This window comes from Pelecanus crispus, chromosome 4, assembly GCF_030463565.1.
Source record: "Pelecanus crispus isolate bPelCri1 chromosome 4, bPelCri1.pri, whole genome shotgun sequence".
Lineage (NCBI taxonomy): Eukaryota > Metazoa > Chordata > Aves > Pelecaniformes > Pelecanidae > Pelecanus > Pelecanus crispus.
In genome coordinates this window covers 64081061-64657776 of record NC_134646.1, presented here as the reverse complement: position 1 = coordinate 64657776, position 576716 = coordinate 64081061, and the positions used below count along the sequence as shown (strand labels likewise).

At 36.8% G+C, this 576716-nt stretch overlaps 1 protein-coding gene across 1 annotated transcript; it reads left to right on the top strand.

The window, feature by feature from the left end:
• The first annotated feature begins 112817 nt into the window (after positions 1 to 112817).
• Positions 112818 to 413121, top strand: PCDH7 (protocadherin 7). Its single transcript, XM_075709865.1, has 3 exons — positions 112818 to 115997; positions 258609 to 258825; positions 412742 to 413121. Exons 1-3 carry the CDS (start codon positions 112818 to 112820, stop codon positions 413119 to 413121), a joined length of 3777 nt encoding a protein of 1258 aa, XP_075565980.1.
• Positions 413122 to 576716: the final 163595 nt, after the last annotated feature.

Genomic DNA, 576716 nt, shown 5'->3' with positions numbered 1-576716 from the left:
TACTGACAGAACCTCTGTTCTTTATGTGGTTTTATTAACTATGTATGGAGTCAATGCCATTCTGTCTGGTCTCTTTGCTAGTAGGGTACACACATCAATCTTTTTTTTTTTTTTTTTTTAGTTTTTCTTGTCCTGTAGACAGCTAGACATGTTTCTTACACCATTTTCAATGACTTTTTGCTAGCACAGCTTGAAATGGTTCACTGATTTTTGCCAGCTTATTGTTCCACAGACTAGAGAGCAAGAAGTATGAATTTTTTTTACAGTTACATTTCCTCATACTGGAGACCCATAAACTTTCTTTCTCTAGATTAATCCTACATTAGTTTTTCCTACTTCAGCTTTTTAGCACCTTGCCCTGCAGCCCTCCATACAAAGCTTTTTCTTCAGTACATACAGTCTTTAATTCAGCTAAGCTTGTTAATTATCTCCTCCTCTGATATAATAATTGTTTCCCAGGTAGATTCTAACATTTTAGGTTAATTGCTCTGTAAAGAGTAGGAAAAATGGGAGAAACACAGAGGATCTTGTCATGCACCTAGCTGGACAGAAAACCTCATGATTAACAAGCATATGATCAGAGGTGCATGGCCAATGTGCCTTGGCAATAACTTGCTTCTTCAGGCATGGGTTAGTTAAAGAAGATTGTGTCTCACCCCAAAGCCTATATAAGAGTCCATTACCAGCAAATGCTGGTTGATAACAAGTCAGCATGATCACAGGAGCTGCAAAGGGAACCCTGCTGTTGCAGTGGCTTGCTGTGCAAAATCCTGCCAAGGACCAGAAATATTTCTTGTACTGAAGATGGAGGTATCTTTGCTCTTTGAACCAGTGACTACATCTGACCCTTAATATATTAAAACTGTCTAAAATATTACCAAAAGGATGGTGGAAGTTGTTGTCAATACTGACAATCTTCAAGCTGTTATAATGATAATGACTTAACTTTAAGGCATCTTCTCTTCTAGATATATATCATGATCTGATATTCTATTAAAAGCCATACACGATTTGTTTGCTGAGCAGATAATCTGGTACTGTTGTAATTTATTTCACATAGAAACAAAAATGTAAAAAAAGTGAATGAGAGAACTATTATCAGTTGTAAAAGACTTTACTCAGCATGACATTTCTGAGCAAAGCAATGGTATTAATAACACCCAGCTGTCACATTCCAGCCCCTACTATTGAATATCAGCTTGGCTATAGTCACAAACATATTCAGAAGGACTGGAAACTAACATCAAATGTTGGCTAAGTGTTTAGTTTGGGATGTCCCTGAGTCTTATGAGTTCCTGAGAAGAAATCTGAAGTGTTAAATCTCAGTTGCTTCAACAGCACGGTGACATGTAGAACAAGTTCCTGCCAGGACTGAATAGGGTGCTGACTCACATAAGATCCAAGGTATTAATTTAAGAATCTAATAAGAGGAATATATTCCATATAATTCCCTTCCTGTATTTTTCTTCCTTTCACAGGAGAACTGCTTTTATTGAAGCCTCAATAAGATAAGTAGGAGAAACTTCTGGAAAAGAAAAGTCTAAAGAAGCAACAAATTGCTGGATGAAGCTTTCTTAATTTTCAGCAAGCAGGAAGGTTGTTTATTGCCTACATCATAGAAAATCTGGACCCTTTTCTTGCTTAATCATACTTTCCTTGTATGACCTTGCATGAGTAACTCAGCTACTGCATGCCTCATCCTCTCCACCTGTTCAAGATACTGAATATTTGTCCACAGATGAGGAGTCTAGCAAACCTAAAATCATTCCCATGTCTTGAAGATTTCTGAATATCTTTCTATACCATTTTTTTGTAATGTGTTACTTAATACTCCAGGTTGGTAATTTCAATTCCTTTTTTTTTATTATAGAAATCCTGATATCAAATAAAACTTTTATGCAAGACTACAAAGGATATGTTTTTCAATAATTAGTTCTCTGTACACATGTTCCTACAGCCTGGATGGATATTCTTACTTTATTTTAGAAGCTCAGAATGGTTTTATCACACAGCTACAAGCAGGAGTTCATTGTTATTACAAAAGGCCAGCAAAATTTCTGTAAAACTTGATTAATAATCATAAACATATAAGTAGATGTAAAATTATTTTAATGGGTTCTTAGAATCTACTAGAAAAATAAAAATGGAGAAATAGTTTTCTGAAATGCTTATCTACACATCATGAGTTTTCTCCCTTTCCTTCCTTTCCCCTGACTCTAATAACTGTAAGAGACCCACTTCATCATTGCCCAACAGATCAGAGATCCAAAATTTTTAACCCATTTTGCAATGTTCTAAGTGAGTACACAAGACAAAGTAATTAGTAATCTGTCCACAAGTGATACTTGCTTCAGATGTAACAAGACTGTAAGATCATTATAAGAAACACTGACGAAACTAAAACTCATGTAGAAGTCACAGGGACAGAAGCCAATGGGTTACAGACACATACCTAAGAACAGAATGTTGTCTGTAATCTTTAGCAAAAAATCCAAGGAAAAGGCTTGAAACTATTGCCCTATCTAATGTGTTTGCTACTATTAAACTTTTTACTTGTGTCTCTGAGATGAGGGAGGGAGAGAGACTTCTTCATATTGCCAGAGTTGGCCAGCCAATTCACCCACCGTTTGTCCCTCTCCGTCTTTCCATTTCATTACTGCCAATGAGTTGGAATACGATGATGGTGCACTCTGTACAAACTTCCGCCACATAGGCTGGGTGTACTTGACTTCACCTGGATCTTTGGATAACTGCTTGTTGTCCAGGTCACAATAAATCACCTCCAGCATGGCTAATTCCCTCAGATACTGGATACCTCTTTGCATGGTAGTTATCCTGGTTTCAGCTGGGATAGAGTTAATTTTCTTCCTAGTAACAGGCATAGTGCTGTGTTTTGGATTTAGTGTAAGAATGTTGATAACACACTCATGTTTCAGTTGTTGCTAAGTACTGCTTATGCTAGTCAAGGACTTTTCAGCTTCCCATGCTCTGCCAGGTGCACAAGAAACTGGGAGGGGGCATAGTCACAACAGCTGACGCAAACTGCCCAAAGGGCTATTCCATACCATATGATGTCATGCTCAGTATATAAACTGGGGCAAGTTGGCCAGGGGGCAGCGATTGCTGCTCGGGAACTGTCTGGGTATCAGTCAATGGGTGGTGAGCAATTGCATTGCGCATCACTTATTTTGCCTATTATTATTTTCCCTTCCTTTTCTGTCTTATTAAACTGTCTTCATCTCAACCCACAAATTTTACTTTTTTTTTTTTTTTTTTTTTTCTTTTCCCCCAATTCTCTCCCCCATCCCACTGGGGAGGGGGAGAATGAGCAAATGGCTGTGTGGTGTTTAGCTGCCTGCCAGGTTAAACCACAACAGCAGTCCACTTGCCTGGGTGACATATAACATCTTCCTTGAAGGGATACCTTTCCTGCACACCTGACAGTAGTCACCTCCAGAGGCTGAGGGTTTGTGCCCCTTTTCCAATTGCTTTGTCAATGCTCCCTTCCCTAGAAAGAGACCCCAGCTGCTTGGCTTCCTTACCCTCTAATTCCAGGCTACCGGCCTCATTATCCCAGCATCGGAGTAGCCAGGTGACAATATGCTCGCCTGGATGACAGCTACAATCCTTTCGCGTATCTCGCGGATCACTCTGGGATAGAGATCCGGTGGTTACTGTCCCATTTATGAGTTCTTCCTCTCCTTCGAAGGAAGAGGAGTAACGCTCCCGCTGAGTTCTTCCCCAGGAGGAAGCATGGAATTCTTCCTCTTCCACTTCCTGTTCTTGTGATGGCCCTGCTTTACAGTAGTCTGCCTCCTTGCTGGCAGGGCAGTATGCTTCCTCCCCCTGCTCCCTCTTAGGATAACCTTCTTCATTCCTTACTAAATGAGCTGACTTTTGCTTCCAAGATTTCTCATTGTGTGGGGGGCCAACTGATACCAACATGGGTTGGTTCTCTGGTTCAGCTGCAGTGCCTTTCACCAGGATTTGTGTAGCCACAGTGCCTGTCATGGGGGTTGGAGTAACCACAATGCCTGTCAATGGGGTTTGAGTAGCCACAGCGCCTGTTGCAGGAGTTGGAGTAACCAAAATATTCTTAAATAGTTGTTTAACACTAAGCAAGACCTGACACATTCAGGAAACATAGCAAAAGGAACATGCTGGTTTGAACATCCCAAGAATATTCAGAATTCCCAAAAGCTACTGTAATTAGGCTGGAGAAGAAGGAGAAGATGGAGGAATGTGTCTCCCCAATAGGCTGGCTCTCCAAGGAGAAAAAGTAAAAAGTGTAATTATTAATAATTTCTGATGGCTCCCAAAGTACAGAGGTGACAGCAATGCTGAGTACAAATACAAGATTGATCTCATGACCAATACTTTTATCATACCATAAGCCAATGTTACACAGTACAGCAAAGCTATAACCTTAATCCATCTCCCAGAGGTAATAAAGAGCACAAATACTGATAAACAGTATATACGGTAAGTAAGGTGTTACATAACACAACTCTGAGAGCAAATGCAACAATTCTGAGAGCAAGTAAGTCAACATTGTGACCAGCGATTATTAAACTAATAAAATGAATGCTTATAACAAATGTGTTTTAACATGCTCTGGTCAGATCTGTCATTATCTCAACCCTTCATGCCCCATGTTAGGCACCAAAAAGGACTGTCATGGTTTAATGCCAGTCGGCAACTAAGCACAACACAGCCGCTCACTCACCCTCCCCCACCAGTGGGATGGGGGAGAGAACTGGAAAAAGAAAGTAAAACCCATGGGTTGAGATACGGGCAGTTTAATAGGACAGCAGAGGAAGAGAAAATAATAACAACAACAATACAAGAATATACACAGCAAGTGATGCACAATGCAATTGCTGATACCCAGACAGTTCCCGAGCAGCAATCGCTGCTCCCCAGCCAGCTCGCCCCAGTTTCTATACTGAGCATGACATCATATGGTATGGAATAGCCCTTTGGCCAGTTTGGATCAACTCTTCTGCCTGTGCCCCCTCCCAGCTTCTTGTGCACCTGGCAGAGCATGGGAAGCTGACAAGTCCTTAACTAGCACAAGCAGTACTTAGCAACAACTAAAACATCAGTGTGTTATCAACATTCTTCTCCTATTAAATCCAAAACACAGCACTATGCCTGCTACTAGGAAGAAAATGAACTCCATCCCAGATGAAGCCAGGACAACTTTTTAAACTCAGTTGCTCTTTTATTGCTTGACTGCTTTTTGTTGATTTGTTTTGGTTTTTGGGTTTTTTTGGTTTTTTTGTATAGAGCTAATTTCACCTGCTTTTAGTTCACTTGCTTTTCTCAATGCTTGCTCCATATTTTAAATAATTCTTATTAACTAAAACACAAAGATATTCCCAACTACCCTCCAAATACAGACATTGTTTTGGTGTTATCTAAACATCTTTGGTCTTCTAATTTTTTTTTTAATTATTATTTGGAGGAAACAGATTGCAGACTTTGTATTTAAGAAATTTCAAAAGCCATTACTTTTTCAATTCTGAGCCATCTATCACAGGGCAGCCATTTATTTTCTTAGTGTTTTAGAATAGTTTTTTCCTGCATGAAGACTGCTTAAAGGAAAGGGGAAAATGGAACATTTGTTTTCTTGGAAGCAAGATGTTTAAACTAGATTTAAAACATTTGGTGTTTCTAGAATACAACACTTGAGGCTCAAGTCTCATTATACAGAGACCTTTTTACCTACTCTGACAGTCTACAGAATATGAACAGTCCAGAAGAATTCTGCACAGGCAGAAATGGTTAGATAGGGTAGATATTCAGCTTTGCTCCTTCCAACCAGGAGAAAACATTTGTATTTGGTCTTGCCCTAGCATTAAGGTCATAGCTGTGATGTAGAGCACTGTTCCTTTGTTTCCAAGGATATATAAGGCAGTGAATGAACAGGAGAAAATGTTAACGCTGTTTTGTACTTAATCTGGGTCTATATTAAGATATGGGTAGTCCTAGAATTTCTCAGCCTAATTACATCTGACTGTAGTTAAAATTATACCTCCTTGCCTTATCTCTCTTTAAATATATCAATAAAGCAAATGAGAGTGAATTTTTCTAAATGTGATGAGGGGAGGCGTAAAATCTTAGAACAAACTCTTCACTGTATATTGTCCTTGTATAAGGACTACTTATTTGCCAGTGTACTACAAATATTTTGCAAAATATAAATATGAAAAATTAATTCTTCAAGAAGTGAATCATCTTTAAGAATGGGACCACAATCACATTACTTCAAATTAACTCATTCTCTTCTTCTCTAGTTTATCTAGAAAAAAATTGTAAATAAACAGCATTAGCCAGGCTACTGACTACTCAAACCAGGGAGCAGGGCTGCTCCACAAAGAAAGATGAGCCATGAGCCAGAGGTAAGCACAGCGCAAGTACTGCTCTCACAAGTAGGGCATACCTGTACAGGGTCTGACTACAGCAAACAGAGCAGGGTACTGATAACAAGATCCATCAACTGACCCATTTTATCTGAGTGCTTAGTTTTTAGTAAATAGAAAATTATTCATATTCTATAATACTCCATTAAGTAATCCTTTATGGTATTGTTCATCATTAAATGTTAACTAACCCTCCTGCAGTTCACATGTATAATTAGGAACATAACAGCAAGTTTCATCACCAGGAAACACATCACCTCATACACACAAACAAGTACAAAAGTATTAGGGTAAGGCTTTGTTCCAGTAGCCTTCCCACCTGGATTAGGCTGTAGTGCTCAGACTCCAGGTGCCACCTTATTCAATATAAATTGAAATTACAATAGAGTATTGGATTGACCTGTATCTTCCCACAATACACATTTATTTATTTGTATATATGCTTTTCTGGTGCACTTGAGAAATATAGTTCCTACCAGTTGCCATGGTTGCTGCCTGCAATCTTAATAAACTTCTTAAAGGGTTTTGAAGAATGCACAGAAATGCCATCCTAGGCAAGCTGCCAGCTGGAAGGATATTATAAAATATTGCACTTGCTCACCAGGGGTTTCCCACTGTATCTCTCCAGCTGGCAGCCTGCCCTGCTAGACAGGGCCCTCTAGGAGGGCAACACTGTACCTGTTGCTGGCAGATTTGATCTCACAGCAGGGGTGGGAATGTCCCAGGAAGAGCTTTTAACAATTTCTTCAAGCCTAGACATTTATGTTGTTTTACCTCCCCAACATCATCTTTGTGCTTGATAGAAATCTGCCTGTTTTAAAAATAACAACAACATATGAACTCAAATTTTCCCCAGCTTATAGAAATCTTCATAGAATATTAAAATTTCTAAAGATTGTCACACTAGATTTGAGAACTGTAAACCTTATATTGTTAGAAAAAATAAGGTAATACCGTACCTCAACAGTGATCTGTAAAGCAGATGTCAAATAGTTCCCTTTCATTGGCTGACTAAATTAATATTGATTGTACAGTGTTTTAGCATGAGCAAGAATTGCAGCTTCCTAAATAGTCTAGGACCATACCTTTGCCAGGAAAACCAAAACCAAAACTGATTTGTGTTTCACAAATCGCCCAAACTCATTTTCAAAATCTCACTGAAGAATCTGTTCTTTTTTCTCTGCTTTTCAAAACAGTCTTAGGGTTTCTGACTGCCTTTAGGAGGACCATAACAGAGATTTCTTGGGATCATTTTTCATGAATGTAGATCCTGCTCCCTGAATAGTTTAACATTTATTACTTTACTGAATGAAGATGCAGCAACTAATAAGTAAATTAAAAAGCAAAAGTTGACCTGAGAAATAATCTTTTAAAATATAAATCAGAACTGATAGCTGTAATTCAGATCATTCCAAAGCTTTCCCTCTGAGTCTGCTGACAGAGCACAAATCTTGATAAAGGAGAAACACAAAGGAGATGAACAAAGCATAACTGCCAAACCATGCGCTTTCAAAAATAATGATGTTTAGTCATTGGTAACTGGTACCATTTTTTAATTCTGCAGGATGCCATTGAGAAGACAAGTTGAAGATGATAGAGAAAGTTGAAATTTCATATGAAATCAGGAAGGCTTGAATTCTTCTCTTGGCCAGACAAACAAGTTTTAACATTTTCTCCAATTTGGGCAGATGTATACTCACATAAAATGTTCATGATGTCATTTTCTTCAGCCCTTGCAGGTATAGCACAGGTGTTGGCAGTAGAATTTCTGATCTGGCGTGGATGGCCAGATTGAGCTATGAGTCATTCCACTGCATATGAAACAAATATACCCAGTCTGGAAGACAGTATTTTGGTGCCAAGTAGCAGAGAGCAACAGCAGGTGTCCAAAACATTGTAAAAATTAGTTCCTCAGGCAAATCATTGGAATGTAGAAGTAAGCAGGCCTTGATTTTGGCAGTCATACTTACCAGATGATGACACTAAAAGAACTATCAAGAACATGGACCAGGTTTCAGTCAGCACTTTTTCAGGGCAAGACATTAATTTCATAACACCTCAACAAATCAAATGTGAAAGATGTACAGAACTATCCTTCTAAAATATTGCTTTATTGCAGCAGTTGTCAGGGCGTAGAAAGAGTAGGCTGCACCGCAAAGACTCTGAGCCAGAAGGTGGGGGCAAAGCAGAGCAGGCAGAGACAGTACCTTCACCAACAAGAGGCAGAGTCCCACAATATCCAAGCAAGAAGAACAGTAACCAGCTTCAGCCAAAAGTCAGGTTCATCAGACAAGTCCATAGTGATGTCTAAGATCAACCAGGAAGTCAGGTCAGCAGGTTGGGAAGGTATGTGGCCAGGCACACGTATACCTACAGCACAGGTCACACAGGGACCAAGGCCAAGGGTGTGACTTAACAGTAGTTCCCACATGCAGTGCAGAAGGCCTGACAAAGCCTCTCAAAGCTGTTTTTCCACATGGATCTTTCCTCATCAGCCTGATCCAAGGTTACACAGATGCATAATATCAGATCTGGTCTTAAGCACAAGCAACTAACCTCCTAGGTGAGGAAGAAAAACATTGCAGATCCTGCCAGTGCACTCAGGGCCCTGACAGTAGCTGTAAAAAACTACCAGAATGAAATGTAAGATTTTGTTAAGTCATAAGTCCTGGAATCAAGTATGCATGCAAGTATAACCACAGGGAGGTCTACAGGAACAGAAAACATTTCAGGCAAATAATAATTTAAAAAAAACAACCAACCAAACAGTGATAGTTTTGTATCAAATGCCATTATTTTGGTCTTTGAATCAGCAGTTGCATAAGATAGTTCCACAGTGTTAGCAAACCAATAATGGGCTTTACTAGATTTTTACTCTCAGACTTGTGTTATTTATCATACTGTAAGCAGCAGTTGGACAAGTGTCTTGGTGAAAGAGTTCTCAGATTCCTTTCTTTTCAAATGAACTATGCTGATAAGACCTTTATCCCAAGTGCTGTAGCCACAAAGATAACTGGCACATTCTATGAACAGAAGTATCTTCAATTTTTTTGAAAACCTGCAAAAGGAGAAAAATTTCAATACCTTCTAATACTACACAAAACTATATGAGATAATTGATGCCATGGCACAAAGATCAACAGATCTTACCCTTCCTTATCATCCCATGAATACATAAACTAATATGTTCACATAATCAAGAAAAATAAAGTAGGCCGACAGAATTTGAGGGGGGGGAAAAAGTTCCAAGTTTTCACTTTCTAGTGTGTAGGATCATTCAGAAAGGTCTATCTAACAAGATAAAAACATCTAGCAGCTCTCAGTGTTACACAGTTACAAGAATTTCACTTTAGCCTGAAGAAAGCCCATCTCTTCAGTATCAAGAAATTTCAGTTTTCTTCCGGAAAACGGCCAGGAATAGTTTTCCACCTGAAGGGAAAAAAACATTGATGCCACATTACTTGAATCTTCTAAATTTTATGATGCAATCCAAATCAGTAGCAGTAAAGTATCAGATTAAAATGTGAGAAAGTCTGAAAAGATACAACCTTTGAACAAGACACAATTTCATCTCAGCCTTGTCGGCCTTGTGTTTGAATATGACTTGATGAGCAACATCCAAGAATCCCTTTGGACAAAATGGTTCATAAATTCTTTTGCCAGTTGAGGATCATCACAACGTAATAGTAATGTAAATGTGATAAATACATATGATATAAATCTGTTCTGGGACCGAACAGGCTGCATCCAAGGGTGTTGAGAGGACAGGTCGATCTTTTTGCAAGGCTGATCACTTTTGAAAGGTAATAGAAGAAACTGAGTGATACTTTCAGAATGAAGTTGCTTACTCAGATGATGTTGCAAGTTCAGGTACATGTGTCCACTTTCCTTTGGGACAGTGAACAAGCCCTTTGCAGTGATGATACAGGTTATGTTGATCAAACTAGCAGAACTAGCAGTCCCCTGGTACCCAGAATGACAGATGTAGTCCCATAATTTGCTGTAGAAGAATGAGACTATTGCAGTCTCCTTATGAATGGAGAACCACTAGATGAGCTTCAGGAATTTGTATTACTGCAGAGAGTTTGACGAATGGACACAAGAGGTTTTTCACTTTTTATTTTCTTAATTTAGAAAAAAATGCATTTTGTTAAGTATGAAAAGTGCTAGCTTTCATGATTCCATTCTTAGTACTGTCATTGTTGTGCTCCATCCCACAATTTAAATTTGTGTCTTTCATCACATCCGATTTTATTCTAGATTATAAACCATGGAACAAATATTATGTAAAATTTACCACAGAGATACATACATGGATCCTAACTGTGGTTTCTGTGGACTATCATTAATAGCCATTTTTCAATAGCTACTACTCAAAAATAAAAATTGAAATTAATTTAGTTTTCTGCTTCACCTAAAGACTCAGTTTAAGAAATCAGAGAGCTCAATTAAACTAATGCAATGCTTCACTGCTGAAGATCCTAGTATCTAGTATATTAGTCAAGATGGCAGCCTTCAAAACACAAATAGTTCTCTTGTTGCTCATAGCTGACCTATGTGGAACAACTGGAGAAGATAACTAGTGATTTTTCTTTTGGGTGTTTTCGCTACTTTGAGAACTGTGTGATATGGAGTTACATGAGTCAGAGATACATTTGCAAAAGTAGCCAAGGAATAGCATAATTGCATGACTTCTGGGTACACTCCATATATACTAATTTGTTTAAAAGAACACCTCAGTGGAGTTCTTTTAAGTGCTACAGAGCAAGGTAGGAGAAAGTAGCACAGAAGCAGAAAAAGACCAGTTACTTAGTCATTTTATTTTACAGTGTTATACACTGCAACTTGCTACACCTTAGGACAGGCAATAAATTTTATAATCAAAACATTAGAGAAGTCCTACATCTACAGAGGACACTTCCTGAGTTAATCTTCTGGAAGGCTTTGTGGGGTCTGTGATCAGAATCCTAAAACTTCTAGTGCAGACTAACACAGAACTATTTTATTTACAAAAGGCATGAGAAAGAATAAAGCTTTTCCCTCCAAAAATCTGAAAGACTTGTCCCTAAAATGTTGGACAAATCAAAGAATAGTATTCTTAAATTGCACAATTTATTAATAATTATGAGACAGCAATTGACACTGAAGCAGTTACCTTGATCACATCTACCAAAAAAGAAAGGACCAAACACCTGCCTTAGCACAGCCATTTTCTGTGATTATTAAACCAAGCTGCTTGGAACCTCTTTGGAATTTTTCAACATCATTTAACTGCATAGCTGTACTATAATTACAGGAAGATTGATTTAAGATAAGTGAGTTTAAGTTTAATAAACTATTAATGATAATGCAATCCTTCAGTACCTCTGTGCCACCAATTCTATCTATACAAGGACTGAAATGATGCACTTAATTTACTTTAACCTCCTTATTATTAATTTATATGTTCTCACACTTAAAATTTTCTCTAATATGATCTCTATTTTGTTCATGTTAGAGGAATTTTCTGAGTTCAGACAGTTTCAGGAGCTTGATAACATTGCTAGAGTACAACCACTATTGATATAGAGCTAAATAATTAAAACTTTACCATAAGCAAACATAAGATACTTGAAAAGAGGCTTTCATACAAATTCCTTTTCTTTTTTGCTACAACTTTCTGGGAAAGAGGTATTTGAGTATAATATTTTCAAGTTTAAATTCAATCCTACCGAATTTTGGAGAACCAGTTAGGGAGGCATCAACAGGTGTTTGAGATAAATCTGTAAAATTATTCTGGAGGTGGTTTTGCTTTGTAAAAACTGCTAGTACTGAGAAATAGCTAAGTCAACAGTTAACAAACTAATCATAATTATATGGCTTCCTTAAGGAAAAAAAAAATCATAGTCTTTAGTCATTAGTCAAGAATTTTAAAAAGTACACACTAAATAAGTTACAGTCTTATCAGAAAAAAAAAAAAACAAACCAAACCCCAAGGAGATGATCCATTAATTTATATGTGATTATGTAACTAAAAATTGTGTCCGAATGCATACGCACAGCAGGGTCAAATTAAAGGCTGCAGAGGCATTAGGCCTGTCCTTTCCAAGTGCTAAGTAAAGCTTCCTAGCTATCATGTTGAACTATAATGCTTTGAGAGTCTCAAAATCAGCAATATCTTTAATATCATAACGCACAAATTGATTGGCTATTCCTGTAGCTATATTTTTTCCCCAAGATTACACAGTTATTTAAGGGCTAGTAAAAAGAGTGACTCTATTATTTCATGGTAGCCCCAGAATTTTTTGGAGGGCAATGGTGTTTATAAATGCATGACATATAACCAAACAACTTATGAATACAGTGATAAGTACTGTCACAGAATAAACTTGTTTTATGTAAAGTTTAATGTAGCTGCTAGAGAAAGATGTATACCTTTCAAGCAGTAAAATCAACTTCTAATGCAGTACAATAGCTTAATATAAAAATAAAATTGGAGTAGATGGTATTTCAGAACACCATATCCATTCAGCCGTAGTTAAGATGCGATTTAAGCCTGTGGTAAAATAAGGTTTGTTTGTCAGAAATGTAAATTATAAACAGATGTATCAAAATGAACAGATACAATGCATTTAAAAAATATATGGTGTATTTGTTTTAAAGTTTCATAATGTTGAGAGAATATTATTGTATTATCATATTGATATTATTATATTGATCTATTAGTGTTTTATCAATAGCAAGAATTTATAGCAACACTATAAATGATGCACAGAAAATTATATTTAAGTGTTGTAAAAATATATTCCAGAGACCGATTTTAGGACCTTAACAGAAGAATAATTTAGAAGATGCTCAGGTCTGGTAAGTTATTTGTAGCTTCTGCCAGATTAAAGCAACAATTGATACTAAGAAATCTTGGCAAAATCCCAATACATTTACTGATTGCCAATACTAGGTGCGATCTTGCTGATGTTTGTTAAAACAAGCATTGATCTCTGTTTCCTTTCCTACTTTTGCTAAATGTACAAGTGTTCCAAGTCCATAACATGCTTTAGTGATTTCACTTTTCAAATATGTATTGTAAGTGATTAGGGTTACTCAGACATTTTCTTCCAACAGCTTTTCAATCAGAAAAATATTCATTTGTAAAAAAAAAAGAAAAATTATGGGAGAGAAAGCATTTTAGCTACTGCTATTTTGCAGTGTAAATAGTTCTATTCTGTTGTAGGATGGAGTTTTAAGCAAAACCAGGAAAAGATTGCTATACAATACAGCAGCCAGCGGTCAAAGAGTATGCAAGAAGCCCAACTTTAAATCTCCTTATTTAGAAAGCTTATGGTTTAAATGCTCTTGGGAACATAAGAATACTTTAATCACCAGACTTATGACATGTTTCATAAAAGGTGTCTCTGAAGCTCTCTTTTGGGGAAAATATTCTCTTTTTGTAAAAATAAATAGTAACCGTGCCAAAAAAGAAGAAGAAGGAAAAAAAATCAAATAACTCTGTATTTTACTGGTTAAAATATTCAGATGTGTTTTGGATGACACCACTTTTAAGTCTTAAGTCACTAAAAAGTGTTCAATTATACATATAAGAATACATCTGCCCTAGGAAAATGAAAGACTACAAAGTGAGAATAACCAGTAGTTGTTGGACAGGCCATAGGAACAGCAATAACAGCAAGCACCCAGTTTGAAAGTTCTCCCTTAACAATAACAGAGACTTGATGTGATCTGATGAATGTCGAATTCCTTTATTATGCAGTGCAACAATTTCACTAGGACAAGCAGGGAATACTACAAGACAACTTTGCCCTTAGCTGGTGCACCAATCTCCTGCTTTTTAGGCAAGGTGAGGTTCACCAGTCTTCTATGATCCAAGATTTTTGTATTCTCTTGTCTGACACCTTTCCCCCCCACTCCCCCCGATTAGTATCCCTCTTACTCCCTGTTTACAATCATCACATTGTATCACTACAGGGGAGCACAAAGAGCAGAGCCACTCTACAAGGAAGAGCAACTAAGAGTGCCCACAGCACCGTCAGGGCAGTGCCCTTACCAGCTGGGGTGGAATACTCTGTGTGCTGTAATGTCGCTCAGCAACAGCCCCAGAAAAAGCAAGGAGATAAACCAGGCACAGGGTCTACCCAGGGAATCCAGTTCAGAGCAGCAGAAGACAGGACTGAAGGCAAGATATAACATACATATAACAGGCCCATTCAGGAGACAAGCTACTTACAGTGTAGGTCCAAGACTCATCCAGGAGACAGGACCACAAACAGGACAGATACACTTAAGCCACAGCCCAGGCCAAGGGCCTCAGCTTAATTGAGACTCCTGGGACCCAAGGCAGATGGTGTGGGTGGAAACCCCAGGTGAGGCTGGTCAGGGTCATTAAGACCTATGGATATCTTAAGAGCTCTGATAATCACAGCCTTTAAGCTTCTTCAAGCTACCACAATTTAGGAATTCAGCCAAACAAGTGTCTAGTCAAGCTGGACTCAGAAACAAAATTAGCCTAACAGTAGTATCAGGTTTCTTAGCTCAGCATCAACACAGCATTATGTAGACACAAACATGACTTTTGTCAGATCGGTTGTTAAGCTCCAAATGCATAGTTTGTTTACTAGCCAAATTTCTGCTTTTGGTAATATTGAAAACTCTTCAAGTCCAAGGAATGCTAAGCAACAAGGGACTGAGCTTAGGCACAAGGTTTATCAGCTTCCACAAGACAGTCTATGTCCCATTTCTGCTGGAATTCTTATGGGTGAAATTATCAGATTGGCTTCTATTCAAAGCATGGCCAAATAACAGGGAGAGGAATTACTTAGTAATATATACATACATGAGCTTTTTTAAAAAATATTGCAGCTGTCTTCTTGGACAGTAGACGAAAAGAAAGGCTATGGGGAAAGCAGCAAAATCATTTTCAGTCTTTGCTTGAACAGCAAACTGTTAGATGGCCAAAATGTGAGCTCACATCTTGTGAAAGATGTACTGAATGCAATGCAATGTTACTTAGAAATACCATACAAATGCTCTTTTAAAAAGAGGTTGACTTCTTTTCATGCCCAGCTGACTGATACATTTTTGTTTATACACAGCAGAGTTCATTCCAGTTTGAATTATCTGTTATTTTAATCCATCATGGGAAAGAGACAGTCTTCATGAAAAAACTCTGTATGCTGAAAAGAATACAGAAAAAAAGAATAAAAATCTGCCCTCGATTTTCCAGCACAGGGCCTGTCCATTCCTCTGTCTCATACTTCCAAGTCTAATTGTCACCTCTACCACTTAATATTTAGGACATTGGACTAAACACTGTTTTCAGCAATATGTCAAATGTTACCAAGCCACCACAGCTAATAACGTCATACCTAAGGCAGAGACTCAACACACAGAAAAGTCTGAGAGGGGACATTTTTTGTTTTTTAAAATAGACCACTCTATCTCTTGTCATACAGACAAAAAAAATTATGTAAAAGACAGAGGTTTACTTGACAAGAAATCAAGAGAAAGAGCTAGCATCATTTATTATGAAAATAAAAATCTTTAAAAAGCAACATTCTCCTATTAGGCTTTTATTCCTTTTATACTAGAAAGATATTTTATACAAGAAAGACATTGAGGTGCTGCAGCATGTTCAGAGAAGGGCAACAAGGCTGGTGAAGGGTCTGGAGCACAGGCCTTATGAGGAGCGGCTGAGGGAACTGGGGCTGTTTAGCCTGGAGAAGAGGAGGCTGAGGGGAGACCTTATCGCTCTCTACAACTACCTGAAAGGAGGTTGTAGTGAGGTGGGTGTTGGTCTCTTCTCTCACGTAGTTAGCGATTGGACGAGAGGAAATGGGCTCAAGCTGTGCCAGGGGAGGTTTAGATTGGATATTAGGAGAAATTTCTTCACGGAAAGGGTAGTCAAACATTGGAAGAGGCTGCCCAGAGAGGTGGTGGAGTCCCCATCCCTGGAAGTGTTCAAAAACCGGGCAGATGTGGCACTTGGTGGACATGTGACATGGTTTAGTCTAGTCGACTCTTAATTGGTTTAGTGTGGACTTGGTAGTGTAGGTTAATGGTTGGACTGGATGATCTTAAAGGTCTTTTCCAACCTAAACAATTCTATGATTCTATGATTCTATAACATTCTGACCTGACAGAACAAAATGATTGCCAGATAAGAAAGTATTTGTGACAATTTATTACTTCAATTTATGACTTTATGCATATTTTCACTATATATTTCAAGAGTCCCATTATTATATGTAAATTTATTTACATTTACACCAATTCTAAAACTGTAAGATTAGAACACAAAATAACATTATATTATTATAAATATTTTATCAAATTCTCTTAAGATTACAGTAACTTCACTAATCATTTGTAAAAATAGATAAATCTCACATTTTCTCAAAAGTTACCAAAATTGACACATTACAAGTCATTAGTGTTTTCTATTTCATTAATAGAAATTAAATTTCTAAATTTCATCTAATTAATAAAACCAGTGCATTCTTTGTGCTAAAGGCAACTTTTTTCTATTATGCCTACACACAAAGTTTTCAATGAGGCAACTTTGTTATGAACCTACCTCTTTTTAATCACAAAAATTACCCAAAACTTTCACATGGTCAGGATTTGTCCCTTATGCTTCATAAACCACAAACTGAAATTAATTTTAAATATATATATAACTATCTCTGCACCCTCACCTTCCCAGAAAGATCTCAGCCATGTCATTTTGAGCCAAATCAGACATCAATCAGTTCAGCATTTGACACTAGTGAGGACAACAAGCATCTGAAGTGGGACCAAGGAGTTCCTGTAGTGGATCTTTCACTAAAACAGTGAGTTTCAATGCCATTAGACACAAAACTACTTTAAGAGGTTCTACAGTTTTGCTGTTGTCAGTGTTTTGTCCATACCTCTGTGAGTTGGGCTGAAACATTTACCGACTGTGTGTGGGACCATGCTCTGCAGGGACAAAAATTTCTGCCTTGAGCTATCAAAAGAAGTGTTCAGGAATAGAAAGAGAACAGGTTAAAACAATTATAAAAGGAAAACCTGTGATTCCTTTACGGTCATTGGAAAGGTGATCATTACTTAAAAGGCCAAGCTTTGACTTTTTTAGTGAAAAACAGAAGAACAAAAAGATAATTCCAGAAGAGCAGTGAGGTATGCATCAAAAGGGTAAATTCCTCCATCAGTAACTCAAAAGCAGCAGTGTCCTTTTCAAAAAACAGAGGTAAGGAAAAGAGATTAATTTAGTATAGTATTTAGAAGATCAAAGGGTTCATTTCTATTTGGTTTGATTTTTATTTGTCTTGAATTATATACATCAAAAGTACATACCTCAGGCTTAAGAGAAAAAGAGAATAAGAAAGCTGAAGCACTGAAATTAACATCAGGGGAACAGAACAGGAAACAACTTCAGGACCAATAAGTAGCTATGACTTTTTCTGTTATAAAGATAAACACTTTGACCTTTTTAAAATATGACTTCTAGAATTGCAAGGGCAACATAATCAGGGCACTTTCAAAGGACACTGATTCAGTGCAATACATTGAAGAGTTCTCAAAGAGCTGGAAAAAAGTAGAACTAATAAAATGTTAAACCGTGATTTACTTGTTTTTAATAATCTTGGCCATTTTAAATTCAAGCGTTAGAACACTGATAGGTTTCTGTACATTTGATAGCAAGTTTCAAAACTTATTTGAATTATCAATACAATGGAAACTGCTTTTCAAGGTCTGTCTGTACAACGGCATTGCAACTGTAAAAACAATGCTAACATAATCTTATTGCTAAGTATATATATCTTATTGCTATTTACATATATCTTATGTATATGAATGAAAACATCATTATTTTTAAGCAATGCAGTTCCAAGAAGTCCTTACAAGATTACAGAAAACATGTTAACAGAAAATACCATGCTGCTCTGAAAAAAGCACAGAAAACTTTAGCTTGTGTGAGAAAAATAGCATGCAGTGTGTCACCTATCTAAAAAAACCAGAAAGCTGTCTGTGGGGCTGAGTTGGGTAACAGCTGAGAGCATTTTCCTTTTCCCTGAGGCAAAAGACTGATGATTTAGAAGAATCCTTTCTCACCCACTTATAAGCTGTTCTCTGAGTATATTCTTTATTATGGAGAAGCGAGCCGGCAGCTCCCTGGGGGCTGGGAACGGGCAGCCCCGGGGAGTCCCCAGGCTGGGCAGGCAGGGCCTGGCAGCCAGGGCCTGTCCCACCGCCCCAGCCGGGGAGCAGGGTACCTGGGGGCAGCCCAAGCCCCTGGCATCCGCCACCTCCCTGGGGATGGGGAGGGGCTGAGGCTGGGCCAGGACATGGGCCGGCAGGTGGGCTCAGCTCAGCAGGGCTCATGGCTGGTCAGGGCTGTGGGGACTTGGAGAGCAGCTCTGCTGCGGGGTCACTGGGGCAGGGGCTGAGTGTCCCAGGGCGCTGACATGGCGGCCTGGGCCCTGCACGGGGGTGCAGAGAGGCCCCGGGTGAGGCTGGGCCTGAGAGTGTCTTCAGGGCCCTGACACAATTAACCTGTATTTTTCCATCCAAATAATTTATTCACCTAGCTTTTATTCTCTCTCTTCATGTGTTAAAGCTCTTCTCATTACCCTTTATGATTGTCTTCTGCCTCTTCCCTCATGACACCTTAGAGCATATAGATCCATTGTGGCCATTTAATATATGGTGAAATCACACATAAAAGTAGTTCTTGATTTTGCTGGAAGCAAACACTGATGTCAGAACAAGTACAAGCTCTGAGGTCATTACTTAATGTTTCGTAAGTAAGGTCAATGCTTACAGGTTAATATCACATAAAGATTCAGCTATTACTATATGTGTGAAATCTAACTTTAAAATGTCTCTATCATAAACCAGAAATCAATCCTGTGAATTAGTTAAGTAGTGTCATTATCTGGGACAAGTTAAATATCTGAGAATGAAATACACAAAGACCAGAACACAGAGTAAGAAACTACCTCTCTTATGCTGTAGAAAATACTTGAAACTCATATTTGAGCATTCTCCTTATCAAAAGACAATAGAAGAAAAGATGCCCACCAGTGAGGTCCTCTTGTCCTTCCCTATCACCTTCTTTCTCCTGGCCCTGTTTTCCACATCTTATTGTGCAGTAGAAAGGCTGGTGTATCTCATCTTCCTAGGAGTTGCAGCAGTTCAGTTTTCACCCCTGCCTAGGAAGATCAGTGTCAACTCCAAGAAAGGCACGGATGCTACAAAGCTGAAAAAATTCTGCAGTGGGGAGTGAAGACTTTAGGGTCCCACCAGGAAAGACAAAATTCAAATTCACCTATTTGCAGTGTTTCATGGTAAAAGTATAGATTTCTTAGTATAGAAAACAATGTGGGTACAATTCTTCAGCCTAGTTATTGGAGTCCTCACTGAAGCAAGGACAACACTGGACTCTAATTCGTGCTCCAGTTATTTTAATGGTTTTTAAAAAATAGCTTTCACTTGCAAACATTCTAATTCTGAAGTTTCTATTCCCTTGAGGAACAGCTTTATTCATCCCTGCTTACCCTTGCTTTTTCTCTAGCCCCCAAAAGCATTAGCAAGAACACCTTAGATCCTCATCAGCCTATCAAGTCCAGAACAAACTGACAATTCAAGCACTCCTCTGAGAGGTCCTTATTTCAGGTAGAAATACAAATCAATGCCAAGTCTTTCACATTCTTGATAATGCTATAGCTGCTAAGATAGTGCACAAAAGAACTGTCCATTCTTCTGACTCTTTCTACGACAAGAATATTGACACAACTATACTGGTTTTATCTGGATAGAGTTAATTCTCTTCCTAGTAGCTCCTATGGTGCTCTATTTTGGAGCTGTGATCAAAAGTGTATTGATAACACAACAATGTTTTAGCTATTGCTGAACAGTGTTCGCACACCACCAAGGCCTTTTCTGTTTCTCATGCTTCTCCACCAGTGACTTGGCTGGAGATGCACAAGAAGTTAGGAGGGGACACAGTCAGGACAGCTGACCCCAACTGACCAAAGGGATATTCCATACCATATGACATCATGCTCAGCAATAAAAGAGGACATTTAGAGTTACAATGTTTGTATTCCAAAACACAAGACTATGCCTGCTACTAGGAAGAAAATTAACTCTATCCCAGCCGAAACCAGGATATCAGTAAAAATTAAGAAGCATTTATGAAATTGATAGAAATTAGTATTTAAAGTTGGTAAATTAAAGAATTCCATAGGGAAAACATTATGCAGAAGTTTTCTTTTTACTAAGGAAAACAAAGGAACTAACATGAAGAAGTATAGAAGGGAAGAATCACTTCTTTGGACCTGCTGGTACCACTCTTGTAACACAGCCCAGGATAATTTATTTGATTATAAAATAAAAGAATGTTAGTTTCTGACTCATTGTTGTCCTGTAACTCTATGATATTTTTAGTATGACTGGTCAAAGATCAACCGAATTAGTGTCACAACTGTTATTGCATTGTAATTCCAATCCAATCAGAAGATCAACAAATCTGTTCTGCAATGGTTGCCTTGGCATTCAGTTTACAGTTTGTTTTCCTTAATTTCATGCCAATGTTCTAGCTACATCATCTTGTCCTGCACTAAATTATTTCTCTCTGACTTAATATTTAAATCCATTGGCTATTTGTAGCCTGTTAATTCTCCCTGCCCTTTATCACTGCTGAATCAAGTCATACATACTTTCTTCTTTTTATCTTTCCTCAGAAATCAATCACTCCATCTCCTTGATCATTTTTTTTTTTTGTTGTCCTCTGAACTTCATTCAGTTGGTCAGTATCTTTTTTGGAATGTAGTGTCTACCTTAAAAGTGTGCAACTTTCCTGTCCTACATTGTAAGTTATTCATAATCCTAAGACAGGGACAAAAACTGCTACCTCTGTTTTGCAAACATGGAAATTAAATGTACAGATTCTAAGAGATTTTCTGCTGGACACAAACAATAGAATAGAGATTGCCATCTCTGAGGTATAGAACTTGGATTGCCTAAGTTGTCTGTACTAGATTTGCTATGCAAAAAATAAATTAATGAAAAGTACCAAAAATAAATAATTAAACATGCTGTTCTTATTTTCCAACACAGTTTACTTATTAAAAGATTCATGTGGCAAGATGCACAAATATTAATAGAGACATTAATAAGGAAATGAAAACCAGCTCTAAACTACAAAGCAGTTGTATTTTTTTTGTTAAAACTACTATTAGAATTGCACAATGACAATAAGAAGTATTCTTTTAGCTGTCTACTAAATCAGATTAGAAGATTCTGTATACCCATGTAGTCAGAATATATAATGTGAAGTGGCTATCCTTAACCTCAATTTCCTCTGTGTCTTTGAAGTTTATGTAAAGAAGAAGAAAGTCTATAGGTTGGTTATAATTAATCTCTATACCTGGCAGTACCACAAACTTGCTGGCAGGACAAAGAATTTGAGGTTATGTCATAGTTAATAAATTTGCTGTATTCCTGTACTTACACTCACAAAAAAAAAAGTATTTGCAAATTTCTTGCCAAACTCTGAACCGCTAAAATATTTTTTTGTTTTCAGTCTGAATAGAAACTTCAAAATATAAACCATAAGAATGCTTTCTTTTTAAAAAGGTCTGAGATCTTTTTTCTATCTTTTTCAATCAGCTGTACCCCATCAAAAGGCTAAGTTTTATTATGTCAAAAGTGAACCTGCCATTTCTTTCTCTCCAGAAACTTCGGTTTTCTTCATTTATCAGTTAACGATAACACCATAACCCCTGTCATACCTCTAGGGTTGTGATTGCCTTCTGCTTGCTTTCCTTTATTTGTCCTGCATGTGTAGGCTATTTTCAAGTCTTACACAGCCTGTGACATGCTAAGACTGCTCTAGTTTGCACAATCACTAAGATAATTTTGTTCAGTGTTTTGATATCACTCCTTCATCTTTTCTCTGCATTTCCCCAAACACATTCAGCTGCATTAAGCTGGGTTTCTTAAGATATACCTTTGTTTTCTCACACAATTCCACTCCTTTTTACTTATGTTTTCTGTGATGTATTATATAATTCTTTTCTACTAATGTTTTGCTCCACCAAAATTTTGGTTCTTTTAGTTGCTGTTCATTTCTTTCAGAAACTTGATTTCTGAGCTGGTCCATGAAGCTATTCCAAGAAAGGAGATTCAACAAGCTTTTTGGGCTACCTGTTGTAGTGTCATACTACCTTCTTAGTGAAAATATTTTTTCTAATGTCCAGTTTGAACCTCATGCAACAATTTCAAGCTGTTGCCTTTTGTTATCCCATCTTCCACTTTACCTCCATCATATCTTTAACTCCCTGTCAAGAAGCTGTGGGCTGCCACTTAGATTGCAGCTCAGTCTTCCCTTCAATGTACTAAGCAAGCCCAGTTCTCTCAGTCTCTCCCTGCAGGATCCTGTAGATGTGTCTTCAAGTTTGTCAAGATCCTTTTGGATTGAACCTCTAGAGTTTGGTGTGTTAGATGTTCCCATTTTAATATCACCCACAAATTTGCTGAAGATGTATTTTGACATATTTTCAAGGTTGTTGGTGAAGATATAGAATAATATTAACATAGTATCAACACAGAGATAGTCTGCTTGTTACCAGCCACCAAATGGATATCAAAGGCATTGATTATTATCCTTACACCCTTGTGGTCCATCCAAATCTTTACCCACCCACTGGGTCAGCCTATAGTTCTTTTATTTTCAAATAAGCATGCTGCAAGAGAAAAATGTCAAAAATCCTACTGCAAGGTGTATTTTATTCATTGCTGTCCCATTCTACCCATTGCCACTCAATGCACTGTTGAAAGCAATCAGGTTAGTTACTGTGTCTTGCCTTATTAAAACCATGTCAACTGTTCCTGGTTACCTTCTTTTATTTTACATGCTAGGAAGTGTTTTTCAAGAGGAAATTCTGCATGATCTTTCCAGGGACTGAGGTTATACAGACCTGTCTACAGTTTCCAGATCTTTGTTGTTGTCTTAAAGATGTTCATAAAACTTCTTCCAATCACCAGGAGCCCTCTCTTCCCCCATCACCATAATTTTTCATATATAGACAGCAACCTCACAATAACATCAGCCAACTCTTTTCAGTGAGTCCCTAATTCATTTTTCCCCATTGTTAGTTGTACTTTTCCTCCCATTTATATCATCATTGTTAATCTAAAACCAATAACATCACACTAATTGAAGTATATAAAAAAAAGAAGAGCAAAAGAGACCTTTTTCTGTAAAATAATGTATTTTATTTAAGACCACTATAGACATGTTTTATGTGAACATTTGGCTTATTATTATGTGACAGAAATTAAATTTACCAAATATTTTCTGGAAGACTGAATTCCAATGCATACATGCTGGTCAGATTTCCTCTGCAGAAGGTCCTAGTGCTTTATTCCAGTATTATACATTCTGCTAGGTCTAAAGAGAATTTCACAATTTTAGATTTCATAACTCTAGATATCACAAGTTTCACAGCAATTCATAAATAGACCGGCATCTTTCATAAGACCGGCACTATGCAAAAATGAATTCCTGAATTATTGTGATAGTCCAAGTCATCAGAAATTACTCACCATAACTCATTATAACCAACAGAAAACAGTGAAAAGGCAGATAGGATTAAACACATTATATATGACTCTTTTGGTGAGTTCAGTCCTCTGAAAAATTATTTATTAAAGAAAGCCATTTACTTTCCACAGTTCAATTTAACAAATCTAAATAAAGAGCTAGAGAAACTAGTGAAGAACTTCTCGATATATGATTTCCTAACTTTCCCCATGATAGTTTTTGGCATTTCTAATGGGAATGGAAAAAGAAAGTGTGCTAAACTCTGATGAAATACAAAATGGTCTGTCGGTAGCATCAGTTCTGTTACAGCTTTTCAGTATTAGATTTATTCCATTAGTTGCTAAGTAACTGACCTTTTAGGACCACAGAACTTAATTCCAAAACAAAGCCAACTAAGTAAAATATGAAGGGAAATTTCCAAGAGAAGGAAAATACTGCTGTTTTTCTTACAAAGATGTTCCTTTATACTTCAGTTGATTTTTCTCCTTCTCAATAAATACTGATTCTTAAAATATTGCTAATAAATTTCACAGTTGATATGTTTGGACACGTGGAATTTTCACACTTATTAGAGCAGATATATAAAGATAAAGCTTCCAAGTCTTAGCTTTTTTGAAAAAGAGTTATTTTTCACTATGACAGAGGACTATCAACTTTTTTGATTTAAAGAATTTGGAAGTTGAATCTGCTACAATATAGACGCCAAATAGCTACAGTCAAATAGTTCTACCTCATTGGAAAAAATGGAAAAGACAAACTTTACGAATCATTCTCTATGAGGCCTTTAAATGATAGATTTACTGGTAGTACTGCTGTGGCCAAACCCTTCCAGATGTTTATCAGAGTACAAAAGACATAAGGACATGCTTTTCCAGGGTGAGTAGGAGACATCACTTCTGTAAGTAAGGATTTGTTTATAATATTAAAGCTTGGAACGGCAGCTTGCAAATAATTTGAATTGATTAAGGAACACTGTATAAACAAGTGTACAACTGGGAAGAGGGTTCAGGAAGAGGTATTTTTAATAAGCATTAGTAGTGTTTACTTAGCTTTTTTATAACAGGTTTCTTGAATGAAATCACCATGCTAGCTAGTTGTCATCATGACAATGGAGGAGTCTGGTGATTTGATATCAGAGGATTCAACTTTTGTGGCTTCTAAAGAAAGAAATTAGTTCAATTCTTTTCATCAGGCAAGTGATTGTAAACACCAGAGATAGATTCACTACATCTGCTTTCCTCTAGTGTGCTACAGGGTGGCAATCCTGTTTTGCTCATGAGATTTGACAGCATGAGTGCATTGTTATCTGCTACAGCAGATGGTCTTTAGCTGTGACTTCCCTATTGTGGAATTAAAGACATACAACCAAAAATTTCCTGAGCATATCTTTGTAAATGTATAACTGGCCAGAATTTCAGCCACTTACTTACAGGTCATTAAAAAAAAATGTCTTTCCACAGCAGGTTCTCCAGAATTCATGCTCAATACACAAACCTCCCTGGCTAAACCTATAGGACCAATGCTTCAGTGCTAACCAGTTAACAAAGTAAATTATGTCATAACATAGGAATATCAGGTATTTGAATGTAGATATGTTAAGTCTCTAAGTACCCTCTGTGAAATAAAAAGTTTCAAACAGTTCAAATCAGAGATGTATTTATGTAATAAAAAAACCTTCTTTTTTTCTCCTAGTAAACTTAACTTCCAATTGGTTATTAAGAATTAAAAAAGTTATGTCGTCTTTGCTTTTTTAATGGAGTTAGTACTGATAACCTGGGCAAATGCAGTTGTCTGCAGTTCTCATTAAGCTCTCGCTTAAAGGTCCTAGGAGTCCTATGCTGCAAGAATTCAAGCAGGTTCTTGGCACAGGGATGGATATTATGGTGAAAAGTACTAAGAGAATTTACAGAGATTAAAAGAGTAGGGGAAATTAGGCTAGTCTTTTTTTCACTAAATCCTAATTCTCACTTAATGCACTGGCACTCCATCCAGGGGATGCACATGTGAGAAAAATATCAATTTCTTCATCAAGTGTGTTAAAAATGGAACCTCTTTTTGGTCTAATCTATAAAAATCCTAATCAGGTGGCCTGGCAGAACAGTTCCTGACAAGGCATACTGACAGATATAATGAGAGCAACTTTAAATTGAAGCATGCTGAGGTAAGGAGCATAGGTTGGGGAAATAATAATGTAGAGAGAATGATAATCAGCTGGGGATAAAGTTACTTTAATGGACTTTAAGTCTCCTGAAACTGTGCAATGAGATGGGGTCAGAAAATATTGTTATTTTGTTATCAACTGAAGAAAAAACCCCTGCAAATTATATCTTTCTAAGGTTGCCAAGTGAAAGCAAACAAGTAAGAGTCAAATATTAAAAAAGGGGGGAAAAGGAAAATAATTTTCTCCTATCCTTTTTTTTTGCCTTTCCCTTCCTTATGCAAATTGTCTAATTAAACTGAAAGCGCTTCAAAGTAGCAAGTTACATTCTTGCGTGACTGCAGAGTATCTAACACACTTCTGTGGACTCTACACAAATTCCCTACAAAACAGCTTTAGTAACAAACATTATTTAGACTGATTAAGACAACAATATAAAACATGAATATTAACTCCTAGCACCTTTGAAAACAATAGCAAGATTTTGACCTCATGTGAGACAAACTTTCAGTCCAAATATGACAATATCTTTAAATATGGTCATATGTGCCCTCTAATATACATGTCCCTAAATATTTTAGGGTTTTTTTCTGAACATAAATCTCCACAAAAAACTGATTTTATTTTTTTTTTTTTCTGCAGAGTTGTGCATCCTTTGAAGAATAAATTCAAATGGAAGGACTTAAGTCCTTTAAGGCTGAAATTCCAAAGAATTCACTTTTAGGGAATGACTGTGCTGCCAACCTAAAATAGTGTCTCTCAGCAGCCCTAGTAAAGTTACTGAGTCCCTAAGAGAGATGAAAGTTAACAAAGTCCTTGGTTTTAATATTATTTCTATGGACTATAGGAAGCCTTTTTTTCTAGAGAGTGGCCTTTTTTGTTTTGTTTTCTGTGGAATCCGTTGTGAAGTGCTTGTTATTTCCTTTCAGTATACATGAAGCCTAGGTGTTCAACCCAACATTCAGGAATGGTCAGTCCATTTTTTGATTCAGTCTTGAACACCTACTAATACATCAATCATGAAAACAAATACAAACCTTTCAGATATGTCTGGGCTTTTCATTAATTGAACTAGGGAAAATCAGCAAACATTTTTGCCTCAGCATCTTCGTCTTTAAAAGGCATTGATAATATTCACTTCATACAGAGAAATATTGTGAAAATTAGTGTTTGCCCTGCATTTTGAACACATCAAAGGTTATAAAATGCTATTAGTATTTTGTTCCTGCTGCTTAAGAACCATTACTGCTCATTCTGTACTTGTTGGCTATTGAAAATAATTGATCCCTTCACCTTCATTATGTCCCTTTACATTTGCGTAGATAGCTATTACATCTCTCCCTAACGTTCTTTTCTTCAGGCCAAACAAAAATAGCTCTGTTTAACCATTCTTTCCAGGTTCAATTATCCAAACCTTTCATGTTTGTTTCTATTCTCTGAACTATATTAAATTTCTACTGTTAATTTTGAACTGCTGTATTCCGTACTGATTGAAGAGCTGTGACTGAAGTCTACCCATTGCTGAACAGAAACATTTTTTTAAATGCACTGTATTAGATTTCCATGAGATAGTGTTTACATTTGATTGTTACACCAACACAATGACAAAAGATTATTTTTTAGCTACATCAGTTCCCTTATCCATCTCACTGCACAGCCACAAGAACATTAGTGTTGATGGAAGAAGGCAACAGGCAAAACATAGGGAGTGGGGAAGGCATAACTGTCCCTTTCATAACTACTGTTTCCTTGTGACAAATTAAAGTGACCAGCTTTATCCTAATGCCACTTCCTAATGACTTTTCAATCCTAAATCATTCCTGATTGTATTTCATTTTCACTTTCTTTTTAATAGCTGAAACTTTTAATAATTCATTTATCTTTGAGGTTTCCATGTCCAATTTTTTTCAGAAATTCTTCCTAGGATTTTCTGCAATCTTTATGGTAATAGCTCAGAAATCCTAAAAGGGGTGTTCTCTATGTGGAATTAAAGTGTTATTAAATGAGGACAAAGACAGAGGTAAATATGAAAGAAACCATAGCTCCTGGCTGTGTGTTCTTGCTGGGTTTGAAAGTCCATGGAATGTGGGAGTCCTTCCTCTTCTTAGAGGCAAGATATTTCTAATCAGCACTATCATGCTCTAAGTCAGTAGCTTACAACACATATTAGTTGTAAACTCATCAGGAACTGTAACCCCCCACCTCTCAAAGAAACAATATTTTTCCTCTATGTGATGCAGATTATCTAGTAAAAGAAGAGACAAATTAGATGTGAAAATGTGTTACAGTCCCATTCAAGCTGCTGCTGACAATGCATTATACAAAAGTCATGATCCCACAAGCTATTGAGTATTTTTCACTTAAATGAATTTTGGTAGGAACAGGATTTGCAGATTCTCCTCCCGTGTGCCATGAGCTTCAGGGATCAGGAAAAGATTGCCAACTGAATTTTCTACACTCCACTGGGTGTAAAAGAGAACATCCTATCCTACAAATGAACAAAAGCAGTATTGAAAGGGGATAGAGACACATAGATATCACGGTAAAATGATCACTTTTTCTGTGTCTAGGAGCCCAAATTACCTAAATACATTGTTGATCTCCTCAGTAGTCTTTGTTGGTTGCAAGTAAGGGCTAGCAGAAGTTTGAAACTGTTCATTTAGATAGAGTTGCAATAAAAGCAGGCTTTGATCCCCAACCTATCTTCTTGGAATGAATTATCCTTTTGATAGTATTGATAGTATTATAACAGATTCAGATTACAGTTTTTGTATTTCAAGCCCTACATAAAACATACAATTTAATATTTTTATTATTTTCCAAAGAGGTAGACAAGGAACACACATGGAACAGGTCAATTTCCTTTAAAAAAATCAGAGCTTGTCAGGCAACAATATGGACAAGAAATGAGTCACAGAATCCTTTTCTATAGAACAAAATAATTTTCAATGAAGGAACGATAGGAACTTGAATATTTAGAAAGGGGCCACCACAGTCTTTATCTCACAAAATACTCCACAAAAATGAAAGACTGGAGAAAAAGAAGATTTTCTTTTTCTACTTAGGCTTGAGATAACCCCCCTCACCATTTGCCTGAAGAAGCACTTATTTGATGTCACATCATTGCCTTTTGCTGAGACAGCTTAGAATATTTCAAAACTTCATACTTTATTTCCCATCTCTTCATATTCAAATACACCCTTTTTCAGCTTCAGCACATCAAACTCACAAGGTTCATTAAGTTATAACAATCTTCATACAAAAATTTTCCTCCTCACAGCCCTCTGTCAATTTTGTTGCAAGAAAGCAAAAGAGTTGACTGAATTAGACTGCATATATGCTCTGTATTCAAATATTGTCTCCCAGCTAGATAAGAATCAGTGAAAATACTTAGATCTTTGCCAAGCTAGAGAAGATCTGTGGGCTTTGTAATAGGTTGGTTTCTAGCTGGAAATGAAATTGATTACATATGTTCTTGATATTTCCTAATGTAATTTGTTTTTATAGGAAATATACTTCGGTCTTATTTGGGCACTGATGCCCAAACTACAAAGAGACAATCCTTCTGCTAGAAAGCACATAAAAATGCCATACAATCAAGCCCAGTTACTAATATATAAAATAATAGGAACAAAATAGATGTAGAGAGAGTACAACACCACTGTTTTCCTCCCTTCCTTTTAAGGGGAACCTATTTTTTAAATGTTAGAAAAACTCCACAATCAGTTTATTAAAAATATATTTTTACTGAACAAGACTTTTCTATGGGTGAGAAAGCAGGAGGACAAGACTCATCCAAACTGGATACTTAACCAAGTTGTAAAAGTTGCTTAGTTCTTTCTGCTGATGTAAAATGATAACTACTGGAGCTGCAAAGGAGCGATTCTGGCTGCAAAGGAGCTATTTCCAGGACAACCATCCAAAAAGCACACATATTGGAAAAACAACCAATATTTAGAGATGTGAAGAATAAAGTCTGAGGCAGCATTTCCAAACACAATGTGTTTATTATGGGCCTGATAATGATAACCTTCAGAATGTTGGTGATACCTTGCAGAAGGTGCATGAAACTTGCAGGCACACTGACTGTTCATTGGGAGCAGGGGTGGAGTAACTAAGACTTCTGACTGGTCTGTGTGGTCACTGTAGTTTCCTCTCATTGCATACTGCAGTGACACTGTTGCATGAGAAAAGTTTGTCATGTTCACTGAAAGTGGTTCATCTGGAAAGGATGGTCATGGGTTTCCTACTATACAGACTAATTTCCATTTCTGTATTAGGTACATTTGCATGCATTCTAACTGGGGAGTGTATTGCATTGCTATACCTGACATTTAGGACATTTTTGTTCCTCATACTTAGCTTAAAATTTTATTACTTCTAAATTCAAATTATGACTTCTTTAATTATGTGCAACTTTGCATGTTTTACCTTTATCTGGTACCCTCCAGAACAAGCCATTTATTGTATCTTATTTATAGGTTCTAATCTGGGACTGATTTTTCCCTCTATCTGTACCATAAATCTCTTACATAGCTGGACTTTTTTTATGGTGATACCATAATATAAGTATTAATAAGAGTAATATAACAAGAATTCACCCCCAATCAGATCTCAGGCAATGCTTCTCCTCCCCTCTTACGGATAAGAGCATTCACCTCTCCCTTCCTTTAGAAATCCTTTCTAAGATTAATAAAAAGTAGTTCTGTCCTGAATCTTGTCATTGTATGCATCAACTAAGAAAACACAGGGGTCACAGATCCTTCTCCTTCACCTTGTTCTCTTTTAAATTTTATTAAATTACTTACTATCTTTCTTTAGTGTTTTAGCAATCATCATTCTGTATAAAATATTTTCTCAAGTGCAGTGGCATTCCTTAATGTTTCAATAATTTTAAAGGATTTTAGGAACATTATACATCTGTTCAATACCCACATGCACCACATCTTTGGAATGGAAATGTTAATGTAGAAAAATGGATATAAGGACTTTTTTATTAAAAATGAAAAAATTCTAACAAAAAATGGAGGACATATTAAAATGGCAAAGGGTGCTCAGCACAGCATGTTGAACAGAGGCAGTCAAACTACATCATTACATTCCAGTTCTGCAGGATGCTCCTTTCACTACCACTCTCATTGAAAGGCAGAGCACGACTAACTGCCTTCAAGCTACCAGAGGAAGAAGCTGGAAAAATTCAGGTTTTTATTTAGGTTTCTACTGTTGACCATAAAGTTCTGGAAAACCCTTATAGCCCAATCTCCTTGAAAAAAAGTTAAAAATGAAAGTTTACAAGAAAGAGCTGATGCGAAGGGCAATGAGAGGAAAAGTCATTCTTCAGTTCATATTTTTTCCTTTCTCCATTTATGGCAGAGGGTGCAAGATCAAAGGCTCTTTCCTTGTTGTTTCTTAATGTGACTAACCTTCCTTCTGTCCTCTGTATTCTTTGTAAGTGGCAAAATGCTGCTTTGTGTTGAATTCCACTTAGACTCTTTGTCCACACAAACCTCAGGTTTTAATTAAATGTTTCCTCTGAGTGACTTGTAAGTGGTATCCTCAGCAATGTGTAAAAAGAAACATAAATGAACAAATACAATAAACTACATGCAAAGGCTGAAGTAAATTGCTATTTGGAAAAAGTTCAAGATTTTAATATTATGATGATTGTATTATAACTGGTAACTATTATACAGCCTATCTCAAAGTCAAAATTCCTCTGCACATATGATAGGTCTATATTCATCTGAGCAACTGAAAAAAAAGACTTGTTTCTGATGAACAATATTCTGACTTCCTTATTTTAAATAAACTTTACTTATGCTGTTCCTGGTGTTTTAATATTCCTGATTATGAATACATTTGTATTTCCTATTTCTTTAGGCTTTCAGTTTTCTACAATGTTTTCCATTGCTCAATTCAAACTCTGTTCATCTTATTATTTAGAATGAATTAACACATCATACAGATGGTTCTCCACTGCTAGATAGTTACCTTCACATGTTGGTGGGCTGCTGAGCTTCTTCCTCATTCTCTCCTGTCACCTTAGGGCATCTCAGTAAACTGTGATTTTATCATTATAGAACACACCCCAAAGCTGAATAACAATATGGGTCACCCCAGGTTTCCTTATAACTGTGCTTCACTGAACCAAAAGTGTACCCCTAAGCAAATATATGCAAACCTTTATGAGAAACAAACAAACAAAATTTTAAAAAGGGGAGGAAGAAGTAGGCAAATATAGTTCTACTTCACTCAAAGGTCACAGATATCTTTTGACTACAGACATTTTCTTGTAATAGACTATGCGCCCTGCTATCTCAAAAGACTTCACGAAATATTCCCATTCATAGTCTTTTCAATATCCATTTCTCTCATGCTTAGAAACATTCCTGTAACTGACAACGTAAATCTAGTCACAGAGAGTTTATACCTGTTTGTTCTTGTGCAAACACTGTCTTTTAGCTTAAGTCACCCTTTTTTGCTGGTGTTTATTTCTAGAAAGCAAGCATATCCTCTCCCAGGCTTCACTTTACCTAACAGACTATGCTCCTTGAGTTTCCTTCCATAAAATAAAGTTTCCACCCTTCTGGTCATCTTAATAACTTTTCTGTATACCTGATCTTAAAAAAGACATCCAGAACTTTGCAAAAGACTCTATATAGGATTTTACCAATGCCTTGTAAAATGTCATGACTACTTCCTTTTCTGTAACAGAAACACCTTTTCTGATACAACCTCTGAAGTGTCCCAGTCCTCATCTCTCCCCCTTCCCCCTTGGAAACTCTAGTCATTCTGTAATTGCTTAGACTGTTCATTTCCTCCACTTTGGATGTTTTTGAGCAGAAAAATCCCAGTTCATAACAGAAATTATTTTTATTAATACATAAATGGATGATCACACATATTTCATACCATTTTAAGGTCATCTAATTCTTCCTATCAGATATTCTGAACTACTTCTGTATTGATGATAACTTCCAATTTTCTATCATCAGAAAATTTCATGAGTACCTTATGGCTTTTGGTGAACATTAATGAAAATCAAATTGCTTCCTCAAAGTTCCTTTAAGATAAAAGTAACCTAATGGAGAAAGTCTTCTTGGGTTTCCAAAGGTTTTGAAAAGTTTCTTGCTAAATGCTTTTAAAGGAACTGAGCAGCAATGGCATGAAAGTGCTTTACAAAGTTAAATTATTTACAGAAAGATAGGAAATTAAGGTAGAAAAAGTCAGTTTTCTGAGGAAAGAGTGGTCAACTACCAGTAGCCGACACTGAGCTGGTGGTGGTGAGTAACAGTGACATGACCTGTGAAAATATTTATATACAGCTTAGCAAGTAGGCAAGAAGCAAAGTGACAAAGTTTGCTGGTGACAGGAGATTATTCCAGATAGTAAAGATAAAGGTTGATTGTGAGTAATTGCAGAAGGATCTTACAGAAACTAGGTACTAAAATGGCAGGTAAAGTTCAATATGAATAAACATAAGATTAAAGGAAATAATAATTATCTTTACAATTCTAATAAGAAATTTAATAAACCATTCCAACTTCTCATAAAAAATTATCAGCTCTCAGCTGACAATCAACCCCTGAGAAGCATAGTTTGGGGTTGCAATCATAAAAAACATTACCTCAATATTCAGTAGTGGTCATAAAAGCAATTCAGGATATTAGGAGTTAGTAAAAAACGAATAGAAAATGTCATATTTTTTCCACTGTACAGATCCAGTATTCTCCTACATTTTGAGTATGATGTAAAATTCTGCTTCACTCTCCTCAGTAAGAATAAAATAAAAATGGAAAATGTTCAGAGAATGGAAACAAGTATGATAAAAAGTATAGAAAAGCATCCCTAGGATCAAAATCTTAATTTGAGCAAAAGAAAATGCATCATAAATATTTTAAATATATATACATATAGCCAAGAATTTTTGTTCATAAAAACTGAGCAATCTAATCAGAATAAAACAAGCAATAATAATACCAGCAATCATAGTCTAATGAATACAGAAGGCCTCATTAATAATAGTACCTTTAATTGCTGTATGAGAAAACTTAAAAATATCTTTCCTCTGCTGTTACATTTATCCCTATAAAGTCCCTCTAGGTCCTAAGGTTGATGTCACCCGTCTTCCTCAAGCAGAGAAGAGTTGGAATCACAAGGAACTGTCCACACTGAAGGGGAGGTTCCTTCTTCTTCAGTGTCAGGATCTATTTAGGGATTATTCTGTGTTTTTCTATCACAGTCCTCTCCTTCTCACTGGTTCCCAGCTAGTTTCCCCTCAACTGACAAAGGATTGGCAAAACTGAGAGCTCCACCACAGCCCTGCCCTGCCCTCTGAGCCAGGCCCAACCTGCATACTGATGTCCTAGCCTTGCCTCAGGGGTTGGGAACAATGTGCAGAGGTTTCTTTCTACTGCTCCTTGCTTCTTACTGTTCTCCTGCTCTGGAATGGGTTGCCTGTGGGCCACAGTCCCTTCAGAAGTGTCCCTGTCCCCGCATGGGGATTCAGTCCCTCAGGAATGTCCCTCTTCCAGTACAGAGCACCTCCTTCCAGGGGTGTGTCTCTATACATGTCCCCAACAACGTCTCTTTCCATGCATCTCCCTCATTCCTTCTTCCTTTTTGCCAAACATTCCTCTTCACATATCTCCTCAAATGTCCCCTTTTGAGTGTCCTCCTGTGTCTCCTGTCATGTATCTCCTTCTTGCACCTCTTGCCCCCAGCAGCTGCCACCCTTCCTCAAACACACCTGAAGAGAAGTGTTGTGTGGTCCTCTGCCTGCCTGAAGTTCTGGGGTATGATGGACTATTTCCATCCATTTAGAACCATCTGGAACCCACTGTGACCAGCACAGGACAGTTCATAACCTCCTTCCACATAGGACACCCTGCAGCCCCGGTTACCAAACACTGCCTTTTAAGTCCAATGGTTCAGGTCTTCCCTGTCCCCTTCCTGGAGCTGGTGGGACAGGTGCTGGCTGGTGAGGATTGTGCCCTGCCAGCCCTGTGGTGGACCCCTATGTCTTATGGCTTCCCAGCCCCCTAGGGAGCCACTGGCTTTTGCTGTGCCCTGACACAAACAAAATAAATGATTTTTATGCAATGACTATGTAGCTTGTGAGACTGCTACCATACCAGATGTTCAAGGAGCTGAAGTTAAAACAGGTGTGCAAGAGGCCACCAGCCAGTTGCTAAAACAAACCAAAATGAGCAGAGGTCAACCAAACCCTGACACACTGCTCTGTCACTTCATTAAAAATCCTGTGACCTTTTACTAGAAATGACAAAAATTATATTTAATGGATTACAGTATTAGCACCAACTAAGTAATTCATTTTCTGGCAAACATGAAAACTCAAAAAGCTGGAAATGGTGGATAAATCAGAATGGATGGAGCTTATTCACTGTCTTTAAAAAAAAAAAAAAGTTTAGAATGTATCAGTAAGGTACTAACAGTGAGATTAAAAAAAAAGTAATTCTTCATGCAAGAAGTTGAACTTGTTGCCACAGGATGCTGCAAAGATCAAAAAACTTACTACGTCTGAAAGTGTCAAATGCAGACCATATGCAAGAGATTCACTGAAGGCTAAAAAGTAGATTTTATGTCTGGATTAGGAAGTCAAGAGCTAGAGGTTGGGAAAGCATTAGGATGAAGCATCTTATGTTGGCTGTGTTCTTATTCTGCCCTACGTAAATATATGGTCATTGTTGAAGATGGTACTAGAAGAGATGGACTTCTGCCACACCTACTATAAACATTCATATATTCTTGTGTTCTAAGGCTAATAACTACTAAAACTGCTTACTATACTTCTGTCTAACATAGCCATCTGATTGTCAGCATTCACATTCATATCACTGTTCGAAACTGTTGTGGTTTAGCCCCAGCCAGCAACTCAGCACCACGCAGCCGCTCGCTCACTCCCCCTACCCCCATGGGATGGGGGAGAGAATTGGAGGAGTAAGAGTGAGAAACACTCCTGGGGTGAGATAAGAACAGTTTAATAATTGAAATAAAGTAAAATAGTAATGCTAATAGTAACAGTATAATAATGATACTACTACTAATAATAATAAACAAAGCAAGTGATGCACAATGCAATTGCTCACCACCCGCCGACTGATACCCAGACAGTTCCCGAGCAGCAATCGCTGCTCCCTGGCCACCCCCCTCCAGTTTCTATACTGAGCATGACGTCATATGGTATGGAATAGCCCTTTGGCCAGTTTGGATCAACTCTTCTGGCTGTGGCCCCTCCCAGTTTCTTGTGCACCTGGCAGAGCTGAAGGGAAGCTGACAAGTCCTTGACTGGCATAAGCAGTACTCAGCAACAACTAAAACATCAGTGTGTTATCAACATTCTTCTCATTCTAAATCCAAACCACAGCACTATGCCTGCTACTAGGAAGAAAATTAACTCTATCCCAGCTGAAACCAGGACAGAAACCTAAAGTATGGAATTTGCTTTGCTGAGGTTAAAACTAGGTCATTTTTAATTCCACACCAACTCAATCCGACAATATCTGATTTTTCTTTCCTTGTTCTGTATTTATTGACACATCTAAAAAATATAAAAATTCTTTGGCTGAAAACCCCCTTATTGTCTGGTTTTGTACTCCTAGGATGTCTTTTAATTTTTTTTTTTTTTTTTTTCCCTTACATGTAATTCAAGCTGCAAATATATTTGTGATTTTGATCTGGAGAAATTTCATAAATCATCCACATTCACAGACCCAAAACTTTTCCCGCTCTTAAAATGAGAGCCTTAGAACCAGAACTTTATTTATTGTTTTACAGAATTTAAACAGAATCAATTTAATATACTTCAGTAAAGGGATACTATCTTCCTCTGTCCTACATCTTTACTATTTGTCAAAATCAAATTGAAGGTATCATAATCTTTTTGATAACTGTTCCAGGAATAAGTGGATCTTGCAATATTGATAATGTGTGTAGTATTGTCTCTTATTTTATTTATTATTTCCATCCACTGTCTCAGTAATGAAGTTAAATGAGGTCTATTTATCAAGTTTGAATGCTTTAGTGTGCATGAGCTGTTCAGTCATAGTTTTTTTGCTTATATGTAGAATCTTCAAATTCCCAGATATTAATCTCTGGAAACAGAAAACAGGGCTGTCATGGTTTAACCCCAGCCAGCAACTAAGCACCACGCAGCCGCTCGCTCACTCCCCCTACATTGGTGGGATGGGGAAGAGAATTGGAAGAGTAAGAGTGAAAAAAACTCCTGGGTTGAGATAAAAACAGTTTAATAATTGAAATAAAATAAAGTAAAATAGTAGTAGTAGTAGTAGTAATAATAATAACAATATAATAATGGTAATAACAATATCCAAAGCAAGTGATGCACAATGCAATTGCTCACCACCCACTGACCAATACCCAGACAGTTCCCGAGCAACAATCGCTGCTCCCTGGCCAACCCCCGCCCCCCAGTTTATATACCGAGCAAGATGTCATATGGTATGGAATAGCCCTTTGGTCAGTTTGCATCAACTATTCTGGCTGTGCCCCCTCCCAGTTTCTTGTGCACCTGGCAGAGCATGGGAAGCTGACAAGTCCTTGACAGCATAAGCAGTACTTAGCAACAATAAAACATCAGCGTGTTATCAGCATTCTTCTCCTACTAAATCCAAACCACAGCACTATGCCTGCTACTAGGAAGAAAATTAACTCTGTCCCAGCCAAAACCAGGACAAGGGCAAAGACAGCTAAACTTCTGAGAGTAGACAGAACTGAGTACACTGGGCATTGTTCTTAATTTCATTCATATTTAGTCTATATAAATGCTTAAGAGTTTATTTTGAACAATGTTGTGATTGTATTTTCTGGTAGATGTAGCATAAACTGTCAGCATAAACAGCACAAATATCTCAGAAATTAAGAGGATTCCGTACTTTTGTGTGTACTTTGTTTCAAGGCAAAGTAAAAATTACCCCCACTGAAGGCTTTTACTTTGCACTGAAACAGACTGAAAAACTTTCAAATAATTAGTTAACGCATTTCAGCAGATAGTCACTAGCTAATGGGAGCAGCTGTCTGTTACAGGGTGGCACATCGGTATATACCTTGATTTCTACCAACTAAATATTTGGCCTGGACAACATCAGATTTCAGCACAGCAAGAATGCATAACAAATTTACTCAGTGGCCTATACACCTTGTTGTTACACTACATTCCAACAGGCTATTCACCTTTTTCACCAAGCGGTTTTAAGAAGTCTAATGCCAAAAAAGGAGGAAGAATTAAGAAAAAAATAATCATATGTAATAAAATTATTCAAATGGATTTTGAACTGATCTTGTGAAAAGCAAAGTAAATGATGTATGAACTAAATGGTTCACTAACACCTTTTGTGAACATATCTTCCTTTCACTAGCTGCAAATTAGTCTCTGAAATTAATGTGGTATGTGTAGTGCAGCTCCCTTTCAGCCCCCTATTCTTCAAACACGTTTCTTACTCATTCTTATGGAAAAGAGGTAACATCCCTGAAGACAAGTCTGTTTTGTTTTCTAATTGTCTCTTTTGTTTCAACTTTTTTATTAGCATATAGATATTTCCCCAGTGAAGATAAGTTTTATCATTGCTTCGTTTGTCTTTGTATGGTCTTTAACTGGGTGAAAGAGAAACACAGTTGATCAGAGGAGAATAACTCATTTTGCTAATGGGCACAAGGTAGGCCAGACTAATTTTCACTCTAAGTAGAGCCTCTTTCTTCAATCACTTCATATTGAGCAAAGGCCAGCTCAGTAGTAGAGTTTGGCTATTAATAAAGGGTCATTCTTCTAATGAAGAAATTTGTTCTACACACGATGTCTCAGTAATTGCTTTCCAGTAAGGAGTTATTGTGTGGATTTTGCCAAGGGCCTAAAGCTAACAACTTCATCCCAAGCTCAAAATGCAGGACTATCTATCACCTGGAATATTAGATACAGTTCAAATCCTGAATCCAGTCCACAGAATTGTAGACACTCGTTCTTTAGTAGCATACGATCAGTGATCTTCTTTGATCGATCTTTTTTAGAGGAAGGACCCTGCTTCTGTTTGGCATAATAATTTTTCAGAGCCTTATCCCTAGACAAAGTGGTAAAAAGCTGGTGGCTCAGAAAACCACTTCAAACAAGCAAACAGTGTTCCGGAAAACATGTTGATTCAAAACATGTTGATTTAGAAACAAGTCTCCAAATTGCTCACAGAGAGCAGAGTCTTGAATTAAAGTGAAGTCAGCATGTGAAGCCATCCATGTTATGTAGAAAAAGCTAAATGGAGTTGTAGTTGATTCTAAAACTTAGGCATCTGACTCAGAATTTAGTGCAAGAATCTTTTCCTAGTGTGTTTTTTTTTTTTTAACAGAAGTCGTTAAATAAAATTTAGAAACAATCCTAGCAGCAGAGATAATAACTCAGGTTTCTGTCTTACCAAAAAGTTCTAGCCACTAGTTTTCTCACTTTATCTCTCCCTCTCATTCTTTCCCAATAAATCTTATATTCTTAACTATGTAATGACAGATTAAACAGGAGGGTTGGAAACCACCCTCCTTTTCATATTTATCTCTCTTCTTCCCTTTCAGAATTGTCCCAGACTACAGGCTGTTGATTAAAGCATTAAGTTGGGGATGAAAGTGAATCTGGATATCTGAATTTCCTCACTCTGAAAAGGTCCATGGTCTGGCACTAGCACATTCTGAGACAGTTTTCCATCCTTCTGGCCAGTATGTAATAAGGCAGTCTCCTTTCAGGGAACTACATTGTAAAATAACCTATTATAATAAAATAGATTTTTAAAGAAAATAGTCACAAGTACACTTTTCCAGTTAATTATTTCTGATATCAGATTTATGTTAGGATACCTTCTGCACTGAACCATTCAGAGGACTTAAACAAAGGAACGATCTGAATCATTGATTACCTTAGCATGTAAGCATGTATTCAGCTGGCAGAGGACATTCTAGTAATGCCCCAAAGTAGATGAATGGGTATAGGAACTAAACATTGCAATGTTTGACTCTTACATGCACCACTAGATAGAATCCTTTGCTCTGCGTTAGGCAGTCAGTTTTGCTGTACAGTTTATATGGAGAACAGTATTCGTATATGCTGTTTAGAAAACTGCCTAATTTGTTACATACAGAACAAGAAGACAAATGGAAAAAACAAATCCTTGTCCAAGGAGTAGGCTGACACATTTTTCCATTCACAGCTCAAAGTTACAAAATTATTTTTGAGATAAGAGAGCTAAACCAGGTTCCTCGTACTCCATATCCTTGTAGTCATCTAAGATGGGAAAGACTTGGTTTCAAATCATGTTTTGCTTGACCTAGAGATAATTGAATGCTTATAAATACCACCAAAATAGAAGAGATTTTAAAACAAAGTAATCTGATTTCCTTTTGAAATTAACTCAGTATAAATAATTAACTATAAATATGTCTAAAATCACTGCAATACAGACCAGTGCATTCACTTCAGAAATGAGACATAGGTGTACAGTCCTCAAAAAACATACAAAGAAGGAATGGTGTAAATCTAGTTCTCTACTTACAAAATTAAAATGCATACAAGTGCAGCTTCAAAGTACGTAATGTATGTGTTCACTAGGCTGAAAAACCTCTGTTCTCAGATGTCTTCTTCCCCATAAATTCTCACACACACTACGTACAGTCTGATATCAATTTTTGTTAGTTTTCTGTTTTTCTCATCAGAGAGAGGAAGTAGTCTCCATCTAGGCTCTATTTGTATTCCAGGTACTACATATTTACAAGAATAACTCAACTTTGTGATGTAACAGAGAATTACTATAGGACGAATGTTCATTGAACCTGTTGTTATGGCTAGGGAATTTTGGCAGTAAATTCAAATATCAGAAAGTGTCTATTATATAACAATGCCTTCAAATGAAGGAATTTTGAGTGAGAAAAAAGCAGAAGTTATTTGAAACTTTTTCTGGATTTTGTTTTATTTAACTACTGAAGCAAATACGAAATACCTGTAATATTCTGCTTTTGGTTACCTGTGTAATTAATGAACAGAAAAGGTATCTCTTACCTTACAATCACTCATGTTAAAAGCCATGAAGGACTTAAAGGACAGTAATATGTATAGTCAAACCTTTGTATTTGTAGGTGAATATATAAGCCATCAATTTTTGATATTTTAAACTTTCTCAAAATACTCATTTTCTGTTAGTCATGTTCTGGCAAGAATGTATCTTACTTACAAATAGTCAATTTAAAAAAATATCTGTTAGGTGATGACATCAAGTCCAAAACTAGTCTTAGTCTTCTAAAGATGGGCAGTGGTACCTAGTGACAACTCAAGTCCAGAATCATCTTCCATAAAAATTTAATTCAGCAGCTATCTAACTTCTGTAGATGACACCTCCTGTTTGAGATATATGCTTCTTTTTAGAAGGTTATTGTTCTTTTTTTGTTCAGAGAAACTGACTATCAGTCTTCCACCCAAGGCCAGTGGAAATCAGAAACTAGACTAGGCATCAATGTTAAGTAGATGGTGCCAAAGAAAGCCCAGCACAAAAAGAATTATGCATTTAAGAAAATACAGAGGTGGCCACCTTTTTAAAACACAAACAAAATAGGTCTGGAAAAGACCTCAGTGGCATGAGTTCAAAAGTCAAAAAAGAACCATCTGGAACCATCTGTATCCAGCATGGGACAGCCGCAGTCTCTTCTTACAGAGGCCCCCCATGCAGCTCTGCCGCTGCCAACACCTTGTCACATACAGCCAATACAGCAGGATTTAGCTTGCAAAGACTAGTACTTATGTAAGTGTGTTAATGGGTGTTGTCATTGCCCCTCTCCATACTCATTTGGATTTCACTTGTCATGGACCACATGGTCTCCTGGACATTTCTGCTTTCTCCAGCTTAAGTACACAGATAAATGCAATTAAGACAATATCATTGCAGGCTCTTCTTTTATAGTTAATGGCCCCCACTAACAAATATAAATGTATTGCAAATCAGTAAACGTTGATTTGGGGTTCTTAACAAATATCTGGTGCTAGCACACTGAGTTTAATAAAATTCATACAGTTTTATACAAGAGCAAAGGAGTTCTGAATTGGACTAAATTCTGGAAGTGCAAAGCAAATTTGTATAGAAAGACAATAATTTTTATTTACTACATTCAGTGTATACTATGTTATTTATTATGACCCTTCAGTATCAAACTCCTGGACTCAGGACAGAGCTTCAGAAGGACACAGCTCTACAAGTCTCAGGCTGTAGGGAGTGGGGCCTCTGAGTCTGGGGCTTTCTAGCCTGTCAGAGGTGTGCAGTTTTTCAGGAGCTGTGCCACCAAGTGGAAGAGCTGCAGGAAGAGGTCAGCAGGCTAAGCAGTATCAGAGAGGATGAGAAAGAGATTTAGTGGATCTTCTCTCAGACCTGCAGCTTCAAGAGCCTGAATCTTCAAGCTGTAGCAGAGAGGTAAGAAGAGCTCGTACCTATGAAATTGGATAGTGAAGCTCCCATTGTGATGAAGTCAGGAAACTAGTGATTTCTCGCACCAGGAGGAAGAATCTTGCCCCACCTGATGACTTGAAAAGTCAGTTACAGAATAGGTTCACTGTCCTCACAGATGATGAGCTGGGAGTGCCATCAAATGAGGCATCTGTGCCAGAGCAGCCTGAGCCACTTAGGACAATGAAGAGTTGAGTGACAGTGGTAGGAAACTGTCTACTGCAGAGGTCAGAGACCCCCATCTACCAGCCTGACTTGTCACATAGGGAGGTTTGCTGCTTTCCAGGGAATCATATCTAGGATGTGGAGAAGCTGTGGCTCTCTAAGTATTACCCCTTACTGCTGTTTCACTTAGGCACTAATGCCACTGGTGACCTGGGAAGTGCCAAGCATGACTACATGGGTCTGGAAACAGTGGTCAAGGGCATGGGAGCTCAGGTGTTGTTCTTATGCATCCTGCTGGTGAGGGGGAAGGGCCCGAGGAGGACCTTGGATGCTACATGTCAACAACTGGTTGCACAGCCGGTGTTGGCAGCAGAGTCTCTGTTTCAATGACCATGAGACCCTCATTGAAGATCAACAGCTCTTTGGAAAAGATGGAATCCACCTGAATAAGCAGGGAAAAAGTATTTTTGCCAACAGACTGGGCAACCTGTTAAACAGAGCTTTAAACCATGAATGATGGGGAAGGGAGAGATTCCTCAACAAACATGGGAGGAAGTTGTGAATGAGGTAGGCAAGCCCCATGACTGAGTCAGATAAGGCTAACTTTGATCTATGATTTCATTCAGAACAAAGAGGATCAGTTATTGGGCCAGCCACTTATTGCTCAAGGAAAACATCTTGATCAATCTAGAATAGTTGGATAAACAGATACCCTTCTAGCACTATTATCAAATCTAGAATTTATTACATCTGCAATTTAGCCAGATACAACATTACATGAGTGTCTCAATCTATTTCACTTCTATGTCACCCTTTTTTATCACAAACCCTCTTTATAAGCAGTTTAGGATTTAAGCTGAAACTAACGAAAAGTGCTCACATTTCCTTCCATTTTTTTATTTTTTAATTTCTTTGTCATATTCATGAAGTGATACCTTGTTAGAAAATACTTTGTAGTCTTTTAGAAAGACTAGTGAATCATTTCATTTCTCTTGCCCCCCAAATGATCATCCATAACAGTAAAATAATTCAAACTGCTTCAGTTTGGTAGAATATTTTTTAATCCTTTCTAAGGCAAACCACAAGATGTAATTATTCTCTTAGTGTTACAAGTGTCTGATTGCTAGCAGTCTCACATCTCTAGATGCCTGTAATTATCCAGAGCAATTTGTTAGCCCATTTGGTTAATTCAGAGAGACTGTCTGTTTCTTCTCATAGAAAAATATATAATGATATGGACCTCTTACCTCACACAGTGTACTAATTGCTAAATTTTATTTTGTATAACAGTATAACAACATTCGAAGGTTCAGTGAAGAGATTAACTCTCCCATTCCAAAGACAGAATAATCAGTCTTACAAATTAATTAGCCCTCTTTCTCATGAGTGAAGAATCTGTGTAATTGATGGTCAGTTCATATACAAAAAAATAATATCAGCTGTTCAACCATTATTTGAAGATGTTTGCAGTAGCTGATATAATTTATCTGAATTTTAAATGCAAAACAATGTCAGTGAGACTGTAACATGTATTGAGTATATCATTTAATAAATATAATTTATGAAAAGTAGTCGGGAGTATAATTCATTGCAAGAAATAGAAGCACAAAATGTATTACACACAAAAATCATATGCATCACATAACTGCATATTTATTACTGAAATATTAATTGGGTTTTTAAATTTATAAAATGTCCTAATTAGACAATTTAAGAGTGTGCAGTAAAACTTAGCAAAGAAATGCAGGTATATATGCTGTAATCAGTATTGCATTTTTGAAAAATTGGACCTAGATACATCAAAGAAATTAGGGATTTAGTTACATGGACTGTGATTCAGGCAGAATTGAAATAACAAACTACAAATTATGCTTTTCAAAGTTCCATGCTTATATATTCATCTGTTAAATAAAGTTGGTTTCCTCTTACTTGAGGAACCTAGCCAGTGCTCTGGTGACACTGTTGTTATCCCTATTTATTAGATAAATTAATTGTTAGAAAACTGCATTGAGAGGACTTTGGTTTTCCTTGAAGTAAGAAAATTCAAACCCATGTATTTATCACCAGTGCACCATCTACTATTGTACTTGTGGTTAGAAACAAGGTCCTCATTTTCTGAAAACTGTGTCAATATATTGAAAGGAATAGAAGATCTATAGACAGATATGCCAGCAGAACTCTGACTCTGCAGTTTACTTTCAGGTAGTTCAGTTATGAGTGGAGAGCCAGGGTATGAGTCCCTGTTCTTTATGCATTTGGCATCAAGCGATCGGTGGACAAAAGTCAGGAAGAGTCACGTCCCTTCAGAATCGAATATTCCAGCTATTCGTCTTTTTATGTTATTTTTTCACTGGTGAAGTGACTTAAAGTCATCCAGCAAACAGTCTAAAAAGAAGTCTAGAGAATCACACTCGCTTTTCATCTTCTGCTGTGGGCCAATCAGTGTTTAATTATTTCAGGCAAGACAGGAGCAGATGGGTGAGTTACACTTAAAGCTGGTGGTGAGGCATATGCTGCTAAGAGAATTCTACTAGTAACTGATTAAATTCTTCACAGGTAAAGGAAAGAACTTAAATTGTGTCTTTTACATTTAAGGTGCTCTAGCCTGCATAAAAGGGGAAGGTAGTGGTATTTATATAATATTTAGCTGCCATCCAATTGTGTAATGTCCAACTCCAGAACAGTGTTCAAGTTTATGAAATAGAACTGCAAGTTCTACTTGGTCAGATAAGTAGCATCAATCTGTTTTTTATTCCTGACAGCATGACACATTTTAGTTAATCATGAACAGATTTTCCCATCAGAGATTAAAGAGAGAAAACAAAATTTCATTCTTTGTAAATAGCTTTGATTTTTTCAGAAGAGGACAGGAAAGAAATATTCAGTAATTACTAATATTATGATTCATTTTTTTCACTTTATGAAGAAATTTAAGAGAACAAATATCAAAGTCTAACATATAGCTTGATTCATGTTACAAAGATGGTATGTAAGCACACAAGCAGATATAAATATAGAAACTGTTTATTAACAATGAAATTGTAACTACGTATCTAGAAAGCATGTAAAGAAAAATCAAAATTCTGTTGTTCTACTAGAGAGGAATAGTTGAACAAAGTAGTAAGTTTTAAGTGTGTCCCTCAAAACAGGTTAAACTCCTTAAATCATTATTGTGTCAATATCACGGTTATCATTATCTCTGGTCTTTTCTGAGATATATTAAGTTAACTTACTCATGCAACTGTTAGAAGTATGATTAACAGATCTTGTGAATGTGAAGTATGAAGTGTGTGTGTGACAAAATGTCCCGGTGGGGTTTGAACAGTTCCTAGTGAGGAAGAGCACTGTGTCTCCCAATGACTTTGTAACTTGTTAATAGCTCAGCTAAGCATAGAGAGTCATTAACTATCTGCCATAAACCTCGTATTAAAATTGTTCAGTCCATTCATAATGCAATTGGTATTTTCAAATCAAAAGGTAAAAAACAGTGGAAATATAACTAAACACCTTCTTACCTGGGTTAAAGAATAACAAATAAAGAGAAAAGGTAGAGAAAACTTATTAATCCAAGTAACTTCCAGAGTGAGAAATTAATTACAAAGACATCCAGATCTGGAAACTTTTACAAAGGTTGAAGGACTGTGTGGCTGATATAGTCGTCTTCTCCAAGTCCAATGAAATGTATACCAGTTTGTCACACAAACCTTGAGGGGAAAAAAATATTTTGCATCCATATTAATTCAGCTGTCTTATGTGGTTAAGTGTTAACTGATTAAATCTTAAGCATTCTTTTCCTTTGCCTTTGAGTAGACAATCCTAAAATTTAGTTACATGAAACATTTTTGACAGCCAGAAATATAAGGTGTTTACACAGAGGTGATGTTATGTCTATGCTACCAAGATAAACATGGCTGGGACCATTTTCTGACACTGAGGCCAACTAGAGAAACATCTCACATTCATGCTTTCAACTTTGTTACTCTCCAAAACAGGTCACTGCCATTCAGGGATTTTTCTCTGACCTATGTTGGCTTCAGAACTATGCCCAGGAACTGTTTGGGCAAGTGCTACATGTCACAGAGCGAAAGCATGTCACGAATCATTCTAACAATTTTGAAGTATGAACAGCAGAGTTTCAGAGCCTGGAAATGTCCCTTGCCTCTGTCTAATTTACTAGAATTTCTTCGAGTGACCTTGCTTCATTAGCAAGGAAAATCCTGTGACATTGCATCAGAGTCACGGAAAGTTAGCCTGCACCCTGAAAGTGCTGGGAGACACACAAAATTCTTGCATTCTCCTTAATTTAAAAGACACTCTTTTTCACTTGGAGCTGAAATACCAAGTAAGTTTTCAGATGGTTCACTAGCTACTAGATTTCAAGGTGCAAATATAAGCCCTTTCTCAGTGTAGATAGATCCTAGGAAAACTATAAAACCATCCTTAATGGAGAAGAATGAATATTGTTGAATATCATTGGAGAAACTACATAAATATCAGGATGAAATTAGAAATGCTCCATTAGCTTAAGCTTGCTTTGAATCCCAGATGCTTTTTCTTTCTTTGGAATTCCATCATAAGTGAATACAATAAAAGAAGAGTAAAATACGATGTGTATCATCAAAGAAGAGAAACTCTCAAGGAGAGAAAATAACAGAGGAACAGCTAGGCTATATCATACTGGAAGATTATATAGGCTATGTCTTCTGGCAGCGGCTGGCATGGAAAAGTAAATCTCCAATAAAGGGAGAGAAGGAGAAACCTATTCCACAAATTGGAAGTCATCCTAAATTCTGATAATAAAAATTGTCTTGTGATATAAAGATAGATTTAGCATTCATTCCAATTTTGTGGTTTTTATTCATAAGGGCAACTGAATATTTTATATTCATGTTATAGCTCCAGTTGAGTTTTCCCCCCTTGGGGGGGGGGGGAACCAAACCAAACCAAACCAAACCAAAACCCACAAACAAACAAACAAACAAACAAAAAAACCCAAACAAAACAAAAAAAAGCCTTACATTTTTTCAGGAACGGTGCTTCCAGATCTAAGTGTTCTGTGCCTGCAGAACCTCACCCTAACAACATCATTCATGTTCTTTAAATGCAAGGTTTTCCCAGACCTCCAATTTTTTAGGTACTCTTTTTTTACAGTTCTTCGTTCCAGAGGTACATACTGTGAGACAGATAAAGATTCCCCAACTTTACGCAGGTATTGTTTGGCTAAAATGACAAACATAGTTCTACAAACAGAAAAATATTTAAATTTTTTTTCCACTCTTTCCCAGAGGCTTTCTTAAACCCAGGACAGTCTTTCAGAAAATACAGTATTATTCATTGCTTCCTCTTTTCATCTAAGTCACAGAATCATTGTGTCACCACCCTTGCACAAAATTATCACTGTCAGGTAACACCCAGTCAACCTTTCCACATAATTATATGCAAATAAATCAGTTGCCAGGGAGGATTGCTAGTCTTTGAACAGAAGTTACAAGTTATCTTCAAGGGTGCTTCCCTGTCAATGCAGAATAATGAAATCCACTATTAGCTCTGCTTTGTTACCCTGGAAATGTGGGACAGAGATGGAGGCAAAAGGTTGCAAAGAATCAAAAAGAAATTGTAAAGATAGCAGTAGTTCTGCAACCTGTACTATCAAATGAAATTTCTACATTTTACAGAGATGCATTCCTCAGACTGTCTTTGTTTCCTTTTAAATGAATAGAGTTAAATCAGTTCCCGTACACCCAGGAATCCTCTTACATTTCTCCTTAAGAGCAAGCCTTTACTCTTGCTTTAGTTTAAATGCATATAAGCATTCAATAAATTAATCTAAGTCTTCATACCAATATATAGTTTAATGAAAATATATTAGGTTGGATTGTATTGACATAGGCTGGTAAGGCTCACTTTGTTTCTATTTCAGAGTCCTTAGTCCTTACACACTTTTAGAAGTTTAGTTGGTTGCACTCAAGGCCAGCTGATAAGAGCTGTTCTGAAGAAAAAGTTGGAAAAAGCTCCAGTGGGGCCCTATACCATCCTCTTGTAGGAGCTGCTTTCAAACTGAGGTTCTTTGCCCCACTTAACTACTTTACACCTGCGTCGCAGCCATGCCTCTGTGCCTGCCATGTACTCCACCGACTCAAATCCTAACCCTGACCCATAGACTCACTGCCTGGCTTAACCTCAGACCTGCCTCATCAGCACGACATTTTTGATGATCTGGTCTCTGGGCTGCTTCCAGCTGCCTCCCCCCTTAGCCTGCCCTGCTCCTTTGCTGTGGGTGGTAGGGTGAGCCCTTGTTGGTGAGGCTCCTGCCCTGCCAGCCCCCGTGGGTATCACCTGCAGTTCCTGGCCCCCAGGGAATTGCCAGCCCATGCTGCACCTTGACATTCCAGATAAAAAGGTTGGAACTGTTATTAATGACTGAATTACAAAGCACCTCAATAAGCTCATTATGAGCAGGATAAACCAGTATGGCTTCTGCAAAGGGAATTCAAGCGCCCCTAATCTACAAAAATAGGCGATAAAAGACAACAGGTTCAAATAAGTTATTTTGACCTTTAAGAAGTCCTTCACAGAAGCTTTTACTAAAACTTCCTAGTCTTGCCATGAAAGGTAAAATACGATGATGCATTATGAACAGATTTAGATATAGAAAATAAAGTGTAAGAATAAACTATCAATTTTCAGCATGACAAAAAGTTAATAACTGAATTCCCCAAAATTTTGTACGAGGAATGTAGTTGTTAGATATACTCAGTACTGATATAGAAAATAAGATGAAGGTGGTGATATTTGCTAGGAGCACAACATTATTTAGATTAGTCAAGATTGCAGAAATTGTATAAGATTTCCAGAGAAACTGAAATTTACTTCCATAATGACTTCCATAAATTGAAATTTAATTCTGATGAATGGAAGTTACTGAACACATGAAGAAATAATTTCACGTATGCAACTTGCAGTCATATTAATTCTATCCACTTACAAAGTTAAGATGCTGTATCATTACGGACTATTAAATGGAAACTCCTGCTCAGTTAAAATAAAATAAAAAAACTTGGAAAAAATTAACTAGAAAAAATAATTTAAAATATTGTGAGCCAATAAATGCTATTTTCTCACAAAATATCAATTAGAATTCCCTGACAAATATATGTATTGGAAAAAGAGCAAACAATTTTTGAGTAAGGCTGAGGTTTGTCTTTATATCCTGTGTGATCAACATAGACTAAGGAAATAGAAAAAACCTATTCATATTGATAAATTAATGTTTTTTATATTGTGTAGCATAACAGATATATAAATGCATATATAAACATGTACTTTTGTTTCATTATGAAATCTGCATTGCTGCTTTTGTGTAGGGAAAGATAGTTGAACTTTCAAGTCCTACTATTTCTGTGGGTTTAATTTTTACTGTTTTAAACTCAGGAGACATAAGTTAAAAATGAGATTTGCTGACCAAATTTAATAAGTGATTTCTTTTACCCATTTTTTTCATTCCATCTTCCTCAAACCCACAAAAAATACAATTTTAATAAGCTAAAAATATCATAGAGAAATTCTGTCTTGTTCCCAACAGTGATGATATGAAGTTTATGAACTAAATTTACTAAATGAACTGTGAAACGGAAGTTCTTAGAATAGTAGAATCATAGAATTATTTAGGTTGGAAAAGACCTTTAAGATCATCCAGTCCAACCATTAACCTAACATTACCAAGTCCACAACTAAACCAATTAAGGGTAGAGTAGCAATTTCGTGTTTCCTGGCTTGGTGGCTGGATTATTTTTTAATGAAAGTAAAAACTAGGAATCATTAAGATTGGAAAGGACCTCTATGGTCATCATTCCAAATCTTCAACCCAACACCACCATGCCCAATAAACAGTGTCACAAAGTGCCACATCTACATGTTTTTTGAACACTTCCAGGGATGGTGACTCCACCACCTCTCTGGGCAGCCTGTTCCAATGCTTGACTACCCTTTCCGTGAAGAAATTTTTCCTAATATCCAATCTAAACCTCCCCTGGCGCAGCTTGAGCCCATTTCCTCTCGTCCTATTGCTAGCTACTTGGGAGAAGAGACCAACACCCACCTCACTACAACCTCCTTTCAGGTAGTTGTAGAGAGTGATAAGGTCTCCCCTCAGCCTCCCCTTCTCTAAGCTAAACAACCCCAGTTCCCTCAGCCGCTCCTCATAAGACCTGTGCTCCAGACCCTTCACCAGCTTTGTTGCCCTTCTCTGAACACGCTCCAGCACCTCAATGTCTTTCTTGTATTGAGGGGCCCAAAACTGGACACAGTATTCCAGGTGCAGCCTCACCAGTGCCAAGTACAGGGGGACAATCACCTCCCTGCTCCCGCTGGCCACACCATTCCTGATACAAGCCAGGATGCTGTTGGCCTTCTTGGCCACCTGGGCACACTGCTGGCTCATGTTCAGCCAGCTGTCAACCAGCACCCTCAGGTCCTTTTCGGCCAGGCAGCTTTCCAGCCACTCCTCCCCAAGCCTGTAGCATTGCATGGGGTTGTTGTGACCCAAGTGCAGGACCTGGCACTTGGCCTTGTTGAACCTCATACAGTTGGCCTTGGCCCATCAGTCCAGCCTGTCCAGGTCCCTCTGCAGGGCCATCCTACCCTCCACCAGATCGACACTCCCACCCAGTTTGGTGTCATCTGCAAATTCTTAAACTTACTGAGAGGAAAAGATAGACTTTGTAGTATTCACTGACATTTTCTTTGAACATAGTGTGTAAGTGTACAGAAAATACTGTATATGAAGTAATTTAAATGAATAATCCTGCATATATTTATGGCATAGGCCTAAATGTGAGATCTATGTTTCGTTAAATAAATAATTATGTAACTGTGAATTAAATGAACTACTAGTTTTATAGTTGTTTGATTTTTTTTTTTTTTTTAAGAAATTAAAATACGGGTAGATATAACTTCATATTGCAGATTCTGTCACAGCTAGCTGATATTATAGTCTATTAGCCTAATTCATCCACTTAGAGATCTGTATTGGTATCTGAAGGATCATGCAAAATTTTGTCTAAAAAAATACCATTAATGATAAATGGAGCCAGATAATAAAGAATATTGTTAATAACTACAGATAGACAACTACATTGTATTCCTCTGATGTGTAAAACCAATCTGCATATGCTGTGTCTAAAGCAACATTTTGAAATTTCAAAAGATCTGTTTTTTTATCCAGGAACAATTTGACATATTTGGGGTTTTTTAGTTTTTATCAATGACACCCTTCTAGCCAAACAGCCCTAGACTTCTTGTTAAACTTCCCTCCTTATAGAAGGCTAAAGGCTCTTAAATCGCATCTGATTCATAAAACAGGAAATATTCCCTGTTGATGTCTTTTTGTCTCTATCTTTGATTTCCTTAGATTACTATGAGAATTAATGATCTTGATTTCCAAGTTCTATAATGATAAGGAAAAATAAAACTCTTCCACTCCTCTCATGCACCACAAATGAATATAGGTAAGATGACGCCCAGTTTGTAGGGGAGACAGTAGAACAGATTTTTTTCAAGGGTTGCACAAGGCTGTGGAAATGTGTCTTCACTAGTGCTTTGCTTTGTTATTGTGTGTTCTAAATGCAGTACGCATTGTTTTGACATCAGCCAGACAAATAAAGCTCATAAACCATCTCCTCACTACTTTATTACAGGGTCAAAAATTGTAGAGAACCACCAACAAGAATTCAATTCAGATGCTAATTCAGAAGCCCCGTGAGGTTCTGGGGTAAGAATCTATAGAGTATTTTTTCATTAGAACAGCAATCCATTTTCTGTTCCTTTTTTAGTGTTAGAAGTATGATGTGGAGGAAGATTTGTCAATAAAAGTATTGTGAAAAGAAGATACATTATTTGAAAAATAACAATTCAAACATCTACTAACTAATTTCTTGCAGCTGGACCATATCTATATTTATGTGCAAATGCATATTTACGTATGTACATTTATGCATAAACTTCTATCTTTTGTTATACACCAGCAGCCGTATCAAAATCAGTTTTGGTTTTCAAGTGAACTCCTTTTTCCCCAAAGAAGAGTAGATATCCAATGTGTGACAACACCTGGCTTAAAGATGCACAGTTGATAATGATTTCCCTAGAGGCAATATTATCTGGTCAAAAGGGGCTAAAACAAACTACCTATCAGATTCTAATGGGCAAAGGTCAGCGTAACATCTGCCCTGTCTATTTTCTACTTGTTTCTGAATTCATGCACAGCATTCCTGTCCCAAAAGTTGTTCAAGCGTATAACTGCAGTACCAATGAATTGAATCTTCTGGGTTTTTTCAGCTGATATTGTGACAAATTGTTTTTCAGCTGCAAGTGCAACTTATTTAAGGTTTTTCCTAGCTTTGTTAAGAGTGAATAAAGTGGCCAGAGACTGTACATTAGAGTCTCCTTGCTACAAGAAGTCAGTGATAATGAGCAATTTGTGAAGTGTGATACCTATGCTCTAGTATCAAAAGTAATATTATCCAATGGATTTTTCAATTTGTACAGTAGCTTCTTTGCTCCTTTTTCAGTTTTACTTTGTTGGTGGCACTAGCTTTTGAAGCTACCCCCATTTTTAATCCTCTTTTGTTACAGGAATCAACTAGTACTCATCTTGCATGTCTACTGTAATCCATTCCTATAAGAGAACCTTCAGGAGACATAAAGAACTCCAGATTCAGCAAATGTTCTTGTCTGCAGACCTGCAGGCTGCAGCAAACTACGTTCCTACCTTAGTTTCATTTTGGCAGACACTGGAAGAAATTTTGAGTAACTGGAACCAGAACTGAAGCTTGTTGCTATAATGAATTTTATTTGATCACTTGTTACACTAATAGCTTCTTACTTGGTGTGTTTTCTGACATGTTTTACTAACCTCCTAAGAAGGAAAGATAAATATAAGCAAAATAGTAAATCTGGTTAGAAAGAAAAAGTCAAACCCACTGATGAACAGAATGTTTTTTTCAAACGAGACCTTGGGTCACAAAGAAAACATAGAAAAGTGGGATGAAATGGCAGTGAGTTAGCAGAGGGTTCCACAGTACTATAACCTTTTAGTTCATGATTAAAGACAGTATATTTCAATGATTTCTGTGAAAGCTATGGGTTGTTCCAGCCTTAGCATGTGCACATACCATACCACAAGAACAGCATTGCAGTTGACATTAATGGGTTTTGCTCTCGCAGCTTGAACAAAGATGCCAAGGGCTAAGTGAGCTAGGAGACTGAACTAGCTGCTGATCACACCATGTCAGAGTTTGTAATTATGCATGGAGAAGGAAAAAAAGAAAAAATCTCTATAACCATTGGGTTATGTGAGATACATTTGTGTATAAAGCTAACAATATTGTGCTACTTTGTAAGGCATCATTTCTCTGCATGGAGAATTCACCTTCTGCCATATACACATTATTTTGGGAAAGGCAGGAATATACACTGGGGATACACAAGACTAGTCTGGGAACCAGGTTTTACAAAACACAATAGTCTGGGAGTGCTGCAGCATGCCTGAAAAGGTTAACTGATGCTGCCTTGTTCTGCAGCATCAGTACAAGGGTTAAAGGGACAAGAAGAGAGTATTGGGGGTTAGGAAAGTGTTATTTTTGCTCTCCTTAACTTCTGCTGAGTTGAGATAATTGTTCTTCTCCTAAGGGATCTTTCATATGGGAATCTCCTTGCTCTTCTGTTTGTGGTTACTTGGTGCAGAAAGACCTCAAGAAGCAAGGAGGAGGTGTGAGAGAGAATGAGGAGGGACATTGCCACAGAGAAAGACTGAAGATACTGAAGATGGTGGTCTGAAGTGAGCCACGCATCTGCTTGCTCACTGCCCCTCTACTATAACCCTCTGATTTCTGAACATATGCTAAATTCTGATTCTGTTTCTTCAAACCTTATACATTTATTTAATTGCATGCCTCTATCCTTGTGTCTGCTTCCCCTGTTCCTGTATTTATTCACTCATACACACCATCATGCATAATTGTTTGTATACAGAACTGAAGGCAAATGATGTGTCAGTAAAGGTGCAAAATATGCATGATAGATAGGTGAAGGCATTTAGAATGAGACAAGTAAGGAGTCAATGGCCTTGGAAGGTCTGAGAGCAAACCATAATCCATAAAGAACAACTGAGCATGAAACATAAACAATGAATGAATGGAAGGAAAGTAACTGCACAATATGTTGAAAGTAAATACTTTATATATAAAAATATGTAATGTGATATGATCTTATAATATATGACACATACCATATTTGATTATATTTGATACTGTGACCAAGTACTGGCACAGGTTGCCCAGGGAGGTTGTGGAGTCTCCATCCTTGGAGACTTCCAAAAGCCTTCTGGGCATGGTCCTGGGCAACCAGCTCTTGGTGACACAGTTTGAGCAGGGGGGTTGGACCAGATGACCTTCAGAGGTCCCTTCCAACCTCAAACATTCTGTGATTCTGTGATGGGAATGTAAAGTTTGAGAACTGCACTATACACACTGCATACTTGCAGAAAGTCCTTTCTCCCTCTTACGTTCTTTTGTTGTCACACAGCCTATGAGGTGTTAACCTTAGCAGGGACTTCCAGACACTTCTGCAAATATTAGCTAATACAGACTATTATCTGACTAAGATGTTGTGGGTTAACCCCTGTAGGCAGCTCAGCCCCACACTGCAGCTCACTCACTCCCCCCCAGTGGGATGGGGGAGAGAATCAAAAGGGTAAAAGTGAGAAAACTTGTGGACTGAGATAAAGACAGATTAATAAGCAAAACCAAAACAAAACCAACAAAGAAAAACAAAACCACAAAAAACAAGTGATGCAAAAAAAAAAAATTGGTTCACCACCACTTGATCAATGCCCAGCCAGTCTGCAAGCAAAGCAGCCCTGGCAAACTTTCTCCTCAGTTTTTTATTGCTGAGCATGACATCATATGGTGTAGAATATCCCTTTGGTCAGCTGGCGTCAGCTGTCCTTGCTGTGTCCCCTCCCAACTTCTTGCCCCCCCCCCCAACCTACTCAGTGGCAAGGCAGACTTTTCTGGACACCCTCATCAAGCATCATGTTGGGGACATTTGGGATTTACTGTATGGATCTTTGAGGAACTCCTTTATGACCTCTTCAGAACGTTCAGCTTTGAGTGTAGATTGGGGTTCCTAGGAGCTCCCAAGATTTTTTAGAGAGGTTCAAATAGCTGTCAAATTTGTGACTACATTCCAGTTAATATCTAAGTGTGGACTGGTTTTGTCTTTCTGTAAAAATAGTATGGAAATATCCCTGAGTACTACAGGTAGAACCTCCTCTTCCGTGCATTAGAATTTTTTTTTTTTTTTAGTTGAGCTTAGTAAAAGTAGAAATCTATGAAATCCAGTGGACATTCAGTCTGGAATAAGCTCTTAGCAGCCTGATGAGGAAAAGTGAACAAGGGTTCAGAAACCACTTCTTGAAGGTACAATTTAAAAATTATAGCAGCAAATTTTGCTATAGAAAGAACAAGATATGTCTCATAGCCACAGTAACTCTCAGTAACACAAAATTTAAATCCCAGCAAATTAGGTGCAGACATTTAAAGAAGGCATCGCTGAACATATGATGAGGGAGGGTTTTTTTCCCCTTTTTTCTTTCTGAAGAAGAGTAATACTAAAATTTGCAACAAGTACCTCATGTGAAAACAGATCTGTTCTAGCGATATGTACCACTTCTGGAAACTAAATGAAAATTTTTGGAGCCAAGGGATTCTATGTATATTGATTTTATTGGTTTTATTTCTCCTTTGCTGGCAAGTAAAGGTAAATCCTACTGTCAGCAGCATAGTGTAAGGAAAGTTAAACATCAGACCTGAATAGAAAACTGAATTGCATCACTGCTGTATTCACTGTTTTTATGATTGTGTAGAGTTAAATGATAATGAATTCATATTTAAAGGTAAAAAGAGGTGGTTTTATAAATCAAATAAGTTGGGGGGGGGTAAAGCAATAATAATGAAATAAAAATCTTAAGTATTATTCTGTTTAAACTCAGTTTAACTTACCCTTCACATGTTTTTTCTATATTCTTTATTAATCTATCAGGCAAACTTTCCCTCCTTTCCCACAGTTCTAGTGCCATGATTGTTTGGAGGAGTGTCAGGAACACCTAAGTCCTCAAAGGCAAATAGATGGCTTTTTTTCCAAGTGCCAGAAGACATAATGTGCCTTTGTAAAGATACACAAGTAAGGGAAATATGCTGACTGCAGCCTGCACCAGCCTCTACACAAAAACTAATGGTAATCAATACACTTTACCAGAAAAGTAATGTAGGAGTAAATGCAGCTATAGCTGTGAAGTTGTGTTTCTTCTTAATTTTGTAAAAACACACTGTGTTACCAAAATGTAATATATATATATGTATGTATTACACATTTCACAGTCGCCCTATGTTGAGATTTCACAACTTCTGCATACTTCACTTACCTGGTTTTGGCTGGGATAGAGTTAATTTTCTTCCCAGTAGCAGGCATAGTGCTGTGTTTTGGATTTAGTATGAGAACAATGTTGATAACTCACTGATGTTTTAGTTGTTGCTAAGTACTGCTTGTGCTAGTCAAGGACTTGTCAGCTTCCCATGCTCTGCCAGGTGCACAAGAAGCTGGGAGGGAGCACAGCCAGCACAGCTGACCCAAACTGGCCAAAGGGCTATTCCATACCATATGACATCATGCTCAGAATATAAACTAGGGGGAGTTAGCCAGGGAGCAGCAATCGCTGTTCGGGGTCTGGCTAGGCGTTGGCTGGCAGGTGGTGAGCAGCTGCATCACTTGTTTTTTTTCCTGGGATTTGTTTCTCTCTTGTTGTTCTCCTTTTCATTACAATTTTTATTACTATTACTATTATTATTATTATTATATTTCATTTATTAAACTGTTCTTATCTCAACCCATGAGTTTTCTTACTTTTGCCCTTCTGATTGTCTCCCCCATCCCAGCGGGGGCGGGGGAGGGTGAGTGAGCGGCTGTGTGGTGCTTGGTTGCCGACAGGGGCTAAACCACGACATTCACATCATACTCCATAGTATGTCTATCTCTAGAATATACATCTAGTTATGACATCTTACACTGATAATGTGAGAATTAAAGCACTGGTGTTCTCACTCTGAGAAACTGAGTCATACACAAGTACATTTAAATGCAGTATATTATTGTTATTATCAAAGAATGGAGTCTTAGGAGAATTTGTGTTGGAACCATTGCTTCCATGACAACAAGAACATCATAAAGGTTTTAAGCAGGACTGCTGGCACCACCTATTATTAAGGTTGGCCAGTGGTTCATATTTTCAGTTGATTATAACTTTGCTCAGGTTCAACAGTCTGAACTCAAATTTTCCATGCTGAGTGAACAACTCAGGATGGATTTATTAGCACTTTTTTGCCACCATAACTGTTCAGTCAAACAGGCCTGCTATTCCCAAGAAAGTGTCTAAAGAATACGAAGCAAAATAAAATATAGTTTCTTTGTGTCAAAAAATCTTCAATGCTGCCCATTTTAGAAAAGAGATTTTCACAAAGTCTGTCAAGAATGTGTCTGTGGTTATCCCATTAAAATCTTCAAATTTGCTCAAGGCATAAGCCTCTGAAAATTTTTCACATGCTCATCATTCAGAACTGCTAACAATAAAAGCTATGTGGAATTAACTGAATCTTTCCTCAGATAACTACTGTTGCAGGAACTCCTGACAGCCATACTGGTACTAAATTCAGGAATTTCACTTTCTTAGGCCACTCAAATAGAAAAGTAGCCTTTTTCAATGCAGAGACAGAAATAGACCTGAAATAAGTTAGAAAGAAGGACATCAGAACTGGAGCTAGGAACATGATGGACAAGGAATTTTGGGCTCAGAACTCACTTTGTCATGAGAAGGAGCATGAGACTAAAAGACAGAGAGAAGAGGTCAGTGGGTGGACAGAAAGCTAAACCATTGAACTTGTGATGGTAAACAGAAATGACAAGGAAAGATCTGAGAATAAGCAGAACAAAAGAAATGGAGATGACTAGTGAGGAGCCAATGTATTTGGGTGAACCCTAACTGATGGCACAGAGAGCCCAGATGAAAGAATGAAGGGGATAAGCTGGAGGAGAGAACTGGGAGCAGGCACAAAGGCAATTTGGTTAATGACCAAATTATAATGGGACAAACTGGAAATGTCTACTCTTCAAACTATCAGTGCAAGTCAAAGAGATTTTTACTCACGTGATGGTAGTGAAACACTCACTCTAAGACCAGGAAGACTGATTTCTACAGTTGTATGATGAATTAAAACTATGTCATAGTTCGTTGCATGTGTACCCCATTGCATGTTCTGTTTACAATGGATGGCTGGACAACAGGGAGAAAGGCTGCTTGTCCAGGCTGCTGCCTTCCTAGTTAAAAGGAATGCTTATGGGGAAGGGAAGACTGCTCTCTCAGGGTGAGTATCTGGTCAGTTTGAAAAATACTGGGTCAGGCAGGCAGGCACAGAGGGGAAACTTACAGGATAAGGGAGACCTCGTGAGAAGCAAAGGGCCTGTTGTTAGGTAGAAACAAAAGCCAAGCCCAGAGGGGAAAAGGTTTCTTAAAGGCCTGGATGGAATCCATGGAGTTTGTTCACCCAGAACTTGTGGAGTTATTTGATTAAAAAGCAAAGCTGGGAAAAACCATCCAGTGGGAGTAAGGGAGAATTGTTTCAAACCTTCTCAGGTAATTCTGATGTGTGAAGCAGACTGTGTCTGGGGTTTATTGGGGAGGTTTCTTTGGTTTTTTATGAAAAAGATTACTTTGTTTCAGTTTATGTATTTTTATAGTCTAAATAATCCAACTTTAAAGACTAAGAGCTTTTGATGTCTTTTGGTGTGCTCATTTTAAAGAAAGGAACATGGAGACATAATCCCCTCAAGGTTCTCCTCTACTTGAGTTTGTCACAGTCCAGCCATGGAAAAACTTTGCAATACAAGGTAGAACAGTTAAATCACACCATTTACACCAAACTTTTCTCATGCAGCAGTTTGTAAGTTCCTTATTTTCTGGATGTACAGTTAATACCATCAATGGCTAAACTGCTGAACCACAGGATGCCTGCAGCTGCAGTTGAAGATGCTGGGAACAGTGCTCCAAACTGAAGGGCTAAGTACTCTAAAAATAAGTTTCTAGGTACTCAAACCAGTCTTAGATCTATCAGATAATGCATCTCAGTGTCCCAGTCATAAAATGAGGACAATTCTGTCTCTCCACCTCTCTAATCTATTTCAAAAATGAATTCATTAATGTTGTGAGGCAGTCAAATACCATAAAGTTATGGCTGCTGTAAAAGATGATGTTAGAATTAACAAGCTTATTAACAAACCCATTCAGAGCAGGTTTTTACTAGCGCGAATTGAATAAAACATGGGCCATATATTGATGAATGCTCTGCAATGAACAAGACCAGGAGTCCTTTGGAAATTATAGCCAGTGTTCATGTTGTTGAAAACAGTATCAAGACAGTGGATGTTAATAGGGGTGCAGAGACAGGTAAAACAAAAAAAAAAAGAAGCTTGGTTACAATTGAATACTTATGAAAGTAGAATACTTTTAGATTTATAATTACTACAAAGAAGGTAGATAAAAAATGTGTACTATACATTTAAATATCTTCCTTTTTAAAAGATTGTCCTTCCAGAAAAAGATGTGTCAGCATCTTTGATAATTACATTATTAATGTAATTAGCATTCAGCTACTAAAGGTATTTTCAAGATGTTCACAAATGTCAGAACTAATACCTCGTTTTTACTCATTTAATCGCATTTTTGAAGTATCACTTTTCTTTGACACTTTTAACGCTGGATCTATTTTCCAGGTATTATTAAAGTCACTTTTGCTACAGTTAAAGCCAGTTCCTCAATAATATTACCCTCCACTGAAATCTAGTCCTAAAAAACTACCTTCAAAGGTCTAGGCTTCAGTGTCCCAGAATTAAATAATTTGCTTAAGAAATTCAGTGTAACTTGTGAATAGACCTTTTACAGAAGCAATGATTTATTCACCTTAATGGCCAGGGACTTAGGCCCTACCTTAAGGGCTAAGTGCTAGACATAAAATAATTTGTTTAGGAAAGCTGCAACCATCATACTACTTCGATTGCTACATGCCAGCTGGAAAATGTCGTATTATCAACAGTTCTTGCACCCTAAGTTTTTTTCAGTGTTGGTAGCTTTGCACAATTCTACCAATTATTTTTCAAATATAGTTCACAATAATTTGTTAAGAATACTTCAGAATCTGTAGGGGTGAACTATGATATGTTTTAAAATCAAGAAAGAAAATGTTTTAAAATCAAGAAATTATCTAAGCAAAGAATAGAAAATCCTAGCAAAAAGAAAAAAAAAAAACTTTAAGAAAGATAAAATACACTTTTATAATTGTGTTTGGGCAAAAAGAGGAAGCCGGGAGATATTTTAAAGGATGATTGTCATCCAGTATCAAATTTACCATCAATATAAACTGACAGTCAAAACCCACACAGATATGAAAGAACATTTCCAAACTGCTGAATAATATCCTAAAAAACTTTTTAAATGTGAGACAAGAATAATAGAGATGAGGATCATGAAGACAAGGGTGCTAGATTTTTCCAAGAGGAAGCCTGAAACATTCCACTTTCATGTGGAGTTGTATGGAGTGGTATGGTTTATGAAGCAGCAAAAGAAAGTCAGTCCCAGAAATTAAAGTTTATGAAATAACACTTCATGTGTCTGATTTGTTGATAATAAGAGTTTTAGTGTAATTTTTAATTAACTGATTTCTTCAAAGCTTCTGCTGGCCAGTGCAGAAGTATTTTTTTTGCCCTTAGCCATCATTTGACACCATGAAGGATAATAGATGTTCACCTTTCTCTAAAGCATCAAATATAGGTGACAGTTAGAAACAAGAGGCTTCTCTTGTCCACTAGTATTTTTTCACACCTTTTTCTAAGCCAAACAGTAGAAAAAGTATCAGGAATAAGTCTGAACATATAAATAAGATTAGCAGAAACTTCTGAGTTTGAAGAGTTTGGAAGAGCAGAGGGAGAGCAGAGCCTACTACTGATGTGTGTCTGCCTTCTGGGTCAAAATATTCACATCCCTACTATTGCAAATACCCAAGAAAACCAGTTTTTTTAGTCTTTTTAATTTTTATGCTGAAAGTGTGACATTTATTACGAGTTTTTGAGGTGGATTTCATGCCTTGTGGTATGTGACAGTGTGCAATGGTAACAGCATGGATATTCTCTTAATGCCTTGTCATTTAACATGTAGTTGCCTCCTCTCACTTCCTGAGGACAGAACTGAAGGACTCAGAATATCTCAGGTGAAAAAACAAAAATCTAGATTTTTTCCTTTTGCTTTGTCTTCTTTATTTGATACATGTGGGTGTAAGGTAGTAGCCAAACACAGTTTAGATGTTTTAAAATTAAGCAAGCCTGTACTGACTTCACTTAGCTGAATAAAAGATTTATTAACCTGAGGGAATAAATACTGATGAACTTGTCTTCATTCAAACTGGATAAATGATTTTTCCCTGCAGTCTAAATCAGGTAAAGTTGTCCCAAATGTTAGTACTTTCCATCTGTGACCAGGTAGATATTTTTTAAATAAATAGAATAATTTTCATTTACATTTATTATATTCACAATATTGATATAAAAGTAGATTTTGATATGAACAACAGAAAGACAAACATTCAACCAACACCTTTTCTCACCCCTCTTCCAGGCTCAACTTCTTTCCTTCACTCCCAACTCCTCTCTCCACCGCGAGCGGCATAGGGACCGTTGGTGGGGGTTATGGTCAGCATCTCTCCCTGCTGCCCCTTCCTCCCCACCTTTCTCTGCTCCAGTGTGGGTCTACCATGAGCTGCAGTCCTTTGGGAATATCAGTCTGCGGCAGCACAGATCCGCTGTGGGCAGACAAGGAATATCAGCGCTGCCATGGAACACCACCTTCTGCTCTTTTTCTGACCTTGGTGTTTGCACTGCTCTTTCTCACTCTTTTTCTTCCCTCCTCTTCTCCCTGCTCAGCATTTTCTGCCCTTCCTTAAACACATTTTCACAGAGGTGCCACCAGTTTGGCTGACAGGCGCTCAGCTGTGTCCTGTGGTGGGTTTGTTGGAGCCAGCTGGAACCAGCTGTGTCGTCACAGAGGCTGCCCTTGCAGCGCGTCCCCGCTGCCAACACCTCACCAGCAAACCCAATATTTAAGGTTAATGTAGGGAAAGCTTAGCACAGAGAATTGTACACTAACTGTATAATGAAGAAGATGGAAACACAAGAGGGAACAACAAGGACAAGAACCCAAGCCTCTTTCTTTCTAACTGAAAAATTTCATCACAAAATAGCAAAAACACACTCACATTTTCCATTCAGGGTGTAGAGTTAGCCTCAAGTGCCAGCTACCCAAAAATTACATCCATCAATGAGGCAGCCTGCTTCCATTTTAGATCTACCCTCAACATGCATTTCAAAAGATTTCTTCAGATCTTCATCAATGTGCTGAATCAAAGCCATCATAATTTTCCATTGCTGTATTTTTCTCCTAGAAATGAAGCACAATTATGGACCATCTTGTCTTTCATTGAGGAAATATTACCTACAATTATGTAAAGTATAGGACATAATTCAGTTCACTAGTCTATGTGTAAAAAGTAGGTATTTAGGAGCATTCCAAAATTCTAAAAGCTTAAGTGGATTTCTTTCTGTTTTCAAAACAGCCAAAATGAGCATTGCAGTATTTCTGTCATGCAGGGCACTGCTAATACTCAGTCTAAACTCTATGGTTACCAGGAATTTGCTTTAGAGTTGCAGCTCTGATGCTATACTGCTCAGTGTTATTTTCCTTACTGGAAGTATATTATTCCATTAATATATTTCAGAATTCTAAATAAAACATAAATGTGCATTCTGTACTGTTGATCTGACATCATACCCACTTGGTCAAACAGAGAAGCTTTCCAGAATGGGTCCAAATAAGAATGAAATGTCACTGTTGAATGTGATGGAAGGGGTGGAATGATGTCAGCAACAGCTATTTATTTCTACATGTAGTAGTTTGTGACAGCTAGCATATTTTAAGGCAAAGTGAGACAAAACAAAAATACACATGACCTCTGTGATTTCTTTTCCTACCAACTTCTGGCAATATAACTTAGAAAAATAAAATCTTGTATTTTTGTTAAAAAACAAGGTTATGGGTGATATTTGTACCTTCATTTCATGTTTGCATTCTATTTTCAAGGGAGCTTTAGAGGTTTTTTATTTATTCAAGACATTATATACTTTGGACGAATGATATTCTTTTTGCAGTTGTTCCTTACTTTAACTTCTGTTTGATTTCCCCTAGGCAGATCTTTGTTTGTAAATATTTATCTGAATGTTAAGCAATATTCTAACACAGCTTTCAAAAAGTTCTTTGTTACTCTTTTCATACTTTGCTTATGGTTACAATATTCTTTCTCAAACATTTGTAATATATGCAATCCTGAAAGCTGCTTAGATCCCTGAAAGAAGCTTGTTGGAGCTTATCAGCATGGATTTGGAAGATATGTATAACCAACTCTACACATGATTACAATCTGGATCTGTATACTCACTAAACCACCTGACTCCCTTGTCCTCAGGAAAAAGTATAATTTTTAACACTGTGTCAGAATATGCAACATCAGAGCCTTCCTTAGAAAAAATGACCCTAGAAAAATTTAAATCCTCCTACTTTCCGAGTGAACCATAACATCTTTTTCTTCATATTGTCATATATACTCCTTGTACCTGCTGTAATCACCTGCTTTTTGTCAATGCTTTACAATCACTCACAGTTGTAGAGGTATAGACCTTTAAACAGAGATCACTGTACTATAAAAATAATCTGATATTTTGTAGCATATTAAACTGCAGTCTATACTGAATGATAACCAGTGTTTTTAAAGATAATATATACCAAATTCTGTATGATTAACAACTAGAAAATTTAGAAAGTATTTTCATTTTCAACATTTTTTTCCTGTTGTGCAAGTCCCAGAATAAATGTAAGAGGTACAAGATTCTCTCTATATCTTCTTGATGGAAGAATTTTTTTTTTCTATGTTTCTGGCATTCATATTGCTATCAAACTTTCATATTACATTGTTTCTAATAACTTTAAAATGCAACTAGGAATGTAAACAATATTTTTTCACTAGTGCTAACTGCAGGCACAGAAAAAAAATTCTACACAGATGTCTTGGTAACTAATTAGTTTTAGCTACTTGATATCAGAAAGGTTTTCTGCATAAAGAAATTGTACATATAAATTATGTATAATTATTTTATAGTAGGTACACTATGTCTATATGAAGTCCAGATTCAGTTTTTAAATCCCTGGATGTACAGAAAATATTTTTAATGAACACTTTGCAATCCCTAGTAACGTAATTAACTAATTACTGGAAGCAATTACTTAGAGATGTAAATATGTACTACTTTGTGAGTTTATAAGTATGCCCTTATTAAATCACATAAACAAAGTTCTATCCTCAGATTAACTTAAATAAGTTAAAAGAAGATTCAGAACCGATCTGGAGACTACTTGTGTTGCTTCATTGCTTTTAGATATTTTAGGCTGTAGTATAAAATATTTTTTTATAGAGTGAGCAGAGATAGACCTCAGAATATGGTAATATTCATCATTTGTATTATGTAGCTTGTATTTTCCTTTCAATATTTTGTTCCAATAACCTTCACTGAAACATTCTGGGCAACAACTACAACTGAGTTAAAAAACACCATGTATTCAACAAAACCACTAAAAGCTACATGATGCTAAATTTTCTTTTTACATATTTTCACAGTTTGGCCTTATCATTAGAGTGAATTGAATAGATTAGAGTAGAATAACGGAATAACATAAATTTTTAGGATTAAAGCTATGGAACTGAAAAAGGATTGACAACTGAAGAGTTGGATAACAAATGTCTTCTGTTTTGCAAGACTAATATGCAGAGACAGAAAGATTTCAGAGAAAGAGGAAGTTAAAGAAAAGCAGAACTGGATGCCTTCTAACAAAGACAAAATAAACAAAAATAATAAATTATTCAAAAACAAAAAAGCAATTTCTACAAGTAAATAAGGATTTAATTAATGGATAAGAACATCCTAATGCTTGGGCTCAACACTTACTTGAGGAACAGCTGAATTCTTTATTTTCATATGGAGTCAGATCCTTTTGGAGGATGTGGTTAAATGTAGGCATCTGGAACAAAAAAAAAGTTGCATATGATCCTTTACTATTTACTGTAACACAGGGGTTCTGCTGGTAAAATAGCAATAATAATAACTGACAAATGCAGTAAAGCACACATGCCATTCAAACACACATTAATAATGAGTTGATTTGCTGAAGTATGTTCTGAACACCCTGTTCCTTGGCCTGTCAGGATTTTGTCTGTGATCCTGTCCAAGGCATCTAATTTCTTTACATCTCCACTTTACAGATATAAAACATCAAGTCAAAATATATCTAGGTATTTAATATTTCATGTATTCATCAGTACATGGGAGATGCACAGAAATGGAGCTGACAGAAACAGTTTATTTGAGTAATATGAATAAAATTTATGTTTTAAAAGATGTTTTATGTGTAATATGCTTAGAAAATTTTAGAAGGGGCATAACATAATAGAACTATTTAAATAAATATTTTTAGTAGACTTGTTAATGAGTCTGTAGTTATAAAATGCTTCTGTAATGGTAGTTCCCATGTGGAAAAAAACAAAAAAACAGCCAAAAAAACCCACCAAAACCCAAACCCAAAACTCAATGAAACAAACAAAACCATAATGACTCTGTCTTTTATTTATTCTGTTTATTTTTTGGAGGAGCTGGTAGCCACCACAGCATAGTACCAGCAAATGTTAAAACAGGTATTTATAAAGCATTCTAACTCTAATATAACCTCTAATAAACTATTGTTTGGGGTTTTTTTTATACTTCTCTCTTTTCTCTGAAGTTCATACATTCAAATTTTCTGCCTAAGTCAACTGAAGACTGAAATTTGCAGTTCCCTGACTGTCTCTGAAGGAAGGACTAGTACAGATACAAAGACAATGGTACTTGCAAGCTCTACTGTCAAGTATTAATTATTTTTATTTGCACTTGCAAGCTCTACTGTCAAGTATTAATTATTTTTATTTGCACCTCATTCATAGTTTATTAAAAAAACCTAAACTATGACGTTCTGCTTTTGAAGACCTTGCTATTTGCAGCTGATGTTGCTTTGTCATTTATGTTGTCAAATTCGCATGTTATATATACTGAAAACAAAAATTTGCTGCCAGGTCTAAGTAACTACATTCCACAAAATACCACTTAACTGTAATGGCAAGGAAAAGGATACTGAATAGCAGAATTAACTTTGAGAAGTTTGGTTATCATTCAGTAATAAGATGTACTAATAGAATAGAGGGTTTCCAGGGTTTCCAAATTTGCTGTTCCTTTCAGTTCCTTGAAACTGGGTTGGCAGACGCTAGAAGTTTTTTGGGCTATGACATATATCCTAGGCATGAAGATTGCATACCCCTTGAAAACGAAGTTCTGAACTTACTTTTTTTTTAGAGATTCAAAGAGTAGCTGAATTCACACAGCTTTATTGAATGGACAATCCATTTTACATTCCTTCAAGGGACTGAGAGAATGAATGAACAGAATGAAAATAGGAATCTTCTTAAGGCATAGCAAAGAGTTTCTGGGAAACTGAAATGTCAGTATACTGATTTACTAGATTGATTAAAATTTTAAAATATTATAGTAGCTGAAAACTTTTCACCTGTGTGAAATTCACTGCACTGCTGCAGCAATGATTCATGATATGTGCCTTAGCATTTTAAGTATATACCAACTTTAAGTATATACCAACCAATGTGTTATGAAATTATCCCCTAGAAGGACATAATAAGTAACTTATAAGGTGTCTTCACAATACACTCATCAGCGATTGTATCACCTTCTATTCCTTTCCTAGCAAGTGGCTGGGTTTACCAAGGAGCAAAATCTTAGCATATGGAGAGAGACTACGTGACACTTATGTACTAGTCCAGACATAGATATTCAGCCTCATGTCTGCATTGCAACATGTCTGCAGTTACTCTCCAGTATTGCTTCCCTCTGTAGCTACTGAAATATCCTATCTGGATAATGACAGCATACATTTCTTTTCCATTATTATTGCTGCTACTAATATTATTTCCTACCTCTAACATATGTTATATTGTTTTACGTACAAAGGGATGTGAAAGAAACCATTGAATATCCTCCCTCTGAGTCTGACTCAAATGACTAATTTGGTTCTGTATGAATTTATTTTACCCTTTATTAATGTACTGGTTTATTCTTCATTTGAACTTTACATCCAGCATTCTGTCATCATATTCCCTTGGAAGGCTGTTGCTTTTCTTCTCCCACCCCTTGATTTTACATTCCCTAGTTCTAATTTTTGCTTGCTCTTTTAGGGGGAGCATTATGTGTTGCATTACCACCATTCACTTTGAAAATTCTGTTTTCTGCTTTATTGGACATTCAGCTTCTCAAGAAGGGCATAGTACATGGAAAAGTTGAAAGCTTTGTTATGCCTTGCATACTTTGTGATCTTTTTTCTCTACCTTTCCTCATGATTGCTTAAATTAGTACTGAGGAGTGCTCTCAAATCAAGGGATCTCAAAAAGAGTGCTCATCTATTTATTAAGTATAATGCAGGTTCTTAATTTCCTTGCTGAAACAATCATAATAAACCATTGTCTTTCACAGGAAAAAAAAAAAAAAAAAAAGATAGCTTCAAAAGACAGGCTATCAAAGTAGAATTACCTGCATTGAAAACTTGATTATGAAAATCAATGTTATTGCTTCCTTTTAGGTTTGTATTCATTGGAATCATGATATCTGAAAGAAAATGTCTTCTTTTTAAAGTCTGTTCTTTTTAACAAAGAAATGATAGTTAAAAACATTTAGGACATAACTAGAAGCTGAAGTATATTAATAAGAGGAAACAAACATGTATTTATTTGTAATGAAAAGAAATGTAATTGTCTAATGCTAAAACTGTAAGTAATTATATATGGCTAAACAACAAAAAAATAAAATAAAACAGTCAAAATATGGGATCCACAGATCTCATCAGGGTGGTAACAATCCTGAGAATTCTTGCAGCTCAAAATTATATTGACCTGAATTTTTCTGCTGACATAATTTATTCCTTTTTGTTTTGCCTTCTAGAGCTAAACACTCATCGCTATGTGTAGCCCTAGAACCAAAAAAGAATGCACAGCTCGTGTAATTCGGTAAGTGCTATCTCCAGTCAGGAAGTCCCTCCTGTGATATTTAAGTGCCAAAAAAAGATCATCTGCAAAGTGAAGACAAGTACGTAGAATTCCTGAATATCTGAAACTGCCAACAAGACAAATTGTTTTTATAGTAAGTGCTGAAGAAACCCATTAGTACCACTTCCACTTGGAAGCCAAAATGAATGCAACATAAGAGCGCAGTCTGTTTAGAAAGCAAGCTTATGGCAGACAATGACATTGTTGGCACCTGCAGCACAAAGGAGGAAACTGGGAAAAGTTGTCCTTGGAGTGGAGATAACTGATTCAGCACTATTAAAGTGAGCTGCTGCTGAGGCAGGATTGAGTTTTACAAATACACAAACGCAGAGGCACCAAATCCTGCAAGGTGCACAGCAGGAGCCCAGTACTCGAAACCGTATATTCTGAGTTTTCCTTATGAAACATATTTTCAAATGAATGAATGTCAGGATGCAACAAATACATTCAGCTTCACTGGATAAATACCTTTGCCTGATCGATGTCTCTGGTAATGAGGTCAGCCCAGAAATGAATAACACTAAACAATGAGAAATCCTCCTGTTCCTCTTTGGTTTATGTTTCATCTAGCCTTCACAGTGATTTTATCTATGGACTGTTATTCACAATATTCCTGATATTTAACAGTTAATTAGAAGTGAAAAGTGAAGACATTATTTTTTAGATAAATTCAAACTATCTTCAGTTTTAACTGTTTGAAAAAAAGCCCACACTCAAATTATTCTCTATTTATTTATGTATCTCTTTGCAAAGGTCCTAGATCACTTGGATAGATAACTTTTATATAAATTCAATTATCACTGCTGCTGTTTCAGCTGGTTTTGTTGACAGCTAAGAAGGATGTGATATTGTGTGTGTTTACATTGAAAAGTTATCTTCACAACTAAGAGGGTAAGAAAATTCAAGTTTCACCTTACAGGTTTTTTCTCATTAAAAAAAAAAAAAAATCTGTTGAAGGATCAGGCCTTTTAGAAAGTTTAATTTGTTTGTTTGTTTTCTCATTACAAGTTTATCACCCAACACAATTTCTAAAGAACTGGAAATCACATTGTAGACTTAGTCCCCTAAGTCTGTGACATTAAATTATGCATTCCTGGTATGAAAAAAAAAACCAAAAAACCTGGAAGGATCAAATTAATGTCTCTTTTAGATTTTTCCTTTATAAATTGATCAATATCGATAATATGTCCACTAAAATCATGTTTGTGTTAGACTTTTACTCGTATTAAGCAAATTCATTATTTCTCTTAAGCTTAAAATTCTTGCTCTGTTCAGTAGAACCTGATTATATCGTTTCTGTGTATTTTCATGGAATAACAAGTCTTTCTCAACTTTCAACATATGATTCAGAATTTGATAAAGAATAAAAAATGGAGCAATAGGCAGACATTTTCTGTCATCAAGGCATATGGTAATGCCTTGGTAATACCAGATGCCTTGATGCCACAGAGGAAAAATGTTATATACTCATTCAGTTAAAACATGGAAGAAAGCCCAGCTAAAACTTCTTGAGAGAGATATATATATCTATCTCCATATATCCACTTTTTGAGCATATATATTTCATAATTTTTAATTAATTTACTTGTCTACAGATCTGGAAGAAAGGAAGTAATATTCTGTTTCACAGGTTGTAAGGCTGAAGCAGAGAACATTACTGACCTTCTACAAGCCACGGAGCAAATCTGCAGTAAAGCCAAGAATACAATCTACTTCTTTAAGTCATCATATATAGATACTATCTCTCTTTATATAGATAGATAGATATGATATGTATATCTAGATATATATTTATATAACAAGAACTTTTACATGGGCTTTGTTTCTCATATATTATGAAATATATATTCTTTTATGTGTACATACATATATATTCAGGATTACATTGCTAACATAATACCATTTTTTTAATCAACGTATATTTTTTCATGGCTTTCCGGCCAATGGCTTCTCAAAGTGTTATTCATTCTTCAAAAAGCAAGCATGAACTCTGAAAGATATAGTCAGTAATAGTGTGTGGAGGAAACCTGTGCTGCAAGTAGCGTATTTGCAGGACTAACTCCTTGATTTTGTTGCCTATCTGTCAAGAGATATTAAACTAGAAGGATCCACACAACCACATCAGAACACATGGGTAGGGATAGTTTGCTCAAGAATCTTCCAGGTTGCCTTGTCTGCCACCTAGTGTCAAGCAAGCTGATCATTTTGAGATTGTAGGGGTTTTTTAGTATTTATTTACTGGTTATGAATCAGTTAGAGGTTCATATTGAGGGAAACTTCCAAGATTCAAGATAATATTAAATGCGAAACAAAAGATTGATTCAACGTCTTCTGAAGCTGATATTTAATATTCCAAATTGTGGTGGGTTGACCCTGCCTGGATGCCAAGTGCCCACCAAAGCTGCTTTATCACTCACCTTCTCAAGTGGACAGGGGAGAGAAAATATAATAAAAAAGCTCGTGGGTCGACATAAGGACAGGGAGAGATCACTCAGCAATTACCATCACAGGCAAAACAGACTCAGCTTGGGGAAAATTAGTTTCATTTATTGCCAATCAAAACTGAGTAGGGTAATGAGAAATGAAACCAAATCTTAAAACACCTTCCCCCACACCTCCCTTCTTCCCAGGCTCAACTTCACTCCGGACTTTCTCTACCTCCTCCCCGCAAGCACGCAGGGGGATGGGGAATGGGGGTTGTGGTCAGTTCATCATACATTGTCTCTGCCGCTCCTTCCTCCTCAGGGGGAGGACTCCTCATACTCTTCCCCTGCTCCAGCGTGGGGTCCCTCCCACAGGAGACAGTCCTCCGTGAACTTCTCCAGTGTCGGTCCTTCCCACAGGCTACAGTTCTTCACAAACTGCTCCAGCGTGGGTCCCTTCCATGGGGTGCAGTGCCTCAGGAGCAGACTGCTCCAGCGTGGGTCCCCCACGGGGTCACAAGTCCTGCCAGCAAAAGTGCTCCAGCTTGGGCTCCCCTCTGTCCACAGGTCTGCCAGGAGCCTGCTCCAGCACAGGCTTCTCACGGGGTCCCAGCCTCCTCCGGGCACATCCCCCTGCTCCAGCATGGGGTCCTCCCCGGGCTGCAGGTGGAGATCTGCTTCACCCTTAACCTCCATGGGCTGCAGGGGGACAGCCTGCCTCACCATGGTCTTCACCACGGGCTGCAGGGGAATCTCTGCTCCAGTGCCTGGGGCACCTCCTCCCCCTCCTTCTTCAGTGACCCTGGTATCTGCATAGTCATTCCCCTCACATATTCTCACTCCTCACTCCAGCTGCAGTTTGTGTCCCAGTGGATTTTTTTTCCCCCTTCTTAAATATGTTATCACAGAGGCATTACCACTGTCGCTGATGGCTCGGCCTTGGCCAGCAACGGGTCTGTCTTGGAGCCAGCTGGCATTGGCTCTGTTGGACATAGGGGAAGCTTCTAGCAGCTTCTCACAGAAGCCACCCCTGTGGCCCCCACCCCACCCCACCCCCCGCCAAACCTTGCCACACAAACCCAATACACAAATATAAATTTTGGAAGGACAAAAAAAAGGAAGAGGTTAAAAAATATCAGTCAACATGATTTTTAGGCCAATTATGAAATATACAGGTGACAAAAAGGGGTTTATAGGCCTAATTTTAGGGTTATTGAACACTCAAATCTCATTGGCTTCACAAGATTTATGGAGAACATATCTATTTCAGAAAAGGAGAAAATAATGATCTGTGAATGGGAGTTCTTATTTTGTAACTTATTTCATTTCAGGATTAATCAGATCTAATTACTTTTAAGATGTATTTTAAATATTGCACAAGGATTAAAATATCTAATCCATGGCTGCCTGCAAAAGTGGGGAAGTGGCCTTGATGACTCTTGTCCCTATTCCTGTAACAAAACATACATCCCCAGTATTTATTATATACATGATCTGGTCTCACCTGCTGATTAATTACAAAGAGTTTTAGACATTGATCATCTCACAGCCTAGGCACTGAGCTCTGCAATGCCTAACCCTCTCGCAGGTTTAAAGGGTCTTTGTCTCTTTTCTCTTAAAACTTCTATTTTCTGCCTTTCTCTTGTCCCCCTCCAGTCTTTAGAAAACTTTTTCAAAAACTTGTCTTTTGGGAAGCCCTGAAAAGTTAAGGAAAAAGCAGCATCTTTAGTCAGAAAATGGTTCAAGAGTGTTCAGCTGCAGTGTCTAAAGGGCTTTCTCTTCCTCTGCAGCAGGCAGCTGCAGAAATTGATCTTGATCTGATAGAAGGTGCCCAGTACAGAAAGCTAGATATGTTTTCTTTGACCAAAGACAGATGTTCTTTGGTTTACACATGCCAAAATAGCAACCATCTTTTTTTCATCAGGTCATTCTAATAAGTTCATGAAGAGATAAATTGAATCTTTTGTTATGATCTGTGACTAAGCTATCCAAAACACAGATTTTTGTGAAAGCGTCTTTTTCAAAGGACTGGGCCTCCACTTGTTATTTTAGGGTCAGAAGTCCATAGTGCAAATATTCTTTAACTGAGTTTCCAATACATACCTCTTAGGCTTCCAAACACAGAATCAGCCAGCTCAGGATTTGACATCTGTAAAAATTTCCCCTTGTAAGTCTGCAAGCATTATGAATATCCAAAGATTAGAATGCATCTTTCTGAAAACAAAATGTGATTTATTTGCACACAGAAGGGGTATTCACTGATGAAAAAATTGCACATGCGTACTCTCCTGCCTATGCTTGGCATTTCCTTCACATCTAGATGAAGATACAATTAGCACTGCCTCCATTTTGGTCTGCTGTTAGAACCATTTTCCTATGTTTCTCAGCTGTATTTGCCATCCATCTGACTGTAGTCACTGACAAGTCCCCCACGTCCCATCCTGCAGGATAGATCTGTTTTCTGAATGAGCCTTTTGTTTTGGGCTCTATTTTTAACTGCTATAAAGTGGTGAAGTCATGGAGTCAGCTTTCCACAGCTATTATAGTGGGTTTTGTGTTCAGATGATTGTCGATCTGCTCCTCAGTCAATCCTTGTAATGCTTTACATGTTTCCATATTTTCTACATTATGTGTGAAATGCGACAGGACAAACAAGTGATGGCATAATAAAATATTATTTAACATCAACAAATGTGTGTTAATTGCTATTACAATTAACAACTGAGAGTAACCTTCTTGAGCTAAAATATTACATAATTTATTCTATGTTGTTCAAAAATTTTTGTCAAGAAAGAGTAATACAACATTAATTAGAGTAATGAATTTGTCTCAAATTTAATTAAAGAGTGACAATTCAATAGAATGAAAAAACAATTACATATGTTGATAAATATAACACAAATAAAAATAGTTAAACCAGTATGGTGGGAATAAATGTTTGAGGATCTCTAAGCATGGAACATTAGCTTACCAACAAGAAAACATATGGATCCAAACCATGTGTAGCTCTCTTAAAGGAAAGTACTCTTTTAGGAGATTTTATTGCTATCTGATGTGAAAAAATAACTTAAAATATTCAATCATCATCGAAGAATACACATATTTCATGTCTAAAAGTAAAATAACCATAGTATTGAAGTACTTCAAAAGGTCTTATTCTACCACAGTTTTTTTCTTAGTTGACAACAATTGCAATAATTGGCACCCACAGTAAATTCAAAAGCTAGGGTGAGGTAGAGATTAAAACTGTATCTGTTGAGTTCAAATGTAGGCAAAGCAGTTGCCTGTGTGCTGTTAAAATCAATGTGACCAAACCCTGGCCTGAATCATGCAATGTTCGTAGAAAAGGATGTTTGCAAGCATGACTTCAATGATCTTTGCCTGACAACACAGAGTGTTGTGCTAGCTGACATAAATAAGAGTAGCTATGAATACTTCTAAAGGCCCACTCACATGCACCACACCCATGACTCTGCAGCTTTTGGTTTAGATTTAGTTTTCATCTGTACAAATTGAAAGTACGTTTATGGAGACATTTGCAATCTTCTGCTAAAAGATTTCACAGACATGCCTCAAGAATGGTTTTATTTGCCTGTGTAATGAGACTGGATTTTCCTATCCAAATTCCAATAACACTGCATTTTTGCAAATCCTAAAATCAAATTCTTTTGAATGAGAAAATAAGGACACACCCCCAATGAAGACATACAGGATACATTTGTACAAAAGTTCTCCCTCTGAGCCTTTTTTCTTTTCTTTTCCATTTTAACTACCATTAATAAAAGGAAATTAATATAGGAAAAGAAAACTCATTAATGTTGTTTTAATGATTTGCCTTTAACCCAAGAAAGTAAGAAAAATCAAAGATAAGGCTTCCAATTAATCTTTAACTTGTAATATAAAAGCGCTGATTTCAAGCCTTAACAACGTTGTAATTATGAAGGCACAGGGGGACTGTACTGTGGACATAGTCAAAGTTTTAATCCTAAATATGTCTGGCTCTTGTGAATTTATTAGAGCTTTAAAATTTAACATCATTTCTGTGTGTGATATAGACATATGTGTTCTTGACCCACTTCGAAAAACAACCACAAGTGAAATACCATTTGCATTAATCATTCAAGAGCTTTGCAAAAAGATTGCATCTCCAGAGATGACTTTTCCACTGAAGTTTACACTATTCGGCTTGGTTTCATTACTTTTTACATATATTGAATTGCAGCTGCTTGTTGTTCAGAGCATTAGTTTTAGAACTTATTCCCATTATTTCATTCCAAAAGTATACATTGTCATTTAATATCCTGAAGAGAAAAATTAATTTCTATGTAATTATAGTTTTACCCTGACAACTACAAAAATGTCATTGCAAACTAATACTGCACAAATGAAATTCTATTTTCACCTTTTAATCACTATGTTATAAGACTATGAAGGAGATATTTGTACCATGTTGAAATAATAAAGATGCAACAACAATTTTTCACACTTTTCACTAGATTTTTTTACTGATTTTTTTTATGGGAATAAGGATCCACACTAGTGGCTCTCCTTGCAAGACTAAATCCTAAGATATTATGCATTTGTAGAAATTACTTTTTATATCCATGACATAATGTTACATTATGGTGAAACACTCTGTGACTGTTAGTGGCACTAATAAGACAGTAGCATTTAAGGAATCATAGTAAGTTAATCCTTGAAGCCATATATCTGGATATTAACAATTTAACATTGCTACACCACAGTTTCTTCATGGATCTAGCTCTGAAATCCATTACTCATGGGGAGCAGATTTAAATCAATGTTGAAAATTTTTAAATCCATATGTTATGTTTACCTGTCTGTGCAATAAAAAGTATAAGGAAACTGAAAAATATTGGTAGTTGAATGTTTGTGCTCAACTTTAGGAAGCTGCATGATCACAACACATACCTCAACACGTATGTCAGATAAGGAAGATACCCTTGATCCTTGAACTGAATAATAATTTCATTTTTTTACTTAATACAAAATTAGATGCAGAAAAAATTAAATTAAATATGAAAGATGCAAATTGTCAGGCATAAGTCTTCACTATTATGCTTGAATTAGTGAAACTCAATGCCTTCAGAAGGGTCTCTGGAGTGCTAGTTATTGCAATATTAGTTGAGTATGTTTTATAAGAAGCCCTTTTTCAAAACTGACAGGATTAGTAACATTATCCAGTATTAATGTTTTTGGACACTTCCTGGACTAAGATATTTTCAACAGACACTTATTAGCCTGCTAAATTATGAGATTTGCCCATGTTTTTCTTTGGAAATAAAGTGGGACAAGTCCATTTTATTGTTTCTGGAAAATAGTAACTATATGTATTGTGTTGCTAGTGTTAAAATACACTTGACACCTTTTCTTTGAAAAGTTCTAACACCTGCCTATTTTGGAACAGGGTCTTGGACTTTGGCAGGAAGAATGGGGCTTTGTGGCAAAGATGTAAATCTGAAAACAAATTCTGCCAAGTCTGGAAAAGTCATAAGCTTGCAAGAATCACTGTACATGCTGCTGAGTACTTGATACTGTTTACCTAATACATTTCTGATTATTTTTTCCCTCAACAAATATGCTCCTATCACATCTCCAAGTGCAATCAGACTGTGCATACACCAAAATATGTAGGAAATGAACATCCAGCTCAGAGGTAGGAGAGAACGGGGATTTTTCCTGCTGTCAGCTGCTCTGGATTTTGCCCCAATGCTTGGATTAAAAGATGAGATCAGCTTTTCCTGTACCTGAGTTACCATCCACATCACTGACAAAAAGAAATTATGAAAGATTAACCCCTTTGATTCAAATATGTAGGGGATTTGCCCGGGAGAAGACATTGGACTCCTACAAAGTCTTCCAGGACTATTAGTAGAACTGAAGACAGGAGCAATTGACTGAGAATTCATAGTGGGTTGACACTGGCCAACAGTGAAGCCCACACCCAGCTGCTCACTCACTCTCCCACCCCAGCAGGATGGGGGAGAGAATCAGAATGGGAAAAAAATGAAAAAAAAAACAACCCAAACTTATGGGTCATGATAAAGACAATTTAATAAGTGAAGAAAAAACAGACAAAGAAAAACAAACTACTGGTGCAAAGGCAGTCACTTACCACCTCCCACCAGCAGACCAATGACCAATCTCCAAGCAATGGCGACCTTGGAAAAAACTACTCCCCCACCCACTAGTTTTATTGCTGAGCACGATGTCATATGACATGGAATATTTCTTTGGTCAGCTGGGGCCAGCTGTCCTGGTTTTGTCCTCTCCCAACCTCCTGCCCACCTCCAGCCCATTCCTGGGGGAGCAGAGTGAGAAACAGAGAATTCTTTGACTTTGTGCAAGCACTGCTCAGCAATTGCTAAAAACATTGGTGCATTATCAACACAGTTTTGGTCACAAATCTAAAACACAGCACCATATGGGATGTTATGAAGAAAATTGACTCCATCCCAACCAGACCTAGTGCAGAATTGTAGTGGTCTGAATGGAAACGCCATGGAGGAAAACCACAAACAGCAGGGAACAAAGACTGGAACAGGTTGAACAGGGAGGCTTTCCAATATGCAAAATGAATAGAGCTCACATCTGTATCTCAGCTGAATGAACTAAAGATTTATTTACTGCAGACCAATCATTTTTTCTTACTTATTTTTTCTGAAGGGAGAATTATTCATTTACATATCGGCTTTTCTGAATTAATTGAATGTTTCACAAATACATTTTAGTATAATTTCACAACACTCATGTGAGGCAATGGAAGGTCACGGGCAGTTATCAGGTAGGGAAAGGAAACACAAAATTTAAGCATCTATAAATTTAGGATTATCAAGTCTGATATTCATTACATGAATTTCAGAGTGCTTTGTATTATCTAGTACTTCACATGTTCAAAACAGATCTCATTTCAGTTGCAGCTGAGAGTCCTCAGCAGTTCAGATTTCAAGATATCTAGATATGCTGTTACTAAAAAATTTAGTTTAAATTATTTTCCTAGGACAACAAAAAAAAACCCATGTCAGAGACAAAAGGTATAATTCCAGTAGTCTTTTTTTCTTAATTTTTTATATGTTCAATCTTGAAATGAAATCATACAGCTTTGTTTTAAAATGTGAAACATGATCCATCTAAAGGTAAAAACTTATGAACTAAACTAATCTACATTATATTCTTCAGTGGACAATAAATGGAGTGGTGTCTGACATCTCCTGTTTAAATAAAATTGTGAAAAACACTAAAAGCCCCATAGATGAGCATTCAACACCAAAGCATGAGGGATGCTGCAGTAGTTTGTCTTTTCTAGGTAGAAAGACTCAGAGAGCATGACATGGTATAAGATCTTTTGGAGCTGGAAAGAATAAGAGCTGCCCTGCTGAATGACGGTAGTATGAATATAGCACAGTTGGCCTGGTCAAGATATTCCCATGAAGGCTATGAAGTGCTGCCAAACATTTTAGCCACTCATACAGCTGCTTTGCACTGGTGACACAACACTGCTTTTTCTTTTCTGCATTCAAAGAAAATGTGGCTCCCTGAATTAACATCTTTCTTCTTCTCTAGTCAGCGTCATGTTTTCTTATGTTACTAATGGTACCATCAGTGAAATTTTGCAATGGTATTAACAGAAAAACACCAGTTTTATCCTGGAGTTACATTACTATTAAACCAAAAAGTTGGTACATTGTGAACGTCATTTTGATTTGCATCTCTTAAAAAATGTTTGTTCGAGTAACAAGAATCAGTTGTACTAAATCCCAAATTCACTTTACCTGATATTATCAGCTAAGCCTTTGAAAGAACATTAGAAGCACCTGTATTTTAAATTGCAGCTGATAAAACAGCAAGGCTCTTGCTGAAGATAATGACCTAAAAGGGGATAACATCACAGTAGAATCAGACAGTGCCATTCAATTGTCTGTTCTGCCATTTATAAAGAAATGTGCTATTATTTCTTGATTTAAGATTATGAAGAACACTGCTCAGGTAATATTCACGTCTTCTGGAAAGCTTTTCATGCACAGAATCAGATAAACAAGATACTATCTTCTGAGACTGTTGAAAGCCTATTGAACACAACAAATTCCTTTTGTCTTTTTAAAAAGTCAAACAGTAAGCTTTCTCACACTATAAGCATGTTAGCATGTGATTCAAGATCCAAAACTCAAGCCATAAATATAGGTCTCATTGAGTTTTAAGATGACTGAAAGAAGAAAGACATTGCCTAGGGTTGTCAATGCTGAAATAGCAGAAAATAGGACAAATGTACAATTTATTGAAAGGAATTTGTTAATAACAAAGAAAAAAGGTAGCGAGCTACTTTGAAGAAAACAGCCATCTATAACTGGCTCAAGGGACATACTGATTTTGAAAGTCTAGACCTTTAGACAGTAAATGTAATCCTTTTCAATACTTAGAGAGCAGTTATATACTCTATTTATAAAAGATGAACTTATTAATATTTAAGGAAGAAAAACAAAGGAAAAAACTAAAGTAAATTCCCTATGAAATTGTTCAGTGTGCGTATATCATCTGTGTAGGTGGGTGTACCTGAATATAAGAAGTTTCTTTACACTTATGCGTGAAGTAAAATAGCAAAAGTCACTAGAGGATATAAAACAGAGAAGGAAAGCCCAGACTTCAGGTTTAACTAAGACCACGGGGTTTTTTTTATGCTAAGAAGAAAATAATGGCACAAATTAAATCCTTTTTCTTTCCTGTTCTTCAGAGAACTGATAATCAGAAATGTTGGAGCAATTTTCTTTTGCATGCTACAGATTAGTGTTGAGTGAAATACTCACTGCTGAGGGGAAAATGATTCAAATTTCATGGAGCTTTTACCAACATTTGACCTAGTCAATGGTACTTTTGTCTATTAAAATGCACTTAAATAGCATATGTTATTTCTTCAAAAAGCTAAGTGTTTTCTTCTAATCTTTGAGGTATTTTAAGCAGGGATACAGATAAGTTTTATAAAATACTTTTTCTTTCTCCCGGATAAGAACTGGTTTTGATTTTCAAATGAAAGACAGACAGCTGCACTTACTACTCTTTGTTTTAAGAAAAACAGAGATGTCACATATTAACATCAGAAAAGTGTCTGGTATAACCCTTGCAGAATACTGAAATATTTCCTGGCTTTTTAAAGAAAATTAAGAAATGAACTGTTATGCTATCATTAAAGGCCTTATCCTATGGCTATGGAAATTGAAAGGAACATTGTTCTCAAAGTTCAATCTCAAATTACTTTCAAAAGGAATAAAGGAAGAACAAAGAAAATTAAAAAAGAGGCTGGAGGCCAGGATGACTGCTTTAAATGGATAGATCTAAATTCTAGGTGGCTATCTCTGTGGGAGAGGTGAGGAAAAATCCAGTTCTCAGAAAAAAAAGGGGCTTAAATTCCTTACTTCATCAATGAAGGAGAGGTGGCATTTCTGAAAATCCCCATGACACCTATATTAACCTCAAAAAAAAAATCTCAGCGGTGTCACTCACTATATCTGTTACGTGGCTATTTTTTTCCATTCCATTAGGCAATTCTGCTCAGGACCTAATCTGTCTCAGCTTCTTCTGAGATGGATAGCTAAGGGTGACTCTTTTAAAGGAGATATAGCACTGTTTTTTTTACCTTTTGCTTAATATTTTATGTTAGAGCACTTTCCTAGGAATTTGGAGAGGTGGGTTCTGTGCCTGTTTCAGCTACAAGGGAATTAAACTTATATCTTAAGAAAATACTGAAAGGGATGAAAGGGAAAGAAGCCTGCCACCTAAAGCTATCTTTTTTTTCTTTTTTTTTTTCTTTTTTCTTTTTTCTTTTTTTCTTTTTTCTTTTTTATTTTTTTTTCTTTTTTCTTTTTTTTCTTTTTTCCTTTTTTTCTTTTTTCTTTTTTATTTTTCTTTCTTTCTTTTTTCCTTTCTTTTTTCCTTTTTTTTTTTTTTTTTTGCATAGCCAGAAATGCAGAATCCCTGAGGACAGAGTAGAATAAGAGGGACATGGACTCTTGTCTGGGAAGGATTAAAACTGAAGAAACTGAAGCCTGTATACTAGACATTGCAATACATATTTGTATTCTATTAGGCCACCACTGGGGAAAAAAAAAAATGAACTATTTGCTGAGAGTAGACCCTCCTATGAGAGAGTATTTGGAATCAAATAACCTCTGTTTCTTTCAGTACCATGTTTCTTTACAGTTCAGTAAAAATGCAAAGGTGGCTTTCCAGAATTTAGAAGACGAGAACTTTTTCTCTCTCAAGATGATTAAAATCTAAAAAGGAAACTTTCAGATTTCTCTGACAAGTGCTACAACCAGCAAGCAATTATGGAGTAGCTGAACAGCACTACAAGTTAAATGATCAGAATTATGGCTGTTTTTTCAGAACGCCCTTGTAGTTCTGGGTGCCTGTTTAGATGTGCCTTACTCAAGCAGAGACATAAGTATGAAATAGGTAATTAGGTACCCAAAATAAATGCCTCTAAAAATGTGTGAAAGCATTCAAGATGTCAACTAATCCTTTAGATGCCTCTGAGATTAGGGAGGCCTGTAAAAGTATACACACATATGGAACTGCTGTTTAGAAATTAGGTAGGACTTCAGGTGCCCTTGGTAAGATTTCAGCAGAACCAACACCATTCAGAAACTTACTTATTTGCTTCAAAGGTATTTTTAAAACCAAGCAAGTAAGCTGAACCAAGAGATTAGGTTATCTTTCAGATCAAGTATATCTAAATCATACTGTATAGTGAAAAGTTAAGCAAACAAGGACAGAAGGAAAGAAGGAATAATGCAACCCTAAGAAAAAGGAGAATTATTTGATGCATATTTCAATGGATTTTGGGTAGCTACTTTTTAATCTGCCTATGACTCTACTGTGACTGATTTTTTCTAATTCTTTCATCTTTCATTTGATTAAAAAAAAGCACTAATGCATAAGACAATGTAAAATGGGACACAGTCCTCAATCACTTATATTTCACTGAGTTAGCTAACAAAACTAATGACAAACATTTAAAGGTATAAAACATACATTATTAAATCTACCAAATAGCAGTCTTATTCAATATGTACCTTTCTGAGTAATAATATTTAAAATTGCCACAATTTTACGCCATTTCTGAGTGTGTCTGAGGGGTGACTGCACTGATAAATGGACACATCTCCAAAGTCACCAAGCACATTCATATCCTAATATTCCTTAAGCATAAACTTTGTTAAAATCAATGCAGAGTTGAACATGTGTTTTGTTGGACCTCGTCCAACTCTGATTATCAATAGTATTCTCCCTCTGCAAAAATTACTCACCTGTTTAAAAATTCCCAGATGTTAGAATGTCAGAAGATGAAAAATGATGGAATCTAGCCTGTTCCTAGCTAACGTATAAATCTTCATTACTTGTTAGTACATACCTGACAAATGCCCCCCACGCCCACCAAATATGTAGAGATGTCCAAAAGTCAATATAACAGCTTTTTAGGAGATTGTTTTGGATGGAGTCTTTGATAAGGTATAACATTTTCTAATAAATCTAAGATTAACGTACAAGTTTAAAATCCAACCTGTGTGTACACAGCACCATTCCAAAGGAGAAATGGGATCAGGCTGACTCCATCACGATCAGCTTCTTCCCCACTTCTGCTTTACAGTTTATTTTGCTCTGTGCTAATAAGGATATCTTTCTGTGTCTGCCTGCTCTTAGGCAAGTGAGCGAGATAAGTAGTCTGCTTAGAGGAAACTGGTTTCGTGTGTCCCCTTGTTTCCTGCATTGGCACATAATAAAGTGAACTTGTATTAATTGAAGTGTTTGACTTTTCTGTGAGTGGTGACATTAGTATTTACATGTTATATCTCTTCATTAACAACTGTTATTATGAAAAGGTATAAATATGTCTTTCATACTTCAGAAAAAGGATTTATGGAAATAGCTGAGAATACTTGTAATAAACTGAGGTTATATGCTGCTTACCTGTATAAATAAGGAAAAGAAAGTAAGGGAGATAACCTTTCTCCCCTTTCTTTCTCTGGTGTCTGCAGTATCTGGAAGTAGAGGAACAAGAGGGCAAAAGTTATGGAGGAAAGTAATTTTTTTTCATTAGACCAACTGATAAAGTTGGCAAAGAAAACAGACTTTTTTGCGCACAAATGCCTTTCTTCAGAGATAAATAAGCACCAAAGTACCTTAGGGCATAAAAGATGTGAAGGGTTTCTTCCCTGCACCCTATTTCTGCTGCTGCACTCAACACAGCAATGTGTGAAAGTTTCAAAGTCACTTATCCCCATTAAAATTATCCTGTGGTATTGCAAATATTAATTGCTAGATGGTGCCTTGCAGGTAGAATCGTCCTTTCTGGTGTGGTTCCACTAAATATTACAATGACTCCTCTTGAGAATGGTGACAAAAGTACAGCCAGTCACAGCTCATGTCCTCCTTTTCTCTGTTGTCTGCTTGCCCCAATGCCTGAACATCTTGTCAAATTTAATCCAAGTCAAACAAGACAGAAACAGGGTTTAGAGCCTTGTTTCCTAACCCAGCATGTTTATTTTAGTAATGAAAGATGGCAAGCTTGTTTCAGAAATATATTTGATTCTTGGTAACATGTATAAAAACAACACACACTGCCTACAAACTTTACCACAATTCACAAGCATGCAAGTTTTCTTCAGAATATTTTCAAATGTCTATTTAACCATATTTTAGAAGCCAACGTGCATGTGCAAAATATGGCTTTTAAAATCCTGCGCAACACTGAGACATCACAGACCCGTTTTACATATCGTGAGGAAATCACTCCCACAACCTGGGACTCACCATGTTTCAAGATTCTAAAAAGTGTCAGGACAATTGTTCTAATCAAATTCCTGTTACATATGGGAAATTCATCTTTGAATTCTCAGGAACCAGCTTCACCCTAAAATAGGCACAAAAGCTACTTTAGTATTTTTTATCATATCCTCTGTCTGTTTTTACCCCACTTCCTGTGTTATATCTAAATTCAGGGACATATTGGTTCTGTATAATAAAAAGAAATAGAAAAAAATGTGAGATAATAATCAGATGAGTTTCCTTTAGTGTGGAGAACTTTCAAAATACATAGGATAAAATGACATAGCTTTAACACAGGAATCTTAAAGTTCTAGAGTCATTTGGACACTGTAATTATTACCAGAGTTCAGAGGAAGACACACCACACCTTATAGATCATAGAAGATATCTTCAGCTTTTATCTTCTGATATAAAGCAGGAAGGCTCAAACAGGTCCAAATTTCTATAAATAAACAATACTGTATTACAGTGTTCTGTGAATGTGTCAAGTCTTGAAGAGCCAGATTGTGGTCCTGGCTTTGTGCCCACACCAGGAATTATGAGGCTGTTCAACATTCATGCTGCCTACATTTGCTGCCTGTATAACTGCTACCAAGATTAGTAGCAAGGAACTTCTATAGGACCATTGATTCACCCTCTTTACTGGTGGATGGAGAATGGTCAACTAGAAAGTTGGCTACAAGTGGTGTAGAGCTCTCCGGTACATGGGCTGAGTAGTCATATAACGTTATCTGCTCTAAATAAAAGACTGATACATACTGGCATCTTGCCCTACCTGAAAAAGGGAGCAGGAAAGAAGTGTGAGAACACAGAACTCTGTGGGTTTGAGTCATGATGTGACTTTTTTTTAGCTTGTTCATTATCATTATCATTGTCGTTAACCTACAGATTAATCCTAATTTAATCTTTGCACAATAGGGAAAGAACCCACTCCTGGCTCCTGGTGTCTGCAGTTCCATCTGTCCTAATAAATAAAAGAGGTAGGTTGCTCAAGCACTAGACCTCTGTTCACCTGCACCTGCTTAATTGGTAGTTCTTTCCCTAGTTATGCCTTAGACTGCTCCAAATATCTTTCTTGAAGACAAAGTCTGAGCAGGCTTTTGGAGACAGTCTGTTTCATGAACTGATCCCAGAAGTCTATGCAGATAAAACTGTCAGTTTTCCGCCAGTTTTCCCTCCGTATATTCCACTCAGTCCTCCAATACCATCCTCACAGACTAATCACCCAGTCGCACATCACAGATCCTCATGTCACACCTCAAAATTTCCAATACATGATCCTCTGAGTTTCCTAATATAAAATCCTATTCTAGGAAGCTGCCATACAGTTTTCACATTAGTTCAGGCGCTTTGATCTGGGGGGAGTAAGGGAGGAAACCACCTGCCCCAAATCCCCAGACCTGTAAAATAAAGGTGATCTCTCAGGGCCTTAAAGTTTTAGCTGAAATACAGAGTCAAGTACTATGCAGTGTGGATCTGGTAAACCTATACAAGGCTGGCTATCTCTAACCAGTGTGGAAATGAGCCAGTCCTTTTCACTTGAACTCAGAAACCGAGACTCTCAGTTCTCAGAAACTGTCACTCCTTGAACATTTTTTACTTAGTAGTGTGAAGATAGTCTCAAGTTGCTGGCCATTCACTGGCCATTACCATCTATCTTTCCCCTGCTGTCTATTAATTTCTTATGAAAAATATCAATAGTACAGCACTGCCCTGAGAAAAGTAAATATGTGAATGCGGGGATCCATAAATACAAATCACATTTTTAAAAAGCAAACATTTACATCATTTGGGGGTCTTTTACACAGACACTGTTTATCATATTCTTCTTCAAATGCACTAACAGATGACTGTAACAATTTCTAGTGCTACTGTGAAGGCAGACCTCTCTTTTATAAGCTGAACACTCCAGTCGTCTTCCCACTCATTACATCCTACATGTTGTCAATCTTAGTTTCAGAAACTGTCAATCAGAAACGCAGTGGGTGATATGTGTAGCATTTTTTTTAACCACACTAAGGTGGGCATTTCTTTGATTTTCCTTTATTCTCTTGATTGCAAAGTACAGTATGTGTCTTACATGCATGCAAGCAAACACAAAAGTACATGACAAACAGTATTTTGAAAACTGAAAACAGAACTTTGGTACAGTAACCCTTACAGTTAATCAAAGTCTTATTGTTAGTCAGACATCACCCTGATTATTTAATACAGTGGTTCCAGATATTATAATTTCCTCTGTAGACTTAAGGTTATTGATTTAGTAAGAGCAACAATGAAATATTAACAAAAGAGAGAAAATACAAGTCACGATAATTTGCTGAAGCAGATTGTGACTTCTACAGCTATATCAGTATCTGTGATCAAGCTGCCAGGAGAAGAAGGAGAAGGAGAAGGAGAAGGAGAAGGAGAAGGAGAAGGAGAAGGAGAAGGAGAAGGAGAAGGAGAAGGAGAAGGAGAAGGAGAAGGAGAAGGAGAAGGAGAAGGAGAAGGAGAAGGAGAAGGAGAAGGAGAAGGAGAAGGAGAAGGAGGAGAGGGTGGCACAAGAGTGGAAATAAGTACTATATTAGATGGGTGATTAATCTGACTTAGTATGGGAGTTTTTATGTTCTAATACTAATACAATAATTGCTACTATTGTTATAGATGTACAGATGCCTTGTAGAACACTGTCAACTACAAACAAAATGCTGCCTTTATTTTATTCCCCTATGGAATTTCCATGGAAGACTTTTTTTAATGTTCAAGGAACTACATTGTTGACAAATCCTTTAAACAATTTCAAGAGGCTTACCCGCTGCCACTGGTATCAGAAAATGGCAGTTTCACTTATCCTTATAAAGCCTCTGATGACATGTAATTTAAATAACTTGCCAGACTTGCTGAGCTGGTTTGCCTCAAGGGCGTTAAGACTGACCAGTTGGTGATCTATTATGGTGTTATAGAATTAGTATTGAAAATATTTTATCAGTAAGTATATACAGAACAAAAAATTTTCAACAAAGAGAATAAATGAAAACAAAATTGCACTTTCTATTCTGGCATTAAAAATAATATTTTCTTCCTGTCTTCCCTAGTAGCTGACTTTTTCAGTGATGATTCTTAGAACTGCTTGCTGAGGAACTTTCAGCAACAGGGTACATTTCCAGTTCAGACCCAAATGACCTCTTGAATTTTGTGGGATGATCAAGAAGTTAAGCACTGATAGTGGTTATTGCACCTTTAAAAAATACTCTGCTTACACAGTTTGAAATAACTGAAGTCTTCATGTCTGACAAATGTTGTGTGTAATGAAAATATTTACGTACTCCTAACTACAGTGACTGTCAGATGTTGCTAAAATTACCATTGTTGCACAATACTGAAGGCAACATGAATGATTGTCAGCCACTAAAAGAAACAGGTTCTGTGTTCCAAAAAGCCTTATCGACTCTAGCTTCTCATCTTTTAAAAAATTTTTCTGTGCCTGAAAAGGTACTGACTTTCTTTAATGGGACAACGTTATCACTTCTCTTCCAATCCTTGACACACTGGGTACCAAGAGAATAGACTAATTTTCTATTTGTCTGACTGCTGTTTTCTGCAAGGACTCTTTGAACTATAATCTATTTTATGGCTAATCCTTTAGTTTAATTCCCTATTTATTGGCATAACTGACAAGGGAGAGGTAGCTAAATAGCATTCTAAACTCCTCACTTTATTAAGGGGCAAAAGAAGGTAAGTACCCAGAGAATGCAGATACCATACAGATGAGCTTTCACACCGCAGTATTTTTGACACTGTTTTGGACTTTCTCAGCATTGCCATCCATAATTGCACTTTTCAAGATTTCGTTGCTTTATTTCCAATGAGAAGCAGACCTCTGTTCCCTGTCTAGGGAATGGTAGATGCAAAAACCTCTTGATTGTACCTCTGTGTCACAGTTCTCTGCATGTCACATACAGAAATTAGGGTCATTTCTAAAAATGCAGTTTCAGAATAGAAGTAAACTCATGTGACCAGAGTTACAAAGTAGGAAGTACTTAAAATACACTAAAAAAGTGTCAAGAAGATGGATTAGAGCTAATTTCTGAGCAACAGTTCAGAGGTTATTTTTTTCATGCATGTTCTGAAGTGTTTCTGACCTCAGTTTACCTTGCCTTTCTTGCTTTTGCAAAATACTTAGATGTTTTTGGAAAACCCACTATGTAAAGGCTAGATTTTTAGTTCAGTGAGAGGCCTGTGCAGTGGGGTAAGGGAGACTTAGAATATGCAAAATTAAGTGGCTGTTGTACATTCTGTAACTCCTTTCCTTTCCAGAAAACAAAGATGTAAGATGGATTGAATCATCTTCATCTGCCTAGAGTTGGTGAACCGAAGTAAGAGTGGGAAATAAGACTTTAATAATTTGTTGGTACTTGTCAGCAGCAATCATCACAATCCTAGTGCCAAGCCAGCCCAGAGTTGATTAAGACTTCCTAGAAGCACACACCTCCCCTTGGAATGCTCAAATAAAAGCAATTCCCGTTTCCATTTACTGAGTTGTGTCCTGGAGATTAACTTAGCCCTAAATTAACAGCTAAAAATGGCAAATTTTCTATTAAATGTTTGTAGAATAACCAGAAATATATTTACAAGTACTACAGAGTGGTGTTGATCCACAAAAGTGAATCTTAAACTGCATGTTAACTTTTTAATCTATAAAAGAGAAGTGGAAAGAGAAAATATAAGTAGTAGCAGTCTTGGAGAAGGAGAAAGGATAACTCTTGACTATCTGTCCACGTCCAATTGCTATATAGTATGATTCTGCATAACTCAACTGAATTGCTTCCTGTTTGTATTTCTTTTAAAAACATAGTTATATGGACATTCCGTAGATGAACTGAGAGATAGCAAGGAGTTTTTTGCATTGTAAAAATCCACTGGAAAAAATATGTTGGGAAATTTATTAAACATGCAGGTGACAAGATGAATTCAGCAATTCTTTGAAATTTCATATTTACAGAATAATCTATCAGTATAAACAATTTTAAATCCTTTAAAAACTATTCAGCAGGGAGTAGATTGTGAAAAGGACATCTTATTAATACAGCCTGTATGGTTTTCAGCATTAATTTTTCATCTGACAAAAATATCAGGTAGAAGAAGGTTCTCCCAAGTACTAAAACAGGCTGCGGCAAAGAAATTCACAAAATGACGGCTGTGTGTTCACATTCCAATGGAAGGGTGTTGTAATTTCATTCTTAACTGCAGTTCTTTACATAAAAGACACCGACAATAGAATGTATCAGAAAACCATGTTCTACTGTGAGTATCAATTTTAGGAGTCCCAGTGTGTAAAAGGAAATGACTGGCTACATCACAATTATTTAAAATGTTTAACATCTCTGTACAATAAAAAATTAAGCACAGGCTGCACAAAAAGCTATGTAAAGCTATCTAACAAAGAAACGCTAATTGCAACTTTGCATTTGAGCTCCTATTCCTTTTTGTGCTACAGTTCAGCCATGTATGCAGGAGTTCCCTGGGCTGAACAAGAGTATGCAATTTTTGTAGCATAGTAGAAAAAGCAATTTCTGTATGGCCTGAATTTTGCGTTTGTTTGTTTCATACTAGAGATATACTGAACTAAAAAACAAATATGAAGAGAGGACAGTTTGGAAATCTAGGGGTTAGGCTCCTTCCTGCCTGTTCTTCTGGCCAAAATCCTCCCGCTCCCTCTTAGATAGTGTACCAGAGATTAAGGATCACCTCAAATTTAGTAGTCCAAAATGAGAGTTTCTCCTTTATGAACTAATGCTAATACAGACATTCTGAAGTGTTGTTTTGAATGTAGGAGTTTAATTTCTGCTTAAAGTCCACTTTGATTGTCCAATATACATCTCACTACCAATACTTTATTCAAGTCTCTGAAAATTTGTATTCTATTACTAGGCAATATTCTTCCAACAGTATTTTAAAGAGCAGAGTTTGAAATGACAGGCCTCTCCAAAACAAGGGTATACTTCAAATTTTTTACACACATACACTTTCTTATTATTAAAGAAATTAAAAAGGAAAGAGCATTTAGAGTGGCACGTTCTCAAAAGTTCTCTTAATTTTTTTTTTTTTGCCTAATCTCTGCAAAGTGAACCAGCAAAATATTTCTGTTTAAAAGACAATTATGGATTAGACAATAGACGAATACTGGTTTAATCTACTAGTCTTACTGAAGATATTTTTACTGAAATAAAATTTCTTACAGGAATCTGAATGGAAAGGTAAAGACAAATACAATTTTCTAATAACTGGATAAAACTAGACAGAAGTAGTATGTTTTGGCAAAAAGATGTGAGAAATTAACAGGCATGTAAAAAATAGAGAAGATATAATAGAAATTATCAAGAGTAACTTTAAAATGTATTATACTGGAGGACACAGAAAGAGTGTTCTTTGAAAACAAGGAAATATTCTTCTGGAAATAATAATTTATAACAGAAGGAAATTATAATTTAATTTTTCTGAGTTGTATTAGAGATGCATTGGAAATTGAAAAGTTGAGTATTTTGAACATAAAAAGCTGAGTAAATGTATGAGAAGTGAAAGATATTGACACCAAAATGTCTTCAAAACCAAGGAGGTATACATGAAAGAAAAGGAAGTAGTTATGGTGTGTATGTCTTTGTGCAGGAATCTTTGCAGTTAACTCAGGGTATGAGAATGGTGTTTCAGGGTATGTCTCCTCAGGACATCAGTGTCATACAGAAATAGTTGACGATACATGTGGTCTAAGTCACTTATGCATGCTGTCAAACAACTTAGTACTCCATTACACTTCACTCTGCAGTTCATTGACTGTTCACACTGCTTGTGTTTCAGTTTGGTCCTGGGCTCTCTTTTGAACTGTCACAGCTAGTTTTCTCTCAGGGAAACTTCAGGTGGGGATCATTTACTCCAAAGTAAACCTATAGGCAGTACGAACAAGACTGCAACAGGTCTGTCTCCACATCTGCACCAATTAAGTCAAACACACACACACATACACGTGCATGTACACACCAAGTCTTCCACTGCAAAGCCAGACCTCGACTGCCCACAAGTTCTCATGTCATACTTCCAGCCATGCAGCACACACTTTTGGTATAATTTTATAAAAACATCACTTGTGGGCTACACAGGGCCTTAGCCTTCCCCAGGCACCCTAAGTCCATGGGGATGGATGACCACAGCAATATGGATCACCTGCAATGCCAGGAACAATACAGCTGAATTAGTGAAGTGCTTAACACATATTAGTAACCCTCTTAGTAGATGTTCTATTACACCAAATAGATACATATTTTGAACATCCATTCCTATGCCTGAATTACTACAGCAAGGTTCATATAAGAAGACAGGGTTTGCTGGGTTCTACCCTGCTGTAGGCTGTGTACACACACTGATAGTTTCTCAAAAAAAAACTAAATAAAAGTTGTAGGAGTCCAATATTCAACAGCAACGTGCTCCTAGAGTTGCAGATGCACTTGTTGATGGATTGTTGAAAAATGGTTTAGTTCATAACATAAAAGCTTCACACTGTCATACATTTAATATTGTATAACATTTTATTAAAACATACCTCAAAGTTATTTACAAAGGAAGCTACTATCTTCCAAATACTAGCACTACCATGAGAAAACCCTAATGAATGCATGATGAGTTTTTCATTCTCTAACTTCTTTACCTATTCACAGCATAGGGAGCTGGAGGACATGGGCTGAACAGTTTGAACACACAGTTCATTCATGGAATAAATTTCTTCAAAATTTAGGGAGTATGTTCAATATCCAGGGTTCTTTGGAAATAAATGTGTGTAATAATATATTAAAGACAGCATGATAGGACTAAATGAAGATTCTGCAACCATTTCTATGTATATGAGCACTTATCTTTTAAATTTTATCTTTTATTACTGGTTTATATTTACATTTAGCTAACACATAGCAATCTTGTTATCAATCTTCTCACTCAGGTATATATATACATGAACCAAAAACTCATTCTTATAATACTGATTGTATTTTTCATAAGAATAAAATAGTATCAGGGGCAGCACCAATACTTATGTCTACAGCCAAAGAATTGATGTTATTTTCATTTTTTCCAAAATTGTTCATATGAAAATGACACAACCTGAAACTAGTCAGATACTGCCAAAATGTATTTGAAAGGATTTGAATATTTTAATATTTACCATATTAATTCCCTCTTTTCCCTAGTTATAGGGAAACTTTACAATATTTAGACAGCAAAAACAGACCAGGGGAAGAGTACAAATCAAGAAATATTTCTGCTTATGGGATGAAAATGTATTCTACTACGGCAGGTTTGTCTGTTTCCTTAGAGGAGAAAAAGACCCCACACCAAACCAGAAATAAGGGTGAGCAAGCAAAAAGCAAAAACTCTTTAAAAATCAGGCTTCAGTCTTTATGGCTTTGACACTATGCTGGCTTCCCCCCAAGATTTCTGTAGAACAGTGTGCGGAGGCAAAATGTTCTGCACTGCTTCTAGGACATACACTTTCCTTTGCCAAGTACTCCAGGGCTCGGTAACACACTCACACAGCCAACATATCGTCGGTGTTTAAAGTCTAATCTAAAAAAATCCACTCACTAAATTGAAGGGAAATTTGTGTTCACGTCTTGAAGAAGATTTGAGTCAAACATACCTCAATTTAAATCATTGGCTTAGAGAATTCAAACATTTCCATTATGTTTAGAACAGTAAGTCACTCCCTCCAGCAGTGCCTGAAAGAGCAATTTCTTCTCCCTTTCTTCCTTTCCTTTGAAATCAGTTTCTCTCACCATAGGAAACATGCTGGCTAATTGTGAAATGCAAAGAATTATTAAGATAAGTTAGTGAAAGAGGTGGGAATAGAAATCAGGAACTCTAGGCCTAATTCATGTGCCCTGAGGCTAAAAGAGAATTATATAATATGAGGTTCCTTATATCAGACACCCACTATTATACGTTACACAAGAAAGTGCCTCTCAGAAATTTTTATGGTAATGCTTTTTCCTTGGTTGGCAATGTCAAGATATCATCATCTTTTAAAAAATGGAATAAGAAACTACTGTAGATTCCATGCACCTTAATGTTTTGATCTATATAAAGAATCCACTAAATTTATTATACCATCTACTTGATTTGAAGGGGGAGGAATTAATGAAATACCAAAATCTAGTGAGGCATGTCTCAAAAACTTACTAACTTACTTGTTCTGTCACTGTAATGATGACTTTTTAAAAAGTTTTTAGTGAGATCAGAGAACTGATTTTTCATCATAGCAATCTATCTGTGGGAAAAGCAAATAATTTGCTATAGTCTATATTCAATATACTCTTTCACAACTAGAAAAACAGAGCACATCGATAAAAGAATCATTTAAAAACAAAAGGTGACAGGAAAGATAGTAATTCCAAAAGCAGCAGCTGCTTCTGGTCATTCAGACTCAGCATAAAATTAATCTTTGGGAGGCTTTTGCACTGCACTGAAAAGTTTAGAGCACATTATATATATGTAAGACTTAGGAAGCAATGGTTAGGCTGTTTTTCTTTGTTATTACTAGGGTCATTTGTAAGTCCTCTGGTCTGAAGATAAGTAGGTAGGGAGTTTTCTACTGCCATCTCTTGATGACTTAGGAATAGAATAGAAGTCCACAGGAGAACGAGCTTGCTCCCAACATCCTTTGGTGAGCAAGAGGGAATTGAAGCTTGGAAAAAAGTCAGTCTGCATCAGCTTTCCCTGGGAAGCATTTTGGGACTCACCAGAAATGCATGCAAACTCCCAATGACATGGAAAGAAAGAAGAGCTTCTGTTTTGTGGTTAGGGCTCTGCTCAAAGGTCATGCGATTGATCCCATCCTTGCCGTCAAAGGTTTTGCAAAGAAATGATACAGATGTGATTGCAGGAAGGCATCTTTGCAGTAAAAGAGCACTTTGTTAAAGTGGCAGAGGGCAGCAGCAGAAAACCTAATTCTGGTTGTTAATTTCCACTCCAACAAGTCCTGAAGATTTCAGAAGCGAACCCAAAAGTACAATGGATCAAAGCATGGTTTTAAATATGCATGGTGTCTCACAGTTACTGTATTGCAAAAAGACAAAGAAGAAGAGAAACATATATACTCAGACTCAATACTCAAGGAACAGTGATTCTAGTTGAATAAGAACACTGTTGTTTGGTAGATAGTTTTTGCAAACACACAGACTGAATATGCCTAAATCTGTATTCATTACCAATTTTGGACAGAAATATGGTAAGATTAGTACTGCAATTTTTTTTTATTTTTATAGACATACATTCTTAATACATGATCTTTGCAGAGACTTACAGAAATACTTTCTGTATTAAAATCTGATGTATAAGAAAGCACAATTTCTAGAAGAAGCCTAATAGATCTACTTTTTCTACTTGCTTTTAACAGCAAGTCAGCTTCTGTAACACTCTGTCGTCAGTATTCACTGTAACTTGACTTAACATTCATCAGTACTTCTACATTGCTGGGAAGAATGTAGTTAAATGTTCACTATTTTTTTTTTCTAGGAAAAAAAAAAAGTAAAAGTCTTACATAAACCTTTTTAACATTTTAAAATTAACTGAGACTAGTAGAAATTTGCCCCAAGTACCAGTTTAACAGCTGCAAGATAGTAGAAAAAGTTGATATCTAGCTTCAGCTGCTCACAAATAGAATGAAGTATATTGTATCTGTTCTGCTCTCTGCTTCACTGCCGTTGTGACACATACCTTACTGGCTGGGAACTGCTGACTTTCAGAACTCATGGGGTGGTAAGTGTTCTTATAAGCAACTGGCTAATTTGTTCCTGGGACACTTTTTTTGTCCCCAGTTGTCAAAGCTTTGGGAGTCTTATGGAAAACAAGTTTCACTCAGTGAAAATAATATCTCAAACTAAAATTTAAGTTCTCCTGCTGAAACCCAAATGCTCCACATTGAACACAAAGGACTGGCAATCTTGAATCTGAATGTTCACTCATTCTCTACTGCAACCAGAAAACTGATCCCCTTGTAAACTGCTTAGATCATGCGAAGGCTTGATCAATAAGGCAGCATCGAGAGACCTAGCTTCCTGAGAGTATCTCAGATCTCCAGGATAACGCAACCCACTGACACCAAACTGCAACCAACACCAGGCAACTAAAGAAGTGATATGACAAAGGGCTATTTGCTTATCTAATATATTTTCCTGTGATCAGAGAGACAAAACACTGGCACCAAGCTTTTCTGAACTACTGTGTTGTCCTTTTCTCCCCCATTTCCCTTTTTTTCCCACTGTTGTACCTGACCATCTTCTTTCCCTTGGTTTGCCACTGCTGACAGCGCCAGTCTGGGCACAGAGCCTAAGTTAATACATGCATCGGATTATACTCTGTTCTGTGCTTCACCTTTAATGCGGGGACATTTCTCTAGTGAGAGCACTGGGAAATGCTCTCAGCCTCACTCATCAGGAAACACTGAACTAAAGGACTGAAATGCAATTGGTGTTTTAGTAATTGTTCATATAAAACAGTGACCGATATATTCTTCTGGAGGTTTCCCCACATAGATTATGGGGTTCTTTTATGCAACATTGATATATTTTTCTTTGGTTTACATCTAAGTTCTGTACTTGCATTTGAGTGAACACTGCATGTTAACAGACCCAAGAGAGGCATTTTGTTTTTCTAGGCCTTTTAAATGGAGGTTAAAGTTAGACATCCTTGCAAAGGCCAAGTAGAGCTCTAAGAAATTTGCTTCAGATAACTTGACAGAAAGATTACAAGTAAAAGCTTTTGATTTTGAAATACAAATACAAAATTCTATAGTAAAATTTGATTATTCAATTTCCTTCAGCTTTTTTCTCCATGAGGATTTTTCTTTCCAAGATTGCCTGATGTTGAGTCTTTCTAAAGAAGTAGCTACATTTTCCCAGAATGTCTAATTCTTTATCTGTCTAAGAACTACAGCAGTGAACAACCCAAATTGGTCACATATTTGATGCTTCCCTTTATTGTATGTGAGACGCATAGTCTTGTAACGTTTTCCTTATTTTCTCTCCTACTACCTCCACAACACAGTAACCTTCACACTGAATGAGAATAGCTGGATACAGCTTCCTGCATAGCTTCTCAATTGCTGGCAATGTAGTTGGCCAGATGGGGTTTCTGTGGAGAAATGTGAAGGCTAAGTGTGCCCCTGCAGAGCTCTTGGCTCCTGCTGACTCAGCAAATGAAGGACACGATCAAATAGTATAACTTCCACCTCTTTTCTCACCTTCTTTATATCCTCTTCTATTTTCCCTCCTTCCACTCATCCAGGACTGTGTCTGTACTACTATTTCAGGTGACTTTTTTTTTTTCCCTCCAATTAGGATCTGCAGGAGCTTGAAATTAAGGGAATCTTTACCAGTTTTACTCTAAGTTCCTACAGGGAAAATGTGAAGTTGCAGAGACTAAAGTGAGGCACGAAGCTTTAGCAGACACACAAAGCAGAAGCAGTGTGTGTAGATAATATGAAATGGTGGCACAGAGCTATTCAGCCAGAAATGGAGGATAGTGCAGTGTCTGCATATTGTCTCTGTATGAGTAGCAGAGCAAGTCATCACTTGGTTTCTGCTCTTACCAATACTAGGAAAGCATTAAGAGCAGGAGCAGCAGCTGAGAGATAATTTTTTTTCTGGAGAAGCCTTAAAAAAGACTAAGTGAGGGCAGATATTGAAGGAAATTAGATTTAAGCCCCATTATAAGTGGAAATGTCTTCAAATAAAGTAATTTTGAAAATGTGCTGAGGCACCAGTCCATTGAAAAGTCATGGGAACATATTTATTAACCACATTAAAGTGAAGGAAAGTCCCATAAGACACGCTTACATTTACAACTGATTGACTTTGGAATGCCTTTAATTGGCACGTAGATATTTTTATAAAGAATAGACAGCCCTGGGAAACAAAACTGAAGAAAGCCAGCCAGTCAAACAAAACACCTTATCCAAGCCAGTAGGATTCTGGCCACGCTATACTTGTACAACAAATATGAGAGTTTGGCGCTCTGACACCCTTCTTTAAAATGGAAATGTACCCTTTTTTTAGGAAGGTATGCTTTTTTCTTCATAAATATGTCTTAAATCCCATGAAACAACCACAGGATGGGAATATTTTTGTCTCTCTCCAGTTTGCAATCAGGTTTAATAAAGAATCACTAACAGAAATCTTACTGCTGTAAAGATAAGGCAAGAGCTGAATATTTAAAAGCTTTCTTTTCCCTTTATAAAGAACAAAATATTATTTTAAAAATAGTATTTCATGACTGATTAGTCCTCAGTCTGGCACAGAGGTCAGTTTTTTTGAATCAGCAAGTCAGATGTGACAGCAGGCTTGAATGGTGGTTTTGATGGGAGTGCTTGTGTGGTAAGAAAGCACTACTACATGGGCTGTTCTGTCTCAGACCTTAAATTTCCAGTATAGCTGAGGATCAGTAATGATGTTTCCATTCGTCTATAGGCAGTCAGTTAACAACTAATCCTTGTTGCTAATTAAAAACAAAGCTATTGTCTAAAAAGTTACTATTCTGCTTTTAAAGTACACAGAAACAAAAGCAGCCTAAATTATTAGTTCCAAGTCTTTCTACCAATGAATCTAACCTGAGAAAATTGACCATATTCCGTACATCACTGATAAATAATTTTGATGTCTTATTGACAACTATAGAGGTTTATAGAATTTTACATCTGTCAGCAGCTGCTTGCCAAATATTTTCTTGCTATTATCACTTAACCAAATATAAATATATTTACAAATATATAGATACAAGCATATGTATATATGTTGGGTAGGAATCTCTGAAATTGGGCCTAGGTAAATCAGTTTATCTGGTATGACTTTCTTCCATTTCCCTCAACAGGAAAATATTCTTAAGTTTACTGACGTATGTCCTCAAGGTGTTTTCTTCCTACCTGAGATATAGCATAGTGGACAAGAGGCTTGCCATAAGTTGGAGAAAGGGTGGCAGTGTAAATGAGTTTTGCTGGAGGAAAAGGAGAGACAGAAAACTTACCTAATTCTGTAGCCTAATACTTAGGATACTTAACTGAATACAGGGTGGCTGCATGTCAAATGACTTTAAATAAGTTTTCTGAACTGCTTGTACGTTTTACGTTACATACCCCTTTGAGAAAAACAGAGATATCCCTGGATGAAGGGAACTGACTCAGGTCTTCTCTTTCACAGACAGGTTTTCCAACCTAACCTAACCCCAATAAAATTACTGAAGGCAATTTAACTGGTTGTCCAAACTTTTGTTTACAGAAGAATGTTAGTTGTCATTACATCTATATTGCCCCTCTGGACCTGACCCTTTCTAATTCCTTTCATGGAATCCATTTCGTGTCTGAATCTTCTATCTTTCAAGTCTTTCCACTAAATTACATTCCATCTGTGAAGCCTATAAAGCCTTAATCATGCCTGCTAACAAATGTTATCACACTTATATAGCAAAAGATGCCCAGAGAGAAGACTAGAACATTTGGGAACTTCAACCATCTGTGCATCTCCCACTTATGCTTATTCACGAGTCCTTCCCCTCATCCCAGTTCCTTCTTCTCCAAAGTGTTGCATACCTAAATACATTTCCTTTTGTGGAGATAGGGAACTTTGCTGTCTTCTGTCTGCAATAGCAATTGCTATATGCCACACAATTATATTAAAAGGACATTATTAGGGTCAAAATGAAGTTATAGGTGGAATCATAGTTCCACTCACTTGTACTTGTGCAGTCTGACATAATCTTTCTTTAGAGTTATATTTTTTCCTCTCAAGGTGCCTACTTTCTTTATTGTACAGAACTGACCTTCTCTGAAGTGAAATCAAGGAGGAAAACAGTGTTTCATAGTGTTAGAACATCATACTTTAAACCTGGAGACTGACACTTCCATCATAGAATCCCCAAGATATTAAGTCACATAGCAAAATGTTTTGATTGTGATTTCATCTGAGTTCTTACCTGAAATCCTGAGACTGATTTGCAGAACATTGAACAGCCCCAGACATACCTTATGCCAGTGAAAGTTTTGGTCTGCACATGTGAAAGCTATGTAATTCTAAGCACTCCCTAAAATACGGATGTAAAAGGCTCAAATTAGATCTCTTAAACCTGTGGATGTTTTTGACTTACATCTCCATATTACCTCCCCATTTGTAATACTGGAATCATAATAACCCTCACTATAATACAGTTCTTTGCAAATTAAATAATATTTTTTATTTTTTTAGACAATGCGGTGATGTCCATAAAAAATTCCATTTAATAATTCTTTATCTAGGATGTTATTTGAACAATGTGCGGTAAATAAGGTCTTGAGACAAACACTGAACATGGAAAAATAAAAATATTAAATAATTTCTTATTAAGTGCAACCTTACACATTTGTTCTGTGTGATTAAATAAAAATATGTTTTGGTTTATTAAAATGTATTTGTTTAATTATTTATTTAATATGTGTTTGCTCATTTGTGTTTTGTTTATTTATTTATTTATTTACATGTTTACTTATTTAGTTCCCAGTTGAAATCCAGTGGAGAAAGAGTACGTGAACATGTAATTAGGTTGCAGTCAAACATTACAATGAATGGTGTAGTGGCATCTGAATTAAGGGTCTGCTGACAGTATTACTCTGATATTTTCTAAATTCTGCGTGTTTGATCTGGCAATATGAATAATGTTCTTGATAATATTTTTCGGGTTTTTTTTTGTTTTGGTTGGGGTTTTTTTGGGTTGGGGTTTTTTGGGGTTTTTTTTTTTGCTATATCATTTCCCAGCCAAAACCCAACCAACCAAACTGAAAACAGAACAAAAGTTTAATCATATGCTATATTAGTGATGTTTACATGATTGGTCATCAGGATTGTATAATTTTGATTTGCTGAATAAGCCTTTGCTATTTGAACAACAACTAAACATATACATTGTTACCATTGTTTATGCAGAGCATGAATGGGATAATTTTATAGTAAATTTCACAGTTATTTTTGACATATTTGATGCTTAGGACAGTCATTAACCTTTCTTCATCCTTCTCTCTCTATTCAGATCTAACTTTCATCCCTCTGTGTTCAAACATGGCAGCTTCCTGCTCCACATTATAATGTACCAAAAGAGAGGTCACATAATACTGGAGGAAAGTAGTTTCTGGGCAAAGACCTGAAACTGTCAAGAAAGTATTAGTCAAGCACATGTTGGGCTACACCCAATGTGAATGAAATCTTTCTGGAATTTATTTTCTACAAGTGTAAAGTCCTTTACCAATATTATGTAAAATTCATCTTTTAGTGGATTGCAATTTGAACAGACTTATGTGGATGGATTTCAATTTTCAGACTCACAAAAGCTAGCCCCTTAAGTGCTCAAGTTCATAGTGAAGTGTATGAAAGTGCTGAAATTATTTAAATAAGATTGTCTATAGATTTCATCATGGGTAAAATAATCTATCTTAATTATTAGATATCATTGAATCAGCCTGACTTTTTTAAAAGAAATAACTATATCTTCAGACCTGGAAAGAGGAAATTATGTGCTAAAGCTCTGTAAAGTAATAAACAACTAAAAAAAGGGATATATTATTTGAAGTGTCATCAAGTCATAATAGCTGATATGTTATCATTCTTACTTATAACTTTCAGAGTAGTAATAATACCAAGTTAAGTCAATAAATTCTTCCAAGAATGACACATTAGATGAAAACTAGAAAACTTTTCTTCTCATTACTTTGTATTCATGAACTTTTTGGAACTGTAGTAAATTAAATATATCCTCTTTAAACCATACTACGAGTCATATAGTCTCCCTTGAGAGAGAAAAAAAAAAAGTTTAGCACAAAAATGCCAAAATGTTTTTAAAAGAAAAACAAAAGTTAATAAATAAAAGATAAATAACTTAAAAAGTAGACTCACCCAGCTGTGCTGATACATAGTTTTAAAATGAAAATTGGAACTCCCTCAGCTTTCTGAAATCTGCTTTTTCTCATCTCTCCCTCATAAAATTTTAATTATATTTGTTCATAAAACTAACCCACACACACACTTTTTCACACACACACCCCCCCTTATTCTATTTCTAATCATCTCTTTCTAATCTATCTCTCTAAAATTCTCTAATGTACTTGATAGAAGAATCTTCTTGGAAGGATATATTCTAATATCCAGATTTTGCTTGTTCATCAAGGAATTTATATATATATATATACTTTCTGTATATTCAGCCTGGTAACATCCGGTAACTGGTAACTTCTCTCTTCGTTTGGATTGACCTTTGACATTCTGGACAGCCCTGTTCTTGTAAAATGCCAACCTCATGCATGTTTTCAGTTTCTTTTCACCTGGTTCTCCTTCTATCTATGCACTATTCAACTCTCTGAAGGTGCTAAGTTCCTTTTGGTCAGATATTAGCCTCTTTTGTCCTGGAATGATCTACCTACCTTTTCACTTTCACTCTCCTTCTTTTAATATGAAGCATTCAGACGTGCAAAATAATGAACTTGCAGGTGAATGATGTAGACAATATGTAGGCAATACATAGACAAGACACACACAGACATGCAGTGGCAGAATAGCAGAATAGGTAAATAGTATATCACCTCGCAGACTTTAATGAAATGTCAAATGCAAACCTTCAGATCTTATTCAGAAAATGTCTAAGAAAGCAATGGCTTCACTTTTGCAGAACATGTTATAAATAAGCAAAAAAAAAGGTAAATTTATAATTATTTACCTAGAGATACCCAAATAAGTTATACATTGTTTCAGCTTTCAACAAGTGTCATGATGTTGAAATGAAGAAAATGATTAATGAAAGTAAAGGTGTGGAAGAAGAATTATCACATCAGAAGTGAAATTAATTCAAGGACTACAAAATACTCAAATCAAGAGTCTTGATAACCTTCAGTCCAGAATCCTGAAGCATATCCTGTAATGCATACATCTGAAGGGTCTACAGCAAGGATTCTTAGAAAGTATATCAGGATGAGCATTTATGGAAAATATCAGATGGCCTGCCTACATTTGAAAAGGGAAGCTGAAGGGAGGAAATAAATCGAATTCTCAATATGATTTTAGATGGGTTTAGAATGCAAAGCTTCAGAGTAAATTTTGAAGAGAAGAATGAGTAATGGCCCAGAAATACAAAACAAATTTAATAAAATCTACCTAAATGTTTCAAAAAGTAGATGATACCATTTACCTGATATCTTTCTGTAATAATTTATCTTCTAAGCAAAGCAAGTGGAGAAGATCTCACCTATCTGGATTTCAAAACAATTCTTGACACTATCTGATAGGAAAAGTATTAGTTAAGATTGAGAAGATAAAGAATTGACTAATCAGGAGAAGACAACAGATTGTGTTAGGTGTTTGCATCATTAAGATGGTAACAAGGGGTTCTTCATGGGCAGTCTTGCAATAGACCTTTTTGATACATAAAACTATATCACAAAAACTTGGAGCATGCTGCTAAAATTTGCTGGTAAAACAAGTCTGAGAATCATTGAAATCATAAAAACATACAGGAAGAATCAGATGACCTTGATGACTTTTATAACAGAAATGGGATTAAACTTAGTAGTACAAAGAGCAGTGTAACAAGATTGTCTGCCATAAACTGCAAGTTCATCAGCTGGAAATGACTGAGAAAAAGAAATACCCAGCCAATCTACTAGAGAAGGACTATCAGCCACCAAAATGTGATGTAACTATGAAAAATGCTAATATGAAGTATTAGACAAGTTATTTCTGGGAAAGAAAGGGGTGTTTGATGCTATTACATGACATAGAATACAACTTCATGATGGAAATCATGAACAATTCCTGTTCTCCATATTAAAGAAAGATTCACTGAAAGCTTCACTAAAAATAGAGTGGAGGTGAAGGGGAAATCTGTCAGTATGATGTCAGGAATGCAGAACTTAATTCATGAGAGGACATTGAAAAATCTTGTATTATTTTGTAAACAAAGCTAAGACAAGATAAATGCTCCCTGCAAACACGTGAATGAGTAAAAAGAGCCTGCGGCTGTTTATAGCGATGTATTGAGCTTTGAGATCAATATCAACATAAGAATTTTATATATATATATATATATAAAAAATATATACATATATATTTTAAAAATATGGGATTTATGCAACTTGAGTGCTTGCAGTAGTGGAGGATAGGACTCAGCACCCAAGGATCCATTACCAGTTTATTCTGAGTCAGAAACATGACCTCTGTGGTCAGGTAAAATAATATTTACACCACCAAGTGGTTTAATGGCATTTATTTTGATTAAAATGCACATCATTTTCTTCTTCGCTCATCTGCTTAAGATCTACATGAATGCTTTGAACATCATTCACTCACTAGGTGCCTAATGCAAAGCTTATTTAGTCAAAGTACTTCCATTGACTTCTGTATGCTTTGGATTAGGTTCTATATCCTTACCCATCAACCAGCTGCTGCAGGCTACTAGTTTTATCACAATATTAGACTGCTTTTCTCTTTTTACCATGATCTTAAAAGGCAGAGAAAGAGGTATACTTTGGTTTGCCCTGTCTGTTCTTTAATGTGCTTAGACTGCAGTTATTTCCTGCTGAGCCCTGGATGAGGTTTAGTTTGTTGAAGAGCAACTTTTTAATCATCTCACAGAATGAATGAACTGGAAGATATGTCAGGCTTCTATCAGAAGATGAAAAATGTGGAAACTTATCAGTACCTCTCTTCCTCTAGATATATTGTAGGTCATAAAACCCCACTCTGTGCAGTACTTATTACTCTTATAAAGGAAGCTACAAATGTAATTATGTGAAGGATGATCACCAAGAAACTTTGCAAAACAGTTAAAGCAGGCATGGCTGCCTGCGCATGGCAAAAAGTGCAAAGGAGGCAGCATGAGAACAAATGATTTCAAAGACAGGCTATGTACTCTTCACCACAGGAAGGGTGGCTACAACCCCTTCACTCTTATTTTGGAGAATTAAGATAGCAGTGCAAAACATTTCAGAATCACAGTTGTAACAGCATATAGATCAGTGCTTAACAGCCTAAAATATATTTGGCTACTAGATGGTCTTGGCTTTATTTTTCCCTATTGGTGCTTACCGGATCCTGTTTTAGGGTGATATAAGCAGGGCCTTCCCCAGCCTCTAATTCTCATGTTGGCTAAATGCCAAAGCTCTTCACTAGACCTGTGCGGTACAGGCATGGATATAGACATTTATGTTTTACTCTAGTTCAGGGAAAGGTGCAAGGGACTCCACGTCTTCACGCTTGCTTTTTCTCTTGCTCACCATTAATAGTATATGGTAGCAGGTGAATAGCCCTTACTTGTTTTCAGCGAATAGTCATGTGTCTGTTAGGGTCAAACAAAGGATTAAGGAGAAAACGGTACGCTTCTGCACTGTACAGCTAAATAAGGGTTATAACAATATGACCTCTAAGGGTTCTCATGTTGCACTTTTCATATGAAAAGAAATAGCAAGTCTAACATTATAAAATACCTAGTAAAGCAGTTTTAATCATTGCAGAACAAGGCCAAATAGACTGTCCAATAAGCAATCAACAGCTTGGTCCTATTCTAAATTACTTTCCTTGCCACCATATTTATTTCCCAAATTTATAATCATTGTGTATTTATATGACCCTTATTTCAGCTGGAGAGCAATGATTATTTTTGATGAAGTAGACAGAAACATTAAAGCTCCCAAATAAGTAAGTGAGTATATGTGTAGACTTAAAAATCAGAGTTTAGGTATAGCCAATAACATATATTGGCATTAACTTACAGAAGGGAATAGAGTGCCACAGAATTCAATTATCCATAACAGCATTTGAATTTTAATATCAAAGGTTCTTCCTCTGAACTCTGTGAGTTGCCATCTTGCTCGGATATTTTCTCATCTACTCAACAGGCAGCTGACACAGTAGATTCATGAAGATGTGCCAGACCTTTTATGCTATCTTGAATTATATTAACAATAAATTAAAGCTGCCCAGGATACACTGGGAATATCAGACAAAAGATTTTATGATCTGGTGATTCTCATTTAAAAATGAAAGAAAAATTTAATTCACAGCAAAGATATTTGCAGCATCCTAAAAAAAAAAAAAAACACCTCACAAAAAAACACCCCACCACCCGAACAACCAAAATGTAGAGCATGGAACTGAAAAATAATACTAGGTTGAGAAGTCTTCAAGGGTGTGTAGAGGCAAAATGGTTTTACAAAGTCTGTGTACTCAGTATAAGGGATAGCTGACAGAAATAAGTGGGAGCCGGAGTCTGAGAATAACTGTATTTCAATATATCTATAACGGTTTAGTATATTTTACTGCTACCATCAAATTTCATGATACAAGTCTTTCCTCTGCACATGTAGTTCTCTGGAACACAAACTTGTTTTAAACTCTCTTCAGAATGAGCTGCTTTGACTTTTCAGCAGTCCATCAAATAAAGCAGAAATAATTGCCATACATTCAAACACAAATATTGAGGTGAAGCCAGACTATATTAAAAAAACCCTATAGAAGCGCAAAACTGTGATCTTATGAACTTAATTTGGAAAGACCCATTTGTTAGTGGCTTGCTGGGTGACTGAGCAGGTCTTTGCACTTCCTTTTATCTCACAGGGTTAATTTACAAAGCATTTGGAGACCTTCAGTGCGCTCACTATTGATAGCAACCTTAGAAACATTATATCAAAAAAATTCTACATTATTTCCAAAAGTAACTGCCGTGTTTTCTGCTGGTGAATCCATATGCGTATCAATGGTACCCATTTAATATTTTCAGTGACAATGAACACATTTTTCTTTCTTTGTCACTGCTACCTGGTTCTCATACATTTCATTTAAATTAAATCCAGGTTTAATTATCTCCCCTGAATGTCTCCTTGTATCTCTTTATGTAGAATATATACTAATGATTCATAATTTCCCTCTATTTTGATAGGAATTCATCCAAATTCACCTTAAATGCTTTTTTTTCCTCTCTTATAGTTTATTTTGCATTTAGAGAAACCAAACAATAGTTTAATTAAAAAATAAATCTATCAAATAATGGGGTTGAGTGCAGCACTCATTTATATCCTTTCAAATCCAGGAAAGCCAGTAGCTCCATATGAAGCATAAATTTAACCAAAATCTGCCTTCCCTCATGAAAATTCATATGCTTTTTTAAGACCTTTCATTAATTTTTCCTTCTGATTTTAAGCATAATCTGTCTGTCATTTCTGCATGATTTTGAATGGTTAGGTTTTTAGTCAACATCCAGAAGAAAACAAAACAAAACAAAACACTCTGTAAAAGACCTTTCATAACAGATTCTATAGAATGTCATTAAAAAAAAAAAACCCTCAAACTTAATCATTGTGATTTGTAAGGAATACATATACACTGCAAAAATCCTAGTAAACAGAATCATAACTATTTTTGCTAAATGTTACTTTTCATCATTCATCATTCTTTATGTGTGAGAATTCAGAAATGCTGATGCAATCATGCCTATGCAAGAATCTTTTATTTTGAACAGACCTCAAATACTTCTTTAAGAACGAGCAATTATAATTGTGAGGTTTAACCATTGTTATCCAACACAGATTATTTTTGCTGCTCTGTCAGTAACTTTTATGGTGTATTATCTAGCTCAAAATTCTCAGGGAGTGTAAAAGAGAGCATTTAAACGAAGTAACTGGTTCCATGCTTAGCTAGCATTCTGTTAAATAAGCACAGATGCAGTTGTTATCTGCTTAAATCTGTGGTTTCCTTATTCGAAGTCTGAAGTTTTAACATCCATTGGGAAGGCTGTTGCTGCAATGAATAATTTAATCACTTCTGCCTATTACATGCTACTACTACACAGCAAGCGTGTTTGCAGAGCTGTGAAAGACGCGGGGCAAGTGTCAGCACTCCCTGTAATTCAGCCGACCTCGCCGTATATCCGCTGCAAGGAACTCGGGGAGCTCTGAAGCAGCCGGGGGCAGGCTGTAGTAGGGAAGGGAGGTGAAGAGATCACAACAGAATTGCACCAGATCAGCAAGACACTTTAGAAAGATGAAAGGTCAACGCGGGCTTAGCGCTGTTGCGGTGTCATTTCGCCTGTTTGTCCCTTGGTGGAGTTCTTGAGTTAGTTTCTCCCTTTCCCTCAAATGGCTTTAACTGCTTTATGTGGGGTTTTTGTCCTTGTTTTTCCCCTGCTTTCGAATTTGCTGTCATGTTTACTGTATCTAACCTTTTCCTTGTATTATTATGAATATGTTGCTTTCAAGCCCACCTGATTTTTTTTTTTTCCTTCGGGAGCTGCTTCTCCATTTATTGCGCACGTGTGTGTGCGTGCAAATAGTACTACGTAATATATATTTGTTAACGTATAGAGTGGTCTAGATATGTAAATAACCTGTCTCTCTTTAACCCGAGATGGATTCCCACTGCAGATCCCAGAAGTAATTTTCCAGTGAGAGCCACCCGACATTCCTAAACTGCGAAAAACAAATTGTCGTGGGCTGAAAGCGCCAACGCGGACGCGAGTTCGGACGCCGGCGGCGGAAACCGGGCTCCGCCAAGAAATGCAGATAAATTAGGCATTAATTGCATCTGCATATTTTAGCGATGACCCCTGTCTTTCCAATCAACAGCTACAACAACGACAACGAAGCCCCGGTGCAGAGCATGGGAAAGGGAGCTGCGGGGGGGGTGCAGAGGAGCTGGGGAAGCTCCCAGGCTGCTTTAGGATTTCCCCACGTACAGCGGGCTGCGAATGTCAGCAAGACGGATTCCTTCCCACGCGCAAGATGCCACCGCGGTGGCCTTATCAGATGTTCCGTTTAAGGACACAAACTCTTACTTCCCGCCTGTGTATCTCCAGCATCGCGGGCTATTTTATTTATTACAGCCGATTCCATTTGCGATCCCGCTTCCCACTTGATCTCGCCGGATCAGGGGGACAAATGCCGTGTCGTGTCGGAGCGCGTGTGGGCGTCTGCGTGCATCTGGGAGGGGGGGCGGCCGGGGGGGTGACCGAGGGGACCAAACCTCCCCCGCCTGAACCAACTGGGCTGGTTCCTACCGGCACCCGAACAGCTGGGCGCGCACTTGGCCCGGGGTGCCGGCGGGGGGGGGGGGGGGGCGGGGGCGATGCCCCTCTCCCCCCGCAGGAACGAGCGGGATGGGAGGGTGGGGGGGCACACACGGGGTCCTCACAGCCCCGTCCCCCTCGCGGCAGCCAGGGCGCGTGGGCCGGGAGCAGCGCTGCCATCCACCATGCAGAGCACGTCGGGCCCATTTCCCACGCCGGCCGCCTGCCCTAAGGGGAGGAAAGGGGGGGGGGGGGGGGAGGGAAGGGGGAATGATAGGAAAGGGGGCGGGGGGGGGCCGTTACCTCTGCTCCGAAAGAGGAACCAATCCACTGTGAAGGACGCAGCGCTCCCAAGCAGGAAAGACATTGCACATTCAGAGAGAGATTGCATGTGAAGACACTGCAAAAAAGAGAGAAGGGGGGAGGCGGGGGGCGCAGACCGCATGTGAAAGGCGTAGTGTGTGTAAGAGAGGCCAGCGAGGGTAGGAAGGGAAGGGGGGAGCGATTGCACATGGCAAGAGAAAGGAATCACTCATTCGCTTGAAAGAGGCTCTCGCAAAGCAGACCGTAGTAGAAGTAGACATGGGAGACAACGGGGAAGGAGACGCAGACAAGAGGCGAGGTGTCCATGCCGCGCAACAGCCCAGAATCCGATTAAAGTTTATGGCGGGGAGGTTAAAAGCGCCTTCATCCCGCCCCTCCCCTGGCGAATACATTAAGTTTCCTGGCCGTGTTTAAAAGCACAAAGGGAAGGGAGCAGCGGGAGCTCCGGGTTGCAATTGTATCGCTAGTGCAGGGAGCCAGTGTAATGCAGTATGCCGGTATTCCTTCGTACTGGTGTGTCTGGATCTTACACTGTGGGCAAAATCGCCTCCTCTCGGAGCTCTAGAACAGCGAGGGGGAATTTTGATAAATTCAAGTTGCTTGGCAAATATAATAGGGATTTGGTATTAATCCTACTTAACCCGCTGCGAAGATGCTGAGCTCCCGAGCCCCCCTCCTCCGTCCGGGACTGCGGCGGTGAACACTGAGCCTGCGCCGAGCCGGGCTTTCTCGCTGATGCTGCAGATATAAAGCCGAGTGTCTCCAGCATCGGCGGGGGAGGGTTTTCGTGTGCTGGCGGGGCAGGGGGAGCAGCCCTGTAGCCCTCCGGAGCAGCCCGGTAGCCCTCCGGAGCGAGCAGCAGTCACTCGCTCCCCAGCGCCGGTTCCACGCTGCGCGACGCTGCCCCTCTGGACTCCCCAAGGAAAGAGGTGGCAACATTCCCTCCCTCCCTCCCACATTCCCTCACCGCCCCAAATGACAAAGAAACGCTGTGACCGTTGCTTTGAACCACCTCAACATGCCCGGCCGCTTTTCGCTCCCATATGTCATCGCGAAGAAAAAGAGGCATTTCCCTACACTCGCCTGCATGCTTCTTTATTCAAAATAACCAGCTAAACCGAGGAATGCACACACGCACACAGAAGCCGCAACAACTTGTTTTCCCACATGTGTTCGCCGGGGGGGGGGAGAGCAGCTGGATTCCTGCCTCCTCCTCGCTGCGCACACGCACACGCCAGTTCTTTTTCCACCGGCTGCCCCATGCTCGCCCAGGTCCTCCCTCTCCTGCCACCCTCCCGGAGTCTCCCTCTTTTCTCTCCGGGATCCGAACGGAGAGGACAGGTACAGGAGCTAGGCATCACCCAGGGCGCAGGGGCACGCAAACGCCGTAGGCGACTAAACGGCACAAAGTCAAAAGGAGAAGCGAACTAGGGACGCTACAATAAACAAAGTTGAGCGGAGAGCTTTAACGTTAAAGTTTATTTCCCACTTACCCAGGTAGGTGACGCTATATTTTAGCAATCATCGAAGCAGCAAGTCTCTGTTCGGAAATAAATCTGTTACTTCTTACATGTGTTTATTCTACTAACCCTCTCGCCCCCTTCCTGATCATCTTCTCCGAGGGATTTTTTTTTTTTTTTTTTTCTCCTAGGAAACCCACAAACACGCTGAAAAGATACATTCAAATGACGGTAATAGGAAGAACATGAACACAAAGACCAAAAGGCTCAAACAGCACTGGGAAACAGGACGAAAGTATGAGATCTAAGGCAGCCCCCCCGCCCCCCGCCTTCTCCCTGGAGTTTTATGCAGTTCCAGTGACTGCAGCTATTTCACAAAAGCACCGACACGACAGGGGAAGGTGGGAATCTGTGCGAAACGAGTTTTCTTACCAGCGTGATTCCGCAAAATGCAGAGCCCCGAACGTGCACCAGCTCTGCCTAAAAGAAAGGCGAATAAACATTTGCTTTAAAAATCGTTGCTCGGTTCACAGTCTACAGCGGAGGTGGGGAGGAAAAGGGTAGGAGAATCACTACAGATCACGGGTTTGAGAAGGCAACAGCAGCAACACTCGGGCGTGTAATGAGGATCGGTTTTGCGGACTGAACTGGTGTTTTGTGACGAGCAGCTATCCCACTCGCAGCACTAGCAGCAGCAGAGACAGAGGGTAAGGCTGGGCTTTCTGGAGTGCAGCGCTTGACTCGTCCTCCCCCCTCCTCCTCCTCCTCCTCCTCCTCCCTCCCTCTCTCGCACTCGCTCGCTCTCCCTTTGCTCTCCCTCTTTCTCTCTCCCCCTCTCTTTCTGTGTCTATGTAGCGCAGGCGGCTCTGCTGCTGCAGCGTCAGGGAAGAGCTGCCGAGAGAGGCTTCAGCAGCTCCCACCACTTTGGGCAAACTTGCCGGTTTACTGCTCCTTTTCTTTTTTTTTTTTTTTTTTTTTTTTTTTCTCCGAGTGGGAAGCTTCTCAGTTGCCATTCAACATTTTAAAGCACAAGCCGCTCTGCCGTGAAAGCGCCTGAGACACACTTCTCTGAAAGACACAGGAGGGAATACACAACTGCAGATTTCACCCACCGTGGCGGTGCAATCCCAGGAAACAACTGACTGATATAATTTTATTTGCAAATAGAACTCTGTATTTTTTTTTTAATCGCGTCGCGGATCTTTTCCCCTCCCCTTTGCCATTCCGCTTATATGGATGTAATTCAGAATCTGTGTTAATTCACGTGGGGGATCCAGTTACATCTCGCTCCGCTCCGGGTATATTTACGAGAGACCAATAATCGCCTTTGGACACATAGTTTTGTTGCTAACCTTTGAACTGAAAGGATCAAGTTCAGATCTGGTTACCTGCATTGGGACGGGAAGGAAGAGGAGAGAGAGGGGGAGAGAGAGAGAGAGAGAGACTGCAATCTCATTTGTGAATCGCTCTCAGTGCTGCAGATCCAGCTTGCTCTAACACATGCAGTGCAAATGCAGGTAAGGCACACACACGAACTGCGGATGCAAAAGCAAACTTGGGACTGGTGTGTGTGTATGTTCATATCTACAGGCTTACAAATCCTGGGCAAGCGGCTTCTGCAGTTTCTGTATCGTTGCTTTGTGACTAATGACCTTGCGCAGAGTTGTTAAAAAAAAAATCCGCTCCGGAGAAAGAGCTGAACATTTTAAGCGATCTCTGAAGATGGATTTGGGTGCTTTTCTGCCAACCAAAGGGGATATTCTGTGGTCTGCTCTGTAATACACGGGGTTCTTCTCCTATCAGCTGTGCAGCTACCGACATTATTGGGATTTTTATTTTTTTCTTTACCTTTTTAAATTATTTTTTTTAAAAGAACTGCCCACTGCTAAGAGGATTTGGAGTTTTCCCGGACACAAGCCCTTTGAATAAAGCGAATCACATTCTTTTTTTTTTTTTTTCATGTGTGTGCAGAGAGGGGGAAGAATAAAGCTAATGCCTTGGTCGTAAACGGCAGAGAGAGAGAGAGAGAAAGAGAGAGAGAATTGTAGTTAACTCTAGTGTCGAAGAAGACGACCTGGGGGGCTTCGAATCGCATGGTGCTACTCCTGCTTTTATTGCAAACCTTGCAAAGTGATTACAGTAAAATCAGAGAGGAGGAGGAGAAGGGGGAGGAGGAGGAAAATCCCATCCTATCTACCGAGATGAATCTTTAAAAAGCAAAATACACTGTCCCGTGGACTGTAAGTATATCGCAACTGGAAGGCAGGGAGAGCAGCAGAGGAGCCAGCAGCAGGGTTTTGACCGCCAATTGCACCAGCCATGAGACAATAAGTTTCCAGGAAGAGAAGGATTTTATAATTGATCACCCGGACGCTCAGCCGCTCTGTTGGCTTATCAGGGGAGTTTACTGGGGGGCAGGTGGGAGTGGGGGGAGGGGGGGCGGTGCGAGGAAGATGAGGAAGATGCGGACTCTCCTTGGCTTTGTGCATTGCTGCTGCTGCTGCTTTTTGCTCCTCCTGCCTCCGCCGCTCTGGGTCAGCCTGGCAGCGGCCAAGCAGCTCCTGAGGTACCGGCTGGCCGAGGAGGGACCCGCCGACATCCGCATCGGCAACGTGGCTTCCGACCTGGGAATCGTGACGGGCTCCGGAGAGGTGACATTCAGCCTGGAATCGGGCTCCGACTATCTCAAGATCGATAACATGACCGGGGAGCTGAGCACCACGGAGCGGCGCATCGACCGCGAGAAGCTGCCGCAGTGCCAGATGATCTTCGACGAGAACGAGTGCTTCCTGGACTTCGAGGTGTCGGTCATCGGCCCCTCGCAGAGCTGGGTGGACCTCTTCGAGGGCCGGGTCATCATCCTGGACATCAACGACAACACCCCCACCTTCCCTTCCCCTGTCCTCACGCTTACAGTGGAGGAGAACCGGCCCGTGGGGACCCTCTACCTGCTCCCCACCGCCACCGACAGGGACTTCGGCCGCAACGGCATCGAGCGCTACGAGCTGCTGCAGGAGCCCGGCGGGGACGGCGGCCGCCGCGGCGGGGGCGGCGGCGGCGGCGGCGGGGGGGGCTCGGCCTCGGCGGCCTCCGAGAGCGCCCTCTACCCCGGCGGCAGCAAGCGGCGGCAGGAGGCGGACGCGGCGGCCCGCAGCAGCGTCTTCGAGCTGCAAGTGGCCGACACCCTCGACGGGGAGAAGCAGCCGCAGCTGATCGTCAAGGGGGCGCTGGATCGGGAGCAGCGGGACTCCTACGAGCTCAGCCTCCGCGTGCGGGATGGCGGCGACCCGGCGCGGTCCTCGCAGGCTATCCTGAGGGTGCTGATCACCGACGTGAACGACAACAGCCCCCGCTTCGAGAAGAGCGTCTACGAGGCAGACCTGGCGGAGAACAGCAGCCCCGGGACCCCCATCCTGCAGCTGCGAGCCACCGACCTGGACGTGGGGGTGAACGGGCAGATCGAGTACGTCTTCGGGGCAGCCACCGAGTCCGTCAGGCGCCTGCTGCGGCTGGACGAGACCTCCGGCTGGCTCAGTGTCTTGCACCGCATCGACCGGGAGGAAGTGAACCAGCTTCGCTTCACCGTCATGGCCCGAGATCGGGGGCAGCCCCCCAAGACAGACAAGGCCACAGTCGTGCTAAACATCCGCGACGAGAACGACAACGTGCCCACCATCGACATCCGGAAAATCGGGCGCATCCCGCTCCGCGACGGGGTGGCTAGCGTGGCCGAGGACGTGCTGGTGGATACCCCCATTGCCCTGGTGCAGGTGTCAGACCGAGACCAAGGTGAAAACGGCGTGGTGACCTGCACCGTGGTGGGCGATGTGCCCTTCCAGCTCAAGCCAGCCAGCGAGGGTGAAGGGGAGCCGCAGAACAAGCGCAAGTATTTTCTCCACACCTCAGCCCCTCTGGACTACGAGGCTGTCCGTGACTACAACGTGGTGATCGTGGCTGTGGACTCGGGCAGCCCCAGCTTGTCCAGCAACAACTCCTTACTGGTGCGGGTTGGGGACACTAATGACAACCCTCCTGTGTTCAGCCAGGCCGTGCTGGAGGTCTCCTTCCCGGAGAACAACTTGCCTGGTGAGAGGGTGGCCACAGTGGTCGCCACGGACGCGGACAGTGGCAAGAATGCCGAGATCACCTACTCCCTGGAGGCCTCGCCCCTCTCCTCGGAGGCACCAGGTGGCATCTTCACCATCGACCCTGACTCCGGGGATGTGTCAGTGCAGGCGGTGCTGGACCGCGAGCAACGTGACACCTATGAGTTCCAGGTGACCGCCCGGGACAAGGGGGTGCCATCGCTGCAGGGCTCCACCACAGTGGTGGTGCGGGTGGCAGATCGCAATGACAATGAGCCACGCTTCATGCAAGACGTGTTCACTTTCTACGTGAAGGAGAACCTGCAGCCCAACAGCCCTGTGGGCATGGTGACTGTGATGGACTTTGACAAGGGCCGCAATGCTGAGCTCAGCCTCTCTATCCAGCCCGGTGACCACGACCAGGCAGCTGGCATCTTCTCCATTGAGAACGACACCGGAACCATTTTCTCCACCGTCTCGTTCGACCGGGAGCAGCAGACCAGCTACACTTTTAAGGTGAAGGCAGTGGATGGAGGTGAGCCGCCGCGCTCTGCCACCGCCACTGTGTCCCTGTTTGTGATGGATGAGAACGACAACGCGCCCACGGTCACCTTCCCCAGCAACAGCTCCTACACTGTGCTGCCGCCGTCCAGCAACATGCGCACCGTGGTGGCCACGGTGGTTGCCACTGACGCTGACACCGGTCTCAACGCTGACCTCAACTACAGCATCGTTGGGGGCAACCCTTTCAAACTCTTCGAGATCGACCCGGCCAGCGGTGTGGTATCGCTGGTGGGCAAGCTGGCCCCCAAGCACTATGGCCTGCACCGCCTCGTGGTGCAGGTGAACGACAGCGGGCAGCCGCCCCAGTCCACCACTGCCCTGCTTCACGTCTTTGTCAACGAGAGCCTGTCCAACGCCACCGTGGTGGAGAGCCAGGTGGCCCGCAGCCTCCACACGCCCCTGGCCCAGGACATTGCCGGTGACCCCAGCTATGAGCTGAGCAAGCAGCGGCTTAGCATAGTCATTGGTGTGGTGGCTGGTATCATGACCGTCATCCTCCTCATCCTGGTGGTGGTCATGGCCCGCTACTGCCGCTCCAAGGGCAAACACGGCTATGAGGCTGGCAAGAAGGACCACGAGGATTTCTTCACCCCGCAGCAGCACGACAAGGCCAAGAAGCCCAAGAAGGACAAGAAAGGCAAGAAGGGCAAGCAGCCCCTCTACAGCAGCATCGTCACCGTCGAGGCTTCTAAGCCCAACGGGCAGCGCTATGACAGCGTCAACGAGAAGCTCTCGGACAGCCCTGGTATGGGGAGGTACCGTTCAGTCAACGGCGGCCCGGGCAGCCCCGACCTGGCCAGGCACTACAAGTCGAGCTCGCCGCTCCCCACCGTCCAGCTGCACCCGCAGTCCCCCACTGCCGGCAAAAAGCACCAGGCCGTGCAGGACCTGCCCCCGGCCAACACCTTCGTGGGCGCCGGCGACAACATCTCCATCGGCTCGGACCACTGCTCCGAGTACAGCTGCCAGGCCAGCAGCAAGTACAGCAAGCAGGTAAGAGCCGCGCAGCCCCGACACGCACACGCACACGCACACCGGGTGAGGGGGCGGCGATGCCCACCTCCCCCCGCCTCCCGCAGCGGCACACACAGACACGGCCGTCAGGTTCGGTGACCCCTTCAGCCTGCTATGCCCGCCCCGCCCCCCCCCGCAGGCAGGTGCCTGGACCAGCACACAGCACGAAGGAAGGAGAGTCAGGGATCTTTATTACTATATATATATATTTTTTTTTTTTTTTAATCATTCCCTCCCATTTCAGACCCGGCAGCCCACCAGCCCGTGCAGCCGCACCTCCCCGGGACCTCCCCGCCGAGGCGGCGGACGCGCCGCTCCTCCCCCCCCGCCCCCCGCAGACGCAGGCGGGGGCGGGGGGCGGGCCGGGGGCTCAGTCGCCAGCCCAGCCAGCGAGCTGTGAGGCAACCTGAGATGCCTTCATCAGCCGCCCCCCGCAGGCCAATGCCGGCGGTTGGGGGGGGCAGGAGCCCCCGGTCCCCCATCCGCCCCCCCCCCGGCCCCCCTTTCAGCGGCCGGCCCCGCTCGCAGCGGGCGCTTCCCCTGCCCTGCTGCTTTCCCAGCCTTAGAGACGGCGAGCGCCGGCTGAGGGGAAAAGTTTTGCCTCGGCAGGCAGGTGTTTTGGGGAAAGGGAGCTGCTGCCTGCCTGACGCTTCCTAAAGCTGTAGGTGAGCGGGGATCTGCAGCCCCCGCGCTGGGGCGTCGATGGCTGTAATGACCAGGCCGTTCATTAGGACCAAAATGCTTAAACAATCTACAAAGCCCATCTGCGGGCTAATTTACACCACAGAGATTGTACTCATTGCAGCAGCTGCTCTGAAGAAACGTGAATGTTAGTGAGCTTAGAGTCGTGCCCCAGTACGTGTGCCCCCCCGCCCCCCCCGTCTTTTATATCACTTGAAATTCACTGCTTCGAGCTGAGAGGTCCTAATTTGCCAGCCCAGCTGCTAGGCAGCTCTGTCTGGAGAGAGTGTGACTGCCGGGAGACCTCTCAGGGCGCGGGGTGCCTGCGGGGGTGCCACAAGTGACCGGCTCTGATCTCGGCTCTGGCGGCGGAGACCGGTTCAGTGAAGCTCCGACCGCCTAAAACTGCTGATGGTAGGGACTTCTTTACAGTCCTTGAAATAACATAGGGATAGCACAGGGGGCAATCAAGCTCCTAAGTGAAAGTGTCTCTCCTGGTTGTTTTATAAGACACATATGTAGCCTGAACAGAGGTCACTTTTCTTTGGGGCAGTACTTTTGGGGTGATGGGAAAATGAGATAACACCTGGCGATTTCCATTCCGTCTTTCCACATAAGATAATATTCTGAATGTTTCCTCAGCTACAGTGCATGTTATACAAGAATCTAGGGATAAATGAGTGCTGATTCATGCAAATACAGAGCCAAGTCTGGAACAGGGAAATTCTGACTAGTTTGACAAAAATGCTTTATTTTCAACTTATTAACATGCAAATATGGTACACTATAACGTTTTTTTTTATGCTTTGAAACGTCTGCTAGTCAATTGAAGTTTTACAATGTGTTGCCAGTATTTGCATTCTGCTCAGAAATACTTAAAATACTGTAAAAGAAAAATAATTATATGAGCCACGCAGTCTTCCAGATCACCAAAAAAAGTGATTGATGTACTACTATCTACCAGTATTTTTGTGTAGGTTGTTTTAAAAGTGGTACAGATTTATAGAAAGTTTGAAACAGTAGTTTCTGGGTGATACATTTCATTAGCTTTCTTCTGCAAGGAACATTACAATCTCAGTTTGAAAATAGTCTGTATAACATGCAAAGTACTAAGAAAGTTCCTAAGCTTCCATCTACTAAGGCTTATTAAGCACATAGAAGATTATGCCGTTTTAGTGAACACTGGAACAACAAAATAGCAGTGGAACATATGCTAATCAGATACTACTTGCTGCTGCAATTCATTTAAACATAGGAACTATAAACTGTCTAAGTGTAATTTTCAGTGTAAAAGAATGACTTGCATTCTAAGTGTAGGAATGGTAAACGATTACACCATACAAATGACTATTTTGCTTTATAAAAAAACTTATTTAAAATTATATTACAGAAATATGTTTTGAATTAACATTTTTCAAGGATATATTTTGATATACAACACAATAGAAGACTTCTTAGTAGAAGAAAATGGCTTTATTACACTTTTACTTGCAACAATCAAACCTAAAGAAGTTCATGCTGAATTGCTCCATTATTTATCTAGTTAGTTACAAAACCAGTTTCTTAATGTGGATAGTTTTCCTGTGCTAAATACTTAGTTTGTTATGAAGGTTAGTTTACCTGAGTCGTTTATAGCCAATATTGTAATCAATGCCTTGTCTTTTTATTTTTAAATTTGTAGAAAGTATTCTCACACTTGTAAAGCATGCACATAAGCTAAGGGAAGTGTCCAAGAAAACAGTAAAGGTAGTGGTAAATAACAGACTATCAGGCACAAAACTTTTGTTACTGCTTTCCTCTGGGTACTTGCCAGCTTGTTGCTGAGTGACATTTAATAGTTTTGTTCAGCTTTTGCATAATATTGGTGGCATTAAGACTTATTTGCATAAACAATATGTAGACTTTTCACATCTCAAACGTTGACAGTGGAGCGTTTCTCAGTTTATCAGGCAAAACACATGAGGATTTTTAACACCCAAGCCACATGGCGCTCTCGTTCAGCATGTTCTTTACAGAGAAATGTGAAGCAATTGCAGATAACGGGTTCTGATGTGGTGTATATCAGATGGTTTCATAGTTCAGTGGGATAGTGACATGACCATGATAGGGAGACTAGTTGAAATCTCGAAGGCTGCCTTTATTTACTCATTGGCAGTTGCCTTTGTTCTAAGGAGACATTAGAAGGTGTATAAAGTTTTAGAACAAATAAGTGGACACAGCAGAATGTACCTGCTCTAAGTTACTGGAGATGAGAGCAATGCTAATTTCCCATTAGTGTAATTAGAATTGGTAATTGATACTTTTGTGTACCTACAACATAGCAGTCAGGAAATAAAGTCTCTACTTACGTGACCGACTGGTGTACCCCAGTGAACATAAGTGGTTTTCATTCTGATTATTTGATACTTCCTTTTTAAGGTAATGCACTTAATTTCTTATGTGAGTTCCCAAATACATCTTGTTTGATACGGGTAATTGTATAGGAGAACTTCGGTGGAGAAAACTACAACCAATTTGTAACTCTCCTTCTTGACATCATATGTTTTATATAAAGTTTGAAACTAAATTCTGTATTCTGTAGACTTCTGGCATTTCACCGTCACTTTTTTAGAAGATCTTTCACAAGTTTGACTCCTACTCTTGTCTTATTTAACATGGTTTTTCTCTGAAATATTCTTTTAGCCTCCCATTTATCAATTCTCCCCCATTCATTAAAACCCTAACATATCTATTTAATGGCAAACAAATGTTTAAATCGCTTAGTATTCCATAAGTCTTAATCACTTGTCAAAAGTTAAAGCTGTACAGAAGTGTTTTGCTGAATGGGGATGAGTTTAAGCAAGTGTTTTTCTGGATCACAGATTTAAAAATCTGAACCTTCCAGGTACTGCACATTGCCTGTGAGGAGTCTGGATACTACTAAATTTCACCAAAGACAGCCAAAGATAGGGAAAGCTCAGTGCCTAAGAGGAATCACTTAGCAGCTTGGAGGGTCGCATCCTTAATCATAATTCTAATAATAGATTTTAATTGTAAATAATTGTTTATTTTCTCATGTTAGTTACAGATACATCTTTATAATATATGCTGTTTTCTCAGTTTTGTTTCACAGTGCAAAATAGTTGCATATGAGCAGGTTTATTTCACTGAAACTTTTAATCCCAAATATGAGATTAGCACGTTAACAACCACTGTTTGAAGAACAAGCCTTTTAAGCCCTGTTTATATGTTTACATTTTTTGGCCATCATATTCTTTTGGTTTCTTTTTTACTTGCTCTGTTCAACAAACAATGATTGTTGACTACTTAAAACATTGCAGTTGTGGTGGTGTTGGTTTTGGGTGGTTTTTGTTTGTTTGTTTGTTTTTAAGAGATATTGGTCACCATAAGTAGAATTAGCAGAACTAGTACAGGAATTTCTGAGCAGCGTTATTTCTTTGCTTGGGGTATTGGCTTCCTGGCCAATTCTGTAATCCTTTACGAATTATTCCTATACCTTTTCTCATTGGAAATGTATTGTTTAGTGAAAAAAAAAATGCTTATCATACCAGAGTGTGCTGACACACTAATCAAAACTAGATGCATTTCCTGTAAAGTTGTATTTCCATGAAAGTGAAATATATAGAAATTAGTTGTTGAAAAAATTATTTGTATGGTAGCCAGTTAATTTGTTTCATAATATTTCAAGCATTAATCAGTCTGTTGCAGTGTAGAAGCATTTTGACTAGTTGGTTATCATGTATGTGAATTGTATCTATAAACTAAATGGGTTAATTTTCTCATAAACGTGTATGTATAACCAGCAGCCTTAATAGGACCAAAAAATCATCCATTAAGGGGACAATGAGTTTAACCACGCAGGAAAGCATCATCTTTTTTCTTGCTTATGTACATACACACAGAGTCTTATCTCAAAGGCTGCTTTTTATAATCACAATGCAACTCTTAAAGTTTTTTCATAACTTTCAGCTAAGCAAATGTCCTACAGTATAATAACCATAAAAATAACAATGTTATGGTAGCACTAAGTGCAACACAGAGAAAAAAATAGGAGCATTGTCATTAAGTATAGGCATTTCCATTGGCGACTTCTTTCATACATTTAACTTCAATACTGTTTGATGCAAAGTGTACAGAAGTATATTTCAATTTTCTGTTCTCAATTTGCATTATATTAAATACTTTACAATTAGTTTTTAAGTGACCCACATTTGGTCTTCAGTAACAAATTATGATGAAAGAGGGGCTAATTAAACATGAAATAGATGGATTATGATGCTTTAATTATCTTTATTTAACACAAAGTGTTCCACTGATAAGTGCAGCCTTTATTTTTTTCCTCTTCAGTAAAATCATCTTGTACAGTGTGCAAATGACTAAGTTACCACTGAATCATTCTGCACTCCCAGGAGATGTACAGAGCCAAAGGGGACAGGATCTGAGTAAAGGAGGATTCATGCTCTGAATAAGTAAAGAACTGTACTATTATATGCAAGGGGTAGCAAGAAACATCTTTAAAAGGACAGAATCTGATTTAGCAACTCAGACAGCTCTCTGGCATTGAACATACTGATACGAATCTGGGTTATAACCATGGTTAGCAGTTTGACTATTGCTGTGTCAGTCTTTGTATTGTAGCATTGTATTTCTGTGTTTTTTCTTCCCCCTCCCTTTTGTGTTTAGTTCCCTTGTTTTTTTAGTATTTGGGATATTTGCTAGTATGACCAACTGTCAGCTGTGTTTCGGAGAAATACCTTTCCTGCAACTTCAGGCGCATTTTCCTTTAAGGATTTTCTTTCAAAAGTTTTAAAAGGTTTATGTAGTTAGTGATCTGCTGGGCTACTTTGAGACGTAAAACTTATCAAATTGGTTTTGTATCAAAATATAAAAGAAAATCAACAGACTTCAGAAGTTGTTAGCATTGTGCTTATAAGTGAATTAACTATATTCTTCACAAACACTGTGAACTCTTCACTATACTTGCTGAACATTTCAGTATTTAATTACTAACCTTAACAGGACACATTATTTTCATTTTCTTTGACTATATATACAGGAAACATTGATACAGACATGAGTAATTCAGTATAGTATTTAGCAGGCTGGTTTTCTAAGCAAGTCTGCTTCAAACAGATATTTAGAAACTGTTAAAACTGCAAAAAATTTTCCTTTTTTCAGTCTTAGGCTGCATGTAATATGTTCCATGTAATCTATGTTCTACATTTCTCCATTTTTTATTTTATTACATTTTTAGGTGTTTTTATCTTGCTGTGTGCTCAGTCAATGTTACTTCTGTATTTTTCTCCCCTGATTTTTCTTTCCTAGAAGAATACATTTGTTGTCTGTCTATTATCAGGTTTTGGACTTTGTTAACTTATATTATATACTCATTTTAGGCAATAATTAAAACAGTGAAACAATAGACCAACTGTTACTATCCTGAATCAAAAGAAAGTTTTTAATTATTATTATTTTTATATATAAATTTGCATTATTTCAATTTTTGAATCAAGATTGTAAAAGAAAACTCTGACATTGATATGGGTGTATGTCAAGTTTATTGACTGTGTGGTTTAATGAAAAGTGTTTTGCTAATGTGGACTGTGCAATTCAAATTATTCTAACAGTGTATGTTGCATGGCCCAGTAGCACTATAAGGAGAACATTTAAAATACTGTTATTAAAAATATTTTAAATTATTTACTTTCAGTTGATCTCTCAATACCCAGTCCTATCAAGCCTTGCTAGATTCCTATCCTACAAAGTGCATGTTGCTAGGTAAATGGTAAAAATGAAATTCATCTATATCCTGTATCCTTACATGTTTTTTCTTACTTGTACTAAGTTGTACAGTTTGAAATTTTTAAACCTTAATTCAATGTAGGTAAAAATAATTTGTGAATCTAAGGGCTGAGTAAAACACAAATGAGATAAAATTATAGGGTCCCTTTGAGTTTTGACTCCTACAAAAAAAAAAAAAGGTCTAAGGAGACGGGAGAGAATATACGCATATTATGAAAAAGCAGGGCTGACTTACTGTCTTCCATATACTTCAGGCAACAGAGACTTCCCAAAGTCGCTTTTATTTTGCTGTTGTGGATGACAAAATATCACATTAATGCTGGAATAACTAAGGGTAGCTGAGGCATCTAAAATGTGATTTACAACAACAGAAGACGACAAAGAAGGATTTAAAACTTCTTCATTTCTTATTTTAGTGCAATTCCATCTATAAATATTTAACTGAGAGCAGGTCATGAACAGATGTCAAAATCTCAAAATGTGATTATACCAAAGTACCAGCTAGTCCAGTTCCTGAGTGATGTCAGTGACACACGATGGAGTCGTCCAACTGTGCGTAACTGTGCTTAACATGAGTCGCTTGCTCATTCTTATGTGCCCGTTTTCACTGACAAGAGTTATAAAATTACAATTAAGAGCAACTTTTGACTGTATTCAAAAAATATGGAATAAGTTTGATATGTAACATATATGAGCAGTGTAGAGGAACCACTTTTTTTTTTTTTGTGGAAGGAGAAGATGGGAAAACTTAAGAGCAAAAGTTTTAGGTTTTAGAAATTCAAACAGAAATAATATTCTGGGCACATTTAAAACTGAAAGGTATGTAAAAGTGATGTGCTTTCTTTTTTTATTGTTTATATAAATCAAACAATCCTCTCGTTTAGGTAACACAGCTGTTTTGCAATCATTAGTTTGTTAAATGTTGAGGCATAACCCCAAAAGTATAGTTTAATTTTACTCAGAGTGGATCACACAATTATTAGAAGCTGAAGAAAAGCATTAAGTTTGTCTTTCAAAACTTAATTTACCTTATTAAAAAAATATACTCACTCTTGTCAGTAGTTAAAGGCAAACATTGTTCTGTCAAATGAGATTTTGTTACAGATTTTATGTTCTAACTCAAACAGCATAATGGACGAGTTTGTAATCCTTGAATGAAAGAAATGTGTTGTTGCAAGTAGCATTCTTGGAGTATTAGGAAGCAATAAAATTAATATTTATCAAAGTATTTGATATAGGGTCTTTTATTATCTACAGATAATATAAAGTCAAATTATAGATAATATGAAGTACATTTTTTAAGACTAGGTACCGAAGGTAGGTACTAGCTGAGGTACTGGAAACCACTCACAGAATATGTGGTAGAACTAGAAGACAGAAATACAGATTTCATCTGCGAAAAACTCAGAGAGAATTTTATCTTGCAGCCTTGTCTGAAGCAATTCCTTTATGGTACCACATTGTAAGTAACAAAATATTTGTCACCTGACAGGATAAAAATTCCTGCATTACATGGTCACAGGATGATTATGGAGAATCCTCCATAAACTCCCTGAAAAGTAGTTTGTTGACTGGGGTTATGGCCAGGAAATGTGTGTCTTTTGTGGTATGTGCCAAATCTTTTCTCTGTGGTAGCACTTCTTGGAGAGAAGTGGGAGAGGTGGCCATAATTTATTCTGTCTATCCATGTATAGTTGTCAAGGACTTTTCAGCCCTGGAGCAGTGTAAAATATGAGAAGTAGCCCCTACTTCCTTTGGATACCAAACCCATGTGAGGCAGAATTGCTTTAACGTATTCTTAGAGACTTATCCTTGGGGAAAATATCCTTTATCAGGACAGCACTTTTACAGGGATACAACCTGATGTAGAATTGCATTTATGAGTTCAGTGGTATGCTGAAAAATGAACTAAAGGAAATTATGGAGACTGTCAGTGTTCTGGGTGTGATTTAGCTATCTAATCATATGCATCCTAGTGTCACTTTAGATATCCTAAAGTTTCTGAGATATCCACGCAGAGCTGCACAGACAGGGTGTATGATGCAAGACCTGTGTGTCTTCTGGGACACACTTCTGTAGCTGCAGCTCAAGGCCAAACAAAAAAGCAATCACCAAATCCTTTAGTTTACCTAAAGAAATGGTGATTAAAATAAAATTAAGCGCTCTCTGAATGTATTGCATTTTGGCAAGGTTGAAAATGATTTTTCCAGTATGGACTTAAACACAATTTTCAAATGTGTGTGCCATACGCATGCCTATTAATAGAACGTACACGTGCAGATATATGTGAACATATATACTGATGTTAGGTTAACAAGTTATTGTTGAATTGACACAAACTGTTTCTGTTTTCACAGAAACAATACTGACAGCAGTTAGCTTAACTGAATCTCCATTCATCTTCAGATCTCTCACGCTGATGTTTATTTCATGTTAGGTGAAAGTACAGGTAATTCCACAAAAGTCAATCAAATTTAACTCATATCAATTGCTGCAAGTTAAATCGGGTGAGATAATATTCAGAGACTGCTTTATATTAAAACAAAATACAGATACGGAAAACCAGTTTATCAGTTTGGATGTTATGCATCAAATCTCCCACATTTAACTTATCAGCATGTATATATGTATAATTTGCAAAATAACAGAGAAGGTTTTCATCATGTATTACGTCCAAATGTAAAATTATCTTTGTAGCAGGCTCTGGGAATGATTTGGCTTTAATGACATTTGAAAAAGTACAATTTTAATATTAAACATATTCTTACTCAAACGAATGGTACAGCAAGAGTATATGTGGCAAGCTACCTTTGTTTGGTTACCTGATAAGTCACCGTGTTTATTTGTGGAGTTGTGTGTTACCCCTTGTAGGCATACTTATGCGAAAGACTTGGCCAGAAAATTCATATCCACTTTATAATGCAAAACTTTGTCTCTCGGATGAAATCTGGCCATTTGCTTAGGCAAATCTGTTTAATTTATTTGGGAGTCCTTTTTTAAACACTATATTTAACAAGAGAAAATACTTCACTGGTTTGCAACATTTCTGAAGATGAAGGACAAGAGTGGAAATATAGATAATAAACCAACAGCAAATTAAAATATTAGTTACTTCACCTGGCACCAACATTTTTACAGTGATATTTTAAGACCCTGTTTTACCACCTTTACTGTTCATGACATTGATGTCTGGTGGTTTCAACATACGTGACGTCTCATTCTCCATCATGTCACTCCAGTTCTAAGTGAAGTTACATTGTCATAAAATTTGAGTAATGAAATGGTGAATCAGCTTCCTTATCTCCATTGATGTGTTATAAATTGGTTATAATGACATAACGTGTGCCTTGCATGATAGTGAGAGAGGATATCCATCATTCTGTTGAATCAGAAAAATGTTATTTTCAATGAGCATGTAATTACGTTCCAGGTGCAGCAAAGTTTACAGAAGGACAGTAATTGATTTCTTTGAGAGAGAAGTATTTGTTCATTTTCAAGTAATGTTGTGAGTTCTTTTGCAGAAGGAATAAATGCACTGGAAACTAGAAATCTGTACTTAATACAGGTCACTACATGCTCAGCCACTGAACCTCAACCCAGATCTTGGGTAAGATCTGTCAAGTAGATTTAGCAAATTCACTCAGAAGACTCCTCTGACTGTGTATTGATAGTTTTATTCTGCTTCCTGCAACTTAAGGGGCTTAATCTATCACTTTATTTTAATGGATTTTTTCTGAATATGAATAAAATTCAGCTATTTCTAGAGCAGGTGTTAATTCATATGAGTAAGTGTGACAGCAATGGCTGTGAAACAGACCAGTACCCATTTTTGTGGTAGTTTTAAACTGTGAGCGTTTCTCCTAGAAATTGCAACATGTTGTCTGTGTCATGTATTTTACCCAATTTATTACTATATGTGTATAAAATAGAATAAAATAACGTATCTGAAATATCTAAAAACAGTGCAGATGGGAGTAGTACTTCATAGGAATGACAAACAGCCACCACTGAGGTGCAGTAGGTGTTTCACCAGGAGGTAGGTTTATGTCATGGGAGGGTTCATTCAGTAGGTTCAGACTTGACACTGGCAGCTCCCTTGAACAGGTATGAAACCAGTATAGGTTAGTGCAGCACAGTAACTCATCCTGTTTAAATGCTCCAAGTCCATATGTGGAATTGTATACTACTAAAAAACGTGCTGCTTGTGTTATTTTTATGGGCTTTTTTACATTATATTAAAAAAAATATACAAAAGAGATTTAGTTTAGAAGTGAAAGAAACTTGTGTAACTGCAAAATGGCACTGCCTTTGCTGTTCTGTGTTTTGCAGACATCAGTGGACACATATAATTGTCCTATCTTTATTGTGCAACACCAGTTCTTTAAGTATTTATTTATGAAATGTTGCTAGTAATCTGGATCTTTTTGGTTGTTCTTTAGTGCAGAGGAAAAGATAAACAACAGTGTGAAATTCCTCTGTGCTGAATAAATTAAGAAGATCTTGTCTGTTATATTGCAAAATATTTTATCACTTATGTGACATTCAAGGAGACCGGAGGATGTTATATTCAGTCGGCCCTTCAGACACTGCTGAACGAATTGAAAATTCATCTTGGACTTTCTAATACTGAATATTAGTGCACTTTTCTAGGAGCCTTGAATGCTAAATTTATGTATTTTTTCTTTACTAGTTCTTAATTAAATATATAAAGTGACTGAACTCTTCAAATTATATGGTAACCTTCCTGAAGAATTAATGTTACAGAAATATGAAAGGACTGGCTAAAGCATCACTCTATCAAATGTTTCTAAAAGGCTTTATGTATTTATAAGACTTCATGATCTACTATTGATGCAAATTACTAAGGATAAAAGAAAATCCATCTGTTACAAAAGAAAAAAAAATATTAAATAAGTCCAAGGATTTGAAAGACTTAGCATTAAGGACTAAGAATTCATACTTTGTGATGGGTTTATAGTAATTGACAGTAGAAAAGATTTCTTTTTAGCATTCACAATATGGGGGGATTTAATCAAATGAAAATGACTTTGCCATAAAAGATTCTCATGTAACGTGTCCTGTTTCATTTCATAATTTCAGATTCTGCACTGAAATGTCTCAATTAAAATGACCTACACCATTTCATGTTGTGTTGGGCATTACTAGTTTTGTTATTATTACCCTTACATTTAATCAAATTGTCTGTAGTTAAATAAATAGCATTTCATCAAGAGCTGTTGGTTTTCAATCAGCTAGGAAACAGATTACTGGCATGAGAACAGATCTAAGGCTAGTGTCTCCAATCTGCAACTAATTGTGTGCTGATAATAGTATTGCCCACAGGCAAATCTTACTCGCTGTCCTGATCTGTGATAGATTTTCCTGTACGTTAATATTAAATCAGATGGAGACATTTTGTAATACCATTGCAGTTACTATCTTTAACCTTTCCTTTTAAATTTGAAATCTATACTGTTTGGAGATGCTATTTCCATGTTTCATTTCTGAAAAGAAATGAAGAAAAGAAAAATCTCAAGGAAGACATAATAGCCATGCTTGTTTCTTTAGCTTCTCCTCTTCAAATGGTCACTTCTATAGGAGATAAGGTACTGTTGATATTTAAATAAGTGTTTACCTGTAAAATCACATATTTTATTGCTTGGCTCAGAGGGGAGAGGAATGTGTCTGACAAATTGGGGCAGGAACTAGTGCTTCACTCTAGCTTGGTGGTGTGTGGGCTAGCTGTTAGGAGCGTGGGTCCCAGAGCACGCTCCGGATCAGTATCACGCCACATGCTGACTGCATACAACATGTGCAGATTACTGCATTAAGACAGTATAAACATTCCCATTTTTCCAGTGTGAAGATGATGAAGGTGACTACTGGAATATGTAGGAGCCCTTGTATTGTACCAGGGCTCCATCCTTGCAGGCTCTTCTCAAATGCAGAACATACTGTAAGAGGTGCTTTTAAAAAAGGGATACCTAGAGGGTAGAGTATCACTCAGTGTAGTCAGCACATTGTAGTCCGCTGAAAGAAAGCTGTCTTCTGGTCTGTGTACATTGTTCTTGTGAAATGATTCCAACAGTTTGAAATCTGTTTTTTCACCTTGCTAGTTATGCAAACAGCTCTTTACTTTTTCACTAAAGCAAGTGGGAATTGTTCACTGTCACGAATAATAAATAACAAGAGTACCCGATCTGCACAGCATGGAAGTGATAAAAACACATGCTTATGAGTGCTTGAAATTTCACAGCTATTAATTTTGAACTTTTTGATTGCAGTTCTGTTTTACAAGAGCGGATGCTGTTAGGGCAGCAGTACACTGTGACAGTGAAAGATTATGACAACATGCATTTATCATTATGGGCTTGATAAATTCAGTGTAAGAGATGGTCAGAAAACACCCCTAAACCTGAAGTCATAAAATGTATCTTGCCTTTACTGAAAATATAATTATTTTTTATTACTGCTAATAATCTTTAGTACTAATTTAATACTAGCATGAATATGTTAGGGAAGGTTTCATTGTGCATAATGAAATGTAGAGGACTTATCAATGTTAGTGAATTCCTTAACATGTACATTGAGGGACACTAAGAGTTTATATGCAGAATGCTATTGTATATACAACATGTATTCACACACAGAAAGGTCTTTTACAAAAGGTCAATAAATACTATAGCACATTTGGAATTAAAAAAGTTAGAAGGACTCTTCAGGCATTGAAGAATTTTTTTTTTTTTTTAAAGGCACCTTAGCATTTAAAGTCTAAATTACAAGTTTTGCCTAAAAGTATAGTCCTTAACTACTTCTACGTAAATCAAGATGTGGTAGAACATATCTTCCATTTTGAGATTGAAGTATTCACAGTGTGACAGGAATGTTTCAAATCAGAAACTGCATTTTTGGCTTATGGTTAGAAACAGGGACTTCAGTAATAATTAGGCATCATTCTGAAGCTGTGTACTGTAAGATGGCACAACACGAAGAATTTGAATGCTGAATCTATAGTATTTCTGTTCACATTTTACAGCCATAACAGAGAAAATAATTCCTATCATATACAGTAGAAAAAGTCCTGAATAAGGGAAGTAATTGAATAAGAATATGTCTAGAAATGTTAGTACCTCATTTTTTTATCTTTATCGTTCCAGGGAAGCCATCTCCAGCCTTTCTAAAATCCTCACTGAGCTGGTAATTTTTTTTCATGTTTTCAGAATATCATCAAAGCTGTGCTAATCTGGACCAAGAGCATGTCTCAGAGTCCTGGAATCTTTGAAGAAAATGTTTTGCTGTCTTTCCTATTTTTTACATATTAGAGATTCACCTCAAACTTTTAAAACACATATACAGAGGACGGTTTTTTTATTTACAAGGCAGGTGTTATAGGTTGCAATCACTAGTTCATCAGAAGATTATTCAGAAAGAATTGCAGTTCCAAGAGGCATATGCTGTCAGTGAATGTCCAGCTCAAGGATTAGGCAATCTGACTATTGACTGCAATAAGTTTCTGATAGGTTGTAATGTGTATCTAAGGCATTGCAAGCTTGTAATCTGGAGAGGAAAAGGAACAATCTCATGAGAAAAGTCAAACCACCTTGTAGTAAGTACATCTTTCTGCCTACCACTTTTTTTTTTTCTGTGGCAGAAAACTGCAGGTATTTGTTTTGTCTCCCAAAGGAAAGGCCTAGCATTTAAGCAAGACTTTTCTCATAGAAAAGAACAGTTGGAGTTCTGCCGTCTTCTTTTTTTCTTTCTTTGTTTCTTTCTTTATCCCTAGAATTTTCTTTGGAACTTGGAAAAAAGAGCTATTTTTTAATCATTCCAGCACTCTAGTTTCTGGCAAAATCTTTTATTAAAGAATTGAAAAAGTATTTGGGGATAACTTTGTCAAGTAAAACTGATGCTCTCTACCTTCCTCTTCCTCTTCATCAAAAGCACTGCACTTTTAAGACACTGGGGGATATAGATAGGAAAGCTGCATCTTTCTATGCTTTTAGTACTGCCTACTTTTTTCTGTGCTTATATTTGGCATGATTTTGAAGGGACTCTTACATGAAGCATAGGCTAGCTAGCTAATATGAAGAAATAAAGGAACAAAACAAAGAGAATGTGTGATGGAAAAAATTGCTTCCAAAATTTTTTCTCCCTAGCTTTTCTTTTATTTAAACACAAAGATTCTGATAAAATAAATTAATCTAGTGAACCTTAAAATAGTCACAGATATGTTGGCTTTATGAAGAGCTGTTTTGAGAGCCAAAGTCAATCTGTTAAATTGTTTTGTTTTTTGGAGGGAGAATTTTTCTTGAGGAGGCAGTAGAATATATATACTGATATACATGAGAATTATACTCACATATATGGTACCTTGGAGTCCTGTAGTATCTTTATTCTAATCCCTCTTATTGTGCTCTACGTTTTCAGTCTTACCTTCCCAGTGGCAGTGTGAAGATCTCTAGATTTTCATTTCAGTCTCTGTTCTTCCCACCAAATCAGTTTATTTTTCTAATATAGTAGGAGTCAGATACTAAGGGTTCAAATATTAAGAAAATGTGGAGACTGAACATTATTTAAATTTTGTTATTTCTGTTGGATTGCAGAAAGTGTTGGCAATCCAGAAGTATGTTACTATTAGGTTCTTGTTGGTGTTGTTCTGGTTTTTTTTTAATAACAATTAACTCCTGCTGTAAAACTATAAATACTTGAAGGTCTGAGCATATATGGTGAAAGGTAAGACAGTGAAGACAGGAAAGATCTTCATTGACAGAATTTCCCTGTCCCATAGAATAGCAGTACATGTCTGTATGACATTTTGGACACTGTTTTCCAAAAGAAGGGTCTTTTCTCTGTTATAATAATGATAAAACCACACCAACCAAGCAAAAAAAGAAAAAAGTTCCCCAAATCAGGCTGATTTCTGTTTCCATGAATCAACATCGAACTTAAATTCAGAATCAGTCTGGCAAACACCTATGGCTGACCTATTCTGTAAAGAGTAAACAGAAGAAATGTCAGTTTTATGACTATCCTCTGTTTTTCATGAAAACTTTTCTTTCCGAAAAAGGCTTAAGTATTTTGAGCACAAATGAAATAGTGCCCATCTTCTCTACTTTTCCATAATTCAAGAGCTAGGAAGCCTGATTTGTGAGAAGCTTATTCTGTGAGTTTGTGTGTAATTGACAGTGAAGGGGGAAAATGAGGCAATGTTATGCCTTTTGCTAGCTCTTTTTAAAGGAAGGAATATACTTACTCATTAATCATACTAGCTATGAATAGATTCATGGTTTATAGGATAGCCTTAGAGCGGGTTAAGAGAATTTAAGAGTTTATCACACAGCCTTAAAGGGGGCTAAGAGAATTTAAAAGAAAGATATTCAGACTGGAACGTTCCAGGTAAACATTTACCTATCTTCTTGGCAGTTCATTATTAAATTATGTTTTGGCATTTTGCAGGCAGAGAAAGAAAAGAAAGGTACAAAGGAACAGAAACACTGATGACCTATTGTTAAAGTTTAAGTAGAATAAATGATTAGCATCTAAAGTATGGAGCAGAGGTAATAAAAATCATTGCAAACTACTATCCACAGTGCATAGTATCCAGTAATACAATTTAGTTCATTACATTACTGTATGATGCTGTACTGTGTGATGCAGTATTATTGTACTTTCTCTGTGTCCTGGGCTTAAACTTGTTCAAAGTCTTGGACTAGTTCTAAACAGTAGATGTTTCATGACAACCTGCAAATAAATCCATTATTAACAGGGTGCTCTCATGAGTATCCTTTAACATAGGTTCAGATCTGTCTTATTTTAAACATGCCCTCAATATTACGCTTTGGGTTTCTCTAAGAAGTGGATAATAGCATTTTTTTTTCTTCACGAGGATATTATGGGTTTGGACAGAGGTCAGTAATGGAACCAGTGTTCTTCCTGAGTGCAGAATTTTGTCCACACTCTGGATTCTGGACTGCAAGTCAGCGTCCAAGTGCTGTGAGAGTCAGGTTCCCTGAGCTGGTTGTGCTGTCACACATCCTGAGGGAAGTGCGGGCAAGCACAAGGTGTAAGGTTACTATATTCAGCTTTTAGAAATGTTAGGGTACTTTTTGTAGGACAGTTTGAAATTACTCTGATGAGATGATGTATCTTATATATGTTTATAGAGATGGCTTACAATACAATAGTGTTTGAAGTGTAATGGATTTCACTTAACAGAGTTTAAATTTATTTCTCTCGTGAACACGGTGTCTGTTATTAAATTTCGTACATGTTTTCCTCCTGTTTACTACATCAGAATTAAATTTCTATTTACTGATTTATGTTGAGAGTAGCATAATAGACCTCTACATTCTCTACATTCTCAATCTATATTTTATTATTAAAATATAGTAGATGTTTCAGTCTAATATTAGAGCATAGTGGTCTTATTTAGGACTATTAAAATAAGCTTAACTTCATGCACATTGACTGTATAGGGTTAAGGCTTTCAAAAGTTCCCTGTACTGGTCTAACTCTGGGTTCCCTGCAAAGATTTAATTAACTGAGGAAGAATTATGCTTAACTCATTTGTATGAATGTATTTTAATCAACAAAACTGTTGTTAGATGCCTGTATGTACATTAGGTTCTCAAGGTAAGAATGAGGTACAAATGCCAGTTTTAATGAAGAAATATATTTTTTAAAGTTTGTTACTTAAAGGTGTAATTTGGCCAATTTGTGTCACCTCAGCTTGCTTGTCATCTAGCACAAGTTACTTGTCTAGGGCCACTTCAAAAGAAGAGGGATAGATACCTTCAGAAGTCAAGCTATTCCATCTCCTTTAGGTATGTACTGTCTCCTGGATCTCTCTCTCCATTGATCAAAGAAGAAGAGTAGCTTAGGTGGCTTCTAAGTCAGTGAATTGGGATGAGATTCCAACTGTACTGTGATTTTTCAAAAGCAGACAGCAGTTATGATTTTATTGTGTGTGTATTATATTTCATCTATACAAATGACTGTGCAGACCTATAATAAAAAATTTTAAGGTGTTTCTGTATGTTTTGACTGTTGGAGCATGGACAAGTGGAGAAGCGTATTTGGTAGCAGCAGCGGGTGGTGGGAACACAGGGAACAGGCCTGCTGAAGGAGTGCAGCTATGCATCCTTCTTCCCTCTCACCTGTTGGCTGCATATGCTTTCTGGAAATGTAGGAAATGATTGGGGGAGTTGGGACAGTAAGCAAAATGCAGGTGCTTTATAAATATTCTCTCCAGATACCAGGTTATATCATTATTTCTAAAAATGGTAATTATCCCTTTACCATAGTTATTTTAAGTAAAAAGTGACAATGATGGAAGAGATAGCAGTGATGTGATGGTGTCCTGATACAAGAGGCTGTGAGATCATCATCAGGATTTATGCATGGTCTGCTTTCACCTGAGACTTGCAGAGAATTTTGATGTTTTGCTTTGTCCTCTTGCCCTAGGCAATCTTTATAGTAGGTAAACATCAGAGTTAATTTTAAAAAAAGACTTGTAGTATTTATTAAATGTCATAAATAACATTGGTGGATTTTGTTGTTTCTGTATTCAAGCCTAGAAAATGAGGAATATGCAAACTGATATACTAGAAAGTATTTATAGCTTTCCTAATAACTAAGATAACATGCAGCAGCCACAAATTTTTTAACTTTTTCATGTTTTGTCCTCTATTTGTCATTTATCTAATAGATACAGCTTGAACTTTTATAGTCAAATGAAAATACCAGGTAGATTAATTTTATGTCATGATATCACATAGAAGTTGTATATAAATGTGCCAAAGACAGGGGTTTTGTCTTCTTGTGATTGTAAGAACATCTGATTTTGATAATGCAGTGTTTCTTCTTTAATCATAATGTCAGAGCTGAAGATTATGAAAGAGGTTTGGTAAATTTACCTCTAAGTTGAACCTCTTCAGGAAGAAAAAGGGAAGCAAGAATGAGATGGCAGTGTTAGCAATGCTCATACTCCAAAAGTTAATAATAACAAAAAAAGTGAAAATGTAAAGGTAATTGTAGTAAGTTCAAAGAAATCACATTCCTGTTTGTAAGATTAACCCTGCTTGTTTACAAAGTAATTTGTGAGAACTGTCTGTTTGCTAAAAACATACTAACCTGGCTTTGTGAAAGCACAGTGTAGCATTTTGTTATAATTTCTGCAGTGTTCCTTATATTGTGACTTTATAAAAAGTGTTTGTTATTGGTCTTTCTTTACCCTTAAAACAGAAAATTTATTAGTAGAAATACAAAATAAAGTGAAAGCAGGAATACAGTTGCTCCAATACACAAGGTTTTCATTTTGAAAACAGAAAAACTATAGTGTTCTGAATGTCAGATTAATGTATTTCCAAAGTCTGTGTCTGTACATTCAAAGTCATGTCCTGTTCCCTCTTTGAGCAACAACTGACAGTTTTGAGGTAGAAAAAATCATGGGGTAGATCAAGGAGATTCAACTGAGAAAATGAGAAGTGTGCATTTTTCTTTCCCCAGGGGGAAAAAAACCCCAATACCTGGAAATATTTGCACACAGGAATATAGTGGCTGTCTGAACAGGGAGATAGAGGTGCATCAGGAATCTTAACAGAAATGGTTCAGAGGGGTCCATCCAACTAACACGGATTCTATGTCCTTGATAAATGTCTGCCTAGCTGCAGATGAGAACTATACAGGATGTCATTGAATACATCTTTGTGAAGAGTAAGATGCTGTGACAAAGAGGTCCTTACAGACTCTTGCAGCAGCTATGATAAGGAGCAGTAACTCAGTACCATGAGTTTTTATAGCAGATTCCGTAACTGTCTTATTTCACACATGAGTTGTGTAGGAGACGTGGTTATTATAATGTGATTGCTTGTACATGACCTATAGACTGCAGGTTTACTCTCCATGCCCAGACAACATAATATATAGGTTGCCTGGACTTTGAATAATCAATTTTAACTTTATTAACCTTTATTTCTTCAAATATAGGTGCCTCTAGATATTTCTCACGTAAATGGTCATTTTACATAAATAAACCTCCTCTTATTGGTTAGCTTTCACAAAACTTTCAGACATAGTGTATGAATTTCTAGGGGTCTATAAATCTCAGACTGATAAAAAGAATTTTATAAACTGTGCAACTAGTTCCTGTGGCTGGTTTCTCTAACATTAAAGGCTGTTAATGTCAGTCACTGCAAAAAACTTGTAAGGGCACATCTTGGTTCCTGTTCTCGCAGATTTGTCATCTATAGAGCCATAAAACGGGCAAAGAGCCAGACTGAGCACACAGTTAGAAATGTCAACTTTCTTATGTTATTAGTCCCTGGTTTAGTGGATTTGGAGAAGATATGGAAGATTTAGTTGTGCCTGTCTCCAAGCTATTGCTTTAATGCAGGCTTGACTTCTGTTCTAGCAAAAGACCATTTGGGGAGCAGTGCATTGCTGAAATATAGCTGTTTCTGTCATTCAGATTAGGGGGGTAACCTGTAAAGAGAAGGAAATGACGACTGTCAAAATGGTTTAAAAGAGGTATTTTCTGTCCCTTTCTCTGATCTTGAACTGAGCATATTTTGAAATAAAACCCCTCTGTATCAGTGGTTTAGTATTTCTATCTCCCGTTTTTAAAACCAAAGAAACAGAGTTCACATGTGAAACATATAGAAACAAATAAAAGGCACGGTCCTGCATACTCTGAATATTGTGCTTACAGGACTTAAGGTTAATATTTTTTATATACTGTTTATCCTCAGACTTACTATTAAATCAATAAAGTTGTTATTTTCAATACCTGAATATACTGTTTTTTCGGTAATTAATGTTTTGTCCAATACTAATCGAAAAGTGCTTTTTGTTTGCCATCTCTGACATAGTTTGATTTGTTTTGTTTACTTTAAAGAATTAATTATTATTCGGTAATGTTGAATGAATTTTTGCATGACAATTTAATTATTAATAATATTGAATATAATTAGATGTAAAATAATTATGTAATTATATTAATAATTAATTGTTATAATAATTTAATTACTTTAAAGAGAAAAGGAAAAAATATTTTTTAAAGAAGGTACTACTCTGGATTTTTTTCATTAGCTAACATATTAAGGAACTTTTGAGACTTAGCACCTGCACATGCATGTAAGTTAATTTGCATTTATTTTAGTATAACCTTTCAATTCAAGCAGTAGATAATTTAGAAGAAAAAAAAGGTTATGTCTATATACACTAGCAGTGTATTATTTTATCTTTTCATAGACTTAATATACTATTTTTAACCTTTAAAGCTTATTTTTTTAATCAAAGATGGCATTCATGCAATGTGTTATTTTGAAGAGGAGTACTCAAATGATGTGTAAACTCTGAAGTTAAATGGTTATGGATTAAGAAGAGGCATGAGAAATATTTCAGAGTAGAGAGAGCGGGAACCGGAAAGAGTTTGTAGCATGAGTGTTTTTACAATTGAACTTAAGATCATTGATACAATAATATGATATAGGACTGAATATTCAGAGATATACAATAAGTAGTTTTATCTGTTACATTTCCTTTTAATTTTATAAAGGAACTTTTAAAGACGTGCATGTGTAAATTTGTGTGGTAAGGCTGACCCTGTTCAAAAGAAGAGGTTTCTTATTACTTGATAACCAGCCATGGTAGGTTTATACCACTCTTTGTTTTGTTTTGTTTTGTGATTTGTTTTGTTTTAAGACACATAGCCTGCCAGAGTACAGAGCTACCAATTCTGTCGTGAATTTTATGCCCTGGTTGATCACTACCGTGTTTCATTGGCTGCTGGTGGCACAGTCTCAGTGTAATGCATTAAAATAATTCGTTACGTTTCTAGCAGCTACTGAAAAGTGATGTTCTTTGATGTTTCTGTGATGATTTAAAATTTTTTGGACATAAAAATTCTTACTGCCCTACATAAGGAAAGATTCTTGCAAGTTGTATAACTGTTTCATTCACCCGCTGTGAAAGTGATTGGGGAGTTAAGTACCTTATGTAAGCATCTGTCTGCTGGCTTTTGGAAGCGATCGAAATTCACTGTGATATACTCGGGAGTATCCCATTCTTCTCCAGTAATCCCAGCAGGCAAAGTCCAGTAGAAGAGAACAGCTAATACAGTGTCTGTGATAAGGAGTTACAAATGTCAGCATAGTCTCCTTCTAAGTTATCACATTCCCAGAGGATGACAGTGAAGTTAGTATATTACTCATTGCAGTTTCAGCATTTATCTTCTGATGAGACCTACTTGAGGATAATCTGCATTATGCACTCTGTGTAGTATCCTGCAGTGCAGTATCAGTGTAGAATTTTATTTTGATACTATCTTGGTAGAAGAAAATTAGAGGCTTTTGCTTTCTTTTGAAATAGACTCTAAGCCAGTGATATCTGCAGTTTGTTTCCATTTCTTCTTAAAAGTTGACCTTGTATGCTGGGGCTTTGACCTTTTTCTGTCTAAGTATATGAACTGCAATGTTAGCATATAATTTTAAAGGAAAAAGACAGGTTATATTTTTACATAAATAGGCATGTACATTTATAAAATACAAAAATGTCTTTTTCTTGCTCTTATCCCCAGGTATTAGGCAAGTAGCTAATGCAGCTACAGTTGCCGCAGAGTTTTGGCAACTGTGTTCCAGAATGAATTTTTTCATTTTGTGATTTTTACATTTTTATGCAAAAAATGATTTAACTATCGCAATTTAATTCATAGGATCATACCTGTTCTTTGTAAGACCAGCTACCACACTTCTCTTACCCTCCAGAAGAGGATGGCTGGGTTCAAACTACTTATTGGGAAGGGTTCATCGCCTGTGGTGGCTGCAGAACTGTGACTGGTTGGCATCAGCCAAACTATGCTGAAGGTCATACCCATAATTTAGTTCTATGGATATTCACTTGTCATAAAGTGGGCTTGTGCCATGGCCCCGCATAGTTTACTATTATAGATAGTGCTTTACCATCCACTCAGAAAGCTTTTAGCATATTCCAGTAATGGACTTCTTTAAAAAAAAAAAAAAAAAAAAAAAAGAGTTTTTGTGTTACAGCTACTTGCCAAGATATTCATGTATGTACATAATTCCATATGGAAAATAAAGATTTATGTGATGACTGAATATAGATATACTTAAAAGATCAAGTAGACTTTTAAGTGACTTTGCATTCACAAATATATTTTTTGCATGCACTTAGAAAAATGACTCATAAACATCAGGCTTGTGATTCTGTGCAGGCTACTACTTGTAGACTCATTGTTTTTAATTTCAGATCTCAGCTTAAAAAAAAAGTAAAAACAAGAGCAAAAAAGCAAAGCTAAGTAATATGCATAATATTATTTGGTAGGTATGTGTATATTTAACTAGATTTAATTTGTTTTTCTGACTCTCTAAAAACTTAAAAATTTTTTTGTAGGTAAAATCTTTCTAATATAAATATCGCCATTGCTACTCTGATTACAATGCTCTACAGAATCAGGGATCTTTTCCTCTTTCCAATATATGACTATTAAGCAAAATCTCATGGGAAGAATAATGCCCACAGCCCTTCCCACTAACCACTTGGAACTGCTTTTTGTAGGAATATTACCAGTGGAACTGTGAACTCAAATTCTCATTTCAGCTTAGGTATAAAAGTACACTAGAAAAATTATCCTAAATTTACATTTATATAACTGAAAGTAGAATATGTCCCGTGATACTTTTACTATATATTCCTGCAAAGTGGCAATTGAAATATTCCCTCACTTAACATTAAAACTGAAATTCCTACTGTTGGGTAGGAACTTAAATTCCTGTTACTAGCAAATATGTTAGCTCAGAATAGCTATGGGTACCACAAATTGCCAGGAGCTGCCCCCGAATAGAGTGTAACTAACTAGTTATCAGCAGGCATCAATGGTATTGAGTGAACCTCAGGAAATTATGACAATGTAAAGTTCTGACAGGATCTTGTTCACTTCTTGAGGCAAGATTGGAATTTCCCATTGCAGTAAGCTAATAAAAATGCATTAGGGTTACCAGTAGGAGCTCTGGAAAGGTTTTGTTAACCTCTTCATTCTGGGGATCCTCATTAAAATGTGCTAATGCAAATATGAAAGCTCTGAAATGACTAATACCAGTGAAAAAAATACAGTACAACTGCTAATATCACAGTTTGATGCATGCTTAAACCTCTAAGGAAAGAAGTACTGAATTGCTTTTTAAGTGAAGGGGGAAAAAAAAACCAAACATGTAAATATCATTCGTTCTTTCACACGGATAATTCCCAGATGGCTGGAGAGATAGTATTCAAATTAGGAAAAAAAACCCCAAACAATCTGGCCAAGGATGAGAGTTTTCAGCACCCAAAATAAATTGAGAATTATATGAGAAATAGCTGCTGAGAATAAAAGTGCTATTTCAACATCACCATGTATAAAACTCACAAAAGCAATACACTAAATGTGGATTATTCTAGCTACATAAAGCAGTTCAGTGAGACTACTGTGGCATGCCATTCCAGAGCCCACGTTCCTCAAATTCAAATACTTCTGGTTTCAATCAATCTTTGTTATCCAATTAAGTGTTTGGGATTGATCAAAACAGCTGGCTATGCTTGAAAAAATGTATCAGGTGTGTGTGAGCTACTAGCCTTTAACATGGTTCATTAGAATATGTCCTGAAATCCCTTTTGCTTCATACAGGACAGGCTGTTGTACGCTCACAAGTCATCCATCAAATGGCTGGGAAAATGGCTGTCACATGACAACTACAGTAGTGATATAAGTCCAAATGTATCACATCATTCTTTTTTTTTCTTCTATGGGAAAATATGTATTGATTTATTTCAAATTGTTTAGAATCTGAAAGGTTTTCTACTTGCAAGAGTTATGAATTGAAAGCATTAAAATATAAGCTTTTAACAGGAATGAAATTCTCACGCAATGTAAGAACTATTAGTCTGAAAAAAATAAATCTCGGCAAACTCAGGGTATTTTTTGGCTGAAAAAAATGAAGGTCACATGATAGGACTGTCCCAGGAATCATATAAGATTTAAAAAGATTGACTGTAGCAAGTATTACCACTAGTATATTTTCAGTAGTCCTGGTGTTCTTATGAGGTTTTCAGCTTTAACACTACTTTTTCTTTAATTATAGTAAATTACTTTGACCATTGTTGTGGGTTGACCCTAGCCAAAAGCAAAAAACCCACATAGTTGCTTGCTCACTCCCCTCTCCCATGGAAGGCAGAGAAAACAGAAGGAAGGTAAGAAGAGTTGTGGATTGAGAAAAAAACCAGTTTTATAGGTGAAGCAAAAACTGCACACACAAGGAAAGTGAAATAAGGAATTTATTCACTACTCCCCACTGGCAGGCAGATATTTAGCAACTTCCTTGAAAGCAGGGCTTCATCACATGTAGCAGTTACTTGGGAAGACAAATGCCATAACCCCAAACATCACCCCTTTCTCCTTCTATGATTCTATGATTCTTTCCCTGAGCTTTTATTGCTGAGCATGGTGTCATATGGTATGGGATGTGCCTATGGTCAATTTGTCAGCTGTCCTGGCTGTGTCTCCTCCCAGTTTCTCACTCATCCCCAGCCTACTGGCTGGTGAGTGGGAAAAAGAGAAAGCCTTGATGCTGTACGAGCTCTGTTCAGCAGTAGCCAAAAGATTGGTGTGTTATCAACACTATTTTAGTCACAAATCTGAAACACAGCACGATACGGGCTGCTGTGAAGAAAATTAACTCCATCCCAGCCAGATGCCATACAGCCATCTAATTATTTAATTACCTTCTATTTGTAAGGCTGTTTCCTCCGATTAGGTGAGCTACCTTTTCCCCTGTCTTTTTTTCCTCAAATAACTAAGTCTTAATGATAAGTACATGATAATGATAATAAAAGTTCACCTCTTCAAAGCAGTAAAATAAATGGATCAAATTCACTCTTTTGCCTTGTGTCATGAGGCAGCACAGAGCATTAGATAGAAACTGGTAAATCTGTCTCAGAACCTAATGTAGGGTGAATAGCAAACTCATTGGAAGTCTTACCATTGACCTGAGACCCAGCTGGATCAGCACCTATTTAAAAGTTCACATGAACTCAGGAAAAAATGCTCATAGCTGCATATACCTACTCATAGCAGAAAAGAGATGTATCAAAACTTTTTGTTATTATTTGGATTAATTCGTGGTTTGTTTTTTTTTTTTTTCAGATTTATTCAGTGCTAGTAGTTGCTATGGTATGCTGAATAGCATCTGTAAATAATTATTTCTGAAGTTACATCAAATGTCAGATTATATCAAACTTTGTGATATCATTTATAACAGAATTCCTGAAGGCTTCTGTATAACATACAGTCAGACAGAGAAATTTGTTACAATCATACAGAATTATGATAAAGAAAAGTTAAAAATGTGGTATACACTGTTCTGGATAGCCAGCATGATGATATCTTAATATGTCAGGATGCTGCCCACAATTTTCAATGAAGTTAACTGTATAAGGCAGCATGATATTTTGTAATACATGTGAATATTTGATCCAGTAGGGAAGGAACAATTTATTTACCTTCAGATATTCCCTCTTTTACCCCCTGAAAGACAAAGGAGCCTTGGGAACCATTTGGGAAGCATAAGTTGATTATCATTGTTTGTCATTGTAAACAGAAGCTTCTAATCCTGAACTTTAAAGATAAATGGTATTTAGGACACACTCAAACAAGCAATTCCAGTCTAACTGAAACACTTCTTAAACAGATTTTTTTTTTTTTTTTAAGGGAAATCATTTTTGACAGAACTGGGTTAACAAGTAATTGCACATATGGTTCTTCTGGCAGATGTGAGGAACTTCTTACCTCCAACAGGAAAGGGTAGGGAGAAACAGCTGGTAAAAATAGGGGACGATAACCTCTTAGCCTGGAACAACGTGCTTAATTGTCATCCTGTGGTAGGCATTTCAAAGGGTGTTTAGATGTAGACACTGGTCTTCTGAAGAAAAAGGAAAGGCAGTAAGGGATTGGATTTTAACTGGGTACTGTGCTAAATGTTCTTTTTTTTTTTTTTTTTGTAGTTCTGAGAAATTTGAAACTGTTGAGATTTTACTTAATGACTTTATGTATAGATGACTACAATGCCTGCTTTTGGAACCCAATCTATATTTTTTTTTGAGACATCTAATTGTAAGAGTAATAATCCAGTTATGCTTCTTGGAGGAGGGATGTGAAAAGAACTGCTTTTTTGCATGTTCCTAAATGGCACATTATGAATAGTTGATAAATTTGTGGAAGAGAATTCCAAACAAAATAGCTGGCTGAAGATTATATTGGTCATGGCAGAAAATCACAGGACTGATATAGTACATGGAGATCTATATTGAAAGGGTAGTAAAGAAAAAATGCATAGTTGGACTGTTTTCCTTCAGGCTGTAATTATTACCTATGAGAAGTTTGCATATTAAACCAGTAACTTAGAGGAAGTCACAAGTGAAGAGCCATAAAAATCCATTCTGTTTACATTGACACTACCTAAAAACAACAAGGGGAAGAGGCTAATGGAACCAATAATATTAAGCAACTGCTGAATGTTGGCTTTTTACATTAGATTTCCCTCACAAACGTCTCCTCTTCATTAAATGTTTTAACTCTACTTCTTCATTAATTTCACCTAAGGTAATGAATATTGCTTGCAAAACCTTTCCTGCGTTGCCTTGTCCACACAATTACAAACTCAGAATGAGTCTGACAGGCACAGGAAAGTTTGTTGCTGCCCAACACATTACTTGTTAGATATTTTTGTCCAAGTAAAGGTTACAAACCTTGCAGGAGGAATAAAAATACGGTGTTAGAAGTGTAGTGTTAGATATCTTGCATCTAAATTCTTAAAAGCCATCAAAAAGGAGCATTCACGGCCTACCTAGGTAGAATGTACTAGTGGTTTACAACTATTACGTATTTTTTTTTTTTCTAAAAGCTTTGCTGCTGCTGCTGTTGTGATTCTTTGTGCTGTTTAAGAGTCCTTCACCTTTACCCCTAAATGCTCAGCCTTCTCCACATCTGGAGGCCACTTCCACTTGTTTTTAAATGCTTTAAATACTTAAAAATAATAATAAATGTTTCATAGAAACATTTGACTAAGAGAGATTAACTAGAGAAATAGGCAGCATTCAGCAGGCAGGAGACAAAAAGGGAAGTCAGTGAGTACGATTTGAAGAAGGCAATAAATGCCTAAATCTGATCTGATGAAATTGTAATGTGGAAGCAAGGGTTAAGGTAGTTTCATCTTTACCTCTCCCTAGTGTACATGGATAAAAGTTCTTCATTGTCCTTTTATAACATTTTGGGGAAGGTTTTTAGTCCTTTGATATTTTTGAATAAGCTAGCATCAGGAAGGCTAGTTTATGTTTCATGGACTTCTCATTGTTGCTGTCCTCTGGATTCTCTCTGATTTATTGGTGTGTCTGGCACCAGATACTGATATATGCAGGCAAATTCTGGTGCCTGAGCTGTGCTTATTATTATAACTGAAACCCTACCAATTCTGAGTAGAAAACTATTTTCTCAGTGTCTTACATACCAACATTTCTTTTCCCGTGTTCCTGGCAGTTGACTCATTTACTGCGCATCTTGGCTCATTTTTAATTGTCATTCTGCTTTAATTTTTGTTCTGTTGTAATAACTCCTGTCTGTGAGGCAACATATAAAGTAATTTATTTGGTTTGTCTTTATGTACTTGATTTTTTCCTTTTTTTTTTTTCAGGTTTTTTTTTTTTACATTTTGCAGTGTCTACTACTGAGTTTATTCTGTGGATTTCTCAAGGTCATTTGAATTCAAATCTTGTGATTTGAATCAAGTGCTCACAGCCTTTCCCTGTGTTGGGTCATCCACAGTTTCCACAAGTGTATTCCCTTGTTTAAGACTAATGAAATATTGAGCCAAGCCCAAGAAATATTCCTGTGACACCTCCTTTTCAGTTCCCCCTTTTTCTGTCAGCAAACTGCTGATAGCTACCAAATGACAGTTTTTTCAACTAACTGAACATCACTACCATGGAGAACACTAATACCATGGTCATTTGATCTGGGCAAGTAGGATTCAACGTTTAGCCTATACCCTCTTTTAGTCACTTAAGATTCTTTCAATCCTTGCTTTATTTCAGATAGTCTTTGAATGAACAAACCTAGTTACAAGTAATGACCATTAACTAAAACAAATAAAGCTAGTGCAAATCCTAGAAAAACAAAACCAAAACACCTCCTTGAAACAAATGACAGAATTTTGTATTTTTGTATTTTCACTTCTAGTAAAGTAAAAATTTGAATATTCTTTGAAAAATATGTGTATTAAAGTTAAGAGACTGTGGTTTAAAAACACACTGAATACTCACCTGGCGCAGAGACAATTATTAGATACTGAAGGCATTGATTATATTGTAGACATACCCTAAATATGTATATATTAGCACAGCAGGTTGGTTTAGGTAGTTATAGCAGCGTGGAATTCAGAATAAACTGCAAAAAAAAACCCTTAAAAATATCTGAGTTCTTTGTTGTAGTTGCACACAACCACACACTGACAACCAGTCAGTTAACACTGGAACTAAGCTGGTTCCTTTACCTACACAATCCAGTCACACCAGACATGGCAGCATAAACCTACCTGTAAATCACAGACAGAGAACCATTGAACTTGTGCCAGGTTTGGCGTTTGTAGAGACTGGCCTAATCCTACAGACCAAAATACTTGCTACTGCTATACAGTCTATTTTTTTTCTACATTGGTAGTTCAGTCATACCCTTTCCTGCTGCTGCAAACTCTTTTTTTTTGGTATGAGTTAATTTGAGTGCTTCTGACTTGTTGAACTACTAACTCTGTAGATGATAGCCGACAGTGCAGTTTGTGTATCAGCTGTTAATCCAGTTGACTGGACTTGCTAATTAAATCTATCTGTATTGTTGCTCTTCCAAAAGTTAGGAAAGCAGGAGTGGAGTAACTCAGCTGTGCAATTCAAGTTTCTTCTTTCCATGGAGGTAGGCACATCATTGCTATTACCGCAGTTAATGCAAGGCTTTCCTTTTAGTTTGACACGCTGTAATGGAACAGCAATGAAGAATGAACTTTTTTTTTTTTTTTTTCATGGGTTATGCCCATGAGCTTTCTCACTCTGTTGTAGTTTCTGGAAGAGAAAGAATATTTTATTAATTATTTTTCCTCTCCTGCCCTTCAAAACCTTTTGGTTGGTTTCAGGGAGAGATCTTAATAAATTTACAATTTCTTCATTTTTTTTACCGATCGAGAAAAGGGGAACAAGAAAGAGTTGTGCTATTTTGTTTCCATACCATTTTTGCTTTGTCAATTATTCCATTTTCAGCCTTTGTTATTCTTTACAACTCTTTTGAGCAGGAAATGGCAGCAGGAGAAAAATGTGACTGATGAGACTTTAACAAAACTATTCATAGAAAGACAGGGAAAGGAATATCTGTTTCAAGATGTAAGCGAACAATGCTTTGTTGAGACCTCACTCTTGTAGGTATTTATGAATGTGATCAGGATCTTAGTGTACAGCTCATATGTTTCGGATGAACCCTTTGCCAAAAAAAGGTCTTAATTCACGTGTGCATGTGTTTGAAAAGTATGAAAAGTTTCAAAATGAGAAGAAATTTGAAAAAACCCACCAAACCTCTGTGGAAAAACCTGGCTTTGTTTTTTAAGTTCAACAATAGAAAAATGTCTCATTAAATATACTTGATTTTTAAGTTCCATGTATAAAATGTGATTTGCAAAACAGCTGTAGTTTGACATACAAAAACAAAACTACTGTATAAATGTGTTTCTGTATTTTTTTATTATTCCTTTGGGTAAATGCTGCTATGCTTCTATGTTTTGTAGTTCATTATCTACTGGAATAACATATCTAAGATTTGTTCAAAGAAACATGAAAAATGCCCATTTTTTTTCTTAAGGAGAAAACACCCAAAGATTTCCTCATATTTTTCATAATGATAATTTTCAGTTATTTACTTTTTTCACCTTTATTCTCATGTTTATATGAGTGCTTAGATTGATTACTTTTATTTTTATTCCATTTGATTGCACAACCCCTCTGCTTTTATTAAAATGTAATATTTGCAGATCAGTGGGAGCAGTTCAGTTAAAATAGCCAAATACTAGAAAACATTCAAAGACAAGAAGAAAAGCTATTCTGGGGAAAAAAAAAAAGTTATTTGCCTTGTTGGTATCATTTACTGATTTCTGTTTTTTCATTTGAGCATAAAGTAAAACTCAGAGTAGAAGTCAGATAATTGAGGAAATAGAAACGAAATTGAAATCACAAAATTACAAATCACAAAAAAATAGTCTATAAAATAGAGTTGTATTATGCCAAACCATTAAAAGCTTGCTTTTCAGGCAGATGAATAAAGACAATTGTCACTACAATCAGTGAAGAGCAGTGGGTGATTAGTGCCTCTAAAGATAACTCCTGCAGGCTAGACCAGTTCCATGTTAATTGTCAGGATGAGAGAATTGAAAAGGAAGTATATTCAGAATTGGAAGAAGAAATATTTACTCCAGAGGGCTGCACCACTCAGCCTCTGTGCATCCCATCTACAGATGATTTTATTAAAGGAAACCTCACAGCTAATATTTTCTGTATAATATATTGTATTTTACAACATTTTTTTAAAAAGGATTTTGGAACACAGCCTGAAGTAGGGTTTAGATTTTAAGGAATTTGCCTTATGGAACTGGGGTTGGTTTAAATTTTCAAGCTGGGGATGTAAAAATTGCTTCTTTTTGTTAGTTGAAGAAGCAGTTCAGTATGCTGGAGCTGTTCCTTAGGGAGGAAAAAGAGGCAAGTGCAAACTCCTGGCCAGAGCCCAGCTGCCTGTTAGAGTTCCAGAGCTTGTCCTGATTCACTTCTATTTGTTCTTCTCTCACTTGTTCATTCATATCCTTTCCACTGAATCATGAAACAAGAAACTGTGAAATCTTTGGATCAGTGGATATTGGTATACTTTTGGATCTCTAGGCATTCTGTGATTGAATGTAGTTGACAGTGTTTTTAATACCCTCTTGCCTTAGAGTTTTTTTCTAATGTATGCAGTAGTAGCTGGCTGATTTTTTGTGTCTAGAAACACTGAATTGAAACACTATCACTGACATTATCAACTGTTTTTCCAAAATGCTAACATTATAAAAGAATAAATAAATAAATATTTCTACATACATTTCACAAAGTATTTGTAAAGAAGTTTCACAAAATAAATATTTTAAAATCTATTTCATAAACTAAATTCTGGTCCATTACTGAATAAACAGGGTAGATAAATTTTTGTGGTGCAAACTTATTTGATTCTCATTTCTCTATGACTGTAGTCCACAGGATTTGGCCTGTTGTTAGGTGTGAAGTAATGATGGATGGACCTGTGGAACTCTGGATCTGACTGAATCTAAAAAATAATTCCTTGGCATTATGACAAAAATCTTGATTTTAGCACCTGAAACTAAATACATGTTCTGAACAAGCAAGTATATAGGTTTGACCTCATAAAATGCAGAAGAAAGTTTTCTTAATTTTCTTGTTACTATAGAAATAAAATCTATAGAATAGATTAAGGAAATATTACACTACTAAGATAGGATGGAAGATAAGTGAAGGAAGTCTGGATGGCTGGTATTTTGAGCCTTAGCTCTAACAGGTTTCCAAAGTCTGGTCTTGTTTTCTTCTGTTCTGTTGGACTCCGTGTCAAATTTAGAAGTGGCTAAGTACACTTGGGTATAAGGGAGACTAAAATAGTGTAATACTGCCTCTGCTTCCTCCAAATGCAACACATGTACAGTTGCTTTATATGCACTCAACCTTAGAGGTCTGATTCATGGGTGTGAATATTTATCTTTATGACACTTACTACCCATGTCTATCTGCCACTCCTTAGAGTTCTGATTCATGGGTGTGAATATTTATCTTTATGACACTTACTACCCATGTCTATCTGTCCCTTTGCCACTCCTGGGCAGCATAATTGCTCATGCAGCAGTATTGGATCAGTGCAAGCTGAAGCCCAAATATTAAAGAATAAATGCTCTTATGCATTACTACACCAGGCTGTAAACTGCAGCTATTAGCAGCTGCCTCAAAACCAGTCTTGCTTTTTGGAGTGTGGGAGTAGAGATGTGTGAGGGGGCAGTAGGGTGGACAGCTGGGACAGTAGGGTGGACAGCTGAAGGGAAGATCGCTGAGAGCTGTCTCCAGGAAAGCTGCTCATCTTGCATCAGAAGCCCTCAGTTCAAACTCATATCCAGTTAGAAACCCTTGCCTGATACTTCTTAGCTGGGCCAATTGATTTTTAAGTAAACGTACACATCACATACATGATAAAATGCACACAGAGAGTCTGAAAGAACACAGAAGGTAAGAAGTTTGTGGCAGACCTGTTTGCTCCTCTGATACGTACTTAGTGCCTAGTGCAGGGAATCACCTTTCCTCTTCCCCTCTGCATCAGTTTAGCTCCCATGTAATGTCTAACAGTTTTCCACGCTTGAGTTTAGATTTGTATTACTATGTAGTCAAAATCTGTTGTATTTTAGTCTGATCCAAAGACTTCGAACATCTGTCTTTATGTAAACTTAACTCTAAAACATCAAAAGTGTCCAAAATCTTTAGACTTTGGGGTTTGTTGTTTTGGGGGTGGTTTTTTGGTTGTGTGTTTTGTTTTTTTTTTTCCCCCCTGAGTGAGTGGGACAGCTATAAGAAAATCCAAGTGCTCTTGGAAGGCTCTGGAGGTCCTCTGAGGAATTCAAACAATCCCTTGGATGCCGAAAGAAACTATTTCCTTTAGAAACTTCAGGATGTTTAATTAGTACTCTTTTCTTTGTTCATGGTTTGCAACAAAGACTCTTTGTCAGCTTTGGGTTAAACCATTAATGAAAAGGGTGTGTTAATTAAACAACTTGCTTATTTCTAATTGGCAAAAGTACCCTAGCTCTCCTGAGACTTAGAACTAAGCACAGCAATGTCTGCTAAGAGACACTCATGAGTAGGTAAGAGATGTCATAGAAAATATTAAAGCATCCAGGGTAAGCACTAATAATGAAAATCTTGTGTGCTGAATGCTTCACAAGAGGCAAAGCATGTGGATATTCATATTCTCAGGAGTCTTCCTGTTTTTTTCTTTTCTTTTCTTTTGTTTCTTCTTTTTTTTTCTTTTTTCCTCCACAGCATGCCATTTGCATGACTAGTATTACAACTAAAACCCATTATTTGAAAGGAAATTGGCAAGATGGCTTGAAATTTTCAGTTTTTATTACAGCATGTAGAAACAATATTCAGCTTTTTTTTTTTTTTTTTTTTTAATCTTTACTTGTTCTGGATGTCATTGAGAGAAAAAGAGAACAGTACATGTATGGAAACAGCTTCTGAGATGGAATGCATTGGTTTCACACAGCAAAGTGGAAACATTGCCTCTTTTGAGCCATTTTTTTTAATTGATATTCACTAATGTATTAATGGGAAGTCCTGCTGATAATCCCTTCAATTTAGGTTATATTACATAGGAGCATCAGCAGTTGTGTTGACAGACTTCCACAAAATCATTCTATCACAGTATTTAATGTCAGTATAAAGAAAAATATTGTGAGATGCTACATATTTTAGTTTGTATTTTTGGAAAAAAAAATGTGGCATTCGCTGGTATCTGTGAGAAACACTGTGCTGCTACCTTAAAAACATAGGTCACATTAAAGGTTTTACATGTAATTTTTTTCTCTGCAAGTGGTTATTGCAACTTCAATGCCAATAACTTTATTATCTCACATATTTTAATAAGTTGAAGAGTCATATTTGTGAAAAGTATTGAAGAATTACATTTATACAACAGTAGTTTGCTGTATACTGAAACATCTTGTAGTGAATTAACACAAAACTGAAACTCATAAGAATCCAGTTTGAATTTTGTCTTATTTATAGATGCTAAGCAATGTTGTCCATTTGCCATTTAACTGAGAGAGAACAACTCATTTTCATATGGATTTGCAAGCATTTATTTTACGAATTTAAATAGTTACTGTACCTTAATGGAAACATATTGTAAGTATCTTTTTCTTCTTTTGAATACAGTGACTTCTTTATTTTCACTGTTAAAGGTATCACTTTATCATTGAGAATAAATTAACACCTCTTCTGTATAATTTCCTATATATGCTATATATGTAATCCCACATGTAGAAAGCCCCTAAAGGACACAAAAACTAAAATAGCAAGCTAGACCTGTCATTAATGTGCTACGTGGTTAGTTTGCTAACTCATGTGACAGCTTTAACTTACATGTTTCTTACGTGATTTCAGTGAACGCTGTGTCAAGATTTTGAATTGGTGCCAACCTGTATGTGATCTGGTTCACTACTCCTTTGTGGATGTCTAATACAGGCTTGCAAAAGACTTTTGGAAGTCTAGGCCGTAAGCTGCTAAGCCACATTGTCTAGCTTTTGGCAATATGGTAGGAATTACAGCATCAGTATTTCCATTTTTTTCAGTAGGACTATTTGTATGAGCAGAGTAGGAATAATTTAGCAAAATACTTTAAAATTTTTATGATAAGACATAACACATGTACTATGTTGTGTTAGAAAATTCAAATCCAGATGAACATGTGCATTGTTTCTTTCTAAGCAATGCTGAGCTTTGTAGAGGAGGAGTTTAATGATTCTTTAGAAATGGCAGGGTATAGAGGATAGCGACTTGAAAAAAGCATATTTGGAGTCACGCAAGAAATGATTGCATCAAATGGTTTAAATAGAACTCAGAAAAAGAAAAATTATTTGTCCAGAAGAATTGTGTATTACAAATTGAAATCTGAACATGTGTAGAGAAAATATAAAGGTTGATCCATGAAATTCATATTCATTTTTTGGTTTTGTGATTACAAATAGCATGAAGAGAGTAACAGGGAACTTCCTTATTGGTCTAGAAAGTAATTAAACCTATATAGGTTTAGAACTTTCTTACTCTCTACAGAAATACTTATTTTTGTTCTGTTTCTCTCTGGGCTAGATCTGACAATATCGGTTCGATATTTACAGAAGTTGTTCATGGACTAGTTCTCTTGCAGGCAGTGAACAGTTTTGTGTAACATCATCTTAGTCTGTTCTCTAAGAGTTAGTAGAGTAGTAAAGCTCAAATGTTAAATTGTATGTACTGAGGCTTGTACTGTGTTTTTCTTGACAAGGTCTAGGACATATGCAGGATTCTGGGAAATAAAAGAAAAAAAAAAAGTCATAGAATCATAGAATCGTTTGGGTTGGAAGCGACCTTTAAAGGTCATCTAGTCCAACCCCCCTGCAATAAGCAGGGACATCTTCAACCAGATCAGGTGGCTCAGAGCCCCATCCAACCTGACCTTGAATGTTTCCAGGGATGGGGCATCTACCACCTCTCAGGGCAACCTGTTCCAGTGTTTCACCATCCTCACTGTAAAAAATTTCTTCCTTATATCTAGTTTTAATCTACCCTCTTTTAGATTAAAACCATTACCCCATGTCCTATTGCAACAGGCTCTACTAAACAATTTGTTCCCTTCTTTCTTATAAGCCCCTTTAAGTATTGAAAAGCCTCAATAAGGTCTCCCTGGAGCCTCCTCTTCTCCAGGCTGAACAGCCACGACTATCTCAGCCGTTCTTCATGGGAGAGGTGTTCCAGCCCTCAGATCAATTTTGTGGCCCTCTTCTGGACCCGCATGTCTTTCCTGTGCTGAGGACTCCAGAGATGGATGTAGTGCTCCAGGTGGGGTGTCACCAGAGTGGAGTAGAGGGGCAGAATCACCTCCCTCGACCTGCTGGCCACGCTTCTTTTGATGCAGCCCAGGATACGGTTGGCTTTCTGGGCTGCAAGCGCACATTGTTGGCTCATGTCCAGCTTTCCATCCACCAGTACCCTCAAGTCCTTCTCCACAGGGCTGCTCTCAATCCCTTCATCTCCCAGCCTGTATTGATATGGGGGTTGCCCCAACACAGGTGCAGGACCTTGCACTTGGATTTGTTGAACCTCATGAGGTTCACTTAGGCCCACTTTTCAAGCTTGTCCAGGTCCCTCTGCATGGCATCCCATCCCTCAAGCATGTCAACAGCACCACTCAGCTTGGTGTCAACTGCAAATGGACATAGTCAAATGCACATAGTTTTGAAATCCAGAGATTAAAGAAAGAGGGTATTCTTTATTCTGTCAGCTGCACAGCAGCTCAGGGAGGGTTTTTTAAAAAACGTTTTTTCTGTTAAACATCTAAAGAATCTTGGACTGGCCAGGATTGGTTGCTTATCGATATCCACAGGGATGGAAGGCAAATGATCAACACTGCTTCTTGTCTTGGATTCTAAAAATATTTTGAAGAATTAATTGTGAGAAAATACGAAAGGTTTTGTCTTGCCTGCAAATTCCCAATGTTGTCAGAAAGGTCAATAACTTTCTCTTGAGTTCTTTGGAGTGTGCCACAGAAGCATTTTTAAAATATAAGAAATTGTCTGGTCTTCCTTTTAGTAGTCCCAATACTTAAATTATTTTGTGAGAAAATGGATGAAGTAACCTTTAGAAGAGCTTTTTGTACCTAGGCATTGGGATATTATTGTTTGATTATACTAGAATATTTATATTAGGTTATATTTGTATTTTTCTTATCCTTTCCTGAAAGGAGATCTCAGCAAGGCCCTGGTCAGTGATAATGTGGGTAGGAAAGAGCTGTCAAAAAAAAAAAAAAAAAAAAAAAACAACCCTTGAAAATGAGGGGTAGAATTTATAACAGTGTGCACATACAAGTGTCCTTTTTTAGAAGAGGATGTCTAAATGACTTTAACCTTATTTGTTTAGTTCGCTATGTTTGACTGAGTGGAACTTGAAAAAAATCTTTTATTTACCTAGGACTATTTCCTTCTTAGTAAGAAACTTGAAATTGATTTTAACTTGACACATTTCTTCTCTGAAGTAATATAAAATCTTTGTCTAATAAATGTATACAGAGGCTTTGTGGCCCATCAGGGTACCATGACATTCCAGTGTATTGATTCTGCGGTGTTAAAGGGTGACATATTTGGTGTTAACGGGCCATCAGAGTATTGGGATTTGAATTGTACACAGTAAGAAGTACTGACTTCCCTGTAACATGACAGGCTTTCTAAAGCAGTGGAAGTAACTGTATTCTTACATAATTCCTCATGTTTAATCTTCAAAGATTAGTAAGATCTTTGTATAATCATGCAGAAATTAAATTAATAAAACCAGAAAATCTTAGAAAAATTTCAGGAAATAGAATACTTATTGATCTGTAACAACCAAAACCATTCTGCATTTTGTCATCTGTAAAAACTCTTGATGTCCGGAATGTAAAATTAACTTTTAAAAGGCACATTTTATTTTATACTTTTTTTTTTTTATTTTCTGCAAAGTGTAATCTGTATCCTAGGTAAAGATCTCAACTTTTATCAGTGTAGTTCATTTCAGCATACAGGGTTTGTTTACATTTCATGTAATGTCTGTTCTCATTATATTGTGGGCTAAAGGCCTGTAAGTGTAAAGTTGTAGCAATTTCGTGTTACCTAGCAGGGTGTCAAATGCTGATCAAAAGAGCATGTGGTCTAGAGAGAGTTAAAAATTATCATCTTCTGTTTTACTGTCCTTAAGGTGAAATGTTCGTTTTAGTTTTAATGGCCTGGAGTGGTTTCTTTGGAAATAGCATTTTGATTATTGTTTGATTGTATTGTGTTGATTATAATTATTGTGCCAAAAAAATGGGCTAGGTCAAAAAAAGTGAGCTAATTCTAGCCATCTTTGGAAACTAATCGTGGAGGTAACAGATTTATGGATTTAAAAGAGTCTGTAGAACTCAACTTCCAGATTTTTGCATGTTCTTGTTGGTTTGTGTGCTTGAATCCTAGCTGTCCTGCAAAGGAGTGTATAAAGCATTTTATATTATATGTTTGCTCTGTTTTCTAACAGCAGAAGTATTTTGCTTAAGCAGATTTGCTAGGAAGTGACAGCTCTGAAAAATTGGACACAGTGACTGCTGGAAGTATTTCAGTTCCAGGCAATCTAAATAGTGCAGAAGGGGGAAAATGAAATATCACCATATTTTAAAGATGACAGTTTTGTCAAAGATTCCTTTTCACTCTTCAACTTAAAACAAATAGAGTAAATCAAGTATATCTAAAATGTCTGTACTCCTTGAAGATGCATCACCTTTTTAGTTTCTTTTTTTTTTCCTTCCTTCCTCTCCCCTTAAAAGCATAAGGGAGAACACTGACTTAGTGAATGTAAAACACACAGTGAGGAGAAGAATTCTTCTGGTTTAATTGTTATCTCTAAACAGTTTTGGATCATAACAAACTTTCATAAAACATAGTTACATAGTGAAAACCCAAGTAAAATCTAGTAAGGTGAGACTGAAATGAAGTGTATTCTTCAGAATTAAGTAGTTGATCAGAAATTAGAATATTTTGTGTTCAAATTAATTTCAGTAACACAAATTATATTTTAGGGATAAAATCAGGAGAATATTTTGGTTAGATTAGGTTTTCTAAAGATGACATCCATCTCTTTAGTAGGGTGATAATAGCTCCTGGCCACTTATTTACATGGCTGAAACCCTGTAATGTAAGCCATAGATTTTATTTTAGAATATATTTTGTAACCATGTTTCATGTATGACTGCCTGTCTTTGCTCCAAGACCTGGCCACTATTAGAAAGAATGCAGTTTTCTCCTGCCTGATATCAGCAGACATAAAAAGTAGCAAAGAAAATTGAAATAAGGGTTATTTCAGTGACTTTTACTTTACTCTCTCCCAGTTTCATGGGTTCCCGCTACATTTCTGTGCATCAAGAATCAGGAAGGTGACCTGGCCTGCTTGTTTCAATCTTCTTGAATGTTAACAAGCACCCTGAAAGACATTTTCTAACATGACCAACCTTAAAAGGAGAGGGGGAAGAACTTGGCTTTTCCTACTTGAACAGATATAATTGCTCATGATAAAGTTCCTGTTCATCCCAGTAACAGTGCAGTATATGTCCAGTGTATAGTTCTCTTCTGCTCCATTTTGATGTGGCACCAGACTTGGTGCTAGCATATGTTCCATTCACATTTATCACAGAAGAGAAATAATATGCAGAAAGACTTTGCTGATATTTATAAAGTTTCACAGGGAGTGGACCTGCCTTCCACAAAGTAAAAGCTACCCCAGTGTGGTACCCACGGTCTGTGCAGATATAGACAAGGAGATGCCAGGGTTCCTCTTGTTGCCGTTTTGCTCATGTTCCACAATGAATCAGTCTTGTTTGGTCATCTGCTCTAAACGAGGGCTTAGCTACTCTATTATACTAAAACCTGTCAGAGATAGTTTCCTTCTTAGTCCCCTCTACAATATCCCAAAATGAATTTGTATTATTTTTAATTTAGCAGGCCCAAGCAAAAAATCTACAGCCTTGGATTTCTCAAGTTCCTGCCTCATACACAGAGAGGGCTGAAGTATTTCTCTTCCTGCAAAGCAGAGTTTTTTTCATAGACCTAAACCATGTATTTGTTTGTTTCTAGGAAAGACAGAAGTTGGAGAGTAACCACTAATTTTTTTTTCCTCTGATACATGACATGAAGGCTTTAAGAACAAGAAGGACTCCAAAGGTGTCTCATTTTCTTGAAGAAGCTAAGCCATCTCACAGCTTTGAAAATAATGAAGAAACCTGTAACTGAAAAACTTTAACTATTAAAGTTGCTTCTTCTAACTCTGCTCAGTAGTTACACAATTTTTCCAAATATTTTCTGAATAGGCAATTTTAAGTAGGTTTCTGCTGCTGTACTTCTTGCAGGGAAAGATGAATAAATTGTCACCTCTTAAGTGGAAATATTGAGAGTCCTGGAATAACTGCACAATGACTGAGTGGTTTCTGTGTATTTCTAGCAAGATTCTGTCTAGTTTACAGGGCCAGTACTTCCATATCATTTGCAGATGGAAGTATGGGAAAAAGTGATAGTTGGGCTTTCCTTTTTTTCCTTGTAACGTGCTGGTTGTTTTTCAGCATTTCAGTACACCAGTGCATGATAGCTAACTACAGAAAGAAGTCTTTCAAAATAATTTAGAAATGTCTCCACAAAGCTTTCTGTTTGTGGGCATCCTGACTGCAGAAGGAGGACTCAAATCAGAAGAAATAACTACTGAAAAGGTATCAGGAAAAAGGTTATGCAAATTTTAAGATGAAATCAGCTCACTACTCTTACTATTTGAAGAAAGAGAGAGAAGCCTTTCACTTGTAAAATGTTATACTGTGATGCAGAAAACCAATTATAATATACATGAAGTATGCATCTGTTATTAATTTCTGAGGCATCCTTCTATTTGAAATAAATATCTAGAATTGTCCCCTGTCAACCTTGGCTGGTGTATTCTGCTTGCCAGCCAGGCTAATCATAGTTTCATTGGTGCACATATGTCTCCAGAAACTTATTTGGAAAAATATTTTTTATTCCACCCCCTCCCCTCATGCCAAGATATGGGGTAGCAGCTCTAACCTGTCTTTCTAGTGAGTACTACAACTGATAATATGCTGAGTAGGAGCAGCTGTGTAGAAATAAACTGGACTATGCTTCTGTAACTTACATTGATAGATTCTTTTCACAGTATGCACATGCTACATATTAGATGTAATTTAATACGAAAGAAGTGGAGACACACTTAAGACTGATTTTGGGTCCTAAAATAAGCATTTTGCTATTTCAATGGAAAATGGTGCTTTTTATTTTTTGATCAAAAAGAAAAAGAAAAACAAACCCCTAAACCAAAACAGCTTATAGTGTTAATTCCATATTCCCATGTACCAATTCTGTACATAAATTAATTTGTGGTGAGGAATTTATGAGAAAAAATCTGTAAGCAAGCAAAATAAGCTATGTTTGGATCACCAGAGTGCAACCTGATGTGAGGTAATTGAACTGATCTCACAAATATTTGAATGCAACTTTCATTGCATTGCTCTATTCAGCTACTTTCAGATGTGTACTGTTAGTACGATAGTTTGATTTGGACACATGACATAATTTCACATAAATAATTATTGTTAAATTTAGCTTAATTTTGGTCATTTTAGGTTTAATGTAAAAGGATGTGTAAGAAATTAAATGTCACCATTAACTGCTCATTCTTCTTTCTTTTTTGTCTTTATTCTACATCTTATATTAAAGATAAAAACAACTTTCTCTGTTTCCATTAACAAAAAGTGAAGAGAGAAGAAAAAGCAATTTGCAGAATGCAAAATCCTTACAATAATTTGTCAGACTTTAAATAAACCAATCTACCACACTGTGCTCATAAGATAGACTATGAACTAAGCTCTTATTTGTTAGGAAACACCATACTGCTCATTGATAAAGGACTTCAAAAGTTGCAACTTATTTAGAAGCATGGAATTTATATTTCCTTTGAAAGGGAAGACATACATACAAAAAACTCTCTTGTTTTGAACTTAACTTTAAGAAAGTGAACAGTTGACAATACAAACAAGTTTACAATATCAGTATAATAATTTCCATAGTATTTTGCATACATATAACATAGTATCTAGGGATCACTGTATTCTTTACAAACTTAGCTCATCATTATGATGTTTCCATAATGTAACTTAAGTGAGTATTCAGATGAATGTATGGAGTAATCGAGAATTTATAAATCTTACGAACCTTTTGACTACAACTTGGAGGTAAACTGAAGAGGGATTCAGGAAACCTAACCAGTTTTTGGCTACTGAACAACACCCATCTTTAAATAATGTTGTTTTATGAATCTGAATTTTACATCCATGCTTTCTGTGATTTGTTCAAACAGTGGGTTCAACCTATGCCTATCTAAAAGATACAACCCATCCCTACTCTGTCGTTTCTTTTCAAATTGGTGATAGACTGGTAACAATGCTTACTTTTGTCTTCTGACATAGTTTCTAGTGGTCTTTCTTTTTTCTTTTTTTTTTTTTTTTTTTTTTTTACTACAACATCCCTACAAGGTGGGGTGTTGCCATGATGAGTGAGTTTTCTAGGGTGAGAGTGATACCTAATTGTACTTTGGAATTTAATATAGATGCTGGTAGGTCTGTCCTAGCCATTTCCTGCCTAAGGATCCTGTATAAAGCAGTTAAACCCAGCCCCCTCTTACATCTTCCCCTTTCATTTCGCTCCATAAATTTTTCTTTTAGTTTTGGCCCCTCTGTGAGACTCTACCTTTAGAGCCCTACTGTGCCTTTGGCATAATCCTTTTTGCTGCCTGACAGCTGGAGTTTTATCCACCTGGGAACAAGCAGTGGGTCTCCTGCTGCTCAGAGTCTCAGCTCCGCACAGCATTATTGCTGTGAATAAATGCTATTCTCCTCTACAGCCAACCTCTTGCTTGCCCCCATGAAGCAAGGGCAGGTATGGGGTGGTGGGGCGAGAAAATGCCCTGAAGCCTGTTATACCCCAGGTATAGTAGGAGGGTCTATATTGAGCAGGGATTACTGGCCCAGTGTCTCCAAAGAACTGCAGTGTAAAGCATTCCTGTGAAGTCTGTTGTGCCCATGAGATGAAAAGTAATACTTCACATGGCAAAGTAAGCAATAAATGTATCAGCTTGCTATTTCTGCTACATCATAGCAGTCTGTTTTAAATATATCTATAAAGCATTTAATTCCATGAATAATACTTCTGTCTCTCAACATTTCCCTAGAAGTCCTCTTTGGCCTTGTATGTGCAAATTAAGACCTTAGTAAGCATCATAAATTGATTGACAGATACCATTCCATGCAGATTATAAATTAGACAATGATTTAAAAAGTTCCCTTTAAAATATAACAGTTATTAAGGCCTTTAAAAAATAAAATTACATTTAAAAAACCCCACATATTTGTCACTCACATCAGTTTTTTTTTATACATTAGACATCAAAGTCTTGCCAATCTTTATTTTCTTTCTGTCTTGGCGAGTACTCTATGATGGCTGGAGGAATTATAAATAAGTGTAATACTGTGTCTGAAGTGACAAAGGATCACTAGCAGAGAACACAGGCAGTTTGCCTTTAGGCAAATTAATTCTGGGACTTGGAAAAGTACATTCCCTGTTCAATCTATATGGTTTATTCTCTTCAGCATTGGCCTTCAGTAGTAGGTATAGACAATGATTGTAGTGCTACTGACAGGTAGAAGGAAGGTGGGGAAAGTGACATGGAAATACTTTTCATACACATGTTTATGAAGTACAGTATCTCAAATATCTCCTCAGAGGTTCAGATGCACAGGTGTTAATTTTGTGTACAGGCATGAGAGGAATTTGGTTTGGGTTTGGGGGTTTTTTTGATGGAATAAATTACATGGTCAGGAAAATTACAAGGAATGAGAAAAGGAAAGAGAATGGAAGTCAGATAATCAAAGAGAGGTACATTATAATGATGTGGTCAGTATAGGGATAAAGGGCTGACAAATGTCAACAGAGATAGACATTAAAGGGATGATTAAGAGAAAATGTTATTAAGCTGTATTAACAAAACAAAAGCAAGAGAGAAGCACTAGAGGTGATTACACATACAGGTGAAAGATAACATAGATGCGATGCTGAAATGAAATAAAACCTTTGCCTTAGTTTTAAACAAAGGTGATAATGTTGTACATGGGAGGCAAAAGCTGGAAAAGTCTGAGATAAAAGCAAAACTTGGAGTCTGATGTATGTAAGTCAAGGAGGAATAGATAAGCATCATCACAGAATTCTGAGTGATATAGAACAAAGCATCCCATGTCTTCTTGTAAATAAATCTGTTAGGGCAAAAATGGTGCTGGTTTGTTGGAGAATAGCAAACACAGTATTTATATTTAAGTAGTGGGGAAGATGGAAAAGAAGGGATGAAGGTCTAAAAGTGTGACCTCATTTTTTATCAAACAGTAGACCAGAATTTATATGAAAAAATTGAGTTGCTGACATAAAGGAAGAAGGAAGATGGGATAAAATGGAAATTGAAAATGGCTTTACTGAAAAGGGTTCATACAAACCAATCTGATACCTTCCTTTGAAAAGATAACCAATTTCCTAGATAAAGAAAATTTAGTAATCTCTCTCTTTGGACTTCAGCAAGTGGTTGATACTGTGCCACCTGGGAAATTACTTGTGCACCTGAGCAAGATAGGGATTACTAGAGGAATTACAAAATATGTAAGAAATCCACTAAAATGAGATGACAATTGGTGTTGTTGCAAAGGTAAGCATTATAAAAGAGGGAAAATTACTCAAGTCAAACATCAGCCTTAAGACTGATTTTGTTTTATATTTAACCTTCGTGCACAGAGTGCAAATGTAATAATGAAACTTGATTATGAAACAAATATGTTAAATATCATGAGTTTGGGTGAGGATTAGACTGTACTAGATGAAGGACTAGAAATTTTTTTAGATGGTAGCAATTAAAATAAAACTTCACAACTCAAAATACAATAGCAAGAACAAGACAAGTTGTAAATTCAGTTAGGAAATCATGAGATGGAAGTAGTAGAAAAGAGGAGAATTTAATGAGTTAGGCAGAGTTGTACGAGCACCAGTGTGACACAGGCAAGTTTGTTTCTTCAGCATAAGGCTGCATCAAGTTCTGTGGTGCTGTGAGAGAAACGGACATATTCATGTCATTTGAGGAGTCATTCATGAGACTTTATCTGAAAAATCGTTACATTATTCTGGTCAAGAATTTTCAGGAAGAATTAAGCTTGTATTTAGAGACTCAGAAAGAGCTGTTTAATAGCCATGGAATATAGGGTTAGCTGTGCAAGAGATGACTAAACTTAAGGCTCTGAGAGACATGCTGTGGCAGGCTAAAACTGGATGGCAGAAGCTGTTACTATCCTCAAGGCATGAATTCTCAAACCTCCTTTGAATCGCTGTGTGAACCACTGCCTGGTATATTAGGGTAAACCAAAACTGGAATTCTTTTACTTTAATACACCCAGCTGAAGACTGCAATAGTACATGAGCTCATTCATAGGCATATCATATAACCCTGCCCTGAAGGCTTTAATGCCCATCAGAAGTGTGGAGCAGATGGATGAGGGTGGTAAGTATTCCTGCCATCTGGTCTTAAGCCACTGCTACATGTACCTCAAAGCCCTAGGAAAGTAAGTGGTGAGAGGAGATTTGATTGCTCTGCATAAAAATATTGGGAATAAATACCAGCAAAAAGTATTAAAGAACAATGTTGATATAATAGCAATCAATATACCACTATATGTTTAGGCCAGAAATTAAAAAAAAGATTTTAACCTTCTGGAGGTATGAGGTGATGTAAAAAAGTCTTACTAGTTTTGAAATGGAACTTCAGTTTAGGAAAAGAATTATATAGATATTTTCCTTCCAGTATGTTTCTGTTCTCCTAAGAAAAATAAAAAAGAAAAGAAACAGCAACAACAAAATGTGGGCCGGGCTTTTCATGCCTCGGTTTCTTAATGACGGATTAAACTATTAGTAGCATTATCTACACCAAGATCAAGCTATGTTCTGTAAGCTCTTTAAAGAGCAGCCCAAAACCTCTCAGTGTAAAGTTTGCAGCATCAGAGGTATCTAAAGATATCAGTACTTGCTGTTCTGTTTTTCTGTGAGCCGTTTTTTTTTTTTTTCCACATAGCAGTATTACTCAGTTTTCAAGGAAGTCCAGAGTGTTGCTGGCTTAAGACTGTAATAAATAACTTAAATAGGTAACAGTCTTATTATTACTGTGCTGCTTAATGCATTAGTTCAGTAGGGTAAGGTGACAGAATTTTAATAAATGTATTACAGAAGTAATATGGAAACCATATGGAAGTTTACATTATTGAGACTTGTTAGGTAGATTAATCCTATGTTATTCCGCTCTGTGCCTTCAAAAAACTATGAGCAAGTTATATTTCTGAACACTGTCTACCTGAAGTAAGTCAATGCATATGTATTGAAAATAGAATAATGTCATTATACTGGATTGTAATGAAGACACTTCTGTGCTTCAGGAATTGCAAGGCATTGTAATAAATAGCATTAAATATGCAACATTTTTATTACTACACTGCTTGTGTGAGAGTGGATGAGAGAGTTAAATGGGATATTTTATATTTTGGTTTTCATTCCTACCTACTACTAGTAGAAGGTATAGGTTTATCATTAATTTACAACAATTTGGGGTTTTTTTTAGAAATAACTGATTGCTAAACAGTTAAGTATATGTGATTTTTTGAATTCTAAGGCATAAATTCTTTAGCTTGTGGGGATGAATGAATTCATTTCAGGGCAACGGCATGGACGCAGTCTTTCCAACTCTAACCACTATCTTTGTGAGCCAGCAATTCTCTGGTGTTTAACATGAAGAGTGGTCGATATATCACTATATTACTGCAAAGTGTGACTGAACAAAACATAATCCTAATATTCCAATAATAGGAAGTGGTGGGGTTCACCAGATGCCTAAATGTTCAACATTCATTCACAGGCATCATGTGAACAGGAAATCAACAAACCAGAGAGTTTGTAAGGATAATGAATGATACATGTTTATTTTATCAATTTTATGCTTGTAATGATGGGATAAAAATGATTATTTGTTTATTTTTCCGGTTATGGGATGAAGTAGAAAACTTAGTTTTGATGGACTTCATTTACCTTTTACCTAACATGTAGGAGTCAACAGTAGCTACAATGAACTTGCAAAACTAGACCCAGCTGATGCAAATTCATTAAGAATATGGCAAATTGAATTTAAGTAAGGTTAAATGAGAATACAGTCATGTTAAACTGTGTACTAAATTTAGGTGTGTTACCCTTTTAAGTTGATTTCTTTAAGTTTTTTTTTCTTTTAAACTTTAATCATCAGGATTCTTAATAGGTTTTCTTATATTAAATTAGACTATATCTATTACAGAAATTCTAATGACTAAAATCTATGCATCTTTTTGTGATCATATGTAGCAGTCATTCATTTCTTATTCAAACTTTTCATCAGTTTCAATTTGCCTATTTTTTTACCTTATATATGACCTTTAGTGATTCACAACTATTGTACAAATGGCACACATGAACATAATGAATATTTTATTTACAGATTAATTTTCTTTTGTTTGTTTAAGAACATGAGAATTAGTATTCCTTATTCAACATGCATATTCTAAGGAAATATATTCAATACACTTCCTATAGTTCCCCAGATCTTATTTTGATTTCTGTCACAAATTGAAAATGAAGTTGTGTGTGTAAAAGAAATTTAAAAATAGGTTAGAAGCATCTTGTGAAATGTAACAGGAAATCTATGGAGGTATATTTTTATCTGGCATTTGCTGTAGTGGGCAAAAATGAGCATGTTGTGCCTTTCAGTTCCATTTAAGACATGTTGAATGCTGCAGAAACTTGTAATGTCTTAAATTTTTAGTAATACACACACATCAATCAGATCAGTATATAATATATAATGCAGTCATAAGGTATTTACAGACACATATTTAGTGCTAAGAATAAAGTGAGATGAGTGGGAAAAAAAAAATCAATGATAAAAAGGTGCTTGCAGAAGTTAATCATTCTGAGTTTGTAGCAATATGGTTTGGCTGTGATCATCTATAGTCTGTTAAAGTGTGGCTTCTCACTTATTTAATGAAAAATAATTACATATAATAATAAATATATATCATTAATACTAAAAGTTCTCTTCCCAATGGCAATTAATATGTAAGTTAAGGAAAAAGAAGAAACAGGTATAAATACCCATGAATAAATTTGGGGTTATTATTACAGTAATTTGTATATACTGCAGCGTTAAAATTCTGGAACAGATTTCTCATTGAAATATTCATGCAAGGAAATTGTAACCTATCAAGGAAATATGTAAGATTATGCCTACGATAAACAGAAACTGGACTCGGTATGCAACAAGAAACTGCCAGACCTGTATTTCAATATTATGAACTGGATTAGCAGAGAACTGCAAGCATCTTGCTCATGAAAGCTGAGGTAGTAACTCTCAATTCTTCATTTAATTTTTTTGTGTATGTGCATTTTCATGCCAGGAAATAGGAGGAGGAACAAGACAGCAATATCAATTTCCTGGAAATCAGCAAGATTCTTCAACTGCCACAGAAAAGTGAGGAAAACAGCAGGTCATTTCATAGAAATATAAGAAGGAGAAAAGATAATTTTTTAATTTTTTCTATCAATTATTATGTATAGATGCATCTACATTAATGATATGTAGCACAAGAAGGGTTTTTTTGGGTGAATTTGACTTGAGTCTGTATTTGGAGTCGTGCTGTGCATGTTTTAGTGCACCACTGTTCCTTTTGAAGCATTGTCTTCCTTCCAGCGTTGTCTTCAGGGTGTCATGTGATGCATAGCACTTGCAATGCAGATGCAAGGTCCTCCATCAGCTTGTTCTCTGTGCCTGCACAGTGTATGCCTAAGATTGGCAAGTGGTACAAACTTTGTTGCTCGTTAAGATGCAATGTAGAGAGGCACAACAAATTCCACTGTCATTCTTCCTTCTTTATCCTGCATCAGCAGGTAATATAGACACACACACTGACACTGCCATGATTATTTGAATTTGTGAGGATATAATATATTGCATTTTTGATAAAAAGATTCAACACTTGGTCTAGTATGTGTTGGGTAATTGTTTTTACTTGGTTTAGCTTTTCTCTTGCATTGATTTGTGATTTGATTCGTTAGCAGAAAAAAATAGCATGAGTATCTGTCACACAAGAGAGCTCTAATTGTAGAAAAAATCTGTTACATTTATGAACCTTTTTGACCTCAGAAATATCTTATGAATGCACTGAATGCTCACAATTGTGTTTGTATCTTGGAGAAAGATATTTAAAGTACATGTTAGCAGATCCCTGTTGATTGCATACTGGACAAGTCTACTATTCCAGTGAATGCATTCTCCTTAAAGTTAGCAAAATTTATTTGTTATATGACTTTGAATAACTGTTGAAGTTAACAACTTTGAGGTACTCAGTATACTTAAATGATAGGTAGAGAGACAGATCAATCAAGATAGACAGGTAGAAACATAGGTGCATTGCCTATATTTCTACAAAACTTTTTTGGCCAGTTTACTGCTTTTGCCATTTAGTCAAGTTAATATAGTGGAAAGTGAACAAAGAGATTTACATATAATTGGATTGATGATGAAGAAGAATTTTACTGAGGCATAAATATATTTCTTTGGCAACCAAAGCAGAATGTTTTGCTTGTTTGTCCCAGATGGCTTCCTGTAAGATGATCATATTTAGATTGAGGAACAGACGTTACTTATTTGAGGACATTTGGGAGTCTTTTATGGATTATGTTCATAGAGCAAAAGCTGCTTTGTAGAGATGCTTGACATTGCTATCCTACACTTGTGTAATTTGGTTTTAACTTTGTGTATGTGTAATTGATTAGAAGAAGTGATTCATTAAAATGTTGGAAAATAAGGACTTAGCAGTGAGTTATGTAAAAAAAATATAAATTATTAAAAATACAAAAATGCTGGAAAAGCTGAAAAGACTGTCTGGTGAATGGCAACCAAACATGTTATGTAACCAGCACATAATGGGTTAAAGTTTTTTGTGTAGATGACCTGTTTCTGAGTGATATCTTAAGACCTGTTTTTGAAGAAAATATTGGACAGAAAGCTTCACCGTTTATCAGTAGGTGTGCATGTCTCTTTAGTATTTTGTTTCCTTCATAAACGTATTGATCAAAGCGATTCAAAGCAAGAACATTTTCCCCTAGTTCTCTGTTTTCTTTACGTCCACTTTGTAGCATAATAGTTGATACCTGGCATTTCGAATAACTTAGATGTTCACAGAATTCTCACTGTATACTGTATATTGCTCTCCAAATCTGGCTGGCTCACTCCCCTTTTTCTTGGTTGGGGGGGTGAGGTGAATGAGGTGGAAGAAGAGTTGCCTGTTTGTTTCCTTATGAAATTCCTATTCATTGTTTCTTTCAACTATCTGATATTATTAGCAACTTACTGCACTATTTATCCCGTAACTTCAAGGAGAAAAGTTATACTTTTCGCTGTTACCTGAAACGTTTATTTTATTTTTTACTCTGTCTGCAGTAACTATAGGTAAGAAAAGGAAGATCATATAAATCACTGCCATTTTTTTATGATTTAAAACCATCCTGTGTCTAGACATAGTCCACTTAATTCCTTCTTTTTCTTAAACAGTGTGTAACACTATGTAACTGTTTTCACTGCCAAATAGTTATTTTAAGGAGTGTGTTTGGACCTAAGAGAGAGAAGAGGAATCTTTTTGCTCACTTATAAGGTCCATGATACAGGATTAAGTTAGCCAAACCCTACTCACATCCCGGTAAGCAGACATATATTTTTGTATTTTTTGTAGGTGGATACAGTGCAGACTACGCAGCACCCTGGCCACATTGAGGAATCATGTAAAATGAATGTATGTGTTCATAAGTTAATTATTTATGAAATGAAACTCCAACTCTAAGGGATGTTGGATCACAAAATACATGAAATCTCTTTACTCTCATGTTAAGAAATTGATTCCCAGGGGGCAGGGTTACTGCAGAACTAAGTGGACCTTGAAAGCAAAACTATTTAAAAAAAAAAAAAAGAAAATTAAAAAAACATCATAAATCATTTAAAAAAACCCTGAAAACAAGAGATTCAGATAACATTTTGGATGCATTTGGAGAGATATTTAACAGAGTCAAGAATCCAAACCAGAAAAACAAATGGTATGTGAGAAAGGTTTGGTAAGCAGAAATTATCATAAGTGGAGGAACAGGATCAAATGCCATCTAATTTAAGAGTATGAATAGGATGAAAAAACCTCACTATTTTCTGCTTTGTTCCATCTTTGAAGGGACTGAAATTTGATTAGATGATTGCTTCAATTAGTAACTGGGAGATGAGTGTGAACAAGATCAGATTTTCAGTATTTGAATCAAGGAAGTATTTGTGGTTTGCTGAAAAAAATGAACAACCCTGATGATGTGCTAGATAAACAATGAAAAAAATGTATACCTCAGGACTGAATTTCTGGAAATCCAGATGTAGTCTTAGTATTTGAAAATGTTTGTACTACTTGGGGACATGAGTCAGGGAGAGGATTTATGGGAAGCAGTCTTGGGTCCTTCAGATTTTGTTGAGAAAAATGGGTCTGCAAGGAAATTGAGGTAGACACAGAGAAAAAACCAAAACATGCTAAACAACTGCCAGAGAACAGGGAAAACAACAGTCACTAGCATGTATAGGCATACAGTTTGGTTGTTAAACGCAAGTTAATTCACTTGGCTAGAGCACTCTAGACTGGAATAATTGTGCCAAGGATTGTGCCTTTGCCAATATCAGAACCACACATAGGGAAAATACCTGACTTTGCAGCCACTATTAAGCTACATACATCATATAAAGACAAAGACTATAGCATCAACTCCAATTTTATATATATATAACAATTTTTATATTTATTTTATATGTATATTTGGATTTTACACTTTATAGTATATCAGCTTATGATTTAGAGACAGGAAAGGCTGCATATTTTCTCCTAAATAATTTATTAATCCATATCCTTCATCGTAAGGAACAGCAAAAGAGGATATTTTAAGTATTAATAATTTTTCAACAAGCTATTTTTCTTATGAATAAAGCATAACTTCGGCCCATTCAGGTTTCTGATGTAAAGCTGGTATAACTGTGTGAGGAAAATATATTATATTTGTAAGTACAGTGTCTATTATCACTTGCCTGTGTTCATAATACGGCTTTTCAACTGTATGAACAACAATGCTGAACAACACTTTCTCTCTCCTGACTGTTATTCATTTGTGTCTGAATTAGCTCATCCTTTGTGTTTACCCCTTCAAAACTGGTAGTCTGCCACTTTTTTCTGCTTGTAATAATTAGTTCCAAGTGGAGGAATTTATGATACAGTAGGGTCTTTGACCTCTTTATTGTACTGAGATATATTATTGAACTTCAAAGTCTGTATACTGCTACTATATTGATTTTGTTTTCTGTGAACAAAATCAATGAGCAAAATTAAAATTAAAAAAACAATTCTTGCATTTTTTTAATTGATTTGGGTTTTCCACTTTGTTTATGTACTTTGTTTATTTAACCTTAATTGCTAGTCTGGAACGCATTGAAAGGAGAACACATTGAGACCTTTAGCTATTCTGCATAAAAGAAACCTATGGAAATTAATCAAATATAGAGAGACAGAAAATTAAAGTTAAGACATACAGGAATGAGAAGGAAAAAGATGCAAAAGAGATCAAGAAAAGCATTGTTCTCAGTTGTGATTCATTGTTCAGGAATATCAAAGAACCTATAAAAATTAGTGCCAACAGCTTTGTCAGAAAAATCAGCATGCAGATTGTTTCTTTTGCATTTTCTAGCCCTTTAATTAAATAGACGGTTAGAAATGGCATATGAAATACCTGCAATCCATTGACCATATTTAATGAGTTCAGAGCAGCTGCAAAGCTTACGTAAAGATGAGAAAAAATGACAAAAAATATTTAACATGTAACATTTTGCAGAAATAAATGCATTAAGTATGCAAATATATTTGTGAAATTTTCAGCCTTTTTCTGAATATAGACATTATTTTAGAAAGAAAAAAAAGTTTAACCTGGAAAGTGTAAAGAGAAATGCTAAGGACCTCTGGTCAGATTCTTATCTCAGATACTGCAACTCTGTATTTCAATAAAATTATTCTGCAACCAGGAATGAAATCAAAATTGTGTCTTCTGTGTTCATTGCAATTTCATTCTTCTATATTTAATTTTCTGGTCAGAAGCAATTACCAAGAGAGGATTCTTGAAAAATATTGTGCAACTACTGTAATTTTCAGATTTCACAGATTTTAGCAGCCAAGTGATTTGTATGGAATAAAAGCACTTTTATGTCGCCTGCTGCTACACCACCAATGGGGAGAGGTCAGCAAAACAGTGGGAGACCAAATGAAGGATTTTGTCTTGTGTGACATCAACTTGCAAGACGCTAGGAGTTTCAGAGTTACAAGTGGTGATACAGATTTTTTCAACTATTTCTTTCCTCTTTGCCTCCCATGGCTGCTTCATTGTTGGGCAATGTCTTTCTTTCTGTCAGAATGAGAGAGTGAAAGCCTATTTGTGACAAGTGACATTCTACTCTCTGTTTGCCATTGTCCTGCATGGATGAGAAAAAAAAGTACATCCATATGCCTCTCATTTTCCTACCTTTTACAAGCTTAAGCTAGAGCTTTTAAAGCCAAATCTGACTTGCTTTACTTATATGAACAGGCCAAATAAACCCAGTGAGACTGCTTGTATGAATAAAGACAACTCTTCTTTTAGTATCACTTTATTTTCAAGTCTGTTTTATACAAGACCACTAAAGAACAAGATATGTCAGTAGCAAGCTATCAGGGAAGTTGTGATACTAAATTACTTTAGCTCTTTAAAACACAAGTTAGATAAATTATTAGTAGGAATAATATAGGAAGTGACAACCAGTGGGAAATGGAGCTGTGTGGCACAAGATCTCTTTTCTCATCTTAATGGTTGTACTTCTGGGGGCCATGCACTGTCACAGTTTGTAGAGGCATTCTCACTGATGCCAATCGCAAATTTAAATATAGGTGGAGAAGTAGATGTGGTCTTCTCAGCAGTACTCAACTTGCTAACCTATCCATCAAACCTAAACTAAAGGATTAAATTAAGCGAACTTCCGCCACCTGGACTGCATTTTAGTCTCAGGGTGAACAATATAATTTAATTTAAATAAATTGGTTTTGCAAAGGTTCACTAAACAGTTTAAAATCTTCACTTGAGATTTCTCAGGCTTATTAAAAACCTCTGTCCCTACTCTTCCTGCCACCTTCATTTAGGCCCATAAGCACAGAGGCTTAGATTTACACACTCGCCACTTAAAAAAATCTGGTGTGATAATCTATACTTTAACCCATTATTCATTTTACTGTTTGAGAGTCATTAAGTAAACTGAATTTTACTGAGCTAGTAAAAGATAGCTTTGTACTCTCAAATGCAGTGGCTACATTTAAATTTCCAGTGTATGCTTATTATGCATACTTACAAACTCAAGATTATCTCCTTGTGCACTAGGGAAAAATTAACCGATTGTGTTTGCAGACATTATATTTGACTTATGACATTACTTTTAGGGAAACTACAATTAAGTGAAATGCTGTTCCAGTTTCCATACTGTTCTCGATATTTTACAAGAATCTACATTAAAAATATATGATGAATGCCTTAAGTAACCCCTTCTAACACCATGAACATGCCTACACAGTTTCATTGTTTAAAATTAAGGTATTTGTTTTAGTTAGAATGTGTTAGAAAATATCAAGAAACCACAATCAAATTACTAGTCTCCATTGTACCCCGGTAGATTACTATTTCGGCAGTGAGTTTTCCTTTGATCTGTAGTTCCCAGAAATGGCATCAGAGCTATCTATCACAGGAAAGCAGTTTGTTGCCCTTTCTAAGGGGTTATGATGCTAATGGGAAAAAAAGATGTTCATTATGTCCTGTGGCAGTTACAACAGAGCCCTCAGTAGTCCTTCAGCAGTGGAATTCAAGGCAGGCATTAATGTTTTCAGGTCTAGTTTAAATTATTTTCTTCCAAATCAGATTACTTTTCACATTTAAAACAGCATCAGTTTAGCCCAGTAACACCATTTTGAATAGCAAGAGCCAACCAAGCCAATTTCCAAAATATTTCTATTATTTGTTATTTATGCATATTTAATACTATATTTATTTATATATTATAATTGAGAAATACAACAGAGAAAAATGTTCTAAAGGATTTCAGTAAACCTAATTATGCTCTGTAGCCTATCTTATCAGGCTTAATTATCTACTAATGTTAGTTTTTACAGAGTTCCTATTCAGGAAAGTGGCAGGACTTTAAATTGGCTTTTGACAGAAAACAACCTTTCTTTAAACTGTGAAACTGTACACAGACAATTGTTGTTTCTGGGAAAAAAGTATCACTTCTTGAACACTGTTTAGAGCAATTTTATTTTAGCAAACATGCACAAAAAGAGTGGTATATAGAATAAATAAACTCAGAGGACTGTGTGGGCATAGTTCTACATCATAAATTATTCATCTGCTTTTCCTTTTTACTGCTAGAAGAATGACGATTTACTTCTGTAATCTACCCCTGCATTGAGAGAATGGTAGAAGTGTACAGCGAGTAAAGACAACTCTAGCCTGACTTGCCCTAGTCTCAGCTTCCACCTCTAAAGGGGAATTAGCGTGTAAACAGTTACATATGCATAATTTTAACAGGCAGATTACGATTATCATAAAGCTTGGTGTCTCATCTAAGCTAGGTGTATAGTTTCACAACTGAGAGATTTTATGGTGAGAAGTAGGCATCTCTGGGTGCCCATTCACGTCAGCCCCAGATGGTTTTCTAACAGTTAGGATGAAACTCTCTTTGGTGTCTCTCTCCTGAGACTACAGAGATTCAGTCTTCATTCCTAGGTCTGCCACTAGTACCCACCTCTTTGGACCTACACCTGTGAAAACAGAGAATACATTTTCAGTATCTTAATCAGAGAAAATTGTTTGATCCATTCTGTTTTGTGAACTATTTGTAAGGTATGGTGATGAGATCCATAGAAAAGACTGTGAAGAGTAGTATGATACTGCAGGAATACTTTAATGTCCTCTGTTTCATTGAAGTTGGGAGAACTGGTTTTCAGAGCAAATCCTTTTTTTGCTTAACATCTATAAACTACCTCCTGGCCAAATTGTTTGAAACATATTAATTTTCATCATTATGTATATGGGACAGTTCTGTACACTTCAGCGCACTTTTGTCAAAGAATGCTTTAGATCTAACCCATGCTGCATTTAAGAAAAATATATTTTATAGTTACCTTTTTTCCTAGAATATCATATTAGGGAAGCGAATGAAACTTATTACTTTGTGTTGGTTTCAAATATAGATAGCATATTTGTTTTTATTTGAGTCTTTCATGACTGTGAATTGTGAACATATTGACATTGTTAGTGGATAAAGACTTTCAACAAATTGGAAAAAAGACACAGATTGAAAGTAACCAATTCCTTAGTATTGTGAAACCATGGATTATATACACAGTGCTGGCAGTGACACAGCTATACATAAGTTTGTCCTGAGGAGCCTACATTATAAAGAAGAAACTAAACAAGCTGTGGGAGACTCAGAGTTTTTCTTGTTTGCCTTCATCTTGCTTCTATCCCTCATTTTGAAATGCTCCCCGTGGAGGGCATTAGAAAGTTGTGAATTAAAGCTCCAGGGAGTCTGAAAGAAGCAGCTATAGGCAGCATTGTGGAATAAAAAGGGTAGATATCATGGTGCAATTAGTCAGGTGTTTCCTATGCATGATGAAGAGTTTGTAGCGTAGGGAGGATAGTGAAAGGAGAATGCAAACAGTACAGGTATAGGTGTCTGTAAAATTCGTGGTCATGTGTGACATCATGCCGTGCTCACCTTGTGTTTCACAGATGCTTAAAAGTATGTGAAGCTGGTCTGAGCATCTTGCAGTGAAAAGGAGCTGATAATTGCTGGTTACCTGTTGAGTTCAGTTTGTTGTCTTTCAAAGGTGATCTGTTTGGATATTTTTATGAATCTGACCATAGCTCTTGAGCAAAGCTTGTGCCTGTGTTATGTACAGACATCAGAAAAGAAAGTGAAGTGTTTGCAGGGAGCTGAAACCAATAAACCCACTTGCAGCAGTCCCTAGTTTTCCTTTATTTTTCTAATCCTGATGGTGTCAATTTCTGGCATTAATATTGAAATAATAAAATGGTAAAAACATAGGTGCAATACTAATAAACTGGTTTTTAAATATTAATTGCCCATTTAAAAAGTAAACTTAGTTTCTAAATATAGCATTAGATTTTAATTATAACACAATTTCATTTTGTATTGTGCTGTGGAGCACTTCCAAGCAGCCTTCTTCACTTTGATTTGAATAATTCTCACTGAAATTAGAACTGTCAGTGAGCAGCACCAGACAGATTTTGATTTCACTCAAAAAGTTATTTCTAGTAGGATGACCTTTGATAAATATACACTGGTTTTATACATGTTGTTAGGGTGATTTTTATATTAATTCGTTCGTATACCTTTGACTGAATTTGTGGCTTATTGCAATATGTTCCAAGGTAAAAAAAGCTTTCCAAAAACAGGGTTTACAACTATGGGAGATCAGATAGTAATGTCAGGACCTCTGCTTTATAGAATTCATTACTGTAAGTGATGCGAGAAGATGACACATTAGCAAGGTTTAAAAGAAGATGGAAGATTTCTGAAATGCCATTTTTTCTATTAAACTTCTAGAATTCCCCTGATTTTTTTTTTTTTTTAGATTTCTACATATATAATACAGGCATACAATAGGACATATTTCTGTCCTATTGCCTATCTCAGTAAAGGTTGGATTTATGCCACGAGCTGCATTAATTTCAAATTAATAATCTGTAACAGTGTTGTTTATTACATAGAACTGGGAAGTGGGGATTGGGGATTTTGCATTGCATTCTTGCCGATGACACTGACATGCTTTCGTGGGGTGAAAGAAGCCATCTTAGTGTTCTGTGCCTTGACTGTCTGGTGTATTAAACAGATATAGAACATCTTACATCACAGGATATGATGAGGATTGCTTAAGTAAATAATATTGATGATTTGCGAGTGTGAATGGGAATTTGCTGATTGATGCCCTAATATTACAAAGTTCTGGGACACTCTTTGCCCTCCCCCCCTCACCCCCCTGAAAAAAAGGCAGAGAATTTTCCTTAAAATGTAACTATTTCAATTTTGTCTAACTGATTGGAAATACAGCAAAAAAGTCTCTTATAATGCACTAGGTACTGACTCTGCTGTATCTCTTATATTCTAGCTATGTTGGACTGCAGTAACAGAGAGTTACAATAGCTATTATAGTGCATGTAGGAAAAAAGGTTGATTTTTCAAAACTGTTCACTATAACTTACTTCAGTGATTAACTCTTTAAAAAATATGACCCTTAAGTGGCAGTACTAGACAGATGTACAGATGGTTATTCACATCTTGCAATAACCATTGTGAATTCAGCCAGGTGGCAGGTGGGAAGGTTCTAGACATCTGTATCATCTCCCTGGCTTGTGCATCTGTCTCTCAGGGCCTGTACAGCTGCAGCGGCTGCTTCCCTACATGCCATAATCAGGAATGAAAAGGCAATTGGAATTCTAGTCCCCAGACATGGATGTTGATGACTGGCACCTGATACCGAATTCCAAACTCACTGTGTGCATTTCACAGTTTTTGCACACCAACAGACTTTTATATGTTGCACGTATCTAATACCTCAGTGTACATTTTCAAATTTTCATAATACTTCTTTGCAATACTGTAATTTATTTTAGGACAGAATATAAATATTGCAAAATTTTTTGTAGGAAAAATATGGTGTATAATGATACTTGAAGAAGTATTACTATATTAAAAAAATGGAAGATGAAATTGTCACTAGATCTTTTGGTACTATGTTTTACACTACATGGAAATTCTGCTGAAGAGATTTGTACTTTATGTAGCTGGAATGGCTGCCAATCATGCTTCCTTCATCTATTACCTTATTCAAATTAATACTGGTAAGCTTGAAATATCATAAGTAGCTTTAGCCCTTCTGTAATCTACTTTTAATAGGAAGAATGAAATACAGTCCATATGGTAACCTGGATGATCTGTCTTGAATTATTAACATTATAAGATTGATATAAGATCAAATACATACCTGAGTTTTGGTTATATACCCAATCTCAAATTATTTTCATTAAAAGTTAAAATCTCCTTTAAATACACTTAGTCTGAGGCCATCTGTTGATTTCATAAATCCTATAGCCTCAGTTCTTGTACTGGATAAACCTATCTTACACTAACTTACCATGGAAGTTACAACATCAGAGGTGGCAGTTGTGGGCTGGGCTTGGAGTGTTGCATGCTGGAGTGACAGTATTTAGCTTTTTGAAAGTCTGCTTCTGACTCAAGAATGTAAAAGAAAAAAGTGTCTCAGTGACTTCAGTAGGTTTTGGATCAGGACTCAGTGTGGTAAACTGGCAAATTGTCTGATGCTAAGTATCACTAGATGAGGATAAACAATGTGCTACCCCTTATTAAAGACTTTTCTACGTAATGGTATCAACCTATAAGAGAATAATAACACACACTTTGTATTTTTATTAAGTGATGTGTTTCTACTAATTGAAAGAGTAGGTAATTTCACAGAGGCAGAAAAAAGGTTAATCTTTTTTTTTTGAAATGTAATATTCATTTAAATCTCTAGGGGTTTCAGACTTGTGTTTGAAACAATAGTCATATGTTCCTGTTTCTGAACTAGTCATTAAGAAGAATACACAGTAGAGTACACAGTAGGTAGAGTAATCATAATTTTGACTCCCCTTTATAATTACTGATCCATTTCTGTATTACACTGTCAAGAGACTACTATAGCTGCTTAAAAAGAAGCCTGGCTTCAGCAATGAAAAAGCAGCACATCATTCATTAATGCTAACAACAAGCATGTAAATCCTAAAATAATTTACCACTAGGGTGGTGGGGCACTTCTAAAACAGAGGGTTCCAATCAAGCTGTGTGCAGTCTGCAGCAATACAAAGAAGGACTTTTCTGATTGTCAGAAGGTGCTGTGTGTTAGTAGTTTGACTGTGCATTTCAATGGCAATATGAAGTGGTGTGAAAATACTGAGTCTTAATATACATAAAACTTCCTTGTATTCTTTTTTTTTTCTTTGTAGACTCCAGGCAGTTGAACATGCAAGAAGAAATTATATTTACTTAAACTGTTTCATTAAAGTTGGTGGATTTCCCAAAGATATCGTTACCTGTCACTAAGAGCTGTTGATGTGACTACTCTTTATTGTGGTATAACAATAGCATCACATTCTTTAGAGTAGTATGTGAGATTTGGATAGCATAATGGACTTCCAGGGCCTTTGAGAAACACCATTTTTTTTTTTTTTCTGATTTTGTATTAAATAAGTGCCAGCCTGTATTTGTGGGTTAATATATGCATACCATTTGGAATGTACTTAGTGATATTATGTAATTCGCAGATGTTTTATTATTCATAGTACTGTGCATTCATAGCTCTCTGTAGTCACTGTTGTGCAAGATCTAATGAGGGAGATTCTGTGTGTCTTTTGCTGGCCTTTTAGACTTGTCAAACTCTTATTCAGCCAATTTAAATCACAAACAGTGGGATGTGGTGCCCTTTGATTATTTTGCTATTTGACTGATAGAGTGGAAAGGAGTAAAAATATTGATTTCTAGTAATTTGTGCATGTATATTTCCTGTTGTAAAGATACAGGGGAGGACATAAAAAATATAAGATCTTATCTTTCCACTGTATTTGGGTTGTGCTGTATTTTATCCCTTTGAGAGGGTATAAATTATGGTTACTATAAGTATTAGATAAGGATTTTATACACACTTTTCATAGGCATAAATGAAATCATACTGTTATAGATGGGAGTGAACTAAACTAAAACAAGAAAGCTCCTGTGTTTCTGTTGTTGTTGTTGTAGTTTTAAATCATAATAGAAATGCTTTCTTCAGCTGGTTTACCAATTCACTCTCCTTGATTTCATCATCTGATCAGCACCAGCCCACTAGCTGATGAAAGAGAAAGTTGGTGTTACTGATTGCAGCAGTATTTATCATTTTCTGTTAATGTAAAACACAGTGTCTCAGTGCTGCATTTCTACTGAGGAAAACACAAATTTTGGGATTAAGTGATGTCCAGAAATCCTCACTGGAATCAGAATTTTAATTTGGAATTTTGTTACCTTTTTTTTTTAAAAAAAAAAGCTCTGTTCTTTTTTACTTTGTTTTCTTATTAGTCATCCCTTTTCTCTGTGACTATTGCATTCTTCATCCCACATTTCTGAACCAGTTTCTTCATCCCTGTTTGGTTGGACTTTTTGGACTGTGTAACTATAAAGTTTGTAATCTCTGTTTTTTTTTCTATCACCATATTTATCATTAATTTCCTGCATGTTTTGTTATCATTTTAATTATTGCCATGAAATGTAGTCACTCACTTGGTAAAAAGTTATTCACACTCAATGCTTTAGGTTTACCTTGTGGGATTTTACATACAGTGGCAAGTTCTTGGGATAACAGTTTTTTCTTTGTTTTCCTGTTTCTCCATAGTGAATTATTCTTCCCTGGGAATGCTTTTGGTGCAAATTTAATCTCCCTGTGTTTAAGCTCCTTATTGTACAGCTTTGTACAGGTCTGTCATCTCTGACTACCTGCCTTTGCAGAAAAGAAAGGCGTAGTCCTATGTAGCTTAACTTATCCTTGACTGTAATATCTTGCAGGAAAAACAAAGCAGATTGCAGTGTTCTCCCTTTCCATGTTGGGCTAGTGATAGTCTTGCATTTGCAGAGCCTGGGATCATTATTAGGAAAGTAAACACATTGAATATGAGTTTGGCAGTTTTGTAAATGCAGTATCTTTCCACTTTAAATGTTCATGAAACTGTGCTTTTGATTTATTTAATATTCAGTCATTCACTTTGATGTTCTGTTCGTTTATATACCACTTCAGTAAATAAACATGTAAGGCCTTTTAAAGCAAATCATAAACTTCAGTCAAAATGCCCATAGGAGAGTGATGACAAACTCAAGGAACACAGAAACTAATGTATCTGAGACATGTACGGAAAAGTTGAGCTTTCTGTCACATTTAAGAGGAGTTAGTATAAGAAGCTGGTAGGAAAGTGATTTTTTTTAATCTCCCATATCCAGTGAACTTCATTAATGTGAGACATGCTCCTGAAAACATCCTTCCTTCCGTGCTACCATTCTGGCTTCCTGTGACTGTGTCAGTGATTGACAAGCTGTAGTCTTCACACTGGATGAGGGCATAATATCCCAACTTGCTTTTCAGAGCTGTGTTATCTTTGTAATGTCTTCTAATAAGACTCGGATAACGTGACTGGAATGTCAGGCTGTCCAAAATACGCTTTGAAGTCTAGCAGTGGTCCATGCTCAAAATTTTTAGGAAGCTCCTGCTTTCTAGGTGAACAGAAGGGGCAGAAAACATAAAGCACACACAGTTTGTTTTACTTCACTTTGCAAAATTTATGGAATGGTGAGCCAACAGTGTTTCACAAAAGAGTTTACATAAAGTCCCCAAAATGATGAAGGTGGCCTCTTTTGGAACTCCAGTGGCTATCTGTCAGAACAGAATTCCTCCTGCAAACAAGCAATGCATTCCATTCTAATGATATGCCCTGCTTATGTCACTGGTTTACTCTGTGATGAGCAATGGATAAAGATTTTTAACTGTTTTACATCTAAACTTGAGGAGACGCAGAAAACATTTGGTTAACTCCTAATAGAAAACCAGGAGTTATTTCAAGAGAGACATCTGTTCTTTGAGGGCTGTGGTACTTTCTAACCTTTTTAGTCCATTCTGCCTCATATCCGGGCAGGAAACTGAATGGACATTGCTAATCTCACTCAGACAGATTGATACCGTCTTCACCCCATACAAGGACATCAAGAAAATTTCCAGTCATGGAGATCACATTATCATACACAGGAGCAACACATGAGTTAGATTGTGTCTCTGGTTCTTTGTCGGCATGGTAGCAGTTTCCAGATTTAGGTCTGATGAATACAAATGGACAAGAATATGTATCCTACACAATGTCTAAAGAAAAATGCCCAGGGCAAACTGGCTTCTGCTTGGTTTTATGTGAAAGAAAATGTAAAAATTAGCAGTTAGTTTCTTGCTATGTTTGTCCCTCTAGAGTTTTTTCTTCATTCACTAAACTCCCCTATTGGAGACAATTTTGGATTTTTCTATTTCAGATTTTTGCTTTTGTATATGTAGAGAACACTCCAAAGGAGGAACACAAAGAAGATGGATGAGACAGCTGATATCTTGAAATGAGGCTGCTCACTGTAATGCCAAAGATAGGTGGAGAAAAATACAAATAATGAACAAAACCCAACACATGGTTCTCTAAAAGAGAACATTTTTGTCTATGTAAATAAGCTCCAATTCTCAAACGAATGCAGCACAAAATAATACCTCTTAAGTGGATGATGCTGAAAGAAATGTAGCTGATTTGAAATGAAAGATTAAATCCTTCACATAAATATTCCACTTATATCCATGCCTGAGAGGGGAATTTGGAAAGACCCTCTCTGGCAAAAAAAACAATCACAACAAAATGAAGACTTAAAAACTTACAAAAGATCAAGTTTACATTTTACATTTCACCCTAGAAACTTGGCACTGCTTCATTTTTACATAGCACAATTTTTAATATGTGTTAAATTAAAAATATAAGATAATAGATGTCCTGAAGTGAGCACAAAACTACAATTCATTGACTGCTGTTGATCACTGTTGATGCTGTATATTGCAGGACATCAGTTTGGTTGTACTCTTACTTTGTTGTTAAGAAATAACAAAACTTGAGTAGAATGATTAAGAGGTTGTTACATTTCAGTATAATTTATTTATTCTGACATAGAAACAGAAGTTTTAAGCAAGTTGTTTGTTTAGGGGGGATGCTTGGGGAGACAAAATCTTCTGAATAGTTTTACGACCTGCCTAATGGTCTCTTTCCAAGTACTTAATGTCCTCACTTGGTTGAGGCTAGAAATACTGTTCTCTTCTCAGTATTGCCAAGGCAGACAATCTTTAGTCAGTTCATATTTTTAATCCTGAACTAACCCTGGTCCCTGATCCATACAGGTGTTTCATACTCTAAATATGAGAAGTATTCCTCTTCTCTGAGGAGTTCCCCCACCAGCAGAATGATTGGGGTTTTTGTATAAATGACCTCAGAATGGCTGCCTGGTTTTTTGTTTCCCTGCAAGGGCTGGCACCCTTTCAGATGTTCAGAGAACAACTATATATTTTGGGTTGTATCCCAAAGTTGCTGGTTTAGGGTTTTTGGTTTTTTTTTTTGTGAAGATTGTCTGCTGAAACTCTTCATGAAAGAACTGCAAAACTTAACCACACACAACATCATAATTGTTATGGGGTAGGCATTTAGCTAAAATAAGAGAGACATGCAGTGGTCAATGTACATGCTTAAAAATATTATTATTAATATTATAGTTTCTGTGTTTATCAGGCAAGTAAACATGGTAGTGGAACATGACTTAAAGTTTTGCTTAGATCTTATTGTCTTTCATGTCTTTTGGGGGATGAATTCCAGCCTGGCAAACCTAAAAAAATTATTCCCCTATTATACACAATGTGATGTATGAAGCATAAAGAGATGAACCTAGATATGTGTGTAGGAAAACAACAGAAAGGAACTAAGGAGGGCTCAGTTTACATAAGCTAGGTGTAAGAAAAGGAAAACTCATCAATGCAAATTCTGCAAATGTTTCAACCTTGATTCTATCAATGTTTGTTATGTTTTTCTGTGACTTCCACCCACAAGACAGAGAAAAAGCATCTGTTCTAATTGTTATGAATAATTTACATTTTAGTTTCAAAAGCACTGATATTTGTAGTTTAGTTTAAAAAAAAAGAGATCTATTTTAAAAGAAATGATAAGCAGAATATTTTCATAGTTCTTATGATGAAACATTTCCCATTCATAGCCTATATGACAGCTCTGGCAACATTATAAATCTTTCCAACTTTCTTATTCCAATTTAGCTATACTTGTGAGGATATATGTTGAGGGCATCTGAAGCATAAGGAAAACAAAGATGCTAAGCTATAAAACAAATATGACAACTAGCATTTTTAACCTGTGTGGATTTGGAAAGGATTTATAATGTATATCAAAGGGTAATTCCTCTGTGCCTCTCTGCTGTTCAAGAAATTCACCTATGACTTTTTTTCAGTGCCAGGATTGTTCTATTTTGTTTCTCAGCTCTTATATTCTAGAAAGCTGCATGGTGGAATGGTTGAATTCTTAAGAAATGCAGAATATTGTCCATGTTGGCATATATAGACTCTCAAAGTGTTTGGCAATTAGATTTATGTGCTAGTGTAGTGATACAGAAGAATCTCAGTCTCATCATTTTCCTTCTGGAGCAGCAGGGAAAGCTATGGAAATAGCATAGAAGCTCTTGGCAGCCAGCCGTAGACAGTTCCTCAGCCACCCTTTCTTTGCATCTAACTGCAGACATACTAGTTAGCCTGTAAGGACACTTAGGTCATCCTTATGCTCACCCTTAATAGCTTAATGCTGGACTTTAAGAAATTAGGAGATTTTTGGGAAGTAGGAGGTAAAGAAGTCCTAAAACAGGTACAGCAGGAACAAAGTAAAATGGAATTTGAAGGGAAGAAAGAAACTACTCTCCACTCCCCATCAGGTGACAAAGACAAAAAAAAAAAAGCACCAATAAATAAATAAATGAATAAATAAATAAATAAAGTTTTATAATGCAAGTATGTGACCAAAAATGAAGAGGTGTTTTCTGATTCCTTATATAGTCCTTAAATGACTTTGCAAAGGAAAAAAAGTCTCATTAACATCTAAATTGGTAAGGAAATGGGGCAAGTGCTGTCCCACTGTCACATCACAGTGTCATCCCCTTTCAGTTTTTAGTTTATTGCTCGCTCTTCAGGATTTGTTTACTTTGAATTTTAAAATGAAATTAAAGAGTAAGAGAAAGAAATTTGGTATTATTTTTGGTCAGAATGATAAATGTGAAGTTTGAAACAGCTTCCCATATGGTGATACAAGCATAAACAAAGGAGCAGAAAAATGTTTCAAGGAGCGGTAACTCATGGAGCAAAGGAAGTAATATATTTGTTGATGCTTCTCCTGAGCCCACAGAAACTCTTCTGTATATATACCTCATAATTAGGGCTTCGTGTGCCTGCAGGGAGGGTACACAGCGAGGGAGCAGCCTTTATGCACAGCATGCTACCCTAGCAACCTGATAGATTTCCAGAAAAAATGTGTGTGGGAGTTAATGCTGATCTTTGCAGAGTTAACCCATTTTTGGAGGGAGAAGTACACACAGCTGTTGTGGACTAGTCAGCATAGTGTGGCTTCTGAAATCCATAGGAAAAGAACTTGGGCAGTGTATGTTCATATTTGGTACATGTACCTGGATTTTTCTTCCCTTATGCACCAAATCCCTGTGTGGGATTGTGACATCAGTCACATGAGATGAAGCTCACTAACTGTGCTTTTGACCTGTCCTAGGTTTGCCATTTATTTCTCACCTAAGCATGATATGAGCTTTGAGTGTGTAATTTTCACAGTTATACCAGATTAACCTTTTTAAAAGCAAGTATCCTGTTTGCCATTCTAGTGCTTCAGAACTCTGAGGAACCATTTAAGAGATAGTTGCCTTTAAAACATTGCATTATAAACTTTGGCTACACAGGGTCAGGTTTTCACAGCTATCAAACCTGCAGTGGTGGGGTGGCCAGCAGACAGAAGCTGAGCTCTGCCAGTCCCAGCCAGAGCCCTAGGACTAATTTGAGCATGAGAAAAAGTAAATGAGCACAGAAGTGAGAGATAGATGAATGAGGAAAGGAGAGGAATTCTTGTGTCTCACTGAGAACTCACTCTAACAGCAATAGCTGGTTGGGACCAGAATGTTCATACCTCCTGCCCTTACACTTTCCTCCAGTCAGAGCTAGAAAAAAACATCATTTCTACAGAGTAAATAGCAAGTATGTGTCTTGTGGTTGTGTTAGTCTCATTCAGCATTTTAAAGGCATAAAGTAGAATATCCCTTGTGGGTGTGCAGAGGGTGGGAAATTGCTTAATGGTCAAGTATGAAAGAGTAGGACTGTGGAGGAGACAATTTTCTGAATCTCTGACAGGCTGTAGGGACTATTTGCAGCTTGTATAATTTAATTTTGAAGCACCAAAGGAAGAATTTATGTGCACAATTTCTGCTGTTTTCCATCCCCGAAGGAACGCATTGCTGCATCACAGTCTACACAATCATCTGATATGCTCATTAATCAGCAGAAAAAAAGATATGAGTGGTAGGAAGCCTACGTTTGCATACAGTCTTAATAACATAAATCTGTAAAAATTCTGAATTTAACTGTCAATTTTATTGGTAGAGTAATGAAAAGACTTTCACCAAGATACTTGAGTACAAAGCTTTGAGGTCATATGGAGCAGTGAGTTAAGATTCTAGCTTTACTGAACTTCAGTGGGTTTAGCAGAAATAAAAGTTGAGAACATCTCACTGAAAGTTTCATCTTTCCTTGTATGAGCATGTAAAGCCTTACATTTCTGTCAATGCATTCCATTTAGGACCCCTGTATTCTTTCTTTGGATTTACTAATCTAATCTAAGGGAAAACTGTCAAAGAAAGCTATTTGGCTTATATTCTCTGTTATTTTCACCAAGGAAATTTGACATTGATTTATACATAAATTAGGTTTGTTTGGAGTTCCAAACCCTTTCTCTCTGGTAACAGACTTTTTACTATTAGTTAAAATAGTAGGGCAGAATAGTAATACCTGAATGAATCATAGAATCGTAGAATCACAGAATGCTTTGGGTTGGAAGGGACCTTTAGAGGTCATCTAGCCCAACCCCCCTGCAGGGAGCAGGGACAGCTTTAACCAGATCAGGTTGCTCACAGCCCCACCCAACCTGACCTTGAATGTTGCCAGGGATGGGGCCTCCACTGCCTCTCTGGGCAACCTGTTCCAGTGCCTCATCACCCTCATTGTAAAACATTTCTTTCTTATGTCTAGTCTAAATCTATTCTTCTTTAGTTTAAATCCATTATTCCTTGTTCTGTCACAACAGGCCTTGCTAAAAAGATTCTCCCCATCCTTCCTGTAGGCCCCCTTTAAGTACTGGAAGGCCGCAATAAGGTGTCCTCGCAGCCTTCTCTTCTCCAGGCTGAACCACACCAACTCTTTCAGCCTGGCCTCGTAGGAGAGGTGCTCCAGCCCTCAGATCATTTTGGTGGCCCTCTTCTGGACCCGCTCCAGCAGGTCCATGTCCTTCTTGTACTGAGGGCCCCAGAGCCGGATGCAGTGCTCCAGATGAGGTCTCACCAGAGCAGAGCAGAGGGGCAGAATCATCTCCCTCGACCTGCTGGCCATGCTTCTTTTGATGCAGCCCAGGATATGGTTGGCTGTCGGGGCTGCAAGCACACATTGTTGGCTCATGTCCAGCTTTTCATCCACCAGTACCCCCAAGTCCTTCTCCTCAGGGCTGCTCTCAATCCTTTCATCCCCCAGCCTGTATTGATATTGGGGGTTGCCCCGTCCCAGGTGCAGGACCTTGCACTTGGCCTTGTTGAACCTCATGAGGTTCACAGAGGCCCACCTCTCCAGCTTGTCCAGGTAGGGACAATGGGTTGAAGAATGGGTTGAAGGGAAGTAAACTATTTTGTGAGAAGCTTTCCGTATGTCTTCCTAGTGTTCCTGGGATGCCCAACACTTCTCCCCAAAACAAGAATTATACAAGTCTCCATATAACTGATGTGTAAAGGACTGTTCATTTGGCCAAAAACCAAAATGAAAGAAAGGACGAGTCCCTGCGATGTACTAGTCTGCTGCAATGCATCTCCATAACGCGTAGAGAAGTCTAAGGTATTTTATCTCCGTTGCTTCACTGGGAAAGAGGTGGTTCTGTATCACTTTAATCAGAGAATGCTGTAAGCAGCACAGTATAATTTCAGTTGTTTTATTGTATATTAACCATCATTTTATTTTACCCAGTTGGAGGTGTGAGATTGGTTTGAACTGCTGGAGCATGTTCAGAGAAGGGCAACAAGGCTGGTGAAGGGCCTGGAGCACAGGTCTTATGAGGAGCAGCTGCGGGAACTGGGATTGTTTAGTCTGGAGAACAGGTGGCTGAGGGGAGACCTTATCGCTCTCTACAACTACCTGAAAGGAGGTTGTAGTGAGGTGGGTGTTGGTCTCTTCTCCCAAGTAGTTAGTGATAGGATGAGAGGAAATGGGCTCAAGCTGTGCCAGGGGAGGTTTAGGTTGGAAATTAGGAAAAATTTCTTCACAGAAAGGGTAGTCAAGCATTGGAGCAGGCTGCCCAGAGAGGTGGTGGAGTCCCCATCCCTGGAAGTGTTCAAAAAACGGGTAAATGTGGCACTTTGGGACATGGTTTAATCTAGTCTACTGTTGATTGGTTTAGTGTGGTCTTGGTAGTGTAGGTTAATGGTTGGACTGGATGATCTTAAAGGTCTTTTCCAACCTAAACGGTTCTATGATTCTACGATTCTATTACAATTAACTTTATAGATAAATATGCCTTTCTCTGTTACCTGATTCCCTATCAGTCTTTCTACTTATTTTGAATTTTTGTATTGATACCTTTCAATACTACTATGTATTGGATCATCTTCTACATAAAATCAATAGCTTTACTGAAATTCTTGCTAGAACTGAAGGACCATTCACCTGGAATAGCAAGAAGGAAGGTTTTGCAAGGTTTTCTAAAGATGTCTGTCTGGATTTATTGGTAGAATTCATAAAAAAAGACTGTCACGTGGGCTGCACAAGAAGGGCTGGGTTTTTTTTACCAATGGAAAACGATGGCATTAAAATATTCAATTTTTATTTTGCACCTTAAATACTTAACATTCAAAGTGACATTTTTGTCTTGTAAGTTTGAAACTTTCATGAATACAGTCTAAATGAAATTTATACTACTGAAGGGAGGCCTTTCATGTGGTATTCATCAGTTGCTATTCTTGTTCAAAACATGTAACTAATAAGAACATAATCATTGCTATTTAGACTAGTTCTGGCCCCTTGAAAACAACACATTAAAATGAGAAACTATTCATCTCACACCTGCGTAAGTTCATCAGGCAATTAAACATGGAAGATACAATTAATCTTTTTCCTCTTCATCGTGACATATATAATTGTGGAAGTTAATTTTCTTGTTTTCAAAATTAGGGCAGATATCAATAATAAAAAGTGCATTCTGTATGTTTCTGAACTGGACACCTGTATATTTATTCATATTAGGCTTAAAACCTTCTACTCCCACAGTAATGAATATATGTTGCAGTCTTTTCCCTCTTTTTATCATTAAGTCTCTCACAGGTCAATACTTGATGGAGTTTAATATCTACATCCTTCTCTAGTAATCTGCTTCAGATTTTTTGCATTGTTTCAGTCTCCTTCAAATAAATGTAACAAAGAAAATTTGTTTCTGTTTGGCAAGAGGGTCTAGCAGCCCACATCCTTTCTGGTTCAACATTTGTGCTTGCATGATACCAGAATATCACTGTTCACACTGACCCTGAACTTAATTATTCTTCACATATTTCTTCTGTCATCATAGCCAAATTTTCACCAGAGCTGTTGTTCCATTCTCATACATACCCTTAGGACTGAGACTTCTTTGCCTCTTTCCTGGACCATACCATCTTAAGAAATTAACTTCTGAGTCCAGCCTTTGTCAAATGTTGCTTCCTGCTTTTCACAAACACCAGTAATTACCACTACAATTCATTAAATACCACTATGGCAATGGCAGCCTGATGCTCGTACTTTTCCACTGACTCCCATTCAAATTCCAAACATTTTAAAAGCTTTTCAAACATTCATCTATCTTCATTTGCTTTGCTTCTCATCCAGTTCCTCTAACACCTGCCCCATCCTTCCTACAGAGTCGTGCCTGCTGGTGTGAAAATATGTTCTTCTGCATAGTTCTGTGAAACAGCCTACTTGCATTTCTCCTTCTGATCAAGCCTTAATTGCCTTTCCAAACTTAATTATAAAAAGCCTACTTTTCCTATTTTTTTTTTCCCATTGGCCTTTATTTACACACATTTGCTTTGTGTAATGCTGTTATGAGAGTATGTTATGTTGTACATACTTCTGTCTGCTTTGCTATTCTAAAATATATATTTTTAATGGTTCAGGAAATACATGTGGTACAAATTGGTTTGCCATTGGTTTGACTCCATCTCTGTATTCTAGGATGTCTGGTCTTACTAAAGTGTATATCAGATACTTATAATACTATCTAGGGTTCTGTTCTGCATCGAAATAGAGGGCATTTGCATGATACAGCAAGTATCTTTTAGCCGGAGTGCCTCCACTGTGGCAGCACTGTTGCATACGCTTTTACCTTTGTTCACGTCTTTTCAAACTTACCTTTCAGAAGTCAATATTGCAACAGGAGAAGAGATAAAGGCATAGAGTTTGAGAGCACTTTAGGGCACTAAATAATCACTGGAGCACTTCAGCAAAGGCTGCTGATGCAGCCTAACAAGAATATGGGATTACCAAATTACCATGTATGTGCTCACAGCACTTTTATGAAAGTGAGTCAGTGGGGAAGCGTTTGAGAGGACTATTTCAAATAGAGTTAAAATGACTGAGCTGAAACTCAAATTGAGTGTGTGTCCTCTAGGTATGGGGAAGATCTTCACTGGGCCTTTTACTTATGTTTTACATTTCTAAAGGGCCAAAAGCAAAAATAAGATATGTCATATGGATTTAGAATAAAGTCATAACTTTATCTACAGCAATATTGTGTGGAAAGAACAACAGGAGTAAGAGCATTTAAGATGGATCTAACTTGTAATTTCAGTTGTATTCAGCTAGTAGAATTTTAGCCATGCATATATGGCCATTGTGACAGAATCACAGCTACCTTTTTGGTAGTATCTTGACAGGCATTTGCAGCAAACTTGTCAGGTTCTCTGTATGACCTGTTTTCTGTAAAATTAGTGTGTTGCTTCACTATATTGCAGAGACTGTCCCCTTCTCCTTGCCCACACTCACTTCAGTTCAAATGATGTACTACACGTCTCATTTTACATAGAATGAAGATCAGGGTATCCTTGTCATAAGACATTTGAAGTTTTTCATGCAATCTGCACTACGAAACAACATACTGTGAACTGCAGAGAACACTGTTGTGCATCTTTCAACTAGTGACATTATTCCCTGTTGTTAGGAAGGTTGACAGTTCTTGCCTCAAATCAAGATATGTTCTGCTGCTGAATAATGACACTGTGCAGTACTTTGGATGTGTGGCTCTCTTAGAACTGAGGTAATCCTTTCTGTGACAGGTTACGTAAATGCAGTTGGCTGACGCTGCTTCTTCAGAAGCTACAGAAACCATACTGTTGTTTTGAAAGTTAAAAAAAATTGCAATTAATTCTGATGTTCTGATTTTTTTTTCCCAATTGCACTCCAAAGCTTGTTACTGTCTGAGCATTTGTAGAGCATGTAGAACTTATTGTCAGGTGTAGTTTGTGTCCTCTACACCATTAATATCAAAGTCATTGTTTTTCAGTGTGTTGTGGGATTCTCAGAATATAAAGAGACTGTGTGAATTGGTATTTGTTTCGTACGGCAAACTACTCTTATGATGCTCTTATTATACAATGTTTTAATAAAGTATGTAATAATAATTTAGTATTATTGAATGCAGCATTAATATGCTCTTTAATAATAAGATTTTTGTGAAGTTTTATATAATGCTTTGAAGTATTATGAGACTTTTATATTATATGTATTATAAGGGTTTTATATATCTTTAAGTCTTTTAAGTATTTTATGGTTGAAGATATATATGCATCCGATTGCTCATTAATACTTCTGCTGGCATCAAGATGAAATGCAAAATCTTTCCTTAAGAGTCCATAAAGAGAGAGCATACAGGCAGCTGTCTTTAGCTAATGTGATCTTCACTGAGTTTAAGCCGCCATTTAGGTCCATACAGAGAGGAACAGGCCTGTAAGATAAGTTGTGTTCAGGAAAACAGAATTGCAATTTATGTTTCTTCTACTGTGTCATTACTTCCACTACACTCTACTCACGGATCTGAGACAATCACTGCCCTTCTCACTAGCAAGTGATGGCAAGAAAAATAAAAATTTTTCTTATCTTTTTGAAAGCTGAAAGAACTAGTTATGCTACCTGTTTGGGAGTTGGAGTAATCCAAGAAAAAGGCTTAATTAATTACATTTTTAAAAAAGAAAATAAGCTTTATTTTTTCCTTTCAATCAGAGCAATAAAATATATATGTGTCAGCAAATAGTTCCTGTTTGGTCTGCTTGGCCTGTTAGAAAGCCTTTTACACATTTTCCATTGACTTGACTTCAACAGCATGAGACCCACTTGCCTCCTTCTTAAGAAGAATTGTGTTAAAGCTGATTTTCTACTTTCTTAGACCCTTATCTTTCTAGGTATTGCATTACATGTTTAAATCTTTGTGTAGCTCCATTGGCTTCCATGTGGTTGTTCACTTGCTGAGAGTTTAATACATACATAATGCTGGGTCGCTGTTACTTGCTTTTGTAAGCTATCTATGGATTTGCAAGGAGATGACTTACCTGATTTCTCAAATTTAGTACACATTCCCATACTAAATTCTCTAAGTGCTATAAATTTAATCATACTTTTGATTAGAAAATTAAAAAGATGTTAGTGAAGGTTAATAAATAACAAAGAAATAATGCAAGGTTCATAAAAGCAAGCAAGACAGTGAAAACTAATTGCAAAGTTGTGAAAACAAAAAACTTGCTTTATATTGATAAGTTTTTCCTGCATTGTAAATAACTTTGCATTTTAAGCATTAAGTAAATGTTGGATGAGGAATTATTTCTTTTTTTTTTTTTTTTTTCCTGGGGATGACATTAAAATGTGAGCTCATTTAAAAGACTGCTTAGTCTAAAAAGCAATTGATTTTTTTCATCAAGTGACAGATTGAAAAGTTTGCCATATCTGTCTGAAGTGAAGAATATAACCTGCAGACTGACCTGCTGTAGTAACTATGTATACTTCAATACTAGTTTGAGAGGTTTAGTCCTATAGTAATAGATATGCAGATTTTATAAAAACACATAAACTATGATGCTTAATGAGGTACTAAGGCACATCTTGTTTTCAAAGAAATCATGAGTCACTGAAATGTCACACAGGATTCAACAAAGATAAAATCAGTTCTTTATTTTACATATACTGAGAACATGCTTTGTTGAGTCTACATTAATCTTTTTGCAGCTTTCCTTTCCTCTGTAACCTGAGAAGAATCTTCTTACCGTACAAAGTTCCTGCTTCCTGCTCATTAAATGTCTTTTAATTCATGTTATCCTCCGCTACACTTTTTATGTTTGAAATGTAGGTTTCATCCAGTCTGTCCCTTCTTCTCCCATAATAATAATGATACTCTTTTTTTAATTCTCCTACACTGTCCTTTGCTCAGCTAAGATTTTCTCTTTTCCATTATTGGGCTTTTATTTGAAATCAGGCACCTTGCAGTTGATTATGTTTATCATACTAGCAATGGCTTTTTTTTTATTTGACTGTGAAGATGAGGCATAGATACTTTCAATATATAAAAGTTGCCTTAAAAATACATGTATACTAATAACATAGCATTTTTCCTTATTTGAATGCATACTGTTTATGAACAGCCTCTGTAAAATATATAATACAAAAATTTCAGTAAACTTACAAAACTTTTTTAATCGTGGTTTCCTATTTTCTTAGGAATTTTGTTCTTGGCTTCTTTCCAGAGGTGATTTAAAAACTCAAAATAAATTGCTTTTAACATATGAAAAATGAAACTAAAAAATGGTACATATAGTCTAAATGAATGAAAATAATTTCAGAATATATTTATAGAACTACATACCTGTATAATAACTGGAGGTAAGAATCACTAGGAATAAATAAAAATTAAGAACATACTCAACAGCTATTTTTTAGTTACTTTACATCTTCTTCCCCATTATTTTTTCAGTTCTTTCTCCTTATCTTGTATTCTACATTTTTTAATTCTTCTTTGCATGTAAAGTTTATTTGCCATTCAAGGAAAAGTTTCAACAAGATCTTTTGACATATTTTCATAGAATTTCAGCAAAATTGATTCACATGTGAAGACAGAGGGTGTTTTGGGGGTGGGGGAGTTATTTTAAATAAATAGCTACAGAGGTTTAATTTTCATCTTCTTAAGTGGGTGAGATGACATTAATTAGTTAATATGCAGTTTTCTAGTCGACAGGATTCTTCTAAGAAAACAGATAACCAAACATGAATCCTGAGTAATGATACACCACTCAATTGTGCAAATAGAATTATGACAGAATTTAATATAAGATTTAAATCATAAAATTCTTAGCCTTTTTCAATGTTAATAGATCACATGTGCATTTTAGTACTCTGTCTGCATGGTAGCAGGCATGGCCAAAATAGTTGAAACAATAAAGATTTTTTGTTTACAGCTGAATGAATAACACCTATGCGCAGCTGGACAGAGTTTTATAAAGGATGCTATTCTAAGGGCACATTAGTTTGTTATCTAGACACATAGAGTATATAAATTATAACAGGACAATTTGTCAGTTTACATATTCATATGCACATGTTTTAAAGACCTGTGTTTAAATCCCTGTTACTTCCCTATCCAGGTTCATTCTTACATTCAGTGTAAAATTCAGTGAGCTCACTTTATTTTTCTTGATTCGGTATTCAGTCATAGACCAGGGCCTATTATTCTAGGCACACTAAAAACAAGTGTCTTGTGGATAACGACAACATTGGAGACTGAGAAATGAGGATCATAAGCCAATGATTCTACTAATAAAGTTGTCATTAAAACTTGATATGGATTAGAAAAGCAAAAGATCCCAAACACTACAATATTAAACAAGCATTTCAAGACAAATTGTGCTAGTTTACTAACTGTTGGTTTTTTTTTCTCTCCCAATCTCTCTTGTGGTAATCTTACAACAGGCATTCTATATGTTCTGTAAATGTCTATAAGGGTCTTTTTCCTGAAGAAGTTATTCAAATAAAATAGATACTATTATTCTTATGCTATATGTGTAGACTTCCATTCAGTTTAAATAATCTAGATTGCATTTGAGTGGCTACAAAAAGTTATTAAAGTGTATGGTTTGGTTTACCATATATAAATCAAAGTTGTGTATGAAGAAGTATGAACAAATTCTAACTGCACTCAAAGTCCAGAACTGAATTAAGTTAGTTCAATAGCTTAAGAAGTTTATTGAAAGTTATTCATTCCGCCCCCTACCCCAGCAAAGGGATAGCTTCTGATAGGGAGAATAATAAAAAAAATTGTATTAATGGTAAACACATCAGCCTCTGTTTTACAATATAATGTTCCATCTAATATATGCTTAAAAAAGAAGTGTAGAAGTATACAAATTTTGGCTGGAAGAGTTGTAATGAACCTTCAAATACAGCAGCACTTCAATATCCATTGAAAATCAGTTTTATTTGGAAAGTTAACATAACCCTAAACAGTGTGAATACCTATTATTATTTTGTTGGAGGTTGGAAATCTGACTGAAGCCTTTTGGAAGCCTTTTTGTAAAAATAAGCAGGAATACAAAGGAATAATTCATGATAGCACTTTCACTCATTTTTAGTCTTTCACCTTTTAATATTTGTTTCTCAGTATTTATGTTTTTTTTTTTTTTTGCATAATACCGATACATTTCACCCTCACAGTTAACTTTTCTAAAAGAAAAATATTTGAATTTCCTGTGCTTTTGGAGTGCCTTATCCCTAAGAATTCCACACAAGGAAATCAAATGTGGGACCAGGGAGGGTCTTATATTGTACTGTAGAATTAAATATTTTTACAATTGGCATTCTAAAATTGAATTTGTAACAGTAAATTATATATTGACTATACACCAGTTCATACACTGGTCTTAAAAAACCATTGGCTTTCATTATAAACAAAACAAGGGCATGTGTTCAAATTTGGTATAGCCAAATTCTACAACTTGGCTTGGCAGAGCAAACTTTGGCCTTAAAATCTTGTCTGTAAAGAACTCTTCATGGGTAAGTGTAATTTCCATTAGCAATATATACCCTTTGGATTAACATTTTGCCATAATTGCTACTGATTTCAATGGAGTGATACATCAAGTTCATTTGTGAGGATGTTGATTAAGGGGTATATATTTGGAATTGTCTTGGCCTGGTGATGATGCAGGGATGGAGTGTATGAGGAATTAAATGCTTGTGTTTGGTGGTCATATGAGAGTTCCACATTCTTAAGATGTAATTTAAACAGACAAAGTAAAAATAGAATTCTATGCCTTTTTTAACAAGGACAAATTAAATGATTCATCTGCAAATTGCATGTCCCCAAAGTAAGTGAAGGAAGAATTTATATTCTATGAATAAATAGGTTCAGTGTGGGTTACAAAGTCTTTTTTCTTTAAAGGAAAATTGTTAAATTTTAAGAAAATTTCCCCTGTTAAATTACATGATGACCAAATCCAGAATTTCACTTTGTGAAATACTTCTTATATTTTTTGTAAAATTCTTTACATGAACCCTGATAATTTTGATTTTAGCTTCATTCGTCACTGTCCTTCAGTACATCAGAGTTTTCCTGGCTAGCTTTGGTCACCGGATGATTCTTCATGTACACATTCCCTGTGAGATACCAGCACCTCCAGTGGGTTGTGCAGCTAGAAGGCCACCTGATATACCCTCCTTAGAGCTGTAGAGCAAAGTGCTAGAGTTCTCCACACTGGTGTAGTGTTCCACTATCCAGTTTTAAAGAAGAATACATGCTAGTCAGCAATCCTGTGATGTTAGTCACCTCCTCCTTCATTCATCACTGTTAAAGGAAAAATGAAGTATTCATTGGCAATATGGTGACAAGGACGTATAAGGGCATATTTGCACAGAAGTGGAAAGCTAAGCATGCCTGTATCCGCCTTGTACTTTTATTAATTCCCAAGGTTACTTGGCTGAAGATTGAGTTCTTATGCCTTCTTATGCCTTAAATGTCATATCTTCATTTTGCTTTCATAGAGTGCAGACCCACACTTTCTTTCATACCTCAACTCCATCTTTGGCAGTTATTGTTATCTCTATCATTCCCTCTTTTCCATACCTCTTTACAAAACATGATGATAACATGACCAGTTTTGCATGAATACACAGTCATATGATTTTGATTTTGAAGGATATTATACCTATATTAATAAAAGCAATCAGGGGTTTTAAGCCATTTTAAATAAGCTAACTTTGAATGAACCATCATGAAAACAGTGAGGACCGAACAGCAGGAATATAATAAAAATGTGTTTATCTAAACTACTTAGTATTTTTTTCTGCTAGCACTTCCAAGAACTGGAAAGATAAATATTCTGATAGATTAAAGAGTTTATTGTTATTTTTATTATATAATGAGACAGGGATGGCAACTATTTTCAACTAATTCAGTTAAGACCTATCTATTTTCAAAGCTATTTCATAATGGTGAGAGAGAATATTTCCCTCATGACATTTGTTCTTGTGGCACTTACTCTGAAGTGCTCTTGTTCTTTCTTGTACATACTGAGGTAAGCAGCTGTTTGTGACTCTTCAGCAACTGTGATTGAAACGTTATTTTACAGGAAAGCAGGAGAGATTCTCTTCCCATGAAATGAAAAGTGAAGTATGTACATTTAAACTGTCTTGAGGGACTATTTCCAGTTCCCTCTCATCTGTCTCATTGTAGTAACCATTTAATGTTATAATAACACAATACAATATGACAACTGTAAAGTCTTAACAGGCTTTATTATGCTCAGCCTTCTCTATGGCTGCAAAGTTGGAAAATGAAGGTAAGGCTGTAGAGGACTTATCCATGCTTCAAATTTTCATGGAGGCTGGGTATTGACTGATTTTTATACAGATTTTATATCAGTTAAATTATTTTATATAGGGGCATGATATTTTTCCAAATGGAATTGTACAGCATTAATATGTGTGCAGTTATACCAGCTTGCAATAGATTTGGTGACTCACGTCAAAAGACATTGTCCCTTTCCTTACTGCTGTATTGGTCTGGTTTCTAATACTAGTATATCTACATCTACATTTTAGCTAAGTATGGCTTTAAGTATACAGGTATTATTAATGGGATCAAGCTTTGTGTGCAAAAAACCTCAGAGTATTTTTTCAGGAAAGAGAATCTTCATCCATAACTGTGTCACAGCACCTGTCTGCTAGAAGAGCTCACTCTATGAAGGTGCACCTCAGAAACCGCCAAGCAAATTCTGCATCCTCAGAAACAGAGCAATTCTTCTCCCTCCAGAACACCAGACACCTTTCTGGGTTCTGATAATGCTATATACTTTTGCGACCCCCACTAGCCAGGTTTAAAGGCTGAACCAAAACGGAGCCCTGAACATAGTTTCTCAGAGACTAGATTGAAATTATGATAAATTACTTCACCCTGATTTGATTCATCTAGAAATTAATAGTATGATAGCTCTTATTTTAATTAAAAAAAAAATTCATTTTTTTCTTTTTTTCCCCAAATCTATTAAGAAAACAAGGAAGACAGAATTTCTGTTGTGAAGATGCATGGGTTAATATATTTAAGAAAATATTTTTAAAAATTTTCTCATTGCTCCTAAGCAACCTAGATAGCTTTACATCCTATCTCCTAAATAATCCTCTGGCCTGGACAGCATAGCAGAACAAGTGTATTAGTAGAACAGCATATGGAGATCCTTTCACATTTTCCTGTCTTTAGGTAAAGCATATATGTGTACAGGAAGTCAGTATCATGCTCAAGTGCTAGTTAAATCTCACTGAAGGACTTTGACTTTTTACAGAGTGGCGAAGCTCGTTCTCTGTACACAACTGCTGGTATTGCAAAAATGGCAGTAAATTGTCAGAGCCATTTTTATAGTCTGACAATATTTTCCAGAGAAAGCAAGATCTCCTCCATAGTCTTGCTATGTAATCTACATGCAGAGAAGGACAAAAAGAAGCAGATGGCAACTTCTACTTTATTCCTGCAGCCACAAGCTGCAGTACCACAGGCGTGCTGTCCTAATGCTACACATTTTGGCAGATGGCAGCAAGAATGTTTAGCCTGTATATATGACAGAGTTATAATGGTAATATATCCAGTTAGGAGAATATTTGATGTGTTAATGATGGAGAGTGTAGCATCTTTCTAATGTTCTCTGGTGTCTGTATTTTCTCTTTAGCTGACACACACTAGAAAAAAATAAAAAAACAACCTATTGAATGCACCTTCTTTTTCTCTGAGCACTGCTGGGTCAGAACCTTACTCCACAAAACATGAGTAGATCAGTCCCTTAGACAGGTGAGAATTAATGAAACAACAGGGGAGGTTTAGGCTGGAAATTAGGAGAAATTTCTTCATGGAAAGGGTAGTCAAGCATTGGAGCAGGCTGCCCAGAGAGGTGGTGGAGTCACCATCCCTGGAGGCGTTCAAAAAACGGGTAGATGTAGCACTTTGGGACATGGTTTAGTCTAGTCTTCCCTTGATTGGTTTAGTGTGGACTTGGTAGTGTAGGTTAATGGTTGGACTGGATGATCTTAAAGGTCTTTTCCAACCTAAACGATTCTATGATTCTATGAACAATATTGATTAACAAGAGTTTAATAAAGCTTTATTGCAATGAAAAATCTTCAACAGGAAACTTCAAAGGAAGAAAGGATACATGTACAGTGTCTGTTAATTACCATGGTATTACAATCGTGTCTGGAGTGAAAAGTATCTGCTGTTGTAATATTACTTAACAGATTTAAGGATAAAGAGTGAGTGAGAGTATGGCATACTATAGAGTTTTTAATGGGAAACAATGTGAAATATGGTTAGCATACTGAAATAAGAGTATAGTATTCCACATAATACTCCTCATGTGCACTCCCTTGCTTATCCATACAAATGAAAGAGCATACAAAAGAGTGTATTCTCAGCATCTCTTTTTTGACATCAGTCTCTGTTCACATGAGTGGCTCTATTGACTTTTTGGGTCTATTCATGTCAAAAAAGATTTCTTATGTGATCATGGTTTGCAGGGTTGCTCCCAGGTTCTAAAAGAGACCTTTATAGCAGTGCAAATCACTAAGTAAGGGAATTACATGTTGTTTCTCACTGTGCAAGCCTTTGATTTCAGTGATTTGGTAATCTGAGCCAGGCTGAAACTAATTACTTGAGGCTTACTTAGGACAAAAATGTGTAAGTGATAAAGAATGCCCATGGACACGAGTGACCGAGCTCTTTGAAAATGTGCTTGCCCTCCTCTTCCTTATAAATGAGATTCAGGTGTAATTATTGTTTCCTAATACAATTAATATTCATGATGGATGAGACACATTAATGGACAGAAATAATTTGTAATTGACTTCTTTCTTGTAGTGGTTCTGTATTTCTGACAGGTTGAAGAAGGGCAGGAAGTGCACAAAATTACAGTATCCAGGGATATCACATGGAAATACTTGCTGAATAGTGTAAAAAGAGAAGGAAGAATGGGGATCATAAACTACATATTCCAGAGGACTATTTATGAGGTTTCTGAGGTTTCTGAGCTGTCCTCTGATGTTCGGCTTGTCTTAAGTAGTAAATTAAGAGAACAGTATAATGGCAAATTATACAAAAAATTACTTTGAAACATTTCTTCAGCTAATGAAGAAAGCAGTCAACTTTTTGGTAAGTTTTAAGAATATAAAATTAAAACTTCAGAAACACACTGTAAATCTTGATTTCCAAGATTTGGTGTTATGGATCTAACTCATCAAATTAACACTGTTTATCTGAAAGTCAGCATCAATGAAAGCCAATAGAAACACTCCATAGATTTAGTAGACTTTTCATTAGACACTTGTTTCACTAACAATCCCGGCTAATTAAACCCTTTGGTAGTAAAACAAAGATCCCATTAGCAGCATTGCAATTTCAAAGAGTGTAAAGTTAGATATTTACTCTTGTGTCTGGCATTTGTTAGCTTGCTTTTTTCTTAAGTAGTGACTCAGCTCAGAGTCCAGCTTTTTATATTCAAGAACATAAGTGAGGGAGAGGGACCATAAGCAATGAATACTTTTTTCCCTTGAAACCAACAAATATGCAAGTGTGATATTCTGTCTGATACATCAGGAGACAGTTTATGCTTTTGTGGAAAATTAAGAGTAGCACTTTGCTTTGAAAAACAATGTTAGGAAAACATCCATTAAGATTTTCTTTTCTGGTAGGTTCTTTAGATGATGTTATATGTCTAAATACCTATGTATACCTCATTGGATATATTCAGTCTTTTCCTCCTATCTGGAATTTAGTGGTAAAATTTTGGTGAGCAGGATTTTAAAATGGAAATGTTACGTGAGATGGAGACAGATTTTTATCTGTGTGTAGTATGACCAGCTAGAGTACTTCTTGCCATAACACAAGCTTGCTGTGAAGATTCCATAGTCTCAGTGTTTCTGGACAGATTCCCAGTTTTAGAAGGAGAGAAGCTGACCACCACTTTGCCAGTGGTAACAGAAGCCTTTAAGCAGAGTCTGGAAAATTAATTCTCTGTAAAAGCATCTGGATGCTTTTCCTGCCTTGTAGTCATCTTCATTTGCAGTGCCTTATGCTTTACTTGTGGACTCTATCATAAACCGAAGTTAAAAAAAGAAAAGCAAAAGCAAACCTGCTGCCATCAGCAAAAGACAACAGATGCCTTGCTGGGAAATGAGTTTCAAACTGAAAATTAATACAATGAATAGTAGGGCTACAACATGTTGAATATAAAGTGAATTAAAAAGGGGAAATTGCTCTTTCTACTGAGCAAGCTTTCTGGCATATTTTTATTCATGCATTTCATAATACTGTTATCCTAACATTGTTCTGCCTGTAAAGCTTTTCCAACCATAATATACAAGAACTTTGTTTTTCCCTTCACTGTGATGACTCTGTCCTTTGGTATTTTTCATAGCTTGACATGAAGCAGTAATGGTTCTATTAGCTGCACTGTATCTGCTGAGCTTGCTGTTTTCAGGGAACATGTCATCACCAGTGCCTTTCTGCAGTTTCCTTATTAGCATGTGTCCTTTACTGACTCTGCAGGAGCTATCACCTAGAATTAAATATTTTCTGCTAGACCTGTCCTTACTCTGTGCAAAATGATTACATTCCATTACACCACCCTTTTGCTGACAGCCAGATACCACTGAGATTACAATAAAATTGCTCCACATTTAAATATGATACTAGTTTGCTGCACTGAGTATTGATAAAAGGAAATGTTGGAAAAAAAATCCTTTCAGTTCAGTAACTGATGATGAACTTTTGAGAAAAGAATGTGGATACTTATTAAAATGATCATATCAGCTATGCTGTAATAATTGTGATAACCATAATAATGGAAAATTTAAAGCATTCCAATACCTTTTTGCTTCATTAAGATTGCTAATAAGGTGTAGAGTAGCATAGACCTTAAGAAGATACAAAAGAGTTGCAATGGAAAACAAAAGCTTTGAAATTATTCATATTTAATTTTGCCTTTAACACAAAAGACAAATGAAGTATTCAGGATTTCCTAGTGCAAAATCTTTACATGTTGTCAAAAACACCCTATGTGCAGACTGTTGTTAAGTTTTTTCATTGAAGAGAAGGGAAATACCATAGTTGTCATTGTTGATTTGAACGTAAACACGTGCTTTCTTTTGGGGGCATGTTTGTCTGCCTTTCAAACCCTATTCCAAATGAACCTGAAAACCCCCATTGTACAGTTACTTTTATTTTACCAAGATACCACCTCCACCATTGTAGAAGATTTTGGTGTGAGCTACTCCCAGTGGGTGTAATGCTCTTGCTGCAGCTTCTTTGGAGCTGGTAGGAATTGTTGCTGTGTACATACGAGAAGACAGCTAAGCTCCCCCCAAGTGGGTGCTTTCTCTTTGGGTATTTTGCTTCTAAAAATTTTGTTCCATAAGTAAAATACTGCTTGAACTTAAAGCCTCTTGTAACACTACACTGCCTTATGGGCAGGGCTATGCTTACAGGGCACAGTAAAGTCCTCATCGTCTGTGAAAGTCTAAGGACCCATTTTGTAATTCTGACACTTTTGCTTTTATGAGCATGTTGCTTTGTTTTATGTCCTTCTCACACTAGCCTAAACCACTGTAACTGTGATCAGACGCAGTCCTACTATTTCTGAAGAATGGCACTTTATAGATATAATAACAAAAACTCCCTGCCATGAAGAATTTACTGTATAAATATATCAGTACATTCCTAACCTATATTTTGTAAAATGCTTTACATTTTTAGCCTTGAGGGCTGCCTTTCTTTAGCATCCAGCTGTTTTTTTCACGTTTTACACATGAACCTGCATGCACCACAGTGAAAGATATATCATTGTCACATTAAAATTTGCTTGCCTGTTTCATAAAAGTCATATGCTTCATTTACATGGGATGATCGGCTACAAAGAAATACATTGTGTAATACATCATTTCAAAATTAATATCCATTTTGGAGAACACCTGTCTTACTACCACATTGCAGCTTATGTATGAAGTGTCTGAAGCAGAGAAAGGGAACGCTTTGAATAGGTCTTCATAGAATATCAAAATGTTTAAAGACCTTTTCACCACAGCATTTTTATATCTAAAAATAAAAGAAGTGCTATTTCAGACATTTGCTGAATTATAAAAGATAATTAAATGTATGTGTTTTCTGCCAACCCCCTTAGCATATGAAGATTGTCTCATGAATCACCGTACTTTTCTTTAGGCTGTGCTTCTGATTTCAGGGTGTTAGCAAGACTTATTTCCCTAATTTTTCCTGAAAGTTGGTTTGTTTCTTGTTGAAATCACAGAACTATTAATCTCTTAATATTACACTTACAATTTAAAAAAAAAAAAAAAAAACAACCAACTTAAACTTCACATTGTCATGTCTATTCTGGATAAAGGGTATTTTTCAAAGTCATACCCTGCATCTTACATTCACATTTAAATCATGCTGAAATTAGGCTGAAATCAAGTTAGTCATGTCTAACATGATTGGGTTGTGAAATTAAGGTTGACAGCAATACTACTTGAACTGCAGCTGTGCCATATACAGCTTAAACTAGCTCAAATGTGGCTTCCTTATAGGACTCATGTCAATGGTAGGAGATCTGTACTGGAGCAGGGTAATCTGAATCAGTCAGAGAAAGCTGATCAGTAACTGCTCATTAAATCAACATTAACAACTGCTCTGGGACCACCCTGATGCTCAGAAAGCTCCATTCTGCACAGGAGTGCCTGTGAGAAAGCCTTTGAGAAACCGTTGTTACCTCCTACCTGTGAAATATATCCAGAGCTCCTCCTTGGCCACTGAATGTGTATGATGTGGCTCTTGACTGTATGGGCATATCGGTATGCAGTCTGTAAGGTCCTGACCCTATGGCATAGCATGAGAACTAGAATCTATTATCACTGAAGTCCATGCAAAAATGCCATTAAACTCGTGGATTGTATAAGCAAACACTGTGTGTAATACACTTGGAAAGGCTTTGTGTATAAGCTAGGATTTCATAGTCTTTTCACCAAATAATCCTGTAGATCTAGGGCCTGTACAAGCCAGTCTCTCATATGTGAATTGATGTGAACATGCACAGCAATGGAGCTAACTGTGCCTGCAGGCAGATAATGACAGCAGTTGGGAGCTGCTTTCCCATTATGCTTTCTGGCAGCTACCAACACATGTCTTCCAAGTGTGTGGGACTATATGTGTAAGTGTGTATTTATTTATTTATTTTTAGCTGTGCTTGTTTTGTAGACCATTTGCTGTTATCTGAACTACCAGTTATCTATAGACTGAGTAAGAACAGTTTATATGTCTGTAGCTTAAGTAAGAATGTCTTAGCGGAGTCTGGTGTAAGTACAAAAAGTGAGTATGTATTATATGTTATGTCTCAAATTATTTATTTTGCTGCTTTGGGTAAAACAGTGAAATATGTCCACCATATTGAAGCACTAGACAGAAATACATTATTGAGATATTCTGGGAACCAACACTGGTCCTAAGGGCCCAAATTAATTGAGTTTCAAGTTCTTCCTTTGCTAAAGTGAAAGCAAGGACAAAATCCATACCAACAGAAAAGGCCAGTGAGGCTGGAACAAGGGATAGTGTTTGTAGCCAACTTACACATAGGGAATATGTAAGTATATGGGTCCAGCATTTTGTGACTCAAACATGGATCACCCTCCCAGCCAGGGAACTCAAAAAGAGCTATGTAAGTGCCCCCAGTTATTTCTGTCAAGCTGCCAGTACACAGTGTATTTCGTTGTTCCTGTGACAGAATAGATTCACCTGAATCAGAAATGGTTGGCAAGTCTTGTCTTTACTAGAAATTAAATTTTTAGCTCCAAGTTTATGTTACCTTTCACAGGTACATTAGTCTTACATATAGTCTTTTCAGATTCCTAAAGCACAGGCTTCTTGGAGAAGGAAGGATGTATAGGATATTCTCAAACGTAATTATTAAGTGACAACAGTTCTGCTTCATTCAGTCATATGCTAAATCTCTCTAACCCTGATAACAAAAATGAAAGTTGTCCAGGGTAAAACACTTCCTAGGAAGTATTATCATTGCCATTTAAACATGCATATTTAAAGATATATCGTTGTTTATGATGTATTCTGTTTTTTTCTTCAAAACACAACAAAACCTGAAAAAGTATGTTTGATTTCATGTACTGCGTTATGGCCTATATGTCACATACTTCATGATGTGACAGTTGCTCCACTGATGATAAGCTATTTATCTTTTATATATATAGACACACACACACACAGAGGCTAATAGATAATTTTTCTTTGTCTACCCAATCAGAAAGTGCTATGATGATAGGTGGAAGATTCTGCCTTTTTTGGTTTAAATTATACACATAGTATAAAAAATTATACACATAGTACTACATGGAAAAAAAAAGTCTGGGATCGGGAAGATAAAACTTAGGAACAAGAAGGGACAAATCCAGTAAAATTTTAGGTATTTAAATAATTTTCTTAAAACTAAAAATGTAAAGAAACTGTTGCTGATTTAAATAAGAGTTTTATCTCAAGTATCTGTTACATATGAATAAATATAATGAGAATTGTATCAAACTATTCCTACTCAAGAGAAACTGCTTTGCTTTCTAGTCTACTCAGTTGTTTTAATATTCTTGTACTATCCTCAATACTAGTTATGTTCCACAAAATTTTCATGTACAAATGTACCCTTAACCAAAGGTGCACATAAAAGCCAACAGTTACAGGCAAAATTTTCAGGTGATGGGCTTTACTCAGTGCTATGGAGGTTCCACTCATCAATCCATGAGTTTCTTTTTGTATTTAGCTGTATTAACATTATAGCACACAAAATGTGTCTTTCTGCCCCAGAAGGGGGAGCAGAAATTGTGATTGTCTTTATATTTTTAGAAAACTTACAACAATAAGGTCTAATCTGTACATTACCCTAAATATTGCATCATTTACCTACCAGATGAACCATCTGTTTCTCACCTTGCTTTTTTCTGCATAATTGCAATTTGAAGCTTCAGAATTTTAAGTAGCTCACTACTGAAAACCAGATATTACTGCATTCCAGATGTGTATATAGTGTGTGCATTGTCTATAGGTACAAATAGAAGACCTCCTTTTGAAAGTATTTCCTTTAGTTTCCTACTTTGTGTGTGTGTATGGTTTCTTTCTATTCAGAATTTCTCACTTTGTTCAGGTTCTTTTCTGTTGAGCTATATCTTTCATTAAGAGTAAATAAATTAAATGGCACTTAAATAGGAAGAGAAATGAGGTATGTTCTAATGACTGAAATCTAACCCAGAAAATACTAAATTTTGGAAAAAAGGTAGTGTTTGTAAATTATTTTAATTCTAAATATTTGGGTTAGTATTGTACATGATATAAGGTCCAAACCTTATAACAAGAAGCAGCTTTATTGTTACAATGTTGAAGATACTATTGTTCTGAAATGATAAAAATGGAATTTCTCTTTTTAGGGAGTGCATTTGTAAAGTGAAATAAAAATGCAGCAGTATGTATGTGTGCATAATCTGCATACTTACATGCATTAGAATTTAAAGTATGACATTTGCTTTTTGTTACTTAAACAAACAAACAAAAACCTTATGCATTTCCATTTGCAGTTGTAATTACTTTGTAAGTACCAAGGAACAAGCATTGGGGTATTTAGAAATCCAGAGTTTTGTAGTACAAAACTCATTCTCCATCTTCTAGCACTTTTCAGCATCATGTTGTATGAAAGAAAATGCAAAGGAAAGGGAGTGCTAGTAATGCTGGGTTATTCATAGAAGTGAGAGCAGAGCATAATTAGCTTGTCTTTTGCAGGGTGTTCAGCAGCAAGGTAGCTGCTTGGTCGCTACCGTGTGTCTATGACTGCCAGTATTGGCCCCAGTTCAAAGAGCTCTAACATAGGAGTAAACAAAGCAAGACAGACAGTTTATTAATATGTTTTTCACTGTGTTTTGAAGTCACTCTTAACATGTGAAGGAGTCATTTTAATAGCTCTTATTTCTTTTTCTTAAAGCATATCAAAGGCAAAACATTAAAACCAAGCAATATAAAATACAGACTGTCATGCAAAAGATGATTTCTCATTTCTGCAATCAGCTTTGCATTTTCCTTTTTACTAATATGTCTCTCTCCTCAGTAAAACCTGTTCTGTAATTTCTGTCGATTATAAAAGTGGCTATTATTTCAGCTATTTGTCTGTACTATATCCTTGGATTTGTTTAATTTGCTGGGAGGGACAGGGTTGGTTTAGTGCATTTGTACAGATGTGTAGGTGTTCAGCTGATCCATAAGCCTAATGAAAAAAATATCATTCCAGAATAATGATTTTAAAAGACTGACCTTGAACTCGATGCCAGACAGCAGTGTTACCTCAGCTGGAATATACTATTATTGTGTACATGCAGCGCTTGCTTGTGTACAGGCAGTCTGAATGATGGATGTATGAAACAACATACCACAGTGAAAGTGTGGACTTTTTTTGTAGCAAAACTTTGCTTAATTCACAGACAACAGAGAGAGTTGTCTTTCCACTGTATGAATTAGAACTCAAGCAGAAATTCAGTAATTATGATTGGAAAGGTTCAAATTCTCAATGTCCTGTGAGAATTGTGCCTTGTTTCTGCAGGTGGCAAGAGTGGGGGGTAAATTGTTTTGTTGTAGCACTCATGTGTTGTCATGGGATTATATTATCTGTCTACTTACGCCACTGATAATAATGCCAGCCTGATTAATGTGTCCATTTTTATGGCTGTTTTTGAATAAGCTTCAAAAGGTCTCAGTGTTTTACTTCAGTGCTTCTTAGAGCTGATTGTATCTGACATACTTTAGGCACACTGGGTTCATCTGCCTCAGCGCACTGGAATGTTCTTGGCTATTTGACATAAATGTAAAATCTTTAAGGTGTAGAAACTAGAATTCAATACAATCTATATTGCAAGAACAGACAATCAGAGAGGAAAGCCTTCTGTTGCTTTTAAATGTTTTGGACATTTTCAGTGTGAGTCTATAGAATTCTTCAAGTAGAATGGTCGATTTTGTGGTAAAGAAAGATGAGCAGAAAAAAAAGATATAAAAGTGGAAAAAAATAAAAACCCAGGGGAGACTTTACATTCATCTTGATTAGGTGGATTTAGCCATAATTGAAGTGCTGTTGTTACTGTTGGCTGCCTGCAATGAAAAGTTATGCTCTTATAGCTTCCTACAAGGGCACGAGAGTCATTGCGGGGCTGTGTGGTTTGACATTAGACAGTATCAAGAAGAGAAAGGCATGTGGAGAAGGGGAGGGTAATTAAAGTGAGCTTATTCATTACCAAGCAAATTTTTTTTTAAGGCTCATAATCCGTGTATTTAACAGGATGAATGACTGGATAACTTTTAAAATATATATTAACTTGTGTTTTTGTTTGTTTCACCTCTACGTGCTTTGGATTTTCTAAAGTTTTGAAAGAATACACGTTTAATATTTAGAAGTCAGAATACTTAAATATGCTAAGAAAAGTCAGCAACAATTATGGATACAGACAATTTTAAGGGAATTGAAAAAAGAAGATTTTTTTATTTGAAATTTTTTTTTTATTAAGAAGTCTTACAGTTTCCTTTGAGATAATTTTTAACTTTGAAACCTTCAACTGTACTATTTTCTTTAGAATCAATTTCCAAATATCTTTTTTTGTGTATGTGACTGTGAACATGTGACCTGATACACCAAGATATTATTGGTGTACCAGTACTATCTGAAGTTAGCAATTGTTCTTTCCAGTGAATAGCTGAATAAGTGAAAATAAAACATAAATTTAACATCTATGCAAAAATTTCTCTTTGCTTGATCCACCAACTAATGTTTTCTTAAACTTGAACCATTTTCTAGTTATTTCTAGTCTAATTAATAACAAACATGATTTTTTTAAACAAATTTTCAATTAATTACACCCAATAAGTAGCAGAAATTAAGGATATTTAAAAGTTAGCAAAACCAAATTTTATTTAATTCCTTATCAAAAAAAGAATTGCAGAACAGTGAAATTGATCAAAAGATGGAAAAGAAAGAAAAAGTAAAAAACTCATATACTTTCATGTCATGTCTTGACAGCATCTTCTGAACTCTGGAGTTAAAAATATATGTCTTGTCCTTGATATCTATACATCTAAGTAGCTTTATTAACATACATCAGCTGACAAGATCAATGTGGAACTTTTAGGTATATTTATAACAAACCACAGTATTTGTGACAGGCAAATCTTTTGTCTCTTCATGAACTTTGTATAGTGAAAAATTGGCATGTCCTCAAAACACATCTACCACATAAAGACATGGCTTTGTCTATAGTGAACTGTTCATTTAATTTTTTCCCATTCCTCTAACTGAAAAAAAAAAACAAAACCCACCAAACAGGTGTGTGATCAAACTTAACATTTTATGGTACCGAATTTTAATCTGGAAATGTTATACTCCAATGGAACCAAAGAGGGCCCAGGGCATCTAAAAGAATTACTGCAGATGATCTTTCATGATTATCTCAGCTGTTGGATTTTTTTGTTGACTAAGTACTGAGAAAAATTGAAAGACTTTGGGAATGTCACCTTCTCCAGCTTGTTGTCCTTAGTGCCACTGGTGAAAACAATGCTTAATCATGTGTTAAGTATAGAAAAGAGTGCATAAATTGTGAGTATTCTTTTATCCCTAGTATGGATCAGTGCTAAAATTTGAATTTCAGGGGATCATTTCAGTGGAAAGTTTTTGCATGGAATTTCTCAAATAGTTATGAGTAGAGGATCTATTATAAATACCAGGTTATTCTTTCAGTATGCAGTAAACAACTAATATTTTTCAAGTATTGGTTATCTGCAACTCTTTCACTGTCCGAGCTATGCTGAATTGAGCTGAGCTGTAGGACTTTGGCTATTGTCATAAACAAAGATTAGATTAGAATATATATGTATAGTCATCTTAAAATGAAGATCAGTGATTAAAATGACATGGCTTGGATTTTATACTTACTATTCAATACAGGAATATTTTAATAATGTTCAAATTGAATCAGTAATTACTCAATTTTTTTCCTTGCCATAGAGGGGATACTGTTATCAGAATATCCTTACAGATGTTCTAATCTAATAAATCACTGGTGTTTTTTTTATTGCTCTATTTATTTATTTGTTCTTTTAACCAGAATCATTACTGGTGGTCTTTTTCTGTCTTGACAAACAACCAGTGCTACCGCTGTAATACATTTTGCTTAACATGGGCGTTTTACACAAAAAAAGTTGCTGTAAAACATCATGCTCTAACTGTCAAAATCATTTGGGTTGATTCTTGCATTCTTACTCACTCTGCATAGTATCTTACTCTAAAAAGTCATACCAATTTCATTGCGGAAGGATGCTGAAAAATAACAGTCTGCTGCTCATATTTTAATTTATGAAAAATCTCTGAGAAATTTGGAAAACAAAATGAATCATTAACACTAGGAATAGAATTATCATTCATTTCAGTTTCCATCCAAAATAAGCACTCTGGAGGACACCTAAGATTTGAGCAACCTTGGCATGTATTTTAAAACATAACGTAGAGACTGCAATAAATAAAACTTCCAAAAAAAGCAGCAGTCTTCTATCCTCCCACTCTCTAACACCCCATTTAATTTCTAGTCATAAGACCCATGCACCTCCATCACACCTTCCCACAAGATATCCCACCCGTTACTGCCTCAGTCAGCTCACACAGATGGACTTTGTAGCATACCCAGAATGTCAACAGTTTATGGCTATTTTAGACCTTGGCAAGGAAAAGCATTCCAGAGGAAAGGTCCCTTGCAAAAGAATGCTTTGCCAGCAGCTCTGCAGTGTTTTATAAAGAGGGGAATCAAGTTTGAGGGCATCTGCAGGTGTCAACAATGGCAATGTAAATTGTACAGACAAGTGCTGACCACAACTCAGATCAGCATTTTTTGCAAAAAATCTGTCTACTATATCATTGATTCAAGATGCTGCTTTGTTATATATTGAGAAAAATGGTCCCATTTTTTATAATGACCTTCGTATACCTACACTTTGATTACTACCAGCTGCTTTTGATTACATTTAATGGATCACTCAGTTTTGCCTATAGTATTTAATATTATTTCCATGTGTGATAATGTTAAGCACAAATTAATAATTAATTAATTAAAATAATAAACTATTCTAGTAATCTGCATTTTCCTCTAGATTGTAATTGTGTCCATTGATTAGTTTCCTATTGTTTTTCCCCATCTTAATACAATTTGTATTCATCATAAAATTCTCCTAAATCATAATCTGTGATTTACTAATAGTTGTTAATTTGTAATTAAATCCAAAATTATATGATAGAATGAGGCTATGATCCTTCACAGATGCATATAAGCTTTGCTAGTAATCCCTTAGAACTGAATGTAGTGCTTAAGTAGGGAAATTTTTTAATGCTCACAAGTCTTTGTAGGATTTTATGTTAGCCTCATGCATGTTAAGAGTTATCATTCTGATAATAAAGCTCTGTGGGAGACATCAAAGCCCAATATGTGTATATTGTGTGGGTCTGTATGCATTTTATGTGTAACTTTAAGATAAAGATACTCAAGAACCCTGTGTGTACACACATGTGTTTCGATTTTGCTTGTCTTCCATAATCATTAAAACAACTTATAAAAAAGTACACAATAATAACATTACAAGAATTGAAAGCTTCATCACAAAAAATGATCTTGTTAGTCCATGCATGTGAGAGGCTCAGTTAATTTTAATAGCTTGCAAAGGTTTGACTAAAAAGCTTAAGCACTTTAACTCTTTTTAAAGTTGTATCTGTTGTATTTCTGCCTCCTACATACTGAATTAAGAAATATAATTTTGGAGTTCAAAGGAGTAAAATGCCCATAATTTTGCTACTGCATTCTTTAAAATGTTGGTCATGTATAGTGCAAAATGGCATTTTCTGGTTTGCACAAAAAAAACCCATTAATTTGCAGTCCATTACAGTGCCATCGTTGAGAAACAATAATTACCAATAGTTTCTCATTAATTGTTAAAATACAAAATGTATATAAGCATTTAAGAAAGGTGGAACCGTATTTTGAATCACAGAATTTTTTACTGCTCTGCCTATCCTAGTGTGATCAGTTTGAGATTCTCCTAGGTGGAGGCAAAATCAAAGCAGCAAGTAATTCAAATCATCTTACTGCTGGAGAAGGACTAGCCTATCTGATACCTTGCAGCAAAGTCTGGGCTTTTGTCAGTCATCCTATTTAACATACTGGAGTGAATCCAGGAGGGCCACCAAAATGATTATAGAATGTGACAGCCAAGGAGAGACTGAACAAATTGAGTTTTCTGGCTAGGTGGGGTTCTTGGATGCTATTTTCAGCTGTATAGCAGTGGTTGAGCTGGGCTTTTCTCAAAGGTGGGCAGTAACAAGATAAAGGGACAAGGCTTACAAGCTGCAACAAGAGGAATTCTAATTAATTATTGGGGAGAAAAAATTCACCGCGAAGGTGGTCAAACAGTACAACAGGTTGCCCAGAGAGGTTGTGGAACCTCCGTTCCTGGACACTTGACTGGGCAGGGCCTTGAACCACCTGCTTTTAAGTTGTCACAGTTTGGGGCAGGAGGATGAACCAGAGGCCCCTCCTACCAAAATCATGCTCTGATTTAGTGTGCAATACACTTCATATGCCACCTAAGGCAGTGATTGGCAGTTAGTCTTCACTACAACACAGACAGAAGCTCCCTGGAAAGATGAAGTTTAGGGATAAGATTTTCATCTGATATAAATTGGCATAGCTTATTTGAAGTTATTAAAGCTTAACTAATTTAGTGAAGGTGAGGATCTACTCTCACATCCTTTAAAATATAATTTGTGGGTCATATTTAGTTAGATCTCTTTTTTTGTTTCGAAGTGTTTAATCTAAAGGCTTCAGAAATACTCTGTTCTCATCATGCTGTAAAGTTATCATGCTGTTCCACATCTGCCTTTCAACTATAGAAAATGGGATTTAACCATGAACAGGTATGCTAACTTCTTAATGCTTTGTCTCCAAGAAGTCTGGAATTTTTAAAAGAACTAGGTACTCAGATCTCATTGATATTCTGTTTTGACATTTCCAGGCCAAATTCTCTCCTGACTTATAAACTATTGATTTAATTGGAAAAGAGTTGGGCCTTGAGTTTCTCAGCATCAGACGATTAAATTAATTATCCCCCTTGCCTTCCTCCCACCACCCACCCCTTCCTTTTGGTCTCAGTAAAAACTTCTGTTTGTTGCCCTTACTCTAGTACCACGCTAAAATTAATGGTGAATCACATTCTGACTTTTATGTTGTTTAACAGACGAATCCTTTGTCTTCATCTTCTCTGTTCCTCTGTTAGGGGGAATCTGTCAATCTAGGAAGTGAGAACTATAAGGGAGAAATGTTTCTGTAATATGCTTTTTTTTGCGATTGTCACTGACATGTAATGAGATATATGTGCACTCTATGTTGTCTGGGCAAAGGAATACCTAAACAGTTAAAATGTTATTATTCTGTGTTAAAGCTCAGAATCCATCACAAACTGTGGAAATAATTCAAGCACCAAAACAATCAACAGTTAAATTATTTTAATTCACTCATTCAGATTTTTATTACATTGTATGAGAGCGCCGTGCACATTTTGGGAGGCTACTATTGTGCAGGCCATTACCACACTGTTATCAGACATTTGTGCACATAAGTGGATACATTGTACTAATTAGCTCAGACAGTTTTACAAATGTATGGCTTGCCACTGAGCATGCAAACGTGCTCATGAAATTCAAGTCTTACCGTATGAAAAGCTGATCATTAAATTGTCAAGCATTAGGATTCACGCAACATAAAAGCAGAAGTACAATTCTCATCATTTTTATAGTAATAGTTTCAGTCTGTCTACATAAAAAAGTCATATCATAAGAAATTCAGCATAAGAAATATCTCAGTTCTCAAAACCTAATTAAAAATTAATAATAAATTCTGCAGAAACTGATGATACCAGAAAAAATGCTGGTACCGTTTCATTCCAGTCCCTGATCTGGAATGACAAGATTCTCTGGAGTGATAGTATCTTTTAGCTTCCTTCCTGACACAGAAGAATGTCCTTGAGGATGTCTATACAGGGTGCAAAGTATAAAAGGAAATGAGAGCTTTCAGAGTTTTTCTGCTTACTTAAGAGTAGGGGGATTTGTTATGACAATTCCTAGTTGTAAAAGGCAGTTCAGTTCACATACATAAGAAATAAGGAGGATAATTGTTGTAGGCGATTCCCTCCTGTGGGGAACAGAGAGCCCGATCTGCCATCCAGACCCATCCCACAGGGAGGTCTGCTGCCTCCCTGGGGCCTGGGTTAGAGACGTTAATAAGAAACTCTCTGATTGTTACCCACTGTTTGTTATGCAGGTGGGCAGTGATGGGGTTGCAGAGAGAACTCCAAAAGAGATCAAAAGGGACTTCAGGGCACTGGGACGATTGGTTGTAGGATCAGGAGCACAGGCAGTGTTTTCCTCAATCCCATCAGTGGCCGGGAAGAATAATGAAAGGAACAGGAAAGCTCAGCTGACTAATGTGTGGCTCAGAGGCTGGTGCCATCGGTGGAATTTATTTTTTTTGATCATGGGGACGCTTACATGACACCGGGCCTGCTGGTGACAGATGGAGTTCAGCTATCTCGAAGGGGGAAAAGGATTCTCGCTCATGAGTTGGCGGGGCTCATTGAGAGGGCTTTAAACTAGGTTTGAAGGGAGAAGGGGATATAAACAGGCTCACTAGAGAGGAGCCTGAGGGCAGCATGGCAACATTGGGGGGTGAAATCAATAACCCATCTCAAGTGCATGTACACCAACACACACAGCATGGGCAACAAACAGGAGGAGCTGGTAGCCCTTGTGCAGCAGGATGGCTATGACAGTTGCTATCACGGAAACGTGGTGGGATAACTCTCATGACTGGAGTGCTGCACTGGAGGGCTATAAGCTCTTCAGAAGGGATAGGCAAGGGAAGAGAGGCAGTGGGGTGGCTCTGTATGTTAGGGAGTGTTTTGATTGTATAGAGCTCAACAGTGGTGATGGTAAGGTTGAGTGCTTATGGGTAAGGATAAAGGGGAAGGCCAGCAAGGCAGACATCCTGCTGGCAGTCTGTTATAGACCACCCAACCAGGATAAAGAGGTAGATGAAGAATTCTATAAGTGGCTGGCAGAAGTCTCACAAGCGCTAGCCCTTGTTCTCGTGAGGGGCTTCCACTTGCTGGACACCTGCTCGAAATACAACACAGCAGAGACGAAACAGTCTATGAGGTCCCTGGAGTGTGTGGAAGATAACTTCCTGACACGGCTGGTAAGTGAGCCTACCAGGGGAGGTGCCTCGCTTGACCTGCTCTTTACAAACAGAGAAGGACTCATGGGAGATGTGGTGGTTGGAGGCCATCTTGGGCTTAGCGACCATGATATGACAGAGTTTTTGATTCTTGGCAAAGGAAGGAGGAGGGCCAGCAAAACCGCTACCACAGACTTCCGGAGGGCAGACTGCCCTGTTCAGGACACTAGTTGGGAAAGTCCCTTTGGAGACAGTCCTGATGGGCAAAGGGGTCCAGGAAGGCTGGGCATTCTTCCAGAAGGAAGTCTTAACGGTGCAGGAGCAGGCTGTCCCCATGTGCCGTGAGAAAAACCAGGCCACTCTGCATCATCTATCAGCAGTCCTGGTTAACAAGGGGAGGTCCCTGATGACTGGAGGCTTGTCAACATGATGCTCATCTACAGGAAGGGCTGGAAGGAGGATCCGGGGAACTACAGGCCTGTCAGCCTGACCTCAGTGCCAGGGAAGGTTATGGAGCGGTTCATATTGAGTGAGCTCAACAGGCATGTGCAGGTCAACTTCGGGATTGGGCCCAGCCAGCATGGGTTCATGAAAGGCAGGTCCTGCTTGACTAACCTGATCTCCTTCTATGACCAGGTGACCTGCCTAGTGGATGAGGGAAAGGCTGTGGATGTCATTCACCTGGACTTTAGTAAAGCCTTTGACACCACCTCCCACAACATTCTCCTAAGGAAGCTGGTGGCTCATGGCCTAGGCAGGTGTACTCTTTGCTGGGTAAAAAACTGGCTGGATGGCTGAGCCCGGAGAGTTGTGGTGAATGGAGTTAAATCCAGTTGGCAGCCAGTCACAAGCGGTGTTCCCCAGGGCTCAGTGTTGGGGCCAGTCTTGTTTAATATCTTTATCCATGATCTGGATGAGGGGATTGAGTGCACCCTCAGTAAGTTTGCAGAGGACACCAAACTGGGTGGGAGTGTCAATCTGCTCGAGGGTAGGATGTCCCTGCAGAGGGATCTGGACAGGCTGGATCGATGGGCTGAGGCCAATTGTTTGAGGTTCAGCAAGATCAAGTGCCGGGTCCTGCACTAAACCAGGGAGGTTTAGACTGGATATTAGGAAAAATTTCTTCACAGAAAGAGTGGCCAAGCATTGGAACAGGCTGCCCAGAGAGGTGGTGGAGTGACGATCCCTGGAGGTGTTGAAAAAACAGGTAGATGTGGCACTTTGGGACATGGATGATCTTAATGGTCTTTTCCAACCTAAGCAACTCTATGATTCTATGGTTTAGTAGGCATGGTGGTGTTGGGATGATGGTTGGACTGATAATCTTAGAGGTCCTTTCCAGCCTTAATGATTCCTAGTTTTATTTTCATTAAAAAGTAATCCAGCCACCAAGACAGGAAATATGAAATTAATTATGACTCTACACTTAATTGGTTTAGTGGTGGACTTGGCAGTGTTAGGTCAATGGTTGGACTTGATGATCTTAAAGGTCTTTTCCAACTTAAATGATTCTATGATTCTATCATTCTATAAATGGGACTGGAAAAATATTTCTTGTGTCGTCAAATCCAGTTCCCTTTTTTGAAGCCCAGCATACAATCCCATTTACCATATCATCAAATAGCAGCTTAAAACTATCATTTTCCTGACTGTTCTTAGTGGAAATAACCTAATTTGTTTGAAGATTTATAAACCTTTCTGATTTTTAAGTTTTCTTCATAGTTAGGTTGCAGCCATTTGGGTCTTTAGGGCAAATAGCTTTTTATTAATCTTTTCTCTTTTCCTGTTTTCCTTGGTATTTACAGAAAAATCAGTAACAGTTTATGTATTATCAGCTTATATATGAAGCAAGTTGTCTGATTCTGAGGCACATATTTACAATAAAAAGGTTTTTTGAATGATCCAGCAGTATACTTTTTATGTCTGATTTTAAAATAGTGTGAATTTTGCCTGCCCTGGAAATGGACCATGATCATTTGATTTCATTAAGTTTAAGGAAATGTGACTCAATGAATTCAGGAGACACCATGGTTAACCTAAGGATTCTGGTTTGGTTTACTTGATTCAAAGTCTTATAGATACTCTGTCTTGTTTCTGTTTAAGAAGAATGTCAGTCTGCTCATGGCCTGCAGAAATACTGAAAGAACAGCTTTTATTCAATTAGCATTAACTAAGACTATAGCATTTAGCCACTCATTTAAGGGAAAACAATAAAAAATCAATATGCTATAGCCTATGAACATTAAAGATCCAAAGCTGCTCCTTGTCAGTTTGCAAGTCATTATCCATTGTAGAGATAGGTGATTGCAACTTTGATTCTGTTGTTTATGGCAGGAACACCTGACAGTAATTACACTATTGTCAGCAATTTCTCCTGCAATGATTTAGGGTGTAGTAGTTCAGATGAAACAGACTTGGATTTGGCACAACTAATTCAACTGTATCTTGAGAATGATGAACTGAATTAAAAATACATGTCCAGATTTTCCATTCTAAGATTTTTTTTTTTTTTTCCACTTTGAGGCTAGAGACAGTTTTGAAGTTGATAACTAAGACAAAAATTGACCCTTGTACAAGAATCAGTTTCTTAGAACTCTGTCATTGTGTGTGTGTGTATGCTGGTACTGTTTATTATGACAGAAGAAAGTAATGCATGCTAAAGGGAAAAGTCTGTTTAAACACTGCTCAAAAAAGGTTTAAGTATCATTTGATAAATTATTGCCATTGAGGTTAAAGGCTAAACTTAGGGGTTTTTATCATGTGACTGCTATTTCATAAGTAAGAGGTCTTCTGTTCTGCTTTCTCATATATAAAATTCCTTCCACTGTTTTTTTTACTGTAAATATCTTCTTAGATGTATAGTATAGTGAAGTATGCTTGTGCTCAGCCATGTATGTGTAGAAGTCCATAAAACACAGTTTCTTCTATTCATGTCTGGGCAAAATTTGGCATCCCATTTATCATGGGAGTGTACCAGATTTTTGATGTTGTTGACAGCTGGCTTCTGTTTCATTTATGAAGCCGAACTGTAACCTGATTGAGTTGATAAATACTTTCCACATGTTTCCGATCAACAGTGACTAATTACTCAACACTCTGTGCTAATATGATCTTAAAGATGAAAGCAAAGGCAGTTTTGGTGGACATAATGTCTAATTATTGACACCAACTCTTTTTAGATGCCTCCTCTCTGTGATTTTTTTGGGGCTCTTATTACTATATCTGTACATTTTAAATGAAATTATAAAAATTATATTAATATTCAGAGTAGTCTTATTTGTTTTATTCTTTCCTACTGTACAGTAATTTAGTTCTTTTTATCCCCTGCTTGGATTTTCTTTTGTTCATCTTCATTTGACTGTTTTGTCAAAAACAGTCATTATTTGAAAAGATAATTTAGAAAGGCTTAAAAAAATACAGATTATATCTTTTCATCTGAGTAAAAATTTTGGTCAAATTTTAGGATTCCAAGAAAAGAAAAAAAAGTTCTCCAGACATTCAAGTTGAGATAGTATCCCTTTTCCTTATATTTTTAAAGTTTAGTGTTTCTGAAGACAGTCAGCTAATATCAGTTATAGTAAAAGATACTTTGAGTAATCTCTTTAAATATGTTCATGTCTTTCATGACTCTACTTTATGGAGTGGTACTTACAAACCATAGTATCAAGTTCCAACTTTCCAGTTTTAAAAATGTTAAGAATGGAGTTTCCAATGTAAGTAGCCAAATTAAACAAAATTAAGCCAAGTTACCCAAATCAGTATAAGGAAATTTAGCTTTTATATACCTGACTTGACTACACAGATACAAAGTTCACCTTTTACACAGAAGTGCGTAAAAACAAAAAACCCAAACTGCGCACCAATCAATTACCTTCTGGAACTGCAGATCTTAAAGTACATTATTACCCAAGTCTGCACTGCTGCTGTCTCTCTGTGTCTCTGTGGCAGTACCAACTCTTCTGAAAAGTTTGAATCCTGTTCTGAATAATGGACAAAATTGTATGACAGTCTCAAATTCTGCAATAATCTTTAGGTAGTTTCTTTATCAGCTTAGTACTGAGAATAGAAGGTATCTTCACCTTCATAAATCATTACCAGTTTTCTGGTTTAAACGCATTAGATTCTCAAGATTCTTTCAATTATGGTCACTTTAAGAATGACCTATTAGTTTAAAAACTGGCTTCCTTGACGCAATTCCTGCCTTTTCAGTTCTCAGTATATATTCCCTTGAGATCTGTGGGTCTTACAAAGGTAAGAATCAGAGCAAATGGCCCTCTCCTCCTACAGAACTCTGAAAAAGAGAAACATATTTCCATATTTAACATTGAATTAATTCAGGAAATAGAAAAACATTTCTAGAAGATTGCTACAGGACAAATTGTGAACCAATACTTTGTGTTAAATGATTTATGGAAACTTTACCTTAGGAGTAACTAAAATTTTGGCTTACTTATGAGAATCTTTTTTGTCTTTTGTGCCACTACAGGATAGCTCTGAATGCTATTACTTAATCGATGATTAAGGAAATAATAATAATGATAATATATTTATATTCTTTATAGCATAAACTTATTGGAGAACTATAAATATAGTAAAAAACAATGATCTAAAATAATGTGAACATCAGGAAAAAACAACAAAATTTCCAACATTTCCATGTCTTACAGTAAAAAAAAAAGCAATAGCATTTACTTTCATGTTCCTCTTGAGGAAAGATATTATGCATTTTTCCTTATTCTGCAGCCTTTCCATAGGTAGACATAAGATAAGAAAATAATCCTTAAGCACCTGCAAGCCTCTATGTTTCTCATTTAGTTTATGAAACCAAACACAGATTTCACTTTAGGGAACAGGTCCCCTTTGCTTCTGTTGTGGTTTAGCCCCAGCCGGCAACCAAGCACCATGTAGCTGATCGCTCACCCTCCCCCGGTGGGATGGGGGAGAGAATCAGGAGAGCAAAAGTAAGAAAACTCGTGGTTTGAGATAAGAACAGTTTAATAATTGAATAATAATTATAATAATAATAACAATAATAAAAAATTGTAATGAAAAGGAGAACAACGAGAGAGAGAAAAACAAAACCCAGGAAAAACAAGTGATGCAACTGCTCACCACCCACCGACTGACACTCAGCCAGTCCCAAAGCAGCGATTGCTGCCCCCCAGCTAACTCCCCCCAGTTTATATACTGAGCATGACGTCATATGGTATGGAATAGCCCTTTGGTCAGTTTGGGTCAGCTGTCCTGGCTGTGCCCCCTCCCAGTTTCTTGTGCACCTGGCAGAGCATGGGAAGCTGACAAGTCCTTGACTAGCATAAGCAGTACTCAGCAACAACTAAAACATCAGTGTGTTATCAACATTCTTCTCCTACTAAATCCAAAGCACAGCACTATGCCAGCTACTAGGAAGAAAATTAACTCTATCCCAGGTGAAGCCAGGACAGTTTCAAACAAGTTCCTTCTTCAGGAGTCCTTAGATACAATACCGGACCTTTCCTACTCAGATAGGTAAGAAATGTTTAATCTTAGTTAACAACCGTAGGAACTGGGGAAACAAAATCCATCTCTGTGACACAAGAAAAAAACACCAAAACCAAAACCCAGAAAACTCCCAACTATCTGATCTCTTGTTAATACTCTATTTAGGTATTAGCCTGAGGTGATCATTTGCAATCTATGCAAGGCTTATTTTTTCTGTCAGTTACATCAGTTTCATATGATGCATCTTTCATACGTGAAAATGGTACAATTAGTCAACAAAAGTAATATAAACAGTTGTGTAAATCTAGCATTAAATGGATATGCTAATCAAGAAGCATTGATAAGTTTTATCAACCCATTACTATGTTCACTAATTGTTATGTCATCCAGAGGAGTAATTCAATTGTTACCAATAGTGTTTATGGATCACCTGAAAAGAGTGGGTAATTGTCAGTTGGACTTCTGTAGTTGTTAGTATAACTACTCGTATAATTGCTCATATTAATCTCACCTATAATTCAGTTACATACTTATAGAGTCCACTTATTCAGAATTTATATTTCCAGCCTCTAATCAATATGATCAAAAGTTTGCTTGAACCTTGAGAGAAAATTGATTAAATATATCAATTCTATATGTCTTGTGTTCAGAGCAAACCTATATTCAATGAGATAATTTTTTAATATTTTTGCTAGTAGTTTAATTTTCAAATTATATTATTTGTTTATTCTATGACAAGGCTGGTTTTGTCGGTATTGTTTATTCATGTTCATAGGCTACATAATGACATATCAGATTCTGTATCACTGATTTCAGCATTTTGCTTATCTTTTGCTATTTAGTTTGTTTCTGCAGGAAGTTTCTAAATGTCAGACTCAGCATGATTCTTCTCTTAATTCAGCTGTATAGTAATAAGTAGTATAAAAAAAAAAAATGGCCTCCCAGCAAATTCATTGGAGATTTTACAGATAATTTTATAAAGAATTTTTCTCAATTTTTTTTTTTTCAAGAAAGATTCAGAAGTGTAGACTTAACAAAGTTCTGCCAGTGGTTAACCCTCCCTCACTACGTGGTCATGCACACAAAGGTTTTTTTTCCTTTGTCATTCTACTGTAGAAAGAACGAAAAACATACAGAAAATTATTAAAAATAAAGAGCAATCTTTTTGAATGTGCTTGGAATACAAATGCTCTTTTTCTATTTCAGCTCTTCTTAGAAATTCTTAGGAATTTTAGTTTTCTTTTCAGAGCTATGTTAAAAAATGACCACGAGACATTCAAGACACTAGAGAGAAGGTCAGTCAGCACTTCCATTTATAACTCACCTCTGTCTCTCCATGCTGTTTTAAAAGCTTTTGTGAATTGATTTTTAGATGCGTTAACCGCAACAAACTTATCACTGGTTATGTACAACATATACAATACAATTAAAACTTAATAAGGTAGGTGATAAGTGAACGAGTCCATTGAACTTCACAGAAGAGTGTCTGTCCTCACAGGGTATTAATAGCAGCTTCTCCTGAAGCAGCTGCACATTAAGAATTCGCTCAGACCATCAGCAAAAGTTTATCTGAGGTCAAAATAGGTTCAGTTATTTTACCTTTTATTTCAGAGATACATATATATGTATATATTTACCGTAGACATCTCAGCCCTTTCTAGTGAAATTAAGGTTAAATTTTATATAAGGATCTCTTTACCCTCAAATAGTTTAGTGAAGTCCCTGAGTAAAAGAGTTGTTTATGGCTCATGCCACACTATATTATGGTAAGGTCTCATGTGACTAACTTTTCAAATTTGTCTAGGAAGCCGTACAGGTTTTATGCATTTTTCTGCTTAGCTGGGAAGCGTAACAAATTGTGTGTTCTTAGACATGCCTGTGTCTTCAGACTCCTGTGGAGTTTGGGATCCAATCATAAAGCATCCAGGAAGGTGCTTCAAATTAAGGCACTCAATGCTTTGTATTGATTTTAGACGCCGTCAGAAAGTAGCTAATGCTAGTAAGTAGGCAGCCTTGATCTATGAGATACAGAGATTTGAAGTCTGTCCAAAGTTCCAGGTTTGTTGCAGAATAGCTAAAATGAGCTAGTCTCATTCTGGTATCCGTGTGAAACACAAAGGTAGAACTAATTTGATGTATAAAACCTGTGTGATGATTTTAGTTGGTTTTAATGTAGGTTGTAAATATACTAGTCATTTGCACTTTATTATAACAGGAGGCAGAGCTGCAGAAATTATAGGTGATATAAATTATATGGCAAAAAGGATAGAAATTAAGCATTTATCACTGAAAAGTGTATTGCATCCCTTAGTCAGAATTTTGGTTTTCAAGGCACTGACAGTGAATCACTTCATACAAGAGTGTTTTAATGCAGTAAGCCGGAACCAAACACAAAACAGTAAAATTCTCATTTAGAGAACTAATTAGAAAAAAACCAGCCCCCAAATCACATGTTCATTTAACATTTTTCCTATCTTTGTAATTAAAATGGCTTTGTTTTTTGCAACAACGATTAATATATTGTCTCCACAGATAGTAGTTTGCCTTTTTACTTCGTCTTTTCTAGAATTTATGTGGTTTTTCAGATGATACTGCCAATAAATCATACTTTATCCTAAGTATTAGTTCACTGCATTTTTCAGCAAAGCTGCATGGAAGGTTTTTCAACAGTGCTTGAGAAGGTAAATGTTTAGAGGGAATTAATTTACATAAAATGTAAGAAAGTAGTTACTCCAGATGTAGGGAGAGATTCCAAAGGATTAGTCAGTCTCAGAACTGTGCTAGAGGAGAATATGTTCTCCAGTGTCACTGTTCTGGCTAATCAGCTCCAATTCTGACACATCTCTGAGTGTACTTGAAATGCAGTAAACTTGCTGTGAGTACCGCAGATGCAGAATGTATGGAAATAGTATCCTACTAAAAGAACAGAAGGTGATCAGCTAGATAAATGCCATTGGAGAGAATGTAAAGAAGCTCAAAGTAGCAAAGATTTTGCTTGTAGCCAAGAATATGTAGCAAGGTTTTTTTAGCTGCTGTTCATAAAAACAAGTAAGTAAGGCTTGCAAAATACCACTATTATTACCATGACCAGAAAAATTTCTAAAGCACATAGGGTGAAAGGATATACCACATATTTGTTAAGCTCATCCATGTTCCTTATGTTTTCATTACTGCAATTATTTTCTTTTACAATAAGCATAAGATAAAGGATTTTCTAGAGATAGGGTTTTTTTTTTTCCCAAGGTTAAAAGTTGGATTAATTTAAATTTATTGGAGAAAAAATTATTTCTGTCATTTGGAACCAGTTCTTCTAAAGATGCAAAATACAAAAAAAGATACAAAGAAACAAAATATTATCTTTCATGTCCTCAATTTCTGTGCATTACTACTATTTTACAGAGAATCAAATACTGGTGTATGATTTTACTAAGCAAACAGTGACCAGTGCTGGTACCCAGGTTCTGTTGTGGTCACCAAAAACGGAACTACACATTATATCCAGTAAAGACTCCAAATATCCTTATAGCTTGCAAATCTCAAGGTGTTTGGAGATCCATATAGTCTGTGGAAAGACCCAGATATTTCAATATAAAGCTCTGAAGTGAATATAAATTTTTAGTATACCAGTACAAATTACAGAGAGTGACAGATATCAAACCAAAATGAGACCCCTAGGGAAAGTCCAAAGAACAGAGAAATTTTTGCGGCAAAACAAATTAGATGTTTTTTATGTAACATTATAATGATAATATTTTTATTTTATTTTTGATAGGAAAATTCTGATTTGTTTGAGCTGGAACTATTTCTCAGTCTGCTTCAAAACCCTTCTGTTCTCTTTTTAACGTACATTTGGGACTAATGAAATATCTGGCTTTTCAACTTAGAAAATGAAAGTTAAATGCTTGATTCCAAAATGACTTTTCTTTCTGGAAATGTGTTAATAATAGTGGTACAGCAAACATTACAATGACGCACTTTGAATATCTAAGCAAAAGGTTTTGATTTACCTGTTTCTACTTTTTTTCCCCAGTTATTATTTTGTAAGAAAACTCTGAATTATCAGTTTGTCATTCCAACTTGGAATGGGACAATTATATTTAAAAACATTGAAAAGGAAGAACTAATTATCAACATCATGCTAGATTATGGCCTGCATAACTCTAGAGAAGTGTATCAGTTTTATGATCTTAAATTATGTATTCAAAATGTATATAGTAAACTTAATATGTTCAGCATATTGCCTCAGAGACAACCTTAATCAAGGTAAAGTAACTATAAATAAAAACAATCCATGAATTTTTAACTTAATTAATATTTCACGATAAAAGTGTTATAAATTTAAGTAACAATTCTGTACAAATTTTCACATTACATGTTTTCATAGAGAGTTGCTTTAAGTAGTGTACTTTTTTTAAAGTGTGCTGACATTCCAAAGGCCCCTTTGTACAAAAAAATGCAATTTACACCTCTCTGTGGCTTATGATAAAGCTCTTAATAGTGGCATGTGACCACAATTCATTCAGCCATTTTTTCCTTTCAATAAATGCTGATTAGATAGAATGCATTTAGATTGCTGTCTGTGCTTATGCAGCAGTATTGTAGGATAATGCAATCTTTTGACTTTCAAGCTATCTTAACATAAATACAACATAAAATCAAAATATATTGTAATTGATAGTGCTTTCTAAAGGTTTTTGAAATGTCTTGCTACTTTAAATTGATTTGTTTTCCTATGTAAAGCATTGTTTACGCTGATTCCTTTTACAATTTCTCTTATTCCCATTTCTCGTGTGAGTGCAAAGAGGAATTTGACCAAAACTTTTTCACCTTAACCTGTAGGATGCTCCCGATTTTAACAGCTAACACCTTCCTCCTGAAGAATGAAAACTTTAATTCTGCAATAGCCTTAATTACCTGAGGAATAAACCCTTCCAGGAGGTTGGTTCAATTGTGACTTGCAGTTAATGTACCTTTATGAAGAGACCAAATGGGACTATATAGTAATACACTTTTAATTGCTTTTAATCCTCTAAATAAGATGAGGTTTAGTTTCACAGTCTTTGGATTATATTGGTAAACTTGGTTATGTGTCAAAGTGAGCTGCAAAGATAAGAGTCCCTTAGAGCCTAATCCTACTCTTTTTCTACTTAAAGCAATGAGAAAGTAATTTATTATTTGCTCTTAATAGGTCAGAAGCAAGACTTCTGAGTCTTTAATTTAAAAGTATGAAGATATTATGAGATTAAATCTACACTGAGTTGTGATGTGTTAGACAACAACCATTGTCATCAGTAAAATATGTCAGCATTATTGTTAGAGACCTGAATCAGGTAATCAGCATCTGAAAGCAATGACATGTAATTTTACTGTAGTGTACACATAGAACTTAATATGGGTGTTTGTGGTTTTTTAAATATATTTATTCTTCCCCTTTAGTTCCTGTTTTGCAAAACTGATTCTGTTATTTCTTCATACTAACTATGGTTATATATATATAAAAAAAATCAATTTAGAATTTGGTATTTCTAATGATTATTCTCAATCATGCCCATCACATTGATACTACTGTAACAGTAGTTACGTGCAGATAGATATGCTACATAACATATATGTATCACTGATTGTTGTAATTACTGGTATTTTATGAACCATCAAGATACAGGTAGATTCCCAAGAGATATAATACTGATGATTTTGAAATATCACTAAATTCTCTCATCATAACTCCTTTTTTCTTCTTTTTCTCATTACCATTTTGGACTGCTTTTACTGACTGTTTTATTGGGAACTATTAAAAGTTAAGGTTGTCTTAAAGTGCAGAGGGACAATATCAAATGGTATGAGATCAGCAAGACACAAACAGTGGAGTGGGAGCAAACGAGCAAAATGAGAACAGAACAACTTGATTTCAGAATGGTTGTCATCAAACATTAATTTTAGTATGAAATAATACTTGATAAGAAGATTTCTCTTTAAAAAGAGAGTATTTCTATAGTTCTAGTAATTATCTATGTCTGTAAATCAAGCAAATTGATGACAAGCATACCTGATGGAGTTTTCATAATTTTTGTTTCCATTAAAGTAAGTAGAGAAACTCTTCTGACTGGGTAAAGTCAGAATTGTATCCACAAAGTTTAATTGTTTTTTTTTTAAAAAAGTCTTTTTAAAAAGGAGATATTAATTACTTCTGATATCAGGCTTTAATCTTGGTGTAATGTTATTTACTTTCCACAATTATAGCAGAAAGTGAGTGTGTGTGTGTGTGTAGTTTAGAAATGTATCTGGAATTAATGGCCTTCTTAATGTTTAATATTACAGATTTTTTTTCTCCAATATTTACTTTAATCACAGAGATCTTTCCAGAAGAAAATAGGTCATTTGCTATTTGAACTTAAAAATGTGAATATGAACATACAGGCAATATTGCCAAAGTACTTGTAGAAATTCTTTCAGACCTATCCCTGAGCACCTAGAACTGCAGGGAAAGGCCAGACTGCATCAAAGAGTGAAATAGGTTGGTGCTTAGCATAATTAAATCTCAGGTGTGTTGGTTAATTCTGACTTGGATGTGAGATGCAAAACAAGAAACACCGCACGCTAATGGTTTCATTGCTTCCTTGAAAATGATAACACACAGCAGGGTGTGTGATTGTTGATTAATAAACAGGCACCTAAAGTGCGTGATGAGTCACAGGGTAAAGCCAAATGTTTTCAGACACCCTGCTAGGCAGTTGCATATACAGGTGCCAAGATACTGAGGAGACTGTAAATGAAATTGCTCCATTAGTAGTTAAGAAAAACAAAGCACCCACAAACCTTGCTCACCTTTAAGTATGTCTGTGCAGAAAGTATTATAAGTGAATGCTGAACTCGTGGTAGAAGGTGATTTTTTTAAATAGTGGTGTTTACTGGGGCTGTGCATAATGCTTGCGAGTTTTCAGGCTACTTTTTGAGGGTATTCGTGAAATCACCCTTTCTCTGTTACCCCTTGCTGCACATGTCAGAGTAAAACTAAAGGGTTGTACTTCAAGACAGCAGAAGACCTCTTGTGCTCTGCCTGTGCACTCATTCTTTTATTGCTGGATATTTCAGGTGAAATATTGTGGCAGACATAACAGTGGTTTGGTTTTTTTTTTTTTGATTGAAAGATTGTGTCTTGGTAGCTAGAGCCTTCGTATTTGGGAAAGATACATCTCCTAATATATAGCTTGAAAGTTGTTTTTTTCTGAGTACATGAAAGTTTAAAGGACATCTGTTTCAAAATTTTTACAGGCGATTGTTGTTCCACATCAGATCTGTGAAAAAAACAGGTTTTATGCAATGAGAGGGGCAAAGCTGTCAGTAACACTAAACCCTAGGCACTAGAACAGCATGTTTTAATTCATCTGAAACAAAACATGGGCCCAGGAGCTCCATTTCAGCTCAGACCTTGTTGTTCCTGAATTGTTGTTTGGATTTCCTGGGTTGACCTTGGACCTGGCTTGACACCTTGCTTTAGCCTAATGCTTACTAGGCTGTTGATAGGACCTGTTGGTGTCACCACCCCACTCTGCTTGCCCCACTGAGGTGCAGTGAGGCTGCTCCCTCTTGGTGCAGTCATTGGCTGGCCTGTGTCATCGCCTGGCTCCCGGTCACTTTCCTGTAGGGATCAGCCCCAGCTCTTGCTCCTCCCAGATATTAAGCATCTTTTCTGGCATTGGATTGAGAAGTTTCCTTTCTAGTTGGCTTCAGAGACATTCTGGAGTACCTTCTGGGCAGAGTTGGATAGCATGGTGTTATTTAACCTTAATTACTATACATTTCCTAATGCGATTTGGCAAGCACTAGAAGAGTAGGAGGGATTGCAGTATTTCACTCTGAAGCACTGAGTCAGCATCAGAATAAATCACAATAGCTGACTAGCCAGAATTACAGTGGTATGCGTTCAACATGTCACTTTATCCCTATTGATCCTAGAGAGGATACTTACTGTATTTATTCTCTTTGTATTTTTATTCTCTGTGTTAAGCAGAGGGAGACCAAGCTTCCTCATTAATATTTAGATCATTGACATAGAACTTGAAGCCCATAACCAATGGCAACAATAAAAATGTCAACTAAAAAAAAATACTATTATTGTGTGCTAGTGCAATGCAGTGAAAAGTTGTGTTCCCTATTGAAATGCAACCTACAGTTTCTAGAACTGATGTCACTGGAGTGAGATAATCTGATAGTCTTCCCCACCCCAAAGAATCAATAGCACTCTAGAAATTTCTGTAGCAAGCAGTGTATCCATCCACAAATTATCATCTCAGTCATGGAAAATAAGGAGTTTGCTTGTTTGCTTGTTTTTCAGGAGTAAATGTGGATTTCAAATTCTTTATTCTAGGGAGGCATGAAATTAGTCTGAATGTTTTATCCCCCCAGGTGAGTAAGTTCATGTACTCTTTTCTTGTTGTTTCTTTGGGCTTTGATGTAATGACCAAGGTTTAAAGAGAGAAAAACCATAGTCTTTATGGGCATAATGACCAATGAAATTTGTCTCAGAGGCCAACTTCTGATATTTGTTCATGAACTGATCCTGCTTGCAGCCATTAAGACTCATGATGGTACCTGATTGCAAGAGTACTGAAACACTTGGAACAGAGAATGTAGTTCCTTGGATTCTCTTATGAACCTTCAAGTGGAAGAGGTTCTTGATTTCTCCTGAAATCTAGGCAGTCTGCATAGGCCTTGATACGTAACTATTTTACTTCATCCTGCATTTCAAATAGGTCATTATCTCGTTAGTTCAATTGAAATTTATCACAAAGCATTTCCAACTTGTCACTTGTCAGTGCAACTTCATACTTTTTATTCTCATTGTGATCGTATTGATATTTCTTAAATTGCTATTCCAGTTTTATATGCTGGTCAGACCACTTACTTTTGATAAACAGTTTTCCCAGGATGCATGAAACAGCATTTTGATCTTTCTCAAAACATTCCATTCTTCTCATTTTTAAATGACTTCAACCAAAAAAATAAGGGAGCTCGAGGCATTCAAGACTAAATTTTACTTAAATGATATTTAGCTAGGACAGCATGATGCTGAAAGTAGATTTTGTCCATAACATGGTTTTATAATTCCATTTGAAACAATCAATTTACCTGTCATTTTTTATTCTTTTTTTTTTTTTGCTAAACCTCCACATGATATTAGAAAAAAGAAGATTAATCACAAAAGTCCAGGTCTGTGCTTTATTTTATGCAGAGGACTTAGCCATTATGATTTCACACCATCTTTTTCTTTCTAAAGCTTGATATACAAAATGTCTAACTATTTCATACCAAAGAATGGCAACTCTGATCATGTAATGCACATTTCTGGGTTATTAGCTAGCTGGTATGTGTCTCCTACATCTCTGGCTTGCTTCACCGGAGTTCAGATGACCACAACCGCCTATATCAGAAATCTGCCAATATAATTCAGTAGCCCTTAACAAATACTAAGGCTTAGACTCAGTTTCTGGGTTCTATACCATGAATAGGAGGATGTATTACAGTTGCTGTTTGCCTGAAGAATCCTGAGTTCATCCCAAATGGGTACACATTTCTGCTAACCTACAGTGTTCAGCTCAGACAAATACTCAATCAACATGCATTTAAAACACAGAATAATTAGCTTTACAGTTAACAATTGTTTTTATGATAGCACATGCTGTCAATATGAATCACATTATTAATCCTGTTAAAAATCCTCAGCTGCTGTGGTCTTTGCATGAGCAAGTAATGGAGGTCTTTGGATAGAGATGGCTATGGACAGTGTTCCTGTTCTCACTTGCCCACTATTTGTGTTTTCCTGTAAGACTGTGTGGACAAACAAAGGGTATGGGTGGCTCTGATGGATTCTTTTGTAATAATAAATAAAATAAAATTACTTTCAGTGACCAGGTAGCATACCTGTAGCATGAAAAAGAAATTACATCAAGTGGAGTGTTTCCAGAATTTTCCACATGGAACACTTTTCTGTTAGAAAGGTCATTTGTGAAGTTGAAGACAGTTCACAGAAGTGTGCTAATATTTGCATTTTTCTCAGGGAAACAAAAGATTTATTATTATTGCTACTATTGAAATAGATTTTTAAATTTTAATATTATAAAATAAATAAAAATCATCCAAGCCAGTTGATTTATTCAAACAGCATGCTTTAATTGATCTGAAACAAAACATGGCAGAGTTTTCTATGGAAAATTTATTCTGAAAGGAAAACATGGCATGCAAATCAATGCAAATCTCTGCTACGGTTAGGATTGGGTCAATATACATGTTACAGAGATCTTGCATTATTACATTGAAATAATACAGTGAGACTAGAAGCAATACTGTGGTGTCAAACACTTGTAACAATTGGCAAAATACTTACTGTAACTTCTATGTTTGTAATTCGTCCTTTTAATGTTTCTAATGAAGAACATAAAGAAACCTAATTAGTTCCGTAATTCAACTTTATAAAAGATTTTCAGGTCTTTTGTAGGCCTTCTGGGCTGGTTCAAGTCCAATAGCTCTAAGGATGCCAAGACTCTCTCTTGCTCTTCTCTTGCATCCTGTGTGCAGCCCTGCTTGCTACTCTTTCAGTTATATTTTTGATGCTGCTTTACCCACAAATGTCCTATTGCTGCTTTGGGAAAGAATGTGCATGCTAATTTCTCCACAGAATAGTACAAGAAATCAATGTTACCATAAAATGTGCATGAAGAAGGAAATAGAACTGAGTTTGAAAAATCCCACAGGAAAAAACCTGTAAAGCTGCAGCAGATAGAAACAAATAACTTAGTGCTGTTCTTACTCACTCTCTCAAAAACAACAAGAAAAGATAATTTCTGGAGAAAAATGATTGACTACTCTTTCCATTAAATATTTTTAAATGCATCTCCTCCAGTACTACTTATATTTGAAGGGAAAGTAGTTTTTCTTAAGGACTCGCACTGAGTACTTCAGTAAATGTGTGTATTTCTCAGCACTGTTTGTCTTCCTTCCCCTTGGGAGCCCACTCAGACACCCACCTACATACAGATGTTTTCTGACCTTGTGAATTTTAAAACATGCATTCTAAATAGCAGAGAATTGCTAGTAGCTGAGGTTAATAATTAACCATGCCCCATAAACCCCTAGGAGGCACTCACTTGCTCACTTACTAGAGACCCATCATCCCCAGGAGACACCTGTTACTGTGCTTGCTCACTTCAAATTTAAGTGTTTCTATTTCTGTCTCAAATGTTGGAGAATAGGTTAGTGCAGACTCAGGGTGTGTTACTGCCAAGGGTTTACTTCCAATTTACGATGGCTTGAAGAGAGAGCGATCTGGAAAGAGCAAATAATGTACCAGCTTGCTACTGCAAATGTATTTCAGGAATTTAAAATTCAGTTGCTCATTTGGGGTTTTCTCTCCCTTTTTTAAGCCATTATAGTTATGGTTATAGCTATAGTTATATTGAAAGGCAGAGCTAAAGGTATATATGTCAAACCCCAATAAATCCCTCTACTTGAAAAACAGCTAGAGAGGCTTGAACATATGTAGGCTGGCAGACAGAACAAGTTTCCTTTTGATCGTAACCTATTTCTGTATAAACAAGAAGGTAAAGATTGTATTATTAATTATTAATGATTTTATTTAATTATTAATTATTAGTTATTAAGCTGAGTATGACCTGTACTAAGACTTCTCAATTCTAATAGCCCACAGTGGTTGTTCAGAGTGTTTGTAGCTCCTAGAAATATGCTTGTATTAAATCTCTTGTGAGGTGTGAATCTAATTCACTATTGGTTAAAATGTGCTTGGCATTTATAGCCTACAGAGGAAATCAGCCCCCTTTAGCCGTTATGCCTTCCCTGACAATACGTATGGAAGCTGATCCATCTCTTTACGCACTCTACATTGTGCTCTGATACCTTTGGCAAGAACTAGTTGTACAGCTCCTAACACTTCTGTGACACTTCTGTGGCACTCCTGAGAGGTGCTTAAAGAAAAAAAGAATTCTTTGACTACCTTTTCAGTTTAGCATTGCCATGTTTACACAGAACAGAACATATTAGGAAGATTGTTCTTGGTAGATATGGGAGGTCAAATAACGTAGAGATTCTTTGCAATTTAGAAGACTGATTTTGACCTCACTCATGCCCTTGTAACACCATCATAACTTCTGTGAAGTCACCCTCTGATTTAAATTGTGCTGAATACCAGAATCTCTTTCTGAAACTGTCTCTGTGTCCCATTTCTGTCAATGATCTTAATCTAGGATCACAAAAGGATAATTTTTTATATTTATCTTAACTAATGATGCCACTAACTGAACAGGAAAAGAGATGCTATAGACCATCTGTGAAAGACCACAGCCAGAGCTAAAGCTTGACTATTTATCAACTGGCTTGGAGAGACCAATGCACCATGATATCCTTGCTATGGCATATGAATTAAAAACAATTAAAACATCTTCTGCTCTGAAGTTTCATTCACCTTATGCTTTTGCTTACTTGATATGATTACTTGCAAATAAAAACCAGAGCTCACTGGTACTCATTCATATTCTTAATTACTTGCAAATTACAATGTCAAAGCCTAGTCTAAAATTATAACTTGTTGTTCAGAAAAGTGAAGTATTGACAAATATCTTGATATCTTTGAAGTGCAGGTATTTATTTACTGCAAAAGAGCTATGTCCAAGAGTTGTCTTTATGCTGAAACACTGGACAGTAAAAATGTTGGACATAAACTTTAAGAGGAAACTATCCATGATTCTGCTATTGCTGAGTAAACAGGTAACAATTTCAAACTGTTGACAAAACGTCTGGAAGTATACAAGTGACTTATGAGTCTATATTCCAGGACTATGAAAAGCATTGGAATGATAACGTGTTTTCTGAGCTTAGTTCCTACCAATCTTTCTGCTTTGATTGGATGTCATTGTAGCATTTTTTTAGTATGTTGACAGTAAACACGGCCATCTGTGTTGTTAACGTTATGTGCCCATAATACCAATTTTCTGTCACCACAGTTCTTTCTTACCCTTTTCTCAAGTCTGAAAGTGATTGAATCTGCTGCTTCCTTGTCAAGTCTAGTTCCTTTTAAGTAGAAAGAAGACTAAAATCTGGTTTTGATTGTGAAATATCAGTTTAGGAGCACCCAAAATGGACATTAATATAAACCAATAAAATAGCTATAGAGTTCATTAGTCTTAGTTAACAGTTCATATTTAGAATAATATTCTGAGCTGCATGTTTCTCCTGTTCTGATAAGGTGACTTGGAAATATGTGTATACGAAAGAAATCTTAAGTATTACAAAATGCATTGCATAACTGCTGTATGCAGGATCAACTGCTTGCTTACTGAAATATCTCCATTTATCATGTCATTGGCCACACTGTATAAATATCTTGAATTTGATATATGTATTAAAGATTCATTAGCAAGCCAAATAATGCGGCACATATAAACAAAACCATTAACACATGGGTCTTTGCTTCAGTGCTCTACATTCCTAGAGGCTTCAGGCAGATTTTTAATTTTACAAGCTACATTCCATACTAACTATCCCATCATAGGAATCTTACATCCTTCCAGAGTCAGATAAATCTGTATAACTAGTTGGCTGTCTTAGGAACTTGCTGCATTTCTTTCTGTCTAAAATCCATAGGAAACAATAGTGGCAAAAAACTCCTTAATTGTCATTAAAACTTATTTTTTCATTACTGCTTCTTCAGATTAGAACTCTTCAGAGTTTGTTTGCATTTGTTCATTACATCTTATCTAACCCATTGAAATGAATGGTACTGGGCTAGCCATGAGAGCCCTCCCTTGGGCACCAGCTGGTACAGAATGTCGCTTCTTGTGTTTAGTTGCAGAACGTGGTTCCTCATTTTTTTATTTTGGATTATATATGTTCTCTGTAGTTTGCAGGGGGTGCAGGTTAATTTCCAGGTTTTTCATTATGAATTGTCAACCCTAAGCATTATATTAGAAAGAATTTTCCTGCAGTATTGTCATGAACTTTGGAATCAGCAATGCCAGTTTGATTATTATTTCCCATAGATAAATTCATAGATGCCGTAGGATTCATGTTCTTAGCAATCAAATGGTAATTCTGGAGTGTGTTCTTGACAGCTTGAGCTGAACCTCAGTTTTTGGTACCTATTTGGTATTGTAATTCCCTTACCAAGTGGTATCATGACTGGTTATGCCTCTGAATCTGTTTTTTAGTTAAATGTGCAAGGTAAAGAAGATAAAGTTGGAGGAGTGTAATTTTAAAAGAGTCCAGTATAATTTTCATTATGTGCATTATATTCAGATATTATGTCACCTTATAAACACATACCTTAATAACAGTAATCACAGCAAGGGCTTTAACATTCCTGAAAATTCTCTCCACTGTTGTTGACTTCTTATTTGATCTCAAGTATGAAATGAGCATGAAAAAAGAATAATTTGTCCATTTGATCAGCAATGGCTTTAATCTAGTTATCTGGCATCTTGACTTACTGGATAGATCAACATTAAACATTGCATATCACATATATAGTGAATTAAATTATTCTGTACTGGTGTGAATTATTACATGGTAGGTCATTCTTCACACATGGAAAAGTTCCATAAGTCCATTAAATATGAGACTTATCATACCTCAATGACCTCTGCACACCACCTATATGCAATAGGTCAAAGGTACCCAGATTTTCCAGAGAGAAAAATGAGAACACTATAGCTGGGGAAATCACTTTACTTTTCTCAGCCTGTCTTTATTCCTTGACAAAATAATCTGTAATGATTTATTTCTAAATAATGCCATATAGTTAAAATAATTTCTATTTCTGAAGTACCTGACCTTCTCAAGTAAAAACACACCATATCATTTCATTATTCCTAGGAAATATCCACGCTTGTTCATATTAAGCACTTTTTATGTCAGTATAGTTGCATGTTTAATATTGCCTAGTATTTTCTGATAAATCTCCTAAGAGATTTGCTTCAGTCCAAAATACACATAGTCCGTAAGTTGTTTTATCAACAAAACACTATTTGACAAGAAATATATATATGGGTGGTCAGTCATCTGATTTACTCTTTTCCTGCTGTCCTTTTCTTTTTATGCTTTTGTCTTTTATATTACTTGTACTGGAAAGTCCAGAACTGGACACAGCACTCCAGGTGTGGCCTCACTAGTGCAGAGTAGAGGGGAAGGATCACCTCACTTGACCTGCTGGCACTATTTCTCCTATTGTGTTCCAGGATAGTAGGATACTTGACAGGACAAAAGGCAATGGGCACAAACCGAAACACGGGAGGTTCTCTCTGAACATCAGGAAACACTCTTACTGTGAGGGTGACTGAGCAGTGGCACAGGTTGCCCAGAAAGGCTGTGGAGTTTCCATCCTTGGAAGTATTCAAAAGCTGTCTGGACATGGTCCTGGAAAACTGGCTCTAGGTGACCCTGCTTGAGCAAGAGGATTGGACAAGATGACCTCCAGAGGTCCTTTCCAACATCAACAATTCTGTGACTCTATGATTACCTGCAACACAGATTTGAGGTGGGAAAAACACATAAAAGCTAAAGAAACTCACCCTTCTCATATTTTTGTCCTTGATATTAAGCTACAAAGTAATCTTAGATTCTCTCTGACAAATATGTCCATCTGTCAATAGGTAGTGGGGCACCAGCTGGATTATGGCTTTTGTAACCTCTAGCACTGTCCTATCAGCTGACTCAAAGACCAGCATTTCAGACATACACAGAAGGTTTCACATAAAAGAAAGAAGATGGGAAGCACAAGAACAGTGAATGTGAGAAAAGAGATTGCACAAATGATTCTTTGTGGAAATACACTCATGCCCAGGGGGTGTGTGCAGATTTATGAAATTTCGTAAAGAGTATATGTGTATATTTTAAATAGAGTTGTGTGAATGATTGTCTCTGTAGGATTCAGTAGAAAGGACTTTTCTATCCAGAAAACAGTGCATTAGATCTGTTGCATGTGGGCTGTGTGCAGGGATCACTGAAATACAATAGTTCTGACTGATACCTTATAAAACCTATAGGGTTTTTCCACTTAACATGAACAGGCAGAAGAAAAATACAGAAAAGAAAAAACATTGGATTTATCTGAAAATGTACTTTTTTCTTATGAAAATGAAAATTTGTGACAGAAAAAATGAAATTAACAAAACAGTTTTGGAAAACAGTTATCTTTTATAAACATGTATTAAAAACATGTACTGCTTGATTCAGCTTGATATCCAACTAAATTCTGAAAGAAAAAATAAAAATATTTTATTTTTAAATTAAATAACATTTTAAATTTTAAAAATCCCTTCCTTATTTTTTCACAAAAACCTGAATAAAGTTTGCCCTGAAATCTCTTTGCCCTGAGATGACACTTTTAGTGTCAAATCACTTGCAGAGGAAACCGCTTGCAGCTCAGATTTAATGTATTTAAATGTCTCTGTGTTATCGAAAAATACATTCTTAAAAACAGACATACTTTAAAATGTTTCAGGAAAATATATATTTACTGGAAAACCATAAGTATTGTTATCTATATAGGAAAGATTTCAGACATTTGCATACCTAAAAAGAGAATTTCTCCTTGTATGCATTAAAATGGGATAGAAAAGTAAGTGTACATAAAGAAAATCTCTCACACAGTTTTCCTGGGCTTTAATAAATTTTAAAAAAGGATGGTCTTTCAACACTTTAAACCTTGTTTTCTTTCCCTGTGGCTTACCAGGTATTTTTCTCTGTGTGTCATAAAATGTCTACTTGTGCCATATTGTTAGATGCTTATCAGGCCAAATTTAGGCTATGAGGTAAAAGGACAGTGCCAAAGAATATCGATGAACTCAGGCTTGATCTTAAAATTAGAATTTGAAATATTAGCATAATTGTGCAGCTACAGAAGCTCTAGTTTTAGCTGTTTTCATAGTTCAGCGAAGTTGAGCTTTTTTGAGAGCACATATATCCATTACAAATTCCACTGAGACAGGATTGCCTCAGAATATATTCTTGAAAGTGGGACACAGTCAATGCTTGTAGTGTCCTAGTGATATGCCCCTCACCCTCAGTTGTTTTTGCCATATTTATTTGCAGAGGCTTATATTTTGGAAACAACTGAAAGATAATTTGCATAATGATATGCAGTATTGGAAAGATTATGTCAGTGATATGTTTGCATATTTACAGTAGTGTTGCTGGCCAGAAATTTACATATGTTTTTGTTCCAATTTCCAAGAAGATCCATAACAAATGATAAGTATGGAAATTAGCAGTATTGTCCGTGTTCTGGATTCTTAAGGTTGTTGTGGCCCTCCACAATAACTTCAGTTATTTGAAATACTATTACATTAGCTCGTGCAGTTTTTCCCATCTGTGCTCCCAACAGTCTCTACCGTAAACTTACAAAGTCTGCTTACAAGGTCAGGGTAACCATTATAGGAAAGTGAAGGGTAATCCTTGTTTTGAATCTACAGACATGCGAAAGACATTGCCAAAGCAAAACATTACACTTGTGCCGAGCCAGGAATAAAATACAGACTTTCCAAAATCTTTTTCCTTTCCTTTCAACTTCCTTACTTCTGTCTGAAGAGTGCTGTTATAAATGTAATTACATGAACACCACTTAATTATTTTACAATTAGAAAATTGTGCATTTTCTGTTACCTTTTACATAATGCTTAAAAAGGGTACAACTTCAACTTTGAAGGCATTAAATAACAATAAAAAAAATTAGTCGATTGAACTACATCTAAACTCCGTTCCATTCACAGTTCTGAATAAGAGCTGTATATTCAATTATACACAGACTGCAGCTTTACATGTATTTTGATCCAATAACCTATAATCATATGAAGCAATCTGAGAAAGCTATGTCACTTAATATGAAGATATCAGCATAAAATCAATCATAATAAATTTATTCAAATCTGCCTTAAAGTATTGCAAGTATTGAATTCCTTTTTCACTTTAAACTTCTTGAAATAATTTTTTTGCAAGGAAAGTTCTGCTCAAAGTTTCTTTCTTCTACGTCTGCCCAAACTTTCTGCTTTGTTTGTCCTGAACTGGAAAGAGAAACATCTTTTTCTACCACTTATCTATGAGAATTTTTGGACAAACCTCAAATGTAAATATTTGTGCTTTGAAAATAACAGACATAAAGCTGACACAGTGTTAAATAATTTTGTTGGCCAGATGGCATAGTGGCAGCAATAAAAGCAGCCAAATGGGAGAGCTACATTTAATTCTGGACTTTGCAATACGGGTCTGCTGTTGGTGAGATTGATACTTTTTTTTATTTGTAGAGGGCACTGACCAGAAAGTGTTCTTGCTAATGCCAGCTGGCTTTATGAAGTGCATGCTGCCTCATCCAATCAAGATCCAAGACTGTCTGCAGCCATGACAATATTGTTGCCCATTATGTTGTTTTGTTTGGAAAAAGCAAAACATCTTGGTGTAACTAGGGAAAGAACAGACGCCTAAAGTCAGACAACAAGAGTACATTGATTTATATCAGCTGAGGATTTGACCTCTGTAATCTTATTCATTCACATGAAGTAAATGAAGAATAAACAGTGAAATTAACCCTGAAAGTTGCAAAGTTCAAAGTGGAAATTGCACACAGTCATCTGTATGGTGTTGTATGAATAGAAATGCAAAGCACTTAAGAAGCTCACAAACAGCCTTCCAGTGCCATTCATTTAGAGTTGGCTTGGGTGACTCCACACAGCAACACAATTTGCTATGTAGATATAAAGCAAGGTTGAGACTTAAGCCCGTTTTTCTGTTCCAGAAAGGCTATTTCTGTTATATTCAGAGAGGAAATTGAAGAGTTGTACTTTCCCTGGTGAATCATAAGAATGACCATCTCCTATGAGAATCCCAGTACTGGCTAACAGTACGGTTCATCAGAAACTTCAGGCCAGCCTGACCCTGTGGAAAATGGCCATGCTATTCAGAGAGCATTTCTGGTGGAGAATTTTGATATTTTCATTATGTGATCTTTTTCTAAATGACATGATATTTTCATTAGGTGATCCTGATTTCTTTCTGAATGACAATATTGTAAAAAATAGGCTTTAGAATGAAAAAATCTGATATTTTATTTTAATTATGTTTTGACTAAATAATATCGTTACTTTTTTCCTTTGACAACTAATTATCCCAAAACCTACTTTTTGTGTTCTGCATGACACTGTACAATGAAAGAATAGAATTACATTAAGTCTCCAAAGCACTTTTTGCTTTGGTATTTCCCATACTTTGGTATTGGAGAGAAAGAGAGGTGGTTAGGCAAAAATGTTACTTGTCTATGTGACACCTCTAGACAGTAGAACAGATGAAGATTTATTTCACCCTGGCACATTTTTTAAATAACATCTTAATATTTAATACTTCTTTGGAACTGATAATAAGCATCAGAGTGAGTGTCTTGAATTACAGTCACAGCATTAAACACATTCTTAGATGAATATTTGAGAGTGCATAATAAGCATGAATTTGGCTGTCTGAAAAGATGATGTGGACTACTTTTAATCATCTTTCAATCACAGCACACTTCTGTGGGCCTGTGGTTTCTTCCAGGAAATCCATCAGGCTGTTTTCTCCTCATGACCTTGAAAGTTACCCATCTGGTCTGTATCTGTGGAATAAAAAAACATGAACTCCAGTGTGTGAACTCTTTTCAGAACTTTCTTGAGTCTCAAACACTGTATTCAGTGTTATAGTTTTAAAGGTTTTTCAGTATGAAATGTGAAAAAACAAGCAAATGAACAAACCCCCCCACATCTTTGGCAGGAGTTTTAATTATACAAGGTGGCTGTAGAGATAATTAGCCTTGGAGTATAGTTCTGGACATGGACCTCATCTGTTATTTTGTCTGTAACTACCTTTTTATCAGTTTCTTCTTCAATTACCTCTTTTAAATATATTTCTTCCAACAATCTATTTGTCACAATGAAGGTGTATGCAACCCTGATTAAAATGAAATAATGGAACAAGTTGTATTTTTATGTTCATTCATACTTCTTTTTTTTCTACAGTGCCTTTTCAAATATCTAATTTCTGAATAAAATTAACCATTTTCCCATTCAAGGCCTTGTATTTTGAGCCTGTGGCATGTTTATTATTATAACTTGCATAGCTACAATGTTCACCAAGAATAGCATTCGTTTCATCTAACTTGAATAATCTAAAAGTTATGTAGCTAATTTAGATTCCTCAATATTTAGTGAAGAATATTTCCATTCTATTAAATATCTTCCTAGATGGGATACATTTCTATAGTTCTGTCCTTCCACTTCTTGTAGAGAAGCATAGTTGACTATCTGAGATTTTTATGCCTGAGTTTTTATTGTCCAATTCATACAAAATGTGTCAACCCTTTAAAAATCACTATGCCTTTAAATTTTGGATATTTAAGTTTACAGAATAATTTGGACAACTTAGATGAATGAACAGTGAACAAACATTGAGGACTACACGAGGCATAAAAATAATAAAAAATATTGAGTCTATCACCTAGTTTTGGAAAACATTTCAACTGCAGATTTTGGAAAATATGTCATCATCAATACAGTTTTGGTGACCAGAACAAAAGTCCTTATTCTTAATCACTCACAAAATGCATGAATATCTGTATTTGCATATTTGCCCTATTAGACTTGAAGTGCCTAGTTTAAGTATTAATATACATTTAGAATTTGATCCTATTCTTCCAAGAGTTATTGCTGAATTCTCCTAAAATTTGATTCTGATCTGATACTCTCCGTGTTCATATTGGGCTAGAGTTTTTTCTTGTGAACAGCTACTAAAAAGAAAATATTATAGTACTAATAGAATCATAGAATCATAGAATCGTTTAGGTTGGAAAAGACCTTTAAGATCATCCAGTCCAACCATTAACCTACACTACCAAGTCTACAATGACAGTAGATAAAGTCCATCAAAAGGAGAGACTTAAGACCCAAAGAGTTCCACTTTGATGTAATGTATGTATTAGTAATTCAAATCTTTATTGACTTTTATTTTTCCCTGTTTATCTAATGAGTTCTATACAGAATGCTGTGGTTTATTAGCAGTATATTAGAAATGTTTCATCTAATCTTAGCAGCAGGAATATTTTTCATTACTTATAAGAAGATGTTATTTGTGCATCAGGGCTTTTTTAATACTGAAGCTTGATGTTTTGAAAGCTTCATATATGCTTTAACTATCTGGATCTGTGATTTAAATGGCATTCTGGCAAAGATCCCTTTGCAGACACAAACCTGTCTTTGTGCAGGGAAAGAAAACATAGAAAGTAATTTTTACAAATGGCCATGTCTACATTAGCAAATAGAATGGCACAAGAGGAATTGATCTGTATGGTGAAACAGTAGGTCCTGAGGCTGATTTTCATACTCTATGCACTCTGTGGAGATCTACAGTGGACTAACTCTATTCTGATCCTGTGAACTGAGCTCCTGTTGGTTCAAGCTATCTAGGCGTGCATTTGGATCATATCCTTCATTTGAATTGGATCCAAAGAGAGTCCAATAGATTTGCTTCAAGATAGTTCTTCCAAGGATAGCAAAGTACAATAATTGGGGATGATAAGGATATTAATTTCTGTAGCTCATACCTTACATGAACTAAAATATTAATGTAGATTCACTGAAAATGCTGTACAGCATATGACAATTTATATCTATTGTGAACTATTCTGTAGTTCTAAGATATTTTTCTTTTTATATATATATGTATAAATTTATACACACATATATATATAAAATAGAATGATGTGCCAGAACCTCAAGTGATATATGTACATATATGTATTGCTTAATTGGATTAATTGTTTCTATAACATCACATTTTGACCTACTTGGACTACAGACAGCTAAAGGATCATCATTCTATAGCTTATGAAAAATGCATGTGTACAGTCTTCCCAGCTTCATCCTTTCTTTAAGGGCAATTTTGTGTTAATTACTTTGGAAGTAGGCTTATGAATGTCCCATCTTAAGGATTTTTAATGCCTGAAAACTAAGGTAAAGGATTATATTATTTTTCCTTTCAACATATTAAATTATTTTAATAATGTTCCAGATTCAAGAGAAGCTGCTGAGGATCTCAACCCAAATATCTCAGTGATTGATCTGGTAGGGTGGAAATGAGGGGTTGGTTTGTTTATTTTCAGAGAATAATATTTGAGCCAATAAGAAACTTTAATGAAACAGTGTAGCAAATAGACAAAGATAAAAATTTCTCGTACTTATGCTGAAGAGCTAACAGACAGTACAACCTTTCTAAACTAATATCCCTGGGCTAGTTTTGGGCAACAAATTATCTGCTGAAAACCAGAAGGAAACCTAAACAAACCCCTCCAGGAAAGACAGACTCTCCAAATATTTCAAGAAAAGAGAAAGATCTGATCACAGAAAAGTTTGAAAATGAAGAATGTCAGCAATTGTGAAGGTGTAAGCAGTGAGTAGTATAAGATACTGGAATGACACTTAGCTAAATGAATACTGTTCCAGTGGTTTAGTAACAGATTTTGGTCAAACAAAAAAATATTCAGCGGATTTTAATGAAAATTATTAGAAAGAGTTGGAGTAGAATACTGGAATCTAATGCAATGAGTTCAGGAAAAAAATGCTGCATTAACTCAAGTTGTGTTTAATCCACATGAAAGATTTAAGACAAGCTTTTTTCAAGAAAACAGAAAGAAATAGGATAAAAATCTTATTTCACATTATAATTGTTCTTGGGAAGACAAAGTGCTAATTCATCCATTTCTTTCTTGTAGTAGAAAAATAAGAGAGTACTTCAGGGTCATAGATGTTTGGTTCTTATAATTCTTAAACAATGGGATACTGAAGTGATAACAAAAGTATATTTTTATGAGCAGGCAAAAGAGTATAATAGAATTATTTCGACCATCTCTGTTACAGGTTCTCATTTATTCTTCGTTTCTTTATGATCATCTTTCAATAGCTACCAAGAAGAGCTCTTGCAAAATGCTAAGAACACTGGCTCCATTTAAAAGTCTTGTAGATCATGTTTAATTTTTTCTAAATGAACTTGTGTGTTATATTTAATATGAGGATTCTATCACAAAAGAGTATTGTATCCTTGAGAAAGTGATGTTCTTCATATTATTGGTGTCTTCTGTGATGATATTCATGGAAATAATAAGCATGCCTTTTATTTGTTTACTTGTAACAAATGTCCTGGTTTCGGCTGGGATAGAGTTAATTTTCTTCCTAGCAGCAGGCATAGTGCTGTGTTTTGGATTTAGTAGGAGAAGAATGTTGATAACATGCTGATGTTTTTAGTTGTTGCTGAGTACTGCTTATGCTAGTCAAGGACTTTTTCAGCTTCCCATGCTCTGCCAGGCGCACAAGAAACTGGGAGGGGGCACAGCCAGAATAGTTGATCCAAACTGACCAAAGGGCTATTCCATACCATATGACGTCATGCTCAGTATATAAACTCGGGGGGGTTGGCCGGGGAGCAGCGACCGCTGCTCGGGAACTGTCTGGGTATCGGTTGTCGGGTGGTGAGCAATTGCATTGTGCATCACTTGCTTTGTATATTATTATTACTGTTATTATTATTATATTGTTGTTATTATTATTTTACTTTATTTTATTTTAATTATTAAACTATTCTTATCTCAACCCAGGAGTGTTTCTCACTCTTACTCCTCCGATTCTCTCCCCCATCCCATCGGGGTAGGGGGAGTGAGCGAGCGGCTGCGTGGTACTGAGTTGCTGGCTGGGACTAAACCACGACAGTCCTTTTTGGCGCCCAACGTGGGGCACGAAGGGTTTGAGATAAGAACAGATTAACTAGAGTGTATTAAGGAGTCTGTTAACAGTTGCCGGTCATGATATTAGTTCATCTGATCTGTACCATGTTCTTTTCTTGGCTGTGCATGTTAAAGCTTGGTGTTGGTCTGTGCATTGCGCTATGCTCTGTAGTGATTAAGGATGTTTTGATTGGGAGGTTCCTTATCAAAATCCTGACCTTGAGCATGGTTTTGTATCTGGGTTTTATACACAAGTCATTACTGTACTTCGGGTACCACCTCATGGAGAGAGTTAGCAATTATACCTTTCCCTCAGAGACGTCTGTTGTGGAGGAACTACAGAATGGCACCTTCATTACCTTATTCTATAATGCTTCCTCCCTCATTACAGAAAGTTTTCAGTATTTTGAACATCCCTGGGCAGTTAAGATACTTCTATTGATACTTCTTGGGAATATTGTTTTGGTTTTGACAAAGGTTAGTAAGCAATTTAAGAATATCATCCAGAGATCTGCCCCAAGGCTGGAGAGTTATGAGTGGCAGGGTGTGTGGGATCGTATGCGCAAGTACCTAGGGCAGTGGGGACCTCCAGTGTTTTGGAACTTCACCCCTGAACAAGTGCAGAATCCTGAAGAACTAGTAAAGTATTTGGAAGAAGTATGTTCTCACCCTGGCAACTCCAAAGAGACACAACTCATTGCAACATGCTGGGGACTGGCTCATGCTTATAGAGCCCTGTTCAACACTATTCAGTACCCTCAAGGGAAAGAGAGGGTCTCTGGATCTGATGACAAAACAACAGGCACTGTGGCTACTCCAACCACAGCCATGAGCACTGTGGCTACTCCAACCACAGCCACAAGCACTGCAGCTACTCCAACACCCACCACAGGCACTGCGGCTACTCCAACCCCAGTGGCAGGCACTGCGGCTAAACCAGAGAACCAACCTGCGCCGGTATCAGTTGCCCCTATACAGAAGAAAAAATACACAAGGAAATCAGTTCGTTTAGTAAGGGATGAAGATGAACCAGGGCCATCACGAGAACCAGAGGAGGAAGAACCCATAAATGAGATGGTGACCACCCGATCCCTATCCCTGAGTGAGCTGCGAGATATGCGAAAAGATTTTGGTCGTCATCCAGGCGAGCACATCATCACCTGGCTGCTCCGATGCTGGGATAACGGGGCCAGTAGCCTGGATTTAGAGGGTAGGGAAGCCAAGCAGCTGGGATCCCTTTCCAGGGAAGGGGGCATTGACAAAGCAATTGGAAAAGGGGCAAAACCGCTCAGCCTCTGGAGGCGACTTCTGTCAAGCGTGAAGGAAAGGTATCCCTTCAAGGAGGATGTTTTATACCGCCCAAGCAAATGGACCACCGTAGAGAAGGGTATCCAGTACCTGAGGGAATTAGGCGTGCTGGAGGTGATTTACAGTGACCTGAATGATGAGCAGTTAACCAAAGACCCAGATGAAGTCAGGTGCACACAATCCATGTGGCGGAAGGTGGTACGGAGCGCACCAGCATCGTATTCCAACTCGTTGGCAATACTAGCCTGGAAAGACGACGAGGCACCAACGGTGGATGAAGTGGCTAGACAACTCCGGGACTACGAAGAAAAGCTCTCTTCCTCCCTACGGGCCTGTGTCTCGGCTGTGGAAAAACTGTCTGAAAAAATATGCCAAGAGTTCCAACAACTCAGAGAGGATCTGTCCTACTCCCCACCTGCACGGACCAGTGTCTCAGCCATTAGGAGTCAACGTCCCTATGCTCAAGAGAGAGGATATAGAGGATACACACCACGGGGCACCCTGTGGTTTTACCTGCGTGATTATGGAGAGGACATGAGAAAGTGGGATGGAAAACCCACCTCAACCTTAGAGGCACGGGTGCGTGAGTTGCAAGGAAAAACTATTAGGAAAGGCGGTTCTCCCAGGAAGATTGCAGCTCCAGTTTCCAGTGAGCAGTTCCCGAGACAGAGTAAGAGGGCTAATTTTACTTCCGACCTTGATCAGGGGACTTTTGATTCACATTTACAGGAAGTGAACAGCGAATACTGTGACCAGTGTTAGAGGGGCCCTGCCTCCAGCCAGGTGGAGGAAAGGGACAACCGGGTTTACTGGACTGTGTGGATTCGATGGCCTGGAACGTCAGACCCACAGGAGTATAAGGCTCTAGTGGACACTGGTGCACAGTGCACGCTAATGCCATCAAACTATAGAGGGGCAGAACCCATTTGTATTTCTGGAGTGACAGGGGGATCCCAACAGCTAACTGTACTGGAAGCTGAAGTGAGCCTAACTGGGAATGAGTGGCAAAAGCACCCCATTGTGACTGGCCCAGATGCTCCGTGCATCCTTGGCATAGACTACCTCAGGAGAGGGTATTTCAAGGACCCAAAAGGGTACCGGTGGGCTTTTGGTATAGCTGCTTTGGAGACAGAGGAAATTAAACAGTTGTCCACCTTGCCCGGTCTCTCAGAGGACCCTTCGATTGTAGGGTTGCTGAAGGTTGAGGAACAACAGGTGCCAATTGCTACCACAACTGTGCACAGGCGGCAATATCGCACCAACCGAGACTCCCTGATTCCCATCCATAACCTGATTCGTCGACTGGAGAGCCAGGGAGTGATCAGCAAGACTCGCTCACCCTTTAACAGTCCCATATGGCCAGTGCGAAAGTCTAATGGGGAGTGGAGACTAACAGTGGACTATCGTGGCCTGAATGAAGTTACACCGCCGCTGAGTGCTGCCGTGCCAGACATGCTAGAACTTCAATATGAACTGGAGTCAAAGGCAGCTAAGTGGTATGCCACAATTGATATTGCTAATGCATTTTTCTCCATCCCTTTGGCAGCAGAGTGCAGACCCCAGTTTGCTTTTACCTGGAGGGGTGTTCAGTACACCTGGAACCGACTGCCCCAGGGGTGGAAGCACAGCCCCACCATTTGCCATGGACTGATCCAGACAGCACTGGAACAGGGTGAAGCTCCAGAACATCTGCAGTACATTGATGACATCATTGTGTGGGGCAACACAGCAGAAGAAGTTTTTGAGAAGGGAAAGAAAATAGTCCAAATCCTTCTGAAGGCTGGTTTTGCCATAAAACAGAGTAAGGTCAAGGGGCCTGCACAAGAGATCCAGTTTTTAGGAATAAAATGGCAAGATGGACGTCGTCAGATCCCAATGGATGTGATCAACAAAATAACAGCTATGTCCCCACCAACTAGCAAAAAGGAAACACAAGCTTTCTTAGGCGTTGTGGGGTTTTGGAGAATGCATATTCCAAATTACAGCCAGATCGTAAGCCCTCTCTATCAAGTGACCCGGAAGAAGAACGAATTCAAATGGGGCCCTGAGCAACAACAAGCCTTTGAACAAATTAAACGTGAGATAGTTCATGCAGTAGCCCTTGGGCCAGTCCGGGCAGGGCAGGATATTAAAAATGTGCTCTACACTGCAGCCGGGGAGAATGGCCCTACCTGGAGCCTCTGGCAGAAAGCACCAGGGGAGACTCGAGGTCGACCCCTAGGGTTTTGGAGTCGGGGATACAGAGGATCCGAAGCCCGCTATACTCCAACTGAGAAAGAGATACTGGCAGCATATGAAGGGATGCGAGCTGCTTCAGAAGTGGTTGGTACTGAAGCACAGCTCCTGCTGGCACCCCGACTGCCGGTGTTGGGCTGGATGTTCAAAGGGAGGGTCCCCTCTACACATCATGCAACTGATGCTACATGGAGTAAGTGGGTTGCATTGATTACACAACGGGCTCGAATAGGAAACCCCAGTCGCCCAGGAATCTTGGAAGTGATCATGGACTGGCCAGAAGGAAAAAACCTTAGAATATCACCAGAGGAGGAGGTGACACGTGCTGAAGAGGCCCCACTGTATAATAAATTGCCAGAAAATGAAAAGCAATATGCCCTGTTCACTGATGGGTCCTGTCGTCTTGTGGGAAAGCATCGGAGGTGGAAAGCTGCTGTATGGAGTCCCATACGACAAGTCGCAGAAACTGCTGAAGGAGAAGGGGAGTCGAGTCAGTTTGCAGAGGTGAAAGCCATTCAGCTGGCTTTAGATATTGCTGAAAGAGAAAAGTGGCCAGTCCTTTATCTCTATACTGACTCATGGATGGTGGCAAATGCCCTGTGGGGGTGGCTGCAGCAATGGAAGCAGAGCAACTGGCAGCGCAGAGGCAAACCAATCTGGGCTGCCGCATTGTGGCAAGATATTGCTGCCCGGGTAGAGAACCTGGTTGTAAAAGTTCGTCATGTAGATGCTCATGTACCTAAGAGTCGGGCCACTGAAGAACATCAAAACAACCAGCAAGTAGATCAGGCTGCTAAGATTGAAGTGGCTCAGGTGGATTTGGACTGGCAACATAAGGGTGAATTATTTATAGCTCGGTGGGCCCATGACGCCTCAGGCCATCAAGGAAGGGATGCAACGTATAAATGGGCTCGTGATCGAGGGGTGGACTTAACTATGGACAGTATTGCACAGGTTATTCATGAGTGTGAAACATGCGCTGCAATCAAGCAAGCCAAGCAGTTCAAGCCCCTTGGGTATAGTGAACGATGGCTGAAATATAAATATGGGGAGGCCTGGCAGATTGATTACATCACGCTCCCACAGACCCGCCAGGGCAAGCGCTATGTGCTCACCATGGTGGAAGCAACCACTGGGTGGTTGGAAACATATCCCGTGCCCCATGCCACCGCCCGGAACACCATCCTGGGCCTTGAAAAGCAAGTCCTGTGGCGACATGGCACCCCAGAAAGAATTGAGTCAGACAACGGGACTCATTTCCGAAACAACCTCATAGACACCTGGGCCAAAGAGCACGGCATTGAGTGGGTGTATCACATCCCTTACCATGCACCAGCCTCCGGGAAGATTGAGCGATACAATGGATTGTTAAAGACTACCCTGAGAGCAATGGGTGGTGGGACGTTTAAACATTGGGATACGCATTTAGCAAAAGCCACCTGGTTAGTCAACACCAGGGGATCTGCCAATCGAGCTGGCCCTGCCCAATCAAAACTTTTACGTACTGTAGAAGGAGATAAAGTTCCTGTAGTGCACATGAAAAATATGCTGGGGAAGACAGTCTGGATTACGTCCCCCTCTGGCAAAGGCAAACCCATTCGTGGGATTGCTTTTGCTCAAGGACCTGGGTGCACTTGGTGGGTGATGCGAAAGGATGGGGAAGCCCAATGTGTACCTCAAGGGAATTTGATTTTGGGTGAAAATAGCTAATGAACTGAATTGTATAATATTAATTGCTTTATAATACTGTATGTTATCTCTTAACTATATGTTATCTCTTAACTGCATGTTAATATAATAATGTAGTAGGTTAATATTAAGTATATAATACTGTATATTATGATTGCTATATGCCGCATCAATGGTATTGCAGTAAGAATTGCCCAGCTTAATGAAAATGAACTTTGATGAAACCATTTTGGAATGAGAACTGACTTCAGCATGCAACAGTCCAACACTGCACACCACCTCTCCTGCTCTGAAAGACTGTGATGACAGATGGAACCCAAAGTCATGGGCTAAATGAACTCAATGGACATTTTAGAGGGATGGGCCATAGACGAAGGGAATGATATCTGTGTGTATATCAAGATAGGGAAAGTGGTGGTGATTAATTGGAACACATTGGAAAGGGGAGGGCCTGTGCATGACTTAGATGGTATAGAATAAGGGGTGGATACTGTCCTGGTTTCGGCTGGGATAGAGTTAATTTTCTTCCTAGCAGCAGGCATAGTGCTGTGTTTTGGATTTAGTAGGAGAAGAATGTTGATAACATGCTGATGTTTTTAGTTGTTGCTGAGTACTGCTTATGCTAGTCAAGGACTTTTTCAGCTTCCCATGCTCTGCCAGGCGCACAAGAAACTGGGAGGGGGCACAGCCAGAATAGTTGATCCAAACTGACCAAAGGGCTATTCCATACCATATGACGTCATGCTCAGTATATAAACTCGGGGGGGTTGGCCGGGGAGCAGCGACCGCTGCTCGGGAACTGTCTGGGTATCGGTTGTCGGGTGGTGAGCAATTGCATTGTGCATCACTTGCTTTGTATATTATTATTACTGTTATTATTATTATATTGTTGTTATTATTATTTTACTTTATTTTATTTTAATTATTAAACTATTCTTATCTCAACCCAGGAGTGTTTCTCACTCTTACTCCTCCGATTCTCTCCCCCATCCCATCGGGGTAGGGGGAGTGAGCGAGCGGCTGCGTGGTACTGAGTTGCTGGCTGGGACTAAACCACGACACAAAGAAAACAGTTATTAGGAATCTACTCAATGAACAGAGCTAGGTGAATGAAAAGGATTTGGGGCTGCTCAGAAGTCATTGTTGTGATTCGGAAAGGCAAATTTGGATAACAGGCAAGAGAGAATATTTGAGAAAAGCACTTTTTCCTTAAAAGAAAAAATATATGTTTGAATGTTACAGTAAAGGTGTCCGTAATGTAAAATACATAATGAAATATTATCCCTGAATATTAAATCTTAACATCTTGCCTTGGGCTTAAGCAAATAGATATTAGTGAATTTGTATTTCATATTCATACAGAACAAAAAGAATACACTTCTAGCTCACTACTGCAACTAAAATTAATAAAAATGCTACCAAAATAAATGGCGATATTGACGGAGAGTCTTTCTCTTGTGTGTAGAGTTCTTCTCTGATAGTTGAGCCAATCACAGTTTGTCACAGGTGATGCCTGCTACAGAACTGTAATATTTTTTATTTTATTCAACTCCTGTTTAAAATTGCAATTGTTACTACTTTTTGCTAAATTTAAAAGAAAAAGTTGATTATCTTATCAGTGTGTTTCTCCTCTTTCCCCATCCTGTTGTAATACTTGTCTCAGGTGTTTCAGTCTTCTCATTGAAAAATAATGCCTGTTTAATTTAATTTCCTGCCAATTTTATATTAACTACAATGATAGAAATTTAGAACAGTAGAAATATGTGATTTGAATGGAGGAAAGAGTTGTGTGGGTTGAAACTATTCATGCAGAATAGCAATTGTTCATTAATATTTTGTTTGTCTTCCAACAAGCTTCCAGCAATTAAGAATGAATAGAAAGAAAAGGATAAAGACATGTTTTATCAAAATTCAAGTGCTAACGAAACACTTTGAATTTATGTGATGAGTTGATGTATCTCTTCTGCCTATTTTTCAGATCTATCCTATACATATCTCAGAGTCACTGTGCTAGTCATACAAGCAGCTTGACATTGATTGACTTTCTGAAGCTAACTGAAATTATAATATTATTTAGTTTTGACTCATCACCAGTGCTTTTTATACTTTGGCACAAACTGAAATACAGAAATTCCATTCAAACATAAGAAAAACCTTCTTTACTATGAGAATAGCAGAACAGCGGAACAGTTTTCTCAGGGAGGCTGTGGAGTCTCCATTCCTGAAGATATTAAAAATCCAACTGACTACAGCCCTGGTCAAAGTGCTCTAGCAGGAAGGTTGGACTAGGTGATCTCCAGAGAAGGCTCTTTGGTCAATTTAAATCCTAGTCAATAGCCCAAGTTATCACATGTTGTTCAAGTGGGAAGTCATCTGATCGGAGAGTTAGGGAAAAAATAAGTACCTTAGTTCCTATCTTCCAGGGTTTTGGGTAATGTCCAAGCTAATGCTGAATGCATTAGTAGAAATATGTAAAACAATATAGCTTGCTTTAGCTTGGTACTCAGTTTGGGCTAATTTTTTATGCTTCTCAACATATTAAGTTGTTTCTTGGATTGCATTTTACAGTTGTTTAAAATGTTTTCAAAATCCTGATTCTTTTGAGGTGTAGGTGTTATGACAGCAGGAAGGCCTGGTAGAATCTTACTATTTTTATCCAAGCGCTAAGTAATTAAGAGAGAAAATAGCCAACTTTTCCTTGTTACACTTTAGTGCATCCACTTTGTATCTAGAATCAGTTGTGAGCAAACTGGCTGAGAAACAGTTGATGGTTGCAACCCTAGCTCTCAATAAAATGTAAAAAAGATTCACTCTTCCACTCCACCATTATAGTCCAAATGCACTAGGATTTGAATTGACAGTATTTACAAAGTTGATAGCAATTGTTGTACAGAAACCATGAAAGAATATAATCCATAAACAATGTGAAGTATCAGGAAATACAATGCAAAATAGAAATTTTAGGAAATAAAAGGAAAATCCCTCTCATAATGGTGAAAAAGTGTCACGATTAAGCCTCATGCAGCTATATGGATATATTGCTTTTCACCAAGTCTATCCACAGTCTCTCCTTAATGTCAAGCTCCGAAATCAGGGTTCTTCATGAACTGAAAGTATAATATGATATTACTTTCTAGTTTGAAAAGGAAAGAGTTAATTAATACGGGTTAAGATAAATGCTGTACCATAGAATAACTTACTAGGGCTCAATTAGTACAGACTACAAGAGGTATATGTCTTTGGCATTGCAGTGATTTTTGTTTTGCTAGTGAGGGGAAAAGAAAATACCTGGTTTATGAAATGCAGTTGAAACAAGGAAGAAATGGTGATTTACCTTTGGGGTATAATGCAAAGGTGTAACTTTTCTCTGTGATCTGATCATATATCTGATTATATATCTGATCAATAATTCCATATGCTGTTATCAGAAAATATGATATCAGTTTTCAGAGGGAGAAAATTATCAGACCTGTTGCATTCTTACTAAATATGAATCTAGTAGGGACTATCCCTAGTAAGGAACTAGTAAAGGCTTAGGGTTGCTGTTTTGCTGGGAAGGACAAATTGAACAGCTAGTGGGCTTATTTGGATAAAAGCAGCTCTACCATGTTGATTCATAGTGCTGGCAGATGGAGCTGTATTAATGTTGTGCACTGAAAATCAATAAAGCTAAACATAACCCTCTCTACTCCCCTCATGGGTACGTGCTTTATTTTCTCAGCACTTGAAAATTTCTCATGTCCATTTTTCTGTGAAATGTTACTGATGTAATTTTATCAATGGAAACATAAAATTAAGGATGTAGTCTGTTTCTCCTTGTTAAAATGCAGCTTATATTCTTATTTTTGGCATCACAATAAATGTATGAGATAACTAGCATTTTAGCAATAACTTATTGGAAATATTAATCCTGGTATTCATCCTCCTTCCCTCCTGTTTGTCTCATTAATATGCAGTTTTCTTTGAAACCTCAAAGGTTTTAAAGATTAGGATCTAAATGAAGGTTAGAGTACACGAACAAAGTTCTTGTTCATAGAGGTTTTTTTTTTCATTCAGAACAACTGATGCATAAATAACATTTATTAGGTATCAACATTCTAGTGCTCATAACTTTCTTGATAAGGATTAAATCTTATTTAACTTAAATGTTCTTGTTAGTAACAAAGGACTACTATGAGTTACATAAACAGTAACATGCATACACGTATGCAGGGTTTTTTTTCAGAGGCATTTTATAGCAGTCCCATACTTCTGTGTTTTCATCTCTAAGATGTCATAGTTTTCTCTGTGTAAAAAATAGATGCCATAATTAGCCTAGCCTCAATTTACAAAGTATATAAAAACTCAGCATCTTTTATGACAGATAGTTCTGTTATGACTATTGTTATGTTTGTCCAGAATATACTGTCTAAAGTGTATGGTGTTTTACATATCAGAAAGGATGACATGTTGGAAAGGAGACAGTAAACCACAGGGTGGTTATCCAATTTTTTCTGTTCTTAAAATCCATTGAATTATTCGAATACAGTGTTCCTTAACTATGTAGGAAACATATATTATGATCAAGGTCTATTTTTTTTTTGTCATAAAAAGACAGGCCATGATGTTATTCCATGAGGCATGATGCATTCAAAATTCGCAATACATTTGCCTGAGAAGATCTGGTTCTCAGCAGTAATGTAATATAGAGGTTAGAATTCTGATGTACTGGAAGTTAAAGTTTTATAAATGCTGCAGAATAACAACATGCACATCACTCTTTCAGAAAGGATTTTGTCAGCATTATATCATACTCATTGATGTTCTGTGGAATGGGCTGAATTGGCTCTACTGAACTGAATACTATGTGTGTTAGTTTTGTGTCAGATAATTCCTACTCAGTACAGCACTTAAGAAAAAAAGCAAGATGAATACCCGGATTTGTTTAAAAGCTCATTATTAACTTAATAAAGGCACATTGAATTTCTTTTGCTTCAGAGGATAAATAATAATATTTTTAGGGATTTTCAGCCTTAGCTATAAAAACAGCTCAACTTTGCATATGTCACAGGTGTTCTTCTCTATATGCCACCTAGGTAAGATACATATCTTTAAAAGAATATGGGAAGAGGAACAGGATGGTCCTAAATCTTTGATAGTTCTTTCCAAACTTATTTTAAATAACATTACTATCATTCTTTGTGGTAACTGCAGATGTGATAACCAGGTGTTCTATGCTTGTGATCTAGCTGGGACTGATTTCCAAAAAATCAATGGGAAAGGGAACAGAAAGTTTTAAATACTTGATAATTACTTTCAATTTCCATTTTAATTTACGTTACTCTGTTCTTGTAATAAAAGTAGATGATACAAAGTGTTTATGGTGCAACATGTTTTTGCCACAAAGTGACCCCAGGCAGGTAAATATATCTGGAAAAGTAAGTGGAATTGATTTGTCACAATCATTGAATAAAACCTTAAAAACCTTTAAGCAGAATCCCGCGGAGGGGGTGGTAATATTTGTCTCTTCGGATTAAATCTTTAGTGAGAATTTTCAAAGAGATTATCCCAAAGTTGTCTTTAGAATACTTTGTAAGTAGGACCAACATGTAGGTGTGTGGTATCCACCAACTATACGCTTTGCATCCCACCCTTGATTCTGCAGGGCCTCTGGGTGTTTCTAAGTGTCATACTCTCCAGTTATCCATGGTCAGAGCTGCAGCTGTGTTTTTCTAAGGAGAAACGTGAATAAGGGGCAGGGTCTTCATATTTTAAAGGTAGGTTCCACTGAGCTTAGCTCTGAGTTACAGGACATTACTTTTACAACTTCACAGGTAATCTGTACCCAAAGGTCCTCAGCATCTTTTAAACAGTGGTTGCTAAACTGTCACCTGTGGTTCTGTGGGATTCTGAGAGTTATCAGGTTATCATATGGCTATCAGGTCGATAGGGCCTTTCAAATGTAGATTTTAATGTTTCCTCTGGAAGGTTTGATAACAGGCAAACGTAGCAGTCCGTGGGAAATTATGGGAATTGCTTCCTTAATTTGCATGTTTTCTCAACTTGTCACAGTATCTCTACCAGCTAATTCCTTCCTTGAGAGATACTATGATATTCAGGAATAGCCTATGGGACAAGGTCTAAGTAAATCCAAATTCTGGAAGATTCACAGAGTTTGCATCATTGGTCCAGAACTTAGTAGTAACTGAAATATAGTTACAGATTATAACATCTTCCTGCATGAAGTTTTGGTCCATCAAAAAGTTCACAGCTTAAATACTGATCTAAACAATTATTTATAAAGTTATTTTTGGTGATGTCAATAAGATTAGTGTCGTGGTTTAACCCCAGCCAGCAACTAAGTACCATACAGCTGCTCACTCACTCTCCCTGCCCCGATGGGATGGGGGAGAGAATTGGAGGAGTAAGAGTGAGAAACACTCCTGGGTTGAGATAAGAACAGTTTAATAATTGAAATAAAGTAAAATAGTAATGATAATAGTAACAGTATAACAATGATAATGACAATAATAGACAAAGCAAGTGATGCACAATGCAATTGTTCACCACCCGACGACCGATACCCAGACAGCTCCCGAGCAGCGATCACTGCTCCCCAGCCAACCCCCCCCAGTTTCTATACTGAGCATGACGTCATATGGTATTGAATAGCCCTTTGGTCAGTTTGCATCAACTCTTCTGGCTGTGCCCCCTGCCAGTTTCTTGTGCACCTGGCAGAGCATGGGAAGCTGAAAACGTCCTTGACTAGCATAAGCAGTACTCAGCAACAACTAAAACATCAGTGTGTTATCAACATTATTCTCATCCTCAATCCAAAACACAACACTATGCCAGCTACTAGGAGGAAACTTAACTCTATCCCAGCTGCAACCAGGACAATTAGTTATAATGTGACAATCTTGAACTCTAGTCAAGATAAATTCTTAAGTGGAAGTTTAGGAGCCATTTTGATATATCCATTAGATATCGTAAGTATTCAGTGATAAGCAACTTTAAATGGAACTTCACTAAACTCCGTAGAAATTTATAATCTTTCACCTATTTATACTATGTAAAATTTGTTCTATTTTTTTCCTGAAATGTATGTTATGTATGTGCTTACTACTACATACTAAGTATGCTTACTAGTATGCTTGAATATTTAATGAGAGAATGTACAAATTACTCTTGCTTGTCTGTGTGATTCCACAATACATTTTACCATATCTTTTTAAAGATAAGATGTATGATTTACACTAGATCTTACTTTAAAGCAAAATACAGTTTCCCATCAAGAACTAGTATCTGTATATTCTTTACATACCCAGCTTTTTTAATTGAAAGCAGATTTCTTCTATTCCAAGCCTATATATTTTTTTTCACTAAATACTATTTAACATACTAGTATAGTATATATACCCATATATTTACCCATACATATACCTGTATACCACCCATGCAACCTGAACCCCTTGACTGCACAGAAAGAGGAACAACCATAGGGTGTGCTCACTGGAGAGACTCCCAATATAGGGAAGACTGTAGGCTTGTGAAGTCTTGCAGCACAGGACAGACAACTCTCTCACCTGCAGAGCTGCAACTGCAGAATGGGGTCAGAGCCCTGGTAGCAGACAGTAGGGTGGAAACTCTGCCTGAGGAAGCATCGGAGTGAGAGACCCTCTTCTAAGGGGGGTGGAGGTCCCATCTGCTGACCTGACCTGCTGTTTAGGGAGGTTTGCGGTGTGCCAGGTGTTCGGATGCAGGATGCCTTGCAGAGACTCCTGAAGCTTATTCACTCATTGGATTATTATCTGCTGCTCCTTGTCCACGTGCGCACCAGTGGCACTGTGAGGATGTTGACTGTATCAAGGGTGACTACATGGTTCTAAGGAGGGAGGGTGAAGGGCACATGAGACCTTATGGTGTCTCTTCAGTCCTGACAATGAAAGGCTTGGGAAGGAGCAAGTAGGTCCTGTGGGACAGAGATTTTGCTTTTAGACCAATGGACCCCCTTTTGGAGGATTGAGGATGTCTAGGGAGAGACAGGATATGCCTGACAAAGCTGGCAACAGCATCTTCACCACCAGGCTGGGCATCCTGTTGAGGAGAACTAGGAATGTTCATAGAGGATAATTGCAACCCACAATCAAGTAAGGGAGTAGTGGGCAGGGGTGGACAGCAAAGGATGCAAAGAAGCAGGTACAAGAGAGACCTCCAGATTAATAAAACAGTGAAAGAGAGTCCATCTCAAGGATATCATATGTACAGAAATGTACGCAGCCTGGGAAACAAGCAGGAGGAACTGGAGCTCTGTGTGTGGCCTCAGAAATATGACATTGTTCAAATTATTGAGCTGTGGTGGGACAACTCATGCATCTAGAATACAAGCTCTTCAGGAAAGACAGGTGGACACGCTAGAAAGTTCTGTCAATGGTACTATTTACAGGAGGTGAAACTTGATCTTCGGATCCATCTGGGCATTGCACCAATGAGTTAAGTGTGAGTGAAGAGAAATTATTTTCTCATGTCCTTAGGCAGTTCACCGAGCTGTTTCCTGAATAATAGTAGAAGTACGATTTAGATTGTACTAGCAACTTTGGCATATTTAGTAAACACTGAATCCATATTTTCCAAACAAAAAAATCTCATTTCCAATGGAAGCAGTAATGGCAGCTGGTCACCTGGCATGGTAATAATATGAAGAAATAAATGTAACTTCAATGTCAAGACAGTGGAAAGAACCTGTGAGTTTGTCAGTATAATGAGAGTAATAAAGTTTACTGGACTAGGGAAACCTTAACTTCTACTTGCAAGTGTTCTTAAGTGATCTGAGAATAGTCATATTGGAAAGAAACAACAGAACCTTGTTACAAGATATGAAATATTGTCTTTGGCTTTTGACATCTTTTTATGTACTTAGAAGTCCATCTGTGAAAAGCACATGAAGGGAAATCACTACTTCCATAAGTTTAAAAAAAAAGGACAAAAGAAAGTTTGTTGCTTACATCTGAAACCATAGCTTAGATAAAGACATTTTACCTTTTTTTACATTTATTTAGTTATTTCTCTGAGGGAATTAACATGTGTGTAAATTACCAATGACATAATACACAAGCTATTATTGAAATATGAAAATACAATACAAATGATGCAGACATTTTATGGGACACACTAATGCAAAAGTGCTTTATCATTCCTGCATGATTCAGAACCAGTAGGAAATCTTTTAGAGTTCCTGTGCAGTTCAACAAAGGAATTCCTTCTGAACACTCCTGGAAGGGAAAAATCTTACTGAGCATCTATGGGGAAAAGATATTCAAATTGTATATTGAAGATATAGGGTCTTAACATAGTAGTTCTTATCCCCCTCTAGGCTTTCTGCTATTTCCATGTTAGTGAAAGGAGGAGCAACTCTAAACTATTTTAATGTGCATTATTTGTGCTCTCCTTTCTTTTGTTTTGGTCCTCTATTCTCCTTGCATTTGATATGATACAAAGGTCTAAATTAAATTGTTATAAAAGCACTTTGCAGCTGAAGAAGGAAACTTTAAAAGGTCAAAAACTCACCATAAGAATACCATGACTCTTCCCTTAGAATTTTCTCATATTTCTAGCAACTCTCAAATTTATAAACTTTTGATCTACTTGTGCCAGGAAGACTTATTTGTAGTTTTGTGTGTATTTATCATTGGTACTTGAATATCTTTGTATCTTCAAAACATTGAATCCTCAAAAAAATTGTAGTACTTCTGACTGAAACTCCACCCCTCTACTTGTAAACTTAATGTGGACTTCTGTTCTTCAGGGCTGGTGTAAGTAGTTGTAGTGCTGTTTCCTCCCTTCTGGCCTGCATAGACATTTCCACCCTACAGTGGCCAGAGGTGCCAGTGGGGGGGAGGTATGCCTGTGTCTCATTCTAACACGGGGCTTGAAACACATCTGAATCCAAAGGTGGGCAGCACTCTCAGACCTCACATTTTAAACACAGGAAAGTCTGCATAGTGTCTTACAAAATGGATCTACTGGTGTTTGGTTTAGAAGGTGCTTTCTAGAACATCAGATATTTCTCTGTGGTTTTCTAGCCTTGCGAACAGTAAGTTATTTCAAATGTATCATTCAGTTATTTGAAATGTATCATTGCTGCTTGAGTGTAGTTCCAATTGTAGGAGAATGCCCTAGCTGCTTACTGAAAATCCTGCCTATCCTCAGTGTTGTCTGAAACGTGAAGGATCGACTCTCCCACTTCCTGGGATGCTCACTGCTGCCAGGGTTCAGCATGTAGGCTTCTAGAGCAACAGTAATATCTGTCATTTTGAATGAATACAAATCTCTAACAATCTATGTTTGTACAGTCCCAGTGGAAACATGTGGTGTCAGCTGTGCTCGCAGTACTTTAAAGGCTTTATTAAGTCAGCTGGCAACACACCCTGTCTCCAGGCACTGAATTTTATGGCAAAGGAGCTAAGAGACCGAACCCTTCCCCCCCTTCTTTTTTTTCTCCTTCCTCATGTCAACTAGCTTTCAAAACCACAGGAAGTGATTTTATAAATGGCTTATGGGTGTGCTGCTATGTTGTTAATACCCACAATATAGTTTACAGGTGAGCATTTATACCCACCCACACAGTCTTGCACATACACATGCACGCACTGTCAAGTACCTTTATGCAGTCTGATATAAACTCCATTCACATTATTACTGTTGAGTAAAAGAGAAACTGTACAGAACTTATAAATTATTATAAACCAGCTTTCTTAGCTCATGCGGCCATTTGAAAGGAGGCTATGCAAAACTGCATGAAGGTTCTGGACCGTATAACACAGTAAAAATCCACAGATACTCTGTCCAGTGGCCTTTTAAGGACTGTACTTGCTGTTTGTTTTAATTTAGACAAAACTGTTTAATTGGTAAATGTTAAAATATTAGTTTGCTTAAGTCATGTTTTGAGAATCAGTTGTTCAAAGACTGAACTTTTCAGTGACATTCAGAATCTTTTCTCTTACAGCCATTTCGTAGAGTGACGTTTTCTGTTGTGAGTCAGCCTCAGGACCCTCATCAAGGGTCATTGCAGAGTTGCTATGACAGCGGTCTGGAGGAGTCAGAAACACCAAGCAGTAAGAGTTCATCAGGGCCAAGACTGGGTGCCCTTCCACTCCCAGAGGACAACTACGAAAGGACTACGCCGGATGGCAGTGTTGGTGAGGCAGAGCATATGGAAAATGGTAGGGGCAAACACGACATTCACACACATAATCTCACTAGCAAGTGATACTAAGTAGACTTTTGAAAGGTCAGTCCAAAAAAATAAATAAATATATTAAATAGTTAAAATTGTAATTATTTTATTTTAAAGTTTGTTAAAATGCAGATATACAAAATAATGGAACATAACACTACTAATAAACCCAGCACTTTCTTTTCTTTACTTTATTTAAAAACTATACTGCAGAAGCAGTTAAAACATTGAAAAAAATAGCAGTAGAGAGCTGGGGAGATGGTAATTGAATTAAATTCCATACTTTTTATTTTAGATAAAAGACCATAAAGGACGTGTATTCTCTTTTCCTTCCATTTTTGGTTCAACAACTACTTAGAAAATTTCCCAGAATGTAGTATGTACAACATCAGCAAAAGAAAGTAGGATTTAAAAACCCCGCTCTAGAGAATTCCCTTTTCCCCAAAACCATTATATAGACTGTTTTCAAAATAACACTGAGTGTCAAGTCCATTCTTCATTATTTAGAAAATAACAATATTACTTTACTTTTCTTCACACTTTATTTTGTACAGTTCTTTAGAACATCTCATTTAAATTCAGGGTCTATTTATGTAGAAGGGGAAAATGCTGAACCCTTATTTATTCTTTAGCAATTCTCCAGCTATTAAAAATAAAGGTAATTTAAATCTCAGGTTTTCTTTTCTTTTCTACCTGAAACTATTTAGAATTTTAAAAAATCTTCTCAATTTGAAATGTATTTCATAAAACCTGAATGTTTTACTGTTCTCCACTTATTGGCCTTCATCTAAAATTTTATGAAGTCAGACACTGACTTCATTGTCTTTTCATTTGCCCATAAACAGTAAAATAAATTATTGTATGCCAAAGTGTACAGATTTTTGATAACCAATGAAATAATGGGTTTGCTAATCCAATTGGAATTGGTGGGTATATGCAAGAAGGGTGGGCATTTTCTGTTATATAATGAATGAATTAGTTTGGCTAAGTGCATGTTTTAGCTTTTCAGAGATTACAGCACTGGATAATTGTTCTTGGGTTTTTGTCTTTCCTGAGATAGACTTGTTCACCCAATAAAAGTATACTACCATTCTCCATGGTAAGATATTGCCAAATCTAGTATGTATGACTGAAGAATGGCTACAGCAGTCTACATATGTTTATAAAGTATATCAGCAGTCTACATAAGCTTATAATGTATATCCCAACAGCAAATGACTAACTGACCAAAAAGGAAGATGGCATTATCCATCTAAAAAGAAGATATATTAGGTTACGTATGTGTATAAGTGTGTGTCTATATATTTTCATCGGTTGTTTATATGAATATATCTCTTTAGATTTCATTTTTCTGGGTGTGTGGAAGGGGAGAAAGTGATATCGGTGTTACTAGAAATGTCAGAAAAAAGTTTCTAGACTTTATACCTAAATTGGGATGATTATTTTATTGTCTGTTTTGTAGTAAGATTTTGTGGTTAAGTTAATGAAAGTAAACCATTTGTTAATTCCCCTGGACACATAGCAGTGTAGTAGATTGCTAGACATTAAATTCTGAGTTCAGAAAGTATGCTAACATGGAGTATGCCTGAACCATAGTGGGAAAACTGTAAAGCCACAACTGAATATAATTTTTAATATATTTGGTAGCCAATGAAAATCATCACACTTACTGAAGTGTAATTGAAAATGAAGAGTGCTTAAGTGGTGTCAAAAATTACATCAAACCAGTTTAAGTTTTTGTGTTGATGTGAAAACTGGCATTGCATTCTAATAATTAAAGTATTTTAGACATTAACTTTGATACTTTCTATGTGGTAGGATGAATTTGTTGGATTCGGTTTTAAAAATAGTATTGTAGAGGTAGAATGGATAGAAACATAGAGCTAGATAAATATATTATTCCATGAACAAGTGAATGAAAACAAGATTACCATGAAAAAAAATTTGCATGGTAGGACTTGCATATAATAATCAGGAATTCCTTCTCCTTTATAAACCTTGAACAGAGACCTTTGAAAGGTGGGTGACATTGTGATGAAAATTATACACTACAGACCTTTGGGCTTTGCTGTCACATTTTAAAAATAAGATTTCAACAGTGGCATGTCATCTGCCTCCATAAATTTTTATTAACATTAATCTGTAAATAATGACAGAACAGGATGGAATATACTTTTGTTCCTTCATATATGTAATATCTGACATTTGAGTGAGAGTATTCTGTGATCTGATTCTTAAGTCCACTTGTATTTTGACTATTTTAAGCACAATTGTATTGTTCAAATTCTGATAATGTAATCTTCAATATTAATGGATCATTCTGACAGGAATAGAATTGGAATTGAAATCTGTCAAGTGTTCATTTGTCACATTTAATTGGAATCTAGGTAATCTGCAGTGTTTAGCTTGGTTAGGTTTTAATCAGAACTTATACTGGATTTTCATGCAAATTTTCCACTGAAACAGCACTTTGGAAGCTATCAGTTTTTAATTGTTATTACTTCAAATATTTACCATTTAATTCCAGTTGGTGAGAAACAATGCAGTTATGACTGATTGCTTTGGATTTCCTTTCATTTTAAAATTTGAAATTATAATTTTCAGCACAGTGTGCTAAACTGATACATTTGATACATTTTTTTTGCAAGCTAATATGACTAAGGAAAACAAATATTTTTTTATAGTTAAGGCAAATGTAAGAAGGTTGAGTTCACAGTCAGAGTAAATAGGAAATTCAGATTTCTGTTTTCTGGTAGGAGGTCTCTATTTTCTCAGGTGAGGATAAAATACTAGAAAGAAAAAAAAAAGGTAAGGGGGGTGGTTTTCTTAGAATATGCTGTACATTACCTACCAGCCTACATGACTGTCAGATGTAGATTGAAGTTCTGTTCTGATGATTAGCACTGGTGTCAAGATGCAGGAGAAAAAAAATAAAAAAAAGGGGGAAAGAAGAAAAGAAATGTTAGCAGATTGACTGTGAAAATTCAGTATGCAAAGATCTTGTTAATTAGTAAAATCTGCAGAACCAGAAGTAACTCCTGAGTTAATTTATCCCCTGTCCTTGGAGTTTTCCTTACAAGGAAATTCTGCTCATATGTGCAGCCGCCTTCTCCAATTTTGCTGTTAGAATGGCACTGTTTTAATGTAAATTGCACAATAATTTTCTTGAGAACATTTTCATTACATTCATATTTGTATATCAAGGGTAAAGACTTTACCACGGTAAATGAGTTTCTGGGTCTTTAGCCATAGCCTTCTCTTTTTGACAGTGCCTAATCCCTAACATCCCAGAAGGAAGTTAAAAAAACCCACTGTGGCAGATACTTCCAGAAATACCTATTCTCCTGACTCTAGCAGTTAATGTTCAACACATGCTTTAAATTGTGATTTTCTAAATAATGATAATAATAATAACCTAATTTATCACAACTCATTAACCCTCTTCAAGTTACTGGTCTGAAGGATATCTTTCAACAGAAAATTCCTCTGAAGGCTATAAATTTTTTTTATTTTTATTTCTTTTTCTCTTATTTAACAGTTTTAGTGACTGTTTCTTTTTATCATTATGAGAAAAGCATGGAAGTATTCCATTTTGCTTTATAAATACTGTGGATTATTATGTTTTCTTGTAATTTATCTTTCCCTGACCTATATATATTCCTAGGTTTTTCAGTCTTTGATCATCATATAACCTGTTATTTTTTTCTTTCCATGAACTTCTATTTCTTCTAATGTAGGTAGAGATAGCTGAAAGTATATTCTCACCATTTGAGAAATGGACAATACATCCTTTTCATATTAATTCCTATGTTATTAATTACACTTACGATCTCTAAGCAGAACTTTTCATTGTTCTGTTTCATGTCCATTCACCTGTTTTGTCAGGTATCTCTCATGATTCTTGCAGCCTTCTTAGAATTTTTTTCATTATATTCCTTTTTTTCCCCCAGATTTTTGTATACTTACTATTTAGTTATACATGTAGTGGCCTAATCAGTTTTATTTTTTGTTTAATTTAGCTAGAGTACCTATAGCAGTGAAACTGCAGCACTGTAGATTTTGGCTCACATGTTCTTCCCTGGAGATTTGTTTCCATGCAGTCATAATTAGACTGTTTGCCACACCTGAGGCACTTGCGTTAAAGCTAGTTCAGGTATTTCTACATCAATGTATCTTTGGTCTTGCAGCACAGTATTTTAAGTTATCCCATGTTTCAGTATCAAATCTGTAAGGGCTGGAGAACAGCAGTTGTCTCTGTGAAAGAAGGAAAACGGGAATGGTTTACAGCTTCCATTTTTACAGGGGGAAATGGAGTAAAGGAAGTTAAGTGACTTGTCTGAAGTCACAGAAGAAGTAAGGGGCAGAGCTTGAAAAGGAGCTCAGAATTTCTGTGATTCAGTTACTTCACTCCCACAAAGAGATCAGTAGATAAATTACACTCTGGCTGACACATGAAGAACTAAAAAGCAAGGAAGAGAAGTGCATTATCTTGGTTCATACAGTCTGATAATATGCTATGTTCTCAATGACAATCTCAGATTTAGACCCTATGTGTCAAAGTTCCACTGTGAATAGAGAGAAGGGGTTCATGGTATGTGAGATGATGGCTTGAAAATGTGAAAGGAATTTTGACATTAAATTATTAAACTTATATAATTATTAAATTATTATTATTAAATGTAATTAATTTTATCTGCAAGAGCGTTCCCTCACTTTTACTTGTCAGATAGAATATTAATCTGTTTGCTGGACCAAAGTGTTAATAAAATGAAAAAAGCATCCATTAGTTTACAGAATCCATGTTTACAGAATCCATTTCCCTTTAGCTTTTTGCAGTGCAAATAACACACGTTAATGTTCTTGAAGACTTAAATGTCCTCGTTGTAAACATTGCAAACCAGACATTCATTGACTTATTCCATAGAATTACTGTACTTTTGCAGTTCCCATTATTTTCAGATGTTCTGTTCTCTTGAATTCAGGTCCTAAAATTGCATGTGAATAATTTTGTTTTTAAAACTGTGTCCTGAAAATGTTAATGTAAGTAGTCCATCTGAGAGGCTGAGTCAGTAAAGGTTTTCAATGTAGTGATTACATGCTAATAGTTCCTTTTTTGGTTTGTTTCTTCTTTCAATGCTGCTACATCCACTTTTTCTTAAACATTACCCTGCATGCGTGAACGCAAAATACCAGAAAGTGCTGCACAAATTATTATATAATACATATATATATATATAAATTCTTTTCCTTGTTTCTGATAAATCCTAACCTATAATTAGGCACACAACAAACTCTGGATTCTGTAAACCTAAGAATATATATGGGTAATGTCTTGGAACACATACATATTCAGTGATGGATTATGTCTTGAACTAGTTTGTTTTGAGAATGGAGTATTCTGATAAGATTCATGAAAAGACATTTTATAAGAAGAAAAAAAACCAGTGCCTAAGACAGAAGACATACTGTGCAGGGATCCCTGTTATACTGGTGTAGTTATGTAAGGCAATGAACCTGGCTGGGAAGAACATTGGCTATTTTCCTCAATTTTTTTTCCTTTTTAATCTTTTACCATGTTCCTTTAGATGACCTTACCCCATAGGTCTGTGAGTTTCTTCAGCAGACAAATACGTGGTTTGTTAACTTATATGCACAGTAATACTTTAAGTTTCAAAACTGTATGGTATTTATTCTTTAAGAGTTATTTGCATTTTGAAGTGTTATATATGTATACTTACAACAGAAATGACGGAAGTATACTTTGATTGTGTTACAAATTCCTAGTGCTGATATATATTTTTACATATATTTTTACTTTATTAGGTTAATAACATCCTACAGAAGTATAAGCAATTATTTTAGGTTGTGTGTTATATGTCATTGCACTAAGGCTTATCGTATCTTATCTACTATTTTACGGTTACATTGTACTTCAAATGCATAATGCAAAGTAAAGGACCAAATACAGGCCAACTGTGAGCACAAATAACTCTCACTGAAGCTGCCAGAATAGTGTATTGTTTATGTCTTCTCTCCTTACCTTTTTATTTTCCATGACCGTCCAGAGAATTATCAACAACTTCTGTATGCTATCTATTTATGAAGTATACCTAAGTATCACTGTGAATTGTTTTCAGCTTGATCAGGATTTTGGCTGCACAGAAAACATATGCTTGGATCTGCTGGAATCAAAGAACGAATGCATATTTCTATATTGGAAATCCACTCCTACACATTAATAGCAAAGCTAAAAAATTATTCAACATTTTTCTGATTTTCTGAATAGCATTGTTATTTCTCTTGCTGTTCACTGTTGCTTTCCCACTGTATCTGCTCTAGTTCCCTTTGTGCTTCATAGTGAAGAATATCATATGGATCTTTTTTTTTTTTTAAGCTATATTACAAGATTCCTTCCTCCACTCCTGATTTCAGTATCCTGTTCTTAAGAAAATGCATACAGCAGTAATTGTTCACCACTCTTAAAAGCAGTATATTGATATCAGACAACTTGAACTGCCATTTGCTAAAGCTTAGCTTTCTTTTATTACCTTTAAAAAAGGAAGTCCATATTTACATTCCATCAGGTTTTAATCAATAATCTGAAAATGCAGAAAGACTTTGGATTCTTAAAGAACCATTCCTGCAGTTCTATCCGTTAGGATGAAGCAGTGAGGGAAGGGTTTATATGTGCATGTGGGTGTGCACACATGTACATAACTTGGTGAGTCAGTTCTTGCTGCAAATACTCATGAGATCTAGACAGTTGCAGTTACATAACCCGCCTCATCTATGAATTTCAAATCAATTCACTGAGGTGGATATGAAAGAACATACCAAACTGAGAAGTGGAGAACTAAATCATCAGAGAGTGAAATGCTATGTCCGATGTCATGCTATGAATTGATCTTTCATCTGGTAATGGATCCAAACACTGCCCACCCCTCAAAAAGTAATAATTTGGACACCAACTTCCAGTTTGCAGACAAGTTGATGAGGGTTTTGCTATTGACTTAGTGGAGTTAGGCTTTTGTCCAAGACCTCCATGCCAGCTGCTAGCTCAGGCTGCCTCCCACTGATGCAGACTGCAGAACTCCCTTTGATACTGTTGGAGTCCTGAATGTAGACGGAGGACAAAATGCATTCCAAAATTTACAGACTCAAGGAAGAAGAGACATCTGGTTTATGAATGGAATATTTAGCAACCTTTGCATCCACAGCAGCCTCTTTCCTGGAAAAAATCTAATGCAGATAGTCAACGGAAATTTATTTTTCCTCAGTTCAGAAGAGCCCTTTCAGCATGCTGTATTTTCCCAGTTCTCTGGTTGTATTTAATGAGAGTTTCTTCAGTTTCCTGGACAAGATTAGATCTTTCTGTCCCTTCTAATAGACAAGTATAATGAAGATCCAAAAGAAGTCCTTTATAGGGGTATTTCTTCTCCATTTCAGTGAAAACTACATTTTGTTCTCTACTGCTGGTTCCCAACTGTTGTTCTATTTATTTATTTAATATTCATTGCAGCAAATGTCAATATTTTATTATATACTACCTTTATTAAATACATAATCTTAGTACTTTTGTCTTTCTCATACAAGTTTGACGCTTTGGGTTTGATGTTTTAAAAGCTGGGTAGTTTTTCCTATATGCAAAAAAAGACTGATGAGAAGAAGAAAAGAAACTGTATCTTTTCCTTGAGTCCATTTTAAAAATATCAAGTATGAATTATTGATTCAGAACAAAAATCTGACTGTATTTTCAAAATGGCGTACTTGGATTGAAGGGACAAGAGCATGTCTAATTGGCCACACAGTTAAACCTAAAGGAATCATAACATTCACAAAGATCTGTTTTTAAGAATCTGCAAACAAATTCACATCTCAAGTGTATTAAACATGCATGTGCCCATCTATGTCACAAACAAAAATTTAAATGTTAACTAACCTTGTTATATTAAGACTTTGAGTAAAAGTGGAGTGCAAGTGTGCAGAACAGATACGTATTACCCCAAGTAATTGATATATACACTAGTTTCGTAAGTTGTTGCATTTTCACATCTAAGTCACTTCTTACAGTGTGCTCTTTTGTTTCTTTTTAAAGTAATGTAATTTGTAATAAAGTTTTGTAAAATGTGATGTTCACTGCCACAAAACATAGAACATATAAAAAAGATAAAAAGACTCAATCTTGAATTTCTTTTTACATCCAAAACTGCAATTTTACATTTTTTCAGCCTGTAGCTTATCGAAGCAACTCAAAAAAGTTTCCTGAAGGCAAATTTTTTTTTTACCTGTTGATGTGTGAATTCAGAGTTAGAACAGCAAGTCTACTTATCTAGCTGCTACATGACTTAATTCTTCAAGTCTAATCATAATCTGGAAAGGTTCATGGTCCTGGCAGTATTCTGGTGTGCCAGCCTTCCACAGAACTATTAATGAATCCCATATATGGGAAACCCAACCAATGTACAGGGTCAGACCAAAGATCATCTGATGGCCAAAATAGGGTGCTCAGGGAAGAATATAGCAGGGCAGATAAATTCGTCTTTCAAGTATTCTCCTGTATATCAACAGTATGTGACTCAGAGTCCCTGAGCCACATACAGTGAATTTAGTAACCTTTATGGATTTATATACACAAATTTGTCCATTTTCCATTAAGAGTGCATGCAACTATTAATATTTCTTTTTCCTAACAAGGTGTCGTGGTTTAGCCCCAGACAGCAGCTAAGCACCACGCAGCCGCTCACTCACTCCCCTTGCCCCAGTGGGGTGGGGGAGAGAATCAGAGGAGTAAGAGTGAGAAACACTCCTGGGTTGAGATAAGAACAGTTTAATAATTGAAATAAAGTAAAATAGTAATGATAATAATAACAATATAATAATGATAATAATAATAACAATATACAAAGCAAGTGATGCACAATGCAATTGCTCACCACCCGACGACCGATACCCAGACAGTTCCCAAGCAGCGATCGCTGCTCCCCGGCCAACACCCCCCAGTTTCTATACTGAGCATGACGTCACATGGTATGGAATAGCCCTTTGGGCAGTTTGCATCAACTCTTCTGGCTGTGCCCCCTCCCAGTTTCTTGTGCACCTGGCAGAGCATGGGAAGCTGACAAGTCCTTGACTAGCACAAGCAGTACTTAGCAACAACTAAAACATCAGTGTGTTATCAACATTCTTCTCATCCTAAATCCAAAACACAGCACTATGCCTGCTACTAGGAAGAAAACTAACTCTATTCCAGCCGAAACCAAGACACAAGGGTTTTTAAGTGACTGTGTGTCCCATTAGTCTTGGATTGGACAAAGGAAAAATGAACTTGTGAGCTTGGTAGGGGTCAGTAGATATGAATTTTCTAATGAGAATGCTTTGCTTTGTACGCATAATGATCTTTGCTGCTGTCTCTGGAAGTACTTTTTTCTGTTACTATTTAATTTCCTGAAGAAGAACAAGTAATTTATACAGGAAAACAGAAAAAAATAAGGTCTGAAAAACAAAGACTGAAGGCAAATGTGAGTATTTCTTATGTATTTTAGCAAATATCAATGTCAAGTTAGTATGCCAAAATCTACAAAATGGTATTTAAAGGAATTAGAAGACCCTATATAATATGTGACATCTGGAGTTCTGAAAGTTCTGTTTCATAGGAGGCAATTGCTTTTCAAAGAAAAGTAAGAATTCCTTTAATAACCAGAGGATTTCAAGGCCAGCATAATATAAATTCATTTAAGTATTTCTGAGTATTGCTATAGCATCACCTATGTGTGTTTTTTTTCCTCAGCAGCAACATAGTATTCAATGTGAATGTCAAATGGTTGAATATCTAGAAAAATAATCATGGCATATGCTAGAACAAGACAAATATTAGGATTTTTAAGAAATTATACCAATTTATTAATACAGCATTTTAAAATAAAATCCCAGAGGAGGATGACTTGTTTTGGGCAAGGAACAATAACAAAAAAAAACCACCATCAAAAACAAAAAAAGGATTTCAGGCTCCAATATAATTTTTATGCACAGATAAAAGCAAAAGCAAAGTCAACATTTATTATGTGAGAAAATGTATTTTAGTAATCTGCCTTTTATAAGGGTGGTTTTTGTTTCTTTTTTTTTACTTTAGACTGGAGTATTAAGTTCTAATAATACTAATTTCAAACCTTATATCACAGTTAACTTGGAACATGCTTTGGAAATAAATTTGCATCAATGATTGATCCATTCATCTTTAAAAGAGCTGCCCATTCTTATAATACTTTGAAGAATTACAGGAAGGACAACCACATCTCTCAGTAAATAATAATTAAAAAAAAATTTTTTTTGATACATGATTCAAATCTGTGCTTCTTTCTACCATACAAAATAACTGAAATTAAGACATGAGTGTAAATTTCTGTTTGGATGATAGAAGAACTAAACGGTAAAGACAGTGAAGGAATAACAGTATTGACAGAGTTAATTTATTTTGTTGGTTGCGTGCTCTTTTGCAACCAAACAAATATGCCCATACCAGCTTTCCCAACTTGCTTGTCTTAACCTGTTTTTTGCTGTATCTAAGGAACAAATCAACCCTCAAGAGCCCTGCAGCGGGACTTGTTCTTTTACAAAGCAATCTGAATTATTTCATCAACAAGGGAAGTAAAATCAAAGAGTATCATATCTAAAATTACATGTAAACAAGCCATAGGACAAGCTTGGACCAAAGTGGTTTTTTTCCTATGGTTTTATGGCAGATTTGTTTTCTTGATCCAAGGATTTTTCTGTCTTTTTCTGAGATTGTAACAGTGCTATAAAGACCAGTAGTGTCCACAGAGGAAATCTTGGGAAAAGGCTTTTTCAATTAAATCTCAGGACACCAAAAAGCATGTGGTACTTGTGTCCTGCTGTCCTACTATCTTTAAACTGTTTCAGCGTCACTGTAGATTGTTTTCTTATGTAAGGTTATTTTGCTCACAATTAATTTATATTGTCTTTGAAGAGGAGAATCTGTGTCCCTTTTTTGGGGCAGTGCAATGACATTTACATTATCATGAGATGTTAAAGTAACATTTATCAGTGGAATTTGACATTGCAAGCTTTTATTATGGAGAGAAGGCAAAGAGATCTGATGTAATTTCGCCTTCCACTGGTATTAGCTAATAACAGAAACTTCTATTCTCTAAGTGGAGAATAAAAACCTTTTTGTTTTCTTTAACAGAATATTTGAGAAATAAACTTAAGTACGTTTTGCATGTAATTTTATTAATCTCTTTCAATGTTTAATTCCATTAGCAGTGGCCGTCATTCCCTGCTACCGAATTGCATATTTTGTGCTAGCATTCTTTCCATATTCTGTCATGCATTGCAATAATAATAATAGAGGGATTTTTGTGATATGGCAGCAGATTTGACAGCTCTGGAAATGTGTTTCTTTCTGTTGTCTCATACACAGCCACAGTTCAAGCACAGGAGAGAGTAATAAAATAGTTAACTTCAGTTGTTTTCTAGGTTTCTAGTGGTTTGGGGGGCGGAGGAGAGGTAAGCAGGCAAAAGCGGAGTAACCATGAGTGATACTATTACATATGCTGATTTTCAAAATGCAAGAAATCTACATATTTTAGTTGTGTTTGAGGATGTCTGATTCAATGCCCCATAGCGTGATTAAGATGCTGTATTTAATGCAGTTTCATTATTCAGTTAAAATGTTTTGGGGGAAAAAAAGTGGGCAAAGACAGTTAAAATGACATCTGCTTAAAAATATGTACCAAAAGTTATTATGCTTACTGAAAGTTTGTAATAGTATGATGATAGAAATTTCATAATGACATGTCAAGCATGTAAGAAAATATTTAAGCTGTCCTGGCGCACTGAAAAAATGGTGATCAATCCATTTGACAACATGCAAGGAACCTGCACAGTATAACTCCAAGTGATATGGAACCTGCACATGTGACTTATATCCTTCCCGAGATCCTGTTTCCACCATGTTGGTGTACAGAAGTACAATGAACTTGCAGAGGAAAGAAACAGCGTGGGCTTTGGTTCTACTCTTAACATGCTCTGGCCAGTACTCTAAGATTTTATCAATTAGCATAGGCCTGAGGGAACCTGAAAGTAAAACAGGATTTAATAATTTTGACAACATATGTTTTCCTTTTTTTTTTTTTTTTTTTCAGAAGCAAGTGTAAAATAATCTATTCTGCCCATATGTCTCTACCTGGATGACACTAAATGTGGAGGGGAAAGGGTGCTAGGGGAAAAAAAATCAAATTTTAATCTGTACCAAAATGTCTTTGTGTCTTTTTTGATCTGAGGGACTCAACAACAGTGTCCAAAGGGCATGAGTAGAATTGATTTTTCCCACCCTTTGTTTCCACCTATACTAGAAATGGCCATATCTGCAGAATTAAACTTTGGGAAATAATGATGGCATAAGAAGCTGACTTATGGACAGATCCTGATGAAGCAAAGCAGTCGGAGAGTCAAAGAGGAATACCTACTATGTTTTATAAATGGCAATATAGAGGACAGGCCATAGTGCACCATTCCTAACAAAGGACATTCCTTAGAGGCATAGCTCACTTGCCAGGAGCACAGATATGGAAATCTGAGACACAGTCAGATCTAATCTCACAAATAGTAATGGGAGAATACAGAAAAACTCAAGATGCCCCCAAAGGTTCAGATAAGTGAATATTTTTCTCTTGCTTTTCTCTTCAAAAGGAAACAATTGCCTTTAGCTTCTCCCAGGTAGAGTCCCACATAGCTTGTGCTATGAATTTTAAGTGGAAAAACTTTTCCAAAATAGAAAGACCTTATCCTGAAGTTTCTTGGTAAATGTTATATTAACTGAGGAACTTAAGAAAGTTATAAAACTAAAATATTTTATCTAACACAGTTCTTCTCTATCTGGTACTGTTGTTTTTCCTGCCACGTGTCACTGACTTTTAGAAGGTGCTTTTTCAGAAGAGCCCAAGTAAACAGATTGTACTGACAAGACAAATATGTTTATTACTGTGACAATAAATAGTAAAAGAATTGAATCAAGTCCAGGTCAGTAGTGATAGAAAGTCATTACTCTAAGGTGGCAGTTAAGTGGCTTGGGTGAAATGAGTTAGCACTTGGAGAATATTACCTACTGGAGAGGTGCTTATGCCCCCAAAAGCATCTGCTAGCATCCTGGTTGAGACTGTCAGCTAAGGAAAGATGATCTGATACAAAGTCCATTAGTGTTTGAATGGCAATGGCTGCCAAATGCTACTGTCTTGGCTGGCTTTATATCATGGACGGAGAGTTCTGCCTACTCACAAACTGGCACTTCCCATCAGCACTAGGTGTATGGGGGAATAGAAAATCCACCTAGGACTGAATTTCAACAATTGATTAAAATAGTTTTGCTAAACAGAATAGTAGAGAAGGAGTTTAGTCAGGGCATAAGCTTCAAAGCAGGATTTGTTCCTATATTTCATAGCACTTGTATTAACCTAATTTTAAATGGCTTTAAGTGAAGGGACTCCTTCACATTCAAATCACCCCAATATAAAGAGGTTTTGTAATGCTACTACAATTAAAAAATGTTAACTGTTGCCTCCTGGAATGTAATGGTACTTTATAGTAGTGGAACTCAGGAATGCTTGCATTCTATTAGCTGAAAATAAATTCAGTTGTTCTCCATCAGGAAAGGGTGGAAAACAGAATGGAATAAACAAACTTTTTTTCCTAGTCTCAAGATTTTCAACCAATTCTGCTCTCCTGCAGAAAAGAACTTTTTTTCCTAATTTTACCATATTGGTTCACTATTTTCTCTCACAAACATCTTTTGAAACCATCCTGTGCTTTGCTTTTCCCAGTGCCCTGACTATCTCTTTGGTAAATAATCCCATCCTTGTCCAATTATATACATATATATATACACACACATGTATATAAATATACACTTATATACACATATAAATGCATATAAATGTATACAATATAGTTTCCAAATAGGTCTTGAGAGACAAATCAAACATGGAGAAACCCCATTTAAAAGTGCCTTTTAAAATATTTTTGCTGTGTTTGCTGACATATTCTTGGAGAGCAGAGAATCCCTGTGTTATGCCTCATAATCTAGTCTCAAAATCTCCAATGTCTTGAGCATCAAGAAGGCTTTCTGGGACTTGCCTGCACCATCTCTTTAACTACTAACCTCGAAGGGATTATTCATTTACAACAATTAAAGCATAAACTCACTTAGACAGTCTAAATCTGAGTTATTCTTTCCACATCTCACACAGGACTAAAGTTTCCTTAACACAGTGCTATGATAGTCATGTCTTTTTCCACAGGAACTATAGTCTGTGCAAGGGATAAAATATTTAAGCATACAATTCTGAGATTCAGCTATAAGAAGGTAGATTAAAACTTCATTCACACTACTATAGCAACTGTGTAAAGAAGGGAATTACAACCATTAGAAACAGCTAAATATAGTTCCATCCTTAAGGCCCTGTATTTTGCAACTGCTCTTCACTTAACTAACACTTTATGCTAAGACACAGTGAAAACACTGCAAATAGAATCTATTCAACCAGGCAAGCCATTATTTATGGATTGTAGATGACTAGATCTACATATACTAGTAGACTAACATAACTAATGCTATCGGTAGGGATGTAGAATTGTAGGAAATACCTAAACCTGTTATATTTTCTGCTTATTTGATTACAGGCACTTTGGACCAAATACTAACTGTATGCTAGAACACATTGTCTAAATCCTGCAAGTCTTGAGCTGCTCATATATATAATAGAATATTACTGTCAGAAGTCATGGAAAGCCCCCGTAAAAAAAACAGACAATAGATTGACCTCAAAACAACATATAAACATATATAAATTTGTGGTAGTTTTTATTTACCTTCATATATTTTTGTATTTATATTCCACATTTCTGTGCTTCATTCCTAAAACCTGAAGGCTAGTTTTTTTGTGCATGTGTTTATTATAACTCCCAGAGATGTGACTAGAAAAAATAACAAAATTCTGCAAGCTGGCATTTCTGTATATGCCACAAGATGCTCCTCTGGAAGCACAGAAGAAAAATCCGTGGTTCGTTGAAATGATTAGTAAAGTTAATTATATTTAGGAATTTTCATGCTATAAAATAATGTAATATGTCTATTGCAAAGACCGCTTACATTTTTTAAATCCATCAGTCTTTGCTATATATACAGTCAGTTCTGAAATAGTGTAATTTTTTCTCTTTTAGCATTACATAAAATGCTTCTGACCTTAGTGAGAGTTGTGGTGCTTTGTGTCATAGAATATCTGGAAAAATATGCAATATCTGTGCCTTCAAGCCTCTGATCACTGGGATACAACCTGAAAAGCGTGACAAATGTTAAGATACTTTTAAAATTATTTTTAAGGAAAGCACAGAGAGAACTATTTATTTTGGTTTTCCTCAGCTTTCTAGCAGGTAAGAGTTTTATGAAAGTTGTAGTGTGTTCTAATCTCTGAGATCTGAACTTGGACAGCCCTTGAAATCTTTGCAGTTACTACTATAGCTAAGTAGAGAGAACTATTTTTATCATCTTAGCAGAACTGTCTTGCAAAGACCCTTCCTTTGGTGAAATGAGAGAATGAAAACAGAAATGCTTTTAAGGCTTCTCTTTGAAATAATAGGTTTTAAAAAATAAAAAGTTGGAAAATTATTTACAAGTAAATAAAAAGATATCTTTGTTCTGCTAAGCAAACCATTAATCAGTGATTAATCAGCAACTCAGGTTGCTAAATACTAATCTTTGCAGGGGATGCCATTGCATCATGCTGCATCAGCAAGAAATAAGCTGGTTCCACCTTTGAGTCCGACTGAAGGGTTCATTTCACGGCATGAATGGGAATAGATACTAGGAGCTGGAGAGTCTAGGTTCTGCTTTCAGCTCTGCCCAAGTCAGTGTGAGACAACGGAAATATTTGTTAATTACAAAACAGATGAAAAATCCATTTCATAGAATTAATAGAAAATACTTCTCATAGGGAAAGCTGCTGATAATTGCAACTTTCAGGTATGTTACTTCCAGGTTTTAGTTTGATTAAGCTCAACCTTTACCATGACTATTCTCATCATTGAAAGAATCTCTATATTCATGGTGTTTTCCAAGCACATAATTGTCAACAAAGGGAAAAAAAAATAAAAATGAAGAAAAAAGAGCTATAGTGACTTGATGTGGCCCAATACATTCATTTTCCTAAATAAATATTTTCCCTCAGAGATGAGAAAAGTATATTAAATAAGCTAAGCTCTGCATGCATGTCCTACTGATTTTAGAAGTGAATTGGCAATGTTTAATTCAGATGGAGTTGCTCTGACCCTTTCCAAGCTTTGCTGGGTTTTTTTTCCCCAAAAGGTTCTTTATTGTTAACAAGTATATCTCGTATCTGGGGTGGGAGGAAGAAGTTTACAAAGCTTCCACTACAGCAGCAACATTCCTGAAAAGCCTTTCCTTTCTTGAGTTTAACACTGAACTTCCATGCAATGCAGCAGTTTTCAGGAGAATTTGGACAACTGTTTGTATTTTACATACTCAGAAAAAATAATTTGTTGAACAATAACTTACTTTTAGCATAACATGAGTACTGTTGCTAGTAATGTAATGCAGGTTATTTTGCTGAATGTTTTAGTAGGCTTAAGGAATAATTACCCTTTTGTTACTCATGAAGAAATAGCTAACACTCTAATTAAGACAATGTTAAATCATCCTTGGAGGTGCTTGTCGTGGTTTAGCCCCAGCCAGCAACTAAGCACCACGCAGCCGCTCGCTCACTCCCCCTGCCCCGGTGGGATGGGGGAGAGAATTGGAGGAGTAAGAGTGAGAAACACTCCTGAGTTGAGATAAGAACAGTTTAATAATTGAAGTAAAGTAAAATAGTAATGATAATAATAACAATACAATAATGGTAATAACAATAATAATAATATACAAAGCAAGTGATGCACAATGCAATTGCTCACCACCCGACGACCGATACCCAGACAGTTCCCGAGCAGCGATCGCTGCTCCCCGGCCAACCCCCCCCAGTTTCTATACTGAGCATGACGTCATATGGTATGGAATAGCCCTTTGGTCAGTTTGGATCAACTCTTCTGGCTGTGCCCCCTCCCAGTTTCTTGTGCACCTGGCAGAGCATGGGAAGCTGACAAGTCCTTGACTAGCACAAGCAGTACTCAGCAACAACTAAAACATCAGTGTATCAGCATTCTTCTCCTACTAAATCCAAAACACAGCACTATGCCTGCTACTGGGAAGAAAATTAACTCTATTCCAGCCAAAACCAGGACAGTGCTTTAAAAATATTTTTTGAAGCTTTCTGATAAAAGTGGCAGTCTATTCTCTGATAGTGTTGGAGTTCAAAGGAAGCAGCAGTGCCGTTAGTGAAGATGTGTGTTAGAGAAGGTGCCTCTTAGTGCTTCAGAAAGGAGATTTATGTTTCAGTTTGGGTTTTTAATAAGTTTAAAGATCCTATGTCTTCTGCATACCTTTCAGAAACATATTAGCCAACATAGCTGTAGCTTTTTAATTTTTATAATTGTCATAAGAAATAAAGAAACTTGCAGCAGATAATTATATGACAACAGTATAACCACTAATGTGAAAATGACTTCAACAAAAGTAACTTTCCAGCATTAATTATAATAAATGAGATTCCTTAGCTGGAGAGAATGAAAAGGACATTTTATATTTATACTAAGATTATACCTAATGTTTTTTCTACATTTTAAAGTCTGATAAATCTAGCATTTTAAATTATTTATGTTACATTCAATCAAAGGTTAAGTTCAGCTAGCTAAGAATAATCATAATCTAAAGAAGAAAAAAATTTGCATTAAATACTTCATTATGCAGTTTTTAAAAGAAAATGGATTTTAATGATTTCAAGCACATAGATGCTTTGGTGTACACTGCAGTGTTATTCTATTCTGTCTATTCTGTTGAATTAGAATAGTCTGTTTTCCTTGAGTGGTAGACAGTTCTCTGATTCCAGAAGAACATACACACTTCCCTTCCTTGTGAGTCTTTACCATAAACCTCTCTATCATTATCTAGTTATTTATGGAAGTGCTTATAGGGTCACAGCCCTGGTGAAAGAATTAAAACTGTTTTCATGTAGATGAAAGCTCACTTACTCTTCTACATTTTTATTTCTTTAAAATACTAGTTTACAAGATTTTCCTATACTCAGGGTGGCGTTTTTTAATCCTTCAGTAGAGGTAGTAAAAAAAAAAAAAAAAAAAAAATTAAAAAAAAGAAAAAAAACCCCTTTCCTTACAGAAAATCTGAATTCTTAGGAGATATCAGCATTCTAAAAGTGTGTTTGTGTGTGTGTGAGGGGGGGTGTGTTTGGGTTTTTTTTTTCCTTGATTACAGAAATTACAGAAACTTTGTTACAGTCAAACCTGATTTAAATAATTTGTTTCTCCAGAATTGAATTCTATGTATGGAACAGGTTATTCCTCCTTGATATTGCAGGCAATAATAAACTATAATATATTTTTTTATAATCTTAGCTTGCTTGGGTATGCGTACTGCTGAGGTCTTAAGACTTTCTAATCCTTTCTTTTTTTCCTCTCTTACATTATTTCACTACTAATGTGGAATATTTGTTTGACAAATGACATAATTTTTGGAGTTAAATTTTTAAGTATTTATATTATTTTCCTTTGTTTTAATATTATGTGAAAAAATGAAAGGGAAATGCAATTAATTTCTAATATATCTTTCTTCTCTGGAAAACCATTTATTTTAATTTCTAGTTACATTTGGTAGCTGTTTGGGTTTGGAAATCCTATGGGCTCTTTTATCCTTGTTCTATAAAGATTTTGTAGTCAATAGTTGAGTATACTAATGATAAAGGAAATTATTTGACTTTGAGTATAATAAACAGCAAAATAGTTATGTCTCTTGTGAGTGTTACCATCACCTTGTGATGATAATATATCATGTAGCTTATTAGCCTTGCAGGGGTACAAAAATAAAACAGCAGGACATGCTGCAGGAGAAATATTTGTATCACCGCATGGTGATTTCCTGGCTTATAGTAAAATATCATGCAAACTACTAATATCAAATTGAGACATCTGTAAAAAAATAATTCCCAAGTTTTTTTCCCCCAATTTGTTTAGAGCACTGGAAAAGAAAACTTCAGATCAAAACTAGCATAAAGATAATAGCCTTTTCTTTGTAACTGCCCTAACCAAATCTACCATGAAAAAGTACTATTACACATAACATCTAGTAGCTCACCTGACTCTTTGCTTTGATGGATCATTCCCTAATGTCTATTTTTAGGAGAAAAGGAGGCTGAGGGGTGACCTCATTGCTCTCTACGGCTTCCTGAGGTGGGGGAAGTGGAGAGGGAGGTGCTGATCTCTTCTCCCTAGGATCCAGTGACAGGACACGTGGGAATGGTTCAAAGCTGCACTGGGGAGGTTCAGACTAGATATTCGGAAGCATTTCTTTACTGAGCGGGTGGTCAAACACTGGAACAGGCTTTCTAGAGAAGTGGTTGATGCCTCATTCCTGTCAGTGTTTCAGAGACATTTGGACAATACCCTTAATATCATGCTTTAGCTTTTGGTTGGACTAGATGATTGTTGTAGGCCTCTTCCTATTGGAACTATTCTATTCTATTCTAATTTCAAAAACCTGTTCTATTCTATTCTAGTTTAAAAAAAAATGTTCTTTTCATGTAGCACGACGGAATGTTGTGTGTAGGGAAAAAAGAAGAGGAAAGGAAACCAGTTCTACATTCTAAGCTATTTTTCTAGGATTTTTTTTCTTAGTTTGTTTTTCAGATCCATTTGTTAAGGATGTCCAGTTCAGAATATATTTGTAAAGCTCAGATTTTTGTAAATTTCTGATCAAACAATGAAGCTTACTCTAACATGAGTAGTTTTTATTTTCAATAAAATCAACAACTCAAACCATGTTGAAATAAAAACATTCTTAAAAGATACAGGAAGCATTTATTTCATGCTGCATAGATTTACTGAAGGAAACTACAACAAAAATGCTTTAGATGTAAATACCCTTTTTAAAAAAATTATTATTTTTGAGATTTATTTTTTTCATAAAATAGAGACTGTAAGGACTGGAAGAGGCCTCCCACTCAGCAGTCCCATTCTCTCACAGACAACTTTGTTGTATACTTCAAGTTATAAATTTGTTGAGCTGCAACTTAAAGCCACTACCATAAAAGGAAATGCAATTTCTACACCTCTGTTGTGGGATAGACAGGAACTATGAGTCTGAAGATGAAAAATTATTGTGAGGTCAGTTCATTCCTTTTTGTCCTTATGCCTTTGTTTTTTCCGTCTCAGGACTATGAGATAATCCAAATTGCTGAGTACAAAATGTTTTGCTGTTCAAGCTTTTCACCAGCCTGGATCAGTGATCTCCAAGCCAATGCTCCAATGCTTTTTCTTTCCTATATCTGTAAGATGCGAGACCAAGCTTTCATCTTCCCGTCTCCACCTCCCCCGCCCCCCCCCAGCCCCAGCTAGTATTAAAATCCAGACTTGGAAAATGGTTCAGAAGGTTGTAGCTGAAGACTTGCACATGCAGTCTTCTGGCTGAGTTGTTCATAACACAGATGCATCCATGTGTAACATGTACAAAAGTTTGTGTGTGTATATATGTATATATTTATATATAAACCATGTACACAGTAGAAGAAGTTTTATATCAAATAGATTAAAAAATCAGGAATAAAAAGGTTTTATCTGGACTGTGGGACAATGGGAATCACCAACTAGTAGCTGAGACTGCTACATACCTAAGTGAATGACCCTACTTTGCTCTACAAATGGTTTAAGGTAAACTGTAGTGTTTTAGTCACCAGTTTCTAAAATCAAGCAATTTAACAGAGACTATTAGCAGAACTAAGCAGGTTTGTTAACTCAGAAAAGCACACAACTTTACTGGAGGATACTAATCACAGCTGACTTCTGCCAACAAATAAGTTTGAGATGTGTTGCTTTCCAGCTAGAACCTTAACCTGACCACAGAACCAATAATAACAGGTTGGGCTGAGCCGAAATCTATGGTGTGATAAAGCCAGGTTCAACCATACAACCTAGGTAAAGCAACCTAGGTAGAGCCAGCATTCCTCTCCATTTTTTGCTTATAGTTATATACTTTCACATACTCTTTGCGGTTGCTTACAGAAAAGCAGGACTCCTTCTCATCCCTGAACAAAATCTATGCTCATTATCACTGTTGGCTCTGACAAGCAGCAAAACAAAGTAGACCAAATATTGCCAGCCAAGACTTTTAGTCCAGTCCTTTTCCCTTGGTTTCAGTACTAGCTTGTGCAATTCATTCCCTCAGTACCTCTCCCCAGACCACTGGGGCTTCTAGGAGAATATTATTCCTATTATTCCTTTATATTCACTGTTGAGTGTAATGAGCCACAGCTGTCCCAGTGAGTCATCAGTAATTATCTTGAAACTCCCTGTAGGGTTCGACCATCTACTACTAAGATTATTTTGTTGGTTTACACCTTTGTGTTTCCTCCCTTACTGAAAAATGTAGGAAGCGATAGCGGCATTTTTTATTTCAGTCAGAGAGTGCAAGACGACCTCTAGGAGTTATGCAAGTAGTCTCTGTATCAAAATAATGGTCATACCAGGCTCATTAGGGAGGAGCCCAAGGGTGGCATGGCAACGTTGGGGGTGAAATCGATAGTGCAGCTCAAGTGCATCTACACCAATGCACGCAGCATGGGCAACAAACAGGAGGAGCTGGAAGCCCTTGTGCAGCAGGATAGCTATGACATAGTCGCCATCACAGAAACATGGTGGGATGACTCTCATGACTGGAGTGCTGCAACAGATGGCTATAAGCTCTTCAGAAGGGATAGGCAAGGGAAGAGAGGCAGTGGGGTGGTTCTGTATGTTAGGGAGTGTTTTGATTGTATAGAGCTCAACAGTGGTGATGGTAAGATTGAGTGCTTATGGGTAAGGATGAAGGGGAAGGCCAGCAAGGCAGAAATCCTGCTGGCAGTCTGTTATAGACCACCCAACCAGGATGAAGAGATAGATGAAGAATTCTATAAATGGCTGGCAGAAGTCTCACAAGCGCTAGCCCTTGTTCTCAAGGGGAGCTTCCACTTGCTGGACACCTGCTCGAAATACAACACAGCAGAGACAAAACAGTCTAGGAGGTTCCTGGAGTGTGTGGAAGATAACTTCCTGACACGGCTGGTAAGTGAGCCTACCAGGGGAGGTGCCTCGCTTGACATGCTCTTTACAAACAGAGAAGGACTCATGGGAGATGTGGTGGTTGGAGGCCATCTTGGGCTTAGCGACCATGATATGACAGAGTTTTTGATTCTTGGCAAAGGAAGGAGGAGGGCCAGCAAAACCACTACCATGGACTTCTGGAGGGCAGACTTTGGCCTGTTCAGGACACTAGTTGGGAAAGTCCCTTTGGAGACAGTCCTGATGGGCAAAGGGGTCCAGGAAGGCTGGGCATTCTTCCAGAAGGAAGTCTTAACGGTGCAGGAGCAGGCTGTCCCCATGTGCCATAAGACAAACCAGCAGGGAAGACAACCAGCCTGGCTGAACAGGCAGCTTTTGCTGGGACTCAGGGGAAAAGGAAAGTTTACCACTTTTGGAAGAAGGGGCAGGGAACTCAGGAAGAGTACAGGGATCTCATTAGGTCATGCAGGGAGGAAATTAGAAAGGCAAAAACCCAACTAGAACTCATTCTGGCCACTGTTGTGAGAGATAATAAAAAATGTTTCTACAAATATATTAACAACAAAAAGAGAGCCAAGGAAAATCTCCATCTTTTATTGGATGTGGGGGGGAACATTGCCACCAAGGACGAGGAAAAGGCTGAGGTACTTAATGCCTTCTTTGCCTCAGTCTTTAATAGTAGGACCAGTTATCCGCAGGGTATTCAGCCACCTGAGCTGGAAGACAGGGATGGAGAGCAGAATGAAGCCCCCATAATCCAAGCGGAAGCAGTTAATGACCTGCTACGCCACCTGGACACTCAAAAGTCTATGGGGCTGGATGGGATCCACCTGAGAGTACTGAGGGAGCTGGCAGCAGAGCTTAAGAAGCCACTCTGCATCATCTGTCAGTAGTCCTGGTTAACAAGGGAGGTCCCAGATGACTGGAGGCTTGCCAATGTGACGCCCATCTACAGGAAGGGCTGGAAGGAGGATCCAGGGAACTACAGGCCTGTCAGCCTGACCTCGGTGCCAGCAAAGATTATGGAGCAGTTCATCTTGACTACGTTCAACAGGCAAGTGCAGATCAACCAGGGGATCAGGCCTGGCCAGCATGGGTTCATGAAAGGCAGGCCCTGCTTGACCACCCTGGTCTCCTTTTATGACCTGGTGACCCGCCTAGTGGATGAGGGAAAGGCTGTGGATGTCATCTGTCTGGACTTTAGTAAAGCCTTTGACACCTTCTCCCGCAACATTCTCCTAAGGAAGCTGGTGGCTCATGGCCTAGGCAGGTATACTTTTTGCTGGGTAAAAAACTGGCTGGATGGCTGAGCCCAGAGACTTGTGGTGAATGGAGTTAAATCCAGTCATGAGCAGTGTTCCTCAGGGCTCAGTGTTGGGGCCAGTCTTGTTTAATATCTTTATCGATGATCTGGATGAGGGGATTGAGTGCACCCTCAGTAAGTTTGCAGATGACACCAAATTGGGTGGGAGTGTTGATCTGCTGGAGGGTAGGATGTCCTGCAGAGGGACCTGGACAGGCTGGATCGATGGGCCGAGGCCAACTGTATGAGGTTCAACAAGGCCAAGGGCCGGGTCCTGCACTTGGGTCACAACAAGCCCATGCAACGCTACAGGCTTGGGGAAGAGTAGCTGGAAAGCTGCCTGGCCGAAAAGGACCTGAGGGTGTTGGTTGACAGCCGGCTGAACATGAGCCAGCAGTGTGCCCAGGTGGCCAAGAAGGCCAACAGCATCCTGGCTTGTATCAGGAATAGTGTGGCCATCAGGAGCAGGGAGGTGATTGTCCCCCTGTACTCAGCACTGGTGAGGCCGCACCTGGAATACTGTGTCCAGTTTTGAGCCTCTCAGTACAAAAAAAAAAAAAAACATTGAGTTGCTGGAGTATGTCCAGAGAAGGGCATGAAGCTGGTAAAGGGTCTAAAGAGCAAGTCTTATGAGGAGCAGCTGAGGGAACTGGGGCTGTTTAGCCTGCAAAAGAGGAGTCTGAGGGGAGATCTTATCGCTCTCTACAACTACCTGAAAGGAGGTTGTAGTGAGGAGGGGGTTGGTCTCTTCTCCCAAGTAGCTAGTGATAGGATAAGAGGAAATGGCCTCAAGCTGCACCAGGGGAGGTTTAGGTTGGAGATTAGGAGAAATTTCTTCACGGAAAGGGTAGTCAAGCATTGGAGCAGGCTGCCCAGAGAGGTGGTGGAGTCCCCATCCCTGGAAGTGTTCAAAAAACGGGTAGATGTGGCACTTTGGGACATGGTTTAGTAGGTGTGGTGGTGTTGGTTTGACAGTTGGACTGATGATCTTAGAGATCCTTTCCAACCTTAATGATTCCTAGATTTAGTTTCATTAAAAAGTAATCCAGCCACCAAGCCAGGAAACATGAAATTAATTATTACTTTACCCTTATTTGGTTTAGTGGTGGACTTGGTAGTGTTAGGTTAATGGTTGGACTGGATGATCTTAAAGATCTTTTCCAACCTAGACGATTCTGTGATTCTATATTTAAGGCATATTTAAGGTATGTAAGGGAACAAGTATCAAACTGAGCCACGTCTTACTGAACATGGTATTATTAATACCAAGTTTATTAAAAGTAACATTAAAGAAAATGTCTAAATAACAATACATATACCTAAGAAAAGGAGCACAAACTAGGCTAGTGGCATGGGAGCTAGAGCTAGTAGAAGACTTGGGAAGAAAAGCAGATACTTGTATATTGTGCTCCTCAGGCAACCACCAAGAGTAGACTTCCAAACTCAGAGCTTTGTGTTTTGTGAAGGTAACCCTAAACAAATAAATGAACTCACTAGGGAAAACAAAAAGAAATACATGTGTTGAGTGAGCTGTCTAGAACTAGCCAGCATAAAACTCTGGACACACCTACAGTGCCTGAAACTTTTAAGCTGGAATGGAGGGAGATGTTTCTTTTCATGTGGGATAAAGAGCACCGACTGTCTTCATGGTAAGTACATTTTTGGTGGGTTTGTTTTTGTTCTACCCCCACCCACCCACCCAAAATAAATTATTTGGAAAAGATAGGAAGAGAATGGTAGCCAAGACCAAATTTTATATTTTGTATAATTATGCTAACATATTGTTTGTACTGACTGATTATTAGAATATTTACAGGGGAAACAGAGAAATTCTATTTGAAGTTTCTTCAAGCTCCTTTTCCTCTTTTATGAGAGGCAGTAAAGTTGGGTGAAACATTTTTCTGCACCTGAAGGTGTGACATAATGCAGAAAGGAATATAAAATTCATTAACTCAGAAGAAAAAATATGCAAAAGAAATGTAATTCTTGTAGGTAGGATCTTGTATAGGTAGTGGGAATCCTGATTTCCAAAGTGTACATTCAGAAGCTCATATAATTTTAGTATGCAGGATTTTACAAGGATGTTGAAAGATTTGAAAAATTCCACAAGAACCATGATTTTTTTTTTTTTTTTTTAAGTTTGACAGGTAAGGATGTTCAAGAGCTCCATATATCTTGTTTATAAAAGAAAACAAACATCAGGATTACATCGAATTTTTTCTGTCTTAAGAATGTACTTCAGATGTGCTTCTCAACCCATAAAAATACATACTAAAAACCTGTTCTGGAAGACCAAGACTGGCAAAATACAAACACTACTAAGGGCATACATGTTTCCTTGTAGAACAAACACATAAACCAATTGGATTAATATTCTCATTCTGTGGCATACAGAAGGACTGCTCATAAAACAGTAACTTCTGAGATTATGTTCTAATGAAGTGGATATTGTACAAAGGTATTTCTAAAGGTACTGAAAAAACTTTTTTTAAAATTGTCATTCAGTTACATCTGTAATTGAAAGTAATTTCATTTTCACTGCTTCATGGAGCATACCTCTGTAAAGCAAAGAGTATCTATTACTTCAGTGTAGGAAGTGAAATACAGTTCTGTGACAATCTACTTCTAATGTACTTTTTTACTTCATCAGTTTTAGCTCATCTTCATGTGTGTCATGGGGAAGGAGAGCACTATAGGTGGTTTATATATGGTTTTTATGTTTAAAAGATTAATTTTTCCTTTCAAACAGCATATTTGAGCATTTTTAGTCAGTTATGCTCTTTGAGTGGAAAATGAAGCTTTTAAACATGAAAATGTCTGCAAAGACTTAATCCACTTAATGGTAGAGAAATGTTCCAGTCACTCTTAATGTTTAAAATCTTTGTATTCATATCAAACAGCAGATGTGGTGATCTGCTTTCAGATGATAACATTTACCAAGTGACCACATTTTGGTGTCAGAAGTAAAGGCAATGAATGAATCCTGGTATATACTGATTTTTTTAGTTGTACCCAGTGTATACACATATACACACGTATAATCATAGAATCGTTTAGGTTGGAAAAGACCTTTAAGATCATCCAGTCCAACCGTTAAAATGCAAGTTATATTGTGAAATATGTGCCAGTATGTTGTTTAAATTGAAGATTCAACTATCAAAGGTTGAAAAGCGAGGATTTAAATTCATCCTGACTAATAAGCCAAATGAAAATGCACTTTTAATATTTTTTATCATTTTGTGCAATAATCTTTCCGTGGCAAAGAGTCATAAAGTAACATAAAAGATACAAAAAATAATTCATTTTGTCTTATAATTAAAACAAATGCTTACATGAAACTGCCCATGAAAGGAAAACTACACTGGTGCTTATGATACTTAAAGAACAGAGCTATCCCTGGTAGGAGAGATGATAGCAAAAGGTGCTGCAGGTCCTTTTAGCATCTCCTAGTGATAACTTATATGACCAGGATGATACACAGAGAGCTTCCGGTGTCATTCACAGGGCAGCTGCTCCTCACCCTGGAATACAAATTAGTTACCTACATGCAATTTTAAGGCTTAGTGGAGAGTAAACTATGTATGCCTTTTAGTCTTTGCTTATATTCAACTATGAGGAGCATAATTTGCAAAGAAATAATGGTATTGCTATCAAGTATGAAACAGGTATGCTGTTTCAAGATAATTCCATATTAGCAGCGTGTTTTCTACTTACAGAAATTACTCACAGGCATGAGTTTGTCTTTATTGTGCTCTCAAACTGCTCAAATCTAGTGTTTTTGTGCAAGTCTATATACTTGCATGCTCACTAGATTTTCGCCTTCTGACAAATTTCTGCTGTTGATACATTTAGCACATGCCATGAGTCTGGTGATTTTTAATGTCTAGCAGTCAGGAATTCTGAAAATTGCAAGACAACTACTGGTGGACTGTAACATAAATGTTGTTTATTCAGCTACAAAGTTCTTGTTTATATTGGAGAGTCAGACTATTAAGTTACTTCTGTTTCACCTGTAAGTTGAACTGTTCAAGTCTCCTCACAGCATAAACAAAGTCCTAATTATGTAGATGTGTTTGTAATTTACTCAGATACTGTCAGATTCGAACTGAAATCTTTATGAAAGAGAATTAAAAATTTGGATGTGCAATTGCAGAAAGGTCACTCTTCTGTAATTGCTTTAGTTTTGACTGTTGGTTGTGTTACAGGAGGAAAGAATAAGGCTGAGCAATATGAGTTAAGACAAAATTTGCCCCAAAGTTTGAAAAGCTTATGTTCATACCAGTAATCTGACTGGTTTTTTTGTGTACTGCTAGTAATGTTCAGCTCTCCTTTAAGGCAGTTGCTGTTTTAATTACATCAAGTGATTGTCTAGCCATATGTACTTGTTCTCTTTGAATTTATTGTTGCGGGTATTCACTGTTGGTTGATTTATTCAAACTATTTGAATAAATTCCACAATAGTCCTGGTAGTGTAGTAGGATTTTCATGGGAAAAAAGAAGATAAATCTATGCCAACATTTTCTGACTAGAAATTATTTCTGTTGTTTCCAGGTGAGAGACCTCCTCACTGAAGTATCTCATTTAATATATAGTTACATTTAACATATACAACCATCTATTTAATATATACAGCTACAACTACTTAAAAATTAATCAAAATATGACTGTGCTAACAATGGAAAGTTCAATTCAGTTCAGTGCTAAACTGTGCCTTTTAGGTGGCTTAAAACAAACAACTTCTCTCTTCCCCCAACTTCTGATGTAGCAATATCAGATTGATGAGATGCAGAGTGATTCACCACTTCTTCTGGCTTCATGCCTAAATCTAGTCAGTCAAGTTTAAGACTTCCAAGTGTAGAATATCATGCCAGATGTTGACTAAGCTTATGTTGTGAGGCTAGAAGTCATTAGGGATTTCATATCATCAGTTAACATAGCCAAATTCTATTTCTTTTGAAGAGAAACATGAAGTAAGACAGACTTTTTCCTGTGCTTTTGCCTTCATTTACTGAAATGACCTATTATTTACTGTTGAAGATATCTATATTATTAATGTGATTTTCTGAACTCATGATTCATAAACAAGTTAAAAAATTGTATAATTGCATGGTGTTTATAGGGTGCATACTGTTGTTGGGGTTTTTTTCTGACTTTCCTTATAGTTTTTGATAGAGCCAGATGTTTATCTTATCACGCAAACGTGCTTGTACCAGTGTATCCCCTGCTGTAAAAACTTTACAAAACTTGCCAGATATGAAAACAGAGATGAGAATGTGTTTGGTTTTTCATTTGGTTTGGTTTTTTTTTTTTCTTTTCTGGTTTTTATCCTGGAAAAAAATGACTTTAGTTTGGCTCCAGGCAGCTCTGACTTCTGTGACCCACACTTACTCAGCAGATTGTCCAAGGTCTCACTGCTCTTAGCATCAAAAACCCAATCACTTTTACATAGATTAACTCTTTTGGGAAACTTATCTGGCACAGGAGGTATCAGGCATATGTTTTTCTTCAGAAAGAGACATACATGATTTCTTCAGCAAATACGTTTATTTTGGCTACTGAATGGAAAATGGTATTTTTCACTGAATGCTTGACTTTGCTTGCATATTAGCTCGTTACTGATGGAGTAACTGATCATACAGTGCATTTCTCTTGACTTTCTCCCAACTCTCTCTTTTTAAACTTTACTATTCAAAATTTTAGAACTACTCTCTGGTGGTGTGTAATATTCCTTCAGTGAGTATGCCGATATCAGGATACTGGGTTTCATTGTTTGCAACTTTGCAAGCGTAGAAACAACCTACAAACAAACTAAAATGTTTCCATAGATAATTTCAAAGAATGATTTAGGGTAACCCCCCCACACATACACACCCTCCCCCAAAAAACCCCAATCAACCCACAGACACATCTTTTGGAGCCTAGAGCTGTCACTGTTAAGAGCATCACTACAGTAAACTCCTAAACTCCTCTACTAAATCTATTTTATTCTTTCTTAACTTTTACGTAAAACATTTCACCTATGTGAATATACACATATATATTTTGTAAAGTTCTCAAATGCATATTAGAGAGCAATTTTTCTATTACATGAATACACAGTGATCTAAAATATACATTCTTTTCATTTCTCCCACTCACATAATTTTGTCTGACATGATTGTCAGAGCAAGATGCAACTTTTTTTCTACTTTTATTTTCCTGAACTCTATTTAATGTACTTAATTAACCATTTTTGAAGCATGGTGAAACTTTGCTATCCATTTCTTTACATAATATATAGTGAAAAGTCTTAAACTGCACTTGCTGAAAGAGATGTAACAATGTCACAATACTTCTCTGTTTCAACTTACGAGTATATAGCAGTGCAAGAACCCTATACTTTGGGATGGAGATAGGCATTTTTTATCTGCAATGATTAAAACTTTTTTACTACTTAAAATGAGGAAAAGAGTTTTCAAAAATACTATCAAAACATCCTTCTTGCTTTGGAGTTTATGCAGTTAGTAATAAGAGTAGGCAACAACATTTCAGTTGTACACAAATTTCTCAGACTTCGTTAAACCCTATACCAAAGCTCCATATCATAACAAGAGAGGGAATTACACTGCAGAACTTAGTCACTCTTTATCTAATCCTTTAGAACATTCCACAGATGTCAGTAAAACTTATTTTTAAGATTAATTTTATCTTACACTTATGGTCAGTAAAATACATTATCTCCTCAAATTATTATAAAGTTGGCAGGAAGAAACCTTTCTGTATTAACACCAACTTTTGCAAATCTTTGTTCAGGGACTTTATTATAGCAATTTGAAGTAGACTACGCTTTCACTTTATGAAGCTTTTAGTTATTTTAATGATGGTTCAGATATTTTTTTAAAAAATAATTACTTACCTCATATTCAATTATCTTCTTTAAACATAACAAACTAACTCTAGTGGGTTTCTTGAGATTTTTTCCAGAGTTTTTGGGTTGCAGCATGTGGTCCTAGCATGGAAAATGATCGCACTGCTGAACAAGGTTAATGCTCACTTTAAATAAAAATATAAGACTTATAAACCAAGTTGGTAGTGGTCATAAAAATTCAAAATGAGATTTTCAATTTAACCTGAAGCAAACTAGTATTAAGTGGGTAGAAAAGCCTTTATCTGGGAAGCAGTTTTCAAGTTCTATTTTAAATGCTTTCCTGTGTACCCATTATTAGAGACATATTACTTGAGGCCTGAAGAGGAAAGGGAACTTCAAGATCATCTTTTCTGTTAACTTTTATTAGATGAGTGTAATATACTGGAATAGCATGAATTGTTCAGAGAAGACTTATGCTATTCTCCAGAAAAATAAAACTGATCTCAGAACTGCCTACTTATGATGGATGCTAGGAAAATGCAAGATAAACATCAATAAATTGCTAAAAAGAAAAAAAAAAAAAGAGTGTATTTGTCTACAGAACACAAAAAATAGCATGAATTTCCCATTACGTTTATTGGAATTAAACTTGATCTTAACTGGAGAAAAAGGTTCAATTGCTTCTTTCTTTATGGAAGCAAAGCAAAGATGGTTTCTTGCTCTGCACCTCCTTGTGTTTACATAAGTGCCTGTTGATTCTCCTTTAATAACTTGACTCTGCTGATTATTTCAGCTAAACCTGGTTGCGGGGTAGAAATTCCAATGATGATGAACAATACACCTGCAAGTTTCATGAAAATAGGCTGCTTATAAAAGAGAGAGCTCTTATAGGGTCTGCAGTTACCATAAAAATGTACTCTCATCTTCAGTATACACCAGAGAATCTCCAAAGGACACAAGTGAGGGAAGTCATGCTTGTAAATTTTACAGGGACTAGAAAAACCTTTGGGTAGCACTTAAACCTTTTTAGACACCATGATGAGTCATATGTGAAATACAGGATAATTCAGGTTGGAAGAGATCTGAGGAGGTCACCTAGTCCACCCTCCTCCTATGAGGTCAGAACAACTTGCTTAGGGCTTGAACAAGTCTGGTCTTGGAGACCAAGGATGGAGACTGGGCTATGTCTATGGCTAGCCTGTTCCAGAGCCTGACTTTACTCATGAGGGAGAAGGTTTTTCAGTTGGAACAACTTTCAGCTTAAACCTGTTTCCCCTCATCTTCCCACCATGCAGCACCATGAAAAACCTGTCTTGAACATCGTTATAATAAACACCATTTACTGTGATGTGTGACCAAGGACTTTCTAAAAATGGTAATCAAATATCATACTATAAAAGCAATTTTGAAATAGCTGTATTAGGAAAAGAAAAAGGTAACAAGCTCAGTTTTATTCCTCAAAATAATAACTGAAGAAAAATACAGAGCTTTCTAATTCAGGAGAGGCAGAGTCCCATCATTTTAAAGCACTTGTTAATCAAATAAGTCACAGAACTGAATTGTGTAAGCATGTTTTAAAAAAGGTGACAAAAAAGACTGTATGAAAATGGCCAGGTTTGCAAGACCATGTTTAGAACATCCATGAGATCCTCTTTAACTTGTTGAGGCTATATGATAAAAGTAGTTTATTTTAATGCCTCGAGATAATCATTCACATGTGAAGGATTTTTGTTGTGGGTTGTTTTTTTTTTTTTTTCCTGGAAAACTGATAAATGTTTTCAATTTTACAGAATACTTAGTTTCAAATATAGCATACTAGTAAGTGATACATAAAAAAGCTTGCAGTGGCGGTAGGTGTATGAAAAAAACATGTATCCTCCAGGAAACTCATAGGAGTTGGAAGGATGATAGTAAGGTTTTGATTTATAATCATCATCTTGCATTTAAACATTTTCCATAAATTTAGCAATATGTAAGCTTTTAATGATATACATAATATGTTCCTGGAATCAGAAGTGCCTGAGAACTCAGGGTTTGCCTTAAAGATTATATAACTATTTTTAAGTGCTCTTAGAACTTAAAAGAAACAAACAAACAAGCAAGCCATAATTATTTGAAGACAAACATTAACTTGCTGCCCACGGAAAAAGACATCTACACTCCCAGAATTTGGGACCAGGACTAGAACTTTAGTGACATATTGCGTGAAAAATCTCACTAGTGCTACAAGTTCAGTCCAATAAGATTCAAATTCTACAGCTTTGTTACAGTTTTGCTTTTTTATTAAGCATTTTATATATAAAAATGGGTGCTTACTTTATCATTGCTCATCAGCAATGTAAAAATCAGGTTGCCCACTTCTGATTTACTGTTTGTCATCTGAATGGTCTTGGTTTAAAACTGGAGTATAGATAAGTGGTTCTTGATATTCCATAACAACACAGAGCTTGAAATTAGTTGCTTAAAGGCATATCATTGTGTAAAACTTCTCATCTCTGAATTAGTCTCTGGAGGAATCTGTCTCTCCTTGTTGGCTATAGATGACCAAAAAATTATTTAATCCTTTCAACAGGTGCTAGATAACCCATATTGAGTTTATGGTTCCTTGTTTCTTTTTAAAAATCTAAATTATACATCTATACATGTAGGTTATACATCTACAAAGCAATATTTGAAAATTTCAGAAGTCTGTTTGTCATTCCCTTGTCCACAGAATCAGTTCACGCTGGAAGAGAGTTTGTCAAATCCAGCTTCATACTTGAAGTAGGATCAATCCCTAATTCAAATTGCACCCTGATCGGGGCTGTGTTCAGCTGGATCTCGGAAATCTCCAGGGACAGATTCCAGAACCTCTCTGGGCAACTTGCTCCAATGTTTGTTATCTTCACAGTTATGTTCTTTTTCCTTATATCCAGTCAGAACTTCCCCTGTTTTCACTCCCACTGTGCATTTCAGTAAAGAGCCTCACACGTCTCAGTAACCTTGTCTTAAGGCCTCTTCCAGCAGATTAACTAGTAGAAACACTGTAATCCACTTAGTTGTTTATTATTTGCCAGTAAAGGTTTCATTCTGAAGTTCAGGAAGGGAAAAAAGAGTTTTATTATGGACTATACATCCTTAATTTCTTCAGTGAAAGAACTTGCTGATTTTTTGGTAATGTGGATTGAAGCTCAGATGAGAGGCTTTTCCATCTTGTCTATTCCTAGCTTCTTGTGAATTGTTAAAGTATCATCTGCAGCATATTAAGCAGCAGGTGGTCAGTAGGCTATGCACGGAAACATGTCATCACATTGCTGCAGTGCAGATTATTCTTGGTCATCAGAGAGACCATAGATATCAGAGTTACTTATCAAAAACCCACACACAGTTAATGAACCATGTTTCAATTTTCACCGCCTTCACTGCATTGATACCCACTAATGGGTTGCAGCAAATTGCAGTCAGGTTATTTGTTTAGTCAGACCTGTTCCTCTTTCAATATAGTTCATCTTGGTTTACCAGTAAGGTCAGAAGGACATTTGCTGTATCACTGTCTGAAATGTCCTCATTATATCAGCATCCAGTGTGGTGGGTTATTTTCCCTGGTTTTTTTTGTTTGTTTGTTTGTTTTGTGGGGTTTTTAATGTTGATTATTATTAATAACCCTTCATGTTCTCATATGAAGGAGATATATCAGTATGAGAGTAGTAGTGACCATCTGATGTAATAAATGATTAGACTAAATCAAAATTTCTTAATCTTTGTATGTTATTCTAGTTTTCCTATTGAGGCCATTAAATTAAATTTTACTATTAAATAGTTCTAGAAAAAACATTTTATGATAGTTTATACAGATTGATAACTAGCTACCATGAAATATACAGCCTTTGGTCTAACACTTCCTCTTTGCAGAAAAAAAAAAAAAAAAAAGACAAATAATTTCCGTTTTAGTTAAACAGATGTTGTAGCACATCCTCAGGTTCCAAACCAAAGAGATATAGAAGTCACTGTGAAATGTTTTCTGGATGAATGTTTTCAGCTCATATGCATGAGAAGATAGGCCTTTCAAGACCATAAAATGTTGACCCAAGCCTGATCCTGTTAAAGTCATCGTGTTTCACTTTTTGTGTAATGTAAATTAGCATGATTATAAAAATTCAGCCACTTCCTGTTTCATCTTTTTGAGGAGTTGACCATTAAGAGGCTTGAAATTAGGTATGGCAAATGCAAAATAAGTTCTAATGATTAAATTTGAAAAAGAAAATTAACTGCCAAGATTTTTTTCTTACACATAAAAGGTAGAATATTCTTGTGAAAGAAGAAGAGATAGAGGCCTCATATGAACATTTGTAATTGTAGAGGAAGGAACATCTTTTGCTTGAAGGCTACTCTGTTAACCCAGTAGGCATTTCTAGAATGATTTTATGATAAATAGTTACATCTACCAACTACAGCTAAGATTTTTCCAAGATATGTAGTTGTTTATCTCCTTCCTTTAAGTACTCATCTATCAATTAAGTGTCACTGATAGCCTCAAAACAACTCAGCTGAATCTAATCTTTTGAGCATTTACACTCTTATTGGTGGATACATACCAAGGCATTAAATTGCTCCTACCTTCCTACATACTTAAGCTCTCGTGTTAGACAAAATCCCCAAACTGTGAACAAGGATTCTCAGAATAGGTATTTTTCTTCACTTTTTTTTTTTCCTGATTCCTTTAGCTTGTTCTAAGATCTTCTAAGCCATCTGTATGGGTTTCTCTTATGCCAGCGTAAATCAGTGATGAAAGGTTTTAGCTGTACAGGTAAAATGGGATTCATGTCTTTTTAGTTTTAGCAGAGCCTTGAAATTCATACTCCCACAACCCCCAGGAGTGCCTTAACAACCAAGCATTATCCAGTGACTGTCTTGTGTAAAATGAATAAAGAACTGCTGGGCTGGGATACAAGTTTGTCCATCTTTGACTGCTGTAATCATAGGCAGGAGTCCTGGATTGTAGTTTCTGTTCCCAGGACTGGATACATGCTCAATAATGGTTAGATGAAGTATACGGAATTTCCAGAGAACAAGGGTTCTGCCTGCCCAGCTGAGAGTCTAGCATGAGGACACACACTTCTGCTTTCTCAGACTTGTGTTTTATCTTAACCCTGTGAGTTTGTATTCTTACAGCAAAACAAGGTCACCCAGTGTGCAGTGCTTTACAATTTCTTCAGCTTAGCTTGTAACTTTGTGGTTAGCACAGGTTTCTGTGTCTGGGATGAAACTCTTAATAACATTACACTTCTCTGAAAGAAGTGACATGTTAAATGTTAGTAGGTTGTCTTTTAGTTTCATCAGAGAGTCAATGAAATTTTACCATCTAATATATTTCCTTTAATCTCTTGATATTATTACTCCTGTACATAGAAAAAAAATACTTTACACCACTTACGAAAGTATTTCCAGCTTTGCGTCAGAAACAGATGGAAATTCTGCCCTACACCATGGTTTGGCTGCTAAATAGATGCCTAATTTTCTTATGTGAACTTTTGGTCTACAGAATAAGCCATGTTTGTATTTGCTGATACCCTCAGATGCGAAGGAAACATCTTGCATACAGATTTTTCTCAAAAACAAAAGAAATATTTAAATGTCATATTTGGGATAAGAATAAAAGAATAAAAGTTGCATCTGAGAAGAGAAAAAAATGAAAAGGATAAGGAAAGCAGTCATTTTTAGTTGACGTCATTCCAGACATGACATAAACCTGAAGACATCATATTACTTCTTGCACAATTCTTGAGTTTTTATCTCTTATTTATCCTTTTTGTTTTAATTTACTACAATGATTTATGTTTTTACATAAAATAAATTGTAATGTGTTAATTCATTATATTATTTTTTATATTAGTAACATATAAAATGTAATTTCCAAATTTAACATCAGATTTCTTATCTTATGGATGTGACAGATGTTCAGCTTCTCACCAGGCTTAGTAATATGACTTTTTTTCAGTTAAATGCATCTCTTTCAGATATTTTCCTTTTTTTAAGAACATGTTAATGAAAGTACCACTGACCTGAGAATATTTTTGGTAACTGAAGTGTTCCTAATATAAAGAGAACACTTACGTGTTTGCTCTTAATGGATATAATTCTGCATTAAATGAAAGGACTGTCTGTTTCAAGACTGTCTGTTTCAAGATTACACTTCCATATTATTTTCTAAGTAAGATAGATTTATGGAATTGGAACTAACCTTAACATTTTAAGTAGCAGAAATTGGGTAAACAAATAATCAGCATACACTTTGAAATTATTTAAAGTTGAATACACTTTAAAATGAAAAATACAATTCTAAAATTCTTAAGTATTAACTTAATGCTAAACGCTGAAGTATAACTTACTGACTTCAAACAAAGCAGAGTGTAAGTGTGTGGAGATAATAGGCTACCACTTTAGGTGGTTGAGCATTGAGTTAGGCACCTAATTTTGGGGATGGGGAGAGAAAACAGAAATCTAGAATTTTACCTTTGGTATTAAAAAAATAAATAAATCTGCCAATCAGAAAGGCCAATATAATAAAACCCCCAAACCCTCAAGCTAGTATTCACCTGTTAACCATTGCTGCTCTAGCACCCAGCAAAACCTTGGTCCCTATGAGATTCTGTTTATTAATTGCACAGTATTATGTGGCCATCTGCTGTATCTGCCAGCAGAACAGCATTCCTTTGGTGGTCATTATTAACAGATTTCATGCTTCATATTTTACTTGTGCTGCCTGCTGTTGTCTATCAATCTTTCATCCTCAAAAGAAAAGTGGAGGAAAGAAAAAAGGGTGGAAATCCTAGCAATCAGTTACTCAAGGAAGATTAGACCATATGACTAAAAGATGCCATGTGAGTTATCCGAGAACAATTTTTTTTTCCTGTAGCTTTATGGTCAATGTTTTCAAACTATTTATCTTAGTAGAGAGACTGCCTTCAGTTGATGCCCAGTGACAGAAAAAAGTAAAAATTTTAAAGAAAATAATGTATCTTGTTTACTTGCTCTTTCTCATGCATCTGTTACCAAGGAATCTACATAATAAGTAAATTCCCCAGGTGCCTTGGCATTTCTAGATTGGCATCACTAGCTTACTTTTTCATCTCTGCTGGGTGTTTTCTGGACACCAATAAAGTGGTAGGTGTACATGACTTGCAATTTCTCTTTGACAAGTTTTTTCTCTCACGGGGAGCTCAGTGCACTGGAGTATCTGAAGGATGAAACTGGTTGAGTATCCAAACACCAGTCCATGTTAATCATAGAATCATAGAATCGTTTAGGTTGGAAAAGACCTTTAAGATCATCCAGTCCAACCATTAACCTACACTACCAAGTCCACCACTAAACCAATTAAGGGTAATCTTCAGTGCAATCCCTCAGACTTCTGTGAAAGCAAAGTGTGAAGGGATTTGGCTTTTTACTTGCAGGCACTATTACAAGTTCCTGTAAACCTCAGCTAAAGTACAGGCATAATCATCAAAATAATTTTCTGCCTATTGTATTTGTTCTGTTATTTCACTGGCATTTTTTTTTACTTTGGAAAAAAAAAATTATGTTAGTAAATGGACATGAGTATGTGAAACATTGACTCATGTTTCATTTGTCTAATGCAGCTTCCTTCCTAGCTCAGCGTGGGTTAAACAACTGGGATGTGGTATGTGCAGGAAAGAATCCTTCATGGCATTCATACAGCTGTGCTGTAGTTTCAACAGACAGTAGTTTGTACTTGTCGGCTGGATAGCTAGCAGACAGATTTTGGGGGCAGACCACCCAGTGTGGTTAAATAGATAGAGAAAACAGAGTAATTTACTAATCCTCTTTTACAATTCAGCTGTTTTGTTCTCATTCTTTGGGGATGTAAGGTGGATAAAAAAAAAAATCTGGAATGTTTTACAGATTTATTATTTTTAAACTGTGTACTTAAGGTTGTATAAACTAGCCAAGATCCCTCAACACCTCCTAATGTCTCTGCAGCACCTTGGGATGTACATTCAGAATTTATGCTGTGCATGACAAACATAAATGAAAAATCTGTTTGGTCTTTATTTGAGTTGGTGACATCATTTCTGCTCTGATTCATTAACATATTAAAAGACTCTTCCCTGAGAAAATGTATTGAAAGTGCTAGTCCTCAAGATATTACTAGTATAAAGAAAAAACTAGGCCATTGAATTTGATCTGATTATGTTAGTTATTAAACTTATTTCATTGACTACCATAAATTGTTTTGGAGTGGGGGATGGGCTTGTATTAGCCTTCAGATAATGACATCCAAATCCAGCTCGCTGAGTTTGCCAAGTTCTTTGTTCATGCTAAAGTTATTATGAAACAAAAAAGCAATAATATTCATGAGCAGCTCTGTACTTGCATGTGGGAGGGGAACATCTCAGATTATGATCCCTGTTCCCATGGCTATTTTTGTTTGTGTATCGTACAGTTGTCGGATAAAATACTAAGATAACATTGAACAAGATCCTCTTTCACCTCCATTCCTGCCTCTGTGGTATAGTCAGATGTTTTAAACACTTATGTGGAACCGTGTTTTCTGTGTTTGCTATTTCTTTTGCCCAAATAGACAACACCCTGTGACTAAAAACTGAATCTTTCTGACCCATATTGGAGTGAATGCTTTGAGAAGGCCTCCCTTCTCCTTGTAGGTAGAACACCTGATTTCCAGAAACTGATTAGACGCAGCTTGACACCTAGCTCATACATACCTAGACCTGTCAAAACCAATGCAGTTCTGAGCATGCCTGGAGGTGCATCTTAAAACTTTCAGGCTAAAAAGCAAAGTTCCTCAAAAGGCCAAATCAGTTTAGGTTTTTGCTCTCACAAGTCTGGACTTTGGGTATATCTATGTAAGAATTTTACTTTGTTGAAGAGCATGCGTTTAAACCACTGACTGCCATGAATTTAAGAGCTTTGCTACCTATTGCAGAGTGGTGTTGCAGTGTGAGGATTGGATTCCTTTTGAGTGAAGCTAGGCAAAAAGATATGTTCCAGGAAAAAACATAATGTGCCCCAAGTGCTAGTAGGTATTTAGTTCATGGGACCACCCCAAATGTGTATTGTGTCATTGTGGAGTCTTCATCAGTTACGATTTACTTTTTCACATGTCAGCACTTACAAATGTTGGCTGTACTTATTTTGATTCTGGTCTGGCCCACAATTTGATGACCCTTTTTCTGGATTTTTTTTTCTGTAATTTAATTAAATATTTAATTAATAAAAGTCTCCATGTTAGTGTCATATGAATACCAGCTGAGCCTAGGCCTAGTGGCTGGCTAATTCACTTATACAAATTCACTATTTTTAAGCCATGTCTATAAACCATACAGCAATATATGAAGTGACATTTTGCTGTTTATGTTCCAGTCATTTTAGTGCACATAAATAAATGCAGGTTTTGTGTGTACTAATTTGTCAGTCATATATAGAATTAAGTGATCCTGGTTCTTTTCTAATGTGATGAATTTATATATTCAGCTGAAAATTACACTGGTCTTTTGTTTCATGGTATAAATTGCTACAAATCCACACCTAATTTACTGTGCACTTGTTACCAAATTTCTTCTGGCATTATGCATTTTCCAATATTTTTGTTCCTATGTGATTTTCCTTTCTGAGTTATTTTCTTTCTTTTAGATTTTCATGCTGAATCTTATTTTGCAATTTTCTGTCCATGTGACTAATTGTATCCTAATCCCTATGATTTTTTCCCATGTTTCCCTATAAGGAAGACAAGGGATTATTACTATCTAGCTGGTTTAAAATAAATAAATAAATTGATCTAATCCCATCAACTAACATTTCACTTAAAATATTTTAACTAAGAATAGTTTGTACAATGAAAAATAATAATCATTGTGTATCCCAGAAAATGGAACATAGGTGGAAGGACTGTTTTTGAGATTTTTTTTCAAATGCTAAGAGAAGAACTGCATCCTCTTGTTTAGGTAAAGATAGATTCTTGAACACAGATTAGTACATTGATTCAAAACTATTTAGAATTTGTATTTTGAATGCGTTGTCAAATGTACTGTGTGCATGTCTGTCTGCTGCCTATTCTTGTTTTTATTTTGGCAGTAAAGATATTACTTAGAAGTGTAGCCAAACCACAAGCAAAATTTAACCAAGAACCATTTAATGCTATAATGTTTGTTCTTTATTTAGAGCTGACAGCTTATTGCAAATTTTGACAATCAGTGGATAACTCCCTACAGCTGTGACAAATAACAAGTACCTGAGTATCAGTAGATTAACCTCATCAACCCATTTCTTGTCCAGTAATGGATTACTTGAGGTGAACACCAGAGGCATCTAACTTACATCACTTTCTTAGTTTTTAATACTGTATGTATTTGACAGTAGGACTAATCACAGTTTAACACAGCGATGTTAAACCAGAGCATACTGAAATGTTAAGAAACACCTATATTTTGCTTTTGAACAGCACATGGGAACTCAATGTGTATACTCAATTTGAACTAAAAAGTGACTAGGAGCTTAGTCACTCTCCTTCCTGAAAGGGAAGAGTCAGACAGTAATGGAGTATTGCATACTAGCTCCTCATTTAGTCTTCCTTGATCTGTTCTGCTTTTCATTTAGATCAAGATATTTTGTATATCCTGTTATCTGTGATCTGTAGTTCTTCATTAGAAAAGAGAACAGCTGCCAGTCACACACCAGGAGCTGACTCTGCATCTGCCCACCCTTCAAGTACACTGTGGCAATGGGTAAAAGAAGTAAAAATATACTTATAAACAATACGTGTATTTAAAATCCATCTATGCAAAAAATTTCACTTGGCTGTACAGAGGGATATGAATATGTTTTAAAATGAGCTAGTAACAGATGCTAGCTTAATGAATTATCAGTGGTAATTTAAATGATGAGACCATATTTTTTTTCCTTTTTGAACAAATTTACTAAAGAAAGATGAGTGGAATAAATAAAGGAAGACAGGATAATTTATGAGACACTATTGCAAGATTAAAAAAGGAGTGTGTCACCATTTTATTTAACTATAGGATACAATATGCCTACTTCTGACCAGATAATAACAGCAACAAAGTCATAGTGGTGTGAATTTGGAAGAGGATAGCCAATATATAGTAAAACAGTATCTTGGTCTTGGGCTTCTAGTCACTGTATTAAGGCAGACAATAAACAAGGCCTAGAACTTAGATACGCACACTATATTTTACATTTTGTTTGTTCTGGCGGATTAGTGCCATAAACCCTTACTTACAGTAGTAGATCCATTCATTTAAATAAAACTACGCATAAACATGAGGATATTTTTATGAGCAAGAGTCGACATGATTTGGCTGTAGCAGTACAGAAAGTGTTAGATTACCTGTTTCAGTTTAAGCTTAGCTTCAGTAAGAAAGCGAGAATTGAATGGTAGGCAGCACTGTGAGTCACTGTGAACCACCAGACTGTGGATATTACCATTCTGTGAATATTTTAGCAAGGCCAGATGGAAACAAAACAGTCGACTGGTCATTTTTAATCTCTACCACATGAGAAAATACACAGATGATTGTATTAAACTCATCAGTGTTACAAGTTTCAATACTGGAAAGTGTATTGATGAAATTGCAAGCAATGTGGTATTGCTGATCTGAATTCAGGCTAAAGATCTATAGCAGCAGAGGCTCACCTTCATAAGTCAAGCCAGAAGTCTTCTGTCACTCTTTGAAACCTTTACATAATTTGCATATGAAGAACAGTAAATAAAGATGCAGCATGTTAGCAACTGAATGATGAGACCGTACCATATGTCTTTGCAGTAAAGCCCATTGATATGAATTACATGATAATAAGGTGTATGGTATGTTATTTCCATCACTTAAGATTGTCATGAAACTGTCATGAACTCTCATGGAAATATCGTAAGATAAATATGTTTTTCCAGTCAGTGTTATGCAGACAATCCTGTTCATTCTGCTCAGAGATTGTGTGACGCTCTTGTTTTTATAGGAAGTACTGTAATACACTTCACTACAAGTTGCTAGTGAATAATATGACAATGAATAAAATACTCTGATCTGACTATCTGATCCATTTCTGTACCATGAAATATCCAGAATTTTCATGTATTTCAGAATGTGCCCAGATCCAGGGAATCTAGGAAAAATGTCTTTTCTCTGCTGGATAAACAGCAGATATAGATATAAATACAAATGAAATAAAATAAATACATATAGTCTTACATTGTTCATGTTGCTTGGACTTTAAAAAATTGGTCCTCATTATACAGCATTGTAGTGGGACAAAATAACTGTAATCTTATAATCGTTTTTTTCATAACAGTATGCACTGTTTTTCTTCAGCCTCTTCTGTATGAATTGTTTAATGCTCTGAATCTTCTGAACCAATACTGGAGTGATTACCCTTTTATAGTAAAAATGTAAGTTGATTCTTTTTCAGAAATGAAACAAACAACTTTTTGATTAGCTTTGTGCAGATGCTATATTAAGTAGCACTTTTATCTTAGAGACCTTTTGAGTTCAAATAATACATAATTTTTAGATAAATAAGAATTATAACTTTAGCAAACTTTGCATTTTCAAAATGCTGGACTGATTTTCATGAGTATAAGCTTATGCGCATAACCTACCTGGAGAACCATAGTACTTTTTGTCATAGCTTTGCAGTTGCTGGGAAGGGATGATAAAAGATGAGTAAAGGCTTGTGTATGTGAGAATTCGATAGTGTTAAGATATGTCAGTATTTCACAATGTATTCTCTCTTGATCAAACCAATGTTCGTCCCTCTTCCCAAGCATTACCATCTACCTTTCACAATAACTCCTTACAAATATTTCTGGAAAATGCTAACAATGTCCTTTTATATTATTTCTAGAATAAAGTAAGAAATGAATCTGAGTCCAAAAGTTACACCAGTCAAAACTCTACTCAAAATACTGCTGGTTGATTTTTTCCCCCTTAAATTATTTTTTCAGTGAACATTTCCATAGAATTGAGATAAAAGTCATTAATTAAAAATGAAAACAATTTGTACATTCTAGGCATTTTAAAATAGTATAAGACTGCTTTACTTTCAGAAACAAATGGTAGTGATGTGGAAAAAAAAGCTGAGGTTTTCAAGAAGAAAGAGCTTTTATTTTTATATACAGTCTTCCTATAAAATAATGCTGAACAACTTTTACCTATACAGTTCTTTTGGTTTAATTTTTGATCTAGATTGCATAATTAGTAATACTTAATAGCTTGTCTTTTCTTTCCAAGAGATGCAATAATGGATACAGCGGAAAGCAAGACTGAGATCTCAAATAACTGATTTCAGAAAAGTTTACTCCTACAGATATCACTAAAAGTATACCTAGTTTTATTTTTAGACTCAAGAAAAAAGAAAAAGATTTAATAGATCTCAGTCTTACAACTACTGAAATATTCCATGTTTAGAAAATGTTTTTCTCATTCTTCATACACAAAAACTAGTGCGTTAGTAATTTTTATGCTATATGTTTATCTTTTTATTTATTTATAAATGTGCAGCAGTTTGACGTGATTCTTTTGATTTTAATAGACCACCTATATTTATAAAGTAGCTCTAATCAGTATGCATTCCATGTGGAACTGGAACAAAATGGACATTTTGAAATACATAATTTCATATTCAGAAGTGTTACTGGATATGCTATAGCCAGAATAAGATCATGAAACCAATTACTGTGGTTTCATTTATCAAATATAGCAGAATTGTTATAAATACTTCTAACAGAGTTGTAACAGTAGATTTGTATTTGTCTGTAGATATACAGCGTTACTGAGTTACACTATACTGCTAATGTAATGAAACTGTTCCTTCTTGTCATGTTTTGAACATAATCACAGCTGGTTTCCATGTTGATGAAGCTTCTGAGAACTATAAGAACTTCCAAATATTGTTAAGACCATGAAAGTCAAGGAAACCAATACATAATGTAGATATACTCTGGCACACTGTTATTTGTATGGGTTTTTCCCCCTTACAAAAAAATTTGTATGTTATATAATAGGGTAGGTTTAAGTGGTCATGCTAAAGTTGTAAATATATAAAGATTTATATGTTTAATAATAAAGATAATTTATAAACCAGAAAAGGAATAACAGAGATGCATAAAATTTTTACTTCCTAGGGAAATAGAAAAATTTATTTTTTCATATAGCTTTTCTATGAAGTTTTTGAGTCACATAATAAAAACAAATGTAAAACTGTGCCAAAGAGGTCATAAAATCATAGAATATCTGAAGTTGGAAGGGACTCATAAGGATTGAGTCCAACTTCCTGCTCCTTGCTGGACTACCAAAAACTAAACCATACGACTTAAGAGTGTCGTCCACATGTTCCTTGAACAGGAGACAGGACAGGCTTGGTGCCGTGACCGCTTCCCTGGGGAGCCTGTTCCAGTGACCGACCACCCTCTCAGTGAAGAACCTTTTCCTAATGGCCAATTTGAACTTCCCCTGACGTAGCTTCATTCCATTTCCTTGTGTCCTACTGCTGGTCACCAGAGAGAGGAGATCAGCACCTCTCCCTCCAGTGCCCCCCCCTGAGGAAGCTGTAGACTGCAATGAGGTCACTCAGCCTTCTCTTAGACAATCTTGATCAGAAAATGCTCAACAGAGTTTGCCAAATAATGTTTTCACTGTCTGCAAGGATCCTGCATTTTAATTATTGCTTCTTTGACTTACAGATGTTGCCCCAAAATCTAGTGTTTTAAAAATTCTGTAAACAGTTTGATGCATCCTTTCTGTTCTGGCATTCAGAAATGTGAGGGGCAAAGACTTGTGTGTCACCCAGAGCCCATGAACCTCCCTGCTGAATGGATTTTTGCATTGAAGAAGACCTGTTGATTTCAATGGAACACTGTATGTTATTCCTCAAAGAATAGAGTAGAATACAGGATTTAAATAATTCATTTTCATCATTCACCACTTAGCATATAAATATACTATATTGAAGCACAGAAATTGAAAAGTAGCCTCTGACTTTTATTTCTTCAATTACTGATAAGGTTTTGGGTTTTCTGTTTTTGTTTGTTGGTTTTGGGTTTTTTTGTTTTCCTTTTTTTTTTTTTTTTAACCAGTTTAAGACTTTCTTGGCATGATATTTAGAAGTCCTAGACATTCCCAAATAGTCACTGAGTTAGTGGGGGTTCTGAGAATTAAGAAAACATGTGAAATCAAGCTGAGCTCCCAAATTAGCAAAAATGGGCTGCCCCAAAAGTAAAAGCCTTTAAAATCAGAAACTGTTTAAAAAAATTTTCTTTTATATGAATAATACTATAAAGTTGCAATTCACAAATTGTTTTTAGTAATACCAAATCACTTTAAAGGTGTTAGAAATTTTAAAAGCACTTCCTATAGAGGAAATTGAGAATGCTAATAGAAGCATTTAATAATAAAAAAAAAAAAAACTGACACATAAATCAAAGTCTGTGCACATTACTGAACAATTAAAATAAAAGAATAAACAGCGATGAAATTGAACTATATAACAGATTACTTCTGACACTCAATATATAAAGACTGTCACTTTTCTAACCATTCAGTTCTAACTTTTTAAAACACTGTAGTCAGAATTAAGTTGAAACAAAGTTTCAATAGAAAAGGAAACCTAACATTTTCCATATGCACTGTCATATTCCATCCCTTTTCTAATACTCATGTTCCATTAACATTCAGTATTGGATGAATCTAGGCTTGAGGATACAAAAGATAAAACCAAACTAAAGTGTTTCTTAATTGTTTTGATATTTGCTATCTATACAGTATTTGCTCAGCCTAAGCCACCTTGTTTTATGAAAAAAAAAAAAAGTACAAATTCTGAGGCAAATAATCAAAATCTTGATTTATTATACTATTGGATATAGAACTGCCACAGAAGCATACTACGTTGGCAAGACTGAGATTTGCAACACTAAACACTACTGCAGCTTTGATCATTTCAATGCTAGAACTTAGTGTTGGAAAATCCTACCCTCGGCGTTGAGAGTTAAAGATATCAAATGAGACTGGGAATGGAAGACCTCAGTTTACCTGCAGGCTATCTACAGCAATGGTAGTGTTAATGCATGTTTTTCTGTGCTACCCATAAACTAGTTCAGTCTGTATTTCCCAGAAAAATTTTTGCAGAAAGGTGAATGTGTAAGGTGTCTTGAGAAATCAATCATTGTTCTTTATATGTCTTTGTACATAAAAGGAAGTTATACTAGACAATTCTTATTATTTTCCTATTTTTAACTGAACCTATAATGCTTTCAGTCAAGTGATAAATTCATTAATCTGAAACATATTTTGTAATATTTGGTAGATAGAATTTTTGCAAATAGTTATATATACATATATTTCATAAAGCCTTTCATTAATTGTACAAAGATAACACATGAAAATCAAGCAATTGCAGTTAAACCAAAACATAGCTAACATTTTGGTACATAAGTACTGAGCTATAAATTCTTCATATCTCTCAACTGCAGAAAGCCACAGCTATTTGGCAGAGTATTTAGTAGCCATCTAATGGAGTAGCTTATTTTTCTATACAGTTAGGAATTTTAGTTTGTAAGAATGTTTAATTAGCAATGGATCAATTTATTATTTACATGATAAGCATTAATCATAGCTGCAATACCTACCACCTGTAGTGTGCCTGCAGCAGTGCATGTTCTGTCTGTTTTATATGCAAATATTGTATGTCTGCAGTGTGTCTACAACTTTCTGTAATACACCTGTAAGTGTATGTGTTAACTAACCTTTCACAGGAGCTGCAACCAGGTTTACCAACTCTCCAGATTTTATCACAAATCTCACAATATTTGTTCTGTGTGTGCTTTGTTTATTTGATTTAAGTTGGATTTTCAGTCCAATCTCATGATTATTGGTAAAGAACATATATACTTGTTCTAATTCCTTCTGACTATTTCTTGCATTACTTTCATTTGGGCTCAAGTCATCAAGATAACTGTTATTTCACTGTGATTTCTGCATTAGAAGTGAGGTTGCCCTGGCCCAACATGCTTACCATATTCCATTGTTCTCAAACCCCACTTTGTATAGATCATTAAATATTCAGGGAAACAGGGACTGGAAACTGAATCTTCCACAATGAAGGTGAGTGCCCTAGACATTTGAGTAAAAAAGTTAACACCCTTCTGCTCTACAAACCTAGTAAATAGTTTGTCATTATAAAAAATGGAAGGGCAGAGACATTAAAGTGCTCTCTTATTCCTGCGACTGCTGGGCTGCCAAGAGAGATTCTTCTTTTCTGGCCTTCCCTTCAAAAAGGGCTTACCTCACTGAACACCTAAGGTGGTCAAGCAAGAACAGCTCCAATGAGAGTAGTCATATGTGGACACCCTGCATCCAGGTTGAATTTGGTGTTAAACCCCAACCCATCTTACTGGCATTCTCTTCCGGCTTGCTTTGGCAAGTTCCTTCTCAACTTTGTGTCCTCTTTAAATAACCTCACTCTCTACACACACTGTACGGGGTAACATAGTACCACTCTCATTGCAGTGATTGTTAGCTCATATTCTGCAAGTCTTCAATGGCCTTTCAAAAGACGGAATGGTTTAAGAAAAAGAAGTCCTTCTATGACTGATTGAGCTTATGAAGATGACCTGTAGGTTGATACAGGTTCTTTAGTGTCAAACATAACGGATTCAGGCTGTAGCCTTGCTTGATATGAGGAATTCATTGGTCTCTCTCATTCTGTTTGCATGTAAATATAATGGAAGATATGATCTGTGAGATAATTACCATGTTGTCAGATTAGGTGTAGATTGACCCCAGATTCGTAAAGCATTAGAGCTTACAGAGTGGGCACATAAAATCAAGCTCTTCAGGAAATGTTTCCAAATATTTTGTGTGTATCACCAACTGTCAGCATAATCTTTACTAAATTTTAATATTTTGATATGTAAACATTTAGCCAGGAACATAACATCATCAGTAAGTAACACAAAATAGACCTTATTTAGACATTTAAGTGATTTTTTTTTTTCCCCCAAAATGGCAAGTTGAGCAATAAAATAGAATTTTTAAGTTACAGAGAATCTGAGTAAGTAAAACACAGAAATACATTTTAGAAATCTTAAAAACATAGATGATTAGAAATGGCATGAGAGTACAAAACCTGGTTTATATTGTGTAAGAAATGTATGTGAATCAGTTAAATGTGTTAAAATGCTGGGCTTTGAAGTTTTTCATCACTGTCATAATGATAAATCAAGTGTATTTTGTATTTTGCGATAAAAGTAAAAAAAAAATTTCTGATCCCTCCACCAAATTTTATTTTAATCTTCTATTGATTTAAAGCATTTGAAAATGAAAAAATATGAGATCCTCTGAGAGGAGGACAAGGAACTTCACAGGTATATTAATGAGATGTGACAATAGAGGAATTCTTCTGCAGTTGCCTTGGTTTTATTGCTACAGTCATTTGTAGGGATCAAAGAAATGATTCTGAAGTTTATCTGGAAGAAGCTTTTCTTCAGGGAGTAATGCAAGGCTCAGAAATATTTTCTGCCTAGCCCCTTCCTGCAGAAACATCTGCCTTTTCTCCTAATTTTGTTGAGTAAAGTATGAAAACTCCAAGAAGATCAGTATGATCATTATATGTATCTGGCATTATGATTACATGGGCAGTCACAACAGGTGTTTGTAGGCATAGCTATGTTAGTCGTGTTAAGAGCAGAAAGTGTTATTAAACGAGGTGGCTATATTGACAGAAGTTTATTCTGTAGAGATTGTGATTTTAATAGTCTGATGCAACAAAAAGTTTTCATGACATAGCATCTTTTCCCTGGGTGTGTTTTCCTGGTGTGCTGAAATATGAGGTCACTGTGGATACAATGAAAAAAAAAAAGGAACGTCAATGAATGCAATTTAAACATACAAAGAAACAAACAAACAAAAAAAACACTAAAAAAACCCCTTATGCATAGGAGAAAAACTGAGATGGCCCTGCATTCCTAGCCCAACTTTTCAAATAGATTAAAAGCTAAATCTTCTTGAAATGTATGAATTCTCATGGTTGGTCTGAAGGAAGAAAAAAAATCCCACCTCTCTCAGGCATTTGACAAGTGTAAGAGATCAAATTATGAGACCATTTCTTTCCTAATTGCCAGTCTTGGAAATATATTCATCCTGTATTTCTTTTTAATGCATTATCACTGGTAAAGAAGTTTGTTCAGGGTGAAAGGTGCTTGATGATGATGGTGATGATCATAGAATCATAGAATCGTTTAGGTTGGAAAAGACCTTTAAGATCGTCCAGTCCAACCATTAACCTACACTACCAAGTCCACACTAAACCAATCAAGGGTAGAGTAGCAACCCTAGTAGGGACCATATTCCTGTTTATTCTCTCAGAAACAACTTAGTCCTGCTATGTTTGTGTGTAGTTGAAAGAAAAGCATAGTAAAAAGTTAAAGCATGTATAAAAAAAATTAAAAACCAGAATTTGGATTTGTATTCCAAGTACTTCACATATTGATTAAGCAAATCCAATGCTTTGATTTAAGACTACCTAAAGGTTACAGGCCAGCATAATATTTAGGTTTCTATCCAGGATCTACAGATACAATTTTCTCATTAAATTTAAATATTTCAAGGATATAGAAAGATGAGATTTCTGTTCAGATCCATATTCAGTTACTTTTATATTCTAGTTGGATATTTTCTTAATACAAATACAGCTCTTTTGATGGAGAAGAAGGATTTGCTTTTTGTTTGTATGAAGTAATTAACCTTATTTTTTTTTTGTGTCTGTGAGGAACTTTACAAATTATTCAAAAAATTTCAAAATATTTGGGATGTGCTGAGTGTGCATTCTTTTTAAAACCAGCTACTTTAAGGTGTTGCAGACTTTGAGGCATAAAATGTGCAGGAGAGGATTTTTGGAAATGTGGATTTTATATTGGCAACATAGTTGATACAGTAGAAGGGAATGTTTTTGATAGTTTGAAACCATAAGCAATTTCATGTTTAAAAAAGTAACAGGGGAAAAGAGAATAAAAAATGAAATGAAAGATGTTAAAAGTACAGTTTCCCTCCTGTTCATAAATTATAAATACTAACCCATAGGACTTTTGCCATTGCCAGGTATTACATGTGCCAGTATTACTAAGGACATTATTATACAGATGATAAAGAGCAATGACATGTACCAAAGCTAAATATAGTATAGTTTAAGCCTTTAGGCCCTTGAAAATGGGTACAAAATAACTATATGACTATACAAAAGATGCAATGATATGTTAGTAGAAAACTAATGACATGCACTTTTTGACTTTTGTGCATGAGTGTCTATCCTAGAAAAGTTAAATGTGTAGAAGTCAGTTAGTTGTCCGTACATTTAATGAAAATTCTGTGCACTTTATGATGGAAAAGTTAACATCAAGGTATTTAATAAATATAGACTAAGCTAAAAGATGGAGAAAGAAAGATGTTAAAACTAAAACAAAAACAAAAAAATAGAAGGATGCTTTTTGCTGCTTAGGACCGGCGTAAGTTTTCAGGCACGTAATCAATTACAGAAAAACAAATGTCAAGGGGACATTAACTAACTGAATTATTTCTTTTATGGATACATTAAAGAGTGATGTCATCTAAGTGTTCTCACTAATGCAAAGCAAGATCTTGCTTCATACAGCTTATAGGAGAGAACTTGGAGTGCTCTCATAGAGGTTAATGCATCATGTGTTCATTGGAACAGCTTCACTTGCTTTGTGACAGCTGAAACAATTCTAGGACTAACGCAGGACTTGATGTTCTGTCTTAGTGGAAATCACCAGTGTTATTCTTGTTTCTTACAATCAGAAAATTAAAATCAAGGATGATGGATAGGAATTCTGTTTTCAGACAGGTGGTATTTGATTTTAGCAAACTGGATGTCAGGTATTACAAAACCAGGTTTATCTCAAGCTCTCAATTATTCACTAAAATACCTTCAATTTCCCTCTCAAAAGTAAAGTTAATTCTTTGACATTGGTTTATTTTTCTTAGAGGATGAAGTGATAATTAATTATAATCTCTAATATTTCCATTGCCCACATAATGATGTAAAGTAATCTACACCATGAGGCTACAAAATAATTGGTTCCTAATACATGGATGTGCATAACAGATTTGCTTCTTTCTGCTTAAGTAAACAATTTTAAATTAGGCTTGTATAGTGCCCCCCCCTTAACATAATAAATCTTTCCTGAATCTTGACTTTTGATGAAATGGGCTGCTTTGATCTGTATTTTTCAGACTTCATATAAACTGCCTATATAGGAGAGAGACGTTTTTGTCATTATAGAAGGCAGATTTTTTTGTGTCTTTAGTTCCTTAGATGTTAAAGACATGAAGCAAATAAGATAATGTCAGGCAGGGGGAATTTCTAAACCATATATAGAACATGATTCGTTTATCTCTTCTTAATCTCTTTTCTAGTCCCTGTCTTTATTAATGCTGTAGGTTGATTTCTTCCATTGTTCTGTCTCTTTGGTAGGACTCTTATTCATGGACATAAGGGTGATGGGGGTGGTGGGGGTGCATTTATTTTTGAGAACTGTGTCCGAAGATTCCTCTGATTAGGAAAATAATGTAAGGTTTGGGGTTTCTCAGTTCTCTATATGTGGTGTAATTGTAATCCTACTCATTTTCCTAAGATTATTTTATAATACAAATATTTATCTAAATAAATTGGAGACATCTTCACAATGTATTTATGTGAAAAGTTAATTCAGCATTGTTTGAATTATTTTCTTTCTTCTTGCAATGAAAATGATTTAAACAAAAGCTGGGAAAACAGTTCAATTATTTTGTACTCTGGCCATAACTATCTCTGTTCTTAATTGCCAAAGAGAACTAAAGTAATAAAATTAGTGATCCCTAAATGCACTGCTATAAATACTGGCACAGTATTTATTTGTTTCATCATGAACACTTATTCAATTAAAAGCAGTTTCTTTTTTTTCAAAGCATTCTTTATAATTTTCTTGCTATTCAGCTAATATTTCAAAGGAGTGCTATAGAGTGTAGAGTTACATTAACTTAAGTAAAATATATCTGTAAATATGAGATCTAGAAAAGAATGTATGTTTAGAATACAACCTAAACTATGTGATTTTTTATAAAAACTTTTTTCCTAAACATTGAAACTATTTTCTGTTGAAACACTGAGGTTTAGGCCAAGGGGCATGAAGTGTTATAATTTGTTATAAGGTTAGGGAAACAAAGCTAGGGAATTCCACTGATGCAGTCTTAATTCAACATTAGGTTTGGGAATGTGTTTGTACTGAATAGTGAATAGCCTAGATAATTGTCACTATTCAAAATTTAAGAGTGTACTTAGCTGAACCAAAATAAATGATGCTTTTATTTATCCCACAAAAACAAAAGGCTTAAGGAGACAGTTCAGTATTTTTGAAGAAAAATGGAAGGTGCTAATGTGAAAAAAGGTTAGTTCCCAGTGTTGTAGAATTAACACTGCAGGCATCTTTTTGTCCTTGCACAGTTAAGTACAGCAAGGTGTCTTGGGTAGGATCTATCTTTTAAGATACTCATATGCAGCACACTGCACTTCCATAGATAGCCACTGAAGTTCTGAATGTAGGTATCAATTAAATGTACACTGAACACTTTGCTAAATTAGGTGTTCAGCAGGAAGAATAGACAAAATGTGATCTGTGTTTTAACTGGAACATACTATATCCACAAATAAGTATAAATTACTTCCACCAACTACTTTTTATCACAAGCAGAAATACTCTACAAGGACAGTCAGCTATCATACAGTAGACTGCAGGGCAGAACTTCTCCTGTAAAAAGGAATATTAGTGATGTGCACCTTGCTGGGGAAAAAAAAAAAAAAGTTTCATAAATAGCATCATGTTGTGCGTGATACAGAGTGGTTTGGGATTTTGTTTGTTTTGTTGTTTTTAGGAGGGTTCTTTGGTTTTTTAAATTTTCTTCTTAAACAGTGGCTTCCTCTTTGGAAGCTGCTTTTATGCAAAACACTTAAGGCAGAACCTGGGATGGATTGCACATCTTAATATATAATAACATAGTGAATAAATATTTCACTCCTAATGATAATTAGACAATGGTAATTGAAAGTAAATTTAGGAAGTGATTAGACTTTCCCAACATTGTTTGGAAGAATAGACTCTTTTAAATATATTACATTGTCAGGTAAGAAGCTAATGATGTATTTATGCATTCTGAACTACACAATTTAAATTCTAATTCTAAAAAAACCCTCTGATAATACTGACTGAGATGCAGCAAAAGTTTCTTTTGGAAAAAAGTCATAAACAGAATGCTAGACAACCCCATACCATCATTAAAGATATAAAAGGCTTAGTAATGAGTTTCATGCTTAATGAATTCCCACAAATTTCAATATGGAATGATCAAAAGAATAGGTATTAATTTTTATCTATCAATGATACAGATGTATTAAATAAGTTGCATGACTTTTGTCACTGGGAGTTAATTGATGTTGATTGCCCAGCTTTCACATTCCGTTCAACAGTAGGCAACTGTAAAATTTGAGATGCCTTTTTACATGGTAAATTGTAGGCCAAAAAACTCTTTTATGATTCAGATTTTTTCCCTCAGACTGGATTTTTAATATAATACCTTCTTCATAGAATACTTGTAGCCCCAAAAGGGCTATGTAAATGATACCTCTCAGTGTAGTGTTATCATTTTAATGTATCAGTTTTACATAAAAGTAGCTACAAGCTACTGCAAAAGTTTTTTTTACAGTAGCTTGTTAGATAGCTGCAAGATGTTATGAGTATCCTCAATTTTTGTGAAACCTATGAAATTTGTCTGAACCTAAATCAAAACTTGCTACTAGCAAACAGTAGTTTTATATTAAATGCAAAGTGGAAGTCCAATGAGAAGCGGAAAGGGAGTCAACATGCAGTATGGAGCAAATTCACAAATGTTAATTTTTGTAGATCGTCTGCTGTAATTGTGTCCTCTATATTTCTGTTCTCATTGTGTTATATTCTAACTTGGTTTCTCTGATGCAGCAATTATACCTTTTACCCAGTCAAAAGTAACTGTTACTGGATAGGTATCATATGAATTGTCATGTTTACTCAGGCAGAGTAAACTGAGCTGGAACGCTGCAACAGAAATGCCACAGATAAAACAGACATATAGAGAAGGAGGTCAGCAAATATTTATGAGTTATGAGCATGTTATTTCTTTTATCCTGTATGTCTTTTTAACACAACAAAACTCTACTTAGAGATCAAATGCTAGTGCGGTAAAAATATTTTGTTTAGCTGGAGGAATTCTTTTCTTCCTGTGTATATGAACAGTGCTTGCTTGCTTAACTAAGCACATCCAGAATAGGTTTGGGCTTCATTCTACACTTAGAACATGTCAAGTTACATGGTTACAGCTTTATAAATTTTTTTAGTGTAAAACTTATACATAAAACTGATATGCCTAGGCTCAGGATAGAAGCAGAGAAAAGTTGAGTTTTGGGGTATTTTGGTTTTGGTTTGGGTTTTTTTTTTCCCCCTAGGTGCTTTCTTATAAGAGTAAAAGCTTTTCTGTATACAAAGAAAGCTACAATTCAGAACAGCGATATGATGATGCCTTACACAATTTGCCTTAAAAGAAAAAACAAAGTTTCTGTTAAAAACAGGTTCAACCAGATGTGCAAAACTGCACTGAGAGGGAAAGGTGGCGTTCCTTTTGGGATACAGCGTGAATCATTCTGACTCACTATTCAGAAAGCACTGTAGGAATAGAGAAAAGTACAAGAGGCCTTGTGTTTCGATGAGACACCTTTTAAGGTCTACGAAGTTTCAAGACTGGTATATGCTATCTTTAAAGCAGGTAGGTAATTGGGGAGTGACGCAAACAACTACAAAGACATCACATGCCTGGGCAAAGGCCCATTAGCACTAGGTATATTGTGGGGTTCCCAGGGTGCAGCAGACCAACTTAAAAGCTTAGCAGTAAAATAATTAAACTGATGGCTAAATACGCCAGCTTCAAGGAACTGAATTACGAAGAGATAGGACTTAATAGCTCCATGAGGAATGTAAGGAAGTTGCTAAATCATCCAAGATATTTCAGCAAGTCGGCAGACAACTTGCCCAAAGGCAGGGGCCATTGCTGTGTGGTAGGCCGGGTGCAAGATAAAAGAACATGCAAACATGCTGTCTGGAGGCAGAGTGAAAAGAAGAAGGTGAGCTGAGAAGTTAAAAACGCGACTTGGTTCAGCTAGACTTTTTATGATTAATGCCTGTGTAAGCTTTGCTGGGACCAATCAAGAATTTATTTCCTGAAGTGAGATGTATAGAAACTTCATATTTTTTATATCTTAGGGTTTACCTTCATTAACATTACATTTTTTTCTTTATTTATACATTTCCAGTTAAATATCTGTGCAATGCAAGATAACATCGCGTCGTCTCTGGCTCAGTGCTGAGAACACTATCCTGGTTCTGCTAACACATTCTGCCCATAGACACAGGAGTGTAAAGAGAGCATAATTATCAAAGGGGGTGGACCCATCACTATTGCCTTTCAGACCTCCTATTTTTGGTACAGAGGTACTTCAAACTACAGGAGCTCAGAAATTAATGTCAAAAATTGCAATATAGTATGTTTCTCATCAGATTGTCTTCTGATATTAGATGCTTGCCTGAAAAAAAAAGAAAGCAGATAGAATTCAGCAGAATTTATTTATGTGTTTTGACAAACAGTGAAGTTTCCACACCACTCTGAACCATGCTGTGTTACAGCATTCTGTGAAGCAAGTAACTCATTTGGTATCAAAATGTTTCTAAGCTTAACACAGCTGAAAATAAAATTTTGAATTTCAGTAGAGAGGTAAAATAAAATTAACACACCAATTAGCATAGTTGTACACAATGGTTGTATAAGAATCACATTGTGATGTATATTGCAGTGTATACAAACCTGTCATCTTAAGGGCATGACAGGCTCCCTTTAGCATCTATTTTTATTCTTAAATTAGAAAGACATGAGTACTACTTGATAATCCTATTTTTTCCTTAAACACCTGTTTCATTATAAAGTATGTGGCATTTATTTGAAATAAAATTTCCCCATAATAACACTGAAGTAATACTAATATATCAGACTCAAAGAAGCAGGGATTTCTGTTTCTGAAAGATTCTTTCTAGAGATTAGTACTAGTTTAACCAGGACTTCTGTACATAAATTATTTCATAGTTTCCTAGAGGTCTAGAGTAATGTTTGTGTAGGAACCTTGTCTGTAACATTAATCCAAAAATATTTTTTTTTATAGTTGTACCTACAGTTTATAAAGCAGTTTTCTGTTTATAACTGTTTCCTACAGCAGTCATATTTTCTTATTCTATTTTTTTCCCTTTATACTTAAGCTCCACATGATCTAAACAGTTTTTGTTGTGCTGATTATTACTTTTAGATCCAAAATTAAATTCTTTACACTGAAATCATAATTTAAACTTAGGTGAAAATGTGAACACTTTCATATTTCTCTCCTGAATCATAGAGTAAATGCAGAGTTTTAAGCTGGCTTTTGATTGCACTGACATGCCAGCAGTTTCATGACACACTACAAATAGAACAAAACCTATTGGTGTGAAGTAAAGATAGACCTGGGGAAAAGTGGTCTTGTTCATCATAATGAGTACCTTGACTTCATCTTTCAGTTCTTCTAGAAAACTTAGGCTTTTCTTTTGATGTATTATTTGTTGGGCTAACTCTTTGACAGGTTTTGCCAACAATGGAATTTAGCCTCTTGTGTCAGAGAGTTGAACATGATATGGTTCAACAGAAGTACTAACTAGAGTGTTGGTCGGTTTTTGTCGTCTTCAGTTAATTTCACCTCCCTTTTCTAAAAGTTTTTTGGAAGTTTTCCAAAACCTTATGCTTTCTATCTGAGACATTTCTTGGTCTTTTAAAGGCAATTTCTGTGCAGTACAATACCAGGCAGTTGCCTTACTGGAAGGGTCTTTTTTTTTTTGTGGCTTTTTTTTTAAAGTTCTGCCATGATCAGGAAAAAACATTTTTAACTATAATTAAACCAACTTTTAGTTCCAGTAGAATTATACTGCTGAGTTTAGGTGTTTTATGCAGCCTTGGAATAGGTCAGGAATGTTACGGGAATGTTACAGGCAAAAACCTGTGTTTAACACCCAAGTGTTATTTATTTTCTCCGGGAAAGCCTTTTGAAGCTATAGACAATGATGTTTTCAGTGTGATTGTTTCATCTGTGCATACTTCATTTTCCCTTTGACTGACTAGTAGTGTTAGAGACAATAGTCAAAAGCAACCCTTTTACTTCTGAGAACTGATAGATGCCAATTACATTTGTCTTTTATAGAATCATAAAATCATAGAATCATTTAGGTTGGAAAAGACCTTTAAGATCATCCAGTCCAACCATTAACCTACACTACCAAATCCACACTAAACCAGTCAAGGGTAGACTAGACTAAACCATGTCCCGAAGTGCCACATCTACCTGTTTTTTGAACACTTCCAGGGATGATGACTCCACCACCTCTCTGGGAAGCCTGTTCCAATGCTTGACCACCCTTTCCGTGAAGACATTTTTCCTAATTTCCAACCTAAACCTCCCCTGGTGCAGCTTGAGCCCATTTCCTCTCGTCCAGTTGCTAACTACATGGGAGTCTGCACCAACTCACAATGAGGAAATTATTCCTTTTATTGCCTTATTTTCATTTCTGTAAGCTAAGCACCATTTGTAAGTTTTTTAAACTTGCATTGAATTTTTTTTTAAGCTAATGGAATATGGATCTTTTTTCCAGTTGACTTAAAGCTGCTGATCTCCACTGGCCAAACTTTTAGCTGGCCTGCATTTAAAAAAAGAAAAACAAACAAAAAAAACCAAACCAGCCCTCCCCAAGCAAAGCTCCCCCCCCCCCATATTTGAGAGCAGCAGAACTAGCTAGTTTCTTCAAAAGTTGAATCCAAAATAGTTTGTAAGAATTGTTTTTGAGGGAGTTTTTGGTTGGTTTCGGTAGTTTTGAGTTTTTTTCAAAGCCTACTAAGTTATGATTCTCTGTATAAACATTGTATTCCTGATACTACATGTGTGAGAACTTCAGTGGGGCAATATTCTGTTATTACCCTGTCCTTTATTCTCCTTTGCTGCTTTCAAATTCAGTGTATAAACTCTGTGCAACATATGCAGTATTATTATTCAGTTTCTAACTTCATCTTGTGTTGACTTGAGATTCCAGCCTGACAGGGAAAATTATTGGTTCATTTTGTAAGTTCGGAAGGAAAAAAGAAAGACTGGTAGCAGGCTCTATTGTATTAGCTATCTAAATGGTCAGAGCTGTGGGCTTGCTTATTACTGTTCCTTTTGTTCATAACAGTGTTTTGGAATACAGGCGAATGTGGTATAAAAACAGTCAACAATGAATTTAGAAAAATGGTGGGAGAAGGTGAGAAGGAAAAAAAAAGTTTTGCATAAGAGTTTAATAGAAAAAAAGAGTGTATTATATTTTAAAAAAAGGTAAGTTTAAGGAGTTTAAATTCTATATAAACATCAGTTGTAAAAATTGTTAGCTACTTTTTCCCTTATTGTGTACTTGTAAAAAGCTATTTTTTGCTGTTCCCTGAACCTTTCATATGGTGCACTGTCATCAGGATTAATTTCAGATATAAAATATAGCACAGTGTTATTGATATAAAAAACTGTTCCAGCAACTGAGCCTTGCATGTGATCAGCCTAGGGACAAAGTCCAAACGCTAAGTCTTTGTACTGGTCTTGGTTCATTGCCATGTAACTGATGGAGGTGCTTCTGTTTCTAGATATTAGTATAAAGAGTGAATCTTATTTAAAAAAAAAATAAATGTTGATTTGTTTTCCCTGACTTTCTTCATTCCAGTTTATTTTTCCCCTCTCTCATGGTCTGGCACTGCTACACTATCTTTGACCTTATTCACTGCTTGGGTTTTAAACTGTGCAGTAATTCTCAGCAAATAAACTGGTTCAGTTTTTCTAACCTTGCCTGCACAGTCTGGCAGAGCTTTTGCCTCCTGATCTGCCCAGTTACCTTCTGTTACGCCTGTTTATATATACCAGAAAAAATAATGCATTAATGTTTTTAATCCCTGTCTTCTCACAAGTCTTTCAAAGTCTTCCTTTCCTTTTTTTTTCTCCAATTATATTGAGCTATTCTATCTCAGTTTTATTCAGTTCTTGAATCCCCCAGAGCGTACTGCTGGAATATGCTTCTGACATGCAGATAATGTACTGGTCTATCACATAATTCTATCATCAGCCTGTGCAATACTTTGAAGTTCCCTGGCATTCATTTAAGAAACTAATGAGCAAAATTAATAATGAAATTATTAAATATTATCAATGAAAGGATTTACACACAGATAATAACTGTTCTAGTGCCTAAGATAATAAACATGTTTTGATAGGCACTTTCTGTTTATTCAAGCGATTCCTGGAAGAGCAGCATAACAGTGTGATTTTCATGAAGCGGAGGCCCAAGGTCATTCCACCATTTTCATATGCACAGTTATTGCAGTAAGAACATGTTAATTGAAAAAATTTTTGCACTGATAGATATCAAATACACATCAGCAATTTTTTTTAATGGTTTGTGCAAATACATGAAGACCTTTGGCTTTCACATTGTGAAAATGAGACCCAAATATCTGAATTGTGATATTAACTGGAAGAGTTGTATAATCCAAATGACATTCTGTCTGGTCTAGCACAATTCCTACCCACTGATGAAACCTGCAGCAATTCAGAAAATAACTTCCTGTCTCATAGCACAGGCAGTGCTTCTGCCTTGTGTGATACTACCCGTTTCTCAAAAAAAATCTTCAACCTGGAGACTAAAGCATACACATGCATATCGATATAACACATGGAAGGAGAAAGACATGATAAATGCATCCACCTGTATTGTAGTCAATAATTCATTTATGATGAGCTTCACTCCAAACTGCATCTAATATAGGTCACTTAAAAAAGCCTCTCTTGAGAACTACTCCTGAATATTTCAGTGATGATGACTAAGCTATATTTATGCCAAAGGAGAGTTTAAACCTGAAATTTCAAACAGGGTTCAGGATCAGGTCCAAACAGGCTGCATGTGCATTTGTAGTTACACGTTTGAAAAGTGCCCATGAATTACTGTTGGGTGACATCTCTGCCAAACTGTATCCCGATGGATGAAGGATGTCTTCTCAATACTGTGTGCACTTGTAGAAATCTGTTTAGGCCAATACGTGTTGTTTTACTTTGATAAGAATATATGAATATTTTAGAAATCATTGTGGTCGTAGCAATGAGAAGACAATACAACCGTATCTATCTGTATTAACTTCTATAATATTATATATATGGAACTGTGCAAGTAAAGAAGGAACCCTTGGGAGCAGAGAGGAAACATCCCCAAAACACTTTGTGGTTCAAGCAGATCTTAAAGTAACTTTTCAGCCATGAAGCAAACCATGTTAATGGAACACTAAGTCAAATGAAATGACAGTTTTCCATTATTGAACTCAATTACTACATAATATACCACTGTATGGGTAAACATACATTGACAAATATTCTGCATGAGAAATTAATCAGCAGTACAATAGAATAAATATTTTGTCGAAAGATAATGTGATTTTTAATTGATATTCTATGATTCAACAGACAGTTTTAAACTTTGTCTTAGCAAATAGCTTTTTCTTTTGCTGCTTTTTTTTTTTTTTTCTTCCCTCTCCCTCCCCCCCCACTTTGGAAAGAATGTTTGCATTCTTCAGTACGGAGCAGAGAGGATACAAAGATATGAGGTATGCCCTTCCTTGTGTGTTTTAACTGGAGGCAGTCATGTTTCCTGGTCTCTTAATTGAACTCAGTATGCCAATTAGGACACACCTGCACTGGAAACAGATAAAAAGAATTAAGAAAGTAATGTTGGATTGCATTTCTTCACAGACTTTGTGCAGAGCATCATCTTTAATCCTCCCTCACCATCTTTTGCTAGGTAGAATCTAGCCCTAATTAGATAGATCTGTATCTAGGCATGCTATATAAGAGGAGTAAAATGAGACAAACAATGAGACACCTTGTAGAATAAGTCATTCCTAAACTGTAAGATAAGGGAGTGGAGGCTCTCCTTTTTAGGCAAAAAGGCTTGGATAAAATTTATGTGCGATGGGGGAAGTTATACTGGATACTGCTGAAAGCAGTAGGAAAAACGAGCTTTGTCAAAGCAAGTATGTAACACATATTCTACAATTCATCTATTTATCATTAATTCTCCACTTTATGTAGGCTGAGTTATATCTGATGGAGTGCTGGTGGGAGGGTGGGCTAAAGTTAACATTTTACATTCTTATGGCCAGTTTGGTTTCCTCTGTTGGTCACTGAATACTGTAATTGCTTCCAGAGACTGAGCAAATTTTTTTTCTCCCCCTCCCCTCTCTAGAGTGAGATAAGTGTGTATGGGGTATTGATTATAGCTACATTAGACTATATGGTTTATATATAGACTATATATGGTTTCAGGTGTGTTTACTTGTGCTTTAGAACCATAACCCTGTGGTAGTTAAAGGTTGCTAGAGTGTCCGTCAGGTTATAAGGAAATGGAATGAATATTTTAGGGATTGTAGTATTTATCAGCAGTGCCCATGTGATTTTTTTTGCTGTAGTTTCACTTTGCTGCTTCTAAGCGAACAAGAGTTGCAATAAAATGAAAAGAGAAAAGGTGGACAGAATGGATACTGTTAGTAAAGGAGGCTTGAATATATGTTTAAGTTTCTTTCTTTCATCACTGCTCTGAAATAAAAAGGGAAATAATACTGTGAGGATCTTCTGCATGTGACATCAACATCTACAGTTTGTGTTGGTTTTTACAGCAGCCAAATTATGAACTGCAGTTCACCCAGGGAACAGAATCATTTCCCCACCCCTATACTTGAACTGGAGATGGAAGGGAAGCTTTCTATTACTTTTTTATACCTTTGTTTTAGGTTAATTCTATTCATGGTATAACCTAATTTGAATGAAAAAAATTTTTCCCTGAATCTATCAGTTGCATGGGAAAATGGATATTATTCATGCGAGTGGAGCTTAAACCTCCCAAGACTGAAAAATGTTTCTGTGCAACAAATAATACTTAACATGAGCACTTGAAGTCAATGGGAATTGGGATTACTATGCTCCATTTAGAATGTGAATAGGACTAGGACCTCATTTCATTTGTAGCCACCAGAAGAATGAAAAATAGTTTGTGTATATTCATTTGTCATAGTCTGACAGACCTCAGCTGAGCTTTTGAAATTTTTTACTGCTTCATTATGATGGAGGGTGGATCTATTAAAAATCATACTCTTTTCTAACTTAAAAATATCTTCTCCCCTCTAAATCCATTGTCTGTATTTTACTTATTTGTTTAAAATGGGAAGTAAGATTGCCATCGCTTCTCAGCATCCATTTAGTAGTGTTTCAGATTTGGAGAAATGTTAGGCCATGACTTTTTTTTTCCCCCTTGATTTACTCAGATAAATAGCACAAAGAAAAGAGATTTAAAAAAATATAAAATTTGAGTTTTCTTGTTTTGTTTTTAGAGTTCTGCTTCCCATTACCTACTTGAGATTTTTTTTGATAAATAAATAAATTTATATCAGGATTTAGAATGTAAATTACTCCTGTACCAAAGAGAGTAAGCTTTGACTGAAAAAAAAAAAAAAATTATTGTTTAAAAGCAGAAATAACTGTTGCTGCTGCTCAGCTAACCGGAGGGAGAAGTTTGCCTTTTTACATTTCCAGAAGTATTACAATTTATGAATATTATTTGAAATATTTTTATTTTTATAATAGTACTTAAAGACAAATTGTGATCAGACCTGCATTTTATTATAGAAGTCAATGGAAATACTAATCGGTAGTATTTCTTGTAACTTGATACATGATATATAGTCCTTTCTCATGATAAATTATTACGTCTCTTGGATAATATATCATTCAGTGAATCTGTTTGCAGCAGTAAGTATCCAAATCTGAGTTTAAATGAAATTGTGAGAGGAGAGGGTGTAAGTTCCCAAGCTTTAGTCACCCAGTGAATTACATGGTTGGCTGGCTCACAGGTATGCAGACTGAAGGAGACACTTGTTAGCTATGACACACACTTTATTTTTCTGTTGGCATCGGAGTGTTTAGAGGGAAAAGTCAAAGTGCAAAGCAGCAGCTGGGGACTATGTGAATTTTCAGCACTATTATAAGGAGGAAGGAGAAGGAAAGGTTACAGTCTGTTTTTATTCTGTATTGTCCTCTCTGTTCCCTCATGTACCCAGTAAATCCATGTGCATATAAATTAAAGTTGTAATACCTTAATCTGACAATTTCTTAAATCTATATAGAAAACTGAACCCCCCCCACATTAATTATATATGTATACATGTTTCTGTATGTTAATGTTGTATTTTCCATTAGTAATGTGCTATTAGAAGTGAGTATGAGCAACTGAACTCTCTTTTTCAAAGAGTGAGCCTACAATACCATGATTAGATATTTTATACTCATTGTGTATGTGGCTGTTGAGGTATCTTTGTGTCAGATTATGCCAGCTGCATATAAAGAGTAGCAGGTTTTATTCAGAACTGTTTGCGTGCTGCTTAAAGGGAATAACTTTTATTCTTCTTTCTCGTTGTGTGTCTCGCTTTTAGCGAATCCAAATGTAGTATCTCTCCAGAAATATTTTCTTTTTCTTTTTCAAATAAATGAGAATCCATAAAAGCTGGGTTTTATTCATGTACATGTTATGATGAGACAGTGCTTTAGGAAAAGCTTTGCTTTGTTTTGTTAATATTGCTCAGCCAAAATGGCAAAAAACGATCTTAAAACCTACTCAGGGAGCAATAATATTTTTACATCATTGTTTAAAAACAACCAAAACAACCTCCCCCCCCTTTTTTAATGATAAATATCCATATGTCTTTTGATTTGAAAGTGACATTATAATGAGTAAACATTTTTGTCAGGGGAGTACATGGCAGTGTAAAGATTGAAGATTCTTCGAGTCTGCTTATTTTAAATCTTACTAGAAAGTATGTGAAGACCTAGTAAGAACATATTATTCTGTCAGGGCAATAGCTATGATAAAGTGTCATGGATTATGGGGTTTTTTTTAAGAATTACAGTATATATAGTAGAAGAAACATCTTGATAAACTCTCTGCAAGAGTAATCCTGAGATAAAGAGGTTAAATCTAATTAAATGATGTGAGATACTTGCCTGTTTACAATAATATAAAATTACATCATAATGTTAACAAAATGTTTTTGTTTCCAAATCTTGTCTGAGCACTAACAATAAAAAAATGTATTTCACCAAGACTTCTGCAAGATTTCCAAATCAGGCTTTATTTTGAGATTTGTCATGAAAACAAACCAAAAATCTCTGTGAAGGAAAAACATTATGGTTTTCTTTCATGTATCAAAGCATTTTTTAAAGTATTTTCCCCTTTTGTAACAATTGTATTTTAAAAGGGTAAGTGTTGTGATATAGGAAAAGGGTTGCAAAGCAATGAGAAGTTTTAACAATAAACACTGAAACAAGAAACAGATGGCTTTAGTCTTTCTCCTCAGAAAAAAATAAAACATAATCAAACCTGTGAAATTTCTCATTTATGCTATTCAAAATGAAATCCAAGTGAATGGACCTAACAATTCTAAGGAATTATAATAAATATTTATTAGTGCTTCTCTTATATAAGTTTTGCCGAATCATTAACTTCTGTATCTTATAGTTTGTTGCTAATATTCCTGGTCAGTACTATATCATAAATATAGTATAAATATCATAAATACGATATGCTCTACTTTCCCAAGCATCGCAGAAAGGGGCCGGGGTTTAGAGAAAGGACCTGGTCTGACCCAGGTGCAGACTGAGGCAGTGGCAGAGATGAGTTGCAACCAACTGTGTGGTGGTGTGCAACGTTACAGGCTGTGGAATATCCAACAAGCAACATAGTACTCCACGCATATCTCAAGTCAGATTCACCTACAAAAGGTACTTTCTTGAAGATGTTGAATCACTGAGGGAACTACTGATTTTAAAACCTTGTTTTATGTTTATGAAGCTTGCTGAACTAGGTCCATTGTCATTAGCATTGATAGACTGCATATTGAGACCCTTATTATTACCACTCAGTAGAACAGAATGGAGAGACTCCTGTGAACCTCAGTAGACTTTGAATTAGACCATTTTATCACCAGATCACTTCAGAAATTAAAAAAAAAAAAAAAAAAAAAAAAAAAAGAGAGATATTCCTGTGAACTTGGGAGATTATTATTATCCTCATTAACAAAAACGATCTGAGGACAGCAACTTAGAAATGGTATTTGCTATGTTCAGTGCAGTAAACCCCCACAGTTCCTAGTGAAGTCAATGAAGATAATGTCAGAGTAAGTTAGCCTAAGGATTGGTAAGTCTTAGGTAGCATTGATATAACTGGTGACTTGCTGCCATTTCTGTAAAACATCAAAAAATACTCAGTTATTGGTGTCAACATAACAAGGTTTGCAACTATGCTGCAGTGTCTTTGCTGCAACTGTCTTTGGGAAATGGTGTGAAATGCTATTTCTTAAAACTTATCATACAAATGAGAAGAAACCTTGCATTTTATTTGTATTGTGTGGATGAACTGCAGTTTGCTAGGACTAACACCATCTTCATAGTTAATCTGTATAGTCCTTATTACATTGATTTATTTTTGAACATTATTGCCTCAGAGAGAAAGGTCAATGTTTTTGCCTAGGAGATCTGGATCCCAGTCCTTGTGTCAATGAATGATTGATTTAAAATTTATAAAAAAACCCCTCTTTGATCTTTATATTCCCAGGAAAGAGGGTCTTAAAGCCAGGGCACTGTTTTCCCTAACGATTTTATGTTCCCTGGAAAGCAGAGAGGTGTGAGCAGAGAGATAATGTCTCAGACTTTGTAACTCAGTGAGAGCACTCATGAAGTTTAGAAGTGTGGGTCTGTGTCTCCTTGGGCAGGGAAGGATTGTGGTAATCCACAGCCTGAATTGTATGTCTAGCAATTTAACAGACAGATGAAAAGGGCAATGTTTGTGTGATACTTCATTCTCAATCCCGAGTCCTAACGGCAGAACACAGGAAGATTTTAGGTACCTTCATGCTCAAAATTATGTGTGTTCTGGCTGTGGCTAGCGATAGTCATTGAAGCTGCTACAAAACACTTTTAGTAGCAATTTAGGTCACAAATTACTCTTAAAATCAAATTGCATTTTTAAACATTAGATTTACTTTACAGATGATCAGCAAAGTCCACTTAGTCCTTTTATGTTGATTTTGCTTTCTCTTGAAAAAGCTTGAAGTATCTTAGGTACAAAATAATGAATTATACAAACTAAGTGGACGTAAGGTAATGGAAGTGTTAAGGAATGTAATAAAGCATGGGAATGATGACTCAAAAAGCTGCCTGAGTATAAAGATGAATCCGTGCAATCTGACTTTTTAATTTCAGTGGGTTATAACAGTGATAGACACTCTTTCCGTTCTTGCATTATTTTTAAAGTTTCTTTTCTTTCTTTCATACTTGACTGGTACTCTGCAGTCAGCTCTGCACAGCTCTGCTGTGCACTTGACAGGAGGACTTGCACAGATTGCATCAGAAGAGTCTTCTAATCAAGTTGACTTCTCTACAGACATGCAGAAGATCTTGAGTAACTGAAATCTTGTCTCAAGAGTACAGAGTGGAGATAATCCATGAGCTGCAAAAATGAACTAGGTTCATAGAAGCTCTGTGCTTTTAATTACTTTTCAATTGTTCTTTATAAGATTTTGTCGGGGGGAGGAATACTTTATTAATAGCTAAAATTCATATACAGCACTAAAAGAGGATGATTAAGAAATTGTAAGTCATAGCCTTAATTTATTTCTGTAGGTGAAAAATTTATAAGACTTTTAAAGTATTCTATCAGATCATCTTCTAAACTTAATTTTTGTGAAATTAGTGTAAAATTTTATGTCAATAAATCTTGCTTTATATTGTTGGCAGAGTAGGTATTTGTATTATGTTTGTGTGGCAAGGTTTTGATGGCAGGGGGGCTATAGGGGTGGCTTCTGTGAGAAGCTTCTAGAAGCTTCTCCTGTGTCTGACAGAGCCAATGACAGCTGGGTCCAAGATGGACCCGCCACTAGCCAAAGTCAAGCCAATCAGTGACAGTGGTAGTGCCTCTGGGATAACATATTTACGAAGGGGGGCATTTTTTTATTTACATTTGGATTCTGAAGCAACCACTACATGTACTGAAGTCCTGCTTCCCAGGAAGTGGCTGGACATCACCTGCTGATGGGAAGTAGTGAAAAAAATCTTTGTTTTCTTTTTTTGTTTCCATGTGCGGCCTTTGCTTTTGCTTTTTTATTAAACTGCCTTTATCTTAACCCACAAGGCTTTTTTCCATCTCATTTTCTCCCCACCTGTCCTGCTGAGGAGGGGAGTGATAGAGCAGCTTCGTGGCACCTGGCATCCAGCCAAGGTCAACCCACCACAGTACTGAAGTATTTGAAGCTACATTTCTATAATCCTTTATGGAATGAGGGAAAAAGCAGAAAAAGGATCATAATATTAGCTTTGAACTTGCTTTTACAGTGACTAATGGAGAAACTGGTGTTTGAGTATCTTCTTTTGCAGGGGTGGAGGGGCGATATTTTCTCATTCTAGAGCAGCACCATCAGATATTTTTGTGTTAAGCAGTAGTGCAAAACAATGTCTAAACAACATAAAATACAGTCCTATGTGATACTTAAAACAAATGAGAAATATTGCAGCAAAATAAAAATTGTCTGTTACTTTTAAAAATAGAATTCTGAGGGAATATCAGATATATTTGAAATTAGAGACTGCTTCTCAGGAAAACACATGATTCTGTACATTCAAGGAATGCTGTTTTACCCTGGTAGCAGCTGCTCTTCTGTTTCTATCAGCTTCTACTGGAGGACTAGCTGTAGTCAGCTTGTGATCCATTGGGGCATAAACAATCTTCATAGCAGATTAGCTATTGTAGTTCACTGACCACAACTGTCACCCAGAGGAAATTGTTTAACACAGTGTAAATATTTGGTGTGCTCTCCATATAGCTGAGTGATTCTTTGTGTCTGTACATAAGCTTAGTTTGTATAAGCAGTAAAGTACTTTAAGAAAAAAAGAAGTTTTCACACAGTGGTGATGACGGTTAAAGTCTTGTCAGACATATTTGGGGCTGTACTTTGACTGAAAGGCATCCTGGTAATTGTGAATTCTGAGCCACGCTGCAAATGCACTATATGTATGTATTTGAATAACTTTCATACCAAGTCCTTCGGCCTGCTTTTAATGCTTTTTCCTGAGATTTACCCTGAGAATTAAGAAGTTATATCCAGATACAGTGACACTCTATCAGCTACATCTGTCAAGCTTATTTGGTTGTTTTCGCCCCTAGTAGAATCTGAAGAAAACCTCACTGACTTCATTCCATATGCCTATTGTTACTCTGATGCTTCCTGGGTAACCACAGGAATTGAATAAAGAGAATCAGAGAAACTCAAGAATAGCTGCAGCAATTCTGATCTCATTTTAAAATGATTTTTCAATTACTGTTGAAGAATAAGTCATTCAGCACTATTGGTTTTCTACTGCTGTGAGGCACTCTGATGCTGTTGTTTTGATGTGAGTTTGGATTGTTCGTGCAGTGCTGGATTGTTCAGAGGAGTGACTGAAGCCGTGATAGGGAGAACCCTGAAGTATTGGCATGGCTAGCATCATAGCACCCTTTCTAGATCATGCTTTTCATGATAATTGCAAACCGCAGTCACTTTGCAGTTGATGGTGCTAGTCTAAAGCTATTCACCCCTCGTCATCATTCTTGTTTCTCCGAGGAGAGCTGAGACGTGTCATATGCTAGTTCTGTAAAGCAGCAGACTCCAAGTGGGGATTACAGTCTGAGTGAAGGGATTGCACTGTGCTGTGCACAACAGCACACGGGCTGGAAGCCTCATGTCCCTCCGCTAGGAATGGGCAAGGGTATTTTGGTTTCTTTAAAAGTGAACAAACAAAGCCCCCCACCTGGTTCTTATTGCATTTTGATTGCACACTTATCTAACTTTGGAAACAACAACCCTGTGTTCAAAAGAAGACCTGAACCTCCTGGGTTTGCAGCCCCCACACCACTCCTACATATGTTACAACAACAGTAAAACAAAGACTTTGATTTCCATTGGCCAGTCGTACGTAGACATGTATATTTAAAATTAAATTTTTTTTCTCCTTTTAATTAACAGGTTGGAGCTGGAAGAGGAGATAAATGAAAATGTTTCACATAGTATCTAGTGGCCTTTCTTGTGTCCTATTCAAACTAATTTTAAACCCGAGACATTGATTCCTTAGAAATCATTAAACAAGGAAGCAAAGACTGTAAATTGGCTGTTTCTTTAAGGAAAGGGAAAAAACAAATAAACAAAAACCCCCAACAATCCACCCTTGAGACAGTAAATCATTATGAAAGAAACAAGACCAAGGACCTGGTCTTATTATCAAGGCTTCTTATAATCTGACCTACTCAGCTTTTGTGAAAAGGTTTAGATGCTTCTGTTGCACGATTAAACTTTTTGTTGTTTTTTTCTTTCCTAAAAGATTGTGCTCTCCCCCACTGTTGCCAGTGGAACAGCTTCCAACCCTCCCACTCTTTATCCCCTCCCCCCCAACCCCTTTGAAACAATTTCTTAAGAACCCAAACAAATTTCTTTTTCATACATTTTCCTCTGCTTCTATTTCAAACAGTTTGTATTCATTAATCTTCAGGTTATTTCAGGGGGCAATTCCATGTTACAGCTGTGATAGTCTAATGCTTTCTGCTTCCAGATGGGTTAATTCCACTGCCAGTCACACCCGAAAAGTACTATCTCCTCCCTTTCCCTGGATCTGGTATTGTGGTGTTTTCTGTACGGATGACTCTGTGAGTCAAGGAACAGGCCTCACAGAAGAGTAAAGAATCCACCCCTGGCAACCACACCTCCTTATTTTTGTAGAAGCAAAATATTAAGTTGCTTCTAGCCATAATGAGTGAGTCTGTTTTCAGCATGTCTCACGTTATCAAGTGTTTCATTACCAGAATGTGAATGTGGGGGCTAAAAGAAATTAGTGTTGTCATTAATTTAGTTGTTACTTAAAAATAGAAGTGAGAATTTTAGTAAACTCTTGATGCAGTCTCCTTTTTCATGAACTCCCGAGTTTATAAATGTCTTTGTTATTCAAAAAAGTAACACTAGCAACAACTATCAACGTACATTTTAAAAGCTACGGTTTTCCTGATCCTTGGAAACTGACCACAGCAGTAATGCGGTCCTGCCAAAATGTAAATTTTACTCCTTTCTGAGAAGAATAAATGTAACACACTGTTTAGGAAGAGTATATGAATGTATATAAAGTATTTATTTTTTAAAATCTTAATAAAAATAGCAAATATTAACATTATAGAATCATGGTATATTTTGACGTATTTTCAAACATTAAGATGGCTTAGAAAGTAGCAAACAGGAAAGCATAAGATCTGAAATGATAAAACAGTAGGACAGCATGAAAGAAGTGAAAATTTAGTTTTTTAAAGGTATTAAAATTCACGTTTATTTAGCACAGAAAATACAACTAATCTGTACATCTAGTAGCTCTAAGCTGGGGTTTTTTTTTTAATAATTTCTTATTGAATTATCATTTAAAATACAGGTAGAGGTCCAATGACCCGATTTCACATATGTTGCATTACTGTTATGTTGCTCTTCAGAGTTCAGGGAATTCAGTTCCACCTGGAGGTAAACAATGCCAGTGGCAGATATTGTGGACCGCATTCATCCTATATGTAATTCTTTTGAAGTGTGTGAATTATACCACAAGGACCTAAATGCCTTGAAGGTAATTCTTAATAAAATATATTTTAGGGGCAGCTGTGCTGGCACAACAAAAATGCTATGAAGTAAAATATGTTAGGCTTAAACATATTAATCCTTATGGAGATATTATAGGAATATTCTGTTTTCTTTGAACAGAAAGTACTACATTTTCCTCCCCCCCAGAATGATAGCTTTTTTCATTTTAAGTCATTGCTGACCTACTAGAAAGATAACATTCAGATATCAAAAGGTGATAACTGAAGTAATTTTTAACTAGGAATTCTTGTTAGAAGTTTTGATGACTGAAATGGGGTGAATGTACTTGTGGTTTTGCCTGCTGTTCTCAGAACAGCAGTTCACCTAGATACTTTTCGGCCCATGAGGGCCTTTATTTAGATGCCCTTATATGTATAAACGTGTATAAACAACGATTTATTGCATGTAGACATTTGTGCTATCAGGACCACTTCATATAAATGTATCATGCTGTGTAGATTGTGCCTACTTGGCTGTTGGTTAAGGCTACAGCAGGGCCTGACTTTAAAAGAACTTTAAGTGTAAACTGTTTTCTTATTCAATTTTTCTGGAATGTGAATGTGATAACAGAATTTAATATCTTTGTAGATAGACAAGTATAATGTGTCGGTTTCAAACATCTTGGAAAAACAGAAGCTAGCCTAATCTTCAGTATGCCTCCAGCATGCAATCCTCCAGTCTGGTTAGGAAAAGTTTGATGGAAGACATTGTTTATGTTATTGCTGAGTGATGGTGTTAAAAATACAGAGTTTTCCTTAAGGATGACATTGTGTGTGCTTTTATATAAAGATCTTGTTTACTCCTAGAGGAAACCATTTTCTTTCAGAAACCAAAGTTGATCAATAAAGATGGATTAGCATGATTTAAAATCCCATTCCAACTTAATAGGAATGCAGCTGCATTATAACACTTCATAAATCAATCTTTTAAAATTGACCAGAGCCACCAGTCATTTCAGGCTACAGTGTGGCTGTTTTAACACAAGGCTGAAGAGATTGAGCCTGCCTTTAAGCTCCTTGTGAAACACAAGACCTATAAAACTTTAACATTGTATACTTAATAGCTTGTTTAACTAGTTGGAAATGTGGTAGACTACCTTGCCCAAAACATGTTTTTGCTGTTTGTAAAGGAAGTTGGAATCCAAAACTTGTTGAGCTTCCCATCCTAACCACCTCATTCCCCTTGAAAAATTACATCGGAAGGAAATGAGCAGCAACTAATGCAGAGAAAGTGATTACCTGGTTAGGAAAAAGTATTGACACCAGCAGATGGTTTTGTTTACAGCTTTTCACTGATCAGTTACTGGAGAAGTAGACACCAAATACAGAGGCTGTGAATACAATCTGGTTCTGTAAACAGATAGGCTTGCCCGTTAGTGATGCCTGGCTAAGAGACTTAAAAACTACTATACTGACTCATCTAGCCCAGTGTGGCAGGTGCAAAACTGTGTGAATGTTGAGGATGCCATCCAAATACTCATTGGTACAACAATGTTCTTTGTCAGCTTGTAATTCCTTAAATTCTGTTTGCTTTTTAGTTACTAATAAGTAATGAGATGTTATAGTCAGACAGACATATAGCAGCCTCAACATCTTATTCCTGAATGATCAGCTTAAAGACCTAACCCACCACTTTCATATAAAAGTTAATAATATTTTAATCTGTGCTTTTCCCTCCATCTGACTTGCTTTTCCCAGGCATCTGCCGGAAGAAAAGGGTAAAGGAAATGTGTCTGCCTGCATGTCTTTTATATGCAGCCACCTGTATTCATAATAATTACTTTGTGTGTGTGTGTGTATTTATACATGTACACATACATATATATGCATATATGAACACATGTTATATAAACATTTATATGTTTAGTGAATAATTTTGAAGTAATTCCAAAGTACAGGAAAACCATGGCAAGATGCTCATCTTCAGAAAATTCATTTTGTCTGAAGTCGCAAATAGATTTGGTGTTTATTGTTAGGTTAGCCTAATGTGACTTCTTACTATCCCATCCTGCTAATCAGAGATTTTCAAAAAATGAATAATGAAAAGGATATAAAGACATCACTATACTGTTTTTGTCTTCTTGAATATGGAAGTCTTGGAAACTAACTTATCTTTTTGTGTTTGTCTGCTCACTAGAGAGTTGTTTTTCTGCCACCAAATAAAACAAATGCTACTAAGAGTTTTATAAAGTACTTGTTTCTTAATGTAGCAGGTGGTATGGTTTGAAACGGGTTTGGAAAAAAAATCTGAATAGAACACTTTAGAAGAAAAGAGTCATTTTATTTTTTAAAATTGTTTTCAAATGCTTGGCATCCTTTCAGATGATAATCCTATTTTTCATTGTTTCTTGGCTGTCAGAAAATTGCAAAATGGCCTTAAGTCAATGAACTTCTGTGTATTACAATTTGAAAGGAGATAGAAGAATTCAAAGTAGTTTGATCACTGTAGGGGAAAAATCAGCTCCTTTTCTTTTATTTTTCCACTTACAACATATGCAACAGATGGTATGATTTGACAAATAAAACCATGATGTATATGTTGTCTGTTTATGAATTAGTTATGCCCAATTATTGCTCAATTTCCATGTAATTGTGCTCTAGTTAAGGTCCTTCTAATGTCTACACAAGCACAATTTATCAGCAGAGGTGGCTTAATGTGGACAGGGACACTTTACCTAACATGCATCTCCTGGGCTATTCTGGATGGTGCAAAGATACTTGCGCAGCAGGCAACTTATACTTTCACTGACCTTGGCAATATTGTAGGGATAATTCTTCCGCAAGAGTGAAGTTGGTATTAAACAATGTCTTGAATCTATTAGGAATGAGTATGCTTGCCTTAGCCATCTGGAATGTGCATTTGTTTGTACATGTTTTACTGCCCTAGTGCAAGAAAACAAAAATTAAAGCAGAACCCTCTCCATTGTAGGCTACCTTTTGTCTCTTCCCACACACAATATTTTCATATACTGATGAGTTCTATTATTTGTCTGTGATATTTGTTCTGAAATTCCAGTTCTGCTTGTTTTTTTTTTCACTGGCTTTCAAAAGCTTCAACCAGCTTGGTTTGAGGTCACATCTTGAGCTGCATTCTATTTCTTGGGCTCCATCTGGGCAAATCACCTCTAAACCTCTGGTTCAGGAAGACAAATTAAAAAGTCTAGGTGTAGTCTGAAGTAACATTTTGTGAGTAGGAAAGCTGTACATAGTGTGAGGGGTGGCATTCGCTCAGTCGGTATGCTTCACATCTGCTCCCGTCTCACCTACCCGAGGAATGTAGAAGCCTCTTTCTCTGAAACTGTCTCTACCACAGGTTATAAACTCCAGAGAATAAAGGGGATCCTTAGACCTGGTTAATCCTTCATAATGGACACTTTGAAATGATTAAATTTGAAAGTACTTTAAAGTAAGAATCATGGTATGCATTTTAAAATTGGGAAGAAATCTTTTTTTTTTTTTTTTTTAACCTGCCATTCTGTTATTTTGTTTTTCTTTCAGAATTTTTTGTGTGCTTTAAAGTCACTTGAGACCTAATTATATGAGAGTACCATTTCTGCATCAGTTTATCTCATAGGAGTATAATTTTCCATGTGATGGGGGAAACACTAACCTTTGCTACTGCTTTTGAACTGCATGATGTAAGACACTGAGAGTTAGCAGGGAAAACTTGAAGGTGTTCATTAAAATGTTGAAATTTCAAAAGTGGAAGGTAAATATTTAATGCCAATGGAGCTGCAAAAACAGATGAATATAGTCAGGTAGCTACTATGTTACCCTGAGAAAAATTCTCAGTATGCAGCACCTTCAATAAATTTCAGTCAAAGAATAAAAATAGAAGCCTATCTTGAGAGTTACATATGCTAATAGTCTTAATGCAAAGGAATGGTTCATGCCTTACTGCCTAAGCGGCTAGATCCAAAGTTGAAGAACTGCTGGTGGATTTAATGTGCTTTGGGTCACATTTTAGCAGAACAATGAATGGAAGAAGTCTATTTCATTTTCACCTGACTTCTACAATACGGTTATAGCCCATTTAAGTACCTTTCTTCATCACTGCTGTGACTGAAGTGAGAAGTAACAATTCTAGGGCATATGGTATTTCAGACATAACTAGAAGATATTAGCAACTATTTGTAATAAAATCATTCTTTTGCAGGGATGAGAACATATTTTTTATTTTCCACAAACTGATTTCTGGTTGTGGATAGACTCCTATTCTCAATGCATTCTTGCACTTTATAGGCAGAATGAGGTGAGATACGTAACCTGTATGGTACGTAAAGCCTGTATTCTGTTTCCAGAATGGAGAGAGTATTGTACCACTGAATGTATTGAGAAAATTTGTATATGTAACAAGAGAAATACTAGACTTTACTACTTCCTTCTAACCTCATGCACAGTACAAAACAGTGGGAGGTTCTGAAAAATGGCAGTCATTACAGTGTAAAATTCCAGAAGCAGATGGTAAATATTTAATAACAATAAAGTAAGGAAAGTAGGATCAATGCCATCAGATAGCTACTCTTTTAATTTAGTTCATTGTGAAAATCCATTTTCTTAGCTATTTTGCAGTGAAAGTGTAATAGAGGTTAAAAAGCATTTAGTAGGCAGACAGCAGTTATGAAAAAATAGAACTGGTTCAGAATACCAGTTTTTGCAACTTTCATAGGTTTTATCATGAGTGTATTTGATTTTGTCATGGGAGATTTTACAGGCAGTCACACAAGCTTTTCTTCTTACAGTGATTTTTGAAAAAATTTGTAACTTTTTAGAATTTTTTGCTTCTTGCCTCCCAAGCTTATTCTACCCACCATGGATTATTGGCTCCATTCCTACATCCTCACCCTAACTCCAGCCAAACTGAGGAGACATGGGAGCGGCTTCTCCCCTGGGGTATAACAGCATTTGTTAGCTGGGGCAGTAGTTCCAGACGAATTTATGTTGGCTTTGTGTATAAAGCTTCTAGATCAACAAAGCATCTGTAAATTTATTAGGAAACAGGATTCCTTACCTTATCAATGTAAACATAGAAGTTGCTGAAATGCAGAAGCCCCTGCTTTGCACTGTTGTATCAGGAGCTAGTGTCATCTACGGAGGCAAGATACCATTCATTGTATATGTTTGTGGTTCTAGACAAGGCACCATTGTTGTTTCTTTGTTTAAGGCTGTTCTTTTACTGAAGGAAAACGCCGCACCTTATTCTGGTGTGATACCATTTTTAATTTAACTGCCTGATAACACACTGCAGCATGTATTGAACCTGCTTACACCATCTTGATGCTGCTCATTCAAAATAGTGGTGTTTGCAGAACTACTAGCTTCATAGAACACATGAGTTGTCATTAGAAAATTTTGAGATACTAAGGAAAGTTATGCCCCTGTCAGTTTCATTTACAAGATCAACCTGATACTATATGGCTTGCAGTAAATGCGATAGAAACGTGGAGGAAAAATGTTTCCTGAAATACATAATTTTTACCCATTCCAAGCAGTTACCATATGTAAAAGCACAACAGAAAAATGCTTGGGAACAGTTCTGCTGATTCCAATTATTTATGTCTCAGCATCAGTAACTTAGAAACTAATTTGTCCAATAATGAACTCTCTCTGTTGCTGAGATAGATAACAAATGGTATTATAATATTCAACAGCAGCTACTTGTTTCAGTGTTTGAGGAAGTTGCTGTGAATAGTGTTTGTCTTTGACATTATTTAAACTGATGAATATTACATATGGCTTGATCTTAGAGCAGCAAAACACAAGATCTGACAGGTTAAAATGCATTCCATACAGCTGAAGACTAATAGAGGTTAAGGGGGTTTGTGTGTTGCAATTTTCTTCACACAACTGTAATGTGGTAGTCAAGCTACAAATAGTATGTCTCTTAAAACAAATTGCTTGTGTGAGTAGTATTAGAATAGCTCACAAATAAGAACTTTAGGAAACACCCTTGTTTCTTTCCTCTATGTAGCAATGCAGAAGCACAAAAGATTGAACTCAGACCCATTCAAGTTCTTTTTCTGAAAAGTTAAAATCTATTTTTTCTTTAATGTTAAATATTTTTTTTTCCTCAGAGAAGAAAATCAGCAGTGCTCTTGTCTTTGTGAAGATCTCTGTACTAAGAGCTGCTGTAATTTCACACTTTATTTTCTACTATGTCTTTCAAGAAATATGACTGATGTGCCTATGTAGTTTACCAAAAGAATCTAACACTTCAGTTCCAGTTACGAAAGGGTCAACATACAGCTTATTTCTCTATACCTTAAACAGTCAATTCTTTGTTATTTGTGGTTGGATTAACTCATTTGTAGAGCAACCTTGTTGCAGATGCAGTGACATCAAGCTGCTCTGGTTTTGCCAGGCTGATTAGGTCAGATTAAGCATTGTGCAAATGCAGTCGTGATGCTTTCAAGATCAAATTAAGACTAGAATAGTCTTACTGCTTTAGTATGGCATGAGGACTGAGCTAATAAAACCTGTGAACCTGCAAATTTGCTTGCTTGCACCTAGCCTTTTCTAATGAGTAGCATACTTTAGGTTTTTCTTTCCTTCTTACTAATCTTTTTTTCCTGTTGTCCAGGGTATTCCAATTCTCTAGCACCCAAGTAATAAGGTAGTGATCTGGCAGGTAAGGGGTTTTTGGGTTTTTTTTTTTCATTTCTTTTGTATGTTGAATTTAGAATGTCTCTGTATAACCATGTAAATTAGTTTTATAATTCAATGCCAATACTTTTATACTAAGTATTGATAATATCAGAACTACAATAGTTTGACACACTTTTTTTGTTTATGTGAACTCCATAAATTTTGTGTTAAACATGTTTGACATATATTTAAGTATCCCTTGCTGCTGGGATCGTTGTGTGGCTTAAACTCATCTATCTTTCTTTCTGTAAAAGTGCATTTATCAGAAAGAAACACAAATTAAAATTTCTGTAGATTTAAATTAGTGCAATATTAGTCTGTGTCTTGAAAATAAACATACTTTAGGAATAAAAAGGACAAAGAGGAAAGGGGAGATATTATGTACTTAGGAAAATTTTGAGCAACTTGGACTAGATCTAGAAAATGACTGTGATGTGTAAACTTTTAGAGAATTTGCCACTGAATTCACAATCCTGTATTAACCTTAGCCCCCTATGCAATGCATAAGATAGATTAATAAGAATGAATTTACAACAATCAGCATGCAACAACAGTCAGTGAGTTATTGAATTAGCTGATAAGAAATTCAAAAGATATTACTAAGACTTTAATCTCAGGCCCCTTTAGGAGCCTGAATGCCTGAGATGCAAGAAACAAACACTTCTGTCAAGAGTTGCAGGTTTGAACCCTTTGCAGGGGTTAGGCTCTGTCAGTATTAGAATTCCCTCCCACCAAAACACAGCTGAAAGAATATTATATTTTTCAATAGTTTAAGTGTTGCGCTATAGCTATGTGGGTTTCTAGGTATAGGCTCTGTAGACTTTTATATGCAATGTAGCTAATGTCTCATGTTTCCATGATTTATTTTCCAGTACTGAGATCTACACACACAAAAGGTTTTCAAGTGAGTGAAGATCTTATTTCTGAAAATACCAATGTAAATAGAAATTCCCAACGCACCTCAGAAATTACATGCAAGGACATAATCAGTTGTTGTGATTATATTTATATCATATATAAATATATGATTGTATATGGTATGCTATCTATGTTCATGCATACAGGAAAATGGTGGACATGGAAATACCAAGGGTTATCTATTTCTCTTCCTTCTTTTAGATTCTTTTTAAATTGGAACCTTATGCTGCAATTTATAAAAATCAAGAAATCTTCAACACTTGATTCCTTAGAGCCTAAACAAAAGTTGGGTACTCTCTATGTAAAAAAATCAGCAACTCTTTCTGAATGCTTTCCTCTTTCCTTCTCAACTAGATAGTACTTATTCTTACCCTGATAATATTTTGGGTGTGCAACAAAGTGTGATTTGAAGAATTGTAACTTCAGCAGTTGTGATATAAATAAAGTGAGTGGCAATATTTTGCAGTGAAGAACTTATGTGTCTGTGTTCCCCTTTCCATAATACTTTAGAATGAAACTTGAATTCTAACTGTGAAGATAGGAAATTATGAGCAAGCACTAATTTTTTCCAGAAGTTGTTCTGTTCCAGAGACCAATTAACAGAAATACAGTTTTGAATTCAAAACTACCCATAGTCACAGAAAATAAATTTTCAGGGTGGAAACAGATTTAGATCTTTGTTGAACTGTTTCCAGAAATGCAGCCTGAAATGTCTTAGTTTTAACTACAAGATTTGTGCCTACCAACAAAAGATCACAGGTAAACTTTTTAGGAGTGGCTAATGTTTTTGGAGGTTCTGCTTTTAAGATACCCAGTTTGGGATGTTGCCAGTAAATGTAATTTCTTTAGAGAGTACTAAATATTTGCTCTCTGAAAATTGCTTTACGGCATGCAATGAAATACAGATACCTCTTTGGATAAAACTTTGAGACTAGTTTGTTCTGTGTATTTAATGGTGTGAGGGTATCGTTCCTTCCTACACAGCAAAAAGACAAAAGCAAAAAAACCCCTCTAAAAATCCTCACTGGGTTTAGCATTTCTTTCCAGAGAGCTCCTACATATTGACAGTTATTTAGAAGCTATTGCAAGGTATCTGTAGGCCAATGCGTTCAAAGATACTGAAACAATTTTATTAGGCAGGAAAGAAGTATTACAAAAAATATTGAGCAACAGTGCCTCTAAGAGGATTCATATGCAATAGATTTCCCCAAAATATATAGGCTCTGGGGGCAAATGCCCTATTTGTTGTGCAGGTTTCCTCTGTGCTACTCAGTCATGTCAAAAGTGCATGAAAATTTTTGACTAATGAATCTGCCAATTCATCTCCTTCAGCAGTAGTCATGATATATGCTATACACAAAACTGTGTTTCTGTTTTGTTTATTTGGGGGGCATTCTTTGAGAATGATCAACATGGCTATCACAAAGTAGACCTTTTGCATCCTAGTAGAAATTGTAGTAACCAGATTACAAAACTGTGAATAACTTCCCCACAGCGTAGCGATGTACTAATACCAGGATATTCTCAAAATCTCTTCCCCTCCCTCCAGGTTTCTATTTCAGCAAATTTAAGGAGCACAATGTTGCTTAGCACGTCAAAATCCAGTCACTACTAATTACTGTGGTTGCAAATTCTAGTATGACAGGTGGATATCAAACCACATTCTTTGGTGTGCTGTAGGCTACACAACAATCCCTTCTTGTAGGGAATCCACAGAATGATAGTGAGAGAATTATGCTGACTAAAGTCACTAGTAACCTGGCACCAACTGTGTTTTAAAATGCAAGTAGCAGCCTGAAAGAATAATTTAGGTTTTGTTAATGCACTACTTTGCTTATGTATTATTAGTTGTACATAAGTACAACTAATAAAACCCACAAAGCCTACTGAGAGAGTTTTTTGCAAATGTTGCATCGTACATATGCTTGTATATTTTGAGTTTTAATACATTTAAGGTATGTGTAATCTCAACTTGCACATAGTTTTTCAAATCAGTAACTGAACAAAGCCACAACATTAAAGAACGTGCTTAAGACACAAAACCACCAAAAAAAGAAGTTTACAAATTTACATGTTTTCCCCCAGTTTATTAAAATATTTCCAGTTTATTAAAATATTTCTGCTAAATGAATTAATTAATATCTAACATATAATATGCAGAACAACTGCAGTGTTGTTTGTGGAAAAGGTTTGGTTATTTGTGGTAGTGTGTGTGGCTCATCAGGATGTAAAAAGTTACACAAAGAATGAGAAACCTAATTTAAAAGGTGATCATGTGTTACATTTGCAGAGCCACCAGTTTTTCTGATCCTCAGAACCCCTTCCACATGGGGTACTGATGGGCCTATCAGCTTTATAAATATCTGTGTTTTGGATTACTGGGGTAAAGGTCCAAGCCTTGGCTAGTAGGGTTGTTGTTCCATTAGCATTTTTCTCCTGTATGGTTTCCATCTAGTTTATGAAATGCAAGACTAGAAAGCTTGATAAAGATATTGGTATTTCTCCTTATTAATTGTAACATGATTGATTATTTGTCTGCTTTTGTCATGACAGAGAAGGATTGTATCTCTGCTACTCTGCTGTAATCATGGTAACACCATTGCTATCTTTAATAAAGAAGTTGTCTGGCAAAGAACAAGTTCTTCTTTAGTAAAGAATGTTCAATGAATAGTAAGAGCAAACAATATGCACATTTCATGGCAGTATAATCAGTATCATTTTGTGTTGGAAGTTTCGTGAGACAGCCACTTTTTCTCCTTCTCTGCTTTGAAAGTTGAAGCTATGGAAAGCATGAGGTTTGATGTTGCCTTTTTTTTTTTCTTCACAGCTTGTGACAGGAAATAATAGACATGGTACAAATATAACTATACAGCTTTTAGAGGAAAGATTTTCATTTCAAATATATGCTACTTACATGTCTTCAGGGTCTGTGTGTTGACTGCAGTTGTGTTGGAATGGGATAATGAAATGGGGCTGAGTATTTTGTTCATATTATCATCTACAGACTCCTGTACTTATATGAATTACCTCCAGATGCAGAGTACCAGTTACTAACCTTGACATTAAAGTCCTTTAAAGCGTAAGAACTTTGTCATCTCATGTACAATAGTAATACCAATAAAAAAAATTCCTGTAAAGCTAATTCTTGCTGTGCATTATGGAAGGTAATTATTGGGTAGAAGATGTGTTATGGATGAGGGTATAAATAAACCAATACCTGTAATAGAGCAGTTTGCTGTTCTACACCACCTTGAGTTAAACACCTTAACCCCATCTTCCGATACATGGATAGAGAAGATGCATTCCTCTTTTTTTTTTCAGTAGTCAAATTTTTAGGGTATGTGAATTCCTTTTGTGGAGTTCCAGGTTCCTCTCTCTGCCGAGATCTGTTGTCCATATGATAAGTTGGTGATTGGAGTACTTATTTGGAAGGAAGATGAAGATTTAAATCACGTAATTGTAGATAAGTGAGCTGAACTAGGTCTTGGGCAATGGCAAAAACTATGTTGAGTACATGTCTACACAGATAACTGATCAAGTATTTTTCAGAGTTTGGAGCTACATGATAAGGCATGGCAGGATCTCTTATCTGGTTGTTTTTTGCAGTTCCTGATTTTCTACATTTTTATGATGGTGATATATGAAACTTGTTTTAGAAAATGTGTATGTATATGTAGTTTGGCAAGATGTTTTGAGGTTTATTTCAGAATATATCTTGGTCATGGAGATGTCAGTTTCTTCTACAAATCTCAAGCCTCTTTTACAGGTCCCTCTGACTCAAAGTTTCAAACTGAGAGCTAAAGAGTAGCAGTTAACTTTGGACTGTGAGAGCATTGAGGTACAACCCATACGGCTGTGGGTATTTTTATGGTGTCAGTTTAGTGCATGCCTTGACCACTGTCTTAGTGTTTAATCCTGGATGACATTAACTTCCATTCTGCGTTTGTCCACTTTTTGTTGACTCTTCTGGCTTAATTGTAAGTTTTGCAGGGCACAAAATGTTTCTTGTTTGTATAATGCTTCGTATTTTCAGACCTCAGCCTTTTGGTCTGGTCTGTGTTCCCTTCATGCAGATGATCATCAATATGTTCAGACCTCTTCTGCTTTTCTGTATAGTTATGAGGCCACTTATATAGAAGGTGTGTAAACTTTTCTACATATGTCTATCAATTTGGATGTGCTTTGGGTTATCCCTAAGAGGTTCTGTGCTTCTGTAAGTGTTAATCCACACCATGGATGGTGTGGTCATGCTTCTGTAATAATGTATAACTCACCATGGTGTTTTCTTTCACTGCTCTGCTATGTCTAAGATCTTGCACATATACAAACAAATACACAGAGACTCAAACCAGGAATACTAGCACAATTACAAAACACACTGGAACATGTACACAGTTACAAGAGTAACTTGGTTTGCCTGCCTCATAATTACCTGATTGTTGCTTCTTCAGCAGTTAAGTCAATTCATTGGCATCGATCCCTGGTGTGAGATTGAAAGCTTAAAGATCCATGCTAAAACTCTTGAATGTTTGCTTCTACTAAAGGGGATTGGTGGTTTTGTTTTTTTTTCCCCACTTCAGACTTCTCTCAGAGTAAGTTATCATGTCTGGAGAGCAACATTTTGAGTTGCATGTAATTGTGAGAACCTATATCTTTGAAAATAAAATGTTTCCAAATTCGCAATTGGTAGGTGTCAATTTGTTCTTTTCCACACACAGCTCCAAAGCAAGATGTGGGTAGACTTTCCAGTTGTGGATATGTATTCAAAATTTGACTAGTGTGCATATATGCTATATATGTACATATATACATGTACACACACTTTTTGGCTGTGTTTCTAAACCAAGATAAAAATAGAAAGAAGAAAAAAGAAAAAGAAAAAGTAAACTTCTCCTTAGCTAATATTTCCCAAATAATACTACTATTTTATGATAAGAGGTTTATGCCTACTCCTCAGCCTTGATGCCAGTAAGAATCTTTCCATGTCAGTGGACTTTAAGACTAATTTGCTGTGATTATTAGGGAATTACTTCGGCAGACTTACTGTTCACTTTTGCAAGGACACCCCTGTTAATTCCAACTCATTTACTTTATGTGGAATGAAAGGTAAATTCAACAAAAGTGATCATAAGCCTCAAGCTTTTACTAGTAACAGTTGAAGTTGGTTCTACCTACTGTACTCCATGGATGAAACATCACAACTGTGTTTTAAAAGTATCAGGATGCTTACTTCATCAAACAAGGGCATTATTGCACTGCAGCAACGGAAATGCTTGTAGCCAAGTACACACTGAGTTTTTCAGTCAAGAGATGCTGCAGAAACATTAAATCAGAAGGTTGTCTTAGCAAAGCATCTCTACAGACATCAACACAATAGGACAGAGTGATCCCTTAGAATTTTGAAGGCATTGGTACACAGGAAGGACAACTAAGTGCATGATGTACATTTCAGATTAAAACCAGAGGTTATGAAACAGAGAAAACATTTAAGAGCAGAGATTTAAGTTCCTGCCATGTTAAGAATTGCATGTGACACAGGAGAAATACAAGCTGAAATAAAGATTAATTATTATTTAGGTAAAGTCAGCTCTTTTTAAGTTAACTATAATTATTCATCTAAGTAGCCCTTTTTTTAAAAATTATGATACTGTGCAATATCGGTATCCAGTATCAGCTGATTAGCACTTTCTGATATTTTATAAATCATCTTTTAAAAAAAAAATACTTTTTTTTAAAAAACTGAATTTATATATGTTATATTACTATGCAGATTTTAATTAAATGTATTTTATATATTAATATATGTATATTATTTATGTGGTCTTTTGAACTTTATTTAGAACTTCAGTGGTCAGCTACTTGCTTCAGATAGACAGAGAGTTGGAGAAAGAGGCACGAGAGTATTCAGTTTAGTGCATAGCTTTTGAAAGTGTTTACTATTAGTAGTATATTTCCCCCACACTAAAATAGATAAACAGGGATCCATGTTTTATAATTGCAGTAGTAATCGCTTCAGTTGACAAATTAATCACATATTTGAGCTTTAACACATAAATCAAGGAAGCTCTTAATTTGAATGTTTAATACAGATTAATAACTGTAAATAAAAAATTGGAATTTAAAATTAAACTAAAATATTGGCGGTCTGTCATATTTTTATTTTTCTGATTATTGTAAAAAATGTGTGTACAATCATGAACACAATAAAATATTTTCTATTGAAATCTAATATGCAGCAGAATTAATTAATCTGTGTTCTGTTTAGCTGAGGTTAAACCCATCCGCAGTCAAGGAATACATGTTTCAGTAAACAACTTGTTTCATCCTTGTGCATGGTTTTGGGGTTTATTTTTGTTTGTTTGTTTAGGCAAAATAAAAATTGCTCTATATCTGCATTATTTTTTTTTTTCTTGTAAGTTGTCATCATATGATCATAGAATCATAGAATAGATTGGGTTGGAAGGGACCTTTAGAGGTCATCTAGCCCAACCCCCCTGCAGGGAGCAGGGACAGCTTTAACCAGATCAGGTTGCTCAGAGCCCCAGCCAACCTGACCTTGAATGTTGCCAGGGATGGGGCCTCCACTGCCTCTCTGGGCAACCTGTGCCAGTGCCTCACCACCCTCATTGTAAAAAATTTCTTCATTATATGTAGTCGAAAGATGTGATGCATATGGGGGAAAAAAAAATAGGAATCTTTATTCTAAAGCAAATGGTGCTGAGACATACTAGCAGAAAAGCTGGGCAAAGATTTTGTGTATATTTCAGTTGTTATGTCAGGGGTAAGTTGAGAGAATGTAGGGAGAAGTTCAGAAAGGTGATGATGATAGTTTTTTCCATGTGAAATCCTTGAACGATGGTTTAAAACAGCTATTAAAATGCAGAAAATCCATTCCATGTGGTAATTAAAAGCTCTCCTGAAAGCATGGCCAACTTAGAGCAGTTTGTTCATAGCATTTTCCAGTCAAGTTTCAAGCATATCTAGTGACAGAGATTTCACAACCTGTTCAGTAACATCTTCCAATATTTGACTACTATCATTGTGGCTTGTTTTTTTTCTAATATCTCATTGAAAATTCCCTTGCTTTTATCTTTTGCGTCTTGTCTTTTTTTTCTGTGCGTCTTCAAGAGGAGTCCGTCTCCATCTTCTCCATATTCTCCTGTTGGATAGTTGAAGACTCCAACAAGATCTGCCCTTGATCTTCTCTTTTTAAGATTAGACAAACCAAAGTCTTTAAGCCTCTCCTCTTGTACCACATGCTTCGGTCCCCTAATCTTTTTGGTGCCTCTTCTGAGACAAAACAGTAAATTAATGTCTGTCTTGTACTGAGGAACTGGAAACTAGACACATACACCATCCTGTAACATGCTGAGCAGCAGAGAATGATCACTTCTGTCAACCTGCTGTTGATACTCTAAGTGGTAGAGTCAGGTGTGTGGTTGGCTTGCTTTGCTGCAAGGATATACTGCTGCTCCTGCTCAACTTGTGCAGCAGGACCCAACCATCTAGGTCCTTTCTACAAAATTAGGTGAATATGTCTTAAAAACAAAATAGGAAGAAGGTTAATATTCTAAGTAGAAATAGAATTTTATAGCTCAAAGCAACTGCTAGCATGTGGACAGGAAATTTCTACACTGTTGAACACAGGACTAATACGACCTTATGTGTAATGACGTATGCTTGACTAATCATCCATGATTGGGAAATGTAATTGAAGTAGTAAAAAGTGCAGGAAAAGACAGAATTATGAACAGAGGAGTACAAAGCATGTCTTACAGCTGGAGAAAAGAGACACCTGGAAAAGACAGAGAAAAAGATGTTGCTAGTTGCGTGTGTTTGAATTGCAGGGATTGTCAGGCATTTTTATGCAGTTGTGTGTTATATTAATTATCTTTTGCCATTAGGTGGTAGCATAATAGCAGATATGCTAAAAAGTTAATTAAAATAAATACATTTACTTTATAAATATAAGTTATATAAAATATAATGTTGTTAGTGTTTTTCCTTTCAGATATTGATATTTTACTTATAATGCTATTACTAATACCACCTATATCAGTGCTTCACTATATTCTTAAAAATCCTTTGTAATAAAAGCATTTTTTAATGATTGATAGACTAGAGAGAAGATTAGAGTTTTAATAATTCCAAAGTGGTCTGAATAGGGATCTTATAATACCATGGGCATGAATGTGTGCATACTAGTTTTACTGTGAGCAGTGTCAGCGTATGCAAATCATGAAGATCAGAAGAAAGTACTGGAGTAAAAAAGCCTAAATTGGAGGTGGGTGAGTGCATTTTCACCAGCTGATTCTCCATATCATAGGAAAGTCTCTAGAAATGTAGTTATAAATCACTAGCTTATGTCTTACCTCCACTACTTGTTTATATCAGTCTTTGTTGAAGACATAGCCTACTAATACTTTCTTTATAGTGTGATTCAAATTAGAGAAAGCTTGAATAAATTGCTTCCAGTTTTGCTTTGGTCTCAGGAGCTGGTAAATACTCATTTTCTTTATTATTGCATGAAAATAATATCATGACATTGACTTTGTCTTAGTCTAATATTATATTTATCATTCACCTACCATAGACCCACATATTAGATTTGAGTAATACTTTTTTTCCTTTTGGATTTAGTCTTTTTTGTTACTTTTGACTTCAGACTAGATACAGTCCTTTCATTGTAGTATTTTCTGTAAGCTCTTCAACCTGTCTCATGTCCATAAAGTGTTGTAGATTTGGGGTGAGGGGAAGAGTTGTTTATTTTTGCTTTTCTTTCTTTTATAGATGTCACATTGTATCACAGTCTTTTCCTGTTAGATGTTTCAATTACATAAGAACAAGGTGTATTTAAAATGCTATTTCTGTGGCTTGGCTTTATTATAATCTACGTTATTTATCATCTCAGCTCTGTGCACAAGTCATCTATTTTTAACTTCAGAAGCACTTTTCCTGATTTGTTATAATGTAGCTTTCGATTCTGTCCACCTGCTTTTATACAATTCCAGGCTTCTAGTGGGGTTTTATATCCGAGTACAATTAGTGGATGTTCTGGAACATAGCAGCTTGGTTTTGACTTGCTTATTAGCACTTAGGTGGTGAAGCACATTTTCTGTAGCAGTGTATCCATCTTGTCTGATTTTATGAATCAGAGTATACTATTGTTTGTTTTGCTCTGATTTTCTATTTCGCCCCCTTAAGCAGTTTAAGCTTTTTGCTCATTTGTTTGCTTTATCAATTCAATTGCTTGTGAAGTCCAGGAGCATATGTTATACACATTCTCATTCCTCTGAAGGTTTTGGGAGTCCTTAACTCAGAATATTGTTTTCTGATCCGTAGTTCAAATCTGAGATGTGAAGCTGAAATGATTACTTCTTTGCTATAAGAAAGACAAATCAACATCTTAAGATGCTTCTATCATAGGAAACTCAGCTGCATCATGTTCACTGTGTATCTTGAAACATATTGAAAAGAGCTAAGCAGGTTTTTTACCTCCACAAGAGAAGACTCAGGAAACAGAAAACTTCTCAGGCTATATACTAGCTTTATATATTAAGTGCATAATGTACAGCCTCAAAGAAAATGTTCACTAAAAATAGAACCACCAGACTGGGTTCAGAACTCTAGCTAAAAATTATAATCTTGTTGTCATGTTGCCCGTTCAAAAAAAGAAACAAACAAACAAAGAAAAAGCACACCAGTTATTATTAGAGGTATACTACTAAATATTTGTCTGATGGAATGAAGAAAGATCCAGGGAATGGATGGCATGGAAAAAGAAATACTCAAATAATTTCTTAAAAACTATTAAAAATGTAGTTTTTGTTGAACAGCCAGGGAACCTTTGCCTGATAACATACGGCAGTAGTCTGACAAAGATGAAAATGCATGAAAAATGATGTCACTGTCATGGGGGCAAGATCGTGTTGTGCAGCATCCTTTTTTATGCATGAGTTTACATAGTTACATCAGCATAATTTTTACACCTATCCACGTGAATATGAGTTCTTTAACTTTCCTGGTTTTGGGGTTTTTTTTTCGTTCTTCTAATGCAGTTGCCCATTATTTATCTATACTACTGCTAATCTAAGTATTTTGAAGATACCTTAAGTTTTGGCCTGGAATGATGTAGTCTTTGTTACAAGATAACATCAGTTGGTTTTGAAATTAAGGGGTTATGTTGTTCCAGAATATGTTCAGAAATAACTTAGGCACACACTTTCATTTCTGTTCTATATGAACTGTTCTGTTCCCAGAATTTGACATGGTTGATCTAGTATTTCTTGTCAGCTTCTGTCTTATCTCATCTAGTCCATTTCCTGCCTTGAAAATCTTGAACTAGCTGTAATTCCTCAAACACTTCTAACATCAGTATCTGTTACCGTTTCATTAGCATTCATTAAAAGTTTTGTTACTTTCTGATTTAGGCTCTTACTTTCCATGCTATCTCAAAAGTATAGCCAAGCTTTGTAAAATCTACAGAAATATTTTTAAAATTTTTGTTACTGAAGTTTGCTGAATTCCTGTGTTTGTTTTCAGAATGTTTACAAACATTCTCCCACCCAACCTCTAACCTAAATCCATGTACACAAAAGCTGGAAGTACCTGCATGAAAACTTTTTGCAACCCATTAAACGTTTCTCTTAGTTAAACTCTACTGTATGAGTATTGTCTCGAGGTATATATTTCACCAATATACGTTCAAAAGATCATTTTCTGCAGGCCCCATGCCAGACAAATTCTGGTTAGAACTGACTTGCTTAACCACACTTTCATATATAATCTTATTTAACTGATCTGACCCGTTATCTCTTCTTTAATAAATTTAACTGTATAACTATCAGTTAAGGTTTTTAAATATTGCTTTGCAGTATTTACCCTGCCCCACACAGTAGAGTTAAATTGTGTTCAATCAATAATAACAGACTTTTCTTATCAACTGTATTCCCCTTGAAATTCTATTGTGAACTATGTCCTTTGAAAGATGGTTATAGTTAGATGATTTGGAAATTAATTTCTAGCTTGCTGCAGGCTGATTTAATGTTTAACATTATTTTGGTAGAATGTGTGGAACAAACTTCTTACTTTCAGGTTTCTACCAGTTTTGTGGCTTTTCAATTTGTCTTTAAGGGTAAAGCAATCATTTATAAACTATTTTCTCCAGTATCATATTTAAGCTAGTCAAAATGTGGGTTTTTTCCCTCCTCAAATGAAAATGAGCTTTTTAGAAAGGCAGAATCCTGAGAGTGATAAACTACGCAAGGCAAATTGGGTTAAAATTGTCAAAATGCATTCAGAGTGAAACAAATGAGGCTGTACAATTTTATAGTAAGGCATTTTGCTCAGAGAGGTTGTGGAGTATCCCTCCTTTGAGATATTCAAAAGCCATCTGGACATGCTCCTGGGCAACCAGCTCTAGGTGGCCTTGCTTGAGCAGGGGGATAGGACAAGGTGATCTCCAGAAGTCCCTTCCAACCTCAGCCTACTTCTGATTCTGTGATTTTTGCTTGCAGTTCTTTGATCACTACTAGGTGAAGGAGTATCATGAAGTTTCTTCATACTATCCATCTGTCGTACTGAGTGGTGAAAAAAATCTCATTATTATCAGTTTTGAGTTCATATTTATATATGTGTGTTGTGATACTTTGTATAATTTCATGTAAAGACATCATCTGAAGAGAGGAGAAACACAGCAGATTCCTAAATCCAGAATGTTAAAAATCTAGATATGTTAAATGCAGCTAATATATTTTTGCCAACACTCTTGGTAAAAATTTTGATTGCTACCTGATGCTGAATATCTTTGGAAATAACCAATCACCCTTTATAGTATAGTACAGTGCATCATCATCAACCTGGTTATAACAGCTAGGTCAGTCCCCAGTGGTAGTTGCTTTTGCCTTATATTATGTCACTTAGAAAGCAAAGGGATCACTCATCTAGAAGAATGGGCTTTCAAACATGTCTGCCTCTGCTTTCTTTTCACTGTTTTAAATATATGTATTTGGTGTGTAAGTGGTCTTGATTTTCACTTCTGAGCACCTATTTCTTTAAATCTTTCAGTTCATCTTAGGTGCTGTGGTGGTTTTGTTTGTTTGTTTTTATTTTTCCCAATCATTGTGCATGGGAGTGCAATATGTCATCTCTTCCTTTTAGGAAGTAGAACACTAATAGTTAGACAAGGTGATGCTGAGCTTTATTGCAGGGATGTGATATTTGGGGTTATTATTTCCAAAGGAAATCTCATCTACTTAGAGGGGAGCAGTGTGTTCTAATAGTCCATTCTTTTTCTAATTATTTTCTTTTTTTTTTTTTTTGGGGGTGGGGGGAGGGGGGAGGGGGCTGGGGCAGTGGTATGCATTCCTTTGTCCTGGATGAGAAAAATGTTTAATACACTGTTTAATCTAGAAATATTTTCACAATTTTTAATGCTTATTTATGAGGCACAAGTTGCAATACTTGACTTCATTCTCTCTTGATTCACCATGGTGACTGATGTTCAAGGGATATACATAAAATGAACTGGGAAACAATGTAGCTTTTACATGGCAACTAAGAGTGTTCATTTCCTCTAATAATGTTGAATTACCATTAGGGAAAACTGTGTTAAAACTAAAAACTGCTTTGTTTTCAGGTAAACTGTACCTGAAGTAATCTTTTATTCCAGTTGCTTCTGGTTAGAAAGCATGGTCTTGTTAAAGACCCTATATATTTCAGTTCAGTTTTTTAGAAGTGTTAAAGGTAGTGTACTGTTTCTAAATTGATATCTAAACCAGATTTTTCTGTGACTTGTGTTTAAAACTGAAATTTAAATTCTGGACAAGAACAGATAAATGTTATCTTTTTTGCCCCCACCCTTTATAATCCCATTGTTTTGTATCCTGTTGTTAAGGAAGACAGTAAACTGCAACCATTTAATAATAAAGTAGAAAAGGAATAGAAATAGAAATAGAAAAAGCGATGGAGTCAGAAGACAAGGAACAGCCCTGAAAAAAGTACTGCTTTATAACAAAATGAATTATACATATTGCATTATTATTGTGCATTATGAATTGTTCCAATTCCACCTGCTTTCTTGTGGATGAGGCAATTCATTACACAAAAACCGTGGATTCATGTCTCACTTCACAAGCCACTTCACACCAATTTTACCTCAGTAGGTTTCCACTGGCCTTTGTGGAATTATTCTCAATGTGCATAAATGTAAATGAGGATACAATCAGGCCTTGTGACTGAGTCTTGGTCTTGCAGAGTGAAGCTATTTGCAAACTCAAGAACACAGAGGGAATAACAATTATCTATTGTGGCTGCAGTTTTGTAATGTCTTAGGTTTAAATAGGAAAGGATCAAACAGTCATTGCACGATACTCTGATAAACCTGAAGGCACAGCAGTCTATAAATCTATCAGCATGATCCCAGCTCAAACTGTTCTAGCAAGCTAGAGAATAAAAATGTTCATAAACCAAACAGTGAAAGATTCTGCTGTCCTGTCCTGTGAAAACTGTTATAAAAATGCAATGGTTATAGGAATGACTATTGCATCGTTTACTTGCTCAGAAAGACTGCACATGAAGGCTTTTTACTCTATGCTTTCCGTAACACTTAACATAGGGGGATTCTAATTCTACCTGAAAGCACAATAATACACTAGTATTAGTATTGTATATTATATAGGGATAGCACTGATTCTGTATACTGTTAGCACTATATGTGAGTTTATATCCCCAGTCTTAAGTTTTTTCCCCATTTCCTTTAATATGTATGTTTGATGTGATTTTTTTTTTTTTAATTTCTTCACCATTTTCTTTTTTTATAAGGATAGACACTAGGGAAATGCTAATAATTAAAAGATGAGAAACAAACTTTGCCTGGACTGTATGTACAGCTTCTTGATGAATCAGGATCTGCTTTTTATAAATATAATCTCTGTATTATGAGCTCCATTGCCAGTGAAAAATCAGTAGAAACTATTTCCATCTCCATTCATGATCCACTCTTCACTGGTTTCTCCTTATTTTCTGGATCTACTTTATAAAAATTTCACAGGGCCCAGACAAAGTGAAATAATTTATTTACTCATTTTTCCCCTCTAACTGAATTCATGGCACTTGATTTCTGGTTTTAATTTTAAATGTCTTTGTGTCATTTTGAGTATGCAACATAAAGAAAAAAAGATATATATTCCTTCATGGGCTGAGAGATTCAGAATATCAACAGCTGGTGCTCATCTTTTTGGTATAGATTTCAAGCTTTTGAGCTCTGGGTCATAGGAGTCAACTAAATGAGGTTAAGTCAGAGCCTGCATACTTATGAGGTTTAGAGAGTACATTTGTGTGACTCTGAAGGGAGATAAATGTGCTATTATGACAAATAGATGCAAGAATCTGCATTAGCTGCAGATGTTTATGAGCTAACAGAACAGAAAAAGCTTGAAAATACATTGACAAGACTTGCTTGTAGGAAAATTCCTAAAATCTTATTAAGTATTTTGCATGGATTAAAATGTTTTTGTGTTTCTTATTATTTATAATAAACTTCTGGATGCCTGATCTAGCAACTTTTTTTTTCTGACTACTTTTCCTTTGCATCAGTTGTCAATTGGTGGTTGTATATTTTTGCCTGGAGTTTGTAGGCTTTTTGAAATCAATATATTTAATAGAAAAATCAGCAGCAAAACATCATGAGGGAACAAGATGTCTCTCTGTGTGTGTATGTTTATATATATACAGAAGTTGTGCGTATATGTAGATATTTGGCAGTAAAAAAGGACTGTTCACATGCTGAATCTATCTGCTGGGGCTTCCTACAAAGGAAGTTAGGAAGGCTAGAAATTCATTACTGTTTTATCATTTTCAGTTGTCTTGTGTTTAAACACTAAAATGGCTGTGTTCTTCTCCTCTACATTTTTTTATTTATACAAGTTCCAACTAACTGTTTTTTGGTGAGTCATCATGATATCCAGGAAAGATGTTCTCTGGAACAGAATTAACCTTAGTGATTTGACTGTGGTGAAAATCTGGACGAATATAGTGCCTTTGACTTTAATGGGAAAGAATCTACCCTGTGTTCAGGCACGTAATTCCTGACCTCCACTGGAGGAGGTGTGTTTTCTGTAACACACAGGATTGCTAAATAGAGAAGAAGAAATCAGAATAAGGAACTAGAGGTTATGGAGAACATATTTGGGGAGTAAGTTCAGGTGATCCTATTTGCTGTAAAGTAAATTTAAATGCTAGTAAGATCATAGAATCACAGAATCATAGAATGCTTTGGGTTGGAAGGGACCTTTAGAGGTCATCTAGCCCAACCCCCCTGCAGTGAGCAGGGACAGCTTTAACCAGATCAGGGTGCTCAGAGCCCCACCCAACCTGACCTTGAATGTTGCCAGGGATGGGACCTCCACCACCTCTCTGGGCAACCTGTTCCAGTGCTTCACCACCCTCATTGTAAAAAACTTCTTTCTAATGTCTAGCCTAAATCTATTCTTCTTGCGTTTAAATCCGTTATTCCTTGTCCTGTCACAACAGGCCTTATTAAAAAGATTCTCCCCATCTTTCCTGTAGGCCCCCTTAAAGTATTGGAAGGTCTTTGTCTTTGGGTAGACAAATCTGGTTTTGTTAGACAGTTGACTGTCCATTATAAAATTAAATTAATATGATGAAAATTATACTACCAAAAACCCTAAAATAAAATTTTAAAGTTAAGCTAATAAAAAAAAAAACCAGCAGTTGAAATTGGTTTCATTTTTTTCAACAGGAAAAAACCAATGAATATCAAGAAGAAACAACTCCATAGTTCAGACTTGTGCTTTAAGTGTATTTTCTGTGTTTATTTCGGCATCTTTCAAAATGGAAAGTTCTCCCTCTAATCAATCAGTTAAGTGTACAGAGAAAATAATTGCTTCAGATTATGAGAGCCACAGTTTCTAGTTATAGAAAAAGTGTTAAATAACAGTTCACATCCTCTGGCAGTGTACTGTGGGGACAGTAAGTCACGAGCAGATTTCATTGACACCTCAGTGAGAAACATTGCACGGGCTATGAAGTTTCCCAGATTTCTGTGGGGATTCTTTACAATAAGTGTCGACTTTTTATTGACAGTCACATCAAATGTATAATGGAACTGTAAACTTACAGAGGAAAAAATGAGACTGTTCTTGAAACTCAGTGTTACCTAGTCTGGATAAGAAATGAGTATTGGAATTCAACTCTAAGAAAGAAAAATAAATTGTCTTCCCTTACAAGGTCCTTTCACATATTTAACATATACTAATATCTATGTCTGCAGCTGCCCATTACCATCAGGTGGTGTTCCCCCTGCCCACCCTTTTCATTATCATAGAATCATGAATGCTTTGGGTTGGAAGGGACCTTGAGAGATCATCGAGCCCAACCCCCCTGCAGTAAGCAGGGATTCCTGACAATTTACCTTTGTATTTTTTTCCAGGGTGCATTTGGAAAAAACAAAAAAAGAGCAACAAAAAAATGTGTTGGCTCATAAGTTCACATGTTAACAATTTGGGAATAGTGTTGTGTGAGTTCAGAGTACAAGGGTATACCTCTCAGATGGAAGGGATGTGCTGCGCAGGAGAGGTAACATCTGTTAGCAAGTTGAGGTAACACTTACTGTCTGCTACGTAATGACATGTTAGACAAAAACCCTTCCTATTTCCTTTGCCTCCTTCTTTCACCACCTCCTTTCCCTCTGGAGATCCTGGGTGAACAAACATGGCACAACATGCTGTTGGTCCTGCTGTGTACATGGCTCACCTCCTGCCCTAGAGCCTGTTAACTCCTGATAATGACAAGCACAAGTGGAAGCTGGTGACTGACGATACTCAGCACCTGCCCCATCTGCTAGGCAGATGGTCGCACATATGAATTTATTACTGCATTGATAAAGGACTTGCTCCGTAGGTAGGGAGCTACAGATGACAAGGTGGGGAAAAGGTGAAGGGACAACACCTGCACCAAGGCATACCAGTGTGTGCTTTTTCCTTTTTTTCCTGCCCCCCTAATCCTGTTGGTGTTCCATTTTGGGAGTATACTGTGTCTATTTTTTAGCAGTATAGGGGTTTTGTCTTTTTTTTTTTTTTTTTAAATTCTATCTGTGTGCCCTATAATGCACTTCAGCTCCTTAATAGGCTGCTTAAAGATGAAAAAGCAGTCTCTCCTGCTTGTTTTTACTTTATATCCTGTCTTCGCATTTGAGGAAAGGAGAGAAAAGTCTGAATTTCGAAAGTTGCTGCCACCTTTATACATTTTGTGTTATTTTTGAGATATGCAGATATTGTTTACAGAGAAAGGAAGGAAGAAAACTTGGCAGAGGGACTCAGGTCATGCCATAGGGAGTAAATGAAGCATTGTTTTTACTCCATGGGGCAATCCTTGAGCTGCTGGATCTGCATCTTACTGGAACATTGCAAAACAGACACAGTAGGGGGTAAAAAACTAAGCTTTATACAACTCTAAATGATGTACAGACATGCAAAGCTGTAGATGCTATGCCCATTAATGAGATGTTTGCTATTTAAAATCCTTCCTTTCATGAAGTTACGCCTTTGTGCATAGACATCCATGTTTTGTCCTCTTATTTATAATTTGTCTGCTGAAATAAATCAAGAAGTGCAGATTTATAGTTCCCATGAAGTTTCTTACACATAATTACTGTATTACAAAGAATTAGATTCTTTGGTGGGGGTGGCAAAATATTAAGGATGCAATTTTGAGATAGGTTGGTTTTATGGTTAAGATTTTCCATAAAATTTACTTACCATTTACTTACCAAATGAGTGGCTAGGTTTCTAAAAGTGCCCCAGACATTGGGGTTTGTGTTATATTTTTGTGCTGCTTAACTGAAAATGTTCATCAGTTATCATAGTTTTGGCGTGTCAGATAACACAATACTGTCAAAATACAAAAATCAGATAATATGAGAAATGAACTTGCTATATAGTTAGTGATTGTGATGGTTATTCAGGTAACAACTTCCCTTTACCTGTGACATGCTATTCAGTGGTAATATAGCAGTATTTTGTTTTTCTCCTAGTATATAAATGTTGGCTACTGGACAGAATAACAAGCAACATTTATGCACAAAGGAGATGGATGTGTCCAACAAAGGTCACATCTCATGTTTGAAGAGCAGAAGGTTGTATATAGAGCGAGTGTACCGTGTTGTATGTTCCTTTAAAAGGGAAAATTGTTCTTACTGCTACTGATGCTGTTATTACATGCTGCTGATGGCAGCATGCAAATTTGCCAGATGGCAGGTCATCTACGACCCTCCTCCAAGTAGGCATACCTCCACTTGTCAAGCAACCTCTGTGCAAGCCAGAAGTGTAAGAAAGGAGTAGGTGCAAGCTCAAGGCTTGAGTTTTGCTGCTCACTTAGCTTATGAGCAATATTGTGTATATGTACAGTGTTGGTTTTCCTGTTCTGCACTCTCCAAACCCATGCCCAGCCTGGCATTTCTGTGGTGTTTTTTTTTTTTTTTTTAAAAAAGTAGGAATGAATTTGCAGATTGTAAATTATTTTTGGGGGTTTTTTTTAATTGTATTTATTTTATAAGTACCACTGGAAAAGTGCAGAATTTGGAGTGTGTCACACTTAATGACTCATCTGTAAAATCTGAAATTCTACTGGATTACAATATTGTTTATTAAAGTAACAAAGATACTACAGCCCTATGAAAGACAAAGGCTGCTTTATTTGTATTTGTTTTACAGTTTCCTGGTAAATTAACCATGATATAATCAAAGCTTTTAATTTAAGTACTGAACAAATAAACTACAGCACTATCTAAGGTCCAGTATGCTTCTTTGGTTCCAGATACGCTTCAGCATGTATTTGTCTGGCAGGGTGAGTTATTGATCTACCACACTAACCAAATCAGTCAGCAACGTAATATTTGAACTGTTTCATTAAAGTGAAATAGCCTTAAGTATCTAGACAGACATCTGATGATTAAGGCTTTTCAAACAAGTTGTGGAATGTTCATCATATTCATTGATCTTATAAGATGCAATACACAGAGTGGCTTTCTGTTTAAATTAGGAGTCACTGCAGAATGTGCCACTCTTATCAGCAGAAGGGAATTTTTAGTGTTTTTGACTGATGTTTTCAAGGACACCATTCACCTAGAAATCCTTATAGAAATGCACGTAATGTAACTGTGGTAGCTATTGCATGGGATAGATTTTCCACAATAAACTAAGATATAAATGGTCATATTAGATACATATGTTAATACAGAAACTATTTTTGTTTGTTCTTAGCCATAGTGACATTAATGTTTTAATATAGTTTAAGTAACGCCTAGAAAAATGAAAACCACTGAAAAAATATACAAATACATTTCACATCTGTATGTCTTGAAATTGGAATTGCTCTAGGTGCTCATCAGTAAAAAAACACCCTAAAAATAATAATCCCAAACTGAGTTCCCATTATTGCAAGCTCAAAATGAAAGAAAAATCTTAAAGGGAATTATGCTGTGTTTAGCTGAGCTTGTATTAAGTTCTATAGATGAGTTCAATCTCATTTTTTGTCTCGGAGCAAAACCTCGGAGTTCTATCAAAGTGAGTTCAGAAACCTTTCTTCTCCATATTTGCTTTTAGAGACCTGTTCTGTTGCAGCAGTAAATGGATTTGACAGAAGAAAAGTTATTCAAAGCCTGTTCACAGGCAGAATTGTTTTAGATTCTTACAACAAGAAAACATCCCTCCATTTTCTTTATAGAAAAGCATTAAGAAAGGTTAGCGTTAATTTCTTTGGAGAAAGTTATCCATCCAACTCTAAGGTGACTCAGTTCTCACTGAAAATATGTTTAACAGCATTAAGTAGGTGATAGTGGGTTTTGCTTCTTTACAAGCAGGATGATATATTGATTATCTGAAACAAAATTTGCATGGAGGTGAAGGAAAATCATTATTATTTGGTGTGGTAAGGGACAGACTTTATGGAAAAAGTTACTGCACAGTACTTGTTGGCAATCATTGATTAGTTATAAAACTGGTCACATCCACATCCATGAAAATATCACTCTATAATTACTTTTGCAGACAGAGAAAATAGCCCAGACATTCCAGGAATCTGCAAGTAACTCTTGGTACTTCATACTTTGCAGCTGGTGGACTACCAATGAGTTAATTATAAATTAAAGGATATTATAGACTTTATGTGGCAATTTAGTTTATTGCAGGTGTCAAAATACTTAGTTCATTCGAGGTCAAAGTCAGTCCACTTTTCAATGTGTAACTTTTTCCATTAAAATTTAGCTTTAAAATTCTTTCACATTTTTGGACATTTTTAATGCTCATTGAGGGTTGCATTATGCTATTTCCAGAGATTTTTCTGTTTACAGTTATGCATGCACCAGGTGGACCTCAGTTCTCAATGTCGAAAAAAGGTCTACTAACAGAAAGGGTTCAGTGCCTTTAACCTGGTTTTTGTATCTGTGGAGTTATGTTTACAGTTATGCTCATTTCAGTAATACAGCTAATTCAATGACTTGGTCTGGCACTATGTCTGTTTACCAGATTTTATCCTCATGCATGCACATGCATGTGTTTTTATGGGCCAAGCCTAAACTTCTCAGAGGATTGATTCACAGGGTTAATTAATGCAAAACCCAAGAAACATTTTATTTATTGTCTTATCATAAATGGAAATGTTATGGTGACAGTAGCATATAAGTGCGTAGATGGTCTGTAACCATGACCTGAAAAAGTATCCGAAGCCCTTATTGGTAGATGAGAAAGAATGGTGCAGAGTCCAAAGTACACTCTTTAACAATAAAGCCTTAATGGAACAATATAACTGTTGTAGGATGTGCATGCCAGTGCCTTAAGTTTTTAACATTCTGTTGAATAAGGTAACGTTAATACATAACAATTAATACACCTAATTCTGAATAGTAAATCACAATGACTTGACCATGGTTTCAAAATACCCAGCTGTGGAAAGATAACTGACTGAAGCCAGCTCTTTAATCTAGTAGAATACAGTTATATTGGTATATAGCAATTGGAAACTTAAGGAAAATATATTCAAACAAGAAATAAAATGCTTTTCTCATCTAGAAGGTCAACTAATAATTGTAACTATTTGGTTGGAGACTTACTAAAATTTCTGCCACTTGAAATCCAACTCAAGATTTAAGTGCTTTTATTTACAAAAGTAGAAATGTTTTCTTCAGAACTGTTTCTCAAATGAAAAATCTTTAAGACTCTAAATTATTATTATTGTGATAATCTAACAATTTTTTTTTTTTTTTTTAAACAAGTAATTACTTGAAAAACTGAAGCACTAGTTTACGGGAGAAAAAAATTGTCAAGGAAGATTTAAAAGTCCATTCTGCTCTTTGCCAGGGCTAAGAACACTGTAGAATAGCTTTTTGTCTCCCACTTTTTCTTATTCCATGTCCTATAACAATATTCCAATATGTATATATTTTGATGTGTCTTATAAATTTTTATCCCTCATCTCAATTCCTGCTCTCATACATTTCTTCTTGATGCTGTCCTGTTTGAAATACCCCTCAGTAGGGTGAAGAAGTAGTCAGTATGTAAGCAATGAAAATAAACAGATTTTTTTGCATGTGTGGGATCAGGACAAGCAACATTTCTGTCCCCAGTGAAAGACCGAGTATAAGCCACCTGCCAAGAATAAGTGTAATTTTTTGCTGGTTTTATGTTACTAAAGAAGTACCATACTGAGTTCATTCTCAGTTTGATTGTCATGGTCTCTGAGCTAGAGGCTTTGAGACTGGCCTGTCTTTGATCACAGGTGTCTGGAGAAGGTATTTCAGATGCTGCCATCCCTTTAAAATTCCTGACTTAGAAGTTAGAATACTAGACCTTCATGTATACAATATGAGACATGATGAGAGATCCTGATAGGCATAATGGAGTCTGAACTATATTCCAGTCTGTGAATCTACTTCTGGGAATAAGTAAAACAGTATCTGTCTTTTAAGTAGTAAGTGAGAAACATGCCTTTTCTTTGAATTTATATTCAGACTTCCGTACCTCAAATATCAAGAGAAGTAAACCTTTGTTACTAAACAGATTATACATTTGCTGGTACTTAGAAATATTTCTATAGTCTCTCTTTCATGGGAATATACAGGCTTAGATATGGTAAAGGAGATGGAAAAATTATTTTGGGGAACATGATAATAAACAACTTGTAGCTGATGAAAAGCACAAATTTTTGGTGCGTTTTAGTTATAAACTGCAATACAATTGATTTTATTTTCTCTTGTAGCAGAATAATTTGCACTATTGTCTTTATTGCTGATCATGCAACCTGCAATTTCTTTTTGTGTCTTTTAGTAAAAAACACAATATATTTGAGTAAATAAGTGGTAAAGCACACTTTTTTTCTTGAACATGTTTAAAAATAGATATAAACTTCAATATTGCATTGCTGAAATTAATTACATAGGTTGCTGCTTAATTTGTGGAGACTTTCAATGTATTTATTTGCAAAATATATGACAATGCATAATATATTTCAAAGTTAATCTTCATTACTTATTCTGAAAGCAGGCTATTCACTGATGCGATAAAACCAGAAATAATCCTATAATACTTCATAAACTTCTGGGTTTTGAATATTTTTTATTTTAAAAATAACTAAAAATTCAGTCTGTGACTGAAAAATTTAATCAGAGATGAAAATATCATTGAAATCTACTGAGACTATTCTGTCTTTAGCTTTTTAGCTAATTTTACTTACTATATACTATATTCATATATTAACAAAGCAGCTATAACAAAATGAACAAATGTATCCAGTCAATGAACAACTGTCCAGATACTGCAGAAAAGGATCTCTATTTTGTCATAGATTTTAATGTGAAATCTTTGGAGCTAGCAAGCTGTCTAGCAGATGACCGTCCCAAATAACTGAGTAGCATGCAAGTTAAACCAGTCAACCAATTTCATTGGGGGTCCTATTATGATTAGTGGACCCATATTTATTGGGTGGCATTTGTATATATAATGTGGAATTTTAGAAAATCTTTTGGCAAAGCACAGATACATCAAACTTTGATCCAGAGTACACAGGCACCACTTTTAATGATAAAATGTGCAGCCGTAAACTGCATTTATTAGAAGGATGTGGCAACTTAAGTTACATAGTTTAAACAAGTTATAATAAAGTTTGTTTTGATAGCAGTATCTGACAAAATTGACCCTGTCAAGAAAACTTGTGTCTACATCTACTGCCTTAGGCTTGTGTAGCTGTACTGCAGAAAAATATGTATAGCTACACTGTCATGGTGAATGATAAGATCTCCAAAATACATCTACAGACTGTGTGACCACAAACTCAGGTTAAAGTCATTTTGTCATACACTTGTCTACAAAGAGCTGAGGGGAAAAACAAAGGTGAGACGGTTTGATGGAAAACCATGGTTTCCAGTTCATAACACTAACCTAATTTTTTTAGAAATGCAGTAATTTACCAAGCTAGATGACCATCATGACTGTAACCGAATCTGTCTGCCACATTCAATGAGAATGAAAGATGCCTGTGAATATTTTTGTTTAATGTTCTCCTTGGATGCAAATTCAGTTAAATGCTGGTATTTAGGCAATGTTTCTCTAAGTCTGTGCTTATGTTTGTATTTTAGGATTTTTTTTATTGTTTTTTTTTTGTTAAAATCATCTTATATACTGGCTGTACCTCCAATGAAGTGGAAAGGAAGCATTATTATATAGTAATATTGTGCACAAATGAACTATGATCTCACTTTATTTTTCCCTTCATCTAAAGCTCTTTGCAGCATGAATATAATGGCTAATATGTACCCATTGTCTCTTGTATGCAGAGTTAGTTACGGTATTTCTGGCAATAACATAATTCTGATAACTGCAACATAATTTGACCATGCTTTTCTCAATGTTTCTGAAAGGTCATTTTTTTTTTTTTTTTATTCTGTAGTTGAAATTAAATTTAAAAGACAAAACAAGAAACCTAACACCATCTCTGTTTCCTCACACTACACATTGAAAAGAGCATATGTGTTTGCATAAAGAATTAGCTGGTTTTCTGCATTTGCTTGTAAAGACTCAATTCTTCAGTATATATGCACATACTGTAGTTTCACATGTGTAACTTCAGGATTATCTGGTCTAAAACCAGTATAAATTGCCACGTGATTCTGTGGGTTATACATGTTGATCCTTTTTCGTAAATGTAAACTTGAAGGTGCAACCAAAACACCTTTTAAAATACTATTTAAGTGAGGTGAGGTTAATGCATGAAAATAAAATCAAAATAAGTGTCATGAACATATGCTTTTTGCAGCTGCGATTCACTGATTTTTTTTTTTATAAATTAGCTATATCTGTATTAAGAACAAAAAAAACCCCAAAAAAACAAAAACCAACCAAACAAAAAGACCCAACACCTCCCCCCCTCCCCCCCACCCCCCTAATGATAAAGTGTAGCAAGATGCAGCAGCTAGAAACTAAAGTTGGCAGAGGTGTTCTCTGTAAGACAGTGTCCTGGGTTCGGCTGGGATAGAGTTAATTTTCTTCCCAGTAGCAGGCATAGTGCTGTGTTTTGGATTTAGTAGGAGAAGAATGTTGCTAACACACTGATGTTTTAGTTGATGCTAAGTACTGCTTATGCTAGTCAAGGACTTGTCAGCTTCCCATGCTCTGCCAGGTGCACAAGAAACTGGGAGGGGGCACAGCCAGAATAGTTGATCCAAACTGACCAAAGGGCTATTCCATACCATATGACGTCATGCTCAGTATAGAAACTGGGGGGGGTTGGCCAGGGAGCAGCGATCACTGCTCGGGAACTGTCTGGGTATCGGTTAGCGGGTGGTGAGCAATTGCATTGTGCATCACTTGATTTGGATATTATTATTACTATTATGTTGTTGTTGTTGTTATTATCATTATTATTTTAGTTTATTTCAATTATTAAACTGTTCTTATCTCAACCCAGGAGTTTTCTTACTTTTCCTCTTCTGATTCTCTCTCCCATCCCACCAATGCAGGGGGAGTGAGTGAGTGGCTACGTGGTGCTTAGTTGCTGGCTGGGGCTAAACCATGACACAGAGTAATTAGCTATTGAAATATATATAGTTAAGAGGAGATTTATTTTAATGACCAACAGTAATTTTGAAATAAAGCTGTATCTTCCTTTTAAATTATGCTTACAGAGACTTACAATGTTATTGGGTATTAACAGGGTAAATTTTGCTATCATTGCTAATACATTGATAATTGTGAAGTCCATTTCATCTAACAAAACTGTAGGTAAAAAATATATTTATTATATAATACCCCATCTGGGTGTATTTGCTTAACAAAAGAATGAGAGATTTATTTTTATGAAAAAGGTACAAAGTACATTAACAAACTGTGTAATGCCTAAATAAAAATTTACACAAGGGTTCATCTGGTTTTGGGGAGTGTGTGTGGGAGTTTGGGAAGGGTTACTGACTTGTTTTTTATCATTTCTTTACTTAAAAAGAAAAAAAGAAAATAGTTTTAATTCTGAAAGTTTTCTTTTCTGACATTTTGTCCTGCCATTACTGTCACAGATGAAGAAGCATAATCTCTCTCCTTGTTTATGAAGGATTATTTGAGTAGAATAATAAGAGTATGAAACTACAATGAGTTATAGAAGATTTCTTATTTTGTGCCGGTATGTGATTCATTTTTAGGACCTCTACAAATTGATTCAGCTCAAATAAAAAAATAATTTTTATTTCTTTTAAAACTCAAGATAAATTTGAAACTTTCTTGAAGTTAAGAAGAACATATTTCTTTCATTCTTTCTTTTTCTTCTCTTCCTGACTTGGATTGCAACAAGAAATTGAAAGAGGTAGCATATGAAAAGCTATTCTAATGTTTTACAAACAAAACCTTTTCAGACTGAAAATCAATGCCATAGAATGGTCCTAGTTCAGATGAAATTGAGGAGAGGATCATTCCAGCTTCTCAACTGTCTTTTTTGAAGAGACTTGATCTTGTGGCCTGGCTACAGGAAAAATTCCTCCTTCAAACCACTTCAAATTGTTCTAAGTAATTGTCATGCATTTAACTGGGAATGACTTTGCCCTACACTCTAGATCCTAAGTTAGTAGACGGGTCTAAAAGAAGTCTCTGTTCCAATTACTGAACTCACTATTCATTTTCAGTCCCAAATTATTAATGATCTACATTCAGTCTGAGTTAGTAGTCTTCTTTTTCTTCCATTCTTATTTTCCAGCTAGTGCAAGTCGTACGAGCTTAACTGTTTTATATAAACTTTTACCGATGTTGCTCTGCATTTTCTTATTCTCTGCAGTCCCAAATGAACAGAAATACTCTTCATATCTGTGTGCACTAAGTATATAAAAAGGTCACACATTTTCATGAAATGTCCCAGTGTCCCATTAAAAATATGTGGATAGATACAAAGAGAAATTTAGGCAACAGTATAGCTCCTTAACTTTTATGTAGCTTCTTGCAGAGGAACCTCACTGTACATTAAGTAGGGAGCGTGAAGTTTCCCAAAAGGGCATTGTTACAATCCAATGCTAACAGCGGAAATTGTGCTTGAATTACTGAGGTTAGGGAGACACAGGATTGAGATGCATTTGTCCAATAAGTGTTCATAGGCATGAGTGCCTTCTTTAAGTTCATTGTTCAAGAGGCAACTGCCATGTGTATTTTTTATTATTTTTAAAATATGGTCAAAGGAGAAGCTGCTTCTATCTCCTATTATCATATCCAGAATACTGATGGCATGAGTTGGCTTTCTTTTTCTGTCTTTGTGGCTTTGAAATGGTCCTTTTGTCCTTGGGGTCATCACTAGCAGGCTGGTTACAGAGTAAACTTGTATGGAATAGTGTCATTTCTTCTGCTGCAACTTTTCTATATGGCTGAGAATAATTATTGTGATTGAGAACTGGAGGTATATCGCATGTTGGTGTAGCCCTGGTTGCTTACTCTGAGGGTAAAAAAAGGCTTGGGCTTCAAACCCAATTTCAATATGTATTTTATTGTTTTTCATAAGCCTAGGAATATCTTCACTAGTAAGTTATAGAGTCACACATTCATTTCCATGAGGGCCAGGGGGAGGAAAACAATGAATATTATTTTATGTAATACAGGACGTTTATCAGGTAGGAATATGAGTATGTGCACAAAGACTAAGTTCAGAATAGCTGAAGACTGGAAAGTGGGATTATATTTTGAGCAGAGGTTGTAACTGAATGTGGTTTTCCAGTGTTATTAATAAGCATTAAAAACACTGAATTGCAAAGTGAACTGTGCACAGCTCCACCTTCACTTTAGCTGCAGATGTGCTCTGAAAATGCCTCAATCATGCATTGTTGTTGCTATAGGTAATATACGAAATGTATGGATTAAACCTCAGCTAGACTTCACACCGTTTATCCTGAGGCCTGTGTGTTCATGAGCAAAAGAAGATCTTAAGACAGTTATGGAAATTATATTCTTGACTGCTTTTGAGAACCAACGGACTTCTTAGGCTGGTTAACAGCCAAGCAAGAGGTTTTTTAGAGTTTGTGATTTAAAGCGGAGTTTTTAAAAATGTGGGTGTTTATGAAAGGCAACCAGAGTTTCTTTGTATGCTTTATTTACTTAAATACTCTCATATTCTGAAAACTGTCCTGTTCTGTATTTACTAGCCTGCTTTTCTGCAGAATGTGCATTTATTTATACAAGTGATTCAGTACCTTTCTAGATAGCTTTCAGATTGTTCATGAAAAACCTTTAAGCAGAAATGATATAAAATGTCCTAGAAATTATGTGATTATTTAGTGTGTATGTACAAATGCTAATAAAGTGGATGGAAGAATTTAAAGTGAAAACCTAAAGCATAGGTACATAAGAAGTCATTCAGTACCAATATCAACCTTGAGCCTGTTTTGTTTGCTTTTTAGCTGCATAAAAATAGTATTTTAAACCTTGTAATATTTATTTGATGAACTCAGTCTGTCAAACAATTTAGTCAGAAGAACCAAAGTGAACAGTTATTAATACATTTACTGTGCTATTAATGATACCTAGTTGGAAAATAGTCATGAAACATACCAGTTTTCTGACAACCTAAGAGATCTTTTTAATATCTCTATTGTAAACTCTTTCAATGTGTTAAATTACATTAATTAACCTTGTGTCCAGAATATTGGATATTAACCTCTTGTGGGAAAATTGTTCCCCTAGAGGGATTATTTTTATACTTCCTTTAACTAGCTTTTTTGCTTGTCAGTGTAAGGAAAGGAGATGAATGGAGAATGTGTTGTGCTTTGGTAAATAGGAAAATTTCTTTTGTGAGTAAAGAAAATGAAAATATAAATACGTAATCACTGATAGTATACCTATTCTTCATGGTGAAAACATTATGCAAGATAAATTCATAATTTAAACTAGTCTAAATATTCTGCATTCCAAATATTTATGTTAGTGATTAAACAATCTTAGATTTGTTAGAATGGAATAAAGTCTTAAAAATGGTTCTTAGAATAACATTCTTATAAACTATTTCCTACTCCAATAGCTGCTCTACATGATGAATTGAAAAGCTTAGTTTCATAGACTAAGGAATCCAGTTACTGGGCTATAAAGGCATGCCAAATCGAAGCTCACACCATGGTAAAACCAAACACCAAACAGAGATCTCTGAACTTAATGTTTGCTGCCATAACAGAAAGATGGTTTTTGTTTGGGGTTTGGGGTTTTTTTTAAATGATTAACAGAAATTAGATCTATGGTTTCTGCTGTTATTCACTGTGCCCTGAGTCTAATACCGTAGAATATTTTAGTACAAGTAATCATTTAGGTTAATATTTTCTAGGCAACCAAATATAATAAATCAGTGCATTATCTTGGCAAGTTTCATTGACACTTGTTTTTAGAATGAGTCTAATCTTCCCTTTGTTAAAGCAACCCAAATTACCTCAGTAATTCTAAGGATCGAGAGAAATGAGCAAAAAGTAATGGAAAGGGAAATTAGCTGCTTCTTCATTATACAGGGACTTTATATACACTAATGACATTTTTTTTTGTGTATGCATTAATATTCCCAAATGCAATGATACTGCAGACTACCTAATGAAAAGACACAAAGGATCACTATTCAGACAATTATTTCTATCTCCTTGATGAAATGAGATGGTTGTTCAGCAGCTGAAGGTCATGCATGAGTATCAATGTTTTTCATCCTTTACCATGAGATCATACAATAATCCAGGTTGGAAGGAACCTCAGGAGGTCTGTAGTCCAACTTTCTGCTCAAAGCAGAGTCAGCTATGAGGTCAGATCAAGTTACTTAGGGCTTTACGCAGTCTGGTCTTGAAAACCTTCAAGGGTGGAGACTACACAACCTCTCTGTACAGCCTGCCCCACTGCTTGACTGTCCTTGGGGTGAAAAAGTTTCTACTTCTATGCAGGTGGATTTTGTCTTGTTTCAAATTTGGACATTATTTCTTATTCTCCCCCCATGCCTGTGAGCAGTCTGACTCTGCTGTTTTCATGACCTTCTCATAAGTACTTGGGGGCTGCTGTTAGACCCCCCCTGAAGATGTCTCTTTTCCAGTTCCCTCAGCCTCTCCTCCCAGTCAAGTGCCCTAAGGTTGAAGTTGCTCCAGTTTGTCAGTGTCTCTTGTATTGAGCAGCAGGTCCAAAACTAGACACTTGACTCCAGTCTCACAAGTGCTGAGGAGAGGTGTCAATCACTCCCATGGACCTCTTGGTCATGCTTCTGTTAGTACAGCCCAGGATGTTTTTGCCCTTCTCTGCTGTCAGGATGCACTCCTGGCTTGTGCCCAGCTTGCCATCTACGAGCACCTGCAGGTCCTTCTCAACAAAGCTGCTCCAAAGCAGGTCAGCTCCCAGCCTGTATCACTTCAGGGACTCTTCCTCCCCAGATGTAGAACTTAGCATTTGTTCATCTTGAATTTCATAAGATTGCTGTTGGACAATTCCTCCAGCCTGTTTAGGTCCCTCTGGATGACCATCCTTCCCTCAAGCATATGAACTGGTCCTCCAGTTTGATTTCATCTGCAAACTTGATGAGAGTACATTCCATTCATCTCCTCCAGGTTACTGATAAAGATGTTAAACACAACAGGTCACAAGAGAGACCCTCGTGGTACTCCACTCATTGCTGGAGTGCAGGAGGAGTACAACCACTACCCTCTGCCCAATCATCCAACCAGGTTTTTTACTCATCTGGTTGTCCACCTATCCGGATCATAACATCCTAACTTGCATACAAAATTAATGTGGAAAGCAATGTTTAAAGGTCCTCTGAAATTGAGGTAAATTACCTCCACTGCTTTTCTTTTATCCACAAACTCTGGATAGAGCACTGCAAGTCCATTTTTACTTTTGGTAGCTTACTATTTCCAATATTTGCTTCTTTGCACAATGTAGGAAGTAGACCATCTCCCCAAAATATCTCATTAACTTTAAAACTTTGTGACATTCATAGTGTTATTTGATTCTGGTTACTGTTCCAACACTCACTCTCCTCCTCCCCCTGTCTACTGTTACTTAAAATTGAGGATATCTTCTCATTTTGCCCCTGCCCCTCTCCCCCACCCCCCCCGCCCCAGCAAAATACCTGAGGATGATGTTGTTGATTCTGACATTGAAAAACAACATTCTGAGATGTTGTAAGTGTTCCAAAAAGATTAAGTAAAACCTGCAGAATCTCTGGATTACTCCAGTTTGTCTCAAATATGCTCATTTTTCAGTGGCAAAGAATTACAGAAGCTATTTGAAGTCAAACATCTAGACTGTGTCAGATAAAGCCAATCACAGAAATTCTATTCTAGTTATTTTCATTAATCCATTATTACAGTTTATCCAATGGGGAGATGCCAAAATATCTTGCTAATAATGAAACCCACAGCAGATAACAATAGCACTGAGTTAAAAAGCCACCATTTAAGCAAGAATGAAAATGAAAAGACTCCAGGATTCTAGCTGAAAAGTCTAAAAATAATGAATCCACAAATGGTGTTCTGAAATATCCACTAAACAGGAAAACTGAAACTCAAATGCCATGGATTCTAATTGAAGCTGGCAAGCTGCACAGTTTGAAAAATTGTGTATCTTTTCATACCTGAATAATGGTGTAAAATGCCTTACGGATGATGATGGTACTTTACATCTAGTGTGAATTTTATGAATGCAAAACAATAAGAAAAGAGAATCTTAAACCTTAAAGTATCCTTGTGAATTTTCTCCCATGGAGAATGCAAAATTTAAATTAAAACTTGTGAGTAAGCAAATTTTTCCTGAAGTAAACAACATTTCAAACTGTTAGTGGGAAAACTAAAAGGAATTAAGTGGTTAATATACAAATTTGTCTTCTATTATATAGAGGTTAATAGATTGAAACAGTGGTTTCTGTGGTGCCTAGAAGGAGAATGCTTCATATGTCAGATTTTTAAGGTCTGTGGTATGCATTGATATAGCCTATCAAAAAATCAGTAGCTTCAAAAACTCTAAATTTACCCAGTTTAGATCTTTAATCAGACTATATAAACCATTTATTTGGAGCAGACTTGTTTTACACAGTTCTCGGAAAGCGAATTCATTACTAGGATTCAGAATACTGAAGGCTTCGTAACAGTAGTTGTGCATGGAATAATGCCAACTAATGATGATGTCGTGGTTTAGCCCCAGCCAACAACTAACTGGTGTTGACTAACCAGGTGGCTTTTGCTAAATGCGTATCCCAATGTTTAAACGTCCCACCACCCATTGCTCTCAGGGTAGTCTTTAACAATCCATTGTATCGCTCAATTTTCCCGGAGGCTGGTGCATGGTAGGGGATGTGATACACCCACTCAATGCCGTGCTCTTTGGCCCAGGTGTCCATGAGGTTGTTTCGGAAATGAGTCCCGTTGTCTGACTCAATTCTTTCTGGGGTGCCATGTCGCCACAGGACTTGCTTTTCAAGGCCCAGGATGGTGTTCCGGGCGGTGGCATGGGGCACGGGATATGTTTCCAACCACCCAGTGGTTGCTTCCACCATGGTGAGCACATAGCGCTTGCCTTGGCGGGTCTGTGGGAGCGTGATGTAATCAATCTGCCAGGCCTCCCCATATTTATATTTCAGCCATCGTTCACTATACCCAAGGGGCTTGAACTGCTTGGCTTGCTTGATTGCAGCGCATGTTTCACACTCATGAATAACCTGTGCAATACTGTCCATAGTTAAGTCCACCCCTCGATCACGAGCCCATTTATACGTTGCATCCCTTCCTTGATGGCCTGAGGCGTCATGGGCCCACCGAGCTATAAATAATTCACCCTTATGTTGCCAGTCCAAATCCACCTGAGCCACTTCAATCTTAGCAGCCTGATCTACTTGCTGGTTGTTTTGATGTTCTTCAGTGGCCCGACTCTTAGTCATCTCGTCATCTACATGACGAACTTTTACAACCAGGTTCTCTACCTGGGCAGCAATATCTTGCCACAATGCGGCAGCCCAGATTGGTTTGCCTCTGCGCTGCCAGTTGCTCTGCTTCCATTGCTGCAGCAACCCCCACAGGGCATTTGCCACCATCCATGAGTCAGTATAGAGATAAAGGACCGGCCACTTTTATCTTTCAGCAATATCTAAAGCCAGCTGAATGGCTTTCACCTCTGCAAACTGACTCGACTCCCCTTCTCCTTCAGCAGTTTCTGCAACTTGTCGTATAGGACTCCATACAGCAGCTTTCCACCTCCGATGCTTTCCCACGAGACGACAGGACCCATCAGTGAACAGGGCATATTGCTTTTCATTTTCTGGCAATTTATTATACAGTGGGGCCTCTTCAGCACGTGTCACCTCCTCCTCTGGTGATATTCTAAGGTTTTTTCCTTCTGGCCAGTCCATGATCACTTCCAAGGTTCCTGGGTGACTGGGGTTTCCTATTCGAGCCCGTTGTGTGATCAATGCAACCCACTTACTCCATGTAGCATCAGTTGCATGATGTGTAGAGGGGACCCTCCCTTTGAACATCCAGCCCAACACTGGCAGTCGGGGTGCCAGCAGGAGCTGTGCTTCAGTACCAACCACTTCTGAAGCAGCTCGAACCCCTTCCTATGCTGCCAGTATCTCCTTCTCAGTTGGAGTATAGCGGGCTTCGGATCCTCTGTATCCCCGACTCCAAAACCCTAGGGGTCGACCTCGAGTCTCCCCTGGTGCTTTCTGCCAGAGGCTCCAGGTAGGGCCATTCTCCCCGGCTGCAGTGTAGAGCACATTTTTAATATCCTGCCCTGCCCAGACTGGCCCAAGGGCTACTGCATGAACTCTCTCACGTTTAATTTGTTCAAAGGCTTGTTGTTGCTCAGGGCCCCATTTGAATTCGTTCTTCTTCCGGGTCACTTGATAGAGAGGGCTTACGATCTGGCTGTAATTTGGAATATGCATTCTCCAAAACCCCACAACGCCTAAGAAAGCTTGTGTTTCCTTTTTGCTAGTTGGTGGGGACATAGCTGTTATTTTGTTGATCACATCCATTGGGATCTGACGACGTCCATCTTGCCATTTTATTCCTAAAAACTGGATCTCCTGTGCAGGTCCCTTGACCTTACTCTGTTTTATGGCAAAACCAGCCTTCAGAAGGATTTGGACTATTTTCTTTCCCTTCTCAAAAACTTCTTCTGCTGTGTTGCCCCACACAATGATGTCATCAATGTACTGCAGATGTTCTGGAGCTTCACCCTGTTCCAGTGCTGTCTGGATCAGTCCATGGCAAATGGTGGGGCTGTGCTTCCACCCCTGGGGCAGTCGGTTCCAGGTGTACTGAACACCCCTCCAGGTAAAAGCAAACTGGGGCCTGCACTCTGCTGCCAAAGGGATGGAGAAAAATGCATTAGCAATATCAATTGTGGCATACCACTTAGCTGCCTTTGACTCCAGTTCATATTGAAGTTCTAGCATGTCTGGCACGGCAGCACTCAGCGGCGGTGTAACTTCGTTCAGGCCACGATAGTCCACTGTTAGTCTCCACTCCCCATTAGACTTTCGCACTGGCCATATGGGACTGTTAAAGGGTGAGCGAGTCTTGCTGATCACTCCCTGGCTCTCCAGTCGATGAATCAGGTTATGGATGGGAATCAGGGAGTCTCGGTTGGTGCGATATTGCCGCCTGTGCACAGTTGTGGTAGCAATCGGCACCTGTTGTTCCTCAACCTTCAGCAACCCTACAATCGAAGGGTCCTCTGAGAGACCGGGCAAGGTGGACAACTGTTTAATTTCCTCTGTCTCCAAAGCAGCTATACCAAAAGCCCACCGGTACCCTTTTGGGTCCTTGAAATACCCTCTCCTGAGGTAGTCTATGCCAAGGATGCACGGAGCATCTGGGCCAGTCACAATGGGGTGCTTTTGCCACTCATTCCCAGTTAGGCTCACTTCAGCTTCCAGTACAGTTAGCTGTTGGGATCCCCCTGTCACTCCAGAGATACAAATGGGTTCTGCCCCTCTATAGTTTGATGGCATTAGCGTGCACTGTGCACCAGTGTCCACTAGAGCCTTATACTCCTGTGGGTCTGACGTTCCAGGCCATCAAATCCACACAGTCCAGTAAACCCGGTTGTCCCTTTCCTCCACCTGGCTGGAGGCAGGGCCCCTCTAACACTGGTCACAGTATTCGCTGTTCACTTCCTGTAAATGTGAATCAAAAGTCCCCTGATTAAGGTCGGAAGTAAAATTAGCCCTCTTACTCTGTCTGGGGAACTGCTCACTGGAAACTGGAGCTGCAATTTTCCTGGGAGAACCGCCTTTTCTAATAGTTTTTCCTTGCAACTCACGCACCCGTGCCTCTAAGGTTGAGGTGGGTTTTCCATCCCACTTTCTCATGTCCTCTCCATAATCACGCAGGTAAAACCACAGGGTGCCCCGTGGTGTGTATCCTCTATATCCTCTCTCTTGAGCATAGGGACGTTGACTCCTAATGGCTGAGACACTGGTCCGTGCAGGTGGGGAGTAGGACAGATCCTCTCTGAGTTGTTGGAACTCTTGGCACAGTTTTTCCACAGCCGAGACACAGGCCCGTAGGGAGGAAGAGAGCATTTCTTCGTAGTCCCGGAGTTGTCTAGCCACTTCATCCACCGTTGGTGCCTCGTCGTCTTTCCAGGCTAGTATTGCCAATGAGTTGGAATACGACGCTGGTGCGCTCCGTACCACCTTCCGCCACATGGATTGTGTGCACCTGACTTCATCTGGGTCTTTGGTTAACTGCTCATCATTCAGGTCACTGTAAATCACCTCCAGCACACCTAATTCCCTCAGGTACTGGATACCTTTCTCTACGGTGGTCCATTTGCTTGGGCGGTATAAAACATCCTCCTTGAAGGCATACCTTTCCTTCACGCTTGACAGAAGTCGCCTCCAGAGGCTGAGCGGTTTTGCCCCTTTTCCAATTGCTTTGTCAATGCCCCCTTCCCTGGAAAGGGATCCCAGCTGCTTGGCTTCCCTACCCTCTAAATCCAGGCTACTGGCCCCGTTATCCCAGCATCGGAGCAGCCAGGTGATGATGTGCTCGCCTGGATGACGACCAAAATCTTTTCGCATATCTCGCAGCTCACTCAGGGATAGGGATCGGGTGGTCACCATCTCATTTATGGGTTCTTCCTCCTCTGGTTCTCGTGATGGCCCTGGTTCATCTTCATCCCTTACTAAACGAACTGATTTTCTTGTGTATTTTTTCTTCTGTATAGGGGCAACTGATACCGGCGCAGGTTGGTTCTCTGGTTTAGCCGCAGTGTCTGTCACTGGGGTTTGAGTAGCCGCAGTGCTCATGGCTGTGGTTTGAGTAGCCGCAGTGCTCATGGCTGTGGCTGGAGTAGCCACAGTGCCTGGGGCAGGGGTTTGAGTAGCTGCAAGGCCTGTAGTGGGGGTTGGAGTAGCTGCAGGGCCTGTAGTGGGGGTTTGAGTAGCCACAGTGCTTGTTGTTTTGTCATCAGATCCAGAGACCTTCTCTTTCTTTTGAGGGTACTGATTAGTGTTGACCACGGCTCGATAGGCATGGGCCAGTCCCCAGCATGGTGCAATGATTTGTGTCTCTCTGGAGCTACCAGGGTGACAACATACTTCTTCCAAATACTTTACTAATTCTTCAGGATTCTGCACTTGTTCAGGGGTGAAGTTCCAAAACACTGGAGGTCCCCACTGCCCTAGGTACTTGCGCATACGTTCCCACACACCCTGCCACTCATAACTATCCAGCCTTGGGGTAGATCTCTGGATGGTATTTTTAAACTGCTTACTGACCTTTATCAAAACGGAAACAACTTTCCCAAGAATTATCAATAGAAGTATCTTAACTGCCCAGGGGTGTTCAAGATACTGGAAAGTTGTTGTAATGAAGGAGGAAACATCATAGAAGAAAGCAGCAAAGGTGCCATTCTGTATTTCCTCCACAACAAGCCTCTCAGAGTAAGAAGTATAATTGCTAACTCTCTCTATGAGGTAGTACCCGAAGTACAGTAGTGACTTCTGTATGAAACCCAAATACCAAAGAATGCTCAAGGTCAGGGTTTTGATAAGGAGCCTCCCAAGCAAAAGATCATGAATCACTGCAGAGCATAGCACACTACACAAACTGACAGCAAGCTTTAACGCATGCTGCAAAAAAAAGAACATGGCGCAGATCAGATGAACTAATATCGTGACCGGCAACTGTTAACAGACTCCTTAATACACTCTGGTTAATCTGTTGTTATCTCAAACCCTTCGTGCCCCACGTTGGGCACCAAAAAGGACTGTCGTGGTTTAGCCCCAGCCAGCAACTAAGCACCACGCAGCCGCTCGCTCACTCCCCCTACCCCGATGGGATGGGGGAGAGAATTGGAGGAGTAAGAGTGAGAAACACTCCTGGGTTGAGATAAGAACAGTTTAATAATTGAAATAAAGTAAAATAGTAATGCTAATAGTAACAGTATAATAATGATAATAATAATAATGATACACGAAGCAAGTGATGCACAATGCAATTGCTCACCACCCGCCGACCGATACCCAGACAGTTCCCGAGCAGCGATCGCTGCTCCCTGGCCACCCCCCCCCCCCCCCAGTTTCTATACTGAGCATGACGTCATATGGTACGGAATAGCCCTTTGGGCAGTTTGGATCAACTATTCTGGCTGTGCCCCCTCCCAGTTTCTTGTGCGCCTGGCAGAGCATGGGAAGCTGAAAAAGTCCTTGACTAGCATAAGCAGTACTCAGCAACAACTAAAAACATCAGCATGTTATCAACATTCTTCTCCTACTAAATCCAAACCACAGCACTATGCCTGCTGCTAGGAAGAAAATTAACTCTATCCCAGCCGAAACCAGGACAGATGACAACAATGTTCATGATATTGAAATGCAGTGTTAAGTACTATGGGACTTAATCTTAGTAGGAGGACATACTGCACCAAATATTGCACAAAATAAAAAGGAATTCCTACTCTGTAAAGCAAGTGTGCGATGTTTTCACAGCCCCCTTTCCATAATCCAGTATTGTCTGGTCAGAACTTGTTAGCTCACTGGATTCCTGTTTTTATAAAGTAGAAGTTAACTCAGCTGGTTTAGTCAGTAAGGAAGAAGACAAAGATCCAGGGAGGTGTCACAGTATTATTATTTTTTATTAAACAACTATCTTTTCAATAATATGGCTAATAATTCTATAATTGCAGTTATTAAAATATATAAATCATCAAAGCCAATGGTAACTCACTTTTCATATTTCACACCAAAATACAAAAAATCTGGCAAAATATTTTATGATGTCAGAAAACCATGCCTGGGTTAAGTATCTTCTCAAATTGTCTCTCTTGCATATACTTATATTAAGTCAATTCAGGAACCATTTCTTTCTGTAAACAGCTGTTTCTTTGTGGATATTTTGGGGTGTCCTTGCCTTACTGATGAACTACAAACAGGTGCATGCGTTGACATTCCTCATATATATATGGTTTTGGAAATGTTAACCAAAGAGGTTTAATTCTTACATACAGGCTAGACATATGTTTTTATCTTTGCTATCTTTCAGCTTTCTAGATTGATTCCACTACTTCACAAATTAAAACAAAACAAAAAAAAAACCAAAACAAACCAACGAAACAAAAAAGCAACCCACAAACCAACAAAACAAACAAAATAAAAAACCCCAGAACAACAACAAAAAGAAATACCACCTTGATATGGCCATCAACATGAACAGATAATGCTTTGCCTCACCAGTTCCTGTATAAACAAAAAAGGAAGGGGACTGTCACTGTTGGTGTCATTTCCATTTACTTTAAAAATAATTTCACTCAAGGATTTAAAAGAAAAAGCAAGCAAATGACACACTTTTTCACATAGGAATAGAGCTTGCAGTTCAAGAAATCTCTCTGACTAATCCAGTTCAGAGCAGTAGTCTTTGTGTTGTTTAAAAACATATAGTTATATCTTCTCTTTCTCCATCCACGTAGTAGTCTGTTGAATGAGAAATAAAAAAGTTACCAAAAAAAAAAAAAAAAAGAAATACTGTAGCTTCATTCCTCTGTGTTCCTCATTGGAAAATGAAGGAAAAAAATCACCTGTACAAAAATGATTTGGCATTTGGGTTTAAAAGGTCAGCTGGTTGAGGGGTCAGCTTCTCAGCCTGTAGAAGTACAGGTATGTTGAACATTTTCTGATGAAGAGATAAATATTAATCCTGTAGAAACTTAGACCTCTATTCCTCCCAACCTGCATGCAGGATTACAGACCAGAGTAACAGACTTCCTCCTTCACCTGGCAGATCATAAGTACACATCTCAGAATAATGTCTGAAGGTGTCAGTGTTCACTAAAGGTGAGAGAGAATGCAAGGAAGCGTACATGTCTGATCAGGATTCATTTGCTTGTTAGGAAGTGATTGGCAGAGAAAGAGGTATTAAGCACTCAGGCTCAGAGAAACCAGAATGAATGTACAGCCAAGATTACCATCTGTTGAATATGAAATGCTTGGATCAAGACATTATAGATACATTTCCCCAAACAGCAGGGACAGCAGTCTTTTTTGGAAACAGTATCACAACAGAGTAGGGAAGCATTAAGATAGAAGCAAGAAGCTGTTCACTAAATTATAGAGAGCAAATTACTTTATTGGTGCAAGTGAATTGTATTTAAATTTTGTTGAATCTGTGAAGGATTTTACAACCAACCTCTAAATTAACATGTTGGACTTTTGACAGTTATTATACAAGCATATTATTATATTATTATTATTGCTAGGTTTTGGGGGATCCATTCCAAAGTGACCTTTGAGCTGTGGTATGTGATCTTTTAACCTGAATAAAGCCAGAGATGTTCATCACTTTCAAACCTGCATTTCCTGAACTCACTTACCTTTGACAAACACTGAAGCAGTGAATATTGTTCTACTTCTATATTCAAAGAATTGCTGCAGAAGGTAGAAAATAGCTCTAACTCACGAGGGTAATGACAGTTGTTTGTCTATGCAATTACTCTTTTCTACCTTCTTTCTTTAGTTGTAACTGGAATGTGGAAGGAAACCAGGGCTAGATCTTCATCATCCAAGATTAATCACATCTGTGCAATCAGCAGCTCAGAGTGTATCAGGAGCATATAGACTTCCAGAAGGATTAAAGTATCTATTTTGTCCCTTTCAGTTCTTCCTTCCAGTTTGATTTTTAGTTAGATAACTAAATTATTCGGAGTCCCACTGCCTTTAGCATTGCTGAAAGATCTGCCAGATGACTAGAGAAATGTAAAAGAGTGTGGATGAGTGTGATAGGTGTGATATATTTTTACTTCTTCAAGGCTTTTAACTGTTGTGTGACATTCTCCTAAGCAAGCTAGGGAGTTATGAACAATAAAGCAGGTATGAAGTAGGTTACAACTGGTTGGAAAACTATTTTCAGAACAGTTGCTGAAGTTCTAGTATAATATTCTAGAGAGATTTGTTCCAAGTCTGGACTTGTTAAGCATTTTCACTAAAAAGTGGGGTGAAAGAAGGGTGTACTTTTATTAAATATCAGATGGTACCATTCTGGGAGAGGCTTGGAATATTTCGGAAGAAAGGAGTAGAAACCAAAATAATCTGGGGAACAACCCCCCTCCCCCCAAAAAAAAAAAACCCAAACCCACACAACAATCAATTTCATAAAAGTGTATGTAAGAAGATTGGCTATAAGTTGTATGAAGTAATCTTTCCATTTGTACCAATGAGGATCAAGTAATGTGTCATCATTTGTGTATCACTTTTTAAGAAAGATGTCAGGTAAGTGGAGAGAATTTGGGGAAGAACAGGAAGCTGAGAATACTAAGAAATATGATACAAGAGCAGAAAGTTAATATAAATGGGTTTGTTCTTGTCTACAGAAGAGAGAGACCACTAAGAGACAAGATGATAGCCTTCAACCATGCAAAACCATGACATAAAAAAGTTGTTATTTGAAGCATGAGACATTTACTTTTTATATTCGAAAAAATACTCCAATGCTAGATAAAGTTAAGCTAGAACTAGATGTCTTAGGAAAGTCAAGTAAGCTCCACATTAAACGTTCTAGAAGTTAAATCACATAATTTCTGATAAGTTTCCAGATAGATCATTTCTCTCTTAGGACAAGAGGAAGCGTAGATGTTCTTTGCACAATTTTGAGGTTACAGAATATGTATTTATTGATTAAAAAATGCATTTCTTCAAAATCCAAGATAAACAAAAGTTTTCTTTGTACAAAGTATTAAAGTACTTGTTATCTAAACTGTCCAGAAACAAAGTGAAAATTACTTTGTTGGAGAGGGAGGATAAAACCTTTCTTGCTAGTTACAGGAATATTAGTAATCCAGGACATTGAGCTCAAGAAATTCACCACTTTTTTGTTTTTCAGCTCTACCTTCTTTCTTATTTGTTTTGTGGACACACACACACACACACACACACACTCCCATCTTACACTTTTTTATACTTGGGGGGAAAAAAAAAATTACTTTAAAAATATCTTACTGATTCTATATGGCTTCTTTTTTCTAGAATCTATCCATGTTTTGCCAGATCATTCTGTTTTATATCAATTGACTAGCAGTAATAGAGGATGTTTCCAATGGTGAAAATTTTGGCAAGCAACACGACAGAGAGGAGCTATAGTGCACTAACTTCAGAAAAAAATAATTTTTAGTCAAAAGCTCTACAGAAGACTATTCAGGAAAATGATATTTATCTTTATATCTTTATGGTTAAAGTTAGTTGTGGGAAATGTTCTTCATTATACAAAGATCTGTTGCTTGATACTGCAGTTAAACAGAGCCAAAACTATGGCCAAAAGGCAATGTTTTTCATGTTTTGGAACTGAAGTTCTGCAAAAGAAAGCTTACTTTTATGCTGCTTTCTCCAAAGCTCAGAATCACATTGTCACCAGAAGGTTGTTTAGTTTCTTTTAAAAATAGTGAAAGATTTCAGAGTAATATTAATTGTAATTCTTACCCTTTGTAGGATAGATGATAAAAGGATACAGAATAGAATTTCACGGGTTGTGGGTGAGAAAGCCTTTAAAATCAAGATCTATAGGAATTCTTCTACCTGGTGAAACAAAGAAGTCAGTAAATGTCAATTCAAGGTGCTACTTCCAGTATAGATGGCAGAAGTTTGGCTAGGTGGCAGGCGGTGGGAATGCTTGAATTTGTTCAGACTGGGCAGAGTGCGCTTCTGCTCTGATGCAGTCTCTCAGTATCTGCATCAGTGTGGAGCCAACTCCAGGCTAACACGCCTCGCTCCTCAGTATGGCTTCTTACGCCAGGCTCAGCATTGTATTAGTGCCGCTGTTCAGCTTCTAGTGAATTCAGAAGTGTTAACAGAATGTAGAAACATTTGAAGACAGAAGGTTTGTTTCACCTAGGTCATCAAATTGCCACGAAAGTCTTCAGATTTTCAAAAAGCAAAATTTTGCTGCCATAATTACTAGAAAATCAACTACTCAGCTGATAATGTGGTAAAATATGTCATGACTTATATCTGTCTGTACATAAGTTATAATATGACAGCAAACTTTTGTTTTTAGGTTGCTGACATACTTATCCCTGTTCAGTTTATATACCGTTTGGTATTATGAGTTTGTAGTATAATTTAAGCCCTTTATTTTGTGAACTTAGAAACATCCAAAAGTGTCTTCATTTCTGCCTTTAACAAAATTTTGATTATCCATCACATTCTTTCAAATTGTTTGACTTTATTATTGAAAGAACAGACAGTTGACTGGACATAGAATATTTCCTTTAGGGAAAAGAGATGTGTGTTTTCTTGGTAGCTTTCTATATGATGAGGATTTACCATTACCATTACCATTTACCATCAAACTCTCATTGTTAAAGAGCATGAAGAGTGAATTTAAATGGCTAGAGCAAAAACTGCAAGGTGGCATTTCTAAACAATAGCATTGTAAGCTAGCAGGTGATGGGGAAGAATGCTTAGGGTTGCCAACTTCACAGCACTAAACATTTTGCTTACTGTTGGTATAGCCTATGAGCATTACAGTTTGGATTTCTATTTACAGTTTGCTCTTGATCCAGATCTTTATCAGGTGTAAAGAAAAAAGTGTGAGTGAAGCAAAAATGCCTTCACTGGAAATATGTCAGTTTACAGTAATGGAGCAGAAGCCTCATTATGCCAGAAACAGTTCCTGATAACTCTTTGTTGCAGCTATACTTAAGTATATCCTGATTTTATTTCTGTCTTTGTAAAGTTAGAAATAGGCCATTTAAGTCAATAGAGTTGGAATTCATACCAATAGAAATGGAAGGGAATGATGTCATGAATGCCAACCTTCCCATTGAAAATTATTTCTTAATGTTTTTTGTTTTCTAAGTATTTCTGTTAACCACATAAGCTATATTGATTCCAAATTTCATATTACAGTATGTTATCTTCTGCATGCAGTACTGGAAAAAGTGATCATATGCTATTTTGTAAGCAGGAAAGAGATTATACTCCTGAGAGAAGCTTATTAAATGTGATTTCATCTACCAATTATCACAGAGATCCTCTGAGTGTCAAAAATAAAAAAGGTTTACTCATTTATTTTATTTGTTTTACACACAGTAGTTATACAGCTTCTCATGCTTTCCTCCCCTAGTTAAAATCAACAGGAAAAAATAAAAACCCTTTACATGGGCTATGTATATCTATCTATTTTTCATCCCAAAGTTTAAAACAACTCTAGTTCTCAAGTCTATGGCAGTTTGGTACTGTCAAAATCTTGGAAACATACAGCTGTTTAACTCAGGTACAGTAAATATTTTGAGATTAAATCCCAAAAGAAAAGAAATAATCCTGCTTATTAGATGCAATGTGTTGTACAGGTGTTTTGTACAGTAATGGCGTATTTTATTAACCTGTTTTGGGAGTAGTATAACCTGATCTTTGTTTCACTTTTCGTTTTCAATATGCCATGCTCAATTATGGAAAAAGCAACAGTAATTGAGACACTTAAAATGAGCAGACTGAAGTTAACCATCTGTGAAGTATCTGGAGTATGATGAAAGGGATCCTCCAGAAGGAGTTTAACATGAGATGTCATTCCAGCCCTGTCTTGTGCTAGAAAGAAGGCAGAAATACATAAGTTGTGTAATAGGCTGTTATGTGGTCCCTTCGAAAACATTTCTTTTTGTTCCATTTGCAGAGCCCAGGATAGTGGAGGATTAGAATAATGAAATGTTAGAGCTGCGTCATGGTAATCTATGTGCTGGTCTCCCATTCCTAACAAGGCTCTGCATCTTTGAAAGCAGGACCTGCAGACCTGGGCAGAGCCTACAAACTCGAGCTGGAAATAAGACAGATGCAGTAAAGGACCAGGAATGCTCTCTGAGCCAATAAGATGGAAACGTAACCATTTTTGTACAGAACTTCAACATTTCTTGGAGATGAGAGTTCTTGGAAGGTCAATTCAGAATTTGGCAACAAAGAGCAGGGGAATTTGTTTCATGCAAGTCTTACTTATCCTTCTTGCTTTGCTTTTAACAATGGAGCAGTATCACTGACTTCAGCAGTCAACTGTGTGCTGGCAAGAATCACTTTAATCAGGCTTTTATGAGTTACATTCCCAAACACTGAAAATCAAAAAGCTTCACTGGTTTTAAAAAAAGCAAAACCAGATGCAGATCTGAACCCATTAATTTAAGCATATGTTGGTAACTAGGAAATTAATTCCCTCTGATGGGTCAGAGATGTGGCTTGGCCAGTATTACGTTACTCATTCACCTACATATTCATTCTACGTCCTCCTCATTATTTCAGGGTGCTTTTCTCCCTAGAACTTGTCTGTACTTGTCCTCATTACATCACACTGCTGAGGTCTGCAGGCATTCATCCAGCCTGCAGATGGGTTATAATCTACTAGCTGCCACCCTTGTGGATGGTTGTATATCTGGTTATGTATGAAAGAAATCAGCTGAGCATGTATAATATTATTTTTGTATTTTTTCAGTATATATATTCTTTTAATAAAGCAAATATTTTAACACCATTTCAAATACATTAAGATATCCCCCAACTATATTTTTAAAAAAAAAGATGAGATAATGTATTCCAAATTTATTTGTACAAATGTTGGCTCAGAGCCCTGATCATACTAACAGATGTTACTACACCATTAGCTATAAAAACAAGAAAAAGGAGAGAAAAATTCACATGAATAAAAGCTAAAATAGGATTTAAAATAAAACACGAGTGTGACAAAAGGAAAATCTGGTATTTAGTCTTATGATGTATACAGCCGGCATTTTGATGAATCCATTTCTTGTGAATGGACAGAAGAGAAGTCAATATTTAAGCTGTAATGCATTTATAGCATGGGAATGTTTGTTCAATCTGATATTTTTCCATAACATGCATCTTTATTTTTGCCTCTCCATCCTGCTCCACTTCACTGAAATCTTATTGCCATGTTATACATGAGCATTTCCAAATGGCCTCCTTTGGAAGACACAGTAAAAACAAGTTTCTGTCCAGTATAGATTCTAGTTCGGTAGCTTGTTTTAAAGAAGGCATGATACATAACGTCCTATCACATATACTGCCAACTCCTTGCAGACAACTGCCATTTATAAAGTTCAGTTTTATTATTCTCAAGATTTGTCACCTTAAGGCAGAGATATCAAATTCACAGTAAAGCCTTTGCAAATACAGATTACAAGGTGATTTTACAACATATTGAAGGGAATGAAGTATTAGTGGGATTCTCCATAGTGATAAGAAGAATAACCTGCACTTGTTTGGTGATGCTCTTTCCATTTTAACATCTGAAGCTCTGGGCTGCAGCTCTGGTGGCTGAGTGTTGGCTCATAATGTGCACCTTTGATTACTTCACCGCTTTACACCTTTGGCTCTTTTATTTGTATCAATAAAGAAAAAAAAAGCTTGATTAGCAAGGCAGCATACAAAGCTCTGTCCCAGAGTGTAAGTGAACACGTTTAGGGGATTAGAGCCCCACTGATGGTCTCTGAACTCTACATACTCCCATTGTCTGTTTCAAGTATCTGGGAGATTGGTGTTTCACTTTCAGTTTATATATTGTCTCAGATGATAGTTTTCAAAATAGCTCATCCCCAAAAGTTACAACAAAAGTAACCAAGTGCCAGGACAACAGAACTATAAGTAGTGTGATCTGGAATGGCTTTTAGTCCTGCTCCTTGAAAACTAATATGACAGAGAAGTAACATTAAATGTGGCACTGAAGTAGAGGCAAATCTAAAACTCATTTGAATTCATGCCTTGATTCTTCTCCAGACTTAAGGAAGAAGTAACAAATAAGTCTGATCTGTCCAATTAGCACAGTATCATGGTGGCATCTCCACTAGGGTCTCATTGCCAGTTTCTCAAAGGGTGTGTGTACTCTTATCACCAGAGTATTTGAACTCAGAGCATATAACTGTGCAATACATTTCAGTTTAGAGATGCACCATTTAAGTCTCACAACTACTTGATCACTTATATTTGTGTTTTCTGAGTATATCTGAATTTCTATTGCTTTACTGCTGATAATATTCTAAAGGGAAGAAAGGAACTTCTTCAGGATGATTGTTTCTTCACTCCCTGCTTTTTTCCCTGTTATTTTAGGCTACTATGATAGAAAAAATCAAAGAAAATCAGACATAAGCTTCAGGAATGAAGGTGGCATGAGGTGCTATGAGGATGTATGCAGCTTTGCCTTTTCCTTTGCTTAATTCATAGACACTGATATCCAGAAAAGTTCAGCATTTGCATAGGACAGTTAGATTGGGAATCCGGCATGAAGAGATCTTAATGAAGCATAGATAGTGGCATATATCTGTTCTTTACAATGTAATAATATCCACAGTACTTCTCAAGCCTGCCATGTTTTTGTGCACACTCCCTGTTCACTTCAGAGTGAAGAGAGCAAAGCTTGTTTCCTCGTGTTGTCATTTGAGGTTTTAAAAGTGCAGATATGAGATGTAGTTATCCTCAGGCTTGTTTTTTTTGTTCTGTTTTGGTTTTTTGCGTGTTTTTTTTCCCTCAGTTAATACTTTCTACTACCACTGGAAAAGGTCTTCCATGAAACATGTCTGGGTTCTCACACCTGTTTTCCCCTTCTACCTCCTAAGTATGAAGCATTTTATTTTCAGCATTCTTAATGCTCAAAGATATTACTGAGCCACAGGGAGGCAAATCTGCTTTCTTATACACAAAACCATGTTACAGGAATTAAAAACAAACAAACAAACCAAATAAACAAAAAGTAACACTACTTCTCTACTTCTTGTTTAGAGATTTTTTTTTTTTTAAATGTATATAAAAAAATAATCAAGAAGGATAAGTTAACAGTGGCAGATTCAGAAAAAAGGCAAAAATTCTGACTGCTGGTAGTTCCTGGCTTCTAGCAAAAAGAGTTGAACTTGCTACTTACTATATTAGTAGGGGCATTCTGAATCTCTTACTCTCCAGTTCAGAGAACATTCCCTAAAATGTTGTTGCAAAACAGAATTTTCATTTCCATCTCATATTTGATATATTATTTTATTTCATTTTATGTTATTTTATTTATAGATAGGAAATGATGCAGGAAAGAGGTGAAAACCTTAAGAGAAATCCCTGGAGAAGGCAGTGTTCTTTGCTAAGCTAGGCTTTTGCTAGTGAGAAACAAGGCATTACCAGGGCAGAACTGGCAACTGCTTGAGACATTAGTGCTTATGGTGAAAACAGAACCTGCTTTATAGTGATGAATACAGAAGCCGTGCAAACCATTGCCTTATTTAGTTTTACTTGAACTGTTAATCATAAGGACTTATGTTGTTATGTTCTCCAGTTTATGCTATTAATAAGATGGAAAATTGATTGGTGAGATCATTGATTAATCTTTAAAAAGGACTTTCAGCCTCTCAGAGAAAGGTGAGTTCATCCAATACAGAAGAACAGCAGATCAGGTGATGATTACAGGCAGAGTAGGTTTGCATCTAGTGAGTGAAACGTTGACAGTGTTCCTCAAGTTGCATCCTGTTATATAGTGTAACAGGAGGCAGAGATGGTGGGAGAAGGTAACAGAGTCAAAGTCCACCTGATCCACTTGGCTAAATTTTCTACCATTAGAAAGTAATGTTTCCCAAGAAGGAGAAGCTTCAATCTTGAGAAGGTGGCGATTTAATGCTAAAAGATTTAGTATCAAAGGAGAAAAGAAAAATTACAAGACAGACTAAACTGTAAATAATTTAGGGGACAATGTAAAGTAAAAATCAGCAGGTCTGAAATGCATGCATGTCCAGCTGACAATACAGGAATGACTGACTTTGTTATAAAAAGAGTTTGGGAGCAATTCAGTTCATTCTAGAGTGTAAATATAGAGGAAAATGAACTTGAGAAAAACAAGGTGGAACAGGGAGATTCCTTTATTGCAGAAAATAGAAGATAACACCTTGAAAACAATTAAATATAGAACCTAGGAAGGAATTATTGCTGTATCTATGATAAAATTTTCCTGTGGAATGATAGGAATGTTTTTATTTTTTTGTTGGGTTATTTGGTTAAATGATTAGGTTTTTTGATAAATATCAGGACAATTAATTAATGTTATTTCTTCTGAAAACTCCCATTAAATTCAGTAGGACGAGAATGATTTTCCGTGTTATTTAGACTTACAATCCAGAATTGTATGAACGTAGTCATAAAGACATAAAGAAACTGGAGAATTGTTCTTGCATATTCCCACAGTGTATACATACACTGATCAGTTGAGGGAGATTGATGTTCTCTCTGAAAGCTTTATAAAATGAACATTGTCTCCTGTATTTTTATGTTTGCTAGCCCTGTTGCTGTTTGTTTTGGGGGTGCTCAGCAGAGCTTCCCTGAGAAGGACAATGTTTTATACTTACAGAGAAGAATACGATACCCCATGAACAACTCCACTGTAGGTTGCAGAGTCAGTATGCTCACCCCAAATGTTTTTCTGTCTTAAAAAAACCAACAAAAAACCCTCCAACCAACCAACCAACCAAAAAAAACCCAAACCCAAACCAAACAAACAAAACACCAGAAAAACAAACCCAAAAAACAACTCCAGAAAAGTTTTTGGAAAGGCTGCCAAAAATACTTTTCTATTACAACTAAAACACTGAAAGCCAGAAAGAAGTGACTGCATAGAAAGAAAAAATGCTGCAATTACCTAGGAAAAATGACAGAACAAAGAAATGCCAGGGTTATGTATGTGGTTTTGTTTACAGGATGTTGACATAATATTTGTCCTTGCTCTACTTTCTATGGATTCCATTGAAAATTTTTGGTGTTTGGTTTTGTTGTTGCTGTTGTTGTTTGTTTATTTATTTTTAGTATGCGTGTGTTTCTTTACCTTTCTAAAAGAAGTGTCTGGTAGGGGGCTTTTTTTGCCCCATATATTTACATAAATATAGTACTGTAACACTAATAACTTGAACATGCATGAATATGGAGTAATTTAATTATAAGTAGTCAAAGTGCTAGAAAAATTCTCAAATTTTAAAATAAAGGAAAATTAATTTTTAATTCAGAACTATATTTGAAGTTGAGATGAGCAGCAGAAACAGATACGGAAATCCGACGTCACTCAATTTCAATGGAACTAACTATGGCTTCAAGTCAGCAAAATACAGAATGTGAAGTTATAATTGGAGGCAATGCCTTTCTTCTTCCTTGTTTGTTCAACTATCAGAAGAATGCATTTTCTGTTGATTAAATGACATGTAGAAAATTAATGTACAACACACATAAAAATATAGTTCATAACACAGTAATTTATTTGCTTATAATCCTAGTAGTATAGTGTCAGAATTGATCAGATTAATTTTACCACCAATTATTGTCCTGGCATTAATAGATCATCTTTTAGGTCATCAGTTACTTACACATATGGCTACAGCTGCAAGATTAAGGACAAAAAAAAACCCCAAAACCAAAAGCCCAGTCTTCTTGAGATGTTTCAGTGTTGGCTATCAGGTATTGCTAATTCCTTTTGGCAGGCCTAACTCTAATTTGTATAAAAATCCAGATAGAAATTAAAGTAATGTATTAGCTGTACTGGAGAAAACATTAAGTCAATTATATTCCTGCAAGATTTATAAGAACTAAAGTGAGTTTAAATTTGAATTGTCAAAGGAAATTTTACATGCATTAACCACTCACTAACATCCATCCTATGTATTTAATTATGTACCGGGTTTTGAACCACCATCTCCAGAGCAGCGTAAAAAAGAGTTTTCCTAAACTACTCTTCATAGACATTGCTGTCAAGTACACATGTAAAAGACTTGGAGTTTTGAAGCTGAGGTCTCACCAAAAAAGAACCTAATGTTAATATACTTTTATTCCTCTCCTGGTGATGTGTATTACAGTAAGATAGACTTCAACTCATTCCATTGAATGTTCAACTAGTCAAGTGTTTCAAGTAATTTAAGGTTAAAAGATTGCATATGCACATCCCAGCATATTTGATATTATTTTACTTACAAGGATATGCAGAAAAATATAATTTGGTAAAGAAGTTAGGAAAGCTTTCTCTGGCATGATGAAACTCATTTTAATCTGCAATTAATAACCCCAATACTAAGGCAATATTTTTGCAATGTAACTCCTATCTGCTATGAATCATTAATGTTACAAAAATATCATCCATTACTAATGATAAACAGCTTAAAGCAAAAGTTACAGTTACAGTTACAAAAACTGTAAACAACAAAAAAAATCTTTTAGAAATTTTAAACCTTGTTGCATGTATCTTCAAGGATGAAAGTTTTAGCTTCTTTATTCAACCTTCTCAGATGCTGTTTCAGGGGTATATATTCCAAGAACATTTCACTTCTCAGTGAAGTAATTTGCAGCCTAAGCCAAATTTCTCGAACTCAACCTGTAAGGTCTTTTCTTTTGCTTGCATTCGTGAACTGTATGCAGTAAAAGCATAGTGAAATGGTAACTCTGTAGCATTCTGCTCTGAATAAAATCACATTGATGCAAAAGGTTTGTTGGATTCAGGGGGGTGTTGCAGGGTCACGCATTTGGAGGATGTGTATTTATGTCTATTTTAAATGAATACTCTCTGCAATACTGGACCAGAAAGGCAGAGTGGAGAGACAGCTGCAATGTAAATACAAAATAAAGAGTTTATGTTTTCCTAGAGCTTATATTAATAATACAGACACTTGAAGATGAGTAGACTGAAGAGGAAATAGAAAAATGTTAAAAGGCTGGTTCAGCACACTCAAACTGTGAGCAAGCACGATGCCGACTAATTCACCTTAATCAGAACATTTCATAGGAACGCACAAGTTTTGATGGAAGTATTGTCAATAGTTTTCATAGTTCAATTCCCAGACAGAATTCCAGGTTATTATAGGAGAAAGTCACCCAACCTGGACTAATTCCCATGTCTGAGAAAAACTTCAGATTTAAAGCTCTACATTCCTACATCCATGTTAAAAAATAATTTAAAAAAAAAAAAAAAAAAAAAAAAAAAGAGGTACAGAAGGAAAACTACCTGGCTTTTAAGGCAGCCCAAGTTGGTTTGTCTGGAATTCCTGGGACAGAAATAAAAATTAACAGTAGAAATTAATTGTACCCTTTCTATGTATGTTTCTTGGAGATTTAGCTAAGGTAATTATATTCATGTTTTTATTTGTTCTGTGTGTTCACGATTTCCTATATGTGATGAAATTAAGACAAGAACAGCTTGGTTTTTTCTGCTGTAGGCAAATGGTGTAGCAGTAAAACTCCTGTGTCCAGTATGTCTCACTGACTGCATTTGCTATTCCATTTTTCTCTTTTTCTTTAGACAAACACTATCTGTGTATAAAAATATATTACTGTGGATTCTGTCTTCCAAAGCATTTTAAGTATCTACTTATTATGATTTAATTTGAGAGACTCCTGTGCCTAATAAGCTTTCCATTTAAAACCCAAGCTCTGAGTTTTATAAAAGCTACGTGGTCTACATATAAACACTGAGTAAATAGCATCTGAATAAAAGGCAGGGACACACATTAGGAGCTGCCAGAATTGCGTTTGTTGTGGCTGCCCTGCTAGCTGCCGCTTGAACAGCTGAAGTAGAAAAGTACTGATTGACTAATGCCAGCTCAAGCGAAAAATATGCCAGTGTAGAGAAAAGTTAGAAACAAACACAGAAATGGGTTCTAGGAAGTGTGTGTATATATGTTGGTAGAGGGGCAAGACAGAGCCATTTAATATGTGGTTGTGAAACAAACTTTTGCTCATGATTTAATTTAGCACAGAAATAGAGAACCAGGCTCTTAGATTTAGGATCTGTCAGATGATACTACTCCGCATGGTTTTACAGAATCTGATACACCATTCTGACTATAATATAGTTTGAAAGGGTTTTTTTTATGTTTATACAGTCTAATAGGTTGCTAAAACATTATGACTGAAATGCAGATTTTTTCATATGGTATAATACAGCAGGAATGTGTAGAGGGGTTGTTTTGTCTAGAAACTCTCCATGATAAAAATGAATGTGGGACTACAATGTCTAGCATACTATCTGCAGAACATCTATTTAAATGAGACAGAGTCCTTAATTGCTAGTTATGGATTGAAAGCTTCTAATGGCATTTGCCTCACTGTCCAGTTTTGTTATTTGCTGAGAAACTGTGTGTTTGTATTTATCTGTTCTAAGCAGCAGATTAGGTTTTACTCAGATAAATTGAAAGTAAGCAAATATATGTTAATATCCACTGGCGAAGAATAGTGTGTTATTTAAAACAGAAAAGTCTTAATAAAAAGTTGGAAATAATGATAAAAGTTTGTTTTTTTAAAGAAGTATCTATGAATCAATTTGTAGATATACTAAAGTGTTCAGATAGCATGCCTTTCATAAATTAACACTTATATAGTGTTTTATATATATATATATATATATATATATATATATATAGTCCATTATAGTATAAGTATAATAACAGTGTAATAAGTCTTTCAGGCTAACCAGTGATCAAACTACCTTTTTTTTTTTAATAAACTTAGTAGTAGAGAAAAATATTGGAGAGATTTATAAAATTAAATTCTATTTTCTGTCATATAAACTGCTGTGGCAGCATGGTTTAGCTCAGAGATGACAAAAGCCTAAGAAAAATAGGAAGAACAATTTGTGCAATTAAAAGTTGTAAAAAACTGTTAAGAAGATCCCTTTGGATATGTATGATAAAATGGATTGCCGAGATGCTTATTTTTCCTTAAATAGGAGGAAAGCATTGGCTTTAATGGAAAAAAGGTGTTCTAAAGATCTTGAGTTCTTTTGGCAATAAAACTGGAGCTAGCAATTTAATCTTTGTGTGTATACAAATACTTTTTAAAGCCTGGAAAAATGCCCCAAGAACTTATCAGGTTAGATCTTTCTGTTAACCTAGGGAAATACATTGCAGTTGATCCTTTTTCAGCTATGATTATTCTTTAGAAGACAGGAACTTCTTCATTAAGTAAGGAAGAAAGTATACAGGAAAGGGGAGGGATACCGCAATATGTATATTTATGTGGTAAGATTATTTATGCGGTTTTTCAGTTTTGTAAGTTTCTAGTACAGAAAGGAAAGATGAAACAAGATCTTCTAAAGAGGAAGATTAAGGGTAATTAAAATAACAGTTTACTAGGGTGATATAATAAACTCCACATTGCTTGGAGTCTAAACCATACAGTTTTCTAGAAGACATACTTTTATCTTGATTCTGGGAGGGGGAAATTCTTTAATTTATGCATTCAAGGAACTGTCTGGAAGATCATAATGGTACCTTCTGGCCAGAGAAATTGAGTCTGAGTGTTTTTCCTGAATATGTTTCTTTTTATATCAAATAAATAGTGACATTACAATGCCTGCAAGAAATTGAATTAGTGATAGTTATGGAGGCTTAAATGTACATCCTGACTGATAGTATTAAATTCTCTGACAAAATTTGAAGGGTTAAAGTCATGAAACTCTCGATGTAATTTGTCTAGCAGACTGATGGGAAATATTAAATGAATATCAGCTTAGTCAGACTGCTTCTAATACTCTTGCAACTCATGTTCAATCTTGCTGGTTAGCGAGACATTGATTAGTGTTGGGAGACTAGTGATGAGCTGAAGAGAGTAGAGTATGACTGGAACAGAGGAGAAATTGCTTTTCACGAACCATCTTGACTGATACAGATCCCTCAGAAGCCTTTGAAATGTCTGGCAAGCAGCATGGTATTGGTTCATAAAAGAAAAAGTTGGCCAATCGAATGGCTTGCCTTCATTGTGTTACTTTTAGATCATGTTAATAAGTGAATGACAGCCCTTATTTGCTCACAGCAATCATCTTAGAAAAATATGCAAGGGCTTCATTTGTGCAATTATGGAAACTAACAGACTTGAAATTCAGCTAGAAACAAAGTGTCAAGTCTTCCTGCTCAAGCTGACACATCTCTAATCAGTTGTCATCTTATATTTACTTTAAAGGACTTTATTGCAGGATATTGAATATTTTTCAAGGAAAGCTGATAGCTATGGACTTCATGTTATTAATCTGTTGAGAACAAGGTGATAATAAACTAAGTTCTAGTCTTTTGAGGGGCAAAGACTTTATTAATAAACTCAGCTGAATTTTAACCATCTCTTTTTTGAAATGTTATTGAAGGTGTCATACCAGCTAATTAACTGCTATAAGTACTTGATACTGAGCCCTACAGAAAATGTTGGTAATCATTGCACCTCAAAATTTAGTATTTGCTTTAGAGTTTAATTAACAGCATTATGATTTGTGTCATAGAGCAGCTCTAGACCTTGCTATTTTCAAACTAAAAACCTTAGTGGTGCTTTGACAGTTTTGGTGCCAGACAAAGCTTTTATGACTGGTTTGTTCAGGCAAATAGGATAGATCAAGAGCACCTGTTTTGGCTCTGGAGGTGGGGTTTAGACATAGGTACCTAAGAAACAGTTTCAGAAAGTTAATCTTCTAGTAGCTACCTTACTCTAACTGTGATTGTGTTTTGAATCACAACGTTATCTATGAACCTAAGTTAAGATTCACACTTACAAAATCATTTGATCTGGAAATCTATGCTCTGGTGACATCCAGAAATAAGGTAGAAAAGAGCAATTGAGTTCTGAATGCTCCTAAAATACATGAACTCAGCACATAGCTTAAAATCAGAGTAGAAACAACAGACATTTTCATTCAAGCATGGCTATTGGAAGTTGTAGGTACTATAGCTAGCCTGAGGGGATTCAGGTCCAGAGCTTCCAACTCTTCCTGGTGAGAGCCATTATCATCCTATAGCTGTGTGCTGCACAGCCACTATCAGGAGTTACCGAAAGAGAAAGAATCAGTGACCTTAACTCTGTAACCTGTTAGGCATTCAACTAGGGAGGGAGGTCTGCTTTCTAAAATCTGACCACAGGCCCCTTGCTTCCATTCTAGCTGAATGCTTACAATTCAGCTAGAGAGGTAGAGCATGTGCCTGATCTCTCCCATAATCAATAAGAAAAGCGAACACTTGCATGATGTTACTTGGGAGGGAGTGGGGATGTGTATGAAACACTTAAGTTTGAACACAGACATGATGACTCGAGCTGTTGGTTGCATTCAATAAAAAATAAAGAAAAAGTTATTAAGTTCTCTATTCTGGGATACCAGTTCTGCACCTAGATTAAGCTAAGTCACCACTTGTTTTGTCGGTGCAACTTTCATCTTAGTAACTCTCACTAATTTTAAACCAGAACATTTTCATGACATCATTTCGATTTGTTTTGAATCTGAGATGATAAAATCAAAATCTTGCAGAGGATCAGTACTGAAGGTCATGGTAGATAATATAATAAAGAAATGTAATAATGCAAACTGTCATAAACTTTCTTGTTCCTTGAAATATGCTGATACAGCTTTATGGAAATAAAAGGTTCTTTTTAAAATTGGTGTGCATAGCAGAGCTCAGAAGACATGTACTTTCAGAAAAAGTTAAATATTTCTAATAGTGAATCACTATGACTTTTCACAGCCAAACAAGCAAGTCTGAAAATGCCTGCTTTTGTTTGAAATGGTTTTCTCCATATCTTAACATTTCCAAAAGAATTCTTTTCTGCATATGGCAAAAAATGCATAGTTCTTTTTACTTCTGCTTGCAATGTTATTTATTTCTCAGTATTTACAATATGGGAAATTCAAAATATGTCTTTTAGTTAGGTAGTAGAAAATTATACTTTTTCACACCCAAATTGCATTTGGTCAATACAAGATTATTTTCCTTTTTAACTTAAGACTGTGCAGTTACTAATAGCGAGCAATTCATTTGGGAAGTTATTGTGAAAGGCCGTGTTTTCAAATAAGTCTCTCTACCTAGAAAAGGGTTGTGTATGTGTCAGTTACAAGCTGTGAGTTGTTAAGATAGTCTTCATTTCAGAATGTATGAGGCAGAATTCTTCTGATGTTTATAGCCTTCAAAATAAACTGTTTCAATTCTCTTAGAGTCGCTTCCTGCAGAGAAGAACCTCATAATTAAAAACAGAGTCTAGGACAGAACTACAGTGCAAGTGCTTTGATGTGTTGGATACCTGATAGATTTTCTTGACGTAAGATGACCTATAGCTATTGATAATACTTTTCTTCCTAAGACAGATTTGCAGAACTACCTGGAGTTAGCTTGTTTTGCATTTCATTTGATGAACAACAGGATATTAAGCATGAAGGAGGTAATTATACTATTCAGAGTAAGTCAGGTTTACTGTCTGGGATGGCTATTCAAAACACTACATGAATTTCATTATAATTGCTTATGTCCTGTTTGGGTAAAAGTTGATTTCCTTTAAACTTTAATGATATCTTTTCCTTTTTTTTTTTTTTAAATAAGTAGGCAAACTTTATGAGTGCTGCTTTTATGTTCTTTTTAATGTTCTTTTGCTGTCTTTTCAAAAAAGAAAGAAAAAAAACCACCAAGAAAAAAAATCCCCCAAACCAAAAAACACCTGACAATATCCTAGTAGGGCAGAAGAAAGTTCAAAGAAGAACAGGATGTGTAGTATACAGCTGTAAATGTTGTTTGTGTTTCAGTCTCATAGCAGACAGAGGAAATTGGTGACAACTAGTCTTAATTACTTAAAAGTTTTCCCATCCTGTAAACTTCAGTTTTGTTCTTTTTCCCTCTGTAATATCATATATTATAATGCCCTTCTATAGTCTATCAGTTGTGTTCCACCAGAAAGCAGGCATATATACCTTGCAATTTGTATGTTTAATAGGGTGAAACATATTTGGAAAACAGGAATGATATATCATAGCAGGTATTTTTTTTCTTACAAATTCATTTTTCCCACAAATTATATACTGAGTTATTTGCAATATTGCTCTGTGATTAAGGATTAGGTCGAGTTTCTATTCACAGTCATCCTTTTGAACCTTATACTAACATCAGCAAATAAATCACTGCAATTTCAAAACAAAAGTTTTGTGAATAAGGTCAGAATTTTTTTTTCATCAGACTAATTTTCTGAGTTAGTGAACTTTTAGGGGTGTAGCTCCTAGGTAAGGCAAAACTGGTATGGCTCCATAGGTAGCTTCAGCTTCGTTTTTTCTGCTATCTCTTTATAAATTAACACTTGTTGATTTCCTGATGTTCCTTTGTTTATATTTTTGTTTGATGGACTGCTTGGTTCAGTCTTGCAGTGCAACACACCAAGAGATGCCAAAAGCATCCTATTCTCCAAAGCCTTGTTTTATTAGACCACCAAGTATTAAGCTGGAGACTTTTTTTTTTTTTAATAGTGAAAAAAAAAGAACTTCTGAACAAGACAGAATATAAAGGTCTGAAAATGCATATTACAACTCCCCTTTAACATCCTTTCCTTCCAGACTGTTTATTCAAACAACCTTCAGTAGCTTCCTATATGGAATAAATTCCACAGTCTCCTTGAAGTCTCTTTCCATCACCGATAAATTTAGAGTTTTGGAGACAGGGGCACATGTCCCCCTCTGATCTACAGAAACTTCTCTCAGCGAAGCATGTTTAGTTACCCTTAAGAAAGGAGCAATGTTCCTTTTTCTGTAAAGAGTTCCACTTGGTGGAACTCATCAGTCACAAAAACACACTGTTGTGCTTTAACCCCAGCTAGCAACTAAGTGTGCTCACTCTCCCCTGCTGGGATCGCGGGAGAGAATCAGAAAAGTGAGAAAACTCATGGGTTGAAATAAAGACAACTTAATAGGTAAAGCAAAAGCCATGCACACCAGCAAAGCGAAACAGAGAATTCATTCACTACTTCTCATTGGCAGGCAGGTGTCCAGCCATGTCCAGGAAAGCAGGGCTCCACCACAAGTAATGGTTACTTGGAATGACAAACCACCATCACTCCGAATGTCCCCCTGCCCTTCCTTCTTCTTCCCCCAGCTTTATATGCTGAGCATGATGTCATATGTTGTGGAATATCCCTTTGGTCAGTTGGGGTCATCTGTCCCAGCTGTGTCCCCTCCCAACTTCTTGTGCACCCCCAGTCTACTCGCTGGTAGGGGGCGGTGAGAAGCAGAAAAGGCCTTGACTCTGTGTAAGCACTGTTCAGCAATAACAAAAACATATCTGTTATCAACAATGTTTCCAGCACAAATCCAAAAGATAGCCCCATACTAGCTACTACAAAGAATAACTCTATCCCACCCAAAACCAGAACACACATACACCGCAGCTGAGCAGCTTTGCTGAGCAGCTTTACACTTTTGAGCTGAAAAATACATTATAAAGCACTTACATGAAAGACTAGAAACAAACATATCTTTAGATTGTACTTTCCATCATGGTGTTTTATCATCTCTGGTTTTGTAAAAATAACAGTAGAAAAGCAGTCAAATATAGTAAAAGTTTTGGTACCATCTTTAATGTACCTGTTTGAGGAGATCTGCTATCTTTTTGGACACAGAAATTATCTATGATTTGGGTATGGTATTGGTGTCAATGTCTTAGTAAAGAGTTTAAAGTTGCATAAATCTTCACCTGCTTTATAATAGTTAACATGCAAAACACATCTCGAGAGACCTAATCTTTCTTTTCTGTTCAACTGAAATTGTCAGTTGCTATCCTTGGAACAGGTCTGGATCACACTTTACATTTATTTCAGATTTGTGGCATGCCACTAGCTTTAGTTGATTACTTTGAATTTGCACTTCTCATTGATGACAGAAATATCAGATTCAAAGGATGTCAAAGCAGTACGAGGCCAGTCACTGAATATGCAAAATATTTGTGCTTTTTAGAAATTTAAATGAGGTTGGGTTGACCAGACTTCTAAATCCTATGTGCTAATGATGTAGTGCATCTTGTGAAAGCTACGCCTTAGGTGTATATTACCGTTCCCTGAAAGACAGATTAGGTAAAACTGAACAAGTGAGAAACTCTCCCAGACATTTATAATTAGAACCATTGCTCACTCCCCTGGCAAGTTTGTGTAGCTGAGGTCTTAAAAATAATTTTAAAATTCCTAAGGGAGTTTTCAAAATACAGATTATTGTAGAAAACTGTAAAAACTTTGTTTTGCAGAATAAGAGATGCCTGCAGCTAGACAAATTTTCATAGACTGAAGTATAATAAATGAGAGAATCTAACAACAGAGAAGTTAAATGATACTTGCTTTTTGTGACATCAGCAAGTAAATTTTATTCCTGATCTGCACTTTCTCCCTTTTATATCAGTTCTACCTCCTGAGATTTGAAATATAAGGTGCTTCTGTAAATCTTAATTCAGATTAAAACCTCCCTATGAATAAAAATATTATAACAAGAAGAATTGTTCTCTTACAGCATGATGAGATTCATAAGTATTGTAACAGATTGCTATTTTGTTATTCCAGAAGAAGATATAATTATTTTCAAATAGTTTCAACTAGAGGCAAGATATTTCTCTACTGAGTTTTGAACAGATGGTGGTATAAAATACATTAAGTCCATAGAATCACTTAGTGACAGACAAATATCTTATAATCTCTTGGAATTTAATTGATATGGCATCACTCCAATGACTTTTAAACCTGCATTTAGTACATGCTATCAGTCATAAAAGCACAGAAACTTGCTTCTTTAATCTTTCTTTGGATGTAGTGTCCAGCATTTTATACGGAAGAAAATCAGGTATATACATCTATTCTAGTAAATTACTTTGATGCAAAGTTACACATTTTCTTACAGATTTAGTTTTGAAACAGATAGAAGAGTTGGGCAAAACTTTATTATGCATTGACCATTATTTGGACAGTGCTTGCACCCTGCTAATGTTATCTGTAGAGAGATAGGGATACATGTGCTTGAGACAAAAAATCCGGTGGGGGTGGGAGGATGGGGAAAGCATTCATATTAAGTATTGAACTATGTCAAAGATGAGATAACAGATTTTAGCTGGGAATGATTGACATAAGAAATAAAGGTGTAGAAAATACAAGTAAAATTCAACCTATTAAGTCTGATCCCTTAACGGAAAATAAGGGAGACCTGTCTCTCACAGACATTTCTTGAAGCATGAAAATTGTTTAAAGGGCATCCTAATTTATCCAGTCTGCAAAGCTATCTGTGATGGCAGGAAAAGATTTTTGCTTGAAATGGATGCCTTATTCTCTTTCTCCCAGTAGCTGTTCAGAGCCTTTTGACTATTTATAGTCATTATTGTTGCTGTAAGAACAGTGCTGGTTTTCAGTATTTCATTGGCATGAGAAGCCCCGATTAAGTTTTACTGTCAATTTTGACCTCTTTCTGTACCTCCTCTACTTTCAGTGACTAAAAGCATCAGTAAACAGAAACAGAGAAAACCCCATAAAATACTTCTGCAGCAGCACAAAATAATTTTAACAACATTCAAAATACATGCAGTTGCAGTTCACGTCTATGGTAAGGTAAAGCATGCACTGAGAGTTTGTTTAGCTCTTTATTGCATTGCTGTATATTTAGTGTCTTCAAATACCTGGTGGGAAAGAGATTTGAGACTGTACATAAATAGTCTAATAAAAAAGAAAATTCTCAACATACCTTCACACGAAGACCAGAAAAAATCAATGTTAATTTTAATGCTGATATTTTTTTTTTGTCAAAATATTTTGAGAACACATTAATTCTTCCATTTACTTTCTATCTGTACCACGCAAAAGTAAACAGATAATTTTCAACTTTATCTAGCCAGCCACTCATCTCTGCTTTAAAATAGAATATATCTATATATGGCTATGCTTTACCAGTCCAATCAAGTTAATTAATTTGAAGCATAAGTTTCATAAACTAACCACTGGTGTCCACCACTGTGGGCTGTGAGTTTATCCACTATGCTTAGTCGAGGCCTAATTTAATGGATTACTATCACTGTTTACAAAGGGGTATGAAATATGCTCATCAGCTCTCCCTGCTGCTCACTCCTGGACCATGAAATATTCAAGTGTGATGCCCAGTTTCTGGTAGGACTTCATTCAGCTCTGGTAGGAGCTTGACATTCTCTTTGAGTAATTTTCCTAGAATAATTCCATCCTCTGACAATTATGGTGGCTCAGGTGATGATATTTGGGCACACAGTTTTTTGCCTCAAGTTGCAGCTTCAGAGTTGAAGCCAGTTCTGCCATCTGATAGTGAATCTGTCATATGAAGAAATTAGTTATACTACAGTGCACAATGCTTTATGTTCACAAGAACCACAATCCCAAATGGCATCTCTGAAAGGAGCCAGAGACTAAAACACTGTGCAGAGAACAATTTTCTACTGAATATTTTTAATTCAGGAAACCATATTCTCAGTGGTCTGGAAGGAAGATGCCTACACAAAGTATGCACCATATGATCTAGCCATGATACATTGTGGGGGCAATAGTAGGCAATGACCATTTGATAAAAAGAAACTGTTTATTAAGAACTTGTCTGAAATAATAATTGCCAAAACACCAAATTACTCCTTCCTCTTTAACAATAATTGTCTTTCAAGTCAGATAAAATCTGCAGATTTTGTATTTTTCTGTCTGATTCAGTCAAAAAACTTGTTTTCATCTTTATGTTCTGCTTGACTCCTGTATTTGAGCCCTTAACCACTGGTTTTCCATGTCTTGTCCAGATTTGCAAAACAATCCAGCAACTGCTAATTGATTATAACCACTGCAACTGATGTTGGGTAAATTAGCAGAAAGGACTCTGTGGCTCTACACTGGGAATAATCAAGAGGATTATTTTCTTTTCCTATACTGTAGTCAATACATTTAATTCACTAGTATCTTCATTTTCTTCAGTATATGTACTCTTTAAAAAAAAAAAAAAAGTGTTTAACTGCCCTGTTAATATATTTTGCTTGACTGGGTTTTATGCTATACTAGCAGATATAATTAGGTTTTTTTCCTACCTATTGTCAAGAGTTTAGTCATGCATTGCAAGTGAAGCAAGCTTAACATTGTCCAGTTTCAAATCTTTTGTCAGTTTTACTGGAGCCTGAGTGAAAGCATAAACTAGTAATGTAAGAAACTTCTTGATATTCAAATGAGTGAAACAAGCTGGAGATTACCTGATTAATTCTTGAAAAAGTAGATGTTGTCTATGAAGCAGTAATCCAAAGTATACGTGCTGCACTTCATAAGAAATCTGGAAATGTCACAAACTGAATGTCCTGGTTTCAGCTGGAATAAAAGTAATTTTCTTCCTAGTAGCAGGCATAGTGCTGTGTTTTGGATTTAGTAGGAGAAGAATGTTGATAACACGCTGATGTTTTAGTTGTTGCTAAGTACTGCTTATGCTAGTCAAGGACTTGTCAGCTTCCCATGCTCTGCCAGGTGCACAAGAAGCTGGGAGGGGGCACAGGCAGAAGAGTTGATGCAAACTGGCCAAAGGGCTATTCCATACCATATGACATCATGCTCAGCATATAAACTGGGGGGATTGGCCAGGGAGCAACGATTGCTGCTCGGGAACTGTCTGGGTATCGGTCGGTGGGTGGTGAGCAATTGCATTGTGCATCACTTGCTTTGCATATTATTATTATTATTATCATTACTATTTTACTTTATTTCAATTATTAAACTGTTTTTATCTCAACCCAGGAGTGTTTCTCACTCTTACTCCTCCGATTCTCTCCCCCATCCCATCGGGGTAGGGGGAGTGAGCGAGCGGCTGCGTGGTGCTTAGTTGCTGTCTGGGACTAAACCACAACAATGGAATATTTTCTGAGATTTAAAATTTTGTGGGTATGTGTATACACTTTGGCAACCAAGTTAAGCAAAAGCATACTGACTAATTTTAATATTGTGCTGCAAAACACAAGAGCAGACAAATGACAATATTAAACATTCTTAAACCGAAAGAATGGATTTGTTAAAGACTACTTCCAATGGAGTCACTTCTGTCAAAAATTATTCCATTTTTACTTTAGGACTAGGAAATATTTCACATATTTTGGAGGAATATCTCCAGAACTCTGTTAGAGGGATATGCTCAACTGTCGACTCAAGTAAGTGGCTTAGGAAATCTGAAGAATACATTACCTAGTACCTGCTGAAGTAACCAAAACCCCAGTATCTTCATCTCTGGGATGAGAGATAGCTCCTGACTAATATGCTTAGACCCTCCTGTTCAAGTCCAGTCTTGCTTTTAACATTCACCAAGACACAGTTCTGTTTGTAAGGTAAGTATTCTACTTCTTTACCTCCTATAACTGCCAAGTGAATGTAACACTGTAAGATACTTAGGGTCAAGAGCAGGGGTCAAAAAACTATGATATGCACTACAGGCTCCATTAGATTCCCCCTCCCAAAAGAAGGATTGAGACTGCTATTTCTGACAGGTTTATACTTTGCAAGTAAAACGTGATTGTCTTTGTCTCGTTTCATTCAAACTTCTTCTATACTTTCCATTAGTACGTAAAAAAAATTATTATTACTATACTTTTTTATTCTATAGTGAGTTAAACAGTGATACTTTAATCTCTTTTAGTATAACATCCCTGTGATTCATGTGTATGATTACAGTCTATCTACTGTACATGCACAAGGGGAATTAGTGCTGTGCTTAATACTTAATTACTAATGGACTGTAACCCAGATGAATCTGTCATAAGTATGTAACCATTCTGAGCTGATGTTTGTAATTAATTCACTAGTTGTAATCTGCACACACAGCTGAAAAAATCAATAAAAGTTAATGAAAAAAATCCCTTTGAGCAGGACATAAATCACACTGAAAGATTCATTATCTTTCTGGTTTTGTCTCTCCATTTTTTTGAGGTATGAAGACATTTCCACATACTTACTATAAAAACAACAAAAAAGCATTCCCCTTCCCCTGCATCATGTCAATGAGAAAGTATCAGTACTTACAATGAAAGTACAAACTTACTTAGGTGGATTAATTCTGGGGTAGATTTTACCTCCTCTTAGGAAAAGTTGAGGGTTCCAAAATAATTTATCTAAAGACCAGAGTGACACTATGGCTCATGCCACTGACATGGAATAAAAGACAAGAGTATAACTAGTTAATCAGTAAATAATTTCCTTTCCCTGTGACAAGTAGAAGTATTACCATTTACTCCTGAGTTGTATGATTTTATACTTCTGTTATGCTTCATGATTAATGAAGATGAGCACTATATTTTATAAAATGTAACCCATTTCTTCTGGAGTATACTTACATAAATAGGAAAAATGTGTATTAATACAATAATCTTAGAATGTTTTTTATTTCTGTTTTTAACATTCATTTAGGTGTTGTGTCATGTAGATCTACTAAAGGAATGAAAATGCATTCTTTGTACTTTTCAATTCACTGAACTGAATTAAATTTGGTTCTGTATCCCAGATCTTGCCAGTATGATTAAGTAAAATTACAAATTTATGTGTGTATTTCTGAGAGAAACATGTATGACGTGAACAGATAAGTATTTTTTTCCATTGTGTGGGATAAGGTTCCATTTATGTGACATAAAAGGTTAAATGGATCCTTTACATGGCTGCTATATTTCTTCTTACAACACAACTTCCTCTTGACAGCTACTAAAAAGACAAGTAGTCACAAGTTATTTGTTTCTGCTTCATGGTGAGCTCTACATTATTTAGATGACCATTTGCATGCAGAATATGGAGAACTTCCTTCTTCTCATTTGAAAATAATATAATATCAATCAATAGAGCTTCAGTACGTTTTACAGTTACTGTTCAAGTTTAAGCTTTGAGGGTCTATGACTTGTAACAAAATAAAAAACACATGAGTCACACTGAAAACCTCTTGGGAACACAAGTAATTCCCTTTTATGAAAGCAGTACTACTATTTAATACATGTCATTATATAATATTTTATTCTGTATATGTGAGAATGAAATAAGATCCAGAATCCAGCAACATGCTGTTGCACGAAGTAGAACAGTATGAAGCATTTCATTTTCAGGAATGGAGTGATTCTATCAAGATAATCAGTTCAAGTTACTATCTCATGTGGCAGAAGACTTCTGTAAGAAAAAGGTAACTTACTGAAAGATATGAAAGAAAGAAATCAGTATTCTCCCTTAAACCAATTCTTAAACACAGAAGCATTCAACCAGAACTTTACTGTAGTTTGAGCTCTTGTCCATAGTCACAACTGGTTCAGTTTTGCTGTTTGTTTGTTGTTTTTTCACCCCCATTACTTATGAAAAACAATTAAGCAGCCTTGCGTGTAAGCGGGTTGTATCTCTTTAACCATCCACCCTTTCAACCTAAATATTAGTCACATCTAGTGCATTTTTATATCACTTTAATAAAATCAGGCTTACAAATGAGCTTGCAACTCTGTCGATTCACTGATTTTTTCTTTATATTCAACTTTTAGTATCGATTCTGGATATCCTCTGAGATACTTGTGAGGTATCCATGAGATCTAATGACATTGCACATCTTTTGGGATTGTGCTTTTAGTTTCTAAATGGAAGCAATGCATTCATTAATATCTCCTAGAAAACATTACTTGGAGTATCTCCAAAAAGAAGTTGCCTTTTGAGTGAGATGGGCATAAATTGGAGGGAGACGAGGGGAAATCACTTAACCTTGTTTTTCTCTTCTGTGGCAAGAGCACTACTTTTCCTATTGATGTCCATTCCTGATGAAGAAAATACATTATTAAATCCTTATTACCAAGAAACAAAATAAAGGGGAGGCACAGTATACAGCTGAGATGAGCTAATAATGGCTGCTAGCTACTCTGTTCCCTTAGAGCTCCTGCAGTCCCATCACTTTGGCATGACTATCAAGGAAATTATGTTGACTTTTGAGCCCTGATTCAGACTTTTCTTAAGACATCTTTAGGAGAGCTGACATTCTAATTGCTCCATGAATTGTTTCAGCTCAGAGTTTGTTAAGCACTGACACATTTTACTGAAAAAAATAAAGGTATGTAATTTGACACAGTGACAGATGAATACTTTAGCATTAGATTGGCAGAACAATTAGACAGCTTAAATGTTTCCTGCGTCTTAATGTCTATGCTACTTCAGGAAGCCGTAGTAAGTCCTACTTTTCTGAAGGATATGTTGCCATTTTAGTGATAGAAGTAAATCAGGCTATCAAAGGATTTAACAGAATTACAAGGAGTCTTGTAGCAATTACATTTAAATCTAGAAAATTAAAATCTAGGGAATTTAAGTTCGGCGTGGTGTATTTAGTACAGCACTTGCCACTGGTATCATATAAGCTGATACTTCTTAGTCCTCATTATATATATGCAATTGGTCTTGTGAATGAAAATGAATAACAAAGTCTGAACTACAGGATATATACAACTTTAACAAGAGAAAACTATATGTTTCTAATGTGCTTCCTTTTATATTATAATGTAATCAGCATTTTAAATTAGTATCTGTCTAGAATGATTTCACTTACACATAATATCATATGCAACCTATATTATGGTTCTTCACCGACAACCAACTGATTAATATGATTCAGGCCTGGAAGAGTACAACTATTTTTCAAGTGTAAAAAAAAGCCGTAAGTCTCTCTCTTTCATATAAACAGTCTTTAAGTCAATTGTGAAATATTAATGATTCTTTGAAGTCACAGATGCAATACTACAGAGCTGGTACAATCATTAATTTAGGTAAGAAACTTTTTATGGAGTTATTCTATAATTAGAGGAACAGTTAAAGAATATTGTACCTTAACTTGCTGGAGGCAATTGTGATAGAAATAACTGTGGGATCTAAGCCAGGAATTTTATTGCTTGGGTAATATTTCTTTGGTTATATGCCTGAGTCACATTAAATAGCTATATAGTCTGTTATAGTCTGTTTAATTAAACAAAGGAAATACATCAAAATCTTATACATTCTTTATCTTATTTGACTCTGTTCCTCCCTAAAACAGAGGCAGGTATTATGCAAGCATAAACAAAATCAAAATTTCATATAAGTAGTAAACACTGTTGAAATTTTCTGCTTTACAGAGTCTTTCTTACAACAGTTTTAGGTTTAATGGACTTCAGAAGCATGATATTAGTTTTGCACTACTACAGGCAGAAGTAATATTCAATCTGACTTTTTGATGCAAATGTAACATGGAATGGATATGTTGGGACTCAGGTAAGAATATTTTATAAACGTTAGGTTATCATGTTGGAACTTGAGAGTGGGGTTTTTTTAGCATTACTAGCTTTTTGTTTCTGTATTCTTTTGATTAACACCTGTCTTAAATGGTCCAACCATTTCGGTTTTTTGTTTTTAATTCTATTAACATAAAACTAAGGAGGATGTAATTCTAAAATGGACTTTTAGCTGAACCTAAGCCCAACTTCTAAGGTTGATTTATTACAAAATAAGTCAAGATTCTTAACCCAGAAACAGTTAAGGATTGGAATGAGGCCAAAGTACATAAATGTAAGTAATCATATTAACAGAATTGCGGAGCTGAAGGGAACCTTTAGAGGTCATTTAGTGCATCCTTGCTTTCCCAAGGTAGGATTAGCCACATTTATGTTACCCTTGGAGAAGTTTTTCTAGACATTCATAAAACCCTCCCAGCAGTGGAGACTCTATAACCTTCCATCATTACATTTATCCTCAAAGTTATTTTCTATTTTCTAACCTGATTTGTCATTGTTACAATCAAGCCATTACTTTTGGTCCTTTCCACTATGGGCATGCAAAACAGATTGTTCCCTTTCGTGCTTTATTATAGTAAATATAGTACTATATGTACCTTTTAGGTACATGAAAAGTGCTATTTTCTCCTTCAGCTGCCTTTTCTTCTGGCTAACTCACTTTCATTCATCTAGCATGAGCTTTTTTCAAATGTTAAAGAATCAGTTACCTGTTTCTATTTTCTTATTATATTGTTTTATTTGTTTGTTTTATTTTCATTAGTTTTAGTGGTAAAGGACTATATAGCATCTCATGTTTGCTTTAAAAATTCCACTCAGGTCTCAAAACCAGCTAAGTACTTGGACTTTTGACACACAACAGCAGCGAGTCTTGCTGTTCTTAGGAATTGTTTAAGGGATATCTTTATTTTACCATTTTTCAAGTAAAGTATTGAAAATTCTTACTTTCATTCTCTGTTCCTTTTTCCTTGCGTAATGAAAGAATAAAAAGGTTCAGAATTCATTATTTTATATCCTTGTGTCATACCTCCTCTCACAGTATTAATCATTCAATCAATGTACATGTAAGCCTTTCTGTACTCTGAAGTATTTTCTTAAGCACTGAAAAGAATTTCAGAATTGGGCATGATATACATGAAATTATTCTAGTCCAAAAGCAATTAATATATTCATTACTTCAGTGCAGTTGTTATATCTCAAATTGTGGATTTGAGCTTGACTTTATTAAGTAGGACTGTTTTAGAGATGGCATGCACTATCTCTGCAGTACACGATAATGCCACATTCAGAATGACAGCAGTCCAAGCCTTGGGGCACTAAATGCTTCTTGAGATATGTTCAATTGCTGTTTAACTGTATTTAGCCTAAGGTGCAGAGAAAGAAGTTGCTGATGCCTTCAAACATGTTTAAGTATTTTAATAGTGTCTTGGCATGTCAGAATATGCCACAGCACTTACTGGGGTGCATTTCCTGAATTACTGCAATTAGGAGGCAGGAATTGCAAAGACAGTACTGTTGTAGCTGTGTCTCACTATAGCTTAGCTTTTTTTGCCCCCCTTAAACAGTGATTTTCTAAAATAATACCCTCTCAGATGTTTTCTGCATTATTGTTCTCTGATTATGTAGTCAATACTTGTTATGCTTTAAGAGCTCTATTGTGTCTTCAATCACACAGCTCATAAAACAGATAACCATTTAATATAAAAGCTATGTAAATGGACTCGTGTTTAATTACATATTCTTACTCGTGTTTCACTTGAATTTTGGATAATCCTCTGAATATAGTAAATTTGTGTACAGAGTGCAGGAAAAGGTGAGATGAAAAGTGGCTCATTCAAACCACAGCCTCTGTCATTATGACAGTTCCTATTCCTTTTTCTGTTCTCACAGTAGTCTGGAACTACTGCACAGGTATTCTTTACAGGTCCTCAATAACTGGAACCATGCAGGGTTGTTATGGGCCCTTCAATGGGGAAAGACAGCAAAATCTGCATGTAGTCATTGATTTGTTAAAAGTACTATTTAGAACTCTTCTGCCAATGATCCTTCAGATCCTGTGGACCAAGCTGCATGGTTTACAAAAGTACTGTTGCACTGCTGTAATACTGTATGGCTACTGTGGTCATGTATTCCTCCGGGACAAGGTCTACAGCTAGGATTGTTTTCTGGGCACAGACTTCTCTCTGGGAATGATCAAGTTATTTTATCTAGATAGGGTGTCAGTATTGCTTTGAAGAGTTTTCCATCTCCAGGGACAAGCGGAAGAGAACTTTTGACTACTTAAGTACATCTAAACAACATCTAAAGTCTGTTGTTGCCATAGGTTTTGTGTGTGGTTTACAAAAGATGAGAAAATGAAAATCTCCTTGCATCTTTCTCCAAAAGACTGTATGTGCGAGGACCGTGTCATGACTAACTGATAATTCTGGTTTTGTATAAAATACATTGTACAAGAATGGTTGTTAAAAAATGTGCAGAGTGGAGCCAGAGTGAGTGTGCATCCTTGATTATATTTCTGTGTGTACAAAAAGCACATAACTTGTAACACATACTGGTTGACTACTATGTTCATAATACTTTCTCTGTACTTGCTGAAATATATTAACATTCTTTGGTAAGGAATGGGAGGAGAGAAAATAATGGAAAATTGCTTGGGTGGAATATTTTGGGTGGGTTTTTTTTGGCTTTAAATTGGACGTAGAACATCATATTTCCCCTCCACACACTGCCATGGTAGGTGCCTTCCTTTTGGTAACAAGCAAGCCTTCTAGCCCTAAAGCAACAGTCAACTATAATCAGCAGAAACATGACCATACATATAAATACTTCCATTCATTTGCATGTTTTTATACAAAGTTTTACAGAAAACATAAGCTATCACTGTCTCAGAAATTAGTCATAAATGTTTAAATTTTTTTTGGATTAATGGTAAAAGGTTGGGGTTTGGTTTGGTTTTTTTTTTTTTAATTATAGTTATCAGCTAACTCTGGAAATTGGTGGAAGTTAATATCAGATGCAATGAGAAAGTGGATTGTGAGACCCTGTAAATTAATGTTCTCCAATTTTTTTTAAGCCAAAGTCTGAGCATTTGCAAGTGAAATCTGCTTTATAAATATTCACTTCTGAAGTCTCCATTTACATCTATACCTAAAAAGTTGTCTAAATATCTGCATTTTAGGGAGAGGGTTTACAATGGTTTTGTAAATAGTCAAGCAATACCTAGTTCCGATGTAGAGACACCATAAGAGGATATGTTTGAAAATAACTTAGCTGTCATCTTCCATTGTAACTGTGAAGATAATTTTATGCAAATAAAATCTTAAATTTGAGTAGTCTATGTATAAACAGTTAAAACCTAACCCCAGATCTGTAGATTTCTGTATGACAAGAAATTCCATCCCTCCAGGTTTACTTTCCCACTAATTAGCAATGTGATAAAATTTGTTTCTTAATAACTGATATTTTAAGCACTTAGTTGAGTCAGTTTCCAGATATGTAACTGTGGTAGAAATCCGTTGTACCCTTCCTTGATGATTTGACGATTGTGCTGACATATTCTTTGCTGTGTCACATTCCATTAGGCTTGTCAGCTAGCAGTGTGGTCCCTACTAAAGCATTTAGCTTTTAAACCGAGAAGTATTTAAAAAAGCATGTCACTTAAGGATAGATATGTTTGGATGTAAATTATGCTAGAGGACAAGAGTAACTTTTTTACTTTTTTTTTTCTTTTCAAATTCAGAGATTGTTCACAACTCCATGGACTAGATAATGTAAAAAGAGGAGCATAAAGTCACTACTCTGCAGAAGAGGGTCAATCGGTTCATGGAATTAGCAAAAATCGAGTTAATTACTTTGCAGCTAAAGCAGTGGGACAGTTTATTCAAAATGAAGGTTAAATCTCTGTTATCTACTGCAGTGTATAGAAAGTAACCAAGTTTTCCTTAACTGACTAGTTTAGGCACTGGCAATAGTTTAGTTCTGACAGCACTGGATGTTTTACACATCTTCTGATATAACAGACACACAAAATGTTCCCTCCTTCTTTGCACCGCTTCCCCCCCCAACCAAATGCTAAAGTTATGTCCACCTTTTAAACAGAAGCGCAGTTAAAATGCAACAGGTTTCAAAACATCTCAGATTAAATGTGTGCTTAAATGCTGTACTGATTCAAGCTCTTAGAACAGATACAAGAAAGCAATGGAACAGAAGGCTGCATGTGTTCAAAAAACGGGTAGATGTGGCACTTTGGGACATGGTTTAGTCTAGTCTACCCTTGATTGGTTTAGTGTGGACTTGGTAGTGTAGGTTAATGGTTGGACTGGATGATCTTAAAGGTCTTTTCCAACCTAAACGATTCTATGATTCTATGATTAACTGTATGTGCGAAATACTAACTGAAGGGTGTTTTAGAGGAAAATATATCACACCAGATCCTACAGCCTGAGGGACGCAAGGCTGCTGCTGCTGCTCCATGTCCCTAGGTCCAACAAGTAGCAAAGATGAAGATGAATTCCCAGTAGGCACACACACACAGAGCACACACATACACCAAATATATTCACAGTTGGCCGCATAGATCACAGAAACGCAGAGCACTCACACAAACAGAGGCAACACCAGTGAACTCATTCTGCTCCCCTCTCTGCCTGGACAGGATGGAAGTCCACTAGTGGTAGTGGACACGCACATATGTATACATGCATATGCACACATAATAAAGAGCCCATACCAAGGAAAGTGTTAGAAAGGAGTTTAATAAGAAGATAGGACAGATGGCACTGATCAGGCTCAGGGCACAACCAGACAAACTTACTAGCCAGCAAACTATTTATATGTCACTGGCCCTTTTATCATTTATGTCTCTATGTTCCTGTTCTTGTTCCTTCCCAAATCACCTAAAACTCTCCTTTGTCCTCCCTTTGGTTCCTTCCCTAAACATCACATAATAAGTCCTGTGCTATCTCAAATTGTTTTCCCCCCATATCCCCTAGTGTGTCCTACATACCTAGGCAGTAATCCCCCTGTTAGACAGAAAGCTGATCTGGAGAGCAGCTGCCAAGGACTCATGGTGATGGGTTACACGCCTGGGCAATGGGGCTGATGGCTCTGCTAGGTTACCTCGGGGAGGGGCCCAGGCAGGGTGGTTGCTCCTCCTTATTTCGGGCTCCAATCTGCTACTACACACCCTTGTTCATCCCCTGGGCCTGGGCAGATGGACCTTTGATGGGCTGATGGCCTCTGTGATGGGCTTGGGAGTAGCTCATCAGGGTATTATTTGGGCTAGTGTTATCCTACCAGTGTCTCTCAGAGCTTTTTCGTGGGTATGAAGATTAAGATTATCACATAACCCAACAGGGCCAGTCAGCCACATGCTGACTTGGAGGTTGTTGCTTCATAAAACAGCACTATAAGGCTGAATTGTACAGCAAGTCCTCATGCTTTACAACAAGGAATTCTAATATTTGCCCAGAGGTGAATAGGGGATGCACTACAATGCAAAAGGGTAAATTTTCAAGTGCATGATTGAGGGACCACTAGCGAGGGAAGGTTTTTTATCAACCCAAGTAATGCTGGCTCCAGATTTGTTTGCACTAAAAAGAAACAAGCAGATATAATGAGACATTAACTGTTTCAATCTGGAAAAATAAACCAACAAACAAACATCCCCTCCCCCCCCCAAACAACAACAGAAAACCCCCTTTTCAACAAATACATACTCCTATGTTTTAAATAAGGGTCAATGTTTAATGGTCATTGTTTGGAGACAAGGTGCTGTTTGAAGAGTTTATGGAGATTTAGACAGGAGGGGGATTTGCCCTATTGTAAAAATATGAAGAGGGTTTCCCTGTTAAATATACTTCTTACCTTTAGGGAGTGCCAGAATAATACTAGATTTAGCTGACAAATAGAGAATTTTCCTGTTACAGTCTCCATCTTCTGTCTACATCTCCAGAACAGAGTAATGTGAAAATTGATAGGCTGAGAACTGTCCATAGTTTTTGCATTCTTCATTGAAAAAATGTGGGAATCATGCCTGAATAAGTGCAAAAACCTTCAAAAGTACAACTGTGGGGGGTGTGTGTGTGTGGTGTGAATGGGAAATCATTCAGTACCCTCCTCCCAGCCTTACACATCTCAGCTATAGAGTTACTCAGTTATCTAAACATCAGTGCTGTTTTCCTCATTAAAATCAGTGACATATTGAAATATGAAATATTTTACAGTATTCAGAATACATGGGGTAGATTCTATAAGAATGCTGACAACAGTTAATAATAAATAATATGCACATTCTTTACAATACTGCAACAACTACTAATTAAATGAACATTTAAATGCATGAAAAAATCAGTACAAGATGAACGTAAATCTGACTTTCAAGAGCTTTTTCAATTCTATCAGGTTTAAATCCGCAGATGCTGAAATGATATATGCTTGCTCTGCAAACACCTGTTGTAAATATTTTAAATTAAAACAGTTTATTCCAGAAAAGGCAAAGGATTTTTGGTTGCTTTTTTTGGTTTGTTTTGGTTTTTTTAACCTCAGCAGTCATCTTTTTTATGAATTTATCAAAATTTCACAGTTGGAATTATCACTGTTTGAGGTCATCATGTGGCTGCCAAAATCAAATTTAAAAAATAGGCAAAATAGACATAAGAAAATGAGGGCTGAATAGGCCTTTGAAAGATATTTTATAAGGCACAGGTTATTACCATTAAAATTACTGTTCACATGAATTTGGGTGTTGTAGTGGGAAGACAGAAATTTGCCACAGCCCTTATGAAGTACCTGACGGTGTTTCCATGTTGAAGCTCCTTGCTCCTTTTTAAGATAAGCAATTTTTTTCTAAGAGAAACCTAAAAGTTTCATCAAATAAGCCACATCATGTGAAGGTCATATCAAATAAACTGGAAAAAATAATTTACTTACTGACTTTTGTTCTTTGTCAACTTTAATTGTTTGAATATCATGTTGTTACTTTGTAGGCAGCTCCAGTTATTTCTTGTAGACCATAAAGTACAGTGTAACTGAATAAAAGCAAGGTTTCAGACTTTTACCCAGTGCTCAAAACAGTTGAGACAGCTTTTTAATTCAGTTATAATGCAAGTATCTAAACACAAATATTAAAAATTACCTGTGGTTTTATCAGGTAGTAGTCAATCCTGCAGTCCCCTGAACTTTGCTAGTTTTCAGTGAAAGCTCTTACAAGTACAGTAGCTAGAAAGCTTAGACAGAGTGATCTGGAACAGGACACCTTCTAACACAACAAGTTACATATAAAATGTTAGTGCACTCAGATTCTCCCTGTCCCTCCACATGCACAACACACAGAACAGCTTTATCCGTACAGGTTAGATAAAGTTTATAACCAATAGCAGGGTTTTTGTAGGCTTCTACTGATCATTGATTGTACAATTCATGTAACATATTATGTACAGACAACGAATGCCCAATCCTCAGAAATACAAGCTGAGGTTTACATTATGTGCAAATTGAGTCCCATTGTCAATAACAGAGCTGCTCACTTGCAGGTTGTTAAGCATGTTCATAAGTATTTGCAGGGTGCAGGGCCTCAGGTTCCTTTCACATAAATTCAAATCATTCTTTACAAAAAATTCAAAGAAAGGTATTTTTAATAATTTCAAGAAAATTGGCAGTATGGAATTAAATGCTTGGTTGACTCTTTTAGACATCAAAATTCATTCAGTACCTAATGCCAAATACATTTGAGATTGATTTACAAGCACAGGAAGAGGCTTAATAGTCTTATTTTTCAATTCTTGAGATTGAGGATAACTGTACAGATATGCCTGTTGCCTATGAGCACATGTAATGTAAAAAAACCGAGGAACTTATTGCAACATTCTTACGAAGACCTTTAAAAATACCTTTTGTGAATTTAAGGATTCTCAGTTTCACTGGAAGTCATTGCAGTATTATTAATTTGTAAAGACAACTCTATTTTACTTTCAGATTCAAGGCCTCTACCAGATGTAGCCCTGACAGGGAAGTGTACCCGAGAGTGTGATGAATATGGCCACTCAGACTCCTGCTGGATGCCAGTTCGCACTTCTCCTGAAAGAAAGCAGAAGAGCCAGCCAAAACTCTCCACTTTCATGCCTGTTGATGAACGGGGCAGTCAGGAAAAGCTGGCCAATGGAGAAGCCTCCCTCATGGGTGATCGCAACAGAAACCTCCTTAACAAAAAGTTGACCTCATCCTATGAGACCTTCAGCGCGGCTAGTTTCAGCAAAAATGAAGAAGGCAATCCAGAGGATATCCCCCTTACACAGACAGGGGAATACAAGCCATCTCCTGTCAATACTCTAACTAGAAGAGAAGTTTACCTGTAGGCTAAAAAGCAGCAACAAAGTTCTTTCATATTATAAGAAAGAAAAGGGGCAAAAGTCTTAAAATCGAAACAATTTTAACAAAAAAAAAAAGAAACAAAAAAGGGGGCCACCAAAGAGACAAAAGATCTGCCTGCCACTTCTGCCTCCATAGCAGGCATTTAATTATGCTGTCTGCCTGACTATACTGTACAATATAGAAAACGTTGTTACTTGCATGTCTAATTCCCCCTCACTGATTTTTATTTTCCTAAATCTATGGTTGAAAATTCCTCCCATAGTAATGAGCTTGATTAAAAAGAACACAACACGCTGTTGTTTCCCCCCTGCAGAAGCATGAGTTAAGCCACTCATTTTGTTTGATTGTCGTCTGGCTTGTTGAGGATAACAGGTCAGGGAAAATGTATTCAAAACATATCATCTGAATATTGCTGATCCCCACCAGGGACAATCCTTCAGAAACCATACAGATATAGAGATAAATATAAAGGAATAATCATTAATAGGCACTTTGTGAAGACCACAGCTTTAATATTCTCACCTCTCATCTGAGGCTGGAAGCAACAGAAGTATGTTCAGCCTGAGACTGCAGTCAAAAACATGGCATACTTTCCTATGATTCATGAACTCCGGTTCTGTTTTATCCATAGAACAAACATGTTCTTGCTGTGTCTCTCTCTCCTTCTCTCTCGTTCTCTGTAACGATTACTTCAACGTAAACACAATTAGTAACACATATACCGTAGGATAGCAATGATAAACTGTTGAAATCATTATTTTGGGCAAGACTAACATCTAGCTGGAAAGATCTTAATAACAAAAAGGCCAAAGATCACACAATGGATCAGGGGAACTGCTAAGTATTGGGGCTTGGCTTAGAAAACTAATATATTCACAAGTACACACATGTACTCATAACACACCTTCAGTTACGTTTTCCACAGCAGCACAGTTCACAAGCCCAGATGACATAATTTCTTTTTCCAGTGCGGTTCAGTTGAATGCCCAAAGGAACTGATGTGGGGTTTTTTTTGTAATGACATGATATGTTGCAGCAGATGCTGCATATGATATGCTGCATAGGCCAGTTCCAGGGAATTTTTAAGATCAAAATTAAAAACTAATAGTAGTAATAGAAGGCTGTGTTTATGAGAATGCTTGGTGGGATGGAAAGGGTGGACAATGGGATGATGCAGTGACAAGAGAATATTACAAAACCCCTCTTTTCAGAGTGCAGGGAATGATTGCTAAGTCTTTTGTCATCAGTGTTGCAGATTACCAACTGTTTCAATTATGTCAAAGAGGTCATGAAGGTTTTCTTGAAACACAAGTGCATTAAGACCAAGAAAAGTGCAATACTAAATGATGTCAAGACTCGGAACATTTAGGCTAGGTAGAAAATGGTCTGATAAACAGTGGTGTGATACTCACCTAGCAGGTCAAGATGAGTCAAAAGGAGTCCAAGCTACTGTGATACGCAAGAGCTGTGGGCTGTAATGATTCTCGTGGTGAGTGCTTCTTGAAAGGAAGAGGAAATGAAACAGTTTTCTGTGCAATAAAAGCAACAAAACGTGCAGAACTTCAGCCAGTTGCTTTGTAGCTGATGCTGTAGTACTAATGACAGACTGAGCTCAGACATTCAGATGAAAGCGACAATCGAACAACACTGCGAGGACAGCTTGAGGAGGGGGAAAGCATTCAAATCCCTGGCTGTTTAACCTGGTGTTAAGGCATGGCTAGATGGCTCTCTAGTACACTGTAGTCACAATGTAGCTTTGGGTAGTTTCTTGCTTTGAAGAATTGCATAGAAATAACATTAAACAGCCTAAAGTAGAGGTTGGTAAATCAATACAACTCATCACATTTATCTTTTGAATTCAGTTCTCCATATAGTGAGATGTGCCATTATTGGCAATTTTCTTCTCCTCTCCCAAGTTTACTTTCTTCAAGTAACATTAGTTTGTGTATAGCAATTATGATGAATGGACACATTTTAGAAAGAAAATATTAAAATCAAAGATTAATAATGATTGAACATTTTTATGTTTAATTATTTAAGTAATATGGACAGATGCAAACTAGTACTTTGTTATGAGACTGCATACAGCAGTTACTGCTTTGTATAATCTGTAAGTACCTGTTTAAAAATGCTTCTAAAGATGCTTATGTAATGTATACACATTTTTCTTGCACGTTTCAACAGAATACACGATTGCATAACACAAATGTTCAACAAAATTTCCTTTAATAAGATTTTATTTAATGTTGCACACAAAAAAATAAATTAGGTAGCTTGGTTCCATATATTCTTAGACCCTTTTTCTACAAGGCTAATAATACAGGTCATAGAAGACCTTCAGATTAAAAGGATCAGCAGTCACTCACCAATTTTTGCACCACATAAGACAGCCATTAAATATTTTATTTGTGTGAATCTCCTTAGATCTAAAATGGGTGTGAGAGAATTTTTTTAATATTCTATCTACTGTAAGTATTCACAGTAGTTCTAGTGGAACTAGCCACTATTAATATGCTGATTACTCTTCTGACCTGGCATGACACACAAATATATTTTGTGTTTGTATTTTTCCTCTTTATTTGAAATAGGTTAAATCTGGTGCCACTCCATAAATAGAGTGCTTTTGTATAAAAATAAACAAATAAAACTATAAAAAATAATTAGGGTGAATGCGAAATATGCAACTGTGCCTTTTATACCTATTATTATGGTAAAGTGGTAGCTGGGTTTGGACACTGAGGGATAAGGGGCTATTCCCAACTTTTTTGAACCTGTATATTTACCTGTGTTTATTTTCTGAGAAATTATAAATAATATATTTAAAAACAAACCTTTTGCCAAACTCAGTTAATGGACCAGTCTTAAGCATAATTAACACAAGGCTGTGTTTTAAGTAGGTCTTGAGGATTTTTTTTATTACTATTTGTGTGGGATTTGGGGCTGTTTTTCATTTGTTTTTAATTCTGCTGCCTAGAAAACTATGATCAGTCTATATTATAGTTATTTAGCAGGGTGTCACCAGTTCATGTTGCCAGGAAAATTGACAATTAATTTTTTTTTAATTGCTTTTAGCCATCATCACATTTCAGTTGTACAGTATAGAAATCATCCTTTTATTTCCTTCCATGGGAAACTCAAATGAGCTTTGCATGTATTTTACATTAGGGCACCTTTATAGATTGATGCGTTAATATATAACTTTATATGTATTAGAAAATTCAATAGCTTTGGTCTAAAATCTAATGTTCATTCTGGATCTCAGATCCACTATGTTTACTCAATATGGTTTCTGACTGGCCTGCTGCCTGAGTTTCAGGAAAAAAAATTAAACATTATTTTTATGTGGGGGAAGAACTTAAATGGGATTGAAATGATTGGCTGAAAGGCTACCCTAGGAAGTTGTCAAGCAGGAAAACAAAGAATACAGATAAAGACCTTGCCATAAATCCAGACATCACCAACACTTGTAAGGAACTTACAGCTTTGTTTCATCAGTGATAAATATACAGTGTTTCCTTAAGGAATGAAGCAGATGAAATAGCAATAGAAATGAAAGTCCACCAGTTAAATGGTATTACTGACTGAAGAGCATAAACACGAGGAAGAAGACAACCTTCACCAGCTACCTGGGGTATGCTTTCAGACAACATTTTCCTAAATTTTAAAGCACTTGCATTCAGTGTGGTACGATCTGTTTGTAATATTAATCATTGACTATTGTTCTGCAACTTGGATGTTGATAGTGAAGCAGAGAACAATTTATCATTGTTTATTATGAGTCACTATGCACGCAACTATGCTAAACATGGCAAAATGTATTAAACGCTAGTCCACCTCTATTTATGAAATATTTACATAATTTAATTTGCTTTTGTACAGTTTTATGTAAATAAATTGCTTGTCATTTTTGTCTCTGCAAATTAAAATATAACATGTTCAACTGGTTGTCCATTTGCCAGTGTACTTTCTCTGACAGGCCATTCCACTTTTACTGGGCTAAAATCACATGTTAGTTTGCATATTTAACCTATATTTTGCATGGCAAAAATGAAACTGCCTTGGTAACTGGCCACATCTTCAGCTGCTAGTGTAGCTGAGGTTTTACCTGTCTACAGAGTGAAATTCAGTAGATGTTATTGTCACTCAGGACAGCATACAGCTATTTTCACGGTAGAAATAAAGTACTTGTAATGATAGCAGTTGTTTCCGATTACTGTTCAAAAGGGCTTCTTATTAAGGTGTGTTTAAAACCTTCATATTAAGGGGAATAACAAGTCTTAAGTAAAAGCTCAGGTATTTCCTTTATGGAATGGCAATTTTCTAATTATCAGCAAGGTTGTTATTTTTTCTAAGATGTTTAGAAACATTACAAATCCTAAAATGTCAGTGAAGCATCTATGCTGAAAAGAACACCACAATTAATGCAGCATTTCAGAGCAAAATGTGAAATAAAAACCTCCAGTTCTTTCTAGCTGTGAATCAAATTATCCATCTCAGCATAACTACAGATCAAGAACAAACCCTCCTCAAGAAGGAACATCTAAGAGGCAGAAAGAGTTTATTCCTTAGCTGTCTAGATCACACACTGCTTTTTTTGTTTGTTTGTTTTAAAAAAAAGCAGGTTCTAAAACAGCCATTAAGTTGGGATTTGCATCAGTTGTAATATGTGAAAAATATGTTTGTGGGGAGAGGGGTCGAAGGTTAAAACTCACCCTCCTCCCCGTTGTTTTCTACAAAACACAGTATTACTACAAACACCTTGCAAATCTTTGCGTACAATTTCTGACTGAACACCACAGAAAGTGCTGTTTCTGTCTTTTTACCGTAGTTACAGTTTAGGCTTTGATTTTTGTGAATACAGGCGGGCCAGAACTACTTTTTTTTTTTTTTTTTTTTTTTTGGTAAATAAACTTTACATTGCAAATTTCTTTCTCTGTGCTGTCAGTTAACATTGCGTGGTCTTCTCTAATGAACATGTCAAGGAAGATTCTTCCTTCCATAAGCAGAGGTCTGAATCTGCATGCCTATGGAGAGAATTCAATCCACCAACTGACCCCAGATCTCCCACGTCACACTTGAATGAGCTACCCCTCAACCTCTTTCAGCAGTAGCAGTATTTTAATGAGTAACTTCAATCAAGCTTTCATGTTTATTTTATACTAGATGTAGTATGCAAGGCATGACCTTATGTTTGTTTATTTTGTCTTTTATCTGCATTCTTCTTGTTTACCAACTGCATCCAGGAAGGTGATTACAGGAAGATAGAATAAATTTCCTGAACCACAGAGAGTGGTAAGAGAGGATAATATAAACTGGTGAAAGTTAACTATTTATGCTCCCCTTTAACCTTGGCTTCATTTCTCCCTCCTGTGCTGCAGTAAAATGTAAATCTTATGCAGAGACTGAAATTAATAAATGTGACCTAGGCAGAAATAATTTCATGTCTTTATTGAGCCTCCTGAGGGGAGTGTACAGAAGATGTTTAATAGTTCATAAATGTGCAAATCATCTAGCGTATGCAAAAGAAGAAAGCAACACCAGAGTTAGACAAGAATATTTAGTATATTGCTTAGTAAAATGACAGGATTCCAGTCAGTCAGTTCATACAGCTATTTCTTCTAAAGCAAGTACGGCTGGTTTAAAGACTTAGATATACTTACAAAGAAACCAGGGGAAAAAAAATGCAAAATACCTATTCTGTAGTGGTATGGAATAGCCTCTGGGAGACAGGGGGAACAAAGAACAGCAAATAAGTATAATGTAATTGGCACAGAAGTGTTAGAAATAATTCCCTTTAGGACTTCAAACTGATTTAAGGATCCTAAAATAGGGACATATTAATGCATAATTTGTAGCTTTCTACAGTATGGTACTATAATTTCTAAGAAAGGATTCTTGCTAATTATAAGCCATGTGATTTATTTAAGGTGGTGTTTTTAAAGATTTAATTAATGGTTAAAAATATTTATATCTTAGTATTCCTTCTTTGTAAGCTTACTAAAGAAAATTTCAGCAGGCTTCTGCAGCATTCACTGTAGCAGAAGGCAGGTTTGGAAAGATCAGGGTAGCCAAGATATAGTTTTCATATTTCTATTCTATTTTCAGCAGTGCAACCAACTTCTTCACGCTTATACTATAATCATGAATCAAAAAAAAAAAAAAAAGAAAAAGAAAAAGGAAAAAATCAAATCTAGACCTTTCATCTATCACTGCTTTCCAAAATATTGCAGAGGGAACTGTCGTGGTTTAACCCCAGTCAGCATCTAAGCACCACAGAGCCACTCGCTCACCCTCCCCTCCCTGGTGGGATGGGGGAGAGAATCAGAAAAAAAAAAAAAGTAAAACCCATGAGTTGAGATAAAGGTAGTTTAACAGGACAGCAGAGAAAGAGGAAGAGAATTAATAATAATAATAATAATAATAATAATAATATACAAAACAAGTGATGTACAATGCAATTGCTCACCACCCGCTGGCTGATACCCAGATAGTCCCTGAGCAGCAATCGCTGCCCCCTGGCCAAATCCCCCTAGTTTATATACTGAGCATGACGTCATAAGGTATGGAATAGCCCTTTGGCCAGTTTGGGTCAGCTGTGCTGCCTATGCCCCCTCCCAGCTTCTTGTGTACATGGCAGAGCATGGGAAGCTGAAAAGTCCTTGACTAGCATAAGCAGTACTTAGCAACAACTACAATATCAGTGTGTTATCAGCATTCTTCTCCTACTAAATCGAAAACACAGCACTATGCCAGCTACCAGGAAGAAAATTAACTCTATTCCAGCTGAAGCCAGGACAGTAACTAAGGTAGCATAAAAACAGGTTTAGTATACCATGTTTACTTCTTCTTTGGTAAATTTTACACTCAGCAAATGCAGTGTCATGGAGAAAGTGACTTAAGTAAGAATGAGTCACTAGGTTTTTCCCAATTCTGTGGAGAATCAGAGAAGAAAGGAAAGACTAGAGCAAGAGTAGAAAATTTCTGTCTCTTTCTATTACCTACCTCTCATGGATTTCCAGCACCTACAGAAAATCCCATGAATGGAATCTCTAACACTGGAGTCTATCTTTTCCCCACACAAATGTACACCTCCACTTCTTCCAAAAGAACTCACAGGTTTTATAACTTGTACTAAATCCAGTTGAGGTAAACCATCTTCTTGATGCTTTTTCTTCTTATATAGTAACTATATTACATGATTCCAGAAAATAAAGCTGATTCTAACTGAGGCAAGATTATGGTGATAGTAGTCTGCTCTAAGTTTCTTGAATATATATTTGATAAGACAAGTAGAAGTGAAGAAATCAGAATAAGATGAAAGGGAAACTGTTGGTCTGAAAAGATCCACAAACTGCTGCACATACTGTAATGATTTATTATTTAGGTCTGATCAAAACAGAAGAGGCTGAGAATTTCATAAGCAAAAAAAAGAAAGGAGGATTAAAAAAAAAAAATTACAGATGGATACATAATACCAGTTAAGAGTGTGTGTGTGTGTGTACACACCCACACCTCTCACCTCTGGCTTATGATGCAGATTTTAAGACACTTTTCAAGATTCCAGAAAATTGTCTACTTCTGTCATTAGCCAATGTCAGAGACACAGAATACTGGACAACAGGGACCTTCAGCATGAGGTCTTATATCTATTTTAAAGTTTAGTAAGAGAGAAAAAAATACATAAATTAGTGGCTCTCACTTAATATGACAGGGTATGGCAATCACAGAGTTAGAAAACAGGGCAACTACCAGACTTGCTCCAGCTTCTTTCTAGCCTCCTGTCTCACATAAGTTGCTAGAACAAGTCAGAGCTTTTTTTTTAATCTTAGTTCATGTCCTTTTGCTACAGTTCCTGGAAGCAGCGTGGCACCTACTTAGCTTTTGCCCACCTTGTTCTGAACTAGAAGAGAGACCCGGAATAATAGGTGATTCTGTATTCTTTTTCAATCTGACCTCTGACGATCTGGCAGGCATCATCTTGCCACCCTTATCTTTAGGAACATGAAATCATGGTAGACTCCATCACACAGAACTCTAAATATGAGTTTGAATATTAAAATGGCCCTTATAGGTGGTGGAACAAGAAATATGCCTTGAATTTAGAATAATCTGGTGCTATGCTGATAAAAAAAAAAAAAAAATCCTGAATTCCAGAGAGGATTGAAAAGCTGCTCTGTGTGATAAAGAACAAACCACATGCTGGGTACAACCTTATAATAACAAGCAGTGCATTTCTTCTTGCTCTAATCTGTCCCTTATGTAGAGATGAAAGGAAAATGTACAAATGCCCCAGGTCCCTCTGAAGTAGAGTTAACAGTGTTTCATATATACAAGAAAGAAGGAATCATCTTTTGCCCAGCCCTGGTAAGTTAAGATTCTTTCCAACTAGTTTGGATGCCCCTTTTGAATATTCTGATTGTGTTTATGTGTAATCAGTACAATGATAATGGCTAATTAATGATACAGTTAGCATGATGTGCTCATTTAGGAGGGCATAGGATTGATCAAGGGAAATGATGTAAAAGTGACACCCGGAGAACAGGGCATTCAAACTATAACTCCCATGAGGTGCTATAATGTACCAGCTAGCTACATTATTATGTATTAATATAAAAGTTAAATACCACTTTTCAGTTCCAAAGAAAACTCAGCTACTCAAAATAAGCATTCAGAAAGAAATAAAGAAAGGTGAGAGCTTGGTTAGTCATGGACTGAGAAGGTCACATCTGAGAGTTACAGAGTAATTTTCCTGTACTGAGAGACTTCAGATGAAATAAATTTAGCAACACTCAGAAATAATACATCTTGTCTTTCCTTACACAGTGATGGGATCTGTAGCTTCCAGAAGTTTACTGTTCAGTGGCACTCAGATAAAAAAACAGAATGAAGAATTAGAACTAAGGAAGGATTATTGAACCGAATAGATTCCACTGCTTAAATCAAGATGCACGTGCATCATGAATATTTTTCACAGTTCTGACCTCCACCCCTCTACATTCAAAGGATATAAATACTAGAAGAGATGCTGAGTAGGGTGGTCAAAAGTATAGAATAAATAAGATAGGACTCTTCACCCTAGAGGAGAGAACTGAGAGCTTGACAGTGATCCATATAAAGTCATGAATGGCATGAAGAGAAGTGGGGAAAACTGTCAGTTTCGCTTAATAAATGGGCTATGAAGCATCATATGAAATTACTAAACAATAGGTTCAAGATATATGGAAGATGGTGTGTTTTCTCACAGTGAATCAAACTGCTCAACTTATTGTCAGAGGAGATCGATTTTTGGGATGCATGCCATGAATCTGGCTCACATAAGGAATAAAATAAAAAACCCAGAAGATTTCTAGATTGATACTTTTTATGAATGACACAAGTTAAGAGTAACATAAGTAAAAACCATATCTGTTTGTTTCTCCTGCTCTCCTACCTAAACAGACACACTAACAACTACTGGAAGCAGAACACTGAAAGTCTCTTTTTCTCTCTAGAAACCCCTAAACCAAACCAAACGAAACCAAACCAAACCAACCCCCCCCCCCCCAAACAGGAAAACCCCCCAAAACCCATCTCTTAACGCCATTACTTTTTTAACCAACACAGTAAAAAGCTTTGCTTCAGGAAGTTCTTATTGATACTCAAGGCTTTTGATACTGTTTCCCCAAGAGAGTGATGAAAAATAATCTGTGCCTAACCATAATTACCCCTTGGAAATCTTCAGCTGCAAGTCTTCTACTGAGAAAACTTTCAGTGAGAAAAGGTTAGGAAAAGGGAAAAAAAAAGGTTAGATTTTATTTTCTCCAAATTGCAATAAACTTACTAATTAACCTAAACTCTAAAAACATACTAATAAACCTAAACTCTAAAACTCTGTGCCTCAGGAAGCACATAGCTGGACTCACAGAATTATGTAGGTTATGAGCACTAGAACCGACTGTTACTGTGTTTATTCGGACATGTGAACAGCCCATTACATGATTCTTAAAGATAGTCATGTATTTAACTCCTGCCAAAATCAGTGACAGGCGTTTGTCTTGTTGTGTACTCCTGATTGTGGAGATTTATACAGATAAAAATGTGTGGCAAAACAAACCAAAAGCATTTGCAAACAAGTTTCTAAGAGTTTGTGTTATTTTATTTCAAACTTTATTCTTTTTGAACACAAATACAAAACAGATAGTAAAGATAGTAAAACCTACTTGAGCAATACAGTAATATGTGAGTTCTCACCAGGTGATCTTTGTGGTCTTTGGAGTATCTGTTTTATCGAATCTTCTAGCTACAACTTTTAGCATCAGTGATGCAATTAGAACTTCTGCTATATCCTCTGATAACAATGAAAAGACACAATTGTTTTTGCAAAAGAAATTAAAAACCAGTGTTTCTTCACCTTCACATTCCACCGGAGAAAGCAATTGGTATTAATAGGACTTCATTTTGGAGTCATTAAGATCATTGCAGGTTAATCTGTAATATACTAATAATTTAATTTCCTACTATTTCTCTCTAAAATTAAATTTAAAAACTAGATTGATACTCATTAAGCTAATGTGGATAACAAATATTTCACTGAATACAAGTTAGTAATATTTTAGTTTAAAGAACTTAGAGTCATGCAGCAGTTTTTAAATATCATATTGTAACATGACAGGAAAATGTAAGATTAAAATGTGAAGATACATGCGTTTCATTTATACTAGCATTCTTCTAAGAATTATTCAGAACTCCAGAGGAGTTCCCTATCTTTGTAAAAAACATCCTTTGGCAGCAATGGTACTGCAACCTCTTCAAACTCCAGATCTGGCTTACAAAACAAACTACTCCTTATACCCCATGAAGCAGCACAAATTAAAGAGCTGGAAAGTGTATACTGTTTAACCTTCAAATAAATAAATAAATAAATAAAAAGTTAGCATTTACACAAACTCATATAAGCCTTAAGCAAAGTGCATTCTGGTCAAAGTTGAGAAACTGCACAATTTGATTAGGCTTAAATGACTGCATAGCTGGAAGGCTATAGAGAAAGAAATGCAGTTATTTAAGTGACCAAAGTGAATTAACACTTAGTTCTCAAAAGGAGAGAAATATGACCTTATTCTTGTTCTTTATTGTTTTTCCAAAACATACTTGCCAGTAGTGCTACAAGAAAACTATTACTGAAGTTTACCTTAAGGAAGCAAATAAAAAGGTGTTTTTCCCCCAACCAGGTCCCCCAACTCTCTCAATGTTTGAAGTTTCTTGTACTCTCGTTAGTAAAGTCATTAAGTGCCAAATCTTCAATATCTGTTGAGAGACAGGTTTTAGTATTTTTGTCAGCATGGAAATGAGCAGACTCCCTTCTCCCTCAAACGATATTGCTGCTGTAAATGAAGCAGCACTGCACAGAGATGTTAATCAAGTTAACCGATATGTGACTATGTGGTATACCTTGCAGAAGATTAGATAGGCGAACCTATTTTAACTCGTAAAACCTGAGCAACTTAAAGTATACAGTCTGACATGGAGGAGACTTGCTCCAGCTCCAAAGATGTATTACCACCTTTGTAAGAGCACAGATTTACTGTAGAAAAAAGCTAGGATCAGATATCATGCCTCAGTGAGAGACCTCTGCCTCTGAGCAACAGAAACATAGCAGCCTTTGTAGACTCTTACAGCTTCTATCCTTTGATTTCACAATACAGCTGTGGAAAGGAAAAGGAATCAGGTATGCCTAAAGACCTTTATTTGTAATCCTTGAATCTACCTGCTACTCATTTGGGAATAGATCAAATTCTTACTGAAATCTTTTAGAAGGAAAAGGCTGTTAATATAAGAAGTGAGAAGTTGTAAAAGTTTCCATGCCCTACTCCAGAGAAAGCTGCACCATCTGTCAGTCATAGAAATGAAATCTTGCCTCAGGATCACTACAGCAGAATATACAGACTGAAGAATAACTACTCAAATTCTGTTTTCAATGTATCCATGTAGCCGGAATTAATCTGCACAGGGACAAATCTGAACAGAGCTTGTCCCAGTATACTCAAATTACAAGGAAAGGTGGGAAAACAGCCAGCCTTCTTTGAATGTTTAATTTTTTTCCTATACATTCTCTCCCTTGCTAAACATACCAGATTCTAGTGCATTCTAATATAGCCTTGGCTGGAATGCTAGAAATGTAAAATCTTTCAAACCCTTCTTCTTGAAAAAGAAATCTCTTAAAACTACATTGTGATGATTACAGAGCCACAAAGGATCTGCCTGAATGCATGACTTTATTGTAACTGTAAGCTATAGGTGTGTATTATTTTATTGTTTATTGATATATACTGTTGGTACCCCATTACATTGGCAACATATACCTTTGACCAATAGGCAAATGAAAGCAATCTTTTAGTTTTTCTCCCCTCAAACTTTTCCAGAAACTTCTGCTTTTGTTTGCTGACCTTAAAGTCATTACAGGACACTTACCCTCTTGCTCTCAATAGCACTTAAAGACTTTAGAAAGCGCTTCCTGGGGAGAAAAAACAGCAGTCTGTGTTGGATTAACACAGCAAGGCTTGGATATACATGACAGCAGTATCTCAAGTCTCCCCTTGCTCCTACTCCTCAAACCACAAGAAAGAAATATAGTGACCCAACAGCAGCAGCAATTTAGTTCAGAGAGAAAGTGCAGTGAGATTTAAAACATGTCCTGAGAAATTATAATACCTTCCAATATCTATTGCATCAAAAAATGCATATAGACATGTTATTTGGAGGTTTTTAAAGCATATATTTTTAATCTAAGAGGAGTGGCATGGAGATTTGTTGGCCAAATCCTCAGCTACAATAAATCAGAACATAACCTATAGGTGAGAAATCCATTATCCCTAGTGTTCTTTCTGGTTTGGATGATGATATTGCCACAGCTTTTATTCAACAGCTGGTTCATCAGAAAAATTTGCAAACCATAGAATATGGTCCCAGTTATTTTAGGAAATTGATTAGGGTCTTATATAGCTGATGTCTTCAACAGCAATTTTGCTTTTAGATCACAGGGCCCTCTTTCTGAGGGCTGAAGACAAAGGTGGCAGCAGCAGCTTTGCCAGCAGGCAGGCCAACCTGGTGAGTAGAGCTCTGACCTAGCAACAGCTGTGGAGGGAAATCCCAACCCACAGTCAAGTAAGAAAGTGGTGGGCAGGGGTGGGCAGCAAAGGGCACAAGGTGGCAGGTACAGGAGAGACCTCCAGAATAATAAAAGAGGGGCCACCTCAAGCACATCATATGCATGGAAATGCACGCAGCCTGGGAAACAAACAGCAGAGACTGTAGCTCTGCATGTGGTTATAGAACTGCGACATCTTTTCAATTACTGAGCTGCGGTGGGACAACTCACACAAGTAGGTTATAGTAATGGGGTTTTCTTACAAGCTCTTCAGGGAAGACAAGTCAAGAAGAGGACGAGGGAGGAAAGAGGGATGTGAAAGAGTAGCTCAGAAGTATGCGAGTCCTTCTGTGGAACAGACAACAGTTTGGCTGAGAGGTCACAGCTTAGGATCAAATGAGAGGCCAGTAAGGGAGACACAGTGGTGAGAGTTTGTAAAAGTTCTACCTGATCAGGGTGAGGAAATGGATGAAGCTCTTTTGAAATAAGGAATTCTGGATCACAGACCCCAGTTCTCATGGGGGAACTCTGGCATCTTCTGGAAGGGCACCAGGACAGGAAAGATTTCTGGAGGGTGTCAGGGATAACTTCTTGATATAATTACTTGTACCAACAGGAATTATGTGCAGCTGGGTCAGCTGTTCACAAACAAGGAAGAACTGACTGAGGATATGATAATCAATGGTAACTTTGGAATGACCATGAACTAGTAAAGTTGAAGATCCTGAGGAGAATGAGGGAGATGAGAAACACAGAAACACAATATATCCTGTAATTTAGGGGAGGAGCTTTCAGCTTATTCAGGGAACTGGTAGGTAGGATCACATAGGAGGATGCACCTCTGAAGGGCAAAGGAGCTCAAGAAGGCTGGGAAGGACACCAACCAAACATAAGAATGGTCCATCCTGGTTCCCAGAAAAACAAGCAGCCTCAGGAGGCCAGGCTGACTAAACAGGAAACTCATGGTAGAACTCCAATGGAAAAAAAGGGCAGTATACAAAAAGTTGAAGCAGGGAGAGGCTGCTAAGAAGAAATTTAGAAGCATTACTCAGGCATGCAGGGATGGTGTTAGGAAAGCTGCAGCTCAGCTGGAGCTGAAATCCATTAGGGATGTCAAGGGCAATGAGAAGAGCTTCTAGCGCTGCAACAGCAGGAAAAGGCCAAACAGGAACAATGCAAGCACAGTGATGAAAGGGGTCAGTGATTTAGTGACAGCAGATGTGTAAGGATGAGGTGCTGAACACCACCTTTGCCTCAGTCTTTACTGAGAATGTCTCCCAGGCACCCGCCTCAGTGAAAGGATTCAGAGAAAAAAGCCAGCATTGGATGAGGATAAAGTCAGGGCTTACTTCAGACAGCACAACCCATGCAAATCCATGTGATCCAAGGGTGCTGAGAGGGATGGTTGGTCTCCTTAAAAGGCTGCTGTCTGTCGTCTTTGACAGGTTATGGAGATCTGAGAACTGGAGAAAGGCAAATATTGCAGTCATCTTCAAAAAGGCCAGTATGTCAACTTTGGAGAACTACAGGTCAATTAGCTTCACTTTGGTGCCTGGGAAAAATCAAAGAGCAAGTCCTCCAGAAACATAATTCTGGGCACATGAAGGACAAAGTGCTTGGGAAGAGTCAGTATAGACCAAGTGTAAACCCTTTGTGAGAAACTTGTTTGCCTACTGTGATAAAAGAAATGGATTTATGGATGAGGTTAGACGAATTGAGCCAATTTACCTTTATTTTAATCAAGGCTTTCAACACTGTCTGCTGCATTATTCTTGTATCCCAGTTAGAACATTACAGTCTGGATGGATGAATAAAAATAAATAAAATAACTGGATAAAAAAAAAAAAAAAACAACACAAAATCTGATAGAATTCAGAGCGTGGTAATTAGTGGATCTTTCCCTACCTGGAGACCTGTGACAAGTGGAGGGGTTTATCCTAGGACCTGTCCTGTTTAACAACTTTATCAATGACCTGGAGGCGGTGAATGGAGTGCACTCTCATCAAGTTTGCAGTTGACATCAAATTGCTGGATCAGCTGATACACTTGAAGGCAGGATGGCCATCCAGAGTAGACAGTATGAAGGAATGGGCAACAGGAGCCTCAGCAAGGTTCCTCAGTAAGAACAAATACCAAGTCCTGTGCTTGGAAAGGAAGAGCCCCCTGCAATGATATGGGCTGGAACCTGACCATCAGAGGAGCAGATCTGCTGAAAATATTCCTGGCAGTGCTGGTGAATGTAAGCTGGGCACGAGCCAGCAGCGTGCCCTGGCAGCAAAGAAAGCCAAGAGCATCCAGGGCTGTAGTAACACAAGCATGACCAGGTGACCCACAGGAGTGATTATTCCCCTCTCAGCACCACATCTAGAGTCCCATGTTCAGTTTTGGGCTCCCCTATAAAGGAAAGATGTTGATAAAGTGGGTTGATTTTAGCACAGCTGGTCCAGAGCTGGAGTACTTGGTCTGTGAGAAGAGGATGAGAGAGCTGGAGAAGATACAGCTTTGGGGCAACCTAAGAGCAGCCCCCAAGTACTTATGAGAATGTCACCAAGACAACAGAGCCAGGTTATTCAGAGGTGCATCGAAAGAGGATGAGAGACAACAGGCATAAATTGAAACGCAAGACGTTCAGACTGGATATAAGGACAAAATTTTTCCCCCATGAGGATAATTAAGCACTGGAACAGGCTACCTAGAGAGGTTGTGCAGTCTCCATCTTTGTTTTTTTTCAAGAACCAACTAGATTAAACTCTGACCAACTTGGTCTGACCTCATAGCTGACCGAGCTTTGAGCAGGAGGTTGGACTACAGGTCTCCTGAGGTCCCTTCCAACCTTAATCATCCTATGATACTAATTTTTTCCAGTTATTTTTTTAATATGCAGTACTAGCTTGGCTGTGCTTCCACAGAGCTGAGTGACACAACTTGGAATTTTAGATGTTTAAACAATTCTTTAAAAAGACATTTATCTCATGTCCCCTTAAATGTATGTGAATATGTATATTCACTTATAGGCACCATAATAAAATTTATTAAATTGCTTACACTAATAGAGTCAAATCTTCAGAGACCATCAGTGATGAGCTTCATTGGTATATGTCTAGTTTTCAAAACTAGATTTGTGGTTACCCAATCCTGCAAATCCTGCCATTCTAAGATGTATCATTAAACATTTTAATCTCATTTATGTCATACTGCCTTGGGCACAACCTATTGCTACCCCAGACACCCTGCAGATAGAAGAATCATGTAGGATATATTAAAGTAAATGCACCAGCCTGAAAGTCTATGCAGAGACTGACTGCATTGTGTTCACCAATAACTTGGTATGTACAGGATCTGTAAGTAACACAGTAGTGAAGTGTACCACACCTTAAGCCTCACAGTCAGGAGAGGCTGGACTTGCTGAATACATATAAATCAGGTATGAAGCACATTTGCAGGTGGTCTGATGTATTCCCAGCTGAATTTATTGCTGATATTGATATTCCAGACTTTGTCTGAAAGCAACTCTAGGATTTCAAGAAAGTCTCCAAATTAGAGAGTCATATGCAATTTTCCAGCCATCATAATACCTTGGTCATCTTCTTGCTTTCTGCGGCAAACCAGCCTTCTGCCTCTACCTCTCTCCTTCCTCCCTTGTTTCTTGCAAACTTGAAATAAGGTCATACTGTTTGGTCTTAAGATCCCCTTAGCTGAAATGAAGGGGAATCATTTGCATCCAAACTATACAATGCTGTTCTGAGCTGAGATACAAATTAGCAAAGGAGTGCTGCTGTGCAGACAGGACTAAAGGCCATGCAATGACTGATGAAAGAGCTACAGTGCTGTCAAGACTCTCATGAGCACCTCTGCACATCACCACACTGCTTTGTGTAAGCAATCCAACTTGCTCAGGGCCAGCTCTTGGGTGTCTGTATTGTTTGAGATAAAAACACTGCTTTTCCATCAAATATTGTGCCAGGGAGCAGGAATGAGTAACACAACCAAGCCTTAAAATAAAGGGAGAATCAAGTGCTTAAGGGCAAGCTTAACTTTAGTTAACCAAACAGCATAGTATAACTGCTCTCTATGTGCTATCTATTGCTTGGCCAGTGTTCTCTAACATTGAACACTTAAATCCATGTTACATACAGGCTTATCATTAGACTGGCATCCACAGATGCTGAGTTACAGTGGATCAGTAGCTTTGAAAAAAGCTGAGTTTACATTCATTAATCAACATTGTAATAGGTGATTTAGAATCATAGAATCATAGAATCATTTAGATTGGAAAAGACTTTAAGACCATCCAGTCCAACCATTAACCTAACATTACCAAGTCCACCACTAACACAGATCACATATGTGATTATCACCAAATAGCATCAAATGTACAGTAAGCAGGTATACATACAAATGCATAACCAAGGAATGATATATCAAAATCAGGTTCCTAACAGCTATAATGGTGAGCTACTCTAGGAATGTCAACTTTCAGTACCAATTATGTTGCACAGCCCTTGAAGTGTTGCAAAGAGGCAGCCACACACCCTTAATCATATTCTTTGCTTATACACTGTATTCAAGCCTTCAGATTTTCTTGTGCTGGGATTGCTTTTCAAGGAGTCTTACTGTTTGTTTGGTGTTTTGTTTTGGGTTTTTTTTGTCATCATTATTGATGTTTTTTTGCTCATTATTGCATATTATGCAGTATATTTTGTATTCTGCAGTATCTCATATGTTAGAATCTTTGTCCCTCAGACCATCAGTGGTGCATTTATGGACACTCCATCTCATCCATACAACAATGTAATCACAAATTCATCAGTACATTATTATAATTTAAAATTGCATTCAAGAAAGGTGTTTTCCTAACCTGCTCTGGATTTATTTTTCAAAGTCAAACTTACATTTCTCAAGAATTAACAGTTTTTACACACCCCTCCCCTACCAATTTTCTATCCAAACATTTTAAGTTTACAAAATTTAAGTCAAGTAAGACTGTCTTACTCTGTGACACGTCAAAATATAATTACATATTCTGGTAGTCAGCTGAACTTTGTCCCTAATTTGCATCTTATCTTGAACAATTTATTTTCCCACTTGTCATGAAACCGATGACTGGAGCTGATCTTTTATAGACCAATTGGCAAGACTGAATAATTAGAAAAACTGTTCCATCTGCATTAGAAAAGTTTTTGTCCAAATTTTGGATGCAGGCCCTGATATATGCCTGCCTAAGACTCCCTAATAGGAGTTCAAGAGAGAAAACATATGAACACAATGAACTACCATCTTGGAAATCAGTAAGATCTATCCTTTCTAATGTAGTATGTAACTATTTTATTCTCATTTATGACTGATTTTACCTGAATCAGTGTTGCTGGATGTATATGATTTTTTTTCTAGTTCTAAGGAAAAAACATTTATTCTCATCATGATACATAAAACATTATATTCCTTGAGAAGAGGACCTAGGATTTTGGTTTTACGTTGCTCCAGTTAAACTGTGTTTAATAAAACAGGTTTGAGAAAATAAATCACTTACTTGTCAAGCAGAGCAAACCCACTGTTTTGAAGTAACATTAACAAGCCACTTGTATTCAGTAAAGCAGATATTAGAACTCCATATACATAGGTACACTTGTCCTAAATTCCAGCAATGTTCAGGATATTCCAAGAGTTTCAGAAATGTGACCAATTATGTAACAAGATATGCCAAATTAAAAGTTAGGGCATATGAGACATAATTAAAATGCAGATCTTCAACAACATTTTTTTTAAATCTCAGTAAACTACATAAAAATGAAATATGAACGACTGCAGAGTTGCCAGAGACTTAAGTTTCTTGTGTATATAATTAGAAGGGAATATACTTTTGCTCAGATCAGTCTATGCAACAAGTGACAATTTATCACCTTTGTTAAAACAAGTGTACCTTCCTACTATTTCTCCAGGTCAGAATAGGGCATGTCCAACACTGCAGGGGGCACAGGGAAAGGCTACAAAATGAGAAAGTCTGAAAAATATAGAGCTAGCCTAAGAATATTCAGTGCCACTCACTCCACATCCTTTGAGTTTGACTATGGAGTTAGAACAACTGAGAGCAGCCTTTGAGCTGCAGCTGGAGGAGATCATTTCCCTGCACATAAAAGATTACAGACGTGATGTTGACTGTCCCAACACAGTTCTGTTGGGTTCAGCAAAGACTAGGAATAGTATGTCTCTGTGGTACACCTACCAATGCTGCTTCAATATGCCTCAGACCTACTCTTCCTCACAGCTTTTATTTTTTGAGGTTTCTATTAAACTACAGAATCTTGCTTATTTGGAAAGACAAGAGCGGAGTGCCCTAATTACAAACTGAATTTTCTGGAAGATTAATGAATACAGAACAGTCCAGGTTCTGCATTCTCTTCCATTCATAGAGGTTTACATCCCTCCTTCCACCCCTATAAATCCTATAGCTTTATGTTTACAGTTCTTTGATGAGAATAGGAAGATGTAACAATTGTACCTCAAGAGTCAGGAAGACAAATTGTTTTTCTCTTACTACAATGTTGTAATAGGAATAGTGGTACCAAGCAGGTGAGAACATAAGATTTGAACAGATCTGAGATGGGGTCACTATGGGTGTTTGAGCTCCACAGGAACTTGTCGACGGATGGCTTATAGCAGCACCTTCTGACACCTAAGTTGTGGAGCACACTCCTAAAGAGATTTAAAAATGCTACTCAAAACAACAGGACAAGAGCTAGAAACAGTACTGTTGCACTGAATTTATGTCTGATGGGATCATAACTGTTAAAGTTAACTTAAAAGGGGCACAAATTAGAACAATTGATAAATTTCCAAAGCTTGATGGAATTTGGAGAATTTAAACTTGCCTTAAGCATATGAAATGGGCAATGCCCTCTTCAAAAAATATATTTAGCACAGAATCATGAAACAGACCTATCCCAAGTGAGAACCAGTTAGTAAATACAAGATGTACAGACATCAGTGTAAACCTGTTCAACTCATTCAAGTACATTGGTTTGCAACATGATTTATAGGAACATAGCTGCTGATTATGCGACCAAAGCATTTTCTCAAAATTTCTCCATGTGGAGCTTCAAAGCTTCCTTACATAGAACTATGATTCTATGTAGCTCAGGTTGGACTTCTGGAGGTCATCTGGTCCAACTCTGTGCTTAATGTTGAGTCAATTAGATCAAATGACTTAGGAACTTCTCCAGTCAAGTTTCTAGTATTTCCAAAGGATGGAGATTCCACAAGCTCTCTGGGCAGCCTGTTCCAACATTTAAAGAGTGTTGTTATGAAAAGACTTTTCTTTATAACTAATCAGAGCTTTCCACATTCCAAATAGCATTCATGACCTCTTGTCCTATGACTGTGCATCTTCAAGAATAATCTTACTGTCTTCTGCATACTCTCCCATTAGGTAGTTACAGACAACAAGATCACCCTTTGTCTTCTCTTAAGGCTGAACAAACCCATTTTTCTCACCTGCTTCTTGTACATTACACATTCCAGCTCTCTAAGTGGCTGGGAGATCCTCCACTGGACATATGGGTATGTCAATGTCTTTCTCATACCAAGGAGCCCAAAATCTGACACAGTACTTAAAATGTGCTCTTACAAGGCATGAACAGAAGCAAAGAGTTTACTTAATGTGTGAGCTACGCTCTTCCTTATATAGCCCAGTTTGTGTTGGCTGTTTTTGCCATAAGGGTATAATGCTGACTTACCTTATTTTGTTTTTCATGAAGATCATCAACCTTAGTCTGAACTAGACTGTACTGTTGCAGAGGGTTAGTACATCCTAGATGCTGGACTTCGCATCTGCATTTATGTTTACTGAACTTGATGATGGTCCTGTTCACACATTTCTCCAAACTATTGCATTCCCTCTTAGTAGTAGCTCTATCCTCTAACAAATCAGCTGCTCCTTCCAGTTTGGTATTGGACATGAACTGTCTGAGAGTATATCATCCAGGTCATTAGCAATGGTAATGGACCTCACATTTATTCCTGATGATCACCACTTGTAATGGGCCAACACTTCAACTTTGTATTGCTGCTTACAACCCTCTGAGCCCAATGATCCAGCCATGCATCTTATTATCCATTTATCAAGTACACAACTAATCAACAAGGATATCAGGATACCATGAGGAACTAAGTAAAAAACCTTACTGAAGATAAGGTATACAGCATCTCCTGTGATCTTCTGTTCCATTTAGTCACTCATTTCATCACAGAAGGCTATCAGGGTGGTCAGACATAATTTGTCCTTGGTAAACCCATGCTGACTTTCCCAATGATCATCATGTCCTTCATGTGTTTGCAGATGGCTTCCGGGTTAATTACTTCATAACCTGCACAGGCATTGAGGTCAGGCTGACCAGTGTGTAGCTTCTTGACCCTCCTTGCCCTTCTTGAAGATAGGTGTGACATCTGCCTTTTTACAGTCAAACTTCCTCATGACTATCAACATGACCTTATAAAAGTTAATAAAAGATTATACTTTTTATAATAAAAGATAATAAAAAATGCCCTCTAACAACATTTCCCAGCTTCCTCAGCACCTTTGGAAGCACACCATCCAGTCCCATGCACTTGTGTATATACAGTAGGATTAAGTTCTCCCTATCTTCCACCACAATAGAGGAATAGCTTCTGCTCATCTTCTCCTAGTAGTGTAAGGGGCCCAAGAGACCTGGGGTCAAAACCTTTTAGTGAGGGCTGGAGGATGGGGGGGAGGGGAGGGAGGGGAGATGGGTCGGAAATCAAGTGTTGGGAGGGCTTTCAGTCCCTCGGTCTTTTCCCTGTCCTGCATTATCACCTCACCTGCCCCAATGAACAGCAGTACCTCATTTTCCTTACACTTCCTTTTGCTGCTGAGCTGCTTACAGAAACTCTTATTACCTTTCACATTGCTCCCTAGTTTCAAGTCCAGCTAAGCTTTGGTTTTCCTAGCTCTATTCCTGCATGTTCAGGCAAAATCTTTATGTTCATCATAGGTAGCCCATTACCACTTCCACTTTCTCTGCACGCACTTCTCTTTCATGACTAAACTTGGTGACCATGACTGGTCATATCACTCTTGATCCCTCAGTGAGCGCATAACAGCATTAGAACACCAATGCTTCTCAAAATTCCACATACACAACAATAAACTGAATAATATATTAAGGACATCACACTGAAAGAAAGAATTCACCCCACTTTATTTTGCAGCTTAATTATTATGAAATTTCAAGGACAGACATTTGATCATTATCACCTACAAAATAATGACCCTGGTTCTTTGTTCACTAAAATCAAGTTACAAGAACAAAACATTTATATAGATATAGAAACTATTTGAACATGAACTTGAAATAAGAAAGTATGAAGATAGAGTAAGAGCAGGCAAAATGTTTTCAAGTGATGTATAACAAACAAAATTGTTCCACAGGCAGATTAATTTCTAAAATAAAAAAATGAAAGCTGCTGTGTTTGTTTTGTGTTATTATGGTTGTAATTATTTATTGCAGTAAAACCCAGAGGCACACGATAGCAACTATTGTGCAAAAGCACAGTTCTGTAAGATGAATCCAATACCATGAAAGTACATTAGTGCAAATGGATATTGAGAGGCACACTCCATGATGGGTTATTTTTCCTTTACTTATATCCTGGTTTCCTAGTGCTCAATAATATAAAATGTTTACAGCTCAGACACTGTTGTACTACAGCAGAAGATGGGGTCCTCAGTTCAGGATCGACACTTCATTGCTGGCGGTTCTGTATGGACATACAAATCTGGCTTTTTCTCAGAGAACATAGGGTAAAGTTGATACCCCTTACAGCTTTAAACCTATTTGCCAGAAGAGTAGTCCCATGCTCCCTCCTCCTCTTTCCACTGGCATTCATTTGACCCTTTCAATTGTACCAGATAAGTTAAATCATAAAGAAACCCAAAACCCCAAACCAACCAAACAACATACTCAAAACAAACTCCAAACAAATAAACAAACAACCCCCCACAAAAAAACACACCACACAGAAATACCACAAACACATCTACAAAAAATCCCCAAACCACCAAAAAAGCAAAAAGAAAACTTCTCCAACAGATTGGCAAAACTGAATTGACTTACTGCAGAGAAAGACAAACAGAGCCAGTTGAAAGAATAGTAATAAAAACTTTCTCCTTTCAACATATTTGGGGCATGAGTTCAGCTCAAGCCACATCATATAATTTCACCCTTCAGCTAGATTTTAGAAAGTGTTTAGGCAGCTGAAATAAGAGATATCTGTGCAAAGCCTTAGGCTTCTGTTGGAGGTTAGGGTGCATGACAGCTACTGTTCTGCTAGCCAGATAAATTAGAACTCGGAAAATTACAGTACTACACTCCCACCAGGCATTTTACATGCACACATACTTCCACTAAGAGCTGGCTATAGCACCTGATATTATATTGTCTCAAGACAGCAGAGACCCACATACCTCAAAGTATACTGCAGATTTGCTTTTCACACAGTATCTGTCCAGAAGATGTATAAGCAGGGCAAGAGATATGCTACATTGACAATTTTGCAGACTGGTCTTTGAGAATAACCTAAACCTCTTCATTATGTTTACTTCACATTACTCTGGTAAAATTAGTTCGGATATCTTGAATAGAAATAAAACCCAGCTGAAATTGAGGCTACATAGGCTCATAATCATAGCTGTCGTAAAGCACAGAGAAGAAATAGAATGTGTGTACTACCGGTACTGGGGTGGGGGGGAAGTTTAAAAAGAAAAAAAAAAAAAATCACTTATGCATGAAGTTAACCGGAGAAAGCAAATCCCCAAGCATCTACCCTTTCAACAACTGAAGTCATAGCTGCTTCTAAGTGTTATTTTCCCTGCTTATAACACACCTGGAAGATGACCTTAAAAATTAGTTGTGCATTTTTTATATCAACCTGTGGAAAAAAACTAAGCACTAAACCTTATCTCATGCTGTGTTGATGCAAGCCACAAGCAAATATTATTTAGAGGGCCTGGAAGAAGAGAATTTGAACATGGTTAACTGCACAAAAATAATCCATGCATACACGTACAACTTGAATTAGGACATATGGTGTAATTCTGTCATTTAAGCTGTCTGCAGAGATCTGGAGGGCCCTCTGTCATCAAACCTCAATAATTCACTAAAACAGATGGGATCTGTATGCAACCTGAGTTCAGGCTGCTCTTGTAACAATGTTGTGGTGGCATATAAACTGGAACCACTACACATTTGTGGAGGAACCCTAAGGGCTTTCCCTTGGTAAAACAGCCTGGATAACAATATCAGATAAGATAGGAATGTGAATGTAAACAGTGTACATGAGTGGAATACTCAAAGCTGTTTGAGAGGATACTTGTCAAAAAAAACCCAACCCAAATAAACCAACCAACAAACCACACTGATAACACCAAAGATCATAGAATCATAGAATCATAGAATCATTTAGGTTGGAAAAGACCTTTAAGATCATCCAGTCCAACCATTAACCTACACTACCAAGTCCACACTAAACCAATCAAGGGTAGACTAGACTAAACCATGTCCCAAAGTGCCACGTCTACCCATTTTTTGAACACTTCCAGGGATGGGGACTCCACCACCTCTCTGGGAAGCCTGTTCCAATGCTTGACTACCCTTTCCGTGAAGAAATTTTTCCTAATTTCCAACCTAAACCTCCCCTGGTGCAGCTTGAGCCCATTTGCTCTTATCCTATCGCTATCTACTTGGGAGAAGAGACCAACACCCACCTCACTACAACCTCCTTTCAGGTAGTTGTAGAGAGCGATAAGGTCTCCCCTCAGCCTCCTCTTCTCCAGGCTAAACAACCCCAGTTCCCTCAGCCGCTCCTCATAAGGCCTGTGCTCCAGACCCTTCACCAGCTTTGTTGCCCTTCTCTGAACACGCTCCAGCACCTCAATGTCTTTCTTGTATTGAGGGGCCGAAAACTGGACACAGTATTCCAGGTGCAGCCTCACCAGTTCCGAGTACAGGGGAACAATGCCCTCCCTGCTCCTGCTGGCTACACTATTGATGATGATGAACATTGGTTGGAATAAACAATAATCAGGGAATGACCATGAAAATTTGGGGTAAAAAACCAAACCAACCAAAAAAAATGAGTCATCTTGAAAAGACATATGAAAGAATCATGAAAATTTGTATAAGTGACAAGAGAGAAATGCACTTAAAATGGTTTGGTGCTGTCAGAAGTCTCCCTGGGGTATAACAGCCTTTGCTGAGGCTGGACAGAGCAGCGTCCCCATTGGATACCATGAAGGGTCTGCACCAGCTCCTAGTTTAACATTACGTGGCGACCTACACCTCTGGGGTCTGGGGTGACACTTGGCCTCCTGGGGGGCTTCATCACCTGTGTGTGCACCAGCAAGTTGCAGGAAGTGGGCTGCATGTGTACACATAAAGCTGGAACACCCACATCTCCAACACAGGTGTGTGCAAGTACGGTACCACACAGTGCCAAGAGATGGGGTCTGGTTGTAACCCACATGTCTTACAAGGTGCAGGTGGAGTGCATGTGACTGTGTGAATGAGTCCATGTCCTTAAGACTTTGGCAGATTTGTTAAGGAAGAGTGTTCACAAATTTATGGTCATTTATTAACATTTTGTAAATGTCTAGCTATTGGCATGTCTGCTGTATTGCTGACATTGATCCTCAGTGTACAGTTCCCTGATTGCTAGTTAATCATGTATTGTTATAAAACAAAACAACACCAATAAACTGCTCTTATGCTTATTTGGTCCTATGTGTTATTATTTCTTGGAGTTAACTATTTTGTCTGAACAACCTAGCTTTGAAGAAGCAGTGCAACACATATATACATATATTTATTTGTAGTTTATTTTTTTAAGTTTTCTAAATGTACTAGGGAGATGACATTGCCATTAAATTAAGACACTGATACACCTGCTTACATCTCTTCATTTGGACTAATATCAGTAAGGCTATATTTGTGCCCAGAGGAAAAAAAACACAACCGACCTTTTTATTTAGGCTACAGACTTAAAGCAATTTGCCTGAATAAGAAACAAAAGCTGTCTAAAGTTAGAAGCTGAGAGCATACTTACTACCTGCAAGCTAGCTGCAATTTCTGCAGCATTCTTAAAGCTAATACATCTTAAGTATTAATTACTAAGAATACGAAACAATTGGCTAATCTAGACTCCAGTGAATTGAGACATTTGTACAACGCTATAAGACACCATTGCTAATTCATCCCTAGAGAAACCTAACTGCCTACACTTGAACAGCAACTTCCTACGTTATGATGAGAGGCGATTATCTTTCAGGAGATTAATTTCCATTTATTAGCTGAGTAATTCTCAGTTATGTTCTCTTCTCATATATGTACTGTTGTAAAACAATCATGCTCTTGCTGTTGTCACTCATACCTTTAACAACTCTGTTTTGCAAACCTGCCAGAACTCAACTTCATGCAGTTTACTCACAACATAATTGGTTAACTTGATAATGTGATTTTGGTCATCTCGGTGCACTAAACTAAAACCTTCCATACTCAAGTGAAGGTCACATGCCAAGTACCTTCAAAGAACTTAAATATAAATACATATATATACACATACATATATAGACACACACACTCATATACATTTATACATCTATATTATGTATGTGTACACACATATATAAATAAGAATCCCACCATACCCAACTATGCTGTCTCTTTAAAGCTAAATTATACAGTCAAGGTAGCTAATTCCACATAAAACCAGGAAAAAAACCCACTGTATTTAAACTAATAAATGTCGTTGGCTTTTTGCACTAGAAGCCTTCCATAGGTGTTCACAGGTTGATATTGACTATTTCAAATATCTTTATGAGTATTATGCTTTTTTAGGTAGACACCCTGAAGGTAGGTAGAAGGCCAGAGAGCCTGTTACTCAAGAGCTCTGTTTCAGCATGTGGTAGAATGTTAATTTGCAAAACAGGTTTTCCAAATCAGATCTTCTGTTTGAAGAGTGGTAATTTAATCAGGTTTTCCCTAAGAACATTGGCTTGGACCTATTGAAAGAATAGCTGGTTAGAAAATAGTTTTGAGCTTGCGTATGACTTTAGGTGCCAACAGTTTGAATTTACCATAGCTAGCTTTCTACCAGCAGATATGCATCCAAACTACTAAAGTACAATACTGAAAGTAGTAACCAAGTGGGGCTTCTGATGTTAAAACTGGCATCTATGCAAGGTGTTTAATTACAGCTATAACCATTGAACACAGAGGGCTTTATCCATTAACCTGTTTTAGAATTTCCATAAAATGGCAAGTTACCTCAAAGTTTCAGTTGTCACTCAATATGTAAGTCAACCTCAAGCAGAGGCAACACATGACTAAACCTTCTTTGGAAGGCAAGTCTGTCACACATGTCTTTCTAGAGTATTTCTACACTCAAGTCTGAAAATTGTATCAACTCCCAGACATTTAATACATGCTAAGTATTTAGCAAGAACATGTTTCTATGTGGCATTACTTCAGTAAGATAGGTAGAAGAGTACACATTTTTAGACTATGGGCACAATTTGAATATTTTTCTACCCTGACAACTCAAGTGTATATCAACATTAGAGGTAAATTGCACTGTTAATTAATTTGACTGTGGGGAGGTCAACTTTAAATATTTGTACCTGTGGTCTACCAGTATTCCTGAATTCAAATTCAAACCTGTCTGCAGAGATGTTCAGTTACTTAAAAATTCACAATAAGGAAACAGATTATCTGAGAAAGAAGGAATGGAACTTGTTATTCTTGCTTACTTCTTGTCTTGCTCACCGAAACACTTATTCTGACTCAGCACTGCTTAACTTTATTGATAGGATGAAAGTTAGATTTATCCTTGCTGCTCACTTGTTCAAAGTAAGAGCTCCCCTCTTCTCCCTGGAGTTTCTAATATATCCATAAGCCAACAGTAACAGTCGTTACAGGTAGTAATTTAATGATCAGTATCTTTTTGTAGCATTAAGGGATCCAGAAGCCTCACCTGTACATAAGTAGCAGGAAGCATAAGGAAGCAGTTGCTGTTCCTGTTCTTTGTTCAGTGATTAGTCACACAGGACAAGCAAGAAGGGGGAAATCAAGAAAGCACTGTGAAACAAACCTACAGTCACATATAGAAAGACACTGCATTTCCACTGAGAGATCTTTTACTGTATGAATAAGCTATTTTCAGAAGCTTAAAAGCCTTCTGAAATAGTAAAGATATAAATTTACAGTAATGCAACTTTAGGAAAGTTAAGCAATTTTAAGGGAGGGCTTCTTAGTCATATTTTAAATGCTTAAGTACCTCAGTTAATTTGAGAAACTATTCTGATTAGAACTGTTGTTTCTATACTGAAAAAAAAAAAAATAAGCAGCATTTAAAAAAAAAAAAAAGTGAAAGAATTATCTTTAACAAACCTGGGAGGCTTTGTTTGACAACTTTAAGCTTCTGAGCAACTGTTAGGAACATGCTCCCAAGAAACACATGTAAAATGTTTAAGGAGAATGCTGACACAGCTGAAAAAAATTGTTATAGTAAAAATCAATTTTCATTTATGCAGTTTAAATATGACAGACTGAGTCAATAGAAGCATTTAGCCCACCAGACACAACAAGTTGGATTTTAATAGGGAAATAGTAATTCTTTGGAACAGACTTTCTAGATATCAGACAGGATCATTATAATAGCCTTCATTTCATTCAAGGCAAGTGCTAAGGCACACTCCCATCTATTAGAGCAGATATCCAGTAAGCTGCACCTGTCCTGCATCTTAAATTCCATTTTTCTCCACACCTATACAGTCACAAAACAGTTCTGCAGTAAGGTGCTCTAACTTACTCCATTGAAAGTTGCAGAACAGAATATTCATCAGGAGAGATAACAGTCATTCTTTACTTAACTATCTTACCCACTGGAATAGTGTTAACTTCCTGTCTCTTTTTGCATAAAGGATAGGAGGGAAAGTGGATTTCCTTTGGGGGGTAGGGAGAAGGAAAATCCTTCCTGGAGTCTCTTATACCTTTATGACTGTACTCTTTCACAAACTAACAAATGTCTATTAAAATATTGTCATTAAGGATTAGACTTGCAGTTACTAGTTCCTGTGGAAGTGTTCAGATGAGTGATTACTTGAATACTTCCCCCTGATTCTGTGACAGAGAGCAGATGTCAGGACCAACTAGTTTGGGTGCCAAAATGCAGTCAGAAGTCCTTTCCTACAGTCTAGTTCCTATTTCAAATGTCTATGCCTCTCCATACTTTGTATTAGGACTTAACACAGGCAACTACAACATTAATACAGTTGTATTCTGGTTTTACTACAAATAAATAAATAAATAAATAAATAAATAAATTCAAATAGGGTCATTTTCTCTGGAGTTACTGAATGTGGAGCCTGCATGCACAACTTCAATACCAGTAACTGGGTTCATGAAAGGCAGGCCCTGCTTGACCAACACGATCTCCTTCTATGACCTGGTGACCTGCCTGGTGGATGAGGGAAAGGCTGTGGATGTCATCTACCTGGACTTCAGCAAAGCCTTTGACACAGTCTCCCATAGCATTCTCCTTGGGAAGCTGGCAGCTCATGGCTTGGACAGGCATACTCTTCACTGGGTAAAGAACTGGTTGGGTGGCCGAGCCCAGAGACTTGTGGTGAATGCAGTTAAGTCCAGTTGGCGGCCGGTCATGAGCGGTGTTCCCCAGGGCTCTGTTTTGGGGCCAGCCTTGTTTAATATCTTTATTGATGATCTGGATGAGGGGATTGAGTGCACCCTCAGTAAGTTTGCAGACGACACCAAACTGATTGGGAGTGTCAATCTGCTCGAGGGTAGGACCTGCAGAGGGACCTGGACAGGCTGGATCAATGGGCCGAGGCCAACTGTATGAGGTTCAACAATGCCAAGTGCCGGGTGCTGCACTTGGGTCACAACAACCCCATGCAACGCTACAGGCTTGAGGAAGAGTGGCTGGAAAGCTGCCTGGCCGAAAAGGACCTGGGGGTGCTGGTTGACAGCTGGCTGAACATGAGCCAGCAGTGTGCCCAGGTGGCCAAGAAGGCCAACAGCATCCTGGCTTGTATCAGAAAGAGTGTGGCCATCAGGAGCAGGGAGGTAATTGTGCCCCTGTACTCAGCACTGGTGAGGCTGCACCTGGAATACTGTGTCCAGTTTTCGGCCCCTCAGTACAAGAAGGACATTTTGGTGCTGGAGCGCGTTCAGAGAAGGGCAACAAAGCTGGTGAAGGGTCTGGAGCACAGGCCTTATGAGGAGCAGCTGAGGGAACTGGGGTTGTTTAGCCTGGAGAAGAGGAGGCTGAGGGGAGACCTTATCGCTCTCTACAACTACCTGAAAGGAGGTTGTAGTGAGGTGGGTGTTGGTCTCTTCTCCCAAGTAGATAGCGATAGGATAAGAGCAAATGGGCTCAAGCTGCACCAGGGGAGATTTAGATTGGATATTAGGAAAAATTTCTTCATGGAAAGTGTAGTTAAGTATTGGAGCAGGCTTCCCAGAGAGGTGGTGGAGTCACCATCCCTGGAAGTGTTCAAAAAATGGGTACATGTTGCACTTTTGGACATGGTTTAGTGGGCATGGTGTTGTTGGGTTGATGATTGGAATGATGATCTCAGAGGTTCTTTCCAATCTTAATGCTTCCTAGTTTTTACTTTCATTATAAATAATCCAGCCGCCAAGCCAGGAAACATGAAATTGCTACTCTACCCTTAATTGGTTTAGTGGTGGACTTGGTAATGTTAGGTTAATGGTTGGACTGGATGATCTTAAAGGTCTTTTCCAACCTAAACGATTCTATGATTCTATTCTATGATTCTATTATTTACTAGTAGAACAAATTTCTTTTTTTATTTGTGTGGCTTTGTTTTTGATTTAACCACTGCACTACAGAATTCTAACTGAGATTCATGACCCTAGCAGTTTTATATTTCTTTCCAGAAATTATTTCAAAAGAAGGCAAGAATATCCCATTATTTGCTCTGTATTCTAAGGAAGATGTGAAATGGTTTCTGATGCTCTTTTTCTGATGATAGCACAAAACTCTGACTTGTTTCCTCAGCACATGTTCAAACCAATATGTTACTAGACCAAAGAGAGGGAGACACACCACAAAATAGAAGCCAATAGCACATGATAATTTAAAATAATTAATTAATTTATACTAGGCATGATTTTTGCTGAAGCCTTCCCAGGATCCAGAAACTGAGTGCAACAGAACCAATCTACTGAAATCAGAGCATACAACAGGAATACAGGAGGCTGCTTAAGAGCTTTCAGGTTAACCCAGAAAATCAGTTAATTTTTTGTTTGGTTGGGTTTTTTGGGGGGGGAGGTGGGAGAAGAAATATCAGGTTTAAGCAGCCAGCATGCCAGCTTTCTCCTTGCTTTAGTAAAAAGGAAGTATGCAATAGTGAAAGCACAGATAATAGACTCTCAAAAACACATAATTACCTCTTGAGTTGTTACACCAATACAGTAAGCCTAATAATATGGAAGGAGTCATTTGTAGATACACAGTAACAACAGTGAAATTCACAGTTTCATTACCAGACTTACTTTGCTCTGTGTGCCATCCATCTCACCTTTGCCTCCTTTCTTTAGCCTAGCTAAACCTAGTGCCAGGTAGGCCAGCTGCTTTAGCACTAAACACCTTAATAAGTCTGAGCAGGTTTGCTTTCAAACACAAAAACACACCAGTAATCTCATTTTTCTGTCTCCAAAAGGAAACTAGTCTTTAACTTATAAAACACCGAACTTCTTAGAAAACAACTAATTTAGTAGCAACCATCTTTACTTGAAGGCAAACACCTTTCACGGTGTTTTGGAGCATGCCAGGTGGTAGAGAGGCCACATAACTGAGTCCTCCTGATTTTTTGTTCTCAAAATGGAACCAGCTGCTCATCTGAGGGTTTAAAGTGCCCCTATGCCCCAGTACACTTCTGCATATATTATAAAGTAAATCTTGATTTAGCAAGCATTTGAAACATAGTTTACTAAAAAAAACCAAACTAAAACAGAACAGAACAAGCAATCAAACAAAAAGCAAACCCAAAAGAGAGATAAGTATCTAAAATGGGCTTACCATGAACACAACTCTCTTTCCAAACTGACCTGCAGTCACTAAAATTACAAAGCTAGACAGCTATAGCAATTAAGGTTATGTGCTGTGTTGGAAAGATAGTTTTTCCAGTTTCTCTCAGAGAATTCTTAGGTTGGAGATAAAAAACATGTTAGCTAGAAACCTATTAGAATATCTTGAATGTTTAAAATTGTCTGAAATGAGGAATCAGAATATTCTGAGGGACAATGAAAGCACACAGGAAGTATTTAAGATCATTTAAGGAAAAACTGGAGAAAAAGCTCTAATTTTCTCTAAATTAAATAAAAAAACTTTAGTTTATTTTCAATGAGAGTTAGACTCTTAAGCTATTTAGGTATTTTTAATTAGGAAATCCTGTACAGGTGCCTAAATGGCACACTTGAATATATTAGAAAATATAACACCAAATCATATATCTATGGATCCCATAGGATCAGGATTTTACATTTTTGTCATTTGTCTCCACCATTAAAATGTGCATTGATGTGTAGTAACTGAAATATCTCTTAACAGAAATAACAAGGAACACTTTCTTGATTTAATATGAACATGTATAGTAGAGGAAAAACTAAAATTAAGAAGTGATTTAATTATACAGACCTTTCAGACTGAAATAAAGTTTCTTTTCTGACTCACAGCAAAAGAAAAAAAACCACAGATAATTACTGGAATTTAAAAAAAAAAAAGAAAAAAACTTTAATTAACTAAAATTGTTGAAGATTTACATTATGTTTTTTGGCAATTATCTTCAAATTTTAATGTTGTTTAGTAAAACATTTCAACAGCATAATCATTTGTCATTTACTGAGCTGGTGGTTTAGCTCTTGTAATAGCAAAGCAAAAGGGTAAGTTGCAAGAAATAGAACAAATGACAAGAATGTGACATGTAATTTTTGATGGCATGAGACATGCTATATTTGAAGATGTTCATTATGCAGGGAAAAGATTTGACATCACTACCAATGACAGGAAAGAATCTAAATGATTTGGCTCATGGCAGAGCATTGAAAAGAGACACTAAAAGAATTTACATCGTTAGGTCATAACCTGATAATCATAATCTTTCAGAGATCTCATAACCTCCCAGGAAAGACACCAATCTGAATTCATTGAGAATGAGAACATGGCTGAATCCTGGTTTTCCATTTGCTGAAAGAATGCTTTATCTTCCTGTTGAGGGTTAAACCCAATGGGCTGCTAAGCACCACACAGCTGCTTGCTCAGTTTGCCGCTGCCACTAGAGGAATGGGGAAGAGGAAAGGAAGAATAAAAGCAAGAAAACTTGTGCATCAAGATAAAAGAAGATAATAATAATAATTGTTTAATAAGTGAAGGGTAAGTGGAAGAGAGAAGAAAACAAAACAAAACAAGTGATGCAAAGGTAATCACTCCCCATCTTCCATGGGTAGACCAGTGCCCAGCCAGTTTCTGAGCAAAAGATGGCTAACCGTCCAAAAACACCCTCTTTTCTCTTTTATTACTGACCATGATGTTATATGGCATGGAATAACTCTTTGGTTCATTCAGGTCATGTGCCACGTTATGTCCCCTCCCAACCTATTAAACGCCCCCCCAATATATTCACTGGGGGTACAGAAACGGAGAAGGCCTTGATGCTGTGCAAACATTGTTCAGCTAAAGCTAAAACATTAGTGTGTTATCAGTATTGTTTTGGTCAAAAATCTGAAACACAGCCCCATATTAACTGCTATAAAGAAAATGAGCCTATCCAAGCCAAAACTGGTACACCTCCAAAATATTTAATAAAAAGTAGGTGGAAGCAGGTTTGCTTTTTTCCTCACCCAGGTTTAAAAGTGAGAATACCATTAAATCCTTTGAGTAACTGGGTGCAAACACCAAACACCCATCCTCTTGATAAAATCCAGTTTACAAAACTGGACGGAAAAAAGGGTGGAATCTTCCTGTTGTCCTGATCAAATTGCCTAAGGGTATTCCTAAACCATGTTGTTAAGACCTCTCCTTGATATTAATCTCAGGTATGGCAAGTTGGCTTGCAAGTCAAATTTGAATCCATGGCTGATGCGTTTGCATGCACTAGGCCTATCTCTGATGTAAGAGTTGGCAGTTACACTCTAAAAAGCAGTGAAAAAGGAGCTGCTGCTTCGACTAACTGATCTGTACATGACAGTGTTGTGCTTCTAGTCCCTTTCTGGGCAAAGTTCTATGTATTGGTTTACAACACCTTTAGTGATTTCAGCTAATATAGTAGAGTTTGCACTTACATAGAACAGAAACTCAAACACAGTCAATTGCCCAGTCTCCAATGGGAACTGTGACTACAGCTGACAGGAGTAAGGACACACTTTCTAAGCTGCCTCTGCTCTGTAAGTAGCAGGAATAGTTCCTTCACCTACTTTATTTGCATCCATGTGGCAAATGTTTGCCTACTTTCGCCAGAAATCTTAACTTTGGTAGTGGTTTGAGTTATCCTAAATTAGCGCATTTATGGTGTAGCTAGTCAACTTGTAGCACAGACATTGCTGTACTGAACGACTAAGACATGTCATGAGAGGTGTGATTTCAGAGCGTTCTGTAGTATTGTCTATGATCCACTTCTAAGTAAACTTCTGGGCAAGTAAGTAATTATTATTTGGGTAGTTATCATTTTGAAGGTAATTATTAACATCTTGAGGTACCTTGTTTTCATCTTATTGAGCAACCTCACCACCTAACACAGGATTTTAGGCAAGGCAATGTCTAAAGGGTAAATGTTATGAAATCTGACCTGTAAATGCGTACATACTCTATTGAATCTAGCCCTTTCTATTATTTTTATTGCAGTGATGAGATAGTATTGATATGAAAACATAAAAAATATATAACGATGTATTGATGTTCAATCATGACCACATTTCCTCACTGTGACCTCGCATGGACATCATGCTTGTGATGACCTCAGGACGAAAAGCAAAAGATTCTGCTTCTTTAACATGACTGAGTAAATCCTTTATTATTGTTTCTCTTCCCTTTTCATTGGCTAAATCTTAATTGCTAAATTCAGGATGGCAAGGAAATAATTTGTTTCAGTGCTGAGAGAACAATTTCTTTGTATTCTTTTTAATTACACACTAGTCATTACTATTTTGCTTAAAAGCTTTTATAACTGAGATTATTGTGGTGAAAAGAAACACATTATTACTAAGACTTCTTACTCAATGACTGTTTGAAGAGAGCTCATGTAACATCAGGGGATATCTTCAATGCTTTTTATACAGTTCATATGCATGTCCATGTATTTGCTTCCTTTTCAAATTAATTTTTTTATTTGAATAGTCTTCTTAATATATGGAATAGATGACCGTGGATTTTTTTTTATTGGATTGTGGGTTTTTAAATTTATTTTATTTTTTTAAGTTTTCTTGAAAGCTGGAGGTTTTACATAAAGTACATAAAAGTATCTACATGATTTTAAAACCAAGCTTGCAAATGCTGTAGTTTTGTTGATATTTGTCATCTATGCAATTAAAGCAAGGGTGGGACAAAATTTTTTGTTTTAAATGGGATCTGAATAGGCCTTAGTTCTGTTAGATAAAGCCATTGCTACCTCTGCTGCTGCTGAACAAGAGAACCTGTAAGTCTGTGGCAGTGAGAAGAGTAAATTGCAAGGGCAAGAAGGACTAAAGTAGAAATTCTTAGGAGCTGCCAAATCTGATAGCCCAATAGAGCTGAAGCTACTGCAGGTCCAGCCAGTAATGAGTCTGAGTCTCCAGTAGGCGCACATGTACACATACATGCAATACATACATGCATACACAGCAACAGACAACATGGAACAGCACAGACAGAAAACACCACTCCCACAAACAGCTCCAATGGCCTCACCCTGTTCCCTAATCTGGCTGATCAGGCCAGTTAGTGGGTGGGGGCAGAAGTATATGTGTACATATATACAATATTGATCCCTCCAGAAGCTGGTCGTAGATACTCAGTCTATCCAGCAGCCAGATGGACAAGCTGCTGAGGCCGGCAACCCCACTCTAGCTGTTGGTATTCAGACCTACACACATCCCCATATCTATGATCTGTGCTCTTCACTCTGCTTGCGGGCACTTAGACCTCCTATGCACACATATACACACACATAAGAGTGTCCTTCATCCAGGAAAATAGTTAGAAATGGAGTTCAATTAAAAGGCAAGACAGACTTTTGTCTGTCTTGGCACAGCCAGACAAGCATAATGACCAGCCAACTGTTTACACATGACCAGCCCCTTTCTCCTCCTGTACATCTACTTTCCCATGCCCGTTCCTTCTCAAAAAGTCTTGATCTAGTCCTTTCCTTGCCTTTGGTTCCTCCCCTAAACATCCCATAATGAGTCTTGTACAGTCCCAAAATGCTCTTTCCCTCATTCCATAATGATTCCCACAACCCTGTAGGCAGTAACCCCACAGCGATCCATAATGCCTTTCCCTTGACTGATTGTGAAGTGTGTCACACCTGGGCCACAGGGCTGATGCCTCCCCTCTGATAGCTCTGGGAGGGGGCCATACCAGGAGCAGGGTGTCCATTTGTCCTGAGTTATTTGGTTTCTTCCATCTGTCATTGTTGTTCTGAGTTCCTTAATGTGTTTGGAGATGAGTCTTTAATCATGTAACCAAACAGAAGTAGCAAGGTATAGGTGAAATACAGTGGTCATGAAAGACCATGGGGTTAGGTAACAAAATATTTTACTGACCATTTGTAATATGTATGTGCCAAACTAAGGCAGAGCTGGCTATTAATATTTGCTTAAATCTGACCTTAGTCTCTAACAATACAGCTGATAATAGCCATTTGAACTGTATGAAACTGAAAATGATAAAAAAAACAAAGTCTGACCCCTATCTTCCTTCAGCTTTATTGGGGTCTGTATTGAGAAATAAGTCCTAGGAGGCCATGAACTATCCTGATCTAGTAACTGATCCTCTATTCTCTATGTTTTGGGTTTTTTTACATTTATCTTCATGCCAATTAATTTTCAATTTCTAAATGCTCACAAGTGTATCACAAGAGTATCCATGCCTAGGTAAATGAGTTAAGATAATTTTAGTTATTTTACCATGTGAAAAACTTCCACCTTATGAATGAATTTGCTCTATATTTTCTTCATATGATTTAAGAACTTGATACCTAAACATGTGGATATGCTGTTCCAGAAAGTTCATAACTGAAAGAAGACATTGCAATTGTAATACCTGTGCTTGATAAAAGAGGAGGATAGGAAACAAACTATTAGAAAGACTGTCAATGGCAAGCGATGTTTCACTGTGGAAGGATTATAAATACATAGATTGATGCCAGAATCATTGGGAAGGCATTAACAATTTCTGTAATACCTTTCTACTTAGTTATACTGGGAATGATGGAGCCAAAACACTGACATCTCACGTTCTACACCTGAAACCAGTTCAAGAAGTAGTGATCCATTCTGTTCAAAGATGCTCCTAGCTGGGCAAAGCTTGGAATTCCCAGTATGGCTTATTTCTGTCATTTACAAATGAAAAGCTTTTTCAAACCTTCCTCACTTCTGTCATGCTGAATAGTCTGGCTGTCACTCTTGGCCTGGATTACATTGTTGAAAGCAAATCTGTGTCACTGACCTTACCAGTAAGGTTGAGTATGCCACAGAATGTCATCCCAGGGGACATCATTTAGAAGTTGTCCATGAGATTTGTTGTCACCAACACACTAACTATGAAGTAGTGATGATAAATTGTCAGAATTAATGAATGTTCAAACATGTTCCAAGAGGCATTTTATACTGAGGGCTGCAGAGAGGGTTAACAGATAAGCAAGCCAACTAATGCTACTGAATGTATGTAATACACAAAAAATAATTTCACAAAGGAGATGGAATGTTTTTGGCTTTCTACTTGGAAAGCTCATTTCCAGCATTTAGCAAGTCCAGTGAAAGACTTTGAACACCCAGTTGTTAAGAAAAGCAGGCCACACAGCTAAATAAGGTTTTAGGAACATAACCTGAAGTATCTATTTTGGGTTTATAAATTTCTCTTTCATATCAAATCAGAAAAGCATTTTGCTAAATAGGGGCTTTCTTGAGAATATTCTATGAGTAACACAATTAGGGGTAGTTACAGTATTATCAATTATTATTATTTATCAATATTTATTAATAATTATCTGTGAATGTTTTTACTGAAGAAAGTGTGGCAATGCTATATTCTCATTAGGAGTGGGAGAAACTTAAGAAATAGTAACCTGAACATTTGCCACACTGCTTTTTATTCTCTCCTATTCTTTTATTGTTAAAATTGTTAGTAACTTCAGAGAAGAATTTTGGAGTTTTTCAGGTTTTGAATAAGAAAATTTTGGAACAGAGAATATCCTGCATGTAAATGAATCAACGTTAAAATCTGAAGTAGGATTTGGAAAGAGAACAGAACATTAAGAACTTCACCTGGGGCAATGCAGAGAAGAGATTAAGAGGTACCTTAAAACAAAATTAGGTCTAAATTGTATAAGGTCTTGAAGAAGATGAAGATCTTATATGTAATGCACTGTGGAAGAGGACATCAGTACCTGGACTCTTCATTGATGTGTAACAGAAGAAATGAGAGATAAAGAAGATAATTTTAGCAGCTGTGATTTGAACAGATTAAAGAGCTAAGATTAGCATCAGAGAGACTAAAGGAGAAGTTGCAGTAATCAAGGTAAAAGTCTGTCACTCATGTAACGAGCAATGGTATATAGAAATAAATATCTCAGTAAATTTTTCAGCATTTAAGATTGAAGCTTTTACTGTAGCTTATCATCGCTGCCATTACTTCACTTATGATTCCTGGGGCTATTGGAGAAATGCATTAATGTTAATCAACGTGTAATTGATTTATGTTTATATTATAAATGGACATGAGCACCAGTAAAAGCAGAATTTGCCAGAGTTAATGCCACTGCAGGGCAAACTTAAAAAATTAGAGTATTTCCATATGACAAAGTGACTGTGTTATTACAGTGCATGTTAATCTACAAGTACCAGATTGATTTCACTCATGTAAGTACCACAACTGTCAATGAAGATATCAGCTTAAGTTTCTGCTAACAACCCTAGCACAAAGTTGTGTGACCATTATAAAGACCTCCCTACTGTATTCATGCTGCCTCTTTATTAGCTCACTGAAGCTCATGTAACTTTGTTATGCTTTTTGGAATCATGCTGAAGAAGTAGTCAGTACATTTTATTGAATGATGTTAATTTCAGTCAAAGAATCACCGACTGGAGTCACAGCCTCTTTGTGTCACTGACACATGCAGAAAGCGCACTGTGATAACACACTGACCTACAGTGGCTGAAAGACATTGGCAAAAGGGACTGCTCTTCTAGTACGTGTGCCCTGCAGCTGAGCTCTGTGCCTCTGCCCAGGCCCCCCTTACTGTGTGGCTCAAAGAGGCCTGAGTAAAAGGTGTGTTTTGCTAAATCCCTTCAGACCATGGTAACACTGCTGCCTAGCAGCAGTTTTAACACAGTTACAAAATTAACACAATATTTATAGCTAATGCATTTATAATACACTGAGTTCTAACAAAATCTTTCTTTGTGTTCAGTGTGTCACAAATACTAAAAGACATTTTCCCTTTCTAAGATGTTTTCTTGTATTTAATAAAATAGAGGTTAGATTTATCCATATAATCATTCTCCTCTGTTTAAAAGCACAACAACTTGAATCTTTGTTTCTTACATTCTGAAAAGTCTGGATTTTAATAGGATGAAGGATTTGTGTTTTGAATAGGAAGGTACAGTAATACTTGTAGTTTGCTTCCTAACATACATTTAATTGCACTAAATTAGATAAGTCTCAGGTTTGATAACAGCTGATAGAACGTAAGTAAAATTGTCATCTTATATAGTGCTTTTACTGCAGTTTTCTTTTAGTTAGGGCATTTGTTTGGGTGGTACATTTGGAACCTGAGATCTGATGTAATATCAAATATTTTACTGGCAGCATGATACTAACACGGATGAAAAAGCATGCTTTGTACAAGTAGAAAAAGTCTTTCTAACACACAGCTCAAACAGAATTAATGCAGCTTTATAATTGTGTCTGTAAAGCCTCTTCACTTGTGAACAAAACTATGTCAATCAGGGATCAAATCTCTGACCCCTCTTCACTGCCTGAAGCTATAAACAGACACCTCTGCAGGTGCTGATATAGCAGTGGCACTTATCTGTCCCTTTTTCACTGGCTGCAGCTTACTCCTTTCCACAGCTCAGCTGGTAAGTGTTTCTGGCAAATTCTGTCTAATCCACGTTCAGAGGAAAGCCAGTCAAATTTCCAAATGATACAGAAAAACAACCAGGCTGCTTATAACACAGACTACCACAGAATCTTCTACCATCAGGTTATCAGCTGAGCTTAAACAACGTGTATGCGGGTCTCAGCTAGCTTGTCTCAGAAGTAGTCCTGAGGCATCTGCAACTTGGTTGGATATTTTAGGTGGCATAGACTCCAGCACAGAGAGGACTAGGAACAACAACCACCAGCACAGCTAGATCTGAGAGAGAGTATCTGTCCTTAGCCTCAAGCCAACTATTTAAATTGCTTGTGTTTACCTGGGTGATTTTGCCTGAAGAGGATGAGGGATCAATTACAGGAACCACTCTGCTGGAGGTTACTGCCCTCCCAGTTCTGCTGGCAAAAGGGTAATAATGAGCAGCTGGAGGGTGTAACTCTAACAGGGGTCTTCCACCTGCATGTCAATTGTAGCATGATGTCTGTCTACAATCTGTTTGACTGACATAACTATGCTGGCTTTAGCTTGTAATATAGACCTAGGTTAATTAGAGTTGATTTCTAACTTGCTCTGTATATAAATCCTTAAATTTCTGTGATTGAATTTTTATTTTTATTATTCTGGGTGAATGTTCCTTTATATTAGTTTAGATTATTAATAAATAATATAGTATGTTTTCTCTTATTGCAACATGAAAAATTTAGATAAAACCACATAATATTGTGACTTTTCTACTAAGCTTGATGTTTCTCCATTGCTGTAGGACTTTGATCTTACCAATAGTATTAAGATAAGGAAGAGGCAAGAGGGGGAAGAGGAATTTGAGGTTGCCATTGCAAGATCTGTGCAGCTTTACTACAAGAAAGTGATTAAAATATCTATTCTTATATAAACTAGTTGAAAACTGGACTCGGTCAGAAAAGCATAAAAGCATACCAAATGATCACGGACAACTCAGCACAGTAATCAGATGCTTGTTTAAGATATATTTGTCAAGATTACAGATAGATGGATTCAGTATTCATTTTCATCCGGTGATGGACAGCCACAGTCAAGCATTTAGTCTGTTATTTTGCAGTATATATGAGTGATCTGTGTCCAATTATGTGATAAAAAGTTAATCTCCATACACACAGGAGCATGGAGGAGCAATAGCATGTGTGAAAACCCAGATTAGACCCTCATGCAGCTGTTTCCAGGCCCATCCCTGGAAAGTGAGCAACCCATAAAAGATCCATCTTCACAAACACGAAGGAGCAAGGAAGAAGAACAACATGCGGGTGACACCCAGTAAGCCACTCAGAGAAATGGACACCCTGCATTTGCCCTCCCTGGGCAATCTCAGGGGCCCCCTGGTCCCAGTGGCCAGCTATGACATTCATCAGATAAATCAAGGTGAGCAGCTCTCTACTTCCCCTTTTGGACTGAGGGGGGTTACTGCCGACAGGGGTGTGGGACTTACTTGTGATTGGATGCAGGAGAAACATTTTTGGGGATTGTACAAGACAATAGGATGTTTAGGGAAGGACCAAAGGAGTGGAAAGGGTGTTTGAGGTGTTCTGGGAAGTAGCAAGCATGGAAAAATAGAATCATAGGATCATAGAATTATTTAGGTTGGAAAAGACACTAAGATCATCGAGTCCAACCATTAACTTGACACTACCAAGTCCACCACTAAACCATGTCCCTAAGTGCCACATCTACATGTCTGAAATACTTCCAGGGATGGGGACTCAACCACTTCCCTGGGCAGCCTGTTCCAATGATTGAAAACTGTTTCAGTAAAGAATTTTTTCCTAATATCCAACCTAAACCTCCCCTGGCACAACTTGAGGCCATTTCCTCTCATCCTATCACTTGTTGCTTGGGAGAAGAGACCAACACCCACCCACCTTGCTAGAACCTCCTTTCAGGTAGTTGTAGAGAGCAATAAGGTGTCCCCTGAGCCTCCTTTTCTGCAGACTAAACAACCTCAGTTCCCTGAGCTGCTCCTCATAAGGCTTGTTCTTTAGAGGGAGAAGGGGATAGGAGAGGCTGGTTGCTTGCACAATGTTGGTCAGTGTACTTGCCTGGCCATGACCTACACTCCATCACCACCGTCTGCCCTGTCTTCTCATTAAATTGCATTTCTAATTATTTCCTTGGGTGGGGGCTTTCTTGTGTGTGCATGTATGTGTATGGGAGGTCTAAGTGCCAGTGACTGGAGCGCCAGAGGGTCTGTGTGTCTGGATCACCAGCAATGATGATGAGTGTGGGTACATAAGTCAGTGTATGATCACTAGCAAATATCAAGTCAGACTAGCTGGTGAGTAGATGGGACCAGATATGCGTGCGTGCGTGCGTGCGTGTGTGTGTGTGCGCGCGCGCGTGTCTGAGGCAGTGGAGGAGGTGGCTACTGGGGGGACCATTCAACTGCTGGAGAGACTGTGGGCTCTGAAGGTTAGTGGGGAGACCTGTTTGTGTGTATAAGTATCTATGTGGAGGTCAATGGGGGAGAGGGAGGATCCAGCACTAGTGTATCTAATACCACTTACTGACCACACACTGCACACTCAGTGTGTACGTTTGCATGTGTAGGTCTGAATACCAACAGCTGGAGGGGCGTTGTGGCTTTGGAGGTGGCATGCCCATGTGCCACCAGCTGCGGAGACTGGGATCCAGGGACAGCAATTGGGCAGACTGAGTGTCTGATAGCAGCTGCTGGAGGAGTGAACATTATATACTTGTATCTATTCCCACTGTTGTCTTTATTCTGATCAGACAGAAAAGGATGAGGCTGTTGGTGGTTGTGTTTGTGCAAGTGCTGCATGTGCCTGTATGTGTTGATTAGTGTGGCTGGCTATGTATACAAATGAACATGTATTGTATACATGTGTTTATGTGTGTGCCTACTAGGGAATACATGCTACTGGTTGGACCCAAGGGCATGAAGCTGTGGTGGCCTTGCTCTGTTGATGTCAGATTTGGCAACTCCCTAACAATATATGTAGAAAATGACATATAAAGTCTTTGAGATTTAGAAATGCTAAAACTGACTTATTTACACAAGCTGTATGCATGCTATTTTGAATATATGTGTTAATTTTTGGGGAGGATATGTAATTTCTTTTTTGCATAAAATTATTTTATTACATATGTAATTTTTATAAAATATTTCTTGCACAGAGTGTTCTTAAGTACATGGTTAAGCTACATAAGTTGTTAGAGCATTATGTGTCACTATTCTGAAGAAGCAGGCCCAGACATGAGAGATTTTAGTGCCAGTAATAAGGTGCTCCCAGCAAATGTCATAAAGATTGATAGTGGAGAAGGGACTGTCAGACAAGATAGGGATGCTATCACCTGAAGTACTACCAGCCTTACTGCCACTAGAGGACCCCCCATAGGAAGTAGCAACAGCCTTACTGCCACTGGAAGAACCCCTGTCTTCAGAAGTATCATCACCACAAATGACAATGCTACAGGAAATTAAGGTACACCTGAAATCATGCAAGGAATTTAAATAGTTTTCCTGGATTCTTGATCCAAGTCCAAGTCCCCTTGGCCTGTAACCAAATGAGATGAAATTTAATTAGGCATTGTGCGTATGTGTCTGAGAGACCATAGTAATATCTCTATTAAGATGAAATATCAAATTATAAATATAAATTTATTAAAGTCTGTAATTTCCCCTTGAATAGGGGGAAAAAATATATTTGCTTCAATAAACATTACAATTCTTCTATCACTCTTAAAATAATCAAACAGCTGGCTGAGGCTTCTTAATTGTGGGCAATAATTGTATTATTTTAAGTCAATTGTAATGTTAAAACATTTTGACTTTGCTTAGAGATAGGCATGTAACTATGACTTTGTTATGTTTTTTTAGTTTGCCCGTTAAAGAACCAGCTTTGTACAGAAGATCAAACCTTGAAATATTTAAATGTGATTAAATTGATTTAATATATGGTGGTCCCACCTGTATGTAATTTCTGATGTACATCTGCCACACACAAAATTAAAAGATAAGTAACATGATTACAATCAGATTAGTGAGTCTATGCAAGTAAATGAGATTGCAAATCTATAAGAGTGAAAACTGCACTTCCTAGTAGACCACTTTGCATCACATTAGCTTAAAATGAATTTTCAGCGTTCACATAAGATACTGACTGGAAAATCCAACCTTTGTAACAATACTGTACAAGTCCAGAAAACCTTCCCTCTGTGGGGCATGGACTACTAGCTATTTCCTGCTGGAACTTTTCACCTGGTATTTAAAAACTGAATCATTCATGTAGATGGATCATTGATCAAATTGGAAGAAGGCGGCTTTTAGGAGACAGAGAATTTTTGTTTTCACTGTGTTTGGACACCAGGGATGAATGGAAGGATCAACATTTTACTTAAGAAGTACCACGTATATACTCAAATAAAATTATGTATGCTCAAAAAAGTATGCAGCTGCATGGGGGTGCAGTAAAATAAGGGATAGTAAAGTATATACATAAAAAAAGATGCTTTCCCATGAAAAAACTTCATAAGCCTAAGGAGTAGGTTAAGTTTGCAGTCCTGGGGAAGAGATTGCTTTAAAACTCAGAGAACTTGCCTTTCAAGTATGGACTTCTGATTGGCTTCAGTTTTAACTCCAAAACTTTCATGCATCTACACATGTAACAGACACAAAGTTCAGTTTAGTTTATATGCTGTGCAAAATGAGTCTAGTTGTGCTCCAGTGCCACAGAATTTTGACACTAGCAATAACAAAAGCATAGCTGGACAGAGCCTGAAATTCTGACAAAGAAATTCCTGGGGATTTCAAACTGGAGTTCAGCTGAATTGAATTCTAAGTTCTGTTAAAGAGAAGCAAAAAATGATTCATATTAAAGCTTGTTATTTATCATCCACCGTTTTGATCTCAATGAAATCCCTGAAATTTAACTTGATAAAGCTTATTCCAGGCTAAGCTGTTTTCAATAGGTTTTATTATTACCGTAAGGAAAAGCTTTAAAATGATGGCATTTAAAAAATGGATTCTTCATGACTCCAAATTTTTATATCAATATTCACTTCTGGAGAGATATGCTCTAGCTTCTCTAATATTGCAGGTTTGACAGAGAAATTATTATGGAAAGTATTTTTCCTGAATATCTTCAGGAAGCCATCCTACTGTAAGGTGTGAATCTTAGAAAACACACTCAATTTCTTTGGAGTGATCAAATCATCAAATCTCCAGAATGTTTTGGTCTACTTAATTTTTTTTTTTTTAAGTGCTTCTCTGGTGGGGACATATTATATTCATTACTATTTATGATGGTTTTACAAATTCCACAGAGTGATCATTTTAAAGCCATTAAATCCATAAGAGGACTAGAAGTGACCACCATTATAGGCTTAAATGGCTTTATTTATTTTGTCTGTCTTAGTTCAAAAGAATCATTAATTTTAGGTTTGAATGAATATCACTCTGTACTGTCACTTTATTAGTAGGAATTTTATTATTACATTCACATTATATTATTATTTCCTCCCAAAGTATTCAAATTTATTTAAAACCAAAGACAAGCAATATCATAAAGCAGTTTCAAAATCAAATTGTTTCACATGAAAGAGATGGGTTTTTAGTTTATTAATACGTAGGGAAGGTATAGGCAGTAGCTTTGCCTTTTATATATTCCCATACAACTAGAGAAACAAGACAAATATGAATCAAAATATGTTCTGTTACTTTCAGAGATCTCATTGTAAGGATCTCTGTGTCATTAAGGTTACCGATCAGAACAGAGTTTGAATCTTTTATGGGAAACATCAGTTTTATGAAAGTGGCATAAAAGAGAAGGCCTACAAAGAACACAGTCCTTGCAAACATCAAGAAAGAGTGAATGCAAAATCTCATAGCTGTTAAACTCAAAGGCAGGCTACATATCTTCAAAGATTATTTTTATGTAGATATTATAAAGCAAGAACAAGCTAGATGGGCATATACCTTTATTTATATAGACTTTTATAAGTAAATTCTGTAGCTATTCAAGTATTACATTAAGTTTTTGGCAGAGAACATATAGAAACATATCAGTGTCTCTAAAATCCATATAACCCTAAAATAGCTTCAGATGGGCTTAGGAATATGGCTTTCTAAAGGGTTCTTCTAATGGCAAAAAAAAAAAAAAAAAAATCATATCTAGTTTAACAGTGTCTCTCAAGTGCTTTACCAGCAGGTTTACACACTTGGAAATGTATATCAGGACACTCAGAGTGTTTCATTTTACTGTGTTCCAAGGTTAGAATCTTCATACCACTTTATTCCACTTCACAATGGCAAGGGAATAACTGTTTGAGTAAGTGGAATAAAATGTAAAAACAGCCAACTGCTATATTAGCTGAAAGTTCAGGGTAGTAGTATCACTTCAGGTGCATATAAGCATGATTTACTTGCAGCAAACTTTTTATATTTAAGGATTATAATTAATAAGGTCACAAAAGTGAGTCAAGCTAGTCTAGGAATCACTGTTTGCTTTTTGATATACAAAGACTGAAAAGACTCTGCTTGTCACTGACAGTGGAGTATAATACAAAGGATCATTTTTGTGAATCAGTGACACTTTTTAATAAGAGATCAGGAAATGTTTATAGTAAAATCAGAAGGTGGGATAATGGTGAAAAAAAGTCTGAAGCAACTTTTCAGATCTTCATCTTCAGACATGGAAATTGTGGGGATAAGCTAAAAAACATTGCAAGCCTGGCTGATAAAGGGGGGGAAAAAAGGGAGGAAGGAGAGTTATGCTGGGAAAAGTTACTACAATTTAAAAAACTTCAGTGCATTTTTTTAGCTTAACTTAAAGGAGATCTCTACTACCTTCCTACATTGTGTATATCAATGACAAACTCCTCGTGTTTTCAGTCTCATAGCATTTTTTTCAGAATTCCTTAGATGCTAGAACATAGGAGTTATAGGCAAGTCTTGCAGATATCCTGTCACATCCAATAATTCTGCATCACAACTTACAGAGTTTAAGGACTGATAAACAATTCCAGATTGCATTATTAGAAAATTAATGTTGCCATTATAAGAACCACTCACTTAAATTATATGCAATAAGATGTGGGTCAAGGTTAAATGAGAAAATGTTGCTTGTACAGGTGTGAAAGCTGAGGGCAGTTCCAACAGGGAAAACCCTTAGGCAAGTAGAATTTAAATTGGACACAGACGCCTACCTGAAAAAAACATGATGTACAAGTACTGGAATACAGGGTGTCAAAAGGAGTTCATTGCTTGATGACAAATTTGCTGGAGATTCTCAGAAAGAAAGTAAAGGAACCAAAGTTGAAAGGAAGTTTTTCGGACTTTGTAGGAAAGAGCAGTGGATACTGTGAACTGGCAAGATTAGAGGGCATTAAAGGAAAGGAAATAAGGCACTAAAAGTAGTATGATTTTCAGAAGTTACAGAAAAGGTTGGAAGAAGTACTAGGGAAATTGCAGCAAGAAAGGATAGCTTCAAAGACTTGATGAAGTTCTTCAGTTTAGCAGTTAATATCTTAGTTCTTTTCTTAAACACATTGGATCACATATTCAGATCTTTTGAGTTTCAAGTGGCAGCTATCCCAAGGTTTTTGCATGATTTTATTACATATTGTATATGTGGAATCACATTAGGCCGTTGTGTTTTGAGGAATTTAGTCTAAACAGTTTCTTTTAAGCTTGCAAGAGCTTGCCTCTATACAAAACCAGAACCAGCATGAAAAGATGTCTATGTCTTTTCTGAGATTCACTGGATAGTCTAAAGAGCAGTATGATGGATGAGAGAAGTGTGAATCATGTTAAAACCCAGAAGTTCCCTCCCATCCAAGAAGTAAAACCCAAACCACAAAAAGTAATTCTGACATGAACATTAATGAAGGACTAGATTAAAACCTCTGTGTTTGTAGTAGATGGCAAAATGCCTGGCCTCTCTGAAGGTAAGCCTCTGCTATTGATGGGTCTGTGTAAGAGCCACTGGGACTGTGTAGCCATGGTTCAAGACAATATGATTGCCACCGGGTTTCACCATCACAGAACACGCTTTTCCCTTGTCTGTACCCACCCATCATCATATTTTTTAACTATAGCAACCTTATTCATAGAGTTTATATGGAAAACATGAACCTATAGGGTCTCCTGGGCTACTAAATCCAGTTCCATACTAACTGTACTGTACTTACGGCTCTTTTTTCTTTTTTTTTTTTTTTTTCAAATTTGATCAAGATCCTTCTTAAAACTGACTTGGCTTTGGACTTCTTTTAATCCTTGTATAAGGCTGATGCAGAGCTGGGAGTTTTTTATTTGCTTGGTTTTAGTTTCCAGCCTATTATTTTTATTTCTAGAGATCATTTTCTTCACAGACCCTTGGGATTCTGTAGTTTGCCTCTTACAAGCCCAGCTGCATTACACTCTGTGCTTTTGGTAAAGCTTCTTAAAGTTTTGGCTGCTTGTGGATTACTTCTACCCTTGTGCTGTCTAGAGTAAGATTCATCAGAAAAAAAGTTTTAAAGAGTAAATTTCTTATGTGAATGGTATACCTGACCAGTCTTTATACAACTAGTTGAAGTAATTCTTAACTCCACTTTTATTGGGTCTTGTAATCTTTTATGCCTCTTGCTACTCTTGTCTCAATATCCTCATCATTTATGTGCTTAAATAATCAAATTTTGTATTATACTTGTTTGTAGAAGTTAAATTCCTGTTTCTAAGGAAAAATACTGTGTTTATTGTTGATTGAACTATTCAGTTCAATTAATACAGTTGATTTGACAATTAAGATGCTAAAATCTGTTATTCAGCTAACACTCAAAACGAGTCAGTATTGAACTCCGTTTGGGCTTACCATTCAGTGGGCGGTAATAATAATAATAACAAAGTTCTTACACCCAGTCAGAACCCAGACATTTCTCCTTGTGACTTCTTTGTGGGTTTCAGTCTTTACCTTATACACTTTCTCACAGCGTGCTTAGCATGAGGGTCCTGAAAACTGCAGGTATAGCTATTGCTTTCTATATCAGTAGGGCAATTATGGCAAAGATATTACCTCTACCTTTACATCTACAGTGCTTTTGTCACCAAAGCAAACACAGAGCCAGAATCAATTTCTTCCCATTCTCACCAGTCATGTTAAAATGTGTTATTCTGCAGAAAAGAATTAAAAATACTTTGTGTTAGAGAAGGAACCAGTGGTCCAGCAGCCGGTGAAAATGAACACATTCAACATTTTGGTTTAATATAAGAAGTACATAAGTTCTACATTGCCCAGATAAGAACATTATCTCCCTTTACTAAGCTGTGAACTATAATGGGAAAGAGCAAAACCACATCTAATCAAGTAGCTTGACTCTGACAGTAGACTAGAGTTTGCTAGTTGATATCTAAGAAAGTGTATATAAAAAAGGCAAGTTTATATGATACTTCCTAGATAGTCTCCTAGCCTCTAAGAACTTGAAGCTCAGGGATTTTGTAGTTCAGACAAAAACTTAGTAAGTAGTTTATGTAAATTTTTATATCTCTTGTACTCTGAGAATTCTGCTATAGTCACCACTGAAAGAATAACATGTAACATGATTCGTTTTGAGACCAAACCTAAATTTCGTAAGACTGTCCACAAATTTATATGAAACAGCTATTGCATAAAATACAGACAGTTAATGGAACAGGGAGAAGAATGAAGATCTTTATTCTTCTTGAGTATGCTAATAACAAGGAAAGAATTGTTTCTGCCACATTTTATTTCAGGCCAAATAAACCTAAGTGGATCATGTTTCATAATAGAATCCAGAAGTGACACAGCTTTAACTGGAAGGTTGAAGAATGTTCCTCTAACCTCAGAGTACTCTATTAGCCAGGGGGCTAGAATGTGGCAAGATAGTGAGCTGAATGCCACCAGACCAAAATTTCTGTTTCCTGGGTGAGGGTTTCAACTGTAAGTATAGTGAGACACATGAAGCCATTTGTGAAAAGCATTGGTCCTTTTCCTTTACAAAAAAAGTTAGGGTCATAGTTAAAGAGAAGGCTAAAGTGTGCCTTCAAGAAAAATGTCTGTATGGCAAGATTCAAACTTGTCTGTGCTGTTAGTTGTTTCATACCAGTTAGCTCTGTGCAGCTATGCACTGAGATCTCCCACATTCACCTTAGCCTTCATTGAGAATCAGTAAAGAATGACTTCACTAGAATCACTTCCTCAGTCAGCAGAGAAAGAGCAGGACTTCCAGAATGTGGTTCACCCTATTCTAAGATAGATCTCAAAAGCATGTGTGATTAAAACCTTTTTGGTGATGCTTATTTCTCTACTATGACTCTTGGAAAAAAGCTTCGTGTTTGATGTACCATCTAAACACAGATGAAATTAATCTGCCTTGGCAGTGGAAGGTCTAAGTGTCTTTTTACTTAGTGAGATAATTATTTTGGATCCAGTTCTAAGGCTCTTAACAGTTTCTCTGAAGTATTTGAACCTAAACATTAGTCACAGAGTATTGACTTCCATTCTGTGGAACAAACTCCTAGAACTTAGGAGTTTGGGGCCTAAATCCTTTATGATTTTTGTTTTAGCCTACAGTTATACTGTATCTGATAAAAGCCAGTAAATTTTCCCAACTCTGAATGTTATCCTCAGCCATTGCCAATCTACTCACAATCAATATTAAATTTACCTTCATTCAAAACATGTCCTTGTGCTTCTCTCTTGTCTGAAGACTTTCTTAGGGCAGTAAAGTTTTACTCATTTGGGTTTGATTGGTTTTCTTTTTAGTAAATTTTCCCATTATTTCAATGTATTTCATGATATGTATTTCGTGTATATGTGTTCATGCGGTCAGGGCGTGCGGGGAAGGCCAAGTGCCCCTCCTCCTAGTTCCAAAGGGAAACTCAGGCAGTGGTCATCATCCTCCCAGGACAATACCTGGCAGCCATGGTCACCGCCTGCCCGAAAGCCGCCGCCAGAAGGAATGCAGCGACCCCAAGGGAGCTCCCACACAAACACGCAGCCGTCCGGGTCTGGCTGCAGGGAGTGCCTGAGCCTGTCGCTTGTACCGCAGGGCAGCGGAGACGGCAAATGGCTTCGCTGTGAGCAGGCAGATGATCTGCTCAGCCTGGTGGCAGAGCTGAAGGAGGAGGTGGGAAGGCTGAGGAGTGTCAGGGAGTGCGAGAGGGAGATGGATTGGTGGAGCCGCACCCTGCCGTCCCTGGGGCCAGGGCAGCAGGCGGAGGCCCCACAAGGAGCGGAGGATCCCCTGCCCTCTTGCCGGCAAGCAGCAGGAGGGGATCCAAGAGACGGGGGGGAATGGAAACAGGTCCCTGCCCGGGGAGGCAGGCGAATCCCCTCCCGGCCTCCCTCACCTTCCCAGCTGCCCTCACACAACAGATACGGGGCTCTGGGAGTTGAGGACCAGGCAAGCGGGGAGGGAGGTGAAGGTGAAGGTCCAGCCAGGGGGTTGCCAAGGACCAGTCAGTCACCCCCATGGATTACGACTGCCCCTGTTAAGAAAAAAAGGAGGGTAATTGTGGGTGATTCCCTCCTGCGGGGAACTGAGGGCCTGATCTGCCACCTGGACCCATCCCACAGGGAAGTCTGCTGCCTCCCTGGGGCCTGGGTTAGGGACATTACTATGAAACTCCCTGATCTCATAAGGCCCTCTGATTATTACCTGTTGCTGGTTGTACAGGTTGGCAGTGATGAGATCACAGAAAGAAGTCCCAAAGCAATGAAGAGGGACTTCAGGGCACTGGGGCAACTGGTTGCAGGATCAGGAGCGCAGGTAGTGTTTTCCTCAATCCCGTCAATGGCAGTGAAGAATGCTGAAAGGAATGGGAAAACTCACCTGATTAACAGGTGGCTCAGAGGCTGGTGCTGCCAGTGGAATTTTGGGTTTTTTTGATCATGGGGAGGTTTACACGGCACCAGGCCTGCTGGCGACTGATGGAGATCGGCTGTCTCCAAAGGGGAAAGGGATCCTCGCCCGTCAGTTGGCGGGACTCATTGAGAGGGCTTTAAACTAGGTTTGAAGGGGGAAGGGGAATGGGATATAAATGGGCCGGCTAGTGAGGAGCCCAGGGGCCGCATGGCAACGTTGGGGGTGAAATCGATAGCCCAGCTCAAGTGCATGTACACCAATGCACGCAGCATGGGCAACAAACAGGAGGAGCTGGAAGGCCTTGTGCAGCAGGATGGCTATGACAGTCACAATCACAGAAACAAGGTGGGATGACTGTCATGACTGGAGTGCTGCACTGAAGGGCTTTAAGCTCTTCAGAAGGGATAGGCATGGAAGGAGAGGTGGTGGGGTGGCTCTGTATGTTAGGGAGTGTTTTGATTGTATAGAGCTCGACAGTGGTGATGACAAGGTCGAGTGCTTATGGGTAAGGATGAGGGGAAAGGCCAGCAAGGCAGATGCCCTGTTGCGAGTCTGCTATAGACCACCCAATCAGGATGTAGAGAGAGGTGAAACATTCTACAAGTGGCTGGCAGAAGTCTCGCAATTGCTAGCCCATGTTCTTGTGGGGGACTTCAACTTGCCGGACATCTGCTGGAAATACAACACAGCAGAGAGGCAACAGTCTCAGAAGTTCCGAGAGTGTGTGGAGGATAACTTCCTGATGCAGCTGGTAAGCGAGCCTACCAGGGGAGGTGCCTCGCTTGACCTGCTGTTTACAAACAGAGAAGGGCTTGTGGGGGATGTCGTGGTCGGTCTTGGGCTTAGCGACCACGATATGATAGAGTTCTCGATTCTGGGTGATGCCAAATGGAGGGGCAGCAAAACTGTTACCATGGGCTTCTGGAGGGCAGACTTTGGCCTGTTCAGGATGCTGGTTGGGAAAGTCCCTTGTGAGGCAGTCCTGAAAAGCAAAGGGGTTGTCCTGGTTTCAGCTGGGATAGAGTTAATTTTCTTCCTGGTAGCAGGCACAGTGCTGTGTTTTGGATTTAATAGGAGAAGAATGTTGATAACATGCTGATGTTTTTAGTTGTTGCTGAATACTGCTTATGCTAGTCAAGGACTTTTCAGCTTCCCATGCTCTGCCAGGTGCACAAGAAACTGGGAGGGGGCACAGCCAAAATAGTTGATCCAAACTGACCAAAGGGCTATTCCATACCATATGACGTCATGCTCAGTCTATAAATTGGGGGGAGTTGGCTGGGGAGAAGCGACCGCTGCTCAGGAACTGTCTGGGTATCGGTCAGCGGGTGGTGAGCAATTGCATTGTGCATCACTTGCTTTGTATATCATTATTATTATTATTATCATTATTACACTGTTACTATTATCATTATTATTTTACTTTATTTCAATTATTAAACTGTTGTTATCTCAACCCACGAGTGTTTCTCACTCTTACTCCTCCAATTCTCTCCCCCACCCCACTGGGGCAGGGGGAGTGAGCGAGCGGCTGCGTGGTGCTTAGTTGCTGGCTGGGGCTAAACCACGACAGAGGTCCAGCAAGGCTGGGCCTTCTTCAAGAAGGAAGTCTTAAGGGCGCAGGAGCGGGCTGTCCCCGTGTGCCGTAAGACCAACCGGTGGGGAAGACGACCAGCCTGGCTGAACAGGGAGCTTTTGCAGGGACTCAGGGAAAAAAGGAGAGTCCACCACCATTGGAAGAAGGGGCGGGCAACTCAGGAAGAGTACAGGGATCTCGGTAGGTCATGCAGGGAGGAAATTAGAAAAGCAAAAACCCAGCAAGAAATTCAGGGTATATCCAACACTTGCAATAATTCTAATTGCAGATATTTAAAATTTAAATAAGGACTCTTCCTACTATTACTCCCAGATCTATATTCAGTCCTTTCACAGGCTTCATCGTATAATTTAAGATAGTACATGGATTAATTTTGGTGCATTCTTATATAGAAAAGAATTGGAGAAGTGGATTTTCTATTCCTTAGATAAGCAATGGAATATTTTCTTAATTTGGGATTAATTTGGGTATCCTTGCTTGCAAAGCAACACTAATGTATGTACATGTATCACCTCTGAATTAGTCCTCTGAAGTCAGGGATTAGTCATTGGGCTATTCTGCATGCATAAAAACACAAGAATTTGGCTCTCAGATTATAACTGATATATTAGATTTGCTAGAGCAAGTTGCTTTCATTCAAATCAAGCCTTTAAAATGTATGAAGCAGCATTGGACAGAACATGACTTTCCTAGGTTAGCTTGTCTTTTTCTAACCCAGCTGTGACATAAGAGAAGACATAAACCTCATCGAGTCCTCATTATGTGCACAATTTTCTTTCTGAATGTTGGGAAAGTGATAGCATTAAGGACACCATAACTCTCCAACCAGAATTATGAGTTAATAATCCTGTTTCAAGTGTAATAAGCTGAAAGAACATTATGAATTCCTGAATTCATACTTGATTTGTTTTTCTTTATGTTCATGAAGTTAGGAAATGAACAAAGTCTAGCAAAGTGGTAGACATAAGCAAAACAACTTAAATCTTCTCATCAGAGAAATTTCTATTTCTACTACAGCTAGCAAGAAAAAGAACAGCTGAGATCTGCTGTGCAGCAGAGATGATGTGATTGCCACAAATCCTCAGACCACAACTGTTCTACATTTCTCTATGAATCCTCATGTCAATGAGCTAAATTTTTCTCAACTCTCAACTACCACAGCCCAAATAATTGCAGGGAAGGCTGTGTGTGTGCAAATGTGAATAAAACTTGTGTTTTAGAACTTCAGCAGCCAAGGAACCATCTTCATATGCATTTTTATTTTATATATTCACCAAATGTACATTTACAAAGAAGGACAGAATCTCTTTGTGCATGCACGATTTATATATAGCTTTGTTCTTTCAGCTAGGCTGGTCAAAACTAGTCAGTGAACATTCAAAGAAAGCCTTGTAATATATAAAATATCCCTAGAGGGAGGGAATAAATGCTGTTTAAGATATTGAATTGTTGGAACAGCGCCAGCAATGCAATTCTTGTTCAGTTACATTTTTAGATGATTCATCAGATCTACTAAACTCTGCTTTGAGGCTCAGGGAGTATGGTCTTTAAAATCTCCTGAACATAAGAAAAAAAAAAAAAAATTATAGCCAGAAGAATCCTTTACACAACTTAATGGTATTGAGGAGTCCACCATTTGGATCTGTTTCCAGATGTGATGCTATAGCTTGTACCAATGATAAATCTAGAAAAATGATTAAACACTGTAACCCTATTTCCTATTTCACCATGAAAAATGAAAAGGAAAACAAAAGCTTGTGTTTAGCTGTAACAGTGATAAAGAAACTGGCCCCTGGAACTAATTTAAAGCCATTAGTTTTGGGAAAAGAAAGCTTAGATATAAAAAGAATTTATTAAAAAAAAAAAAAGGAAAAAAAAAGAAACATACCTTTTTTTTTTTTGCAAAGCTTATGCATTTGCTTGTGTCTTTTCCATTCCTTCCAACTGCTGTTCCACAGTAATGATTTTTCCTTTTTTGTGCACTCATCCATTGTCTTTTAACTCATAGCTGCAAATCAAATAGCATCTTCTCATTGCTTGTTGTTTAGCTTCTCAAACACTGAACTGAAGAGATCTTTTGACTTTGCCAAAGTCATTGTCAGCAACATTGTCATTTCTGTGTCAATGAATTTACCCATTAATAAGTGATAAAATTGGTCTTTTCTTATTCTTTTTTTCCTTCATTTTTCTATTTTTAAGGTGACCAGCTGTTACAAATGATTACATAGTGTTAGATTTAACGTAGGAAGAAATAAGTCTAATCCATCAGTGCTATACATTTTACAACAAAATGAAAAAGAAATTCACTTATTAGTGTAAAAAGAAAAAGAAAAAAAACACGATCATGAAGAACACTAATGGCCTCCAAGGAAATGGTGTAGATATTATTTTTTAAGTTACTTATGTTTCCACCTTAACAACAACGTACAACATGAAAAGTAACATGAGCCTGAGAATGCATGATGGTAAAGGCCAAGATGGAAAATATCCCTAGGGAAGGTTTCCGTTATTTTTGACATATTAAATGCTTTCTGCTTTTCTTCATGAGTACTGGAGAAAAAGGAAAGCTTTGTCTGCTGAATGTAACTACTGGTTCTTCTCTGTAAAATGAAAATTTTTAGTTCATTCTATGTTATGCTGGGTATGGGCAGGGAGGAAACTCTCGCTCACAGGCAGAGACATTGTAGCAAAATTCCTTTGAGTACTATGCAGATTCCGGTTGGTAAACTGGGCTTTAATTCACCTGTTCATTTTCACAGGGAAGTAGTTAGGACATTGGCTTTCTATTATTAAGACATACCTCCTCCGACTCCCACCATAAAGCTAGAATTTCAACCATAATACTGATGAATTAATAAAATCATAGAATCATAGAATGATTCGGGTTGGATCGGACCTTCAAAGACCATCTGGTTCCAACTCCCATGTCATGCGCAGGGACATCTTCCACTATATTAGGTTGCTCAAAGCCCCATCCAACCTGACCTTGAGCATTTCCAGGGATGGGGTATCCACAGCTTCTCTGGGCAACCTGTTCCATTGTCTTACCATGCTCATCGTAAAAAATTTCTTCCTTATATCCAATCTAAATCTATGCTCTTTGAGGTTAAAACTGTTACACCTTGTCCTGTCACCACAGGCCTTGATAAGAAGTCTCTCTCCATCTTAGTTATAAGCCCCCTTTATATATTGAAAGGTCACAATACTGTCTCTCCAGAGCCTTGTCTTCTCCAGGCTAAACAATCCCAACACTCTCAGCCTTCCTTCATAGGAGAGGTGTTCCAGCCCTCGGATCATTTTCATGGCCCTCACCTGGACCCACTCTAACAGGTGCATGTCCTTTTTATGTTGGGGGCACCAAAGCTGGATGCAGTACTCCAGCTGGGGTCTCACAAAAGTGGGGTAGAGGGGGAGAATCACCTCTCACCACCTGCTGGCCACGCTTCTTTTGATGCAGCCCAGGATACGATTTGCTTTCTGAGCTGCAAGTGTACATTGCCAGCTCATGTCTAATTTTTCATCTGCTGATATCCCCAAACCCTTCTCCATGGGGCTGCATTTTGAATCAGTCCTTCTGGTATGTATGAGATATATTTGTTACTTCTAGTCATATCTCACCTTTTTAAAATCACCCCTGCTCATTAAGTAGAAGTCATATCTTATTGCATAACCTATCAAAGATAAGAACTAATAGACTATTCCATCTTTCCAGTGCTGTAGTTTCTTATCCTGACCGTGTCTGTCAGCACATAAAAAATGACAAAAAATAATTATCATATTGGATTGAGAACTCATGATTTACTAATCTGTTCCTAGTGTCATCCATGAATCATATGATCATATGTTCACATTGTCATGTGTTGTAGAATACAATGCTGATTTAAGTTTATGGACAGAAGCAGCAAGTCATTGTGGAAACAACATTTTTCTCCAAACGTGCAATGATTCTAAAAGAAATGTTTCCAAAAAAGCATTTAGCCACTTTTAGTAAATAGATCTAGATAAAGGCAAGTCTACAGCAGGCTATATAGTTCAGAAATGACTGCCTCCCTATAACAACGAAAACCTGGAAAATTGAATATGTGGCATTTTTATTCACAGAACTACAAAAATCTGTAGAGAAATGACTACAGTTTTATTGGAGAGAAGCATTGATGATGCCATGTATTTCTACAGCAAAAAAAGATATTGCCCAAGTTTGACACCACTGGTTTGTGTTGTCAATTAAGATTGTTTTCAGTACTCAGTATTGAAAAAGGTAGATGGAAGAGGTATTGATTCACCTTTTCAGTTAGTGGTGTATTATGTAAGATATTTCCATTTGTCTATTATAGCTCTATTGGATGGACTATACTATGCTTTGGCCAAATTTTTCTCTCTGTGAAAGATTTTCTCTTGTTTCTTTCTTGTATAAGCAGGTTGTTAATATTAAAATGGTACCATAACTTGATTTAATCCTTAATATGAATGAAGTCCTATTTTGCCCAAGTTTATCTGAGGTATGTTACTACATATGTATAGACATATTATACTGAGAAAGTTAAGAAAGACTATTAGAACAAATTTAAGAAACGTGGCCTGCAATTTTGGCTCTGCTCTACAACCCGGAAGATCTATGTTTATTTCTTGGCTTCCTCATAGGTTTTGCAAAGCTTTGGACAGGTCCTTAATAGCACTGTCATCTACCTTATTCTCTATAAGGCCTTCCTATTTGGAAAAAAAATCTAATAGAAACAATGTAAGCAACATTTATATGTTCATAAGTACTTCTATGAAAGACCATACATATAAATAGATGGATATTTCTTTGAAATATCTTCTGAAAAAAGGAGTGTATAAAGAAATTACACAAAAAAAAAGTATAGACAAGAAGAATAAAATCTGAAGTTACAGGTATTAGAGACAGTCAAAAAAATCTTCAAATACCCGCCAGGGGATAGGATTTATGCATCAGTTAGTGTATGTGCATATATGTGTGTGCATACACAGATGTTTCCACTAGAATACTGCATAAAATATGAGGCAAGCTGTAATAGTTTCTTGAAGAGATTCTCTTAGTTCTCATTTCAGTAGTTTAATTGTCACTGTGGGTGGCTTTTGTTTATAATGTACCCTGTGGTGCAGTAAGCACTAGTGGCCATAGTCCCTGAAGAGAAATTAAAAAAAAAAAAAAAAAATAAACAAGCAACAAACACCTGCTGAAGTTATTTTTGTTCAGATTACAGAGATACTTTTATATAAGGCTAGAAAGAATATACAACAATAAAAATATTCCTTTTGGAACAGAGCTGTGGTGAAAATGGTATCATTATGTCTAGAAGTAGAGCAGAAAAGGACAGAATTTCTGGTGCTCATAATTACCTGCTCTTATTTAAAAAAGAAAAAAAAAAAAATCATGGTTTCCTGTGTGTGGTGTTTCCTCAGAGGATTCCTTACAATGAAATACATGTTCAGTGTTATCAGTGCTCATGCCACCTACCAGCTTTGAGCTGCAACAAAATCTGATTTTTCAAATAAATTAAATGAGAAAACAAACACACACAAAGCTTATCAAGTTATTTTAAATGATTGTGAGTCTGATCTAGCTCAGTAAATTTGTCTTTCTGAGTTAATGGGATGGAATTCAGTTTGTTATATGACAGTCTGCATTTAAAAGGTTTTATTATACCCTTCAGTAAGAATGATTCTGTATCTCTCCTTTGTTTTGAATCCTACTGGGAGGATGAAGCTTTCTTCCCTTTTTTTCCTGACAGTATTACTATTTCCTCTGGTACATTTTCACTGAGGAGTTAGCCCTGGCACATGAGTAACTTTCCTCCTTTTCACACACAGGGTTCTTAGACATAACCTGAGCAATAGTTTGCTGCTTAGAAAGCTGTGGTGAAGTTAGTCTTGTCCAGCAGCCAGATGACACTCAGCAACTCTCTCACTCACCCTCCTCATCAGGATGGGGGGAAAAACAGGATGAGAAAGCTCATGGGTTGAGACAAAGAAAGTGAGATCACTTACCAGTTACTGTCATGGGCAAAACAGATTTGATGAGGGAAAAATTAATTGTATTTATTGCCAAAACAGATTCACGTACTGAGAAACAAAGACAAAAAAAATTTAAAACAAAACTTTACCCTGCTCACACCCCCTTCTTTTTCCAGGCTCAGCTGGTTTCCTCCTGAACAGGGTACTCCCGACTGCTCTCCCTGCCTTGAGCAGCATGCGGGGATGGAGTACGGAAGGCTGCAGTCAGTACATAACAGTTCCTCTCTGCCGCTCCTTCCTCCTCACACTTTTCCCCTGTTCCAGGATGGGGTCCCTACCATGGGTTACAATACTTCAGGACAAGACCGCTTCTGGTTGGACTTTCCACAGACTGCAGGTCCTCCAGGAAATGTCCACCTGCTACAGCGTGGGGTGCTCCATGGGCTGCAGTGTGGATATCTGCTCCCCTCCAGTCCTCTCCATGGGGAGCACTTGCTCTGGTGCCTGTGGCACCTCCTTCTCGTCCTTCTGTAACCTTTGTGTTCACACTGGTGTTTCTCACTGTCTTCTTTTCCCTCCTCCGCTGCCTGGGTGGTGTTTTTGACCTTTCTTAAATATGTTAACGGCCTGGTTAGCTCAGTCGGTTAGAGCGTGGTGCTAATAATGCCAAGGTCAGGGGTTCAATCCCTGCTCACTGCAGGGGGGCTGGGCTCGATGATCTCTCAAGGACCCTTCCAACCCAAAGCATTCTATGATTCTATGTTCACAAAGGTGCCACCAGCTTGGCTGACAGGCTCAGCTGCTGGAACCAGCTGTGTCTGGCACTGGGCAGCTCCTGGCCTCCTCTCTCAGAGGCCACCCCTGGAGCCCCCTGCTGCCAACACCTTGCCATGGACACCCAATACAAAAGCTCTGCTTTTGGCTCAGTTGACTGCATGTTTCTTTTTCTCTTTGACCACAAGACAAAATATAGGTGATGTTTTCATTCAAGTACCAAGCCTGTTTGATTTTGACACTCGAGTTGTATTATTTGAGTCCCGAGGGACTCCCACCGCGACATCGCAGCACACTGCCACATGCCTAGAACAGAACATTTCTCCCACAAGTCTCCAAGAAACAGTCATACTGGATTATTAATTTGCTTTATTTCTGCAGCACAAAAAACTGGCATGAGATGTTAGTGCATACTAGGCACTCATGAGAATTTTAGGTTTAAAAATATGCTTAAATTTGAAGGTCAGTTTAAGCGTTCAACGAAAATGTAGGTTATGACGGGATATAAGCTTTTTCCAGTTTTGTAAGCAAAATATAATTTAAAACAAAGTAATCTCATTGAGTCAAATGGACTTTATCAAGGCCAATTTTGACATCCAATTTCCTTATGTCCAAATTTAAAAAGGAAAAAAAGACATGTTCTTCACTCCCTTTGGTAAAATTGTCAACATAAAATGCTTATCTACTCATATAGAATCAGATGTTTCCATAGCCTGGAGTTTAGAGCACTTTGTTCTGAGAAGCAAGTCCTGGATTCTCACACTAGAAATTGTAAAGTTGCTCAGAGCACATATATAGGCTCAAACCCTACACATGAGTAAAGAAAAAGAACAGTTTTGTCTGTGAATGGTGCTGGTATGTAGGCTTAAAATTGGCATTGAGCTGCTTGGTATTTTTGAGACTGGAGAAATTCTGTATGCTCCCAGTGGCTGTAAAGTCAGTATTCATGGTGGTATTTTTAGATTGCTTGGGAATTTAGGTTTCAACATGGATGTTTATTTGTTTGGGGGTCTAACTTTGAACTTAGATGCTGAATGTAGCATTTAGGTGTTAGTGTCTTATTTCTCAATTAAATACTTCATGTTTATTTGCCATGTCAATAACCTTGTCACATAGTCATTCAAAATAAAAGGTTAAAGATTTCATAGTAGCTGCTGCATAATTTGTAATAGCCAGACTTTATAATAATGTTAGACACTGCATCATCTTAATATCTTCTCTCATCATTTCCATATCATATAAAACTAAGTGCTATTTATTCATGTAGAAGTTTTAATTGAGAAGTCAGTACCACAGGAAATATATCCTCCTACTATTTATATTTAGTTCTTTTCCTGCAGGCTAATAAAGACCTGATAAAGTCTGATGGACGTCTTCACCTGTAACATTACTGAGATGAGTGAGAACTCTGAGAAAAAGGAAAATAAAATTCAATAATATCTGAATACTCAGTATAATTTTTCAAATTTGCTGTAAGTTTTGGGGTAAAAGGAGGTTAAAATGACCTCCTTGATCAACCTTCTTGAAGTGGAACTTATAACAACACAAGATTAAGCAACGTGCTTGAGGGCATGCCTGGGTGAACCTAAACAACCAGTTAGAATGAGCTCCCAACAGGAGATAGCTGCAGTGGTTCAGCAGGTAGACAACTTTGTAACTGCACAGCAAAAGCTACTACTTCTCAAAACCATTCAAGAGGCTTTTCAGATATTGATGACTATGGAAAGCAATGATAAATCTTCATAAGGAGTTTGCTGTAACTGATGTAGTTTTTTTCTGCATAACTTAACCTAGAACTAGAACAAATAGGTAGCTATTAGAAAATGTCTGTCAGTTAAATGGCTCTTGATTTCCTGTTGTTAGAAGAGCCAAGTTATTGCATAATACACTATTCATTACCTTAAATTTAATAATCTGTTAGGTTGTTTACACATTATCAGATTAATCAAATAATTTCTGGTAGTAGCATGAAACATGTAAAGACATGCATGCCACACGTGAGTTCTGACAGAGAAAGCACAGAAAGAAGTAGTGTTTTACATAAACTTAGATGCAAATTCCCTAAGGTACTTTCAGAAATGGTGCTTAAAAAAGATAAGATTGAAGTTTAATTCAAAATGTCATTTCACTTCTTTTGGCATGTTATTTTACCCTTGATAAAATTTCTCTAGGTCTTCAATTACTTCAGCCAAACTTTACCAGAAAAAAAAGTTACTAAACACAATACATGGTAAGAGGATGAAGACAACCTTCATATTTCTTCTTAGATAGCAACATGAATGAAATCACTGTATAGCCATGGTGATGTCTGCTTCATGCTGACCGCCAGTTTTCTTATGTGGATTAAGATACAAGCTTTATCTGCAAACCTTAACTGGAAGTACTTTATATACTTTGTTATGAAAAAATATGAAGAAATGTCTTAATTTTCTGCTGCACGCAATGTTTTCTATTTTAATGATCTGCAGCTGGATTTCCATCCTGGTCTGCCACTAAACAGGCTTGAGAAACAGATGGTATTAATGAACTGTTTGGTCACAAATATCTGTTTGTTGTCACCTTTCCCCATTCTACGTGTCACCTTTAGAATGAGAAATAAGACATCTTTTTCTGTCTTTCTGATAAATACAGACCTTCAAATTCTTTAGCAAATACTTGCTCCTCTGCAATGAAGCTGTGTTACTTTGTTGCTGAACAGTCATAGATGGCCTTTATTTTAGAATGTTAGTGTAGCGTACCATTATAACTTTGCAAATAAAACCACAATGGTGAAAGCACTATAAATACCTGAATAATATTATTTATTTATTTTTATTGTATTAGACAACAGAATTAACAAATTCTCTGTTTAATCTAACAGAAGAAATAAGTATAAATAGTGTTTTCACTAAGAGAGTTCTGCTGTTTTCAAATAGCAGAATTCTATTATTTATTTGTGACACTGCTTATTTTCTACTTTTCAGTTCACCATTATCTTTAGGGAGTCTCTCCTGAGGCTTGTAAGCTCACTGAACTTTACAAAATACTTTTCTTATTTTTTGGTGTTTTCATACCCTCAGAATTCTATATCTTATGTGAAATTTTTTTCCAAAGAAGTATGGAAAATTTGGTTGTATATCTGCATATTGGTGGGATTCTTATCCCAGACATCCAGGGAAAAATAATTTTAGTTGGTTTGTCTTTCATCCTGTTTCTACCAAGAGCTGCTGAAGTGCAATGCAACTTTACTCCAGAGCAGGTGATGAAGAAATACGAAACTCTAATAAGAGTTATTGTTGTTACTTTGGTCAAGCAGTTAGGCAATATCAAGGTTCTTGCAAAGTTTCTTTTCAAAGTGGATATAAGTCAATAATCTATTCATACTTTTCTTTTCCCCCAAAATGATCTTTCCTTCAACACAATGAAAGCAAAACAGCAAGCATTTTCTTTGCCTAGAAATCTGCATGTACAACAAGCTTTGCATCTGAGAATCTCTAGGTGGGAATCACTTCACCCAGCAGGGACATTCTACATCTGAGTTGGTTTCCAGCGGTTTTCTTTACAATCAAAGAGAAATATATACTTTCAGGTTGCAATTAATCTAGATCTATGTTACATATCTGGTTTACAATAAAATGAATTGGATAGTTTTTCTTCCTTCACTCCAAAGCAGATCCCCAAAAGCTAGATATCTACATGCATTGTAGATATGTTCTGGACGGTTGCAATAGAATCTACAGCTGTTCTACTACACACAGGGATGAAATTCTCAATTCCAGAAGCCTGCCTGGCACCCACTTAGCACTGCCTACTAGCTTCAGTGATTTCAGAAGTGTCAGAGGTGTAAACAGAAACACTAGAATCTTCCAGCATATGGCTCTTGGGGAACTGTGGAGGTACTGTTCTCCAGTTCAGGTGAGGTGATCTACAGCTCATCTGTGCTGGAAGAAGATGATTCTGTTTACTTTTTCCTCCTGCCTTTCTCTCTTGCTCTCAACTCTCAAACCATGCCCTCTCCTTTTGCAATTCTGACGTTGCTTGGAACTTCTGTGTGCATACGTAGTTCTTTAACCCAGTGGAAAATTAGCTTCCTTATGCCAGATTAGCTTTCTATCATAATCTAAGTTTAACTGACTTGATGACTGTGAGTTGTTAATTCTGCATCCAAAGAAAAAGCCTGTAACAGACAGATATAACCAGGATATAATTAGTATCAGTGTACCTTGAACACAAATATAAATGTACAAAAATAGTGTAACCAACCACAGTGTTTAAGTATTAAGTATTTTTCTAACACTGTGATGGCATAGTGAAACACAGTCTGTAATGATTTTACATACATACCTTGGCAATGTGATCTTGAAAAGGGCAAAGTTTGGTCTAATTACACATACGAGGTGTCCAACTAACAAGAAGTTGTGAAGAGAAACAAGTTAAAACCAAAGGGCTGCAAGCAACCAGGAGATCCTGAAGAACAAACGATACAATGTATACAATGACTAGTCAAAAAGATGTTACACACTATGAGGAGAAAATTACATTCCTTTCTGAAGGGAAGTAAGGTGAAAAGCATAAAACAGTTAGGATGACTATTTGTAACAATTATTTATCCATTATGTTCTTAAATATCTGAGGATTTTGCTACCTGGCCACAAGTATATGTGACAAGCTGTTTGCTTCCTGCAGAACTTGGAAGAGAGAAAGTGAGGTAAGATAATTTAGTGAACTAAGTTAGTTATTCCAGGCTACCAATATCATAGACCTTTGACAAGAGCTTCTGAAGTTCTACATGCAGTGGTTTCATTCAGAGGACTTCTGAATTATCTCTAGTTTCTTGGTCAGATTTTAAATTATTATTTTTTGTCAACTTGTCATTAAGTGAAGAGGGAAGCTTTAAATGAAGATGGCATCTTCATGTCAGGGCCAACCTGATATCTAGTATCACTGAGAGCTGTTAAATAGCTGCTGTGTTCCCTTGGGAAATGAATTTACATAATGCAGTAAAAGTAGAGTCAGCAAAATATTCTGATAAAATCCAATAACCTTAGTACTTATGGAACTTGATTTGCCATTCTGCTACACATTGTTTGTATTGTAATCATCAGTCAAAGGACATGTACCAGCATGAAATAAAAATAAAGAAAGAGAGAATCATGCCCCATGCCTTGTTAATATGGAACCCATTGTAAAGTAGTGCTGAAAATAAAAGAAATAGAGCCAAAATAATTCTTGTTTGATACCATTTTGGTATCCACATTCTTTGTTCATTTATAATATAACATGGTGATTTGAAATATTTTGTTGCAGAAAAACTAGCGTACGAATATTATGAAAAAGCTTTCCCTGGCTTATTATCTTTGTTGGCATCTGAGCTATGCTCTATTATCAGCTAAAAACTGATCCTTCAGTCAAGCATGAACACACAAAGACACATAGAAGTCTACTCTTGATAAGGTTATATTGAGAAGATTATTTGAAAAATCTCCTCACATCCTTGTAACTAGTGAAATACAATGGGGGAATACCTGGTGAAGAGAACAGAAGTGTCCTGGATTTTAAAATTAATTTCCTGACATATCATTGCCCAAGATGAAAATATCTTTATTTTTAAGGGCATTTTCTTTGCAGCTAGATGTGTACAAATGCTTGTATTGGTTCCTGGCATTCAACAAAAATGACCTTTAATGTACAGCTCTGGCTACCAAACACTCTAAATCCAGAGAGGCACAAGTGCTTAAAGAATATCTCAGTAGGAGAGTATTGTATAACTGCAGCCAAAACAACTTAGTGACAGCAAATGTAATAAAAGGCCTATGAAAATACTAGCTCAGTGACAGCTCTCAAGGTAAAGTGCTACAGTAATTTTATTACTTTAACTACACATACTTTAAAAAAACATTACCAAGTTACAATAAATAAAACACTAAATTGTACACGCAATGCAATGAAATGTAAACAATTGCCAATAAAGTAAGAAAATAATGAAACAATACAACTAAAGGCAAGGTATTCCTTGACTAACAAGCAATTAGAAGTAGCTCCATACACAATATAAAAAGGAAATAGTACGAGAATATTAACATGGGTGAAGATGTTGTTAAATTCCTGCTGCTATGATTACTTCATGTTTCAGGGACTATTTCCTGAGAAATTACCTGCCTCATCAGTTGTCCCAGCAGAACACAACAGTGGCTTGGATCAGTGGGTAGAATTACAGTAGCTGTGTTTTTTTCCCCAAGAAGCTAGAAAACATTGTTTTCTGCTAGTTACAGAAACTTTGATGTTCTGGCTACATGTTGCTATTTTGTTAGTGGAAGACTTTGCTGATTAATCTACATGAACAAACCAAAGCATTGAACACAGTGTGTATATGGCTTTGAAACCTGAATTTGAGAGTATACCACTACAAAAAGTTCTGCAAAGCTCTTACTTTACTATAATCATTACATTTGCTGAGAGAAGGAATGTTGTAGACTATTTCCAAAGGTAAACTTTAAAACCAATGGGAGTTTCTGAGTTATGCCAAGCTCACAGGCCAAAGTGATCTTTAGAATATTAAGAGCCACCTGCACGATATTTTTCAAGAACGAAAAAAATCTCCCCTTGGGTTGATCTTCCAACCTCATTGAGGCTCTGGGGTTAGAGCAAACTTGCATCTAAGTAGGACTGCAATTAACATTATAGTAATTCAGCATCTGTCATCTGATACAAAATGTTTATCCATATTCATGGGTGAGCATTTTATCTCTCTCCAAATCTAGGAAATATCTGTCATCATAGTTTCTGTTGATTAAAATAACTACATTTCTATCATTCAGAAAAAGGGCACAAAGAAAAAAAAAAGTAACCAAATGCTACGCAAAGCAAATCTTGAAAAATAAATTTAGACATAGGTTGGTTCCTGCTTTACAAATATATCTATTACCCATTTGTACTCTTTGAGAAACTATGTCCCTGAGTCTATATTTTATGTGATGGACAACTATTTTACTCAACTTTATTAACATAAAAAAATATGAGGAACGTAGCTGTTTGGACAGGCATAGCTGTTCCCAAAACTATGCTCTGTTCAATCCCATACATTATTATAAGGTTTTCTAGAACCTGAACTTCTCTACATAATACTCAATAGATTGTATTTACTTTCATTGTAATTCTATATACAATAGCAGGAAACTTAGTGGGAAAAGAAAAAAAAAAAAAAAAGATAGCTAAAACAGCAAAAACAACACCAAAGATCATTCGAAATTACTAGGACATAAGAAATGTTAGGATTGGAGGGGAAAAAAAAGCCACAAAAACTCCAACCAAAAAAATGTTACTGATCTGAAAGGCATGGACCAAGCTTTTATGTTACAGAATAACACAAAATATCACCTGTGATACTGCTCTTACAATCTCATATCATATATCTATATATTTTTCCCCCTAGTCAAAAATTTGAGAGAGACAAAAAAATTCAGGCTGTTAGTTGATCCTGGACCCCTTGCAACTCTCAGTAATATTATTAGAAACCATTAGAAATGCACATATACAAATGAATAGTACATAGTTACCAAAACCACCTGGAAATAAAGCAGAAAAATATGTTTATGTCATAATAACAAAACAACAATACTCACAATGATTTCAGAAACAAATTTTGCAGAGAGAGAAATAAAGCTATTTTATGTCTATGAAAACTCTCTGTGTCCATGACAGAGTTCTGTGGAAAACTTACCAGGTTTATTTAGGAAATCTTGTCACTGATTTATTCCGGAGACATTTTCTGCTCACTCACTCTACTGTCAGTCTATTGTCAATATTGATAAGCATACTGTTTTTCAAATGCTGAATCATTCATTAATACCATCTCCTTTTCCAGGAGAAACCATTTTATGATTTTCAATATTTTTATTATTATTATTGCCAGATATAAGGCAATCTTAAAAAGAAAATATTAATCCTTCACACAAGGCAGTTTAAATCAAGTGTTAGAAATTGTGAAATGCTTATTTCCACACTGCTTGGTGTTAAACTTTCAATGTTCACCTCTAAAACAATTCCCTTAGGATGTATTGTAATTGCAAAATCCATGAACCGATAAGTTGCTTGCAGTTTATTTCAGTAGCTTTCTTGGTAGCACTTTCATTTGTAACTTCAGTCCTATCCTTGCATCTATTGTTTCCAAATCCCAGGAACAGCATAGTATATGCAGAGATAGTTCACTGATTTTCACAAGGTTCTTATGATCCCAGTCAGCATGGCAGGGCATTTTTCCCTCTTCCTACCTCTCACCTTTATTTTATTATTTATTGATTTTCTACCGCGACCTTAAGCTTTAGCTGTTGCTTAGATTTTCAACCAAAATATCCACAAAACCAAAACACCCTTCCCAAAAGCTATAGGATATAATATTTGTCTTTTTGACAACTGTACAAATCTGAAGCAAATTCACTGAAGTCAATAGCATGTAATTACCACAGAGATCAGAACCACTTCTACAGTTTGAGGCATGATGCTACATAATCATTTAAATTTGCAATGTATGCTACACAGTTTTATTCCTGAGTTTCATGTCATATATCCTTTCTGTTTCACTGATAGTTTCATATATTTTGGATTTGTCCTAGTGTAACTGTAATTTGGTTGTTTATCATTCCAGCAGACATAAGTCTTCAAATATATCAATACGTAATTCAACTTGTGTACCTAATAAACAAATTTAATATATTAGGAGTAATAGCTCCCTATATGCTGTGAGTCTTACCCATAAAAACAGATGTGATGTTTTCCAGACTAACCAATAGTGTGACATACCTTCCCTTCTCCTAACACACTCACTTTTTGGCTCAACTACTTTTATATTCCCTGTAACAGTATTTCAAGGTCAAATTCAGAAAGGAGTAACCCAAACTATTTTACATAACTGTTTTACATAATTATTTACATAATTGTTTTCTTTTAGTCTTAACATTTATGACTTCTTTTGAGCTTTTTTTGTGACTCCAAATGGAGTCATGATTACGGTTTTAGAAACCAAGCCATAAAACTCTGGGAGGTGTACAGGTGCCATGATAAGTGGATAAGAAATGCCTTTAAAATTTGTTATGGAATCGCATAGTTTTGTCATATCTTGAAAATACATTTGTAAGTCCAGACTGCAGCCAGACATGTAAGAACTGAGGAGTTCAGAGTCCTGTCTCCACTCCTCTACCCTCTTTGGTCCCAGTTGAACTCTTCATGCAAGTGCATGTGCTGTTCTAATAGAATCCCAGTAATTCTACAATGTAAAGGTAAGGAGAGGAAGATCCCGTAAATCTTTCTCATCCCATACCAATGCAGTTGCTTCAGGAGAAAGCATAACTGCTTTTTTAAAAAGGGGACTTTCTCTGTTCATGAAACTTCCTACAAATCTCATGGAAAAGTACAGTATGTATCTTTACAAAAACTAACTTTGGCTCACCTCCACAACTATATTCTATATAAACCATCCAGAAGCAACAGCTGACAAGAGGATGTGAGTGAAAATCAAAACACTGTAAGAACTGCCAGCAAAATAATGTTTCGTGTCAAAACTAGCATTTCAGAAATAATCTGCCATTACACCAATTCAACATGAATATCACCAGAACTATATTTCCAAAGATTTAAAATTTTCAGTTGACTTTTGTTTTCATGTTATTTGAAATCTGGTCATCTTTTTTTTTTTTTTTTTCATTAACAATAAAAAGTAACAACATACCTGAAGTGACTGATCTTGCAAGCCTTTCTCACATTAATCATCCCCACCATGTCCATAGCTTAGATGGTTTCTGTGGGACTAATTACATGAATGACATTTACAGAATCTATTCCCCTATGACTGTTCTCATATTGTTTCCTGTTCGTGAATAACTGGTGTTGTCATGAGATGGTTTGATTTCATGATTTTTTTAAACATGAGAAAATAATTTAAACTTGGATCATTTTCTAAAATAACATTTTAAAATTTTATCTAGTATTAATTGTTGGCATGAAACAGTAAAATAGAACATGTGTTTTTTCTACAGTTCAGTAAGTGAATGATGTGTGTCACCATTTTTGTTATGCAGAAGTTTATGTAGCTTGATATTCATATTGATAACTGGTGGCAAAAATGACCTAAACCAGATGCCAAAGCAAAGAAAATAGTTTCTGTGGAAAAGCCCTGTCTTCTGAGGTATTTAAACTCACCAAATAATGCCTTAAGAGGTGAGAACTACATTGACACTAAGGCTGGAAGTCATTACTTCACTTGATTAAGAATGGTATTGGTGTTGACACTTTACCACATGCTCAGTTTTACTGTGATTCATTTCGTTATGCCACTGGGGAACACTTTCACTATAGCCAAAGCAGAAGTAATTTTGAATGTTAAAGCACACATTAAGAGACACCAATTTTTTTTTTTTTAATCTCTTCACTCTCACTGTCTACTTCAATATAACTAGAACTAGGCAAAAATAATAAATTGGTTTGTAAAATATTCCCAAACTGTTCTATCTTTCCAAAAATGATGCTAAACTTTGACATTTCAGGTCATTTTCTATTGAAGCTTTGGGGAAATTCAAAAAGCCACTCTTGCTCAAAATGTCAAGCTGTGAAAAGCCATCTGCTACTAAACTTCTACATCATGAAGACACTCTTGTCCCTAGTTACAGACTTCTGTATTTGACGTGGACACTGTATGGATTTCCACTCTTGGTTTACACCTGTACTGACTTTAGGATAGGATAGGATAGGATAGGATAGGATAGGATAGAATAGAATAGAATAGAATAGAATAGAATAGAATAGAATAGAATAGAATAGAATAGAATAGAATAGAATAGAATAATTTCAGTTGGAAGGTACCTACAATGATCATCTAGTCCAACTGCCTGACCACTTAGTATTATTGTCCTCCAATCCAGTGCTGTAGTCTGCTGTAATTGAGATACACACACTAAACTCTACCTCTATACTAATTTGGAATCTTGCTTTTCTGTTCATGTGTAGGAGGTATGTCATTAAACCACCAAAGAACTCGAGACAATCCTGGATGTAGGGTCATATATGTAAAAAACCCCTCTGTCTGTAGTGCCATGTAACAAAAGAACTTCCTTTTGTCAAGGAACTGCCACCTCTCTATACAAAAGTATCTTGGCAAGTTATTATAGAGGAGGCTTAGTCCGAATCTCTATAATAATAGCAAATAATATCTTTGACTGTGCAACTGATGAGAATAAATAGGGCAAATGGCATAGAGTATACTTCAATGAGTAAGTGGAGATATAAAATACTACTGTAAAAGAAAAATTATTTCAAATGGTATAAAATACTTGAGATACTGAGCAGCCAAAATAGACTTTAACACCACAATTGAGGCTTTTTTTTTTTTTTTTCTTGAAAGACAGCTGGGAGCGTATTTTCTAGTATGTTACTTTGTATTGACATCAGTCTTGTTAGTTTGAATGAAAACATTAACTGGAGTTGGCAACAATATAGAATTAATAAATAACATCTTCCAGAAAGAGTGTAAGACTAGTTTGTGTTCAAATTTCTAGCACATTTTAATTTTCCTTGTGTTTCTTACATCCTTCCTAGTCACATTAAAATTTTAATATTAAAGTGGCATTAAAGCAGTTAGTCACAGTCCCCACTTCTTCAGACAACTGGCATGAGTCATTCACATAACTTCTCTCATACAGAGTCAGTATGTCTGCTGCTGCTGAGCAATCAGGTTGTTCTCTCTGATCCATTCTCACTCACAACAAAGGAATCCCACTAGAATTGAGTGAACGTGCCCGTTAAGCACAAGGCCTCTGGTGTCTGCTGAGTTGTTATCACATTAATGAGTTAAAACTCAGCTACATTCTCAGTAATGGCCAAAGGGCATACAGCGCCAGCTGAAAGGTGGAGAAGTAAGTGATTGCACACAAGAGACATAAAGCTCAACTTTGTCATTGCCTAATTCTAGGACACTGGGATATCTTCCAAGGGCTAAAATGGCTTTTTGAATTAATCCACATAATGGCCTCTCAGTTGTCTTTGCCTCTCCTTTGGCTCTGCCTACTAAGCTGTCCATTTCATGAAAATATCTGAGGAGCCTTTAACCTGTTCTTGTGTCCTAGGAAAACTTCCGTATACCAGGACAAATACAGTAAAAACAGATGCAACAGCTGTATTATTCTGTAAAAGGCAGGAGTTCTTTGTGGATCTTTCCAGAGAAATATGTGCTCTTGAATAAACCACATGACTTTGAAAACATTACTGGTTTAGCATTTTGACCACTGTTGCTATTCTTTTTCTTAAACTAGAAACTTAATCAGAAATACTAAGGGATATATGCCTTAAATTTAAATTACAGAACTATATACAATCCCACATATTAGAAGCTTACAAAAAAGTATTTTTCTCTTAGGTAACTGTCATGGTTTAACCCCAGTCAGCAACAAAGCACCACACAGCCACTTGCTCACCCTCCCCCCTGCAGGGGGATGGGGGAGAGAATCGGGGAAAAAAAAGTAAAACCCGTGGGTTGAGATAAAGGCAGTTTAATGGCACAGCAGAGGAAAAGAAAGTAATAATAATAGTAGTGATAAAGGAATATACAAAACAAGTGATGCACAATGCCATTCCTCACCACCCACTGATCAATGCCCAGCCAGTCTCCCAGCAGTAATCGCTGACCCCTGGCCAACTCCCCCCAGTTTCTATACTGAGCATGACGTCATATGGTATGGAATAGCCCTTTGGCCAGTTTGGATCAACTCTTCTGCCTGTGCCCCCTCCCAGCTTCTTGTGCACCTGGCAGAGCATGGGAAGCTGAAAAGCCCTTGACCAGCATAAGCAGTACTTAGCAACAACTAAACCATCAGTGTGTTATCAACATTCTTCTCCTAGTAAATCCAAAACACAGCACTATGCCTGCTACTATGAAGAAAATTAACTCTATCCCAGCTGAAACCAGGACAGTAACTAAGATAGCACATTTTTTTTTTTCACTGAGAAAATGACTCAGAATGAGTCCTGTTAAATACATGAGTTAAACTCAGCAAAGAAATTGAACAAATACTAGACATCCTTATATGCATGAAATTCAACATACCTTGAAATTCAGGTACACAAAGCTGACGTTTTAAATAAAATACAAAACTGCGCACAGATGTCAGGAATACATCCATTTTTACAAATATTTAGTAAATGAAAACACTATTTTCCTAAAGAAGAGTTGTAATGTGAAAATGGAGTACTTGATATTACAGCGTGATGTAATGAAGAGATAAAAGATAAAAGAAAATACATGCAGAAAATACATGCAAAAAATACCATCTAGCTTTGGTCATTAGATATGAGAAAACAAAGTGCATATCAAAATACAATATTTTAAACATAGGTGGCAAGCTTTCCATAAGAATAAGCATACTTAGTGTTAACATTTATATGGTATAATATCATATGTCTGTATTTCCAGCTTTTGTGTATTTGCAGTATGTTGAATGACTTTATGAGAAGGAAAAAGAGATACAAATCTACATAGAAATTGTCAGTCAAAACCTCTTGGAGAAAACAGAAAGGTACGGAAAATTATCAAATTGTGCCTGTATTGAAGTGATACTAAAAGAGAATAGGGAGTTACATTAGTGTATTTCCAGAAGGTGTGTTTGTTGATTACAATAATTCTGAAAAGAAAGGGGTATCTGAGTCTCGTGTACTAAAGAGAGTCTGGAACTATCCACCTATGTAACCTGTAACTGTTGAAACAATGCCACATTTTATCAGAGGGATGATGGCTAAATAGGTACACTGGCTACATATACTGTTCATCTGAACAGTTCACCATTTTGTGAGTGTTTAGGAAAATGTATATGTGTGACAACCTATTTTTTCCTTTGCTCCTCCAACTGCTTTTGGGATCAGTGCATTTTGTTGATGTTCCTGACAAGGCTTCATAGTCAAACAAGAAAATGGAAGTTTGAGTATGCCAGAACTGTACAGTATAAAAAGGAAGAATTATTAAATATTTAGTCAAATACTACAGACTGAAAGCAAGCACGTTTAATGATTCAATATATAACAGATAGAAAAAAGCTAGAAAAAAGTAATGTTTCTTGTATTTGACAGTTGTATTAATTGTTTCAATTCTTCTGCCTAGCATTATGATGATAATGGTCCTTTCTGGGTTTGATACTGGGGGAAAAAAAGGGGTTTGCAAAACCAAACACTTCCAGTATGAACTTGGAATGAAATGTTGTACATGTATGGAATGTGAAATTTGCACAACCTCTGAAAATCCCTAACCACATGCTGAGCATAATGCAGTGCCTGAATAATACTTACTCATGCAAGTAGAGGGACTAGGAGTTTGCAGCATCTGAACGAATAATGGTATTCTGTCAGTTGTTAATGACAACAGAAACTAATTGCTTTATGCGGTTTCACACTTACAGACTTTATCATATGAACTACACTCACAGAAGCAGGGTACTGTTTAACATAACTTACCACAAACTGTGTATAACAAGTGAATGCTTATCAACTGGAAACTAATAAATAGCTCCAGTCAAATGCACTGTTCATATAATAGCAATTAAGCTCACCATAGGAATAATAACAAAGTAGAAAACAAGCAGAATTTTTAATGAAGCACTTGAATAATGTTTAGCCTAAAGGTGGAGTTCTCAAAGCACTGGCCAAAGTCTCTTCCTGTTACATGCAATGAAAATTTACCACTGTCTTCAGTGAAAGTAGAATTAGGTCGTTACTGCTTTTGAGAGATTCACCTGTAAATTATTATTAATATTTCTTTTACAAAGGTTCACTAATAGACTAGATATCACTGCAGTTCACAGAAGAAAAATATTGGATACATTATTTTTAATTCTATTGCCATTAGCATTCTGCATTGTACCACTCCCAATATATATCTTTAATGTTAACTGTTCAGTATTTATAGCACATGAATTTGTGACATGAATAGAGATTAGACATGAATAGACATGATAAAGGTGTTAAATATAGAGCTGTTAAATATGTGATAGGATCCGCTGCCAGAACTTCTGTTTTATGTTCAATCTGAAAATGGAGGTCTGTGTTACTGTTGTTGTTTATTGCTGCTGTTTGCTCTTGCTGTCATCATCATCTCATGAACAGCTTATTTATCATGCATTTTTTAAATAGCAGGTTGTGAAAATACTCAAGATTTTTTGGGGAAGACTGGTACATCTCTGTAACTGTGCTAATTCTCTGGTCAGTGGGCAAATAATGAAATAAAGATACTATGAAGACATCCCCATTTCTTCATATGGTAAGCATTATTCACTGTCATAAGGCAGATACAACAAGGAAGATGTATTAATTATTTATTTAGTAATAATCTCTGATACAATTTTATGTAAAAGCACCCCCAAAGGAAAAGAACACTTTTCAAAGACCAATTTGTGGGTTTGCTGTTAGTATATACTCAGACTATCTCTTACCACACAGCTGCCACTCTGATATGTCAAAAGCAACCAGAATTTTCTATAAATGGTTCTATTATTCCCAGCTGTCCACTGAAATTTGTTACAAAAGACCTCCTTCGGAAAGACCATTAATATTTTTTCCTAATATGGGAAGACCTGCCTGTCTACTCGCCTACATCCACAGCAAAATAGCAATTAGCACTTAGAGAAGGTACACATGAGGGATGGATTGTTTGAAGTCACACAAAATAAGGCATTACGTAGATACTAGATATTCAGTCAAGATGAAAGATGTTATATAAATGTAAGCTATTTATTATCATCATTTATTTGAATTATTTTGTCCAATGATTTGTGTATCATAACCCTCTAATAGAAATTATCTGAAAAATTAGAAGCTACGACCTGAGAACTCATCTTCAAGAAATTCATAAGGAGAATAAAACCTGACATACACTAAAACATAGTGGTTTACATAGCTATAGTATAAATTAATTGATTCATAATTGATAAACATCCATCCTACCCATGGCTATTTTCCAAAACCTAGGTAATATAACCTGTTTGATTTTAGAGAATCGATGGCAGATTAATAGGTAAAGGTAATCTCCTTTAATAACTTTTCAGACTCCGGTAAAACCTGTATATTCTCCAAACGACTACCATCAGTAATTATGAATTCCATTCATTATGCTGAACTGAAGAAATTTCAGTCCCTAAACTGAAAAAAGTGATACATTAGTAAAAACTTTAGTTAAAAAGAGTATGCCCTTCTAAAGCCTACTAATACATATGTAAAGATTTAAAAATCATGAGTGTTTCCATGATGTTTCCAAAGCCAACTGTTACTTTTTCAACTCCAAAATCAACATAAATAATTCAGAAGTTCTAATTTTCTTAAGAGTTCCTAAGCACCCAAGCTGTCTCACCGTGATGCTTTTAGCTTTCTGCAGAGGAACATGCATCTATAGAATTCAGGCTTTACAAGATAACAGAGAGCAAAAGAATTTTGGATATCTTCCCTTACCAGCTTTTTTATATTGCTTGCTGGCTTTTCTATTTGTCTAAGCCTCTATCCTTCCTGGAAAACACGTACTGCCTAGTAAATTTAACTGGAGAGCTTACTCTGATATGAGACAAAATATGGCTTCTAGTGCTATGAATCACCAAGAATCATGTCTGTTCCTTAGAAATGGACATCCACGTGACTGGTTTTTAGCCCTGTTGCATGTTATGCCTCTACATTGCTGGAAATTGAGCCTTATTATTTTTATTAGAAGGAGAAAACAACTGATGCCTAGAATAGGCTACACTGAGGTACACAAAGGACTTCATCAATCATTAGAAAGGTAATTTACAGTTAACCTTCCAGATTTTCTTGCAATATATGACAATTTATACCCATTCTCATCATAACTATGACTGATTATGAAACACTGGGAATTTTTAATTTTTTTTAAATTATTTAATTGCTTTTTAAAGCAATTATTCAAGATGAGACTGAAATTCCATAAGACAGAGATTGTTTTGTAAAATGGTGGGAAATGTGTACATATATAGTAGTTTGTAGACTACAAGAACAGTTTTATTACAATTTAGAATCTTTGCAGCAAATGAGGAATAATCTGAACACTGAGAAACAGAGAAAAAGACATGAACCAATTCAACAAAATGATAAGTGAAGAGTTATGGGAGGTTACGGTCTGTGATAATATGAATATGGAAGAGTCCAGGATTCCTAAGTCTTCACATTCTTTGCATGTCAGCATATATCTGTGAAAACAATTGCCAAATTGTGTTTCATACTTTTCTTGTGTTTGAACAACATACAATACTATTCTGTTCATGTGACCAAGGAGTGAAAAGTAAGCCCTGGCCCCTGGTCAATTTAAACCAAATGCTGGCTCTGTATTTCACCAGACGACTTATTTTACATGCAGCACACAGTGTGCTTATCTCTGCATATTGTCTAATCCACACACAGTAGGTTATCTCACCAGCATGCTTTATAAAGGGAAAATGTTCATGTCCATAATGTTCTTTATCATTTGTTTCATACTCATGTTCCCTGGTCCGGCTGCTCAGTGGCACAAAATACATGGAAGCCACCTCATCCAGCGACAAAAAGTAGGACAAGACTGAATCAAGATGAATTGTGACAGTTGTTAGGAGCTCTTTGGCAAAAGTTCAATGGCAAAATTTGAGGAATACATGATATATGTGCAACAGGAATTTTTATAATTTCAAGACTGACATGAAGTCTACTGTGTTTTTACACCTATGTGAAAAAGATGGTGAGAAATGCATTTATAACTGAAGGCCACCTTCCCTTTAGCCTATGCATGGCTGTTAGTTGGTCTGGGTTTTGGGATGGGCAGCACATTTGTGATGCTACTTGCATGTGTGTACTTCAGAGCAATAACACAATCATGAAGAAAAAAAGACTCTGAGCCTTCACAATTAGAATGTAAACTACCTGAATGAGTGCATAAAAGCTCTATATGTAACAAATAAAAAAGACCTTTTTTATATCCACCTCTAAAAAAAAAAAGTCCCCAAATAGTAATAGACATTCCTTTTCCACCACAGTAAAAAAAAAAAAAAAAAAAGCAACAAAAAATTTAATTCCCCCACTCTCTCACATACTCATAAGCTACAGATTAGGCTTCCTCTGCCCAAACACTTAATATTCATGAGCTTATTCTTTCCTTTGAATCTGTTACTATAGAGCCAGACATGGATAATGCAAGTACCCCACAAGCTTAACAGATAACTTCTCCATTCAGTGAGATACACAGATCTAATGCAGACAGGTAGCAATTCAAGGAGATTTCTGCAGCCCTCCCACATAGTCTGGACTCCTGTGCAGAGCTTTCATCTGTGACTGACCACATAGATGCAGAGGGGAAGGAAACATGCAGAAGTCTCACAGGTCTCTATAAATGAAAAACATACCACAGTACAATTATCCAAAAATGTACTTTAAAAAAAAAAAAAATCCCAAACCTTACAACAAGGCCAGCTAATCCAGAAATTAAAATATAGGGAATCTGACCATTGCCTAAAACAAAGAACAACCATTTTCTCTCCACATCATCCACCCTGAAAATATGTTTACCTGTGCAGTGTCACAATGCTGGCAAGCTGGCTATTGGACTTGTGAAGAGGCAGATGGGGAACTCAGTCCCTCCAGGAGGGCTGGAGCAGGACACACTGGAGGAAAGAATGAGGCATCCATCTACAAACAAGTCTGAGGAAACTGTTAGCTCCTTTTGTGGCCTGCCAAGCACAGGATTATTACAGTAAGATGCACAAGTGAGGAAACTGTGAATGTGCAAAAGCACTTGATGTTCCCTTTCATTAACAGGCACTTATGTCTTTTCCTTCTGTGCTTCTTTTCTCCCCTGTGCAACTGGATCAAAAGTGAATATCTATCCTGTTCACAAGTTTATGCCTTGAAGACCTCCCATGAGCAGTCCAATTTATAAAAATCTATCTTTCTGGATTCTCTATTTGGCTGGCTGTTGCTGTGCTCTCCTAGGTCAGAGAGTGGGTTTTAGGCTGCATATAGCCACAGACAGGACATCTTTTTAGCTAAACCTGTGGAATATAAAGGGATTGGAATGTTCGAAGATACTCTGTTCAACTCCTTCCTGAAGACACAGGCATACCATATTCAAAGTCTGAAAGTGCTAGTCATTTTACTGGTTTTGGCTGGGATAGAGTTAAATTTCTTCATAGTAGCTTGTATGGTGCTGTGTTTTGGATTTGTGATGAAAACAGTGTTGATAATATAGGGATGGTTTAGCTATTGCTGAGCAGTACTTAGTGTCAAGGCCTTTTCTCCTTCTCTCACTGCTCCTCCAGTGAGTAGGCTGGGGGTGCACAAGAAGTTGGGAGGGGACACAGTTGAGACAGCTGACCCCAACTGACTAAAGGGATATCCCATACCTTATGATGTCGTGCTCAGCAATAAAACTGGGCAAGGTGTGGTGGTTGTCCAGGGTTGCTGTTGCTCCGGGACTGTCTGGACATGGGTAGGTTGGTGGTGAGCAGTTGGAGGTCTTTTTGCATTACTTGGGGTTTTTTTTTTTCTTTCTCTCTTTATTGTTTTCTATCTTTTTCTTTTTTTTTTTTTTAATTATTGAACTGTGTTTATCTCAACCCACAAGTTTACTCACTTTTACTCTTCCGATTTTCTTGCCCTTTCCAATGGGTGGGGGAATGAGCAAGTGGCTGTGTGGGGCTTAGCTTCCTACCAGGGTTAAACCACAACCGTCATTCCTTGGCAGACAGCATCCCAGTGACTGCTGTTAGTGACTGTCTCTTAAATATGGTGTTGATAGTAATGCTCTGAGATTATCCATGCAGCAGTCTTAGAAGAGCTTCCTGAGAAAAGGGATACAGCAGGTGTACACAAGAGGAACAGAAAAAGGAGGAGCTGGCCTGTGTGTTCTGTTCTATTTCTGTGCATCACCAGCCTTCTCTAAATAGGGAGTAGATGAAGTCACGCTGCTTCAAGTATCTTCCCTTGAAAGCGGCTGAGGCCTTCAAGAGAACAACTGAGCTGTCCCTGTCTGCTGTTCAGCTGCTGTGTACTATGCTGATAACTACCCAAATGAAGGAATGGCCCAGAACAGTGTGCCACTGGAACAGATCAGTCTGGGTAGCTAGTATGCCTGCTGTAGGCCTGGTAAGCCTCCATCCACTGTAGAGAATGGGGGTGCATTATGCCTTATGGGAAAAATGTTCCAACAGAGCCAGAAGTCACAAGGAGTAATGATGTCAGTGATGGTGGAAGAACAAGAGGGATGAATGTAAAGTCCTCCACCTGGAGAGCAAGAAGCCCCTGCGACATAGCTGGGGAGAAGCTCTGCTGAGGAGGACCTGAGTGTGCCAATAGACAGCAAGCTGGCATCAGTCAGCAGTTTCTCCTGGCAGAAAAGGCGGCCAAGAGCCTCCTGATCTGTTCTAACAGTATGTCAGGACCTTGAGTGCCTTAATAGGCCTTATTAATAGGCCTTATTAATAATTAAGGCCTTATTAATAGGCCTTATAAATAGGCCTTAATGGCTCTGAGCTGACCTACCTTGGGACTTGTGAGAGACCGAAAGAGTTAATGTCTCAAACATTGTGTTGGGACAAGTTAAGGTCTGCATAGAGACAAGTTAAGGTCTCCATGGTGACAAATTGGGGTCTGCATAGCACCACAGGTGAGAAGCCATTGGCTCAACCTGGGAGGCTGGGAGGTGAGTCGAAGGAAGTGCAGTTCCATCTTCTGGTGGCTGAAGGTCATGCAGAATGAGGAAGGGGCTCACGACCACCTGAAAGACCCCTCATGACCACCCTCCCCCACAGTGACACCTGTGCAGAAGATGAAAACATTCTGGAACAAGCCACAAGGGAGGTGAGACTAGAGGTGGGGACTGGCCTATAAAAGACAAAACTCTGAGGAGCCACGTGCACACCCCCACCATTGGAGGACTCCACATGGCTGCTGCTCTGGACTTTCCTCTCCTACCCGGTGCCAGTGCTGCTGGTGCAGCTGGAGGCCCTGCGCTCCAAGAGCAGTGTGCCCACCACCAGAGGATTACCACATTTACCATCAATATCACAGGATCCAAGGGTGGTGATATCTCTCTCTCCCTTTTCTTTTTTTCCTTTTCCTTTCCTCTTATAAGTATTCCAGTTAGAACCCACATTGCCTATCATTGCACTTTCCTGGTTTGGGGTGCCTACCGTTGCACTTTCCAAGTTCAGGTTGGTATTTACTATCAATAAAGAGTTTAATTGATCTTTTGGTGTTGTTTCACCTTAATTTAGCCCAAGGGAATCACAGAACCTCCACGATCCTCTCTGGGCAGCCCAGTTTGGATTGTGACAGGCCTCTGGCAACACACCTGCCCCTGGGCTCTGGGCTTCATTTAAACTCATGTCTGGACTTCAGTTTCTGCCTGAGATATGTTTTACGTGTACCTGCCTCTAGCTCTGTCCTAGATGTACATGTGACTCACCATGGACCTTGTTGATCTGAGTCTTGACCTATGGATTGACTTTCTGGCCTGGTCTCAGCCCCGCTCCATCACTATAGACCTGCCTGGCAATTGCTGGGCTGTTTCTGGCACTAGTTACCACAGCCAGACTTGACCCTGAACTGTGGATTGACGTCATGGCTTGACCCAGACCTGCATCATCACCACAAAACTGTGCGGTGATCTTGACTCTGGGCTGACCCCACCTGCCACCCCTGGGCCTGCCCATCTTGTCTTGCCCAGGTACAGTGGGATGGGACCCTTGCTGGTGAGGGTCCTGCCTGCATTGGCCTTGTTACCATGCTCAGTTCCTGATCTGCTCCCAGACATGGGAGCACAGCCAGTAGGTAGAGAGGAGTGACTGTTCCCTTCAACTCACCACTCAGAAGATCATATATAGAATACAGCTACTGGAGCACCAAAGAAACAGCAGCAAAAGACTGAGCAGATGAAGGAGTTGCTTGTGGAGGCATACTGTGATATGATACAATACATGCTAGAATAATGTTGAAGGATTGTCCTGAGCAGAGAGAATGAAACCAGATCCATCCATCCTTAAGGTGTGGCAGGTTTACAGGGAGAAGATTCTGAAGCCAACTATCCTTTGAGTTCATTTCCTTGAAAGAAGTTATTTCATTTGCTTCAGATGGGACCCTGGGATCCAAGCAGAATATAGACAGTGTGGATAGACCTGGAGGGAAGTAGGGAATGAGCCCAAGTGTTAATGTGGAAAAAATACTGAAACAATGTTGTAAACTGTAATATTTATGTAGCACCAAAAGAAACTATAATTAAGGATTTAAGGATATTTAAGGATAAATTACCCCTAGACTTATTTATTTTGTTGAGCCATTTGGCAGATGTATGAAAGGCAGGTCTACATCCTTAGTGTAGTGTGATGACTCAGATGGATAAATTATAATGATACATGGTAACATTTTGCTTTTGAAATGTTTTATATGTACTGGGATTTAAAAAAAAAAAAAAAAAAAGAAAAGGATTTTGTAGTTTGCTAGCCTCAGTTTCTCTGTGCTGGTTTCTTATCTTCTGTGTTAGCTACAAAAGTAAGGATATTTTTTTCCATTTTCATAGAATCATAGAATCATAGAAAGCTTTGGGTTGGAAGGGACCTTTAGAGATCATCTAGCCCAACCCCCCTGCTGTGAGCAGGGACAGCTTTAACCAGATCAGGTTGCTCAGAGCCCCAGCCAACCTGACCTTGAATGTTGCCAAGGATGGGGCCTCCACTACCTCTCTGGGCAACCTGTTCCAGTGCTTCACCACCCTCATTGTAAAAAATTTCTTCCTTATATCCAGTCTAAATCTACCCTTCTTTAGATTAAAACCATTACTCTTTGTCCTGTCACAACAGGCCTTGCTAAAAATATTGTCCCATCTTTCCTATAGGCCCCCTCTAAGTACTGAAAGGCCGCAATAAGGCCTACCCACAGTCTTCTCTTCTCCAGGCTGAACAATCCCAACTCTCTCAGCCTGGCCTTGTAGGAGAGGTGTTCCAACCCTCAGATCATTTCTGTGTCCCTCCTCTGGACCCGCTCCAGCAGGTCCATGTCCTTCTTGTGCTGAGGGCTCCAGAGCTGGACGCAGTGCTCCAGATGAGGTCTCACCAGAGCAGAGCAGAGGGGCAGAATCACCTCCCTCGACCTGCTGGCCACGCTTCTTTTGATGCAGCCCAGGATTTGGTTGGCTTTCTGGGCTGCAAGCGCACATTGCCGGCTCATGTCCAGCTTTTCATCCACCAGTACGCCCAAGTCCTTCTCCTCAGGGCTGCTCTCAATCCCTTCATCCCCCAGCCTGTATTGATATCGGGGGTTGCCCCATCCCAGGTGCAGGACCTTGCACTTGGCCTTGTTGAACCTCATGAGGTTCACACAGGCCCACCTCTCCAGCTTGTCCAGGTCCCTCTAGATGACATCTCATCCTTCTGGCATGTCAACCACACCACTCAGCTTGGTGTCATCTGCAAACTTGCTGAGGGTGCACTCGATCTCACTGTTTACGTCACTGGTGAAGGTATTAAACAGCACTGGTCCTAGCACCAACACCTGAGGGACACCACTTGTCACCGATCTCCATTTGGACATCGAGCCTTTGACCACTGCCCTCTGAATGTGACCATCCAACCAATTCCTTATCCACCGAACAGTCCACCCATCAAATCCATATCTCCCCAATTTAGAGAGAAGGATGTTGTGGGGGACTGTGTCGAAGGCTTTACAGAAGTCCAGATAGATGACGTTTTGCCTAGATGTGTTTGCCCACTTCCTATCCTCACACTACATGTCCAAATCATCCCAAATTTAAGTAGCAGTATACCAATATCTCTTATAGAATCATGCTTGTCAAATTTAACAAGGACAGTCTTTTCACTTATACATGGCTAAGAGAAAAGATTCAAGAGCTGACATATGACAAGGTTTGTTGCAAGTATTAAGCAGTGTCTTGACAATAACTATAATTAAACTTGCCACAGCTTTGACCTGATTAAACACTGAACAATACAACTGCCACTCTGACTACCTTAGGCCGGTGAGCATCTGATGATATATAATATCTTTTGGCAGCCAAGTTAATTATAACATAGTTGAATGCATTTCTTTAGAGGGAAAATATTTAAAGAAATTAATGGGAGAGGAACTGTAATGAAAGCTGTCAGAGTAATTCTAAATATTGCTAACAATCATACCTAACAACTTTGAAGTATGTTAACTTTTTTCCATATTATTTTTTATTTTTAACACTTTTTTCAGTCTATACAAGAATTTTACATCCTATGTATGAACATTTAAACATAATGAATTTTGCAGTGTCAAAGCTCATACTATTTCCTGAAAGATTCACAGGAGCTGAAAGCTGAGATAGTCAGGCACTTGGGGGACTTGGATGTTAATTAATGGGAACTGAACATTCAAATCTCTTAGGTAGCAGTGAGAATTGTAACCAATGTGTTTGTTTCAGCCCTCTGTATCTAGATGCTGACATTGGTGTTCCAAACCTATTTCTAACACTGATATATTAACAGCTGGATGGATGAGGTATGTACAAAGCAATTACATGCAAATAGCACTAATGAGTATCGTTGTAATGTGGGATTTTTCAGCGTACTGTGTGACACTTTTGCTGAAACACTGAAAACTTAGGAAACATACATCATACCTAAGTATGACCAACAAAGATTTTTAATACATGCTGATGAGCACCAGATTTAGAAGGAACTGCTTCTTGTCGCTGAATCTGTCACAGATAAATAGATGCAGTACTTTATGAAATATAAAATATCTCCCATACAGCTCTTTTAAACAAGAGCTTTGCTTATAGCTTCAAGCATACTAAATGGAAAGTCCCCTGTGGCATACTGGCAGTCACTTTGTCTCTCTAATTATTATTGCAGGGAACTTCAGTGAGGTATGCATAATTTTTATTAACGTACTTTAATTTGTATTTCTGTGCCTGATTAAATATTTGGACTTTGTCTCAGACTGGGAATGAAAAACATTACAACAAATATTTCTACTATCTTTCTTGAAAATCAAGAAAGCATTTTAGAAGTGATTTATAACTTCTTCCAAAGTTCTGACCTGATTCACTCCAATCTTTTCTGAAATAATATTTTTATGCATAATAAGACCAAAAAGTGTTACTTTGTACTTGGAATAGGTGATCTTTTTGGTGTAACTGCACTCTACACTGTCTGTACAGGTATAAAAGAGATTCCAGAGAGGCAGGCAGTGGAGGTTCAAGATTTTCTTACTCAATGCTCATTTGCTTCATAAAGAGTTGATGAACGTTTTTATAACCTTTACATTTTGTAGCTGTAAGCTTGTTAAACCTAGATGGAACTGCTAAAAATAGATATTTTTGTCTTTTCCTTCTTGGACACATGAATTGTAGGAAAACATATTACTATTGTTCCTCTATGAAAAATTATATGCAATGAAAAGACTTAGAGGGAAGTTTCACCATCTATGCACTTTTGGACTATAGGACTGCATAGTATGTGGTCCACAAAGTTCCACAGAGCTCTCTTGTCTTTGTAAGATACTTAGTTCAAAGATGATGTGAACTCTGTAGAGTTGTCTGGATGACATGTAAAATTTGTCTGTGACTGATGCTTTAGAAATTTGGAAATTGTTATTAGCTTTTTATGGTAAGATGACTGGCTTTGTTGATTAGGGGAGAGCAGTGGATAGCTTACCTTGATTTTACTAAGGCTTTCAGCACTCTCTCATAAGATCATCACAGAAAATATGAAAAAGTACAGGTCAGGTAAGTAGACAGTGAGGTGAACTGAAAGTTGGATGGATAGCTGGATTCAAAGGCTTGTGATCAGTGGCATAAAATCCAGGTGGAGGCCAGTCACTAGTGGTGTATCCCAGGGGTCCACACTGGGTCTGGTACTGTTTAACATCCTCATTAATAACCGGGATGATAGGACAGAGTGCACCCTCAGCAAGTTTGCTGATACAAACCTGGGAGGATTGGCTGAAACACCAGATGGTTGTACTGTCATTCAGAGGGACCTGAACAGGCTGGAGAAATGAGCTGACAGGGAACCTCTTCAAGTTCAACACAAGGAATTGTATTGTCCTGCACCTGGGGAGGAATAATCCTGTGTGCCACTATATGCTGCCGGCTGACCAGCTGGAAAGCAGCTTTGCATAGAAGGACGTGGGGGTCCTGGTGGACAGCAAGTTGAACATGAGCCAGCAACATCCCCTTGTGGCAAAGAAAGTTAACAGTATCCTGGGCTGCATTAAGAAGAGCAGTGACAGCAGGCTGAGGGAGATCATCTTTCCCCTCTACTCAGCCCCAGTGAGATGCACCTGGAATGCTATGTCCAGCTCTGGGCTTCCCAGGACAAGAAAGACATTGACTTACATGTCCAATATGGAGATACTGGAGCAAGTCCAGCAAAGGCCCACAAAGATGATTAAGGGACTGGAGCATCTATCATATGAAGAGAGGCTGAGAGAACTGGGACTGATTAGCCTAGAGAAGAGAAGTCTCAAAGGGATCTTATCAATGTGTGTAAATTTAGCATTTAAACTGGTTGAACTGGAGCAGGTTGCCCAGACAAGTTGTGGAGTCTCCATCCTTAGAAATATTCAAAACCTGACTGGACACTGTCCAGGGCAACCTGCTTTTGGTGATCCTACCTGAGTGGGGGGATATGTGTGGACTAAACAACCTCCAGAGGCCCCTTCCAACCTCAACTATTTTGTGATCCTGTGATTTTTTTTAGTTAAGGAACTAACCTGTTATAGTTTTAATATCTGAATGCTGGGGTTTCCATATTTTTCTTTAGGCTAGCCCTTCAGAATACAGGGATTTATGTGTTACTAAGATTATACCTCTCCATCTTAACACACCACCCTTATCAACTAGTCATTTTTATATTTGTTTAAATAAACTCTGGAACAAATATTTGCTGTCTTCCCCCTGAAGAGTTAATTAAGAGGTAACATATGAGGTAAAGATTACAGTCATATGGCATCACGAACTTTGTATGTCATGCAGAAAATTTACTATATATCAATATCTTAAAACTACATATCAGCTTTGATGTCTGGGTGTCCCCCTGTATTGACTCCACTTCAGTGTCACTATGAGACCAAGGCATGCAGTTCTATACATGTTCTTCCATTTCCTTCTTCCTCACACCTTTGTTTTCACAGAAGGCAAAAACAGGATAGATGGAGCTGCAGCATCTTCTAGGAGTCCAGAACTTGTTATGTGTCACATTCAGTGTACATCTACCCTGAATTTAGATGTAGCCTTGGAGTATAATATCAAGAAAAGGTATTTCACTATCCAATTTGTTACTTGTGATCTCTCCCTTTTGTAATTAGTGCCATCTAGATATATTAGTTTAAGTTTAAATTCTTCAGAAATGTGGAAGCATGCAGGTCCTCCAAGATATTCGATATAATGAAAGTGTTGAAGCCTCAGGCACATAAGGGAATTGAGCATGGAAAGACACTCAGATGATCCCAGCAGGCAGATCAAACACTGTATTATATAGGAAGCTCAAAATCCAGAATAGTTCTGTCTATTTGACATGGAGTCAAAGTCCTTCCTAACTCATCTTGACATTCTTTAGCAGAACAATGCAAACAATGGACTCCGGTATAGACTACAGACTATGAATACATTTTGCTTGTATTTCCCCCAGGACCTGGTCATGATGTACTCCTGATTCACATTTTATAAAAATCTTACATTTCCCATTATTACAGCAGTCTGAAGAATTACTGCCCTATCACTGCAGTAGGCAGCTATGGTTTGCACCACGGAGCTATGCCACACCTTGCTGGCTAGCAGAACTAGAGCATGTCACCAGTTTCCTACCTAGCAGATCTAAATAGAAGTTAATAGACTCCTATAAAATTACCCAGCAGATTTTATTAACATTTAACTGAGAAATTTTGCTTAGATCAATACTGAAAATTGGTTGCAAAATGATAAGTGGCTATTTTTAAGGAAGACACCTCAACTAAGGTCACTTGAGGCTGCAGTCTGACTGAAAGCAATAAGAGATGCCAGATATTTGTAAAATGAAAGTTTACTGCTCTTTCTTAGTATGGTAATATTGTGTGTCTGCCTCTAATAAAGTGACATTCTGAAACCTCATTGGAAGATGCAACAAGACATATTAGTGTCCAATACAAGGAATAGAATTTCTGGTGGGATGTTGCATGAAACAAAGTTATGTTTTTGGTGCATAAGTTACTGTAAATTTGCAGTAGCTGGCAACAGTAGTAAACCACATTTACTTCTGATATCTAATGGTTACAGCAGAAGCCACAACAATGGCAGAATAATTAATAATCTAAATGTAATATATAGGATCTTTGGAGCTGAAGGAACTTTGGAACCTTGGAGTTGAAGGCAAAAGTCCTTCAACCCTGAAATTGGCTATTGATGTTCCTGGGGAATCCACTGGATTTTGGTTACTTCTGTCAAAAGGGAACCACCTGCTAGTGTGGTGTAGAAGAAAATGGGGAATCACATAATAGAATTTTAAATTGCTTACTTTCAAATACATTGATCATGATTTTTGTGACATTACTTGTAATGTTTTCACAGTGTGTTTCTTCAAAATCTAAATCAAATTAATTCTCACATTCAGATTGATAAATGCTCTTTACCAAAAATATAGCATTCTCATATTGCCAGGTTTTAGGAAACTGAAATATTCTTCTACTATAACAAATAAATTACTTACACAGCTTTTACAATTTCATTTAAAATGTAAAGGAATATTATGTGAAAAAAAATATGTACAAAATAAAGTAGGAATTTTCTCCTTTATCATCTATTCTTACCAAAGTTACGGAAAGAGAAGAAGGTTAGTTTCCTTACCCGTCTTTATTAGAAACTACTTGCTTTTGCTTGAACAGGAAAACTGTTGAAGTTCCTCCAAAAGCTGTCTTTATGTACTGAGCTTCCAAAACTACTTCCTCAGGCAGTGAACCAAGCCTGTGAGTTACACTAAAGTCTGTAGCAAGGCTCAATTATTAATGTTACAATGTTTTCACAGAGGAAATGGGTATTGAAAGATAGCTAGATTCTTTGTCATGTGAATTTGCATTGGTTTATCTTCTAAAATTATTATTTTTTGTTATCTGCTGTAGCTAGTGTTTCTTGATGTGGTTTTGCAGCCGCAGCCTTTGATTATTATACTGTAAAGTATGACATTGGAAAGAGGACTAATCATAAAAATAATCCACAGATAGCAAGTGAAAGGGATTTTGTCTTTGACAGGTGTGGAAAGAGGATCAGAATTGCTGGCTATGTACAGCACTTTTCTAGATTAAAATTTTGCCTGCAATAGCTTTTGTAACATCTAAGACTGACCTTTAAAGTCACTTATGTTACTATTTACTTCATTCCTAGTCTAATGGTTCTGTTATCAAGATTTTTTCCATTTTTTTTAAAATATGATGGAAATCAAAATGAATAACTCAGTGTATGTAAGAAAATCAATTTTTTATTTTCTACGGAAACACTAGGAACTTTGGACAGTTATTTGCTCCTGAAGATATATGGGTCATAGTTTTAGGGAGAACTGTACTTAATGTTCAAATATCTCTCTTTTCAGGAGCAAAAGTTCCAGGTCCAATAAAGCTATACCTGAAATAACTAGGAAAAGAACTGCCCTTTATGTGTCATTAAAACATATTTTTGGAAAGAAATTATTTGTGAATAAATTTTTATTTCCTCAAAAGTTTTTGCTAAATTCTCAGAAATTAAATAACTCTATAAAATAGATTATTTTAATATGAATTTAATAAATATAATCCATTAAAAAATACTCCATAATAGCTTTCTAAACTTGTTAACAAAAGGAACATTAGTAAATAAGCAAGCTACATAAATGGAACAAGTCCAGAATTTAAAACAACAACAAAAAATCAAAACCACCAAGAGTTTGCTTTTTTGGGCATTTTATAACATATCAGTCCATTGAGAAAAGTGCCCTGTGGTGCCATTTATCTGGAGAGAGAGAGAGATAGAGAGATATGTTTTTGTCTTTATTACAATCAAACTGATTATGAAATTAGTTTCAACTATTCATCATTTCAGAGTCTTAAGATTCCTGAAGTTTGGTAGAAAATTATAATTTCATACAAATCATTCCTTCACAGAGGAAAGAGTTACAATACACTAAGAGAATGTATCTCTAAATGCATTCTCACATTTCTTTTGTAGCATTCAATAATACCTGGAAGAATGAAAGACAGACTTTTAAATTGCCCTTACTCTCATGCATGACCTTGGGATGAGGACCATTTATGATAATATTTAAATGGTCAAAGTGGTCCAAGAAAGACAGGTAAGGAAGGAAAAGATGGGTAAGAAAGAAACTAATGAGAGCTTTATTTACTTGATTTCATATACTATGTCATTTATTGACCCTCGTGACCTTTACTAAGATTTATGACATTGGCCCATTAGGCATATCTCATCAGACATGTTAGGGGGGGAAAAAAAAAGTTACAATTATTGCTGATTCTCAGGGGAATAACTACCTGTTCTGATTCTATCTCATGCCACTCTTCCCCCAGCCATATGAGCTGGTACTTCGTCAAAACAACTATGGGGTAAATGATAGTGGAAGTAACCAGTGTGTTGTATGTAGGAATAACCCATCACGTTGATGTGTCATATCATATTTGTCCTATAAAAATTCCCTTTTGTAAGATTTGCAGTCGTCTTTACTCACAGATATTGCATTTGATACAGTATTATACAATACTTCTTTTTTAATTATTTTTTGTATTCACTCTATTTCAATGCAGATTAAGCCTTGAGTGATTCTGGGATATTTGAATTTCTCCACTGCCCTGGCTAGCAATAACACCAGAAGAGGTCAACTTCATTAACAGGAGTATAATTCAGTTTATCATGACATTAATGCATTCAACAAGACATTGCTCCTGTGCAGCCATATTGCCATGGGCTCTGCTTGTCAGGTCCTGTAAACTAAGTAAGACTGGGCTGCCAGTTGCTGGATTCAAGAATTCATAGAAAATAAAATGAAAAAAAGGAAGTGACAGAACATGAATTTTTTGTGTGTTTTGGACTTCATTCAAAATGTATTCCTAAAGTTTTGGTTTTGCAGGCTCTTTACTGTTTATTTCATTCTACTGTCTTTCTGATTAAAAAGAACTATATTCTTTTGATTTCATAAAAATAATGAAAAATTGTATTAGTACTTATTCCAATTCTTCCCTTTTGTGGAAGAAAGAACATTTTAAAATAATGTTTGAATAATTAAAATCTTCCTGTAGGTTAGAAGAATTGTTAGTGTAGAAAAATTTTTAATATTCCTGAAGTAAAATGATTAAAACAAGAATCTAGGAGAACAGCTAAATTAAACACCTTTGGAAAGAGGTTAAACTAGGTTCTGTCTGGATCATTTTTCATCTACAGTTGATATTTAGCACCTTTTCAACAAATAAAAACAGAACTATAAAGAAGATGAAAAAAGCTGACTATGTACAAAGGATCTGGCTCCTGTTAAAGCCCCTTTCCTTGATTTTGAAGCAGAGTTAACACAGCTTCAAGGCAACAGCTGGAAAGTATGCATCTTGTACTGGTGGAATAGACAAATGACCAGTATGTGCTAGCTGGAGTGAAGGAGCTGAAGAAATTAGTTCGTAAACCCATTCATGCCTTTCACTACCCTATCTGGACACATTAACTTTTATTTTAAGAAACTTCATCAAATGTACAATATAAACACAAGACATGGAAGCATAAAGTATTGGATAGTGCTTCTGCATTATGGTAGCTTTTTCTGTTATTTAGAATAGTGGTAGGTAAAATTTCAAATTCATGTTCAAGTTAATAGTAGAAGCATATTTGCTTGTAAAGAACGGCATTTGACCTTTTGTTTTCTTCATATGACGAATCCTCCCTGCATGGTGCATATGTAATAGTAATCTTCCAAAAGTTTTAGCTATTTCTTCAGGGAATTAAGAGGTCATTTATTTATTTTTTTAAAAGTAATTTAACATGAGGTATTTGTACTAGGTTCTTCTTATACTATGGTATTGTTTAGCTCATAAAATGCTATTTGTTGCATACGATTTGCATGGAGAAAATAGATTTTTTCTTTTTCACTTTCATTGTGTATTTGTTAATCCATTTCAAAAAGTATAATGCTAATTATAACAGTGCTTCGCATTTAGCATCTGAATTGCTCATTTTCAAGTTTTTTTTTAAATTGTAATCTGTTAATTACTTGTTTAATGGAGTGTGTAATTACCTACTTTAAGTTAGAAAACTGTTTCCATTTCAAAGCAAGAAGCCCATTCTAAAAATGAAAGTATGTAAATGCATTCCTTCCAGATACAGTATATAACCCTTTTGCTTCAATAATTGTTTCATTTGTGCCTGAAAATAAATTGTTGCCTACCTTCTGTCTGTAGTTATCATTGACACTGTGTTCCAGGAGATTGAGTCTTTACATAAGAAAGTATTTCTTTAGCGAATATGTGGAGGATTAACATTGAAGAATATATTTTTTAACTAGAAATGAGCAAGAAATAGTTTTCCAGTCCTAAGAGATTTCTTTGCCAACATGAAAAGAGAGGAAAAGGCCAATTCTTTGGGTTTTGTGCATTAAATTTTTTTGTAAAAATCAGAGTCTGAAATCTAATTTCCAAACTAATACTTAATTAAATATTTGAAGTTAAAAGCAGTTTTGAAATAAAAATTAGAAAAGTAATGTAACCAACTGGCTACATTTGACACTTGCTTAAGTGTCACCTAGCTCTGGATAAGCCAGCCATCTACCAAATACACATCTAATTTTTCTTTCTTTTTTTTTTTTTTTTTTTTAATTACTAAAACTACTGAAGTCTTTCAGTGCTGAGCAGGAAGTTACGAAAGTGAAGGGACAAAATTTGGGATTCCTTCTGTCAACCTCACTCGCAGGGCTGCATACCTACTGTCAGTCTCAGAATATCTGCAATTGCTGATGAAAAAAAAACCCATGAATTATAGACAGTAATCATTCACCATCGCAGTGTTCACTAGTTTGGTAACTTGAACACTCATCTGAGAACGGATGGATTCAGTGTGAGGAGGATGAAATTTACATTTTCCTGTAGATTACTGGAATAGCTTCCAGTATATAGTATTATCTATGGTGATTCTTTATCAGTCTTTCCCAGTTAAATGATTTCTTTTTCCATTCCATAATAAAGAATTATTTGAGGTAAAGTATTATTATTTGAGGTAGGATAATCTTACAGTCACTAGATAAAAATTCAGAAAATTAAGGGATTAAATTTCTTCTCAAATAACTGCATCTAATATAAATTTTAAAGGACTATTGAAGGATGGTTTGGAGTCCATGTCTCCCTTCTTTAAGGAAAGAACATGACGACTGTGTCATGAAGTCTCTCTCCACCTTATTGCACATTCTATCCACAATATAAGAGTCTAGTGCAATAGACAGAGCAATTATTTCCCGCTACTGACTGGAAGTCTTCATTGGGAAGGTAGGAGATGCTCAAATACTGTTTCTCAAAATTTCTTAATTTTTCTTTGCTTTTTGAAATAGGGGTTAATACTGTGATTACTGAATTACTTAATAACCTCCTTTGTAACTACAATATATTAAAAAGGTACAGACTTGTAGTTCAAGTAGAAAGTTCAGCTTTATGAATCTTTACTGCTGGTGGAAGAAAAATCCTGCAGTGAAAAATTATGTAGGAGACATTCCTCTTCGATTTGTATTCACTAATTTAGGTAGCTCCCTGCTGAAGATTCAAATTTTTTTTGGATCTCATTCCTATGTGCTTAACTTTCCACTTATATGGAGATGATTTAGACCTATAGATTTTCCTAGGCCTCCAAGGAACAGCTAAATTTTACTTAAAGAGCAAATGCACTCCAGCCTCAAATACAAGTTTGCATACAGGTCAACTGTTGTACATGAGTTTAAAAGAGCCAAGAAGTATTCCTGGATGATGAAACCATCCCTGGATGATTTAGTCCAGCTTCAGTGTTATGCTTACAATTATCTGAAAACTAGATATTGTTCAGCATTGCTGGATTTAAGTTCTCTTGATTCTGCCTCAACTTTTTCTCAGGAAACAGAACATGTAGGTTACTTGCTTTGCAAAATATCAAGCAAAAAAAATAATAAAAACCAATATATGACAATCTCAACTTTTTTTTCTGCAGTATGTGTTATCAACAGTCTCATAAAAGCCAAAAAAAACCCTCAATAAGAATAGTTGGGTAAGCTTTTGGGGGAAAACAGTTTAGTTCAGAAAGTCATCCTAAACAAATGGTACAATAACCAAAGAAAATGCATTATTACATGAATTTTTAAAAGGGCAGTGATTGTGTATTTTAGCTCAGTTATATGTATCCCTGCTACTGGTTTGTTACATTTTATGTCTATGGCCTTACCAGAGACACAGATAAAACATTTTTAATGCTTTTTCATCTTATTGTAGTTATCAGAAACCTTGTTGGTTTTCTTACTTGAGTGAAAATGAGACCTATGTAAATATTTATCACCTGAATAACTTATGTCTTGTAATTTTTTGTACACTCTTCAGTTCTTGTGTTCCTGTATTTCAGGTTTTGCATTAAGGTACTTCCTTTTCCTGAGTTTCTCTTCCTGTTGAAACTATTACATTTAAACCTCAGGGTCATGTTTCCTCCCACCAAAAGAAGATTTGAGAAACACAGTTCAGAGCTTAGTATGAAAGTCTGTTTTCTGAATGTACACAAAATCATAAAGAAACATGCAGAGTTGGAAAGCTGGAATGGGGCTAAGTGTGCTTGCTTTGGTTTGTTGGTAGCAATACTAAGGGGTTGAGTTTTTTGTTGAGTTTTTTTGTTTACTAAAATAACTTATAAAAACGCAGCTGCAAGAAACTAGCAGATTAATGAAATAGACTTTCACAGTGGAGGCCTATGTTCAAATCCTGTTAAATTCACAAATGAGTAAGTTTGGTGGTCTCCCTCTCATTCTCTGTGAACATCTGTCTGTGTCACTAAGCCATTCACATGTTTTAGCATGATTGGCAGCTCTGTCCAGAAGGGACTCAGAGTATGACAGCTTGAGCACCGCAGATCAAGCTGAAGGTTCATTGAAGGTGTGTGGAACTTGCATGTGATTTATCATTACTTTGCTGTGCTGCATTAAATCAAAAACATGGAAACCTCTAAGAAGGTACTTTTTACTATAGGTGAATATACACTTTTTTTTTTTTTTCCCCAAGGACAAACTCTTTGGAAAGAATAGCTGGAGGCAAAGTTAATGTTAAAAAGGTTAACTAAACCCCCATTCAATTTCTGCATATTTTATAAAATCCTAAATCTGTTTGAAGGAATTTGCCTGTGTGGATATTTTTGTTGCTCTTTTCAACCACACAACTCGGTCTCCTGTTCTGATCCCTCTGTTGCAGTAGCAATCATTCTACATTAACTCTTTAAAAATTCTAGCATGTTACAAATTTAAATGAAGTGGAAAAGAGAAAAAAAGCAAGCAAAATTTAACTTCACTTAAAAAGTTGTTATCAAGATATTTAACATCTGTCAAAAGTAAATAAAAATGCACAGAGTTGTCAAATGGAGACCCTATAGTTCCTTTTCTTCATTCTCTTTTCCTCATTCTCTTTTCCAAAGAAGAAAGCAAAGGGGTCTTTGGGGATTTCACTCTTTTTTTGCCCTTCACAAAGATGAATGTTACCCTTTATAGCTAGGCAAGCAACCTGGCAAAAGGAGTATAACAATAAAGCTATATTTAAACAACTCTAGTGTCAGGTACAGATACCATAACCTCTTTTCTTCTCATACTTCATCCTCCCTGCAAAAGACAACATCTTGACCTAAACAGTACATTTTAAAATAGCCTTTTATTTCATAGCAAGGGAATTTTGCTGATTGTTTACACTCTGCCATCCTTATAAGAGTTTGTTCCCTGGTGCTGATAAAGGTTTAGTGCTCTGTGTTGGAGACCTATTGGTAACAGTGTCATTCTTTATTGTGCAAGCAACCTAATTTTGTTATTTTAAATAATATTTGCAACCTATTTTTGTATCAACTGAATAGCAATATATAAAAGACTTTTTTTCTAACATTCCCATGGACCTAGAGATGTATATAGGCCCTGGTTTTACAAAAGCACTTAACTGAATTAAGAGCTTAACTCCTGCTGACTTTCAAAATACCACACGTAGTTATGATACATTAGATTCTAATCTGGTGTAGCACATAGATCTCACGTGTTCATTTTCAAGCAAGGAACATTCTTAACAACTGCTTTTCTGAACCAGGATTATCATTTGTTCCTGCAGCCACTTGTGAACAGAGAGAACAAAGAGTGTTTTGCAATTCTATTTTCAAAAATATTTAAATGATTGAAAATGTTCTAATTTCTAGAAAACTTTAAAACCCACATAAACCAAGAATACTTCAAAATCAAAAATAAATACTTTGTTTAAGTAGAAGAGTTTCCACTCCGTCCACTTAAATTCTATTCAATTTAATTTTTCATTAAAAGGAATGTTGCAATTTTCACTTACATTTATTCATACCATTTTCTACTTTTTTTAAAAAACTGCGAGTGACCAGAAAATCAGCTACTCCCATGTATCTCCTACTTTTCAAGCAAACTACATTTACCATTTTTTTTGTATTTAAAATGCAAAATAAATTCATGCTCATCAAGAAAATATGATCTTATGTTTTCATACTATCCATCCTGTTGTTCTCTTTAGGGACTCCTAAAGGAGTTTTAACTAAAGGAGTTTTACCACCTTTTTGAAAATATTCCAAAGTACAATTAGTTGCCACACTGAGATTTAAAAAGGCCAGGATCATTGATATTTTGTAGGAGTTCATAAACTTATGAGTTTTCTGTGTCTTGACATAAAATCAGAGAAATTCTTGTTGTTTTCCTGCACTGATAAATCATTTTATAAAGCATTCTTATTACAAAATTCCTTAAAACTCTATAAAATATATCTACTGACATTTGCTATGTAACGATATGTCATCTCCGGTCTCATACGTTCTCTGATTTGGGTCTGAACTACAGAATATAACTATAACAGTATTAAATTAAAATAAGGTGATCTTTGCCTATTTGATTCACTGTCTTTTCAAAGTTTGCTTCTTAAAAGAGAAGATTAAAACAAAAGATCATCCTTTTTGATTTTCTTTTATTGTAGAAGAATTAAGCATAACAAGTGGAAGGATTCAGACCATCATTATGTAAGAATAAAAGAAACATTTTTTCTCTATGGTATTTTCGCAAGCCTCCCAGAAGCATAGCTACTGGAAAGACAAAGATTAGAGCTTATACAATAAGCTGCTAAAAATTGAGGAACTATTTCTATTATGCACTTCATTACAAAATTTAATTCTTGTCTACATGGTATTAATTAATGAATTTGCGTTGTGGGTTTTTTTCCTTTCTCTTTCATAGGAAGAGAGTAGGCTTATTACAGAAGCTCCTAAAATTTTGTCCTGGTTTCAGCTGGGATAGAGTTAATTTTCTTCCTAGTAGCAGGCATAGTGCTGTGTTTTGGATTTAGTAGGAGAAGAACGTGGATAACACACTGATGGTTTAGTTGTTGCTAAATACATGCTTGTGCTAGTCAAGGGCTTTTCAGCTTCCCATGCTCTGCCAGGGGCACAAGAAGCTGGGAGGGGGCACAGCCAGGACAGCTGACCCAAACTGGCCAAAGGGCTATTCCATACCATATGATGTCATGTTCAGTATATAATCTGCGGGGAGTTGGCTGGGGAGCAGCAACCACTGCTCGGGAACTGTCTGTGTATTGGTCAGCGGGTGGTGAGCAATTTCATTGTGCATCACTTGCTTTGTATATTATTATTATTGTTATTATAACATTGTTATTGTTACTACTACTATTGTACTTTATTTTGTTTCAACTATTAAACTGTTCGTATCTCAACCCAGGAGTGTTTCTCACTCTTACTCCTCCGATTCTCTCCCCCATCCCACCAGGGCAGGGGGAGTGAGCGAGCGGCTGCGTGGTGCTTAGTTGCTGGCTGGGGCTAAACCACGACAAATTTACATTACAGAATATCCTAAACTGATAGGCAAAGGTAAATAGCTGGGAAAAACTCATAAAGAGTAGAGTGTCAGGAAGAGAAATGTGAGGAATAAACAGTAGAGTGTTGAATAAGATGGTAAAACCAAGTGCTAGGGGAACACCCTAGGTAAGATGCTAAGGGCTAGAGGTACACCCCTTAAAGACTATGGTAAAACCTGAACTATCCTATTTGTGGATGTGAACTTGAAAAGAGATATGCAGCACTACAGGTAGCAATTGTACAAAGATTCATAGACCTTTGGAACATGTTCCAAATAATTCTTTGGCCAATGACTATAACAGAGCTATTGGACAGTTTTGGACTACTGAGGATAGAGCTCAATTATTTTTATTTTCCTTAAATGTTTTGTACATCCCTATGTGTTGACTTTTTTTACTCCACATAAATGAATTACAGTGAAAGAGCTCACAAGCCAGGTCTATACAAGAAAAGTGTTTAAAGAAACTACAGGAAAGCAAAATCATATTCTTTACCAGGGTGAGAGCTTTGGTACTGACAAAAATAAAGTTCATGCAGTCCTACTTTTTTTCAGACTTGTGCAAAGAAATTGGGGACAAAGTAATTAAATGCATTTATGTGGAATTTTAATACAACTGTATAAAATCAATCTCTCAGTAACTAGTTTATCTCTTGCCTTTTATTCAATCTAATAACTGGTTTTTAATGAATTCATTACTATTGTTTTCAAATCTTCCTCTGTGTTTTGAACAAATTTTCTTTACATATTTTTTATGAAACTGAATGCATTCCATTATGTAATTTTTTAAAATTAATTTTGTGTTGTGCCAGGTATTTTCTTTTCTTCTTGTTGTCATCTGTGTAATTATTAATGCTTTTCTCATTATAATACTGCATCATGCTCTTGTATTGTACAAAAAACATATAATTGAGATTCAGTGAAGAAGAATGCAAAATGAGTTATTTATGAACTAAGCTGCCCTTCATTATACCTTTGGATACAAAAAAGGAGTTTTAATATAACAAAACAGAAGAAAGAATTTATACAGTTTCTTCAAGTTCAGACCTGTAATGCAGAGATGTAGAAGTAACAGAGAAAGTTTTCCAAAACAGTTTGGAATTCAACTTCTTTTCAGTCCATCAACTTGAAAGACATTTATGTTTTCAAATAATTTCAAGGTACTTTTAAATATTCTGCTTTGGGTTTAATGTGAATGTTATTGCATTTCTTGAAAAGCTCTACCCGACACTATTTCCTGAAGAATCAAATTCTTTAAAAACTCTGAGTCTTGTCCTGACTTCTTTTTGCTTAACTAGGAAATGGATGCCATATATCAGAAGACTTGCATATAGACTATATGGCTGGTGTCCTCTCATGCAAAAAAAAAAAAATTGTATATTCACCAAGGGATCTTTTTTAAGGTCAGTTTTTTTAAACTATCTTTGAAAATACATCCCTGAAAATAAAAATATTTTGCAGTAGGGATTATAGAATATTGTTTTTGAATAAGACTCAGACTGCAATAGATTTGAGATTCCTACAGCACCCTCCTTGTTGTTATTATACTGCATGTAGACAAATTAACTAAAACCAAATTAATTTAAATGTAGACTTTACATTGTAGCTGCTGAACAAAGATCCTGTAGTAACTTTATTGAACTTCTTAGATTACTTAAGCATAACCAGAAGCTTTAAGTGCAGGTTCTCCATAAATGTTGACCTGGTTTAAGCATTCCCAGAAGCTCGTGGTCTTAGCAGAGAGAAAATATACTGAGCAATTAGAAGAGGTCAAGGTCTTCTAAGAGACATACCATTAAGAAGATATTCCATGGCATTATGTTTTATATCCAGGTACGTTTAATTCCTAGAGATCATATGGGTGCTAGAGGTCATACAAAGTCATATGCAGCCATGATAGACTACTGTCAGTTTTCAAGGGCACTGAAATTACCCTGCAAATTCTACCTATTTACGTAGGTAAAAACAGATATTAGTGTGTGATCTCATATAGATGAGATCAGTATCCTTCAGAAGGGCTTTTATGACAGGCCTCGTGAACTCTACATTGTACCATCCTATTTCTACAGAAGATGTAATATGAGGTTATCACCTCACCAATGTTATAGTTATTAGCTGACGATATTTATTAACAGTGGAGGTTCTAAGATTTCCAAAAAGCCTATCAATTTTATGTACCTGAAATACTTTCTACCAAGTTTTTTTGTAGCTTCATAAACCACCTATAGTAAAAATGCTAGACTACCATGGATCACTGTGGACATAGAGTAATCATAATGTTTTCTAGAAAGGATGTCCATCTGTCTATTTTGGAAGAGTCTTTTGAAAACCAAGTCTCAGTTACACCACATAACCATTCTACATCATTCCAAAGCAGTATATTGATCATATAACATGGGTTCTCAGCTACTTCTAATTTATAACACTGGTGCACATAATTGGCACATGGATTTCATCTACATCCCTAGCACAGTTCAAAAAACCCATACAGTCTTATCTGTTTTTCCTTACTTTTCACCCATGTTATTCCATCTTTTTCACAGCTCACAGAAGACCATATGGAAATTTGATTTCTAAAAAAAATACCTCAGGAAACATTAAACAAAATCACTATTCTTGTGTTGTTTCTTTATTACTACTATTTCTCCATTATAATGTCTTACCTTCTAAAGAGGCACAAAAATATGATTTAAAATGTAAATGTAGAGGCAATTGCCTAAAAATTTAAAATTAAAGGCTTTTTTTTTAGTTCATCATTAATCTGTTTTAATTTTTCTTTCTCTTTTTTTTGTTTGTTTGGACGTTCAGGCATTTTTTGTTGTTGTTTTTAACATTCCTCTGTAATGAGACTATATTACTGTAAAATACTTGAAAAACTGTGTTTCACCAAAAGTAATAGTTATCAGGCTTAAAGGGTAAAAAGCGTTTTGGCTTTTTTTTTTTCTTTTGTTGTTACATTTTATTTATTTACTTACACTTGAGGATCTACATTCATAGATGACATCTGGAAAATAAATGATAGCTTAGTATCTGATTGGAATCCTTTGTAACAGAACTAGTTGGAACATGTTTGTTGAATAATTTTTTTATCTTGCCTACTTTATCATGAAAGAGAAAATCTTCCTAACATTATATCAACAACTTCAGTTTGGGGAAAAAAGTTTTCATACAGTGAAATAAATAATCTTAAGTGACAATATTTTTAAACAAGACATTTATGTATTTAAATCTTAAATAAATTTGTCTGTGCCTCATCCCTTATCATCCCATGCCTGTGCTCCTCTATGCCACATATTCTTTCCACTTCTCAAAGCCCCTGCTATTGTACCAGGTTTATATTTCTCTATCTCACTGTGTTAGAGTTTTAAATGTCTCATTCTATGCAGAATAACTGCTTGTTACTCTCTATAAAACTGTGCTTGTACCACAAATGATAAACAAAAGTAAAATAAATTAACTATAAATACCTGGTCAAATAGAGAAATTGTCACAGTGAAACAAAGTGAAACAAATCTGCAAGGCAGTTCAAGTAAGGTTCAGACAGAGCAAGCCTGACAAGCCTCAGTCCTGACGCCTTGCAAATTCAATGCAAAGCTTATAGTCTGTTAATAGCCATGGCAATACTTATTATGGGGTTACACAGTCACAGTTTGTTGTGCTTGCATGGACATCCTCATGATTATTCAAACCAAGCTATAGCAAAAGCTGGTATGCTACTTTTATTTGGATGTACCATAAAGTACTACATTTTAATTTGGGTCTATTATTTTCATGAATTGCTGGATGAACCAAATTTTCTTAATATGTAAGTAATATATAAAATAGATATAAAAAATCATGGGTTTATATATTATTATTATAATTATTATAATACCTATATATCCTTTATGCAGAATGTTCAAACTGGGAGTGTTCTATGGAATTTAAGCAATGACAGCAAAATCTTTAGAAGAGGGTGTTACATTTCTTACATCACGGAAAACTGGACATGAGGCATTAAATTTAATTTGTTATGCAACAAAAAAGAAGTAATTCAGGACAAAACCACACCTTCAGTCCTTCACTAAACTTTTAGAGTAGAAAAAGCCAATAGAAATGCAATGTTTCAAAAGAATCTCACCAAGCCCTGTAGCAGAGTGATGCTGCAACAGAAGTTTATTTGCTGAGTATCTGGCGATCAGAGGTAAAAACCCGAAACTTTTAGCCACTGTAAAAGGATTTGTTCACTAGAATTCATATCTCTTGAGAACAGCTCAAAGCTCAATATTCTTTGGCTGCCAGTTGTTGCTGATAACCATTTTCTCTGTCAGAGTGGCTGTCAGAAGGTGCCTTTAAGAAAGATTTATTTGGTAAAGAGGGCACTTTTTTTTTTTTTTTTTTTTTTTAACACACAGTGATGTGGGATTTGCTTTCTTTGTCTCTTTCTTAGCTGAGCTTTTTCTCCCACTGAATGCAGTCTGGACTAATTTAACTGATGGATATTTCCTATCAAACTGTATTTTTGGTAAAACTCATTTAATAAAATGCACTACAAAGGAATACATGTTGTACATTTGACACTAGGGTTTATATTTTATTTGATTTCTATTTATTTTAATAACGACTGAATATACAAGCCTTCTCTATTTTAGTTTAATAATGTAACTTTTAGTAGCTATGTTCTCGAAAGTTTCACTGTCAAAAAGTGGCCTTTATGTCACGGACTGGCAGGTAATTTCTCTTGTGCTTAGTGATAACTGAAAAATTAATTGATTTGTAATATCAAGCAAAAAATGGGGCCAGAACAGCCACAAGTATAAAAACCCTCCAGCCCCCAAGCTTTAGTTTCTTCCATTACCATGCTTAGTTCAATGTATCTTTTCCTTATTTCAGGATGTCTGAAAGCCTCATTAAAGCATTTCTTCACTTAGGCTCTTTGGTGTTCAGAAATCACAGACAAATACATGCAACCCACTTGATCTAGTCAACTAATTCTTTCCCATCTGCAAATGTGATTATTATAATACAAAAGTAAGTAACTGCCAACAGCTTATCACATTTGGATTTGACTCAAAGCTCAAGGATTGTAGTGACTGTTAGCTAAAAAGAAAGGGTAGGCTGGACTCTTTCAATATCCTGATGTGAAAATAAGGAGGTAACAATTCTTCCTAAAAGTCTAGTGAGCTCAGGTATTTTTTGTAGACCACTTGCTTTTAGGAGCAAATTGTTGTGATGGGGATGCAAGTGCTATGGAAGTAGAAAATAGTATCTTATTACATTACTATAATATAAACAACACTTTGAATCTTATGTTACACAATGTAAATATATAATTGACATTGGTATTTGATTTAATAAATAGACATTTGACTTTAATACATAACTGGAAAGTAAATAAAGTAATTAACTTTTTTACATTTTTTTTTTATTATTTACTTTTTTAAAATTTCCAGGTAGCTGGAATGTACATGACACATGTATATGATAAATGATAATAGTGCTTTGGTAACCAGAAAGTAAAACTTCTGAAAAGGGGAATCTAAGCATAAGAAAAAATGAAAGGGAGACAGCTGTTTTTTAAGTAAGAAATTATAAACATTCAGAAAATAGACAAAAATACCACCACTGGAAGTGAAGTAAACAACATCCCTGACATAAACCTTTATAAAATTATTTTAATGTACTATTCAGTTTCACCTATTCAAAATGTTTAATATATCATTTACCTCTTCTTTGGAGAATCCTTATTTCTCTCTGTTCACATCTTATTCTGGACTGTGTTATTCTATATTATTTTTCAGTTTCAAGACTCTCTTTTATGGAACACAGTATATAAAAGTAAATTACATTTTGTTTGTGAAACACTGAGAAGTATTCTATCAACAGAGGTTACTACAGGATTAAACAATACATTTTAGTTATTTTTTACCTTAGACTTTAGGCCCATATGCATTTTTTCAGTGTCCTAAATCTACCTGCCAGAACATATACAAGAATAGGAAACTATGTTTACAAGGTTACTCTTAAAATATAACCCTCTCAAGAAGAAAGTATAAATAAACAATATTTCATTTAATTAGATTAGAGAAGACAAGGTCACCAAACTTAAACAGTATAACTCAGACGCTACATTGACCAACTGTTTAGATTTTTTTTTTAATTGGACACTTAAACTACAACAATAAGATTTTTACATATTTATATATTCACATATAAACTGTTCATTGAATAGATATTTAACAAAGTATCCACAAAAAAGTATAAATAAACCATGGAAGCACCCATGGTCAGCAATGGGATGTTTTGCTCAAAGAGGATTATAGTTTAAAACTGGAGTGTTAAAGGGCTTCACATTTAACCGAAGACACTGACATAAAAGTGCATGATATTACTTGGATGGCACAAATTATCTAAGTACTTAAGGTCAGTTTGGAGATGTCTGAAGGATGGAAATGGGTTTAGGAACTCAAAAGATCTTTCACAGCAATTGAAAAACTGCTTGAGATATCTTTAAAAGTATGTATCTTTACCTATGACTTGTAAATATCCCCCTACTTTGCAGTACAATATCATTGTAGTGTGAATACAGCATATCACTGTAAGCAAATACTTGAATTTAGACACCTAATATTGGATACCTATTCTGTCTTCCATAAAATGCCTGATTTCAGACCACACCTATGAGACTGGACAATGAAACTGACTTCTTGGGAAGGTAGACTTTTCTTATGAAAACATGAGATGTAAAAAGACTCAGTAGCAAAGTTATGGCTTTATTGAGGTCATTCAAGTCTTCAGAGCACTACCTTCCTTCGAAGAAGAACCACTGATCAAGGTCCATCACTTTGTGCAAAGGTGTACTAGCTATCAGGCTCCTAAGTAATGTCACAAGTCTCTCTTACTCATTCTTAGTGAAGCTTCACAAGTTATTTAAGGACTAACTACTCAGAAAACCAGAAACTGATAATGACATTGTAACCTAGTCATTAGATGTTTGGAAGGCTGAATCGCAAGTGCTTCTTTCAAGAATCATAGAATCATAGAATCGTTTAGGTTGGAAAAGACCTTTAAGATCATCCAGTCCAACCATTAACCTAACATTACCAAGTCCACTCTAAACTAATCAAGGGTAGACTAGACTAAACCATGTCCCAAAGTGCTACATCTACCTGTTTTTTGAACACCTCCAGGGATGGTGACTCCACCACCTCTCTGGGAAGCCTGTTCCAATGCTTGACTACCCTTTCTGTGAAGAAATTTTTCCTAATATCCAATCTAAACCTCCCGTGGTGCAGCTTGAACCCATTACCTCTTGTCCTATCACTAACTACGTGGGAGAAGAGACCAACACCCACCTCACTACAACCTCCTTTCAGGTAGTTGTAGAGAGTGATAAGGTCTCCCCTCAGCCTCCTCTTCTCCAGACTAAACAACCCCAGTTCCCTCAGCCGCTCCTCATAAGGCCTGTGCTCCAGACCCTTCACCAGCTTCATTGCCCTTCTCTGAACACGCTCCAGCACCTCAATGAACATGCTCCAGAAGGCTTATTTCATACAAATGAATGCATAGGAATGAAAAATTTGAATATTTTTCAACTGGAAAGGCAGAATATATCTACCCTAGAATACTGTTATGGAAGTCTGTGGAACATTGCCCTGGAAGCCAGTGCTTGAGACAGGCACCCTGCAGACTGCCTGCAGTGCAGACAGCTCTCTTGGATACCACAGGAGCAGAGGAGCAAGCCTGTGCTCTCCACTCCTCCCCTCTGGAGTGCCTTGCTGCCTGTTGTTGAGACTTTTGTTTGCCATTTGCTTGGAATTTGAAGCACACCTATAAAACTAAGCACAATAAAGGAACAACTAATCTCTGGGGCTAGGTAAAAAGGTTAAATATACAGGACATGTTTAATACCCCTGTACTAGAAAACGATAAATATATATTTGAAGATCTCAGTGTTAGTTTGTTAGATGCAGAGACCCAAAGCTGTACTTCAATGCCTTATTTTCTTTGATAAAACAAAAAACGTGCTTTCCCATTCTAGGTAGAGTAGCATCTGAATCCTTTCAGAACTTGGGTTTCTATGTATGTGAATGATTGGCACTGAAAATGTTCAGCACCATTACTATCTGCTTGTTTTGCATTTAATTTAACTTAGAAAAGAACAACACAGTTGCTTGAAATCAGAAGCTAGACCTTCTCACTGAAGAAATCTTCAGAAATCCCTTATTCTATGTAAGTTAGTTGCCAGAATCCTGACCATGAATTCCATTGGTGTCGAAAACGTACTTATGAGAATAAATATAAACAACTTTGCTTTTGTGAAATTGTATGTATGAACTAATTTTACCTCTTCCAGAGAAAATGGGCACAAATCCTAGATGTTTTCCAGTAATTAAATGGCCGGTTTTTTTCTATTTTATTGATTCTTCTTGTGACATCATTAGTTAGTGTAATTTTTCCTTCTTCCACTTGTTTTTAACTAGTTCCTTCCCTTTGTACAACTCCAGTTTGTACAGAATTTTAAATATTTAAATCCATATCCAGGTGGCAGACAGAGTATCAGAAAAAGTGTATACAAAATCAAATAACACTCTTTCAGGAAGTCAATGTTATATAACTTTTAGCAGATTTTTCCAGATGAGCACTTACAATTAATCAAAATTTGAAAACACCTTGTGGGTTCTAATTGTTTTAATCACTAAGATATAGAATAGTTTATTTCCTCCTTTTGTATGAAAAAAACCCCACAGTGTAGGAAAAAATAAAGAATGTAACTAGAAAAGGATAGTGCTATGTGTGCTGTTGCTAGCCTGCTTCATCTAATCACAAAATGGCAACTGACACTGAAATACAGAAGGAAATTTCTATTTAAAAGCATCATGCATAAAAACATGAAAGCAACACCCTGCAACAGTCAGTGTTTTAATGCTGACTCAATACTGTGAGTACGTACCTATTCTTCCTCTTTTAAAAGTTGCGTAAAAAATGGTTACCAAGTTTATGATTACTATTTAATTATCAAATAGAGAGATAAAACATCAATTTCAATAAAATAAAGAGGTGTTTCAAAAATAAATGTGCCATTTTGTTTTGGAAATGAATACAGTTCTGTTCCATTGTTTCCATTTAAAAGTAGAATAATTAGACCAGTTTTGTCTCATCTATGCTCACCAGCACAATCTACTGGCTTTAGAGATTTAATAGTCTTTTTCATATTTCATTAATCTGCATATCCTATAATTTGTACCCAACAACAACAATAAAAACGTTTCTCAATTAAGATCTGTAGGGAGAAAGGAAAAAAAAGAAGAGGAAGCATAATCCAAAATGTAAATACCCCCAAATACTTTCAGTGAAGCTGTACATCATATAAATGGCTAGTAGATATTTTGTAATTAATTATTCTTGCTATTTTTCTTGTTCATTTGCCTTGATACCAATCAAACTACAATTGCAAGTCCATGAGAGTTTTACCATTTATTTCACTTAGTGTCTCATAATAAACTTCAGTCATTTACAGTGGGTCTCCAAATCATTAATGTAAATTAGTGAGGTTTTTCTGTACTGCAACAGAAGTAATGAGCTTATGCCTCAGAGTATTTACACTTTCCTGAACAACTTTTCCTTTTTGTACCTTGCATATTAAACATTTCCCTCTTGGAATGGTCTTTATTTTATCCATTGAATGTAATAATGAAAAACATATAATTACGTGTAGCCACCTGAATTATTGGATAAGAACTGAATTTTAATTAATTACAATAGGACTGGTCAATTCCCTTTCCTGGGGATGGTGAGAAAATGAATCATCCTAAAACTAAGAAAATGTTACATGACTACCTTCTAGCATAACCTCAGTGTCTTAACTAAATTTCAGTTTGAATGTTACTTCTATCTGCCTAAATACCCTCTGCAGGTTCATTGAAATTTAGTACTCTTATTTACTTCCTTTCTTAATGTTTTTTATAACATTGCTTTGTATGATTAAGCTGCTTCTGCAATTATTTCAAAGGAAGCCTTATTTCAGTGGGGACAGAAAAGGATTTTATGAATTTTCACTCATATTTTTCCTCCAGTTTTTCAGAATGAATATATAACATGCAAGATATATAATACAAGTATATTTTCTATGGGGAGAATTTGCAATAGCTCTGGTGCTGCTTTTTGATTTGTGAGTCAGGTGGATTTATTTCTTTCTCATAAATTCTAAAAAAAATACAGAATTCCCTCCAATATTTTGATCTTTATGCTTGTGACAGCACTGCCTTCAAATCTGATAAATACATTTAAAAGTCACATATCATGTTCTGTGGCATTCTTTTTTACACTGAATTGTAGTGGACTACAAGTAGACACTACTAAGGATTGCATATATACAATAATATATTTAAATTATTATTATATTAATCATAAATTGAGATCTATAAATAGTTTTATAAAACTTTAAATAAATGTGTATTGTACTGTAGACCTGGGATGATATTCAAGCCTAAAATAGACTTGTATATCCTCTGTGTCATTGCAAGTCCAAATTCATATATTTTAATTATCATAACAAAGGAGAAAGCTTAGGTTCACACTATCTATGAGTCTGGACTCCCACATGCACCTGTACTGTCAACACTACAGGCCAGCCTACCATGAGGTTCTTTTTTATTGCTCTGTCCCCATGCCTTAAGGTCCTTTCTAGAAGGGAGCCTGACATGGTATGAAGGTGTAATTTTTAGATAACAGAGGGGTTGAGTTGCCATTACAAAACAGAGGAAATGCGGTGTTAAGTTTCCACATCCCACTCTTGTTTCTGGGTGTATATAGAGTTCCACCTGGTTCTTTCACTAACAGCCCAGCTGATTTTTCTCAGCTCATCCCAGTGTCACTGTAGCTACTGGACCTGTTGATCCAGGTATGCACAAGTGCAATCTGTAAAATACCTGGTGCTTCTGAGGGGCTAGAATATGAGCCCTAGTATTTGAAATAGCTGATTTACCAGGTGTTAGACGATCCCTCCCCACCCCTCATTTTGGGTTTGGTTGTTTTTTTTTTTTAAACCTGGATGTGATTGTATCCTTGATGTCATTGTCTAAGTGCAAGAACTACATAATTAATTTTAATTACTGATTCTGATACTTAAAATGAGCAGGATATAAATGAAAGAGGAGAGGGGAGACTCTCATAATGCTGGAAAGAGAAACAGGATTCACAGCATTTTTTAATTTGATTCTGTGCCTCTGCAGAACAAGAATTTGGTCAACAAAAGACTAGTAGTTGTGTACTGCTTCAGAGTCTTCATGTTTGTGAGAGAATCGTGATCTTGCTCCAGAAGTTTCTTCTTGCCACTGCTTGTTTTAGAAAGAAAAAATTTTAAAAAGGCTGTCACTCCTGTTACCAGTAAAGGAAAAAAATATTAGGAAGAATGATATTTGGTTTATGTAAAAGACAGAAAGGACAGAGATGATATGAAAACAATGCAGAATTGGAAAAATTAGCAAGTCATGAAAATATCACTATTTTTGTCATCATAAGCAATTTATAATACAAATATTTAAAAAGAGGCTTTTACTAGGCCTATATGGGAAAGCTTCTGTCATCCTCTAACTGAGGGTCTTGAATTAGATAACAAGCATCTTAGAACCCTGCAAAATATACCTGAACCTTTAATGACAGTCTAAACTATAACTTACAAATAACCTTTTCTTGTTCTCAGTCCCATAAAACAGAATTACAAACATTCAGTAACGCTATATGTAAAGCTGAATTTTGTGTCCTTACTGTGATTCAAGTTAATGAATTAATTGGCTGTTAGAACACTGAATTAGGTTATAACTTTGCAAATGTTAAAATAAATAATAGAAATTCTCAAGATTATCCACTACTGCAAGAAGTTGTGCTTTTAAGTGTAGCTATCAAGCCGCTCCTTCTTGTAGAGCATCATCCAAGGAAAACTGAGCAAGTGCTCTTACTCGTTTTTTGAAGTGACAGGATGACTAGGTGATCAAAACACTTAACATAATCAAAAGCAATCACTTACTTCCACAACATAAAAATAGTGTCTTCAGGACTGTAGCTGCATTTTTCTGCTGCTTAAGTGGACCACATTTTTTCCTTCTGTTTCTAAACCAATATGGACATCTTACTAAGCCAAGGGTTTAATCTATAAAACACTATGTTTGTTAATTGACTGATAAATGTTAGTGGAGCCAAATAATTTTCCAGCGGCATGTGAGACATCAGAGTTGGCTTAAAGTTTGTGTGTGTACATCTCCACATTGTGTAGCAGTGGATTTTGCATGATAAGGGAAAGGCTGAAAAGAAAATTAAATGGAAACTAGGTAGTTTAGTCCTTCTTATCTTCTTCATAGATTGCGAGTATATTTTATAAAACTGCAGAAATATAACTAGGAAAAACCCAAAAGTTTGCAAAAATAAGATTAATATCTCTCACATTCATCGCCTTTGCTTTCAATTGTTTTTTTCCTATTTGACATTCAAAATCAAGCTTTCTAACTTTATGATGCTTCACAGTACTCAGATAATTCAGAAACTGTAATCCTAAAAGCAAAGAGAAAATCATAAAATCTTTATATTTTGCAAGTTTATTTATTTATCTGACTTTATTATATATTAAGAATTACAGTGTTAGTCTTCATCATCTTTATATTTTACCTCTGCTTGGACGCACTGATATAAAAACTACAGATGGTCAATATTTTACCCTTCAAATATTACTGATGATGACCAAAATACAATGAGATTTTATGACTTACTGAGATATGGATAAAAAAACATGTATGTCGCAGGTATAAGGATGCTTTGAGCTGAACTTGAATGTAGACAGTTTCTTTTTTTTCCTTCTTCCCCTCCCCCCCCCCCCCCCCAACTCCTTTTTGGAGAGTAGAGTATTTGGAAAAAATATTAATTTGTGTTATAAATTTTTAATACTTCTCCTCAGACAGTCTCTTCCAAATTAGAAAACAAATTCCCACTCTCAGTACCCTACCCAGATCTTATTTCTTACCGTAATCATGGAGGTCTTCTAGCATCTTCTCCACTTCTGTATGAGATGACTAGTTCACTAGTAGCCCTAACAAAAGTATTTTTCATGGCAAGAAAAAAAAAAAAATCACAATTTGATTTGTTTATGAAACTGCAGCTAAAGAATAGCAGCACAGAAAACAACATACAGGGTTCAGAAAAGCCTTCTAAAATGCTTCAAATCATAGGGAGTTACTATTTCAAAACCAGTGTTGGGCTATATTTCCTTTCAGAAACAGACTGCAGGGTTATTCCCAGAGCTTATAGACTCCTTCATTTCCACTTACTCCTTAGCTGTCTAGTAATACTCCTAGCCTTGGCTCAACTAGCACAATACAAAATAAAAAACAAACTAAAAGACAATCCTGAGACAAAAGAAAGTTCAAGGCCAGTTTATTGTATTTAAATTAATCATTGTTCAATGATGTGAGAATTAATTTTAGTATAACTATATTTTTTCTAATTTTAGTAAGACATTTTTTAATAAATATGCTTAATAGGGACCTAAAATACTTGTTCATAGATAAGTCCTTAACTGCTTTCATCACGTTTATTAATCCAGTTATTTTCAGTGGTGGATGGCAGCCAGAAGGAAAAAGATTTCCTCTTCTTGGCTTTGTTCTGCTCTGCCAGTTCTATTTCCATCTGTGCAGTTTTATCATGCCCTTTAATAAGCATAGTTCTGCTCAATCATATCACCTCTTTGACATGTGATGTTGCAAGAGTGTGGTTCAATGAGGCGGCCAACAATAGAGTCCAGAACGCAAAGAGAAACCCTCAACAATGCCCCTAGATTTCTTTTTTTCTATATATCTCTTGTTCACATTACGCCATTCACCTTACCAGGTTCCACTCTTTTAAGAACATTTCTTAATTTATCTATCTTACTCATACATGCAAATCAATGAGCTTTCTTATATCATCCATACAGTATTTCTAACCCATCACAAATTTCAGAAAGCAAAAGACTAAATACTGCAGTGACCCATGACACAGAAAAATGCAATAAATTGATTAGGCTAGCAGCTTTTTCCTGGAATGTCTTTAAGTTGAGTGTATACAGGCATCTAAACACGAAATTCTTTTTAGTTACTCATATTTGTACATGCACACACACACACACAAAAAAGCAAACAAAAACCAAACAAATGTGTCTTCCATAAGTTTCAGATAATGCAAGTCCACTGACTGAAAAAACTGGAGACCAAAACACTTGTAACATTGGCAACCTCGGTAGGTACCTTGTAAACAGTAGACTTTCTAGGAAATACTTTGTTTTTATAAAGCATTAACTTTAATCTATACAAGACAAGTGTTTAAAATAAAGTATTTCTAAATGGTTCTGTCTAGTACTTCAGCTTGTCATAAAATTTGTCTGTGATACATAGAGTTTTGCAGACACATTCTCACACAGGACTGTACCTTTGGAAACAGATAAAACTACAGAAGCAGGCAGAACTACATTAAAGGAAAAGTATAAGTGGCCCATCCATGACGGCATAAAGAATCATTAAGGAATCATTCCTTGAAAAAATGATGTACAAGGCTCATGTACTGAACACAGCATAGATTCACTTTTGTTCTACAAAATGGATTGCCATGAAGTTTGACACTTGGGATGTGTTAGTATAAAAGTCATCAATAAACACCATAATAGCTCTGTCTAAGAGCTGAAAGAGTTTGCAAACCTTCCAGCTGAATGTAATGACGAGCCCATTGACAAGATAACATTCATTTGAGCAGTGGGCAGCAATAGATGGATAGATAAGTCAGACAGATTCCTTCAGCTGACACAGGCTAAATATGCAGTCATAATCAGTATTTCAGAACAGAATCTCTCATTTGACACTGATGCAGAGATGTTTCTATGCAGCTTTCTAAAAATGGACTTTGTTGTCACATTGGCGTGTGTGTGTAAAACATGCTGTCACTCTCACAACCTCTAGTCCTGACTCTTGATGGAGCTCCACTTATTTTCAAGGCATTTAGGAACAGAAGAGAGAATGCAAAAACCACACTTGCAGATTTGTCCTGAAGTGAAGTGTCAAATTCAATGTGTGTTGAACTGTCTTTTTCAGGAGCATGAACAAGACAAAGCAACCAGCAGAAGAAACTCTAGCCTTTCTGATGCTGGGTATGAAAAGGAAGAATCTTTTGCTACAGACTTTTTGTTACCTTGCTCTCACTGAAGTTCAGAAGAGGGTTTTGGAGGTAAGAGGGGGAGGAAATTTTACTCTTGTCAGTGTGGTGGGTTGACCCTGGCTGGACACCAGGTGCCCACCAAAGCCGCTCTATCACTCCTACTCCTCAGCTGGACAGGGGAGAGAAAATATAATGAAAGGCTCATGGGTTGAGATAAGGACAGGGAGAAATCATTAACCAGTTACCATCACAGGCAAACCGGACTTGACTGGGGGGAAAATCAGTTTAGTTTGTTACCAATCAAAATCAGAGTAGGCTGATGAGAAATAAAAACAAATCTTAAAACAACTTCTCCCCACCCACCCTTCTTCCTGGGCTTAACTTTACTCCCAATTTTCTCTACCTCCTCCCCCGCAACAAGTGGTGCACAGGGACAGGGAATGGGGGTTGTGGTCAGTTCATCACATGTTGTCTCTGCTGCTCCTTCCTCCTCAGGGGAAGGACTCCTCACACTCTTCCCCTGCTCCAGCGTGGGTCCCTCCCATGGGCTGCAGTTCTTCATGAACTGCTCCACCGTGGGTCCCTTCCACAGGATGCAGTCCTTCAGGAGCAGACTGCTCCAGTCTGGGTCCCCCATGGGGTCACAAGTCCTGCCAGCAAACCTGCTCCAGTGTGGGCTCCTATATCTCCATGGGTCCACAGGTCCTGCCAGGAGACTGCTCCAGCGCAGGCTTCCCAGGGGTCCCAGCCTCTTTCAGGCATCCATCTGCTGCAGCGTGGGGTCCTCCACAGGCTGCAGGTGGAGATCTGCTCCACCGCTAACCTCCATGGGCTGCAGGGGGACAGCCTGCCTCACCATGGTCTTCACCATGGGCTGCAGGGGAATCTCTGCTGCAGTGCCTGGAGCACCTCCTCCCTCTCCTCCTTCACTGACCTTGGTGTCTGCAGAGTTGTTCCCCTCACATATTCTCACTCCTCTCTCTCCGGCTGCAGTTGTGTTTTTCCCCCCTCCGCCCGCTTCTTAAATATGTTATCATAGAGGTGCTACCACCATCATTAATTGGCTTCGCTTTGGCCAGTGACGGGTCCATCTTGAAGGCAGCTGGCATTGGCTGTATTGGACATAGGGGAAACTTCTAGCAGCTTCTCACAGAAGCCACCCCTGTAGCCCCCCTGCTCCCAAAACCTTGCCACGGAAACCCAATACAGTCAGCCTAAAGAACCTATGAGCATTTATAATGGTGGTATATTCCACATTTTTCTTTATGGAAAAACAGCTACAGCAGTCAAATGTTTTTGCCTGAGTAGCTAACATTTTGATGAGTTCTAGTAACAGATAATTGGATGGAGAGCAACTGTTCAAATATGAAGCATAAATATTTCTTAAAACCAACTAGGAATAGTAAAATTAGACATTACTATACTAGAAATTAAAATCAGCAGATATGGTACTTTTTGAAAGATTTCTTTTGATAGTATTTTCAATAATTTAGTGTTCCTATGGATTTACTAACAAGAGTTTTAAAGCTCCAGCATTCGTTCTAACAAGGAATTGGATGCAAACATTGCTAGGCAGTCACAGAAAAATTGTGGAATCTGTGATCTGAGCAACTGCATCAAAAATTGATTCTAGCAGTGATACTTAGTAGAAATGTACCCTATTATTCATGTGTTCAATTAAACAACATTAATTTAGAATATTAAATTTATAGAACTGTTCACAAATAATGTTAATTTCAGTCCTGGGATTAAGTCTGCTGCATACCAAATATCATAGCAGAAAACAGCATGTTTCATATACAGGAGTGCCTCAACCCCAATCTGTCTGAAAATCTGAGGTTCTAGAATGAATTGTAGCTAAATGGGAGACCACTTAAGAATTCCAGGTATTGCAGTCATTTGCCTGTGAGCATCCAGTGACAAATGAAGACATCATAAGAAATAACAGTCAGAAAAAACAAGAATTTCTGAAGAGAGAAAAATAGTGAAATTGATCCAGCAATTCTGTTTGCAAATGTGTTTGGTTTTATGATAACATTTTGATTTTCAAAATAGAAATAAATAAAAAGTATGTGAAATAACTTTTTTTTCTGAAGTCATGACAAAGAACCAACATAAAACATCAAGTTGTCATTTGTTACTATACATTTTCAGTAAATGTGAAATCATTAATGGAAGGCCAGACTTGACACTTTTTAAATGAGTTATTGGAGGCAAAATCCAGTGGACAACCTGTTGCTACAGTAATAATATATAGCCTCTTCCTGTCCTCTCATTGTTAGAGAACAAACCAGACACATCACTGTCACATCTATATTTCATAGGTGCAAACATATGCTAGAATTAATAGTATTTCATGCACATGCTAAATAAGTTACTACTATGCAGTACTCTCAGTTATAGTTTAATGATATATAGCTTAAAAGTTTTATGTACAAAGGTGCTAGGTTTTTTTAAAGGTTAAATATGTAAGCAGGTGCAGTGAAACTCTGTCATTGAAGCAAAGATATGATTAGGTACTCTCTGAACACCCCAGCCAGGAAGAGTTTTGGGGTTGTTCTGCTAACAGGTTTTTCTTTAAAGTGAGGACATCACAACTGCTCAAATTATTTCAAGCTCTAAACAATTAAGCAAAAACTAGAACAAAGAGCTTTAAAATTGAGAAACACAGAACTGTGGGTGAGAGAGGGAAAGTAATATTGAAGAAATTTATGCATGAATCTGCCCTCTGGGTCCTTATTCGCTGAGTCCTGTTCACTGGTACTGTCCTCAATTCAACAACATTTTGTGTCCTTCTAGGTTGTAATAACCTTTATCCAGCTTCCTGGCATTCCTGGAAAAGTGTCTGTCTTTGTCACTCTACAGGTATGTGTACCTGTATGCCTTCTTTCTGTATTTCTTCCCTTTCTACCTGCTAGAACACTACACTCCTAAAGGTACCCTCACTTAAGCATTTTAATTTGCTTTTTGTAAGAAAATATATTCCCTCTATTCCTAAGGATCCAAGAATAACACAAAATGATATATACTTTTAAACCCTTTGAAAAGGACAAAATAGTGAATATGTTAATCTGACTGGTGAAAAATGGGATAGAAACCCCTCAGAGAAGGTGATTTATATGTTAAGGAAACCAAAGGCACAGACATAGATACCTGAAGTCACTGTATTTGAGAATGTGTTATTCCCTTTGCATCATGGTCATGAACTGAAAATGGAAATATTCATTTATTATGAAGCTTACAAGTATATTGAAAATATCAGTGAAGCCTTATATAACAATACAACTTTAAATATTTTTAAGTACAGTTGATATTCAATCTTTTTTTCATTGAAAGATGTTCTGAACTTTGGACCAAATTTATTAGTAAGCTCAACTGCTGTGTGTTACTTTGGTTTTGCAAAGCAACTGTAGTTTGTCAATGATTCAGGAAGGTATCAGAGCTTTTTTCCTGTGAGTCCTGACATAGAATTACTGCCTCTTCAGTTTTCATTATGTGAACTAGATTTTTTAAAGCAAAACTTTTTAACCCAGCTCTGGAGTCTGAATTCAATATAACTTGTGTTCTCAAGGCAGGATCTCAGCTGAAACAATAGAATCCCACTTCATCCACCCCCACAATGGTTCAGACTAGCATCTGAGAATCTGAAGCTGCAGTTGAAAGAGACTCATAAGTATTTATAAAAATAGTCTCAGTGTTAACAGTGATAAATTGCAGTAGTGATTACAGCATGCTTACCAATAACAATGCAGTTGCTCTAGCAATTTTTAAGTTATCACAAACTTTATCAACTCCATATTTTTGGCGTTTTTTGTAAGAAATTTTTGTAAGTTTAGGGAAAAAAGAAGCGGTGACGCTCTTTATGGAGTTAGTAACATAAATGTGCCTTTGGTACTTTTCTGAGGATTTCAATGGTGAAAAGAACAAGTGAATGTTGTGCAACAATATGGGTGTACAAAGACAGGAGAACACTAGAAGGAACTTTTATTTTGAGAATATCTTTAGCTGAAGAAAGGCTTGTTCTTTTAATGTGGAATGGCAGATATTTGAAACTGAAATTAGAAGGCTAATAGTCTTAAAGTGGGATGGAATTCCCATTATTGAGTGAACACCTCTGTACCTTCTGTAACTGGGTGTAGTTAAATAGAATCGGAAGAATAGAATAGAATTGGCCAGATAATAAAAAGTTCCTGTGTGTTACTGATTGGTACCAATGTAATTTGTACTTCTGAATAGCTTTCTTAGTGACTTAAAAACCCAGGGAAAATGAAGAGGAAATAAACTTAGGTAATTTTCTTGAATTTTAGGTACCCTTCTGGGTCTGATCTGATAGATGCAATCAGATTCTCTCTGGAACAAATAAGTAGCAAATTTATGAACAGTACCTGTCAACATCCTGTATGAACAATGATTAATAACTGACAGATATAGTAAATGTGTGATCTGTTCATTGGTTTATAGTGTATTTTTTCTGTAATGCTTTTGTCTTAAATAAAATGTACTATTATTTCTGAAAGCTGTTTAGCCACTGGTTAATTCCCTCATTTTTCCTGAGATACAGTGGAAGTCCAGGTGTTAAACTGAATTCACACTTGCTGAAATAATCACAATATATTATGAGGGAATTATACCTCTAAAATGCTGCTCTGAAGAGCAGTTTTCAAGTTACTGCCCCAAGAAAAATGAGGGCTGGAGGCTTAAGACCTAAGGACATTCTCCAGAGAAGGTCACAGTCTGTTGGAGATGCAGTTAACGCTGTTCAGCTAACAAGTAGGAAAAGAAATCTTTCTACTGCTCCTGAAGATAACAATTTTATGTGGCACACAGTACCTCCTTTAAAACCAAATTGATTGACATTAATTATATTTTTAGTGTCTAATTCTTTATTAATGAAGTCCTGAATTTAGATTGAATTATTTTTTGACAAGAATTAATATATACTTTAGTCTGTCATTTCTGGATCACCCTTCTAATGTGCCAGAATTTAGCAAATGTTATGCTTTACTATACTCAGTGTACCCAAGTATCCATATCTAGTAACCTGAAAAACTTTAATTTAGAAGAGACTTGTTTTACAACTCTTTTATAGATGACATAGGCAGCATTCTAAGTTCTTAATGTAACCTCTTCCTTTAGTCCAAATTCAGCATAAAAAATATTTTTGCCCTATTAATATCAAGATCTGTTTCTTGTTTTGTTATTTTAAAATTAATTTTCTTTTAGTTCTTTTTAGCTTCATAAGTTATTGATAGATGAGTGCCTTCTTTAGTCTTCTTTGTCAGCCATGTACATTTTTTTAAATTCTGATCTTTTTGCACTTGTCTTGCATTTGTAAAACTCTAAGAGTTGACAAATTTTAGTCTGTACAGTTAAAGCACTTCTGTTTGCCATGTCTTCTGAACCGCTTATAAACCACTGTGCTAGTGCTGAAACTTTAGAAAGTTGTTTTTCTTCATCATTTGCATGGGAAATGTGTACAAGGATCTCAAAATAAAATTGTATTCACTAACAGATCTCAAAATAATGTTGTAATGAATCTCATTTATCAGAACGCTAGTATGAGAAATATTACAAAAAACTATTTTTTAACTGGTGTATTAAAATACCAAAATCCAAGGCTGTTTTAAAATCTAATAAACTTTGGTAGGATTCTTAATAAGGAGTGGGACAGGTTATTGCTATAGAAGAACACCTGCATTGGCTGGTGAGGTTGCTAACAATCCAGTAAAATATAACACTGCCAAACTAAACCAAAATCACAGATTATGTCTGCATTTGACAGACCTATGTCTTGGAAAAGAATGATACAGATAAAGATTTAGGAATCACAATAAAATCTCTTCAACATGTATTGAAAAACTAAGTGAAAGAATAGATGGAAATGCTGAGGAAGGAAGGAGAAAGCTGTAGTAATCATCAGATATATGTGTATATATGCAACAGCTTAAGGAGATCAAAGACCTCCAACCACTTTTGGTGTTCACATTTGGAAGATGTGAAGACATATAAGATGTGGAAAAGACAGCTAAAAGCATTTCAGCAGCTTAAACTCTTTAGCCTTAGCTGAGGCTTGAGGAGATCAAATAAACCATCTTATTGAAGAGAAAGTTGAGAAACAATTTGGTCTCTGTGTATAGGTACAAACACATAGAAAATGGTAATGGGAGGCTTTTTGGTCCTTTTGACTAAGGTATGAAAGGATGCAAGGATCAAAAGTCTGTTTCCTGGCTTTGAGGGTAATCCACCAGTGCAATAATATGGCAGGTGATACAATTAGCAGTGTTCAAAGTCTTTTAAAAAGAATTAGCTAATCTTTCAAAAGATGTTCTCTAACAGAGTTCTGTGAAAAGTTCAGCAACATTTTTGCATAATGGTCATTTCTGGCATTGGAAGTTGGGAGGTTTGGAATCAGCATCCTCATTCCCTTTTTGCATGCCTCAATGAACAGAATTGGTTGTGTGCACTACATGCTTATAACAGTTGCAGCTCTTAGTTAAAAGAAAAAATCATACTTCAGCAGATCAGCAACTAGCCTCTGGGTTATCTATCTTTTGTGTGTATGATGCACAATCAGCTTGTTGTCATCTGTTCTGCTCCTGTCAGATACTGGCCATGATAAAGTCAAGAAAAGACAGATCAGTAATCACAGACTGTTCAAAGAATGCTTTTCATGTTGATGACTGGCTGGTGGTTTTTGCTCACCTCCTTAGGGACATACTGACAGCTAAACTTCAATCTGAGCAGTCTCTTCCCACCCCTCCTGAGAAATTTTGAATAATTTATCTTCTAAATTTGTTCTCCCTCTCTTCTCCATTCCCGTCCTCCTCTCCACAGTGCAGACATGATTCAGCTCCTAGAATTACCTGGATGTGTGCCACCCAAGTGATCCCCTGCCATTGCAAAGGCTTCAGGCATTTCAGCCTTACCTACTCTTGGAATTTTGCACCTGGACAAGTTTTCGAAGAATGGATATACTTTGCTTTTCAGGATTCACATTTGGTTGAAAATAATCTAGTTCTCAAAAGGAAGACAGTTGCCTTCATTATGTGATATATTTGGTCAGCAGTACAACTTCTGATAACGTATTTTCTACCTTATGATTTGGAGGTCAAATAAGAAAGAAACAAGCTAGGATGCCACACAGAAACATAGAAACTTACAGTGGCATATACATTTCTAAGGAATACCTTTTAGATACATCATATAATCAATTTCCAATCTACTGGCATATTTTGTACACAGAAATAACCTGTTTCCCACTGATTTAATTCTTATGCAGCAAAATGATGGCCTGACAGACCTTCTGGACTTCCCAGGCAAAGCAAAACTCCTACTGTTAAGGGAGGAATTTTCTTCAAATCAGTTTTGAGCCTTCAAGAAAGAAGCAGAGACCTAAAATAAAGACAACAAACAAAAAACCAAAACAAAACAAAAAGAAGAAAATAAATAAGAACAAATATACAGCAAGAAATGTCCTATATAATAATGTTAAACTGTCAGCTTTATGTGGCTCTAAGACTGTAAAACTACTCAAATATATTTGCAGTGAAATCCCTTTCTACAGTTTTCGTACAATTCAGATAAGTGAAGTGCTATTTAAATTCCCTTTTCCTGTGTATATGTAAGATATTAGAAGAAACTGAATGAAAGCTTTGGTATTCATTTAAGACATTTAAATCATTCTACAGCTACAGTAAGAGACTAGCAAAGGATGGGGAATAATTTATTTACCAAAAGTAGAATAATGATTTTTTATGATTTCTAAGGACAGGTTTTTCTCATTAAAGTTTGGTTCATTTAATTACAAACCTAGATGCTGAATTGAAGATGAGAGCTGGCTGATAGAATCACATCAAAGGAGTCCTTCAGAGGAAATAAGTTTTATCTTATGCTAGAAATGGAGCTGTTCCATGTAGCATTTCAAAATTGGAAGGTCAGAAAAGAAGCTTGATGTATCAGATATAGCAGAGAACAACAGTGACACATGGAAAGTTGGTAATGATGCCCAACTGACATGTAAGAGGGTTTTTTTTAGTTTGTTGACTGCAAGGTACAGTTAGGATAAAGAAACAGAAGTGATTAAGGAAAACAGTGAGATGATGATGTGGTTTAGCCCGTTGACAACCAAGCACCACAGAGCCATTTGCTCACCCTCCCACCCTGGTGGGATGGGAGAGAGAATTGGAAGGGCAAAAATAAGAAAACTCGTAGGTTGAGATAAGAACAGTTTAATAATTGAAATAAAATTAAAAAATTAATAATAATAGTAATAGTAATAACAATTGTAATGAAAAGGAGAGCAACGAGAGAGAGAGGAACAATACCCGGGGGGGGGGGAAAGCGATGCAACCGCTCACCACCCTCCAACAGACACCCCGCCAGTCCCCAAACAGTGATTCTGCCCCCCGGCCAGCTCCCTCCAGTTTATATACTGAGCATGACGTCATATGGTATGGAATAGCCCTTTGGGCAGTTTGGATCAACTATTCTGGCTGTGCCCCCTCCCAGCTTCTCATGGGAAGCTGAAATGTCCTTGACTAGCATAAGCAGTACTTAGCAACAACTAAAACATCAACATTGTTCTCATACTAAATCCAAAACACAGCACTATGCCAGCTACTAGGAAGAAAATTAACTCTATCCCAGCCGAAACCAGGACAGATGATAAAGTTGCAGTAACCATTGAGATGAGCAGGTATGCTGTGCATCCTAGGAAAGAAAATAAGTCACATACTCCACTTGAAAAAAAAAGATGACTCAGAAATAGACAAGATACAAAGAGAGAAGATAATACTGCAAATCTCATTGATCATGCCATGTTGATTGGTGTTCCTTTTCCTCTGCGACGCTCTCGTGTCAGTTAAAATCTGATGTTACAGCTATGAATATCTTTGGATACTTCAATCTTTCTGAGGGTCTATTCTCTTGTATACCACATTATGGAGATGAGAAATGTGTTTCTTTAAACAAAACACCATCCCACAAACCTGGTATTGGTCCTATGGAGAACAGTTTCCTAGATTCATTTCACATAACTGCCCCCATATTTGGTCTGAGCGGAATTCAGTTGATCAGTAGAACTGATGTTTCAGATGTTTTAAAATCTAGTATCTTATTTTTAGTTTTATTGTTTCATTCCCCAATCTATTCACACCTTCCAGAAAATTCTGGAATTTACAATATTAACTATTACCTCAAATGAACAAACTCAGAGTGTATATAACATTTATTAATATGAACAAGCATAATGAAAGTCACTAAAAGAAACTTCCTAATTTCACTGAAAGTGGAGAAAAAAATCCAGTCTCTCACATACTGCAAAATTCTTGAAACTTATTAATAGTCAAAACATTCACAAATATTGTTCAAGGAAAATGTCAGACTATGATTGTTTCTTCTTGCAGTTTACATCTAACAACAGAAAAGCAACAGTTAAAAACAAAGCTTCACAAGCACTGTACATAACTACCACTTCAACTAATTTAAAAGTCTTTATCGTTCCATTATTTTTTCACTTTGGCCAAGTGTTATAGAAGTGTTTGATTTTGCAGAACATAATGAGAATACTGTAAAAAGACCCAGATATAATGTGTTCTGCTTTACACTAAATCAAAAGGTCAAAAGTGTTTTTTCTTACTAAACAAACCTCATCAGTGCAGTTTATTAATACAATTAGATGAAGCACATTCTCTAATTTCAGATATCAATTTACTTTTAGGCACTTTCTGCTTTACTTAATCAAATTGGGAGATATTTTCCAGCTATATAATCAACATGTAAATTAAATTGTAAAGAAACTTTAAAAAAGTAAATTATTTTATCACTTAATTCTTCCATACAATCTAACTACAACAGTCTTTATTCAAAAAGGGGTGAGGGGAAACACACTTTGGATAATATATATTTTCACTGTATTTTCCCTTTCCAGAGTATTGTGATCATTAACATTATAATGGCAAACAAGTAAATTGGTACTTTCATTTTGAGACAAGGGGCTTATACTTATTACGGGATGCTAGCATTTTAATGGGAAAAGATGATTTGATGTAAATGATAAACAGATCATTTAGTCCCGCTAATGCTTTGTATTTTGTGCTTCATTAATTGCATGTCCTACATAGCTTACATATTTATTTACATACTTATTTAGCTATATGTGCTGGCACATTATAGAGTTGCTCTTTGTCTAATCTAAAATCTGAAGACCATTTGCCATACTCTTCAGCTTTCAAATTATACACATTTAGAATAGTTGCTGCATATGAGATTAATGCAGAAAAAAATGAACATTTGTATGTCATTTTATCAAGGAAGTTCAAGAACAGTTCACTTAGAGTTTATTTCAAGAACTGTTGAAGGTTAGTGATGAACATAATATATGAACTATTGATCTAACACCCACACAGTCTCTACAGGATAATTATGGGCAAATTCATTTACTAACATAAGACCATACTTTGCAGTCCTTTGGTAATGCAGTGTATCTTCCTGAATACCGATATTCTTTTAAAGAAAATTGCTGAAGCTTCCCTTTAAATTAGTAGTTATTTAAAGTAGTATTACTCAATTATCTTAGAATTTAAGCTATGCTTCTTCCATGGACCATTCTGCAGTCTTGATATTGAAAATTTAGTTAGTTTCATGTATACATTTTATATCTCTGATATCAGAAATCTTACTTATCTCGCAGGTGTGAAACCCAGTATCTGTGACAAAGTTGAGGGTTTTTTAAGAAACCTGCAGCTAATACTTAATGCTGTATTCAGGAGTAGTAGGCATTACAAATACTACAATTTTATGCGTATAATCCTATCTCTAAGATTCTCTATAATTCTGAAGTACTGCTTCTTAAAAGTAAGTACTCAAACAATGGGGAAATGATTCTGTCTTGTGCAGGTCATTATGATGGGAAGGCTTCTGCTCTTTCCTTTTTTAGGGAAGAGCTCTGAGTATAAGTTTCTTTCCAGTATCTTTTGAAGCCCCTGTGACTTCAGCTAGTGTTTTTACAGGCACAGTTATCAGCATGATAATGCTGATAGAAATCAGAAAAGAATTTTAAAGACCGACAAGGATCTGGTGAACCATGAAGGTTCTTTACTATTAATTGAGGAGGGTGAATATAATTAGCTAATGATCTTTTTTTTGTTTCTTTAAAATAGAAATTATCTGGTTGTCAAAAATCAGATAGCTTTAATGAATATGGGGAATAGATGAATATGAAAATATTTGGCACATTTCATTCCCTGTAATTGTGGATATGAAGAAGAAAGGAAGAGTGAATAAGAAAGTACCAAACATTTCCATTCTGAATACAGTGTTTTGAAAGCAGTCACAGATGGCTTGTCCAAAGAACACAAGCTTGTATAGCAAACTCAGGAACAGAACCACATCTTGTCTAACAGTTCATGTCTAGTGAACTAATTTCTCCTTTCTCCAGGATATGACTTAGAATTCTTGGAATTCATAGAGATATTTTTTTCCCCCTTATATGCCTGTATTGGGTTTCCGTGGCAAGGTTTTGGTAGTGGTGGGGCTACAGGGGTGGCTTCTGTGAGAAGCTGCTAGAAGTTTCCCCTATGTCCAATACAGCCAATGCCAGCTGCCTTCAAGATGGACCCGTCACTGGCCAAAGCGAAGCCAATTAGCGATGGTGGTAGCACCTCTATGATAACATATTTAAGAAGGGGGGAAAAAAAAAAGGGAACACAAAACTACAGCTGGAGATAGGAGTGAGAATATGTGAGGGGAACAACTCTGCAGACACCAAGGTCAGTGAAGGAGGAGAGGGAGGAGGTGCTCCAGGCACTGGAGCAGAGATTCCCCTGCAGCCCATGGTGAAGACCATGGTGAGGCAGGCTGTCCCCCTGCAGCCCATGGAGGTCCATGGTGGAACAGATCTCCACCTGCAGCCTGTGGAGGACCCCACGCTGGAGCAGATGGATGCCTGAAAGAGGCTGGGACCCCTGGGAAGCCCGCGCTGGAGCAGTCTCCTGGCAGGACCTGTGGACCTGTGGAGAGAGGAGCCCACACTGGGTCAGTTCATGAAGAACTGTAGCCCGTGGGAAGGACCCATGTTGGAGAAATTAATGGATGACTGTCTCCCGTGGGAGGGGCCCCATGCTGGAACAGGGGAAGAGTGTGAAGAGTCTTCCCCTGAGGAGGAAGGAGTGGCAGAGACAACGTGTGATGAACTGACTGCAATCCCCATTCCCTGTCCCCCTTTGCCGCTCAGGGTCAGGAGGTAGAGAAAATCAGGAGTAAAGTTGAGCCTGGGAAGAAGGGAGGGGTGGGGGGAAGGTGTTTTAAGATTTAGTTTTTATTTCTCATTTTCCTACTCTGATTTGACTGGTAATAAATTAAACTGATTTTCCCCAAGTCGAGTCTGTTTTGCCCGTGACAGTAATTGGTGAGTGACCTCTCCCTGTCCTTATCTCGACCCACAATCTTTTTGTTATATTTTCTCTCCCCTACCCATTTGATAAGCGGAGTGATAGAACAGCTTTGGTGGGCACTTGGCATCCAGCCAGGGTCAACCCACCACAATGCTTCTGCAGTTTCTACACAATTCCTGCTTCACTGAGTATTTAATACAGATGAAAAAAAATGTTCACAGAATCACAGAATGCTTTGGGTTGGAAGGGACCTTTAGAGGTCATCTAGCCCAACCCCCTTGCAGTGAGCAGGGACAGCTTTAACCAGATCAGATTGCTCAGAGCCCCACCCAACATGACCTTGAATGTTTCCAGGGACGGGGCCTCCACTGCCTCTCTGGGCAACCTGTTCCAGTGCTTCACCACCCTCATTGTAAAAAATTTCTTCCTTATATCCAGTCTAAGTCTAAAATGTTGGTCTCACAAACAATTTTTTAAAAAAACCCTACTTAACCCAAAATCGTACTACAGTTGCATTCAGCTAACCTACAGCATTTTTCAGTTTGTTATCAAATTCAAATTCAGAGAAGGTATTCAAGGGTCTGAAGCAGAGTCACTTTATTTCAGAAACATCTAGGTTATTAGAATCTAAAAGGGTATATTCTGTATGGTCATTTGAAATATACAATATATATGCCTGCAGTATTCCTGTTTTGATACCTGTCTCGGTTAATTAACTACAACATTACTTCATAGAAATTTAACACACAAACATCTTCATTTGGGTGAGTAAGCTTCTCTGACCATGTCAGAGAAGCAGTAAGGCATTTCTGTGACTGAAAATAGACAATCTTACTCCATGTTTGGTTTTCGTATCTCCTGTGCCATGAGTGGTTTTCCCCCAGAAATATTGTAATTTTTTTTTCATCCTTAGTCTGTTTCTGCCACATAATGTTAAAGACAGTGTCAATACTATACAAATTTAAATAACTTCTAATATGTCATCTAGGATTTTCTTCTAAAGATGTGATTAAACATTTCAAGTGTTTGGTATCTAACCCTGACTTAAACAATTTCCTGAATATGAATAGGTAGGAAACATTTTCTGAAAGAAAACTGCATGCCTTTGTAATAACCTGACTATTTACTGATTTGCTGATCTTAAGTCTATTGATCTTAAACTTACTACATAATACAGTTGTTTAAAAGTAAGTGCTGTAGAAATAACATGTTGTTTTGCTATTCTTCGGAAAAAGGGACAGGTGACTCAAGAAGAGTACAGGGATCTCGTCAGGTCATGCAGAGAGGAAATTAGAAAGGCAAAAGCCCAGCTAGATCTCAATCTGGCCACTGTTGTAAGAGATAATAAAAAATTTTTCTACAAATATATTAACAACAAAAAGAGAGCCAAGGAGAATCTCCATCATTTATTGGATGTGGAGGGGGAACATTGTCACCAAGGATGAGGAAAAGGCTGAGGTATTTAATGCCTTCTTTGCCTCTGTGTTTAACAGCCAGACCAGTCATCTCCAGGGTACTCAGCCCCCTGAGCTGGAAGACAGGGATAGGGAGCAGAATAGAGCCCTCATAGTCCAGGAGGAAGCAGTTAATGACCTGCTATGCCACCTGGATGCTCACAAGTCTATGGGGCCAGATGGGATCCACCCGAGAGTACTGAGGGAGCTGGCAGAGGAGCTTGCCAAGCCACTTTCCATCATCTATCAACAGTCCTGGTTAACAGGGGAGGTCCCTGATGACTGGAGGCTTGCCAATGTGACGCCCATCTACAAGAAGGGCCAGAAGGAGGACCCGGGGAACTACAGGTCTGTCAGCCTGACTTCAGTGCCAGGAAAGATTATGGAGCAGTTCATATTGAGTGAACTCAACAGGCAAGTGCAGATCAACCAGGGGATCAGGCCCAGCCAGCATGAGTTCATGAAAGCCAGGTCCTGCTTGAACCAACCTGATCTCCTTCTATGACCTGGTGACCTGCCTGGTGGATGAGGGAAAGGCTGTGGGCAACATCTACCTGGACTTCAGCAAAGCCTTTGACACAGTCTCCATAGCATTCTCCTTGGGAAGCTGGCAGCTCCTGGCTTGGACAGGCGTACTCTTCACTGGGTAAAGAACTGGTTGGGTGGCCGAGCCCAGAGACTTGTGGTGAATGCAGTTACGGCCAGTCACGAGCGGTGTTCCCCAGGGCTCCTTTTTGGGACCAGCCTTGTTTAATATTTTTATCAAGAATGTGGATGAGGGGATTGAGTGCACCTTCAGTAAGTTTGCAGACGACACCAAACTGGGTGGGAGTGTCGACCTGCTCAAGGGTAGGATGTCCCTGCAGAGGGACCTGGACAGGCTGGACCGATGGGCTGAGGCCAACTGTATGAGGTTCAACAAGGCCAAGGGCCAGGTCCTGCACTTGGGTCACAACAACCCCATGCAACGCTACAGGCTTGGGGAAGAGTGGCTGGAAAGCTGCCTGTCGGAAAAGGACGTGGGGGTGTTGTTGGTCAACAGCCGGCTGAACATGAGCCAGCAGCGTTCCCAGGTGGCCAAGAAGGCCAACAGCATCCTGGCTTGTATCAGGAATAGTGTGGCCAGCTGGAGCAGGGAAGTGATTGTCCCCCTGTACTCGGCACTGGTGAGGCTGCACCTGGAATACTGTGTCCAGTTTTGGGCCCCTCAATACAAGAAAGACATTGAGGTGCTGGAGCATGTTCAGAGAAGGGCAACAAAGCTGGTGAAGCGACTAGAGAGCAAGTCTTATGAGGAGCGGCTGAGGGAACTGGGGTTGTTTAGCCTGGAGAAGAGGAGGCTGAGGGGAGACTTTGTCGCTCTCTACAACTACCTGAAAGGAGGTTGCAGCGAGGTGGGTGGGTGTTGGTCTCTTCTCCCAAGTAACTAGCAATAGGATGAGAGGAAATGGCCTCAAGTTGTGCCAGCTGAGGTTTAGAATGGATATTAGGAAAAATTTCTTCACAGAAAGGGTAGTCAAGCATTGGAACAGGCTGCCCAGAGAGGTGGTGGAGTCACCATCCCAGGAGATTTTAAAAATGGGTAGACGTGGCACTTTGGGAGATGGTTTAGTGAGCATGGTGGTGTTGGGTTGATGGTTGGATTGATGATCTTAGAGATCCCTTCCAACCTTAATGATTCCTAGTTTTACTTTCATTAACAAATAATCCAGCCACCAAGCCAGGAAGCATGAAATTGCAGCTCTACCCTTAACTTAGTGGTGGACTTGGTAGTGTTGGGCTAATGGTTGGACAGGATGATCTCAAAGGTCTTTTCCAACCTACACAATTCTATGATTCTATGATTCTTTAAAAAGTCCTTAAAATAAATGAATGTAGGCACATAATTTAGTATCCCAGAAAACATTTTTATATTTCATATCGCCATTAAGAGTGACAAATTTCTTTCAATTTGTTCATCATTTGTCTTTATTAATAGTCATTGCTTTTGAAATGTCTGGAAAACACTGCAAAAAGGTCTTTATTCAAAATCACTTTTAGTTGAGTAAATCTATGAGTGTTTTGGTAGATGGAGAGAACATAAATAAATGTGGCATTCGTACAGCATCTTTCAGTTTTACAGTGAGCTGCATTAGTCTATCAATAGAAGTAATTTCATTTCAAAGAAATGATGCTGCAACATTGAAATTCAAAGGGTTAAATAAGTTGAAAGATTTAGCATAAACAATAAATATTTCTATATTATTTAAGCAAAGAAATACAGGATACTTATCAAAATAAGCTGTTTTGAAATGAAAATGGTAAATTCAAGCAGCATGAGTTATTCACAAAATCTAGTTTCTAAGTATTACTTCCAATATTTACTTGGTTTTGAAAGCATTTTCACCGCAGACATGAGATTCTGGATGCTGATTTTCATATTTAAAAATCAAAGTACAGGTAAGTGAATAAAGACTACTTTTCTTCTACTTCTTGACTGCATATGTATTTGCATTGTGGACTCACTGAAATATTTTTACTGCTGACATTCCTTACCTTTCTCCCATTTTCCCCCAGTCCTCAACTTCTTGGCTTGGTCAGAGCATCTCTCCATTATGTTCTAAGACTGGATCATATAATCGTTTTCTTTGCACATTTTCTTTCATCATTGGTAGGCTGCTGAACTAATCATTTTATTCATTTTCATTTTTCAAGATTCTGGTCAGGATTTTCTGACAGGCAACATCTTATTCATTTCTTTCTTTGGCTTTTCGTTTAAACTAATCTATCTTGTGGCTTGCAAGACTTATAGGGCTGGAAATTCATCAGAATCTTTTAAACCTTGTGTCAGTTGTAAGCTCAGGTTTTCAATTTTGGATAGCGCGAACTCTGCTTCTCTTCCTGGAAGAGTACACCTCATAAAGATGTCCCTATCTGTATAGATTTCAGGATCAAAGCTGAAAAAAAGGAGAGCCAGTGACTGCTTCCAGAATAACTGTTTTCCAAGCCCATGCAACTGCAATCCTTTTTGCAGCTGATTCCACCACATCCCCCCATTCATTTATTACATCAGTAGTACCCAATCAATACTACTAATACCCCGAAATCAATAAAATCCAATATTCCTAACACACAGATAAGTTTGTTCCTCAGCAGAGCATGAAGCTATTTGGGTTCAGAGCACCCTCCTATTGAAGACTCTATATATGTAAATAGCAGTTTAACCACAAAGAAAGGAAGGAAGTAGGAGAGTGAAACAGCACGTGCGTAAGGATGGAGGTGTTTGCTTGTGAAGACCAAACCCTAAATTCCGGTCATGGGGTCTGTTCAGAATCAATTTTTCAAATTACTCTTATCGAGGTGATATGCCAGTTTGTATTAAGGAGGGAAAAATATCACCACATTTAGGTATTGCTCTATTTTAAATTCAATTCAAGGACTAATTTTGCATTTAACAGCTCAAACCCCTGAAATGGGATAGGTGCTAGAATGCCTGTTTTCAGTCCCAAGAGCATCTGTGTGGTGAATTACTGATCCCTTTTCAAACTGAAGCAGGAAATTAGAAAATGTAGGTCCCTGTGAAACTTAGTGACCTCTGGTGTTTAGTGCTAGATGAATAGCAGTTTTAAAGATTTACATTTTGAATATTTTGCTTAAATAGAACTGTCTTCCTAAACACCTCTTTGTCTACAGTTCCATTGCCCTCTGAAAATGAATCAGTTCTCAGAGATGAAGAAAATATATTAGCAATTATTAGACTCTCATGTACTACAGAGATGGAGCCTAAGACAGATAAAGTTTATGTGAGGATTGTGCCATTAATCAGTCCCTGTCCCTTTTCCTCTTCCATTGACAAAGCATTTTCTGTCTAGGGAAAAATAAAACTACAGTTTACTGTTTTTAGCCAATAATAATGACATTTTGGTTGGTTATGGCTTTTTTTGTTACCAGGTGATATAACTATAGCTTTCTTGAATTTCTCCATCCCCAAAGCTACCATATGTTTTGGCTTTCCTGAATGTCTACTCTTTTTCTTCCCAGAAATTTTGTTCAAATAAATATTGAACTCTTTCTATAAATACACTCAAGTTACCTGATCTAAGGACAGCTTGCTTGGAGCTACCAGGCTGTTTTATGTCTGAAAATTCCAGGAGCACTTTCACAATACTGTTGTTGTACATCTGTTCTATAGGTCAAAGCATTGGATACATGTACTACATGTACAGTTGCTCTAAGCAGGAAGAGTATGTCCACCTTTTCAGTAAATATTGTGGAGAAATTCCACCTAAAAATTTTTTTTGAAAAAATTGGAGAGATATTAGCTGTTGACGCATTTTTTTCCTGGAAAAGTTAAAAAAAATATAAAAAAAATGTGCATAAAAAGGAATATATTTACTTAGTTTTCTCATCAGAGATAAAAACATAAATAATATTCTTACCATTTTTATAGGTTAGTTTTTTATTGTTGTTAATACCAAATAAATTGCTTTTTCAAATTTTTGCAGACATTTTTCTTTCAAAATATCATTACCCTCTCATTATACCACTTGTATTCCAATAATGGACATTTCATTTCAACTAATTTTTCAATAGCCTAATGACTAAACTTTGTGGCTGGCAGCTGTCAAACTGAACATAGAATCCTATATATATAATCATTATATTATATTATATTATATTAGATTACATTAGATTAGATTAGATTTTATATTTGTCGTGGTTTAGCCCCAGCCAGCAACTAAGCACCATGCAGCCGCTCGCTCACTCCCCCTACCCCAGTGGGATGCGGGAGAAAATTGGAGGAGTAAGAGTGAGAAACACTCCTGGGTTGACATAAGAACAGTTTAATAATTGAAATAAAGTAAAATAGTAATGATAATAGTAACAGTGTAATAATGATAATAATAATAATGATATACAAAGCAAGTGATGCACAATGCAATTGCTCACCACCCGCTGACCGATACCCAGACAGTTCCCGAGCAGCGATCGCTGCTCCCCAGCCAACCCCCCTCCCCCCAGTTTCTATACTGAGCATGACGTCACATGGTATGGAATAGCCCTTTGGCCAGTTTGGATCAACTATTCTGGCTGTGCCCCCTCCCAGTTTCTTGTGCACCTGGCAGAGCATGGGAAGCTGACAAGTCCTTGACCAGCATAAGCAGTACTCAGCAACAACTACAATATCAGTGTGTTATCAGCATTCTTCTCCTACTAAATCCAAAACACAGCACTATGCCTGCCACTATGAAGAAAATTAACTCTATCCCAGCCAAAACCAGGACAATATTATATTATATTATACTTATTATATTGAAAGACTCTAATAAGGTCTCCCCAGAGCCTTCTCTTCTTCAGGCTGACCAACCCCAACTCTTTCAGCCTTCCTTCATAGGAGAGGTAATCTGATCAATTTCATGGCCCTCACCTGGACCCACTCTAACAGGTCCATGTCTTTCTTGTGTTGGGGGCACCAAAGCTGGACGCAGTACTCCAGCTGGGGTCTCACAAAAGCAGAGTAGAGGGGGAGAATCACCTCTCACCACCTGCTGGCCACACTGCTTTTGATGCAGCCCAGGGTACAATTTGCTTTCTGAGCTGCAAGTGTACATTGCTGGTTTATATCTAATTTTTTATCTACCAACATCCCCAAGTCCTTCTCCACAGGGCTGCTCTCAATCCAGTCATCACTCAGTCTGTGCTGGTACTGGGGATTGCCCCAACAGAGGTGCAGGACCTTGCACTTGCTCTTGTTGATCTTCTTGAGGTTCACAGTGGTCCACTCCTCAGGTCTGTCAAGGTCCCTCTGGATGGCATCCCTTCCCTCTAGCATATCAAGTGCATCACTCGACTTGGTATCACCTGCAAACTTGCTAGGAGTGCACTTAATCTCACTACATCATTGATGAATATATTGACCAGCACCAGTCCTGTACAGACCCCTGAGAGGCACTACTTATTACTGTTCTCCATTTGGACACAGAGCCATGGACTGCAACTCTTTGGATGCAGCCATCCAGCCATTTCCTTATTGATCGCAAAGTCTATCCATAAAAGCTATATCCCTTCAATTTAGAGACCAGGTTGTTGTGTGGGACTATGTCAAAGTCCTTACAGAAATCAACGCAGATGGTATCAGTTGCTCTTCCCTTATCCACTAATACAGTCACTCCATAGTAGAAGGCCACTAGATTAGCCAGGCACCATCTGTTGTGGTTAAACCACAACATGAAGCCATGTTGGCTGTCTGTAATCACCTCCCTGTCATCCCTATGCTTTGACATAGCTTCCAGGAGGATCTGTTCCATTATCTTGCTGGCCATAAGGGTGAGGCTGACTAGAAAACCTTTCAACTTCAGTGAAAGTGACACAAATCTAGAGTTGCTTTTTATTTAGCTATTACTTCTTGGCTTCTATTTACATGTATTTTAACTACATAAATAAAAAGTAATTTTATATTTCATTACAGATCTTTTATATAGTTTACACTAACCTTATGCAGTTTGTTTTTCAGTTTTATCTAAACTTTTCAGAATAAGTTAGTGATTATTTTTTTCTGCTCAGTCAATGTGTATTAGTCATTTTGGATAGTGGCTTAGCTTTAACATTCTTTTCAAGTTCCATAAATGGGAATACGACAACTAACAGTTTTATGGAAATTGTTTTTAGTAGTCTGAAGATGATGAGATTTTATTCACTTCTTGTATGAAAGCACAAGAAGGATGATCTATGTACAATTTCTGTCTCTCTGGCTAACAAAAATACATGACATGACAAAGACATTTCAATGGTGAAAATCTATCCAGAATTTTCAATAGTAAAATAAAAGAGGGAAAGCTTTAATAGTTTAATACAGTTGAATTACTATCTAGGTATTTCAGAGACACTTCTGTTAAGAATGTGCTATAACCATTAAAAAAAATTCAAAGGTTTGGATTTTAATTACATAAGGTCATACAGAAAATTCAGTCCAGGAAAAACAAGTTTTCCAAACTGGAGAAAAAGAAACAATCAAACAATAAACCCCTAAACCACTCCACAACACTGTATTCATTTATACACTGCTTGGCGGAGTGCAAATCAATAGAAAACAAAACAACACAGAATACAAATGGCTTTTACATTTTGTTCTTTCTCTTTCTTATGTAGACACTTTTCAACATACACAATATTATAATCTGTAAAGATAATTTTAAATGCATGCTGAATTATTTCTAATTAGGGTCTATAATTTCCACTAGTAAATGAAAGATTAACAATTATTTTTATTTTTATAGTCTTTGTTTTGCCAATTTTGAAAATTATAATACTTACATTAATTTTAATCTAGAAATAAAAAGATGTCTAGAAATTACTTTGATTAAATTTAAGAATAAACAGTCTGCAGAATAATGTAAATGAAGAAAAGGTTTAAAGTTTAAGGACAGAATTTTATCCAGATTTTGCTGCATGTATGCCCAGTGCAGCTGAAAAGATATATTTACACTCATATATAAATATCTTACACATGCATCTGTGTATATATCATATAGATCCATATCCACATGACTATATATCCACAGACTTATCCACAGATACACATATATCTGCAACAGCTTAAGAAAGTGTGGCAATATGGTTTCTTTCTTTTAACCCATTTCAGTAACAGCACAATTTAAGCAGAAATAGTCCATTTAACATTATTTTTTCCCAAATCTTATATTTGATACTTCAATATTGCATTAAAAAGGAGTAGGCTTTCTCAGTAGCCTTTTTAAAAAACATTAGATAGGCAAAGTTAGTTTTCAATAGTTTGCTCTTCTGAATTTTCAGGCTGTCATCTTCAGTCAAGTGTATGGATTGGAGTACCTCCTATTGTGGTTTGTTTTTTTTTTTTTGTGGCTGTTTGGGTTTCATTGTTTTGTTTTGTTTATGTTTTTTGTTACTGACCTGTAAAATATGTGATGCAATGATCATTTATCTAAATAGAGTTTTCAGGAATTTATTTAAATAAAGCTTTTTATATGTTTAACTTTAGGCACAAGAGGAAATTAATCATTGTTTAATAAAATTCTTAGGCCTTTGTTCATCTCATGCAACTTAGTGAAGTGCCTTGATTAGGGGCATAGTTAGATTAGTCTACATCAAGGAAAACAGGTCTCCCATGTGACTGAACACAAGCAAGGCTGGAGTCATCCTCTGATAACTTTTTTTTCCTTACAGAAATAATATTCATGTTCTTTCCAGAGGAAGCCTATTGTGACTATGTTCTACATATAGATTTGGGTATGCTTTCACTTACCACACTTGAAGTCTACTGCTCATCTCCATCGACTCCATTTTTATGACCTTTGATATCGACTGCTTACAGTCTCTGTCAAGGGATGCTAGAATAAATCCCAGTGTACATGCTGTTCTTTCCTGACATGAAGGATGAACATCACTGGTGAGCTTCCTAGCAGCCAGAGCTCTCTGTACTGTAAGTCTGGGAGGCATCATCAGGCCCAATAACAACACTCGTGTGCTGTTTGCAAATAGAAAGATGAATTATTAAGGATTTACAATACTAAGAAAAACAAAGTTGGAGACATTTCTGAGCTTAATACATTGCTGTGTAAGACATGCCTTGTAAAAATGAACTCGGTCAGCTGATGCTCTGAGCAGAAAGGACACAAGTTATCTCCTGGTCAAATGTAGTGTGATAATAATAGCACAGTGCCAAACACAGACTAAAATCCCCTGAAATCTCAGTGGAGGAATGATTCAGGTTCATATCAGACTAATATGTCCTAACATAACCTAACAGCTTTGGCTGGCTCAGAGCACAGGCCAAGCAAGCCTGTGTCTGATAGCAATGTACCATGTTGGTTAAAAATAGTCACATCCTGAAATGCTTTGATAGTGAGGCCTTAGTGTATGTTAAATGGCATGAGATTATGAGGTTCTTCATCAAAGGTCACTGTGGAAATATGAAGTAGCATTGCTTTTTGTTAATTTGTGTTAATATTAAAATCAAATATGGATGTGTTGGGGTAATACCCTACTGTTCTTTTACTGCTGATGAGGTTTTGTCTCAGTGTACGCTGAATGTGCCAAATAATCACTGATTATTTTGTTTTATATACATATCTCTAACTAGTAAGCCTATAGTCAGGATTAGTAGAATTTCTTTCATGAAGTTCAAAGCTTGGTATACACACATTAGGGTGCCTAGGCACTTACTGAATACATTCCACAAGTAATAAGAACACCTCTTAATTCAGCTGAAGCCAAAGCCGCAAGTGAGCTATAAATGTATTTGTTCTCCAGTTAAATCGATTCCATGCAGTGCTGCAAGTGTTTATTATGTATTCTGTTTATTCCACAAGGAGGAAAATAATAGTTCTTTTCCTATTCTGCTAAAATACCACAGTACGAGGCAGCTTATTTGGTTTCATTTTAACTATACCAATTTCACTTCTAATCAGCTTCTCTGTGATTCTTACAGTGATCTCTAAGCTGCTGCTGGATTATTGATTTCTGTTAAGAAAGAAGAAAGAAGCATCAGTTCACATGTCATGAACACCACTTTACTATGTAGACAGCTGGGGTTTTTTTCCAGAAGAGATCTGAATATGCATTTCTTACAAGCATGCATATTAGTTAGTGATGTGTATCACTGAGAGAAGATTCAGGATCTTATATAAAATTACTTTTTTTGTCAGTGCGGTTCTCAGTTGATAATGTCCAAAGATAGCATATGCTTCTACCAGAAAGGATATTAATAAGCTTTCACATTGCTTAGGGAGTCTATATTGCAGTTCCCTTAGACACTAGAATAACTTGACTTATCAAAGAAAAAACCCATTTGGATGCTGTTTCTTCAGAAACAAATGAGAGAAGTAGAACCAATGATAATGTATTGTGTTGTGCTGTGATGTAAATCCCTGATCCAGAGAAACCTTGTGGGGATATTTTACAAATGGACCATTGGTTGCAAAAATGTATGTGTTGTTTATAATGCAAAATAAAACAGAAACAAGCAATGTAAGTACTCATTCCTTCTTTCCTTCACCTTCTACACATCCTTATCAGCTAATTAATGACTTGAATAAATGTTGTTCCAAAAAGGAAAGATGGAAAAAAAAAGAAACTGTACATTTTACTTTAAAAATAAAGAACCTCAAGTGGATCTGAATAGGCTTAGGTCTATTAAAGGGCTTTGACAGAAACACAGTAAAATATTGCATCACAAAATTGAGAATCAGGTTATAGATACTATAAAAACCTCTATTTTGAAAAGCTAGTGAGGACTAGTCTAAGCAGACACCCTTCTCATCATTATTTCCTACAAATACTTACCCTGAAAAATTATGAACAAGTTTCTAAAGTTGCAAAAACCTTTTGCAATCCAAGTAATCAATCAGTTTCAATATTTCTCAGCCTACTTTCTACCAAAGGACTTTTCATCATCTATCATGTCTGTCATACCAAATGCTTGGCTGGAGCACTCAGCGTATTTGACCACCAATAAAAAAAATGATAGTGCTGGACAAATCTGTCAAGCTATAAGCAAGGTTGAATTCCTCTCACAACTAATGGTCCTCCTGATACATTTAGATTTTCTTTGTCAGAATTTTGTTTAATTCACTTCCTGAGTAGGGAGCAGATTCTTTTTGACTTAGATTTCTAATGTTACAATATTTAATAACATTCTGCTATTAGTTATAGTCATTGGTAAGGCGGTCTTTAAACTGAAGCACGCGGGGGACAGGGTCCAAAGTGGCAATGCTCAGCTCACACCATCACATCCAACTGGGGGATAAGCCAGGCCAACCAGAACAGCGACAAATGTTCCTTAGCTATCTCCCAAGATGAGAACCATGTCAACCACCTCAAGGGTGTATATGGCCATGGTGGATCCTCTTGCACTCCTCCTGGGAAACATGTATGCTTGATTACTTCTCTGAAATGCCTGTACACTAATGCACACAGCATGGGGAATAAACAGGAAGAATGAGAGATCTGTGTGTGGTCACAGGGCCCTGATCTCACTGCAATTACGGAGACATGGTGGGATGGTTCACATGACTGGAATGCTGTCATGGGTGGCTATTGCACTTCTTAGGAAAGGCAGGCCAGCAAAGTGAGGTGGTGGAGTTGCTCTTTATGTGAGAGAGCAACAGGAATGTATCGAGCTCTGCTTAGGGGTTGATGAAGAATTAATAGAGAGCTTATGAATTAAGATAAGAATTAAGGAGCAGGCTAATATGGGTGACACTGTTGTGGGTGTTTACTACAGACCACCTCATCAGGAAGAGGAAGTTGAGGAGGCATTCCACAGACACCTGAAAGTAACCTCACAATCACAGGCCCTGGTTCTCATGGGGGACTTCATCCACCCTGATATCTGCTGGAAAGACAACATAGCTAGGCACACACAGTCCAGGAGGTTTCTGCAGAGCATTGATGATAACTTTTTGACACAGGTGGTGAAGAGGCCAACAAGGAGAGGTGTGCTGCTGGACCTTGTACTAACAAACAAAGAAGGACTGGTTGGGGATGTGAAGGCTGGGGGCGGCCTTGGCTGCAGTGGCCATGAGATGGTGGAGCTCAGGATCCTGTGTGAAGGAAGCAGGGCAATAAGTAAGATTACAACTGTTGTGGTTTATCCCCAGATGGCAACTAAGCACCACACAGCCGCTCACTCACCCTCCCTTCCCTGTTGGGATGAGGGACATAATCAGAAAAAACAGAATTAAAACCCATGGGCTGAGATAAAAGCAGTTTAATAGGACAGCAGAGGAAGACAAAGTAATAATAATAATAATAACAATAAAAGAATATAAAAACCAAGTGACAACCAATGTAATTCCTCACCACCCGCTGACCGATGCCCAGCCAGTTCCTGAGCAGCAATCACTGGCCCCCAGCCAACTCCCCGCAGCTTATATACTGAGCATGATGTCATATGGTATGGAATAGCCCTTTGGGCAGTTTCTGTCACCTGTCCTGGCTATGCTCCCTCCTTGCACATAGTACTACATGTTTAAATGGCAATCACTACTACTTGCTAAGAACAGATACAGCTGTTAAGAGTTAAAAGTGTTTCAGAACATTAAACCTTTTAAGACAATCAAATTAAGCCAGTTCATAGAATTGTATGCACAGTTTTAAATCTCCTAACTCTATTTTTCTCTTTATATAAAATGTCCCTATGTGCTTTTTTGTTTGTTTGTTTTAGCTTGATACTGCTGCAGCGTGAAAGACCTCTTCAGGAAAGGATGAACCAAATGCCAGATATAGCAGTTGAAATTATTATGGAGTTCAGAAAATGTAGATATTAAAGAGTTGTGAGAAAATTTAGTGGTTTGGATTTTTGCTGGGTTTTTTTTAAACTCTGATTTCTGTTTCCATATGTCCTGGCACACTGTCATGACATTCTTAGTCTCTAGTGATGCACACGGTAATTGCAGAAGCTTGGCATTGCAACAAAGAGGTGAAACCAATAGCTGCCTGGGTCACCCTTTGGGGTTCTTTTTAGCTTTGTCTTTATTCTGGTTGTGAGCAAGAAAGATGCTCTTACAATGATTATGAATTCTTTATTTTGTTTTTGGGAGCTATGCTTAAATTTCGTATTTATACCAAACAAGAAATAGATTTTTTTATTGACATGTGAAGGGATCCCTATGATATGATCAAACTTTATGAAGCACAGTTCTGAATCATCGGATAAAACTTATTTTTTAGAAATAATGTTCTCAGACTGCTTTTGTAATATACCTCATTCATGACCTAGGAGATCCATTCATATGTGGATGACTATGGTGTACATGGTTATTCAAACTCTTGCAAATCTACCTATATAAAGAAGAAGGTAGAAATGAACATATTCTCCTATGTAGCCACTCAACCAACAATTGTCCAAAGCCATTAAGAGGAGTTCAATAAATACACAAATAATCAGTCAACTAATTAGTAGATAATGTTTAAAAAAAGGTTAGAATAGGTCATATTTTAAAAACTTAAATTCAGGGAGATAACCTTATAGAAGTGATTTGTTTCATAGTTATGGAATTCTAGCAGTAGATGTTATTCTAATTTAAAATAATACTCATACTCATACTCTTACTAATACTTGGCTGCTGGAGAACGAAAGGAAAAATAATGATCATAAATATACCAAGACTAAAGGTTAAGGTTTCAGCCTACTTCTAAGCTTGTCAAACCTTTTGTATGTGGGTATCTTCCATGGTCATATTCGCAGCTGTTATAAAGCTGTGTGATTCAATGGAATCTATTTGAAATCATGCCAATTGCACTAGACAAAGATTTGGTCTAGGACAGGTAATAAAACAAAAGTAAGATCGGATTCACCTTGGTATCTACTGGATACCAAGACTCATTCTTGAGAACCTACTCAACTTTCAACCCCACTCTTTTCCAGAGTGTTATGTATTGCAATAATTTTACTACTTCCAGCAGATTATTATGAAAAAAAAATAGCCCCAAAATAATTTTTGCAGTGAGTTTAGACTAGTTTAAGTCCTAGAGAAGTTGAGGAAGAAAGAGGAGTTATTATCAGAAATTAGAAAATTAGAGAAAAGGACAATCACCTGAAGAGAGAGTGAAAGGTGAAGATCAAAAATTAAAAAAAAACCAGAAATAAAAAGGTGTTTCATACAAGCTGGATGTGAATGTCAAAATTTCTACCTGTTGTCTACTTATTTTCCCAGCAGATGATCTCAGTGACTTCGTTTTTGCAACTGGAAGGGAAGGGATTTGCTCAGTCTACTTTTGTTACTTCTCTTCTTATTTTTCAAGATTGTTTCTTTTCTTCCTGTGTTTAGCAATTTTTATGTCTTTCTTTTCTTTTTAGTTGAATGTCTTTCAATAAAAATGCCATTCAGGATTTCATTTGTATAGATGACTATTTTGTTTAAAAACACCCTCAAAGATTCACTGGAAGGTACAACTGAAGATAGGGAGGGAAGGGAAGCAACTGATAGAGAAAAAGGGGAGTGAAAGGAGAGATTTCGTATGTGGATTTACCTGTAATATAATGTCTAAAACATTCACTGGGATTATATGAGGAAACTTGGATTACAGCTCCTGCTTATGTTAGTATAAATTAGTTAAATATTAATTGGAATACTACCTGCATTTCCCTGCTTTAAGTTCTCTTGCCATACTTGCCTTTTCTTCATTCAGGAGGGGGCATAATTAAAGGAAAAACCCCAGTATTGTACCATTATTATTATTACTCTGCCTTGTACCTACTGAATTGTTTGGTTGCATTCAGCATCTGTATCACTTCATAGGTATGTGTGGAGTACTTGCTCTGCTCTTTCTCCCTAGTGGGTAAAGGCTAATTTCTCTTTCCTGTTGGTTAAACCAAACAGGCTAAATAGCATGGAGCATATGATAAGAAAAATTCATCCTCAGCTGTTATGCCTTATATCTTCATAAATCTTCTCTCCTGGTTTAGCTCTCATTACTGAGCAAAAGAGATAACAATATATCGCTTTGGGAGGTTTTAAGAGCATTTCTCTATGAGTCCATCTAATTTAAAGTGACTTTATGCTAGCAGCAACGTGTAAGCAAATCCCTTCTGTTACACTAAGCACTGTAAACTGTGGTACATGATAAAAATGGTAAAATAATCAGGTCACCATCTGAAGAGTCAACAGTCACTGCAGTGTCTCTGAAAGACTTCTGTTTCATTTTAACCAAGAAGTAACTGTCAGCTATGTGGCAGCTGATGATATTTTAATGACGACCACTGCAACCTCAGAAATACTTTAAACTAAATCTTCAAAAAGGGCTACTGACTATCCAGTTCATTTTAATGAACACCACTATCATAATATAAACTACAACTCTTCTTAAGCAGAAGTGCTTTATAACGTCATATTCATGAAAAAAGGAATTAATTGGGTGCCATGAAATACAGACACTCTCTGACTCATGAAGTCATCATTCTTTAAATGCTTGCCTTATTCTAGACAACTGGTGAGCTATTAGGAGACAAGATACTTCCAAGCCAGATGGAGTCAGTGGCTATGTGTACATTAGCAAGTAGTGTACATAAATGGTAATGGGTCTAAAGATTAAAACGGTTGGGGCTGAAGACTTGAAATTCACATTGTACATATTGCAGGAGCTTCTGACTTTGGAAAATCTGTAGTTGGGTCCCATAGGCACAATGCATGTTTAAACCTAGAATGCATTAGTTCTGCTCCTGAAGCAAATGTTGTAGTTTACCTTCATCTGAAAGGGATCCAGTTTATGAATGCTGAAACTGCTCCACAGTGCAAAGCTAAGCACAGTATGTGGGGACTACTGGGAGATTCACTTTAAAAGTGCACTGCTGGCCTTCATTGAATTATCTGTGTGGAAGTATCCACGAAGGCCTCTCTGGTGCTTCTGAGCTATATTTATATACTTTTAAGTTTTACTGGATGTAAAGATCTGTCTGCACCTCTCAACCATTTGGCCATTGTAACAATGGGTTTGTTCCTTATTGTTTTGTATGTCAGGATACTATTTACTTCTGAACAGACCGAGTGTACAAAAAATGCAAAATGCTGATATACTGCATGATGAAAGCAATCTATATTTTTTTGCAGTTACTTTGCCTTGGTTCTGTAGCTGCTAAAAACATTGGTAGTGGAAACTCCAACCATTGTCTGTTAGTACAGACTCTGTTTCCTCCATAACTCAGACCATTACCAAGGCAGCTTTTTTAAGAGAATCAAAGAATATGTCAAAGTTACAAGACCAGATTTTTCATCTGAGGTGTGTGTCAGTTTTGTTGACTGTTCAAAGTACTTTTCATTCACCAGATCTTCAAAAGTTAGTCTATTTGATGCATTTAATACTCTATGAGCACTGGGTGACTCATACGTTGGAACAAATGTTTCATAATAACTTTTTTTCTTCTTCTTAAGCAGATGTGAAGATGTTACATACAGGTGACATTTGATCCCATGAGAGTATAAAAAAATCCCAAAACTCAAAAAAAATTTGTCTCTAAGTATTTAACTTCTACTTCTCAGAATCTGTCAGTTACAGTTCAAGCTTCTATTTTCCAGTTTTTTTAAATATCTTTCAGTATTGTCCACACATTTACGTGTTGTTGAGAAATTGATTTAATCCTTATAATTTATGGGAAAGACACCAACAAACAACCTCAGAGTTGTGTTTTAATCATAGCATTAGATAAAGTATGTTTTATTAATGACCTAGTATAAAAGTTAAAGAACAGTTAAAAATGTAATGCATAAGGTACTACTATACAAATGCGTAACAGAAAGATGACTGTTACCTCAAAGAGCTGCATACAAATCATAATTAAAAAACAGAACAGTGATATAACATACAACATACAACAACACCTAACCACAAACGTGCCCAGGCTCTATAATAATGTGAGGTGAGAACTACCCAGCAATGCCAGGGCCCATTAAACAAACAAACAAACAAAAGATAGGGCTGATAATTCACATCTAAAAATATGGAATTTTTTTGTGATTTCTGTAGCCATCCACATGCTTAAAGGAACAATGCATAACAAAACCAACTTTCTTTATACTGCACAAGGAGAAAATACAGAAGACTTGAACTCAGCATCGAATTACCTTACACTTGCTATATTGCTTAGAATCATAGAATCATTTAGGTTGGAAAAGACCTTTAAGATCATCCAGTGCAACCATTAACCTAACATTACCAAGTCCACCACTAAACCAATTAAGGAAGAATTTGAACGAATTATGGTTGTTATAGTTAAGGTAATTAATTTCTTTTCACAGGATGATTAAGTTAATTTGAGAGGAAGACTGTGTAAGAAATACAGTGATGAGAGATACACTTCTAGAGGAATATTTTCAGAGTAGCACCATATTTTACAAAGAGTAGATGACATTACTGTGCATATCTAGTTATTTTACAACGTATGGTCAAATTTTGTATGAGACAAATATACATATATATGGAAAATTTATGGATATGCATAATTTGCCCTGTACTACAATTATTCTTGATTAAAAACAACAACAACAAAAATATTCAAAGTTATTTCTGTTTCTATAGTGTAGCCAAAGCAGAGGTGTTTGAAAATTATGACTTATAAGTGGGTTAATCTGGATACAGGTAATATAAGCTTGTCTCCAACACAAATACGTGTACTAAATTATTGCAACCAAGAACAGTCTTGCATGTACTTTGTAATACTACAGTGGCCTAGCCAGGAAATTTACATAGGTCTGTGAGCAATATGGTCACGAGAGAGGCAGACAAAGACACATTTAGTTGCATATAGGAAGTGTATGAGTAACAAAAATTGTAAGAATATATACATATATACGTACACACATATATACATACATAAGTGTGCGTGCATCACACAGATGTTCAGTTGCAATGTTGGTACAAACAGGCATATTAACCATGACAATACTTATAACTGCTATTTAATGTCAGTGACCTCTGACTCCACTGTTTTGGAGTCCTTAGCAGTTAGTATACCAGAGAAAGATTGCAATGTCTGAAGTTTAGCTTAGCTTGCTACTTCCTTGTCCCTGGCACATTCATTCCTTGTTGTCCATGCTAGAGATATGAGGCATCCAAATCTAAACTCTATCTGTGAAAGAGAAGGATGTTATGTCTTTGACATGGAAAGTCTCTTCTGCTCATATACATCAGGATTATGGTCCTCTTTCTCTACGTGATACATTAAGTGGGATCACACAGCTTGGGAGTCTGACTACTCATTGCCAGATGATGGGAGTAGAAATAGCAAATTAAAAATATAGCTAATATTATGTCATTATTTTGCTTCCACTTATTTTATGTATTTTCTCCTGAACCAATCACCTTTAGTGAACAGTAGTAAATACATAGCTGCTGCAGGAGATGCAACAAAAACACATAGCAATGCTTAACAGTCCTAATTCAACATTTCTGAAAATTTCAAAAAACAAGGTTACAAAGTTAGGAGGTGTGGGAATTGAAATTTAAATGTGATGCAACACAACCAAAGTCAGATTTTTTTTTTCCAGAAAAATCATGGCTCTACTAATTCTTGGGGTTTTTTGTTCTTAAAATATCTTCAGTGAGGTTTTAAATTATAATTTGCATAACAGTATTGTTTCTTAGCCAAAACTGAATCAGGGCCTTGCTTTTCAGGCATCATACATAATAATAAGCAACCTTTGTACTGAAGATCTGATAATCTAAAGAGACAGGGTGGTAGGAGGAATAAAATTACACCCATTTTTCTGATGAGGACTTTGGGCACCAAGACATCAACTAGCTCGGTCAAAATCACATTAGGAAGTTGGGAAAAGTGTCAGAATCTGAATTATCTTTCTGACTCATACTTCTGTCCATAAGAGAACATTATTTTTCTCAAATTATCCATAATGTAACACTCTCTATTAGGCTTTAAATGTTTCCATTTCAGCTTCACATATTAGTGAGACTCATTGATGATACTGTTGTAAGTTGTTTGTCTATAGAGGATAACTGCTATGAACACCTTGCATAAATACTTAATACATACACTTCAGAGATAAAGAATGCAAAGACAAAACCAGAAAAGAAATAAAATCATTGAATCATTTGGTATAAACCATACTACAAATGATTACCTGTGGCAAAGGTTTTAGTACAAATACAAGGTTAACATTTCTAAGCCTGGATATATTTCTCATAGAAAAACCCTAATATTGAGTAAAAACAAAAATAAAGGGAATTTATCTATGTAACTGGAGGATGCAACTTTTTAGGATAAACTCTGTAAATTAAGGTTCAGAGCATTTTACCTCATTCTAAAATACAGTACGAGATATTCAGCCAGTTATGATGTAAAAGGACATATATTTTATAATGCTCAGTAGGTATTTAAATAGTTAAATTTGAAGTTTGTATACAACTATAGATTTATTTTAAAACACAGTTGTAATGAGGAGAAATCTCTTAAATTAAGTGCAACAGGAATTATCCACCTAATTATAAACTAATATTCTGATTTACCAGAAAACCCCAAACAAAAGGAACTCTCAATCTTGGATTGCTTAAAAAGATAGACTTAAAGTGAATAGGTTCAGAATAATATGCTTTTGTAAAAGTATGTCGTTTTGTCGAAGTTAAACAATATCATCGAGTAAGCGTACAAGAGTGTGTACAACAAATACAACACAGGCAGTTCGGTATATTCTTGGTAATGTTAGGTTAATGTTTGGACTGGATGATCTTAAAGGTCTTTTCCAACCTAAACGATTCTATGATTCTATGATTCTGTTCCAAGAAAATGCTGTGAGCAGAATTAAAAACAAATTTGAAAGTTCAAATGTTGTTGCAAACCAGAAATGTTGTCTGCCAATCAGTTGTGTTATTAAACAAGTATCTAGGAGTTGGGATCTATCTACTTGCTTGAAAAAAAGTGGAAGTGAAGCAAGAAGAATTGAAAGAAACTACATAGCCTTCATGGCCCTCATTTGAGAAAGCATCTGAGTTTGTGTGTGTGTATTATGACTGCATTCTAGTGTGAGCCTAATTTTAAGCTCAAATTTAATTCCCATTGACTTCATGGTAAAATGGCAGTGAGACCCAAGTGCACAGAATAGAATCTTAACAAGCAGTGAAATGAAGGCAGAAAGAAAAATCACATACTTGGAAACTAAGTGCTTGAAGGGCAGATATACAAAATAATGAGATGAATGTGTGGTATGAAGAAGAATGTGCACTGAAAGTGGAAGGGTAATGTCATTAAATATAATATAATTTCTTGCACCTGATGATTAATATATTATGTGATTCTTACATACCAAACTTCTTTAAGTTCTGTTACTGTCAAACTTACTGTAAGCAAAACTTAAAATGTATAGGGTCTATGGAACAGCATAACATATCTCTGACTGTTTGCATGTTTCAGAAGTCATCAGCCACAACGCATGGCAACTGGGGCACATCAGACTTTGCATTGCCATCCCTATCTTTATTTTCCCCCTGGAAATCTGGGATATCATCCTTCTTCAGGACTTTTGTCTTTTAAAAAATCTTGTCTATGCTTCTGGCCTAAAGGATGTATGCGCAACCAGGTTTCACATAGTATATTTAGATAGTTAACATGATCATTTGTACTATATGATTCCTTCAGAATGCTTTGGTTGTTCTGAAAAATGACATGCTTCTTTATGTATATTAATTGTATTTTCTCATGTGAGGAACCACTTAGAAATACAGTTACCTTTTGCAGGTATAACAATTCACTTACATTTATATCCTGAGAGCTATTTATAAAGCTTAACATATAACTGTGAACATCTATTGCTCACTGATGGACTCTATTTGAAATAGAATAGTTTCATATCATGCATTTTTACATCATTCAATTATGAATGCAATAAAGTTCATATTACATCTATTTATTAAAGTGAAAACATTATCCTCTAATTCTCCTTTAATATATTAAAAATATTTGCCTCAGACAGCATTATTTCAATATTTGTGTGCACATGTGTGTATATGTGTGTATCTGTATAAAGAATGTGCTACAAAATGAGCTAAATAACAGGATTTTATTATGTATCTGTTAAATGCTAACACTTGTGCATAATACATTCTTTGTCTCATAGATAAAAGAACAAAATTGTTTTAAGACTGAATTTCTCTTTTTTCTTTTTTTTTCTTTTTTGTTCCCCCAAAAACCCATAGAAGAAAATTTCAGGATCAAGTAAAGGCCATTTAGGTCATCAAGGATAGCTTCTTTCCTCAGTACTTTAGTCTGTCTGGGTGTCCTCTGTTTTATGAAAAGCTCTGGTGCTTTGTTTCTGCAGCCTTGGCTAGTATGTCAGTCTATACATTTATAATTCGATTAGGACAGGATATGTCTTCTTCCTTTTCTTTAAATGTATTTTATGACTGTTCCTTTTTTGCTTAATCTATGGTAAACTAACACAGTTACTTAATATACATTTCACCAAAAGCATTTGACTTCTGACCTATAACGATACACAAGAGGATTAAAAAAAGTATTTTTTGCCTTTCACATAGCAGTAGGCCCCAAAGCTAAGCATAATTTTAAATTAATTACCATTATGATCTGAAAAATAAGTCATTCCACCATGTCACATCCATTTTCTTTTTTACGTTTGCTTGTCTTTTTCTGTGTATAAGATCCAGCTCAACAAAGCTATACATCTCAGAAATATTTATTAACACTTCTGCTTTGTAACTTTTGAACTTTAATTCTATTTAGAGTACATATAATGAAATTATAACAGAGCAATAATCATTGGAACCTTACTGGAAATCATAGCAGTGTTTAATTTGTATAAGCTCATCTCCTCTTTTTTCGGAATATAACAACAGCTATATCTTGGAATTTTAATTTACTTCTCCATTTGAAACATTAGCAAAAGATCCATCATAACTCCTTCATTACTGTAATGGACTCATACATTTTTTTTAAAAAAGTATTTAATTCTTATTTTGATCACTGAAGCAAATGTATGCACAAGCTGGGAGGCTGAGGGACTGAGCTCTTTGTCCTCAATACAGGCAAAAAGCCATATCTGGGCAGCCTCGTTTACATTAATTATAATGTTGCTTCACCATAGTTTCAATTACTGGTTTTTATTGCTTCAGCTGGTATTTAGTGGACTGTTTATGCACTTGCAAGATTTGTTATTGATCAAGGACATATGGGATAGAAATTCTATCTGAACATGCTTCACACTCTTCACCTAGCTAAGACGGTCATTAGCTCCCTGTTACTCACAAAACAGAGAGCAGCTCTACCACTCCAGCAAATCCCAGTTATGACCTAACTGTCTTCCCAATACTCTGGTGTAGACTCCAATAACGCAATGTCAGGTATAGTTCTCTGTGCCAAGAGAAATTGTTCCTACAATCACAGGCACACTCTTGTACCCTTTGTGAGTATGACGGATTCACTTTCAAGCTGGCACCTAACTGAGGTACTTTTAACCAAAATGCATCAGAATTTTTTAAACTGAGGAGATCATTTCTGTTTTAAACTCTGACTTAATAATTTTTGCAATATATGCTAAATCACAATCTAGATTTTTTTGCTCTCTAAGTACATGAAAAACAGCTAAAACCTGGCAAGGTGTCAGCTTTAAAATGTACAGTGAACTCCATTTCTAGGACACATTTATTTGTAGCAGAAGCCTATTATTAGAGATTTTCATTCAAGCACTCAGGAATTCCACCTAAAGTTCCTGTTCTAGCTGCTGCAAGAAGATATTTGGAAATCAGTGGAACTGAATGAATTGAATTAGTGGCAATAGTATAGGTAAACCTGTCAAGCTTCACAAGGACCAGGAAGGTCCTACTTAAACCACTACCGATCAGCAGAGGCAACATAAAGCTTACATCCCAAATTATGACAACCAGAGGGAAAAAAAGATTTTTGTAGATTCCCAAAGGCAATGGCAATGCAAATCCCATTTCTGAGTAAGAAAAAATTATATTACGAATAGCAGTAATGTTGTCATAGAAAGGGATATGTTACTTCTGCATCACAGGACTCTGCAAAAAGTAATTCTAAGTGTATATCTCACATATGAACAAAATTTTTCCTAAGTGGGTGTGTCTGTACAATTATGCCTGACCTCACAGATGACTAGTAACACACTATTAAGTTGGTTATATTCCTGATGTGGAATTTTGCATGTTTAATCAAATGTTCCTATAATTACACTGTCTTGTTTTGTTTTGTTTTGTTATTTTTTTTCCTCCCAGAGAAGTTCTCTATGGTTTTGTATTTCTATAGGCACTATAATTTTTGAATGTCTGTGCATGAGAAAACTATTTCTAAAGCAGAAAAAGAAGATTTTATTTCAACACCTCAAAAAATGGCAGCACAGTGCTCTGTCATGACTTTCCCCATGAACATAACACCTAAAATTAATGGGCTGGTCACAAACCTGAAGTACCTTAGGGAGAGCTGCTTTCACATACAGCCATGTTTGTAATAACACATTTTCACATTTTTGCTGTTATAGTAAAACCTGGTTAATGGAAACCTGTAATTTTGAATATTATTTTAAAGCAATAATCAATAAATGTAAATAATGATAATTTTAAAAAAAATTAGTAAATAACTTGTAAAACAGTTGTCCAGACCACCTTCTTTCCAACAATTTTAGTAGACAGTAAACAACGTACTTTCATCCAAGACAAAGGCAAAGGCAAGGATGCTCAAGAATCAGAGTTTTGGCGAGATATTATTTTGACATATTAGGATGCCAGAAGAATGTAGAAGACCAGATGGCTCTTCTGTTTAAGAAAACCAAGTGCAGAGGCTGGCAGTCAGTTCAGGGATCTGATTCCTAGCTGGCATAAATAAAAGGCCTTCAAGACATGAAAGAAGGAAAAAAAACAGATTTCTTGAGGGCAGTGCTTCAAAAGATAGTCTTTTGCCCTAAGAAGGACAGAAGGACATATATGAAGGAGAAAAAAGGAGATTTTTGTTTGAATGTTTTTTTGTTGTTTAATGCAAAGGATAAGCTTTTTTTTTTTTTTAATTGGACTGAAAATAAAATACTTCTTCAAAAATTTCTATGGGGATATTTGGTACATTTGCTGTATTTGATGGTGTCAGCCACAGCAGCCTGCAAACTTGGGTAATCAAAGAGGAAGACAACAGAGACTTATCTAAACAGGTAGATTTCTGGGACAAAGAGTTTGAGTTGTTACTATTTGGTACTTTTTTTGCATATTAGAGATGAATTTTATCCAGTTAGAAGAAGAACCTGATTCTGAAAAGTGGGAAATGGGTGACAGTCTAGTGTGTACAGGCACTTTCGGGAAATCACATTATTTGCTTTATTGTCATTTTTTTAGAATTGCATTTGTAAATGTGCTTTGTATGCTTTATATCTGGAAGTTTTGGACTTACTAAGACAGCTAAAACATTTAAAGGGTAGTAAAACTGGAGGCAAATCAGCACAAAATTTTATTCACAAAGGCACGTGGAATGGCTTCTGAACTACTCGGGGCACATTTGACCCAAGACAAAGCACTTTAAATGCTCTGTACTTAGTGTCAGAAATGCTAAAGTATATAAGATTAAGCATTTTACTTTATGAGTAGGAACAAAATTAAATACAAGTTTAAGTTCTTATCTTATTCAAGTGCTAAAGGAACAGGCATTCTTGCTTGTCTGTGTTGATCTGGATTTCATACAGTTCACTTGGCAATGACTGTTGATTTTGTCATATTTGTTTTATTACCTCTTCCACAATTTCTGCATAGTCATCATAACTTTATTCCCTGGACAAGTGTATAAGCTAGGAGAATAACATTTCTATATTTTATTATTAATTTTCACACTTATTCTTGAATAGACAGATTACATCATATTGGCCCTTTTAGTTTCCACACTACTTACATGATAAAAGTTATTTAATAGAATTTATGAGGCCAGAGAACAGTATGACAACCATTTAGTTTGATCCTGACCAAAAAAGACCACAGGATTTAGTGAGGTTGCACATTCAAATCAGTAACCCTGAGCCACCACATGTCTTTTCACAGGGCTTTCAGAATTTTGAGTGATAAAGAATGAGAATGAGTTTGGATGGAGTTCCTATGACTTATGGTATAATAACAAAACCAGCAAAAAGCATTGGAATTTAAAAAATGCACAGCATCTGGTCTGAGCATCTTTAGATTTCATACCTTACTTGACATCTTTAATAAAATAAGAAATGTCTCTCCATTTAGATACTGGTCAAGTTCCTTCTAGTTTGATAAACAAAAATAACTTTTTTTGGCTCACATAGTAAGTCAATTGCTGTCAGGAAGCAGCAATAACAGGGCTGCTCTTGTGACAGTAGTGTGAGGGTGGCCCCAGCGCAGGCAGGGCAGTGCCCTCCCTGACTGGGTGTAGTCCAGCAGCGCCCAAGCAAGGTGAGCAGAGCAGAGCAGAGCAGGGCAGCCCCAGCAGCACATCCCGCTGGCAGTGCAGCCATCACTGCACAAATGAGAGGTGATGAGTGAGGTCAAAGATCAGCCTGGGGAGTGCAGCCAACAAGTCAGGATAGACTTGAGCAGGGCTGAGCTCGGGGACACCTATGGCAGGGCTCAGGCAGGTGCTCGGTGTTCAGACCTGAGCTAAACTGGAGCCCCTGGGCGCAGGGGCAGGGGTGTGTGTATGGATGTATATGTGTGCATTTTGGGGGGTTGTTCAGGGGACGATGGCTGGGGCCATTAAGGCCCATGCGTGCACTCAGGGCCCCAACTTTAAACTTCTCAGAATATTTTTGTAGCTCTCTTCTAAACTCAGTTTTTCAGTATCTCTTTTTGAAGTGTGGACATTAGAACTGGATGCTGTATTCCTGTGTGGTCCCATTAATCCCATATTATGTTAACAGTGTCTTCTTGTTAAGTACCCTTCTGCCATTATAGAAAAATAAACCATTCAGCCTCAAAGTTATTGTGGAAGGTGCTACATAATGTTCAGTACCCATGTGAACATGAATTCCTAATATTTTTCTAATGCACGGATTTTAAGGCTATGGGATCCATCCTGTAGGTGCGAAATTTCTGTTCCTAATTGTATCATCATTTAATAACTTTGCTAAAATACATGTGACCTTTTTATTTACTTAAAACCCCTTCATCTAACATCCTGTTTCTTATTTAGAAACACAATATACAGTCTATAGTTTATTTATTATAGAATTCTAATATGCCTGTTGAGTTTTTTTCAGGGATTCATACTTAGCATAGAATTTATTTGGTACAAGACATAAGACAAATTATACTAGGTTTATGACTTGCTGGTAACCTAAGAAAATAAGAAGTTTTAGTACTTATCTGATCTGGAAACAGTTCTTTTTCCACCTGCAAAGGCAGTCCACCTGCTGGAAGATAAAGCTGATGGAATTTGTGTCCTCAATTCATCTCTAAGACTTAAAATCAATTCAGTTAGGAGAGAGTGATAAAATCATTCTAGTAAAGGTAAGATACCACGGATTTCCTTGTATACAGCTGCTACTGTTTCACAGGAATCTGCAGCATGCATACCTTCCATAAATTCTTGCAAAGATTGTTGACTGTTAGTTGCTTCTACTGTAAGAAAAGCATTTTTACAACCTGAAGGTTTGTGGATTTAAGTCCATTTTGCTTCTTTTAAATCCTTAGCTATGAACTACCAGAAAAACCCCAACACACAACATATAATGCATGGCTAATATCTTGATCTTACAAATAAAACATGAATACAGAAGATGCATAGATTATCTATAACCAGAAAAAGCTGTACAAAAAGACATAGTGCTTAGGGACATGGTTTAGTGGTGGACTTGGTAGTGTTAGGTTAATGGTTGGACTTGATCTTAAGGGTCTTTTCCAACCTAAGTAATTCTATGATTCTATGAAAACTGTAATAAACACATTTTTGCAATATTTTGCAGAAGTTCATATAAACTTCACTTCAGTCTTTTAAGTGTATCACTGTATAAGTGTCCTAAGCATCAGATCATCTTTATTCACAACTATGCACAACACAAAAATAGTTTTTACCTTTATTCATACATGAATTGAAATGGATACCTTAAGTTACCTAAGTTAACTTAAGCATATAATAAATAAGATATAGTGTGTAATATGGCATATATTTTGCTATGTACTACTGGATTTCTCCAAGGCTTTCGATATAGTTTCCTGCAGCTTTGTCCTTGAGAAACTGATGCATTACGGTCTAGACAAGTGGTCTGTGCAGTGGGGGGGGTGAACTGGCTGACAGACCACACCCAAAAGGTGGTGGTAAATAACTCCTCTTCCAACTGGAAGCCTCTCACAAGTGGGGTCCTCCGGGGACCAATATTGGGCCCAATGCTGTTTAATATCTTCATAAGTGATTTTGGGATGATGGGATCAAGTGTACCCTGATGAAGTTTGCCATTGATACCAAACTGAGTGCAGAAGTGGACACTTTGGAAGGGAGAACCACCCTGCAGGAAGAGCTGGATAGTCTGGAAGAGTAGGCTAACACAAACCTTATGAAATTCAACAAAGACAAACGTAAGGTCTTGCAGCTGGGAAAACATAATCCAGGAGTGCAGCACTGGCTGGGATCTACTTGGCTGGGGAGCAGCTCTGTGGAAAGGGACCTTGGCAGCCAACAAGCTCAATATGAGTGAACAGTGTGCTGCAGCAGCAAAGAAAGCCAACAGAATGCTGGGTTGCATCAACAAGGGCATCACCAGCATAGATAAAGAAGTCATTATCCCACTCTACTCAGCACTAGTCAGGCCACACTTGGAATACGGTGTTCAGTTTTGGCCCCCACTATATAAAAAAGATGTGGATGGGCTGGAGAGGGTCCAGAGAAGGGCCATAAAGATGATCAAAGGACTGGGAAGCCTGCCATATGAGGAAAGGCTGACAGAACTGCATTTGTTCAGCCTTGAAAAAAAGAAGGCTTAGGGTTTACAAAGAAGATGGAGACTCCCTATTTACAAGGAGCCGCATGGTAAAGATGAGGGGTAATGGGTACAAGTTACTCCTGGGGAGATTCTGATCGGACACAAGAGGAAAATTCTTCACAATGAGAACAATCAGCCATTGGAATAATCTCCCCAAGGAAGCAGTGGATTCCCCAGCATTGGAAACTTATAAGATTCAGCTGGACAGGGTGCTGGGCCATCTTGCCTAGACTGTGCTTTTCCATGAAAGGTTGGGCTAGATAATCCCTGAGGTCCCTTCCAACCTGGTATTCTATGATCCTATGATTCTGTGATGATATATAGTGTATAATATATGATATATTAAACACCTAGAAGTAGTTACAGTTAGTTTGAGATTTGTGATTTTTCAACAAAATTTACTTAAGTATCCCAAAATTAAAAATAGTAAAGTATAACTAAAATTATACAAAAGTAATTATTGCAGTTCTGGAAACAATTTGAAAATTTAAAATGAATACATTATGAGAGGAAAAATACATTATTAGAGGAAAAATACATTATAGTGTTATTTTGTGCAGATTTATGAATAAAAGTACCTACTAAATGATGATGGAACATAAAGCAGATATATAAGCTTCAGCCCAAGACATAATGACAGATTCATTAATACTTCCTTGAAATTCAGGTGGCACTAACCTGTAGGGATATTTTCTTTTTTTTCCTGTTCATTCCACAGATGTGCACTGTCTGTGATGGTAATGATCTTGTGTGTGTAAATTTAAGGTTACAATCATATTTTTCGGACTTCCACCATTCCTTCCATTCATAGGGAAAAGTAACTAAAGATAAAGGTAACTGAACATTTACTAAACTACCAGTGCTGAATCAGGTTCAAGGTTTCATAATTTCTAATTTGTATTTGGTTGAATTAGCTATATGTATGATTACTAATGCTTGTACCTGCTCTTGATTATGTTTTTATTTGAACATATCTGTTTTATTAATAACCAATCCTATTAATAATAGGATAAAAGTGGGCTTCTATTATCCTAGGCACTTTATGCACACAGTATATATAGATCATGCTGTTCAAACAACATACAGTCTACATAAGTAAACTAGAAACAGAGCTGCACATTGGAGGTATATATAAAGTGATTCAGTGTCAGTAAAAACACGTTGATCATAAAGGTATGTATGTGGTGTGAACAGAGAGAATAAGGAGAAAGAAGAATGGGATCAACTAAAATAAAAGTGGAAAGGAAAAGCAGTTAGGAGCAACACCATAAGAGAAAAGAGATTATGCAAACTTGAGAACAGGAAAGGAAGGTCTAGAAGTGATCAGCACAAGAAGGAATGCCTCTATTTGATGCTTAATAACTTTCTCTGTGCAGTTTTAACCAAGGAACATATGGAAAAGGAAGTGGAGGCAAGAGACAGAAGAATCTGCATGAGAGACAAACAGACAATCTATTACCTGATCTTAGTACAACCTGAGTTAGGAAACCTTTCATCAGCTGCTCTGGCTTCTGTTTAGAGCCAATGTTTCCCTCACTCTTGTCCCATGCAACAGTGCTTAGTTCTGCCAGCTTCTGCAAGAACTCCTTTCAGCTAAAGTCTAATTGGAATCAACTTACCAAAAAATCAGGTGCATTTAGACTTAGTACCTCTAACACTTTCAGAATAATAAATAATGATATGTTTCCGGACCAATTATTTCAAGTGAGAACAATATTACCTAATTATCAGACATCAAACATATATGCTTGCTACTTGATTTTCTCAAGAGCACTAAAGCATGACAACAGCAACACACATAGACAAGTTCAGTGGACTAATTAGCCATTGGTAATTAAAAGAAAATATTGTTGAGGACTCTTTTGTATACAAGCTCATATGTTGGTAGGTGAAAAGACACTCTTATTTCTATTATAATATTTGTTTCTCTCCAAGAAAGTTTAATACTGTAATAGAAAATAATTGGGTAGACAGTTTAGAATTGCAGCAAACCTCTTGCCAGATTTGACAAAATTTTCTAATGCAATAAATATTCATTGTTTTTGAAATTTATAACATTTTCCAGATGTCATAAAAAATGTGAAGCATCCTACTGAAGTGATATGATAACTACGGCTAGTGAAATATGTAAACGATATTATGTTTAGGGAAAAACATGGGAAGTTTTATAACTTTTTTAAAGAAAAAATATGAATTAATTTTATACTTCTTTTTCTGACTAATGAGAAGCTTAGCACAGAACATAAAATGAAGACTGAGATATGTTTTATTTTTATAAAATTTTATTTGTTGGTATTATCTCATTACTACTTAATTTCTCATATAATACCCAATTCCCTGACAGATCTAAAACTCTAAAAATGCTTAGTAACCTCTGTGTGGTTGACACTTTGGCTGTGCAAAACTAAAAAGTGATATGCTTTTCTAGAACTTACCTATTAAGTTCTCTTCTGTCAAGCAACAGTAATCCTGAAATATTCCCAATGGTAAATTATGAAGCTTATAAGGCTAGACTGACCTAGACTGTAAATTAAACCAACTTATCACTACAAGAGGGTCAGAGAAGCAGCAGGACAAATTCAGCTACCACATATGGGTGTCTCTGCCAGTAAAGTCTTCCTTCCGTTCCTTTTCTTCTATACTGATGATGTGTTAGAGATAACCAAGTTCATAAGTCAGTAGTCTTAATTTTTACTTTTAACAAAGTAAGTTCAATTTGAAAATATTATCTCATTATCTCAACATCCTGTACATTTGCAAACTCATATCTAGTCAAGTTGCACTGAATAATATTGATACAAATGACATAACTTGGTTCTGCCTCATAATAATTTTCTGAACAAACTGAAATTCTACTGTCAAAACCCCTAAATGATAGAAGAAAGACTTCCAGTTTTATGTGTTATATATTTTATCTCCATGTACATCTTAGAGTTGTTTTGATTGTTTTGTAAATTTGATCCTAACTCTACAAAAGAAAATAAAAAAATGCTGCTGAAGATTGCACAGAAATGTAAAAGGAAGCTGAATTTACATACTTCCTTTCCAACAAAACAAACTGTAGTTAATGTTAGTGATGAAGAAGCCTGTGACAGACAACAGTTTCTATGTCAAACTATATGTATGAGGAATGTATAGCCACAGGCAAGCCAGTGTCAGCAATGGCACCTGGGGATAACAATGAATCACAAAGAAAGGAATCTGAAAGAGAGGAAGGCCCAAATTGTGTACTTGTGGCTTAGAGACAGCAGTCAGCCAACAAGAGTGTTTAATTCCTTTTCACATGGGGCAGAAGAAAATGAAAGACTCTGGAACCACTTTCTCCTTCTGGAAGAATCCCCGAGAACAAAGAGAACAAGCCAGAAGCAAGCAAGCTGATATCTTTCTATCACACTTAATGAATTTGTGTTATGTTAATACAAAGGCACCAGGCTATCTGTAGTCAAGTTTTTAAAGTGTATATTTTACAAATAAAACAAAATGTAAGAAACCGGTCTGCCTTAAAAACAAAAATCAACCTAAGCACAATAGAGGTCATCTTCTAAATTTCACAGGTTGCCAGCATGATGCCAGTCAGTTTTCAATACCTCTGTCTCCTAGTGGGCATCATTACACTTTCTGAAAAGGATATGTTAAAATCAAAAAGTTATCTCAGGCCATCTGTTATATACTGATATATGACACACTTGTATTTTTGTTCTTGTAATAGTCAGAGAGTGTATTTTTGTTCTTGTTATAGTCAGAGAGCTTTTGAGAAAGCCAAGGTCAATATACTCTGAATTAAAGGAAAGGTATTCAATTATTATTTTAGTGGCATTGGTTCATTGTTGATGTGAGCAGCCATGAAGGTGGCCTGGCTAGAAAGGGAAAACTACTGACCAAAAGAAAATTTCTGTTGAAAAATACTGACAGAGAAAGTACTGCCAGCCTGGAACTGCCAGGCTGGGAGCTAGGCCTGGAAACTAGAAACATCCTTGAAGTACAGCTGGACACCTAGAAACCAAACACATCCTGAGATACCACCGATAAATGCAAAAACAAGGCACTGTAACAGCAACTTATGTCTGAAAAACTTTCTACCTGAAAAGGTGGAAAAGAGTCTGGAAAAATAAAATTGCTCTGAAAGAACAGAAAACATCAGCATCTATTGGCTGTTATAGGTGAAAAATCAAAATTAACAGCATCTATTGGCTGCTCAAAGTAGCATGTCCTATGCACTCTTGTATCTCTATGTTATAAAAAGGACTTAATTTTTATCCAAAATGGCGCCTCTCTCTCTGAGAACTCGCCAAGTTGCTCCCACTTTTCCTTTCCTAAACAGGTTGAATTACCTGCATGAACTTTCTATGAGGTCTTGGTCTCCTGCTGGGGATGCCTGACTGACTCTAGACTCTGAGACACAGATCTGTTACCTTACAGACCCCACTTTTGGGGTCAGTTTGGTTTGTCCTCCCACTTCTGGGATGGTTGGGTACCCCTCTGCGATCAGTTTGTTCTCCCCTTTCAGATGGTTTGTTCTCTTCCGAAATCTAATTCATCTGATAATGATTATATATATCTCCACATAAGTAGTCTATTATAAGTAGATCTGCTGTTATATTGTTAATAAGTTGCTTCACTAATGAAAAATTTATGTAATGGTACATGCCTGCTTGGCTGTTGCTGTTACTGATTGTTGCTATATGATTGACTACTGTTATTATTGATTGTTGCCATACTTTTAATTGATACTATAGCATTGACTGCTGATAGGCATTTGTAATAGTCTGATATATATATATATTCACTTTATTAATCATAGGTATACTTGCTAGTGGTGATTCATGTGGCATTTTTGGTAATCTGTAATAAAGTAGAGAAATTTAGAGGATAAACTCTCTGTCTCCTTGTGTATTACAGAATCCTATGAACCCATGATCGCGATGTCTATGCATCTGCAGACCAGGTAATCCTTTAAGTTGTGACAATCATTAAATTCAATGGATCCAAGCTTCTTTGTCAAAAATACAGACTAAAATAAAATGAGTAATTGCCTAAATATCATCTCTCTGAGTATCCACAAGTAACTACTGACACAAAGACAGGCTATCTTTTTCTTTGAGTTGTCAGAAGTTTGAGGGTGTATCATTTGTACATCAACTGCTTGACAAGAATAGCAATAAATATAAGTAATTTGAATACAATGTTTGACTATTTAAAAACAGGAGGAGGAAGGGGGTAGTTAATAGGATAAGTTCTGGGAAGGATTAACTATGGCTGGAAAGGAGAGAGGATTAGCTATTATCCTATCTATAGAGACACCTACATTTAATGTAGCCAAAAAAGATAGAATACACCAAGTCAGCATTGAAAAAGAATCTTTTTCCTCAGTCCTAAATTGAAATTTAAGTCAGATTTATGAAAAAATCTGGCTAAGCAAATCACATACTACATACGCTCTCAAATGAGTAGTCTAAAAATATTTCTTACACTATAAGATTTCAGAAAACAAGGTGAATATTACTTTTAAAAGACACCTAACTCATGATACTGAGGTCAAAATTTATGGGTAATCTAGCCTGTGACACTTCTGTCTGTAAAGAGCAGGTTTCATTTAAGTCTTAACAGTTTAAGGAAAGTAAAAATCACAGAATTAGTTCAATTGTGTAGCAAAGAAGATATCGTAGCCTACTACGAACAGACTTTGAGAGGCAATGTTCCATTCAATACATTAATGTGACCAAAAATTATCTACATCATGACCTCAAAGGTACAACAAAAAATCCCAGTAGATATTTAGAGCAAACTTCAATTTATACATGTATGTGTGTGTGTTATCATATTTCTTGCTAAATCTGTGGATCTGATGATCTTACTCTTGTTGCAGAGCTTTTGATCACTTATAGTAATTACCTGTGTGTGGCTTGACTTAATACAGTAGTCTGTTTCTAAAAGGCCTCTGTCATTGTTTCATGTTTACAAGGAGGTTCAAAAGCACTTTATGCATTCTTCATCACATAAGGTTATGCTATTCTCAGAATCAAACACTGTTTATCTAACACTACCTCCACTTAAACTAAACACCCACTTAAACTAAAACCAAATAGATGAGACAAATGAAAATATTGCATGAATCTACGATAAGAACACCTGCCTAGTGAGTGAAGGGAAGGTGGTGGATGCAGCTTTTCTGGATTTTAGTATGGCTTTTGATACTGTCCCTCGCAGCACCCTTCTGGGTGGTGGTGGGTGTTGGTCCCTTCTCCCACGTACTTAGCAATAGGACGAGAGGAAATGGGCTCAAGTTGCGCCAGGGGAGGGTTGGATATTAGGAAAAATTTCTTCACGGAAAGGGTGGTCAAGAATTGGAACAGGCTGCCCAGAGAGGTGGTGGAGTCACCATCCCTGGAAGTGTTCAAAAAATGGGTAGATGTGGCACTTCAGGACACAGTTTAGTCTAGTCTACCCTTGATTGGTTTAGTGTGGACTTGGTAGTGTAGGTTAATGGCTGGGCTGGATGATCTTAAAGGTCTTTTCCAACCTAAATGATTCTATGATTCTATGAATGGCAGGGCTCAAAGTGTTGTAGTGAATTGGGTTACATCTGGCTGGTGGCCAGTCACTAGTGCTGTTCCTCAGGGCTCAATTCTAGGGCCAGTTCTGTACAATATTTTTATCAATGATCTGGAAGCAGGAGCTGAATGCACCATTAGTAAGTTTGCTGATAATGCTAAACTGGGAGGTGCTGTTGACTCTCTGGACTGACAAGAGGCCTTGCAGAGGGATATAGATAGATTGGACCTTTAGGCAATCTGCACCTGGGACGGAGGAATGCTGGTCACAATTTATAAACTGGGAGAGGAGTGGCTGGAGAGCAGCCCTGCAGAAAGGATCTGGGGGTTCTCGTTGACAGCAGGCTCAATATGAGTCAGCAGTGAGCCCTGGCAGCCAAGAGGGCAAACCACATCCTGGGGTGCATCAAACACAGCCAGTCAAAAGAGACATTTATACCAGGGCCGGTAGTGACACGACAAGGGGTAACAGTTTTAAATTAAAAGAGGGTAGATTTAGATTGGATATAAGGAAAGATAGTAAGAGACTGGAACATGTTGCTCAGAGGAGTTGTGGATGCCCCATCATTGGAAGTGTTCAAGGTCAGGTTGGATAGGGCTTTGAGCAACCTGATCTAGTGGAAGATGTCCCTGCCCATGACACAGGGATTGGAACTAGATAATCTTTAAAGGTCCCTTCCAACCCAAACCATTCTATGATTCTACGATTTTAAGTCCTAAATACATGAAACATGTTCTTTTTGCCCTCTCTCCACCTTAATAGATTCCATTTCCATTCTCTCTCTCTCTCTGTTGTAAAAAGCAGTGTAAAATACAAGCTAGAGTTATAGATTTCACTGGGCAGAAGCACTAAATCTATCCTTTGTGAATCTACGCTTGGTCTCAATGGTTCATGTTAGCAATCCCCACAAGTTAATTATATATAGTGTATCTGTTATCATTTAATATAATGTTTCAAGTATTATTGAAAAGATTACATGAGAATATAACATTCACTTTGACTAGTACTTGGAGTATTATTGTAGTGCAGTTTTCACAAATACTGTTATTATTTACATTGATACATTGGTACCTAAAATTCCCAGTCTTCTCGTAATAGGTTGTAAGACTGTGTAACAAAGCTTTGCTTGTATCTAAGAAGAAATTTCAGTATAAGATGCAAGCTGAGAGACACTGTATGAATAAAACACTGAGAGGGAATAAATGGGAAAAAAAAGCCAAGATAATATGTAGCATCTCTTATTTAACTCCTGTTTATACTACATTAAATTTCTAACCCTCACTCACATTGGCTGAATTAGCCATTATAATTCCATTTACATTTAAAAAATTGCTTCAGAAATATGCATGCAGTAATGTAGGAAATAATTCAACTTCAATACACTGTGTATGTTTTCTGAGCGATGTTTACTGCAGAAATACAATCCAGCTTACCAATACGTAATACAAACAATAAAGATCATATAAATAGCTCTTTCGCTTAAAGACATCATGTCCTTAAAAGGAATTTCAACTTCATGTATTTAATTTTTTACATGGTTATTCAAATACAAATCTAGTATTATTTTCTAATCTATGTTATTAAATTGTTTCACATTTTGTGGTATCAGAAATAAGCATGCAATAACTACAGGAGGTTAATTAATGATTGTACTGGTTTGGGCTGGAATACAGCTAATTTTCATCATTGCAGCTCGTGTGGTGTTATGTTTTTGATTTGTGACCAAATCAGTGTTGATAACACGCTGTTTTAGTTCTTGCTGAACAGTGTTTACACTGTCAAGGCCTTCTCTGTTTCTCACACTACCCCCACAGGCTGGGGGTGCA

Coding starts and splice junctions, on each gene's coding strand:
- PCDH7 (XM_075709865.1), top strand. CDS start 112,818: ATGCGGACTCTCCTTGGCTTTGTGCATTGCTGCTGCTGCTGCTTTTTG. Junction 115,998..258,608: donor GCAGCAAGTACAGCAAGCAG/GTAAGAGCCGCG, acceptor TTTCTCTTACAG/CCATTTCGTAGAGTGACGTT. Junction 258,826..412,741: donor GGCAGAGCATATGGAAAATG/GTAGGGGCAAAC, acceptor TTTTACTTTCAG/ATTCAAGGCCTCTACCAGAT.